Source organism: Plectropomus leopardus, chromosome 9 (genome assembly GCF_008729295.1).
Source record: "Plectropomus leopardus isolate mb chromosome 9, YSFRI_Pleo_2.0, whole genome shotgun sequence".
Classification (NCBI taxonomy): Eukaryota; Metazoa; Chordata; class Actinopteri; order Perciformes; family Serranidae; genus Plectropomus; species Plectropomus leopardus.
Genome location: NC_056471.1, coordinates 23,679,498 through 24,256,213, shown reverse-complemented (window position 1 = coordinate 24,256,213; position 576,716 = coordinate 23,679,498). Strand labels below are relative to the sequence as shown.

Here is a 576,716-nt window from a genome sequence, read left to right as displayed (position 1 = left end):
AGTTAATAGTTTTTTCACACTGCTGTGTACAAAAAAATGTACAAATTAAACCCTGCATGTGGATTCGAAGCATGTGACACAGCTGCATGTGATACTTATTGCTTTCAGTGCAACAATTTTAAGTGAAACTGGTGTGCAAATGTACTCTAGAATGGCATTTTCTCAACCAAGTTTTTACATGCACATCTTTTTGTAAGGGACAAGTAATATTTCCAACAGCTTGTTGGTTGTGAAACATTTAAAAACGAAAACACACATTGCTTTCCTCTTCCCTCTACTGTTTACTAGCCTCCAGATATTTCTTTGCTGTTGCAGATTCTTCCACACCAGCTGGGACTACCATCAGAATTTAATTAAAAGCTATCACAGAAAGATTGTGTCCTCGCAGCCCATCAACTGAGCTTTTGAAGTTTGGACCAGCTGAATTGTGTTTTACTTATTTCTAGAGTTGTTTCCTGTGAGGAATGCTGTTTTTCTGCTCTTTAACAGGTGTTTCTCTGAGAGGGCCTCAAAAGAAAACAAGTCATTTCATTACGAGACGTTTTAAGCACATATTGGCTTGATATAAAAAAAAAATGTATTTATTGCCTTGACTAATCCTTTTCGCTGTGGATGCCCTTTTTCACTTAACATTTAAATTTAAGTTTGTGATTCATCATCTTGACACACTTCCAATTAGTTCAACAGCAGCTTAAGTCCTTGGTCAACAGCTTGAAGGTCCAGTCACACCAGAAAGTGGCACAGCAAACTTCATCTATCAGAAGCTTGGTGACGTAGTGCTGCAAGGGCTCGTTGGTAAAGTACTGTGCCTGGCGACACTAACCACTAAAATGCCAGCCATCTTGGAACATGCCAGCACTTGTCAGTCTCAGTGGCTGTCTGAAAGTTTTATTTCACTCTGCAGGGCCGTATTTTGGCTTTTTTTCTTAGAATTGTACAAAACATAGGAAGGTCAACTTAGGTGTGCAATCAACCAAAGAGAGTCTTAGACTGAAAGTTTGACCGAAATTCTACCTACTCTTAAACCAAATAATTGGTTGATCGGGGAAGAACAAATCTGCATGTTATCTGTAGATTTACTAAATTGGCCACAGTGCGCTAAGTGAACTATACCTGGTAACACTGTGTCCACAAAGTGTTTTTTTTTCCTGAATCAAGCATATTTTTAAAATTCTTTGCAATGGAAGTGCCATGGTGACAAGACACCGAGCTTCTCCTCTGCGCTGAGCACTGGATGTTTAGCATTTTTTCTGGTTGGCTCAAAAATGTTCAATTTGGTGTAAAATGCTGATCTCCTCCCTTTCACTTTGCAGTCCAGTCACAGGGGAGGAGGGCTGGAACAAATATCACAAAGACCTAGTCTTGCTGAATACCAACAATGGAAGAGAAATGAATACTGATGAGAACATAGACTGGCAGGTCCGTCCACTCTTCTGCTTCAGCCCTCCCTTCATTCAGAGCAAGTAGGTTACTCAACTTTGTGTTGACATTTTTACTTTCACAGATATTCCCAATCGTGGCTGCCAGATGCAACCAAAGTCTCTCGGCTGAAAAACATGCTGCACCGCAAAAGAAATCACCCGGGCGCACACAACCAATGAGAATTAGGTCCGACAAAAGCATATCTACCAACCTATCGACCAGAGGATGTCAGCCCTAGTCAGAAGTTGTTGTACAATCAGCTCCTGTCTCACAACTGTCTGCAAGCATCCCGCTTTTGTGGAGCAGTTTATACTCTTTATAGTTTGCACTAGTGGACGGTGCCGCACAGCTAATAAGTTGCAATAGCGAGTTCTGAGTTCTGTGTTTCTTTAAAGGTCAGCACTGTGAAATCAGTTTGCTATTGGTCAATGCTTAATCTTTGTGCATCAAAACCCCCAAAAGTTGAACTTTACACCAAATATTTGTGTGGGTTTACTTGTCCCTGCAAGTGAATCCACTGATTGCAGTGATTACTGTAGTGAATTAATAGCAATGAAAATGTTTAAATGTAGCTGTGACCAAGCATTAAGAGAGGCAACTTAACAGTTAAACAAGTGGTTATTACGAGAGCCAAAGTTATTTTTAGTACTACAGAAATATCAAGTACAACTACAGTGTTCACTTCATATGAGCATTTGAGGAAAAATGTTCTATATCCCACTTAACCTGCAGCCTTAAAATGAGAAGTTGGTGTTCAGGAAAAAAGTTAACTGTGTTCAAGGAGAGTTATCCTCAGGGATGTCATTTGGTACAAAATGTTATCATCCATTCCTCTTCACATTGACCAGTCCCAAACCACCTCCTTCTCCATGAACTTCAAACTTTCTGACTTGCAGTTTTGAAACTGTTTCTAAACTATAGTTATGTTAGAAGATGCTGCTGATAAAATGCCTGACAACAGCTGATATGGGGTATGCATGGACCCTGGGTAAGGCTCATCACTCTAGTTTTTACAAACTTTCACAGAAAAGACACATTAAAAGTTGTTTTGCTTCCTGCTATAAGAGGACACTGTTCAGAAAAGAATGAAGCTGAAAATAATGAGCTCTCAGCCTTAAACACAGATTTGGGGACATTGCTGCAAACTGGAAAGGCTTTGTTCTTTGATTCTGAAATTTGACATTTAAGGATGATCATTTATATACATTTTTCTGTTATTAAACACGATTGCAGTAACACTAGAAGTATCTCAGTGGCATATACATCATCTTAATTGGGCATCTATGAGGACACAAGAAAACAAAATGGACACTGAAACACAAATCCCCCAAAGTTTTTTTTAACAGTGTTCAAACTTTTAGGTTGGATTTTTTCCCAGTGACAGCACATTAAAACAAAACCACATATTTAAAACTGAATGGGAAACAGAGCATGACTCAGCAATAAAGTCTTCTTTTCTCTAAAATAACTTTCATTGTTAAAGCCCCAACTGGATAAGAGCATTTTTCACTTATGCTCTTCTCCACAGATGTCAGTCATATAATTTGTTTATTTTGATAATTCTGCCACTGACCCACTTTCTGAAGATTTGATGACTTTAAGTAAATCCATTATCTGCTTGAAATAATTAGTTACAGTTAAGAGGGGAAGCCTTACCCCAAATCTTTCTGCCACACACACAAACACATGCACACACACTATCAAGTGGTCACTCAATAACCAGGCTTCTGAGGACCGAGCTCCATCAAATGATGAGACAACTTCTCTGATATTTCCAGTTCTGACTCACGATCTCTCACTGACTGGAGGCAAGGACAGCAGGGATCCTTGGTGCGATTCACTGCCCTTCACTTCAATGCAATTCACTACGCTTCACTCTCAATTTGCCAATGAACAGACACACATATGATAACTAGAGGGTGTGGATACATTTGCACAATTTCTGTGTCCGTTGTTGTGATCTTCACATACTGGTGAAGTCAGCATGTGTGATCGTTTTGAGCTAAATACAGTATCTCATAATAGAGTCAACAAAAAGTCTCTCGGCTCATTGTTCTTCGGGCAGCAGTGCACCAGAAACAAAATCAAAGTTGCACAAATCCAAACTGCTGTTAAGGACTCCGCTGTGAACAAATACAAGAAGCATGACTTGAGTTCAGCTTGTTAATGACAATGGAGGAGCCTGCAAATAAGAGTTAACTATACCATACGTTGAATTTTGTTATAGTCCCCAACTCGGTGCTCACAGTTTCAACTGGAGCCACAATACCACCTCACCATGTGTGTTAAAGCCCAAGCCTATGCATATAAGACTGGCCCAATGTAACAACACTGTTTGAATAATTAACCAGGCATACTCGGAAAGTGTCCGTGTATCTGCTTCATCATTCAGATCCCCTTCAAAATATATTGGGTTCTTCCTTGACCCATACAGCACCCTTCCACCAAATTGAATTAAAATCAGCCAAATAGTTTGTCATTAATCCTGCTGAAGAGTATGCCTTATATTATATTATTATATTTATATTATTATATTTCTCCCTTGAAAAGCTCCTTAATGAAACCTGGTGATAGAACCAATATGCAACTAAACTTAGTGGCAGCAGAAAATGTTCAGGAAACGAGATTCTGGTTTTCCTTCAAGCTAGCGTTTAACCCTCAAATTGTGCAAATTGAAATTCGAAACGTAAAATAGGCTTAACTGAAATATGTCAAAATAATTAAAAAAAAAAACTTTTTAGTTTTTACAATCACATGAGGGGGTATTTCAGGAGATTCAAAAAAGCCATATTTCACAAAACTGCAATGGAAACACTTTTTTTGGCTTTTATAGTAAACATGATGTTATGGCTATGCATTTGTCGTAAGGAACTGGTCCACTCGTTCATGATGCAGCTGGCATTAGAAGAGGTGTTATTGCATCGCATAACTCCTCAAAAGAAGCAGATCATCCGGAAGTCTTGAATCCACCGTTCCTCTGTGAAATTGTGGACTATCACCTCCCAGAAATCCCTCATACGTGGCCACTCCCATGTATAAGGGGCTTAGCTTTCCATTATCGCTCGCATAACATTTCTACGACGCCTTCCACTGGAAATAATGACGGTTAGTGCGGTAGCTGCAATAGAAATAAACCTGCTAATGTTTTGAACATCCATCATCATGCTTCTTGGAATGTTATTGCGAGAGGAGAAGTCACATAACATCAATCAATGGAAACGCAGTCATCTCGCAATTGTGTTTTATTGATATTTCCAAGATATCACTTCAGTTTTGCAAAAATCTGTGATGAAACTCCCCCTCTGTCTTTCTCACACACACACACACAGACAGATCTCCTAACCCTGAGCCACGACCCTCTCAGATTATGATATGAACTTTATTACGCCCATTACTCCTGTTTCTCATTTCTTTTAGTCGACTACCATCCAGTTCCAAACCGATCATACAGCACTAATCCAGTTCATGCACTATTTTACATGACAATCTTTCTTTCAAATCTCTTACACTTCCTGTCTCTCACATCCACCACCCCCCTCTCTTCATCTCATCTCCTCTCTCCTATCTGAACCATTTCTCTCCATCTCCCGGCCCCGTCCTCCACTTTACTAATCTCCCTGCCGCCTCCAGCTAAATGAATCACCCGCTCAATTTCTTGTTCGCATTTCTCTCCATCCCAGTTTGCTCCAGTCCCATTTTCTCCCCCCTGCCTCTCCACACCTTCATCAGATTCTGCCTGCCTTTTACACCTCCTCTTCCTCCTCGCTCACTTCCTTCCCTCCCTACGTGGTGAGCAGAGAGGCTGGTAGGAGAGCATATAATTTCTGAGAGGAGGTGCTGTCAGTTGACTGCTCTCCAGGCTAAGAGCTGCTCTCCTCGCCCCTGGGTTCACAGAGTCACGGCTCTGTTCCGCTCCAGGATTATGCAGATCTTAATTCCCTTTCGCTCACACCTGAGGTTGGCAGGGCATGAAATAAGGAAAGTGTTCGCGGCAAATAAAAGTTTTTGCCACCAAGAAGGATAGAGAGGACGAAGGAAGGAAGGATGGAAGGAGAAGAGAGAAGGGAGCTTATATGAAGGAGGCATGAGGTGTGTGTTTGGATAATCTAAGAGAATAAATAAGAGAAAGAGGAGAGAGGATGCTGATTCTGTTTGTCCCCAGACACACTGAACACATACCGACTGTAGCTTGCCTGCAATAATTACACTTCTTGTGCTGTTTCTGAAAAACAAGGATGCACACTCTCTGTATGCATGCCCAACAATGAAGGGATGTTTCCTAATGAGCTCTCAGTCCACATGCTGTTGGTAAATTCTTAACCACTCTATGAATATTATATCAAACACTGGAGTCTTTACGTAACCCTTTAACCTCTACCAAAGCCACCAATCAATCATGCGAGACAAGTGGGAATTCCACAGGTAGTTTGCGATCTGGGCATGTTTTCTGTGCGCTTTATGACAACAAGATTTCATATCTGATGCCGTGTTTTTATGGTAAATTCTTGACATGGAGGGTTATTAGTACATGTGCTGCCTGTTTACAAACTGCGACCATGATATTAAATTTTGAGTTGGTGGCGAGAGATCCGAGTTTGCTCTGTGCGTAAAATGATTATTTTGGGGGAAATCGTGCGCCCGCTTGGATTTAGCGCATTGTAACGAGCCTTTTTCCTCGTTAGAGCATTTGTTATCATGACAACAACACATGATAAATAAACAGTTAGTTGGAGGTAACTTAAACCCGCTTCTTAGCCCCAATAATTACTAAAACAAGCGATGGACAATTATGAAAAAAACGATGTGGTCCCAAAGTCAATGAAATGACAGATATGATGCGAACAACGACTCTGATGGCCGAAAAGTTAATGTCAAGCAGTTGGAGAGAGAGAAAATAACTCGCACAAACACAGAGAGGATTAAAAAAACAACCTTAGTGCGCCTCACCTGATAAAGCCTCCTTGGAAAAAGCAGAAAGACAAGACATACAGAATCCGAATGACCTGTGGGAGCATCCTCTGCTTTCAAATCTCCCCTCAGTCCCGTTGAATAACTTGCAGAAAATTAATTTCGGAAATCAGCAAATCCACTGAGCGGCTGGTGAGACTGGGCTGAAGGAGGAAGGCATCGTCTTTCTCTTTTCTCTCTCAGTGATCCAATCTTGTCTTTGGGGAAACTTCTCCCCCTCCCACCAAGTCCAGAGGGCTGCACACATCCACACAGCAGGCTCTGCGCTTCAGGCGGCTGGACAGCGCTGGTCACTCACTCAGCCTGTGTTGGTGCTTGTGTTGAAGGGGAGTGTCGGATTGCGTGCCAGTCTGTGAGGGTTTTTTTTGTGACAGTGTGGTTGCGCCTGTTTTTTTTTCTTCTTCACTCCAAAAAAATTAAAAATGGGGTGTGATGATTTAAAGGAACGGTAGCTTTTGTTTCGCCTCGTGCGTAATTAAGCTTAATTAGGATGGAGGCAGTAATGGCGGCGATGATGAACTAAATTGCAGTGTTGAATGCGCTCTGGTGATGACCAATCTGGAGTGAAACATTTCAGTTAGGGGGAGATGTTGGAGGAGGAGGAGGTCTTCGGGAAGATAAAGCGCCTTTGTGTGTGTAGGAGTGCAGTCTCCGGTAGAGTTTTTGTAATGAGCTGAAAATGGTGTTGGGAAGTTTTAGGGGTTTTGCTGTTGTTGATTAAGTGTGCACCTCTAACTTTTCAGTTTTTGTTTGTTGATTTGTTTTTCCTTTTATAAGCTCTGTGTGCCTCTAAGGCTATTGGAGAACAGTGTGTGTTGAAATACTTTGCAATGGACTTTAAAGCTGCATTTATCAATATTTCAGATAAGACATGGATCAAATAGTGAGATGTTATGTGAAAACACAGAATTACCAACCAGCCCAGCTGGCACCGGACATCCGAAAGACATTGGACTCTTAGGTGGGACAGACGTAAGGCTTTGGTTGGAAAGAAAAACAGGTTGAAGATATTTTAAATGTCTAACTACGTTAGAATTTCAAGCTATGTGTATGTTAACATTATGATATTTTGTGGATTTTGTGCTTTATTCTCCATACTGAACAACTTAGTGTCATTTTTCTACTTGTAGATGACGTTAGCGTGAGATGTTTGGAAGATGTTGGTTTTAAGCTTTGATGTTTAGTAACCATGTCAAGTCATCTTTATTTATAAGCCCATTATCACAATCACAATTTGTCTCAGAAGGCTTTACAGCAAAGACATGCCCCTGTCCTTGGACCCTCAAAGGAGTTAAGGAAAAACTCCCCCAAAATAATCTTTAGCAGGGGGCAAACCAAAATGTAAGAAAATAACAACATCATCTGTCATCAGTACTCTGTGTTAAATTCATGTTGGCATTAGACGTTGTCTCGACATTGAATTTTGGTCGCTTGACGTCACAACCTCAATTCAACCAAATATCATATAAAGGCCAAGACACGCTAAACCGACATTGCAGAACTAGCAACAATGAAAGCCCCCTGCTGTGTCGCCTCATGTCGTTGTATCTCAGCTAAAAAGTTGCACATGAACACACCAAACCATCAGCCAAACAGCATGTTTGTTCTGCACCTGCATGAGAGGAGGTACCCCTCAATATAAGCAAACGATGAACATCTGTTCGTCATTCAAAAAGGGAAACCGATTCCTGTTCTTGACACTAGTTGACCAGTAAGCACATTAACAACACAATCTAATGTTGAAAGAGCAAAGCATATTTACTGCGTGATGGTGAACGACACAAACCACAAAAGTTTCTGCTAAAGAGCTCAATAGCGAAAGAAAAAGTCAGTCAAAGTTGGGCCGTTGATGATCATGTTGAATAAGCGGCAGCAGCGGTGGAGCCCGTCAGTGAATGAAATCACTCTAAGGGGTGGTTCAGCTTTGCATACTAGAAGAGAAACGGTAATGAGGAACGTCAACAAATGGCTTAAGTCAAGAGGGAGTGAGGTCATAGTCTTAAAAAGTTAATTGTAGATCTGAGACCCAACTCAAATTCTGGTCACATGCCTATCCACAGTAGTTTTTGCGGTCAATTCTATCATATTTTGCATCAGAGAAAAAGCTGTTGGTACACAGTCATGCTAATTTTAACAGAAACTAAAAATAGCTCTTGGTCCTTGATGAATAAACACAAATTTAGCTTTTGTTTGTTACTAACATATCAGTTACTTCAAAAAGACTAAGGCTGCATTAGCTTTCTCAAAGCAATGGGGGTGTCTCAAAGGCAGTATTCCTATAGTTACTTTCCTTGTGGTCATGGATTGTGTCTTTACCATCAGAAAATAAATCTCCGTGGTGTCTTTCTCACGTGCAATGTCTCAGGTTATAGATCAGTGTATCTGCACTTTCAGGATCCATTAAAGTCTCTGTATGTTAGAGATCACAGGGCAGATGCACAATGTGAAACATCGCTCACCGGGTCTGAACATCAAATTGCTTCTGTTGCACTCATTCATCTTCCTGAATAGATTCCACCCAACAGATCCAGTGTTTCCTACGCAGGCAGAGGGGTTACTCTTTTTTCATGTTCTCTTTATGTGGGAAAACACAGCAGATTAACCTTTACCTTTCACAATTACTCAATCTCCTTGTTCCTCCTGCACTGACGCATGGCTATGAAAGCTGCATTGGATTTCTCTCTTCTTATGAAGGACTGGAAAATCATAAGCCTCTTTGGCTTTTCACTCTGATAATTAATTTACACTCTTTTTTATTAATACTGTATCAATCAAATGCTGCTTTTGTGTTTGGCTCGGCTGCATGAGCTGGCAGACAGACTGTCTCCACTGTAGCAGAAGTCACTGCTGACAGTGCCAGGCCAAGAAATCCAGCACACAATCCCCTGTAGAACCACAAAGTGTCGTTTCTACACTTTTAAGTCACCTGGTTCAAACATTATCACTCTGTTAAATTGGCATTTGTAGTAGTTATCGGTGTTACAGTTTGAAAGCCCCTCATACACCGTTAAGTATGTTTAGATGCCATAATCAGCCGTTAAGCAGCTGCATGTATCGTTGCTGTGTTTCCAACTGTGTTGGTTCATTGTTGGGAGACATTATTCTATCTGCAAATAAAGGAATTTCCCATTTAACACTAGTGGAAAAAAATCTTGGTTTGGGTTAAAATGAACACATTTCTGCCTGAATAAGTTTTGTAACAGAAAGCCATCCAGGTAAACTTCTCTCGTGACTGTTTTTTAGTGATGAGATTTCCAGCAGCATTTGTGCCCTTAAGCATTGATATTTTTTAGCGACATGCCACATATTTCAAGCAGCATTTTTCCCCCAAATGTGTGTGTTTTTTAGCGACCTGGCATTTCCAGCTGCGTTTAAGACCCCAAATGTGGGTGTGTTTTTAGTGTTCTGTCATGTTATTTCAAGCGGTGTTTGTGCCCTCAAATGTGAGTGTTTTTAGCAACCTATTGTGTTGTTTTCAGCTCCATTTGTGCCCCTAAACATGGGTGTTTTGGAGTGATCCCATGCAGCATATCCAGTGGCTTTTGTGCCACCAAACATTGGTCTTTTAAACCAAAACACAATCTTTTCGTAACCATATTTAACATAACAACACATAAAGCACAGCATTGTTGAAATTTTAAGAAACGTTAAGTTTGCCGTTTTTTTGTGATATTGAGATAGGAGTCGGTGTAGCAGGTGCCTTGTTATCCATATCTATTATGCTCATTTGCTCTATTAACAACTTTGATAGAGTGATAACATTTGAAATGGATGTTTAAGCTTAAGAGTGGTATCAATGTTCTCATGTAAATTCCCTTAAGACCAAGAATTTCCCAAACAATTCCTTTAAAAAGTGACCCAAATATAAGTTTTTCCTTTCTAAAGAGTGTTCCCATTTCCTAAAGAAGCTGGTCACCGTGGTTTTTACTAAAAGTTATTCAAACAGGAGTAAATGGTGCATTTTTGGGGGGCACTATTTTCAGCAGTGGATTAATACACATTGAGTCTGACAGTGAGTATTTTGACAAGAAAAATCCAACTAAAGTAAGATTCTTACACCTCTAGTTTATTTAGTGCTTCAAAATGAAAATAAACAACTCTGAAAAATAGAAAATAAGCTGCTGATAAGTGATATCTGTAGTGAATGTTGAAAATGTCAACCCTTTTATCTTGCCTGTCACTCTGTAACCTCTCACCCTGCCCTGATCTCACCTCTGCAGATTAATGGCTGTCTTGCCAACGAAAGGTCAGGCTGATCACTTCGGCCTTTTTCCCCTTTCACCCATATAGCCAAATGGAAAGTGTTATTTGACTAACCTACCTCAATATAACCATGAGCCAGGCTTCTGTTTTATTCATGGTCACATACCAAACTTGACCTTTTGAACACAGTAACCTGAAGAGATGTTTAATATTGGCCCTAATACTTCCCCAACATTACATCATAGGCTTGTTACCTCACTTGGTCAGGGTATGGAAAAAAAGAAAGAAAGATCCTGAGACCATGATTTCATGATTTAAATTGCAAATATACCCATAGAGAAAACATTTTAGGTAATCCTCCAACCAACAGCGATCCATTATGTTGTCATCATGTCCAGCATTCTTGCAATTGCTGTGAAAGTGGTTTTAGCTGCCTAAGTTGTACCTCAGAGGGTTTTCAACACTTAGTCCCCAAGAAAAGGTTGCTCACTCTAGCACAAAATCCCAATCTCGAGCCCCCCACCCCCTGAGGGATTGACCTGTGGCTGAAGTAGCCTGTTTGAGGCCTAACCTCTTCCTTATCCTCAGCAGCAGAGTAAATAACATCCTGCATGGCGGTTGGTCTGGGTGAATACAAAAAGCTTTGTGCAGTGGTCCATGCTGCTCATGGCCTAAAGACGTGATTATCTTCAAAATGTTTAGAGAAATTGAACATGGAGACAAGGTCAAGGAGGCGTCTTCTCTGGCTGTATCTCAGCTGTTTGGATTTGATAGGACTTTTGTAACAGCTGTCTTCTTCCATCAGTATATCAAACCGTTGTCTATTTGTCCTAATGATTTCAAGGTGACAGATGTGCTTGTTATTCATATTCACTAGAAATGATCAGTTAACATGTTTAGAAATACTAACCATAATCATAATAAGGCGTTTTTGGACCAAATACTTCTGGACATAGGCGTCTTATGAGACTATGGACCTCTGGGCACAAATATGCTCAAGGCCCCACCACCTTTCCTACATAGGATATAGACAAACAGACTTTTTGCTGACTTTTTAAAAATGTCGGTTGCAGGTGCTGCATTGGCTTATGTGTTTATCCAGTCAGCTTACACTAATGTCACTCAGGGTTCCTCTGTGCTTGGAGAGTACCTCCTTGAAACTGGAGGAAAAAGAAAAAAGGAAAAAAAAAGTTCTTCCAAATGGCTTTCTAAGAGCTATGATAGCTTTTAGTTCTTGCGGTGTGGACGGAATAAGTCCCTGATTAGACATAGCACTCTTTGCAGCTTGCTGCGTCCTTTTATATTGTTACCGGGCAACCACCAAATCTCTTGTCCATTGCTTCACTGGTATTTTGCTGTGAAGTAAACTCACAGATGTTCTTTAAAATCTGCATAAAAATGGCCAAGCGGAGGGCCCTTTCTCTGGCTGTGATTGAGGGTGAGAGGCTGTTCCCAAATAGTACACGGGAAACGGTGATCCGTGTGGGTACATGAGACCCTCATAAAGAGGAAAGACCACATGGAGCCACCAGCTGGTCCAAGAGATGGTTCAAAGCCTTTTTTAGGATGAGCCTGTGACAGTTTGACAATCCGCCGTAATCGTTGTGCCTAATTATAGTTGGTATAATGTTAAAAAGTAGTTGAGGTTAAAATTTGTTCAGATATGTGTTACAGCTGTCCTTGTGATGATGAAAGTGAGCATTAGCTTACACATATTATGCACGATACCTAATGTTGTCATTGCCACCACAGAAGTCCCGCGTCTCACTTACTTTGATTGGACATGGATAAAGCACCTTTTTTTTCGTTTTGAGGTGTTCAGGGCACAGAGAGCGGCATTGACAGGACAAGGGAAGGCGCTCAGCAACAAGCAAGGGAGTTCCTCCGGTCTGAAAATGTCTATAGCCCTCACGGTGAGAGGACATTAGCAATATTTTAAATCCTTTCTCCATTGTGTATGAATTCTTGTCTTCTTAGTGGCTTTTCACAAAGTTTGTTTATAAATCTAGACTTAAGACTAATCTTTTTAGCCATGCATTTTATTAATTTAGTTTTTTGCTTGTTTGGTTTTTAAGTGTTTTGCATTATGTGAATCAGAATCAGAATTGCCTTTATTGTCATTGTACGTGCATACAATTAGTGATGCTACTCTACGGTGCAAATTTAAACAAAAAAACTCAGGACATTTAAAAACAAGATGCTTTAAATCAAGTTTATTATTATTTTGTCATAATTATATTGATAATGTGGTCGACAGTGTAAGTAAAATAAATTAAGTTTCAGTAAGTAGAAATCTCAATTACAAGTGCTGTAAAAAGTGTAATAAAATAAAACGCAATAGAAACAAACTATTATTTTAAAATGTATTTTTGGTTTCTTGTTCAGTTTTCTTTCCTTTTTCTTCTTTGTAGCTTTTGATCAATTGATTAAGACTTAACTTTTAGTCTGATTCAATCTCTGCAGTCTCACTTCCCATTAGAACTTAAAATGAGTACTTTAGCTCTGTGTGGATTCATGAATATACATCAAACAAAGCAGTGTTAGATAAGTGCTGTGAATCACCAATTAACAAAATTTGTATGAAAGGAGCTTTCCTAAAAGTTAGGAGGATAAACCTTTTCAAGAACTACCCACCATTCAATGAAGAACGTGCTTGGTCATATCTAACCTCCTCATACATAAATATGTGACTCAACCCATTTCAGCCTAATCCTCATGGCCTTTGCTGTTTGCTCAATCATGTTTTCAGCTCCAAAACTTGACTTCAGGCAAACTTTATTTAAGAGAAAAATGCTTGTAAATATTTGATTTTAAATCACTTGATTAAATGTATGAAGCTCACAGGGATGAATGCTTCCCGTGTATACATAAATGTGTGGCGATAACAGGTTTTCACAGATGTATAAAGTAAAGAAATAATCCAGACAGACATGACTGTCAGTCTCTGCGCAGAAAACATCCATTCAATTTGTACAGCCAGCCAAAGTAGACAGCCCGTCCAACAGAGAGCCGATAGGCTTTGACAGACGGACATGGTCGCCACGGAGGAAATGACAAGGCAATACAGAGTCAGTCAGAGTCAGTCAGCCAAATTATTGGAAGATTACAATGTCAAAGTAAGTTTAACACAATATAGGCTCTACATGTTATTCATATTCGGGGTAGTCAAAGACTCTTTTGTGATTCATGAGCACGTAGTTCACTGCAGCACCGCCGCCCTCCATTCAGAGGCAATCTCCCTCAAAGAACTTATGAGAGGAGAAAAACTGTATTAAAGGAGCTTCCACCTGTATTATTGGAGGTTCAAGGTTTGGTTCTGCTGTTGGTGATTCAATTTTTATGAATAGTTTGTGAACAGGATTAGATTTTTGCATATACAATATTTGTGAAAAATGCAGCCACATTGTCACATTGATTAAGTTTGATCTTTAACAATATCTCCCACGGTCAAGACATATTTCTCTGTGTTCTCTTGTCTCTTTTCTTGGCCCCTGAGAGCAACCCAATCATATGCATGTCTCATCAATTGTGATAACATTAATATTAGAAATACAGGAAGTCCCCATTGAACCTATTTTTTTATTTAAGGATTTTGAGGTGAAAATAAGGCCAATGTCATTCTTCATTACCCATATTGTCTGCTGGAATTCATTGCTGTGCACGGCTGCCTGCTGGTTTAACTTTGGGCTAACCTACTTACCCAAGTTTGACTGTCTAATCCTTCACATGGGAATGCCGTGTGCACTCTGTTGTAGAGCTGTGTTTGGCAGTATCACCATGTCTGTGTCTTATTACCATAAAATTGGGGATAGAATAATTGCCAAATATATGACAATAAGCCTTAATGCACAAGAAAAACAAGTAATTATTGCAGTGTTCTTCACCTCTGTGGCTCAGACTAAAACTTCCATTGAGGCAGACAGCCTTTATCACTTGACTGACAAATAATAAGAAACTCACAAAGCGCCGCTGTCTCTAGACTCTACCAAAGATGCGTTAACCCAGATACAAAAGAAATAAATATATTATGTTCTATAGTTTTCTTGCTATCTGACCTGATATACAGTATATGTCAGTCTATGACCCCTGTCAGGAGAGCACGGCATCTGCTGATATCGCCAAACAACTGCACAGAGCTGCACAGAGGGTGGTCAAAGCTCGACCGAGGGCCTGTTATGTTTAACCGTAGCATAAATAACTCGCCAGGCTAAAATTGAAATAAAAGGTCAGACTTAGATGACAGACGTGAATATGGAGGCACAGGTTAGGCAGCCCACTGAGGGAAAGGTCACAAGTGAATGTCTTGGAGGCCTGATCAAAGATAGTTTGTATCTCCTTTCAGTGTTTTGCATTCCTGTGTTGTCCGTCGCTCATGCTAAAGAAGGAATTGAACAAGCAATGATGTTTGCTGTATGTGCCTTTAACACAACCTGCTGTTTGGTGGAACAGTTTCCTCCAACAATATAGCATACAGTGTGCTTCAGAGGTACATTCCTCCAAGGGAAGGGGACAGGCGCTGGTGCTTTGGTCTTGCATACAATAGTGAAGTGAACACTTTGCTCAATTCCAGATAAGAGCTAAACAGCAACTCGGTTCCGTCTCTCAAACAAGAAAAGGCCACCCGTGCACCTTTTTCTACTCTCACAACCTGATTTCCAGCTGCAGGAGGAGACTGTCTCTGCCTCTGATAACAGTACTTTTTCTCCCACCCACATGTCGGGCAATAATAAATGATAAACTGGACACTGTGTAACCCCTTGTACTTGCATTTACAATCCCTACAATTTGCAGCACCAAACTAATCCCTCTTTTTCGTGTTGAAGACAGGAACAACAGGCAGTGTGGCAGTGTAGTTTGTTTTGTGCATCCTTTCCGTTTTTAGCCATACCTCCTAACTGCTGTATTAAACAGGATGGCCCACAGGTTAATACAAATGCATGTGCAATTTAAAGGCACAATTTGTGCTCTAAATGAAAATATATACAGTAAATGTATTTGTGTAGCACGTTATTCACAAGAATTGCAGCATAAAATGCTTATGAAAAAACTGTTTGTTGCTCCAGAGGGCAATAGATTGTCTTTAGTACGTATTGGCTTAAAGGTTTGTTTCTATCAGTTTCCAACATTCCTGTATAGCAGGGATTCCCAACTTGCTTTGCCCGGGGTGACAGGAGGCCAGGGGCCAGTCGCAGCAGCCCCATGCAGGTCACATGTACTTAGGGGCATAGACCAAGCCTCTGTTAGGGGGTCTGGGGGTCCTCTCCCAGCCACTTTTTTGATAACAAAGCTCTATTTTTATGCTTTTTATGCACTCCAGCACTGTATTTAGATTAAAAGTACAAAAAAAAAACCAATCCTAGAGTGAACCAATTTATTTTCATTTTGAGTTAGAAAATGGTTGGGGGTGCATCCAGCACACTAACAGGGGCCAGATTTGGCCCGCAGACAGTAAGCTGATTATCACTGCTTCATTGTAAATCTTTAACATTTATGTAAAAGCAGATATTTTGAATTATGATTTTTGGAGAGACAAAGTGTTGATTTTCCATTCAAAACTCACATTTTTCAACTCACACAGGTCTGAATGTACCCCCAATTCATATGATCAAAAAAAAAAAAAAAAAAAATCCCACTGATTTTGACTTTACATCGAGCACAGATGCACGTTCGTGTAAGTAACATTCAGGAGTGTTTGCAGTAACCCAGAAAACACAGCATGCTGGTGTCCTTGTTTACTCGATACCAACACACCATCCTCCATAGATCAATTATAATGATTTGTACATGGAGCAGATTGGAAGTAATACGCTTTGAGTCATGTTCCAGCTATGATGCCGTGCGTTTTAATTGCAGCGTCTTTTACGACACACAAGAAGCTGTATCAAAGTAATGAAATACAGTTCGAGCTGCGTTGACTTGAATGTGCAGCTGTGTAAAAGCAACCTGCAGCAGCCATAAATAAGGTGCTCTATACTGTCTTTGTTTTCCTTTTACGTTACTGAGGCAAAATGTACTTAATTGGCTGTGGTGCAACTTCTTGTGGGAAGTATACAAGATCTTTTTTTATTTGATATAAGACAGCTCATAAAAGAAGTTTTTTGAAGATTGCAGTTTTTTGAACGGCGTGTGTGTGACTCATTTCTGTTGGAGTGGATTTTGAAGAAGCATTCAATGACTGTCCTATTTTTCTACGTTATCACTGTGACACTCGCAGGGCTCGGAAACAGTGAGAGGCAACAATACTGTGCCCTGTGGCTTCTTTTATGTTGCTGTTGTGAGTATGTGATGGAAATGAATAAAATGCAAAGCAATGTGGTAATGCATTAAATTTTAATTAGCTAACAGAAGCAGTGAAGAGTTGAGAGAAATGTGCCTCTTGGTTGTAGTTTTCCTTCACACTAGTCTTATGGGAACTACAGTAGCATAATTTTTTGTATATTCTTTATTTCTTTACAAACCTCTGTTCTTTCTTTTTAAATTAATCATGGATTTACAATCAGTTGTACATGCTCAACAAGTTCACATAGTCTCTTTAGTATGATTTATAGCTTCTTAAAACAGACAATATATCCAATATATAACCTATCTTTAAGAAATCACCTGTACTGTACACTTTACAATTTGAAATATCAATAATACCCTTTGGTACTCAAATAATTCATGAGGTGCCTTGGTAGCAAATGGTTAGGATGCATACATAACCACAACATCCATGGTTTGATCCCCGACCAGATATTTTAGTTGCATGTATGCCAACCCCCCCACTTCATGTTTCTCCATGTTTCCTGTCTCTCAATGTTGACTGTCAAATTAAGGCAAAATACCTACCAAAAATAACAAAATGTACTGCAGATCTGCCAGAAGATTCTCATGATTCCAAATTGAGTTGTGAATAAATGACTGTGACCTGCTTTTCACACTTGAGCCTTACTGCTTCTTCACTGACAATAATAATAGCACAAAAATGTTTTCGTTTCAACCAGTTTGATTCCATGATCTGTAAGTGCTGTCATAACAATACATAAAAACACATTTAAATCCACTGTGATTAAGGTTAGGGCAACATCGCGGTCATGGCTAGAAGAACCCTACACTAGTGGGGTTTCCATCCAAATGCAGTGTGGATTTTACCAGTTTTTGGGAAAATCTAAAATGCAAATAGGTGCTTTTCCATCCAATGTTGTCATGCAAATATTTGTAGTTGGTTCATAAAGATAAGCAGTGTGTGGCACTAAATCTCCAGTCAGATGTCGATGCAGAAGAGATGACATATGAGTTGTAATTATTATTATTACAGCTATGTGTTCTTGGAGGAGTTGTGTGCATATGTGTGTTAAAAGCCATCTGGCAATGATTTACAGAAATTGCAGCTGCTCATGTAATGACGATCATGACTATACATCATTTATTCGCTGAATCTGTGACTATCTGTAAATAGTTGCATTAAACTACAACAACACACCAACTTTTCCATCTTAGCCTTTAACTGCATTATTTAAAGATTTTTTTTCTTAAAATTTTGGCACAAATCTTCAGTTCAGAAAAGAAGTGGATAGAAACTCGCCTATTGATTCTCGGTAGGAAATGGGAAATGAACAGTTGTCTCCCATGTTAGGGCCCTGACACGCCTAGCTGACAGTCAGCCATTGGTCAGTTTAGGGCCACCAGTGTGCACTTGTCCTCCTAGTTTGGGCAGTGTCCCATACCATTAGTATTCATCGGCCCATGTCCACTTTTTTTGGCCGATTCAGCTTGTAGAATAAGTGTTAAAAATGACAGAGCCCGTCAGTGAGAGAAATGAGTCTGATTGGCAGTTCAGCTCAGCACAAGAAGAGAAATAGAAGTGCGGAGAGCAAACAAATGGCTTAAATCGAGAGGGCGTGAGATCAAAACAAATTTCTTATATTAGGTTATTTGTTAAGCCATTTACCTTTTTAGTAGAAACAGCTCATATTTGTTTAGAGATAGATACTTTATTGTCCACCTCAGTGAAAATTTGTCTTTGGCTTGGCTCAAACACAGCAAAGATACATACAAACACATCACATAATACACCAATAAAAATGCACAAATGCACAATATATAATATACCATAGTGCTAACAGGCAAGTAGGAGCAGTAAGATATATAAATAATAAAAGAGAGCACAGCTTTTAAAATAGTAGTGTTCCCTAATACAGTCATTCTGTGTTCATTGACTGAATGGCATAGCGAGTAAAGGACTTCCTATAAATGTTACGACTGGTTCTTGGTACCCTAAATCGACGGCCAGACAGGAGCAGCTAAAGGATGTGAGGCATCTGCATTTATATATTTGGCCCTCCTGCACACAGCTCTGTCAAATATATTGCTGAGTTGTTTCTCTGACCTGCCAATCACAATCCCTGCAATGTTGACAGCCTTGGAGAGCTTGTTTTTGTTCTTTGCACTCAAGGTGCCGTACCATGCTGTTGTGTTCAATGATTAAAATGCTTTCAGCCAGGCCTCCGAATGCCATTTCAAGTGTGTATTGGCTAACACCAAAGCTCCTCAGCTTCCTGATTACAAACAGACACTGATGAGCTCATTTTAAAATGCTCTCTGAATTATGTTTATTAAGTTTGTGTTATTGTTCACTAGCACATATTATCTGTTTTTTCAACATTGGGTTGTGTTGTTAATGTGCTAACTGGCTTACAAGTCTCTCGAAACCTACCTGTCGGTCTTCTGGTTTCCTTTTGTAAATGATGAATATATACTACTGCCACCTACTGCTGTGGAGAGTCATTTCCTCTCACACAGGTGTAGAGCATACATGCTGGTTGGCTGTTGGCTGTTGTTTTGCAGTGTGTTCAGATGCAACTTTTTGGCCAGGATAAAGGCGACTAGGTGACATAACAGTCAGCCTTCGTAACAACTTGTTCTTGGATGATGGTTTAGTGTGTCTGGGCATTTAAGGCCCGACATGTTGCTGACCCATTGAACCTCTACAACCTCATCCCTCTATAATCTTAGCTGTGGTAGAACATTACTCTATTCCTCCTTTTCCTCTCGATTGACGAGTCGTAATGCCTATGTCCGCGAGGGGGCTTTGTCACATATGCTGTTTTTGAGCTTTTTATTCAGGCTCAGTCTCAAAATATCCTTTGATGCACAGGGTTTTTTATGTGGTTATATATCAACAGAATAATCCGGCACAGTCTGATTGAGCAGCTGTCTCGACTGGGAAGTGGGCTGTGATGTTTGAACATGAATAACGGCCCTACTTGGCCACATAAACCTGCACAGATACAGTAAGCACCATCTGACGTTTGAACAAATGCACCTGAAATTGGTTTAGTTCCATTTAGTGGCTGTCTAAAGTACAAAGATGTATGGGTGCTACTCAGGGGGGGATATCTTTCTTTCACAGTGACCAGAGCAGAACAACAGACCAACAGTGGCATCTGAAATGAACATGTCAGTTTAAATGTAAATTATTAATTGGAATTCACAATGGATAGACTCCCCTTATTTATATTCCTCCTCAGCTTAAAGTGCATTTGGGTGCATGGATTCTGGAAACGTTTTCATAATTGATCAGTGACTCGAAGCTGCAATACAAATTAGGTGCAAAATTAGTCAGGGTGAAAATAGAGCTAATTAATATACAGTTGATTGACCCCTTTGTGGTCGGGAGCCTTGCATCTTAACAGGTTCATTTGTCTGCTCTCAATTGTTATTGATGCGATGGGATCTGGAGATGTTTCTCTGAGTTAATGGGTCTAAGAGGGATCTGAGTTATGTTACATAAAATAAACAAGGCAGGAGCTGCTCTCAGCTGCCAGAGGTGTCCGCACAAACCTGCAGAGTTCAACAAGAAATAACTCTGACATCAGGTATGATGAAACCAGGAGCAACTGCATCTTATCTTTTTTTAATGGAAAGGGTTGACATTGTGGTCTTCCACTTAAGCAGGTAACAGACCTGAGAGGTTACCTTTCCCAGAAATCATTGACTTTGCACATTATATACCAGCTGCTCAAGGGTAAAGCAGAAAAAATGGGGGGGGATAACCAACTATGTGCTTGCAACAAGAGAACAAGAAACCAAGTGCAGTAAATGGGGAAAGGATGATTCATGGTGCAGTATCAGGAATGTGCTTACGTGAGGTGGCACGGGATGTACCAGGCCAAACCTGAAGGTTGTAGATATATTGAAAAGGTGTTTTAAAGCATTCAGATGATTCATCGTGTTTTATTTAGTCACCTGTAGGGTCACTTCCAAGAGACAATTCAAAAGTTTTTATACTTTCCCCACCAAACTTTCAGATTCTGGTTCTCAAACAACCCACCGACCCCGGCTGCAGTTGTTTATAGTGTATATATTACATTTATTATAATGATCATCACTTACTTAACCAGTTGTTTATTTATCATATATTGTTTTTCTTGGGAAGTTTGTGTGTCTCGAGATGGCTTAAAAGATGAGAAGCTTAAAGAAAAAATAGTTTATCCTATTCTGTAGAGTATCTTGGATTAGGATAAGGATCTCTAGAAAGTAATAACAAATACTTCATTTTGATATAGTACCCCATTACTTTGCAGGAAATGCAACCACTAAGGCATACAATGGCTACATTCACAATATGATTCAGAATTAGCAGTTAGTTTTTCCATTAGGCATTCATTACTTTGCAAAAATATGTTTAGATTGATATAAACTTTAAGCATTATTCTTTGCAGTATATAATTTTTAGTGGAGAATGTAATGTCTTCCTCATGCATCAGGCTGAGGCATGTACACCGATCATCCACAACATTAAAACTATGACGGGTGAAGTGAATAACATTGATCATCTTGCTACAATGCGATGTTCTGCTGGGATACCTTGGATCCTGGAAGTCCTTTGGATGCCCCTTGATATGCACCACCAGCCCAAACACTGTGACAGATCAAGTGCACCTCCTCATGGTAATGGCACTCTCCGATGGAAGTGACTGCCCCAGCAGGACAGTTCACCTTGCCTCACCATAAAAACTGCTCAGCTATGGCTCGAGGAGCGTAACAAAAAGTTCAAGGTGTCAACCTGGCCTCAAAATTTCCCAGGTTCCAGTCCGATCAAGCATCTGTGGGACATGCCTGGTACCCCACTGTGCAACCCACAGGACTCAAAGGAACCACCACCAACACCCTGGTGCCAGAAACATGCTTCAACAGGTCAGAGACCCCCCCGTGGTTCAGACTTGGCTCTGACCTGTCAAGGCATGGACACATGACCTATGTGGTGTCTGGCACCAGAGCATCGTTGGCAGATCCTTTGAGTTGCACACTGGGGGGATATACCAGAGTCCCACTTGGTCTCCTATGGTGTTTGGTGGATGGTGCATGTCAAGTGACACCCACTTGAGTGCAAGGACCGAAGGTGTCCCCGCCCTGACCTTCATCTGTCTGAGGTGCGTAACAGCTTTCTCACCCTGGCATCAAAATAAGCCCACAGCTGGATAACAGCAGGAGATTCAACAACACTGTAAACAACACAAGTTTGAGGGCTTTTGTAGTCATGACCTCTGGTATTTCAACAAATGGAAAGAAAACCTGGAGAAGAGCTGGCTGTCTAACAGATCAGCCGGGCTCTCGTCTGCAGCACACTCCAGAACAAAGATTCAGGAGGAGTGTGTGTTTGTACCAGGAAGTATACTTTCACACATGTACCACAGTGGACACATAATGGGTCTCCTGGGACCAGAGGCATACCTTGTTTTGCACCATGTAGATATTAAGTAGTTTCTGATACTAAATATTCATATTTGTACAATTTCAGCCCAGCTGATGAAGTACTCTTCCAGTATGCAGTGATATGCAACTATTGCAGATAACTTTTTTTTAGCACTGCATCATGTTTTTGCAATCTGTTGCAAAAGATTTACAAGGGTTTTTGTCAAGTTCATGATTTTTTTTCCGATAACTGCTGGTGTCTTTTCTCTATCCGGTCCAGTTTTAACATTTCCTCACCCACCAAAATCAATAGATGAAGTCAGTTAAGATGGTTCATAGAGATCTGTTCAATTCCCAGCTACGGAGCCTTTGGTTTGGCTGGGCCCACCATCAAACACATTTTTGGGGAGCCATAGTAACTCGTACTGACTGGTCAGGGTGTCAGTGTAGAGGAGCTACAGATCTGTAGGGAATGATGATCATGCCGACCTGGTGAAACTGGTAAAAATGAGTGAAAAAAAATCAATAAAATGGTAGCACACTTTTAATATTTCCATCTCTTTGTTTAAAAATACATTTTGGTCCAAAAGGTGACTTGAAAAGAAAGGGTAGTGTAGTGTACCACCCTAGCAACAAGGTGCAGTACTGGTGTATTTTTTAAAAAAATTTTTTTTTAGAGTGTGTGTGATTCTTTGCTCTCCTCATCAGTTTCAACCCTCTCACTGGTTATGAATATTTAAGAGAGCTTCAGACCAACAGCCGGGGGCAACATGAGAGAGAGAGGGAGGGAGGGAGGTGGGACATAGAGAGAATCGTAAAGTTACAGTTTGGAACAATGGGAGAGGAATTAAAAGTAAGGCGAGTGAGTTTGGAGAAAGTGAGCAGCCCAGTCACCAAAATAAATGTTGGTATTGTACGTTACTGCAAACCATGGATACGTTACATTTGTGATTTAATATTGTCGTGAATGCGTGGTTATTGTTAAGAAACAATCATACTTAAGCTTATGATACTCGGTTTGGCGTAACATTTGTGGCTGGAAATGCAGCGATTTCTGGATTTAAAAAAAAACACCTTTTCATGGCACAATCCCACAGTTGGTGGCTAAAAAGCTGCTGGAAACACAGCGATAACTTAAGTGTGGTTTGTAAGATGTGTGCGCCAGTGCGTCATTTTCAACCTTACAAAGAGCACCAGCAGACAGATATGAAATAGTCTCGAAAGTAAACTAGTGCAACCAGATATCCTGATGTGTCTTTGTATACACCTGATCAGCTGCTTCCATCAGTGCTGTTGCTTTGATTGTTTTTAACAAAAGGGATTTATCATAATTGTTGTAAATCTAACACTGAAGGCAATTTAACACAAGAGAATTACTAAAGAGCAAGGTGGATTTTCATTGATTAGAGATACCTCGGCATGTTGTTGCAGCCAGGACTACTCAGACAGTGTTAATTAAAAGCAGGAATGGCACTGATTGCATTTAAGTTTTACTTAGACAAGAAATATCTTCCATCCTTCTTCACAGTTTTGTTTTTTCACGTCACAAATTAAAATTAAGACTAGTACCCTAGTCATATTCCTATGATGTAACAACACATAAGGAAAAGAAAGATCTTTTGTTTTGCAAGAGAAAGTAAAGAACTGAAGCTGAAGACATGTTTTGTCCTCCTGTAATCATGTAAGTTATGCATTTTTTAGAAAGTTAAAGGAGCAGTGTGTAGGATTTAGTCGCACCTTGTGTTGAGGATTGCACACTGCCACCAGCTCAAACCTCTCCCATGTGTCAAGTGTGAACTCCCAACAAGAATTTTCTCAGTCTTCATTGTTCAGGAGGGTTTTACCATGAGCTGAAGTACCTGCACGGGTCTCTTCCTCTTTAAAACAAACAAACTAGGTGATGCAACAATCTCTATAGATGAGGACCCGCTCCCAGCTTGTTCTAAGGCAACAAAAGGAAACAATTCCAATTTTCAAGTGATTATTACTTATATATCATAGTCTATTTCTGCCAATATATCCCCCTAAATCCTACACACTGGACCTTTAATATTAGAGAGATGCCTGGAAACCAGGATGAAGACAGATAGAAATAGAAATGCATCAGTCCCTGACCGGACTCAAGTAAGGGACAATGCGATTCATGTTAAGCTCCATAAACCTCTGGGCTACGAGTGAGACGAGGGGGAGGGGGCCATCCAGAGTCAGTCAGTTGACTGCGATATCAACTCGACTTGGTTGAGTGCAGTCACCAAAAACCACTGGCCCTGCTTTGAAAGGCTGACAAATTTCAATCAGTGAAAACAACATGGCACAGCACACTTTGATACAGTAAGTTATGTGTATATAGGTAATAGAAAAATGTAAGAAATAATGGGATGAGGAGACAGTTGTTGATTTGCTTCATCTTCCACTCAATGAGACCAAAGAAGTTGAAATGAGTACACTGAGTAAACTGGCATTGGTGCACTTACAGGGACAAAACACAAACAATATTCTCCTGAAACAAAATCTGAATCATTCGTCATGAAAACAGAGAACAACATCCCGTAAGTGCTCTATTTTCTAACAATAGAGAAGATTTGCCATCGACAAACTACTGGGACAACTGGAAATCACTTTCCACTCCACTATGATTTGATAAATTCCATCACCTTCATCTTTTGCTCCGCAGCAGAATTGACTGCAGCGACTCTGGAATAATGTAAGCAGCCGCTTCTATTTCTTCTTCTCACATGAGGCTCAAGAGCTGGAGGGGGTATGGGTGGTAATTGGTTTGACTGGAGCTTTAGTCGGCTGAGGGGAGAGGTTTTCCAGTAGTGCCGTAACCGCATCGCTCTCTATCGCAACTCCGTCTTCATACATCACTGAGTCAAATTTGAATAATTCATCAGCATGTTGTGGGTTTATTTTGTCAAAGCATCCCAGACGTGATGGAAGGCAGGGTCCGGGTGTGGGAGGAAATGAAAGCAGCAGACTCTCAGGGAATGATCAACACAGTTATTAGTTCTTGTCAGAAACTTGTCTAACATCCATCATGGGTAATTAGGTTTATGACATGCAAAGGCACAACATCTTATTTTGAAAATTAATGGGGAGGCAACTTCGGGAAATAAGAACTAGTTGCCCAGACCTCAAAATTATCTCAGCTACACATTTCAGATTCTCTTTTTGAACTACTTTGGTAGCTGTCTCTAGGATGTATAATTCACCCCGTTGTGTAATATGCATTACAGTGAACTAAAAAAACTTTTTTCATTGGTATCTGCAGACAAAATAAGATGCTTACTCTTATGAATGAATCCCTCTAATCACCAGGACTGTACATGAACATTTAGGTCACCCTTCTTTGGTTAAGATGTCTTGGGTGCCCTGCAGCTAGTGTCTCTATTGTACGATACACCACCCACTCAGGAGGGACCACAAAAAACTGGAGAATCTTCCTTCACTTTTCTTTTCTCTTGTTGTGTTTACGGTCTATTAAAATTCAGACGTGCACTCATGTACTTTTGCCTCCTGACATAAATGTCTTTGTTAATGAAAATCACACTCTGCTGCTTTCCTGTATGTCTATATTTTGTTTGCATCTTCACCGTAATTATCATCTTCCTCCTTTCAAATCCCCTAACAGTGATTTTCACGCCTCAAAAAGAACCTTTTGTGTTTTTTTAAATCTCATAAATGACAGCCACCCTCTGGGACTTGTCTCACTGTAGCCTTTTTTAAAATTGCAAAACACTTTCCAAGTTCCAAGAAGTTGCGTCTTTAAGTCGATGTCTGCTTGCGACGAGGATGGTGACGATGATTTGGTATAAAAATACCTTACTATTTTAGATTTCTTTTTCACTCACGAACTTTTATGTCAGCTTCAATTTCATGGCTCACACAGACCAGACCGCAGAATTGCGCAGTGTCCTACCTAGATACGACTCTCAGGCAGGGTTTTTGCCGGTTTGTGCTCAGCTGTCTTGGAGGCCGTCTTTAAACAGTGTCCTGCTGAGATACCTGCGGGATCTTCTTTTCAGAGAAGCTGACATTCAGACTCGTCTCTCAGGCTCATGGCCAGCTCTCCGGGGAGGCTGAAGGAACAAAAGCCCAACGTGGCATGGATCCTGACAAAAACCAGCCGCTGTAGATTGGCTCTGGCCTCCCTGCTGAGATACACTGATAAGGCCGCAGAGCTAACTGACAGTATCCTCTTTCCGACAAGCAAAGTGTGGTACTCCCTCTTCACTTCTCAAAGTTAAAAGTCTCAAAATTGTAGATAAGTATATATCTGTATTTAAACGCAGAGGGGGGTAAATTACAAATATCGGTATTGCTTTGACACACATTAGTGAGGTATACTGATGTTGCTGCAGCTTTTCACATTTTACAGATTTCAATAAGTTTCAGGTGAACTATAGATCATATAAATGGTGAAGGTTCTGTCTTGCTTTCACAGATATTTACTCTAAATCTTTTATTTCTCTATAAGCTTTAAAGTGGGAAAACCTTATTGTCAGATGGTATCATACTTAAATATATTCTGTGTCGGCTTGTTTCTACTTTTTATTGAAGCTACATTGAAATATTCAGATGTTTTGCACACCATTTCATAAATTCAGCCAGGTAAATTTTCTTTGGAAACTATGATTAAAAATTAACTTGGGTGGGCTTGAACATTGTTTGCCCCCTCTGCTTTTTTTTTACAAGATGAGTCTGTTTCTGTCTTGTTAAGTGAAGCGTTATCTGCATAGACAGGGATTTAAAATCACAGAAATATACATTATACTATAAATATACACTATACACTGTATATGTATGTTAACTTATTAACTGGTCATTAATTCATTAATCAGCTCCCAGTCTGTCTGCATGTCAAGTGACTCTCATCAAAAGTATCAGAACTCTCAGTTAGAAATTAGGCTCAAGTGTTTTCTGATCTGACCCCTTCTGTGGTTCCCTCCAAAGCTGACAAATCACAGTAGATAAAATGAAACTGATCTCTGAGGTGACCCCACCAGGTATTGTCTGGTTAAGTTTAGACATAAATGTAACTTTGTTAGGGTGAAGGAAAGATCACAGTTTGAGTTAAAATAATTTTGATAAAGGTAGGGGACATTTGTCAGCATGTCTAAATAATGACTACATTTCTTGGTTATGATGCGTATGATATGATAAGATACGATACGATACATTATATTTTATTGTCTCTGTAGGGAAATTTGTCTTGTCTGATGCTGTGCCTACAAATCCCTTCACAGTTACAAATAAACAAACAAAACAGCACAAGCTCTAACAATTCACAGCAGTAAATTGCACATCATACAAATTGTACATTCAAAATATTGCACGTACATTCCACATAACACATATTGCACCCAGTGATAAACATCATGAAACTATTGTACAATCCTGGCAACTTTAACCAGCATTATTTAAACTTTAAAATGTTGACCCACTCAACTACCTTGTCCTCCTCCTTATGTGGATTTTGTAGCTTTAGACAACACACATTTTCCTCCTTTGCTGATTTTGTTGTTGCAGTCATTTAGCGTAAACATAAATCGCTTTTGGGCATTTGCTGAAACAATCTAACATGCTTGCACATGTTAGCACAGAAACACAGCAACCCTCAAAGGGGAGTATCTGAAGGCACAGTTCAGTGCAGAGTATTCAGAATATAACATGATGATTGACAAGCTACGTAACGCTCTCTGACCCTGCAGCCAGTGCATATTACAAAAATAAAAGATGAGGAATGTTTTTTACATGATGTATGACCCGGCTTTGGATGTCTGCCGTGCCGCCTTTGATGGAGGAAGAGCCAAGAATATTTAGATGGTAATGCACGCAAGTACTTTCCGATCAATGCTCAGCCGGAGATACTTAACTCTGCGTGGCGTTGTTTTGGATGCCCACTGACTGACTCTGCTGCCCCCGTAATGAATACAAACTGCGGCGGAAAATTGAATAAAACAGAAACAACACAAACGAAAATTCAATAAGAAGAAATAAATGGGGCTTTTCTACAAGACCAGGGAAGTGTGTCTAATCCCTTAATTAGACAGAATGTCCACATAGTGTTTTTTTCTTTTTTTGTGATGGCCATATAGATGTAGGGAAGAGAGAGCAAATGGGAATAATTAGAATAAAAGAGAATAAGGTAGGACTCAGACAGTTGCTCTAGATTTTAGTCAAGGTCCTTAAGAGCAACCGCAAAACTGAATTCACAGACGTTCTTTTGTTGTTTTCCGTCACTGATTAATAAAAGCAGGAATTTAGTGTTTTGTTGATATCGTCTGGTTTGTTTGGACGGTGTTCTTGCTGCCAAAAAGAAAAGCCCAGCTTTACATTTCTGTCTCTTTGAGAGAAAGAGACCTTTTTTTGTGTGTATCACCCTGAGCCAGATCTTACTTCACAAATTAAACCCTCACTGCAGCACAGAATATTTCATCTTAAATCACACTTTTCTCAAGAGTTTGAATGGAGCTGGGGGAGGGTCACATAATGGGTTTCATGTTTGTGTGCTGCTATTAAGTTGCAATGAAACTAGTGGACACTAATGGAACAATAGCAAATGACACCAGGGAATGCAGTATAGCTCATCCTGTCTTAAGAGAGAGGAATTACACCGATAAATATTGTTAATGGGAGTCGGAGCGTATGTAGGGGTTACATGTCAACAGAAGCTATGTGTAAAACTATAAAATAAATATCTGTAAAAAGAAATTAGGATAACGCAGGAGATGCATGGAGGTCATCTCTGACTCAAAGGATGTTGGAGAAGGAAGATAAAGAAGGAGGGAAGGGAACATATTGGAACAATAACTACACAAACAACCGTGATGTCTCCCTTAGCGCTTGTTCCACCCCTGATTCTCTATGCTCATCTCCATGGCAACCGTTGGCTTTTGAAGCCCACCTTAAGACAGACACAAGCACCCAATACACACACTCACATGCACTTACACACACACATACAAGCATGCTGTACATGGACACAACACTGTGTTGATTTCTGCACTGACAGGTAATTTGTGCTGTGGGGAAAAGGGGAAAAGGGGTTTGTATTTCTTTAAGCAAAAAATATTTCAACAGGATTTTCCTTTTCTTTTTTAAATCTAATAACATTTAGGTGATCAATAATGATGAACTGCATGAACGCTGATTCACACAAAATAAAAGCCCCCAGATGTTAACAGGAGTTTACTGGAAGGCTTTGGACAAGGCTGGATTTTCAGAATAAAAGCCCCTAGATGGTAACATTAGTCAAACATTAGTGGAAAGGCCAAGCCCCAAGATCGCAATTTGATCCAATCTAAAGCTTTTTCAGAATTTTAATAATCACAGTGAACTGGAAAATAAACAAACAAACAGGCTTTAAATAGGTCAGAAAAGGCTTAAATAGGTTAAAATAAGTTTAAATCATACTTCTCCAGTGCATTTTTCAATCGACTGCTTATGCTGCATACTTTTCAGTTCTAGAAACCATTCAAATGTCAAGCCTTTATGCTCTTTAAGGACATTTTGCTTGTATTCAACCTTCTCCACATTTTTTGCTTTTTAAAGTCAATGTCAACTTCAACCTTTGATGCTATTACAGTTTAACTTTCATCCTTTCTTGCAGTGTATTTTAGCCTTTAGCTTGTTATGATAATAACAATGCAGTTCAGCTTCCAACCCTGCCAATTAATAAGAATCGGTTTGCAGTTTTTTCAGCAGTGTAGTATATTGCATTTGCACCACAAGATTAATGTATCTTCAGCAATGCTTTGCAATTTCAGCTGTCAGCATTCACATGCATTTTCTGTAGGAAATGCCTTTTTTTTAGTTATGCCCTTAATCTCTGTGGAATATATTTTCTGTTGTGGTGAATGATGACCAGAGTGATCTAGCACTCTGAATTTATTCCCATAACTATTGATCACTTTTACTGCCTTTGATACAAAATAATGCATCTTATATGATAAAAATATTGCATTATGAGTAACCATCTTGCCATTCAATCACTTTTGTATCACATTTCTAATTTTACACAAGCTCGTTTTAGCTTGCACAAGGCTACATTGTTGTCTTGGATTGTGTATGTTGTAAAATCTCAAATGGCAGCCCGTGTGTGGATTTATATGCGAGGGAACGCGAGCGGCATGTAGGACACCAGCTCAGAATATCATCAAGAGCCTCATGGGGGGAGTGAAAAGAACAGGAGCAAGATGTAATCGTGTAATAATTCTGCTTTGTTCATACACGTGCCACTCCGGCAGTCATGGAAACACCCCAAAGAGGGATGCCCAATAAAGCTCTCGCCCTCAACAGTCATAAAAACATGACCTGCAGAGACCCAAGAGTAGATAGTAAATAAGGTAATGTGATATGTTCACCCTAGAGGTGAGGGAGATCCTGGAGGACATGTGTTGAGGTTCCTAGTTCTCATCTTCTTGCACAGTAAATTATGATCCAAGTTTTGGCATTAAAGCAGCAAACATTAGCTTCCAGTTAAACTTGGAAGCCAAATTGATATTAATGTTTTGTTTGAAGAGTGCATTTAAAAATGGGGGAAAATCTGGACAAAGATGAAGTTGTAAAGAATTAAGTAGAAAGCTGCTTTTTTCTGTTCTTATGCATTTTATAATCCCTTTGGGCTCAGGTATTATAATAATCATCCTGCTGACAGCTTCATTGCATTATCATTTTGCTATAAATGCCTTCATTATAAATCTGTTCAATCCGTTAATAATTTAAAGACGCTGAAGTCTAGATGCAGCCAAGTGGTAAAGATCCGCTTCAAAGCAAAGCACACAGTGTTGTTGTTTATTCAGCCTTGACTACTGTATGTTTAAGGTCAAATTTATCCATAGCAGCTGTCAGTTTTGCACCATAAACTCTTGGTGCTTTTTTATTCACTCTAAAATACCTTAATAGCTGCTATACAACCATTTCAGTGCTCTGTAAAGCCCAATAGAAGGCTTAAACTGCCAAGCTTTAGTGGGACATTGAAGCTACACGCCTCTTTTGGTCCATGAGCTGGATGTGATGCACTGCATACATTCACCATTTCTCATAAATCATGGACAGGTCCACATAAAATAAAATGTATTCTGTATGTGTTGAAGGAGGGGGAAAAAACAGGTTTACTGGAGGCTTTGTGAATGGCGTCAAAGCAGAAGCTCAAGGTTGTTTGAAGGAGAAGCTCAAGGTTGTTTGTGTGAGGATCTGAAGGCTTCTTTTTAGATACAGTCCTCATGTGTAAGTGTGTGTGGTTGTGTTTACTGTATATGTTTGTGAATTTGAGATACATCAATACTCCCAATGTTTTCAGGCTCACTGGCGCTGCTTCTGTCGATGCCTGAAATATTACGTTTCCTCGGAGGAATCATGAAAAACAACCATGAGAGCCACACGCAGAGAGAGATTACACTTGCAGTTTATACTTACAGATAGCCTGCAGAGCAAACAAGAATTGCCACAATGCTGCTGAACGTTGTAGGTTACCAGTAAGTGAATAAGCAACAAAGACAAAATGAGAAATGACATCAGTGACAACACAGCACAATCCCACACCACACACACACACACACACCACAAAAGCAAGCAATACTTTCCCCTTTTTTTCTTCTTTTTTTTGTTACAGCCCACCAGCATGTCCCCAAACCAAGATTCAACACCAAACACTATTGAAAGTGACACTGGTGACTAAACAGATTAAAAACGAAACCAGTCAGATGTGTGTAGCGTCCACATTAACATGGACCTACAGCAAATGTGCCAAGGCTGGTGCATACAATTAAAACACAACACTGTGACAAAATAAAGTTTTCCATTTTCTGCTGCCCATTAAGGCAGTACTTAGTTGCATAGATGAGCGAGCAGCGAGCTATTCACTTTATGTCACCTTAATTATCACCTGGAACAACACACAGACTCACATATTCCAGGCAAAGTCTGCACCGCTGCCGTCTACGCCTGTGACAACTGAACAGTGATACAGACCCTGCAAAACACTGATGTTAAGTAAAAATGCATCAGGAATTTAAGAATTTAGACACCTATTTGATTATGTTATTGTAACAATGAATTTCATGGCAAACTAAAAGCTGCCAAATAATTAGTTATCGCCACTGCCACTGAGGAGCAACTCACACCACCCTGAGTCCCAAATATTCAACACATTTTCATTCCAAACTTGTAAAAGTTTTGGATACTCAGGGACGACATGTCAATTTACTTCTGTTAAGACTTCTGGGTCTCTGACAAGTTCTTATATCTTCCCGAAGTCACGGCATACCTTTGTTTTTCTATGTTTGTTAAAAATAATAATACGATTACAAAGAAATAGCACAAAAGAATTTATGCACTGTCTTTTCCAAGCAAAACTTGCTTGACAGTAAATGAATACAGACTCTTTCAGAATAAACTTTAAATGCAGGTTTACTTTCTTAGGTTTAGGTTACAAAAGTACTTGGTTAGGTTCAGGAAAAAAAAATCATGGTTTGGCTTAAAATAAGTAAGTTTGCAAACTAAGGTAGCGAAACCTTACGGTAACATATGGCACAAGCATAGTATGCTAGATATACTAGCACACTACACTAAGTTGTTGTTAAAATAACTCAGCTGACTCTTGGTTTGGTTTGGATACAAACATTGTTCTAATGGGTGAAATAAACTTGAATAAATTAAAGTAGGCTTTGAGAAATGTGACATTTGTTGCATTTGCAGTAAATACTAATATGAATTACTATTTAAAGCTGCCACAAAACTACAAATATAAATATTTTAAACACATGGGATTAGAAACTGAACGGTAATATAAAATGTATTATAAATCAATTTTTATCACTGAAGAACAAACACTTCAGGGACACAAAGATGTTTCTGATTCGTCTGTGGTGCAGCTGCTGATTTTGATCCCCTCATACTTTTCTTTGCTCATAATCATGTTGCTCTTGGAGTAGCTCACTCCAGTGTTGACTGTAGGACTGCACTGTATACTGTCAGTCTGGATGAGTGCTCAGCTGAATGCCAAATTTGGAGGTGGGCTGTTAACTTTGCATGACTTTGCATAACTGTGCAGACTCATTCCAAGATTCTTAAAGGAACTGTCTGCAACATTCAGAGCATTCATATAGCAGCAACCAGCTATTTGCTATGTAAAGATTTAGTGGAGTCGTGGCATTCTGACCAGAGAATGAAGTCATGCTGCCTGTGTGTGTGTGTGTGTGTGTGTGTGTGTGTGTGTGTGTGTGTGTGTGTGTGTGTGTGTGTGTGTGTGTGTGTGTGTGTGTGTAATCCTAGCTTTCCTGTTCTATGTGGTAGCAAGTGTGTGTTAGTGCATGTGAGTCAGGGCCCGATGAAGTGCGCAAGGCTCTGAGGCCCATTTTGGTAGCCAAACAGTAGGATTAGGTCTGTCATGTGATGACCTGCAGCCCAAAATGACTTTTTCCTATAGACTTGCATTGTAAAAGAGACGCCTGTAAATCAATTGATACATTTTTTTTGAGCATCACAAAATGACTTGTTTCACATTTGGATTCCGGAAAGTTGAGAAGAGCTGCATGACTGATTGATTTCCCGCAAACTGGGGAAAACAATGAGATTCGGGAGCTCTTACCCCTCCGGGCAGAGGACGAGATCAGCCACCATATAACAGAGACGCTAAATGATTCTGACTGACATGTTGTGTCACTGTTATTGTTAAGAAAGTATTGCTGATGCATTCATTATATGTCACACTAAATGCCATGGCTGTTATCTTAAAAATCACACCACGCCTCTTTTGATTGCTTGGTGCTGCGATGCAGTGTATAATCACACACTGGAGTGGAATGATGCAGATGTCATTTGGCTCTGTGTAAAAATTTAAGGGTGGCATTAAAAAAGGAATTTATTGCAGCCCTATAGCGCAATCTCTCTGTAAAAGCAGCTATTTTATCCCTGTCCAAGCTAGCAGAGTGCTGAACCGGTTGAGAACCGTGTGCAGACAATCTTAATCAATGTCCAAAAACAAAAAAACATAATGGAAATTTATGATTCAGTCAACGTGTATTTTAGTCAAGAGATTTCAATCAATTTTTCATTTATCAAATTAAATTACAGAACTTACAAATACAGTGGAGCTATTTTTGTACCTTTTAGTAAAATCATCGGCCACTAATCACCATCATAACAAATCATCTGGTCCCCTCTATGTTGAAACACATGCATGATTTGACCTTGTCATTCGCTTCTCGCACAGAGATGTTTCCAGCACGTCTGACTCATTCTCCGGCATTAAACGAGTTAATTGCCTCCCTGGGCACTGTGCAGCTGTGAATAAATATCCACTAATTGAGTCATTTTCTTAATTCCAACTCATTTGGAATCACATGGGTTCTAACGGGCTCCTGCTGACGTCCAGCAGTGTTGATGACAAAATTATATTTGACCGGAGGAGTCGCACCCACAGAGTAAGAATGACACAGGCCTCCAATTAAACTGGATCATAATCTCGTACGCCTCCGCCCTCACAAGGATACATACATTATCGAGATTGTAGTGCCTTAATTCTCTCGAACGTTCACAAAGCGAATAGGAATTTGCCTTATCACCAAGTGAGCTGTAACCTTGAACGGTTGATAAGTGATTTTATTTTGCCCTGGTGGAAATACCTCAGATTGCCCCTCTACCTTAATGCACTAACAGTGTTCTAGTTTTAATTGCACTTTGGTCACTAGAGGGGTGGGGAAACTTGAGCTTTAAAAATATAATGAGGAGTGTTATATAATTTTATGACCCGGCGTCTAGACTAGTATCAACAAAAAAACAGAAACAGGCAGCTTTTTTTTTAGATGAAATGGCAAAGGTTGTGCATCTTCAAAAGAATAGAAGGATTTAAAATCGCTCTGAATTATAATGAATGCATAATTGTTTCACTTCGGTACACCCTCAGGCATCAGGTGCTCAAACCTAAGGCAACAGCACTCATGTTTTCACTCATTTAAAGAGTTTTTGATGTATACCTAAAGTCTGCAGTTTCCAAATACAAAAACACTTCTTTTGTATTTCCCAGAAATCCTCTAAATGGCTGCTCTTTCAGAGAAGTCTTTAGCATAATTCTACTATATGTAAGTGCGGCCTGGAGGGCCTGCAATTCAGCGGTGGAATGGCAGGCAAAGAGAGGTTGGCTCGGGGCAGACAGTGATGGATGGGGAGTGTCTGGAGCCATCGGCTTAGTGTTAAGCATACGCTGCATCTCTCTCTCTCGTCCCGCTGCCCTTTAAGGAGCATCAGCAGGCACTCCATAACTCAGTGGCATATTGGAGGGGAGAAAGGTGGGACACACAGCGCCGGTCAGCCCTGATAACGGTCTGTGTCCTTGAGGGGTGAATAAAGAGTAAACAGCATGAGGTGATCCTCACCTTTGTCATGTGGACACGGGAGCATTTTAGCTTGCTGGTGCGCATCTGCGCGTGTGTTTGTGTTGTGTGACAGAAAGAGAAAGTGTCAGCTGAGGCTAATCAGGCTGCCACTCAACGTAGTTCAGGTAGATCTGATCAAGGCGGGCTGAACAAAGTTGGACTTGATCGACACAATGTGACACAGTAGGATGGCAACTTTTAATAGACTTCTTTCAGGAGATTTTCTGTGTATGCAAACAAAATTTGTCACTTGGTTCTATGTTATATATATATATATATATATATATATATATATATATATATATATATATATATATATATATATATATTTAAGTCTCTTTGAAGTTTAAAGATCCAGTGTGTAAGATTTAAGGGAAACTAGTGACATCTAACAGTGAGCATTGTATATTGCAACCAGCTGAAACTTATTCTGGTTAGAATTCCTTTAGTCTTTATCGTTTAGGAGATTTTTACTGGGAGCCAGATCATCCTCAGAGGTCTCTTTCTCTCCAAAACAAACAGATCAGGTCATTAAAATCACTAATCAGTTATTTTCAGGTGATTATACAGTAAAGGAAACATACTTTTTACTGTATATTGTATTCCATTTATGCCAATATATCCCCCGTAAGTCCTACACACCGGACCACTGAAGATCTTTTTTTATAGTTTCGTAAAATCGCAGAGGCATGAACTAACTTGTCAGTAAAGAAAACTTGTCAGAATTGTCAGAATGGCCATTAAGGACCAGCTGAACCTGGGGGGGTAATCGTCCAAGAAATGTTTCATCAACTTGTTCCCTACCTTCCTCAGCAGATTTGCATCCCCTCCTGTTCGCCTCATCTTTCCAACTCTCTCTCTCACTCCATCATTTGATGAATGACCCTGAACAGCTGTCAGTGTAGCGACATTTAATGGCTTCTGCAATCACTGTGACATGTCTGAAGTAAACAGAGGACCCCTTCATGCCCCTCGTAGAAAACACAAACATTATCAGTGCATCGCTCAGTCACTGAACGGCCTGAATGTACAATCAAGTGGGTGAGATATTTAAATGAAAACAAATGCATGTCAGCCAGTGATGTGAGCCGTATGAAATAGGAAGAATTTTCTTTAAAATGGAGAATTATGTTTTGTGGAAAAATGTTAGGGGAGTTTCCCTCTATAGCACATGTGATATACAAGTTAATTAAAAGTTTCCGCACAAGCCGCTGAGACAACAACCAACTACAAGAAAAACAGACTAAACAATATAAAACATAACAGAATAAAATGGATTGTTTGGAGCCAAAAATAGCCTAACCTTTACTTCAAAGCAATAACACAACATTGGTTTTTAGATTTGATTTAAAAGTAATAAGTTAAAGTAATAGCTTTTTGCCTTAATTTCAGTTTATAGTGCTGCTTCAGTCCAGTTCCACAGTAATAATGTTGTTTCACTGGGGATTTTACCCTCCCCCTCAAAAACTGACTCAGGGACATAATGAAGAAAAAAAAACATGAATTTTTGCACTCATACTGATGATGATGAAAGCCAAGGGCTGAAAAATGTTTGTCTCTTTGGCTGCTGCTCTGCATTAAATAAGCATAAATTTGAGAGGGCACACATTCGTCTTTGATTCTGTTTTCATCCTAAACTTGAGACAACAAGAGCGTTGCTGCTTAACCTGATGTGAAATGCCAGAAGTGGTATCAAGCTGTAATTGAGCCTTGATTTCTGAGTGTTTCTCTTCTTAGTATTCACCTGATACATATCCCTAATACTGAGCATGTCTGTTACATAAAATGGTAAAAAGAATTAAGAAACGTGTGCTTCTTTAAACTGCATGCATTTTTTGCTTTTACAAGAAAAAAAACACAGCTGTAGTGTCATGTTTTCATGCCAGTGAGGGAAAAAAATCAATGCACACCTGACAGAATATGATGAAATAATGACAGCACATATAGATCTTTTTCGCTGCCTCAAGGCTTTCTTCAAAGCTTATAAAATTCCTTTTCATTTCAGCACCGTTTTATTACCACATGCTGTATTTCTCTTCAGGGGCGTCTTAGTAAGCTTTGACGCTGAATAATAGCACAAAATATTACAGAGCACTAGTCATGATATTAATAACAATTGCTTTTGTGTGCTGGTATTTCAGAATGTCACGAACAAATATGCTGTAGTTTATGACTATGTGACTAGTCTCTAATCATGTGTTTAACTTGTATCTTACCCACTTTTATTCAGAATCCAGTGGCACAAAACCTGGACTCAGTTGTGTTAAGACACACAGAGACAAACTGTCAATAGTACAATAGTCTCAGATTCATGAAGTTTTCTTAAATCTCAGATTTGTTCGCACCTGTGTTCTTAAAATGATGAATCCTATTGTCCTTGCAAGTTGAATGGGCCGAGCAGAATGTCAAGAATGTCTAAAGAGCCAAGCAAGCTGTCATGTAGCTGTGACATTATTGGACATAAAACACAAAAAGATGGGATGGGATGCTAAAAACATGTTAATCAACCACACAACATGCAAACTACAAACATCATGCATTATAGTAGTTTTATTGTCAGGACTGAGGACAGAGGTGAGCGCTGCGGTGCTCTCTAAAACCCCTTTTCCACCAACTTAAAATTGGTTACGTTCTGGTTATGTTCTGGTTCCTGTGCCTAATTTTGAACCACTTAGAGTATTTCGACCACAAAATAAATTGGTTCAGAGTCCATAAATTTGGCTCTCAGCTCGAGCCGAAAAAGTTTTTTCTTAACCTGATTTGCGAACCATGATGACATCAGTGGGCATGTCATATTTTACAGGGCGGAAAGAGAGGAAGTAAAAGGCAACAATAGAGATGTTCAGTGAGCAATCATTAGAAAACATGATGTGCTATGGTCTCATTAATAGTTGATCTATTCTTTTTTGGGGTAAAAACAAATATCTGTGATAGCAGAGTAAAAGCTTGAGGCTTATCAAAGTACTCAGTGATTTCGTTATGATGGTTTGCTTCCGTTGTGCATTTGATTACAATGGTTCAGTGCAGAAATGGTGGGAATGCAGATTCATTTATTAGATAGCACCGTGGATCCAAGAATCCTGAAGAGAAATGGTTCAACCAGAGCTGACTTGGTGGAAAATGAGATGTGTATCTTTTTGTGTGTGTGTGTGTGTGTGTGTGTGTGTGTGTGTGTGTGTGTGTGTGTGTGTGTGTGTGTGGTGTGTGTGTGTGTTTGAGAGAGAGAGAGAGAGAGGAGAGAGAGAGAAAGGCGGGCTGGGATAGAAGGTGGAAGGTGAACTATTTCACGCAATGTTACTGTTAATAATAACTTGCTCTGGCTGCTGCTTTGTCACTTTTTGTTCCACCCACCTGAACTGCCAGTAGTATTTTCTAGCATAATTGCCTAATAATTAGATGGCATGGTTTCCATTACCATAACTGATTTAAATTGAAGTGTTAGTGAAGTGTCAAACAGTTGGTGCATGAGGCCTAAAATGTATTTTTTTTCAACGAGGACATTTTTATTCAAAATAAGATTAGTTGCATTGCTGCAGAGTTTTACGCCGACTACAATGGCTGCATGTAATTTGCATTGTCTCTCTTTGGTTCAAAGGGTTCATTTTTCTACTGTTTGTTGAAAAAAGCCATTGATATCTTTGTGATGTTTACCACTGATTCCAAATAATTATCAGCAGTATTACCTCCACCAGGAGGTTATGTTTTTTCAGTTTGGATTTTAGAGAAACTACAGGCTAAATTTTTATGAAACTTGGTGGACGGGAGTAGCAGGCGAAGAGAGAACACATTAAATTTTTAGAGAGGGCATTGGGCCTTTTCAGAGGTTTGTATTCTCCAAGTGCCCTTGTAGTTAGACATGTATTTATGGAATAATTGGTCCATATTTGAATTTATTGACCTTAGTCATTGAATTTCGTCATTCTAGTTGACAGTCAAGTCTACTTAGATCCAAGCTGTAGTATAATTAGTGTAAAAGCTTCATTTTTAGACTTTAAATGTCTGAAGTTGAGCTAATTTTAAGGTTGCAGTCAGGTTAGGGGTACATCACCTGCAGAGATGAAGCAGAAAAAGCAAATGACACGTCTTTGGGAATGCACTTTTTTGCTTGACTGAAAGATCACCAGATAAATAAACATTTGTCCATAAGCGATGCTGGAGAACAGCTTCAGTTTATGATGTCCTGGAGTTAAGATGCATGGTATACAGATATAGATACCTGTGTCAGCTGGTCAATGAGCCACAGGTACACCGGTGTGCATCTGCTCAGCGTGATGAATTGAGCAGTGACATCTGCCTGGTAATGCTGCCGTGCCGCTTTGTCCCACAGCGACCGGCTCATTGCTCAGTGGAGATGAGGAGTCTGGATGGGCAGCAGGAATGGCACCATCTGAGGCTAACAGGCCTCAGGGGCAGAGGGGGGATGTGGGACTCTGTTTAGAGTACATCTGGGCAGCCGGCTGTCCCCTATCTGGTAAGAGCCAGACTCAGCTGAAAGTCCAGCTGTCACTTCTGCTGCAACGAATGCTGGTCTCTCTTTCTCAAGTGCCAACTTCTGAGCAAACTGAGTTGTTTGAACTATTTTCATGACGTCATTGCTCTCTGGAATGACACATATAGAGGCTCTCTGATCAGACGCCCTACTGGCAGGATGTCAGTTCTTTCAAAACTGTAGAAAACACTGTTTCACTGAAAACACCTTTTTTTAAAATTATATTCTGCAGTGGTTAAAATAATTCTTCACCCAGAAAATGATTCATGAAATCAATTTCTCACCCAGTGTTACCTTGAATTCTTTGTTTTTCTTGCATCCCTCAGTGGAATGAAGAATCCAAAGAACAGCAAATAATTTTGATGAATTAAAGTAAAGGGGGACTGCGTTTAAGAAGCGCGTTATGTAACTCTAAAAAAAAAGATAGTTGGGCGGTTGTGTTTCATTCCTAGGTTGTCAAATACCAACACAGTCTCACGGGTGGTTCGGTCCCAGTACCAAACCAAGGTTATCTGTATTTCACAATCCGGGAATGAGACTAAACAATGAATCTTTCTCCAGCGTTACATACAGTACATTGCTTTTAACCACAGCCAAACTATATTTAAACATCAATTTACAAACTCTAACACAACTCGAGCAGTACAATTCAAGAACGACACATAAGCGGTCGGTGCGATGTGTCCGTCAGATCTTTTTTCTGGATGTTGAATCAGTAGCAGAGCCCGTCGGTGAATGAAATCATTCTGATTGACAGTTCAGCTCAGCGGAGGAGAAGAGAAACAAAAGAGAGGAAAGTAGAAAAAGCCATAAAGTCAAGAGGAGTGAGATTGGAGAGACACAGGCAACATGTGCGGACGCATCAGTCGGCTTCATCACCGCTAGTTTAGTGTTGTCGGTGTGGTGTGTCTGAGCCTTAAGGTCTGGTTAAGTTGAAGCTCAAGAGTGTAAGGTCATTGGTTAAGGCAGTGGAATGACTGCAGTCATAATTAAAGCCACGACATAGCTTTGTCTCTTGAACACAAATATGCGTTGTTGTAGGGCATTTGCTTGAACATTTGATGATGGGAGAGCGATACTCAGTGATAAAATCCTTTTGTGAAACAATTGTTTTCTTGCATGATTGCCCCATATCTGAAATAATAGTCTCATCACAGATCCAAATAAAACAAAATTGCTTATATCCTATTTCTCGTCACAGAAACAATTTCACCTCTCCAGTCACTTTCTGTTATTTTTATGTATTAGAATATCTTCTCACCTCTGCTTCCAATTTTCTGTGACAAATAAAATGGTTAGAATAAATAGGTCGACGTTTATAAAATGTAATTGTGCCTGAATGTTTAGAAATGGCAGCATTAGAGATTCTGCTACTGTTTCCTCTCGAGGACTGCGCAGAGTCTACTGTATGTGTTTCAAAACAAAACGTATCTGAAGGCCATGCAGGTTCTCTGAAATATCATCCCACACTACAGGGCAACCATCCATCTTATGGATTAAAAATTCAGCAACCAATGCATAGATCATCATTTTAAAGATGTTTCAGAAAAACCTTCAAATAAATTACAAAAAAAGCTTTTTTGCAGTTTGATGAGTGAGAAAGTCATTATCCAGCTTCTCTCCATGGGACTTACACTCAATTAAAACAGGCCTTTTTCTGCCTTACTCCCTCCGTTTGTTATAATCCGTCGTCTCAAAGAACTACGCTGTAACATAAATCCCTCACATATATTCCATCTTCATCCTATGCATTGCTTTATGTTACATAATCCTCCTTTTTAGTATTTACAGTAGATAAAAGGAGTGCTTTTGCCACCAAAGACAGGCTTACAGCGGATTGCAGCCAAGGTCCTGGTGCGAAGAACAACTGACTTTCACACTGAAAGTTTGCCATTAACTTTTCCTCTCAAAGCCGTCACGTCCTCGCAGCACCTCAGGTCCAGACTTTTAATTAATGAATCCATACTTTCTGCTGTCTCCTTCATTAGGGAGCGTTGAGAGGGAAGGTGTGCATCCCGTGTACAGAGATGGGAACTTTTGACCCCTCTGATCAGTACATGTGACAGAATAATGCTATCTTAGCTCCAGGGACGGACATATGTAAATGATGACAGTCAACGTCGTTCTCCTCCCACAATCCCCCCTCCTCCTCGCTCTATGTGCCGTCATCATGAGAGTGAAGAGGGAGCAGATCACCTTGTTAAACAGGATCTGTTGAGGGGTAATAACACGTTTGTGTCAAAACATTAAAAGTTCAATGTTTCAGTTTAAAAATGGATACATTTTACACAATTATGCTTTTGTTGGACATAACCCCAAATATGTATAAACTATCTATGCATTTTTTGGTGTAGTTTAACTGAAATACATTCAGGGGCTTTTCCATCAATCAGTGACTATACAAGCTAAAGGTTGTACATACTTATTAACATATAAACAGATTTTTTGACAAGCTCCTCACCAAAGGTCATATATTTATCTGAATTCATCTGCCTTTTGTTTACTTGGCTGTAAAATGGTTGTACAGTAGTTCTGGTGTATAAAATTTCTTGGCAGGACAGAACTTCAAAACTCAGTCCCTTCTGCTCTTTTAGTAAAAATATGGCTGCTTTCTCCAAAGAGTAAATTCTAATGGAGCAGGCATGTTCAAAAAAGTCAGTTCTTTGGTAACATTGATGTTAATCTCTAGTCTGGTGGCAGTCCTACACATCCAGACCTAACCGCTGAAATAAATCTTTGAATTGTATGTTTCTGCAAACGACAGATAAGTAAAATTTGTATTTTGACTTCATGTTTCAACAATGATGTAGGCGCTCATGGCTGGGAAAAGATTGTGTTTTGGCTAAAAAATAACCAATTTTGATGATATAGCAGCACTGGAAATAGCAGCAGTGTCTTGCTAAGAAACATCCAGTTTTGGTGTTTGTTTGTCTCGAGCAGTGGTCAGCAGCTTGGCAGCTGTCTCCCATACGTCTCATACCATCCACCGTCCTCTATGTAGCTACATCTATTAAATAATGACGGTATTGGCAACAAGTGTGGAAAGGACATTCAGGTTGCGTTGAAAAATAAACTCCTAAATTAGAAGGTTATTGGGTCAATGGGTTGTATAGGAGTACATTTCACAACCATAAACAAATGCAGAAATTAGTGCAAACAAATTCAACAGGATAGATGAAGTTATTGGTTTGATGCTTAAAATTTGTGAAGGTAGGTGACTTCCAATCCTCCCATTAAACAAAACCTATTGTATATATTTGGTTGTAGAAGCATACAGACTATTGCTAAATTTAACAAAATTTATGTCAAACACTCATCTTTTAGTTTGACTGAGAGTAAAGGCAGAAAGTGCAGAAGTCCTCTGGAAATCCCTGCAGCTGTTGTAGCAAACTGCATTGAACTGCAGCTCCATTATTCTTGCTTGAGTCTGTGTTTCACACATCTGTAGGTGCAAAGTTAGATGTCATCATGATCAAGAGATGTAACGGACACAAATGTGAGAATAACACCCAAATGCCACATTTTCCCTTTAATACTAAAAAGATGAAGAGTGAAACACTGACATCAGATTTGAAGTGATATTTCCTTTCATCTTCAGTCATTCATGACATCTTATTGAATGTGCACATACTGTATTGTGATCAAAGGGTCAGTGGTCAAATACAAAGGGTAACTTCAATCAATCCTGTTAACCCTTTAAAACCTGGACTGACATGAGTTTTCTTGTGCTTTGTTTAGATGCCTCTCACAAGCTATTAAAGCTTTTCAGACTGAGCAGATTTGGTTTGATTTCTTTAGAGAAATCATGGATAAAAAAGGCAATGACCGACTTAACAAAACATGTCCCACAAATTGCAAAAAATAAGTAAATGATGAAATGAAAATGATGTGAAAATTAGTTTTAAAAATGGGGGGGGGGTTATTAGAAAATTATCATAAATAAGAAGAAAATTCCCCCCAAAATATATTATTAATCATATAATTATATTACTTAAAATTATGTTAGAGAAAAAAATATTTTAAAAATTTCTGCAGTTATTTAAGGTCATTGTCTTGTTTGTTTTTTACTCTTCTTCTTTTGCTTATTTTCAGGTCACTTTCTTGTAACTTTTTACTAATGTCTCTCTATTTTTAGGGGCTATACCTTGTTAAGTTGCTCGTTGCCTTCTCCTCCAGAACTCAAACCAATTTGCTCAGGTTTTAAAGGGTTAAAGCAAACAGCTGATTGAGTAGGCGGCGTAGGAACAACATCAAAGAGGCACGCTGTCAAAATGTTGCATTACACTGATCTCATAATTATCAGCCCCTGCTGTCACTGAGCTGCACAAATATAACGTTGTTTGGGGCAGGATTCTCGTATTAACCGCAGCGTGATCCAATGCAAAGTAACCCCGGTGAGTATGTAAATGACATGATTAATTAGAAAGACTGCATTGGGCTCGGTTTCTTCTTCATGGTCATAGAGTTAGGTGACAGGGAGATGGGGGAAGCGCTTGGGGAAGAGAGGAAATCAATATCTCAACATTTCAGGTCTCCCTGGGCTTTTTTTAGTAACTCGATGCACAGGTGTTAATCACTGAGTCAATTGTTTCATTAATCAAGTGAGGAGTCCCTGAAGGTGGAGACAGGTATTACAGCTCTCTCTCTCTCTTTCTCTCCGTCCTGTCCTCCTCCTGACAAGTAGATAACTATCCCTAAAACAGAGAGGAGATAGAGGTGACTGTGCTTCAGCGGAGCCAAATCTCACTGGGAGGCTGTCAGGCTGAGTTCCAACACCGAAAAGTCTCCTGTCCTGATCATCTCGTTTCCTCAGCTGGCTGTTTGGGGCTGACAGGACCGGTTGTGTTTTGACAGTTTCTGTCACTTCCTCAGTCTGCTGAAATCTTACGTAACTGGAGCACATGAGCAGACAAAGGTTGCACATGATGTTGCATTAGGTTCTGATTTTTTGGTAGGGTTGGTTTTTTTTTGGGTTGTTTGTGGCTCAGGATATTCACAGTCTCAAAAGTCTAAGCGGCACTCATCTATCTGCTGTATGAATCAGTTACGGGAGATTGATAAACACAAATGTTTTCCTCATTGTGCAAAGAAACATATTCAGCAGGTTCACTAACCTGCAATCAGATTGCTTAAATTGAAGCTGCTCGTTCAACAGGGTCATTTAATTGTAATTTAAAAACAAATCGTGAGTAGATGAAGTGTAGAACTTTCTCTCCTTTAGAATATCTATTGACATGATTTAAGATATGACATTTCCCGTCATTACTAAAGGCCTTAAAGAGACAATTCACCCGAGAATCAAAAATACATATCTTTGTCTTGCCTGTACTGTGATTTATCAGTCTAGATAATTTTGGTATGAGTTGCTTAGTGTTAGAGATATCAGTTGTATGAACCAATTACTCAAGATAATCCACAGACCTTGTTGTGAGTAGTTTTCACTTTTTTTTTCTAACGAACTTCACCCACCAACTGTGTCACAGCACAGAAGTAACCGTGGACCTACAGCGAGCTCACCTAGCAGCGCTGAGCCAGCTAACGTTACAGCTCAGCTGAGGAAGACGCCATCAACGTTTATATCTCACGCTGTCACGAGCGTGAGCCTCTCAGCTGTATGCTTTAACTTTCCACATCACACTTCTGTAAGAGGCATATTGGACCATGATCGGCTTCCAACTTCTGTCACAAAAACGTCTCATACAAACACATATTGAACTCAGATTTAGAGAGTTTAACCCTTCGGCAGATGAACGTGTAAACAGCCTTCTGGTGACACACTCTGCACAATGAAGGTTAAACATAATCAAACATAAACATAATTTCAAAGCGATTGATTTTTATTTTGTCTTTAATGCCGTTTTTAGGACAAAAATCTGATTAGCAGAGCAGCAATGGAACAACATAACTGAATCCATATGGAACCTCTAAAAGCAGGTTTATAAAATGTCTCAGGGGAACGGTCTGAATTTGTAAGCAGTCGCCAACTTCTACCTGTGAAAAATACTGCCAAGTGCACTTACACTGTATTGATGCTTCAATGATGTACTACACTGTTACATTAAAAGTGCATTTACTTTTATTCCACCACGCTGTGTGTCGCAGTGTACAGTAAGCAAAATGCATTTCATCTCTTTGACGACTTATTTATACATGAAGCCGAGCTGCAACAGCAGATGTGGAAGGATCATATTTTACACTTCAAAGCTCATTGTTTCTCAAGAAGCCTTGGTAAGAAAAATATAATGAGAAAAGGTCCATGCTTTCATAATAGATGCTGGCGTGCACAGTGGCAACACCAGACTGCCAGAAAAAGCACGAGAGGCCACCGCATAGAACGCACGTACAGTGGTACAATGTGTTCAAAAGACAGTATTTTTAATAATGCTGGCCATCATCTGTGCTTCTGTTTGTTTATGTTTCTATATTGTACTTGACAGAACACTTCTTCACATAAACAGAAACTTGCTGTCCGTGAGGATTAATACATTTTTAATCCCTGTCTATCCCTGGATCTCCTAAACTCAGGACATACGGAGGGTGTGACATGAGCAGTCCAGTCACCAGAGTAAAATGTTGACATCTGACATTTCTGCAAACCGCAGATATGTTTCATTTGCATGTTTCATACATATGACGTATTTCAGATTTGAAGTATATAAACCGGGTTTCTCATCAAGAGGAGAATGCGAGGGTTCCCCTCCGTGAGTCAATATTTCTGATTCAGATTCTGGACACTGAAAGGAGATATCTCCTCTGCAGACCCTCCATTTGTCCTTGAAGTCTCCTTGAAAAGATGGAATTCCTACCTGCTCAAAAAGCACTGACGCTTCTCTCCGCCCCCTCTCTCCTTTAGATATAGTATGTATGTACAGAAAAAAAACAGTTATTACAAAGTTGTGAGATGATTACAGACCACTGTCATCCAATCAGAGTACAGAAACGAGCAGTGCGATACTGTATCTTGTCCCCTCTGGCACATACTGTACCGATAGAAAGCCTGAGAAAGGGTGATTTTGATCAGACATAAGGAAGGGCTCTACACAGACTCAGATGGCAGAGAAAAAAAATCCTGCAGCAAAGGCGTATACTTATTAACATCCTCACTGGGCCCCAGATGAAAGATGAGAAAGCCATAGTGCATATGAGAGACAAATAAAGGTGAGATGGGAGATTTCTCCTTGCTGAGATAATCATGCGAACAGATGATCCCAGTTTGGATCCATCTCCGAGGCTCACCAGCAAAACAGAGCTGACAAACACGGCGACTGGAAGATGAGGGGGGCGATTATGAGTATGGCGGCGAGAAAGGCCTCAGTGTGGTGAAATCTCTTAATGTTCTTGGATGGAGGGGCCGAGTCACGGTTGGGAACTGTGCGTGTGTGTGTGTGTGTGTGTGTGTGTGCAACTAAAAAGCCCAGCAGAGTGTTGTTGGAGTGTCACCTCCGCCTTATCGGCCTGCCACTCATTCTTGAATCATGTGTGTGTAGTGTGTGCATGCATACATGTTTAAGCATTTATATGCACATGTGTATGTGAGTGAGCATACTTACTCATGTATGACTCCACTCTCAAACACCCACTTCGCCTTTTCCACATAGTAGGTGATTAAAAAAGATGAGGCACGAGTTGCCCTTTGAATTAAACAGGGCTGCATAGCTCTTGTTAGCGCTATAGTTGTTTACCTTCCAATTTAATTTAGGAGAAGACACCGTGTGCTGGTAAGATCACTGCACTGTAGGCTTGACAGGCTGAACTCCTTAGAGTCCGATGCTTAGAAGAAGAGGGCGAGGCTGACAGGAAAAGACTTTGACAGGCCTCTTTAGGTGTGAACAGAACAAAGGTGGGCCTGGTTTCGTTTTCATTCCCGATGATGACTTTGTGCTGAATAATACGAGTTTCGCTCCAATGACTTCTGAGCCTCAAATCCCGCCGAGATTGTCAGCTCGAATTCCAGCAGTCCCAGCACGGAAGTTTGTTCTGGGAAAAAAATGAGGAGACATAAAGGACAAAAGAGGAAAAAGACACTAAAGCTGGCATTATACCTGCCACATATGTGGAAAAAAGAAAATTTCTGTACCAAGGCTTTCCTCTCATCCTTAAAGCCGGATCACATTTTCTTTTCATTTGCCATGGTTCATAGGTCATTTAATAACCCTAAATTACAATTCTAATTTGAATCAAAGTGACAGTGAATGGAGTGTGTCCAAAAACAGATTACCTGTGTAGCATATCAATGAGGACGGCCTGTTTGAAGGAAAGTGGCATTTATGGCTACAAGCCCTTATTTCCCTCACTTGATTGAACAGCTTTGTTTACGGTGTAAAACACAGCCATTTACATGTATTGATTGATTGTATACAGCACAAACTGACCCAGAAAGGACCAATAAAAATATAAAAGGAGCAGAGGACTTTTACTTTGTCAAAATTAAAGACATTTGCACCATAAATTGATGCAGAAAAGACACAAATTCATTTATAAAGTTCAGAAATCAACACATTAAAGGTTCAGTGTGTAGCATTTAGGATGACAAATTAAACATATTGTAATTGTATGATTTCTCTAGTGTATAATCAGCTGAAGAATCTTGTTTTTGTTACCTTAAAATTAGCTTTTTATGTCTACATATGGAGCAGGTACTTATCCAATTTGTACTACAGTAACCCAGAATGAAACTACTCAGTGGTAGATTCAACTAAATCCCCCTACATCTTATACAGTGCTCCTTTAACCCTTTGAAACAAATTGGTTTGATTGCTTTAAAAAACAATGAGCAACTTAACAAAAAATGGCCTAAAAATAAGCAAGAAATTAGTGAAAAGTTACAAGAAAATTACCTGAAAATAAGCAAAAAAGAAGAAGAGTTGAAAAAAAGAGAAAAAGGAAAAAAGAGAAGATTTAATAATGAAATAGTTTCCTGGACATTTTTCCTGAGCTTTTCGATAATATCTAACAAACCTGAATAATTGTCTTGCCACCTTTTACTAATTGCTGGAAAATTTGTAGGACCTTTCTTGCTGATTTACTCAATGATTTTTGCTATGTTTTTATGTTTTCAATCAAACTAATTTCCTCAGGTTTTCAGAGGTTTAAATACTTATGAAAGGCAAATTGATGCAGCACAAGAAAACTGATGCCGATCCAGATGTTAAAAGGTTAAGTGTTTAATGCCCAAAATTTTATGTGAGTTGTAAATGAAATCGACACCCTGCCAGAAACATCTAGAAATTCAACTTCGATTACAGTACAAAATGAGATGAAAGCAGAAGAAGTTCAGCTCCAGTAGATATGATTCTCTTTCAGGGATTTTATCAGGTTTTTTTGCCCACACTTTTGAACATCACTTTTTAAATTCTCTCAAATCTCTTTGTGGCTCTCAGCCCTCCTCTCTAGTTTGAGATGGATTAATAAAATGAAATGTAGTGCTGTTGCTGCGTTCTGCCATCTTTTTGCAGAATTGGCAAAATGTAGAAGCCCTCCTTTCATTAAGTGTGCAAATGGTTTCTTTGACAGCCAGTGTCAAAAACATGCACAAGGTCTATTAATAAGCTACCAGAGAAGCACAGTGGAGGAGGGAGGGTGACCTCAGCTGGGCTTTAACCTTAATGGTCATCTCTTTCATGAATTTTTTAATTCCTCATTAAGGTTTTAGCCATTAAAAGTGCATTTGTTTCAGCTAAGCACTGTCAAATAAATGACAAATATGAAAAGGTAATGAAACGGGTGCATATCCAAAGACCACATTTGCATAAAAAGCTAGAGGCAGATGAGTAATTTGATAAACGCAGCCTAAGGCAAAACTAGGAAGCATTTGTTGTTGCCTGAAGCCATAGAAATGGGTACAAAAAATAACTTCATACTCAGTGAGTGTTAGAAAACCAGTGGGGAAACTGAATGAAATGCTCATTTTTTTATCATGTTCTGGAAAGGAGCAAAGGATTAAAGCACAACACAACAAATGGTGTCAATATGTGGAGCTCAACATTGTGCTTGGCAACGTTTCTTACCACCAGAGGAAACGAAATCCATTTCCCAAGGGTGGAAATTAAGTGACCTTATTTTTTCCCCTTCACTTTTTGCGCCCCAGCCTAAATGTTGTCTCTCCTGTTCTGCCGGTATTGTGATGTAAATGAGATGCATATTTGGCTCATTCTGCTCTGCTCAAGTGGAAAGGTAAATATTTGCATTAAGCTTGCAGGCTGGAGTGCGTGCCACATTGCATTATTCCATTAACCCATGTCTTTGTGCACAACAACATCATATCTGCGTTAATTGGTAGGTCTATGCATACCAAAGCTTGGACTACTTACAAGACTGCTCATGCGATTACAATCTGACGCATAAGAATTAGACTTTAAGTTGATGCATCTGAATTTATATTTCATTTCACCTGTATGATTTCTGTATATGTTTGACTAATTTTCCTCACTGCTAGTACTCCATGAAAAAAATGAAAATCCTTTAAATATCTGAAAATCCTAATGTCCCAAAATCCTAGAACCCTCCCTAAAATCCTAGAAATGCCCTAAAATCAGGCAAATGTCCAAAAACCATACTAACATCCTGCAATCCCAGAAATGTCCTAAAATCCTAGAAATGTCCTAGTCCTAGAAACACATATTGAGCTGCTTTGACTGGCACTTGCTTCCTGTCATTTTTGCAAAAGCGACCCCCAAGCAAAGTTTTGTGTCCCGTTTTTTTTTTTAGGTCAATCAGATTTAATGAATTTGCTCTTTGTCCCCTGTGTGAGCTCCTATTGATTTGATTTCATTGAACAGCGAGGTGTAATTTCACTCCATTTCTTGTGCCCCACAATATCATCGACATCACATTGTTTTGTGTCCAGGAAGAATAATTAACCCGTTCCACGATCCATGTTTCACTCAAATGGTTTCAGGTCACAAACAATTTGCTTATTGACTCAACCTTTTTATAGCATCTTCACTGAATGATAGGAGGAGCGCTCAGCTGTATAGAACATCCCATGTGTTAAATCACGCGAGCGTCTCCAATAAGAGTGGAAGTCCTGACGCTGAGATGAACACATCAAGATATTAGATCTAATGATGGTGTGTTTGACGATAAAAGGCTGTCCGATTCAATATGAGACGAGTTGTGTTGGGCCAGTTTGCATACAGTTACACCACAGCTCTGTTTGTGATTTTGCCTTTGGGTATTGTTTAAAATGAGCATCAGACCTCAGTTTTCCAGCCACATGCTGATTCATATGAGCCAGGTCAAGTTTGTTTTTATTCTTGTAGTAGTACATCACCTCCCTCTGACTTTTAAGAAACAACATTAAAGCTTGTCATCAGGCTGAGAGGCACTGCTGAGATTCACACTCAGTTAAGTGTGAATTACTTTTTTCATGCTTGGGGACAGTTTATATATTGTTTGCATGTGTCACCGTGCAAATGCATAATTATCTGAAGTTAAACGTCTAACACGTCAAAAATAGCATGTTTCGATACTGATTATATCTACAGTCAATCCTCAGTTGTTCTCTGTGATTGATAATTACACTTAAATCTGCTTCCTGCAATTGTTTTGCATTTTAAACAGATATAGACAATAGTGCATTTTTAATTCTGCAAATTGTTGGCACAAGAATCTTATCCTAATTTTAAGGTGAAGATGGATACATGTGGAAAGAATATGTGCTGTCTATTAAGCAATTGTCACATGGGATGTTAAAAAATGGCACTGAGGCATGGTTCTTTTTAATCTGTTTTCATTCTCACATTTCAGATACTGAAGCTTTGACACACCCCTCCTAGCGACACATAAAGGGCACCCTTTGTAGCTCAGTTCCTAATGTATTTTCTTTCAAAATTCTTGGAAAGTTGATTAACTTTATATTTTTGGAATTGTTAGAACATAAGAAATAAAAAACTAAACTTTATTTTTTTCCAATTTCAAAAATGGTGAATGTTCAAAACATTTATTTTTCAAAATTTCCATTTGCAATATGTAGATGTTTATTTCTGGTTGCTAAACAAACTTTTTTTTTTTTTTTACACGAAGGAGACAGCCTTGCGCTTGCAGTGGACTGGGCATGTTTGTAGTGCTCTAGCATATAAATTTTATTAGTGGCTTTTGAGCAACACTTGCTATGCCAGTGAGCATTAATGCACCTCAGAGTCTCTGTTGTGAGGTCTTAAATGGTTAATGAGCTGCTTTATGTAGAGTCTCAGTGTGGTGCAGAGCTGTTACCCCGCTCTGATGTTGTGAAACAGTCATGTTTATGTTTAGGTAAAATAATAAAGCTACTTGGTTAGGTTTAGAAAAAAGAGAATTTTTTGGGCTAAAATGAGCATGTTTGTTATGTAACATAATGTGAAAAGCATGACCACACATAAATTACCCAACATTGAGGGTAATTTAAAAGGAGAAAAACACTGATTTTTGGTTTCACACGATACACAAACGTAGGTGAAAGTCCTGTTCTGTTTGACCCACCTCCACTCTCTCATGCCCCACATAGACTTTCTCGCTTTCTATACAACGCTGGTTGCGCTCACCGTTAAATACGAATGAATGGGTTTACACTGGAGTTAGCTGAGTGCCCATCATGTCTCATAAAGACACTAAATAGTGTGTTTGGTTTCGATCACACATGTCGAGGGGCATGACAAATCATTAGTATTTGACGACTTGGAAATAAGAACATAATAATGTGGCCTAGTTTTGTACACAAAACTAAAAGCAATCTTCCATATAACCATTAAATTATTTACATTAAAAAGATGCCAACACTAAAATGTATTATTTTATTATTATTTGTATAGCATATATATGTGCATATGCATATTTATATGGATTTAAGTTATTTTGCACGTTTTTCCTCTGTCTATAATAGCTTAATTTGTCCGTTTTTACATGTAATGATGTTATGTTTTGCTATTTTAATATGAATATTGCAAAAGTCCCACATTAGTACATGATTATAACTACATTGTTCCCCAATCTTTGACAAGAAATGTTCAGAAAAGTCAAGTTTTTTTCCCCTTTGTAGCTGCTACAATCTGACAACCATTTTAGAAGGTCAGAGATTCACATGACAGCTTGTCTGTGATCTGAGAGGCAATAATCTGCAGACCGTGTTGAGGGACTCAGTGGCAATAGATGCAGCGTCATGGCGACTGCTGCACATCAAGGACAAATATTTGATGTTTCAAACATCATCATGTTCCCGTGGTTCCTTGAAGTGACTCCCTGTGTGGAATACAGAGATGTGGAAAAAAAATCTAGTGTAACAAAAAAAAAAATCAAGTTGCTTAGTTGGCACATGATGAAGCCAAACCAACAAGATAAATCACAACTTAATTTCACACACTGCTACCTAAAACACTTAGGTACCCGGTCTTGATAAATAAATATTCCACAGAATGGCACTACTTTGGTGAATAACATTTCACACTGTCTGGAACCAGGGGGCATCATACGGAGAGAAACTGCAGGGAAAATTGAATTGGACTTGGCAAAAACATGGCTGCTGAAATGGCTGGTTTGTCTTTCCTTACCGTAGCAGTGTGAGACTGCTCTCTGGCACTGCCGTCTTCTGAATTCAAGCCAAGGCCTCCTGCCTGCTACCGAGGTACAACAAGGTTGCAGCTGCGCAGCACTTTAAAGAGAATATTTAAATGCCTGCTGATAAATTGGGCCCTGTGGTGTGCTGCGTCTGTTTGTTCACTTCATGTGTTTTGGTGTCCTTGTCAAATGATCTTGCGGTTTGCACAGTCAGCGAGTTGGTCGCGTGTACTCTGATCCCTCTGCACTGAGACTCCTACTTGTCGTCTGATTCTTGTCCAACTTTTCCTGTCGATTATATAATTGTTTAATTTATGCCTCATATATTCCGTCTCCAAATTGGATTGACCTGAAGGTGCAGTCAAACCACGGAGAGAGGGAAGTAGATAATGGTCATATCGATATCGCGTAATTATTAGCCCAGTTTGATAGGCCAATTAATGTCTTTACCCAGGGATTGTGGAGTCAAAGCTTTGTAATTCATCCCCACCGCATACAGCGCTGAACACAGATTACAGTATCACCTGAAACCAGAGACGAGCGAGACAAGCCAAGCTGGAGGAAAGCTCCCACTTTTCATACTGTGCACAAATGAGGTGGTGGTGGCATCTCGGATGAATAACATGGTAATCCACCTAAAATCCCTTAGGATCAATTGCTGTTGAAGGAAGCTGCACCCACCTCTGCTTTTCCAACTCGGTGAGCCCAGGGTACTTTGTAGAAGAGATATTATTCAAATCGGCTTGGGGAAAGTACACCACATCCCTGCCAGTATTGCATGTTTGTGTGTTGTTGGCACAGGTGAAGCGGTGAATAATGTACTCGACAGAATCCGACTTGAGATTCTTTACTCATGCAAGCAGGGGCGGAGCAAGATGTTGTAAACATGCGGGGCTCAGCCCAAACCTAGGGGGGTCCAGGGGTATGCTCACCTGTGGAGACTTTCTCCTAAATTTCAGCAGCTATATGCTGTATTTCAAGTCTTAACCTTCAAGTCTTAAGAAAGTCCCATCCTGTAGTGAGAATAATGCAAGTCAAACCAACTCTAATGATCTGGTCAAATTATGGCTTCCCAGCTATTGTTTGACACAGGTCGTTCTCACTCTTAAGTCGTCACATGGTGACGTTCGGTCAGTGATCTTCTGCGTAGGAGTGTGATGCCAAAAGCCACCTTCTGCTTCCACATGCGACGTGCACGGACACGTCAGATGATAATGTGACTGGAAAAAGCTGGTGTATGCACTAGAAATCACCCAATCATGTAAATGAAGCTTAACTTTTCAATATCTAGAAAAATGGAAATATTTAATAAGAAAATAATAAGTCAAGTATTTTCAAGTCATCTGTCTCAGATCTATGAATTTCAAGTCATAGTCAAGTTGAGTATTTTATCATTGTTGTCAAACAAGTCTCAAATTTGTGACTTGACTCTGATTCAACAGTCCCCCACCTCTGCTATTCCTCTGTACATTATATGTGAAAAGCACGATAGTTGCTAAGGAAAGAAAATCATCCCACATCCTATTTTGTATCTAATTGTCTCCATAAACCTGAAACCATAACACAAGAAATGTTGAGAATGACAAATTTTCGCTCCTGCCACCTAAAAAGAGGCAAAAACAGTGACTATTTTAAAGTTTTCATTACCTAGGTAGGGTAGCGCTCTGATTCCCTGTCGAGCCCGACTGGCAGGGTTCGGGCCAGGTTGTAGTTTCTCAATATTCCCCCAAGCCTGAATAGGATTCATGTCAATTTACTTTTTAATGAACCTAGCTAGCTCTCATTCATAAATGGCAGGAGTTGCATTGAACTACAGCAAGAGAGTGGGGGCCATGATAGAGAGAGAAAGACTGACAGAAGAACAGAGTTATATCGTGGCAAACCAGGGAAGAGAGAGAGAGAGAGGACGCATGACAGAGGGATAGAAATATATATATATATATATTCAAGCACAGTTTTATGTGAGGTTGGGCCTGATTTTTTGGGCTCTAACGTTGAAGTTAGGGTAGGAGTTTTGCGTCATTAGCATTTCTAATGTGGAAACATATTTTGTTATCCAGTGTTGGAGGTCTGCTACATTTAAATCCATGCCATAATAATCTGGGCTGCTCTAATTGCAAATCAAGGACCCCCCAACAATGCAAAATAAATGTGGTCTTCAATACTCTGAATTAAATATTAGGGCCAGCAGAGGAACAATTACTCAGTTTATATTAGATGTCTTTGGGGAATAGCATAGATTTGGGGCTTTTTATAAAACATTTACAGCTGGAGCCCCAGAGACCACTCCCCACTCCACCCCTGCATGCAATTTGTGGAAGATTTTTTTTGCCACCTTTTCTATCCACTCATGTGATCAGCTACGTTATACACTTTTACAGGCTTTTTGAAAGAGCATATACTGTACATGTTAGATTTTAGATTTACAGTAAGAAACTCCACCATCACCATTAACATAATTCCAGAACTGTGCCTCAATACAACTCACAGCTGTCAATGACACTAAATAATTAATGCTGAACATATTACTTGGACTGTAGCCTGGCCTCATTACATCTCTTTGTAGGCTCCTTTCAGTTATGCGGTGGACTAATTCGTGAGGGAGCAGTTAAAGCATTTCTTCATCCCCTCCAGCACAGTATCCCATAGCAAAGGCTTCTCTCTCTGCTGTAATCAAAGGAAAATGTGCAGCATGAGCACATTCACTTAGGGCTTGCTAATCTTCAGCTCAGACTGTTTCTGAGCAGAGAGAGGCCAGAGGGAGGAGGCGCATGTGACGGTGCTCTTTCTTGAACAGGGAGGTGAAGCGCACGGCGAAATGACAGGAATGATGCAGTGAATATTCTTGGTAGATGTTTGAGCTTTCTGCAGGCTCTTTTCTCCGCCACTCAACTCCAAGATAACACCATTAAATATAAACTGGTGAAGAAGCTGAGCGGGAATGCCCTTTGAGTCTTAATTGGAACGATGCCATGTGCAAGAGGTAAAGTTTAAAGAAACTGTGAGGTGATGAATTCTCTCAGCTGTTAGGGTGGAGCGCTCACATTTGTTTTTACGTTCTAAGGGAAAAAACCTATTAAAAAAGATCCTTCGGGATTCCCTTAAGCCCTCGAACAGGGAGATAAAACTGCAAAATTTACTGTAGTGCAGAAAATTCAAAATCATGCAAACAGTTTATTGATGATTTATCTGAAAGTTTTCACTTTCACTTGTGTTTCTACTAAGTTTAATTGTTGTAGAGGAAGAAACTAAACCAAAGTTCTGCCTCTATACAGACAGATATCACAGTTATCACAGAGCCAGAGGATTAAAACAGAAACCGTGTCTTCTGTCCAATCAGCACAATCTGAGAGCCTTGATGAGAAGTCCCCACAGCACACAGATTTGGGCTGCATGATACACTGCTGATCATCACATCATGATAGCCATCACGTAGAGGCAGCGCTTTTCTCTCTTACAGTCAGCGTGTGAGACTGAGTCGTGACCAAATGTTGCATTAAAGTTAGTCCGTAATGGGTCAGTGAAGTATTCTGGAGAGCTGACTGACGGTTTTGAACACTACATTTTCATTTTTTTTCATATAAAGATTTAGATTGTTTTAATCGTAGTTTTAATAATGGTATGGGTAAATTTAGTCTTTTGTAATCGTCTGTACATGTGCAACTAAAATCAGATTTTAGTCATTCAGCTTTACATTTCCACAGAATATCTGAAAATTTTGGTCACTTGGGAGCAGTACAAACAAATTGTTAACACATTACTGACCTGTTACCCCTCGTTAAAGGGATAGTTCAACCAAAAATGAAAATTCAGTCATTAGCTACTCACCCTCATCCTGATGGAAAGTTTTATAGACCAGACAACACTGCCGGAGGTTCAGGGGGAAAAGCATTGCATTTTGTTGATCATCTATTGATTCAGATGTCAGTGAGGTCTGAAATCTCGCCTCTTGCATTTCTGGCGTCCTCTAAATATGAGGATATCTGCTGTCAAACTTACAGGTTCCATAAACACACCAATTCAGCATTTTCCCCTTTTCTGAAAGCTTGACAGGCCTCCTGTGCCTAGTTATGGTTGCTAATGTAGGATTGTACAGTGGATTTCTAGGGATGGGCTTAACGAAGGGTCACTTAGAAACTTAACTGAAGTCGCAGCCTCCTTGTCTTGACTTTGCAGTTTAACTACAATTCTGACGGCTTTGTTGTTTTAATTATTCTGTGTTTAGGAAAAGTATTTGTCTCAATTTGTGTTGAGAGCACCAAAACAATTACGTTCATTTTATAAAGTCAAAGCCATGTTAATAAAAAGTGAGTTAATAAATGAGATTTAATAAGAATGGTACTAAAAAATAAACAGTGCAGTTGATGAAATTACGTTCAGCTCTTTATGGTCTCTCTTTTATAATTTTTCCTTATATTCCTGCAAAATGATAACAGGGAACAACTTACTGTATATGCCACAGCCAATGTCCTTTTTCCCCAGACCTGATGAGAGATTATGAATTTCTTGAGCTAATTGGTGAAGTTAAACTGATAAAATAAACAAGGTGACGTCTCCAAGTGACCTAACATATGTCATCTTTCATCACCATCCACTCTTCTTTTCCCTCTTAACTATAAACTTTGTATAAAAGGCTGACAAATCTTTAACTCAAAATAAATAAACAAATCACAGAGGAACCTTTTTCTGTTTTATTCTTGTAAACATCTTTAGGTGTGCACTCTGTAAAACCTGAATGCTTTATTCTGTCCCTCTCTGTGAGCATATAGCAAGGCTTGCACTTTCTTTGCAAAGCTGATAAATATAAAATATCGCCCTCCGACCTGAAAGCGCCGGCGTTGCTTTGCATGGCTGCACTTTGTATCTCCGCTCAAGACTGAAAGGATGTCTTGCATCGAGTAAGACCAAGAGCAACCCTGCTTATCTACATGGGAGAAAAGCAGGAAGCAGATTCAAGGTTTATGTTCTGGCCGGCCGTAATGCTGTTTGAGAAGTGGAAATGTTGCAGCGAGGCTGCTGATGCTGTACAGTTGTGCCAAATGCTGTCAGACAAAGTCTCTACATAGATTTGCCAACATGTGCCAAGACCCAGAGCTTTGCCAGGACATACTGTCACCCAGAACTAATCTAGCACAGACAGGCATGGACAGGGCACAGTTTCTACTAATTTACTCACATCCAGTGTGAGCCTTACTGCTGCTGTTTGCTACTGACTCACTGTGAATTTAACTAGCATTTCAATGTTAAAAAACACACCCAGTCAGAGCTGTTTCCCACAGATTGTATGTACATAAGTGGAAGGGTAGGATTTCATTTTATGTAGAAACTGTGTTTAATATCTACATTTCCAGCTTATGATTAGAATTCTGTATAGTATCAAAACATGATCCAAATTAAAGGTCCAGTGTTCAGAATTCAGGGGGATATGTTGGCAGAAATGGAGTATAATTTAAATGAATATATTTTCTTTAGTGTGTGATTTACCTGAAATTAGAATTGTTGTGTATTCGTTACCTCAGAATGAGTCATTTATATCTACAGAGTGGACCTTCATTCATGGGGATCAGCATGTTGCAACGCCACGTTTCTACTGTGGCCCAGAATGGACAAATGCATATGGCCATTCAGGTGTGTGTGTTAACATGTTGACCACCATAGTGGAGAGCCCTTCTACAATGAGCAGCACTGCACTGATTAAAACAGTTTCACATTATAAATCACTGCATCTCCAATGCTGTTTGGCATCTCCGAGACCAGAGGCTTACCCACTGCATTGTGTGCTCACCCCTTTTCTCTGATAAGTCACTGTGTGCTCGTCTTTTTCTGAACCAGATGTTTAGGAGGTTTCTACCGTGCGCCAAATGTTCTGCAGAAGTTTCTTCCACTCCAAAACAAACAGGCCCTGTATTTCCAATGCTGTACATGTTTTGCATGTCACCATGGGCGGCTCATCCAAAACATGTTAATGTGAGGTCACCTTTTTTATTTATTAACTCAAGATCCTGACATTCTGATTTTCACTGGAAGCCAAATTATCCGCAGAGGTCTCTTCCTCTCCAAAACCTGGTGATTTAAACTGCTTTAAACACTGAATAATGCAAATTCACATTGCAAATCTTTAGTTTTAATCACTTGATCTTCTGTTAAAAAAAAAAACTTCCAGAATAATCAACATTGAAGGAATTCTAGTTGAGAAAAGTTTCGGATGGTTTCAATGTACAATTCACCACTAGACGCCACCGAATCTACTAAATCTAACAAACTACTTAACCTTTCAGAGGCGTGGAAGGGGATGATGTCTTTTTAATGTAAAGGCTGTGTTTCATTTCCATATTTCCAGCTCATGACTAGAATTCTGTATAATATCAAAACATTAATTGAAACCAATGATATACTGTTCATGTGCTACTGCTGGTGTATCTTTACAAATCTCCACGGTGTAACAAAGCGCTTCTACTGTAAACATCAGGCTTTAACACAGACCTGAATCCCCCTCCAAGAGCCTCAGTCTGTCATTCGCTGTCTAAAACCAATGTGTACCATGTCCATAACCCTGGCCAAACGGCTCAGCTGGGCTTTGTGCTGGGAAATGGACTGCTGGCCCTTGCCAAAAAGCCCTCAAAGTCATTTCTCCCAACTGTAGTCTTGGGGATTCTTGTTAATCCACCATACCCATCATCTATAAATAAGTGGCACACTTGTGGAGAGGGCAGTTTAGAAAGAGCGGTTTGAGGCCGGACACTTACAAAGCCTATTCTTCATTCACACTCCGCTGAGCAAAGCAAATTGGAGGCGGCCAGCAGGAGCAGGTAGGGAGACGGAAAGTCTGTATGTCAGGTGTTGTTAAAAAGACTTTCCTCTCAATTTTCAAAACCCATCACTCTTTATGGCAAATAAAAAATGGTTGCAAATCACAGTACTAAAATAAATCAGCTGCAATGTGAGTATGCATTTTGGGATGGAGTTTCTCGGGGAGAGTTTACACCATCTGCCCCGTCTTTACTTTTCATAACTTTAATTTATTTGGCTGCTGCATTTACTCCAATTACAAACACTGCAAAACCTCATTTAGAGTAGCTTTTTTCTCTTAACTTTAAGATGCCAGGGGCTGTTTGACTCCCCAGTCAAAGTCTGCACCAAACAGTAAATACACCACAGCTATGATAGGGAATGAGCTGTTTGTTTCACGTCACTGCGTTGCCAGATATTTGTTTTATAAATTGCCAAGGGGTAAGGCGATTATACAACCTAATTCTCATTGTGGCATTAATTGCCAAGTAGTTAATTAAAATGCACAGTGATTGGAGAGTGTGCGCTGTCCCGCAGGATGTAATAAAGCTGATATTATAAACACTTGATTGTAAGACTGATACCATAATATGCACCATCTCATCTATCAGCATTAATAAGGTCTTGACATTATACTTTGTGTCACATTTTGTCACTCGTAGTCATTTCTGAAAACCATATCTGCCACTTTCATTTCCTGTCACTAATAACTCATTAAAGGACTAACCTCCTTAAAGCAAGAAGGATGGACCATGTTTAGCAATGTAAAACTAGTTATTGGCTCTCATTGCTGAGGGCAGTAGGGTTAAATAGGCAGGATTAGCAGACTGATTAAAAATATTACACTGCTAAATTGAACCAAGGGGTAAAGCTGAAGCTTTGGACTATATTGTCTGTTTTGTGATGTTTTTGTTAAATTTACTTTTTTTTATTATTTGTCATCATCACATTACATATTCTGAACAGATCAGGCATTAATTCTCTTTTTGTACATCAGAGGGAGTGTTATTGCCTTATATTAAATAATGCATTAATTTCTGACAAAGCACCATGATGTGTCTGCAGCTGTAACAGAGTTTTAAGACGTTTTTGACAACATATTTAGGGGCCCAAGGTCCACTGATGTTTCTGTCAAGGGAGGGTAATGTAGGTCATCGTAAACACAAAAAGAAGCTTTTCTTTGATGTTTTTGTTAGATATCTGAAGTTATATTCTTAACAGTTGCAGTTCCAAATGCATATATCAATGATTCATTTTAATTGACATTTTTTTTGTCAGAACTGAATTTAAGATATCTGGAATTTCATTATTGATATCTGTAATTAAAGAATAGTTGTAAATATCTAGTTGTAATTAAGTTACAGATATCTATGATTAACATTTCAATCAGGAAGAAATCAATTATGTATCAAGAATTATCATTTGACTAGTGAGAAATGAATTGTAGTTATAATTAATTAGAATTGCTCCTCATCAGTATCACATTATAGATAAACTGACTTGAAATTCTAATTCTTAACTTGTCAAAAAGCAATTGTTGATATCTAAAATTGCCTAGAGTACAACTGATTAAACGTTTAAAGGGCTTGCTATAGTAGGTTATAGAAATTTATTTTAGAAAAGTATTTATCACCTTCTCTTTTGGGATATGCACTTTGCCAACCATTTGCAGTGGATATCTTGTAGATATAGAAAGAAGACGATTTGTGATGAAATACAGATATCCTCTTTTATTCATATTTTTATCCTGAATGGTCGTTGAGGGCAATCTCCATCTCCAAAAATCCGACGCTAATTTCTTCATACTGCTAGATTTATTTTAATTAAATGCCATATGTTTTGCATTCACCATTACAGCTTAAATACATTTTTTATGGCCTTGAAGCAGCGCTGACCAGCTGGCTGCACTTTGGCCCTTTTGAGCATCGCAGCACTATTCAGTCCGCTGACAACTGTTTCATGTCTGTCACATTAGCAAGACTCTGCAGATAATATCCAATAGCTGTAAAACAGATGTGCTCCGAATGTTAACTCATCACATAGGGGTGAGTTTATTATCCAAGTGTGCAGAATGGAGGATTAGGTCAGCTCAGAAAAGGATGTTGTGACTATAAATCCTGATGGAGAAAAGAATATTCAGTAACTATCTGTGTAAGTTGTTGAGATCGTCAGTTTTGTAACTGATCTGCATGTCAGATATTTCTGCTGTATGTTTACCGCTCAGCACCAAACAGCGGACAGTTCAGCCAGTAGCAGGTCAACATAGTGGAGCATTTGCCAGCTAAAGAGTTAGATACGTTCCAAAGCTATAAAGAAAGTTAATATTGGACCTACATTCATCAGATGGCCAGAACAAGTGCTCAAAACAAATTACAATGTTGCTCTGAATCAACTGTTTACCAGCATGTGCACCATATCAGCTTTCTAATGTCTCGTTTGGATATGCTGAATTAAAACTTATTCTGAATGTAGCATTTCCAGACATGCGGGATATGTCAGAATTATTTGGGTTTTCGCAGCATTCTTTGGATTTGTGTACACAACATGTTTTCACAACATGTTTTTATGCTGATTCACTGCAAAAGCAGCAGTATGTGACAACTTTAAGAACAGGCTGGAATACAGCACATGTGAATGTGATCTCAACTGGTGTTTTACAGCAGGTTGTGACACAAAGCTTCGTACGTGTTCACGCTCAGCTCCGTCTGGTGTCTGGGATGCGTTTTACATTTACCAAAATGGCACAAGCAGCTCAAACAGTGATAAACTACATGTTAGGTCACATTGATAAGAGTATGCCCACCTGCACGTAAACAGAAATATTAGTAAAATATTAATTTTCTTTAGCCATGTAAACAGCTTCATAGAAGTATTATCTTTTTCAAAATAAGGGCACAAATTTGAATGATTTGGTTGTGTAAACGTGGTCACTATGTCAGTGTTTTGTGTTTACAACTGATATGGCAGCCCTCAAGCAGTGAAATCAAATTTAATTGAAGAAAAAAAAAGAAAAATGTTTGCTTGAGTTATCTTGACAAATATTTTATTCTGGTAGTTAAAGTCAGAACGCCCTCCACTTTTTCACATTACAAAAATTAAATATATTTCTCGTACCAAAACATTTTAAAATGATTGCACCATTAGTGTTGCTGCCAATCTCTCAATCACGAGAGAGCAGACGGGCTTTTAACCACTTTTTTGGCGTCAAGCCTTGGAGTCTCCTAATTAATGTTGTGCCCATAGTTGCATGAAGCATTGTAATAGGAGAGCCTGTCAAGGTGAGATATCTAGATGAAGTGGTCTGTCTGTGGCCCCTAGTGCTGAATTCCATCCATTGAGAGATGAGTACAAACATTTCATAAAAATAAAGAAAATTTTGAAAGAAATGTTCACCCCCCCCCCAAAGATACTGTGATACAAATACTATAATCGAATAGCACATCCTCCATATTTTATGAGGGTACCCTTCTCCAGTCCTTTCATATAACTGGGATACAACTGGAGCGATACTCTCATCGTTCTAAGTAAAAGTGCCTGTGGTCTCTTTTTTTTTCTCACTGGGGAATGCCACGGGTGTCAAAGCAATCAGGACAGCTTAAAGGCATAAAGTCCAATGCTACCCTCCTGCTGTCAGCCTGCTAGCCCACCACTCCAAAGCCCTGATCCAACCTGACACATTGGACTGCACAGTATGTCCTCCAATACCTTTAGGGTGCTTCTTTCCTTCATAGGCCTAATTATCTCTCTTTCTCTGGAAAATAACTCAAAGACCATAGTTTTGATTTTCTTGCCACTGGCTCTGTGTGGTTTTCACAGAATCCAGCATTTTTTATACGACCTTGTGAAGTCATGAACTCAGTAACAAGCTGGATTATGATGCCACACAAATTACCAACAAACTATCACAATTATTAATTAAAAGAACCATTTAAAATTTTGGGAGATTTAGAGAGAGATTTAGTTTCTTTCTGTTATACATAAAGCTAAAGCAAGCACTCATATACCTTAGCTTAGCATAAAGGCTAATGGCTCTGTCTGGTTTAAAAAAACAACAACAACCTCCTACCAGCATCAACAAGAGTTAAAATGATATTAAACAAAAAAGATATAATGTAATTTAGTGAGCTTCATGCACATATAAATATACAATTACACAAAAATACACAATCTCTCTCTGGACTGCATGTGCAAAAATCTCTAATATTACATTTTGAATGATGTCGCACATCCAGTTCCCTCTTTGTTGAGGCAAATCACGTGTTTGCACCGTCATTTCTCTGATGTTGGGCGCAAACTTTTCAGGAATTAGAAAAAATGCTGTTTTTTAAAAGAGCCAATGGAGATAGGAGGTTTAGTCACAAGTTTTTAAAATACATTTTATAGGCTGAGTTATGGTAAAAACCCACTGATAGATGTAGAGCGGGACCAGTAGAACTAATTTATGAAAAAAAAGAGTTTTAGAAATGTTGTTGGTAAATTTTGCTACTTGTACAGAGCCAGGCGAGCTGTTCCTCTATTTTTAGCCGTCATGCTAAACTAACCAGCTGCTGGCAGTGACTTCTAATTTACCTTACAGTCATGAAAGTGCTGTGGAAAAAACTCCCAGCAAGAGAGGAAAATAAACATACTCCCCAAGATGTTGAACTATTGATTTGAATGCTAGTTTGTCTCAAGAGTAGATGAAGCAGTAGGAGTTATGTTACCATATTATTTAATATTAAGGCTTATTCACTACAATAAAAAAGGGTTTGCTGTCACATGAAAGTACAGGACATCTTCTGCAGAAAGGATATGTGTAATGTAGATCTCTTTGCATGTTCATGGAGCTCCCCTCCAGCTCACTAGAGTCAAATTGACGTCGAGGCTCAGTGTGTGCTCATGGTTTAAGCATGTCAGCAGTGACTACATGATCACTTGTGCTTGCTGCTTTAATGGCACACCCCATGTTGCACTAATAGCCCATGTTCTTTGCCCTCCCCCATCCTTATCCTCTGGGACTTAACAAATGGACTATCCACTGTATTGGATAGGGATTTCCCCTTCCGACCCCATTGCGTCTAATTCTGCAGATCCATTTTTTTCCCCCTGAGTTTGACTACCTTCTGCTTTCTACATCATCAGTTGATCCATGGTGGTCAATCTTACAGCAAATGTTTTCATGCTCCGAGCCCACAAACAATATGATAGCACAAAATGCATTAAGCGAGGTTTAAAATTACACCTCCACATTGTTGTCACGGCAGCTCTCATTTGAATACACATTGTCTGAGTGAACGCTGTTGTCAATTTCTCATCTTGCTCAACGTGACAAATAGTGTTTTCTCATGGTTTCCATATAATTTTCTGTCTAGAAGATCAATAGAGTCTCACAAGTGGAGTGAAATAGCCCGTGAAGTGCTGTAGACACACAGCTCTGGCTTTACAGCAGTAGGAAATAGATTACACATACATACATGCTGGAAATATTCATGTACAATAATAAATGGCTATAGCTGTTGCAGTAGCAGACAGCAGTCGGGGGTCTATAATGGCTCCTCTATTGTGTATCTGAAATGACTCATTCATTTTATTTATGGATTTCTGATGATACTGTAAATAAGTTTGCGCATAACACAGTCCTGTGAATTACCACAGATGAGATTGCATAAAATGCAATTTTGCTCCATTATTGTTTGGCATGAATTTTCTCCTACATTGATGGTGCTGTTTGCTATATGTATGTAAACTGCTACATACATACTTAAGTTGTTGTTTTGTTTTGTGACAGTATAGTGAGATTAGTGCAGAAAGACTGGGTCATAATGATGACCACTTGTGTGTGCCTCGTTTCACAATGAGAAATGACTGTGTTCTGTTTTTTCCTTCCTCTCATTATGATACTCCGCTCCATTCAATCGACGGCAGCCCATTCTATTTCCAAGTGTCATGTTTAATGAACACACAGTTCATTCATTTACAGCCAGAGAGGGGAGGGAAGCAGGGAGGAGACTGGGCAGTGTAAGACTGACAGAGAGGAAATCAAAAGAAATGAGAGAGAATAAATGATGGCACAGAAGGAGAATCAAAGAGAAATGAAGTCAAAGAAGGGGGAGGAAAAAAAAGTGTTGGTGGTTGCAGTGGACTATTAGCGCAGTTAAATTGTAGCCCCTTTTATATTGCCTTTTCAAGTTTGGAATTTCACGCCATTATGCTGTGTTGCCATTCTGTATTAAGTTGCTTTTACAAAGAGATCTCACCAAGAGTCATCACAAAGTCTGTATGCTGCTTTTGCATTTTTACATAGAACCAAACAATGGCGGCATAATTTAGCTTCAGTGTGTGATTATACACGATCACAAGAGGCATTATAGGCATGACATGTAACACAACAGTGTCGGCCTCTAGTATGACATATATATGTGTCAGCAGCACTTTGTAAACAATAGAAATAGCATAATGTGTCAATTATTTACAATCTCTGTGTTTTGGCAGATGATCTCTTCCACTGCTTAGAGGGTAAGGAACTTGGGAATATTATTGTTTTCCCAGTTTGCGGACATTTACGGCTGTTCCCCTTCTTTGAATTAGCCACTAATTACTAAAAGTTGCTTTTTGAATCTCCTGCGGTGTGGTTGCCAAAATAATACGTAATCAAAACGTCACACGTCCCCACCCACAGTCATGTCTTTCCAGGTTACCATTTTACACAGACCTCATTTCGAAGCTGTTACAGCATCCGTTCCCGGCTAAGAGGCGAGGTCACTCGATCCCCCCTTTGTACAGTCACATGTTGTCTTTAGAAAGGTGTCATAATGGCGTGATACTCCAGCCTTGAACAGGCAGTGTAAATGCGGTTCTAAAGGTACATACACAGAATTGGGCCCTTTTAAAATGCCACAGAGGTAGTTACAGCACCGAAACAGTGTCTGTATAAATGGAACAGCACCCAGGACAGGATCATGGCAGTCATGGGTTTGACATTTTTGACCACATGGGACCGACTGCAAGAGATTTAAAAAGCAGCTGCTAGCACTTAGTGGCTAACTCTAAGAAGGACAGTTGTCTTTAATGCACACAAATTGGTAAAAGAATGAGGTCCAGGAGCTCCTTACGTTTTGAGCAGGTGATGAAATCAGTTGCCATATAACTGACTGTAAATGATCATTATTGCCATGTCATGCCATTGTTGTGCTACATGACACACGTTATTTGATTCCACTATGCCGGCATGCTGACTTAAATCAGTGTAAATATGTGAAGGCAGCATGAAGGGACTTACGAGCGGCTCTATAGCGTGATCTTTTTGTAAAAAAGGGCTTTTGTGTCTCCTCACAAGGGTCCTCAGGCTGGAGACATTCAAACTCACAAATTAAGAATCAGGGCTTTTCCCACTATTCCTCGCACAGACACCCCAGGGTGGGACTTGTCATATTGTGTTTGGAGGAGTTTTGACAAATGTATTTTCCTTTTGTCTAAACCCCCACAACACCCACTGTGCCTAAAGTGAGCTATGTTGGGATGACAACACCGACATGGACATAAGAACATGAGAAATGCATTTGCTGTCATGTACTGCCCGTGCAATGATGGGCCTGCATGCGGTCAGACATGCACATTAAAGATAAAACCGCCAACATACACACAAAGACATGGACTCGACAGCAAACCACAAGACACTCTGTTTGTGTAAGCTGATGCAAATGTGACACTTTAATTGTGAAATTATTCACTGATTGTTGTGTTGAGTTCTCAAAAGAATTCATGCCCGCAGGGGTTGTTATGTTTCGGCCCTTTGATTCGTCCATACTAGCCACAATTTTCTGAGGACAACAGCAATAGTTTCAAGGTAAGGATGTGTATCCCTGAGCTGAAAACAGTCAAGTCAACAATCCCCTTGGAATGCATTAGAGACTCATCAATGTTACCCCGCCTCAAAAACATCAGCTCAGCTCTTTCTTTTGGCCATCCCTTGTGGCAAACCCATTCTCATTAAATAACTTCCGTAACAGAGGTGCAACTGAAGAACAGATGATAGAGAATATTCACTTGCCTCAAGAGATTTGAAAAGCTACAAATAGAAGCCTGCAGCTATTGATCTGGTCCAAGTTGGAGAAGAATGATTAAATTCATTAGATAATTTTTGGTTATGTCCAAATTTTTTAACGCTTAATATACAACCTTGTCTGCTAGAAATTAGGTTTGTATGTTAATAAATTGCTGTCTTAATTATCTTCTTGCAATGAAATTGCTGCCTAGATTATGTTCAGAGACATGATTTTCATGTAACAAAACACTACCACTACCGCGCAGGTTTCACAAAGAGGTGGTTTGGGATATACAGTGTACAAAGTGCAGGCATTGACACCAGATCCCCAGGTTTGCAGCCAAGACACACCAAACTGACATCAAAGTACTAGCAATGAAAGCCAATTGTTGACAGTTGTCTCGGCCAAAAAGTTGCACATGAACACAGCGTAAAGACTACAACCAACTAACCCATAGGTTCTGCGTCTGTGTGAGAGATAATATATATCTCCATAACAGCAGGTAGCGGTAATCTCTCTTTGCAAAGTCTATTTGACAAATGTAGCAAGTTTGTTTTGATCTTGTCTCACACCCTCTTGATTTTAGTTAGTTGTTTGCCCAACTCATTTCCGTTTCTCTATTCGTGCACTGAGATAAACTGCCAGTCAGAGTGATTTCATTCACCAATGGGCTCAACCATATCTGACAGCGATTGGATATGCTGAATTGGATTTTAAAAAAAGCAGAGAATGGTCATCTAGTGTCAGGGGCCCCCTTGGCCTCTGCCAGTAAAATGTTGCTCAAATTAACACTTGCTGACCAGGAAGACTCAAAAAGACCACAAAAAGATGCAAAGGACCTGAAAAGAGACCCAAAATAACTACAAAGATGCACTAAATGTTCCAAAAAGAGACAAAACAACCACTGAGAGACAAAGAATTACTACAAACAGACACGAAACAACCCCAGAGAGACACCATAGGACCCCAAAGATACATGAAACAACTGCAAAGACACACAAAACAACAACTTAGAAACAAAAAACAACCACAAAGCAGCACAAAAAGACTACAAAAACAGCCAAAACATCCCTAAAGAGACATGAAATGACTACAAAACAACAGAAAATTGGTAAAATCAACACAAAGTCTGTGTGTCTTGCTCCTATGTGGAAGAGCTGGTGGGGCCTTTTGCATGTCTGCACCCAGGGCCTTATTATCTAATGATCTGCTCATGTGTAATTGGTGTTTCAAATTAGTTGTACATGGATGTCAATTTTAGAAGACAGGGCTGAAAGATGAGGAGAAAACATTGACTCATTGATTCAAAATTGAAACTATTATTCAGGACTGTAACCTTCCCAGTACCAAAGGATTTGAAAGTGAGGCATTGGTAATCTTGAAACAGCACTGTACCATTTCACATCTACTTTTCAGTCCCATGAAATTGTCCATCACCTTCAGCCTGGGGGCATGAGAGGGCAAAAAAAGTGAGATTATTTAAACTCACTGAAGGTCGTTGGTTTTGTGGATGAGGTCATTCACTGAATAGACCCTGTGGTGTTTTATTCCCCCTCTCTCTATCTCCTCTCTTTCTTGTCTCCTCTATCTTTGTACTCTTATCTTCTTTTTCTTTTCCTCTTTTCAGCCTTCATCAATTTCTACATCCTCTCCCTGCTTTTCCTCGCACATATTTTACCTTTTAGCTTTGGATATTTTTCTATTTCTCATGCCAAACAACGATATCGCAAACTCCATGTGCGCATCGTCAGGGAATCCAGCAGGACATGGTCAGAGAGGTTTTTAGAGATAAGATAGCAGTGTGGAGAGAAAAAAAATCAAAAAGATGGCCACCGCATGCACACATACAGTATATGAACACACACACACACACACACACACAAACACACAGTTGGCATCTTTCTCTATTACACAACATGAAATCCTTGGAGCAGAAGACAGGGAGCTGGAGAAAACAAGTCACCTGCACTTCTCAAATCCACTGGAGCTGTTCCATTAGTGCAGAGCATCTCTTCTTCATTATTTGCTTTGTCTCCACAAATTTTACCTACGGGCTCAGTGATGTTTTTTCTGAGAGCAAAGCAAGATACAGGAGTATGTGAGTTTCCTCCAAATTTTTATTCTGACATGACATTTCTTCAATCAAGCATTTCTACCTGAGAATCCCATGAGACTCGTATTTCGGCTTATTTCACTCACATGTTTCTGTGTTTCCTTTTCACGTTGCTCCTGGCAACTGCAAATGCTGACACCCTCTGACAGGAGCTTAACTAAATATAGGATTCACCTTGGAGTTCAAAACGTAAGGTTATTTTGTTAAAGATATATTGTGGAGTTTTTGACCAGTAGGGGCGCTGCAGAGCAATGTTTTGATGAGTGGGTCTCTGCATTGTTTGTGTCACATGTTCTGCAAGCACAAGTGCTGCAAGGATGACGTCTTTGTAGGCTGACACAGAAGTTAACATTGCTTTCTTCTGTTAAAAACAGTGTTAATTTTGGCAGCGATTTTAGATTTAGGCTTAGTCTTAGTCTTGAGACAAAAATGCTAATTAGTTTTAATCACATTTTAGTCATTTTTATCCTTCACAGTTTTAGTCAAGTTTTAGTCGATGAAAATTCATGACATTTTAGTCAACTTCTGGTCATTCCTTTAAGTCAAGGTAGTTGTTTTTTTTTTTATCAAAGCTGACAGCTGACGCTGTTCTAGTGTGAGTGTTTGCAGGATAGCGAAACATCCTGGTGCCGACTATTAACTGGAGAGTACAGCAAGCCGGCCAGCACTGCCATACTGTTGTTCATACAGCGGTAGAACACATTTTGTTCAGTAAGAACATCTCCAGCACCTTATATGGTTTTTGAAGCATACATGCAAACTAAAAAGCTAACGTTAGGCTATCAACGAACCACACTGTGGTCGCTTGTCTTCGACATTGCCACCACAATGCCCTCTTTTAGCTCTGTTTTTGGTCTCTACCAACTCTGGAGAGAATTGTCTGGGTCTTTAGCTTCTAAACCCATTTTTATATTCATCAGCTAGTTGCTTACTTTGTATGTGCATAGTTTGGTGCTTGGCAGGTTGTCTACGGTTAAATTTTTAGAGCTGCATCCAAAAATGACACCATGAAAGCGGAAAGAGTGAACCAGCAATGAAAACTGTGGACTAGCAGGCTAAACAATGAGCTGAAACTCAACATAGAACACTAAAAGTGAAACATTTTTTTATTATAAAGACAGTGACATTATGTGATAAATGATTGCAGAGTTTGAGAGACATGTTAGTGTGGCTTTAAGCTACACACAACATGTTTTTGTAAAGAATGCTGAAAACTCTACAGCGCACACCTCTACGACGTGGTGGAGGATTGTGCGAAGGCTTACTGTGTCTTGGAAGCTGGTGGGTGTCATTGTGAGATGCCTGGTGTGAAGCTTTGGATGGCCGAGTGAGGAAATTAAATTGTGCAGAGTAAGCTGCCTTCCAGCAATTTATCAGGAATGCTATGGGAAGGATTAGCCAGCATAGCTCCAATGCAGCTAATAGTGGTGTAACTAGCTGCTGACTTGTTCACACTGTAATGAATACAGTGCCTGGTCTCATGTTGTTCCAAGTCTGAATTTCTAGGTCATTTATCACACAGTTTAGATGGTTCTTTAGAAGAGGAAATGTTTTTGATTTTATCTCTGTGGTGTTTTCTCCCCAAAGCATTTTATTATGCAACTGTTTATGAAAATGGGGCAATGGGAAGTAAAAGAAAAGCCAATCTTGTTTAACTCACTAGTTATGAACCCCTGCATTAGGGAGAAATATCTGGGCAGTCTGAGCCTTCCCTTTCTCCAAAAAAACTCCTGTTGCTCAAATGGAGTCAGTTAGTGTACACCAGCTTATTAATAGTATACTAAAAACAGCATACATTTCCGATGGTTGTGCTTCTTATAGAACTGCTGTATGAATGCAAGTTGTAACAAAAGTTCATGGAAGGTCTGAATGATATATTTTACACATAGTTGACCATTTTGTTTGTCAAGTAGTAACACTGACATTAACCACGTAATGTAAGGAGCGAGAGTGCTTATACGGCGGATAGGGAGGTGGATGGGTTCCTCAAAAAACTGACTTTCATGTGGGAGTTGGGAGTTCGCTTTCCATTTGTGTGTGTGCGTGTATGTGTGTGTGTGGTTTTTCTACACCTCACCATGTGCCTCTTTTGCCTAAACCTAACCAGCTGTAGCTTTGTGGCCTAATCCCAACCACTGTGACAGTCCACACTCTTGTGTAAACATAAGGAACATGCTGCTTCATCTCACTATGTGCATTTGTTGACATCACGTAATGGGCTGGGTCATCCCACCATGACGTCGTCCCACCATGTGCATTTGTTGACATCAAACGGCATTCTTCTTCAGGTACTATGGCTGTCATATTTCACAGAGACTGACCTTCAGTGTTTGGACCGCCCCCCGACTTGCGGATCAGCAAACTTTCGGGGGGATAAATTCAAGGAGCTGCAGGCTACGTCCATGGGTGGGCTAGTTAGCGTCTTTTCTGCCAGATCAACAAACCTTTTGGCTTTTAAGTCTTGAAGCAGCGGGGAGTGAAACTGAGAGACCGCAGGGTACATCCATGGATGCGCTAGCTATCACACAACAGCTTCTTTTAATGGTGCTGGACAGCAATATTCTGGTAGTAAATCATTGGGCCTTTGTATCTGGCAGCCTGCTGTCATTATACAGAAGCGAATATAATTTCATCTACAGAAGTTTGGAAAAACATTAGACGCTGGTCTAGGACATATTCATCGTATTATGCAGATGTAGTATATTCTGCACAGATCTATGTGTATAAATATAAAATGAATCTACAGTATATATATGAAATATGAAATATTTTGTACACTGTACAAAAAAGGGTTAGCATATTTTGATAAATTACTTTGATTTGTTGTTTATGTAAAATTAATGACTATCTCACAGTACAGTGAGGTTTTTAACTCTTTCCTCATTAATTCAACCTGTTTTTTTTTTTTTGTGGCCTTACTGAAATCACTAATCACCAGCTCAGAGTAGATTTTTTTTACAAGGTTATCAACAATAAAGATGCTACAACTCTGTGGAAATGTGCCATGAAGATAAGGGAAAGCGACATGTCAAAGAGTGCCTCTCCATCCAGAAGCAAGGCGCATGGGACGTTTTTCAGCGAATAAGTAGGGCAGCCCTAATTCTAATTTGACAGCTTCCTCTAACGCTTTTTCTCAGACCCTCAGAAAGACAGAGAGGAGAAGCCTGTAAAGCAAGAGAGAGAGAAACAGGCGTAGAGTAGAAGACTGTACGACTGGCATGTACATGCATACGCAAACACATGATCCATTCAAGCAGCCCGGAGCAGTCCAACTGAACGTCTAGGTCATAATTCACAGCATTTCCTCTCACTCATTGCACAGCATGGGCAAAGTCAGCGACAGTGTGTCAGTCTCGCAGCTCCAGAGGGCTACCATGTGAGTTTATGTATGTTTCTAGTTGTGTGTATCATAGTGGGATTGTATATATGTACAATCATGCTCGAGTACTTTACTAAATCTCTTTTAGTGGGTGTGTGTCTGACTGAACGGCGTAGAATGGGTCCGAGTCCCTTATTCAGCCTCTCCACAGGTGTTTTGTGGGCCATCACCATTTCATTCCTCTGCAGGCTGATTGAGGAAGCAGGAGGGCAATAAAAAGGCTTTTCATCTGCCGTTTGTTGCCATGATTTCACAGGCGGAGGGAGCTCACGTTCAGCCCTGAATACATTAAAAGCACTGATGGGAGCCACACAGCTTAGTGTGTGACACTCAGCGCTGTCGTCCTACATCCAAAGACCCTTTTTAACAATTTAGCTGGAAAAACACAAGTAGAATTTCTGCCAACGATGCCGCATTTGTACTCATTAGAGGCACTTATCACAACAGGTTCAAACAGTGTCAAGTGCTATGCATATATCCATATTCATATTAAACAGCTGATTAATCTGTTTCTACAAAAACAGCAGAAGTTCCTGCCTGTGCAACTGATGCTTAGACTTTTTTTCTTTCCTCTAAAAAACGCTGTTGGACATTTTCTCTTGCAACAAGCATTTTATAGCATGATCGTCAGTACAGCAGTCTGTATCAGGCTGAAACATCATGAATAAATCATCCACAACATAAAGCGTACAGGGTCAATTAGAAATTTGTGCTATAAAAGCTCAACAGCCATAGATCGCTGTTTAATGTTTTTTTTCTCTCTTTATTCCTTTTCTCTTTACTCTGTTTATTTCCCAGTCTGTAATTCACTTTAATGTTGCCAAAGGTGTCACTGATAAAAGAGAGAGGGGTCCTGTATATTTTTCCTTCAACAGCAATCTAATTATCGGCTGTAGCTGCTGTATTATTCTCCCCAGCTATTGTTCTGTTGTGTGTGTGTGTGTGTGTGTGCGTATGTGTGTTTCCTGTCTCCAGGGATTTCTTGGTGATGTTGTAAGGGAGGGTGCTACAGTTAGTGTGTGCCTGTGCTTCAGCGTGTGTAGCAATACAATAAACAGCCCTTAAAACTAATCAGCTTCCTCTGCTATCACCTTAAACTCTTCTCCCCAAGATATAATTAAAAACACAGTTTCTTTGACCGTGTGCCTTTTGTTTTAGGTTGTGCCTGCTTTTAGACCAGTAAAGCTTAGTGTAAGCTTTTGCAAGCTTGTTCTGCCCCCATGTGGCGAGCAAGAAAAAGACACTTTCACCATAATCACTGTGCAATGATTATCACTATTTCAGTATATTGCTAATCTCTCAGTGCTGCTCATTATTGAATTAAGGATAATTAAAGGATAATTCTTATGCTGCAAAAATTCCTATTAATATGAAAAGGTTTTATATTGTAAAAATTAGATGTTCTACTTTAAGCAGCCTCTTTTTGTGTGTGTGTGTGTGTGTGTGTGTGTGTGTGTGTGTGTGTGTGTAAATATTACTGAGCTGGCAGAGAATAATAGTTTGCATCTTTCACCTTCCACAATTAAAATGTGCAATAACATTTAAAGGTAGAGTTTACTACAGAAGCATACAACATTCACTTGAGAAAAAAAAATCTGTTCTGTCTTTCTGAGTTACGGAAATTATAATTTTAGAATTAAGGGGAAAAAAATACCAGGAAAAACATGTATGTTGTTTTTCTGAATAGCCAAAGTTATTATTTCAAGATTTTAAGAAAAGTTTGTCATTCGAAAAAATATTTACCCTGTTTTTCTGAATTAATGTCCTTATTATTTTAAAATTATTAGCAAAATTTTCATGGTAAAACTCTGCTCTTCTTTTTCTAAATAAATTAAATTTTAATTCCCAAAATGAGAATTTACAGGATTACCATCTTATTATTTGAGAAAAACAAGGCTTTTTTTCTCAAGTGAATGCAGTTTACAGAAAAAATACATTGAAATGTATGACATCACATCATGAATAATTTAAATATTTATAAAATAAAATAAAGTAAGATAACAGTAAAACAATATCTTGCATACATGCTGTTAACAAAGTGGCCATTTACGGCATTTGTAATGCGGGTCTGTCTCTCTAACTTTGCTGATAAATCATTTGGTTATGTTCCTCTAACAGCCTTCATGAAAAATTTGCCATTTTAGTCAGGTTCTAGTTTTCAGTAAGCCCTAAAAGTATTTTTCTCCTCCTACGCTTCCTCCACAGGCTACCTGTAGCTGATCGTATTCAGTATCTTTGCTGCTGTACAAGGCTGCTGTGGGAGCTTCACACCTACACTTTCAGGTAAACCGAGCTTGTACTACCTCGCAGAACTTAGCAACCTTCGTGGTCATCGCTCTGCTCTGTTTAGCCTCTTCTAAATGACCTTGCAGCCACAGATTGACAGTGATTCTGCTGAAAGTCATTTGCATTGAAAACTCTGTCTTCTTCTTTCAGTGTTTTCTCTCCTTGTTTAAACAACCTGCTACAAAGCTTGAACACTGTTCACTATCTGCTTTTCTGAATACTACATCACACTTACACTGAGTGGGACACTCAATCTATAGACTTTTATTATGCTCTTTATTTGGCAAAATTATAATCCTTTACAGCAGTTAAAGTGTTAATCTTTGTAAGAGCTACCATTCATCCATCCCTTGCACCAACTGCACTCTGCAACATCTCAAAGAGCAAAAATACAAATAATAATACATATAACAATAATATTAATAAGGATACATGCATATATACATATTATTAGTCTGATAAGTAATGAAAAATGATTAAAAAATAGATAGACTAAAATAATTGAAATGATTAAAAAAGTAAATTAGGAAGAAAAAAACCCATGATTTCATGGCATGCTTTCACTGCATTTAAGACTTTCACAAAATAGAAATGCATATTTTTGTGTTTTCTTTAACATGTTTGATATACTGTGACTTTGGTGTTTAAAAGGGTTATTTCAGATTCACCAAAGTCACACAATAACATAAACATACTAACTGACTGAGGCAGTGGTAGACCAGTAACGTCTGTGTTCAGTGAGGTAAAATTATTAGTTTTGTCAGTGGAGCTTAGCTTTGAAGAGAGCATAGAGAGCTTTCATCTTCTGTTTAGTTCCCCGTCAGAAAGTCTGCTGGAGATGTACTGAGTGCAGGTGTAGAGTTCGGGGGTGATGCAAAGGACACATCAATATCAATATTTAAAACTTGTGCCCAGATACTCAGATCATCCCCGTGTGCTCTCAGAGTCATGTAGAATATCTTTCCCAATCCGTCGTCTATGGAGCAGCTCCTGACTTTATACTTGACATAAAAAATTTGAGTTTTAGCACTGTAGTTTTTGGATTTTGGAGAGTTGTTCATGTTTACTAATATTTTCTGACTGTCTTTGACCGTAGGAATAACATGTATAAATTTTAAAAATGGGTGCAGTTTCCCTTTAAGTGTTTGACGCTCAAAAATATTCTAGTGGCCGACCCAAGACCTCCTGTTTCATATGTTTGCCCCCCATTGTTGAAACAAAACCGACGCCTGTAGTACTGAGCATATGACTGGATAAATGAGACATGGACTTTGCAGCACCAGTTGTGTGAGAGTTTGTAAGTGGATGTTTTTATATAGTAACACTGTTAAAAGTGGACCCCTGTGACTTTAATTCATTAAGAATTGCTCCTAAACTTTGGATTCTCTATTCACTGTGTAGCCATTTAAGAAACAATGAGAAAAGAGAATGTTTCCTTCAAAAATTCAATGTAACACGGGGTGAATAATTAATAAACAAATAGTCATTTTGGGGTGAGGTACACCATAGGTGTTGGCTTCACTTTAGTGTGTGACTTTACAGTGACTAAGCAGACAGTAGAGGGGCTAGATGTGTTTTGATTGGTGCTCTCTCTTGTGAGTCACACAGTTGAGTGGGTCATGGGTCAGTGCAGGGGGTTAATTAGTCATATTTGTCACACTGTCAACCCCCCAAGGACTGTGTACCAACTGCCACTGTTTATATTCTGATGATTTTCCAACTCATTAATCACGAGGCTCAATTTTTTTTGAGAAGAACAGGACTTTTAAAATGTTGCATTAACCTTCTCCTTGCTTTCTTGTAATTGCATTACTGTCATAACAAAAAGGTTTACAGACCAAGGGCAAAATACAAGTTTTGAAACATTGAAAGGTTTCCGTCATGCTCTATTAACTCCAGAAAGAATAGCAGGTGATTCACAGTAACTGTACCAAAAGTCAGTGATAAATCCTCCACTCTATGCACTGGGTTTTATCAAGAGATGCTGAAAAGTTGAGTCAGATACCTTGTGTGTATAAATGTTTTAGGCAATTTGAAGTTAATCTGAGTTTAAAACTGTGGTGAAGTAGTTCTTTCTTCACTGGAAATAATATCAGAATTTGCACTTACCTATTTAACAATGAGGCTGCAGTTATGTATGTTTAAAAACATGAATTTAATCTTAGCTCTACATTAAAAAGACTTCTAATTCATGGCCAGCTATTTATAAGGCAATGTCTATCCATTTACCTGCTTATTCTATGTTTATCAAACATCATGTAAGAATAAGTTAATGTGAGCTTGTAATATTGATAAACTTATCATTCAATATAAAGGGCTACTCCAGTGATTCAGCATTGCACATTTATACAGATATGAAATTCACAGGAGACAGATTAAAACAAGTATATTCTAAATTAAAGCAGCACGTCCTGACTTTAACACCCGGGACACACTGCCTGCTGAGCAGTGTATATGCATCCTGGAACCTGTTGTATTTTTTTCACCTTCCATATTGACAGCTCGGAGCAGGCACACTGCTGGCGAGTACAGCGCCACTCAGACATGGCGACAGACTTTAGAAGTTCGGAATCTCACCAATGTTTCCGCAAGATGCACACAGTTTTCAGTAAAAACGGTCTTTTTTGTCGCAGTTCTGCATTACTGGTCACCTGCTCTTTTTTGCATGCCCAGTCACTCAGTTCTGAGTCAATAATTTAACCTTTGCCTGTTATTCCTGCTCCTCAACACAAGCCACGGCCACCTTATCAAGGCAGTTTATCTCACCTATTCTGCCTCACTTTGCTCGCTTATATACCTCAGCCTCATAGTCACTTTTGTCCGTTAAACTTTTAATAATCATTATACCACCGGTCACTGAAGTGATATCTGTTGTTTGTATCTGTCACAGACAGTCATGAAGAAAAAACAAATCTCTCTTTTATGCAGCCTGTTGAGATTTCAAAGTAAAGGCCCTCTGACATTGTTTATCTGGATGAATCCGTTCAGCTGTTACCACAAGGCCTTTTATCGTGAAATATTTGCATGATCGTGTTGTTGACAATACAGTGGTTTGCATGACTCCGTAAATTATTGGAGTATTGGCTTTTAATTTTGGAAATACAGGCGTTATAGCAGCAGGCAGTTCTGCAGCAGCTGCCTTTGTTAACACCACATGTGTGCAAGCCGCGGCCGTTCAGTGATATAGTGACTAGGTTAGGGGTTTTGTTCGAAGCTCTGAAGACACTAGCTTTGATTATACTACTTTACTACTATTACTTTAACTGTAATGCAACTTGTATGGTAAATGCCCATGTTTTTCAAACAGCACCCCACAGTTTGTCAAGCAGGCTCTCTGTTATACATTAGGAAATAGTATGATGGTATCTTCAGGGTTATTTTCTCCCACTTTTTAAATTTCCTGAAGAGTCAAAGACGACATTTTCAGTGAACTCCTCATGATGAGTAATCTGACCGGTCATGTGTATAATCAGTTTCTCATTTCTGGTTGGTGACCGTCTTGAAGGCACAGACCTTTCCGACAGCTCCACTAAGTTTGTGGTAAATTCATGCAAATTTATGCTTTTATGTCTATTTTACAAATATTGCTTGTGCTTTTTTTGATTGCTGTTGGGAAGTGACAACAGCATATGGCTTCGGGTCACTCATCAGGATGGGGAAATAAACTCACCACTCTCCTACTGATGACTCTGCAACCTGGCTGGTTGAGGTTGTCAAATGTGAACGTCAGAGTTATCCAAGGCACCATGGGAAACATTGATGAATTATACACTGGCTGCAATCTCTGCCTCATGGATCTTCACTGCCAATCATCCTGCTAGCTATTGTGCAGGCGTTGGATAAAAAACTGGACAAACTCTGTGCTTGCATTAGTTTCCAACAGGATATCGGGGACTATAAACAACAGTTTGTATGATATCCTAAGAATCAGCGGCCCAAAATTGACATAGAATTAGGGGGGTTAGGTTTAAGCCAGTAAGGTTACTGCAGTTAAGTTTAAGAAAAGAAAGGTGGTGACAATACACATTAAAATTATTTAAATGTCATTCAAAGTTCAAATGGTTCCGAATACCAGTCTCCTGGTGGAAAGTCGTTTTTTTGACCGACTCACCCATCGCCCCATCCTGCCTCCTAACTGGAGCACATGGAACCTCTTCCCTGCACATGGATTGTGCACAAATTAAAGGTTCATTATATGTACAAACTTTTGTAGCCTGGTTAGACCATCCTGATAATGTGAGCTCAACATTCTTCTTCACTTTTTTTATCAGTCTGGACTTTCTGCTGCCACAAACACTTTTAGTGAGCAAAAGTACTCGCCAAACTCTTTTTGCCAGTCAGCATGATGTGGCTATTGCTTTTTTAAATGTTAGCACTACCTCGACGACACAAATACCTGGATATGTTAGACAGTGACAGTAGATCTAAAAGACAAAATGTATTCATATCCACCATTTCTGTGTGACATGTACCTCTTTGACACAAATCCCCATGAGGTCTTTGCGATACAGTGGTGTTGCCAGCATATTTCACCATTTCTCCTTTAGCAACCAGCTGCCTCAGGACTGCTGAATACCAGCTTGCAGCATCCTTATTGTCTGTCCGAAGCATTTTGTTCTTTTGTTCTCTACCCAAAACTACAGTTACATCATTCTAACTACAAACCAAGGCTTACCAGAACCATCTGGGATGCCATGAACACACACTGCAGCCTAAAACTTAGAGCTTAAGTCTGGAAACATGGACAATTATGAAGCAGCAACCTACAATGTAAGAGGAGCAATACAGGAGGCAAAAGAACTAAATTGCAATGCACAAACTGAAGGGGCTTTTCACTTGCTGGAGTTATACCTTGATTTCATGTCAACTGACTGACTGACTGAGTGAGTGCCCCATTAAAAGTTCAGATTTTTTAAAGTGGGGCTTTATAGGGAACTTATTCATAGATAGTATAATATTTACAGTAAATCACAGTCTGCACGCCAGTTTGGAGAAACAGGCTGTAGTCTGAGTAATTTCCTGCTGAGGAGGGGTCGGCAACAAAACGTTTTTTAGCCACCTAAATAATTCAGCATCTGTTTAAGTGTACGCCATATTGAGAATATTTTCACCACTTAACCTGAATGCCAGATATTGATTTACAACTGGAAATTGAAGTTGTTTTATCGCTTTCTTTAAAGCCAGACTCCATTGAGAAAAATTGTGATTTAATATTGCTGAACAAAGGAGCTTCTACTGCTTCAAACTGTTATTTTGTTTGTGTTATTGTGTGAATTTGTTTTTAAAAGGTTCTAAAAGAGTTAGTTTGGATTAACGAAAGTCACACAGTAACACAAACTAACCGACTGACTGAAGCAGCTGTAGACCAGCAAGCTAAAATAATTGTTTTTGTCAGTGGAGTGTGGTGGTTTGGATGAGAGCATAGACGGGCAACTGAAGCTGTTAACGGCTTCTCTGTCAAAACGGGCTGCCTGACGTAAAGCTAAAGCGGTGAAACCCCTATCAATATAGCATACACTTTAAGTGATATAGACTTTATTAAGATTGGACTCATGCAACCCCATTTTTTTTAAAAAAACAACAAACTATCCCTTTAAGGTGGTTTTAGCCTCCCAAAAAGTATCCATTCCACAAAGCCTTTCTTGCAGTTTGATTTAGAAATATTTAACATTTGTGTTGGACTGTACGCATGTCCTCAGACTGTACAATGGCAAGAACGTAGGTCTGGATTGTTGAGAGCAAGAGATGAGCCATAGCACAGATTTACCACAGGATGGCATTGTGATTCAAGAAATAAGCATCACCTCCCTCTCCTCCTTCTGAGTGCTTATTCCCTGACCTTCAATGACTCACTCCGCCTAAAGAATGTTGTTTTAAGGGTCCATTTGTGCCTAGCCAGTTAAATAAAGCTGTTAGTTTGAAAGAAAATCATCTAGCAAGAACAAGTGAATGCCAAACATCAGGTGTACTTCTTTAAGCCTAACAGCAATTTGAAAAACTTCACTCTTAACAACTTTGCGTGGCTCAAAACAAATGCGTCCTTATGTTGCAATCATTCCAAAGGATCAAAAGTTAACAGCTCTACACATAACTCAGCCAGAGTTTTCAAGGGTACGCAGCATTTAATGGCACAAAACTAAAGTTTCTTCATTCAAGAGACAAAGCTGATTATGTGACTTCCTGTCTTGCTGACAATTTTAACATACTTCACCAAGGATTTTCTGCTTGTGGTCTATACGTAAGTGGTGGGATAACATTTCTAACGGATGACTCTTGCATACACTATTGTTTAATACAAATGCATGACACTCCTGGTTTTCTTTGCGTGTTTTGTACATGTATAGAAAAGGTTAGTTTTTGTGTGGTAGAGAATAACCATCATCATTTTAGCCTCTGCTATACATGTTTAAAACACAAAATCAAAACCTCTTGTATCACACAATACAGTGTTTTTGAGAGTCATCCAGTTGCGTATAGGCCCACAGGCACAAAATCCTTGGTAAGTATGTCAAAATTGGCAGTAAGGTACAAAATCACATCAGCAGCTCTCTTGCCAGAATGAAGTCGTCTTAGTTTTCTGCCATTAAATGCTGTGTACCCTTGAAAACTCTGTAGAGTAGAAGTGGGGAATACAACCAGTGATCATCGCGTTTGTATTTTCTCATTCATACCACAGACCTTTATGCTGTTGACTGTATGTAAAGTGACTTATCATCCTTTGACAATATGAAATTAATTAAAAAAAAAGACTAGTTTGATTATTCATTATTCATATTGACAGATTTTTTCGCTACTGCTCCATTTCATACATATCTAGCAGTTACCCATCATCACCAGTTGCCTTCTGTCAGCACATTATCGACCCAACTTGTCAAATATCGCTGCTTTGTCAGTGTCGTCATGTCTATATACAGTATTATATGCTCGGTATCATACAGCATCTGTTGTTGACATGCCAAGAGCATATGTCAATATATGCCTGTTAAATGCATTGTGTCTTTTCAAAACACACATTTCAGCACATTACATTATACAGTCTTTTTCAAAATAAGCTTACAATGACGTAAAACACCGCATATTATGTCTCTTTCCTTGTGCAACACAAGCTTATGGTTGGATTAGAAAAAAACATACACGTTGTGTACACTTGTGGGTTTTTCAGACTTGTAATCAAGCTCCTTTACAGTATTCAAGAGGTTCAGTAACATTTTTATGGCCCTTGAAAGTGCATATAAGCTATTCTACATATTTTTATACTTGATTTATCCTATGTGCCAAAATGTGGTTTAAAGGAAAAGTCTGACATTTTGGGGAAATACGCTTATTCACTTTTGCCAAGAGTTAGATGAGAAGATAACACTCTCAGGTCAGCCCAGCTGCCAGAAGAAAATGTAGCATCATTTGTTTCTGCAGGGTGTGAGTACATTACATTTGCATGTTTCATATGTATCATGTCAATGGTTCTAAAGTGACGTAGTATATGAGCTGATTTCATTGTCAGGAGATGGAGGGAAGATAGATGGCGTACCAGCTAGGCAAGACAAGCTGCAGACCACAACAACAAAACCAATTTAGCAAGTCATTGCTGTTCTTCCAGCAGCTTTTTAGGCACCAAACATGGATGTTTTTTAGGAACCTCTTGTTTCTTCACTGGGGAGAGTGCCACAAAAAACTGCTTTTTTACCAACATAATGCTGCATTTCCTGAGGGGATTGTGACACCTAAACAGAGTACTTTAAGCAAAAACGTGATCTTGTCATAACCATAATATGTATTTCTTTCTGCCTAAACCTTACCATACATAAGTCATAGCATTATTAAAATGTAAACTTTCAACGTATCAGTTATGTAATAACATACAAATGTGACATATCTGTGGTTTGCAGAAACGTACAATGCCGATCTTTTTTCTAGTTGACTGGGTTGCTAAGGTCTGTGTGTTCAAAATGAAACTACCGGAAGCAGCTGGTTAGCAGCCAAGAGTCACTGCTCATGCCCCCCACAAAAAAATAGCTCGGCACATTCTGTAACCCCCTGTGAAACCAAAACTTGATATCTCAAAACTTTAGTTTTTGCACAGACTGAAAAAAAAAACAGAAAATTGTTAAGTGCTGTATTGGTGAGCTTTAGAGGTCACAGGAGGATCAAACAGACATGAGAGTTGGAGCAAACCTCTCATCTCACTCCCAGCAAGAGAGTGTATAAAAATTTCCCAAAATGTTGATGTACTCCCACAGACAACAGTTGCACCAAACAGTTCTTCATCAGGCAGAACCGAGCAAAGTAACTCATATATTTCAGGGACACATTCAAAAGATGTGAGTATTAGAACATTTAATTAATTGCCGGGGTTATTGTGTTCCAGAAAATTTAATCTTTTTCAGTAAATGGGTTGGTGGGTGAAATCATCAGGAGTGAACTGAAGAGCTGACAGGTGGGTTATAATGGATTCTGTCCCTTAAAGTGGATGTGTGTCTCTTCCGCAACGTCCTCGTTCATCCCTCTCCATAAGCTGTGTGAGTTTGTGTGTGTGTGTGTGTGCGCGCGTGCTTCTGCCCCGTTCCTCCAGTTTCTTATGCGAATTGAACGAGGCAGAATAAATCATAGTGTGATCAAGATGTCATCTTCATGATAATGAAAACATGATGCCTCATAATAAGTTTCCTGATCAAAGGGAGCTGTTGGGGCTTAATAACTCAGTGCCAAGTGGTCGAAAAGTGTGGGGTGTGGGGACGGATTCAGCCGACAATGGAGCCAGTAATAATCTATCATCTTCAAGGAGTTTACATTGTACGCTCAGAAAATCTTGTGTTTTGTATCTCAGAGTGCTGATTAGTGATTGTCTGAGCTCAAAGCATTCATATTCAAGCTCATGTGTGACTTAAGGTTGTATTTCTGGATGCATTGGTTATATGTGCTGTTCTTTTATACCTTATTAGTTGTATTCATGCCTTGAGATTCTGAATAATAAACTGCAGGAAAGCATGATTACAAAAAGCACAATGCTGCTCTTCTTCAAAGAATAATCTATGTTTGAGATGTCTTTTAAGGTGCAGCAAAAGAAGGCAAAATCAGAGCAGATGCAGTTTATTTTGTTTGCAATTGTAATCTAAAAGGTCAAAAACAGCAAACCCTGTTCTATAGGCTCATCTCTAAAGTTAGTGAGAAAAGCAACAGCAGAACAATGGTACGTTTTGCAACAATTCGGCAACAACAGGACAGGAGAGGACCAGACAAGAGGAGGAAAACACCCAACAACATGCAGCCAAGCAAGCAGATAAGTTCAGACCCTATTTCTGACATTCCAGGAAAGTTTCACAGTATGTTGTTACTTCTGTAAATCTGTGTTTATAGCTTCGCCCCCTTTATCAATTATTCAACAAAGAGGTGGTGTGCAGATTTCAAATGCTCCCTTGTATTTATAAGATTCCTCCGAGTTTAAAAAAAAAAAAAAAAAATGAGGGTGTGCCTGCTAGGTAACATCACTGTTGAGCTATACAGTTTTCCACCCTGCAATTTATGCTGTCTGTTTCATTTGATGCGAGATGACATTCATCATTTCAGGACGCTGCCTCCATCACTTTGATTCTGGATTTTAATGATTCATGAGATGGCAAGACAAACCTGGGAGGGGAAAGAAATGGTTCAGTATTTTGGGAAGTCAGAGCTGTGCTTTTTCTGTAGCCTTCGTGGAGAATAACAATAGCTAGAATATGACACAGTGTATATCAGCTACAATGCAATGCAGTTTGGAGACAGAAGATGAGTCAGGGTAGTTTTAAATGACTAATTACACTTTGATGTAGGGTGAAGTTGGGTAATGTGGGACATCGGGTGAAATGGGACAAATAAGATTTTACATCTCAGGCTCTTTAAATATCAGCAGCCAATCACCAAACATGTTTTATTGTTGCTACAAATGTGGTTACATGAAATAATCATTTTGATTGGTCTGAGACAACTAGGATGAACAGAGCAAACATTTTTAAAAAATCACGAGTCCCAGAACTTGCAAAGCAGCCAAGTGGTATGTTGGAATATTTTTGGTAAATAAGAGTGCTACGGCTAAAACCATAAGGGTAGATACAGTCTGTCTCAGTATGTGTAGCATGCTGCACATGTGATATATGTTATATGATGTATATAATGTGATATGACAGTATCTTAGGTACAGAGGTACTTATTTTCAGCCAAACCATGATGTTTTTTTCTTAACCTCTTAACACAGACTTAAACCCAATAAAATAAAAATGGTGTTGTCCCTACGTTGTAAGTTTATTTTGAAAAAGACTATACATTTATCAAGCATAAACTGTACATTTCCTGTGACAATAGTGTATTTTGAAAAAAAACTACATGCATGTAACAAGCGTAAATTGGCATCTACAAGAAAATTTCCTGCATTATCTGACTTCACCCTGCTGTGAGTGATATTAAGAGCTATTGTTAAATATACATGTGTCCTGAACATTACGTTTCTTGCAGAGGACCAGAGGCCTCAGGCAAATATACTGTTTTACAATCTTAACTACAGCACTGAGAGGAAGAACAAGACACAGTAAATGTTCAATGTCCCAGTGGTAGAAAGTTAAAATGGGACTAGTTCTATCTTTTGAATTTAATCACGCTCCTCAACCAGATATGCGTGTCATAGGAACCGGATAATAAACCACAGATTCTTTTTTTTTTTTTAAATCTTAATTTTTTCTCTCTTCTGCCTCAGGCTGCCTAATATACTGTATGTTTTGGCAGTGTAATGAGCTTTCAATTGGCCCATTTGTTATCACCATTGCTTTACCTGATCTAAAAAGCTCCCAGGACATGTTGGGTTGTAGTGATGTCCCTCAATTTAAGCTTTAATGAAAGCTTTGTCCCACCGCTGTGAAGCTGTGCCTTGACAACACTTCACATCCCCCGTTCCAAGAAAAGTGCCAAACAAGATGCGCTGGTCTCCTCCGCTCCAGAACGAGCTCCCCTTCTGTGATGAAAAATGCAGCCTGTCTCTTTGCTTATTGCTGTGGCATTTAGGTGGCTCAGTGTGGTGATTTGAGGAGCCTGTAGTGTCAAAGCTATTTCTCCTGCTTGTGGCTTAACGCTCTGACTCAACAAACCTGACCATTGTCATTTCCCCACATCGGGTTCATGGTGGCCGTGAAGACGAGCCAAGAAGTGTGGGTAATAACCTTCAAGGAAAGGGGCTGTGATTGCACATCCATTTCACACTGAGGACCTCTTCGTTGCTTCCCCAAAGCAGTAAAATGCTATATGGGGTGTGGAGTGAGAATGGCAGTCAGGTGGGCACAGTGTTTTGTTTAGTGGTGGGAGATAAAAAAGGAAGGGACGGTGAGAGGGGGAGGCCTGTTTGGAGGCTGGTGTGGGTCTTTAAAAAGCAAGGTCTTGCACTGCTGGGCCTAATACTTCACTTTCTCTGGGATGCATTTTGGCTCAGGTATGATACTTCTGACAGGGGACACACACAGTCTCATCCTGATGGGCTGCTGGGGGCTCCATGTGCTCCTTAAACAGTACCACTCTGCCTGCTGGGACCCCTGACGAGAAGCATAATTCACCAATCTCGCTCCCCCAGACTAAACCTGCACCAAAAAGATGATAACAAATGTTGAGTACCATCCTTGACCTGGCTATGGGGCGAGGTAGATGAGTGAGTCTTATTTATGAAATAAGAAGTTTTAGACTTTTAGAAGAAGCTGCAAAGTTGGGTTGGAATCCATTTGATAACCCTTAAGGACTAAAGAATCTGAAAAAAATAAACTCTAAGCCTGTGCCCTTGTGCCGGCTGTTCACTTCTTTCTTGGAACATGTCAGACATGTAAAAAAAAACCTTTATTTTCTTTGCCTGTCAGTATTTTTTGATAGCTTATTTTGAACTCAAGGGCATAAATTAATCAAATCAAATGTGATTTGGAGGAACAAGCCAATTCTGTGCGTGTATGAGAGCATGTACTTCATAGCTGGCAAAGCAGTATCATTAGTGATGGATGTATTACTGAACAGGTCTACCTGGCACAGGCCCCCTGACCTTCGTCTGTAATATATCACTCAAATTAACACATACTGACCAGGAAGAGACTCAGCGTATTCCAAAGAGATGCAGAGGAACTACAGAGACACAAAATAACTACATAAAAAGCTAAAACCACCATAAAGAGACACAAGACGGCCACAAAGAGACACAAAACACAAGACAGTAAGACATAAAAGGACCTCAAAGAGACACAAAACGACTATAAGCAAACACAAAGTGACCACAAAGAAGCAAAAAGGAAACCAGATTATCAGAGAGAGACACCAAGTGAAACACTAACACATAAAGACATAACACAAAAAAATACAGACACAAAATGACTACAAAGAACCAAAAAGACACCTAATTACCTTAAACACAAAACAGCTATAAGGAATGACAACGTGGTCACAACAAAACACAAAATCACAAGGAGCCACAAAATGACTTCAAATGACCTTTAAGAGACTCAAAAAGACTACAAGGAGACAAAAAGAGGCTACAAAAAGATACACAATGACTTCAATATGACGCAAAATGACCACAAAGATTCACAAAATGTGCTCAGAGAGACACAAAACAGCCAAAAATGGTACCAGATTGCCCCAGAGACTCACGAAATGGCCTTAATAAGGCAAAAATAAATGAGACAAAACAACCAAAAAGAGACCAATTGCCAATTACCTCAAAAAGACACAAAAATGACCTCAAATAAACATTAACAACCACAAGGTAACACAAAATTACTACCATGAGACACAAAGAAACCAAAAAAGCATAATGACCTCAAAGAGACAAAAGTACAACTATTACTTCTACCTGTTGTGTTTAAAAAAAGTCTTTTAAACTTTTTTTCTTGTTTCTTTTCCTTTGTTGTTTTTTGGAAGCTTTGTGTAACATTTCGGCCAAGGGACTACGGATGAAAAATAGCCTAATGGCTAATTTTGGCATTTTTATACCTTTTGTATTTATTAATTTGCACTGTCCCTTTTTAAACAAACTAAACCTAAAACTACAATCTGCCCACTGATCATCGTTCTTGTTTACATTTCCAAAGAATTTATGCATTTCTCTTTCATTTACTATATTATATATATATATATATATATATATATATATATATATATATATATATATATATATATATACATATATATATATTACTCTGAGGGAATGTTTCTACCTGCATGGTGATATCAACAATTATTGACTATTTTACTCAGTATGAATCAAAACAAGTTATATTTCATATTTGTGCACTTTCCTTCACTGCCTTTGTGTGACTGCACAGCATAAAAAATGTGCTTTCCAAAGCTCCCCCACACAGCGCTGTTGACCTTGCAGAGCGATGTAATTTGATGGTAAATGGTTGTCATTTGGTCTGCCATGCCTCATGAAGCCATCTATGTTGTTATTTCTTGCCTCCGAGCTCCCACTGATCACCATATTACAGTGGTGCATGACTAATTGGATGGCCACAGCCAGAAGCAAAATTAATCCAAGTGGATTGTCTGTGTTGCAGAGTTGCAGTTTGTGGTTTTCTAAAAGGGGTTTATATACCTGTTTCTGCCTTTTAAGTGCCATTTAGCTTTTTATTATAAATACTGTATGTAGTGCAGTTCTGAAATGATTTGGTCCAATTGCACAAGGCTTTGTTTTGAGATTATTAGATGTGCAGTCTTATATCCAGCCTCTAGATGTCTCTGTTGATTAACTGCTGGGCTGTTGCCGCCCAGACAGGGAGTTGGTATGGATCACACAACTTCTGTAACAGCAGATGGTGCTGATCATCATGACTCAAATCATATTTATTTTTTCTTTGTTGCTCCTTGTAAAATACCGCCCTCCAGATAAATAAACATTACAATTGACGGTGCATGTTGGCTCAATGCAATTATTCCTAATTAAACAAAATAAGATATGGGTACTTGGCTGACAGTCTGAACCTGCAATTAAGTTGAAACAATTCAGGTGTGTGGTCTCATGTCTCGCCCTTGAGGGAGGCTAATATAAACCTCAAACAGACAGGAGAGTCCATTTTCCTCAGACGCAGTTCTTAAGATGCCTCTTCATGCAGCAACATGGATTGTTTTGTCTTCATCTCGTACCAAGACAATTAGTCAGTAACTCAGGAAAGCACTTCATCTTGATGAGGTATCCCATGGAAATGAGAAAATCATGCTTGATGTTGTCCACACTCAGTTGGAGATTGTTATCCATGATCCATCCCACTGCGTTCCTTTTTTCCTGCCTGATTAAAGAATCTCACGAATGAGAGACAGTGATCACTGATAATTGCAAGTACTGTATCCCAGCCCTCTGCGGATGTGAAATATCCCCCTCTCAATTTCTCAGTCTCTCTCTCTCACTCTTATTCTCCCTTGATTTTCCAAGTTTAAACTAAAATGCAACCAAACACTCACTGACTGAAAAGTTCAGCATATATGAGATAGAGCATCATCTTTTGTGTTATCACTATTAAAAAGTGATACATATCGCCTTTTTTTTAGATTCATACACCACTTTTACACAGCTTGTTGAAGGCCAGATTATCAGGCCATCTATAAAAGTTAAGATTGTGGACAGAGGCATTTAGCCAGGGGCAGTAAATGATTGGTAATGCCATGTTAATTCCATTGTTATTGTTTGGAAAGCATACATTATGTGTCCCACTAGAGGCTGACACTGTTGTATTCGACGTAATGCCCATCTCATCTCTGTTGTTTCTGCAATGCCAGCATGCTATCTAAAATCACACACTGCAATGGGAGACAGTATGACAACAAAGCAACACAAATTGACCTCGGAGACCTAAAATGACCTCAAAAAGACACAAAGGATTACAAGGAGACAAAAAGGCATAAAATGACTACAAAGAAACCAAATGACTTCAAATTGACATAAAATGACCTCAGTCCAAATTGCCTCGATAAGACACAAACAGACTACAAGGAAACAAAAAAGCTACATTAAGACACGCAATGACCAAAAGAAAAAAGACACCAAATGACCTCAAAGAAACACAAAATGACTACACAGAGGAGAAAAACAGGCTACAAAGAGACACAAAATGACTACACGAAGGGAAAAAAATGGCTACAGAGACACAAAACAACCAAAAAAGACACTGAAGTTCACCCAAGAGACACAAAATGACCTCATAGAGGTAAAATCCAAGTTAAAGAGACACTAATGCCAACAAGGAGACGAAATAGCTACATAAAGACACTAAATGGCCAAAAGAAGACCTCAGAGAGACTCAAATTGACTACAAGGAGACAAAAAGGCTGCAAAGTGGCACAAAACAACCAAAAAGACACTAAATAACCTTAAAGAGACATAAAATGACCTCAGAGAGACACAAAACAACTACAAGGAGACAAAAAAATAGCCTGATGATGCCAGATGAGTTACTGTTCTATGTAAAAATGCAAAAGTGGCATAAAGAAGTGACTTCATAGCGGCCCTTTAGCACAGTCTCTGTGTAAAAAGGGCTTTAGATTTTCCCTGGTCAGATTTAGTCCTATGAGAAAGTCAGGGTCAGAGTATTCTGTCACGGTGCTTTGTTTGCCCAGACTAACCCCCTGGGACCACAGTATGCTAGCACAGCCAATCAGCACTGTATAATTGAAATGGAGCAACAGTAAATGACTGCAGATAGAAGCTGAGCTCCACTCCCACTGTAAGATCAGATAGCTAAGGCAGTGATGTCTATTGAAAGCTAACTGTTGTACTGCAGATGTGTAGTCCCACTGGACCTCGCAGACAGGACTGCACTGTATGTACGCAGGAAGTATGGTGAATGTAGGGAGGAAACTGGCAGTGACGATATGAAGAGGGAGTGTTGGAGAGTTGATGAGGACGTTATAGAGTTTTTGACTGTGGTTGGGTCTGGTTATTGCTTGTTTTGGTCAAAGATGCTCCAACTGAATGATGAATTACATTTCTACATGATTTGGGGTAGAAACCTCCTCAACATTTCCTGAGAGAAGACTACCAATATGGGACACTGTCTATTAGAGAGTGGAAGTTTGAATGATTCATTTAATGATTTAACCAGTGTATTTTGTAACATTGCAGAAAGTTTTGGTTCATTGGCAGTTTTTTGATGTGGATAAAGGTGCAAAAGCACTGTATGGATGGTTTTTCAGAGGTTCTTATCCTGGGCTCAAAAAATAAAAACAATATAGTGCGATATGGCACCTCTAATGGTTCTATAAAGCACAATTTGACAAAGATACTGTATGGCACTTTTAAAAGATGGGGGATATATAGCACCAAAATGGGTTCCCTCATGAAAAGGAGCCACTTTTTGGTACTGTTTAGCATCAATTTTATGTAAAGCGCACACATGCTTGGAAAAAAAAAAAACCTGATGTTCTTAGGCACAGTGTAAATTTTCTTTTTTTTTTAATATTTTAAAACTTAAATCATATCTGGTTATTCCTGTCTGTACTTGAACTTTTGTCCCTGCTTTGATAATACACTTATCTATGGTTTCCTTGCCGTCATGTTTAATGTTTTATTTTATTTCTTTCTACAGCACTGTGTAGGAAATGTGCTATATAAATATATTGCCTTGCCTTATAGTATGTATACATACAGGAACTGGATAGGGATAACATCAGACTGCAAAGCATTTATTCAAGTTACTCACTGAAAAATGTTATTCAGTAAGGCAGTGTAATGGCAACATTTTGACAATGTGAGCTGATTAAAATATAGAATTATTTCTTTTAAATATACAAACCCTACACATTCATTAATATTCTTAAAGTTAAACATTTCAAACACGATTATGCAGGCTACATATTAGTTGGTAATTTCTGATCATTATTCTGCACAAACCAAGTTAATAAATTAATTGAAATAAATAGGATCACTTCACTAATTCAGTAATTAGGTTGGTAGCAGTGGTGCATTTAGAAACTGAAGTATACATATGACAGGTAGTAAGTGTAGTAAGTTCTGCATAGTTTACTCTTCAGTAGTGGAAATTTTACCCCATTTCATGTTGTGTTTTGCTGCTTAGTGCTGATTTGTAGCAATCTTTTTTTTCATAGGAAATTGACTTTGGATTGTATTCTTTAGGAAACTACAGTGCAAAGTCAGTTTCTTAAGGGAAAGAAAAACCTATTTAATAAATAAAATGAATAATATAATATGAATCGCTGGTGACCTCATATTCCAGGTCAGTTAAATTCAGGGGGGTAAATGATTGTGAATGTTAGGTGTAAATACTGAGATTATTACTGTAGGCAAGGGGGTCTCCAACAGGGAGTTCAGCTATGTGTTTGCAGCCTCCATTGTGTTTTTCCTCTGTAAATCTATGACCGACTAATAGGGCTTCCCACTAGGGAAATCTGCTTGTGTTTCCTGTCCCAGAGCTGCCCTCTTCCTCTCTCACTGAAAACCCACAGCCTGCTGCTTCTCACAACAGAGAAGCAGAGGTGGGGTTCGCTGCAACTCTGTTTGAAGATCCAAAAATAGATCACAGTATCGTACCTAATCTGTTAGATTTGACACAACATGGGCAGAAGGGGCCATTCTGCAATTACTTAACCTACACACAGACACATACCTCAAAAAAAAGCAAGTCCTGCTGGCATGGGAACAAAATAACCAGTTCCAGTGGAGCTGTTTCTGGACTTTGTATTAAAAGTTGTTACAAACATAATTAAAAGTTATTTTGTAGGAGGAGGCCATGCAGGACCCTCTGCCACAGTGTTGGTCAGAGTGTGTGTATATGGTCTATGTGTCTCTGTGTGTTTCAGTAAACATGCTTCAGGCATACACTGATACATGTCTGGGCCACTAGAGGCATAAATAGCAAAACAGACATGCCTAAAGAAAAACTAAGTGCTTTTAGGAGATTTTGTGTCTTTGTGGACTGTCTTTGTTAGGTTGTCCAGTTCTTCTGTTCTTCAGTCTTTTGTTGACCACCACCACCACTGATAACTCTGAATCCTCCACCTACAATAAAAACCCTTGCATTATCAAATAATCTACTCCTCTGTGTTCTAACAGTGCTGCCTAACATTTGTGATTCCAAATTGTTTTTATTGCAAATGGCCAAGTTGCTGGTAAAAGTCATCAACTGCAATCTAAAAGATCTAAAATTGCAACATTCATAATTGGAAAAAAGTCAATCATATATACAACCATATACCTTGGTAGAGATATGGTAATTTATGTCAAACATCTCAGTTTGCAAAAAAATGATGACCCTTGTATTAGGGGGCAGGGTCTATCATGTGCATTTATATAGGTCCTGAGAAACATTTACCCCTTTCCCACCCAAATCAGCGTGTGTATGTGGGTTTCTTAAACACAGGTGAACATGCTAAAAATAGGTTATAGACCCCTTTTCCATTGCCAGTAGATCAGAGCAGTGTACACAGCTTTGCATCAGACGAGTATGCCTTTCTGTGTGTGGGTGTTTTTCCTTAAGTGTGTCATGTCAACATCATGGAAAGGCTGAAAAACAGGGTTGGTAAACAGCAGGAAGCAGCGTGGAGGCCTCTGACAACTTAATGGTGGTTACTTCTTTTCATATATCTCTTACATATTCAGTCAGTCTTTCAACACAGCACAGGCTAATTTGAAATGATAATTGAGTGCTGCTTGGGTGGAGACAGACCATATTTTGTGTTGGCATGACGTTGCATCTTGCTGGTAAAGGAGCTGAAATTAGCGCATTCACCAGGGTGTTGTGTTTTCATCCATGCAAATCAGAGCTGGAGTTGATAAATAGCTGTAACTACTGCAGAGTCATTTGACATGGATGTGAATATCAATTGTAACCTTTCCAATTACATTAAAAAGCCAGATGTTTGCAGGTGTTAGTCGTTCTTTGTGTGCAGTGGAAAAGGGACTATTAAGTACTCCATACTTGCTCTGACTGTCTGGAACTAACAGCTATGTGTGTTTCTGTCTTTTTAAAAAAAATGTCAATCCCTCTGGGTGACTGTTCGTGGTTTCCTCTGATTCCTGGTTCCTCCCTCTGGTTCCTGGTAGTACCCCCTTGGGCAGGTATTGTACATTTTGGAAAAAACCCTGAATAAGATATATATATAAAATAAACAAAAACATCATCACACTGCCTAAGAATACAGCTTCCGTACATCCTCACAGCTCAATATTTAGGAGATCCTGACATGTAGACTGGTCTCTAAGTTCCCTTCCAGCCTTCACTGAAATGCCTGAAACATGAGTGAACAAACTGATTTTTTTGGCCCTGGCTGAACATTTCTCTGCCTCTTCCAAAAAAAAGTGTTGCTCTCAGATCCAATGCTAGCTGTCCCTGCCCTCAAGTATTGGATTACAAATAACACCCTCCTCTTGAAGGAGGGGGTTGGTAATTTGGTCTCTCAACTTTTAGGTGCTCTCCAGATAAGTCATTCCTTTGCTTTTATGTTTGGAGAACTTATTAGGTTGATGTCAACCATGGCATCGACACCATCTCTCCTAGTTGTTCCGACTTAGATGTTTGTTCAAGCTTCCCAGGCAGGCTCAGCAGGCCCTAGAGAGCTATGTTCAGGTGGATCAGGCTGGGAATCAGTTTACTGGTCAACAATCAGCACATTTACATATACAGTATAGTCAAGCTACAGTAATAGTTTGATTAGGCCATTTGGTTGGACTACTGTCCTTGTCCCAGTATACATGCACCGATACATGATGGAACTGCTCGACTAACATGTTTACATGTATTTTAAAAGTCCAGTTTTAGTCGGACTAACACAATAATTCAACATTTTCTAACATCATGTAAACGTAGGCTACTGATTGACGGTCTGACTAGGTCCCTTAAAAGACCCCGTGGCATGTGGTCCTGTCCACTCCCACTTACCTGCTTACCACAGAGGGACATTAAGAAGACATTCCTGGATAGATTTGTAGGAGTTTTATTTGTGGATTAGGTCAGGATTTACCCTTTGGCCAAAATATTCTTTCCAAACAAATATCTTTCCGTTTTGTGTTAAAAATCAACAAGTTGACAGCTTTCAATTCTGCTAGTGAGACTGAGGAACCATGAGAGCCACCCTGCCCTGTCAGGGGACTCAAGACATTTGTGGAGTTGACATCTACTTTCTTTCTGAGTGACTGACAGCCTCTGAATTTGCCTGAGGGATGGGGGTCATGAGAGTGGCACATCCTTGTAGATTTGGTTTTAGATACTTCCTTCCCATACTTTTACATAGGCACTTAAAATGACATTGCATTAGATGGTTTGTATTGGGACATCACAATGCAGCGTTACCTGTTGTTGTTACTTTCACTTCATAGCGTAGAGAGTATAACTCATGATTTTGTTGGTCATATAGTGCAAAAGCACAACCTTGAGGTACTTATTAATGCATTACTGAACTACTGGGCACAGTCTCAGGGGCCCTAAGTGTCAGGGGGCCTCCCTTGGCCTTAACCTGCAAAATGTCAATCAAATTAACACAAACTGACCATGCACAGAGAGATTCACAATTACAGAAAGAGACACAAAAAGACCACAAAGAGATACAGAAGAACTGCCAGGAGACACAAAATTTCAACAAAATGGGCAAAAACAACATCAATGAGACACAAAATGATCTCAGTAAGACAGAAAATGATCACAAAGAAACACAAAACAACCACAAGGAGATATATAATGACTACAGAGAGACACAAAACAACAATAAAGACACAAAATGGAATCAAAGAGGCACAAATGACCTCAAAGAGAAATAAAATAACCTCAAAGACATACAAAATGACATCAAAGAAACATAAGATAACCCGAAAGACACACAAAATGACCTTAACGAAACATAAAATAACCTTAAAGACGAGAAACACGAAATAACCATCAGAAGACAAAATGGCTACAAAAAGACACAAAACGACCAATAGATACCAAATTACCTGACTTCAAAAAGACACAAATGACCAAAAAAGACACAAAATTACCACAAAGTAGCACAAAACAACCAACAAGGAGACACAAAATAACTACAGAGAGATAGAAAATGACCAGAAAGTCACAAAATATGCTCAAATAGACAAAATGACAGCAAAGAGACACAAAATGACCACAAGAAGACACAAAATGACTGCACACAAAATTATCACAAAGAGAAAAAAAAGAACAAACAAAATCATTACAAAGTCTGTGCCTCTTGCTTCTACTGAGAGGTGGTGGGGCTTTCTGCATATCTGTGCCCAGGGGCCCTTTGTTTTTTAATACAACCCATGCAAGTTTGAACTGAGGGGCTTGAACCTACATCTCTGCTGGTCAGATATGCTGCATTATAAAGAAAGAAATAACCACTGGCAAAACAATCCCTCCTCCTCTCTTGTCATTTGTTATATACCTTTATTTTTGAACAGGTATGCTGCACACATTTTTACTTTCAACGTAGGATAACATTATCAAATTGTTATACAAATATCAATTCTGGTTATGTTTCCAATTCTTTGTTACTTCAATAAATATTAAGAGTCTAAGATAGATCCAACGGTGATAAAAAAGAGAGATAAATCTTGGAAACAACCCTTGAAAAATGTTGTATATGGTGCCACTCATGATAATTAAATGCAGTTTTATCAAACAACTGATACCTTCCTCCATGCCATCTGTCCACTTCATCCTGTCCATTTGGTATAACTGATTCTCCCCCACCTACAGTACAGTACATGCTCTTCAATAAAGCAGTGCTAAGAGTCGGTTTCAACATCAACTCGGGAAGTACATCTGAATATGTATTTCATGTTCCAAAAAAATCAACCTTACCCTCACAGTCTGGAACAGTGTGGCTTCATATATAATTTATGACCGTAAGAGGAGTATTCTTAGTATTAATCACTGGTAGACTTGGGTCATGCTGGTCCTGGATGCAAGAACGCACCAGATGCAACCTCTACAAACCCTCCTGCTGACAGAAGGGAAGTAGAACTGCATTATGGGCTCAGGTTCAACCTCACTTCCTGAATTCCTTGGATCTGTATTTGAGTTATCTGTCATGCTACTTTATGCGCTGCACATTGGGTCACTGCTTTTACAGTGTATTCTCTGCAGCTTCTGGTTTCAGATCAGCGCACTAATATTCTGACTCATGTCTCTATTATCCTCATTGTAGTTATTGTAGTATGCTGTATAATCTTTTAAAGGGCATCTTGACATTGATACAGAGAGTCTCAAAGCACTCAATACACGTAAAAAGAAATATAACTCTTTCACCTAGACATTTGCTCCTATTGCAGAATATATTTCCATGTGCCATCGTATATTATGAGTGATATCTTTTGTGTTTGTGTGAATTTATATGTGGATATGTATGAATATACGCCCTGAGTGAAATTGCATTTTTTAACCTATCAACAGAAAAGGTTAGGGTCTCTAATTAAGAGTGATTCAGTCTGTTTCAGTTTACCAGAAATTACAAACTTTCTCACCAAGTCCTGGATGGACATTCTCTCAGTTTTAAATATTCAGACATCGGCTCTGACTGTACAACCGTGGTTCTGTAGTTTTGGCCAGGGGAGCATTTGAAGGCTAAATGCCTCGGTCAGGGGCACATAGCCACAGGCTTTCTGAATGAGGGAAGAGTTGTGCAGAGCAGCAGTGTGCATACCAAGTGCAGACATGCAAATTATAGGGAATAGTAAGAAAAGCATTGATCCTAATCGCCTGAAGTTGATACTAATGTGCACTCTGTAGGATATGAATATAAGTGGGAAATATTTTTGACATCTTTAAGTCTCAGTGCTTGTACAAAACATGAGCCAGTTTGTGCATGAAAAATATAATATCTGTTATATTTTGAACTTCATAGAGTCTGATTTGCTTCTTGGAATCCCAAGTATTTTTTGAATTAGGTGGCACCTATATTTGCTGTCATCTCGGGGATTCCAGGTTTCTCTGCAACAATTACATTCTGCCTGAATTAGCATTTTAATTACAAGGTGATTTTGGCAATAATGCCGAGCATTGAATGATTTCTAATTAACGAGACTTCAGAAAATTATTCCCTGAAATTAATGACTGGAGCTATTTTCAGGAGCATAACTTCTCCCTAACAATGAATTTAAATTGAGGGCTTGGTCAGTCCTGTGTAGAATGTCAACCTAAATCACGGTCTTAAAAGACGTAGGTGCCCCCTGCAGGGACAATAAAAATCAACACAGATGCCCCAAAGAAAGTGGAGAACAGTTAGCAAATCCGCCTGTTGTTATCTTGATTAAGGTCTCAGTCACCTGTAGGGACTGTCAAGTTAGAAATGAGTAATTACCAGTCTTTTTAAGTTCTTACAAAGAAGCAGTAAGTAGAACTATTGCCAGGTACTGCGCCTTTGTGTTGCTCCCTTGTAAGCAATTACAGTGTTATACCTGTCTGCACCCTTTCAAAGGAAACTGTAGAGTATGTCCTGTACTATATTCATTTGCAGCCTGGCCTGAACAATGGGTCTTTCTCGCGGTGAGGCCGATTACGGATGGTGAGTCAAGTTGTTTACTACATGGTTTGTGCACATTAATTGCCATCCACTTAAGCCTGTTTAAACTGAACATCCTGACCCCTAAGGGAAAAACTCAGGATGCTCCTGTTTATTCATCTTTTAAAAGTGACAGTTGTTTGTTCAGTTGTGTGTCATTTAAATTTTTCACTTAATAACAGAATGTACTGTGCTGTCAAATTCAACATTAAATCAAGTCTACATCACTTACAGTAGATTAACTTCAACATTAACAGTCGCAAGTCATTCTTGGCATAATATGTGCTGAATCAGGGTATCTGTGTCCAGCACTGGGTAAAAATGGCTTTCAAATACACCAAAGAAACAAACAAACATATATTTACAGATAAAACACATTTTTGTGTAGATGATACGAATATTATTGCATCAAGCAATCACTTCAAAACACTAATAGGGTGTGTAAATGAGGAAAGGTCTGCTGTTTTTACAAACTCGTCCCACTCCCAACTCATCAAATATCATTACTTGGTCAGTGGCCCTCAGTGTCAGTCACTGATGTAGAAAAGGCGCCCTTAGTGGCCGTATGAGATGCACCAGCCAGCTGCTTCTTTTGATGAACCAGGCAACTATCGTAGTTTTAAGAGTAAGTAAATTTGCCTATGGCAGATAGGTGGGTGGTTCAAACAAGTCCAGACGTTCCCCTTGGAGCCTGGTGTTTGTGTCCCGTGTAAAATCAGTTGAGGTTTTTTCAAAACAACATTGTGTGTTAGTGCGTGCTAGGATGTGTAGTATACACAGCATGCATAGAGTAATGCTGTTGGCATAGCATGTACAACATTACACTCGTAACAACCTTACTTATTTTAACCGCAAAGTGTGACTTTTTTTTCTACACGTAACTACATGATTTTTTTGCCTAAACTTAAGCAAGTAAACCTACCAACAAAGTGATTCACCTTCGTTGTAGTTAATTTTGGAAAGACTTTCTGTATGCATTTAGCAAGCAGAACCGGTACATTTCCTGTGAAAAAGAAGTGTATTTTTGAAAAGACAAAACACTTGTAATGATTGACGTCGTCCCGATCATCTAAAACTGCAGGAAGGTACGTAGTGCATCATATTAGGACATATAGCGCCACTGACAAAGCGTCAGTATTTGACAAGTTGGTATGGGTTGATGGAAATTCTTTAAGTACCACATAAAGAATTTGTAGGAATTATTTTAGATGTAAGATTAAATTGGAAAATCCATACTGAACACGCATGCAAGAAATACATAAATGTACTTATACTGAAAAAAGTTTGAACTTTGATCCATATTTCTTCTCATATTATGTGTTAGTCTAATTTTTTCCATATATCAGCTATTGCAATATTATTTGTGTTGCTAAATATCCGTCTTATCTTAACAAGCTCCTTCATACGTCTGTCTAAGAAATATTCATTGCTGTTTACAAGTAAAATGTAAAATGAAAAATGTTTTTCAAACACGTTTATCTTTAAATACATGCAGGCGAGGTCAGTGATATTTAATACATTTCTTATTTCATCTTCAAACTTTCACTGATATTGAAAAACATCATTCCAATTTACCTTATTGTCATACATCAATACACCTTCTTTTTTGGTTTAAAAATGGAAATCCACAGTTATGGAATTCATTGTCAGTGAAATTGTTATCTTTCTTGCTGCCAGCTTCAAAGTCACAAAAAAAATTATTACATCTTGGACCTTTTGGCAAATTTCTTCTATTGATTATACAGATCTACTTATTTTGGTTTTGTTTTTTTCTGGTGCTGTGTTGTTTCCTTCTTTTATTGCTATTTGTTTTCCTGCATGTATATGGATCATTTTTGTGCTGTGTGTTCCTTGTTCGTTTGTTGCTGATATTGTTTCACTTTGATGAGTACTGTCAGTTTTTTTTTTTTTTTTAGCAATTTTAATAAACGAGTAAGCAGTTCTGCAGCTCTGAATAAGCAGTTCAGGCTTCTTTCCTCTCCTGCCCTGAAATAACTTCTGTTATTTATTTATTTTTTTATGATACAAATAAATAAACTACACTAAACTAATTTGGAAGCTCTTTGTACTCTCTCACCATGTTGTATTCAGGTACTCTGATTACCTTTCTTGTTATATGTTCTTATCTTTATGTTGAACATTGACTATTAGAAGCTTTACTAAATATTTACCTTATTTACACTGTAGGCAAGGAGGTTTAACCAGTCTTTTTCTTGTCCTTTTGCCCCGTTTGGCTTCGGAGGGTCACGTGAGGTTGCTTGGAGGAAATTCCAGAGATGACAAAGGTATACTTTGAAAAACTACTGAAACAGGCCGTAGGTGTCCCTACTGCTGTGCTGTTGGTGTTTGTCAGGAGTAAAATAAACAAATCAACACCTTGCACATCCATGAGCCTCGGGACATGCATAAAATGCTTAATATCAGGATGTTGCCATATGTTAAACATCTGGGAAATGTATATTCCTGAAGTAAGTCATAAAACATCTTTCAGTAAATGTAAGTGTGTAAAACTAAGCTGATGGCAAAGACTTGTTTTCGAGCTAAGCTTTGGAACTGCTGACTGGGACTTGCTGAAGGGCTCTGTTTGCATTCAGGCTCAGTAAAACTGTCTGATATTGATTAGTGACTCAGCCATCCGCTCATGACTTATCAGTGAAAGCATAAAAGATTCTTTCACAATTTTTACTGGCAGGTAACTGTCATTTACCAGAGTAACAGTCCATTTTTGTGTCATATTCACGAGAAACATGTGCAAGTAGGGTGTTGAGTCATAACATGTAGGAAGAGGTGAGGTGTGGGTGTGCACAAACTGTGAATGGCACAGCATAGTGTGTCCGTTTGTCAAGGCAGCTATTATGTAGAATCAGCATCTCGCATTCATAGTCAGTCTTTTGTTGCTTTCTTACATCACCAACCTCCCATGCACCTGTATCCCTCTTCACAGAGGCTATGTCAGTTTAGACAAAGAAGATAGTGTTCATTTCTGCGTAAATGAAATGTGTACTTGTATAAAAAAAAGACACAATAATACATTATGATTTCATGTTCAGAGCTGAAAAACTTCAGAAAACATCTGTTTAAGCTTGCATAATCGATTGCGGATGGCAACGTGACCTTAGAAAATCTATTTCACTTTTGCAGTCTATCATCAGCTCCTACAATGCGGTCCTTGCGAATGCCAGAGTAATAATGTTACTTTTCTGACTTTATGTTTCCTAGATTTCCATAATAGTGTTTGTTACCAATAAAAAAGCAAGTAAATCCTATAATCCATCTGTTCCATAATCCCAGGTCTATATCTCCCTGATTTGTTATCATCGTAATGCACTGTCAGCTGGTGCATGTGCAAACTTGCTGGAGTAAAGCAGAGTATAGGTAGCGGTCAAGCAGAGGTCTCTCTGCTGCCACTTCATCTCGTGTGCTGCAAACCGTGTAAAGATGTACGCTTAGAGTTTCTGCTCTATTTGCATAACATTTACTGTTGACACGCTCCTCTCAGGCACATCTTTGTGTTTGTCAACGTGTTGTCACATGAGCAGTGTTTTTAAGTGCCCTTTCAATTGCACACTCATGTCGCTGGCTTCCATGGTAACACATAAACCAACCTTCAAAAGTAGAATTGGTATACAAAATATCTTTCTGCAGGTTTTCACTGAAAAGGCATTTTAATGTGGTTCATTAGTGGAGGCTCAATGAAATGTTGTTGTCCTTGTATACTGTCTTTGTAATGTGTTTCTAAGGTTATCTGAAAGTTATTGAAAAGAGACCAGAAAACAAGTGTAGCTGTTGCAAAAGGGCTAAACCCAGCAAAATGTCAAAAATATTTCTACATCGTGTCTACCTTCATATGAAAAAATGACACAGAAACTGTATGATAAGAACTCCTTCATTTTATAATTAGTGAACCAATATGACTTAAAGGGACAATTCACCCCCTAATCAAAATAGCATGTTTTTTCCTCTTACTTGTAGTGCTATTTATCAGTCTAGATAGATTTGGTGTGAGTTGAGGAGCATTCTGACTTCTCTCCAATGTAATGGAACTAGATCGCTCTGCTTGTGGTGCTCAAAGTGCCAAAAAATACATTCGAAAAATTCAATTGCAATGTCTCTTTCCAGGAATCATGAGCTGACTACTCAAGAAAATCCACAAACCTTGTTGTGGGCAGTTTCATATAAGAACTATTTTCTTCCTACCAAACTACACCAGCCAGCCATATCACTGCAGAGGGAAGCGTGCAAGGACGAGCCTCTCGACCATGTGACAGTGCGAGATGTAAACGTAAACGCCGTCCTCCCTAGCTGAGATGTAACATTAGATAACTCAGTGGTGCTAGGTGTGCTAGCAGTAGATGCACACTTCTTTCTGCACGGTGATATGGTTGGCGGGTAGTTTGATGGAAAAGAAAATAGTTCTTACATGAAACCTAGCACCACGTAGCTAGCCAACATTACAGCTCAGCCGAGGAGGACGGCGTTTTTGTTTCCATCTCGTGCTGTCACAAGCACGAGCCCCTCGTCCTTCTGTGTAGTGATATGATTGTCAGGTGTAGTTAGGTAGAGAGAAAGACATTCTTACATGAAACTGCTCACAACAAGATCTATGGATTATCTGGAGTAACTGGGTCGTCATTTCTGTAGAGAGAAATTGCTGTTGAGTTTTTTCAGATATATTCATTTATTTTATTTTAATTTTTTTGGTGTTTTGAGCACCACAAGCCCAGTACCATCTAGCTCTATTGGAGAGAAGGAGGACATCCCTACGGACAATATCTCCAACACTCTGCAACTCACACCAGAAAAAGTCTAGATTGATAAATTACAGGTGCGACAAAAAAAGATTTTGATTTGGAGGTGTACTGTCCCTTCACCCATAAACATATACTTAGCACACAAAATAGAAAAAAGCAAAACGAACCAGTAATGTTCCTAAAAGTGGATATTCTATATCAGCAATATGTCTAACTCAGGTTAACAGTGGTAAAAGAAACTATGTAGAGTTTGCCCTCAGTTGGCAGTGAGCTCTGCCTGACTAGAGAAGAGTGTGGTGCTGCCTTGTAGTACAGTGGGGGGTCAATGAATAATTTACAAGTCATTTCTCTTTCATCTCTCAGGTCTTAACACAGTGCTCTTTGACGTCGCTGCCTACTACAGCCTCATAACTTTCTATGTCTTGCTGTACTTTAATAGGAGAGAAATGGCTCTGCATAACAAGTGCAAAGCATGCTGGGAAGTTCAGTGGGGACCTTTTGGCTCATGTGCTGAACAGGATGCGAATTGTAAATATGGAAAACTTTTGGCAGAGTTAAAGGAGTAAAGAATTGTTGGACTCAGACAAGCCCAGTTATACAGATCATTTCCAGTAATGACAGGGTGCACATTTTATCACAACAGGGGTGTTTTTTGGATCCAACCATCTTTAATCAACAACAAATATAAAGATAGTTTCAGATTCAACGTGTCTCTGCAAAGTCAAACTAGTTCAGTGGTGAGACACTACTGAGACCACTGAAAAAGCATTTAAAAATATTCTCTGAAAAGGAATGAAGATTCAGACCTTATTTTTTATCTTGCAATATTTACTTTTTCAGGGCCATGGTCAGTAATGTCGGAATGGCCAAATGACTCTTGGGAAAAAGATGTCCCACATCCAGAGCAGCTGCATGTATTTAATTATAGAGCTTGCGAGTGGATGTTGACTGCAGCGTATGGCAACTACCCGAAAAATAGACACAGAATCACCAGGGTCATTACTAGAACATCAGTGGCATTTTGGATTAACATTGGATTAACAACAGCAACAAACAGTGCAAGATGTTATTTATGAGCTGCAGGATCAGTTGTAGATTCATTATTACATGTGATACTGTTTATTTATTTATTCTTTTTGATGTTTGTTTTTGTGTTGACCTGTTTAAGAGAGAAATTTGGAGTAATATAAACCACATGGAATAATATTTATTACAGATAAACATTAATATTGTGGAGGTTGTGTTCATCATACTCTCATACAAACTTTTTTTTTAAAAAAAAACCCTGAAATATTAACTTATTCTGAAATGTATTTGTGCAGTAGTCTCACGGTCTAATACCCAAACTGCAGCAATTCTTTACTGCATTTTCTGCAGATCCAGTAGACCCAACCCAACAGTGAATGACATCAATCCAACACGGACAGATGGAAAGCTGAATGACCTAATTAAATGTTTGGAGCTGCTTTCAAGCAGCTGGACCCAAACATAATATCATGCAGAGGAAGCTGAAAAACAGAGAGTGAAATGCTTAGCGTGTTTTTAGAGGGGTATTTACTGGAAATGGATTTTCACCTTAAATTGGCCAGGCAGAATCAGCACAACAACAACAACACCACCAACAACAATGACTGTGATTATATAATTAAAAGTCCATTTTACTCTCAAATTTCCTACTCAGCCTGAATAGATTATTTCTATGACTGAGTCCAAAGGATGAATATTTTCCCCTCATCTCAAAATGTAGATGCTTAATTCACAGAACTTGCTGGATGTGCTTATACCTAGTGCCATCGGTTTTGTCATAAACAAATAAGCATGCAGAGGTAAGCTGCCAAAAAAGTAGTTTAGTAACTTCCTGTTGTGGACTTTTATTGTATTGTAGAAATGCATTATGAGAACCAGTAAAGTGATCAAGATTCAGTTCAATTCTTAGACATAGAAGAAGAAATAGATTATGATATTAAGTAACTCATTTTCAGTTAAATATTTTATGGAATTTATTTTTTGAAGGAGCTGATTGAGAGGGTGTTTGTACACGACTTTCAACTTGGAGGTGGCTGAGCGAGCAGCTAGCAGCTTATGTTGCTAACAAAAAAGTGTTAGATGGACAACAGGTCTTTACTTATTGCTTATATACTTATACTTATTACTTATAAGTGCATAAATAAAACCAAAATACAACATTGGGTTCCCTCACATACACCCATCCAACCTAATCACGAGCTTCGCCACTGATCGAGAGCACAGTGATCGACAAACACAGCTGTCAATGACGTATCACAAAAATGCACACTTGAACAAACAGCAGCATGATAGAACTACTTACAATTACAGTGAACACCTCTGGGACAAAAGTATTTACCATGCTCTCAGATTTTCTAATTTGGCCCAAGTCCAATCTGCGAACATGGAGGCAGCAGGTTTTTTGACTTACGCTGCAGCCAGCCACCAAGGGAGAGTCAAGATGTTTTGCTCCACTTTTGGGGAGCTGTCATAATGTTCATATATACATACAATCAACAGCACAAACAGTGCTAACAACAGCACAGTGCAGCGAGGGGGAACTGGAGAGTTGGCACTACGCTTCTGCTACAATATTGTCCTGAGATCAACAGTAAATGCCATTTGAGCGCAGTGTAGAGCAGAGGGACTAATGCGCTCACACGGCCGGACAGTATACCAGAACAAAGAACAGAGAGGCTCGGGTTACAAAACACACAGAAATAGCATGATTTCATTCTCTGCTCACAACACCATTACTCCACTGTATTATTTCATAGCAAATATTTTGTCAATTCTCTGAATATCGTGGACGTTTTCTAAAGATCTTATTCACTTCAAATTTTTGCCATATGATTTTGGGTGTATATGCACAAATATGCATTAAGTATGTGTATATTATACCAGACTTTGACTAATAAGGAAAGCAAAAATGAAAAATATTCACTGACTGCTTGAATAAACACAATACAAATATTTTTGTTATATCTATTTCTGTTTTGCATTCAACTGATTCTATTGAAGAGAAGAGACATTGAGAAAACACTATTTTCATATGAAGATTTATCCTGTGAACATCTTAACTGAATGTGTGCAATGGTTTATATTATCATGAACAGCCAAAATGACAGATAAAAGTCGTCTCCCGTTTTGTATGGCCTCAGCTGTATAAGTGAGCTGTTAGGTTATTTGTACATGTTCATTTACATGAGTTGCAATATGATAACATGTGCCTTGCAAATGAACTTTTTGCATTGAGGCACATACACTTGTGATGTGGTGTGCTGCCATTTTCCTTTGTTGTTTGTACTTGTTTTTCATGTGAAGCTGTGTCTCCTTCACCTTGCATCTCTCACCAACTTGGCTGGAGCTGCTGTGTGTGGACGCTGCTGTCATGGTGCTTGGCTGGGTTGATTTTCCTTCACACCACAAAGGCCCTGGGCTGACATGTCTAAGATGGTACACAATAACACCACAAGCCAACAGGGTGTCATTTGTTTACACATATGTGACAGCAGGGGTCCTCTTTATCTGAATTTGTATCTTTTATTATGTTTTTATATTTTATTGCTCTGTAAAGCACTTTGAATCGCCCTGTTGTATGAAATGTGCTATACAAATAAAGCTGCCTTGCCTTGCCTATCATCTGTTTTTCGGCAGCTATTGGTGTGGCTCTATGGATGACTGTGCATTAGGTCCAAGCTGAAATATCTCACAAACAATCAGATGGTTTCCATGAAACTGAAACTTGAAAAGTAATTTGTGGTCCCTCAAAAATATAACTGTGGTACTTTTCATCTGGCATCATCATCATGTCAAAATTTAAATTTGTCAAAATGTTTAAATCTTGTATGTTTATAAACTAGTTGAGTTTTCTTTATAATGAGCATTCACAGCCCCACAGAGGCTGTAGACTTTCATTCTTGCCTTATAATTAGCTGACTCCTACTGATCTTTTTCAGTATTTTCCATTTATTAATGACTTCCTCTTCCACTATGTCTTGAGGCTCCACATTCTTATGCTCATCAGGGAAATTATTAAAAAACCAGAGATCAAGTGCCTTATTTACAGTTTTGCACATGGTAGTCACATGCCACAAAATGACATATGAGCAAGAGAGAGAAGCCTTGTTCAAAGACCAAAAACTCCCTGCACTGATGAGTGATTGGTCATGTGGATGGATCAGCAATGTGTTTGTTCTCATCACTAGCATATGTAATATTGTGGTTATAATGTGTGTTTTTCTTGATTAGAGAAGTGAAATTTGTGAGCGAGAAGGAAATGTTGCAAGTGTGACCAACTGGATATGAGATCGTGATATGCTTTCAGTTTGCAGCAGTTGGTCCATGTGAGGAAGGCAAAAAGAAGAATCTAGGAAATGTAATATAATCATCATTATGCGTTTAGATATCGAGACACCTCTTGGTAACCAAATAGAAAAAAAACACATTTGTTAAAATGTAAAGTTGAGAACTGGTCAACATTGATCTGAACACAACAGGAAGGTTAAACAATGTGCAACATGTTGGTTAAAGTGTCTGTTGGGCAATCAGAGAACTGGCCACATACTCTATTGGCAGCTGACAAATCATTCTGTCCCTATCTTCCCAATGAAAGGGCCAAATTGTATTTTTTGATTGTTTATCACCTGGTTGACACAATCTCTTCAATGTCTTCATTAGAGCTTCTGTGAGCCATCGGACAAAGTAATAGACTGTCATTCAGCCCAAATAATGTCCCCAGATCTGGTCCTGGTGAAGACTTGCGTGCTAAAAATAACTAACATAAGTCAACACTATTAAAAAATAGTAAACTGAGGCTGTAGTACTGACTCTTCTATTGAAAGTCTTTTGTGATTATCAGTGTCAATCTAAGTTCATTACTGATACATCAGCAAGATTTTACCACAATGTTGTTGTCTCCCTGCAAAAAACGCCATCCTCCTGGTAAACATGAGGACTTTCAGTCTAGACATAAAAAGGTTACAATTTGTGCATACAAGCTTTCTATTCTGTTTGACTGTCTGAGTCCATATTAACAAATTACACGTCCCATTAAGAACTTTTTTAACCTGAATCATGTAACTTTAATTCCAGCGACGAGGAGCCCTGATCCAAACTTGAAAATAAATGACCTCAAGACAGACTCATTTATCAAAAGACCAACTTGAAAAGACTGCACCTGCATACTGTGGCCATAAACTTTAGTTTGTGCTCCAGTAACTTTATCCTCAATGTGGAATATGGGATCTTTTTCACTTTTGCTCAGTGTAAAAGTGATATCTTGAAATTGCTTCTTTTGATCAGCAAGTGTTTTAAAGCCAATAAATATTCAATTTTTCATTTAAAAAAGTAGACAAAAGATCTAGGAAGCTGGAGCCACCAAATATTCTGCATTTAGATCTACTGATAAATGGTGATATGGAATAGTTTGAAATTTTGGGAAATGTGCTTACTCACTTTTGTTAGATGAAAAGATTGATACCACTCTCTTGTCTGTTTGGTAAACAATAAGAAACTGCAAGCAGCTGCTTAGCTTAACAAAAAGACTGGAAATGGGGGGAAATGCCTCAGTCCTCCTTTTCCCAGCAGCCAACTGTGGTCTCCAGATGCGCTTGTACCAACAAATTCAAGCTACGGCTTAAACATAAATATTCAAAAGGCTTTCTCCAGAGCTAGGGTTTGGTTAGTTTGTTCTGAGCTACTGTAGAAACATGGCGGTGCAAAATGGCAAGAGGACCCACTCTCTATCTAGATCAAGCCCCCCAGGAACAGCATCAGGCTTCAGTTTTCATAGTGGCAAAACCGTGGCTTTACAATCTCAAGGTCTGTCATGTGATGCCATTGGGCCCCAAAACACTGACATCTGTAAATCAGTAAATACCTTTTTTTGAGCGTCACAGCCCTCATGATATGACTCAGTCACTCTCACAATTAATATTTCATAAATCGTTTCATCCCCATTTAAGTTATTGGAGGGCTAAACTGGAGGTTAGTTACTCAGCCAGCAAAAGTCCTCAGTGTGCCTGCTCTAAGGTCCCAATGATGCAGAAGATGAGGGTAGAACTTTTTTTGGCTTCATGTGCCACTCATGGATGCAGGCTATACGGAGTACTGGATACAGCACTCGAGGCAGGGCCCCGGCATTCCTGTTAAAGTTGCTCAGTGGAGCATGAAGCCAAAAATGCTTGACTTCCACGGTCTGAAATTATCTGGATCGTCTGCACTGAGAGGCCCATAGAGCAAGAGCACTAGAAACTTGAGGTGGCCAAGCACAGCTGAGTGCAGCCAAGCAGCTAACTTCTGCTGCCTGCACGGCTAATTTACAGTTTTGCGCTCTGCCAACTTATATGGGAATAAAATGATTTAATCGTGTGACTCTTTTGGACTTTTTAAAAGTTATTGGACGGATCAAATCCTGATAGTAAAAAGAGTCATTTTATATGGAGTGTGACACTCAAAGAAGTGTTTCCACTGATTTACAGATGTCTCTTTTACAGTGTAGCCTAAGTCAATGGGTAAAAGTCTTTTTGGGCCATATGGCATCAGTTGATGGATCCTGATGATGTTATCCCACTTTTAGCCACTATGTAAAATTGGCTTTAAAACCCAGCGCTGTCCCTGGGAGCTTGGCGCCACTGAGCAACTTTCATAAGAATGAACTGTGCCTCCAACATTGTATCCAGTTCTCTTGATACATCCATTATATTGATATGAAGGGCTCATTCAAATCTAATGAAAACTCCACAATTCCTAGTTTCAGGTGATTATACAGTAATGAAAACAGAATCATAATTTTTTTAAATCTTTTTTGTCTTTAATTCATGTTTTAATTTAGCTTTTATTCAATTTATTTTATCTTTTTTAATTGATGTTTTCTCTATTTTATTTCCTTTTATTTGTGGTTTGATTGATTTTACTGTTTCTGTTCTTATTGTTTTTGGTTTATTTCTTTGTATTATTTCAGATTGACATTATGCATCCTGCATCTTATATATTGTGGCCTCTGGTTTAAGTTTTATAATAACTCTACCCTAGTTTCTTCTCACTTGTGTTCAGTGGGGCAGTTTGGCTGTCTTTTGTTGTATTGCTGTCTATGTATCCTATTTCTGCTTTGCTTTATATGCTATGTCAAAGCATTTTGTAAACACTGTTTACAAAGGTTCTATATAAATAAAGAATAATATTATTATCGTTATTATTGTTATTTCTATAAAAAGATACATATGAATCCTACACACTGCTCCTTTAAGATATTTTGTTTGACAAAATACTGTTTCTAAAGTCAAGAATGAACATTTAAAGTTCATAACTATCAATAATCCACCTGCCACTTCAAAAAAACAAACAAAACTATATTGAAACAACATTTTCTTCTTGCTCATGCAGAAATTGACTTTATAGCCTATTTTTGTCCTTTATGCAAACACACACCCAGCAGGCTGATATGATGGACTCTATTATGCAACTGGGTAACTATACAACAGTAACACCAGCTGGTATTATCACACACATGGACACAAACAGGGTGTGTGTCTATCTGACCATACCACACACACAGGCGCAAACACACACCCAGAGTGTGTCAGTTGCCGCGGATTCCCGCCCTGTTTCCCATCCGCGCTCATCCTTTCATAATTCACTCACAGATCTATTCTTACAACTGACTGAATCCTATCCGCTCTCTGTGAGATCAGACTGACCCCTCCGTCACAACAGTCTCCTCCCCGCCGACGCCGCGCCGACCTTATGACTGGCAGTAAAACGGACCAATAGCGACAGGAATCCCCACTCCTGACGTATCTCACCAACCAATCAGAATGCGTGTGGGCGGAATCATCGTGGGCCTGGCATTCAGGTTTGGTTGCAAAGGTAAGCTCTGGCTGGGATTTTGTGAGTTTTTTGGCATGTTATTTGTTTTTCACGCGGTATTTTATAATATAATGTCGTGTGTGTTTGTGAATTAATGTGTGTGTTGATTTAAGTAATGTTCGGCAGTAACGGTCGTCCATTTATGCTAGCTTGGCTAAGTGTCCAGCACTGCAAAGTATTCAAAGCAGAGAGAACAACGGTGATTTTCCACTATTACAGCAATTGTTCATTAATTCTGATTAATGGCTGTGCTGTCAGCTATAAAACAGCCCTGTCGGTGCTCGTTAAACACTGTCAGAGCATCCTGGCTCACACGAAACCGTTTTTGGTCGGTTACTACAATGTTATGGCTAAGTTACACGGTTGTAAGTTTGCCTTTTCTAACAATTAGTCCTGCTTCCAAACACAGGGCTTTGTCTGTAAGTGTAAAAGCACATTTTTTTTTCTTTTACCAAGCTCCTTATAGCTACATCTTACATGTTTGTTTACATTTGTTCACATTATACTGTCTTAAGGGAATGTGTCTAACAAGGCTGCACAGACAAACACGTGTAAAGCCAAACATTGATGCAGCTCAACATCTACTTTTTTATCATTGACTAATTCTTTATTATTTACATAATATTTTGGTGTTTTCAGAAAGCCTTTACCCGCGTTGGGCAGTGACTTGCTTCCTAACTGAGGTGCCATCAGGACGGATACCATATCCTACCACACCTCTTCTTCTCCGAGCAGCCTCCTCGACTGTTGGACACTATTCAGGAACTATTTGCAAGCGGCCAACTTTAATTTATTCTTTACTTTTCAAACGGAATGGATTTTGAAAAGACCTAACCTGGATGGTTTGCTGCACAAGTGTTGTTAAAAGCCTGCTGGTGGAGTTTGCCAACTTTTAAGGAGGTCGCATTAAGTCTTTCTGGAGGGGAAGTAACTTTCAAAGCCGCAATGGATCAAGCCAGCGGTGGGGAAGACCCGAATAAACCCTCTAAAAAGAAGTCCAGCGAGGACGAGGGTAAAAACAAAAAGCTGGTATGTATTCACACTGGCTCACTGCCGTTGCATGGAGGTTGTGTGCAGTGAACTGTCACGTCCTGTATCCCCACAAGCAAGGGTTAATTTCACTCGCATCGTAAGTCAGACTGAGAAAGTTGCACCACTTATAGGTGCAGAGAGCGTGCATTTTGACTTCACGTAAAAGTTGCTTTGTTTGGCATATTGCACCGAAAATGCAAACTTTCTAATAGATATTAGTCAGTCAGTATAATGATTAGGTTGAACCAAATAAAGTGGACAGAAGACTCCTGCACAGTTAGGGACTGTTTGTTATTTATTAGAAGGGACGGATTGGTGCATGATAAATGAGGAGCTTCAAACAGTTTTTTAAGCTTTGGGGAGGGAGTTATTTTTTAAAGTTTGGCTTAGAGAAGAGACTTTTAACTTTAATGGTGGGTTTGAAAGACAGATTTTAGATATTTAAAAATATCTAAAATCACAACCTAGAGAACCCCAGGAATGAGTCCTAAAACCCAGAAATCAGTTAGCATGTCAGCATCTCCGGTTCCCTTGTCTCAAGTCAGTGTTTTTTGTTTTAGTTGTTTTTTTTAAGATGCTTTAAATAGGGTCTGTAGTTAACACAACCCTAAGAGACTGTCACATTTTGTTCTACAACATAAAAATGACATTAACTTGAAGCTTTTATGTGTCTGGAAAAAAAGGAGGTTGCTAGCAAGTGGCTAAATGAAACTACATAATGTCATGAAACCAAACCATGCCGAATACAGCTTTACAGCCTCTTAGTGTTAGCAACACAACTATAGTGTAGTTCCTTTATAGCCTAACGTTAGCTTTTTACTTCTGCTGATTGCATTAAGGCTACAAAAATCCCTAAAAGTGGTGTTAATTTACTGGAAAAAAGTCTAAATATCATAGGTGGTTGTTTGCCACAGAGATTTATTTTCTGCAGTTATCCAAAATCATAGGCTTTTTGACGAGGGAACCAGGTCGAAGCTAAATGTGTCGGCTTACAGAAAAGCACCATCCCCGGGGAACGCTTTTTATCATAAGCAGAAATTGTGGAATATAGTTATATATTGTGAAGGGAGGATTATGCATTTGTCCCCAGTCACTCAGGAAGGCTCAGTAAAAAATATTTGTAGCTCAGGGAAGTGTCATGATATAAAACAAAACAAAGAAATCCCCCAGCCATCTCGCACTCTGATAAATAAAGTACAGTCCCTAAGTAAACAGTGTGTTGTCAATACAGCGCATCCCTGTTTTAGTGCAGGACAAGGCTTAAATAGTTATTGATGTGTTGTTATTACTTTTTAATGTAGCCAATACAGAGCGGCTAATAGCTGTTAGAGTTGAGCAAAAGAGATACTGTTACACTGAGTGCTTTACTTTTCAAAGCACTCAGTGCATCATGTGATTATCCCCGTCAATACGTCTCCCGAAAGTTCTCTGAAGAGCACTCTTTTTGTGACAGTTGGGCTTCAGTGTGTTTTTCAGTATGTACACAAAGTTTAATTGCAGGATGACTCATTGCATAGCATGTGCGGTTTGGGGTGGTTTTATGAACTGTGTGAGTGATTGATAAAAGTTATCCTTAGTCAGCCTGAATAGCATTATCAGCTCTATAAATGACAATCACAGGAGGACGTTGTCTATTAGATAACAACTATGTCAACATTAATTTCATTTATAGCCTATTGGCTTGAGCTAGTGGAATAGTTAATGTAGTGTGTGCCTATTTAGAAAGTGTGTAACCCTGAGTGTGCATCATCAGAGCTGTAGTGTCATTAAGCTATTCCTGTAGACCATTTATTGCCTGGAAGTGACATCACAAGACTTGGGAGATGTGGTGGTAGTGATGAAGATAGTGGTGGAGGCATTGTCCAAGATTCTGTATGCAGTTTGAATAATTAACAGACAACTCATGCTGTGCAGAAACCACAACTTTTGCTGTAATTGTGCAAAGAGTCTCTCTTACTTCCAAGAGCATCCTACAATTAAGTGCATTATTTGGTAAACCATGACCACAGTCTTGCATTCTCTGTCTTGAGTGGAAGGCAAAACTGTAAATCTGAAAAATATGACTGTGAGTGTTAAGTACATGTCACTGCTTACACTCTGTCGGCAGCTGTAGAAACCAGTGGTTGAAAGTTATTTTCCGTGACCGAAGACAAAAAAAGTTTGGCTGCTGTTGATCATAGTTTTTTGCTTTTCCACGTTTGTCAGCGTGGAAAGTTTGGCTGCTGTTGAACTTTTTTGTTGATGTCACCTCTCTGCAGCCAATTATCGACTTGTAATCGTAGTGTTGCTTTTATGTTGGGCCTGTTACCGAACTGTGAGTCTTTGCCTATTGGTGGGATTGGTCAAATGTGAAGTTGCAGCCCCCATTACCAACCATGGAAGGGGGGCAGGCACAATTTTGGTTGATTTGTGTTTCTGTTTTTGTAGCCTAGTTGGACTGATGGCACACATTGAGGCTCACCACTAATTATTTTATGTACATCTGTTTATGTAGCTGCTGTTGGTCTGGTATGACAGTGACATAAGCAGTACTACTGCTGTGTTTGAGACTGTGTGGAATCAGTCTCAAACTTGAAGAAGTTTTTCACTGCTGGCAAGATAGATTTTTAATAAAACCAGGGTGTCTAGTAAATACACTCAATTTTGAATTTGGCACTACATGACCAGAAAAAACAGAAAAAGTATGCCTCTTCTCAAGGTGGAGAAAACACATTGAAGTGCCGCACCAGACCAATAAATGCTCCTGCTGGTGGATGACATACTGCGAACTTGTACTTGTGACACTATGGCGACCGATAAGACACATTCTTGTATTACAGTTAAATGATTAGTTAAAACGTGTTTCTGAAAACATTTGAGGTGATAAATATGATATGAATGAGCAGAATATTGGTTTATATTTGATCAGCACTGCTTAGTTTTACCATTTAATCTCAGTTTTTTATGGGTTTTTCTTCTTATTTTTTTTCTGACTCATTTTCACTGTGCAGAAAGCAGTATGTCACCCACTTCCTGATCTCAAAAGCTTTCTATTACAGCTAAACACGGCACTAAAATAAGTTTCTACAAACATTTTAGGAGAGAAATAGGTAGTGCAGTAACATAATCTTGATTTATGTTTGATCAGCAGTGCCTAGTTTTACCATTTGATTGTGTTTTGCTCCCTGTTTGAGAGAGAGAGGGGGGCATCTGTCTCTTGGACCACTTCTATACTCTTTATATCCGTGGTGGCAATATGAAAACGCAGAAGTACAGCTTGTAGTTCAAGCAACAGGCCTGAGAGCTAGCGAAATGCTGCTTTACGATGCAAATTAATGCAAAACACGTCATCTGGCTGAGTTTTTCTGGGGAGGACGGGGGATATTTAGGCACTGGTTAGATGGAGGAGCTTTCCACAGTAGATCTATACATACTCCCCACATCGTTTTGATACAAAGCTGGTTAAAAATTGGCGAAGAACCCTTTAAAATCAATAGCTGTGCTCCAGCATAATTAAGGTGAGGGAAAGTGTGACTGTAACAACTGGCAGACAGGAAATCCCACAGTGGACCAAAAGGACATGCACTCCCAAAGCTACCAAAGGGTGTTGTCTTGAGAAATCCTAACAAGAGCCTGCAACTCTTGAATATCCTGCCTGTTTGCGAGGGAGTCTGGATGACATAAGCACTGAGTAAATCACTTGTGAAAAGTCGCTGTGAGATCATTCGTTTTTGTTTCTCAAAGTGGTCCAAGGGCCGACTTGTTCCCTGTTGCTCAATCCTCCAGGCAGAGCAGTCAGAGGCAGAGGAAGCCTGAACTGTGGCTGCTGCAAAAATCTCAAAGCTGAGTTTGGGGGAGGAAGTAATCATTCATCCCTGGGTGGAGCCATGATCTTTTGTTTATCCCCACTTTTTAGCTACCCCAATGTATATGCTGTAGCTGAAAGTTTGTTCGCAGACTTGTGAATAATATATGTCATCCCATACGACAAAGGTTTTGATGTTTCGGATGGTTGTACTCTTACAGATTTACTTGTACTTTAGTACAGTCTTCACCATATATGGGGCTGCATTCCTGGCATGCACTGTAGTTTGTGTGGAGGGAGTCCAGACAGATGGGTTAATATCTGTTGTGAGCTGGTGTAAAGTAGAGGTTGTCACCACCTTTTCACACTCAGAGCTGCTGAAATGTACAGAACCATTTGCATGGCTAATAAGCAAAGTGGCAGACACTGGCACAGTTTGGTCCCAGCAAAGTCAAATCAGTCTTTGGAGGAGAAACACTGAGAGCTGTATGTTTGTTTAACAAGTCACTGGGCATGATTACATCACAGCGGTACCATTTGGGCTTCAGGCCCAGAATGTAGATACTAAATACAGTCAAGGACATTAGAATAACACCACAGTGTTCAGCGATAGAGATCATTCAGAACTTCTCTGTTGTTTGGAGCTATACTTTGTGGTAATGTCCGTTTCTTGATGTTGCAAAAGCATGACAGCCAATAAAACAGACAGATGGAATGAAGTCTTTATGGAGGAATTCAGGGGAGCCGGTTTGACAGAAAGAGATAAATATCGCCCCTCTTGCATACCAGAGTAAAAGATGACCTCACACAGAACAGCATGAGGGAAAAGTCATCCTAATGCACTCATACAACAACTGTGTGGCTTCACTTCACACACTGTGTTGATATAACCGTATTTGACAATCTGAATACAACAGACATTTCTTATGTGCCTCTGTACATGTAGATTTCATCGCTGATGAGGTGATTGTTTTCATAAAGTGAGGTGTTTAGGATTTTAAGGTTTGGTGAAAGTATCTATTTGTTTTACAATAGTTTCCTCTTCACAAGTAATCTTGTGTAAGCCTAAAGGCCAAGATACACCATACTGACATCAAAGAACTAGCTGCAAAAAAGCTGACTGTTGTGTTGCCTCAGGTTACCCTTTGTCTCAGCCAAAAAGTTGCACATGAACACACTGTAAGGACTACAAGAGAGGGCCAACTAGCATGTGTATTCTGCACCTGTGTGAGAGGAAATAACTCTTCATACCAGCAGATGACGGTAGTCTGTAAACCCTTTTTTTCCCCAGAGATCTGCTATGGGGCTGCTACTAAGTCCCTTATCTTTGCCTCCTTTGCAGTTTTACACAGAATCAAAAGCCAGCGACATCATTCCCCTCCAGTGTTTGATTTTAAATTGTTTTCATCATCGCAGAACCAAAAGAGTCATGATGTAATATATGAGTCGGCAGAACTTTTTATACAATAACAATGGTATAAAATGGCAATAATAATTACATACTGTCTTTGTTATATGGCAGTTGATCTCGTTCTCTGCTCTGGAGGATAAGGAGCTCCCGAATGTCATTGTTTTCCCAATTTGAAGACATTTACGTCCACTTTTGTTCTTCTTTGAGTTGGCTGCTAACTGCTACTTTTAAAATCTCCTGTGGTCACATCTTTTTTGTTTTACGTTTTACACAGACCTCGTTTTGGGGCTGTTAATACCTCCTCAATCGTATGTTATGTACAAAACGGCTAGGTGGCAATAATGGTGCGATATTCGCGCCTCAACAGGCAGTGTAAAAGTGGCGTGTGAACGGAATACAAAAAGTGAAAAACCTGAAGATCACCTTGACGCTAGTTAGCCAGTTTGCACAATTAGCAACACAGTCCAGTGCTGGAAGAACAGAGCATATTTACTGTGCGCTACTGAACAACAACTCAAATCATCAGGAAACATTTAGCTCTGTGGCTAAAGAAAAACAATCTCACCTTAAAAAACAAGTTTGTTTCAAGTTTTCTCTCTTGACTGTAGTTCTTTGTGTACTTTCCTTACTTCTGTTTCTCTTCTCATGCGCTGAGCTGAACTGACAGACTGATTTTATTCATTAAAAGGCTCCGCTGTTCCCAATGTTGATTTTACGTGCTGACATGACTGACTAGTGACAATGATGCAGATGACACAGCAGCGATTAGAGCAACAGACACTCACTGACAACACAACATTCACTGTTGGCTGACCGCTTGGTGTGTCAGAGGCCTCAACAGCAAACATGTTTTGCTTGTTGCACTAATTAATTTACTATGAAATGTGAGGCAATAGATCTCCATGACATGGTACAGCATTTTGTGAATTTTCCCTATGTATGGTTTAGTATCCTATGACACGCAGTCTTGTGATATGCAGTGCTGTAACTTCAGAGACTCAGCCATAGTAAAGTAGCAGTAATTTATAAAAACAAACTATTCACTGAGTAGAGGTTTGTTATACATCAGTTTTTTTTCAAGTGAATGTTCTGTGGAAGAGACTTTCATGAAGAAGAAGCAGACATTATGTTTACTGAAGGCTTTAGCTGCACTTCAGCAAGTTTGTCAAATGCTGATTGCTATTCACAAATCAATAAGGCTCTGAAGCAATAAATGTTTGATGATTAAACTTGTAATTTGTAACTACAAAGCAGAAGTACTAATCTTCATCATCTGCAGTGTGTTTGGTAGGTTACTTTATCTTGTAATGCAATCATTCAGTCAAGAGACTGATTCATGCTTGCTTGGTTATTACAGACTGTACTTGTCAGCTTTTGCTTTCTATTATCTACAAGAAAAGGAATAAGGGTGATCAGTATCTCAAAGGCCATTTTCTGGTGTATGAGTGGGAGGGAGAGTGAAAGTGATCAGTGATTTACAATGTAACTGAGTTGACTATTCACTCTTCAGCCCAATGCTTTTTTTCCCGCGTTACACACAATTGCTGCAAATCTTCAGCACTTTGGTGAATTCGATCTGAACAAACTCCCTTATCAAAATTAACAACTTGTTCAAGAAATAAGATCTTAAAAACATCAGAGCCAAAGACCTAGTGTTATCGAAAAATAAATGTTTGAAAACCATTCGCTCTAAATTAAAAGGTTTTTACTTCAGTTTACAAGTGTGTTTAATTATTGGCAGTTTGTAGGCCAAGGAAAAAATTCAATCAGAAACCTTGAATGAATAAGTAAAGTTTTCTAAAATAAAAGTGACATATCTGGGGAGTTGAAGTCCATTATTACTTTTTGTAATTATAGATAACATAAACATCCTGTTCATATGGGAATTTGTTTTTTTTTTTTTGCAGACAATGGGGATTTGTAAAAAAAGAAGTCATTTTATAAATTAAAGGGATGATTCTGTTTTTAGAAGTGGGGTTATATGAGGTACTTCAGTGTACTATATACAGTATATTTCAGTTAGTACGCCCCCAGTTTGAAGAAGCAGACAGCAGTTGCACATGGAAGCTAAGCAATCCACTTCTGTGGAGGTGTAAGTGACAAAACATACTTTAGCCAACTAAAAAAAAAGTACCACCTAAAAAAAATCAATATCAGTTTAAGTGTATGCTACATTTGAGTATTTTCACTGCTTCACATAAATGTCAGACAGTGATTCCAAACCAGAAAATTATGTCATTCTTTAAAGCCAGACTGCATGGAGAAAAACTGATTTGACATAGCTGAACACAGGATCTGCTGCTGTAACAATGCCTTCAACAGTTATGTTTGTGTTATTGTGTGACCTTGGCAAAAAAAGGATTAATTCAGATACACTAAAAATCAGGCAGCTTACTTGTTCAGTATACTAGGATTACTGTTTTTGTCAATGGAGTCTGGTGACTTTGACATGAGGGTAACTAAAACTGTTAAAGGCTTCCCTGTCACAAACAGGCTGTCTGGTGGAAAGAAAAAGCAGTAAAAATACTCTCAATATTGCATACACTTAAACTGATATAGATTTTTTTAGGTGAGACTTATTTTTTGGTGGCTAAAATACATTTTGTTGCTGATCCCCATCCACAGCAGTGAATTGCTTAGCTTCTGTGTCAGACTCAAACCAGTCCTCTGAGGAAATGCTGACAGAGGTCTACTGTATGTGATACACTGACCATAGGTAAGCATCCAGTATAACTCCACTTAAAAAAAAATCTGAAATATCCCTTTAATGTAGTTTGTGGACATATGACATTTTGGTGGCTTTACAATGTACTGAGTCAAATAAAGTGTGAGCTTTTTATGCTCTGGCTAGACTAATTTATAATACCAAATCATGGCGGTACACTTAAGAATAATAAGGCAAGGCACAGAGGTCACATTCATGTGGGTCTCTGCTCATATAGGCATTCTTGATAATGTGATGGAAACAACCAGCTGGATAGTGTAATTTTATATGTAGCATGTGCTGGAAGAAAGACCAATATTAGCAGGGGGATCATAAAAACAAATTTTAATATTTCTTAGTGTGAGAAGTAGGAGAATGCGTGCTTAGAGGACAGTTTTGAAACAAACATTGTAGGTAGCACCTGAGAGGTCAGTGGTAGGCGGAGTCTGCACACCTCCGCCCCGACCGGAGGGGAAAACATCTCATCTTTCTCCATGGATTTTGTACTGAGTGAAGGTGCCTCCTTATCTTTTCCGTCTGCAAGCAAACAACAGAAACATGCCCAAAAGCTGCTGCGTGGTGGGATGCACTGCTAACATGGTAAATAACCCAGAATTAAGATTTTGTACGCTGCCGACCCGAAAAACTGAGCTTTTAGTGGACAAAAGTAGAGACAGACATAGGCATCAGCAGAGAGAATAGAGGAAAACAGTGGGGTCCTGACATTTCAAGTAGTCTGTACCATGTGCAGAAATGTTATTTGACCAAACAAACTATAGAGGTTGAAGTTGACTGATCTATGCAAAGACTGGTATTGCTCTTTGTTAGCTTAAATGACGATTTTACGTGATTATATATATATAAAATATTGACTTCTGGCTGTGCATTGGGATAATTACTGCAAGGTAACCAAGTTAAGGTGAAAGAACACTGAGCTAGGTTGACAATATTGAGTCTGTCAAAAATACTTTTCCTCTCTGGTAGACATACGGTGCTAAAAAATCATTTGACTCGCAGAGGTGTAATGTTTCTTGCTAGCTACGGGCGTTTTATGTGTCGTTTTTCACTGAGAGAACTGTTTGTCAGTCCGGCTTTTAGAAAATCACATTGTGAACATTACTATCCAACCAAAAAATCTACCACGACTATTGCGCAATAGGCCGACATTGTTATTTGTTTTGTCAGCTGGTTGAATGATTACGCTCCCCTTTTCACGGGGTGCGCACCATTTGTATACCGGCGTACGCCTGCGGTGCACCGAGTAAGCGGAATGCACACAGATTTACACAAAACTGATGAATGCAATTCAGGCTTACGTAAAATTATGTTATCAACATTAGAATGGAAAACATACCATTGTTTTTGATACGTAGATTGAAATTGTTATTTGTTTTGTTAGTTTTACACACTCCCTTTTAACAGTTTCCCCGCCCACCGTTTCCTTTAAGCGGCGCACCGGGGAGCTGAAATGGAGCATACCCACAAACTGTACAGGAAACGTAAATGCTTGGCGCGCGCAGAACGGTGCCAGCCAGCTGCCATTTCATCTGTCGTTATTTCATGGCGTGGTTTGGGAGTGTCAAATTTGTGTTTGTGCTAATTTCAGTCTGCCAAAAACGGCTTAGAAAGCGCAGTCTACCGTGCCGCTCGTTAGCTTCAGGTACAGCTACAAGTAACGTACACGCCAGGTGCAGCTAATTATCGTAAACGGTCTCCCAGCGACGGGTTTAGGTTGCTAACGTTACGGTTTTGCAACAGTAAAACTGTTTGGAAATGGTTCGTCTTGGAGGCAAGTGACCCTAAATCTAAAAGACACCAACCAGAAGATGTTTCACAGCGTCAGTATCAACAAAGTGTGGTTTACAACTTTGTTTAACCACCTTAAATGACCTGCAGAGAAGTTTGAGAGGTTAGTAACTGTAACTCGTACCGTTTTGTTGAACGGTTAAGTCGACGGTTGTCTTGTGTTAGGCTAACGGCCATTTTTAATGAGATAAGCAAACTGGAAGCTAACAAAATGTTTGCTAACATTGCTGCACCATGTCCATTCCGGGCCTTGGTATATTAAAAAACTGTTGTTTGTTGTTGTTTGCTGTTGTTTATGAACGCGAAGTTAAGGAAACAATGACCCTCACATCTCTGCTTGCTAGCATTGATACTTAAGATTGGTAATTTCCATTGACTAGTTAGCTCTAACTGGGTACATTAACCCCTGGAAACCTATGCAAATGAGATCGACTTCTTGCAAAAAATAAGGATAGAAGGCAATGAGCAACTTCACATGACATGCCCAAAACGTACTGAAATGTGATTTTTATTTTCCTGTAACATAACTTCAAATATATAAATACATTTTCCCCTTAAAAAACAACAGATTCTCAGGTCTTTTCTTGTCAACTTTTACTGATTTCTTGCAATGTGTGGGACATTTCCAGCCAAGTTGCTCACTGCCTTTCTCCCATGTCCCATGTTCCCATGTTTTTTTGAAAGAAATCAAATCAGTTTGCTTTGGACTCAAAGGGTTTAACAGCTTCTAAAAAGTGTCTGAATTTAGCACTGATCTTGATCTAGGTTTCAAAGGGTTAAGGTGATATGGCAGGGCTTTTGCGGGTCCTTAAAAAGTTTTAAAATGTCTCAAATTCAATTTTGTTAATACTGGGACTTAAAAGTCATTAGTCTTAAGTCTGAATTTTTGGGGTTTTCAATGCCACAGATATTACATTCAATTTCATTTTTTACATTTCTTTTCACCAAAATGAGTCAGGCTCTTTTGTGTGAAAGTCCAAATTTCTAATGTTACATATCTTTAATCCAACCACTGAACCTAATACTGTAGTTTTATTTTATTTTTTACATGTAGAGGTGCATATATAAAATATAAAATTAGATACATCTAACTCAATCTAGTAGCCACATTTCTACCTAAAACCTACCTACCACATTTATACTACTACTTATACTTACCTGCAATGCTTAAATAAGAAGAGACAGGTGATTTGTGCAAAAAGCAGTCTTAAATTTGGTTAAAAATGATTTTGAAAAGGTCTTTAGAGCATTCAGTTTAAGTGTGTGATACCTGTGGACACCCTGTAAGGTCTTTAATGCTTTTGTGCTATCTGTGAAATTGTGTTGCCAAGGGCCTTTAGAAACTGCCCCAAAATTAGGCAGAGGGGAAAGCTGGCATACCCTCAACACTGGCACATGTCCATCATTTTTTTGTCAGGTTTTATTTGAGAGAGTTTGCAATTTGTAATTAACACTTATTAATGTAATTGGCGTAATGATTGTAATCATGCTCATCTCTCAGTTTGTCATTAAAGTAATTAAGGCTTCAGTAATGAATGGACAGTTCAGCAGTGGCATCTGTAATGAGAGACCCTGGACATGGGAGAGCTTGGAAAGGTGTACACAACTTTTTATTCTGGAGGCTATCGAGAAATTGTTTAGACATACAGTTGCTTCAAAGTTTGTAGTTAATATAAAGTTATTTATCATGGATCATTTAGCATATTTTTCCATCATTTAGCATGGATTTTTGAAATTATTGTAAGGCCCCATATAACTTTTGTAACCTTGAATAGCACTACTTTGCAGTTTTTCTGTGATTTCCTAAATACTTGAATAATAGCTGTAAATGACAGCCCCAGTTTTGCTTTATCATCATCATCATCAACTTAACAAATTAATTTATTGTTGTAAAATCAGTTTTGCCACACCTGAAGAGATACTGTGATCCACTGTCACTTTTAGATTTTTTGTCTACACTTATTCGCTCTGCTACACATTAGGCCACAGCCCAATTTTGAAAATAGTGCGTTTTTTTTTATTGGAATCAAGTATTCTGCTAAGCAACAGTGTTGTTAAGCTTCATGCTTTTGACAGTTTTGAGAGTATCACATTGTGAATCATACTTAATGGCTCACTGTGGCTGCTGTTGGAAGCCGTGGCATTTGAAGCCTTTGAGGCTTTGATACATGAGCTTTGGGGGAAGCCTTAGAGATCATTTTAGGTCATGTTAGCAGGTTGTTAGTACAGGTTGTCAGCTTGACACATGCTTGAGGCTGCTCTGAATTGCTTATGTGGTCAACCTCAAAAACAAAATTTTTGTCACGTAGTCTTACCTTTTATTTTTCTTGCATACGCTTTGTATTTTGTTCACATTTTTACATGATATATTATTGAGTAAATGTAACCGTGGCTGAGTTTGGGAGACGTGTGAGAAACGACAGGAAATGAACCACATGTGAGCGTTTTTAATGGCATTCAGGAAGTTGGAGGGAGGAAGTGGTGAAGAATGCTGTAGTCACACAGTGGAAGAAACTGACAGACTCACAGCTCCATGCTTTGAGATGAACCCTTTAATGTACATCAGAAGATTAGATCTAAGAGTTAAGAATGGGGAATGTATTTGGCTGCCTTTGTTTCACATTAAAAAAGCATGTTGAGCATCAAGTCCAACAATACATTATTCAGCTTTGCATTTTGTCAGAGTTGCATACAGTAGTTTTATGATTCATGAGGGGTAGACTAGACTGTGTTTTGACTGAGAAACCGCGAAACTACTTTCTGTGATTATATAGTGCAACACACAGTGTCACAGAATCATGTGCTTAGATGCAAGTCATCCTACTAGTATATGGAGAGAAGGCAAGCTTATAGTGTATTTGAACTGAATGATTTAATCATTAAATTAAACAAATTGATTTGTTGAATAGACCTTTTCATGCAATGTGGGACACTGTGAAAAGAGGTCAGTGCACAAGCACGACTAGCTGGCTGCTAGAATAGACGTGATGCACTGCCTGGCACATCTTATGAAAAAGGCTTGACATAGGGATATCATGAGTCATCTTTAAAATCTTAAAATACTCACAAATTTGTAGTGGTAGAATGCTACACAGTTAGGTGCCAGGTATACTCATTACAGAAGAGAATACTATTACATTTATTAAGGCACTGAAATGTGACTTTTATCTGGATAGCACTTTATTATATATCATTAGCAAACAGCTTACAGATAACATGGAGGTTAGGAGTTTATTTGTTTTTTCACGTCAGCAATCAGAGAGAAATACTGGTTAAATTGATGTGAACAATGCACATTCAGTTTTAAATTGTAGCTAAAATCAGGCAGAATAACAATTGTAACATTCTACACTAACATTTTTAACTTTCTTACTAACCTTAAATTTTTGTAATAGCTGCATATCATGTGAACCCTCAAGGATACAGTACTAGAAATTTGCTTTCAACAGAGACAGCAATAACCTGAGGGCAGTGCTGTGCTAGTCTACAGTCACATGGTCAGCCCATCCAGTGCCATCCATTCAAATCTTAGCTCTGCTGGCTTTTGTGTGCTTCCCCTTTTCAATAGTTGCTGTTTTAGGAAACTGTAAACAGTACCAGCACTCTCCTGAAATAATAACACTAACACAGTCTCATGCCCTTTTAAAGGCACTTCAGCTCTTGCAGAAATCAAGCACATTTTTTTTTCATTTTCAAATTAGTTACATGCTCTGAAATGTTTTTGGATGAACTTGAATGAAAAAAGTGAATACTGTGGAACTTAGTCAACACTGCAACTGTGAAGATGTAATTTATTTATTTTTAGGAGAATAACATGGCATTCAGTTCCTGATTAAATTGTTCCTAATCTTGTTTGCAAAGAGGACAAGTGTGCCATTATGTTTTTGTGATCGTTTTTTCTGTGGGATAACATGTTGTGTGTCTGTTGTTCACTGTGAGCTTGCCACATGTGTATGCTTGTGGCACTGCCTACAGTTATAACACTATGTACCGTGTGCTGTGTTTTTGAATGACTGTTTGGTCAGAAAAAAAACACATTGAATCTGACTTTACAGATTTACTTTTGTGATACTGTTGTGATTCGTGGCATTGAAACCTCTCTAGTGATTGAGGAAAGACTGTTTGCATTGTGGCTATATAATTACTTTCAATGTTTCTATCATGTGACTAGAAAACAAGTAATATAGATACACTTTCTGTAAAAGAGTGAGCTAATAAATGGTTGTTTTGAATCATTTCTTGACAATGTACACCTCTTGTATGCAGTTTTTACTGAATTGTTATGATTCGCTGAGTAAAACACAGAGCCATTTCAGCTCTAAAGAAAATGACTGATGTAAAAAAATACAACCAAAACCTGTTGCGGATTTAACTCTGCAAAGTTATTCAGACGACTCAGTTTAGCACCTTCTTGAAACAGGCCCTGGAGCTGAAGAGATGAGCGCATCTACTAAAAGTTTGAATAATCATGAGATTCAGGGCTGTAGTGCAAACGAAACAGATGTTTACTGTCATTTAATGTTTTGGAAGAGTTATTTGCGTAGTGTGAGTGAAAACACAGGGAGAGGGTATTTGCTTTTCTATCTGGCTACTGAAGTCACTTTTATTGGTAAATATATCCCAAATGGATAAATGCTCCCCAAATATAGTTGGATATATGTGACATGAAATGTCAGGTGTAAATAGGGTCTTAGTGTGTCTTTAAGCCTCTTTTCCCCCTTCTGTGCTCTGCTTGAGAAGGGCAAACTCAGAGTGCAAACATGAAGATTAATTTGATAGATTTTATCAAGTAGGATAAATGTTACTTTCAGGCTTTCATAAATCTTTTGTAGCAGGGTTGTCTGTGCTGTGCTGTGCACTACCTCTCCGAGTTCACAAAGAAAGCTATTGAGAAGACTTTGTAACAAGATTAATTTAGCTAAATTGATTTATTTAGACTATGTCTAATTCAGTTACTCGGTTGGTATTTGGTGCTGTCTGATGCCACTCCCCTAAAATTGAGCATGATATTGGCAATGCTGTACATCCTATCTGATTACACAAAGACAAATTATGTAATTTCGATGTTTATGGCAGTGACTAGCAACCATTAGTCTCTAATGTAACTACAAGAAAGTAGTTCCATGGCCGTACGGCCTGTCAGCTACAAGTTTGTCTTGCACTGTATGGTTCAACTTAATTGTTTTTTGCTATAATACCAGCTTTTTGGTTTCCTTCTTCACATAATGCATACAGACTAGATGATGGTTTAATAATGTCTGTGTTGTCAAATGTGTAATCTGATATGCATTAGCAGGGCTTTGGACAGGGTGTTGTACCTTTTTGTAGTAAGAGCTGTGCTGCACTCTATTGAAATGTTTTGGAGCAACAGTCCAAATGTAATCTTTTAAGGTGACATTCAACACAAGGCAGTGTTTTTTTTTTCTTTTTTCAAATTTTCTGTTGTAAGGCACAGACATGTATCAGCTACCATTCCCACAAATGATGCACTTGCAATGTCTTTGCTGTGCATCAGATTACTTGCAGTTTTTTCCCACTTGAATGTATTCAGGCCATGCTGTCAGTTTTTTGGAATAACAATTCTTCTTTTGCATTATGTTAAGCTGTTTCTAAATTTCTCATCAGTGTTTTCTGCTGACTGGTAGATGTCTGGCTTGAAAAGAGCTGTAGGGGTTTAAGGTGTGTAGTGATCAGTGCATGTGTCTCTAGATCTTTTATGCTTTATACTGTTACTGTGCTGTAGGGTGTTGTCATGTTTACAAGCTGTGGCAAATTGGCAAACCAAGTTTTCCATGGTACGGTTTGAACAATAGCAGTCTCCTGTGCTCCTGTATGGTGTGCTTTATTTGTAGTGTACGTCTGTGCCACTTTTTAGTTTTGTTGTCACAATAGGCAAATTTAGTTTAATTGCACATAAACAATATGAGCTACTGAAGTAAGTAATACATTAGAAGTGAACAAAAGTCCTCACTGCAGCACAGTATTTTCAGATTTACAATCCAAATCACCCATACCACTGTACAACGCTGTAGGGGTTTTGTTATGTTTTTTTAAATTATTTTTTAAATTTTAGTTTGTCATTCCTGACTCAGGGTACAAAGTTCCTGTATATCATTTTCATGTTAACATGGCACATTAAGTATCAACATTGTTATTTAGGCTGAACAATATAATGATATTTTATTGATATCCTGATATAAGACAAGATGTCATCTCAGATTTTGGATAATGTAATACCGTAAGTATTTTCTTGTCCTGGTTTTAAAGGCGTCATTATAGGAAAGTTGATGTAATTTCTGAACTCACTAGACTGTTCAAACTGCTAATATTTGCCTTTACCTACTTAGCCATTATATCCACATTATTGATGACTATTTATCAAAAGTCCTGTTGTGGCAGTATTTTGTGAAAGCACCAAAAATAAACCTTGCAACATTGTAGTATATGAAAATATAGTGATATTTAAATTTCTCAACAATACCCAGCCGGACAAGTTGTTATACGGACAAGTAGCATGCCTGTTTATTCTTGGCTATACGAGTGAGTTGATGTTGTACTTTCTTTTGTTGGCCATTCATTTTGCTAGCAGTGTTTTATCCCGTTTGTTGTTATTGTGGGGTGTAAAGTGTAAAATTTTTATTCTCTTCTGTGTTTCACAGCTCTCTGATGTCAATCACTATTGCTTCTAGAGAGTTAATAATAGTTTATTGCTTCATGGTTCTGAACACTGTATGTAACATGTCTTCAGTGCAAGGGCCCTGAATTGTTGTTTATGTTGACTGCAAAGCAATGTGCTTTACTCCACTGAATACAACAGATGCGGGGTGAGGAAAGGTTCTGAATTGGTTTTAGGTTGTGTCGTAAACAGTTAAAATTACTTTGGTGTTTATTACATGAATGAACACAGTATGTGGTGTGGGAAGTGTACACGTGTACAAGGCTAATAAGATTTGCAGAAATTCGTACATTTTTTGCAGCTCTTCTCTCAACTTGGGGAAGTCTCTTTTTTTTTTCTTCCAGTAAATGTGAATTTCTTGCCACACTGACAAAGCAGTGTGAGTGCTGCAAAGATTTTCTAGCCTGTAGCTGAGCTAAGCAGTTGATTAAACAGGAACAGAAGATAGTTTCATGAAGTTTCCAAGAACTGTCAATGGCACATAGTGTTATAGTCCTCACTACCAGCTCCAAGTAATCCTTTGTTATTATTAGAACTAATTAAAGTAAAACCTAATTTCCTTCTAAACTCGTTTTAAAGAGGCATCGTGGCTACTGATTTTATAGTGATAGTTCCAGTGAGTGAGTTAAAATGACATCATACAGATGGTCTAGTTAAATTGGTTGGGAATAACAGGCATTGTTGCTATGCAAGCTGTGTAATGGTAGCCTATTCGAAACAAAGTTTGTCCTTTGTCCGTCTTGGATGTAACACCAGTTGTAATTCTTTTGATGAAACTAAGATCAATTAAATGCTTTTGTGTCAAAGAGTTAATGTAATATTAGCATTAATTGTAGTTTGTGATAATAATTTAAGATGTTATTGCAAAAAATGTGCATACTGGCATGGTTTTGTGTCCCCAAATTGACTCTCAAGTTGTGGGATATTGCACTGTGTTTTCATTTTTAAAGATCTGCATGGAGTCATAATCATATTTGATTAAGGAGGGACCCAGAGCTAATTTGATTAGGTTATTTAGAGGAATATGTGTTTGGTAATAAACATTTATTATGATGAAAAAGTTTACTTTAATAAGCGGGAGAAGCCCAGAGGACATGCAAGCTTAATTGTTAGATGTTAAATTGCGTTGTTGCGATGTTGCCAAGATAATGGGCAAGGAAAGGCCCTCAAGTCAAGGCAATTAACCAAACAGTGGTTTGATTGTTGTTAAATTGATTAGAAAATGTTTAAGTACTCCATTTGAAAATTAGCTATTGTTTCACGCAGTTTTAGACTGCAAGAGAATGCTGGGCTTAATGATACATACGCTCTGAGTTGGAAGTGGGAAAAGTTGTTGCCCAGGTCAAATTCTTAGCTTTTTAATGTTGTTAGAAGTTGTGCATCAATGTTTAAGGCCAGGAATAATGGTGAAACAAATAGCTTAACATCCCAGGCAGAACCCTCTCTATGCATAATGCTGCATGAATGAGACATATTTGTTATCTTGACTCAAAATAATAGCTTTGCACAAAGAGACTGAAGCTTTGTTTTCTGTGGCTCATAGCTTTATCTCCCAACTGTTGATCAGTTGTTGCAGACAAAACTAGTGATAGATATGGCAGTTTGAGTGCCTGCTCAGTGTTGCCCACAGCGACAGCTGATGAAGATGCACAGAGAGAGGTGCAGGTTAGAGCCAATCTGTTTGCTCACCCCGGCACCAGTAGTTTCCTGATTGGAATAGGGGAGAAATCTGCGGCTGGAGGCAGGCTTTATGGCCATCACCACCCCACATCTCCCTACTCATTAGTGCTTCACAGCCTAGCGCCACAGCATATGGCAGTGCTGCTACTGCTTCCCATTTGAGGTGTGTTTCAAATGGCTGTCCCTTGCCGAGCCACAAGCCTTTGGCAGTAGCCTGTCTTATTGTGTCTGAGATGAAGATAAACATCTGTAGTAAAGAGAAGCTGTGGTTTTAATTTGTTATATGAGCTATTTGTAACATTTTGTGAGGAAGCGAATATTTGATTTGTATGTAAACGGAGATAATTGAAAAGTTGAGAATTTCTTTGACTGCAGTTTACAATAACCATAAACGAGAATGATTCAATTGGGCCACTGTCACCACAAGAGATGCTCTTTAGAATACACAGAAATAAAATAACCCTTTGGTGGTTAAATGTGCCAGGCTGTTTTGCATATTGCTTTGCTCATATTCTTTGCCTTGCTCAAACTCATAAAGTGTATTATTTTGGGGATATACAAAACTTTAACAAAGCTGTACTAACCTACATGTTTAAATGGGTGTTATGGACAAATATGCATATTGTGTCTGTGGCTATGGGAGTACAGGTGTTTTATGATATGCATCATTTTATACATTTGTTTTGTATGTGCCCAAAGTGTGTGTGCTTGGGATGTTCACCCTTGAACACACACTTATGTTTACATACATAAAATACACTATTATTTGGGATCATCCAGTATTGTTGCATCCTACACATGTACAATATCCTGGATATGCTCATATCCTCATTTAAAAACAGACAATGGTTCCTAGCTATTTAGTGGCAAATCCTGTGTGTATTTTCTGGTGTAAAAATATGCATTTCTTAATTGGTAACTTAATTTAGATTCTGAGAGGATAATGAGACGGTATCCGGAGGACACTGTACATGTGAGCACACTTCCAATTGGAAACATACAGTGCACTTTGCGGTGTTGTCATTTTCTGTTGGATCCTGTTTTTCACACTGTGCCCTCCCTCCAACAGAACATACACATAAAAACATTGGCTGATGATATGGTAAGGTGCTCGGTTTAATTTTGGTGTGACTAGTTTTGTTTAACATCATCTCATGTTTTGTTATGGCTGCATGGGACTTGATGACTGAAATATGTGGATGGATCGAATGTGCTACAAGCAGATTCATTAAATTCATATATTAATCAAACATCAAACAATCAAACACAGGTAACACAACAGTTTGTGTTACCTTACAATAGCAAAAAAAAGGTAAGCTTAAAGCTATCTCACTTATTGTTGTGGCAGCCTCCATAATGCAGTGTAAATGAAAAATGATTTTTCATGGTGCTATTATTTAACACCACAGACATCCTAAATTTTTCATAATGAACAAAATTCAGCCCATAGCATCAAGACTTTTATAAGCAGCTCATAGATCATTCAGTGTGCAATTATCAGTAGCACTTCCGATTAGATGTTTGAGCCTGGGGCTTTTTTAATACCCTTAGTTAACAAATAGCTTAACTTTGACACTTACAGGCTCATGCTGTGTTTGTATTAGCACACAGTATGTTTGATCCAACCAGTAATATTTCAGCCAACTGATAGTAGTGACATCATGTAAGTCATCATGTCATGTTTGTCTTTCCATTTCATTTATATATGTTTATTCATTCAGCATGCCCTCTTCACTCCATTTTACAAAATAGGACTAACATTGTCTGTTTGCATGCACTTTTTCTGCTTTCACACTAAACTTTCTACATTCACCAGAATATTCTCAACTGATGAGTTTCACAAAGTAATTCAACTGAACCACAGTGACGTTATCACAATGAGATTAAGTTGATATTGTATGCTAAAACTATTCTAATACCAAAAACACAAACCAGGTAATCCTGTGGGTATGATGGTAAGTAACGTCCTGATAAATGTCATATGTTATACTGTAACAAATACTTTTTTTTTTGCGTATCTAGTATGTTGCAAACTTTAGCTGTAGTTGTTTTAAATATTGAACAAGTACAAAATGGATTTTAAAAAATACCCAAAAAAACCTTTGAAATTAAAATTAGACTACAAATATACAGTTAACTGTGTGAGCATTTGTAGTTTTGTTTTTTATTGTTTCCTGAGATGGTGTTGGTGTTTGTTTATTTGTCTATGTATCACAGGCTGTATAATAAGGTGGATGATGAAATAGCTACCCAAAAGTGAAGCTAAAACATGTTGATCCGACCCTGGTCGCTGTCTGCTGCATGGATCAAAAACTATACTGTACCCCCTTTGATGTTAGTGGACATGCCGTGGGCCAAAGTAAAAAAAAAAAAATCAAAGTACATGTCAAATAAAATTTTCCGAAAAATGGTTTCAAACTGTTAAGGTAGTCCTAATCACACTGATTTGTTCTCAAGCGTTAATTTTTCTGATGAGTTTGGTTTGAAGTAGTCATTTGATGCTATAAAACAGGGGTGGAATGCCTCTTGTGCCACCCTTAGGACAAACTTTTTTTACCTCACTAGTAGCAACAATATAACAGCAGCAAAACCTGTCATTCTAACAGTTTTGTTTTCTGGTTTGGAATGAGCATTACAGCCTCCTGGTCCCAATTGTGTTATTATAGACTTGTTGTCAATACCCCATGTCTCAACAAAATAACTACAGCCAGTCTTGATAACATGCTTGCACTGAAATTTTAGTGGTTGGCCCTTGCTTTGTGTCCTCCCTGTGCTGTGCAGCACCTCACAATCCAATATTGTATAAAGCACCAGTGTTGGCTGTAAATGTTGGGTGTGGTGAGATGGGCAATAGAGTTACATATCTGAACCAACAGAGGTCAAAGCAGCAATGCTTTTTACCATACAAAATGAAGTCTGGAAGAACTCTTAAATGAACTTGCAAGGATTCTAGCTGATCTGAAGCAAAATCAGTAGCTCTTTTGCATTTTGTGCCCTATTTTTCCCACTTTTATTAGCAAACATACATTTGGAGCTGTCCTCGCCTTCAGAGGATCCTGTTTACTGTAAATCGTGGTGAACAGTGTCCTCTGAAAGCAGGAAACGGAACAACTCTTTGATGTGTGGGTACATGAAATTTGGGTTACAGGCTGTTTAATCCAATCAACTTTTACTTCTTTTTCAGGGAAAAATAGGAATAACATAAAAAATGAGAGCCTTATACTTGGCTTAGTCTAAACAGGATTGTTAACAGTGCCCTATTTTAACATTTCAAACACTGTGTTTTGTTTCAGCGTGATCGAATCACCAGTTTCAGGAAAACAGGAATGAAGAAAGAGAAGCTCCTTATACAGCATCCAACAGATCCCCTCTCCACCCAGACGGAGCTACCCATTCCTCAGCCACTCTTTGACGACCGCTCCATGAACCTCTCAGAAAAGGAGATTATTGACCTCTTTGAGAAGATGATGGTGAGCTTTGTATTTTCTCTTGCAGTGTTTCCTCTGCATAAGGTCATCTGAAGCACTCCACTGCAGTTTTATTACAGCTGCCACAGAATAATAAATAATCAGTATTCTATTATGAAATCTTAAATTGGTTCATAAATCTATCCAAAGAGGTGCACATGTAGAGAAACAGAGCTGCTAACATGTATGTCTGTGAAGAGGAGTTTGACAAGGCAGAAAGTTCCTGTCAATATATTACTTCGCAAATCTACTGATGATGAGATTTTTGTTTTGTGGAGAAAAGCTTTGCCAGGCATGCAAACAAGGATGATAATTAAATCAACACTGTTCAAAGCTTTCCTAGTTTTATGCACCATCTTAAAATAGTTTGTCACTTGACTATTTAATTTGCCTAGATACAATGCTCCAATAAAGATATGAATGATGTAAATGAACAAATTCAGTTTTACCAAAATGTATTGCAGCATCATATCTGAAACCATGATATTTTGCATTTGCATACTCAATATAAATAATCCAAGACCCAATGGTGCATATAAGCATGTGCATCCACAAACAAACTTCTCGTACTTTTGAGTTTAGTCACACAAACACATAGAGCTGTGAGCAGAGACAGGGCTGAACTTCATCTGTAGATGTATAGATATGTGATTTTTTTTTTCTCTCAAACTGTGACATAGGTTAGAAAGGCATCAGTACTTAGTATTCATATGTATGATTCAGAATCACTGATGTAACAACAGTGGTTTGCGAATCATGTAAATATTGTGCAGGTTTAAGCCCCCACAAATCAATACTTGGGTGAAAGCACACACAATGAGATGTTAAATCATGGCAGCATATCTCAAAAGCAGTGTGCAAAACTCCCATGGTGACATGAAACAGTGCCCTCTCATGGGGTTACACAGGACCTCGTCTTTGATGACAAACCCTGACTTGAGGCACAACATGTAAAATAAATTCACAAATATGTCACATGAAGATTCATTTTCAGATGATTTACAATGCTACAACACTTTAACTTAAATATAGTATCTAGTGTTTATTAATCCAAAATAAACCTGAGATACGCACAGTATATATACAATATTTATAGTAAAGATTAATGCATTTTTGCCCTCAGATATTAAGCTTTTGTGAAGCTGGGTTCCTTATACGCATTCCCTAGGCCACTGTGAGAAGAACACGAAACTTTGAAATTCACTTCGCACTCATCTGTGGGGTCAAAGCTCTGTCACACTTGTGATTTTCTCCATTGAAATGCATTTTTGGCCTTATGTACTGCAGGATTGAAATCTAACAAAAAGCTTTCAGCCCATCTCTTTGAAGTGGGGAGCTGAATTACTCTGGCTTCATTGCATAGGTTGTGTGTACTATTGTAGATAATGTCTCTGAGAGTGTGTGTGTGCTAGGTACGGTGCCTGCCTTTCCTTTTTTCTCATACAATGGTCTTTATTGCTAGGGCCAGAGAAATGCGACCAGTGCTCCTGGTTTTCATCAGGCTACTGCTCAGTGTTTTCTTGCCTGGGTGCTCATCCCTGTCACTCAGTTCACCTCTCAATTACTATGTTTGTGCTCACAGCAGCGTGACATTAAACCCAGGCTTCAATTTGCTCAGTGACAGACGACACAGAAGGCATGTTTGCTGGTCTGACATTTGACGGGCCTTGACACTTGGGGATGGAAAGTATAATTACAGTAATGAAATCAAAAAGAAAAGGGTTATTTACTTATGTACTTTTGAGGCCACTGCTATTTGCTCTCATAGTCCATAAACTTTTCTGCTTTGATGCAGCAAACATAGAAATGACAGTAGTGGGTAGTTTCTTTGGATGGCAGTAGCTTCTCTTCAGCATCTATCTTTGTCATCTCTCTATCTCTTTTTGTGCCATACACACACACAGTTTCATTGCACTCGTTGTCTTTACACCCATTCTGTTATTGATTGTTTTTATGGTGCTACATGCCACAGTCTTAGATGTCTAGCCTGCTTCAAATGAAGGGATGACCCCTGCCATATTAGTGAGACCACCCACTGTGCATTAATGACTAGGAGAAAGTAAAAATATTTTTCTCTGGAAAGTGGTTTACACATTGCGCTTTGTATCTCAAAGCCTAAAAAGCACACAGCCTATTACTGAAAGGTCATCAAAGGGATCTGGGAAGATATAGGAAGAAACACCCTGGTGGGAGTTGTGAGGAAAACCAAATGAACTCTTTCTAGAATTTTTGAAGCTAACCATTGAGAGGGGAAGTATATTCATAAAACTACAGCGATAAAAATGTATGAAAAAAGCATTTACCGTCAGCAGTGCCTTTAGATGTAGTGTATGTCTTTACTCTGTGTCCTGCCGTTGGACTTCTCAAGATGTGCACAGATGGAATTCAGAGCCCCTCATCAAAATGCACAGCAGTAAAGCCGCTGATGAAATGTCCGGTATTTGCATCTCACTAAGGAGGCAGCTGTGTTGCAGTAGCAGACTCCAATCCAAGAGGTTCAACCTAGGAACACAAAATAAACATGTGAACTAACTTAATCAGCATTCAGTAGGCTGTAAAGCCCTTACACTAAACTTTCATTTAACCCTTTCCTCATCAATGTGACTCTTTATTGTCTGGACCATTGAAGAAAATACGATGCACCGATTGTGAAATTCTGGGCTGATACCAATGTCTGAAATAACCATTTGACTAATATCTGGTATCTGATGTGTTTTTGTTTTTGTTTATCTTGTTTTGTTATTTATTCCTACTGAATGTGTCAGGAAAAACCAAGAAATCTTATTCTTCTCATTTAAAAAAAAATAACCGTTTTAAAGTCCTTCAGTACAGTGTCTTTGACTGAGAACAAATTCAATCTTTATTTTTACAACAACCTTTATTTTAACAGCTTCAGAATCTTTTAAGATATATATTACAATTCCCCCTCTAATATATTTTTTATATTGCTTTCAAAACAGCAACAACTTTCTCTGTCAAACAACTGTATTTATTTGATTTTCTTACGAGATTCCATTGAATACATCTTTTGTTAAGTTATAATTTACTTTGCCCAATACTCAATTTTACAAAATAATGCTGGGTTGCATCATTGAAACGCAATGCAACCTTTGTTAGCTGTTAGTTCCGGCCACTGGCTGCTAACAGTTAGCGGTAACTAGCTCTGCTCCTGCTGATTTCAGCAGTGACTTATTGTTCATAATTAAGCATTATCTGTAAAAATGTGGCATGTTCCCTAACATGTCTATTGTGAGTTTACTGCATCCTTTCATCCTAAAAAGTGTCCTGGGAAAGATCTCTGTTCGTCCCAAACATGTTTTTGTCCCCCTGTTGCAGTTTAATCCTGAGCCCTGCTTTTTAGCCTTTGCAAAATTAAGGTGACTCTACAGAAAACCATTGGCCATTGTTATCACTGAATGTCATCTCATTTGCTCCAACCAGATAAAAATCTCCCTGATGGCATTACTTTTTGCTGCATCTGGGCGCTTTAAGATGTGTGCTTTCATTAGCAGTTGGAGCATTATTACCCAAATTATGCTTTTACCTGTCTGTCAGCATGGAAACCCCCTAGACCCTGACCTACATCCTCAGTATTGATTGAATTGATTTGATTCCGGTGCAGGTTTGTCACTGTTGTTGGTGTTGCGGTGCTCGCACATAAGAAGGACCAGTGAAAGAAGGATGTCACATTGCAGTGCTGCTGTGGCCAGTTTGAGGTTTTATGTGCCTCTCTATGCGCCATTGTCAGGATGAACACTCCTAGTAATAAGCCCCTATGTGATCCCTCAGCAGTTACACTCTGCACCAGGACATTAAAACCAGCCCACAGGAGAGTTACTGTGTGTGCCCTTGCACACCCATGGATCAGACTTGAGGGTAGTGGACGAAATAATCCATTTGTCACAGTTGAAGCAAAACATTTTTATACGTCTTCCACTTTTCTTAGATCCACTTTTCCCCATTGCACGGACTCTTCATATCCATTTCAGGCTCAGTCATATTTGATGCTAGTCATTAATTGCTCTTTTCTATGATCTGAAGCCTGTAGCTCTCTGGATTAGGCTGTGTTTGCAGCTGCATCGCACCACAGGATTTTGGAATTTCTGCCCATCATGTAGTTATATACAGGATATTTCCTCGATAGAAAGACAGTGAGATACTGTTTATTTTGTTGTTTGGCTCTTCACCCCAGGACATTTTAGTCAAAATGAAACTATGGCTATGAAATTAAAGTGCTTGCTTATACATTTGATAAACCATATTGAAATTGCAGCACTTTTATACATTTTGTCACAGATTTGGGGGTAACATAATTTACAGGCCAAATCATTAGCTTAAGTTAAGTCAACATTTAATACTTGGTTGCAAATCCCTAGCATTTAATGACTTCCTGCAATCTATGATCCATTGAATTCAGCATATGCTGGGTTTCTTCCTGGTGATGCTCTGCCAGGTCTGTCATGCAGCCATCTTTACGTATTGCTTGTCTTGCAGGCTGGTCTCTATTAAGTGAAACACTTGTTTAGTTGGATTGAGGTGGCTGACTTGGCCAGTCACAAGCATGGTTGCTTTGGCTGTATTTAGTAGGTTTAAGTGTGTTGTTGAATTGTTATAAAACTCAGTGGGATATATATTTACAAGGGGCTACAAATTCAGTTGAGAGTCTGTGTAATCAAAGGGGACGAAATTAAGCTAAAAGTCAGCTCATTAACCTCAGCCATTGTTTCAATTCAAATCCAGTATGGCAGAGTTACAGAGCCAAAAGGACTGAAAACAGTGTATCATTGTCCTACTTGTTATGCACTAGGGATGCAACAATTTATCGTCCAAACATTGGTATTGGCCTATATTCACCTTGTTAGCTGCCCTCTACCCATTGGCAGATAAAATGCCATTCGCTAATGGCAGGGGCAGATTTCTTTTTCAGTATTGTCACATAAATTTTGTGCTGACTAAAAACACGTTTTCAAACTAATGGTGTCCTATCGTTAGAATAACAATATAACAATAGAAAACTGTTTACTACAAAAACTGGATGCCTTCAGGATGAGAAGATTACCGACGTGCCAGCAGGTACACTCTATTTTCCCATGATAATGCTACATTGTAAACAAGTAACCCATGTTGATCGACGAGTGGAGAGCAAGTTAACGATAGCTGTTAGTTCTGGCCACCAGACTCAAACAGCTAACAGAGGTTGTGTCGAGTTACATTATTATGTGTTCAAGCCCTCTTCTGTCAAAATAATGGGCAAATGTAAATTATAAGGTTGTCACAATGCATTCAGATGTAATCCTTTTTTTTTTTTGAGAGAGAAACTTGATACAGTTGTTTGAAGGACAAATTTGTTGTTTTTCACAGCAATAAAAAAATAGACATTAGAGAGGACATAATGAAATATACAGTGAAAAGTTTTTGATTTTAAACAGAACAGATTTTTTTGTTGTTTTTTTTTATAATGAGGATTTCTTTGTTTCCCTGGTATATAAAGGGGAATAAATAACACCCAAAACAAAATAAATAACAACAAAAAAGCATTGGCTAATTGACCATATTGTTATTTTGTTCTGGGCGAATACTGCACTGTGTGTTCTACGCATATACAGGATGGCAGTCTGCTTAAATAGACCGTGTTCCTTTAACTCGTGTCCATGATGCTTGATTTGTTGAAGAAAGAGATTTTTTTTGGCAAAAGCAAGTTAAGTGAAGTCTAATAAGCATTAGAAGAGCTTGCCAAACCAACATGAAATGACAACATCTAGATTCTAGAACATATTTGTCAGTATCGCCACTGTCATTGATAGAAGCTCATCCTATAATTTCAGTTACACCAGCACCATAGCCAAAGATATCCTGGGACTCATTTTATGAAGTCTATGAGGGTATAATTAATAAAAGAGCATTAATCATTTTGGAGACTAAATGTGGAGGGCTCATTCCTCCAGTTTGCCCCCTGACAAGCGTCCCGCAGGCCCACTACTCGTACCCCTCCTACAACATACTCACCCCACCACATTATGCCTCGTTTATTGAATGCCAATTAAGTAGATAAATTAGCAGAGTTCAAAGATTAATTAAAAAACCTGCTGGTTTCCTTTGGTGAAAAAACTTGCCAATTGTAAAACTTTCAGTCACATTTTTCCCCTCCCTGTTCCACAAAAAGGATGTTAATGGTTTTTCTGCTCTGAGGATATTTACTAGAGGAAATGTAGTTGGAGGAATTTAGGTCACGGTGCCCCTGGATGGGATTCCTGTCTATGCCTCACTGACAAATGAAGCGAAAACAGTTTGAATCAGATTACTTGGGGCAGGTTATTTAAAACATTGTATTACAGTGTTCTTATTTAGAAGTGACACACTTAATTTTCCCAGGTGAATTTCACAGTCACCCATTAAGAGTGGATGCAACATATGCGTGTATGTATCGGATGGAGGGGAATCACTGCCACATCAGATCAAGCAACAGAAAGAACACATGATTTTTCTGCACTCCCCAGCAGAGGGCAGCATGGCTCCACAACTTTAGGCTCACTATCCTAAAACCCTGAGGAGAATGTTTTTTCTCTGTTCATTCTAGCCGTCTCTTTGTGAGAGAGTGCTTCTGATAAACATCCCCCTCCATTCTAATCATCATGTCATTCCCTAGCTTTTAGTGCTCTGTCCGGCCTTCGTTCCATCCCCTGATGTCTCTCACATGAAAGACCTCTTTTGTGATGCAGAATTAAAGTAGCACGAAGATAATACTCCCAATAACACGCAGATACTGCCTATCCAGCCTATCCAGCCTATCTGATGTGATTGCATGGCCTCAATAGAAGCAGTGTTGTTTGATTTTGCTGTCTTGTTCGGAGTTGGGTCTACAGTTTATATGCTGTAGTCTTGATACTTTGGTTTAAAGGACTAATTATTGCTGACAGTATTTCCTGTTGATGTACCTTGTGACTTTGACAAAGAAACATGGACGGAAAAGAAATGTATTCTACTGTAGAAGAACAGGATCTAATGTAAAATGGTTATTGAAAGGAAAACTGTGTAATTGGTAAGTCTGAAATACTTCTTGCTAGTGAAAATGTACTGTAAATAATATGGTTGACAGTTTTGAAATGCAGTTATTTGGCTATGATATATGTAGTTGAAGTATAGCATTTCCATAGATTTGCTTTCAGACTCAGCCCACTGTTGTGCAAAAAAAAAAAAAAAATCACGAATGCTTCAACTAAAAGAAATATCTTATTTTACCAGTTCACTTTATTTTGTACAATTTATTAACATTCTTCCTTGTTGTAATAAGTTTGAGTACCAGTTTCCAGTACCCAGTTTCTACCATTACAAAACATTTGTCTTCACTGTCTGTGTGTATCTAGGAGGACATGAACCTGAATGAGGAACGCAAAGCCCCTCTGCGTGGAAAGGACTTGAGCACTAAACGCGAGATGGTGGTCCAGTACATCTCAGCCACTGCTAAATCTGTAAGTGAGAGAATTAACCTAACAAAGATATTGTAGTGGTTGAGCTGAAGTATCATGACACTCGACATGACTTTCCAGAATAAGTTTAACCTGATCCTCTGCTTTATGGCTTGCTTTGTCATCTGTTCTTGCGCACTCACTTGTGTTGTCATCTCTCGCCACTCTTCATACTTGAGTCCCACATCTTTGATTGCAATTTTGATTTATTATTTTTCCCATTGTGCTGCAATCTGCCTTTGTAGGCTATCCGATATAAACTGTATTCACTCACTCACTCAATGCTAGGTGGATGGTCAGTGCTTGTCCAGTCATGTGCCTGCATGCATATTGTTGGTTGTCAAGTTGTGTACTTGCATGGAAGCTTTTTTGTTTTTGTTTGGCCCTGCAGTGGTGGTGCCTTGGCACATTATTAGCTTATTGAGTATGAAATTAAAGTTAAGTCTGTCTCTTGGTTCAACTGTAGTATTATTGTAAAAACATAACCACCAAATAGTAGTGTAAGAAAAAGCAAGGACCCTGGGCTGTGTTCAGCATGAACCTATGGTAACTTTATATACTGTATATGCAACATCATAGCAAGCTGCACCATACACTTTGGGCCTTGATCTGATGATCTGTAGCGCATGGTCTGAAGTGCATGGAGCAAGTGCATTTAGGGCATGTGCAATTCCACTTTGTTAGTTAAACAGCGCAAAGTAAGGCGCACAGGCCAAAGGGGCTGTATTTAGTCTCGTAATATATCATAGTATCACAGTTTTCTGCGGAGATCAACGCAGTAAGAGCGGTAATGTCATGGCAGTAATATCTTGGTACATTTAAGCAGGAAAATAGCGAAGGAAATGAAACAAAACTTTTAGCTTTGGAAGTAATCAATAAAGTTACACTGCTTCTCATGCAAAAATACACACAGCATCTCTCTTAATGTGGAGGCCGAATGCAGCTCTGCTCTGCTCTCTGCTATGTTCACATTATAGAGAATGTAATTAATATTTCTCTAATAATTTCACCCACCCTCAACCCATTCACATTTCTCTGTGTGTGAGTAACAAGCAGGCTGTATAGGCACTGAGAACCCTCCTAAATAGGTGCGTCTTAGGCCCGTTTCACACAGCCTCGTGTCAGCAGTGCATGGCAGCAGCCTCGGCAAGCTGCAGTGTGTTTCATGCTTGTGGTGTTCACACATACAGTGTTGTTACAACAATAGGCTGCAACTATTAGTACTGTATTTCCACATTTATAAGCATAAATAACACTAAATAATGATGTTGTGCAAGCTCCTGCATTGCTGACAACACGGTCCTGTAAATGTTTCATAATAAAATCCCTTGTACCAGCAACTTAAGGGATTCTGTCCACAGGACAGCAATCTGCTAACAATTCATTTGACCACACCTTTAGTAGTACATTTGCTACTTACACAACATGGGTGCTGGCCGTGAAAATGAAAACAGTTTCGCACTGTGGTGTAAGATAGGGCCATTCGTCTTTGTTCTGACTGCTTGCACTGGTCGTTATGAAATATGTTGAAGATTAAGTTTGCCATTCTTGGTGAGTAATCTAAAACTTGATCGTGTCTCTTATCCAAAAACAGCAGTGAAAAGTAAAGCATTCTGATGGTAGTTCATGAATGTGTGATGAATTCTCCTATCCTCTTTTGAAATTATGGCCAACCTTGTGAGGTGAAATTCACATCAGCACCGAAGAAAAAAAAGTGATTTCTGCCCCCATTGCTTCCCGAACCTGGTAGTTCTCTCTTGACATCATCATTTATTACCCTCCTCATTGTTATGGTAATTAACTGGCATTATTGATAATGATGATTATCCGAGATGATTGAATTCCTCACAGGGCCCATTATGCTTTGTGAGCACTGATATTTTATTCAAATGAATAACGTAATCTGTTTAGTCAAAGTCCAGAGGACAAAATGTAAAGTCTGTCAGCATCCCTGCTATCACATTTAATAGGACTGAAGGGAGGGGATGGGTGAGTGTCAGGGATGATGTATCTGTACATGCACGGATTCATACAAGTGAATACAGTTACACTAGAACACCTTCAAATGCATGAACTGTCAAATACTGATAATATATGAGTAACCATGAGGACTCTAGTTTGAACTTAAAGGGATAGTTTAGATTTTTTTAAGTAAAGGACTGTATGAGGTACTTGTAATACTTGTCAGTGTATTACAGACCATAGATGACAGTTTACACGCCCCCAGTTTTGAGAGGCAAACAGAGTATAGCGACAAATGCTAGGTAATGAGATGCTGTGGATCGGTTGGGAACAGAAAAACATATTTAAGCCACTAAAAAAAAGTCCTAACTTTAAAAAAAAAAAAAGAAGAACGGTTTGAGTATACACTATATTATATAAGTTTTTTCACAGCTTTACCATTCCTGAGGTTGTCTGTTCCGACTGGGAAGCTGCTGACAACTCCAGTTCCTCATCTGTGCACTCATTGAGGCCGACAGACTCCATTGACAAAAACAGTAATTTTAGCTCACTAATCGTGGGAGCTACTGGTCTTCTGTTGTCTCAATCAGTTATTTTTTTGTGTTATTGTTTGACTTCAGTGAGTCCAAACTAACCCTTTTAAATGTCAAAAATTCTAGTGGCTACAGTTTGTTTTGTTGCTGAGCCCTCTTCTTATTCAGGGCCCATTCTGTTTAATTAATAGTTTAGTTAGTTTTGCTCACAAGCGATGCCCCAATGTGCAGAGGTTGTGTCCTTGCTGCAATGGCTGGGGGTTCGATCTCGACCTCGGCTCTTTGCTGTATGTCAAGTGCTATTCAAGTGCTTACAATATGTTTACTTTTCTAAGAATGCCTAATTTATTCTATTTTGAAAACTGGCTTCTGTTTTTAATTATTAAATCGATGTTCTTTAGTCCTTTCAGCTCCTGATAGATGGAAAGAGATTTTTTTTTTTGTATATTTATAGAAATCTGAGCTCCAGTAAAGCTCGAGCATCCAAGCCTGCAGCTTGTAAGAAGGTTCTATAAACTGCCTTATAGTGATCCTGTACTCTGTAGTTTTCTTATTCTGTCATTGGATTCCTGTAACGTCCGAACTTGAGCAGACTCCTTATAAGAAGCCCACATACCAGTATGTAGTACAGTTTGTCAGCAAATACATAAAAAATATAACGTGTTAAAAATGTAGATACCCAATTCTTTGTAAGGCAGGTGTTGTGATTGCTTTTCCCTTTTAAGTAACTGCTTTGCTTTCTTTAAAAAAATACAATCCACTCTTTCCCCAATATTAAACGTGTGTATACAGGAGCATATATATTATAAAGAATCACATGTGGCTAAAATGTGCTTCTCTGTCAGGGTTAGGCATGATCTGGGGCTAGTGTTGCTTGTGGTTGCTGATGAGCATGCTGTGTGGACTAAATAAGGCAATGTTGCATTAAACATGTAAATGGTGCTGAATGTAGCAGTGGTGCATTTTGGACTTATTGGGGTGTCTTGTTTGGTTTCGTGTGTTTGCTTTTAATGTGTTTCCTTTTCTGCCATATCTGGACGCTGCATTTTGAGGGCAGTTTTGGGGTTTTGGTCGGGATTCTCGCACCTTCATCTTAATTTCTTTTTTTTAATTTCTAAATTTTCTTTTTTTCTAGATTATTATAAGGTCTCAGTGGAACATTTTGCAAAATAGTGTTTTTTTTTTTAATTTAGGAGCATCCTGTAAACTGCATTTCATTGCAGCCACAGAAATACAATCAGGACATTTGTGAATGAACATAATTTGGCTTCTTGAATAGTTTTAGGTTCTTGAAGTTTCCCTCACAGTGTTCATATTTCTTTATATGTAGTCATCATTCATACATGTCAATATACCACAAAGGGGTATTTCTATAAAGCTATCTGGCTTCAGATGATGGGTAATATGGCTGATTGTTACTTTGTTTATTTTCGTCAAATGTCTTTTGAAGAAAAGTCAAACCCTTATAACCTCCCTATTTTTTATGGGAGAATTGTACATTGACCCCGTTCATTTGAAAATGAACTGTGTTTCAATGGAATCCAGCTCTGCTTTTGTAGGAGTGTGTCTGTGGACGTCCTTGACCATCAGCTTTGCATGAACAGCCTTTCTCTCCCAAGCTCATTTCTTGCTCTTTCTTCTTGCTCTAAATGTGTACCAACATCATTAAAACTACCACAATCCTTTTTACACTAATTGCTTATTACCCAGAAATTGACTTTTAATGAAAATTTTCTTGTTTCATGTCAAACTAGCTGTGTCTCCGATGAAGGAAGGGTGTGATGGCAGGGTCTTGAAAGGGGCATTGTTCTGTATTAGCATTGCAATTTCTCAAAAACTGATGTGACCACCAATGTGCCAAAAAAAAAAAAAAAAAAAAATTGAATGCAGCCTCACATTTGCTCAGATCATTCAGGCCCTTTCATATCACATTGATGAATGTTATAAGTGCAATTAGTTTATTTTTTACATTCATCATGAAAAAGGGTGGTAATGGCTGCATTTGTATTGAGAAGTAAATTCATACAGTTGTGATCAGTGACTTGGCCTTAATTTATTCATACTGTAATGATGCTTAAAAATCAGATACTCAAATTATAAATCGGGGTCCTAACTTATAGCAGTTTTTCCTTTGTTTTAGTGACAAAAAGGTGTGAAATTGTATTATAAATACAAACCTCTTGTGAATGAAACTGCTTGTCCCCCTCAAGCTCCTCCCTGACTGTTGTCTGTGCACACTCAAGATATTGTCTGTTTTTTGGTCAAGCTGCTTTTAAACAAGTTTCAGACGTTTATATCCAAAGTTGTAGGCATCAATGTCTTTGGGGTTATGTCAATGTGACTTATTTTAAGGTGTGTAAGCTGTAATATACAGGTATAACATTCCCCAGTGTTAGACAGTGACATTCTGCCTTCACTGAAGAGCAAAGGAAAGTGGATACACAGTGTGATTAGAAAGTAGTATGTGCGTGATCAGGTGGTGGCATGTGTAAAATGGACTTTATGGCTGTCATAAACTCTTGGTACAGGGATGGAGAAGGGAAATCAAGCGTCAAATGGCCAAAGACTTGGAGAGTTTGAGAGTGACAATAAAAGAAATTGAAAGGGAGATTAGAAGAGATGGAGGGAGGGGGGAGTGAATGGGACGGGAGTGAAAACAGGAGAGAAAAAATGGTAAAAAAAGCAAGGAGCTCAGTTTGTCCTGTAACTTCCTGCAATCAAAGTACAAGTCCTCAGCAACATGCAGCAGAAAATGAGGAGCTAAGCCACAGTATTGAATACATTTACTCAGCTGAGAGACACCCTCCTACTGTGAAACAAACCCCACAGTTGCAGTAATAAAAACACTCCTGCTACCTGCCACTATTGACAGATAACAAGGTTAAACTCCAAGAACGGTGCTGACTGCATGGGCTCAAGGTAGCTTCGGAAGACAAAGTTGACACCTGAGCTCAACATTAATGGCAGCTGATTGATATCAGCCTAGGGAGACCCTCTAAAGCCCCTTTGGCCACACCAGTCAGTAGGGATGTAACGCTGCATTGCAAGGCAGTTAAAAATTGATCAAAAATATGTGAGATTCAAATTGGTGAGATGAAAAATGAACCACGATACTGTTTTTGAATCGCAGAGGGCGTAATCTACTTTTGACTTCGCTTGCTCGATGTGTCACGTCTCTACGTGTTCAACGTCCCACGCCATGTCCGAGACTAGAGACAGCTCGCCAACGTAAATAAGACGAAGCAAAGGCTCAGTGACAGGCGATATTGAAATAGAAGATGCACTCGGCAGTTTCAAATTGAAAGTGTGGCAGTATCTGAGCTTCCTTAAGTCAGAAAGTAATAAAGGCGAGAAGATAACATAAAAGATGAAAACAGTTTACAAATATTGCAAGAAGGTGTTGAACTGCACAAATAGTACAATTAAGATGATGCAGCATGAGAGCCGGCAGTGAAGAGCTCAGGTCAGCCCCCCCTATGCACGTACCTCCTTAATGACAACTAAACGGCCAAACCACACAGACAAGCTCATTTGCAATCCCGCTCACCCAGACGAGTACAAGAGTATCTTATTGAAGTGTGAGTTGAGTGAATTGTTACATCCCTACCAGTCAGTGGTCCTTTTTTGGGAATGAAGGGGATTAATCACTTAATGAATCCTGTGTGTAAAAAACAGCATGTCTAAAAATGTAATTTATCACCTCCACATCTGTTGTTGTCATGTATTGATAATACCTTTGTCATGTAATTGCTTTACAAATTCTTGTTTGCGTTTATCCACATTGTCACATCTGTCTCATTCATAATTTGGAAACTGCAGCTGCCAAACAGACATTATCTTCAGTATGTGCTCATAATTGTAAAGATTCTCTTGTTGGCTTGAAAAAATTGTTGTTGTATAGTGTGTTTGTGATGTCACGCAAGTTGCGCTAATGCCTCAACGTGTAATGGAGAGGATTCTCTGGCCTACTAATGATTGTGCTGTTTGTGTCTTTTTGCACATTAACCTTCTCCGCTGATCGCTGCATGCAGATAACTGGGAGCAAAGTTCCGGTAAGTAGCCCATTATTTATTTGGCTTCTGAATCTTGTTCCTTCTGTGTATCTGTCTTCATTCACCCCTCTAACCATACACACACTCACACACACAAGTTTATCTTCTTTTGGAATGATGTCGAGGAGCATGTTCCAAATTGTGCAAGTGAGGTCATTTTTATGGCTTGGATTTTTATTTTCAGCCCGATATTGCTAATGGGCTGTAATTTGGAAAGGCTATAAATTGCCAACACAATTCCTGCATGTAAATGGTCCCACTTTCAAATGAGGGATTCTGAAATTATACAGCTTGGAAATTAAGTGGGAGGTCTTTTGTTGGTTTTTGCTGTTTCTCCTTTGAAATAGATTGGTGTGTAACACCTATTAGCATTTGAATATTGTGATACCAACAAAGAGCAATAGCTTTTACACAAATACTCATAATCTGCCATCTAATCTGTTTATCAGAGCATGTTGCATCTAAATGGTTTTAACTGTGTTCATTCTGTCTGTGAGACCCAACTCATACAGAGGATAAACAGTGTATCACTTAAGGCTTTGAGCACACACTTATGTGCACGTTCACACACACTGCATATACACACACTGAACCTAGTGAACCGCGGAAAAGATATCAAGTGCATCTTTTCTGCCTTGAATGAAATATTGGACTATGTTAATTTAGTGGAAGTATTCATGGTTATATATTTGAATTTGCTGTCAACAACTCTGTCTCTGTTTGCAAGAAATTAAGGCACAAGACTGATATCTTACAAATGCATGTTCTTGTTCTTGTTGATGTTGTGTTCAAAAGGCTAACATAATCTTAACAAATTTAATTTATGCTATCACTTTATTAGTTATACTTTTTAATTTCTCCTCACGGTTATATTCCAATTACCTGTTGTCTCTCCCAGTATCCCATAAAGTGGCACCCTGTTGCCTTCTCTAAAGAATGGATTTAAGGTGCTTTTTGGGAAAAAAAAGAAGAAACTCTGTTAATGGTTTAGCAAGTGTTGAATTGTCACCTTAAATGGTATTTCATTGCCTTTTGAGAGCTTCGTAAGGATTAAGAGGACTGTAAAGCTTAACAGGACCACAGGCAAGGCAAAGCAGCACACTGTGACCTGGCCTCTGCTCTGCCCATGCTCTCAGACAAACCTCGCTCTTTGAGGCATTTTGCAGAGACATTTTGTATCGACTGCGTTTTCTGCTTCTTTGTCAAACTGTTCTTTTGTGCTTGGTTATTTCTGTGGGAAGAGTAGGTCTTTCGGCTTGGCCGGTATGGACGTGGATGGAGTAGCTCTCGATCAGTAGCAATAGCCACATTGTGTTCAGTAAATGGAATATGACAGCATTCCCCCACCTTCTACCGTAACTGCTCATCCGAGGTGTGGAGGCGGCCTACTTTCACAAGTTCTGCAAACAGTGTCAAAAGATGCCAGAGACCCTCGTTATCAAGAAGTTTCTTCAAACTCAAGAGCATGCTGAAGCATTTGACCTGACCTTTGTTACCTCTGTGTCAATCCTGCAGCAGAAGCCCACAGATATGGCTAACATACTGAATGCAATGAGCTGTCATTCTTAAAAAAAAAAAACTGAAAGTGGAAAAAAAGGTGCGTTTAGCCTGGTTAGCCGATTTTGGGCTACAGTTAGCTCCCTGCTTTGCTGGCAGATTCCCATTTTCACGCTGTCAGCGTGCGTCGGTGGGATAGAGTGCTCTCAGATGTGCTGGAAGGAGAGTGTTGGTTAGGATTGTCTATTGGGAACACGTAACTGTAACTCCTCTGTCTCAGGCATGAAATCTCTCTGGCACTTTCCCCTCTCCCAGTAGAGAATGAGGTGGGAATAGAGGACTGTGTGAATTGGCTCTAATCCAGTCTGACCAGCGTGTAAGTGTGCAACACTGCTAAGTCTCATATGCTCTCTCCACCTCCTTAAGCAAGATGGAGGGAAATGTGAGCAGCACACATACCTGGGTAACAGTGTGCCTGCAGGTAGACTCCAACAGTCCAGATGGACCAGACACCTATTCTTCTGCAGTGTGCTGCAGGCGCTTATTGACCGCTACGACGGCTTTATAGCATCAGTCTCTGTAAAGATTGGCCTGATTTACGTCACAAGTCAAGGACCACGTTGTAACAATCCATCAATGACTCCTGCAGTGTTACTGTGAAAGTAGACTTCCGTCTCTCTGCTCTGCCATTGACAGGCTGTGCAGCTCAGATGGAATGCTGCTGAGACTATGAAAATGAGGGTGCACATGAGCGAGAAAAGGGTGTGTGCTCCGTGTGTTGAAAAGCAGCAGTCTCCAGACCACAGGGGGGGTGATCGATATCTGTATGACTGGACAGATGACTGCTTATTTCCATGGTAACATGCTGGTCAGCTCTGAGATGTCAGGCGGTGATGGTTAGTGCTGTTGTGTAAACATGTACATCTCTGTATTGTCAGTTTGACCAAAGAACCAAGTACACCTCAATCTGAGAGAAAGGTGAGGCTGTATCGCAGATCTCTCTACTCTAAATTAACTTCTTACAAGGGGGGTTATAGTTTTCTGCAGAATTACATAGTGCCCACCTTTTTTAAGTGGCCGAGGACATGTTTTAAACATAAACCTTTTTTTCCTGGGTATATGGTTGTATGAATGATAATGTTTTCTAATTTAAAAGGAATTTCAGACAGAGTTTAGATGTGAAATGTGGCGGTAATCATGAGGAAATAGTCATTTATGAAATAACATCTGAAAACTAGCTTTTGTTTGTAGTTTAATCACTACAAGGCTACATTCATTTTCTTCAATGTAATCTGAGTGAAAGTGCCCTTTGGCTGTATATTTGACAGCATTTCAAATTAAAAGATGTTTTTTGTGTGCTTTACAAGCAAAGCATAGGACGAGCCTTGAACCTTGAAATGTTTTCCTCATTATCGAGTTGAGATAAAGAATTTGATTTACCTGCAATGAATGTGAGGTATTTGTATCCCTCTTACTTATTTGCTTTCTCTTTTTACTCTAGTATATGTATTGGCATGTATATGTATTGTGTTTGGCATGTACGGGTGATTTTTTTACTACTAAATGTCTTGCTTTTGAACCAATTGCTTATACAAAAATCCCCGCAAAATCCCATCTAAAGCATTTGGAATCTATAAGTAAAGTCTGTGCAGTGCTTATTTTGTGCTTATTTTGTCTGGTCAAAAACACAAAGTTATTCAATTTCCAATAATATGACAAAGAGAAAAGCAAGAAAAACCCTCAGATCTGAGAAACTATGATGTAGATTTTCATAAATACTCCAGATGAAATGAATGACATTGTGTTTCTCTTGTTACCTGTGCTCTCGCTCTCCCTATGTGTATCTACTGATGATTTACAGAATGTAGGATAACCAGACGACAAGTAGTTATAGTTAAGGCCAGAGGATTGCAAAGCATCCAGATGGGAAACGAGGGAGACAGAAAGAGAGAGTAGCATGGATATGAGGACACACAGACATCTGGCTCCTCTTTAACTCCAATCAAGTGCTCGTTCACTATGCCAGGAGTGCTTACGAAGGCCCTTTAAAAAAAGAAAAGAAAAAGAAATATGGTGAGCCTGAAAGGAAATCAAGGCACCCTCTCTCCTTCATTCCCCTCTTTACCTTTTAATACCACATGCCTCAAAAGACTGTTTTGTTTCAAGCAAGCTATTAAACTGGGTGCTGAGGGTTGAGCAGATTTGATGTGGCACATGTCCTTGGTGCTTTAAAAGAACGGCAATGAAAAATTAATCAATAGCGTGTGCCTCCCATGCCCTGAGCCAGTGTTCACCATAGATTCTATCTTAAATTAAGATCAAGGAAACATGCTCCCGAGGGGACTGTTTGAATAAGATGTTTCTTTGATTGGCTGAAAGCATATTTTAGAGTTCATCTGATGGACAGAAAAAGTTGTCAGGGAGTGAGATGAGGAAGGATTTGTTTATTTGATTTATTTGAATAGTCTATCTATTAATCTGTACTGTGGTGTTTTTTAATAGATATCAAATGTTTGCCGCTTCAGCCACTCAAATGCTTTTTTTCTTCAGCGACAATCGTAGGGAAACTCTGTTTCCAGGTTCCCTCCCTTTACAGGGAGGTTTGAGAGCATGGCCATGTGTAGAATAGCACCTTTGTGCTCTTGCTGGTAGAATACTTAACGCCAAAAATATGGGCACCTGCACATCGAAACATTGCTCTGCAGGGACACTCGTGGTCCAAAACTCTACAGTGTACCATGACATTTTATTCACTACTTCTGCTATAGAGATTTGAAAACACAAGCTTTTGGTCGGACTCAAAAACTAGTGTATGAGGGGGATTTAGGCTAACTTTGAGTTTTTGTGAAAGCTTTTGGATCATTTGGAGGTTTGCTGGTCTTACAAGGCTGGTCTTTGCCCCAATCAGTGTAGTTCTCAGATTGCGCATTTTCCAAATCTTCACAACAGAGGTGCATAAGGAAGTTTTAAGTGAACTTGTTTTCACACCAACTGTTGCAGTCAGATCTTAGGTTTCACAATTTAAAGTAACAATAGCTATGTAACAAATCTCCACAAAAACCATATGATCTGTAGTAAAATTGCAAGTACATATATAAAGAAAGTAAAATTACTTATTACAGTGGAAAAGAATCATAGTGATCAACTGCTCATAGTAATCAAAAAGCTTGGGGCAGAATCATTCCTATACAAATGCTGTTGAAATAATAATACAAGTAGTCTTGTATTATATAGTCATTGTAAGTAGTCATTTTCTTTTAATGTACAATGTTGTTTCACTGAAGCTCATGGCTGTTGGTAATGAAGACAGAAAACAAATGTGTACGAGTAAAGCACCTGTGGTTGAAGCTGCTCTCATTAGTTTGATTGATAATGTCACATAATGCTGATGCAATGAAATAGCTGTACTGTATTTTATTTCAATAAAATTCAGCTAATAGTTAAGCTGTCAGTTTCATCACTTTATATTAATGTAATAAATATTCAGATGTCAGTTAGACATCTACATTAGAGAAAAAAATAGTTCTAATAATCCTCCACTTAGAATGATCAGTTCTACCTGGACCAATGTGACCACTATAACCTGTTTTCACTGTAGCCTGTGCCACTGAAACAGTCTAAAAATTTATGACAGTTTATGACACATCAAACCTTTTGAGACTGCTCCCTTGTCATTCTATGTTATTATGTTAATATGCAGACAAACAGCAGTCACAAACAAAAAAATCTAAAAACTATCCGAAAAGAGATGACAGACAAATACACTAGTACTTACAGGGGTTATAAATACTTGTTATTTACACAAACCCTAAAATCACCCAAAGTTATAGCAATATTTGCAAAGGTAATTAATTTATTTTAATCTTTGTACAGTATATTCCCCCATTTTATTATCTCTGCTGCAGCCTTATGTGCACCACAGCCAGTTGTTGGAATGCACCGCCAAGCTGGAGTAGCTGCTCTAGTGGATGCAAAGTTTACCCTCAGGTCACCTGTGCCACACCTGTAATTAAGTTACTTTGAAGTCAAGTCACTTTTTCATAAAGTGTTTTTTTTTTTTTTAACCCCTTGTACATTGTCAGTTCTTATTGTGAGGGCCATCCGTCATACTGCAGTTGCCTAGAGCTCAGCCAGGATGATGGCAAACAAAAATCTTGCTGTTCATTTTCACCAGTCTTTTGAAATTTGATTTGTCGACAGTTTTACAGGATTATTACACGTTACTCTAAATATTCTGTGAAGTCATATTGTATTTTGGAAAGCAACAGCATTTGAATAATGGTGCTTTTCAATAAGCTACATTGTGCAATGCCACCTTTTTCCGTGTCTTGCCCACACTGGAGTATCTTTAATACAGACATTGAATGAAATGTGTGACCAATTTCGCTTGTAGATAAACTAGGACACATTATGGGTTTGGTTGCATTTGTCATGTAAAGTTGAACTTTGTGGACTACGTACAATTTATCAATTAATGTTGCTAGTTTGAGCTGAATGGCTTATCTTCGGGTGGTCATGGTTGAATTGACCTTTGTGAGCTGTTGAAGAAGCAAAGGTTTAACTGTGACAGAGGGTGGCCTGTGTGGGAAGGATTAAGTCAGCACTTGCAACACTAGGGGATGTGAAAAAGACGTTAGTTTTCCATCAGCAGTTGTCATCTTTTTCTTTTCAGTTTTTATCTTTTTCTCTCTTTGCCTTGCCTCTTGCTATCCATCCTTCCTTCTTCTCTCACACCTCTCATCATCTCACATCTGTTTCTGTATCCTGGCCGTCATTTTTTGGTCTAGAAAAGTGCTTTACAAATAACATGTATTATTATTATCTCCTCTCTATACAACATATGTCTTTTCAAAGGCAGAAACAATCATTCCCCTTCAATCAGAAGGAGAGAGCTGGATCTCGTTATTTTGAAGGGAACATGAAAGGCTGAAATGGTCACAGTATGCTGATATTGGATTGAACACTGGCTATGGCAGTGCTTTATCGTCTCTCTGTGTTTGTGTTGGTGTGTGCACACGCTTGTATGTCCATGCGTGTGGTAAGTCGTACTTTTTTCTCCATGCAGTTCCAATAGACTTGGATATTACAGCTTGGATTTAGATATTGCGCAGGAGAGATAGCGCATGATAGAGTACTTTAAAGAGGGAGAAAGGCAAAAATAGGATTCTTAGTTCTGTTGATTGCATATCTGTGAATTTTATGTACTGTATGCACATCCCCACACCAGTGATGAAGCTTGTGAATACTGGCTATGCTCTCAGTTGTACATCTCTCCCCCACAGCTCTGTCACACACTCAACGGCACTGTCGGCATGCTCAGCTCGGCAGGAGGCTCCTGCAGGGCCGCATTAGGCTCCATAAACTTTATAGCATATTTTTACAACCCGCCTCTCTGTATGCATCCACCATCACATCCCATCGCATCTGCTTTAACTGTTCACACAGCTGTGAAATTCTGTGTATCCCCATGTTTTATGGTTGCCTGCTCCTCCCGTCACTCCCGATTTCTTTATTTGCTCCTTTAGCTTTTTGATATCCTTCTCTACATCTGTGTATATTTAGTAAGTTATTTGCTTTGGTTGATGGAGTTGTCTGCTTTTCCGAGATGTTATCGTGGCGAATGCTTGCAGTGGGTGATGTGATAATGCACCTCTGTTCATAACCTTGCCAGGCTCTCTCCTCTCGTGCATTTCTAATAGTTTCAGATGCAGACTTCACACCGACAATATGTGGAGTTGCATTCCAATGTGGGCAGTGTCCACAGCAGCATATGCACAGACCCTTGCTGATTTTTATATTGTTTTGTTTCACAAGTGACGAAATACAAAGTTTGAGGACAAGAAGGGCGCAGAACAGCTGCTGACAGGGACCTATGGTCAATATGAGTGGAAACTAGAGTTGTTGTACCTGTCGGGTTATGAAGGAGTCACATTGATGGCCTGTTTATAATCCCCCCTGCTCTTGCAGTAAGCCCACCAGGCCCTGTGGGAGCGCCTTACTGCTCAGCCAACTAGTCCACTCAGCACAACACTGACTAACAAGGTATAGTCTCTGCCTATCAGCTACAGTGTTTTCATAGCGCTGTCATACTTGGACGCACAAGAGTAAAGCCACATAATCGCCTCATCAACAGCCAGGTTCCCCTCGATTCCCCAGACAGCTCTCTGTTGTAATGATTGGTGACATGATCAAGGCCAGATCACTCGCTGTGTTATTGTCTGGCTTGCAGTTTCTTTTCTAAGGGTGCTCAGGAGAGATGGGCCACGGTTTTAAAATGTCAGCCTTCAAGCTGTATCACTTTTTAGCTGTTTACCGGTAGTAAGTGAGCGGCTGGCTGATTGGCCCCTCCCCTCTAGTGAATGAATGCAGGTGAGTCAATGCATGAGTATAAATAAACGATAGCATGATGTGCCAGATATAAAGGCTCAGGCTGCTATGACTCATGTTAAGTTTGGTTGGTAAAGCATTGGTTAGCTGCGCCATAGAATGAGGGTCAATTCAGACTGAACTGGCACTTCCTCTTCTCATTCATGCTGGATAGCATGGTCTTAAACTGCCAAACTGTTTGCAGCTTTTTGCAAATTAGATGGTCTCGCCTTTGTTTGCTTTCCATTGTGCCCTGCCAAACTTTGTAGCTGTGTATTAAGGGCAGAGAAGAGTATTGAGTAGGTCTTTAGGGATGTTTCACAACAGCACTGATGGCATTGGATCTTAGATTTGTTTGGCTTGCTCAGAGTGTATAATTCTCAATGCCACAGACACAGTAGCTGGTCATGCATGGTCATGGTCTGCCTCTGCTCAAACATATGCAGGAACAGCTGCAGTTCCCCAGCCAGTAGTGTAGTACTGAAGGCCAGCACTTGGTGGCAGTGGGTGCCCATTGAATTGGCCAGTTGGTGCAGTACACAGGGGTAGAAAAGCTACATTGTTGCTATGGAATTGACCTAATGGGTTTCACTCAGCCCACGTAGCACACTACTGTGTGTGCCACTAATGCCATTTGTTAGACATCTGATCTTTAAAGGGGAGAATAAGTGTGAAATGGCTCAACAGCATTCAAATTGGTCTCTCCTCAGATCAATACTTTCACCCTCCTACTGTAGACAGAGTGGGGAAAAAAGAAGGATGAAGAACAGATTTATCTTTGTTACCTCAAAGGGATGTCGTGATTTTGATTCTTAAGTAAAAATGGATCGAAATGAGCTTTTGATTTCAATCATCAAAATCAAAAGCAGAATCTGCAGTTTTCCCAATGATTTTTTTCTCTCCACTTGGCTTGCCACAGTAGTTGATGTTACCTTTGTTTCACAGTGTTTGGGCATACACCCATTATATTACTTGCCGACTGTTATTTTGCTTTGTTATAGAATTAAAACACATTTAGTTCACTTAAGTATATTTTATGTTTGCCCCTGTTCAAATAAAAAACTTAAATGTGTAAAATCTTAGTTGAGATATCAATGCTTAGTCTGACGATAGATGCTACAATTACAAACTGAAGTGTCTGCTTCTTACAGCTGAAGCAGCTGAAGCAGCAGCAGGGCTAACTGCAGTCACACTATCTACACTTTAGAGAGAAGTATAGATGGCGTTACTGGGTGGTTCCAGTGAGCCCAGTCGACTACACTGATGACTGCCAGAAGCAGGCCAGAGACCTCATGCGCAAGGCAACATTTATGGACCTGTGCTACCAAAGTTTACTACAACCTGAAAGTTGAAGTGACCGAGAAGATAAGGTGGCTATCATCAGTCAAACAGCACAACTCGTGAGAGAAGATGGAGATGAAGAGGAGGGAGGTGCTGCCGAGCCCAAGATGCGCAGCACAAAAAGGAAAAAACACTTATGCTATTTTAAGAAAAGCTGCCACAGCCACACCAACTGTTACTATGTCATTTCAGTTCAAAGTAAAGGGAAGAAGGAGAGATCTAATGTTAAAGATCAAAGTAACTGCTCTAAAGATATTGAGCGCCATCAACGACAAGCTTTTCAAGTAAAATGTCTAGTGTCAACCTTAACGTGGGTGTTGTTACATATTTATCAAACGGTGCAGAGATTTAATCATCGTGGCATCTCCACTTTACATCCAGCCAACTTGTGCGTGTCCGAAGATTAAAAGACAAAAACACTTTAAAGACGACACAGCGTAGCTGACTGGTAGCCTGTGGCAGCACCTTTTCAGACACCATGGATGAGTCAGAGATGTCTAATAAACAACAGCACTGGAAAACCCTCCTACTTTGCTGAAGTCACCTGTGTGGCATTTTACCTTCTCTGTGATGGAACAATGAAGCCATCGTTGACAGAAAACACGGTTAGGCTATGCCAGTGAAGTTTAAGTGAAGCAAGGATTTGGTGGATTTTTACAGGTTAGGAAACTCAAGCTGTTGTTGTAAAGTACCCCACTGCCATCTAGTGGTGTTGTGTTACAACAGTTTGTTCCCAATTAATTGGGGAACTAAGTTATTCTTACATTTTCAATAAATTATTTAAATTTCACAATATGACCTTAGTATGATACATTCCAAAAATGGCCATTGGTTTGTAGACTCACATTTTGAAGCCATGAGTCGGGCGGTCTAGTGACTATATTTGGGAGCAAGCTGAAGCTGGGTAGAAGCAAGGGGTGGATCTCGGCAGTCAGCTTGTCACTCAAAGTGTCTCACCCTCAATTATGTGTACCTTTAAACCTAAATAAAATGGAATTGGATGACTTATATTAAAATTCACGCCCTGCAGAGTTGACAAGAAGGGGACAATTAACTATAGAGATAAAAAAGATGTTCTTTGTACCAGGCTGTAAACATACTTATTTCTGCTGTAAAGTCGGGTATTGTAGCATGGGGGTCTATTGGAATTGGCTGGCTTTTGGAGCCAGCCTCAAGTGGCCATTAGAAGAATTGCAGTTTTTGGCACATCTTTGTTGGCTTCACTGTTAGATCCGGAAGTTTGCCTCTTGGTTATATCACACTTGGTACCAAGTATCAAGTAAAGAAGAATTTGAAAGTTCAATTAAAGTTTTTGGGGCATAAAACCTAACATCTGTCATGAATTAAAACATTATTGTCTAACCATGGCATAGCTGTCAATGCTGAAAAATATGTCTATATGGAAAACTGAGTAGTGACCATAAAAAATGGAATCATGAATTTGAAGCTGTGAACAGATGTAGAACAGAGACTGCCTCTGAAATGGTGAAAGATAGCCAACCTGTTCTGGGTCCACTCCTTCTTTTTTCCTTTTAATGCTACACTTGCTCGATCAGGTCAAGCTCAAGGTCAAACTTATTTATATAGAACATTTAAAAACAACCAAGTTTGACCAAAGTACTGGACAAAATAGCCAATTGAATAAAATAATCAATAAATACAGTATAAAATGCACATGTAAAAACAAACATACCAAAACAATTAATCAAATACAAATATGAGGGATGAACGGCTCAATATAAGTCAAAGGCCAACGAGAACAAGTGAGTCTTGAGCAATGACTTAAAATTCTCCAGAGTCTGGGCTGATTTAATATGAAGTGTTAAATTATTCCACAGTTTTGGAGCTGCCGCCGCAAAAGCTGGGTCACCTTTCGTTTTCAGACGAGATTTTGGAACAATGAGAAGCAGCTCATTTGATGACCTTGGTGATCTAGCTGGTGTGTCAACAATGATGAGCTCAACAAGATACTGAGGGGTCAGACCATCAGGGCCTTTAAGAAAGCACATCTTACCTACTATCAACAAGATCTGTTGTATTGACCGCTCTTTTGTGCAGACATACCTGAATTATTTATTAGAATGGCCCCACACTGATGAACATATGCAGTCCCACACTAACAACACATCAGTTATGCTTACGGAACAACACCATTGATGTTACGGTCTATCCTTCCTGTTCTCTCTGTGTATCCCTCTTACTTATTATACCGAGAGACTGACACCACATCACTGTCTCACTCTTTGTGTATTCTGCTGCAGTTATGTTCCCTTAGAGATATGAACATCAAATCTAGATCTCTTTCCTGACCTCACCTCTCAACGTGAGCCGTATTTGCTTATTGACACCCTGAGCTCTTGACATCACACAGGTTCTCGGCCACATGTGTTCCTCCAAAACATGGTCTCGGTTGGGTATGGCTTTCTTTATGGCCCAGTTTGTTTTCCAGCACATCAGTGACAGGGAGTGGCACGTCTTTGCTCCCCCACACATGCTGTGCTCACTATGTCGACTTCTTCCACCTTGTCATTCGGCTCAGGTGCCCTCACTAACATACCACATACATTTTTAATGCTCAACCATATGGTGGTCTTGTTTTTCTTCAGGTACAGTGCCAAAAATATGAGTAAAATGAAGCAATAAAATAGTCAATCTTTGCTGATATTTTTCACACTTGTAAAGGCTGTTGGCTCTATCCATTGGTGGACAAAATGTATCAAACATTTCTTTAGAATGGGGCCAATTACTAGATATTGGCCTGAGGTTGATTTGATGGCAGATGTATAGTGTTTCAAATGGTGATGTCCTTAATGTCGGCTATAGACGCAGTGTGAGAGGTGACATCCAATCATGTTGAGATAGCTGACCTGTCTCTTTATGTCCTGAGTGGTCTTGAGAGATGATCTTTTTAATGCCGATTGGCTGAATGTCTTCTTCACACCTGAGATGCCGGCCTTGAATCAAACATAGTCTGCCGCCGGATTTGATAAAAACAGAGGACCTTACAATGCAGACCCCTGATGTGTATAATTACACAGTCATTTAATAAGACAAGCAGCAAATTCAGTGTCATGTGTGAGGTGTTTTTCTTCTTTCCTGTCAAGATTTCCCATGTTAGCTTTCAGTTGGCTGTCTCTGCCGCCGACGGGTGTTGTTTGCTAGATTGTTTGTGTGTCACCTCACATGTCTCAGTGTGAGGAGGAGGAATTTGCAACCACAAAAGAATGAAATTGAGAGGGAAAAAAGTTCCTTCCAAGCCCTGCAAGTAGAACAAAAGAACAGAAAAAAAATCTTGATGTTATTATGCCGGCAACATCTTCAGAGCTTCTGATATAAATGAACTAAGGGTTCTAAAATTGTCATTTGAATTATGCCTTTCATCTCCCCATGGTTTTTAGTGAAGCAGTTCAGCCCAAGTCTCTAGTGAATGTTTTTTCTTCCCCTGTTTGCATTTCTGAACAAGCGCCATAACTGTAATGAATTCTATTATTTTAAAACCAATTACTGTTAGTTGGGAGCTTTTCAGCGCCGTTGTCGTTCTCTCGGAGGAATAGCACTGTAGCAGTGTTGACTGCACTCAAACCTGATGGTATTTCTTCCTATTTCCCTTACCACCCATGCTAATGTAGTTTTCTGGTGTTACTATACAGTAAATTGTCCATACAGAGTATTCATGTGAAGCAGAATTAAAGGAACCTGGAGCAATGATATATATATATATATATATATATATATATATATATATATATATATATATATATATATATATATATATATATATATATATATATATTTTAGTTGAATAACATATTGTGTAATGATGATTTTAGTTGAATAACATATTTAGAAGCTAGTGCAGTCCTTGACGAGAAGGAGTTTTGAATAAGGCACAAGTAAAATAATACACTTTGTGTTTCCTTGGCCATGATTTTAAGGGCAAACTGGGGTCAAAGTAATGATTTACTTTTATGTTGTCTTTGTTTTTTTTATGCTTTCTTATTATTTTTTTATATGTTTGAATTGGGGTTTGTAATATATTTTTCTTCATAAAAGGGAAGGTCTTTTGATTTTTTTAAATTAACTTGAATGGTGTTGCAAAAGTGTGAGATTTTCATAATTTAATAACTGCTTCAGAAAATATAATGGTTTTATGGTACAAGGTATTACACTATTATTATATTATTTTTTTTAGTATAGGCTACTATGACCTGTAAAGGAATAAAAAAAGTGTTTTTTTTGTTTGACTAAACATTTATTATAATCAAACATTTTCTCAAATAGAGCTGTGTAAAAAGTCTCTCTTTAAAAAAATAAAGGTGAGATTCTCCATCCAGTTCTTTTTTTCTTTAACAAACAAAATAAAAAAAAACTTTAGATAAGCAAATAAATGCGGTATGATCAATTTTCGCAGTATACTTTGACACCACCACAACCCTACTTGGGAGTATGGGGATGGAGAAAAGGGATGTGCAAAATGATGATACTCAATATACTGTTATGTTTGTATGTTCCTGCACTGGTGATTCATTTTTCTATCAAAAGCATTAAGAGTTAACAAGGCTTAAATGTATTTATGTAGCGCATTTTATACAAAAAGGCAACCTAAAGTGCTTTACAAATTAGGCAGGTCAAGTCAAAGTTCATTATAGCCCAATCACAAAAAACCCTGAAAGTGCTGTACCAATAATTATTTCAGATTGAATTTCAGCTTTATCTTTAAAGCCCAATATCACAAATCACAATTTGCCTCAGACGGCATATGAGGGCTTATGTAAAGCTGAGACCACAGATAAAACTCAAAGGACAATAAAATGTAATGCCAATAGTTATCACATCAAATAGTTTTGTAGACATCTCAGAATCTGGTGTTCTGCTTGACTTTTACTTCTCTGTAGGGTTATTTAAATACCATCCTAAAACAAAACAGGGGAAGCAAACAAAAGTGTCCACACTGCTGCAAAGAGAAAAACACTGTGTTGTGTATGGAGGTGGACCCAAGCATAGTATACAGACCCTGTGCTGATTGCAATTCTGAAAGGTTTTTCATTCTTTCCCTCTTTCCTTATTATGTGTAATTAATGCTTCATGGTATAACAATAGAGTGTTGTTTAAAATCACGTTAGACTATGCAATGGTCTTTGTTTATAGTAATTATACTTATTCGTGATCACCAAAGACTTGTACAGACACTTTTACAGGCACAATTACAAAGTTTCTCTTTGACACTGCCATTATTTCTTTTTTCCAAGCATGGGACTAATTGGATCCTGCTTCCATGCTTAGCCAGTGTCTGAAGGTGGACCTTTTTGTTCACTTTTCTTTTTTCAAAATGTTGTCCTCTTAATAGAGCCACTTACAGTCACTTGAATCGCCAGTGTGCAACTTCAGGTTTTAGTAACTCTACAGGACTGCACAGTAATTTTTATATTCAATTGCATCAACTTTAATAAGCATATAGTATGTTCCCATATGTGCTCACGCACACACACACACACACACGGAAAGAGGAAAAGAGAGCGATTAGACACGTACACTCATTAAAAGCCAGCCACTCATTCTGCCCTAAAGATTGATTTATAGCTTATTTAATAAGCTGAAAGGTTACCTCAAAACAGATTTTCTCCATAATTGACCAATTTAGTGCTGCTCGATAAGCATTCATGTCAAGCTGAGATGTTGTGGTATTTCTGTCTCCCTCCCTCCCCCCTTTCCCTCTCATGCGTTACCACTGATATTACAGTGCCGTGATTAGTTATCACAGGAGTTATGAAATATTCAACATGTTGTATTTTGGATGTTAACAGGGTGGGGTCCAAAACCTGGGCACAATGGCTGCAGCATTAGTTAGCATCACTGAATGTTCTCCTAATTAGCTCACTTTGCCCAGCAGCTGTCTGCTATTAGGGTCCTTTGTTCCAGATGTTATCTCATTAGAATGGCATTGATCATCCTAATGACTCTGGGAGAGATTATTGGTCCACATTAGTGTGACCCGCTTGCTGCCTCTTTCCCTGAGGTCAAACCACAAGCTTCACCCATCCATATGTTCAGTTGATGTTTTAGGTATGGCAGCCATTTCCTCTAGTTACTTGTATGTGGGAAGCCAGCAAACTGGAAGCGAGAATAACTCAGTATAGTGTGCATGTAGTTGTAAACAGGGTAATTTGTGGACATTAAGCCCAGTCTTAGTGTTTGTCAGTGGGCTAATGTTTAGTGTACACAGCTCTCTATCTGTGAATTGGCCCTAGTGTCATTGTATAAAAGGCTTTTCTTAATAAAGGGGCAGACTGCGCTTAAACTGCATGTTTTTGTTTGCTTCACATTAAGTTCCAGTTTGCGAGATTGAAGGCTGAGTTTGTCTACCGGTTACCTTCTCTGTGAAAGCAAGGTCTTCTGAAGCAAGGATATTTGCTTTTTGTGGGCTTTTATATTCAAAGCATCTAATAGAAATACAATTTAGTATTCAGATTCACCGGTGATATTGGGTGGTCTCATTCATATTATTCTACACCCAAGGCTTTCATTTTGTACACGTTTGTGTGTGTGTGCCTGCTGTTAGGGGTTGTGTTTGTGTACATGCATGCATGAGTGGGCTTACTGGTTTGTCTTTTGTGTGAATGCGGCACGGTGATAGGAAGGGAGGGGGCATTTGAGCCCTGATGTCACACTTTGGTCTTGGTCTGAGTAGCTTTGTGGACAGACAAGGCTTTGCCAGGGCATCACTGACAGCTAAGAAGCAAGCACTTCCCTCCCCTGCCACAACAAGCACGGAGCACACAAGTACACAGAAATCCATGCATCTCATCCCTTTGTGTCCCCTTTCTGCCGGGCTAGAAAGCTGGCCATCTCAGAATTCTGTGAAGCCATCGAGGCTTTTCACATTCAGACTGAGAGAGAAAGAGAGAGTGAGAGTAAAGATGGTGTAAAGAGGAAGACAGTTGGAGAGATATACATGGAAAGAAAGGTGGAAGGTTGGGTAGAGGATGGGAGTCGAGACGAGAGGGGAGACAGAGAGAAAGGAGTATTCGGGGCAAACTGATGGGAAGAGAGCTCAAGACAGGGAGAAGCAAAATGTCTTATTACACCAGCCTGTCCCTCCCTCTCACAAGTCAGCAGTGTAGCTAATCCTGTCTTGACCAATTCTCCTCAGACTACAGTGTAAACCTGCCTCCTGCACCACAGTGTGCCTCTGTGGTCAGCCAGTTTCCAGCATGACTTGTAGATCTCTTTTTTTCCCACTTCATGAATACCTATTGTATTAACTTGGCGCCTCTGTTTTATACTTTCGACTCAAATGTGTAGTAAAACAATCGTGCTTAATTGCATCCACCTCAGTGGTTCAGTCTTCAGGTTTTCAGGCTCCACGGCCTAATGAAAATGGAGAGGCATCAGTTTAATTATAATGTACTCGCTTCTTATCGAGGAGAGATTGTTTTTATTTGGAGCCCTAATGAATTTCTCATCAGTTTGTTATTAACATTGTGCTATCTGGAGCTCAAGTGGGGAAGCAGCCAATTACATGGCTTTGTTCTCCCTGATGGACAAGTATTTGTGCCTCTGTTGAGGGAGAAATAATTTGCGAAAATGCTATGGGAAAAAACATAGCTACATCTTCCCTGCCATCTACTGCCAGACAATTTTCTGCTTCAGGTAAAGTGGAATGTGTATTTTCCATATCTTGTAAGAGCTTTCTACTTACGCCAGCTAGGTGTGATTTTCTTCGAACAACTGGCTCATCAATTGCACAGACTTTTCTTTAGAAAGAAGATAGTTGGCAGCTGCAATAATGGCTTTATCTATTGAAAGAGCATTAAAGCAACACTGCCGATGTTATGGATGGACTCTTCCCAGTCATGTGTATGTAACATGGTGAATTTAAACATTCTGCTGCCCATTTCACATTGAGCTATTAAAACATTGGGCGCATTGATTCCATTTAGCCTCTGGTGGGTATGAATTGAATAAGACGGGGGTGCTGGGTAATCGTACAGTGAAATGACAACGTGATGATAATTTGACACTTTTACCCATGACCCTGGCTGTACATGGCGTGGCTTTTCTAACCCAAAACCCATTTGGACCAAATCTAATGGGATATGAAGGGAACATAATGATGTGTGGGGCCTTGTTATTTGCCTTTGTTCACAAAACACTTCCCTAGTTTATTGCATTTTACGGTTGAGGGGCTTGATCACTAGTATTATGGCTTTGTAAATGGGAGTCAATAAATTACCCTCTGATTAAAGACGATGCCCTCACTTTAGGTGTGAGAGCCATTTGCTATGCATGGTTAGCACAAGTCTTTTTGTGTGTACTAGTTTAATCACTTAAATTCCTCTTTCATTTTTAGCTCACTTCACCTCCGTAACTCTCTGACTTGTCCCTGACAGTTGAGCATGATACAAACAGTTTTTTCATGCAGAGTTTTGGAAGGCTTTTGGGTGGGGAGAAGAGCTTTCACATGCATTTAAATGAGTCTGTTAGCTCACATCGTGACTATACTTACTTCCAGGCTGTCCCAAGTATGTGTCTCCTTTTGAGTTGGACATGTTGTTTTATGTGAAAGCTTGCTTTTGCCCTCTTCCTTTTTTCTTCCATTTACTGTATGTAAATGGAAGCGTGTAGCTTTCAACACAAACCACTTGCACCGCCACAAAATTATCTAGAAGGAAATAAAAACACAATTAAAAGAATCTTAGGACAAAGATCTCTCAACTCATAAATGTACATGAATATTTCCACTTGAATTAGAGAATTAAAAGAGGAAAAAAAAAAACTAGAATGGCTTGTTGTGCGATAGCTTCACAAAGTTTTCTCTTGCATAGTCATTTTAACTGTCCCTCTTAATTACTGGTGGTGTCTTTATCGTATTCATAAATGCAGCTCTTCACTGAAAACATGAAGTGAAGTTTTGGGTTGTGGAAAAACAAGGATGTGGTAAATAACAAGACAGATGGTCCAGGTCTGTTGACAGAAGCTTCATGCATGGCAACAAGGGAAGAGAATTGTACTGAATTTCTGCTGACCCCTTTGCTCTGGGAAAAACTGCTGCCCCCCCACACCCCCCCTTACAGCTCCGCATCCCACCAGTTTGTTTCATGCATCTGCAAGCCTCAGTCACACTGATTGATACACTGTGGAATAGCCTCAAGCTTCATTTTCACTTGAAAAACCATACAAGTCCCCAAAAGCCCAGAAGACTCACAGGCCATTATGGGACTGAAGAACCACAAGCTCCCCCAAATTATAATCTTATGGCCACCCCTGCCACATTCTCTGTGTTCCATTAATGAATGAAAAAATAAAATATCAAAGCAAAAATAAATTACATTTCATATGGCAGGCATCATTTATTGATTATATCTGGCTCTGGTTTGTGATATGTTATAATTCAGTAATGGCTGCGTAAACAGTCTGCTGGTGCTTATTGAAATACACAAGAACACTTTATGCTTGAGTAGGAGTATTAGTAGGGATGGGTACTTAAACCCGATATTAAACGGGCACCGATAGCGAATTATTAAAGACCAGAGTACCGATAAGCTCAGACATTAATGGTTCTTTTTTCGGTATTGGAGAAATGGAATTCTTTTTTTGTTTAGTTTATTTAGGTTGAAATAACGTTACCTTTTACAGTTTTTATCTCACCAGCTCAGTTTCGAATTTGCAATAAGATGAAGACTTTTGTCTATGATGCATTCTTGCTATTCAATCCAGAGGACAGCCGTCTGTGTGTCGGAGTCTGGCAGCCTGCTGCATGTGCGAGGGGCTGGGCAAGGTCAGCTAAGCCACTGTGCCTCAAACACACGAGACATACTCCAAAGTCTGGCTATACTTCACAAGAAATGATGCAGACACTCCTCATCGCCATAAGTGCAACAACAAGGGCGAAAGCACTAGCAATCTTTCAAAACATCAGGTGAAAGTGCATCACATACAGGCAGAGAAAAGCACCGTTTTTGACCCCCAGCGCATAGATCATCCCGTTACCCCACTTACTTCACGTATGTTAAATTTTACAATAGTGATGCTGTTACAGAATGTTATTTTTATTTATATACTGTTTTATTTATATACTGTACTTAAATACATAGAAAATAAAGCAAATGTGTTGTTCAAAATTAAGAGCACAGTTTAAAATACTGGGTCGATAAGCATTGGTAAGAGTGGTAGTGCCGTTAAAATCTTTAGAAACCCATCCCTAAATGCGTGCCTGCGTTTGGTAATATAAATTTGAGTCCAAGATTTGTGTTTGTGTGGGATATTTAATCAACAGAGATAATTCACACTCTAAGGGTTATCTAGCCACTGCAATTTTACAATTAGGTGGGGTTTTTGGGTTGTTTTTTTTTTTTTTGGACAATACACAGATTGATTGTTTTCTGAGTTTGTTTTCTCAGTGGCTGCAACACCACAGTGTGCTTGTTTTCAGTACAGATGCCTAACCTTAGTCAAGACTCCTCCACGAGGTTTAGGTCGTACCCCCTCAGTCTGGATTATTCCCACTGCTGGAGGAGGATGAGTGGAGGGAGTCAGGAGGATAATGAGGGCATGGGGTGGGCCCAGGGGCAGCCAGCAGGGCCCAGCTAGGTGGATCTGCCTGTGGTGCTAAGCCTCTTAACTCACTCCATCCTCACTAGCATCCTCTAACTGGTGTAACACCACACATTGCCTTCGTGCCAATTCTGTGTAAAGCAACATAGGTCCAACAACAGACGTACCTGTAATTCCAGTAGCCACATGATAATCGACTTTAGAGTCTGACTGGATTAAAGCTGGAGGGGACCAGTGTTTCAACTGTGTTTCATTAAGTTTCATTATGGGGCATTTGCATGATACCCAAAACACTTGTGGTAGTCCTGAGTCAACAGAATCATGAGAATGTGCTCATTTGAATTTTATATAAGCCAAAGATACCTTTAAAATTTAAGCATATCTTGTCTTCAGTAGCAGACTTTTTTAGCACCATGGAAAGCGATATAAACTCTACTGTGTGAGCACTGACAGCTTCCTGTGCCTCTTTTCCCTCATATTCCTCTTTACCCCTGCCAAATCCTACCTTGTTTTTCTCCAATAGATATGGCTCAGTGTTGTTGTGTGGGCCACACTGTACACAAAAATCTACCTTGTGGTTTTTGACTTCATGTCTACCTGCCTTGATTTTGTTTTTTTTAATGACAGCAATTGAAAGACAACAGTGCCTCACAATGAATGATGATTCTTAAATAGTTAAACTGCTCATTTAACAAACATGTTTGTGGCTTGGGGAAATCTTTGGCCTGTGGTTCAAATCTGAATGCCAAGATTCAAAATGAAGATGCATTATAGGCCTAATAAAGATTGCAGGCCAAGAGAAACTACATGAATATGGCGCCTATGTGTGCATATAATGTGTGAATATGTGAGGTGACTATGGCAGAAGCAGCCTTGCAGAAATTGTGGCTATAACATCAAAACTAATGTGTTGAAAGTCATTAAATGACACTCGACTCAATCATTGTTTTACATTATATGATTAGGACCAAAGGCTGCTTGGCTTTTGGCCACAATTTGACTGGTGCTAAATTAGGTTGCAAGACTTCTTTATTAATGCATCTGCAGCTAAAAAATAGAACCTCTGACTCATTTCAAACGGGTGTCAGATAACTCAGAAGGCTGAGTATGCGATCTCAGTCTTCTAATTAATAAGTGGCTTAAGTTGTGCAAGCGCCATTATTTAACTTTCAAGTGGGGAGAGTCACCAGGGAATTCATTAAGCAGGAGGCAAAGGTACAAGCGGTAGAGTTGTCTCCACATCGCAGTTCACCAGCCTGTGATGATGTGACAGATGTCATAGGACAGATTGATGCTGCATATAAACACTTTTATAAGTTGCGGCACAGGGATGTTTGTTGTCACCCGTTGCTATGCTTCCACTCTAAGCTCAGAAAAAGTGCATCCCGGTGTTGTTTATTTGCTGTCAACAGCTTCCACCTTGCACTAGAGTTTTGTTAACAGATATAGATTGAGTCTTGCTCGTCAAATTATATGCGAGGCTATGCTTTCCCCAACAGACATAACCGCCCCCCCCTTATCTCTCTCTTTCTTGTTGCCTCTTGCACCCTCTCTGCTACAAGGAAAAGTGCCTGGCTGGGGAGGAATTTGGACTATATATGTTTAAAGGTATATGGCAGAGAAGCAGAAATGGAAAAATAACCAAGAATGATTTTAAGAAAAAAGGAATAGAGAAATTAGTTGCAAAAGTGTAGCAATATGCATATGTTTGGGTGTGTTTGTTTGTGTTGCTGTGAGCGCAGTGGTGCTCCAGGTAAAGAGAAGATGTCTGTCATTCTTCTGCTCTAGTCCCGCCTCTATAAATAGAAGTCTCTGTGCACTGCTATTCCTAAGGGGTTTACTACTTTTCCCTTTTTTTCCTCTTCATCCTCCTCTTCTGCTTCTCTCCTCCACTCCTCCTATGACTCAGTCGGGCTATCTTTACATTTATCAAACAGGAGTATTAGGATGCAGCATCATTACTGAAGAACAATTTACCTTGACATAGATCACCCACATTTAGGGTACACAAAATGGTTATTACTGTATGGCATCTCATTCGTCATCTTGACTTCTCTATTGAATTGTATCTCAAATTGTTTTGTATACAGTTGCTTTTTTAATTTTTTGGTTTTAAACCATTTGAAGATATCATTAAGACAATAAATTATATTAATAATTCTGTTAATCAAGTTTTTTTTTTATTCAATCATCAGGTAGTGTTGACAGTTGTCTGAAATAGTGAATGATTACTTTTGATAATAATTTGCCTAGGTTCAGGTGTTGTTTCCTTTTTTCCCCCAACATTGATGCTAATACAATACAATACTTAACAGATACTTGAAAAAATGCAAAGCACTAAATGACGATTACAACATTAAACAACACTCTTTTTTCATTTCAAAGGCAAAGTTTAACATGAAACTGAACAATATATTACCTCTTAACAATTTAAAGTATAATTAAATATATAAATATGAAAAAGTGAAAAACACAACAAATTCTGAAAACTCAGGAGAGACAAAGCCGCCAGACATTTTTCTTGTGATCTGTTTGTCACTATAGTGAAAATAGCTCCTCCACATTGATAGTCCACCTTAATTGAGCATGTTCAGGGTCCAGTGTGAGGCTAACCACTTGCTAATTTCAAGGCTTGGGTCTTGAGGAGTTGTAGCAAATTATTCACTAACAAAAAAGCCTAAACAATACTCGCATTGCACTGCTGCATGAAACTCTGAAAGCTCTTAACTAAAAATCATTTTGCATTGTTAACTTTATTGATTATTTATCTGTGATCAGGCTTATCATTGTCATATAAGATCAAATACCGAACACGAATGATTCAAGAAACGAGGAGGTTTTGGTTCTTCTGATCTTTATACATCACTGTTTGTTTGTAGGTTGTTCAGGCATGAGTGAGAAGCAGAAAATGGCACCTTTTAGTGTCAGTCACAGTCAGACAGCATCAGGTATGAAGCTTCCCCATCATGTCACTGCAGAGAGTGACAGTTTGAGGGTAGATGATGGTTGTTACACTTTGAATCATGTAGAAACGAACCAAATCAGATGGAGAATCTGGTCTCTGCTGCATGAGGTGTCTGCCACTCTTGACTTGCTTAGACAGCTTGACATTCCATATGGTGTGCGATTACACAGGCTAAAAACATCAAGAGTGTGGCCCTAATTTCTCAACACTATCACACGTTTTGTTAATGAAGTCATACATTCACTTGAATTGCTGTTGATTTTTCTTTTCTGATTGTTTAACCATATGCTTCAGTTTTACAAAAACTAATGAGTCAGGTAGCCTTTGGCCATTTTAACTATACTGACAGAAAACTTAAGGAATGTGAATTTACACAAATGACCTCTGAATCACTGACTTTGATGACAGCTTCATTAGAGACAATACAGCTGTGATTTAACTTATGGGAGAAGCAGTCGGAAAAACTACAGAGCGGCTGTCTTTTGGGTGCACAGAGACAGAGAGAGAGAGAGAGGAGTGCAACTTTGCCAGGTAGCAATGTTTGTCGTTTCCACATATTTTGTTGAATGTTTGGCAATTGGAGGGATTGTGAGGAAGCACTTAGCATCTATTCAGTGCTGAGTACCATATGTTTGGTATTTTCTTCTGGTCGCAAAGACTTGAAAACTGTTCAACTTTACCCTCCAATACATCACTAAGAAGGTGTCGGCCAGGAAGAGGACTGGTTTTATACCATGGCCCTTCTTTTCTGTAGTTTTTACAATGACAATATGACAATGAAAACAACTTATGTGACAGAAACAAACAAGATTAAAGCATATTAAAAGATACACGTAATGTTCATTTTTGTATTCTTAACTTGAGTGCCTCAAAATAAGAACATAAGCAAAAGACCTGCAGCGCAATGGAATATAATTTTTCTTACCGAATATTCATATTTAGGTTAGCTCCCACTTGACTTTCTAGTTATTGCGGCATTTTACAGTTTACAGCAGTTTGATCTGTATAAAGTGTTAATCGGGTAGTTTGGGGGGAAAAATTTGACTATTTTTTAATTTTTTATGTAAGTTGTTATTTTTTCTGATAGTTTTGTTTTTAATATTTTACTACTATTTCCGTACATGTCGTCTTCCTTGTTTTTTTCGAAAAGATAATGTGATTTCAGTTATGAAATATGTTCACTTGTTTGTGCAAGAAGCATCTTAAACAGCCCAGCATCAGGTCCTTATTAGCGACAGTGCACTCAAATTAACTTAGCTATTGCTATGCTTATTTACAACACCAGTATTAAATACCTCGCTAAATCGAAAACATGCGGTGACGCAGAATTTTGTGGCCATGGTGGTAATTTGCGGTAGGCTCAGTAAATCAACCCCCAAATCTAAATAATGACATTTGCCAAGTGCTTGCCTTCCAAATAATTACCATCAAGTGGGACGTGACGGCAGGAGGCTCCAAGGGCTGATGGGAGCTCATCAGGGAGGCCAGCCATTTACTCCAATCGACACAAAGACAGTCTGCTCTCCCTCTGGTCCTCCTACCCACACCCTGAGATGCATACTGTGGGGTATTGCTAATTAACTCAATGAAGATGAGGTTTCTGCCACAGTTGTCTTAAACAGTGCTCAGGTGGGCCTGCACTCTTATCTGGCTTAATGCCAGTTTAATGCCACTTCTCTTCTCCCCCATTTTTTCCCATCTTTGAAATTGTCTTTGGAATGCTGTTTGATGTGTTACGCGTTTTCTTTGCTTGCTGCATTTCTTTTAAAATACTTTTTTATTACATCTTCCTTGTTCACTGAGTTACAAATGGCTGTTCACTGATACATGTACCATTAGAAAACTCAGTCGCTTACAGACTCAGAGGGTTGAGTAATGCTCTTTGTATTTAGCCGCAGCTGCCTTAATACCACTCATAACTTTGTCTCAGGCATTTCTATGATAATATAGTGCTTTCTTTATTGCAACTTATTATTCACTCTAGGGGAACTCATAGTGAGTTTTTTTTTCCGTTGAGCTAATTGCCGTTGTAAGGACTTAAAGTAGCTCTGACTTGACCATGAGGAAGAGAGGCAGAGAAGGTAATTACTGAGAGGAGTGCTTTTTTTCAATGAGGAGAAGACAATGGAGACACCATCAATAAGGACAAACTTTCCCCAACCCTCTCGCCGCACACTCTGTAATGAAGACCTTTGCTATTGGCTTAGATGGATGAGGGCAGCTCTGTGAGAGCGAGCGAGCAAGAGGCAGGTAGATGTTTGTTTAGGGCCAGCTCATGGTGGATATATTGGAATGGGTGTGGGCCTGTCGGATAGAAAGGCACATTAAGACCAGGGTGATTAAGGAACAGAGTTGATGGAAAACGAAGTACTATTGACAAGGCTTTGTCTTCCCCTGGTCTCCCTTGTGCCCACATTGATGCCCCTGTCTAGTCTCCTCCAGGCTAAGCTACCCGACTGGATTCACAAAACTTAAGAGGGATTGATTGTTCTGCAGCAATTTTCTATGCAAGCCCAGGCCAACAGATCGATTTTGCAGGTTTCAGGAGTGGTGGTCTTATGTTTATATTACTGTTAATCATTACTCTCTTGGCATTTTATCTCAGGCACTGATGAGAAGGACCGCAGTGTGCAATTAATACCCCGGGTGCAAACTAGCAAATGGCGGATATCTTTTCATTTTTTGAATTCCACTGTGCCATTTCTGCCTGCATACACTCCACAGCGCCAGTTTAATATTCCTCCACACATGCACTCTGTGCAACTCCACGTGCAACTCCGTTTCTTTTTTTTTTTATTCCTGTTTATCATACACAAGCATAACAACTGTTACACATTCATGCATCTACTCATCATGTACTTTATCACACACACATACCCAGACACACACAAATGCACATACAAGCACAATCCTTAAAATTCACCCAGAGAGGCTCCTGTGCGGAATACAGAGCCAATGCTCCTGACTTGAAAGCCTCTCCACTGCCTCAGATGTGACATCAGCTCGTTCTGTCTCTTGCTCTCTCCCTCCTCCCTTCCTCTTTCCTTTCCTCTTTCATCAGCTGAGCCCATCTTTTGACACTTCAGAAGGTGTTCCTCACATGCCTGTCACCTCTCCCCTCCTCCACCAACGCTTTCTTCCCAGCTCTCTATCGAGAGCATGCGTCTCTGTCTGAAACTTATGTACTTTGTAGAGTTAACGCTTGGGCGTTTGCATCACCTTGAAGTTGGTAAGTGGTACTGAGCGCAGAGACCGATCTTTAGTGTTTAAAGAGAGAAGAGCTCTGAAACATTTTGTGTTAGTGTGGCATGGCGAGCTGGCAGACATCACACTTAAGAAGGGGGGAGGGAAGTAACTGTTTCACCTTTATACCTGCACATCCTTACAACTTTGAACAACAGACTGTGAAAAAGGTGGAAGGTTAGGGACTTCTGTTTCTCCTTTGTGTAAAAAAACCCCTCTCTACTGTGCTCTGCAAGTCTTTCTGCCTCAGTGTATTCCTTTTACAGCCACTTTCATCCATTTATGTATGAAGCCACAACCAAATACATTTTTTCCAGATGTTAAATGATCATTTGAAATGGTCCTTTTACAGATTGTGAGCAAATGATTGCAAGAATAAAGAAATCTCATCTATTCCAAGCGTGTTGCGTTAGCTATACTTAAATACACTCATTAATAATGTATATTTCTGTGCTTGAACCATAATGTAATCCCCGCTGAGACAGAGTGTACCACTATGTAAACACATTGCCGTGTGGGCTGAGCTGTGTCGACTCCCACATGCCTCCTTAGGAGCAGGGAGGCTCAGACTCAGAGGGAGCATGTTACCTTCGTATGGCTGGAGGTGGTCTTTGGCTCAGAAAAATGTATTCAGTTTGTTGGTATATTGCTGCTACTTGGTGCATCAGATGTGATTGCATATATGTGGGTTTTTCTTACTTGATATATGTCAGTATATCTGACGTGGTCATATGAAGAAAGACTGTTTTGATATGTGATGATGTGCATGTATATATGTATTGTGGATATTTGAAGGGCTTGGTGAAGCTGGAGTAGGTTCTGAGAACTTAATCCTCGGGTAAAGATTTTGATAGATTTGTGTTTCTGCTGATTTTTAAAAAATGTATTGGTTGGTAGTACACATTAGTTGGATGGCATTTGCAAACATACACTTTCACACATGTATGATTTGTCAGACCTGTAGGATATATAAAATTAGCCTCTCCTGTAGTCCATGGTAGGGAAAGCCCAAAGCATGTTCAAATATACTTCGCAGGATTTTCCTAAAATGCAAATATACTGAATGAGAGTAAATCTGGGGTTGTTTTTCATATTCACTGGCTAAACTGAAGGGTTGCTCAAGTAATCACAATGATATCCATGTATTGCAATATTGCCACATGAAATATCGAAATCACTGGAGCTGCACGTTTTTGATAAAGGTAAAATATTTCTCAACAAACCATTGTAAATTAGGCACTGTGGTGCTGAGATGCTTCAACCTACAAATCATGTACCATTTAGGTGGGCATGTTTGTGGTGTACAGACCCAAGCAAAAATGAAAATAAAATGCAAAAATTACAATTCCAACTAAATCTGCTTTTCATGTTGCAACATTTCGCAACACAATTTGATATTTTTGCATATCAGGCAGCACTACCTATCTGTTTACAAACAATAACCTAAAATTCCTGCATATTATACCTTTAAGAAGCCTTGGGGAGGTCATGTTATGCTGCATTATCAGCTCATTGTAATAACAGATCATGGCAGGAACAGGTTAAGCTAACAAAAGCCCCTCAAAACCATTTTCCTCTGGGTTTTAGTGTCTAGTCCTCACCTAAAGAGACATCAGTGGCTCTCATGGCCTTTCAGTGCTGTTTCCTTCCTAGTCAGTCTCGATGTAGCAGAAGCAGGGTTCCATTTCCATGGTATTATCCTCTCCCCATGTAAAACCATGGCTCCTATCGAGGCCTAATCCCCAGCATGGGGAGAGAAGGGCAGGCATTTTAGATTTATTAGTTTTTTCTCACAAAGCTAAAGAAAGCCCTAGGAATGCAGTTCATGCCATGCTGAGATCAGTATGTGCGCAATGCACACAGACAAAATAGGATTTCGGCTGGTCGAGTAAGAGCGCAAGGATAGAGAGGGGGAAGGGGAGGAAAAAAGTAATGCTGGGACTTGAAAACATTCCATTCTAGAAAGCTTTACTTCATTATCAAGTGAATGTATTATTCCCTGAAGTAATGCTAACATTAAATGAGGCTTTTTTAATATGCTGGTCAGACAGGCTGCTGCTAGCCATTTGAGCTTTGGAGGAAATAGACACAGAGGAGTAAGCAAAGCGGCTCAGAATTTGGCTTGGGATTTTCTGCCCTTCTGAATTTAGTTATTCCGCAGAAGACGAAGGAGTGGTGTTTTTCTGTTTTATGATTATTGTCTGTTGCTTTTTGTTTTCCTCTGTGAACAATGGCCCAATGCCATCTTTCTCTGGGTTCAATAAACACTTCCTTGAATGACATTATTCTCAGGCATCAAGCCAGACCAGGGCTGGGGAATCATGCTTTTATTAGAAAACATGAATCTTGTCACTGGGATGCCTAAGGAATATTGATGGTAGCTGCCGTTTGGATGGCATTTGCAGATAAAGTGAGGCTTAATATTCAAAATTATCATAGTGGTATCTATGACATTCTTCAAGTAGCGCCCAGCCCTTATCGATCGGGTGCTGGTTTCAGAAAACGAAAGAATTAATTAAAGCTACAGATCGATTTTTAAGATAGCACATTTTGTGCTGCCTCTCTGATGCCACATCTACTTGGATATGATGGATGTTAAGAGGATAGTTGTAAGAATATTCGGGGCCTCATGGATGGGTAAGTTAGGACAAAAGTTTTGTTCACTGAAGTTGGCTGGAGCGATTTTTGTTTTCTTTTCTCAGCTTGTCACTTGGCTGAACTCTATTGTATCATGGAAATGAATTCAATGGGTCCTTTCACAAATTAGATTCACAGTACTTTGAATAATGGTTCTTCCTAAAATGAAGTCATATTGCATGCCATCATTTTGTAAATCAGACAGGAGAGAGAGTGCTTTTGTCGCTCATTGTCATTTCCTTGATTCTCACCCCTGCAGTTGAACTTGTTATTAAACTATACTCTTCTTGAAACATTTCTTTTTCCTTCTTAATCTGTCATTGATGGGTTTTGGTTTTGTCCTTTCTTGTGCTTCAGCTGACAAACCAAGCTTTTGAACACCCTTAATCTCCCTTTGATGAATTAGTTTGTCTTTTCGCTGTGCCGTAATAGACACATCAAGTTCTTGAACAAAAAGCAGTTTTCCCTGCTCCACAATTGAGTCCGTTAAATAGACATCATTTCCCTCTGACAAGTTAATGCTTTGTTTTCCTGTTTATGGGGCGTCATGTGGGCCCAATGAGTAAATTATTGTCACTGCTGTCAGAGGTATTAAATTTCCAAAAGTTCCCTGTTAGTAGCATTTGCCTAATTTTGTGAGTAGCTTGGCCTGTCTGTAGGGTCTGATATTGCCAGCGCTTGTTTATGGCACTGCTTTCCTGAATTAGAGCAAATTAAGATCCTCATTATTTTATTTGCCGGATGCAGGGTTTTTAATGGTCTTTCAACAAATTAAATAACCTCAGGGCATGGGCAGGATTAATTAGATAATAAGAATCACATCTCTTTTCATCTTTTTTAAAATAGATTATGTCTTGATGGTTCCAGGGATGAAATGGGCCTTTGTTTTAACTGCGGATCAGAGAGGGAATCAGTGCAGCAGAAAATCTACTAATTATTTACAGAGAACCAGGAGAGTTAGTCTTTTTTTAGTGAAACTAATGGGTAGTGGCCACCTGGTCATATCCCTAAATTTACTACTGAAAGTCAAAGAGATGTAGCTCATAAAGGTCTTTTCATCCAGTGGAGGTAATTCAAATTTAACACTTTTGTGGGCTTTTCTATATTTAACATTGTATATTCATATTTATATTTTATGGTTAAAAAGGAACAATGAAGACATGAAAACTGTAAACATGATGTAGAAAACAATAACAAATGTGACAATTGACAATGGCTCTACAGTTTTTCGCTATCTTTTGTGATAGCTTCTTGCAGCCACCGTAGCTTGACTTCTTTGGGGCATAGAACCAATGAACTTCTCAGTGTGTTGTGTTGAGATGTTATCCACATCCTGCAGAATGGCCTGATAAGGTTATTGGCATTGGCAGTCTGAAGGTCACATCTCCTGGTAGCCAATAAATACTACTTGTTTTTTAAAGCACGATTACAAAATCAGCTTGATAAAAGCACGGAGTAAAACCAAGAACAGCTCGTCAGTAGGGATGTTCCCAAAGATTCATTTTCCTGATGTTTAAACAGAGTTTTTAAACTTAGACTAGTCGACTTGTCTAAAAGTAAGATAACACTCAGTAAACAGCCAAAATTGAGCACAATTTAATCTATATGGTAAACATTGTCTGAACAAATATTGTTTGAAATCATAATAACCAAATCCAAAAAGTAAGTAGGAAACTTATGTAAAATGATCTTATAAACTAATATGCAAAGGCTGACCCCCTTACCATGCTGTTTAGGGTAAAATGATGAGTCCTGAAGCTAGACTGAGCAACACACCTTTAGGACTGAGTGATAGAGGGGGGAAAATGTTCCTGTAGACAAACCTGTAAATAGTATCATCATAATTGACTCAGAGTTGGAAAAATGCTAGTAACTATACGCTGTCTTGATGCCATGGAAAAATTTGAATTTATCCTTGCAGAAAACCCAGTGTAAATTTTAAAAAAGCCATATCTGCAGTCGGGGGCAGGAGTATGTTACTGTGTCATGTAGATGGTACTTGCAGAATTTAAACTAAAAATAATGTTGAGCTGATGTTAACCCTTATATTAGACATCTGTAAATTGATTGTCTTGCTTTTGTCTTATCACAGTGACTTTTATTTAAATTACTTCAATAAGATTATGACAGAATATGAGAATATCTACATACAACCTGTGTTTATGCAGCTGGTTAGCAATGAGATTTCGCCCCTTACTTTTACCATATATTTTCCACCAATGCAAGCGCATGTAGAGTTTTAGCTCATAGCGATATAAAGAATAGCAATGTTGCAATTTGAAAAGTATGTTCTTAGATAATATTGGTTCATTCTGAATCTGAACTGTTGACACCTATATCAATTAATTTTTAATCAAAGTTTAAATTTAGTTACTGTGGTTTTCTTTTACATGTCCACTTCTGCTAGTCATGTCATCGTAGAGAGCCTCGCTACAAAGGATTTTTCAATTAGATTGAAAGGCTCGACAAACAGAAAGAGTTTGGGGAGAAGGAGGGGTCATACAAGGGTGCAGGAAAAGCAGAGGAATTGAAGTGCAGCAATACAATTAACAACAGACAGGGCCAATCCTATTAGACAAGTGTCAGAGAATTAGTTGGGGGTAAGGTTGAGGAATATGAAAAATGCCTGGCTTGTATTTAGAAGATCATTTCACAGAGACCTAAGCAGACTTAAAAAGCCACATATCAATCACAGCAGTCGTTGGAGATAAACCAATTACCCGTAAGTTATTAAGGCTTGGTAGAAAATTACAGAGCTCTCTCTGTAGTGCTCAACTGTACTGAGTTGCTCCATGAGAGGTACTGAACACTCCATTGAGGAAAGCTGATTAACAGATACAGTGCTGTTGCGTCTGGTTCAATTACACAATTATGCTGGTTGCTGCTGCTGAAGTGTATCTCTGTGGGTCCCTTTATTCCTGTCATTTTCTTGTTCTGTTCAACAATTCTCTTTCTGTATATTTTCCCCTGCCCTCTCACTCCAACTTAATCTGTTTCATCTCAATTTTCTCATCTCATATCTCTTTTCTTTTTGCTTCCTTTATCTATCTCATCCCTCTCCTGGTCTTGTGTCACTCCCCTCATTTCCTGCCCATTGCTTTAGTCTTTCTTGCTTCAAGCAAACCACTGTGTACCAACAAAGGCCTTGTTCATCAACATTTATCTGATTTATCTGATTGTGGGTTTTGCAGCAGGGGCTTCACTGGTGGCTTGTGCGGGCAGACCATCAGTATATCATGCAGAGAAACAGTTTCTCTTGAAAGGACAGGAGCTTTGTGCTGCCCTACATGTTGTTTGTCAAGTGTGGTGGCTCATTAAATACTCGTGACTAGGGCGGGGAGATTTTAGGAAAATTAAATTTCACAGTATTTTTGACCTACTACTGAACTATCGATATTGCAACAATATTGAAGGGCTTTCACAAAATATTTACACGATGAGATATGTAGTAATTAGTCATCAGTAATATAGATATAATGGCTGAGTGGGTAAAAGCAAATAATCCAACTGCTGGAACAGTCTTAAGTTCTGAAAATGATGGCACTTAACTGTAATGCAGCCTTTAAATTCAGGAAAAGATAACACAGGACAGTATGATATCCAGAATCTTAAGAGGATAGCTAGTCTGATATTACTCTGTCAATATAAAGTCAATATATTGCCCATCCCTACTTGAGATGTGTCTGTAACATGTCTTGTGTAGACTGTATAAGAGATATCCCGAGCTGATCTCCATTATTGTTTTACGCCAGCCATCCGCCATGTGTTTTACTTGCTAAGCTTTTATGCACAGCAATGTAAAGATTGCAGCTGTTTTTAACTTGCCAACTCTCCATCTCTCCTCCGCAGAGGTTCTGTGTGTGTAAGAGCATGGCTATGGGTCATGGTTTTTTCACTGCCCTGCTCGGGGGAGAGATAGACAATGACACTCAACACGCCACTGCAAGTCCAAATAAGCCCCTTGAGCAAAACTCTAATAAGATTAAATTATTAATGTAGCCTTATCTGTGCGAAAGATGTACAAATGACTAATGTAAGCATTCAACTGGATGCAGTTCATTCAGGTAACTCAGGCAAGGCTGCGCCTAAGCAGCAAACACTGAAGAACTTTTCTTTAAGGGACAAAGAAATTTCTCCAAGACAGCAATGCTGCAATGATATTTTATACATCATTTTGTAATGTTTTTTAAAAAATTAAGCTAATGATTAAATTAAGAATAAAACAGTAGGGAGCTGATTGGATGCAGGACTTTTCCCCAGTTGCATTGCACAGCTATTTATTTGTCAAGCTTAGCCTATGTTGGATTGATATTAATAACTTAAAGATATTTAGTATTAAATGAATCTGATTGCATGCTATAATATCCCATCACAAGGACATAGGGTGGTCCATACAGTGATCTAATGTGGCAATAGGGGCTTAATCACTGTCCCTGGGGTTTGTCCCAAAAAATTACAAATTAGTGGTCTTTACAACAAACTTTTGACATGTTTTTTCTCGTCCCTGACACTGAAATATCCTGACATGACCCTCACTGAGGCTGCTAACTCCTCTTTAGTTCATATCATCCACTCGAACACAGATACAGATGAGAGAATAGTCTGATCTGAATCAGGGGCCTGAGTAATCTGAAGCGTCAGCACTCAGACATGTAATGTGCCATTCGCTGTCTGGAGGAGAGGCACAGACAGGAGGACAGTGCCAGTTTTACAGACTCTTTTGCCAACAGTATTACACCAATCCACACCTCCATTCATGTGACTGTCTCACAATCACCCTGTGACCTCATTCGAACTGAAAAGCTTCCTGAGTAAGTGGCAAAACATTCTTCAGTGTGAACTCTAGTCAATTTCATCTTAATGCTTTTTAGAAATCTTTCTACCTGAGAGAGTGAAATGACACTATGCGTACATACTGCTAAGCACCATGTCTAGAAGCACTGTTAAAGGCTCCCTTTGATTTGAGGATATTGTATGGATGAAATTAAGTCGACTTTATTTCTTCTTTATATGCAAGTATATTCCCTTTGACTGCCTAATGGAGTAAAGGCATATCAAAAGCCTCATCAAAGCCATACACTGAGTGGTGCATTTATGGGGTGTTAAAGCGCTTCAAGAGCTGTGGATTGGCATGATCTAATGACTGCAATGATGCTCACTCAAAGTCATTGTAGCCTTTCAAGTCAGAGAATACACTTCTCATTAGTTGCTGGAATAAAAATGGTTGATTCATGCGGAAGACTGCTCTAACAGAGGGAGTGCATGTGCGATGCATGTATGCATGTGTGGATGTGATTGTATTTGTTACGGTAATCATGAGGATAAAAGTTTAATAGTTGTGCAGGAGTTGTGAATAAAACTCTTAGAGTTGCTGCAGAGGTGCCCGTAACTCTGACAGGAAAAGGGAAGCAGCCTTGCAACTCTTGTTAATGGCCTCTTCACTGTGAGGACTTGGTTATTAATCGCATCACAGTAAAATTCCCCTCTTTTCAACTCACTACTCTTTTATGTGGTTACGGGTGCAAGGAATACAACTCTGTCAAGTTGTGTGATCGTATTAATAGAGATGAGGTTTTAGATTTCCTCTGCCTGTAAACGAGCATATAATGTGTGTAGAAGAGGTCGGTCTGGTGCTTTATCAGTCTAACTTTGTGCAGTATAGTCAATGGATGCTTTTGCAATCATATCCCTTACTTTCCCAGTCTTAGACTGAAGTCCCACGAGGATGTGAAACCACATTTGCACTTGATATATTTGCTTCCTTTCTTTCTGTTATTGGTCACTTGTTTAATTAATATGCTCTCAAAATTTGTATCTGTTTTACATTTAAATGTTTCACCTGGGAAAATGAAATGATTGCAAGAATTGCATTGTTACATTTGTTGCCATCTCCTCTGAGGAGCTTTTAAATACACAATAAGCTTTTATTTAATGGCACTGGTTGCTGTTGAATGAGCTAGCACCGGTGGCTACGCATTGACATGCAATGCATTTGTGCTTGGAGGAATGCTGCAGGCAAGAGTTAATTTCTTAAAATTAAACTAAGCATATTGGTACAGAGGTTTATGGTAATCTGGCCAGCATGTCTCTGAGGCATTACAGAAAATTTTCAGCGCTTGTGGGGGAATATTAAATAGCTGGTTGTTTGTTAATAACTGGATTACTTTGCTGTATGATGGTCGATGTGGAGGGGTTGGGGGGGGGCTTCTGCTAAAGTTGCTTTAAGTTTTTACCATCAACCACACAGAGAGGGTAATGACTATATCAAAGAGCTTTGAGCTGAGCTCTGCACCAACATGTCATAATCTTGACAAATCACAGAGGATACATTTTTTTTTTTTTTTATTTTATTTGTGCTTCTTCTGCTTCATTAGATACAATAAAAAATGACAAATGTAGGAGGGAAAAAGAGGGTGACATTTGATAAAGGTTGTGAACTCCTTTCACTTACAGTGGTGCATGTGTAATTCACAACCTAATTCACTAAACCTTTTGGATGCAGCAGATTTTTGCAGATCAATTTTTGCTGTAATATATTATCAATAGACATTGAAGTGGGGACTTAAGACGATGTGCTCTTTAGAAGCCAACAGTGCTTCAAAGGTTCAGTGTTCTCCTGATGTGCTCACAGCACATAAAGTTGCCATATGAAGTTTGAAAAATGTGAAATTGCCTTTTTCTTACTGGAAAGTCCAGTTGTAATGACGCACTTGATTAAAGCTAGACAGTCTTTGCTTGATGTGAGAACCTTGGATAGTGACACATGGCACGTAGCCTGATGACATGGCCCAAGTCTTTGTGCAGAGGGAAGCTGAAGATGAGAATTAATGGCAGGGCTCAAATGACGACCTTTATTCCTCTATTATAATTTCTCCCCTGGCAGCACTGAATGAAACGTGGCTTAGCACAAGGTGAGATACCTTTTTAAAGGTGAGACACTTTTTATGAGCACAGTCTGGTTCATACATGCTCTCTTTCCCTTTTCTTCATTTCTTCAATAAATGCATTGCTTTGTTTTTACATTTAAGGGTGGATTCAGTTTTTGTCATAAAACACAGAGGTTCATGGTTGCCCACAGCTGGGCACCACCGCAGCAATGTTGCAGCATAAAATGAAATAAAAAAGGTTTCTATAATGGCAACATCTGTAAATAGAAAGGCTCTTGAAAACCATCCATATCCCTTCCTTTACTGACCATGCAGAATAGTCTACTGAGCATTGAAATATTCATCGTCTTTTCTTCTTAGATCCTTTGCTTTTTAATGTTAAAAGGCCTGAAAATAGCACGTCCACCTCCTCTCATTCCATCTTCCCTGTGAAGTGAAGCGAGGCAGATGCACAGAAAGATTATTTGTTGGTAAGAGTGGAACATTTTGTTGACACAAACATGTTTACATGCATGTATGCCAAGCCTCGGCCTGTTTCATTTGTCTATTAGCATGGATGTTTGATTTCGCAGGACAAATTGTGAGATTCAAAGTGCTCTATTTTTGTTAAGGCCATCACCAGGATTCTTCACTTGTACAAGTTATGGCTTAACTCGTCCCGCCCCACACAGATCGAGGGATAGGCTTGGAAAAAAATAAATAATAGATAAAGAAACAAAGTTGTTTTTCCCCTTCTACCCTTGTGCTGGAAAGTCATGACTTGTACAAATACATTGTCTTGTCAGCCTTGTATCTGAGAGCGAGCGAGGGAGAGAGATGTTTTGGCAACTTTCATGTGTAAGTGATGCACTGTTTTATCAGCAAGCAAGTGTGCAGAGATGCACCTTGTTATCAGGCTGGGTTTGTAGAAGCTATGTTGACACTTTTGACTCCCTGTTCCCCCTCTTACCTCAGGCTACGTAGAAATTATGCCTTTAATTGATTTAATGGTTGTTCACTCCCACATGTGTGAATAGATGCAACATCAAGCAGTACTAAAAGGGGGGGGGGGGGGGGGGGGGTCCAGTAAGAAGTCATTGCAGGGGGACCACCAATTTAGAATGATCCCAAGTGATACCCTGGTTACTAAGGGATAGAAACCGTGTGGGTGTGTACATGAGAGTGGGGGTGATTTGATCTTGTATGCCATGAAAGGTTGCTGTGGAAAAGCAGTGTGGGCCATGTAGCCAGGTCGAGATTTATTCCCATTCAGAGAACCATTATTGTTGACCTTGCCTTGCCTGGGAAAGCCAGAGTAAACAGAGGCCTAATAAATCAACTTTAACAAGCCCAGTATTCCTGGCTGGTGGAGCAGCCATGCAGCTCTGACACGCAGGGGTGGATTAATCCACACTACCTCCTCTCCACAGAGGATACCTGTAGAGTCTGATTTGGCTGATAGTTTGTATGCAGACGCACAGGGACGTTTAATTGCTCCACTGAATGCATCTCCCCAGCCAATGTGTTTGTATTCACACTCAGGGCTGTGTTTGTGCGAGAGATACAGAGCAGTCAAAAGAGAGGATGCATAATCACACTCTTATGCAGGATTTTTAGACTACACCAGAAATTTCATTACATGCTTACCTGGTGTTCCAGTGCCGGCAATATTTGTTGAGCAGATTGACTTGGCTGCCTATTTGATTCCTCGTCAATTCCATATCCCCTCCACGTCAAGGGAGATCATCAATGATTCATACTTTATACCGCAGCTCCCTGCCAAGTAAATGCATTCATAAAAATCCTAATATCCTCATGTTATGGCAAAGTAATAAAACTGTTTACCAGTCACTGTTGTGTTTTTGTCTGGAACCTCGGATGATTGTTTTATTGCAGCATTTTCTTTTTTTCTTTAGCAAATGACAGATAAAAATTACAGTAATTAAATCGCAACATGGTGCTTCAGTACAACCTCCCAAACATGCACACTCTAACACACACACACACACACACACACACACACACACACACACACACACACGGATATATATACACATGCCGCCCCATTCTCCTACCTCACCCTCCCTCACCCCAAGTCTCCTGTTCTTTGCCTCAGGGGTGTAAATGTGAGTGGGTGCTGAATAGTAATTTTTGAGTGTAGCTTGTGGGACGGGTTAAGAGTGAATATATACAGAATTGGCACTGTCAGTCAGTCAATAATTCAGTCTGTCATTGCAGCTGACAGGTGGTCGAGGGAGGATCCCTGATATCATGTACACAGACTTCTCTTCAAGAGCTGAGTACAAAAAATAAAACCAAATACTGTTTAATCTGATGGGGACGTAAATGAGTTGTATGTCCATGTGACCGGCACCTTATGGATGACAGACTTTATCAGTGGTTTCGTGTGGATAGTTGCTTGCTGTTTTCATACATTGAGTTAAATTGGCATGTATGCATACACATGTGCATGTATGTGTCAGTGTCAGTGCGTGCACGTGGGTGTGTGTGTAGGCAAGTAAATGCAGGAGAGTTATTCTTCCAGTGTCATATTTTTGGCATGGTTGTGTTGTGTCCCAGGCTGCTGCACAGTTGGTGAATATCAATGCAGTGTGGCGTAGTGACGGGGACTGGAGCTGACATGTTGTCACACTGTGATGAAAAGCACTCTGAGATGATGTGGCGGGAGTGTTCCTCCTGTCCGCAGAGAGATGGCAAGCTGGCTATGGCATTCGTGTATTCGTTTGTGTTTCCATGCCTGTGTGAGAGTATGTGTGTGCATACTTGTTGGTTTATCTCTGGGTGCACTTTTGATTGTGTACGCCTTTTTTTTTGGTGTTCAAACCCATATCGCTTTACACGCAAAGCGTGTGGTTTTGCTTCTGTTCTGTTTCAGATGTAACAGTTGCAAAGCTGGATCTGAGCATGTGTACCACACAAAACATCTAAGTTGGTGTGTGTTTAGCTGGACATTTTACCAACAACAGTGCTGACCAACTTGGTTAATGAGTCAAAGTCACCAAACACTGTTGTTGACCATTTAAGATTAACTTGCCATATTCTTTTTGTTGCAGATGTTTTTAAGTGCTGTTGAGGCTACATGAAAGGTGATGTTTTACGCTATCTGCAACTACCTTTTATGGGTTTGGTCTCTGCTCTCCTTGTCGAGCTGTTCGGCAGGATCCTAGTGGAAACTTGACTCATATATTACAATTCCAGACTTCCATTTTATTCACATTTGAATTCTTACAGTAGAGATGAATTCTTTGATATATGCTACAGATACACGGCACATGTTTGCATGTTTATGTGCCCTCTCACAGAAGTGCCACTGTGCATCTGATGAAGCTTTTTCTCCCACTTCGTCCCTCGCCAGTTTTCCTGAATTTCACAAGCACTCCATCACATCTCCGTGAACTTGGTGTACTCTCTAGCCTCAACACCCTTGGAGAGCTGACATGTGAAGGGAAGAGAGTCACTTCTCCCTGGCTGTAGCTGCAGTCCTGCCAGGTCTGTGCAAACTCTAGAGGGGCCTGTTCAGACCTCATGTTTCCTGTTTTGGGCAAAGGTTCATCTCTCACTCTGGCTCAGGGATGTTAAAAGCTTTGCTTAATGCATATGTCTTTTTCTCAGTGGACTTTCATAGATAGATAAGAGACAGGCCCCACCTGGTCACTGCCCGAACTCTGTCACTTTAATTATTGAACAGAAGAATACGAGTGCACAAGAGCCAGCGCAGCACAAAGCTGTCTCTGTCAGTGACTTTTTTGTCTTTACCTCAAAACATACGCACAGAAACATTTCACATGCATTGTTACATATCCTAGGTGCTTGCTGGTGTAATGTATATGCAAATAAAATTGAAAGGGCAGAAGCAGTCAAGATAAATGTTAAAAAAAAACAAAGCACAGGAATCTAATCCTATCATACAACCATACATATGTTATTGAAGAAGTCAAGTACTGAGAGAAGTGCTAGTCTTGATACTTGTGTTGCGAGATTTATATTACATGTAACCTTGAGGATTGCTGGGTATGAGACAAGAGATGCTCGCTGGAATCGACCTTATTTAATCTCCTGGTGTATTTCTCTTGGCTATTGTATTGAGTGCTTGTGGTTTAGTGTTTGAAAGAAATTGGTTCAGTAAAGTTGTGGAAGTGAATGAGATTGAGTTCCTGTCGTACTTTTCTTTGTTGATGTTTTGTGCGCTTACATGAGAGTGTATGTGCAGTGTGTTTGAGTGTATACACTTGTATTTTTATGTGTTTATGTAGAGGCAAGCGTGGCCCTCCATGGCAGCCTGTCCTCCTGTGTTAGCAGTGTGTTACTGAATATGCAACACCATCAATCAGAGAGTTGTCTGCTGTCTCCTCTGTCCTAATTGCACCCCTAACCCCTTCTCTCTTCTCTCCCTGTCTTTGGTTGCAGCGTAGCATTTCATTTCCACAGAGGAGTCCTTTTTGATACAATAGTCTCATTGAAGTACTCCTCTCCAGATGTTCTCTCCATAGATAAATCTGCTATTCAGATCTCTATAATTGATTGTAATATGCAGAATTAATGCCTAGGGTTATAAAGAGAATTCTTGGGAACGTTTTTCACTTTCCTTTTGAAATTCAAAACAAGAAAGCACCACAATGCACTTTTTTCTTCTGCCCAGGCTCAGCATACAAGTGCAGTGCAGCGGTGCCTATTTGCATATTCTCTAGCTGATTCTGTGCAAAACAACTTGGGTATTGTTACAGACGTAATTAGGAAGATGATCAAACAGGCTTTTTTGTGACGTTCACTCCCTCAACCTCTCATGCCGCCCAGAGTAACACTGATATCACTGCCGAAATTCCATTTAGAGTTGAAATTTTTATTGCAAAGAGTGGCTGCTAATGATGATTCCCATGCACTGCAGTAATGAATGTATGTGGTAAATTTAGGCGAGTGTTGCTGTTGTCAAGTTCAGAAAGAGATAGAGTCACAGAGACAGATGAGACAGACGGAGAGAAAGAGTGAGAGAGACAGACTGATAGAGTGACACAGAGCAAGGATGAGTAGTGCGCTCATTTGGAATTCCAGCGTGTTGGTAATAATAAGGGAACCTCGGCAGCCCTTGTTGAATTATAGATCACACCAGCATGATTGGATGAGGTTAGGCCATTGTAACACCAACTTAATAATTTACAGATTGTTTTATTACAGTAATAATTGCATGGGGAGGTAAGCATTTTTCCCAGTCCTCCCACATATATGACAGAAAAAGAGATGTGTGTACTATTGTATGTTGAAACATCTTACAAGAAATCTATTTTGACTTCTTAAAAGCTGCAGATCTGTACATTTTTTTATGGGATTTTTATATGAAGTCCACAATATTTCAGGGCAGCTGTGGTACTGATATTTTTTTCTCAACTGCTCTGTTGTATGGAGATTTTCTGTAAGAAGTGGAGTGACACAGTAAGTAGGATTGCACACTGCCACCAAATTTCTTACCAACCTATGTCCTCGTTTCGACCTTGTAATGAGAATGGACGTTGGGTCACTCCTTGTCAGGGTCACGCTCAATGATTCAACTTACTTGGCTTCATCAGTGTCAGCTCACACACATACGCACATACATCATTCACTCATATCTGCTTCTTGTTCATATTATTGCCCCATTTGTCTTCATCTCTTTCCGTATTTTTACTTCCCTTTGAGCCTGATAGGATACATGACACATTGCCTGTGTATGTGTGCCATGTCACTGTGACTTCACACGGCCATGCTTCAGTCCATTCTGTCTTCAATGCCTGTGTTTATGAACAAAAGATGTCCCAGCTTTCAGTCCGCCAGATATGTCAAGGCATTGTCTTTCCAGACAAAACGGTGGCAAGAAGCAGACTTCATGATGATGGTGGAGGAAATGAGAATATATAGAGTGCTAGAGGACACCGGGGTTGGTAGTGATAGGACCATGGAACAACCTCATTAACTTCACCCCCTGTTGTTGGCAGTTGGTGAAAATCAAGTAAGGCAGGCCCACATATATATCTGAGTCGGCCCCTTTTTTTCCCTTGACAGCCTGCTTTTTCTTTTGCCCTAATGTAAGTTGACAGACAGTTCACTATCCCCACTGCACATCTGTGTTTGTCCGCACACATCTGCATCCATATGCTGCCGTGGTTTGCCTGTAGATTGCGGGGGCAGGACTTCCTCGGGAGATGGTGAAGTTGCAGATAAAACAGGCTGATTGTCTCTGTGTTGCATCAGTTGGAAGGCGATGGATTAATAGCATGCATTTACCATCTCTGTGTTGACATTCAGTTAACAAAGTCGCAGAAGAAAGGTCTCTGTGCTCTCTAGTAATTTGCTTACATCAAGTGTACCTTGTAATACCTTAAAATGGTGTGACTTTTCCTGATAAAAGCAAAGCCATCTGATTATAGAGATGTCATATTTTACAACCTTAAATAACTACCTCAAATCGGAGTTTTCTCATGGACTGTGAGGATTTTTCATTTGTTCCTTTTCTTGAGTGACTGCAGACTTAGGAGATAATATCAATGTGATATTGATAGTGTGATATGAGTTTCTCCTTTTCCTGGACCCAGAGTTTTGCCTATTGTAATGTGGTGAAATAGCACAAATGTGGGAGTGCAACAACTGCAAATCAAAACATGACAAGTTGGAAGTGGTCCAGAAGGGTATTGAATCATTTTAGGAAGATGACATGTTTTCATGCATTTGTACCTAAATTATTTGACTTCTGTTGGCTAGTCATCATAAAAAATGACCGATTTTTTTAAAAGAATGGCACATTTTTTATGACAGACATTTCCTCCATAAAACAGATATTTGTAACATTGTAAAGTGTGGAATTTATGTTTCTCTAAATTTGACCTTTTGTCAGCAGAATCTTGTGCAGTTCTTTGTTTTGTGAACTCTGCAGTTAAAACAGTAAAGCGCTAGAGTTTTAAATGTCCCCATTTATGTTCATCAATGAAAACAAAATGAAAACAATAGGCTTTTTAAAGCAACTTCTTTCCTAGGCCCAGTGGTTATACAGCCTATTTGTGACTGTCTGTTTCATTAGGTTTTAAGGACGGAAAGCCAGTAACAAAATAATGAGTGCTCTTTTTGCAGATGACTACAAATAAGAAAAAAAATCTCCAAATAATGTAATTGCTATGAAAGAAAGCTGTAATTGGCCAGTCAGGTTTAGAAGAACTAATGGAGGGCAACTGAGGCAAAACAAAATAGATGCTGTTGTAGAGATTGTTCTTTTTGTCACTTCCTTTGTGGAAAAGACAGAATAATCAGTGAGTGCAGCTTGTGACAATGAACACACACAAGAATGTACGATTTCGATCTCAGTTAAAGTAAAATACACTTTTGCTTTCAAGTATGCTCATTGTGACATTCTTACCACCACCATCAATAACCTTTATTATGTGGAGGTATGAAGCGATTATTCACGCTCTGTGTTGCTATGCTCTATTGTTATAGTGAACCATTTTTGTAAAACCTACAACATGTGTTGTGTTGGATTAAAAAATTTTGCAATGATTGAAAAATAAACAAGTGCTTGGAATGACATACATTAGTCGATATGCTACGCATTCATATTGACAGCAGAAAGTTATGTTTTGGCAAAGCTTTGACATAAATAGGCATTGAGGTTTTATCTTTACTGTGGAAATTATCATTTAAATCTGAGCAATCTGCTACCTTGTCGTCCCTCTCAGATGGGGTTCTGTGAACCACTTTCTTCCAGACTAGCAGAGGAACCTCTTCTGCCCTGCAACTCTTTTAATTGGGACGCTACGGTTGAAATTGGAGTGGCTGGCACCCAGAGGGACTCTCTATTTCTATCTTACCCGTACACTTTCAACTTGCGAGTTAACGACCATGCCAGGCCGTTATGTTTAGGCACACGGTATGACTCAAGCACCACATATCTCTCATTTAACACCTTCACCTCTATTTCCCTTAAAATAACACGCACATCCTTTCTAGCAGCGTTTTTAAATTAGGATATATATTGAAATGCCATGTACGGCAGGTTGAGTTTTGGTGCTCATATTAAATGGTACTTTTGCTGGTATGGTGTGTCGTGGTGCTATTGCATATTTTTTAAACCCTGAATAATATCCTGCTGCAGCTCTCGGTCCCTGAAATAGGGCTACGCTTTAAGAAAGGTATATTAAGTTTGCTGGAAGGATCAAAATTTAAAATTAGAGGACACCTGGAGGTGGCATATTCAGTATTCTGTTGGGATAAAAATGTACAACCAATACTTTTATTTTGATTTTTATGGCTCTGCACTGGTGATAGCCTTGGCAAGATTCATTATATTTTTGAGCTGGCCATTCGTCAGTCCATCCATCCATCTCATTCTCGTGAATGCGATATCTCAAGATATCCTAGGTGGAATTTCGTCAAATTAGGCACAAATGTCCGCTTGGTCTCAAAGATGAACTGATTCGATTTTGGTGGTCAAAGGTCAAGTTCAGTGTGGCATCCACTGTCTCATTTTTGTAAACATGATAACTCCAGAACACCTTGAAATATATATTTTTTTAATTTGTCACAAACGTTCACTTAACCTCAATGATTATTTGATTAGATTTTGGTGGTCAGAGGTCAAGGTCAGTGTGACCTTGCATCAGTCTCTTGAACACAGTATCTGAAGATGGACTTTAGGGAGTTTAGGGAGTCCTCTAATTCGGAACAAACACCTGGACTCAAGAATGACCTGATTAGAATTTGGTGGTCAATGGTCAAATGCCAGGGTCACTGTGAGCTCACAAAACATGCAACTCAAGAATTCATACACTAATGATGACATTTTAAACAAATGTTTAATAGGTTATATAATGATGAAGTGATATATTTCACACCTGAAAGATCAAAGTTAATTTTGTTTTTATCTACTTTATGATTGGAAGACAGAATTCTTCTCTCTAATAACAATTAAAACAAGGCCTGAGTCATCAGGCGGTGCACCCCTTTCTCACTTTTATGTCCACTCAATTTTGTTCTGTCCTGCTTTGGTAGCAATAATTCTGTCTTTTGAACCCTCTCTGCTACTTAAACACACACACACACACACACACACGCACAAAGAGAGAAAATGACAATTACACATTGAACATTCGCCAATTTCTTCCCCCTTTACTCATTTTCTCTTTCACTCCACCTTTTTAATCATCACACTGTTGAGGATCTCAGAGTTATAACTCTCTTTCTCTGCAGGACAGAATATCATTTCCTCTTACATGTGTGTGGGGGTGGTGGTTCTGTGCTACTGGTCTCAGCATCTCAGCAGCACCTTTAAAGCTTTGCGAGTCCCTGAGAGTGCTCAGAAAAGAGAAGATGTTGGCAAGCTCAGGCATCCTGCCAGCTTGTCCATCTTTTTCTACATGGGCTGCTGCTGCTTGGGGTCACCATTCAGGTCAGGTTTAGAATCTGTCAGCAGGACTAGTTTTTCTTTCACTGTCGGGTGCACACACACACACACACGTACACAGACTGTGGAAAATATAACAAATACCCAACAGTATAAGAATATCTATAGCTATTGAGACATAGGGGCACATTATGTCTTTGGAGGAGTTTTTCTTGTCGCGCTGTCATTCAATTCCTGGACTGTTTGTAGAAAGAAATCAGGACAACTTTGAAATAAATAGGCTTTCTTTCTATGTTTTTCAGTGAGGATTGAAATTCACTTAATAATCTGCAAACCAGGACCTTCTTTTATGGATTTTGGTCATTATGTAGTCCACATTGAGTATTTCATGTTGGTATTCATGAGTTTACCCTTGAATTTTGGGGGGCAGTATCATCTTGGAAAATGCAAGTACGATGAGAGATTTCATCTGAAGTTGCCTCACAATTCAGATACAAACAATCAGAAGCCATTCTTTTCCCTTTTCCCTTGATGGCTGCTTACAGCATCAGCAAAACACTTAACTGAAGAATCTAGTAGTTGATCATAGCATTAATTGACAGTTATTTTGATAATTTAGTTTTTATAATTTAGGCTATTTATCAAGCTGGTTGTACCATCTTTTATATAGCTGAAAGTTATGTATCTTTGGGTTTTGGAATGCTGGTCAACTGCTTTTGAAACTTTTGTTGTTTTTGACAAAAATAATGTGCAGATTCATTAACCAAAATAAAAGTAATAATAGATCATTTGGCTTGAAAGCAGCCTTTAGCAACATCAACCTGTCCACAAGTTGGACAATATTTAAAGCTTATATTCAAGATTATAGTCATTGTATGTGCACATGCAGCTCAGCTTCAGTGATACCGTACACAGTTTACTTTCAAAACACTTTATATCGGACATCACCTTAATTTTTCTTTTGCCCAATCAGACAATTCTGTGTGGCATTCCACTTGCCTGTTACTGTCGAGCCCTGCATAGCTTGGCACAAGCACATTTTGTTCTGTTAAACATCAGGCAACTCAGGAAATCCTAGTAAATATTATTTTTAGGATACCAGTACTAATTACATGGGTTATAGTACCATTTTTAACAGCGGGGTATTGTAATACCTTTCTGGTATCGTTATGAGGCGCAACTCTAATATACAGTTTATTGTCAAGGACTTTCAAGACATATTGTCTTGCCACATTTCAGGCTTTATTTTGCATGTGTTTGTGTGTGTGTGTCTGTGATGTGTGTATGTGAGCCTGGTTCAGGTAATGATTTTTTGCTGCATGTTGCTTCAGAAATTCGCATATTAAGGTTGTGATTATCAAACCCCTTTTGAAGCTGTAAAAACATAATAATTGACTAATTTATGTAACATGATTCGCCTGTGTAGTTGTGCTCTAGTCTTCTAATTGTTAATGTCAATTTTAATACTTTTTTGTCCATCCAATTTTAAAACTAACTATAAATAGATGTGTTCGTACACCCACTCAAATGATCATTTTTATCTATTCTGCCCTGGCTAAACTCTCCCTCCCCGTTAGAATTGTCATGCTCAGGGAGGCTCCTTGTTCTTCCTCCTCCCTCGTCACTATCTCTCTTTCTCTCCCCACTCAGTCTGTGCTGTCTCTCCCCCACTCTCCCATACCTTAGAGGCAAGTTTCTGACATGAGATGGAGCAGTGGCTTCCCTCCGTTCTCCCTTTGATAGAGGTGTGGGGTCTAATGAATGTGAAGCGATGGGGACTGGGAAGACGCTGAGGGACTGTGTAAACCGTAGGGGTCTGGATCTGGAATTGGATAGTTAGAAGGTTGCCACAGTGCATTAGTGCAGGGGACACGGAGTGGGAATGTTGGGAATGGCTTTTTTCACCAGTGATTGCGTCCCCTGTCACCAAGCCTGCTGGTTTAAATGATGCCTGATTAATTGAATGAGCCACACACTCCGCATTGACTACACTGATAAGGACTCCATACAACACACCAAGTCCCCTGTATTACTTTCACCACAATTGCAGCATGAATCTGTTCAAGACAGTTCAGATTGTCCAATGAAACAATATTACCCACAGTGCAATAGTTTGGCAGCGTATCATGGGTTCTCAATTCTGAGTTCAGTAATTGGCTTCACAGTAAAAAGAATCGTAGACAAACTCCCACATCTGGTTGTGTTTTTCAGAGATTGTCGGTCGTGTTCCTCTGCAGGTCAATCAAGACCTCTTACCTCGCTTTTTATGCTCGACATATCTGTATGATGAAACAGGATGTCAACACAGTAGGAATGCCTCCAGCACTACAGTAGACTACAGTGCATCTTAGAGATTAACCAGGTATTCAGATGTATTAGAAACTATTTCAAAGGATTAAAATGTTTCATCTTCACCTAAAGTGTGACATCAAATACAGTTTCCTCACTTATGGAGGGTAAGCGGATTTAGGCTCTCTCCTTTCATTATTTCTCGAATGCTGTTGAAACGGCCCAGGACGGACTGGCGTCAAGATGTGCAGAAAGGATCGATTCCTCCTCCTTAGAAGCCGACAAATGCAGGGCCCCACGCCTTTATGCCGATGCATTAGAAGATTAAAAGTAATGTCTGGACGTGGCAGTCGCTTCCTAATTGATCCTAAGCCTCCTCCTCCCACACACAATCTCCACTCCCTACTCTGCCATCAGATGAGGTGCTGCACTGTATTGATCCCTGACGCCAATTTCTTGATTGCAAATTCTGATGTGAAGAATCCGGCCTAATGCCATAATCATACACTTGTGATTATGGGGGAGTCTCTTCTAATCAAAGATCCAGGCTGCCGTGCCAGAAGGCAGCACGGGGAAGCAATCAGTGAGAGATCGTTTAAGGAGACTCACTGAAAATATCCAGCAACCTTCTGACTCTTTTCTGTCTTTCATTGTTTTGGTTCTAGCAAAAGGATGATCCTCAACTGTGATTACAGCAAACTGGGTGGATGAAAAGCCAGCGCTGTTTAATGTCAATTGAAATGAATCTACAGTAATTGCTATTTGCATGTCGAATTTACTGTTCATCAGTATTAAGGTGGGATCCTGAAGCTCATTTATGTGAAGCTCTCTCCAGAGTGGTGGCAGAGTTCATCCCAACACACACAACTTTATACACAGTTATAACTACATTAGAAAAACAGTTCACCTTATTTTGGAGACCCATTAGCTAATTGATGACACTGGCTTGTAGTTATTTATAAAGATGAGATGATTTCGCCGGGCAGCATTGACATTTCTGGGCATCTACTTTAATAGGGTATCAAAAGTTCAGCTGAGGTCACTGGTAGAAGCTGACAAGGTGACATATGTTGTTTCCCCCATTGACACCAACTACTGGCCCAAGTATCTAATTAGCTTAGTAAAGTGGTTATGTGCAGTGGGAGGTAGAGCATGGATGCTTCCTCCAGAGCTCACTTTTTAATAAGCTGATTCTTCTTTTTAACAGAACAGAGAGACCCCTAGCATCCAGCTGACCTCCGTACTTAACATGTGTTAAGAGCCAGGGCAGTGGACTAGAAATTGAGGCTGTGAAAAGGGAGGGAGAGCGAGAGAGAGTGTGTTTGAGAGAGAGAAGAAATTAAAAGATGCCCTCACACAACATACACCCTCTTAAAGTATCGTGTTTTGCACCCCTTCCCCAAAAAACTGTCTTCTTTGCACAATTTTGCACGGGCTGAGAAAATCAGGATGCTGCTCAACACCGTGCCAGTCAATATATTTCACCTTTTAAATGCAATCTTCAAGTACTTATTGTTTCTTGCCCCAATCGTCTCTGCAGTATGTCAGCAAAGTAAATAATGCAAATAATTTCAAGATGTTCACCTTGACAGGAAACTGGCTGTTTTCTTTTTAACAGCTCGTTCAAAGACTCATGTGGTGCATTGTTTTCTGATGTGCAGCAATGAGATACTTCAACTGCTATTGTTTAACCTATGGGGAATAGAGCTTGATGTACCTCCCATCTTCACAGAGATGGAAATGCAATCGGTGTGGATGTGTGCATGCCTTTCAATGGTATTGATAGGTTAGCTCTCTTGTTTGTTGATAGTTTCAGTGACGCTTGTGCTTTTTCATGTAGATCTGTAGGAAATTGAGCTATTCCTTCAATAGTGTGAGCTGAAAGACATACAATGAGTTCAGAAATGGTCATATTGAGCAATCAGGTATCAAAACAGCCCTGATTCAAGCTGCAAATGAATGACGACGGAATTTTGTTATGTCACTTTGTTTATTTGGTCCTTGAAATTTTGATTATGTTATTACCAGAACCATCATAACAACCATTGAACCTATGTCAGTTTCATTCAGTAGTTCAGAAATGATTATAATGAAGGATATCATCATCTTTCAGAGATTTATATTATGTTTGGAAGGCGCTAACATTTACATCAGAATGTGCTGAATGTGAAAAATGCCCTAAATGAGCAGTACTTGAGACACAGATTGCCACAGGAAAACAATTTTCCCTTTAACAACATAAATGTGTACAACCCAGCTACAATGAAAACATATTTCCCCTTTGATAATGTGCTTGTCTGCTATGATGGCTCATTTTAAATAATGGTTCTCAGTAAGTAGTCAAAAAGCAGCACGAAGATCATCAATTGGGTAAATGGCTCTAAAAATGTGTCCTTTGGAAAATAAAACAAGCTGCCATCCGGTGTCGCAGTAAGTGTCGCTGATAAATGACTGCTAATCAAAAATAAACTGAAAACAATCATATGCCAAGTGTTTTTTTTATTATTTGGAATATGATTTTACATCAAAATTTTAAGCCCTACTGTACTCTTCTTGTTTCATATAATTTTTCCTCGACTGTCTCCCTGTGCCTGCTGCTCTCCTGGCCTGATGTTCACTCAGCCTGCCTGCAGAGGGTAGTCACTGACTGCATTAGGAACCAGACTCCAGTACCCTCATTTCATGTAATCGCCAAGCACAAGCTTACATATTCACACATGTATGCAGGTGCACAGGCAAGCTTGCTCACACCGTAACAGAGAAACAAACCTGCCTCTATCATTACACCATATCTTGGACTGAATCTAAGCACCACATCTGTATCTGATTAGGTGTTAGGAGAGTGTGAGAGGAATGGAAACGTGATCGCCAGATGTGAACAATTCTTAATTTAAAACCAGATAAACCCCAGTCCCAAACAGGTGGAGCTGGGCAGCCCTGCACCAGGTTGCAACAAACCATACACTTACCAGGGTTGCCTTGATGAAACGAATGGGATTTTATGTAAACTACTTGTCAGCGGAGATACACACTGATCCTTTTTTCCACGGGTGTGTAGGGGTTTGGAGTTGCTACAGTATGATGTGTTGTTTGTGCGTGTTTGTGTGTACTGTGTCAGTATATTAATGTCTGTTTATTTGTTCTCCGGAGCCAGATTTGAAGCAAGGCATAAATGCAAACCTGTACATGTGCTTGTCATAGGAGCGTGCTCACACTTGAATATGATGTGGAAGCTTTAATAATGGATGTGAGCAGCAGCTGGAAAGGTGGAAAGGCATTGATTTATACCCACAGGTTTCCTGGGATTTTTATAGGATTGGCTAAATGTCATTACACTGCAGGTGGGGAGGTGATGAACTGTAATAAACTTTGATGTGGATGGGTGTGTGTCTCCTGTCATTGGCTCATAAACCGGAACACTGTGACAAGTCTCAAAAGATCTACTACCCTCCCACCACCTGTCATCTTTTCAAATGCACACAGCACACATAGCCACACTTGAACAGAACAGAAATTTGAATGTGTGCAAGTACAAATACATACAGATGCCTTCACGCATGTGCACACACACGTACAGTACGCAGATGTGTAAACAAGAAGTGCAGGAGGAAATTCAGCCACCAGACTTGCTGCTGTATGTTGGCAGAGCTGTTTTTCCCTTAATGATGCAATGTGTGAACAGTATGGTGATATAGTAAATAGCGAGTCAAATCTGAAATCTTCTACATCCTCTCACATGCAGAGAACTATTGATTTACAGTGTCCATGAATTTGTTCAAACATACAGTATAGCTGAGCACAGGCAATGCAACAGATTGATCCCCCTTAATGTGCAGACGTTTGAAGGTTTCATTTTGACTCTACACTGGCATAAAAATCAATGGCTTAGAAAAATGAGTTTTCAAGTTATGTCAGGTTTAATCAAGATGCATGAAAACATTCATTTTACATATTTTAGCCCCGATGCCACAATGCATCAATGAAACTGATATTCTTCTCATGTCTGGCACCAGCAATGAGCTATTTCTACCTTCTAAAAAAACAAAATTTAATGCAGCAGCAGAGGTTGAATTAATGTCATGATGCAGTGGTTTTTTTTTTTTTTTTTACATTTTAATTTTGTAAATCAGAACTAGAGATTGGTTTAAAAAAATTAGAAGCTGTTAATTAATGACTTGCATCTTCAAATTGCAATGTTGTTTGTAATTTCATTCCAATAGTAAGGTAATATTCAATTTATTCTTGACTGAAGTATGATTTGGGAGTGCTAAGATATTCTGCAAGCAAGTAAAATCAAATCAATCATGGACTCCTCATTTGACCTGAGTTTTATATACTGTGCCTGTTTTATATTTGACTTAATTTAAAAGGAATATATATGTTATATAATCTATGTCGTCTATATTCTCTTACACTATGATTAATTTTTGATTGATGGATTTTAAGACCATAATAGTTATGTGATTTAGAATAATAGAGGGATAGTGAGATAGATGACTTATATCTAATAATTCACAGAGGGAGATTAAATTGGTGTAGTAGTCATATACCTTAAAATACACCAATGATAATGAAACAAACATAGATTTAAATATAGTTACACATGTAATGATAAATGTTGGCCTGTGGATCAGTGCCATAATTGGCCAGTGTAGTGAGTGCATTTGATGTATGATTGTTTAATCAAAGTATCTGTAATATGGGATGAAAGTGGCAGCTGTTTGGATTTAAAATTTGATTTGAAAGGATAGTGCCCTTTCTACACTTCCTCGATGATGCCTGTATGAATGCCTGGATTTTTCAAGCACCTTGTAGGGTTTAATTTTTTTGTGTGTGTATTAGTCTGATGTGTTTTGTAAATGCTATGACTTGAGAAAAACGTCACTATAGCCTCACTTGATGGGGGTATAAAGTGTGGCTTTATTGGCTTTCCTGCTTAAAAAAAATTAGTCTGGTCCCCTTGTTGCAGTCATAGGGCTTATTCTGCTGTTTTTTTTTGCCCTGCATTAAACAAATGCATCCTAATGTCATCCAATATTAAACAGCCATTAATTCTACCCCCCCACCCCTCTAATCTCAAATGAGCAAATCTGTCCTTGTTTCCTTTCAACAAACAACTGCAGTGGATGCACCTTGAAGGTCAAGTCCCGTTCTCTAATTAATTGGCTTGGATGTTTCTGATAGTGTTGCCAGGGCAGAGATCTTGCTAAGTGCAACATTAATATTCACACACACTTGTTTATCTGCCATTGTATTGTTTTTTTTCCTCTGGTTGCTATTGTCATCACATTCAAATAGAGCCCAAGCTGAAAAGCTTTGTAGGATGGTTGTCAATTACTCCATTGTTTCAGTGTGGGTGTCTCCATTAAGGAGTCCAGGTGCATTCTCAAAGTGCCACTTGGGAAGCAGCATTCACTTCACTCATGCCGGCACTGAGCCTTCACCAGGGGAAATAGAGTAAAGCTCTCTCAGATCCTGGGATTTCAAGGAAGTCTTCATTAAAAATACCAAATGTTGTCGATATGGAGCACAAAGAATAGAGAGACGATGGCAAGGCTCTTGACTTTTGATTGTGGTATGCACATGATGATAAATTACATAAGCTTTCTAAATGTTCTTACATGTTGGATAATTATAGTTTGTTACTGAAAGCGCACGTCAACATCACCGCTCCTACAGTTCTTAGAGACGCTTAAAGGGGTTCACACCCCAGTGCCCATGTGCATTTGTCGTATTTTACCAAACAGGGCCGATTGTGTGCATTTACAACGCGATAAACCTCATTATGTAAGCCCACTAACCAGTTGCGCATTATCTGAAATGGTTTATGGGGCTTATACAGGCCAATTTACCACAGCACTTGGTTCCATTGTTGGTCCATGAATGTGATGCTTGTCTTAGCCTGACTGAGCTAATGTTACTCCTGCTCAGAATGAGGATGCACTCTTCCTTTAGAGCCTTTGTGTTGAGGTGATTAAACCCCAGGGATTTCGCGTCCGCGGCGGGACATTATTGTCGTCACTGGTGCATAGCAAGTTGAATGCGCCTTTATGCATGTTAATCATCCAAGTCTTGCACTTGTGTTACGAGGAGGTAATACTTCGGTGAGGAACTTGAAAATCAAGAGCAGAGCGACAGTATTTTTAGAGAGAGACGAGGATAAAAAAAAAAGTTAACTAATCCATATTTCTGTGTATTGTGTTATGAAGTGATCAATATTAAGTTTTGCAAAATTAAAATCAAATATGGATAAGGAAGTGAAAATAGACACAGCTCAGAGGTTAGAGCTGCTCTGAGCCCTTGCTTCAGCATGTGCATGCTGAATGGTGACAGATTGATTCTGCTATTGGTTTTATGGCGGATGCGTTTATGGAGTGGGGTCAGACAGAAATGTGATCTGTGAGGTTTCGCCAACAAAGAAACCTGTAATATTAAGACTTCATAATCACCTGCTGATCATGATATCAAGAACAAACTGAAATACTTATGTTTCTGTACTGATGTAGATTTAGATTTGATAATCTAGTGTCCTGATTCACATCTGCACTGACAGCTGAGCCTATATTCTTGTTTATCTTTGTACTCTGTTCCCACTGCCACCACCATCCTTCCAAACAAAAATTCCATTATTGTGACAACTCTCTGAGGTGTTTGTAGGTGCAGTGACAGGCAAGTCATACTCACTCACTGCATTTCTCTTGAAACCTAATCTCCAGCATGGCCTTGCTCACCCACTGATAGGCAGATAGTGGTGGGAAAGGCTGCTGATACACTTGCTGTCACCAGCTCCACTTGGAATATGTCTGCTCTCATTAGTATTGACTCTGTGCTTTGGTTTTATAGTATCTCGCTTGTGACCCGTGAAAGATGAAGTTAAGACAGGGCCATGATGCTCAGTAGCACTTGATTGCGTCAGGAACACGTCTATCATCACTACAGCGGCTAATGCTAGCTCTAAGTGGTGTTGCCCCACATAAAGCCATGTGTATAGGCAGAAGGACTCAGGGGCTATTTAATATTTGTGGTTATTGATCCCAGCCCCGTAATGTAATTTCACCATCCTTTTTCCTCTTAGCAAATATTGGGGTTAAAAGGAGACCGTCACCCATCGTAAATCCTCTTCCTTTTCCCATCTGTTTCCTCTTCATGGCCCACTCTCTCTCTGTCTCTTTCTCTCTCTCTTTCTGTCTCCTGTTGCCCATTGGGTGAGGGCCCGGAGCAGTAAAGTCCTCTGGCTGATGGAATTTTATGGTTGGCATCTTGGCAGACTCCTTCATTTCACTTTTATCCTTGTCAGTCTACAGGCAACCCAGAAAACTGTCTGTATGGAAAAATCATAAAATCCTGTCCCTGTCACCAGACAAATTTAGATAACTAATTTTCAGATCAAATTATAAATCTTTTAACTTGGCTGGCTGGGTGGCTGGCTGTCTGGCAGACAGTAGCCTACTGAGCAGAAGTTTGAGCAATCTCTGCCTACTCATCAGTCTCTTGGAGGAGGCATATCAGTCTGTGGTGGCTGGCAGGGGTAGTGGAACCAGACAGAGTTACGGTCAGCTAAACCAAATGAAATGAGATGAAACGCTGAGTGATTCTGGGTCAAGTAATATGTTCATGTTCTATTACACACTGGCATGATTCAAAGTCTGATACCAGCAGCTTGTGCTGCTCATCTTGAATGTTTTGTTGAAGAGATGCAGTATGTGTGTTGCAAGGGACATCACTGGAAAAAGACATGTCTGTTTCTCTCTCAAAATATGCAACTACGCTGAGACTCTTCAAACACAATAAATTAACTCCAGTATTTTAGCAGATCATTGTTGTGCGTGGTTAAATACAGATCTTGGTTTATATGTATTTGTGCATTTGTTACAGATGTTCCTAGCAACTAATCTCATGACGTTAAAAGTTGTTGACTAGTCTCAAAGTTAGAAAACACTCATAAAACAGTCCAAAATGAGCACAATTTATTTTGTAAGATCAAACATTGTCCAAAAAAATGAATGTGCTTTAGTGGTTTCTTTTGACACATACAACTTCATATCCTTGCAAGTGCCAAACTGCACTGGTTTCATGAGATCTTTGTCTCACTACTTGAGGGACGGGGGGAGCAGACCAATGTTTTTGGTTTTCCCCTTGATTTAAATATATATATATATATATATATATATATTTTTTTTTTTTTGGTGAATTTTTTTTTTTCTTTCGTCGGTCATATCATTTGTAGCCAATGGACGTTTTTTAAAGAATAACTGACTTAATAATTTGACAAGGAAGGCATGCCATTTCAGTGGAAATTAATTAAATAATTAATTAAATAAACAGAATTTTAATAATAGATTTATTTTAACTTGTATTTCTGGTGCCCACTAGCAAGGGCAGCAATATTTAATGGACTTAACGCACATCTCTAGCGTGTTTAGTTATGCATGTGTGCATGTGTCTTTGTTGGTGAGTCTGTGCCAAGTTGAAAAGCACTCACCTGGTGAAATCCTCCTGCATCTGTTGTGTCTTTATTACATTAGAGAAAAGCTGTCATGTGTTATGATAGCGCTCCCCCTGATGCTGTTGTCTGGAGACAGAATCTGAATTGGAGAAATTACCACAATCACTTAAACTGGAGATACTGTGCAATTATTCACGCTAGAGATGCCTCACCTTAGTCTTCTCCCCAACCTTGTCCTCTTGGTCCCCTCTCTCATGCTCTGTTGTCTAGTTTGCTTGTCTGACATACATTTTGTAATATAAGAAATCATCCAAGCATGTTTTGTTTTTTCTTCACAAAGCTGTGGGGTGGTATCACCATGGGTAGCTCTTCAAATGATCTTCTTCTGGAGCGGCGGTGGGTTTATCCATGGGAAAACGTACATCACACACGCACATGTGCACACAATCACATGAGCGCACAATGTACAGAAGGAATTTCTTCCAGCCTCCGCTTTGAAGCAGCCATGCCAGAGCTGCCTGTGTGTTACTAAATCCCATTCTCAAAGAGCATTTTACCCCCCACGTCTGAGAGGCCCCTTGGCATTGGCAGAGAACACACATACACACACACACACACACACACACACACACACACACGCACACACACGCACACACAGGCACATACACAAACACAATCTACATGCCTGATGCAATGTTCAGTCACTTGAGCAAACAGACACATTAGGTACATGAAACAGCATTCCAGTGTGTCTGCTCTTATTAGTGAAACAGTACTTTTACACTTCTGTGGTTCCTCCTCGTGGCTTGTTTATTATATACAACAATGGGAAGAAATGTTTTACTTTTGGGTTGTTGCACTGCTGAACTATTGTTTTGGTATTGCCTCATTTTGATTATTTTTTTTTGCCTTTCCTATTGCTCTTCCAAGAACTATGTATGACAGCAGGAGCTCTTACATTGTAGGCCCATCTAAAGCTAAGGTTTTGAGAGAGAAAAGACGAGGATCAGAGAGACAGGGGTATGGGTGGATAGATGGAGGGATGAAGGAGGCAGTGGCCCCATGAGGCACCTGGAGCTGTGGTGTTACTGAGAAATATGATGTGTGTGTATCTGAAATCCTGCCGGCTAGCCTTTGGCACAGTCTGCTGTGTTTGTTATGTACAGACCCTGTGTGAAAAATCACCTTCACCCGCAGAAAGAAGCCCAATCTTTTGGGCCAATGCTTGTCAACATAGCTTTTTGAACCCGCTACTTCCATCTCATAAGACGAGTGCAAATTGAAGCTGTAGATTGCCATTGCAATTGGAAGTTTGGAGTGTTTGGAGGGATGATATGCATACCGTGTGAGTTTTGGCATGCGTATTATCTTTCTTGATCTCAATGTGTGAGCTGTGTTTCCGAGCTGTCAACATTCTTTGCTCCACAAGTTCACTCTCATTACCATGTCTTCCAGGCAATGCAGAAATCCCACGACACAGAACCTTTAGGCGTTGATATTTTCAATAGCCGCCCCCCTCCCAGTATCACGCTAACCCCTTGTTGGTAGAGTGGAATTTGAATAAACTAAGAGAAAGCAGTCTTTTCCTGTGTCCCGTTATATTTTGGCATGAACACACATCATCCACCGTCGTATTCCTCTGCGACCTGCCAGGATCAACACTAAGGAATGCAGAGATGGAGCAAAGACGTAGAGGAAGAGATGTCATTACCAAGCTGCACCCCAGGGTTTAGCAGTTCACTGCAGAGGTTAACTGGTCTTGCTGCTCTGCGCCAGTTGGCATGGCTACCAATTTTCCAGGGTATTTTTTTGCCCCCCTCCTGGTATTCTCAGTAGTCTTCCTGCGATTGTCATTCAAAAGGTGGCCAATGGAGGCACCCCACTGTGCTGAATCAAGTGGTGAAGAAGCTCCGCACACATCCATCTGTTGATGTCTACTCTCATGAGACTATGATATCCTTATTTCCTTATAAACATGAGAGATCACTTGAAGCATGGGAATGGATTTTTTATATCAAAAGCAAAGGACTCTTTTTTGGGGGAAAAAAAGGTCTAGCAATAATATTACATTCTTACAGCAATAATAATAAAACTCCCCATCTTTCTTTTATGACTCTCCAATAAGTGAGTTGTTTCTGCATCTCAGTACTGAATAGAGAATAAGGAGGGGAGGCAGCACACAAAACAGGCAGGCAGGGCGCTGGTCTTTGATGAATGTCTCTATCTCCAGGCATTAGGTGTTCTATTTTTCATAGCAGGCCCTTCGGCCATGCTGGAGAGCGCTTGGGCCTCACATGCGCATTCGTGCAAGGCGTCACAATCCTCAGAGATGGTGACTAATCCAGGCCTACTGTCTGGGGGCGAGACTGGCCGCTACCAGCACAGCCGAAAGGTCACACCTGTCAGAGGTGGGGAAAAAAAGAGGCTAGGAAAGAAAGCCAGCACTGTAGTGGCCTCTGCTTGAAAAGGTACAGCTTCATAGTGTCTCAGATAGTTTAGCTCACTGACACATACAGACATGCATTAATACACAAGAATGTGCCGTGTTTGTGTGTGTGTGAGGGGACAAGTAGCTGTTGAAATTGAAATAATTACTTTTCTTCTTCCATTTCATCATTGCTGACCAACTGTCTGACTACCGAGCGGCGTCTCACTATTTGCATCTTCATCTCAAATTTTGTAAAAACTGTGGCATTAATTAATTCACCTAAGGTCAAATATTGTCTTCATTGTGTTCTGAATTTTTAGTGTGTTCGATGGTACAAAAGATTTATTGTTACTTTTGATATTGATAAAGTCTGGGGACATTTGCAATATCTGCTTAATTAATCTTTTTGCTAATGGACTGCATTATACTAAATAATAATATTCTTTTATTCAGTGCAATCTGAATTGCCCCCTGCGCCATAGCACCTGAACAGAGCAGTAATTGTTGTTGTTCTTATTAATCTTAATATTTGTGTTAATTGTGTTTGCGTACCATTTCCGATATCACTGATGTGTTAATATCCATGTCTCTTGCTGCATATCCAGGGTTCCTTCAGATCCTTAAAAAGCTTTGAATTAATTAATCTAAAAATTAAGCCTTAATTGATATTAATATGTCTTTAGCCGGTCTTTCAAAAGTCTTGAGTGCTTAATTTTGTGAATCCCCCTTTTCTGATGTTGCTTTGCAAAATCTCAAAATAATTGATAACTTCTTATAAAAAAAATCATTACCAAATGCCTCTTGCATTAATGTCATGCAGATCGGGATAGCACTTAAATTTTGTTTTTGGCTGGGATGCTCCAAGGAGAGAATTCGCTGTCTACTAGCTAGTTGTCACTGCACACTAGACAACTTAAGGAAGTTCATATTTAGCAAAAGTTGTCTATATAACCAAGATTTCACGGTATGTCTGAAACCGTTACTAGGCAATGCACACAACATTTGGTGTACTTTGGTGTACTGTACTTAAGTGACGATGGGAATTAAGACCGTGGAATGCCACAGAGGTAGAAACACAAAATTAGTCATGTGTTATGCTACAATAAATACTAAATGCAAAATTTTCTCTGACTCTACATAATTTTGGTTTTATGTGAAATTGGTCATACATTTAATTCCATGAATTTAAAAAAGTCTTGAAGTTTTAAATATAACATGCTATGGGCACTAGGAACCCTGATATCTGTGCAGCCATCCATCTCATTGACTGTCCATTTATCTTTTGCATAAATGCATGTCAGATCTGCGGTGGGAACTTAGTATCTATGTTCTCTTCTTCTCAGTAAAGCTGTGCAAGCCAGTTTCTGCTTTTCCCTGTAATGCTGCACTGTTGACATTATACCAATGTTCCCGGTGCATGGGAGGCACCACTGCACCTCAACATCAGCTAGGCAGCTTGCCATGGCTGGGGCATCGGCCTCAATTCAACAGGCAAATTAATCTTGCTTTGTTGGAGTAGTCAAGCCCAACCTGGGAGAGAGTTCATTTAGCTATTGCTCTGCTGATGCAAGTTCTTTTTCTCAAGTTTGGAGCCTTCATTTATAGGCAGTTAAAGATCTCTCCATCTGTTATTAGGCAGTGTCTGGACACAGACGTCTTGATGAATAGGTATTCCTACTGCTGTTGAATGGGCTGCAGCCTCTCGATGGAAACAAAGTAATAGTGTGGATATTAGAAGAAACGTTTTTTGTTTCCTAAATGCGTCAAATAACGCTTAATTAGAAGGAGAGCCTCTTTAAGTTTGAGACAAACACATAAAAGGGTGAAATCACATCAGAACTGCTTTTCCTTTGCTTTCTCTCTAAATCTATATTTCTATTTACATGCACACAATCACATATAAAATGCGACAAATACACACATGTACACACGTCCATCTCTTTCACACTTACACAACGTGTTTCCCTTTCAGTACAGATCACCTCTCTCACCCTTATCTGTTAGCCGTGCTGTCTGTGTGATGAGAAGATAATCTTTCAGTATGGGTTTTCATGGGAAGATATTTCATAGATCATGTTTTTCTTCTGATGGGGTAGCACCAGACAATTTGAAATCCTATTTATCTAGCTAACAGGGAAGAGGAGAGGAAATGTATCTGTGGTTATTAGAGATGAGACGACCCCAATACAGACATGAGAAGGAGATCAAAGCTGACCGCCCTGGAAATAATAACTAAATCCAATGTACCCAACCCACTGCTTTGAGGTTCAGAAAATGCAGAGCTTTTTCTTGTGATATTGTTTGTATGTGTGGGTATTTGCGTGTACAGCCATGTGTGTTTACCTGGTCAGAGCTCAGTCTACTCCCATTCAAAATCCTGTCCAAGTTGAGAGTCAGTGCTGCAAACACAAACATGAACACAGATACAAACACCCTCACATACCAGCCATTCTGCTTCTGGCAAGGCCCATCACCATTCTCCCTGGACCGCCATTGTCGTAAATCATGCTTGTCCCCTCCATCAGAATCTGCCCACAGAACCTGTGTAGGGATTGGACATCATTAATGTCCTTGCCAAATCATGTTTACCTGAGCCCAGTTTTTGTCCTGCCTATTTTTTCCTCTTTGTTATTTATTGCACATTCTTGGCAGTGTGTTCTCAGGTTAGAGAGGATGACTAGTGAATGATGGGTTGTGGGTTTTGTGTGCTGTACTGATAAGAGTTTACACTATTTCAGGAGCAGAGGTTAAGTAAGGAAGGTTACAAATTGCACCATTTGTTCTGTGAGCACAGGCTTCACTTTGTCTGGCTATTGAAACCTGCATGTGTTAAGTGAATCAGGATGGACCCCTGGTACAAGCTGTATTATTGGACAGTATGCACTTATTCTGCATCCGCACAGTTAGTGAGTAAAAAGCAACAGAGGAGGTTAGAGGGCTCTTCCTGCACTTATAGAATTTCAGGTTATAGTGCATAACCTTTGTTATATTCCACACAGGCATCCTCCTATAACAAGCTGTACAGGTGGAGCTTGATCCCTCCTGTGTAATCAATACAACAACAAGGCTGTGACCTTAGGTCATGCAATGCTTTGGTTCACCACCCCAGCACCCTTCCATAGTAGGGTCCGAGGGCCAAACTAAGCCAGCAGGGCCTGATTAACCTCACAAAGGACCACAAGCAGCCCAACAAAAGGCCTCAATAACTCATAAAACTGATCTCACTAACAAGAGAAAAACAAAACTGGAAACAACCTGCTATGTTGCATACCTCAATTAAATGAGCAACTTTCCTAAATGACAACATACTTAGGACATAGCGATTTGTCTCAATAATATAGTGCGTAATAAGCAAACAATGACCTCTAGGGCTGAAAAATGAAGCTCCCAAGTGCCCAAAAGCTGCAGTTCTTTAAACGGCCACTTTAGACTCCCCAGCAGCGAGTCAATCCACATAGTTCAAACGCCCAACTTTACAGCAGAAATACATGTTGACACCCAGGTACAAAAATGGTTTTGGTCTCTAAAGCTAATGTCAGCAGTCATGAAAAATGAATAGAGGGTGATTTTTTTTTAAAAGTATAACTCACCCGTATACAACTAACATAAGGTGACAGGCAATTCGAGAATTCGAGGCTTCAAAACGGGAGACCACAAACCAGTGGTTTCACAGTAGCTTCGTTCAATATGTAACACAGCCTATTGTAATGTGTAAGCTGTTTAACACATACGTTCATACATGCACTCCTATGAAGGGCTGATTTGGTGGAGTGCCTTAAATCATCACAGAGTGAAGTGACTGTTGTTCCTGAGCAGGTGCAGCAGGGCAGTCGATTCCTACCAGTTGTCAGATGAAGGCCAGACAGAGCTGTAAACTTTGGTGAAAATGGCAGAAGCAGAAGCTTGGCTTTGTCATATCCAGTGCTGGCAGCAGCACGCTCTATATAGATGCTGAAGGCAGAGACTGACCTGCCACCACGGTGAGATGGGTGCAGCATTACATCAAAGAAGGGACGACAAAGCCAATCTTTAACCACAACTACTTGCCTTGTTTCTCTTTTAGTTGCTGAAATAAAGACAGCTGCTGATACAACCATTTGTAAGGGGTTCTTTGTTCTGATTTGACAAACCAGTACATGGGAATTTTACTGTGGTGTTCCACAGAGGTAAACAGAGCGGGCTGCATCTGGGAGAAATAACACTACACCACCCTACATTAAAAACAAAACCACTAACTGGACCACAGAGTGACCCTGAAAATAGCTGGCTGTGCATGTCTGGGTGTATGAACTGTGCGTGTGCATTTTTGACTGTGACTCCTGTGTATAAACAATTCAGAAATATCTAAAGCATGTGAGGTTACAAACCTTTTTGTAATATCTCTTGTTCTTAGGACTCACAATGCCTTTATAGTACTCTATTAGCTTTCAGGCTTAGTCGTACATCCTCGAAATGGCTAGACAAACTTTAACTCACTTTTCTCACTGGTTGAGGGTTCTACTCATGATCTGTCGCCTCACGTTGTGTCTACACACATAAACTCTTGCAACTTTTTAAGTCAACAAAAGGTAATTGAAGTGTTGTTTATTCTAGGTAGTGGGATTGTTATTCAGCTGAATCATTGTGGAAAGCAAAGCAGAGAAGACTATCAGATTGACCTGGACCTTTTGCCCCTGTAGCGTGTTTGCCCTATGTATGATTTATCAAGGTTAGTCCCTTTTGGAGAGGGCCGGCGAAGAAAAAGCATGAAGGAGCATAAAACAGGACTCGTATTAGAAATCAAAGTCAGTTCTCTTGCTCTTTTATTCATTGATCCAGAGCTGTTTCCCTATTTTCAGTCCTTTTTTGTAGTCCTCCCCCAAACTTTTAACAGCAGTTGCAGCTCTTGGCTTCACACCCAAGCTCCCAGCGCTGGAAACAAGAGCACAGAGTTCATTAGGCCTTCAGACTGCAATCAATGCAACAGAGACCACAGTGAAAACCTAAATGAGATCCTGTGTGACTTTACCTGCTTAACAGCTCACTTGTTAACCCCCTTCGCCACATCACTGGGAGTACATGAGGGGGAAACGAGTGCCAAGATGCCTTGACATGCCTCTGAAGTTTTTTTTGTCATTATGTGTCACTTTTTGACTACTTTTTCACCTCATCTACATACAAAATACCTCATGTCTTTGTGCCTTTGTGGAACTTTTGGGACAACATCGAGCCACCTACTGACCTTGAATTGATTGGTGAGTGGTTGGAGTGTAGAGCATTATCATGAAAGCAGTGTGGTGAATAAGTGCAAGAGCTTTTTTTTTTTAGCTAGAGGTATGGGGGGGGGGGGAATCCATGTCTCTAATAATGATCTTATTCTCAGAGCTCCAACTCACAAATTCCTGTCCATCAAAAGACTTTCAGTTGTTTGCATTAACTTATTTTTTTATGTTAAAATACTTAATGTTTTTCATGTTATATCTCTACAGTAAACCCTAGTTGTTTCCTGTGTTACACTTCTGCACATAGACAAATAACTTAAGACTTCTTTCTGCTGCTAGTGTGCACTTAGTTTTACCCACTCTACTTTTCTCACTCTCTTCCACCTGACTTACAGCGAGCTGGCTGACATCTGCTCCTATCTTTATAGAGGTGTCATTGAAATTCAGTACAGCCATGAGTCCTGCAAAGCACAGGGAGAACTGCTCAGAGGGATATCCTGCACTACACACAACCATAACCCAAAAATCGTACATGTATAAACACAAGCACAGGCCGACAAATGTGCGAGCAAAACCATATTAATATATGTGCATGTACACACTCATAAACACACAAAATACTGATATTTTGTGATTCAAGCATCACAGCAGTCCCTCTTGTCAGGCATTAATTAGCTGTGGCATTAATGGCCTTTAGTTAAATATATACTCAAAAATGCACCACAGTATTTAAATAAGTGTAGTATAGTTAATTGAATAAGATTCTGGTACATTTTTTTAACACTGTGTGACACTCACAGTGTGTATGTGTGTGTGCTTCAGGGTTTGTGTTCAAATGTTGCTTGCATTTGGATGCGAAAATGTGTTTCGTGCTCTGTGCAAGTTGTAACAGCTCGGTGAGAATCAATAAGTCAAGGCCGAAGTTCTGACCCAAGTGGATACAGACATTAAGGTTCCAGGGCTTAAATCCTTCCCTCTTTAAGCAGCAGAGCATGTAGCAGCTCGAAAACCGTACTCATTAGTTACTGAAACCACGAGCAGGGTTGTCTTCGGTCAGTAATTGTTAATAGCTGTTCCCCAATTTTCAACATATTATGTGTTAGTCCCAAGCTATGCTATCCCATTTCAGCCGTCAAAACAATTTGAGACCATTTAATATAATGCACTGATGCACATAACTCTAATTTCAGTATGTATGCCGTCAATGCAAAGAATGCAAAAGGGAAGTTCACTTCAAAATAGGTTTTAAACCCCTCAGATTGACTGACTGTGGGAATGTGACCAGCGCGAGCTTCATTGAAAGTCCATCAAAACTAACACACAACTCACAACTCTTCTCCAGTGCACCATAATTTATTCAGTGAATGAAGCATCAAAACCGAAGTGTAGTTTCTGGCTATATGAAACTGAAACTCAAAAACAACCTTTTACAAAGACAGCCAAGCAACTAAACCAGTTCGGGTGCCCTGTAGCTCTCCTGGTGTAGTGGGTGCCCCATGTACAGAGACTGTGGTCTTGCCGCCCCCCCCCGCCGTTTCCTATACATAATATGGGCAAAAGCCATAAAAACAATTTAAAAAAAAAAAACACCAAACCACTTTAATATCTATATAGAGTATTGGAAGATGGATTTTCAATGCTTGTGTCGAAAGAAAATGCTATTAATGAAACGCTCAAGGCAAAAATCCATAACCATCCAGAACATGCTTTATTCAGTGAATGAAACAAAAACAAGGGCTACTGGAGAAGAGTTGTGGGACTTTTTAAATTTTGATTGATAGTTCCCTTAACTTCCATAAAAAAATGACTAGCTAAATTGACTTAACTTGAATTGAGGTAATGTCATTTTATAATACCAGGGGTGGTGCCCAACAATAACATTATAATAGAAATGAATTAAGCGACATTTTAAATGTTGTAATTAGGCTTTGGGCTGTATGTAACATTTAATACCATACTGAAATTTCACCAAGGTATACAGTATATGACAGTAAAAGTTTTTCAGACTAATGAATACACAATAGAAACTGACAAATGGTAAGAAAAGTAATATCCTTACACCTGTTTTCCTTATTAGATAGAGAGATACAACTGTACACCTTTTGAATTCAACTTTGTCATTGAAGACTGATTAATTGCCTCGTTAAATCATCAAAAAATACACCTCATTCAGGCTCAACAAAAACAAGATAAAAATTAACCAAAACATTTTGGTTGCTCTTGCTAGTAATCTAGTTAGTCAGTCCACTGTTCCAACAATCACCAGCTCCGGTTTGGTTGAAATAAATCCTTAATTCACCAAGTTAGATGTAAAAAAACATGCCATCATTCCCCACAGTCTCTCTCTGCTGCTGTAGGCCGCCGTCTGTTTATAGTCCTTTAACTTATCTGTCCACCACCTCCAGTGGAGACCAGAGACTGAGCTCTGGTGATGCATGCTGTACACCACATGCAGAGAGATTGTTAGAATGAGTAACACCTGTATTGATGACGGTAATGAAAAACATAATTCAGGATTTCTAAATACCCTGGTATACCGTAATACTGTGACACCGCAAAAGCCTAGTCATAATATTATTTATTAAATAAATATATAACTATTTGCATAGTTACTCCTTTAATATTGGAATTAAAACATACAGATTGGTTTCTACAGTAATAATTTATCTCTATCAAGAGGCTTCTCTGTTCCATTCAACTCAAGTATATATTCTTCTTAATGGAACTCTTTGATCTTCTCATATTTATTTAGATATTTATTTCCTCTGCTTATTGTGGCTCCCCGCCATCCCTTTCTCCCTGTCCCTGTGTTTTTATTTGATTATCAGTAAACAGTCTCCAGCTGTTTTGTAAAAGGTTGACTTTTATTCTGTTTCCCTGAAAATTCAAGGATGTTCAAGATCATATTTCATATGTAATATTTTATTTTCTGACACACAAGCATTAAAAATCCATCTTACAGTCTCCTAAGTTTAAAAGGGTCACAATGGTTCACTTAGTTGGCTTTGGTTGCGTAGACTTGCAAGTGATATTTAGCGTTTCTGCTTCACTTTGCCAGGAAGTGGACTTTGGTTTTGATCTTAACCTTGCTTTACTGATGGGGGCTGCTTTACCCTTCGGGTCATGCAATGATAAAGAATCCAGCTCTCCTTTGCTGAATTTTCTATCATTGTGGCTTTCTTTAGCTGCTTTTTGAAACACCAATGATGATATGTTGCAGGTCAACTTTCAGTGGGATTAGAGCCAGCAGAGTTTGCTGACTGTGCCTGTTGGCCCTGCCCTCGCCTTGTCCACATCTGGAGCACAGCCACTAGAACAGACTTTGTGTGTGTGTGTGTGTGTGTGTGTGTGTGTGTGTGTGTGTGTGTGTGTGTGTGTGTGTTCTAAAGCCTGAACTGTCTGCTGTGGGTCAGGCTAAAGTTAAGCGAGAGAGGGGGATATGAGTCACTTCAGAGGGGAAAACACAATCGCCCTTGTTATTTTGTTGTCAATCTGGTGAGGGTCAAGGTGGAAGTATCACAAATAGGTTAACCTTGAACTGACTTCTGCTTTGACTTTGGCAGGATGTCAGTGGTGGAAGGTTGCAACAAAAGTGCAAAGTATTTTTCATTGTTATTGTTGCCAAAAACACTTGCCAAGCAGTTGCCATACATAAAGCATTTAAGAATGTCTTTTTTTTGTTATCACATTTAATGTTTTTGTCTCAGGCTTGGTGATAAAATGTTAACAATAATTATCTCTATAATTTTCTTATAGAGATAAAAAAAATATTTGATAAAATCCTTCATGTAATTAAACCACCCATAGGCCTGTAGAGGGGGGTGGTAATGCACCTTTAACACCAGTTGCCACCCACCCACCATAAACCAGAAGAAGATGAAGACAAGATCATCAATATTACAAGATTCTACAGGCTCATAAAATTATTTTCAGCATGATTGTTTTGGCCATGGATAATAGCGCAGCGCTACCCCACGATTGAATCTATCATATAACGTTAGTGACAGCTGTATTGTTGACTCATGTAATGCTAATATTAGCAAGTTAACAGGACTGACTAATTAGCTATTTCAGCTCAATGATACAACATTATGTGACTAAATGTAACATGAATTAATGTTAGTACATGTCCTTGTGTGTAAACCTGATTTTTGGCCTGAGCCGTTAACCCAGGGTACTTCACGCCATCATGGGCCCTGGCTGTGACTCAGAGGTAGAGAAGTTTAGGTTTGGTGGTTGGATCACCGGCAGCTCCAGTCAACATGTCAAAAGTATTGTTGGGCAAGATACTGACATACTGACTCCCAAACTGAGTAGCAGGTGGCACCTTGCACTGTAGCCTTGGCTACCTGTGTATGAATGTCTGTTAATGGATGAATGTGACTCTTGATGAGAAAGGGCTTTTAGTGTTCAAAAATAACAAGAAAAGTGCTATAAAAGTACTGGTCCATTTACAGTCAAAGAGGGTAAATGGCTGCAGAAATTACACGTCTAAAAAATATTGACCACAGTTGAGATTGTTCTGTCCATTTATTGTTTACATTGTTAGTTAAAACCTTAACAAAGTGTTTTAAACTGTCTGCACAAAACGTTTAACATGCTGCTGACTAGAACTAAGATTTCTTTTTGTATTTATTGTTTTATTTATTGACATTACTTTGATTCTAATTGTTTAAAATCTACCTCAGATTCATGAAGTGTTCTGCTGTTTAGCAAATAATTGGTAAATAATGATTTGACTTTTTTTAACTGTTAAAATGATCAATTTTCGACTGATGGGGATTTTTTTATTGTGATTACATTTTTGCCATATCGCTCAGCCCTAGTTTTGTCATTTGAAGATTGTCTCTTGCATCAAGAAAAACATGCAGTCTATAAGGACACACTGATTTTTGTTGTTTTGGACGTAACCTCAGACAAAAATAAAATGTCTTTTATCCAGATGTAGTTATTACTGATAGGGCTGAAGGGATGCATTTTAGTCCTTTACTCATGGTCACTGAATGTGTTGATGTCTGAAGTCATGTAAGGCTTATTCTGTATCCAGAGAAGCATCCCTTATTCATAACTGCATGACAAGTAAATTGTAGGAAAAAAATGGGGGCTTTTGGTTTTGTTTAAAACTTTAAAACCCATTTATAAGAACATGGTCTTTCTTAAATAAAAACATATCCCTGTCTAAAATCGAGTTCTGAATAAATAAATCTCGTATATATTCAGCCCCATGGTTGAGCTGCCCCATATTTTTTTTTATATCTGACCTTTCAGTGTATTTATGTATACACACACACACACACACACACACACACACACACACACACACACTCACCACACATAAATGAAGAAGTAGCATACCCCTGCTGTAATTGAATTGCCATTACAAACTTTTGTGAGCGTATTTATGTTGAATAGAAAAGGGAATTGTTAATTTCCTCAGATTCTGTAGTTGCTATTTTCAGTGGTTGTTCTGGGTGTGCACACACACCATGGTGCCTTGGCCACTGCCCAGTGTTTCTTACAAAGTGAACCCTGCAGTGTTATTTTCATGCTGTTTCCAGCCTAATACCTCATTGTTTCTTTTTGTGCTTTTTCCTCAGCCTGCCTCTCTGTTGTGGTGCGCTTGTCTTGTCTTGTCTGGACACAAGATGTAATGCCACCAGCCTGATTATTGAGAGAATGTTGTGGGCCTAATTGTGTCTGTGTTATCAGCAAGTTGTAGTTGTGCAGACATGAGAGAATAAAGCAGTCTATAGATTTTGTTGTTTTTGGCCACAACAGAAAGAAGATAGAGGAAGAAAAAAAATTAAAAAAAAAAAAAAAAAAAAAGAAGAAGAAAAGCTCACAGTGCTTAGAGATATACACATATTTTTTTTGTTGCTGTCACCCGGGGTACAAAAACACCTCAGTATGGACAGAGTGAAAGACAGACAGATAGGAAAAAGAATGAAAAAAAGAAGAGTAAAGAGACTGAATTGGAGAGACAGGGGTGAAATGCTTGGCCACATGGTCTGGTGGGAAATCCCCCACTGAGCTGGGAGCCCTGCGCCCTGGTGGCTAGATGAAATGTCTTATCTGCCGGCAGCAGGACTCTGTCCTTTAAGTAGAGCTAGGGAAAACTCATTGTCCAGCCAACCAGCATCTCAACTGATCCGTACTCCCTTTGACCTTTACCATTGCTGCCACCGACACATGCCAAACTTTAGATTGCGTAAAATGTAAGATTGCTCATTTATATAACATCTCTCACGTCTGTGTGTTTCCTCGCACAGTTGTGTTGACAGCATTGTTCATAGGTCATATTTGTTTCATAAGGGAAAGGGTGAGACACGTGACATTTACCTGACTGCAGACTGTCTTTTACCAATCCTTGTGGTATCTTTCCTCTCAACTAATCTACCAACTTCTAATGAGCAGGAAATTAAGTTGTAACGTGGCTATCATACAGCATGATATGCACTAATTGCTCAGATTGTATCTGTATTATTTTTTACAAAGAGCAGCAGGGTGCTCCAGTAATTTTCATTAATTACACACAAAGAATGAGTAATTAGATTTTTCATTATTTATTTTACAACTTTTTGTCTATGACTTTTTTGTAAGTGTAGGGTAAAGACTGGGGGTGTGTGTCTTAATATGTTTGGATTCATTACCTCCCAAGATCAGTGTTGCAGGCATTATGTGAAAATGTTGAATTTTCCTTGGTTTTTCTTTGAAAAAAATCTGCCGGGCAAAGCCCTCTGTTCTGTCAACAGTATCAGCTTAACACCACCAGAACGTGTTCTTGCAAGTCACTCTTCTCCCACATGCAGTTATTTTTGTTGGTCCAAACCTGCAAGGTGTTGCTGTAAACTGTCATATGTTCTTTGTCAGCTTGAGTTATCAGGGAAGGATGAAGGGCTTAGAGCAAGCTCGTGGCTTCTGTGCCAAATCATTTTATTTAGAACGGCAAAACAAGCACTGTTTGGACATCCTCATGCTTCGGAAAATTGTATGTCAGATTCAAATAATCAAATCAGTAGTTAAAAGTTGAAGGGATTTGTTTCTGTGTACAGTTCTGCTACAGTGTTGGTTGTCATTTTTTTGTCTCTTCTTAAAGTGAGGTTTCAGAATAAGCTGATCATCTGTTCTCTTCTTCAGCATTTAGTTTGGCAATGAGTCATATCATTCTAGGCCTGGGGAATATATTGATACTATATTGATAGAGTGATTTGAGACAAGATTTGATTATGTTGTCTTTTCCTGGTCTTAAAGTTCCAGTGTGTAGAGTTAGGGGCATCTATTGGAATATAATATTCATAACTATGTTTTTAAAATCCCCTGAAAATAAGAATTGTTGTGGATTTTTTTAGCTAATCAGCACCTTGCAGATTCAACGAGGAGGAATAACATAACAATGATGGCGAGCGCTATAATAAAGATAGATATGCCGTTGAAGCTGTTCTGAATTAGTATGTTGCTGAACATAGTATCTAGTTTTTTACTTCGCTCCACTCTATTATTAAAACAATGGCAAAACAGGTATGTTGGCATGGCTACTTATTGCTGTCTACTTGGAATAATGTTAAATTTAGGCAGGTATGTTGGGCTCTAATGATAACTACATGAAAATCAAATCCCCCTCTCCCACGAAAAACTGTCAGTGGTTTCAGTGTCAGACTGAGGATGGAAAAGGAGTGTAAGGAGATGCTAATTCTGTCTGATATGAGGCAATATTGAGGTATGAAGTCAAATAATAAAAATTAAAAAAATTTAATTTTCTCCATCTTGCCCAGCCACACGCCTGTCAAATGAATACAGTGTGGTCATGATTTTGCTACAAGGGAAATGTGTATTTTGACACAAAGCTTTGGAGGATTTTCATATTGGACATCTGAAGAAACCATTGTAACATGTTCATCTCACGCTGTGATAAATTACAAAGACGCAAGTGCAGTGTCGTTCCTCTGTTCTCGCATCACTTGCTAATTGCTGCTCTTGATCACACAACACTGCAAGAGATAAGAGATTTGAGAAAATATTGTTTCCACGATTTCGTATGTACGGTATGCGTATGACGGAGAGAGAAAGAGAGGGGTAGCACGGCAGACTGGATGGAAGAAGTGGTGGCAATCAGCTATCTCCCAGCTCTAGCTTCTCTGCCAGACACATTGCCGCCATGTGGTTTTCCAGTAAGCTGACAAAGAAGCTGAATAATGTATCTATCAGTCTGCCTGAGTGTGCCGAGCACTGGGCACTGAGGAGGCTGCCAGCTTGTTATAGGCTCATTACAGGTGAAGATGACATGTGGAGGTGCAGCCGCCTTGGCATTGTCTCCCTGCCCTGCCCTCGATAGAAGGCATAGCACTCTGTCACTCCCCATGGCAAAGAGAAAGGGAGACAGAGGTGAGAGAGGAGGAGGGAATGAGCCTCAATGCTCCCCTAACCCCCCAAAATGAAATTGACAGGCTCGCTGAAGTAATTGCTCCCAGCACTATTTTCTTTGGCAGGAAATACTGTTATCGACAAATAGGGGATTCAATAAGCGGCAGGAGATGAGGCTCTAGGCTGTGGTCAAAAGGCTGTGTCTGTCCTCTACTGTTGAGGTTGTCTCCTGATGCTCTATCTCTCTGGCTTGCCCTTTCTCCCCCATACTCATTCTTTCTCTGTTTGTATCTCACCCCTGCTTTCTCCTCACGTCTCCCTCACTCTCCAGCTTCTGCTTTTTTCACTTTGTACGTCCTGCTACTTCATCACACACGGCCCACACAACATCTCCCTCCCTCATCCCTGCGTATTTCCTTGCTCCGTTTCTCCAGGGCCTCTTTTTGACCATTTTGTTCTGTTGACCATTTTTGTGAGCCTGAAGGGGAAAACTCTATTACCCAATAGCCAGCAGGTAATGCCACCTCCCTCTAATCCTCAGATTGTTTCTCTGCTGCCAGTGCAGTGGTGTAATGTTGATATTATCCCATAGGATTCCATTGATTTGCGCTAGGGTCATGAAAAAGCAGTTTATGGTCAGTGTCTTTGGTTTCCAGAGGTCAGTGCATGCGGTGAAACCAGAGCTCGAGCTTTTCTGGACATAGTGGTATGCCTGCTGGGAACTACAGAGAAGTAAGAAGATAGATACAAAGTGCGTGATGTGTTTCCCTCTCACTGCCCTGTGCGTTATCGAGGAGGTAATGTTCTGAAAATGCAGCCGCATAATCGGCCACATCCAAAACTGGAAAAGCAGTAATTCAAGAGGCGTGTTAATATTTGAAATGGAGAGTGCTTTTTCACATCATATTGTCACTTAACTTTTATATAATTTACTATTTCACAAATTGTTTACACCTCTGTGTGTATATATATATATATAATATATATATATATATATATATATATATATATATAATTTGTATTACTGTCCACATGAACTTTTATTACTATGTTTTATTTATGTTTAAGCTATGTTTTACTGTTGTATGCCTTAGATTCAGATTTTGCTTTTATTTGCATGATTTTCTTTTATATATATATATATATATATATATATATATATATATATATATATATATATATATATATATAATATATTTAATGAGCATTGTTGAAAAGTGCCTGAGGCATAAGATTTTCATTGCCTAAAACTGCATCTTGATGTGATGCACATATGATAAAAATAAAGAACTTGATCTTTAACTCATACTGTACATTCTCTTGCTATGGGAGTAAACATTATGTTCTGATGGCCCTTGCGGTATGTAGCCACAACATATGTGGTTTTTCTTTACTGATTGTACTTTTGCCATAGTACTAGCACCTTGACTCAAGCTGTGCACGGGCATTTTTCTATTTTTTCTATTTTTGTTATGATGGCCCTGTTTGTTTGCCAAAAAGTGGATATACTTACAGCTGAATATCAAAGTTTTATCAGTAGTGTCTAAGTTTCAGTTCAATTTGAACCAGAGTTCATGATCATGCTGACAAGCTGTCCTTGACAATGCCACTGAGAACATTTCATTAAGCTCTAACACCTCCTAAGTCAAGCCTCGGCCAAATGGCAGGTGATTGGTCTTCAGACATGCATGAAACCCACTGCAGGGGCTTTAATACATCTCACCTGCCATTATCTTTCAGGCTTTATTCAGCACAGCGGTGACATATCGCCTCTCCACCGTCGACCCAACTGTGTTGTTTTAGCATTTGTTATTCATCGAAAACGATCCACTGCACACATCAATGTGTTTTGAAAACCCCAGCCTTCTCTACAGTAAAAACAGTTGGTGATTTGACTGCTGTGATGAGTGCAACAATGCTCAGCCTGAGTATATAAATGCCAATCGTTGTTAATCTTTTCCCTCCTACCCTTTTGGAGGACTTTCATGTGCTGTATGTTGTTCCTGCATTCCTGGCATGATTGGATCAGGGCACATGTGATGCACTGCTCCAATCAGTTGTTTAAATGATTCTGGTCCCAGGCCTTTGGTAGGTCCCTGTCAAGGGAGTATCTGCTCTATTCGATAATGAAGACTGTAGTTCAGCCTTCTTCTTAATAGGGAAGAAAGCCCCTGGAGGATCTATAGGCCCATTCTGCTAAAAGTGTCTTAAATTAATGAGCACTTTTGTTCAGTTTGCCAGTAAGGGACTGTGTGGAGCTGCCTAATGGTCCGGATACAGTTCAGGTACAAGTTCAGTTAGAGTCTAGACCAGGGGTCCCCAAAATCTTTTGCATTCATACCGTTTTTATTGACAGTGGGTATCACAGCTGAAATAAAAGTTAGGCTCTAAAGGTCCAGGCACACCAAACTGATATCAAAGACCGAGCGATGACAAGGGCTGACTGTTATGTCTTTATGTCACCTCTGTCTCAGCAAAAAAGTTTCAGTTTAACACACCTCAAAGTCAACAGCCAACTAAGGGCTCATTTAGGCTCAGTATTACAAATGGAGATCGACAGAGCCCTCTGTCTGTACTACAAGATCATTTTGTTGGTATTTCTGCACTTTTTCGGAGAGCATACTGATATAGTCGGAACAGGACAGTACCACCTGAGATCATGGAGGCAGTGTAGCGTAGTTCGAGCTAGATATGACTGTAGGAGACAGCGAAGGAATTTAAATAACCGTGAAACAGAACAAATCTGTAATACAGGACAGCTTATAGTAATATATAGTAAAATTACTCTTTTGTGAAATGTTTGATTCTGCCCTGTAGTGGCATTTATTTTCATATTGAAAATGATGTTTGCATGTTTAAAACAGAGGATTTTGTTTTTGTATGTAAAAGTAGTCTAAATGATTACTAAAATAATCACATCTAATATAACAAGTTTGTTTCACTGTCATGCCCTCTTGATTTAAATCATTTTTTCTCTCACTTTGATTTCTTTTCTTGTGCCTTTAGCTTAACTGCCTATCTGAGGGATTTCATTCACCAGTGTGTTCTGGCATCTCCAACACTGATTTAACATGCTGAATTGGTCAAAAAAACTGCCAAAGGCCAACTAGTGTTGTGTAGACACCCCAAAAGCCAGGCTGACAACTGCTTACCAGTAGCCATACATTGACTGACAGCTGAGCATTTACTTGTTGTGTTAGGGCCTGTATGTCCAATCTGTTGGTAAGGAGCACTGTTCTAGACACAGTATGTCCAGGATGTGCCTAAACGTCAGATTTTCATCTTTTGCCTTTGGCAAAATGTTAAAAAGGCAACATAGAACTAGTTAACTGCTGAACCTGAACAATAATTTCATCATGCCTGGATTGGCTGATTATCATATCATGGCATTAGTTCAGAATGATTTTTATACTTCTTTTTTTAGAGGCCTTCATAAGTAACCCTCGGAGGCATACCTTGGATACGCATAACCTGAACAAAATTATTGGGCTGTGATTGAAAATGCTAATTTCCTTGAACTCTGTACATGATAATGTAGATTGAGGCTTCACAATCCAAAGTCTAAAGAAAGAAATCGTGTGTTCTGGCAGATGCAGACACACACACACACACACACACACACACACACACACACACACACACACACACACACACACACACACACAGTCATAGTTCATTGACTATTAAGGGTAAAGTTCCATACAACATTGTCCAAAAGTGAGTCAAACATGAATTAAATGAACTTTTCTTTGTGCTCTGATTTCAATAGTCTGTTAAACCACTCCCACTCAGGGATTTTTTGATTGATTTTTTTGAAGTACTTAAACAAGCAGGGAAAAAAAGTAAATGTCATGGTTGTGCCTGCAATAAAGACAGTTTCACATTGCTGTCTTAAAAACTTGAATAAAGTCCCAGCATTTCACCTTGGGGATTTGTTAAGTGTCTGGAGTATCTGTTTTTCTCTTCTGCTCCATCTAATTGAACTTTCACATAGTGTATATCTGTTCTTATCATTTTCATTATTTTTATAGTCAGTTTCAAGAAAGGCATGTAGAAACTGTGTTAGGCCAAAATGTGCAACAAAGAGTCCTGTGGTAGGTAATAGTTGAAAAATCTAGATAGTAATGAAGGATTCTTGCCTCTCCTTATAGCCTAATAACTATCGTCAGTCAGACAAAAGCTAAGCGAGTCACTCCTCCACATTCACCCAACAGTGCTTAAGACGAAGATGAATGGGGTAAGTGTTCATATGGATCAAGCTGTGAAAGACTGAGAAAAGACAGAAGCACAAAAAAAGATTTATAGCTAAATCAAAGTATAGTTTGGAATATGAGACTATTATGTGAAAGTACACTCTTGGGTTTAACTTGCTCTTTTTTCTAACAAGTGCTGGTATCAAAATAGCAGAAGAGATGAAAATGTTTAATGAGAATGGTAGAGAATTACAGTAGAAGAAAATAATGGTTTACTGAAGCATAACAAAATGAATGATAAGATTAAATCTTATTTGTGGAGCGTCATTGGTAGATGCTTCTTTTCATGTTTTTTTTTGTGTGTGTTGCTTGCAAAATGTCCTCATGAAAAGGGTTCCTACAGATCCTTGAAAACCTGAAAGAGTGCATTGAATTAATCTAAAATACCATAATTGGTTTTAAAATGTATATGTTAAAATGTTCTTTCAAATGACAAGACAAGAATATACAGAATGTCTCTAACATTAATGTCACGAAGATAAGGATAGTAGAACAAAAAACACTTATTTTGTTTGTGGCCAGGATTCTCAGATTAGAGGATCCACTTCCTGCTAGTAATTTGTCACTGTAGCCAGGACAATATCGAGAACTGCAAATGCAACAAAAAAACAGGGGTGGTATTTAACCGAGATTTCACGGCTTGGCTAAAACTGGTACAAGGTAATGCATACGAGCAACAGTGTATTTTATGCAAAAACTCGGCATGATGGGAATCAAGGTAGTAATCCTGCATGCAAAGTAAGAAACACAACAAAAAACTCACCAACAAAGCCAAATATTTTCCAAAAAAGCAATATTCTAGTTACAATGCACTTTTTGCAAACTCTTCCCAAGAGTACATAAGTAGAGCAGATTCATTTTTTTTATTTATTTTTTTTATTTTTTATTGTAAAATTGATCTTCAGTTTCAATCTGAGTTGCATTAAAAAAAGTCTTAATCTAACATAAAGGTGTAGGAGTTCTGATATAGACATTAAGGTACTTGACTGCTTGTGCTTACATTTCCACTTTGAATATTAAATATAGTTTCGATGCTGGTTGTGATTGGAACTGCTCCTGTTCAGCTTTGGCAGGAGTCAGTCCTGCAGTGATGAATGTGATTTCACATCAACTTTTATCAGATAGACACTGCTAGCCATTATTAAGCCAACATGAGCTCAGTTTATATCTAAGGCATTGTTATTGGTAGCTTGCTGTTGTTAGACTGCCTCTTCTTTTTCCAAAAAAAAAAAACTCCAAACAACTTTGTTCTTTCATGTTGACTGTGCATTGCAGGAGAGCAGCAGGCCTCTCTTTTCTCCAGATAAATGAGCTAGCTTATTACTTCCCAAACTGCCTATTAGCTCAGCTCACTTTGTGGGGCACCAGCAGTCTCAGGATGAACACAGTGAAGATGATTGTGTCTAGTCTGGTTCAGCATATGTGATGCTGTTCTCATTTTGTATTGTGTGGTACCTTGACTCAACCCCCACCTGAAATGTAGCTCATTTTGACAACAGGACCTGAAAATGACTAATTTAACACATATTTGTTATTGCAGCCTGTTCTGGGAGTAGAGCTAATGTGGTAAAATTAATCAATTTGCAAGCAAAGCTTTTTCATTTGTATTCCTCAAATTGATGTTGATTGCTGGACTGCATGGAAACAATGCCAGACCATAGAGCCAATCAATCTGTTACTTAGGAATCAAGCTGTAGCTCAATCTAGTGTACAATGTTGACTACACTGTATGCTGGGAGAATGATTGTGTAAATGTGTGTTTCCCTGCTGTGGTGTAAGTGTGTGTATTGCTGCCAATAGGTAGTCTCATTGTGTAAGCATCAGTGTAGCAACATGTCCCTAGAGCCCTCTGTGAAGATTATACACGAGAATCCATTTACTTCAAGCAGGAGCTGCGGCAGATAGCACGCAGAGCCTGTGTTTGGCTCTCCCCGAGTACAGTCCATCATTAGAATATTGGCTGATTGAGGGAAAAAAAAGAGAAATTGGCCAACAACTCTCTAGGCACTCGGTCATCCTTTTTCTTTAACACAGAAGTTTTTGCCAGCTTTCATCACTAGCATCTATGGCTAAGTCTGTTCCTAATGGTCTAGTTTAATATGACTAAAAATGTCAGGTCGGTGCCAACAGTGTCCGTTATCGTTCAGTAATCTTTCTTTGTATTTAGGAAGATGTTGATGTAAATCATACATGGATGTCCTTCAGCTCTGTCCTCAAATTTCTTCTGTTGTTGATCACCATTGTTGTTTTTGGCCCTATTACCAATGTGTTACAGTGTATGACAGTAATCTAATAACAGTCCTGTTTATATTTTGTTTTCAGGGTGGACTAAGGAACAGCAAGCATGAGTGCACACTTTCATCTCAAGAATATGTCCACGAGCTGCGTTCTGGCATCACAGAAGAAAAGCTGCTCAATTGCCTGGAGTCCCTCAGAGTGTCTCTCACCAGTAACCCTGTCAGGTTAGTAACATTACAAGCTTTTTCCTCACACTGCAAACTGTGCCTTTTGTTCTGGGTGATATTCGCAAAAATCATCGCTCAAAGCGCTTTCTGATTGTCTCTTATTATCTGCATGATGATAGAAGGTTCATTAAAATCAAAAGAAGACTCTTAGAGGACTTTTTGCTAGCAACAATAAAGACAGATACTATGTAGTGTCAAGATACAGCACTCGCTGTGAAGGATCATCTGTATCTTTAGATGTAGATTTTACAGTCCCACAATGGTTAAGAAAAAAGTTAGGTGGTTCAGTTTTTCTCTGAAGGATGCTATGTTAAGTACCCAATTGAACAAACACACAATAGACATGCACTGCTGGAAATACTGCACTGTAATGTCGACACATTAGTACCCTTTTCCCACCATAATTATTCTGTGTATGCAGGCTTTTAAATGCAACACTTCTCTGCTGTAGACAAGTATACCTATCTTTTTTTCCCACTGGTGTTTCAAATTGACATCATGGATGGGCATGGAAGCAGGTTAGTAAAGCAGAAAGAAGCAGGAAAGCCAGTGAAAATTTTACGATGATCGCTTACTTATTCAGTCTCTCCGTCAAAGTCCATGCCAACTAAATTTGGAACGATGTTTGAGCTCTCATTGTATGATAATGGGATAATTGGTTTCATATTGCCATCACTACTGATTAAAACCAATCTGAACTGGAGCCAATGAATATCAGAATCGTCAAAGAGCTTATTTTTGGTGATTATCGAAAATTCCATTCAAAAATCCCATAAGGTTTTTGACGAGGGAACCAGTGGGATGCTAACTTCATGATTGGCCTACAAAAATGTCATTCCTTCACCACTCTATTAGGGTAATGTTATATGAAGTGATTTAATGTCTGTGAAAAAATTAATCATTTTTTTCTGTGGTCTTGGCCACGTTTTTATGTGACATGATCCCAACTAGACAGCTGTAACTATTTTATACTATATGTATGAATGGACCAGCAACACTTAAAGGGTGCAGTGGCAGACCGTGTACTGCGAACCCACCCTGACTGCACTGAAGAATCACTTAGCTGTGTTTGTGGTAGAGCACAGCACAGTGGATTTGACGAAAGCCCAGACTAAGTGATAAAGTGCAAGGACAGGCGCAAGCTGCACATAAGAGCTCTCACTCATGCTATCAAGCTTTTTTCTGTTGAGAAGAATTTACATTTCAGATACATTTTATTGCAAGGTACTGACTGTTGTCCACCTCAGTGGGATCTAAACACAATTTGGGTTGTCATGATGGGAAGAACATTTTAGTGTAAAAGGCTTCGTATATACCATTAGTTGCCAGTACACCTAAACAAACGCAGTCTAATACAACATCTTTGCAGTATTTTATTCATAAAAGTTAGAATGCTTTCTTAACAGTTTAGAGAGGTGGTAATTCATCTTTATAATCTGTATGGAGGCTGCAGTTTGTGGTGCAGTTGAATTGCATAGCATTACAATGACACTGTCATATATCGTTTTATCCACCCCATATATATCAGTGAGGATAGGCTTACATACATACAATAACATAAACACCTCTCCATATAATGCAGCGTAGTTTACCAGCACCTAGAACTACATCCTTTAAAATAATCCTACAGTTAAATAAGCACCTCCTAAAGAACAAAAATGAATTATTGCAACGTTCATGATGGTAGGTTATATTCCAGGACTGTGTAGGTGTACCTAATAAAGTGGCGTTTATGAACCTGGAATGTCTTAAAGATGCAAAAAAATTGTACTTCTACTTTTGAGAATTCACAAAGTATACTCTATCCATTTGTCTATTTATTTTCATTTTAAGAGCAGAAGTATGCTTTGAACATGGCTTTCTACAGCTGTATCCCTCTAAATGTTAATTACTCCTCTCCAATTACTGCGGTCCCCCAACGTTAATCACAGCAAGTGAATGTCTGCTGGAAACCATTTACTTCTAATTGAATGTATGTAAAGGAACTTCATTGGACTTGTTCCATGTGGATTGATCAGTTATGTTAGACAAGATGGACGCCCAGCTTTTAAACAAACACATTGAATAGTGTAGCTGGCCAAACGAACACAAGCTTATAGTCACCAGAACTGTCATTCCAGACCACTCTGTCCATTAAGCTCTAACAGATAGGAAGCGTGGTTTTCCCCATCAGAAAGCCAGCCGTTCTGAGACCTTAATAAGCTTGTGGCTCTGTGTCATGTGTACAACCTGCCTCTGATCTACTGGACCAAAATAAAACTGGCCACAGTGTGCACTGTTTCTCTTTATCTGTGAGAAACCTTTAGAAAACTGCAGTCAACATGATTTTAGATGTGTTTTTTTGGTACTCAGCTCTGTCCTGTTGAGCCCTGATTGTCTCTCGAGCCATTCATTACGAAGCCTCACTGAGTTTGTAAGCCTTGTCTCTACTTTTTACCCAAATTCTCTGCCTTCTCTCTTTAAATGGGATCTTCAATTTTAATTCGGTCCCGATAGTGCAACAGAACCCTTAGTGACAGCAGATCCTTTAAATTATTTACCAGCCCACTGTTGAGGAGATGTTTCTTAATGTGAATCAATGAATAGTGCATATTAAATGGTCATTGGATAAGTGGAATACTTTTTTATGGTAACCCTGGATACAGAGAAAGGACCTGCCAGCATGGCCCCAGAGGAGCTTTTATTTAATCTGTGTGCTACCACCAGCATTACCACTGCATCTCTGCATTGAGCAATTTCAGAAAAAAAAGCACAAGGAATTGTGTGCTCTCGCTAAAACCCTGCACTGCTCGAGGCAACCATTCATATGTGCATAGAGTGGACATTTTTATTTTAGAGCAACTCTCTTCTTCTGTTTAAAACTGTGAGCCAACCAACCAGATGAACATGACATGTTGGTTTGATTCATGTATACAAATATATTCAGTTGGTACAATTAGCTACTGATGCATACACAAAGGAACCGTAGATGGATTTATAATGCTGATCATGAATTCAAATTTAAAGTATGTCATATAGTTTAATGAATAGCTAAGTAATTATTCCTTGAGTGATTGCAGAGCTGTGAAGCCAGTCTCCAAAGTCTCCAGCAAGCTGTGGGGAGTCAAGTCAGCTCATCCACTCAGAAAGGCCAACTTGTGCCGAGGGGATGTAAGTCAGGCCAGGCTTGCCCTCTGGGTGTTTTCAAATGGCTGAACCTTTGACCAGCACGTAAGGGACCACTGCTTTATAGAGGAGTCGCCTCCTACGAATGGCCACCTCCACGCAGGAGAGGAAGCCACCTTTTGAGTGGTGTGTGCTGGACTGGACCATGCCAGCCTCGACAAACACCGGTCCTCAGCTCATCTTTACGCCTCTCATTATTTCTCTCCTGGGTAAACTGTCCTGATTGTTTTCTTGAAGCATGGATAAGGTTACTCCTAATGAATATGAATGCACTTAATTGTCATGGATCACGGCACACAGGAAATCCACATTTGGTACGTTACTCTTCTGACTTCACTATGTTAATGTAACCTTTGTATGCTATGTTATCTTATACTGAAAATATCCATGAAGTAGATGGCTGAGCAGTGCAGTCATGCTTGTTTTAATTTACACCTTAGAATAACGATCTGACGGTCTTCTTTTGAGTATTGATATTTTGGGGACTTTATAAATTTTAGCTAAAAAAATGAGCAAATTCTTTGGTGAAAGCTGACTAGTAATACGCCTGTGTAAATATAGAGACATACTGGTAATTTGTGCATAATATACTCCAATGTACTTCACCTTGCTGGTTACAGTATACCACTAAACAGTTTTTTCTCATTACAGAGACAAACTCTCATTCGAACAGAAATGCCAGTGTAATGCCAAGAGCTGAGCACTTCAAATTTTTTCTCAAAGCTGAAAAGGCCACACAAACTCTAAGGTTGTCTTGCCTGTGTTCATTATTAGAAGAATTAGGGGGCTCAAACTAGCCCAAAATACTCAGATGAACGCATATATGGGACTTAATACTTTTGACTAAAATAAAAAATAAATACCATCAGTTTATCAAGATCCATGAGCAAGAAATTGAATCCAATCTCTGTCAGAATTCAGTAAAAAATGACTGTAGATGAGCTGAAAAAGTTGATCCTTGTCTAAAAATTGGACTAAATTCTTTATCAAGAAATGTTTATGTCAATGGATAAATAATGGCTTAATTTTTGCCCTGATCCTTAATACATGAAAGGCAGATTTATATTCCTTTATATTATTGACATAAAGAACAAATGCTGTGATCTAATGTTGAAATACTTGAGATAGTTTTGATATTTATGTGATGATTAAATCAAAACCAGCACTTTGTTTCATTAAACTTTGAGCCTCATTATATACACTGAAATGAAAGTCTCACCATCAAAGTGTTGCTGCTCTTTCTCAGTTATTGCTTACCATTGCTTTTTGTTTTTCCTGTGATGTTTGGGCAGCCTGCTAATTTGCTCCCAGAGGCCTGTGTTTGTCTAATAGTTTAATTGGCTGGGCTGTGCACCTGTTTGGCAGCACAGGTGGCCACAGGGCCATTGTGCTGAGGGCCTTATCTCCCAGGCACTTCCACACAGGTGTGTGGCATGCAGCCTTTGCAGATCCACCCACAGATGGCATTGCCTGGAGCACCCGCCGCTTACTCTGTTTCCACTCTCTTCTCCTCAGCTGCCATGTTTTCCACTTCTCTTTCCGTCAGAATTTCCCCAGCCAATTATTTATTCTCTACTTCATTCTCCCCATTTTAATTTTGTCATTTGGATACTCTCTTCTTAATTTAGAAGTGTCAGATTGACTAGCCACTTTTCATTAATTTCTTAATCCACTGATGTGAATTGAGATGCCAACTTACAGAAAATTACAAATCTCTTATTTTCTCATTTAGTGAGAGAGAAATACAGCAGTGTTTCAGTCCGGCCTTCTTTTTTGCACTCATTTCACAGTTTTCACTCTCTGTCTCACACAGAAACACTGTAATAAGATTCTTGTTAAAATATGTGAAGAAATGTGATATTTTAACAGCCTTTTTTTTCACTAAGAACTAAAGCAAAACTAATTTATATTGTAGTTGGATTTTATCTGTGCCTGATGGGGCGTACCCTACTTTTACACTTGATGTGATAATGTCAGTCTGAAGCTATGGGGTTAAAGCTCACTCCCTCTGATCTAACTCAGCTGCAGATCCATCAATACACTTCCCGTTATAAAAATAGTAGAGTGGTTTTAGCGTTTTTTAGCAGCAGAGCACACATCCATGGCCTCAGCGTTTGAGCTCCCTATGTTTAGCCCTCAGCATTACACTATGACTCTGTCAAATCCCGACAGTGACTTCCATATTAGATCTGCTAGCTCTCAGATCCCTGAGACATATTTAAGCAAAATTGAACTGGGCTCCTTACTTTTCATTATGTGAAATCTTCACGGTACGAGTCAGACATTTTCTCGGGGGCATTTTCTTGTGGGGTCTTTTTATGGAGGCGGGAGACATTTGCTGACACCGGAGTTTCTCTCTGTGTCTGGGTACTCAAGGTGTGGGTTGTTGTGATGATCTTGCTGCTCTGCCACACAGGGTTTCTCTGAGTCTGAATCAGTCTCACCAGCTTTTCTCAGTCGAATTCGTGTAGCTTAGCACCGAGGGTTGCATGGAACACTAGTAATGGGCTTTTTACGAGCTCTGAAGTTACTACGCCTGCTAACATAAAGCTGCTTGTCCTATTGACCGTCTGTTCTAATGCACAGCTTGATAAAGCATTGAATAACATACTGAAAAACACAAACATTTCTGCCAAGTACAGTGATGGTGCTCCCCATATAATGATTAAGCAAAGACCCTAAATGAACAAAGAAATTCCCTTATCTCATAATCTATATGTATTATTTTATAACAACACTCAGATCACCTCTTATAACCAGAAACATTATTTCTAGACAATCAAACTACAGTGCAGTCATTCAGATATTACTGAAGGGGAGAGTGTGGTCAGTTGGAGGAGTGCCCCTTTTTTTATCTGATCAGAAAGCAGCTATACTTGTGCTCTTCACCATGCTCATACTCATCCACACCCTGTTCACTTTCAATTTTTTTCCCATTTTGAATTCTCAAGTTTGGCGTTTTGGTCATCGCCACCAGAAGTGACTTTTGGATGAGATGGTGGAGCTGTGAATTGAGTGAGGAGCTTTCGGACTTGTAGGCTGCAGCGATGCTTCGCATAGCGCCTGTCACTCAAGCAGCCGCCCTTAAATTTATGTAGCTTTTAGTTTTAATAAATTGTCAACGGGTGAGTTCAATAAAAACTTTATCCCCTTTACATTTGTCATCAATTTTGCAATGAATGTAAGATGCCAAAACTGTTTTGTTTATTTCTGCCATAAATAGGACATTTTAACATCGATGTTTATGGAGATTGAATTGCCAGCCTCAAGTGGACATTCAAGAAACTGCAGTTTTTGGCACTTCCTAATTGGCTTGCCTTTTCATCTCCAGGGGTTGCCACTTCTGAAAAACTTAAAAAGTTGTTAGCAGACACTTGTATTTAATCAGGAGTCAAATTTGTTTTAGTACTGATCAGGTAGTCTGTGAGGAATGGAAGTTTATTTCCTGTTGATAGAAAAGTGTCTTTACCGACCCCTCGCTCCCTTACATCATTGTCATTACATTTTATGTGTAGGGCACTTACTCATACAATTAAAACCAAGACAATTAAAAGGTGTTAAAAAAGAGCCACTCCCTTAGCGCAAATGTTTTTTTTAATTAGTAGCACTAACTGGTACTCATCCAGACTCTGCCTCCCTCGGCCTGTTCAGTCCACTGTGTGCACAACAGCCAATCAACACCAGCACAAAGGAGCATCTGTCCGCTTGCTGTTGTGACTGTTCGGACAAATATGAGCATCTCAGCGTCTCAGCGGCTGTATACATGACCCCTTAAGAGCTTCAGTCAGAAATCTTGTCTAGCACAGACACAAAGTGTGAATAGAGGCTCTCAGTGCAACTGCGGTGAGTTAACACTGCACTGATGAATGACACTTGTTTGAGGACTTAGGTACAGTAGACATCAATGGGCTAGCGCTGTCTGACATAAATTCTTCACAGAGATGAATAACTGTTTCAACTCTGTCATTTTTGATGTGGAAATAGCTCCCTATCTCAGTGAATCATCCATAATTGATCCTCTGTATTCACTTTGTTATCCTGGATAGTGCTTTTGTAAGCTCAATCAGACTCCATGTCAATTTGAAAATTTTAAATATAGCATTAAAAAAAATCTGATGTCCTTAGTAGAGTTCAGCGGACAGACTACCCTAGGACACATGACAGTCTGATGCCTTTGAAATTTCTGGATCAAGCACCATTTCTTTCCATCGCTTTGTAGAGTAATGGAAAAATAGCTATTTGATTTTCTACCGTGACGATCAAGATTTAACATCCTCCAGGAAGAAGGGAGGAGAAACAGAAGATATCCAAAAAACCTAACCTGTCAGTGCCATAAAATATGTTGTGGCTGTTACCGCTGCAAAGAAGTAAAGTGGGGGTGCAAGCTTTCCGTTGGGATAATTTTCTTTGCACCATGCTGTGGGACTCTACTCTCACAACTCCCAGTGTTATTACGAACCACTCTCCCCCTCCAGGCCTCAAACAAGTTTGCTCTGTCACTTGTCAAGGAGACACAAGACAGAAAAGATGTGGAAATTACATAATGATTTATCAGAGGTCTGTAGGCAAAGGTTTCTCTGGTGCTCAGTGTTTTTGAAAATAACAGATATAATTCACTCATTTGTGAATCCACTTATTTTTGTCTTTTACATCTCAGGATGGTGCAGTCATTCTCGTTTTATGGCATTCAGAGAGATTTATTTGACTGTTAAATTTGGCACAAATGTTATGACACTGTCTTCAACAGACGTGACGAGCAGCCAGAAATGAGCAAGTTAACTAGTTTTTACCCTTGCGGCTGACTCCAGAGTTGACGTTCGCCCTTCTTCCTCAGAGGCAGTGAAAACGATTTTGGAGACATAAATGTCCTCAGTGCCTGGGTATATTTTAAGAGTGATGCCTATTTCATTTTATGACACCATCTGTTAACCTCCAAGATACCCATATCTGTAACGGCCCCAACGTGATACATACATAATTCAGAAAGATCTGTTTCTAAATTTGGCCTTGGTTCATATTTTGGAGGGTATGATGCCTTTGGACTCAAAACAATGAATTAAAAAACATGCATGGTTTACATGTTATATCATTAAAATATATGCAGAATTTTATTGATTTCTCTTTTTTTAAATTCAAATTTTTATTGATTTTGAATGGGTTGGTAAATGACAGCTTAACATATGAGACATTCCATTGGCAACAAGAAAAATAAAATGGCTACAGAATAAAGGAGATCCGTACAGGAGAAGGCATAACAAATGTATAAATTAAATTCCCCCAAAGTGATTAAATAATATGAAATAAAAATAGATAAACGAAATTTAAAAAAATAGGCAGAGGAAGACATTACAATAGTTTCATTTCAAGGTTTTAATACAGTGTGATATAATTCCAAAAATATCCCCAGATTGCTCCCTTGGCATGGTTTCTGTCAGTTATCCTGGCCAGCATGTATTCATATGAGGTGGATTTTGTCATATAATTGACACATTCTTTCATTTCTGGGGGTTTAGTGGATTTTCAGTACCTGTGAATTTTTCTAGCATCTGTAGTGACTCTGACCATCCTCTCTTGACATGTTATGTACTTGTGATCTGTCTCCTAGTCACGTGCTCTTCACGACACTGGCAGCGCCTTACCCAGCCAGTTACTCATGTGTCTAAGAGTTTTACTCCAAAAGGGTTGAATAAGCAAATAATCTCGAATACAAAGTGCTTTTTTCTTTTGGCATTTCCGCCATGAATTATTAGTTTGTAAATCCATCAGATGTAGTCCAGTTGGTGTTCAATAGTACTTGTGTATTATTTTATACTGAGTGAATTTGCTTTTGGATTTCCTGACAGGATGTCTAATAATTTTACTATGATTAGTTTTTATTTTTCTGTTGGTTGTATTTAACAAACAAACTTAAGATTTAAAAAACATTTGAGAAGGATATTTATCCAAATCTGGTCCAAATTCTAAGAGTGACATATTTCTGTTCCTACATCTATCAAGCTTTCTAACTTATGGAAGTCATCTTTTCTGCTCCACGTTTTAGAAGTGCTACAGAGCTGTCCTAATGTTTTAGTGGTTCCCAGCAGATATCATTTGATAGCACAAACATGCACGCACATTCTGGGAGGCGTACACTGACACTTTGCACAGGGTTTTATACATTTGCTGTATAAGGTGACAGCAAGAAAAGCTCGAACAAAATAGCAACTTTATGGCTTTGAAAATAGAATACATTCTTTCAAAGAAGTGCTTGCCACTGCATTTCCCCCTTCTCCTTGAAAGATGAAACTCATCTCCTCAGAAGCCTGAGGGAGGTGTGGATACATCACATCAAACCGAAGATCCTTTTTCTGATCTTCCACAACACATACAGATTCACTGTATACAGAACAATTAGAATAATTGGTCTAATCAATCTGCAATCTGCTGGCAGTACTCCTGGCTTCTGTCTGCTGTCACCTAGAAGTAAGGACTGTTGTGTAGCAATCCTTGATGTTGTTGGGGGGATAATTAGATATTTCAAGAGTGTTTTGCACTCCTCGGGGGGTCATTTCAAAGTGACTAGGGAGCATGGTGTTCTGTCAGCTGTCTGCACTTAATAGTTGATTTAATTCTGATCGAGACTTACACTCCCCAATCTCACACTCGCACACATACAGGCACACACTATTGTTGCCTTCATTTGAGTTTTGCACATCCGTTTACACGCACGCACGCACGCACACACACACACACACGTACACACACACACATTTTTTTTTTTTTTTTTTTACACACACACACACACACACACGTGTGAGGCCTTAGCTTCAGTCTTTGTTAGAACCACATTTTTGGAATCAAGCTGTGACTCAAATACCATTTCGGAGCAAAAAGGGCTCCTTTTGAGTACTGCACTGCTCTGGTTCCAATGCTTGCTTCGCAATCCCAACAATCACATTCTTGGGGTGCTGCGAGCGGTGATATTTTGCTCAGACTGTGTGTCTGTCTTTACAGTGGCTCACTGATGTTTTTTTGTGATGAAACGTGTTGAAGTGAAACCATTTACAGCAAAAATGTATCTATTGAGTAAAAGACAAATTAGGTGAGCTAAGTAACAAGTGTTTTTGCACTGTGTAGCCATCACATGTTCTCTTCTGTGATATACTTAAGGACTGTGCCAGCCAGCAGGATATAGAGACCTGAGTTATCATCAGGACAGCTCAGTGGAGTGACATAGCACCTGTCACTTGGATGGAGAGAGTGCATGTTTCCTGGAGTTACATGTGAAGGATATCAGCTGCTGTTCTCTTTCAAGGACAGCACAGGTCAATGATTTTGGCTCTGTGTACGTGTAACCTTGGTTCTAGCACATCCATCGATGATCTCTTAAATATTTAACTCACTTTTGTGTGAGGTGAAGGATTGTATGAATAAGGGTCAACAAAACAACAGACTGTGTGTTGGATTTAAATAATTCTGTGAAGGATTTTGAAAGAAAGATGTGTTTTTGTTTTGCTTGTTGGTGCTTACAGGTTATAACCTACTTGTTTTTGTCTTTTTTGGCTTCATGCAGTTTCATATCTAGGATGTGGGATGAATTCATCAATAGTTGTATGATATGAGATTATAACCACCTAGATAGCTTGTTCCAATAAAGGGTAATCCTTCACACTTAAAAAAACAAAACAAAATAGCATTGTAAGGCAAGCTAGTAGTGTGTCTCTGGGGATAGCAATGTCTGTCTGTCCATCCATCTGATGATCTAGTCAGTTCACTAATGGTTTATGTTACCTTATGCACGCATGTATAGCAACTTAGCCTAAAGACCCGCACTGCACAAAAACCCACTAACATGATCTGTTTTTTTAATTCATTCGGAAGGTTACAATCAACATTCACTCCCAGGTCAAATGACAATGCAGGCATTTATCGGCTCCAGCTCCAATTGCCTTCTATCGGCATGAATAGAAATACAACAACTGTGTGAATGTGCTAATTTTAGCCTCTTACTGGCGTGATGCAATGACTGGCCACCAGAAAATACTGTCTGACTCTGCCCAAGAACCACTAAAACATTGTTTCAAGTTAGTCTGCAGTGAGTTTGAAAGAGAGACTGAGCAAGAAAGAGAAAAAAAAGAATTGCCATAACAACTTTGCTGGCATCCATACTGCTTTCTACTGTTTATGTTCCTATTTTCCATTCCTGTTTTTCAAACAAATTAGTCTTCCTTTTTCTTGTTTTATTTCACACCACACGTGATAGAATTTAGGCTAACAAAATAAATAAGTGATGTATTTTGTACCAGTTTTGCTGTAAATTGTGTTAGGTCTTATTTTAATGTTGTTCACACTGTAAATACATGCAGTTATTATCTTGTCTGCGCCTAGCACTGAATACTCAGTTATGTTGTTGTGAACCTTTGAAATAGCACTCAGTTGTCACTATTTAGTGTCAAGCAACCACTTAAGAGAGAAAGCATATATTAACAAATATTTTATGACTTGAGACGGATAAAACAGTCCTTTAAGAACCTTCAAAACAATAATTATTTTATGAACTTTGTAAGTGAGAGTTAGAAATGTAAAATCACAAAAATGTTCACAGCTGCACCATTGCCCAAGAAAATGTGTTATTATATGAGCTCAGTGTGACCATGTGTGACTGAACATGTTTTCGGTTTCATTTAGTGCTTCTATGTTATTTCTTTTCAGTGGACAGCAGTTAAAAAGGCCGTAAACTTTAATATTGAAAATGTAGGGCGACAGATTTAGATTTTAATCAAACAAAGCTCTAAAGGACACATAAGACACATTATAAAAAATTAAAAACAAAACTTAGAGCTATATTTTTTTTTTCTTCAAATGTTTTCTTTTTTGGGATGCGTTGAACAGAAAAGTACTGTAAATATTTTATATCTAATATCTGCCATCTGATATGCCCTGTGCATTATAGTTATTTCAGCCAGCTATTAAATTGATCAAAGTATAATGTAGCTCCATGTTTGGCATGGTAAATCACTAAGCAGACACTGGTGGTGCTTGGTTTCAAGCTATAGTTTTCAGAGCTCTTTGTTTCACGGAGCTTTGGGCTTCACTTGGAATACTGTAGCACTGAATAGGTCAGTAGTCCCACAGAGGGACAGTTGTATGGCTCTGCCTGTAATACAATATGAAAGATATTGCACTTGCACAGAAGCTTTCAATAACAAAGCTCCCCACCTAGCCGTGATAAAATAATAACGCTGGTCTATAGACTGAAATCAATGCGTGTACAAGCCATCTAAACACGAGACCAGCGATCAGTCAAACAGAAAGGGTGAGCGAGTGTCTGCCTCTCACTGTTTCTGTCGCTGTTGAGTCACTCACTGTGGCTGGTGATGCGCAGCAATCTTTTCATCATGTACTAACAATTCCCTTGCCAAGTATTTGTAGAACTCGACACACACTCTACACTGTTCTCCACACTCCTTGCTGTGATATTGCGCCCTACCTTTTAACATTAGACAGTATAATATACGCTGTAACTATTTGTATTCCCTTGAGCAGGACACTGAACATAGCCTGGAGTGGCACCAGGAGTACCACTCTGTCCACTCAAATGTATTCACACCGTATGTGTGTGGCAGAGGAAATAAAGAGAAGCAGGTACGGAGACTACATGTATAGTAACTGAAGAGCTTTTGCAGATTATTTTGTTCATGCCCTTTCTCAACGTTTCAGTGAAGAACCTTGAAGTTCAGTTTGAAGTGAGCGATGTCAAGACTGTCTGAATGATGTAGTGAGGAGGTGATTGATGGAATGTCAGTTTTTTATTTTTTTTATTTAAAGCAGTGCAAAGGCTCACTGCTGCTTCACTTAAAAAGAAATACCATTATATATATATAAATATATATATATACATACATACCTTTATAAACAGAGATAGATGTAGTGCAGACATGGCAGTATACATGTGCATATTTTCTTGAGGTGGCTTCGTGCTTAGCACTGTTGTCTCACAGCAAGATGGCCATCTGTGGTGTTTCTGTGTTGAGTTTACATATACTGCGATTTTCTCCCTCTGTCTGATTGTAAATGTTTGCCCTGTTATAGACCAGTGACCTGTCCAGGGTGTACTCTGCCTTTTATGAAATGCATGATGTTAAAGTCCCCCGTGACCCTGAATACGATAAGCAGTATAGAAATTGGATGCACGGATGAATATTTGCTCATGCATAACTACATTTGTTATGGCAGCACATGTCAGAAAGTCAGTAATGTCGTTTGGTCTTTTGGGGAATAAATGTCATTTGACAGGAAGACAGATGGTCTTGTCACTGCAAGACATTTTGACTTTGTTGTATTAAGTTAACAGCAAGTCCACAGCATAATGTGCTTTGGATGTGGCTGAAATGTTCTTAAAGTCTGGGTGAAGTACAATCAGAGATTTCTTTCGCAACACATTATACATGGAAGAAAAAACTTGTTGAAAACATGTGGAAAGACTATAAGGTACACAGCACGACATTGTGGAGTTTTTTAGTCCACGAGCTCTTTTAGCTCTTTCACTCTAACAAAAACATGAATAAACATCTTTGTTAAATGCAACAACCATAGAAACAACGAGTAAAATAGCCGTCAGTAATGAAACTTTCAGTCTTTCAGCCTAAATTTACTACCCGATGCGGCAGTTACTGCTCTCTGCTTTGTGCTTTGTGCTAACGTTTAGCTGCTGTTTGCTGCTGAAAGTGTCTGTCCATGTGCGGGATGTGTACTGTGCTACCATAGACTGTTTGGGCCACTGGTTTAGCTGCTAACCAGAGTCTATCGCTACACAGTGACTATGTCATTCTTATTCTGACGCTGTGTGCTTTGTGCTACAGAGTTAGCTGCTGACGAAAGTCTGTTGCTTTGCAGCGGCTTGTTCTTTAACTCAGGGCCCTGAGCAGACATACCATAATGGTCTTAGAGCAGAGAGTACTCCTCGTTTTTTCACTATTATGAAACCTAATTATATGTACTTGCACTTTTTAATCATTCAAATTTGGCTGGGTGGTGAATAACACATTTTTCTGTGATATGACAAACTCATAAGGTATTTTTGCTTTACATGAACTTAGCTGAACATGCATCTTACTAGTAAACATCTTGTTTACATCTAGACACTTATTTTAATGCTAAACTGTTAGATTTTAAATGCATACATTTTATAGCAGTTCCCATAACATCAACATATATGTGTACAACCATAGAGGTTGAACAAGATATAAAATAAGAAACTGCATCCTTAAGACCGACCATACATTTTTCATTAAGCCTGTAGAAAATACATGATTGCAGAAAGTAACACAATTTGGTGGCACTTAACTCGTGAATTATAGCCATCAATATTAGATGAACAAGTAGTCCCATAAGTTAATGGAATCCTTGAAAGTATGCCCACATTAGAAGAGCAGACTGATAAAGAACGGTTCTGACCTCTTGTTCCTTTAATGTTGAACTGCTACATTGATATTTTAATGGCATGGTAAACAAATACATTATGTTCGATCAAATGGTGCTTCAGCTGCCTCTACAATACAAATGTTCTTGCTTTACTGCAGAAGCAACAATGAGAATACTTATTGGTCACACTGTAAGCTTGTGAACTTTATTGATGGTAATCATATTTTAAAATAAATGTGTTTTTTGTTAGGGATAGGTTACAACAAGCAGGAGTTGTAGTAGTAGTGCTGTCAATATTAGTATTGTTATTGGTGTTATTTGTAATAGTATGTCATCTACTGAGGCAGTTTCTCAGATGAACAGAGAAAGGGCATTGCATAGCCTCGGGACAAGCACTGTAGAAGTACCATCTCTCATTTTCTTTGTGGTAACTTTGGGGACATTTAGAAGGCAAGCTGCAGAGGACCTAAGGGTATACGTGAGGGGACAGAAAATGATAGACAGTCTGGGATGTAGGGAGGAGTCAAAAACATTTAGTGCCTTAAAAACCTTGAGGAGGACTGCATTGTGTTGCAACCTGCAGCAAGGCATACATTTTTGATGAAAAACTTTCTGCATGCACAACCCTTTTCTTTTGTGTCTATTCTGTTTCAGACCTGAAAGAATAGAGAGAAGGTAAACATGGAGCAGACTGCAGAAGTTTTCCACAAACATCTGTTGCAAAATTTCCAATTTATATCCTGATTTAATTAGTGCAACTCAACTCTGTTGAAGATATTTATTAGTAAAGCTATCTGACTCCAGGAAAACATCACAAGTACCAATGTTTTTATACAAGTTGTTTGGAGTATTTGTGTTTGTTAAAGATTAATCGTCATCCAAGTGTCCAGTTGAATGTCAAAATATACCAGTCCTACCCTTTGGGTATGTGAAAGCACAGAGAGTGTAAGGAAATAGTGTTAACTAGTGTGACATGAAATCAAAAAATTGATCATTACATCAACTGGCCTTGTGAAATGTGTAGAAGGGAAGTTGTTTGGTTTTTTTTCTAAAAGTTTGAGCATTGCTGTTAAACAAATTTTGAGCTTTTACTGTTGACACATTGTAAAGTAAAATTTTGGCTTGTTTCCACCGCTGGGATGTAGGACTGTAGTAGACCAAATAAAATCTTGGTCGGCTGAAACTCTACCAAGTTTTCAACCAAGTGATTGGTAGATGAAGGAAAAAAAAGTCTTTGCTGCACTTCTCACTGTCACTTTTTACCCAGCCATCAAATCACAGTGGAGGACAGGTGGGACAAGTACCACTAAGACCAACTGTCACAACGTACATGTACAAGTGCTAAACAACAAAAGCAAGTATTCTACCTTGTGCCGACATTTTTACTTCCACGGATATTCTGTGTCCTGACAACCAGAATCAACCAAAGCATCTCAGTTAAAAAAGTTCTGTGCCTTCTTGGCTCTCCTAGCTTGAAGAGAGCCCTTTGTTTAAAGATGGGAAAAATGCTTTGGTGGACGCAAGGCCTTATAATAGCAACACCAGCAATTGCGCGACCAATGAGAATTCGGTAGTATAAGAGCAAATTGACCAGCTGACCAGAAGGTGTCATCTCTACTGGGATGTTTTTCCAGTCCTCCAGTTTATTTGTGACTGTCAGTCAGTGGATGGATTCCCCACTGGCTATTTTGTGTGTGTGTGTGTGTGTGTGTAGAAGCTCATTTTCAAACATACCAGATGTCCAGTTTTTCTTATTTTCCTCCAGAGCCTCCCTTCTGCTCTGTTCTGGTCACCATGAGAATCATCATAAGGACATTTCTATCTCTGCATTTCTTATTCTTAAGTTTTATTGACTTAAGCGTCTTCATGTAGATCAAGATGGTGTATTTATTAATTTAAGAGGCAGTTGATAATTATAACATTATTTATATTGCGCCTCTTAAAACAAAGTTACAAAGTGTTTTACTGCTAACAAAGATAAAAACTGTTACAAGATTTAAAACAGGATGGAAGAGTTTAAATAGTTGGAATAATTTCTATCAGTTAAGAAAAGGAAAATGGACATGGATAAACGGACATTTAAAAGACTTGACTGAGTTTGTCTGTCTGAGATCCACAGGCAGGGAGTCCCACAGCTGAGGGTCCCAGACAGCACAGGCCCTGTCACCTTCAGTGATAAGTTGAGATTTTGGAACATTAGTACGGCCCTGCTGGATAGGGCTCACAGGGAGTTAGCAGATCACTGACACAGGCAGAAGCCTGACCTTCCAAGGCTTTAAAAACAAGCAGTAAAATCTCAAAATCAATTCTAAAACTCACAGGTAACCAGTGGAGAGCAGCAAGGGTTTTAGTGATGTGGTCACGTCTTAGTGTAAGTTTAGTGTTTTACATCAAAAGTAAAGATAGAAAGACAGACAAGTATACAGATTAAAACACTCTTTGAATGAATTAATGTGTACAAATAATTAATAACATATTAAATCAATAAGTTATTTCTCTAATCTGCAAATTTTGAGCTGCATTGTTGTATCCTGAAAATGCATCCACACAGAACAGGATTCTCTTGACATAAAAGATCCTTTGTAAAGAGAACAAGCATTCTGCCATGATGGTGACATTAATGGATCAGGAGATATGCTTTAAAAAATGATCGATATTTTACAGGAGTCCTGCGCAGTGTGAAAAAGTATGAAATTTGATTTCAGTAATTCACAGGTCAAAATAGAGTAGCTACAGAAAAAATAACCCTGTTCTTTTTTTTTTTTTTAAATAAATATAAAGTTAAAAAAAAAAAAAATCAAACATAGTGCATTTGGAGCAGGGAGCAAGTGCAGCCAGAATTTTTACAGCATGATGTGACAGAGTGTGGGCCAAAGGGAGCTTGATATCTTTGAAGTCTTGAAGTCTTCCGTCAGATGAACATGACCGTTCTTGTGCTTGTTGCTGCAACATTACTGATTTCATCAAAGCACTGCCATACCAGCATTTTTCCTGAAATATTATGAGGTTTTGAGTTTGGAAATTGTCAGTACTGATTTCCCCTGAATATTGATCCCTGCTCCTATTCACACATGATCCCATGCAGAAAATGTTCCTGAACATTTCAGGGTTTAAGGGGCTTCAATTATGTAGGACTTCTACCTGTCCTTGCTGCTGAGGACAAAGCATTTCTTTTTCTACACTTTTTAAGGTCACACAGCATTCCCAGAATCTCATTTTATCGTTGCACTGTGTAAAAAACACAATTTCTCTTTAGAAATATTGGTTCCATTTCCTCTTCTCTCAAGACCGACATTACCATCATTATGAAGGCATAAACAAAGACTGGGTTTACTGAATTGTGCTCCCTCAGCCATGTGGTGTCCTTTTCCTCTTTGATGTCTCACTGTCTCATTTACTCCTACCACCTCTGTATCACAAATTTATTTTTTATAACTGCTTTGTTATGTTACAGTAAACTGAGCATTTTGCTCTTTCTTCTTTCATGGCCCTAAATATGTGCAAAGCATTAGCTAGAAGGAAACATGCAGACTGGAAGGCTCCTTGTAAACCCGTATTTGTGAATTTACAACACTGTGATTTGTTTTTATTAAAAAAACAGATCATGATTATCCACAACACTAAATATCAATAATTTATAAATTGGTTCTGCTTGTCCTCTAATGAAATTTGAGTGATAGTAGGTGGAAGGTTGTAGCATGTGCTAATTTTGTCACAGATCAAAGAAATATTTCACCTCATCTTTGCCAGCTGCCTCAGGCTAATGCATCTCATCCCTAATTGAGGGTCTCTTCCGACTCACAGAGTCAATACAAATGACTTTAATACTCAAACCATTATTTTTTCAAATTATTGTCAAAAAGGCGGGATGAATCATTGACTTATGCCCCATTAATGTCAGAAAATTGCTTCATGCATTTTGCATTATTGACAGTTAGGAGCCTGAAAACAAGTAATGGTAAAGACATAATCTGGCTGTGACCACACTCCTCCTGCCTCTCTCCTCTCCTGGCTTAGACAAACGGGCTCATCTGTACTGGATCATTTGCCGTCTCTTGATACGCTGTGGTTTATAGCCAATTATCTCCTGCGATCCATTATCGATTACAGTGTTATCTTTCCTGCATTGCTTAATCTTTTGGCACAGGAACATAGCAGCTCACAGGGGGGCCTGGATACAAACTGCTTTGCGATGGGAACACTAGTTAAGATGGATGGGTGTTCATTTGCTTGTAGATGGGTACAGTTTAAATTCAAACTCATTCAAACTGTAGTCAGTATTAGGGAGGGCAGGGAGTTTTTTTCTTCTTATTTGCAGCCCTTCCTGTAAGGAATTAAAAACTACAGTCAATTTATTCAAGTGAGTGTAAAACCTTTGATATTATTCTGAATGACTGATTTCCTCTGAGGTTAGTACAATATTGTTTGTGTTTGCTTCTGTAAATCAACATGGCACACAATAAACCAGCAGGGCAATAACAACTGACTGAATATTAGGGCTGGGCATTGTTAAAAAATTATGATACCAGTACTACTACCAGTATCTTTAAAGTGGTACTAGTACATTTAGAGTATTAAATTTGATACCTTTTCACTATAAATGCTTTTTTAGTGCCAGGGCGATAGAGGCACATTGATTTGAATTGTCAGTTCATCTGTCAGTACGTCTGTCTGTCTGTCTGTCTGTCTGTCTGTCTGTCTGTCTGTCTGTCCTGTACGACCATCCCATTCTTTTGTATGTGACATCTCTAAAGCACCTTTAAGGAATTTCTTAATTTGGGTGGGGGGTGGCATGTGCTCAGATACTGAATTGGCGACACTAATCTTGAAACCGGGGTTATTTTGTGTCCGTGGGGTCTTAAAAAGTATTAAAAGTTGATAAATCAATTTTGGGGAAATTAAGGCCCTTGAAAAATATTTAAAAGTCTTAATCACGGTTTTATGAGGTATTGAATTTTGTTGGTATTTTTGTGAATAAACTTTGTCCAAAGAGTTTGACTGCAAAAAAAGTATGCATGAATTTATTTATTTTCCTCTCCACAACTATATAAAAAAAAAAAAAAACAACTGCCAGATAGGCTCAGGGTCCTGCGCTTAGAGTTGACGTTAAGTTATCTCACGACAGCGACCTTTTGCGATCTGGTACCTACACCGGAAACAACATGGTTACGTTAATGCATAACGCTGACGATAGGTGATGTGACGCCTCCTCCAAACAGTCTCCAAAAAAAAATTAACTTCAGGATTCCTGCATATATATCCCAGTGTGTGGATCTTCGGTGCTGCTGGATTTAAGATGTTTGTGAACATGTAGCTTCTTTACAGCAGCATCCATATCTGAAGCATTGTCAACTGCAAATCTACACAGTCATTTGTTTCCAGATGTGATTAAAAAAAGGCTCAAATACAGGTGTTTGACTGGACTGTTATTATTCAGGGTTCTCATGGATTCTTAAAAAGTCTAAAAAAGGCATTGAATTCATTAATCTAAAAATAAGGCCTCAATTAGTATTAAAATGTCTGAAATCAATCTTTCAGAGGTCTTTAAAAATGGTTGGGACATGGGAGCAAGACTATTAAATGAAACTTCTTTTTATTAAACATTTTGCAATATTTAAAGTAGCTCATTTAATTTCTCACTTGAACAAAAAATCATGTTTTATGCTACATCAAACCTTAGAGCAAAAAGGTCCCTAACCCTGAAGTCATTGATGCCGGTTATCTTTTTTTCCCTTTAATTTTGATTATTGTAAAATTGATCATAAATATAATTCCAACTGAGATTAAATCAATCTTAAAAAGTCTAAATGTCACTTGTCTTAAGCTGCAGGAACCCTGGTATTGAGTACTGGCTTATTTTAGTGAAACATTTTAAGTCATTAAGTTCCAATCCTTGTAACTGATTTTTTTGTGTCTCTCTGTGTCTTTTTTTCTAGTTGGGTTAATAACTTCGGGCATGAGGGTCTTGGTCTTCTTCTGGATGCTTTGGAGAAGCTGCTCGACAAGAAACAGTGAGTGATCTTCGATGACGTCCCAGCTTTTATTGTACCAGGTTTTGTTCATATAATCACAGTGATTAATCTTTTTCAGGCAAGAGAGTATTGATAAACGGAACCAGCATAAACTCATCCAGTGCTTGAAGGCTTTCATGAACAATAAGGTTTGTATGAGTCAACAAAGAAAAGACAATCCACACCATTTTACATTAGATAATGAATTACACTTCAGTATGCCCGCATGATGAAATCATATTGTTTAGATGCAGTCCCAAACAACCAGAAATTTAAATTACATTTGAATTCATAAGCAGATGTGTGAATGTCTAGAATTTGTACAAATAACTAGATATCACATAGACGTACAAAGGCCACTCTCTGTGCGCATATATTGAACATGGTAAAAATTTCTAATAGTGGCTCAGGTGGCCAGGTCTCAAAACCTGATTTGAATCTGATCTCCGACAAGCCGGGGATAGTGGTACAGCAAAGTGAAGCTAATTTTACCATTTCAAGCCCGCAGTCTCAGATCTTTTAATTATCCTTTTTTGGGGAAAGTCTGGCTCATTTCTCAAAAGTGGCACACATTTCAAGGGTAGATGAACTATTGATATTACTTTTCTTAGAGTTAATCCCCACACGTGGTCATCTCTGCCCATTCCTTCAGTTGTGGGGAGACTAAAAGTTACAAGAGACTATAAGTATTTGTCCCTTAAGTCCTGTCCTGAATTGAATTAATTCATCATTCTCACCATTTTCTCCCATGGCCTCGTTGTCCCTCCTTAAAAAGAAAATGAATGCTAACTATAACTTACGTATATTAGAGCCTCTTTGTATTACTCATTTTTTACTTGAAGTGAAATGCAAATGCTCTCATTAATTTATACCCAGTGGACCTTTTCTGTCTCCTTCCTACTCCCTTCTACATCTCACAGTATGGACTGCAAAGGATCCTGGGAGATGAGCGGAGCCTGTTGCTGTTGGCACGAGCGATTGACCCCAAACAGACCAACATGATGACCGAGATTGTCAAAATTCTCTCTGCTTTCTGTATTATTGGAGAGGAAAACATGTAAGTTGAACTCAAATTACCTGATCATTTGGCACATTCGTTCCCACGCTTCTTGCTCTTGCAGACTTTCTTGTCTTGCATATCATTAAGGAGACGTCTCGAGATAGCCTATCAAATGCCCACCCACTCAACATGTAAATTATACCCAAAGAATGTTGACTAAGATACAGATTTTGTCACAGTTCAGATTACAGAATGAAAGCTTCGGCTGTGTTTGCAGAGGTTTCAAAAGAATAATTAATTTATTTAAGAAGGGACATCACGCATAAACGAACATGAGCACTTGGTTCCATCATTTAAATGCACCAGATTCAGCCAGACAGGCTAATTTGTTATCTGCAGTCCCTGGTGGGTTGATGGTATATAAAAACATTAGAAGCAAACATATATAAGCACATAAACAGAGAGAAATTTTTGAAAAATTACATAACCGTGTGACATGAAAAAACATAAAAGAGAAACATGTAAATTGTATAGGCAGAGATGATTAGTGAAACAATGACATAACCATTTCTGCCCCAAGAAAATAGGTGTAAATAGAAATCCTTCTCTGTAAAAAATCATGACAAAAATAAAAAAAAAGCTACAGAGACTACTGGTTACTTTGGATAATCCAAGAACATTGCTGTGGACATTTTCAATGGGATCTATTTTCATTTGGAGATGCAGTCTAGAGGTTTCAGTGACAGACATCTTAAAAAGTTTTTCCATGTTTTGGCGTCTAAATTACAAATAGGAATGTCAATTTCTGAAATTGTTCCAGTATTGGGGTAGACCGCAGCAGTCAGAAGCATTAAAACAGACTGCTATGTCATCACTTGGGGCTTTTGCGTGCTATCAATTTATGTCCACTAAAAATCTGTTGGTTTTTTTTCAACTGATATGTTCAGGTTAATTTTTTAAGTGTCATACACCGATAAACCTCTTTGTTAAGACCTATTTTGTTTAACTAGAAACAGCTCAGAGGCACCACCACCAAAAGCAACCAGAGTCTATTTACAAAAACAGCAATTTTATCATCGTAAACGCACTTCATTGAAGTCAACAGAAACAAATTAAAACTCACAATAATAATTCACAAAATAACTCTCACTTAACTCACCCAGTTAAATGTGAAACTACGCTGGCTCTATACATGCTAAAATTACCTTTTTTTCTCCTTTTTTTTAATGGAGTCTGTTGAGTTTGGTTATGGCAATTTCAGTGCTGTTTCTGGTTAAACAATAATGATTTTACTCTTTAACAAAAAAAGTCTGTCTTTGTAGGGATCCTTTGTGTAATGGATTCAGCCGCTTAAAATAATAATCTGAGCTTGTCAGTAGCAAAAAAAAGCACTTTTAGTGGATATAAATTAATGGTGCAGAAATGCCCCAAGTAGTTATATTGCAGCCTGCAGGCCGAAGGGTCTTGCTCAATACTGGACCAATTTTAAAAATTGTTGTAGTCACCTGGGACACAAAAACATTTGAAAATAGGGTCAAGGTTGAAAAATACTGAAGTTACCCTTTTAATGGTATACTCTTTTGGAATATGGAGGAAATGACCTTTCAGTACTTTTGCCTAACCTCCTGAATTTAAAGTTTAAAGTAAGTGTTTCAATGTTCAAAGTTGAGCGAGGGACACGTTTCCCAATCTTTCTCTATAAATCACAGTTCATACAGAGACAGCACAACACCAATTCAAAATCGTGACTGATGACAAAAAAAAAGCGATCAAAGAGGTATGGTCCATCTCTGCTATGTTTACACGCTCTATAATGTTGCCAGAGGAAAGGAGATGGCTGTTTCTTGTAAACACTGGAATATCACTATTGCTTCAATCTTCTCCCACTGGGCAAACAGAGATCGCACCACATGCATATAAGTTTACCTACTGTGAGCGTATACCGCAGTTACAGATGACCTCAGACAGAATAGACATTAGTTGGTTCACATGGTCAGATGATGCAGTTCAGTCCGTTTAATGTGTTGAACTACTCAGTGTAGTTTGCCACGGACACACAACCTAGCTGACAGCTCATAAATTGGATTTAGGGGAGTGTTTTTTATTGTTTCCCACAGGGCCAGACTAGAATAACAATGGCACTTCAAAGTCAGTCTGTATGCAGTGGTGGAAATAAACAAACCCACAAATTCTGTTGGAGAAGCTGAGTTCAGCAGTGTGTCTCACATCTCTGACCATCCAAAAAGGCCTTTGTGCTTCTGTGCATGGTTTCTGAAGAAGTTACATAACATGAAGGAGAGGGATTTTTAAAGTCTACAGTAATGTTAATTTAATCAAATTAATTCTAATTTCAGATGATTCTCTTAAATACTTTTTTGTAAAAAAGTTGTTTTTTTTTCCAAATCTCAGTTACACTGAGCAACTGCTCAATATTTTCTTAAAACAAAAGAAACCTTTTCAATTATATATTTATTTTAACATTGTCTGTTATAGGCATCAGTTTAACACTCAGACACAGACTTGCTGCTTGCTTGCATACAAACACACACAACTATATTTAAGCAGAGTTTATAGATAGTACAAATCTCTCTCCCTCTCTCTCTCTGTTCTCAAAGTATTCAAGAATAGTTTGAACTAAACATGGAAATCTTCGCCATGATCATAGCCCTGCATTAAAATGTACGTATCCTGTAGAAGTGACAGCCAAAGGAGCTGAGGCGTCACTTTCTTGCTCAGAAACTTCTCTGCCAACCAATGTTGTGACGCTGGCTCATGTTCAACACCCACTTCAGCTGACAGCATCAAAAGGGAACACGACAAGTTAAGCAGATCTATCTCGCCTGTTTCGAAGCGTCGTCTGAACTGGCTTTAAATTTACTCAGTATGCAGCTCCCCACTCTCGTCTGTGACTTTGTAACCCCTATCACAGAGGCATGGCCGCTCCATTTATCTCTGTGTCAGGCTTTCTTCACACATGCAGTCCTTTTGGTCAGACTCATGATCTCTCTCTCTCTCACAAAGTAACTGCCAGTATTTTGTCATCCTGAAAGCGGGGTTTTTTTGGGCGTTGATAGAAGGTGATAAAAGTGGTACCAGGAAGCCTGTGTGGCATATGTGAGTTGAGCTGGATCTGAATATTTGTTTATTTGACTATTTGCTCACATTGTGTAAGTAATTGACTTCTTGACAGTGTTGGGATTTGAATTTTTAGAATAAATATCAAACTCAGTGTTTCCCATTTTTTGATTTTTATCACGTCATAGCATCAGCATTGTCCACCACATATTGATTTTCTTTTTTTTCTTTTTAATTAGCTCATAAAATGTGTAAAATCTAGAGTTGTGCTGAGCCAGTCCTTGCCTCGCTCTTTCTCTCTGTTTTCTCTGAGAGCTCAGCTTCGCACCAGTGACAGATGGTTAAAGTCCGCCCGCGCACACAGACAGAATTACAGAATGACAGAATTATTACCATCATACAGCTAACTTTACCTAACTGTTTTTAACAGGTTTAACAACAAAGTTGAGCAGTTTTGGTGTCAATGTGGCTTTTAAGGACTGTGTAACGGCTCATGTTGAATGTTACTGCTGCTGCTGTTGTAGTTAAGGCTAAGCTGGGAGGCGTTGAACTTACCGTTCGCCTGGCTGAGAGTGGCTTTCCATTGGCTTAGCGTAAATTGTGTAAAAGAAACACTGAATCTGAATCTTCTAAACATAATATCTTAAAATTTAAGGAGCTAGTATGACATTCGGCAATGTCTTTTTCCCAGTTTTGTCAGGCGCTGTCTTGGATTTGGAGTCTATTATGATATTATGAGGTTTTATGTGGGTCTATAATTTATTCAGGGTAAGAAAAATTATACCTAGCTGTTATTATGTCATAAAAAGTTCATGAATAGGACCTAGACTTCAACAAACCTTTGGATAGCAAACATCAATATACCAGACACAGAACCTTTTAAAAAAATTGAGTTTTGATAACAGTATTTATGTCTTAATTTACTGATTGGAACAGCCAAGAGAACTTGTATATCAGACCGAGAGCTCATTTGTACCTGTGAGAGTAGAGAGGTTGATGACAGGTGATTAAGCTGTTCAGTTTCCCATTGATGAACTCAAATGTGGCCTTGGAGTGACAGCGAGACCACCTGTTGCCAATCATCATGTACGCCTTTTGTAAATCACTGTTTACACAAGTGCTCATAAGACATCAGTTTACTTTTATTATGTCTGTGTTTGTGTGTGTTTGTATGTGCAGCACAGAATTTCTCTTTCATTCACAATTTAGATGCTGAAATTGTCCAAGGCTCTGTTTAGCAGAGCTGCCTTGAGCCCATTGCGAGTACTCCAATTTGCCTACTTTCTCAATAGGTGTATTTACACATTAGTCTGGCAGTCCTTGCAATAATTTGCACCCTTTCTCACCCAGACAAATAAACTCCACCACAATTACTTTGACAAGTGAACACATTTGCAGTAAAACCCTGCTTTTGTCTAGCATTACCTTAGTAACAAGCATGATGAGGTCAAAATTGGATACTGCAGCACTAATGGAGCGGATTGCATTCAAAGGGATGGAAAGCAGTAGCATTTGTCAGGGTGACCAAAGACTGGCCGAGCAAATGTCCACACCAACCCACAAGGGAAGATAAGATACATGGTGTTTGAGCTGAAAATAGTGAGTAAATGTCCTGTCAGTGAGGTGATAAAAGTGTTTGTTGACTTTTGTGTTGTGCCTGCTCCCCGTTCCCTGTTTTCTTCCAGCCTGGATAAGATTCTAGCTGCCATGACAATTGCTGCAGAGAGGAACAATAAAGAGAGATTTGCTCCGATTGTGGAAGGACTGGAGAACCACGAAGCCCAGCAGCTTCAGGTTAGGAATAACACACAAAAACATTACTGTCTGAAAATCATCATGCAATCGCTGTTTTTTTTTTTTGTTTTTTTGTTATTTACTTATATTAGTTTTTCTTTTAAACAACACAGAAAACAAAATGGTACAAAACATGCTTGAAATAATTAAAAAAAACTATCAAAAATGCTAGGTAAGATTCTGCATAAATGAAAGCAATCTACACAAATATGCATTCATATATACTTACCTATACGTTCATGCACCCATATACATGTGTATATACCGTATCTCTATCTATCTGTCTATCTATACAGTATGTATATATCTATACACACACACACTCGCATATGAAAACTAAAAAACTAAATGAAATAATTTGTAAAGTGTAGATTATTGTTCAAGATATGATCTTCATTGTGGCTTATTGTATACAGTCTGTGAGTCATACACACCCTGGTACATAATACCCAAACCTAAAAAGAACCAGGGGACTTATTAACAAAAGCCATTTACAGTGGGCAGAAACCTGGCACAGTCCAGTGTCACACAAATTCTGTTTAGATGCCAAGCAAGACTGAAAGTGACAGTTGTGTCACTGTGGGGCTCGTTGTACCCCAGCCTGAATTGTCTCCATACATGTGTTTTTCTCTGCTTCTCCTACTGTCTTTGGGTCCACTTGTCAACCCCAATGCACCTCTTGCACATGATGGGATGTGATCACTGGGCTATTAAAATGCACCCGGAGCTCCGTTGCCACCACTTTAATCAAAAACACCTGCTTCATTGAGCACCTCCAGTGAACTACCCCCTTCTTTTTGCAAACACCAGAAAAAATATATTAAAAACAAGAGAGATGTTGAGTTCTTGAGCAGTCTTTTGTCTTCCTTCTCTCACATTTTCTCCTCCTCTCACTATCGTGCTCATTTTTTTCTCACATCTTACAAATACCTCCTCTTGCTTTTTTCCCATGCTGCTGTCAAGTTAGGTCTCAGAGGACTCTGTGTGAAAGGGCAACTAAAGCACCATACCACACTTCATTTTCACTAGTTTTCTTCAGCAGCAGGAAAAAACTATACAACAGCAATAAAAACAACGCTTAAAACATGTTTTTGTGAAACCAAAAGCAGGGAATTACTTAAGGAATTACTTTTTTAACTGCGGGGATTGTGAAGTCATGAAGGAAACTGATGAGGCGGGTGGTGGAAGTGAAAGTAGATATTCTTTTATTAGGAGGCTGTTGTTTTTCCTTTAAATTTTGCCGTTAATGAAATGAAGCTCTGCTAATTGTGAAGTAAATTAAAATGCTTTGCTGATGCAGGGGGTTCAAGGAAATTAATAGACTTTTTATCCAAAACCTGTGATGGGCTGTAGAAGTAGACTTTGCTAATGTGATTAAAATGTGTTTTGCCGTAGTTGAGACGATGCTTGTCTGCTGAGCGAAAACTCTGCATTTCAACTTTAAAACCGTCCCAGCAGTGCCACTTTTAATTACAATGTTTGGAACCCCCCTATGGCACTAGCGCAGCTCTCTAAACCCAACACAGATAATGCGCCACCCCCAACACAACCACTTCTCACTCCACAGTACATGGCAGAGGTATGTTTGAGGTGCTTGATGTAAATCTCTGCGCAGAGAAGAGAAAGAATTTTTCATGAGCTCCATGGCTTTCTTCACTCGCATAAATTCTGTGAAGATTTGGTGGAGCTTCTTTTATGTATGTGGCCTCTGGTGGATACAGTAAAATGTCAGGTTTCAATGCACAGATCTTGCTTAGAGGTTCTCAAGCTTTTGTGGAACATGGAGAAGTCTGCCATGTTTCTGGCACAACAAAGCCATTGGTGGAGCCTTTTTTACTGCAACAAGCCTGTGATTTCACAAAGGAATATGCAGACTCTTGCAGTATATCTGTATTGTGTAACAACACACATTTTTCCCACATCACATGACCAACAAGCGTGTTTGTTACTCCTGCTATAGCGTGAGGGAAACAGAAAAAAAATAATACTGTTCATTTCAGGTAGCTTTTTTTCATCAATCTAAAACTCAGATAAATCTGATATATTTGGTTGCAACACTAATAAGATGTAATTTAGTTTTTGAACACAAGTGTGGAAAAGTGTTTAGGGGAAAAGCAAGACCCTTTTTACACAGATGCCATAAGGTCGCAACGAAGTCCCTTCTTTAAGCCGCCTTTGCATTTTTACACAGAACCAAACAGCAGCAGGATTATACCACTCCGGTGTTTGATGTTTTGCAAGAAAGGTGTGATAGGCATGACAGGCATGGTTTTGTAACACAACAGTGTCTGCCTCTAGTGTGACATAATAACATACGTGTCTACAGTGCTTTCTAAACAATAATAATGGCATAACATGGTAATAATTATTTATTGTCTGTCTTATTGTTGTTGGCTGATCTCTGCCTTTGCTCAAAGGGGGTTAAGGACCTTCTAGACTTCAGTGTTTTCACAATTTGAAGATATTTTGGACTCTTCTTTTTCTTTGAGTTAGCTGCTAGCTTCTGCAAGCTGCTTTTTAAATCTCCCCATTACATCGTCAAAACGTCACACCTGTCCTAACCATGGTCCCATCCTGCCGACTGTCCTTTTTACATAGAAGATGATTGAGTGCTGTTACTACCCTCTGTGGCTGCCCCCCCCCCCCTTTTATACAGAACGATGAGGCCAGCATAATGTCGCAATAATCTTGCCTTAAACAGGCAGTGTGAAAGCAGGTAATGGGTGAAAAAGAAGTATTTCATAGCATATATGTAGATCACATTTCATGGAAGGAGCTGCAGTTCTAGGTTTGAGCATTAGGATAACAATGTTATTCCAGAAAAAGGATTAAATTAGATTCAGGAAGCCACACACAAACAGCATTGTTGTGGCTCTTATTAACAACACAAACCAGGCAGCAGCACAGGGTCAAGGTTTCTGAAGACGTTTCACATCATCCATGGGAATCCTTCAGCCTGCTATTGATTGTCTGTCCAAGGAAAACTGTCTTATCCATGGCTTGCTCCCCTGAAACACCTTACTGCTCATTATAATTCATCAGCGATTTCCTCTTAGCCCCCTCCTCCACCCAACACACACACACACACACACACACACAGAAACACACACAGAAACACACACGCACATTGAGGCTTTTTCCTTCCCAATAAATCCATTAATAATGCACATCTGGTCAATAGAAACACCAGACCTGGACTTTTTTCCCATCTCTCCTCTGATCTGTCTCTCTCTCTCCACACCTTCCCCTGTCATCATCTCTTTTCTGTAGTTTTGCTTTTGCAAATAGAATATTAGGTGAAAAAAAAACACTCCAAAACACATTCATATTGCATAGACCAAACACCAAATTTATTATTAATTACATAATATTGTATTAATATGTTTTGCAAGAAATATCTGTTTTGTGTATTATCTCTCATTTGTTTTTCTTTCTTTTTTTGTCTGTCTGTTATTTTGTCTGTCTGCTCCACAGGTTGCTTGTATGCAGCTGATAAACGCCTTGGTCACCTCCCCTGATGACCTGGACTTCCGGATACATTTACGCAATGAGTTCCTGAGATGTGGTCTCAAGAAGATCCTACCAGTGAGTTCTCAAACAGGTTGCAGAACATGGTTGGATTAAAAATACACATGAAAAACATGTTCTGCTCCCGACTATGAAAGAGGTTTCAGCCCAAATGTTCAATTGATCATTGAATTCATTACTTGGTAATTTTGTCAGAACCATGTTATTTGTCTTACTTTTACTTGAAGTGATTCTTTTAGGCTCTATTGATACATTCTGACTCCACCTGGCAAAGTTGTAGCTTTACAGTATAATACGGAAAAGCTTGAATGTAAGCCAGTGAAGTTACCAACCCTCAATTTATATCAAAATAACAGAATTTCTTTAACTATAGTTATAAAGGGACAGTTCAACCCATAATCATGGCATGAGAGATGTGTCCCTTTTCTCATATATATATATATATATCAACAGACAAGGAGCTATTTTCTTTCTTTCACATTACATCCCTCAACTGTGTAACAGCAAAGACAGAAGTGTGCATCTATTGCTAGCTCACCTAGCACCGCTGAGCTAGCCAACATTACAGTTCAGGAGAGGAGGGCACCATAAACGCTTTGAACACCACAAGATGACTGCCATCTAATTCCATTATATTGGAAAGAAGGCAGACATCTCTACAGCCAATATCCTCAACACTCGACAACTGACACCATAAAAATCTAGATGGATAAATAGAACTACAAGTAAGAGGTAAAATATGAACTTTTGATTTAAGGGTGAACTGTCTCTTAAACGCTGGGTAAACCGCTTTTTCAGTAATGCAACAACTTGAAAATGTTGATATTGGTGTAATTGCATTAAGATTAAACAATCAGGGATTCACACCAAAAAATCCAGGTGCGACATGACACAAATACATGAAAACGAATCGGTTTTATTGTTATTAATTAGTAGTAGTAGCTTGTGTCAAGTGTGATGCAGTGCCAGGATCTCATCACGCAGGTCGTCCTGGCATCATTACCAGCAGGCCTACACATCTATCGAAGGCAAAAGAGCTCCAACTCATCACTCAGGCTCTCATTTGTAGCGAGTGGGGTGAGCATGTCACAGAGCCAGTTGTTAATAAGTCATCCCAGCTGCTCCTGTTGATTATTACTGTCATTACTTTAATTATCTTCAATTCTGCCCCCTGATATGAAAGAGTCTCAGTGTACAGTCATTTATGAATGCCACGTTCACCGCTTTTAATGCCGACATTCAAACTGACACTCGTTCATCTAATTATGAGTTATGCTCAGGAGCCGCTGTAGCTGTTGGCAAAGAAAAAAAGTGAACTCCGCTGGAAAAAAAGGAGCACAATTTGTTTTGTTCTTATAGTCCTTGACACATGTATTTGGCCCTCCTCTTCTCCTTCCCCACTTCTCTGTGGCATTGGGCACCTCCCTCCAAACTAGTGTTGCTCAAGACAGATGGTGCACCCAAAAAAACAGTGCAGGGTGATTGATACCTGCAGAAATTGGGTTACATTTGGCCCTGTCTCAGTCTGTAAACTCCACTGCTGGTGATTCATAGAGAAGTGGGAAAGAGCACTGCTGTAGCCCCTCGTGGCTGGAACAGGTGTGCAGGAATAGGCACTGTCTGGAATACCTAGTGAGAGTGCTCAGGGGCGTCTCAGTTCACAGCTCCTCTGCAGCCAGAACCGGGAAAATAATATTGTAATATTACATTTTTTTTTACAATAGCCCTTATTAACAGTGACACATAAAGTTTCAACGAGATTCAACAATAGCGATACTATTAAGTGATAAATTATTAAAAGCTGTATCAAAGTTATTGCTTGCAGGTGCTACCACTGTTATCACGATAGCAAGATGACCTTTGTATAACTTCACATATTCAGCTTTCTATTGTCTATCTGACTCATTCTAGGAGCTAAAAGAGACAGAGGAGCTCGACATCCAGCTTAAGGTGTTCAATGAGAACAAGGAGGAGGACTCTATCGAACTCTCCCATCGCCTGGATGACATCCGTGCTGAGATGGAATATCCTTTTATTTCCTCCCTCTGTGTGAATATACAGATGAATAGGCCTGCAGAACTAGCAGAGGTAGATGAGTCTATATTCTGGGTTTGGTCGAGCTTTATAGTCTAAGCCTTTCACGGCTTGGTTCATTAGAGAAGGATTTGAGGAGCCAGAGCACCATATCCAGCTCCATCTCTGTCCAGGTATACTAGGTAAATAACCCTGTCATCCGAACCTTCAACCTCTTCACTCTGCTTTTTATTTACTCTTCTCTTCCTCTTAACTTTTTGTCCTTTGTTCGTTAGTACTGAGTTAAGGAGGACTGTTGTAAGACTCAAGAGGAAGGTATCAAACAGACAGATGCTGTCCTGTTCATACCATGTACTTTTCACAGTAGACAATTAATCATTTCTATGTGGAGTCATATTACATTACATGCACACGATCTCTCATGTTCAGGCGTACTCACTCTCGTCTTATCGTTCCATTTTAAAAATTTAAATTATCTCACATTGCTTTACCAATATGTATTTAAAGGGTTAATTCTGTTTTTTTCAACCTGCACTCTAATTTCCCAGAATCTAGTGTCTAATTGACTAATGGGAACAACAGTTTTTGAAATTGGCCCAGTATAGAGCTACAGACAGCAGCAGCGAAACAGGCTGCAATGTAACCATTCATTTACATCCACTAAAAGTGTTTTTTTTTTTTGCCGCTGACAGGCTCGGATTATTATTTTAAGTCTCTGACAACATTATTAAAAGGATCACTACAGAGACAGACGTTTTTGTTAGAGTAAAATCCTTTTTGTTTAACCAGAAACAGCCTTGAAATCCCTATTACAGAACCCACCAACAAAATAAAACACACAAAACCCAGTGTGGTTTGTCTTCCTACTGTCCAAACAATTAAAAACAACACAAAACAAAGAATGAAAGAAAACTGCAGTCAGATCAGTGCATGTGAGCAGATATTAATCAGTGACTGTGGCAAATCTTAACAATTGTAGCAACAAACATGGTTCCCAAAAAAAGTTACTCTTTCACCCATCTTGAATCCTACAGTTCATCTGGTAGATAATTCAGAATTGTTACTTTTTAGGCATGCAATTAATGCCATTTGCACCACAGCAAACCTGCCTCATGGTGTTGGTGAGGAATGATGGATGCTGTTCGACTCTGTGGTTGATGACTGACTGGCATCGATATCTAGACATCCCAAATCTATCTAGCGATAGATTTGGGATGACTTTTAGTGGATGTAAAATGATGACGCAGAGATGCCCTGAATAGTTTCGTTGCAGCGTGTTTTGTAGCTGCTGGCTACAGGGTGTCACTCAATACTGGACTACTTTCAGAATTTGTTGTTCTCATTAGCTGCTTAGACACAGAAACATTGGAAAATAGGGGCCATGTTGAAAATGACCAAAGTTACCCTTAAACTCCAAACATGCAGAGCAGGAGTTGATGAGGTGAGCAGCAATTTAGTCCAGAGTTGGAAACTTCTTCAAGCATCCCAGAGAGGACCCCTTTAATAATTCACAAATCTTCTCTGAGGCTATATATGAATGGCTGACACAGTGAGCAGACAAACTCAGACGCTGACATTGTTATGCAGATGTTCATTCCCACAACCTTTTTCTTCCACCAAATCCCAGAGTTCTAGTCCTGGCACAAAGTGCTGCTGTGAGTGACAGATTCTGTTGACACAAGTAGGTGAGGGGAGGAGGTCGCGTGTGTGTGCGTGGAGAGAAGATGGAGAGAAAAAACGTGCACCTGGATTAATGATGTGCTTGAGCAGGTTCACAAATGAGAAGGCCCAATGTTTGTTTCCAAGGACAATGTGGTATTGATCTGCGAGCTCTGAGCATGATTCGAATGCCTAGGCTACCTTTTTCCTTTTGCCTGCATAGCACACACATACGTGCATGCACGCACACACACATATAGGCATGTTATCACACTGATAGTACTTCTAGTGTCTGAGCATTGCATATGTGTCTTGTTTCTCCAGCAGTTTCATGAATATTAACCTGGAGAGGCTCCTCTGTGTCCGGCCCAGGTCCAGGTGCCGAGGAGGTGACTCCAGGCCACTAATAAATATTAATGAGCTGTGGAATAGTGATTGATTGACCCCACCACTGACTGGCCTACGTCACACTTGACTGCCACTCATGTTTATTCATTATTTGGAGAGGGAGTGTAAAGAGAGAGACAGAGAGCGCGAAAGAGAGTGTAGAGGGGGTGTCATCGAATGGATTGGCATTCTACATTAGGTTTATGTCTGCAGCTTAGTGATAGATGAAGCTAGTTGGACACTTTCCCAGTCTGAGCTCCTTCTCATGTCCTCTCAAATGCTGCTGTGGTGAAGCTATAATTGAATCTCACAGGATTGGTAATTCTCCCAGGCTTCATACTCAGCTAATACAAAGGAGGGAAATGATACTGCAGAGGAGCCCGTATTCCCATCCCTCTCTCTCTCAAAAAATTTGATATGGGATAGGAGTTTAATTACAGACATTGTTGAAATTAATAGGAAAAGTGTCAAACAGTATTTAAAAGAATTGATCTTCTCCAATTGCAGCGGGTGCAGATTGTTTTGTGTGGATGATAGCATGGGGAATGGAGAATGTAGTTAAATGCTGTTTTTTGGGTTTTTTTTTTGAGGAAATAGTTTGAAATATTGATGCTGTGGTACAAAGTCATCAGTCATTAGCTGCCAATGAAAACTGACAAATAACATTAGCAAACAAATAAAGCATTGACAAAGTCTTCAGATTAACCTTTGAAAACATGTTAGTTGGACCCCTCTAGTCTGCCAAGTGTTTTAATGCCTCTGAGCAGGTGATAGCCATGGCCATTGTGATTATGATTTGTCCGTACAATTCTCATGAACGCGATATCATAAAAATGCCTTAAACATCCACTAATTAGATTGCGGTGGTCAAAATTACTGTGACCTTGTGTCTTTCTCATTCTTGCGAACGCAGTATCTCAAAAACAGGGAATTTCTTAAAATTTGGCACAAACATCCACCTGGACTAATTGATGAACTGGTTAAAATTTGGAGGACAAAGGTGAAGGTCCGTTTTACCTTGTGTCTGTCTCATTATCATGGTTGCTGTATCTCAAAAAGGCCTTGGGGGAATCTCCTCAAATTTGGCTAAAACTTCCATTTGGACTCATTGATGAACTTTTTTTGGCCATAACTTTAGTATTCATATGCTAATTATGACAAACTATCACACAAATGCCTAATATGATGAGGTGATGAAATTTAATTTCCCCAAAGTCAACTTCACTGTGACATCCTAATGTTCTGCAAAAACACTTTTCTGTCTGTTGCTCAACATCATAACTCAGGAACAGAGGGGCAGACATTTGGCCAGACACTGATTGGTGACACTTGGATCAATCTTGGGTGCCCAACTTGAAACTGTGCTGATTGTATAGATCTTCTGTAAGTCCATACAGACATGGATGTAAACTATAACTGCAACTTGACTGTTTCATGGAGATAAATAACTGCAACCCCCTTAATTCTAGTTGTTCCATAACATGACTATATCCATCAACTATTATAGCACATTAATGGTAGTTCTAGAAATAATACTATTGCTCTTGAGGTCTGTTTAGTCGTAATTTGGCCTTAATTTAGTCTGAATCTTCAAGCTCAGTCACCTCATAAAAAGTCATTTTTGCATGTGCATTTTACTGTTTCAGTACCAAAAGCAGAAGGAAAGGGGATCACAACATATGCTGCCACCATGTTGAAAGTGTCACTTCATTGCTTTGCAGTCACTGTGTAAATATTTTAGCACGCATTGTCAAGATCCGTTCTCCATGTTATGATGGCAATCAGGTTTTCATCACTGTGAGCTTAACAGGGTACTGTCTCCTTAGTCTTCCTTTTTTTCTGCATGTGTGCACATATCTGAGAGGCTTATTCCACTTTTTCAAACAAGATGAGTCTCCACGGGGAAATCCTCCTTTCTCAAGCAAACAAATTAAATAGGCTCCAAATCATTCATTTTCTTGGGTTCTTGCTTCTTGGAGCTACACTTTTACAGCACTAATAGAAGTTTTAGAAACGCAAATATAATTATTTCTAAATTAACCTTGTACTACAAATCAACCATTAACATTGAGATACATTTTTTGGACGTTTCAGTGTACATGCATATCTTCTCCTACACTGTATGTCATATAGTCCTTGCATTAATTTTGATCTGATTATTTCAATATCAGACGTTCTGTGTTTCTTGAATACAAGGCATCACCTGTATATAATTTATAAAACAAATACTGAGCAAATAATCAATACATATATATATAGTATATGATATTTGAAGATGTAGGAATAAAGAGATTTTAACATCTATTTTAGATGAGCCATCACTACTTCCTCCTGGGAAAAGCAAACATAAGACACATAATCAATACCCTCTGCAAATTTAATAACATGAATTTTGGCTCCTGAGTACATGTCAGTTTCAATCTAAGAACTGAAAGTCAGACATATTTTTGTTCTGAGAATGATCTTCTCCCCATCATCCTTGCCTCAAACCTTCAAACCACTGAGCTTTTTTTTTTTTTTTTTTTTTTAATGTATTTAATTTGCTCCTTAGAGTGACAGGTAAACCAGAGGGAGCATTCTTTATTACCAGTCCCCCTCCTCAAGTTAGCTGCTTACACTGTTTTAGCTCCCCCAAGAGAGACAATGGATAAGAGGAATCACATCTCTGTTTGCTTTTGTACCTTGATGCCTGTCAGAAAGGCTGAGGAACTGAGGGAAAATAAATAAGTAGTTATAAAAAAAACAAGGACTAATAAATATGTAAATGTTTACAATGTGTTGAATTCACCCGAATGATGAACTCAAATTGTGTGTTTTCTCAAGAAGTTAACCTTAAGTGTTAACTGAATACAACTAGAAAGAAATACTGTCATGAAGTTGTTGTCCTTAACTTTGCTCCTGTACTGATATGAATGAAGTATATCATCTCCTGTCCAATATGGTAAAAGACACGGGCTCAGAGGCGTACTTCCTGTCAGTCCTGCAGCACCTTTTGCTAATTAGGAACGACTACTATATCAGGTAAGTTCTGTTTGATTTTTACATACATTGGGTGGTGTCTGTTAAAATGAACTCAGGTCCTTTTGCGCGATTAGTACAGTTTGATTAGACTGGTTAAACCCAGGTGCGGACCAAACAACCAGACCAAGACCGCTTGAAAAGGTGTGTCTTGGTCCGCTTCTGAATGAACTCTGATTTAGTTCATTTGTGGTGTGAAAGAAACAAACCGACCCAAGGATTTTATGATGGCACACATAGGACTTTTGCATGATTGAAATAATTGTCACTTGATGTAACTTCATATCTAGCCCTTTTGGTTGATTTGTAAAAAGTCAGTGTGAAAAGATAATGGACCAGAAGTAAAAATGCAACTGTGTATCATTTCTCCCTCGGGTCTGGACCAAAGGAACCAAACTACAGTTGTGAAAGCACTCACCCATGCCCAAGTATTGACTTAAGACCACTTGATGATCCTGTGCGTCAGTGTGCTTGGATAGTCTTAGCTTTGTTTTGTTTGTATGTTTACAGTAGATATAAAAGCACTTCATCCAGCACTCTGAACACATTTGTTCATTACTCACAGGAAGTAGTTATTTCCTTTGTGGGTCTGTTTGTTTGTCTTTGATAACATAAAAGTAAAAGCCAGGTTGAAATTTGTTGTGTACATGAACCCTCCCAAAAGTAAGAGACCTATTGATTTTTAAAAACTAAACTTTAGCTTCCTTTTTTTTCCTGTAACTTCTGTAATTTTCTCTGAACTGTTAAAGGATCTATTAGCTTGGCAAAAAAAAAAAAAAAAGAAAAAGTAATCAAAACCAACATTCAGAACCTCTAAGCACTGTAATCTTGTCCATGTTGGTTATTTTGTGTTGTTTTTTAAAAATTCTGTCAATCCTTTCCCCACTGGGGTTGCCAACTGGCATGCACCTGGTATGAGTCTCATACTTTAGGCTCTGTCTTATGCGCTCACAGCACAGAGGAAAAAAGTGATGAACAATCACGTAATGTAGTGAACGACTTTGACTCTAGAGTACAGCTGAGAATTTGACAACCGAGTCGTGTGTGCTTGCATGGCATTTCATAATTCGGATCAAACAGCTGGCAGTCTGACTGTGAGAGAGACAAACAGAGCGGAGCTTCTCCTCACAGCACCAAAGAGTCCGAATGAACAAAGAGACAAATATTCAGTGGTGGAAAGTGACTTCTTTAGACTTCTACTGACTACTTCCTTTAAGTTCCAGTTTAGTCAGACTTTCAATGGAAATATTTACAAACAGCAGAACGTATTGTTCCGTGTCTCATCCAGCCGCTCTTTGCTGTGCCCTATTACCAGGGCCAGATGTAGTGATTTGGGGCCCCGTGGCCCCAGGCACATTGCCTTATTATTAACCTCTCTCTCACTGGAAATGCTAGCAGGCTGTTAGCAGCTTTAGGAGAAGTAGGCCAACTAAAAAAAATTTTTCCCAAGTAAAACAATTAATAGCACACAGCAGAAGTTCAAGTCAGAGTCCTGCAGTCAGGAGAGTTTGGTCTATTATTAGCACAATGTGCTTAAATTTAGCCAAAATTTGTTTTAGATGGAGCTTTGAATTCTTATATAATGCTGGATAATTTAATTAAAAAAAAATTCGTCATATGTTTATTACACTCCAGCACACCGTGGCGACCATTTTAACTTTTCTTTTTCTTAGAAAAACACTCAAACTGTTTGATCGATTATCAGATTATCTGACAATACATTTGATAGTTGACAGTCATCGCAGCTCTAGAGGTAAGTGATTAGAGAGATGATATTCTATATTTTTTGAAATTATGTTTAAACTGTTGGGGTAGGTTTCTCACTTTGCCTTTGAATAGCAAATATGTCATTCACTGGGCAGGAAGTCCGCCATTCCTCTGAACAGAGTGACACTGATGAATTCACTGCTGTGTCAGACCTTTTTGCAGGAATAAGACTTTAAAAAAGAAAGTTGGAAGACTAAGGGAGGATGCGAGGAAGAAGATGAATTTACCATAGACAAGTTGCTGTTCCCTTGGTGTTATGAATAATTTATTACTCGTCTATTCGTAGGAAGTGAGAAATAGATTTCACATTAACCAGCTAGCTCAGCCACGTCCACCTCAGTGTCCACGTACCTCTCTGTGAGGCAGCAATATGGAGGGATCAGTACCAGTGCTCATGAAGAAAAAAAACTGATGGTCTTTTTAAAGATATGATTTTAAAATATTTTTTCCCTCCCACCAGTCACAAATGAAAGGACAAACCCACACATGTGCACACACAGACATCAACACCAGGAATTCATTCTGACTGAGGCATTGTATTCCCAATACATCACTGGTGTGTGAGTTGGGATGATGGAAGATGCAGTAACACAGTACATGCAGCTATTTTCAATAGATACTATCTATCTTTTTTCAGCCCTCACCTTTTAAGTTACCATCTTTTCATGTCGTAGTCAGAATTGGGTGAATGTGAAATAGTAGTCGAACTATTTCACAATAGCAGCAGTAGTAGTAGTAGCAGCAGTAGTAATTTAATATATGTATAATATTTTGTAGCAGTAAGAATCACCACAGGCCCCACGATTCAATATTATGTGATTTATTTCGACCATGGAAATTAAAAAAAAAAATAAAGATATTAAGAAAACTAAATCAGATAACAGACAGTGAATGGTAATTTACATCTGTAAAAGAATTGGAGGAAGTGAATACTTTCAATTAATATTTTTGATTTATGTAATTAAAAAAAAATTAGATGCCTTGTGGTCGTTTATGGACACAACGTAGCGATGGAAAGTATCGCGACACTGTGCTGCATTTTTTCCCCACCCCTAACATTTCATCAGCTTGAAGCAAAAACATTCAGGTCAGAGAATGTGTGGTAAATACATGGCTCGAGTTGAAACTGTATAATGGCGGCCGACTGAGGTTAGTTATATGGTATTAATAAGTGATACACTTCGGCTTTGTGTTAAAGGAATGCATGTGTGCTCATGATGTTATGTCTAGAAGTAAAGGATTGTTGATTTTATCATTATATTAATTAGAATTGATAGCACACTTGCTACCTTGATTAATGTGTCAAATAATAATCTACATTAAATGATAATTAATTGAATAATAAGTATTGTAATAATAATAAGGTCTACAGTGGGCAAACTGTTAAAGTGCTCCGTCTACTGTCATTCCTCCTAACACAACATTAGTTGTTGCGCTCCCCTCCGGGGCTCGGTTTATTTTTGATAATTAATCTCTCACTGGAAGCCTAATGAATGGGAGCACATCAAACCCACCCAATAAATATAGAGCAGATCTGCTCTTTTGGAGCCTGGTGATATGGGGATTACACTGGTTATGTGGAGCAGAGCTGGATCAAGTGGCTGGGGCTGTTCTGCACTGCAAGCTATCATTGGAAGAAATGAAGGTGCCAAAGTAAAAGAAGAGGTGGGGAATGATGCAGGGGACATATGCTAGCTTCTGGAGCCCAGCCCTGCCCACTGTGGAGGGGCCTGACAGTTCTGGGTCACTCTCTCCATCTCCAGTTATCTCCACCCAGCCTCTATCTGCTCGGTGGTGGTGGCGGCGGAGGATGGAGGACGAAGGGAAAATAGGGCGGCTTATTGAGATAATAATGTGGTGTACATTGGTGACAGTTGTAAGCCGAGTGCCACAGTGCTTAAGCCATGCAGGGCGATGTGTGAGCTTTCACTAGCTTGTTCCAATCATGAGTGGGCGAATCCGCCAGCTCAAGCTTAATGTATGGCATTTCATGCTTTCAAAACAGTGCACCTAAATGCTGATTTATTCTTATTTGCTTTGGCTCAGAATTTTGTGTTCTTTCATATTTCTGTTCATAACATGATATGGCCTGTCCACCCACAAGGTACCAACAGAACATAGCCTTTGAATATATGGCTAACAGTTTAAAATAAAAGCTGCAGAAATAAACTTCATTAAATGATAATAATTACAACTTACTGATTATCACGATTCTTTTTCCTGTGACACATACTTGGATATATGTGCTTTTTTTAATGTTACACAGAACTAACATGCCTGACACCCACCAGACACTTTGCTAACAGCTCTGCCTGTTTCCATCAATTATTACATTTAGTAACATTAGTGCTCCTTCCCTTAATGCTTTCATGCAGAGCTATCAGACGGGCAGGCTTTGATCAGACTTTGAGTTCCTTATCTGCATCAAAGTTGTCATGAAATCTCTGAATTTCAGTTATTATTACAGGAATCTGTTGGACTATCTCAAGAAGCTAAAAGGGGATTACACTGCAGCATATTTGTCATAGAGGGATTTGTCAAACTTCTAGTGTTAACTTTGTCTTCTTACTGATTTAAAATTATATGCCAAAACAAGAATTTACAATGATACTGTTGATCATTTCTAAAGTAAGAACAGAATATCAGTATATTAAAGAAACATCAGGTTCCAGTGGAGGGATGTTTGTTTTGTACTTAATTTTTGTGTGTTGTGACTCGCGCCAAAGGGCCTCTGCGAAGTCCCCTCTTTATGCCTTGTATGCATTTTTACACAGAACCAAAAAAACAGGCAGGCATGACATTTAACACATAGCATCAACCTCTAGAGTGACAAATGTGTCAGCAGTGCTTCAAAAACAATAACAGTGGATTAACATGACAAGAACAACCCGAGGTTTCTTTTAATGACCTGGATGACTGAGAACCTAAACAGACGACAAGAACAGTCATATACCTTTTCAGTTATATGGTGGCTGATTTCGCCCTCTGCTTGGAGGGTAAGGAGCTCCTGAATCTCATTGTTTTCCAAATTTGTGGACATTTTTGGCAGCTGCTCTTCTTTGAGTTAGCTACTAACTGCTATTTGCCGATTTTTAAATCTCCAGCATTGGATTGCGTGCATAGCACTCCTTCAAAACCTTACACCTGTCCTGCTGTCTGTCCTGTTTATAGACACACTATTTTAGCGCTGTTACTTCCTTCTATGGCTGCTCAAAAGTGAGACGACTCTGTCCCCCCATTCCACGATTGTTCCTTTTATACAGAATTTCAAGGCGGGATAACGGCGCATTATTCTCAACTTGAACAGTTTGTGTAAAAGCGGCTATTGAAGAACATATCCTCTACTCTGTGACCGCTAAAAAAATGTCTTATTTAAAAGGAAGATGAAAGGTGTTTATGTGATTATTGAATGAGAAGGCTGCCGCTGCTCCAGCTGCTGATACTGTTTTCGTCCTCCTACTAGTAATGAATTCATTCCACTCCACACCTATTCCAGATATCATAACGCCGTACCAGAATTGCAACTGCCTAGTCGTTTGCATGCAAACTGCAACAATTGGTCGGTCACGCCCCCATGCACTGTGACAATATTTGAGGGCATCATTAAGGGTCACTTCAGGTCTAACATTTTAGTTCAATTCTCAACACCCAGTTTATAATAAGTAGAACTTGAGTCTTAAGAGGAATAAATGAAAAAACACAAGTTGTTTCTGTTGCGAATTTAAACATCATCTTCTGGTCAATGTCATGCTTAGAAAATAATTATTTCTCAGTTTGCAGCTCAGCTTAGGCTGGCATTGTATTTGTTAAATGTCACTTGCAATTAAAGTTGATAATGTTACTGAGAAAAGGTCACATACCAACCTATGTGTCAGAATGGGTCTCTCAGGCTGATTCAGACACCTCGCTCCAGAACACCAAGCACTCAGTCACACTCCTAACTGGCTGACATGTTTTCCCGGTCATTGTGCTTTCAATTACACACATTACGCTGATTAGATTTACATTTCAGTTTTTATGGTTGCTCTAATTGGCAAAGATGATTGCAAATTAGGCAAGAGGGCAAGCGTAGCCTTGGCTACCGTCTGTCACCTTGAAATGGACGGACTAGCACAGACCTGGGTTCTGTGTGCCCATTAATCTGCTAATTTCATGATCGGGGCGAAGCAAGTGATCAAATTTAATAGGGTGCCTATTTTCTTCAGCAGCACCCTTTTTGACATGGCATTTTGTGACCTCTAGCTTGGAAAAGGGAATAATTTGTGGTTAATTAGCCTTGTAGAGTCTGTGTCACTCATATTTTTTCTGTGGCTTGTCTAATTGTTCTGCTTTATGTTTTGTGACCCCTCAGGCCTCAGTATTACAAGGTGATAGAAGAATGCGTGTCTCAGGTGGTCCTGCATCGCAATGGGATGGACCCAGACTTCGGCTACAGCAGAAGATTGGATGTGGACTTTACCCATCTAATTGGTATTTAATAATTTGCTCCGTATTTCCTCACTCATTAATTTTAACATGTGTTGGCGGAAGTCTGAAATGTGTAGTTAGTATCATCATATGAAATCATCCACAAGATCTGTTTTTGTCTTTTCAAACTGTTTGCTGCAGGAGGCATATCACTGATGTTGCTAAAAATGTTTTGATACCTCGCAGTCATTCTCATTATCCTCCCAGATCCCGCTGAGATTCCTCTAACAAACACCTGCAGTGGCTTGACATATAAGTAGGGGTCATCTAATTATTGATGAATAATACATTATATCTGGTGAAATGAATTCAGCCGGTTCAGAAACATTTTAAATGTTGCTTTTCTCGGTTATTGGGTTTTCAGCCGTGTTCCTGGAATCACAGAGAAAGTATCTATTTGCACTGCATTACTAATAGAGATTTTTTTTCAAACAGAGAAAATAAATAAAAAATACTTTGTGTCTCTCTGTTATATCACTAACAGTTCTGTGACTTGCCAACAAAGGGTCATTAAAAGTTTTAAACCTTTCCACAGAGGACTGATGCAGCATTCAATAAGTTTTATCACCCACTTTGCTGAGATTTAATCAGTTGATAAAAAAAACTGTCAAGGATGTGTTTGTTAAAATTCACACTAACAACACAGATGCCACATCCGCATGACTTATTGAAAGGTGCCTTTCCACCCTTTTCTTTTTTTTCCACATTAACATGGGGGGGGGGGCTGTTTCTTAATAACAGTTATTATTCAGAGGGATCATGCGTTGAGTGATGTGTGATCTCACAGTAATTTACACCTAAAACTTGCACATACACTGTCCCTCACATCATTTATCTGCTGGGTTATTGGAAAATATGGGATTTGTAAACATGCCCAAATAAAACAAAGAAACTGAAACACAAAATGTTCGGAAAACAGTGTTTTAAAAAAAATGAAGTAAAGTTGGCAAGAACAGGCTGATTTAGTTTTATATTTTAGACTCTGATTTTTATCTTGTTAAAGATGCATGCCATTAAGCAACAGATAACAGCTCACACATTTTAGGTCATGATTTCTGTTATTTAAGGGGAAACTTCAATATTTTTTAACCTGGATCCTATTTTCCCATGCTTTTGTGTTTAAGAGACTAACAGAGACACAAATTTTTGAAATTGGTCCACAAAATGAGAGCGACTGCTGCAGCCGCAGTAGCAAAATAGGCTGCAATGTAATCCCTATGGGCAATTGTACAATGTAAATCTAAGTACAGTATCTATGTATATCTAGAAGTGCTTGTTTTTGCAACTGACAGGCTCAGATTGTTACTATAAGTGTCTAATAATGTTACGGAGAGGACCCCACAGAGAAATTCAATATTTTTCTTAACTTTCACTGATCCAGTCTGTTTGCTAGCATGTATAACACTAAGTCTTGATAACAGAGAAGTCTCGATCTGAAATCTTACAGACTTTTCCACATTGTCAAAAACAGCTCAATATTCATTCATGACAACGAACAATCTTTGAGAAACACTAACCTTGCTCTTCCCAGCACACCTCTCTTCAACTCTCATTAATGTTTTCACAAATGTTTTCCTGCAGCAAGTCGCCTCAAGAGAATTCAGAACGAGACTTTGCCCTCTAGTGGCAGAAAGCTTTTTTTACTGGACCTTAGTTGATAATGCACAATTGTCTATAGGGATTACATTTCAGCAGTGTCTTCACTGTCGCTCCAGCGGTTGCTCTCAATACTCAACTTATTCAAAATGTAGTTTTTCCATTCGTTCTTTATATGGGAAAACTGGGTCCAAGTTGTAAAATACAGAAGTTTCCCCTTTTAAGGAAACCTTTGTCAGTGAAAGTAAAATAAAGAGAAGAGGAGGGGAATGTATCAGCACATTTGCATGAACCAAGAGTCGCTCAGTGTGGCTGATTTCACTGTATGTGAGGCAGTTACTGAACATGTCATGAAAACACTTTCTCCATTCTTGTCCCTTCTTCACAAGTTCAACTCAGTGGTTGCATCAGTCGACTGAACTTTACCATCTTATGCATGTTTTTGTTTTCAAAGCAGACATTTTTATTGATTTTTTTTCAATTATTCTATTTTTCATTGAGTCATGCTTTTCATCACAAGCCTCTATTTTATACAGCCTATAATAGGAGACATATCTGTGTGTCCTCTTGAGAAATAAAGCATTGAATCTGAAAATGTATAGATGGATATGTTAAATAATATGCAGTCATACTGTAGACTGATAGACCTTGAAATGCTAAGTTAAATGACTCTTGACACTTGGCATTTTTAGATGTAATGAAATGCACACTACGACCTATCACAATTTTGGATATCATCTTAAGCTTTAAACATCTCATGGACCTAACAGAGTTTTTTAGAGAAAAATCCAATCATATAAACTCTAATATACTTAAGAAACAAGAGCCAGGTCTAATTGAAATTTTCACATGAAGAGCTAACGATGCACATCCCATCTTTGAAGTATCTTGTGACTGTGCTGGTCTTGTCTTGCAGATCAGTGTGTGGATAAAGCCAAAGTTGAGGAGAGTGAGCAGAAGGCTGCGGAGTTCTCCAAAAAGGTGAGACATTAATCACTCCAACAGCCCCCTTTGGTTGGCCGGCTCCCATCAGCAAAGTTTTTTCCTTCCTCTGAGCTCTCAGACAAGCTATTGATTTTCCATGCCCTGATCAATACCTGGGTGTGACGCTACATGATCCGTATCAGCATTACAAGAATCGATGGCGATGATCTGATGTATACTTATTTGTGCACAGAGGGAAGAGGGAAGTTATGTGCCTGCTTCTTTAATACAGTTCTGTGTTTTAAGCTGGCCCTCTAAGGGTTACTGTCTCTATCTTACATTTCCTTTCTCAATTCATTAAATGCTTGATTAATTCATTATATATTTTTCATTTGTTTCAAAGAAATAAAATAATGGGTAATTTAAAAAACTTACCTCCGGGATATTTTTTATGATATTTAAATGTGGCTTAAGGAGCCTCACTGCCTCTGTCTGACAACACCAAGGGGGTCCTGGATGTTGTTTTCTTAAGAGTCCTGTCCCACCAGTCCACCACGCACCCTGCTGGGCCTGTGAAATCATTGTAGCGACATGGCTTGGTTTCTGCAAAGGTTAGATCCGTCAACATGCGCGAAAGCCAGGCCTGAAACAAAGACAAAGGACAACAGGGCTCTAGGGCCACGAGAGCTATGAATAGAAATCAGCCAGAGAGTGTAAGACAGCGCGTTTTGGTGTTTGTTGATGTGCCCCATGGCTATTCTCCTGAGACAATGTGCCGCTCACCCACCTGTGTGTGTTTGTGTGTGTGTTTACATACGTGTACATGTGTTTGGTGCGTGCACACAGACATACTTGTGTCTCTTTTCTTGCAGTTTGATGAGGAGTTCAGTGCGCGGCAGGAGGCCCAGGCCGAGGCTCAAAAGAAGGAAGAGAGAATCAAAGAGTTGGAGGGGAAGATCCAGGCCCTGGAGTCCCAGGTAAATCCATACAGAGGAAACCCAGCACTCTGCAAAACTGTTACATTCCCCCTGAGATCTTTATACTACACGTTTTCCCAAAAAAAAAAAAAACATGAAAAAAGAGTGAAAATCTTAATGTCTGGAAACTCTTTTAATCATTTTTTAAGTTAAAAACATCTTATGCGATCTCATACAAAATGGAAGTGTTTGCCTTGAGATCGTAGCAGCGAGAAGTGATGGCGCCACTAGAAACAGGGCTGATTTGGTCAGAAGGATGCCTTTTCACCTCACTTACAGATATGCTGCTGCTATAAGTGGGAGTTATCATCCATGCAAGAACATTTGATTTAATAAAGGGTCAATCTCCTGCTTAAGTTGTAGCTCTTTATAATGGCGAATTGCTCTATTGAAGCTTTTCCTATGTAATTCTATCATCACAGAGATGGATTGCATTTCTTTTCTTGGCCTCTACATCATTTCTTCCCAGGCAAAACCCTCCATTTTGAGCACAGAAAATGACTACTATTTCCCCCTTAACCCAATTTCAAATGCTTTAGCACTGCCTTGGGACAAAAGGGCAGTTTGCTTCCCTGCTTAGGGAATTTAATATAAACCAGCATTGAAAGATGGTATAGCTACATTTATATCAGAGATTGCTTTTTCTTTCAAACATTCATCTCAGGTTACTTAGGTTGGCGCTCACCGTCTGATAAACTGCACCTGCATATGTGGTCCAAGCATTACTGGGAGTTTTCTCAGCTGTAACGTGCTGTTACTTCAGTCCTCTAGCAATCATTCTTAAGTCCAAAACAAATGCTGTGATGTAGTACAAGCTTTGGCCACTGTCCTGGCAAAAGTCACAGTGTTTTTCTCCCTTAGAACCTAAATTGTGTTTCACTCTCACTCCTGCACTTCATATGCCTGAGTGCTGTGTCACCACTTGTTACCTGCATTTGTAGCCAAACGGGTTCATCGCTCACTCTGCTCCTGATTAATGCCTGCCTATTTAAACAATACCATCAGGATCTAAAGCTCCTCTCCACCTGCTCCGCCTGCTCGCCCCTTTTTCTGCCTCACCCTCTCCTTCTTCCACCTTCTGTCAAAAACGAATGTATCAGGCTGCTGTGTTACCTTTGCTTGCCCTCTCTTCCTTGTTGGGGCTTTTTATGTTGTGTTTCTTCCCCTATAACACACCTTCCCCTCACCCTCCCCTGGCAGGCCTCTGTCTTTTGAAGACTGACTGACTGTGGTGCATTAACAGGTAGTGTAGAGCAGAGCAGCCCTGGAGAGCAGAGCCCTCTCTTCCTCTGTTTGTCCGAATGCTCCTTCAAAGAGCCGTTAGTGCTGGAGAGCCGCACATCAACAGGCATTAACCTCAGCAGGGAAACATATAAAATGTTTGGCACAAACCTGCATGAATGTGGCCATGAGGACCAAAGACCATCCCCTATACATCTTGACAATACAGAAATAAAATTATACTTACAATAGGGCTGCACTTTTGAGCATAAATAAACTTTACTTGAATGTGAATCCATTAAATTTGTTTGGGTTTACGAAGAGTGCAGTTAATTTTCACTGGCCTCACATATTAATTTAATTAGAGTTGAGTTTTAGGCTGTAAGGGCTTAAATGTTTTCTCCTAATGTATGCAGGCTCTGTAATAACAATTCCGAGTTATCTCCTGTTTTTTTATTTTAGGCAGGTGTTCACATAGACCATTCAATTGCTACCTCAAGCAATGTACAAAACAACAGTGCCATCCTCTCAGACGACTGTGATTCTGCCTCTTCGGGAGGACTTGCTTGAAAGAGTGTGTTTTGCAACCTAATTCAAGCTTGACACAGTGTTGTAGAAGGCCATTAACTGTGAGAGCGCAGAACCTTTAAATCGGCGTGAGGACATGCATTGAGTTTGTCCATCAAAGCTGCTGTGCTGTCACTGTCGTTTTGCTGAATATGAATGAAGTGGGAGCTAACCCTAACCTTTCATCTCCTAGACAGAATTCCTGTCAGATAATAAAACACATGCATGCCTGAGTCGCTTCACTTCACCTTGTTTGTGAACCAACACATTTAATGAGAGTCTTTGTCTGGGAACTTTGGCATTGTAACAAGCAGCTTGTTTGATGTGTCTGTTTGATTATCCCCCAATTGAGTTGAGTTGAGGTTCTGCCTGTAAACATCAACAAAGGACACAGGAATCACAACAAGTGGAAATCATCCACCCTTCCCCAAACCTTTGCTTGCAGCCATTCAAGACAAAAAAAAAAGGAAGCTATTCATTGAATTGGCTCTGGATGTGATGAATAATGTAGCACTGCAGTGGTGCATTGGAGCACTCTGCGCCATCCCATTAATAGGTTTTAACAACCTGGCGGTCTTGTAGCTGACCCATCTTGGCCCCGAGAGAAGCTGGAGGTGTAGTGGACCACTTTCTCTCTCTTTTTCTGCCAGGCTGCCTTCCGCTCTGGCTGATTACAGAATTTGACTCAACTGATAATGACAGCAAATCTCACAATGTAGTCCCCATTATAATGTGTGCTTTGCTGTTATGAGAAAGAGCCAATTCAGTTGTTGAGCCAAAAAAATGTCTGGTCAAATCTACTGACATTCGGATGTGTTAACATGCATCCTCACATTACTGAAAATGGTGGTGAAAAGAGCTGGACCTCTCAGAGAGCAGGACACACAGTATTTTACCTGCTGAAAACCTCTTGGCTTGCTTTGTCTTTAAAACGGAGATATCTCTGAACTCTAACTTTTAATCCCTGAGGATAAAAAGATAAAGAAAAACCTCTTTGCTTTAAATATTGCACTTAGCTACCATTTTCTAAAATTCTTGCAAAATGAAAGGTTTTTTTTAAAGTCATCCTCCAAAAGTTTCCATCTCTTTTTCCATTACACATATTAAATATTTAGTTTTCCACAGTCCATAGTAAGAGGTGTTCTGTAGGAATGACTCTATAAAAAATATTACATTTCAGATGCCGCGGAATACGTTCCCATCCTCTTTCTTTTGGCAAGGTCGCACAGAGTGAAAATATCAAAGCAAAATGGGTACATTTCTAAAACGAAGACTGCAGAGTGAAATCAATGCCCATCACACATCTGAGAGTGTTAAGTTGAAATGTATTTTGTGATGCCAAAAAAGAAGAAAAGGGAAATGGAAGAAGGGTTTTGAAGGTACACCAACTGTCAGCGATGCTGTGCCTTGTTCCCATCATGCTGTAGTCAGTGCTCTACACTGATGTTCTTTTGAAGGTAGATTACATCTTGTTTTAGGTGTAAAAGTACAGCACACTCTGCCTTTTGCACATCAAATAGCTCATTCAGACGAAATGGGAATATAACACTGTATTTGTCACTAACTGTGTAAGGGACATCCTCTTTCCTCCGCTCGCCTCTTTCTCTGGCTCTTCTTTGTGTTTGGTGTGGGTACTGGACCTGTTCTGGTGTACTAGTGTTCTCCTTTTTCTCTGTCTATCTAACCCACCCCCATTTGTGCCTCTCTGTTGCCCTCTGTGTGACATGTGTGTTTCCATGGTGTATGTGTGTGTGTATGTGTGTGTGCGTGTTGTATCTGCACAGTTAACTATTGAAAAAGAAAACCTCAAAGAGGCTCAGAGACTCATCAGGGAATCTGAAGCCAAGGTGGGTGTCCCCTTTGCATGTTCAGCGCTCGACATAATCACTCAGTTAATCACCTGCAAATCCAAGCTATACATGAAATGAAGTGGGTTTGCAATGTTTTAAATCTTTTGTTGGAGAAAACTGATTTTTGAACTGATCTTTTGTCCAATTTGCCGTCCTCTCTGCATGTGTGCCCCGCTCCATATTATGCCTTTATATTCAATTTACATTTTAGAATATGAACTGACATGCAAGGCCTCTAATCTTTATTTGCAAGACAAACAAATCTCAAACTGAAATACACTTTAAAAAAAAACGTCTATTGAATTGATACTTGCTGAAATGCTTTGTCTTGTGAAATTACTAATCCACAAAAAGTGATAACACCTTTGTCAAGATAAATAATGAAACAGTTGGAAGCTATGTCGACCCTGTGGTGGATTTTAACTACACACATTTCCTTCTTGTTTAATGTGATTTTCATAAGTAAACACTTTCTGATTGAATTCCTCTATCAGAGATGAGATTGGGGCATAGATTTAATCACATAGCATTCAGAGTTAATTACCTGCCATGCTGACCTCCCAATTGAGTCCAGAAGACTATGAATCCAAATTGGATGGGTTAGATTTCATATTAGCCTGGTTTTCCACCATACACAGAGCTCCAGATGGGCTCTGCAAACTTAATATTGGCCAAAAAGCATCAAACAGACCTTCACAAGCCGGCAAGAAAGGCAATATTCAAACATGCAGGATAATAGATGTACTATATATCAATACACAACACACAGAAATTATGCTTCTGTTGTCTTCATGATGCTAGTGTATTTTGTCTCACATTAACACAGCTACTTACATATTCTATTCATATAATAGTTAAAGCAGCCAAGTCACCCAGCAGAAAATGTTGGCATTTTATGTTTCTCCAAACCAGAAATATGTCACATTTGCACATTTCATTTGTGTTTTTTCAGAGGAATCTATGCCCCAAATGTCAAATGTGGTCGTTTTGTAGTAATGGTCTGTGTTTTTCCAGACAGCTTTTATAGGCTCCATATGTGAGTGTTTTTTAGGCTTTAAACATAGGTATTAAGTAGCAACCTGTCAGCAGGGATAGTTACATTAAAAACAGTTGTTTTTTAGTAAAACAAAACTGCTCTTCCTGCTGGAATTGTGCCCCACAAACTGAGCAAGCCAAAACATGGAATTTGTTGAACCATTACCAATTGTTTTTTGTGCACATACCTAACCACACATTAACCATAGTGTTGAAACAAATCTGCAACGTAATAGAGTGCAAATGTAATGAATCTATGGTTTGCAGAAACGTACAGTGCCAACTTTTTTTCCGTCAGTTTAAGCAAACTATATACTTGTATTTGCCAGTTCAGACTCAGACACTTGGGTCATGCTATATGTGTTGCATGCAAAACATGTATGGGCTCATTAATTACATGCAGAACGTAAAGTGGGATGTTGTCCCATATCAATTGAGTTTAAAATGGCCATTATTATTTAAGTCACAGTACACAGCTATTTTGCATTTTACAACTTATGGGCCTCTTGTTATTAAATGTTTGTTTTGGTATTTGAGGAAGGAGAAGCCAGTGGCGGTGGTGCTGGATCCCGAGGGTTCTGTGAAACACTGGGCTTATTATTGGGTAGATCAGAGTCGGAGAGGTAGAGAGAGAGACAAAGACTCGAAGGGCCCCTCAGTATGGAAACAACTGTGGTCTAATTTAGCAGCTAATTTGCTTCCATTCTCTCATATTAATCTTAAAAGAGGAAACGGGCCACAGAGGGCTTGAGATTGACAGACATGTAATCATTGGATGTGGATTTTCACTGAAGGGCTCTGGGCGATCTGGGTAAGAAGCTCCTTGCAGAGCACCTTTTTAGTTTTGGCCCTAATAAACAATCTACCAACGTCATTATGTAATGAAACACAGTGTAATGTCTTTAAATATGAAGCCAATCACATTGTACGCACCCAATCAAGTGACTGGGGGTAAAGCACATTGCAGGGAATTGGTTTTGGAAATGAGAAGTGGAAATGCTCTTTTTTTTGGTAAGAGGCAGCATCTAATCAGCTTCAAAGATCAAACCCTGTCTCAGCTCGGGTGTCTGTAATTGTTGTATTTGCATAACTTTTTTTCTCTAAAACCTTTTTCTATTGGCATTATCACAGTGCTATTACCAGCTTACCTGTGTATGTGGTATGTGTGATAGTGCAGACATGTCAAAGGACTGAGAGACTTTGTCTTATCAGTCAGGGGTCTAATTACATCCCTGTCTGCTGTTTAATAGCCTGCCATTGTGAGGAGTCGTGATGACAACTTGATGGGAAAGCAACATTCTTATCTTTTGTAAATTAGAACTGAGGTTGATCATAGGTTTTTCTCCAACATTTGCTTCATATTTACAGACATATCGACAAAGATTAATGACAACAATAGGGGTTCTTTTGCCTTTTTACAATTATCCATAAAAAGCATACATTTTGTTCAAATAACTTTCTAGTATACCTGTTTTAGCTGGTTGTGTTAAAGGATATGCTATGCATGCAGAGGGCGGGGAATGCTGTTATTTTCAACATTCTCTGCCTTCTGCCTGTATTTTTATTTTTTCTTCCACTTTCTGTGCTTATGTCACGTTTATGGCTGAGTTCCCCCTCAGAGCTTAAGGCTCGAGGCCTTAAGAAATCATAGTGACCATTTGCCAGACTGTAAGCAGCAGGCATCCAAGACACATAGTGCTGAAAAAACACAAATATAGCGAGGCAAAACACTAAACAAAAGTGAATCTGTGGCTGGCTTGTAGTTTCATTTTTGCTAGAAAGTATGTTTACAAACAGCAACTGATAATCCTGCAAAGTACACCTCTTAAGATCTGTGGTGTAAATAGGAATTGTCACTTCAATGGGCAGTACAAAACTGTGGCAAATCTTGCATTTCATAACCATATGATTGATAATTATAATTTATCTGCTAATTTTGATGATTTCAGAACAGTTTTTGCAATGTGTTTGACAAAATTGTACATTTGTGACACCAGCTGGGAAATATTGTAGCAGAATGAAAAAAAAAAACAGTTCCAAAATATAATTGAGTAACTTCATTAATTTGATTTTAAGGCTGACATGATGTAAGCATTACATGATAACTGTGTCATAAGCTGCGTAAGTCATGGACAAGAATATTCTTTACACAACTATTATTTAATTACGACAACTACAACATATCCTCACACTCACACTGCATTTAGAGTTGCTTTAGGGCGTCATTGTTTTTTTCTTTTTTTTCTACAGTCCCTAAGAGTTTTCTGTTTTGTATATATTTGTAGTGTATTTTATTTTTGACCCTAAAGTTTAATTGGTCTAAAATACACATAATTGCCTTCCACAGGCTGAACCCAAGTATCAGGAGAAGAAGAGTCTTATAAAAAATTTGATGCCAATTTTATCTCTAGAGATCTGTATATATTGAAAAGAAAAAAAAATTGCTCCCTACTTTTCCTGCTAAAAGGACTCATAGCAAAGTCAACTTGGCAGCGCTTGGCAAACATCCACACTGGTTAGTAATGCGATCATCATCTCTTTGGTTGGTGATGTCGTGAAAACAGCAGAGGCCATGACCTCCTTTTGTGGTCTGAACTTCGAAGCAGCACTTGCACAGAACTTAGTAATCATTGACACTAAGACAACATGACACCACTGCAGTGAGCGGGTTCACTCTAATTGACACACACACACACACACACACACACACACACACACACAGCTCACTGCACACAGTAGAAACTCCTTGAAAGTTACTAGATAGTAAGGATAGATACTAAAGTTGTGCATTATTTTTCACAGCACAAAACCGCCTCTTTACCAGCACAAAACAAAAAAATGCCTTTTTGCTTTTTCCTATTAGTGACATCAGATTGAGGTTTAGATTAAACCAAAGGGAGCCTCGCAGGATCTCAAGGCTATCTTTAACATTTCCACCTTGTATTTGCAGATTGCGGCGGGTCCAGCTGCGCCCGGAGCACCACCTCCACCACCATTACCAGGAGGCGCAGCAGTTCCACCTCCTCCTCCACCACCTCCTCCACCACCTCCACCTGGTGGTGGTCCTCCCCCTCCACCACCTCCTCCTCCTCTTCCCGGCCACGCTGGCATTCCTCCACCACCCCCACCACCTCCTCCCCCAGGTGGAGGACCTCCACCTCCCCCGCCACCCCCTGGTTGTGGGCCTCCGCCTCCTCCGCCTTTCTTTGGTGGCCCTGGTGGTCCTCCTCCACCTCCTGCGTTGCCTGTCATCAAGCTGCCTTATGGACTGGAACCCAAGAAGACGTACAAGCCTGAAACCGTGATGAAGAGGGTGAACTGGACCAAGGTATGTCCACCTGAGCTCTGATTCACTGCAACATATTTACTCATGTTCACTGATGAAATTGTTGATTTGTGACTGAACGGGAAATAATATTCCACTGTTGACAGGAAATATGCAGTCTTTTCACCACCACACTGCAAACATTTCGCACTAGCTTTAGAGGATACTTGAAATAACCCTACACAATAAGATAATGCAAAGTTGAAGATCTAAACTAAAAGGAGTTATCTATTCAAATGCACTCAAGCAATGCAATCTAGTCAAACAACCATTCAGCCAAAGGCCACACTATTCTACACTCAGCACCCATTTCAAAGGATTCAACAGTAAACAATTTTCATTGCTCAAATGTCCTTGGATTTGCACAGTCTTAGCATAATTGAATGAGGACTGGGCTGTGTAACGTTCCATCACATTTGAATACAATTTCAATAGGACATTCTCTCGCGTGTGGGCTCTTTTTGCCATAGATAATTTATCCATTGCCTCAGGAGTTCTTAGCATTAATTTAATGGTTTTTTGCTGATGCTTGTGTGACCTTGCGTCTTTGTCTTCAATTACTGACAACCACCAAAACATCAGACTAGTTCTTTTGACATCATGTTAGTGCTGCACATTATATTTAATGGTTTTAGTGGAATCAGGCTCTTTATTAGAAAGACATTTTGAATGTGATTTGTCAATGTGTTGAAGGCCATTGTAGTTATTGCTTCATGTTTGTAATGTTTTTTCCCCCTAAAAAACAAGTGAACAAATAGCGAATATTGTGATTTCCATGATACATTATTTATTTCAAAAGCAGGCCACCAAATGACTGACATAAATGAGAGAAAGAAATGTGGAAATGCAAGTCAACGCTGACTTTTGCACTGCAAGCAGCATGTTACAGGTTGAATTGCTGTCACCTCATGGACTCTTTAAATACCATGTATGCAAATGCTTCTCTCTGTGTGGGAGTTTGTGTTTGAGAAGATAAAATTATTAATAGTGTCATGCGGCTGTAAGAAATAGCAAACCTTTTGTGTGAACAATAACAAAATAACAATCCTGTTTTTTTCCTAATACCAGGTGGGGCTGTTGGTGCCTTAATATTCTGAATATTATTGGTGATTTTCTTGTGCAGTATTTCTGTGGTTTTGCACGTATGATTTGTGTGCATGCAGTGATGTGCCAATGCCCATTGTCTGGGAAGTGCACAGAGGTTAATGTGCAAGTGCACTGACCTTGCCTCCGCAGGAATTGTAGTCTGGGGATGCAAATGAAATTCATAACCACCTGAGGAAAAACAATCTGTGTCTCTTGTGTCGATTAAGTGGGACAAGAGTCGTGTGTCTTCTCTATGTGCAGCAGATGGAAGTATGGGAGTGCCAGGAGCAACTATGATTTGGTTATATAAAGAAGGAAGGGAAAAATAGATATTTTTATGCCTCTGTGGTAGTGACAGCCGTGGCCAGAGGCGTTACACTTAAGGTTGTATGTCGTCCGGCCTTCTGTCCATCCATCCGTCCCGTTGTTGTGAATGTGATATCTTAAGAAAACTTTGAGAGAGTTTCATCAAATTTAGGACAGATGTCAACTTGAACTCAAGGATGAACTGATCATGAACTGTTTGTGGTGGTCAAAAGTCAAAGTTACTGTGACCGCACATCCATCCCATTCTCATAAATGCGATACCTCTGGATGGCCTGGAGGGAATTCATTGCATCTGACACTAACCTTCAATTGATTAGGATTTTGAGGTCAATGGTCAAGATCACTGTGACTTGCATCAGTCTCATTCTTGTGATCACCGTATCTCAAGAACACCTTGAGGGAATTTCCTCAAATCTGGCACAAACGTCCACTTGGACTCAACTGACTGGAATTTGGTGGTCAAAGGTCAAAAGTCAAGGTCACTGCAAGCTTACAAAACATGTTAGTGCCATCTTAAATGGCACTATGTTAAAAATGCATGTGAACCATCTGGATTTTAAAAATTATAACTGCATTTCAGCAACACATATATTTAAAGTTTATTGCCATGGTTACATATGAGCCCAGACTAGACTGTATAAATAATGAACGTAGCTACTGTAACGTCACCTGCTTGTTTCTGGACTACCATCACCATCTTGTTTTTTTGGAGCCAGAAGAAGTTAATCAGACAAAAGGTTGGAGGTGTGAAAGAGTGAGTGGTGGATCTGTGTGGATCTGACTGGAAGCTGAGGACACTACTGGCAGACAGCCTGTCACTTAAGCCACCCTGCCCTAAATGAGCATGACTTTGGGCCTTGATAAAATGCAAACGGGTGAGTTACAAAACAATTCACCCCCTGTACCATTGTCATAAATGTTAAAAGCAGCTGTAAAGGTGTTTATTTCTGCTGTAAATGTTGGTATTTTAACATGGCGGTCTATGGAGATTTACTTGAGCCAGCCTCGAGTGGCCATTCAGTGAATTGCAATTTTTGGCACTTTTACGCTGGCTTCATTTTTCAGTCTTGAAGTTTGCTGCTTGGTCTGGACAGACATGGCTTTAAAGTGGAATCTTAACTTAGCTGGCAGAGTTATGCAGTTATGCAGAGTTAACGACAAGGCAGTAATTCTGGTTCTCAAATATATCTTCTCTCTCCACTACCTCTTACATGTTAGTGAAGAGTATGAATCACACAACTCTGTTAGGAGAAAAAGAGGACTTTTATATTATTGTGGAAAAAAGGCTGTAATTACTGGGAAATGGAGTTTCAGAGGAAGCTATGTGAGCATCTGGCAGTTCATGACTTGTTGCATCATCTGTGCACAGTTGATGACTGCTTACATACTTATAAACATACCATCTAGCAAACATACATGCTTACATACCGGAGCTAAAGTCACATTCACATTCAGTGGGGATGGCTTTTAAATAAGAAAATGTAGACATATTTTGACATTTTCAATTACAGTACAAGTCCTCCAGTCAAGCAAAGGATGTGGTGGCAGTGAATTTTTAGTCAGAAGCAGTAGTACGAGGCACTCGCATGGGAAAAGACCAGCTCAGGCACACATTGGGAAATGTCAGCTTTGTTTAAGTGCTGAATGCATTTTAAATCAGCTTGGGTTATTTTTTTTCCCTGTGTGTACCTCCATATCAGTGTGATTCCCACAGAAAGTTATTAGTGTAGATTAAGAACAGGACTGTCTAAATGCCAAAATAAACAGCATATTCACAATTTAGTTCTAAATGCCTTTCCAGCCATTTAATTTTGAATTTCACAAACAAAAATAATGATAATTTTAAAAGCATTCCCCATGAGAACATAAAGTGTATATGATCTTACAGTGCTAATTAGGGATATCTGTAAACATATGGGAATGGCAGAACAAAAGTCAGTCTTCTGTGACCGAGAGAAAGTTGAATTAAAAAAAATGAACAGTTGTATTTCTCTGTTAAATAAGGAAAATAGATGTGAGAATATTACTTTTCTTATCATTTTATGGCTTTCTAGTATGTATTTATTTGATTGAAAAGCGCTGCATACCTATGCTGTCATATGCTGAATAACCCGATAAAATTTCAGGAAGCCATAAGGGTATGAGATATTACATACTGCCCAAGCTCACATGACCTCAGCTGATATCACAACGTACTGTCTGATCAAGCTGTTAACTTCAGAATAGCAGCTGTCAACAGATGTGCAGATATTCAGTACAGCAGCACTCCCTCTAGTGTGATATTGCTTTATCAGATTATGAATACAAAAAATAATAACTTTCTCCGACAACATAAAACCTAAAATTCCTCCAGGGCCACTTAGTCAAGAAAAACACTTCTCAGCAACTTTTAGATTTAGCTTATTGCAGTTATTTGTATTTGGCAGTATGGCTCTGTTTTGGGGACCCCCCTGCCCTTCCACGTGCTTAGGTGGAAAACATAAAACAGGAACAGCACACATTCCTGAGGCAGGGAGAGCAGCAGCGCAGCACCAAATAAAAGAAAAGAATAAAACCCCCACAGAGCAGGCATCAATGACACAACGTCATAGATCAAGTCAGAACGGCACAAGGAGGAGGTAGGTAGGAGCAGGTCGCAAAAGCGGCATGCAGAGGAAACAGGGAAGAGCAGGCGGGCTAGAGCAACTTAAATAAGGCGGCGCAAGTGAGTTAGCGAATCAGATGGCCATCAGCTGCTGAGGCTTGCATGATATCAGCTGATATCAACAGTAGCAACGCTTGACACCGTGGCCTGGCTGAACTAACACTATGCTCAATTTATGCATGTGAATACATCTAGATTTTTTGTGGTCATAAATGCATTTGAAATTGTATGACAAATCTTTCAGTTTATAGTTTCTCAGTGACTTTAGTGCCTTATCCATCTTAAATGAAGGACCTCACTTAAGAGGAAGATGGTCTGTGACTACCAGGCGTGTTAAGTTGTTTTGTGCCATTTTCTCAACTAAATTCACAAAGTAGGAGTGCTCAGAAAAGTTGTAATTTCTAAAAGCATTAAAATGACTACGGTTGTTTCAGGTTATTTTGTTGTATTTATGTGCACTTTTTCAGTCACTACACTTTTTTGGTTCAATATTTGTTTTATTTTGTCTTAGTGCTACTTATTTTGTCAAAGGGAAAAACATCAGTTCTGTTTCTTCAGGTACTGAGGATGTATCTATCTAACACATTTTTAAGAGTGAAATATTGATTTTTTTTTTCCCTTTATTGTGTTTGGATTGCATAGAAAAAGACATGCTCCCACATTTGAAACATTCAAGGGGCTGATAATCTCTTTTTTTTTTCTTTTAATAATTTAAAGTTTGAGTTTAATAGTGTGGCAAAATATCATGCAAAGTCATTCATTCCAGGGTCTCTATGGTGTGATAGAACGGTAAAGAATGAAACAGATTAAGACTTGCATCATGCAATGCCCATACACATGCAATATGGTTAATCTTTTCCCTTATAAAGCTAAAATTTGGAATGTATTTTTTAGAATGTATTTCGGTTCACAGTAATACAGCAATATACATTAGACACTTTCAAGCAGCAAAAAACGATTATCAAAGTGAGCGTTAATGGATGATGATGATGATGATGATGATGAAGCTAGTGGTGTAGATCAGAAATAGTTGATGTAGTGAAAAAGATATTGATGATGTACTATTTTCAAATAATTCTTAAACCAGCATGCTCTGTGGCTACTGTTGCTAAAGAGAAATCCCATTAATGATCCGATATAGCAGTATCATGAAAGCAGTAACTCTGACATCAGTATCTTGGAAGATTACAAGATCAGAGGCAGGACCACGCTGAGGGGTGGTCTCAGTAACGTGTTGAATCAAGTCAAAAGAGGATGAGACACATTGGGTCCCACGGGGTGTCTGAAATGGCCGAGTTCATGGATGAAATCTTTTTCGCCTGTGAAGCCTCAATGTCGATAAAACTTGTCAACGAAGAGTCTTTTTCTTCTGTTGTTCATCAGAGAGTCTGCAGATATCCTCCTCGAGGCTACTAATGTCTCTGTTTGCCCTCGGGAGCAACAGGGAGTTTTTTGCACTTCATTTTTTTGTTGGCTTGTGCAATGATCCTGCGTCCTTCTTAGAAGGCGATCAATCAGTCACTCAAGTGGGAGAACACAACTGATATGAGCATGATGGTAACAGGATTTGTCGGTAATTCAGGCAAGGAGATCCTGGATTAACCTGCAGTAATGGTTCACTAAGTAGCCTCATTGCTAACAACAACTGTCTTGCCACCAGCTTGTTTAGAGTTTTACAAGGTTTATGTCATATGTTGAATGTGAAAAACACCTCTGTAAATTGTGGGGCTGTCAGTAAGGATTATTTTAATTGTCAATTTATCTGTCAATTATCTTCTCAATAAGTCCATCAGTTGTTTGATCTGCCGAATGCCAAGAAATTGTGAAAAATGTTCAACGGCGTTTCCCAAAACCCAAAATGACATCCTTGAATGTTATGTCTCATTCACAATTCAAATATTTTCACTTTGCTGTCTAAGAGGAGTAAAGAAACTATTGAGAAGCTGGAATCAGAGAAAAAATCTTTAAAAACTATCCAGACCGATTAATCAGTCTTTACATTAGTCAATTAGTCAGTGATTATTTTAATAGCAGACAACTAAACGATTAGCAGCTCTTATACATTGTATTATATATGTATGTCTATATATGTGTGTGTGTGTGTGTGTGTGTGTGTGTGTGTGTGTGTGAGTGAGTGTGTGTGTATAACATTATTGAATTTTTTACTACACCACAATTTGCTGTTTGGCCACTTCCTCTGAATTAGGCCATCAGACACGACACAGAACACTTTCTAGGACTTTGAGTGGGATGTATGAGAGCAAATATCTGCACAGAGGCACTTTGTTATCTACCTCGACACTCGACACCAACACCAGCTCATGTTCAAAACTTCATAAGCCTCCCATTAAATCACCTTTTGTTGCCTTTGTGGATCTCGGCACTTACACTTACCACCGTTTCTATATGGCCTTGGGAATGATTGCCCAGCATCAGCTGGAACTCTCAGTCAGCGTTGCATGAGTGTTGTGCTCTTACACCTCACTCTGTGTGTAATTACTGCAGGTTTTGAGGAGGTTAACGGCAGCAGGGCAACAGGCCAACTGAACGTCCAGGCTCTAGATAAGAGCTCTCACCATAGCACTTAACACAATGTACAGCAGATGTAGTGCAGTGTCACACACATTATTAGCTGGTAATAACAGCAACATGTCAGATGGGTTTGTTTATGCCTGTATCTCAGTGTACACTCCTACTCCCCTGTCTACCGAGCAGTGTGGAGAGAATTAAAGATGAGGGGTGTGAAAGCATCCCTGTGGCCTGCTATCACCTCCGTGTGTGTAGGTGCTTGGTTGCTTCTTAGAAGCTTTGCAGTTTCAGGGGAGTCTAAGTTGAAGAAGTGTACAAACAGGGTTTGTGAAGTTTTTTTAACTGCACACTGAAAATCACATATTTCGTTCACCTTACGAAAGGTCAACAAGAGCTCTGATGTGAACTGTTAAGTCAGGCTCTATCCTCACATCATCATTTAGACGTGGTCCATATTCACGCAGTTTGTCATCACATGAAAGACCGTCTTTAACCCGACAGCCTCATCTTTTGCTGTCTCTGTTTGTTATGTTTGCTGCTCAGATGCTAAGGATGAACACAGAAGGACGTGTGTGCGTCCACATAGAAAAAAAAAAGCACACACAAACCCCATCTCCAGTGAGAAGAACTTTTTGAGTGGCAGGTTGGCGGAATGGCGGTCTCTGATTGTGGTGATAATGGAATCCTTGTGTCATTGCAGATAGTGCCTCAGGAAATGGCAGAGAATTGCTTCTGGATCAAAGTCAAAGAAGAGAAGTTTGAGAGTCCTGACCTATTTGCTCAGCTCTCCCTCTGCTTCTCCTCGCAGAGCAAAGGTAAGGAGGCGTCATCACTCTTCAACCCTTCCTTAATTAATCTACACACACATGCTTCATTTAGCCTCTCAGGCAATAGACGCCAAGCCACTTTCATCTTGTGACACTTCAGGACGCCGTTTTTTCTCACTGAAATGTTAATTACCTTAAAACCAAGCACTTTTCTCTCTGCATTTGAACACCATCTATATATGCTCTCAAGTCAAATGTCTGTGCCAATTAGGGATACCACGCTTTTGCTGCAGTGTTTTTATGTGTTTGTGTCTTTGAGAAATGCAATGTGGCTGCACATTGCTCCTTGTACCCTTTAAGTAGTTTCAGATCAGTGTTTTTCTGTGTGCTCGTGGGTGTGCACAAGCTTGAACTTGCACGTATATGTGTGAACCGAGAGCAGTTATGCTTGTTTTGCTTCTTGCCTTTTTCCAGTCCAGTAGGCCAATCCTCCATCAGGGCAGACGGGAGGCTTTTGTGAAGGAGGCTCTGGGAGTTTTCTTGTCCCGGCCAGTTTGTTTCTCAGATACACAACCAGGCTACCTAACTCGCTGATGAATAACACAAGCAGTACAGAGCAAGTTTGTTTTCTGTATGGAAAAGAGTGTGTGAAGGCACTTGATGTATTCCTCCCATGACAATTTGAGTGTTTTCCACTTCTTTGACAGTGTGTGTGTATGTGTGGAGTACACCCCTCTAATTCTAGCAGCAGTGGGAGGGGAGAAGTCAGAGCCCTGTCAAGCGCAGAACAGTCAAATCTGAGCTCTGTCAGGGTGTGTGGACATAACTATACAGAATCCTCCAACTTTTCCCATATTCCCACCGTCTGTTTGGACACCAGTCAGCCCGCCAGCAGCTTCTTGCTCCGTCTTTCTCAAAACCTCCAGGCCTACAAACTAGACTCGACTCTTTTTCTGTTCTGTGAAATAAATAGCAATTTTGCCTCAGCTGCTGCAAGGTGATTTGCCGGCATAATACAGATGGAAGGAGAGTGTGGGTAGAAAAGAACAGTTGTTGCAAGGCTTAATGAAGTGGCAGGGATAGGCCTCTCGTCTTTCACCAGACGATATCTGCCAGACATTGTGTATTCCAACAAATGCTCAGTGACGTTTCTGAAGTAATCAGACCTTTTTGACACCTTTGCAACACCTATTTAATTATTTTAATCTTCAACTGTGTTCTTTTATTAGATTTTTACATTTTTATTGAGGGGGATAAATTTAATATTTAGTGAAAGTAAATCAGCAATATGTTTGCCGAGCACAGCTGCCATAAAATACATTTTCAGATAGGTTCTTAAAGTGAAATATAATTCACCATTTGGAGTTTCGCAGACACACAGCTTTAATTTAGCTTTAAATGTCCTTTTAAATTCTTTATTAAATTCACTTTCTCACCCACTGGGGGTTTAAAAAAAACGCACTATAGATAGTCCATGTTCCCGCTGGCAGGGTAGGAATTCATGATCCAGCATTTCCCCTGGGAGTTACCTTTGCTGGATCCCTATCAATTACCCCTGCAGCGACTTCACTGAATCAGCTCTTTTCCCTCTATTGTTGAAAGAGAACATGATTTGCTCATGAATGAAAAATGCTGTTTAATGTTTGATATCTACCAAACCACCACCCCCCTTTCGTCAGGGAAGTTGAAAGTCAATGAGAGGAGCTTTGATGTAGATGGTATTGCAAAAAAGGTGCTAGATGGGATCTTCCTAAAATGAGATAGTAGTTCATTTGTTTTTCTCTTTCCTCTATTTCATGATTCATGCAGTATAGTCTTTCAGACGCATGCCATCTGAGGATATATAACAATAAGTGTGCTTGAACATTACACATTTTGTCAAAAAAGATCCCCGCCTTATTTCCGCTTTGAATCTGACCTATTTGGGTAGTGAGTTTTCCTTAATCTTAAGTTCAAGTTGGTTAACTGGTGTTGGTTGTACTTTAAAGCAGTGTCCAAGGATCAGGTGGAGAGATGGAGGCTTGCAAGATTAATTCCCAAGGTCTTGTACTCTTATTGTAACCTCTCATTGTAAACACTGGCTATAAATCCTTTGTGCTGATTTGACAAACAAGTCACTGGCGAAAACCAACTTCATTTGTCCGAGATATTGCCCCCTATTTTTGTTAGTACTGCATCCACATACACACTTTTTACACACATACACATTTTTTTTTCTATGCTTCTTTGTGGTACTTCCATCTTTGCCACATCTTAGACATGGATATTTATAAGTAACGCACACTTCGGGGGACTAGTGTATCGTGAAAGATGAGGCAAGCAGGTGTAAATGCCTTCCCTGCAGAGCTGCCCTCAGAAAATGGTGCAAAAAGGCGTCTGTTAACTCCGCGTTTCTTGGGATTCTTGCTTGTTACTTGTATTGTTGAAGAACAACACTTTGGCAGTAAAAGAAAAAAAAAAGAATCACTTTAACAACCCCCAATTTTCAGATGCTTATTGTGCTCAGAGGCCTCTAAAACAACTGAGAATGCAAGACTGTCATCTCCCCTGCTGCTTTTATGAGTCTCACTGTTTAATGAGTTTTTCCAAGAAAAGGAGATGATAATCAAGAGGGATTTCAAGCTCAGCTTCAGTCTTGTAAAAGTGGCTTTTTTATTTGATTTTTTTTTCTTTGTCATTTATTATGTGGTGGTTCTTTGGCTTGATTGAAATTCAAAACATATGTCACTTATTAGGTCTGAAAGCTATTGACATGTCAGTGATTAAGTCACACACACAATATTAACTTGTATCTCTTTTTGGGATGGCTCGGGCAGCCACAATTTTTTTAACAGAGTAACCAATTTAACCCTGCCATTAGTGTTGTTGTGATACTGGAATTACTAACTTTGATACAGTGCCTTGAAAAATATTGTAATTTGATACCATTTCTAATACCACAGAGCAAAATTGACATTAAGTACAAACAGAGCAAAACTTTTATAAAAAGATAAATATAACAACAATGTAAAATGAACACAGCATTTCTTTGTATGGTTTGCAGAGAGCAGAGAACAGGAGTTAACAATGGTTAAAACTTTTGTACATTTCTGAAAACAATAGTCTTGCAGCAGTGCACATGTTAAAGAGCCTTTTGAGGTAGTCACACATTCAAAATGTCGTGCATATAATAAATATATCAAAATTGTGCTGCAACAGCCTTGATGTGAATGAGATGAAGTGATGAGAAGACAATAGGCTTTGGTGGTATTCGTAGTGCGAAACTTGACAGAAACAAATAAAACTCACCAAAACTGTCTTGGTTTGTCTTGTTAGTCATTTAGTTGGTCAGTCCTTCCGACTATCTGTGTAAAAAATGTTTCTCCGCCTATATTTTTGAAAGTGTTGAAAATTATATACCGTCAGTATTTGTAAATACTGATGTACCGAAATACCACCCGAGCCTAGTAGACAATGCTGTTAGCAAATGACATGAGGCAGAACTATGAGGGGTGCCACAGCAGTGTGTGTGTGTGTGTGTGTGTGTGTGTGTGTGTGTGTGCGTGCGTGCGTGCGTGCGTGCGTGCGTGCGTGCGTGCGTGCGTGCTCTTTACCTCGCTGTTGGAAAGGAGAGAGCATGAGAAAGTCGTATCGATAGTATGGAAAAAAAGCATTGCAGCCATTTGAAGTATTCAGAATCAATATGTTTCAAAACATCAACATTAGCAACTGGACGTTCTATTTAAATAGCAAAATAAAAGACTTTGAACATGTCCATTACAACCCAAAATGTCTGTTGCATTAAACACTGCCCAAGTACATGTACAAAATACATTTTTTATTTACAAGTTATTTATTTACAAATATAAAGTAATCATGTTGCTTGTTTACCTATAAAGTCACAGTGATTAAAGCGTCCAGTTTTAGCTCATGAAACCCCCACTGCAGTAAAAGAGACAATGAAGCCTTTTTTAAATTCAGAGAGCAACTCTGTGATAGATCTTGTTTTTGAGCTGCTAACATGGCTCTGTAGTTTATATACATGAACATTAATCCTGTTTAAAATTTTGAATATTTTCTATAACACATATAATACATAACACACGCATTCTGTATTCATTTGAAAAAAAGTCTCAGCCTTCTCCTGAGAGTTGAAATGTATTACACTTAAAGTTACATGTCAGTCACTGATGTCGAGGCAGGTATTTCACCTTTGGCACAAACAAGTGCTTTGTAATTGGAAAATTGTGACCACCCAGCATCGAGCAGAACAATTTGTTATCGAAGACACACATCTTTATTTACGTTTGCTCACCACCCCTCCTTTTCACGTCTATTGAACTTGTGTATGAAACATTAAATAGACCCTGTAGATCAACCTGGCCACATCATACAATTATTTAATTTCCCATTAAAGCAGGTCCTTCCCCTTTTGCTTTCTTTCTCTTGTCCTTTTCCCCCTTTTCTGCCTTTGCTTGGCTGTATCGGCTTTTCTTTCTTTCCCTTCACCCTCTTTTCCATTGACTTGGCTCTCTCTCTTTTTTTTATTTTACCCTCATCTCTCCTCAGTTCGCTTTATCAATCAGTGGGTTGTGCCTTTTGTATGGCTCTTGGGATCAAATCAGATTCACTTCGGGATTGAATGTGTGTAGCCATGGCCTGCTGCATTTGAAAGGCAATTCATTCAGCTGGAACTTTGCAGTTCAATTTGAAACAAGATTGATGTTGGCAAACTTCACACCCCCTTTCTTCCAAAATGTTTCCTCCATTGCACGCACCAATTGCTGACGGACAAAGGGCATATGCCACTTTGTAATGGTGATGTCTGGGCTTTTCAGCAGAAACAACACAATAAAAGAAGGGAGGCTACTCAACAACAACTGAGTATACTGTAATATTGCAGCATACAATATGGCAATATTTTGTAAATAATAAACAGTAGTGATAATTATGTTACAGTAAGGTAGATAATTTTATTTAGGCGTTGCAGTCACGCTGTAAACATGAACATGTGTACATGTTAGTGTTGTATAACCCAGTAAATTTAAACACTTTATGGCTTTACAGTCTGTGACACTCATACTTCTGCAGAGAGAGACAGAGGCCTAATGAAGATGTATGTATGTGCATCCTCAAGGAGGAATCAGAGGTCTTAGTCCACCCTACTAAGCAGGGTTGTTGGGACTTTTTTCCCAGCATGCCTCTGTGTTAATGATGGCATGATGGCAGCTCATGAACATGCTTAGCCAAGTGCTTGTGGGGAATAAAGCCAGAGGGGACTTGGAAAAGTGTTAGACCAAATAGCACCTTTGGAAATGAGTGTGAAACTTAATTGAGGGAACTGGAGAAGTGTCTCTATTTTTCTGCACTATGCTGATCTCTGTACATACTGTAGACATACTGTGTACACACAGAATTTTATGTTTTTAATTAGGGTCGACGGATTATCGGCCTGACCGATCATCAGGGGCAATATTTGGCATTTTTAAGGTCATCTGTACTGGCATTTTATTTTAATGATCGCCAATGAAAACGTGTGTGTATTACACTCAAACAGCACCAGGGAGGGAAATCTACAATAAAGGAACTTTTAGCTAGGGAGCTATTTTTCTTCATTCATTTTTATTTAAATTTTCACTAAACTTTATAAAAAATTTTAAAAAAGTTGCAGGAAATGTGCTGTATATGAAGCTGAAAGTTTTGATTAAACCTTTGCTGAAGGCACTTTAATAGTAAACAGGTTTTGTGTTGGAGTTTGTTATATTCCAAATTCTAAATTTCTACAAAAAGATTTTCATTTTTATTGTAAATGCATATCACTTCCAAATCGCAGTTATCAGTCTCATTTAGTGCTAATAATTAGTATTGGTATCAACCCCGAAAAACCAATATCAATATCAATATTTATAACTGCAATGTCTGCATTTTAAACTTTTATCTTTACTTATAGGTATACATATTTTTTTACGAGCAAATTCTACATTTTCCTGCTAGTATTGTCAAGGTAACAAACCCATTTTTCCTTATTTTATTAAAATTCTGCGTGTTACAAAGCTCTGTATACATGTTTCTTTATTCCAGTCAATCTTTACTTGGTGTACATACTAGCTTTTATTTTTATTCCACAATGTTAACATATGTTTCCAATGCCAGTAAAGCTTTTGTGCTATTGAAATTAAAAATGGAAAAAGATTCATCAAGAAATTATGTAAATAGTGAATATCAAGCAGGGCTGCATGATATGGAGAAAAAAAAATCATATTGTGAATGTTTTTTCAATCGTTTTTGCGATTGCAATATGAATATGATCATTTTTTAATTTTAATTTCACAGAGAAAATATAAAAGGTTTTGCTGTGATCTGTACCAAACGAACATGTTCCTTTAAGTTTGGAATGTAATTTGTAGGCCGGGGCATCTCTGATGCACCACATTTTACAGCTTCTGAGATTTGGATATTGCACTTGGCCATATTTTGAATTTGATCATATTTCGATTAATTGTGCAGCACTAATATCAAGAGAGTTCTCCGCCATGAACATGTTAATCAGATTTTTGCATATCACGTTTCAGTGATGTATCAAAATTAATTACGGTATGGCACTTTTTAAATGTATCTGTTAACATGTTTTGTTATTTTTTAACAGGTTTTATTTTATTTTGGTACCACACCTGTTCATAAAAAAAAAAATAAAAAAAAAAAAAATTCAAAAATCCTCAAACTTGTATTGTGCCTGTAAAGGTCAGCCCTGGAAAGGTAACTTCAGTATAAAGTCTATGGCTGCAGTCACCCACCCCCTCATCACTTGGGATTTGATCAAATCCCTCTGGAGTTCTCCTCACTCCGACACCCATTTTCCTTTACCTCTGTCCCTACAACTCTAGCCCCCACGCACACACTTCCTCTCCCCACTGAGCCAATGTGGTGCACACACCAGTAGATTCTCAATCCTTGCTACAAAGCCCCAGCAGCAGGGCGGTAATGACCCTGCCACGACGGCAGTAATGATGGAATCAGTGGGGGGTTTAGCTGGCTCTCTGACTCTCCCTAATAAGTCCCCTAATAACTCTGTTAACATCAGGGCTGACCTGGCCACCAGATCAAACACACTCACGCATGGTCGGCCACCTCACATGACACTCGGCAACCTCTCAGTCAGGAAAGAAAACGGTTGCTGACCAGCACACTGTGTGCTCGGGCCCTAAAGAGTTTGTTCAGTACAAGTCTATGATACAACTTTTGGCTCACAGAGCGCAGTTACAACAATAAGTGCCACTCAGAATATTTTAATCCTGTTAAGCTGCATTTATTCTCTAACAATATGTCTTGTTGATGGAAACCTCTGAAAAGCTCGTTAAAAAAAAAATATCCCAAGACTACTGTTGGAGCTCTGCCTTCTCAATGTAATAAAAGCTTTTGTCTAATGAGTTTAAGCTCAACTCAAGACACTGCAGCCCACTGTGGAATAGTCTGCCTTGTATTAATAGCCTGTGTACGACGATAAGCTTTTGATATGTTCTATGTGTTGAAGTGAGGCTCGATGGTTTGCCGTGTTTCCCTGGAGAACAGCACTGTTTATTACTGATTCTATTAGTTGAGAGGAGGGAGCATCCGCCGAACCAGCTTCCTCTGCATTTTTTCCCGGGCTTTTCTTCTCCTGACATGGCTCCTTTTCTCTCCTCTTATCTCGTTTTTCCTCTGCCTGCTCCTAAAATCATCTCTTTGGACATGACGGTGTCCATCTGGAGTCAGGGCCAGCCTCGTAAAAAAAAAAAACAAAAAAAAAAACACACCCACACTCTCTCTCCTTCTCTCGCCCAGGCTCATTGTTTAACAGCTGCAGTCTCCCACAAACCCAATCACAATTGGCAGTCATTTTGTAAACTGTCATCAGCGTCTGGGAGTGGAGAGATGCTTCCTTGGTGAATTGTTTTGATGACCCAAGACCTTTTCTCACACCAGTAAATCATGCGCTTTGGATTAAATGTCCATTATTACTTGAAGCAAACCAAAGAGGATATTATCCCATTTTGGAAAAGAAAGGCCTCAAATGGCACTGTTTTCCTCATTTTAGAAGATAGGGCATTAATTGCTGGCACAGGCAGGAGACATTTGTCTCAATAAAACACAAAACACCCTGATGTTCATTTCTCTCTGTTCGGGGCAGCCAGCCCACTGTGAATATCTCAGGGTCAGCCCTTTTCCTTGCTCATCCCTGCACGTTTTTAATATATCACATATGAATGGAAATTAGGCCCTTAAATATTAATGACAAGTAATTGGTTTATTGTAGGAGACTATATTATGTGCGTGTGCATCTGTGTCTGTGAGGGGGGGGGCGAGCGAGTGAGAGAGATTTCCTCTCATTCCTACTTCATATTGCCTTGCTGTGATGTCCCACTGATTTTAATCTTCTCTACTCAGATGAGAGCCATTCTGGCTATCACAGTGCACTTTAACTTTAGCCCTCTGAATATTAGCTTTCTTTGATACCTGCCGCTTACAGCCTCCCAAGTCTACACCCTGCTAACTTTTATGTGCCTTCAGGTACACTGCAATGTTCATCAAAATCTGTCTCTTCAAAAATAAATATCCCCTGTGCATCTAAATATTTTATTTCTTTTCCTCCTCGCTACATAACCTCAGCTTACACGTTTGGGATATGTCAATCTTTCTGTGTTGTCTTTTTAATCCAATTCTCCACTGGCCTTCAAAGAATATATTTGTTTCTCAGTTTGTCTTATCAACAATGTATTTGAGGAATCCCATTTCTTTAACCTTTAGTATTTTAGTTGTGCTGCTTTTGCACAAGCATTTGCTGCATCTTCATCTTTCTGGAACTGTTCTGTCAACAATACTTAGACAACCCATATACCTCGGTCCACATGTGCTTACATACTGAATACTGATAAGTCTGGGACAAGGACACGAAGACACAAAAGTCTGGGACGAGACTCAAACAGAAGCACTGTGAGTACTCGAGAGAAGTTCCATGTTTCTGAACTTCATCCTGAATTTATTAGTCAAAAAAACATAATTCATTTTGATAGGTAAATGTTAAACCCACATTTATTTTGGGGTCCTGCGTATTGTGTTTGTGCTTTCACATCGAGACTTATGGTATCTTGACCATGTTCTCTCACCATTTCCATTACATGGCATTTATCAGGATTACCATATTTGTTGTATAATGCATAATAACAACCATCCTCCCCCCTCTACCCCAGGAAATGTTAACCTGTTACGAAGTCTAGGTAGCGTTTTAAAAAAATTACAATACCAGCACCCTTAAAGCGATACTGATATCAATAAATTAATTAATTTGATACCTTTTTTGCACTTAATCTGATGTATAATTTAAACGATTTACATAATAAATAAAGCATTTGATTGCTAAAACGCCACCAGATGCCACAGGTGTGTAGTACAGCTTTACTTTTGACTGTTTTGTTGGCATCTTGACACCAAACTCCATCAAATACACTGTGCTCCACTTTATCACAGCACAGACTGAGTAGGTTGTGAGTCAATCACACGTTGCATTTAAAGACAATTGGGATAAATTGGCTGCGAGAAAAAACATATAAATAGTCATTTGTTAAGATCTGTTTCCAAAAAAGATTGAATGCAGCTATGGTTTGACTTGAGAAGGTTAGATACTACTCTGTGCTGAGTTATTTCAGAGAATACCTTACCGATACCCAACCTCACTTGTAACATTGTAATGTCAGTCTAATACAGGGTTCCCCCAGATCCTTAAAACGTCTAAAAATGCATTGAATTCATTTATCTAAAAATGTGGCCTTTATTAGTCTAAAAGTGTCTTTAATCAGAATTGCAAATACTAAGACATGTGAAGTAGGATTATATTAGTCCTTTTTTTTTATGTTGCATCTTAAAATCTCAAAATAATTGGTAACATCTATTCTTTAAAATAATTTACCGAATGCCTCTCGCATTAGTGTCATGCAGGTTAGGATAATACAGTTACCACACCCAATCAAGTGACAAAAATGGTAAATCAACTTGATAGTGTATTATAATTTCATTCATTCTTTTCCTTGTGTTATACTCTGGAAAGTGTTTTTTTTTCCCCCACAATGTTTGAAGTACATCTCCTAACTTTTTAACCTGACCAAAAATGTCATGTTCGATGTTAAAATAAACATTTGGGCAAAATTGTCCTAATTGTAAGTAATTTTTTCGACTTAAATGTCAGTTATTGTAAAATTGGTCTAAAATCTAATTCAGGACGGCTTTAAAAAGTCTCAAATCTAACTTGCCTAATGCTGTAGGAACCCTGTAATATATTCAAGTGATATTTGGTTTTGAAACAGAAGGATGTGTTCAGTTTGTGCGTGCTTTATGAGCTGTGTATATTTGAGAGAGTCTCCTCCTGTAGTGAGTATTTAGCATACGATGCGTGCCTGCCTAATTGAGTGATATGATGCTTATTAACAATGGGACTTGAGTTTAAAAAGAGGACAATGTCAGTGCTGTCACTGGAGCTTTTCACATGGAAAAGCCCCAGTGGAGCTTCATTAACTCACCCCCATGATCCCAGACAGCAGAGTATGGAGTGCATATCTAATCCAGCTCAGAAGTATGAGTACAAGAGCAGTGGTTTTATGGGGAATACTTGATGTGTGATGGTTCACTGTTCACTGTGTGGATGTACTGCTGTACACAATTGGCCATTTTTTGAGTTATGCATGCGAGGAATGGGAAGTCTATGAAAGTTTGTAGTGCCGTGTTGCTTTTATTTCTGTTTCAAAGGACTCCTTTTCCAAAGGCACAGATTTGTCAATAATCATCAAAAGAAATGAACATATTTTTCTACTGCTCTGATTTCTTAATACATTTCAAGTGGCAGAGAGTTTCACTGACACTTAACATTCAACTTTTACAGCTTTGTTTTCACTCTTCTTACCAGGTATTAATTTCAGGGGCGGATAGCTTTCTTCTACTTAAGCAATGGTTGGTATTTTTTTTTCTCGGATAGGACTGTAGACACACTTTGTTTTTCAAGCTGTTACAACTCAACCACCCGCTGTATTTCATAATCTCCTCTCAAATGAGATCGAACACAAACTCTGTCGGCCACGCAGTTAACAGAATTCATCAGTTGTAATTGCAAATGTTCTACAAGTATCTCAATTTTACACTTGTTGTCTAACTCCGACCTCTCCAAATGTGCTTTCTTTGGATCCGGCTCCATGTTGACTCAAGATTTCCATACAGATAAAAAAAAGTGCACAGAAGCCACATCTTTTCACTGGCAAACACAATGCCTGACAGTGCCCAGTATCCCGCAGAGTTTGTTACATGGCATTAAGTTTAATTTGTCTTTGGTGGAATTGGTTTGTGACTACAAGTGGGCCAGGGGGTGACACTCCACAGCCAATCTGGCTGCAAAGGGACAGACAGGAGACGGAGGAATGCTGGGGGGGGGGCAACCGTGATGTCACATGCAGGATGGGTAAACAATCAGAGTCCTGCGTGTTCAAGATGGTGCCTCCTTGAATATAAACAATCATGACTTCTCATGCCAGAGCAAAGTAAATTACTGCACAGACAGAAAAGGTTGAGATGAGGGAAGGGAGAGTAAGGTCGACAGAGCAGCCTGATAACAGACTGAGCCACCATCACGAGAAACGGGGAAAATAAAAACACACAAAAAACAAAAACCCTATGGCATTTGAGGGAAATTGTTAAAGCTTTGTTCACTTGTATATAAAACATTGTGACTTATGTAAGTCTGTAAACCTGCTTTTTTAGATTTTGATTTATTGCTTTTTTGCATAATATGCACAGAGATGAAACATGGCAGTCAAAAGCATAGTATACTAAAAGACTACAGTGATTATGGGACGGCTAACATAGTAATGTGTTTATCTGGCCTCTTTTATTATTTGGTTGTCCTAAATATTTCATTAATTGAGAAACTCCAGTTTTCACCACAAGTATAAAGACCATTTTGGCCTATTTTGGGTCTTTGTTCATTAATACTATTAAATTTATACCTGCAAAATTATGCTGTCCATTAAATATTGCAGTAATCAACATGGTCAGTCAATCTTTTTAAATTGTAAGTGAAACAGCAGCAGTTTACAGATTGGAGGGAATAGAAAGTAGACAAGTCTGATGACCAATAAATAAAGAGAATATTTTTAAAAACAAAAGTGCTGTACATATAGAAACTTAAATCAAAGAATTAAGTCCAAGAATGTAAAATAAAATTAATGTCCACAAAAGATGTGTGAAAATCCAGAAAAGAAATATTTCAACTTGTCTCTTCCCTGAGCACCACTTCTGCATGGAAGGCACATAAACTGTCCATTGCACTTTTCTCCATTTCCCCTCAGGATGCACATAGTGGTACAGCTAGCCTTTGCTTTTTGCCTTTTACTTATTTTTCCTTTCTTGTGCTGACTTCCTCATCCTCCCACCCTTTCCTTTTCAATGCACTTCACCATCTTTTCCTCCCTGTCATCTTCCTTGAACTTAAAGTCAGTATCTTGCCCTCTGTTTTTCCTCTTTTGTCTTGCCACAGTATCCACAGCATACATATATTACATCTGTCTGTATTTTTGTTTTATTTATTCATTTTTCGAAAAGTAAAGAAATTAAGTTTTTCTTCACTTATAGCTACACCATCCTGAATTCTTCCTTTCTTAAATAAGAAGGGAAAGCAAAAAATAACTTTTCAAATGAATCCACTCATCTAACGAGCGTGTATGGTTATTTTTTTAACTCGCTTTATTTAAATTTTCCATATGTGATACTACCTTTTGTCTGTCCTCTTGAAGCCTCCTGTGAAGAAGATGAATGGTAAAATAATCATTTAAAATTTGACGTGTTAAATCGAGGGAGAACAAAGCATACAGGTACCATTTCGTGCAGGAGAAATTTTAGATAAATCACATGGCTGTGTGTTATTTATTGTTGCAGTGCAGGAGCCTTGAAGGGGAAGCCTTTCTCTGAATTGCAGCATTTGCAGATTGTTTCCCTCTTTGTCCTATGTTTTATTAAACACACAGTATACTATTGAAACACTGCAGAAAAAAAAAAATCCAAAGCTGCGCTGTGATAAATGTGCAGAGGATGGAACAAGTCTGGTGTAAGCGTGAGCCATTATTTTAATGTTGTTTTTGGCTTGTTGTTTGCCTTTGGTCCGATCTTTTACCATATAAACAAACAGAAAAAATTCCTAAACTCTGAGGATGCCAGGGCCTGCTGTGAAGCCACCCTCCTTAGCCATGTTAAGCTTTAGGTCTTTCGGCAGTGTTGCACTGTTATTGCACTTTTTGCTCCACCCACACAACCAAGAAAATGGGAACTACATCAGTAAGACTTCAGGGTAGAGGCAGGGTCATGGGAATTTTACATGTGCTTTCACTGTATGCATAAGCACACCAAAGCCAGCTGTAATGCTCCACCGAATCAAGCACATTTCCCTGAAACATTCACTCAGCTGACATTAAAATAATCCACAGTCGGCAGGCAGACCGCTGAATGCTGTATTCCGGCAGGTGTTTCATCATCACCACATTCTGGCCAGACCTTTGACCCCCGTTGCTCATCGGTAGATGAGGGCCGACAGATGTCATGTCCGTGGATAAATGTTTCGCTGCATAGAAAGTACAGGTCCAGCCGTGGTTGGAGACTGTTAAGTAGGGAAGCCGGTGGTTTTAAAGACCAGACAGATTACTTTGACTGTGTGGATTTGCATTAAGGTGTTTCTGCTCTCCTGGCCTTTCTTTTCACCTTTCCAACTCCCTCCTATTCCATCTCTGGCTGAGGTAAAGCAGCTTATTAACCTTTCTTAGGCCACAGGCATCCCCAGGATGGAAAGACACCACAGACATACTTTGTAAGACAAATTAACCTTAGAGGATTGATACGCCTTGATTTTAATTTTAATCACACTAAGCAGCGAAACACATTGGATATTTAATGTCTGATGTGAATGTGAAGAACACATTACACTTTTTTTATTAAAGTTCAGCCGTACTGAAATGGAGATTTCAGCTGAAAGTATGTGACTGTTTCCCACCTTGTGGATATGATGTAAATCCACATTTTTTGGATGGATCACATCTTGTAACTAGGATTTTTATTTTTATGTTAAATGTACTGTTATAAATGAGTGTTTGTTGTAGCTGTTGTCAGTATTTTTTTTAACACTTTAGATTGCTCTTACATCATTATGATACGTCTCTCCTGTGCCCCCTAAAATCAGTGACCCCTCTTACTAGCCATTTCACAGATGGATTTAAAGAATATTACAGTGTTGCATAGCATCAGCCATTTCATTATGTTTTAGCAATCAGAACAGAACTGACTTTGCAGTGATACATGCATTCACCGTCATCTTCACTGTGGCATATTGCCAGGTACTTTGGAGGTACTCGCCTCTCTCACCAGTTACCTGTCCTAATTGATCTGAGGCAATTTCTCCAAACCAAATGTTATAGCGTGCATCTCTTACAAATCTGCTACAGCAGTGCCTGTAATGTACTGTCTATAATTGGTTGTGTCAAACTCCCACCCTGCGATGCAATTAGAGGTCCCGCAGTGAGGGTGAAAGCGAGGAAAAGATCAGTGCATTAGGGTCACCTTGTAGCCCATTACTCTGCCCCTGACACTGGCGGTCCGCCCTCCAGGAGGGTGCTTTCACGGCAAAAAACAAGCTCACAATACTCTCCTTTTGTACTCCCCAAAGAAGTTCACCCCTTTAGAATGTAGTCGCTCTATTAAAAAGGTGTTAGTAGTGTTTTTTTTGTTATGGATAAATAGGTGAAAAGGCTCCTTCTACACCAACCAGCATATTTACATTGTTGTTATCAGCTATTAAAATAGCTGTGTTATGTGGTGACGTACTTTATATGAGCTGACTTTGTCATCAGGAGGTCGAGGGAATTGTGGATGGTGTGAGATCAGTGTTTAATGGCTGCCGAGCTGACGACCACTATTCGTGACCAAACAACATTGGTTGTTTATAGATATCTAGGAGTTTACAGTGGCATATCTGTGGCTTTTTTTTTTTTTAACCAATTGTCACTTCATTTCTGCCCTCAAACATGGGGTTTTTTTAGACTCCAAACTGCATTTTCTGTTATGTTTCTGCCCTCAAACATGAGTATTTGTAGCCACCTGTCGCTGCGGCATTTTCAGCGGCGTTTCTGCCCCAAAGAGGGGGCTTTAGCACCCCATTGTAGGGTTTACAGTACTGTTTCTGCCTCTAAACATGGTTGTTTTTTTAGCAACACATTGCTGCACTTTCATTGGCTTTTGTGGCAACAAACATTGATGTTTTACATCAAAGCATAATCTTATCCTAACCATAATCAAGTGTTTTTTGCGCCTAAACATGACCACACATTTACCACAGTATTGCTGAAACATCAGGTTTTATCAGCAGCCATTAAACAAGGTGATTACGGCCTTCTTAACATACTAGTTGGTGTAGCAGAAGACTTTTGACATTGGTTGTGTGAAAAATTTGAAATGAGTTAGACAGAAAAATAGCAGCATTAGTCGTTTATTTTTTTGTTATGTTTCCTTTGCTTGCCCCAGTTTTAATGGATGCAGTAGGCAGCCGACTGTAATGAGCGCTGATAACAGGCGGACAAGAGGGCCAGTGAAAATACTCTGGGGTTAATTGTTTGTGTGTCACGCTTGCAGTTTGCTGTACTCGACTGGCATTAGCCAAAGCTAGCACAGTGGAGGAAGCAAACGTCTGTGCCAGGACGTGATGAGCTAGCGGTGTAGTGGATGACTAAGCAGGGCGCGGTGGCTGTGAACCCCTCTCTACATCTGAGGCTGGATTTGTTCATTAAAGGTGTGGGAGACGGTTTGACCTTAGGCAGGTCTCAAATGACCCCACTCTCTGTAAATGCTTCATTAGCTTTGCTTTTTCCATACTGGACTGCCTCACTTAATCTGCACGTCTGCTCGCTCCACCTAAGATGTGTACATAATGTGTTTGTGTTTGTATGTGTGCTGGTGTGTGCATGTATTTGTATGTGTGTTAATGAGGGCTCCTGGTGGTGTGTAATTAACACAACAGCAAATGTCCCCAAAGGGTAAGATTAACGTTGAACACATTAGACACAATGGAGCCCGGGAGAGACTTTTTTTTTGGCAATTAAATGTTTTGTGTGTGTGTCTGTGTAAGTCAGACCATAACTCATGTTTGCATAACTGTATTGCTGCCACTTCTGTTTCTCAGACACACACACTCACACACACCATCACACACACGCACAAGAACACACGCCTAGACAAAGCCAGCAGTCCCTCTGGATTTGCGGGCTCCTCACATGCAGGCTGGCAGGATTCTGTCTGCCTTCCTCTCCCGACCGCCTCCTCCACACAACCTGGTCCAACAAAGATAAACACATGCTGGGTAGATTATTAGAGAAGTACCAAGGGCCCCACAGCAGAGCAGCCAGTGCACCATTGTGCTCCAAACGTGGTGGTACCTTGTAGAATCCGATGCAGTCACCCCCAGGGTGTTCTGATACATACTTAGACACAGGTGGGCGCTGATACCAGCATGAGAGCTACAACAGACTCCAATGACATTTCATTGTCAAAAGAAACTCCCGGCACATTGTTTTCGCTGATGGCGTTGCTGGTGGTTTAGATGCTCTTGTGTGGTAGGAATGGGAAATTGACAGTTGTTTACAGATATGTCACACAGATAAGGTGACCAGTGTATATGTTATTTTTTCTTAACCTCATGCTGGCAAAACAGCTTGAGGGTTTCTCAGGCATTGAGCGAACTGGTTTTATATTTTAGACATCCACTGCTCTGTGTACTAAGTGACAGAGGTAATTGTGAATTTGTGAATAGTCTTTACTGACTGAGCATCAACAGAGGCAATCTTCCTCTGCCTTAACATACTTAACCTTCCCTAGTGACCCTGTTGGACCAAAAAGGTTCTACAGCAAATCTCAATAGGCCATGACAAATTGGCAGTAAGAAAAACAACATATTTTGACGAGAAGACTACCTCATATTTAACAGTGCTTGTAGGGCTGTCCAGTAAGCTTTCAAACTTCCACCATCACCATATTAATCAATGTCCAAATCAGAAGCTGAATGCTTCATTTTATTTTTGTATTGTTAGTTTTTTTTTTAAATAATATTCATTTCCTCCAAAAACTCAAATACCCAATGAAATAAGAAATAATAATTCAACATTATTCAACAGTGGCATAAGCCACAGTCTATTTATTCAGTGTTTCCCAGAGAGCGAGAGTGTATGTGACGCAATAGCTGATTCTTTTAAATGTCCCCTCTCTAAATCTGGAGGTTTTTGTGTGTCCCTAAACGCAGTGCATGTGGAGCTCTCCTTGAGTTCTTTTTTTCCCTCAGTAGCAGTTTCTGACTCACAGGATAATTGATCTATGGATCCATTTAGAGCTGATCAGATCGATTGATGAGAGGAGCAGCTGCTGCGAGTGATTGATCCACCAGAATGACTAGTGAAGTTTTATTTCAATGCGCCTGACAATCTGCTGCTCAATCTGTGAAGAAGGCAATGCATAACCGAACAGTATATATACTTAATAATTACTTTGTAATTTCTGACTCAAAACTAGAAAATCTGTTGTGGCACTTTTTTACCATGGTGGACCGCCATAAATATATGACTGCGTGGGAAACCCTGCTATTAATTTAATCAAAAAGTAAATATTAATTTATTTATTTGCCAGAATATTGCACATTTTATAGCCGTTTTGGCTTTAGCAAAAAGGAAGATTCTTGAACTTTGATTTTTGTCTTCATTTCTCAGTAGACTCATCATTTACAACAGTAACAAAGTATTTAATAATGACCACTATTTAGAGGAATGTATGATAGCTTCTGGTGATGCTCAGTGTAACTGAGCCCCAAAAGTGGCATTCGGGACAAGCATTCCCGGATGTCCATTCATGTTTGCTTGCTGTGAACATGCATGGTTGCTTGTGTTGCTTTATGTCTGGTAGTGTAGGTGCTGCAAGTTGGCTTTCGTGTCCGGGAAACAGTTGAGGTGATGATAAGAGATGATCTCGTTGAGTTTACACGGTGCTGTGAGTCATTGTGTTACTGTTTTTCCTGAGTGACACATTAGTCCTAAGAGAGAGGCAGGATTTAGGTGAAAGGATATATAATTGTTGTGATGAAGCAAGACAAGCTCTCTTGTAGGGATTTCTTTCTTTACTTCTTTTGATATGACTTTCTACACAGAAATGATGTACTTTTGCTGAACGTGTATCACTGTATTTGTGTTATTAGTAACTAGTTACTACCTTTTTAATGTAATTTTTCAAAAAAAATATTTCCTTTATTCATGTATATACTTTGGCAAAATGTTTGTTTTTTTTAAAATCCAAACATCATGCAACTAAAGCTCTATTGAGTAGAGAGAGAGAATATATGAGAGCAAGGGAGGATGTGTGAAAGAGTGGGCACAGGAGAAAAAATGATACGGGGGTGAGAAGAGAGACATAGAGGGTGCACACACGAAAGAGATGTTTTAAGAAGTAGTATTATTTGAGATGAAGGGAGTGATAGAGAGAGAAGGATGTGATAAGTACACCGGTGGAGGCTGTTATTGCTGCTAAGGAAAATGATAACGTTTCTCAGTAGAGGATTTGTGCATACAGCACCACACTCCTGTCAACTTTATTGGATCAGGAGTAAGCTGTGAGATTTCTAAATTATCTTTCTTTACTGGCAACAAGACATTACTCTCTTATTACACCGGTACGCTGTTGATTTCTCTTAGATGTGTCTGGGAAAATGGTTTGATTTTTAAATTAGCCAAAGGTTAATAGGCAGTGGGTTCAGAACTAAGTATATAGACACACATGTTGTTTAATTGTGAGACGTGCGGCCAGAAATACACACTTGGACATGCGCACACTTGCCTTGACAGGCTTCCTGCACTAGTATTATTGTTCTGTCTGTTGTAATTAAGAAAAACACGCCGTCAAACCAACAATCAACATTGGTTCAGTGGTGTCTGCATTTTTCTCCACTGAATGTGGCTTGATGTCAGTGTCCTCCAGCACAGAGTAAATAAGCCCCAATTAATGTGATGCTTTCTCACCAGCAAATATGAATAGTTCTTTGCTAGCAGTTCCACATTTCAGAGTCTCTAAAGCAGTTAATTGTTGATCAGAGCTGGCAGGTCAAGGGCACATTGCTACTTTCCAACAATCATCACTGAACAAGCTGCCAAACCTGGTGGAAAGATATTTCTGCTTGCTGGTGCTGCATCAAGTCAGCACAAAATTCTGTCACCTGCAACATGTGAACTTGTTATTTGACAGCTCTTTGGGAAAAGAGCACCATAAACATGCAAGGAGAGGTGTTAATGTTTATTTTGCCAAGCAGGAAAAGTGTTAAGATGTTAGCAATTGATGATACAAATAATGGCAAATGCCTATTGCAAGTATCAAGAGACCAAGTGATTTTCTTTTCTCGCATTTTATGGAAAAGAGCCAAACAAACAAAAATAATTTATGATGATATTAAAAATACCAGTAAATGTTGTGTATTTTTTATTTAATGACTTACTAATGTTCTTTTCCATAATTGGAATTGATTAATTTGAAAGTATAAAATTTATTAAATAACAAATATTTCCAATACAAATTAAATGGACACATTGAGTTAATGATATAATTACAATAATGTGGTATTTCTGTATCTGAAATGACTTCAAAGAAAGAATCGAAGAGTTTTGTTCAGTGAACATTCATATATTGTCATAGTTGAAATGAAGGGCCGAAACTAACGATTATTTTCATTTTTGACTTATCTGGCAATTTTTTTTCAATGAGTAATCGATGAATCATTTTGTCTATAGGTCATAATCATAATGTTCATCATCATCATGTACATCTTCCATTTGCTTCTTTTGTCCAACCAACAGTCGGAAATCCAAAAACTCTTCATTTACTATCATAAATGACAAATAAAAGCAGCAAATTCTCACATATAAGAAGCTACAAAAGAGCAAATATTTGAAATCGTTGCTTGAAAAATAACTGACACAATTTATTGATTATTAAAAAACTTAGCAATTCGTTTTTTGTGTGAATAATCAACTAATTGTTACAGGTCTATTGAGATGTAATTTAGACTCACAGCCACAAACTTATAGCCAGTGCAATTTTTCACTTTGACTAATGTTGCACTATTGAAACGGCTAGAAAATCCCTACTCATCATGTAAATAAACTCAACAGTCTTAATTTCTTCTGTAACAAAACTTCTGTTATCAAGAAGTTTCTTTAGTCTGCATTTTTATTGACTAGTTCTGAGTGTGTTTATCTCTGTTTTTTCAACTGTTTTTCTTGAAAACACTTCATCTAGAAATATCGATTGAAACTGTTCAACACTGGTTTACTGAAAGAACAAAAGAAAATGTTGACCACAAAGAAGAAGAAGAAATAAGGTTGTATTATTATCTTTGGCTCTGGTGATGATATATCTCATTACATGTTTCCTTCCCTGGTCACTTTAAGTGAAGCATGTTAGTCATTTGCATGCCACAGTCTTGTTTTGTTTTTAAGAATCCTTAATTCACATGTTACCTGTCATCAGTCTACATGAGGTGCCGTTATCAGAGAGTTGTTCTGCCAGTAGGGGGCACTGTGATACAGGCCAACAGCTGAAGCCTCTCTGAGGTTTGAATGTGTGGGTAGTGGAGGGAAGTGCACATCCTCTCACAGCCTCATTGGGGTTTTTGAAATCATAGACATACCTAATACAAGCCAACACAACACATCCACCATCAAAATTTCATCAGATCACACAGCAAGGGGCTCCTATATTCTGTGACAGCGACCGATCTAGATGTTTGAACTGTGCCGACCCAGAATCGATGTGAACTCTGAAGGAGTGCCAAAATATTAACTTTCACATGTTTCATCTCCCAGAGGAATAAGTGTATTTCAATGCCGCGGTCAATCTGGTTTTTATCAGGTAATGGTTTGTGTCAAGACCAGTTGAACCTTTTCTCTCAGGAGCTCGGGTCCTCGGGATCATGAGTTTAGTACAGGATGTCATTGAGAAGATTAAATGTGTTTGGTGTTCAGCGCTTTGCTTTATGTGTGGAGACAGTTCAGAAAAACAGTTAGCTGAAGTAAAGGCCAAACTGTTCCTTAAAAATGTATTGTTTGTATCTTGAAATGTGGAAAGGTTATCTGATACATAGAGCTTGGCTTAGGAAAACTATGTTATCAGTAACACAGGAACACCCTTTTAAGACCTCATAAAATTTATGATTTTTAAAAAGGGCATTTTTTACACAATACTTCATTTTTAACAGGTGTGTTGTAATATGTAGTACACATGATTGATTGCCTTAAGAGTGTTTTTTTTCTTTTTTTAATCTTATTTATTTTATTTTATTTTTAGATATTTATGTCTTACAGGTGCCTAATGTTGGAATATATGTAGCTATCATACACACTGTGGACACTGAATTGCATTGATTGCCTCTCTTGAAATGGTTTGTGCAGCTGAGCAGTAACCCCATGGAAACAAAGTCCTTAAATATTTCATAACAAGCCAAGTGAAAATATATTCATAGGACCAGGTGCATTAACAATTGATACCTTCCAAAACAGTTCAACAGGATTGTGCCTTGTTAATATCAATGCGTCATTTCATATATGGTAACGTCACTTTGCATAGGTGAATGAATATATATATATATATATATATATATATATATATATATTAGGCTATTGGAATTTTATATTGCAGAGTAGAAAAATATATTTCTCTATATTTTTCTATTACTGATCCTTTTCCCTTCTGATAATAATCAAAAGCCAGTATAAGCCTGCAACATCCATACTAATTCTCCACTTTCTTCAATTTGCTCTGACACACTCTCACCTCACCTGATGGCTGGTTCTCATTTACCCTGTCCTTAGACACGGTCCCAGTGGTCAGGCAGGCACGTAACACGTCTTCACACATACACGCGCAACTGACCTCATTTATCGAAGGTGCATACGCTCTTTTAGTAATTGCATGATTGTTTTATTGTGTTTTTTAAGCCTTGAGTCGTTGTTTCTATTAAAGAATTGTGTCCCCTTGAGATACTGAATGTGTCGTTTTACAGTTGACAAATCAGTTTCTAAGACTCCTCTTGTGCACAGTCTATGAAATGTAGAGACTGTTTCTTAATTATGTGATTGCTTTGTTTCAGTTTCTGGTTAACCTTTGACAGACATATACACTAATCGCAATACTCATACTGGTATAATGTAAGCTAATATTGGTCAATTTAAAGGTCTAAATCGATTGAGATCAACACAAGAACTGTAAAGGGTAGCTGCAAAAATGTTATTTTGGTTTCATTGGGCAAGAATTCTATTATTAATTTTGATCATATTGGAACTAAGTGGACTGAGAGAAAAATAGATTTCTGCACCTACTCTTGACTCTTTTTTTTTGTCTTCAATCAAGGCTGTATTGTGCGACTTGGCCTGCTGCAGGTCATATCAGAGTGGGCATTCCTATTGACTGTTCTACAAATTCTGATTTGCCTGGACGTCCCTTCAGACGGTGAAAGTCTGATTCAAGGGTGAAGAATTCCGCAAAAAAGTTGCTTTTTCAGCATTGGCAACCACTGCCCACACTGCAGAGCAACCCATATCAGAAAGAGTGTCTAAAAGAGAGTCAATAAATGCAATAAAACACGTGTTTAGGCCTCTCCTATTCAGGGCTAATGACTCACCGATGCAGCTTCCACAGCTGTGTCACCCGGCGCTGGGGAGTTTGCATTGGAAGAATGCGGTGTTACTGCTGCCAACTAAAGGTCCGTCTCCGGGCTGCTGTCCACTCTCCAATGTGTTGGGGAGCAAGGCGACCATTAGGTTCATAGCTGGCTAATTCTTGTCTTATTTTTGGTTTCTGTTCTGCCTGAATAAAGGCAAAAGGCAAAAAAACTTTGATAAAACAAAAAAAAAAGCTATGGACACTCAGAACGTTTTTTGTACCAGGCTGTAAACATGTTTATTACTGCTGTTTTTAACAGCTTGCAGTATTTGGCACTTCCACATCAGTGTATTTTTTAGCCTTGGAGGTTGCTGCTTGATAAGGACATTAGATGAAATAAATCACTGTGTAGGAAACTTGGGGTTACTGTTTCGAAGTGCTTGCATATGCTGATAGTCATCTGGTGGGGGGGTCTAAGGACAGAGAGAAGACAAGGGTTTTTCAAATTCTGCTGGTTTTTTTTGTTTGTTTTTTCTGCCTAGCCCAGCTTTAAGTTGTTACTGCACTGCTCATTGATAGTAGGGATTTGGCTGCTGTTAACTTGGGTTATCAGTGCAATCCTCATCTGCCACCTACTCTGGTCTGAGAGATTTGTTAAATCAGTCTCATTGTGTGTGTGTGTGTGTGTGTGTGTGTGTGTGTGTGTGTGTGTGTGTGCGCATACATTTATTTATCTATTTATTCATTTATTTTTCGTGGATGGATAGGAATAGCAGTTTTAGTTTGCGTTTTACAATCCTTTTGTCATCATTGACATTACAGAGCATACAGATGAACTGCTGTGTGCTGACCCATCTATAGGATACCTTGCCTTTTATCAGTGTGTGCTAAGATTAGGGATGGATATTTTTTAAATGGTTTTATACTAGTGCTGATAAAATGGCTCAAAAACTTTCAGTAACAATACCAAAATATTTACTAGCCTTTGCTACTCATTGCTAAAGACTACAAACATTTGATACCCAGCCCTAGCTACAGTGGGTTCCTTCCCTGCAACACTGAACAGAAAATGTTAAGACAGTATGTGGATGGATCAATGAGTAGCAGTGTTCAAATACAGATAGAGCATGAATAGATGTAAATGTGATCTGGAGGTGTAAATGAGGGGAAAAAAACATTGTATCTGTGATACCTTGTTAGTCTTTCAGTCTCTACTTATTAACCAATAAGTCCTAAAAGAACCAAGCTTTACATTCAGCTACTTGAAGTCATTTTCATTTCACATAGTCAGAACATGTAATTACAATCCCTAAAATTTTAGCCCTATTACTAGGGGATTTTTATATCATTTTCCATCCACCTTGTCTCTCCTAACCTGTTATCGTGGGCAAAGTACCCTGGGACAGACAAACTCCAAAGGTGTGGATCATTTTACAATATGGTTACCAAGGCTTCTGGTGGGATTTCCAATTAAGATGCAATCTGTTATCTGTTCAGACGACTAATAAGCACAACAAAGCCATGGAGGGGACCCCCTGGAATTCATATCAGACCACTTGAAATAACCATCAAGCCCTCCTATCTGATGCACTGCCAATACCTGCTCACTTTCCCAATTAAAACCCCAGGCAGGTTGTTCTCCTGTTAATAAGGAATGTATTAGGGCTACTGTCATTGTGACATATAATGGGTACACACCAGCTAACTGCGTGGGCTGAGAGCATTTCATGTTGTTTGTGGGCTTCTTTTTATCTGAAATCAATGTGGGTGTGTGTGTCCTCATATGTGTGTGCACAAACACAACTGCATGCTATGAGAGGGTATTGTGGGTCAGCGCCGTTGTGTTCTTCTGTGATAATTAGGACTGTGCTGTGCCCAATCAGACGCAGAGACCGCCAGTGACAGCACAGCATTGATGACCTTCATTTCACGATAAAGCCAATTACAACATGAAAAGGAGGAAAAAAAGAGTAAAACGATGATGAAAATTAGCTGCAAAGGGAAAAGGACAAGGACTTGCTTTCTGCTCGTTTTTAACTTAATATTTTCTTTTTAGCATTTTTTCAGGGCTTGTTACTGAATGTGACCAAAACCTTCAAACACATATTAGAACCAAGCATTAATTTTTGCTGTTGCTTTGATTTGGTGTGTGTGTGTGTGTGTGTGTGTTTGTGTGTGTGTGTGTGTGTGTGTGTGTGTGTGTGTGTGTGTGTGTGTGTGTGTTTGTTTGTGTGAGCTTGTGTGCGTGCGTGCGTGCGTGCGTGCATGCGCATGTGTGTGCATGTGGGTGGGTGGAAGCAGTTCAGTTGCCTAGAAATACATTTTATTTTTTTGAAACTTGCAACCTTTAATTTTTGTTGTAGATGTGTCAGGGGGGGTGTTGATCAGCTCTGTTATAATTTTTGAGGCTGAAAATTGTAGTTGTAACATTTGATTGAGTCATATTCAACATACACCTAATGCTTGCTCCTTATTAGGCATATTAAGATACCAGACATTTAGTAGCTGATACCAATGACTAGAGGTTGACTGATATCGAATCAATACTGGCTTAGTTCCAAACAATAGTTTAAAAACAGAAAAAGACAGATTAATCCGCTTATTGGCCAACCTGGAGCTACACCCACTGATGGAGCTCCTTTTTTCCTCGTTTTAACACAACACTCCCCTCCTCAGCTCTGGTTGGCGATGTATGTCTTCATGTGACTGATGGAGGCTGCGTAGGCCCTGTCCCACTGTCTGTTGATAACAATAGTTTCTAGAATGTTTTTTGGGCCACGATTTATCAGGGAAACCCATAGACTTGTACATAAAGATAAATGACGTTACAGCTCCCCCAAAGTGAGGTTATTCAATTTTGATTGCCTCCTGGTGTCTGACTGCAGTACCAGTCCTAAGGCCCGCCCCTTCATGTTGGTGTATGGTCATAGGCCAAACTAAAAACTTGAAGTACACGCCAATTACAGTTTTCCTAAAGACGGTTTCTGTCACTGAAGGGAGTTCTCATTGCCCTGATGTTTGTTCAAGTGGCTGTTTTCACGATAAGCTGTGACAGCTAGTCTGCACGCTCGCATAAAATGGAGCTGCTCACGATTGTTCAGACGGGTGTTTGGGCGGGAAATATCCAGGATACCTACGAGTATCCTGGATATTTCCCTCACTTCAGCATAGCGGGGGTAAGTGGGGGTGTGTTGTCCATCTTTATATGCAGTCTATGGTAAAACCCATAAATTAAATGACCTCCACCAATAGCAATTAAATTTCATGATTCTTGATACCAAATGCAATACCAAAGTCAAAACAAAACAATAAATCACCTGGAGAAAACGCTAAATCTGCAGTGCTCTGTGCAGAATAGATGCTCAGTGACACATCAAACTGCTGGTGATTTGTAGCATAGAGTAGTATACAACGCTACCATTGCAAAGAATTAACAAACTATGTTGGCCTCAGGAAAACATGCGTGGCAGGTGTGTGGATTTCTCCTTCACCAGGGGAACTTGCTGGCTCGGCAGGGGAAGATATGAGAATTTTGGGCTCCATTAAAGGTTGGTCGGCCCACATACACACATCCCCGCAGAGACTAAGCACCATGGGCAAGCCTTTCCTCAGGGCGAATGGCACGGGGTGGAAAATGTCTCTTCCATACTGTGTCTTTTGTCTAAAGGCACAGCCACTCATTAGGGTACACACACATATGACTGTGCAAACACAAGCACTCAGACAAGAGAGGTTGGATCCACATTTTCTCTTTCAAGGCAGAGGTAGAGGCTAAAGTAGATGCTGTAGTTTAATTAGGCTCTGCCAGCATCCACTGAGAATTGCTCCTGAATTTGACACTGTTTTTCAGATGTCACAGGAAAGTGCTTTACTTAGAATGAAATGCAAGTCATTATTCAGATTGTGTCACGTTCATGCTGTTTTATTTTTTTCTTCTTTGGTTTCCTTGGAATAGCGCTGTAATTAATGATGATTTAATAACCATGTGCCACATGATGGATATGGTATTATGTTATTTTGGAAACTCTTCAGAATGACCTGTCAGCTGAAGAGTCTGCAAATACACAGTCAGCAAATGTGAGCAAATAAAGACAAAACGACCACTGATGGACAACCTCAACGAAATTTGTCATTACTTTTGTACATGTGTATCACACAACTGCCAACCCATGTGAGTTTTTTAATAGCAGCTTTGCACTCTGACAACTTAATATTCTGATACAAGTGCCAAAGAACCAGGTTGTTGTCAGACTCAATCAAGATAAATTGAAACATGTTTTATTTTTCAGCTTCACATCAGTGACTGTGTGTTTCACTGAATATTTTCTCCACAACGCATTTCAACAAATATATGAACACAAGTCCCATTGGCCATTAGCCTTAGCTAGATTAAACATTGAAAAAGATCCCCTTCTTAACCAAGCTCAAATGATACCTAACTGGGGTATTGTGGTCATTATATATTATTTTAACAAATAATCAAGATGGTAGTCCGACTAAGCAAAAACTAAGCAGTAAGCCACAAGAGGCCGTGGGCTGAGGTTGGGGCTCCATGTCGTCCCTGACAACAATAAATGCACTCTACACCACAGCCTTAAATGCTTTTAGAAAATGGTTACTACATAAAACTGGCAATGTGCCATAAAATACACACACAGTAACAAAAAAGGCTATTTGTTGTTAACAAAGTAGTCAGTTCTCAGCCAAATGAGTTGTTATTTACAGGCATATCGGATATTGGCAAAAAAAATTAAACTATCGTGCATCACCAGTTGTTGGTTTTTTTTTTTGTTTTTTTGTTTTTTCTTTGCATTTCTTGAACGACAGTATTCAAGAATTTCTGACTTTTTTTATCCTGGCAGATGATTAATAATTCAAGCTTCAGTTGGCAGTTGCCCTCTTTAGCTCTGTATCCCATGTGACAATAGGCAACTGATTGGCGCACCAATTCTGAAATTGTAATGTGGTCACAGCTGTGTGTTTACAGAGTATTTTACAACAGCTTCAAATGGGGTTCAGCCAATCATAATCAACAACTGGAACTATCTGTTCTATAATCAGATTTCCTGGTTCTTGATTATGGTAAATATACACACCGCAGGAGCCATTCATTTTAGGGACCAACACGAAGGGGCGTACAGTTGTAGTCTCTGCTTTGTCCCTCTTCTTTGAGCGGGAAGCAAAAGCTAAGCAAAGCAAAAGGGGTTGCAGGAGTCGTTAGGGAAGAGAGGGAGCAATACTGGAAGCTGGGACTTTTATATCCTATGGAGCACTGAGCCCAGGTGCTCCAGATTTGCCTGCTCACTGCAATCAGGCTCCTCTGGCACATTACCAACAACATAGGTTAACACAGTAACCAAGAACACACACACACACACACACACACACACACACACAAGCAGACGAAGCAGGAGTCGTCACAACATACAGGACAACATATTCCAGCCAAGCCTGTTACTTTCTCTGTGTGTGTGCTTTTTTGTTTTCATGCTCTTCCTACGTCTCCAATTCACTCACTGTTTGAATTCCCCAATGCCCTGTGATTTTGGATGCTCGTATCAGTTGGGCAGTCCTCTGTCTGTGCCTTCAACCCTCATCTCTGAACGCAGGAGTCTCCACTGTGATCAGTAGAGTCCACCGAGGATAATTTATCAACTTTTATGGGGCTCTCTACTAGATATTATCCTCCAGCAGTGCTGGAAATGATTTGGTTTTACTAGGGGCATCCTCCCACTGTGTGATCCAACGTTACATCCTGTGTGTAAAACTCCTATACAGTAGTGATATCATGTCAACCTCTGATATAGACTCTTACAAGTCTGACACTTTTGGAAGTATCTTAGAAGCAGTCTTTTCACAGAATCATTATATAGGATATTTATTTACATTGTATTTACAATGTATTCAATTCAAACCTTTAAACCTTATTCTAAAACAAAAAGACCCCTTTTTCTAAAACTTCAGGTCATATTTCTGAATTATCTATTTCTTAGACGTGTTTTTTTCCTCTTTTCCACAAAGTTAGTTTAATCCACCTGCTTTATTTAGAATTAAAAGTGCACTGCTGTTTGGCTACTTTTTGCAGTAGCTCAGTTTATAAGCATTATCCGTCAAGTTTTGTTGATTTTGGTGATATTGCTTTTTATTCAGGGTTCTTACAAGTGGCTTGAGGTACTCTGAGTACTTGATTTTGGCACTCAGAAATTTAAGTACTGTTATACCTTCTTGAAAATCAGGCATTTTTTACTCGGTCCTTGAAAAGGTTGTTGAATAAAACTGAGAGGGGAACAGAATGGTAAATTGCTTTTATAAAGATGTACTGGGAAGATGTTTTAAACTAGGCATGTGACGGTAGCCATGCTGGCCAGTATTTTCTAATGCTGTTTGACCAATATGAGTCGCAGGGCCAACAGGTTGGTAGACGCCAGCGAATAATTGGTGCCAGGAAGTTTCATTGGCCTTAAAAACACTTGCACCAGAGCAGTGTCAGCATTTAGTTCAAGTTATAAGTTGTAATTTTGCAGTAAATAAGCAGCCGTGTGTGTCTGACTGTGGTTGATGGAGTAGTTTAATGGACTTGAGGAGTTTGTCAGCTGCTGCAGTGGCTTTTAGCAGCTAGCCCTGCTTGTTAGCTGCTGGTCCCCACATTATTTGATCCCTACAGGATCCCACTCAGATTCAGATAGTCATGAGAAGGTTTATGGTGTCAATTTACCTTCAACCCTGCTGTTCGACAGGCATGTAGCAGGCTCAGTTATCTGTGAGTGTAGCTATGTCAGAAGTAAAAGGTCTGAACTCAGCGGACTATTCTCTGACAGAGCTGAAACTTCAGTTTTAAACCTCTGGATTAACATGTTGCAGATTTAGAGAGAATTGGGAGATCAACAAGTCAGAGTTTACAGTGAACCTCGGTACAAATATTTGTCTAGTTGTCTCAAAGTAGTTATTTATGGCTTCAAAGTTTGGAATATGAGCTTTTCAAGTGAGAGTCAGTAAATGTGTGCTCGTAAATCATCCTTTAAACATGTCAAAATGTGTAAATGTGTAGAAATAGTTTTTAGCTGTAGAAAAAAATTCAAAAAGAAATTCTGTGCACAAATTATATCAATGCGGAGGATTCACAGACACAGTGCTTTTGAGAACATGTGAGTTATGAATAAATGAATTGATATTTTTTTTCGGTTACATGCATCATGAGAAACAAAGATTATTTTACACAAAGGTTCTCAGTCAATCACTGAAAAAGTAATAGACTAAACTCCAAGGCTTATTTTTGCCTATGCAATATCAATCAAAGACTAAACCAGAATAACAGCAATACGAAAGAAACACAATAAATGAATTAATAAAAATAAATAAAACATTGAAAAAAACACAGCAACAACAAAAACCCATTATACTCTAAACGTTAATCCTCAGTTGAGTTTATTGTTGGGCTGAAACAAAATGTTATGTAAACAGTGCTCTATATTTCCATGCTCTTCTGTTTTTTGCCAATCACAGATGACAATGAACAATTTCATCCTTAAAAATAAAAAGTGCTTGATTAGTACTTGAAAGTCCTTGATTTTTACTTGCCTCTGTCTGTACAAACCATGTGTATTGTTCTTTCAGGCTCTTATCAGTTACAAAATATTTTCATACCTTTTTTATTTGTTTGTTTTGGCAGTCGGCTGCAGTGTTCATGAAATAATAATCCAAAGTTGCTTTTCAGTAAAGCAGAACTTTTTTGCTAGAGGGTTATTTTCCCCACCCAACAGCTTCACTGTGGAAAATAATAAACTCTACTTGTGGAATATTAATTTACATAAATGGAAAAAGACCAATATTATGAGGAATGGCAATGTTTAACTCTTAGTTATTCAATTGTCTATTTTATTTTGTTGTTATTTGAAATGGGAAATGGCAAAGGTTTGCCAGTGTTGGCTTTTATCCGCTGTTGAGGCATGCAGTTTTCTGTCCTTGTGACTCAGATGCTGCTCTGGCAGCTTTGCAACACTGCCGTGACCTATACTCAGCCAGAGGTTTGTGTGTGCTGGTGTTATTGTGGGTGGGCAAGGAATTTTTTTGGCATTAGAGTAGTTGGTAGGATTGTGGGGTAGCTTGTGTCACTAGCACAAACAAATTCAGACAGACAGTAAGTCATACCTGTTTGTACATGTGTTATGATCTTTTGTGGAAACCAGATGGTGTTTTTTAGAATTTAATAGCGAGGGCATTTGTAGAAGTTAATGTCTTTCGTAGCATTTAGAGTTTTGCTTTTCAGGAATATTGCAAGGTTGTGAATCTTGTGTAGGATTAGGTAGAATTGAGGATAAGGAGACAACCAAATGAGGTTATAGAGAATTAATGTCAATGAAGTGCCCTCACAAGGATGGAGGTACAGTGAGATCTGTGTGTGTGTGTGTGTGTGTGTGTGTGTGTGTGTGTGTGTGTGTGTGAGAGAGAGAGAGAGAGAGAGAGAGAGTTTGTGTGTGTACAGATATATTTGTGTGTCTTCTGTATGTGCTGGTCAACAGTCTACCAAGGCTTTGTAGTGCACTGTAGCAGCGGCCACCATGGAAGGTATAGCACAGCCCTATGGGCATTCCACATCCATTTGAATTGTTTTCATTGCACCTTCATGGCAGAGCACAGGACTTTGTTGCAATTTTAATGGATCTTTGACCTAGATTTGGTGTGTGCATGTGCGCACATGTGTATGTGTGTGTGTGTGTGTGACTGTGCCTCTGATGTATGTCAGTCTTACCACTGTCAGATGAAGAAACATATTTGCCATTGATGGGGGGAAGGGTAGTTGAGCAGAAATGTCGTGCTAGCAAGAATTTTCTGTGGCACTATCTTGTCTGCATTAGGCTCTATTCACTCCTAAAGGAAGAAATGAAGTCAAAAAAAGAAACCATGCTGATGTGTGTGTGTGTGTGTGTGTGTGTGTGTGTGTGTGTGTGTGTGTGGCTGCACTTTCAGAATTCAGCACAGTGCTGTGTATAATAATTTGCCCCTCATTTATACATTTATGAAAGAGTCACCCGTGGGGTTCTGGGTCTACTGCAAAAGCTGCTTTGTCTGAGGAAGCATGGGGCTGAAAAGTCAGACAGACAGAAGCAGAAAAATTGAAGACTCATCACTGACAATCATGTCATAGCTTAGTGTATGCACTGACAGGGTAAAAACTGAATTATAGCTTTCTTCATTTCAATTTGTCAGCTTGGTGTTCTGCCCCAGCCACTTTGTTTTGTTGCTCGTAGAGCAAAGACACCTCTTAAGCAAAGTGAAGCCTCTTCCGGGAATGAAAGAATGAATGGCCCACTCTGGTGTAATCATCTTCCAGTGACATAAAATGTTACATCTCCCATCATGCCTTTTCTCAGCATGATTTGGAAACTTAAGATTGAGGCCATTTAAGCATCAGTTGAAGTGTCTTGATAACACACTTCAGCTTTTACCTGAATATGGCAGATTTTGACCATACTATAAGTGTGTGTGCATATGTGTGTGTGTGTATGCATATATGTATATATATGTATGTATATATGTTCATATATATATATATATCATCAGTGGAAATACTTCATGCACGTCAACTCATTCATGCTGACATCACCCCAGTGTGTCGATTGGTGGAGCTAAACAAAAACAAGAGCAACACATGCTTATGTTATCCCCACAGCTTTAAGGCGCCGCTAACTGATTCAGACAGGGCTAAAGAAAAAACTGCAACAATGGGTAATGTAAATTTCTAGCGCCAGATATGAGACCCGACTCTGGCAAGGAAAACACAAGTTTATGAACATATGTAATGAAATTTGGCCTCATTACAATATTCCCTCACGAGCCAAGTTTAGGTAGATTGTAAGTCCAACATTTAAAAAAAAAAAAAGACCAAATTATGAATAATAATAATAGATATTTTTGTGTTTTTCATGAATATGTGCGCAGGACAGTCTCTGATTGATTGTTGCTAAGTGAGTCTCAGTCACATCTCATCCACTTTATTCTCCTGTGACCGGACATTAGCCAGAAGGAGGCTTGGTAGAGGATCAGCTCTCAGTCCAAGTCGGGTCAGCCTCACCCTGATGACGGCTCTCCTCCCTCTCTTCTTCCAGCACTATTGGCCTTGTTTCTCCCCTCTGATCTGATTGGCAGTTCGGCGTATGCCGTTGATGGGGATCCTCTTGCGGTCTGCTGCATTCAGTCCAAACTCCACACAACTTTTCCTGATGTTGATAAGTGCTTCTCTATCGTAGAAAAGTCATATAGCAAAAAAGTAGCAAGGATTATTATTATAGAAAGGATTCAACTGAGTCCTTGTCCTTTTTTGAACGGTGTCCCTGCCTCTTATAATTATCTTTTGAGTCCAAGTGAAAGCCACTTTTTTGCATTGTCACATAACATGTCAAAGGTCAGAATACTTCTATAACAAATAAACCCACCACTTAATTAGTGGAGTTGCCTGCCAGATACACCGTTGCATGGTGGATGTGGACCCTTGACTGGAACTGGGAGTAGAATTAAGCAAGGAATGGGAGGAAGAAGAGGATTCCTCATTGGGTGATTAAAAGTAACCTTTAGAGCTACGGAGAAGCTGTTAGCCATGCCCTTTCTTTCCCTGCAAATGCCATCTTAGAACTCTGGTGTAATGATGCTACAATAGTTTCAAGGCAATTACACTGCCTCTAAATTGATCCCAAAGCATTGGACTTGTGAGTGGGAGAAATAAAGACGAAGAGAGAGAGCGCAAAGGTAGACGCCAGTCCAACCATCAGGTAGACAAGCAAGGAAGCAAGGGGCCTGAATAATTTAGAGTTGTTAGCTATCCAGATTGTTACTCAGATGTTCATATTGAGGCCATAAAAACCTAGAAGTGGATATGCTCTTTTACTTTTTTAAAGGTATGTCTGCAAAAGCATTATTTTCTCATGGTTGCAACGAGAGGATGGATCAGTCCTGCTAGCAGGCAAGCTAAAAGCATCCTTCCTCTGCCCTCCCTTTCAGTGTGGACAGGGCAGCTTCCATGGGAGCAAGACGAGCTCCTGCACCCAGCGTGAGCCTTGTTTTGCCATAACCCTGGTTCTTAAAACCAAGGGAATTCTGTGAGGCCCTGTCAGTCATTTCATAGGACCCTGTGTGGGAGGAAAACTTGTATACTTACAGGCTTTAACTGTGAAGGAAAAAAAACCCATGTGAATAGCATAGAGTAGATGTTTCAGAATGACTGATATTGGAGGCGTACATTAAAAATAGGCTTTTTAAAATTGCATCTATCTTTTTATTCTGTATCTACCTCAGTTATGCTCATAATTCAGTTAATCACATCACCCTCTCACATGCAATCAAGATGTAGGAGAAGTAGTAAACTAATCCCACCTACAGTTTTGCAGACTTAGAAAATGCTTAACCATGTTCCCCTTGGATTTCTTGGGAAATGTTGAGAATATAGCATGAGGAGGCCATTGCTGCAAGCCATTTGGTCCCCATATCAAGTTTGGCACCCCATTGTTAGGGTACATTAATTGCTGTGAATTCACGCATGAAACAGCATGATTTCATGCATGTAATACCACTTGAATTATCAGGATTGTACAAGAATTAACCGTATCTCATGCATACCTAAATACAAGTACAATACATAAATTATTTCAAGAAGTGAAGTATTTCCATCAACCTGGTTCCTGAGTTATTAAGCATGTTCATGTTTTCTCTGTGGCTGTCTGCAATTAAACAGAAGAACTAATAACTGTCCCTTCACGGCACAGAGCACATGCATGCAGTTGAACTGCAAATATTGCAATCATCATTAACTTAGAATTAGCTTTTCATGACTTCATCAAGTTAGTGGCCTTCAACTAAAGTGGTAGATTGTTCCGTCTTTAAAACCGATGTATAATGTGTTATTAATGATGAGTTAATTAAGAAAACTCATTAATTAAACATTGGTGCTGTGGCTGGCAAAACAGTACTGCCAGCACAAGTTCATTAAAAAAAGTACATTTTGAATACAGACATTGCACAGCTGTCACTACAAGTCTCGAATCCTTACAACTTATCACAAAAATAACATCGTGAGGCAGTGAAGTGAACTACTGTGATTGGGAATGATCACATGAATGAATAATACCTGAACAAAATATTTTAGGTGTGAGAAGTCGAATATGCCCAGAATACTACAAAGTGGTGCTGAACACAGTAAATGGCGTTCATTCATAATTGGACATTTTCAGGGATGCTCACACTAATTAAGATGAATATGCCTTCTAAAAATACATTTTTGCAGTTCAGTTACCTGTTTTCCTTCCTCCCACTAATTGAGAGAATATTTAATTCAGAAAAATGTAAAAGTTGTGAAGCTGTTAACGAGTTTCTAAAATATGATACTACATATTGCAGCTAACTGTCAGTGTCTACACCTTTTGTCATCTATACTAACTGTAGTCACATATGGTATCCAGCCGCTGGCTTATGCAGTGATTACAAGACATACATTATTTTCCTAAGGCTCAATCAGGAGACGTGAGTGCAGTCTTTATCTGTGCTGTTTTATCCGTTAAATGTTCCAATGTTGAGTTTTGTAAACATAATTTCAGTCAACATTCAGTGTTATTCACTCATTATAAATGCCTTGTATGTTGTCTTGAGATCTAACAAATGTGATGAATGTGCACACCAGGTGACTTTTCTGTTTGCATATGACTTTAATTCCTGGTTTAAAACCTGCATATTTTTCATTCATTTTTTTTTGCTAGCAGCCGTCTTCCCTACCATTGCTGGCACATTGCTGTTTAATTGGGGCATCACTACCATTGGTTTAGAGGTTTTGTCACAATGCTGGGATTTTTAACTTTAGTTCAATGCCTTAAAATATATTATTATATGATTAATATTGTCTTGCTAAAATTGTCCCTAACCCATAGATATGTATGTCAGTTTATGGTTTTAGGTCTTAAATTTCATTGTAAGGGGCATTAAATGGGCTTAAAAAGTCTTACATCTAACTTGCCCTCAGCTGAAGGAAACCTGTTATAATGACAAGAAAAATATCTATAAAGACTGTTTCTTTCAGTATTTGGTAAAGAAAGTTGAGTCCTAGTGTTACATAAGATAATTTCTTTGCAGCCTGGTCAAGGACTCAAACCTAACTATTACATATGTATTACAACATGTGTGGACACAGCGATTTATTCCTCTCTCTGCCGACTGCCATCTTTTATTAATTGTGTTAAAGCAGGTTCTGTGCAAATTCGAGACTTTAATGCGAGTGAAGTTGATGACAATGCAGTGTGTTTAGCGCTCATGAAGTAGGGCGCTACAGCAGACAGACAGAAATAAAAGGACAAACGGGCCAAAAGTATGTGTGAAATTCACTCTCGGAGACAGCAGGCTTCAGAGTGAACTGCCTGTGTTCCCTCCTCTCACCTTAGGGAATCTTAAGGCTCATAATCACAGTCCAGCATGAGTAGGCAGATGGCCTCCAGTTATGCTGTGACCTCACCAAATCTGCCATGCATCAACTGTCTCTGTGTTCAGTGAAATAGCCTGAAAAAGTTTTCGGGATGTGGTGGTCTTGGATCAGCTTTCACTTCAAATCTGAAGTTGGGGCTTAAGCATTAAGGAAAGTAATTTCCCTTTTTCACATTTTCCTCAAATCTCTCAGTCTGTCTTACAAGTGAAGTTTGAAAGTGGGGAAGATGGAGAACAGGCGCGCGGTGATTGGGATCAGTGTAGTAGAAAGCTGTGGGATTCAAGGGACCTGGCCTGACAGTAACAGTATGCTCCTCTCTTCTCGACTCCCTGCCAGGCCCCAGCTGAGGCCATCTGTTGGGGTGACGCCGCATGCCCAGATATACAGCATGTTTGATAGATTATATGACTGTTGGCAGGGAAACTACCTTTCCTGACAAAATAAACGTAGCAATGATTCACATGACAGAATATATATATACCTTTATAGTTTTCAAGTGAATCCAGAGTAAAAATTCTATTCCTTTCCTTTTTTTTACAACTGGATTGATTACTTGATTATACTGGACTGGTTGTTTTAAAGCGAAGAGATATGTTGTGATTTCAGTTTTTCATCTATGTTTTAATTAATTTGACCCCTCAGGTGGTAAAGCAACTGACACAACCAAAACAACCTCCACACAGTCATTTTTTTTTAGATAAACTACATGTTGCCAAAATTACTTTCTCCTCAGTGTTCAAGTAATAATTGTGTTAAGAAAGATATGCTAACATAACTTGGGAAGACAAAATTCACTGTTTTAAATAAATAACAATTAAGTGGCATTTCCTGATCGTTTATTACCACAGCTGTCACATCATTAATGAAAACTGTGGGTTGCTGTTTGTATTGATTTTGTGCACTCCAGGTTTCCCACGCTCACAACACTGTGGGTCCTGTGTTTTGTTTGGGTGTTTTTTTGACAGCTACCACATGCAAAGCAAACAAAGACATATCAAATGCAGATTGAGCTTTACATAACCAATATTAGAAATCAAATTTGCCTGGTATTGTCAAGATCCCTGATGACTAATTACAGTTGTGTACAACTGTATGCATAATGTTGTAAGCCAGGCACTGATTTTTCCATTTGCATTTGCCTACGATCCCCACAGTGTGCCCATGATGTCCATCTGAACTTGAAAGTTTTGCACATGTCGTTCACTGCCCCCTATTGCCTGTTACTTTTTCAACAATGTCATGTAATTGGTTGTGGGTTGCATATTTTGGTGTATTTCTACAGTATGTTTACTTCTTGTTTTGAGGAACTTGAAAGTCATGTCTGCTCCCACTGTCACTTGCAAGCTCCATCTGGTGTGGATGCCATTAAATGAACAGACCTAGTGTGGCAGTGAGTATATTGGTGTTTGCTCACAGAGCTGCAGTCAACAGCAGTCTGACAACACGCCAAACTTGATTTTGTTTGGAAAGAACTTTTTTCTTTTTTGCTCACAATTTAAAGTCATTTCAAGCTATTTTGCATTAATGCATTCTATTGAATTGTGTCTTTACTTAGATAGATAGGTAGATAAAATGAGTCATTAGCGACAAAAAAAATATACAAACAATCAAATACGATTTATATTTGATAAGAGGATCTTTCTTCAGCATCTATTAAAAGCTGTGCAGTGAATGTCCAAAACGTGTCTGTTTATAACGGGGCTCCAGTGGTGCTGCTTGCAGCTTTTTCTAGCATTGCTCATCTAAACAACTTCACACTTGACAGTTTGCTTCCTTGGGTCCTGCAATATATCTACCATAACATGGTTCCATACTGCAGCAGAAGCTTAGAGGAACATTTTATGGCCTCAGTGAAGTCAAAACCATGCTATTTTCAGGAACAAAAGCATTCATTATGAAAATCACATCGCTGATGGTTGAATGTTGAGAGGAAAAAGTGAATTGCTTGAATACCTTGAAAATATGTCATTTAATAAGAAAGTGCTAAAAAAGTCCTTGAAATTCAAATTAACCACATAATGCTGTTCTATTATTACCAAAGGCTTTTTCATTAAGTCATTATAATTACATTGTTTAGAATCAAAAATTGCTAAGCTTTTTTAGTTTAAAAGAAAAATATGATGCACTCATAATTTATTTCCTTGCCTTGATGATATCCTGCCTGACATTGACGTTTATTTTTGCGTCTCTCCACTCTTCAAACCAACATGGTATGGTTAGACTTGACTTGACTTAACTTGAAGAACTGGCTGTCATTTGTTTTGGTGCACCAATCTAAGTGAAACTTTAGTTCCAGCTGGCATCGTTTACTTGTTTCCTTGCTGCTTTCAGATTATGTCGAGAATTTAAACAGTTATGCCTAAGAAGAGTAAAACAAGTAAGGCTTTACTGAAAAGAGAGACATTGATCACATAATGTATTTGCTGAGAAATTATTTATTTTTGAAAATGAATTATTTGCTTTGAGTGAAAAGTAGTGCTTGAAAAAGTACTTGAAAGTCTTTGAAGTGCATTTTTTAATGCCTCTGTGAGGCCTGGTTTGCTACAATGTAACATCTTCTTCTCTTTCATCTGTTGTTGAATGTACTGTAGCCAGCTATATAGAGCGAGCTGTAACCAGCATACATACTTCATACACTACTAATAAATATGTCCCGTAGATTTCAAGAGCTTGCACTTAACACTTATACATGTTTGGGTCCTCAGTAAAACACCCCCCGATTGTGAAGTCAATCAATTTCACGGTTGTAGGGAAAATTAAAGGACAGACGTACAGAGGCTAATTTCTTCCTTTAAACAACTTGACATATTTCTTGCTCACTTAAAAGAGGAAAGGACTTGTTTTTATTGATAATGGTCAGATTTAGTTTTTCACATTATGTACTACCACATATTTGATGTATAGTCATGATTACTAAGACATGCAGCTTAGCGTTGTTTCCATGTATTGAAGCAACATATTTAAAAATCAACAAAGGCTAGGGGGTCTGGATATGAAGCCTTTATCAGGAAGGATGGGAGAGTGTTATCCTTTGAGAAACTCTAATAAGCTGTTAAATTATATAATGCGTCAAAAATAGCACTACATATTTAGCTCCATAAGCACAGATGTGCTGTGTTTACAGTGCTTCTGTAAACATGCGTTTATATAGGGAGTATTTTGATTTGTAAGTCTAGTTTAAAATAAGAATGCTGGAAACTCATTTGTTTGCAATTCACACATAAAAGAAAATGACCAATTTGCAAGATTGCCAGAGCTGATGTGAAACTCAATTACTGCACACCCACTTCATGGTTGCTTGATCAATAGAAGGCAACTTCCCCAGATGTACTGTAGCTTGTACGGACCTGCAGGCACACCAACACTCATGTACATACAGTACATATGCAGACACACATACAAATAGAGCACCGTAACTCATCCCCGCAATTTTCATTTGACATCAAAAGGAAGTTGTTGATCAAACCCTATATTTGAAAAACACATTTGCATATACTGTGTGTGCTTTGATGAGTAGTGTTGCTCTGTAACAGACAGAACATAGTTCTTAGCTGCTTTCCCTCTTGGAATGATTCTGTGGCATTATCTCTCCCCCTTTGGTGTGTATAGCTGTATATTTGGCAGGGGATGTTGTCTTAGCCAAGCCTTGTGACACAGTGGGAGCTTCTGGCGGCCTCTGAACTCAAGGGAGACATTCCTTGCCTTCATCTGCTGGTCGGGGGTGGGAGGGTGAGGCTCGGCCGTTTCAAAGCCTCCCAGCACATTAAATGCCCCAGATAGCAGCATTCTTATCCCCACTCCCTACCTAACCTCCTGCACACATACTTTCACACACACAGCCTCACAGCCACCTTTTCCCACTCTTTTTTTTTAACGTGTCCTCCCAGTCTAATGATCTGGGATATATTTATTCATTGTCTGTTGTCATTACTTCCCTCCGATGTGTTGAAAAAAGTCGGCTTTTTATCTGCACTATCACTTTGAGTGCCTTCAAGGTGAACTATATGGTCTGCAGGGGAGATTCCTGCTTGGGGTGTAGTTGATAAACCAAAAATGCACACAGTGCTGTTCCTAAGTACCAGGATAGCAAAATGTTTTTTCAGTGTTTTGGCTCTACTCCAGTGTACTGGATTTCAATTGAAACCAATACTCTGAGGTTTAAGTGTTGACCTTCAGCTTGAGGGTGTTTGGGGTTGTTCAGATCTGCAGTGGGAGAACAGTTTTAGGCCTCGTACTCTTGTTCAACCCTCCCTTATGTGCTACAATAGCTTTACAGTTCATCAGGAGTTAATGTACAGTAAGCGACCTTAAATTAAAGGTGAAAGTTAGTACATTAACCTCATAGTCTGTTACATTTCAATTCCCGTATACTGGGCTATCCACCAACTCATAACTGTCGCACTACAGTTCTTACAGTTTGCAAAAATGATTTGTCACTTATGTAAAACCTTTAAGACTTTAGAAGTCCATGACACTGCAAAATGAACAAGCTCATACTATGTTTTTTTTCATCTGTCTCTTTACTTAACTAGGCAAGAAAATTTTAGTAATTTATATTCAAAGACAGTGAAGTACATTCCATCTAAAACTATGTCTCTCAACATTTCATTAACTTATAGTATTATTGCCCTGTGGATATCAGGGCTGTAATTGACCAAAGAAGATCTTGGTTGGCTGAAATTCTATTTACTCTTCAACCAATCCCTTGGTTGATGGGGAAAAAGTTCCTCAGGTCATGTCTAGATTAACTAAATTGGCCACGGTGCACTAGGTGCACTTTACCTGGTAGCATCATGTTTCCATCTAAGTGTTTTTTTTTTTACATAGATATTTTATTGGGGTCAAATAAACTTTGTGTTGCAGCAGGTATACTGCCTCATTCTGTTGTCTGATCAGGCAAGTGAAAATTAAATGTGATGTCTAAAAAGCCGCATTTATACTGCCTGTTCAAGGCGGGAATATCATGCCGTTAAAGTAACAGCCCAGAAACCAGGTCCGTGTAAAACAAGAACAAAAATCAAAGAAGAAGAATGGTGGCTGTAAATATCCGCGAACTGAAAAAGAAATGAGGTCCGGGAGCTCCTTCTGAGCAGAGGACAGCAGAAGGTTAAATGCTGCGCTTGTCACTTCCACTTTTTACCTAGCTGTCCAATCACAGTGGAGAGGGGGCGCTATAAATACCACAAAGACACTGCATAATAGTGCTGAACAACAACAACAACTGGCATATTCTGCTGAGAACAAAAAAACTTTGGTGGACACGACGATGAAAATAACACAAGAGCATATTGACCAACTAATCAACCAGTCGACTAGAAGATATCCTGATTCAGTAAAACCATTTTTTCCGGTCAAAATCTTAGTTTTGAATATGAACCCGTTACTGTTGATAAGAAACCTTTCAGGATACAAGGCCATTTTGGTGGAGTCAAAGACTTTACCTCAAGGAAAACATTGTCAGTTGTCTTACAATTGAAATTAATTTGGTTATTTAAGTCTCTGCAAATGGTGTAATTTTGATTTATTTGTGTTAAGCTCTTGCAGCATGGGCCATGTTGATTTCTGTGCCCCTGCCTGTTTAGCCTGACTGCTAAAACACAACAATGAAGGAGGAAGCCTGATTACCTATAATGACTTAAGAGCCAGTAATGCCACTTTTACTGATTGTGAATTCATAATTATATTCAAAACAAAACTGCTTTGCTAAATTTTAAAGATAATTCATTCATTGCTGTAATAAATCAAAGGTAATTTGTTGCCCTATCTTTGAATTTATGTTCAATTTGTGTTCATGTATTCATCAAATACAGTTAACTTTATCTGACTCTGCTGTCAAAATAATGTATTTTATTTTTTATTTTTTTCAGTTAATTGCACTCACCTTGCAGCCCAGGTGTAAATCAGTCCTTGGGTTTACAGCTTGAGCAAACACCATCACATTTTTTTAACTCTGAATGAATGTTTTTTTTTTTCCCTCTTAAGCACAGTTCTGACAACTGGGACAAAAGTTGTGGAATTCAAGCACTGCCTTATGCTGTTTTTAATCCCATGAATAAGTATGCCTAGAGCAGCACTGTCACATTCACAGAGCAGCATTTTAAAGAGATCTACCCCAGTGTGGTCTGTGATCAGCACTGCATTGTGCATATCCGACATGTCCTTAAAGTGCTTCGGGTATTGCGATCTGACTTATTTCCTTGAGTGACTTCTCCCACATCAAAATCGTCTTACTCTAGTAACATGCTTAGCGTTGCTTGCCCACAGAAATAGCAACCGAAAAACAAGGTCGCTGCCAAACACTTAAGTCTTTTTAGAAGCTTGAAATGACATTCTCATTTTCAGTCAATCCACAGTTATCAAGCACGTGTCACAAAAAAGCAGAATGCCAGCACCATAAACAAAATGTATAGATTAAAAGACACATTGGCTAAGCTCTTGATGGTAGTGCTCAAAAGCAATTTTGATATTCATCTTTAGAGGCATGCATCAAGCTGTTTATGTCAGTGTTAGGATGGATGGAGATGCCTCACATTAGTTCTGCTGGAGGTCATACACAAGTACGCGCAGGATAACCATCTCTCTTTCAGTAAGCACAGATACTTAACACAAAACCTGATCAATTTTTGATTTTTTTTTAAGAAATTGGGCATTATGTATTTGAAATATAGTCACTGCTTTGTGTTAGACTGTCTTGTAAGCTGGGAACTTCCCAAAGTGACCTTTCAGCCACTTGTTTTTAAATTCCCTTACTTAGATAATCCATTGTTTCGAAATCAGGACAGAAGGTCAAAGCGATGTGTGTGCTATCAGTTTCAAACCTCTTTGATCTTGATCTACCTTTATTGTATCTCTGATGTTTCTATGACGCACTCATGTTCATCACTTCAAAGTCCGGATAGCCCCAATTTATAATGCTCACCGGAACATGTCAAACTTCATTCAGTTTTGCCGCACAATGAAAACTCATCATTGACCAATCAATAAATCTGCACAGCTGTAGTCAGATGTAGAGATGATGAAATATGAATTATGAGTTTGCTGAGGCCTTCTTTTTTTGAGCACATCCATCATTGTCAACAAAATGAGTCCAGCAAATATTCAATTAAGACCTCAGGGCTCCATTCCTCATTCATTATTCCAGGGTTAATTTGCAACTGTAGATTTGTCTTTTGTCACTTTGGGGCTAAGAAAGGGTGGCTAAGAAATTACTCTCACTCTCCCTGAAGTCAACAGCAGGGGCCTTTCATTGTGTTTTTATCAAGTTCTTGTGAAATTGCTAATATGTAAACAGCTCCTCTTAAGATGACATCTTTGTGTACTGATTGGCACCTCTGGGTTCTCACCTACAGCTTGCTTTGTGTGGAGATAGCATGCTACTTTCCCTCTAGGTCCTACATCTTTCACACAACACATACTGTCCTCATAAGCATAATACTGAGTGTTAGTTACTTTGTGTCGTGTTCGCATAATGTCGCTTAAATTAGCAAGAATCACAATTAAGATTCTGTGGCTTTTTGTGTTACTGAAACGAGGGGGCGTAGATGTCATGTTGTCAGATGTCTGATGATAGTATACTATATTCGATGACACTGGGTGTGCTTTGGGTAAATATGGCTTGTAACATTTGAACAGCAGCCAGTCAGAAAGCATATAAAACACTGTACAATTTAATTCTGCTTTTGCTAGTTTAATATCAGCATAGTTGTCATTGATGTTTCCCATCTAGGGATGACTGATAAAAAACCAAATTGATCGTGGTGAATTTCTATTATCAGGATAATTGTAAATACCATGACATAAATTAAAAACTCGCTAATGTAGCTTTTATTGATTTTTTTGTTTTAGTTTAGATTGCCACAAGGGGGAGCTCGCATCTTTCTAGTCATCTTAAAATCCTAAAAGCCCTTTTAGACACAATGCGACAATGGCACTTGTGTGCTCTGAAACCTGTTTTTTCCAATGGCCTGCTGCTGAACTATGGGAACAATGCAGGCCTGTAGCCACTTGCAGCTCAAATTGTGTTGTTTTGGAAAGGGCCCATTGTATCACCTACAAAATTAGATATCATACATTTGTAAGTATCATAAATTTAAGTTAATTTCCCACTGAAAAAGGAAGTTTACTAAAAAAGATTTGTATCCTATCTATGATGCAAAGGAAATTTGTTTTTATTCTTTTCAAGTTTATTTTAGTGCCATTTTAAAATTTGATGCATGTATTGCTTATTATCAGGAAAATATTTTGAAGTGCAGTCATTTTAGCCAGAATAATCATGACATGAAAGTTGTTATTGTTCAGTGGATATTCTCAGCCTTTAAAATACAATGTTTGAGCAGGTGCCTGTGCATGGGTTTTTCCCATGAACAAAGATGGTTGATTTTTTCTTTGTTGATTCCAGCAAGCAAGTACTCAGATGATGTAGTGGAAGAAGTAGTAGAAATATATATATATTTTTTTTGACCAAGTCGGCAATTTCTTACCCACAGTGTGCCATCTCACATAGAAAACTCTTGACTGCAGAATTTTTAGTCTCGCCTCAGGCTACCATGCAGGCCGGTCCAGCTCATTGATTGCCTTTTCATCAAGGGGGCGGGGGTGTGCAGTGAGGAAGAGGTGAATGTCGCGCTGAGTGGCAAGTGGTTTGGGAGCAGTGGGAGAGCCATTGGCTGGCAGGATGAAAGTTAAACACTGGCCTACGGTCTTGTCTCACAGCTGGAGTCAGCTTGTTGCCTTGGGGCAGGGGCCCATTTTATTGACCAAGCTGGTGCCCCTCACCTGCCCAATCCCTCCCTGCTTCACATGGATTTTCCTTGGGCTCAGCCAGTCTGAAGACATGTCCATGTGTTATTGATTTAAATGTTGACCTTTGTATCCAGCGTGCCAACTGTATTCTGCTTTTCAAGTTCACCATGGAGTGCTCAGCTGTGACTTTTAGGTTTCTTAAAGCTGGAGCTGCCAATTTCTAGTATATCTTTTTATTTTCCAAAGCCAGAGAGACTTTCACACCCAGTGATCCTTATTCTGTGATTAGTCCTACTAGGATTCACATAAGTCCTATGTCCAGCCACGACGAAAGGTCACCCACAATTGAGCTTCCAACTGCAGATATGTCAGCAGCTCTCAAATGCCATCTGGGGGGGTTAAAATAGACTGCTTGTATGTCATACACATCGTGTGAAATCATCATCTTCTTAAATTTCCAACACATTCACTGCAGATTTGTGAATATGTTCTCCATTAATGGCAGGATTTACTTTCTACCCTGGATGCACCAAAGGTTCATTAACCATTAGCTAGACCCAAGTGAATTAGTCTGCTCTTGGCCAAAGTGTTTTCTTACACAGTATGAATAATAAACACAACTGCTGTGTCATTACCCATTATGGACTGGCATTTCTGCCATTGCCATCATGGTTTTTTTTTTGTTTGTTTGTTGTTTTTTTTTTTGAGCCAGAAGTGGCCATATTTGGATTACACCTGGGCGGTAACACAGTAGTTCGGTATTCCAGGGTATATAGAAATCCCTAAGGCATTTTTTTCAGTACCATCATAAATCTGGGCACTCCTTTCTCGATTAAACTCATTGTATGTAGTGCACAGCATGCACCACCAGAGCTCAGTCTCTAGTCTCCACTGGTGAAACAGGCAGCTGAGCTGAAACACATCGGGGTGCCTAGTGGTGGAGGGATAAGTTACATGACTGTAAATAGCCAGCAGCCAGCAACGATAGAGACTGTGGGGAATAACAACATGTTTTTCACATCTAACTTGCTGAATCAGCTGGTGAGCTGGTGAATGTAGGAAAAGTGGACTTATTATAATATAATTTAATATAATAACTTATTTTAACTAGATTACTAACGAGAGCAACCATGATGGTTTGGGTGAGTTTTGTTTTGTTTCTGTCGAGTCTGAATTTGTGTTTTATGATGAGTTGATGAGGCAAGTAAGCCTCGTCAGTCTGCGTGACTGAGAGAAAGTTGAATTCAAAAGGAGTACAGTTGTATTTTTCTGTTTAATGAGAAACATAGGTGTGAGAATATTACTTTTGTGGGTTTCTGTTACGTATTAAAAGTCTGAAAGCTGAAAATAAGAAGCGCACTCGCCGTCGGGGCCCAAGCCTAGTTTTGATGAGAGGTTGAAGCTGTCGGGGAGCAAGGGGTGGAACTGACTCATAGACTGTCGCGTCGCCTCGCAGACAGCCCGTCAATCAAGCGGCCTGCCCTTATATATGCATAACTTTGGGCCTGAATGAAATGTAAACGGGTGAGTTATAAAAAAAATTCCTCCCTCCCATACAGTTGTCATGATTGTTGAAATGAGCTGTAGAGACCAAAACAGTTTTTGTACTTGGCTGCAGACATGTTTATTTCTGCTGTTAAGTTGAGCATTTTGACATGGGAGTCATTGGGGACTTACTTAGATTTTTTTAGCCAATCTCAAGTGGTCATTTGATGAACTCCAGTTTTTGGCACTTCATTTTTTTTGCCTCAGGGGTTGTAGCTTGATTTCATATGGAGTCCAGTTGGAAATATGCATGCTATTAAATCACAAGAGGAAGAGCAGCATATTTAGGGTGCTATCCTAGTGCCTATCCATTCATTTATCCATCCATGTGAGAAGCGGTAGACCCTATACAGGTATTCAGTCTACCAGTGCTCCAGTGAAAAAAGACGTACGTTCACATTCACGCATACAGAGATTTTTAGTTTGCAGTTCATAACATTGAGATAAAATCCACAAAGAAGCTTTTGGGTTTTTGAATCACATCCATTTCCAGTTGAAAACCCTACCACATATGTGAGTACATGTACACGTCTTTCAAAACCCTCACTATGTTTAAGGGATTAAAAGATGAATGGCAGGCTGCTGATTCTGCAGCACATATGCATGAAGTGGCTACACTGGCAACCATTAGCAATAATGTTTTTTGTCAAGATCTGTACATCTGCCAACATCATTTCTCAGTAGACCCAATAACAGAGAAGTACAAATATTGATTTTTTTTTTCTGCATGCTGTGCAAATTCTTGGAATGTCGTTTTTTTTCTTTTTTTTTTTAGAGTTTGATGTGCCAACATTAATATCCCGTACTGTATATTTGTACACTGTTTGATATATTAATTTTGATTATGTGGACAGTATTGACACAACTAAATATGCATTTATTCAACTTTTTTAAAAGACTACACATTTCTTTGGCTCTACTGGGAATTTTGCCAGTGTTTTTTTTGTTTTGCAGCTATTAAATATGGGCCTTTTGTGACTTTTTGGTTGAATCCACTGGCAAGTTTTGCTCTGGTGGAATGTTCTCTAAAGCTGTTTCTGTTCATCTGATGATATATAATATTGTATACATGTCCACAGAAGATTTTCATGAAAGTCTAGAGAGTTCCCAGCTTTTCTGCTGGTGTGGGGCTTACTTATTACCTCTGGACAGGCAATGATGGAACAATAGTCTGGCCCTCTTGATGAATCTGCATTGTCATCTTATTAATACCCCCACACGGCCAGGGCGGCTGCCATGGATTTTCCATCTAAATGGATTAAGCTTTCATTTCTTATGCCTAACCACCAAAAAAGAGAGGTTAGGAACCAAGAAAACATGAGATAAAGGGCTTTGCCTACACACAATCACTCAGTTACTTCTCAGACCCCTTCAGATTGACCCCCACCCTTTTGGGGGCTCCCAACATAAACAGATCAGCTTGTTTTGAGCAAGGCCTATGCATATATATGAGGGCTTAGTGTCTTCTTTGTATCTCTCAAACTTAATTTATATTTCTTTTTAAGGGTTACTGATACAAGCCAGTACTGGAAATATTTTATATTGGTTTTAAAAGCCTTGGAATGAGGCTTGAGCTCAGGGATATAGTTTATTTTTTGACAAAGGGAATACTGATGTGCTACTTTGTGAAACCAGAAACTGTTATCAATATATACACTCTTTCTTGGATTTCTTTCAGGATTTTTATGTTGGGATTTTGTGACCTGACTATAACCCTTGCATTAAGTTCCTTATTGTATGTTTAGACCATCTACTGGGCCACAGACTAAACAAAAAGTACTCTTCTACATACATCACAGTTAAAGTGTGACTGAGACTGGAGTGTGGCCGGCCATGTGTCTGGCACACTGCAGGTGGGGAGATAGCATACACGCCAACACACGCATGCACACTCTACTTCACACAATAGGTTTCAGCTTGACCTCTACAATGTCACATGTTGCCAAGATGCATCTTGGCAATTGTCCTGCACTGAAGGGATTTGCAGGGAGAAGAAGAGGGATGGGAATGGGGGACACAGATAGGTTGGCGGAGTCAGCCCTGGATTTATGTGTCTGTATCGGAGCCGTTTATGAGTAGACAGTTGCCCCTTTTCTTCAGGGGGAGTTGCTTGTTTGCCACAGAAGCTGCTGTGCAAATATTAGCTGTCCCGCTGCACCTGCTGCCATTGTGGTATTCTCCCCCTCCCTCCTGGTTTCCCACCCTGTATCGCACTTCATTTGTCAAACACACAAAGGAAGACAGACACACAATAGAGGAACATTTTAGCATTGCCTTGGCCCTGCATTGGTATCCTGACACGGGGTAAACAGTGATTCGACCTCCCATCCCCCACGGCTGGTGCTGCTCTCCTTTAATCTGGAGCAGAGAGCATCGTACTGAACTGTTGGTCATTCACAGGCCACAATGTTCTGACCACCGCTGGCCAACCCTGTCAGCCTCATCTACATATGTATTTATAGCTAGTGAAAGACACTCAGGTGTCAGAGTCTGGGGGCAGTAGGTGGCAGTATGTATTTATGTTGATGGAACGACTAATCTCATTGTCCCCTCTTCCAGAGAGTTCTGTGTTCACCCTCAATCAACTTTAAATCCTGTTAATTCCCTCCTTTCTCATCAATATGTATATTCCCCTGTTGCATAAATGATGCTGACCCCGTGTTCTCCAGTACTCCTACCAACTACTACTACTTTCCAACTTTGTTTTTTTTCTAGCCTAATTTAGTTTTTACACAAAATAAATCCCCTGTAAGCAAATTAATATGGAAACAAATTATGATTTTATATTTTTAAATGCTTCAACCAACAGCATAAATTGAGGCATGCACCTTTTATTTAGTCTTATTCATTATTTAAATTTTGTCTTTAGTGTATTTACTTTTACAGAATGGTTCATTTTCTTCCCTTTGTGAATTCTATTTGTTAATTAAAAATGAAAATTAAGTTGAAGACCTTGTTGTAGTCTAAAATATAAAACAGGGATATTATTAAGTTAAGTAATTTGTTTTAACATTTTGCTCGGCCATTTTTCATGGTAACTGTCTAAGTGGCTTTAAACCCATTGTTTTGCTAAGTTTTTGAGCATCACAATCCATGCTAATAAATACGTAGAGTTATTGTCTGAATATTATACTGTGTAGTTGTAGTAACAGTAGTCTCTGTCATATCATACAGATGGAAATATTTTTAAGAGTTTACCTTTGGCTTCTCACCATTTTAAAAAAATGTGTTTTTCAAAAGTGGAAGCAGCTGTTGTAACTTTGTGTTAATATAAAGTATTTTATGCAATCAACAGGCAACACAAAATGTTTATAGCCCCCTTTGTTCCCTTCAGTCTCACTCTGTGTGGCTGCCCCCAGTGTGCCCTCTCTTCTTTTAACTTATTGCTTTCTGTGTGTGTGTTTGTGTGTATTTGTGTGTATGTGTCGGCCTGCCTGCCTGCACACACGAACACTCATATCCTCACAACCACACACAGAGGGGGGTCCCTGGAGTTGGCCACAATTACTGTGTGTATCGTTGCTTACTCATTATGTCTGACAGGCCACACCACTTCTGCTCTCCTGCTGCCTCCTGTGCATCGCCTCCTACATCATCCCTCATCCCAGTACACACACAAACACAATGCGTATGGGTGGGCAGTGTCCACTCATGCAGGGCTTCAGAGAACCTTCACAGGGTGTCAGTTTGCCTTTTGCTCCTACTTACTATGCAAAAGCCTTTTCAGAATCTCAGAGTGTTTAATGCACAACGTGTAGGTTTTGTTTTCAGCATATACAAAGTATTCATTTAAGTATGTCTGCCCTCAACAGTAAACATTTGGTTGGGCGGGCTGCATTTTTTTTTTAATGTAGTAAAAAAGATTCAAATACATTTTAACTTAAATAACACCACAGGTTTTGTTTTTGTGATTTCCAAGTTGTAGGAAGTTGGAAACAACTCTGTTTTATCACTGTTTTGTTGAAACAACATTAGTATGACATTAGGATATAGATTCAGTTATTACCCAAACTGTCTGTTTTAAATGTTCATCAGAATTTGCAGAGCTAGTGTATATCTGCGTTGACCTACCTGTCTCACCAATAGACATTTTGGTCCTTTCTCTTAGGTGCATCAACAGTTTATTTTCATAGCAGGTCAGAAAATATTGTTTCAATCAAAGGTAGCCCTTTTCTGCTAGTAAGTAAACTGACGACCCCTGACTAAGTGACACACTGTATTGATATTTCATATTATATTCAATTCATGACCACAACAGCACAGATCAGCTAATAAACTGTACAGTTAATCCAAAAAGTGAACTCAATAATTGCAGAAAGTTTGTATAAAACAAGCAATATGGATTCATTTTGAGCAATGTTAAGTGAACATTAGATCAGAGAGGCGTTTTCCTAATGTTTTTATAAACATTAGATATGATTCTCTGTCTGTACAATTATTAAGTGATTTATTTATGTATGCACAATCTTACAGATGTTATATGCTTTGTTTTTGACAAATTCAGTGTTTTCCTCTCCCTGACGCTTGGTCATTAATCTAATAGCTGTGTGGTTATTTTATAAGGCGGTTTAGCAGACGGGGAAACCTCTTTGAATATGGCTTATGTTCAGGTGTTCAAGGTCCCTTTGCCTTGTGAGATTTTGTATGTCTTGAGTTTATATCTTGAATCATATCCTTCATTATCTACACATTAAAAATAAGAATTTCATTTGGTTTTCTCCACAAAGCAAATTAAATGTGATATAGGCCTAGGTATATATATTTTTAAAGTTTTCTAACACCCCTTAAAATCAAGAAGGCCTCCTGACCCTGTAGTGCGGGTTGAGACCACCAGCTTGGGAACCAGTAGTTTGGATAACCGTGTTAGCGAGGTTTACTAACAACATGTGATCACCTTACACTTACACTGCTTGTGTAACTTGTCCTGATGGATTTTGTTTCTCGTATTAACCAACATAAAAACTAGTGAAAATATTATCATAAGGTTGATGTTCATGAAATGATGGTTGTGAAAAAAAGTTTGCTTTCACAAATAGCTCTTCATATGTTACCAAAATACGAAATACACACGTTTCTCCAAGCCTAAGTGTTAAAGTGGCCAGTGTGGATGTAATGGGGGCTTTAATTTAATCCTGTTTTATTTTAAATGAATGATTGTTTTCTTGAGAATGTAATGTAATCAGGGTTTATCACCTGTTTTGGCTTTGTACCTTGATGGACACAGCAAAGAGGGATGCCTTTTGATTTTTCTTTTTTCATTTATAAGGACAACAGACATTTGCACATATTTTACCATATTCAGACTAAAGGCACCTTTAAATTGCTACTGCAGTCACCCCTCTGTTAATTCTGGATTACAAGTGCAGTATTGCTGCCGCTTGCAACATATTGCCTGAAGCTAACCCCAACACACTTTTGTCAAACAAGAGGAAAATGCAAACGGGGCGGCAAGACTCCAATTAATTGGCCATAGATATGCAGCTACATGAAACCATTAATGGAGAGCAAATAGCTTTAACTTTGTTTCTAATGTAATATAAACTTTAATTAATAAAGTGTGTGATGAAGTGGAGACTTATCAAACAAGCCCTGTGTCCATTAAAGGCCCTAAACCCTCAGAAGGCAGGTTTATTAAACCCAGTTTCAAAACGTGTTTATGAGCCCCATGGAGAGAAAACAGGGAGAAATGCCGAGACATGAAGAAAAAGAAATGAGTTTGTGTAATTAGTGGAAATTAAGAGCTTTTAATCCAGGAGGAGGGGTGGTAGGAAGGGAAGTGGGGAGGGAGAGAGAGTTAAGAAGGAAGTATTGGCACACTGAGATGGGTGGGAGGGACTGTGGAACTAGTGCTTAGCTTACTTTTGTTTGCCCCTGAAGAAATGAGGGAGGACCCAAAAGCACACACCTAATAAAGATACTCATAATAAAAATATGGTTATTTTTGTAAGGGGCTTTGAAACCACAGCCTCCTTCACCTACAGGACCTCTTTGTTAAAAAAAAAAAATGAGGGGGGGTCTTGTCACATTTTTGCACCCATTTGCGTGGGTAGATGCAGATTCATTTTCATTAAGTAACTATATTTGGACAGGAAGTGATTTAATCTGGTCAGCGATTCAACAATAATTTCCCTTTTTATTAAAGTTAAAACTTTGATTTTATGCAGCTTAAAATAATCATATTTATAGAGCTCAGTGAGGTTCTTATTTTCTTTATTATATAGTTTATTTGATAGAGACAATGCAAATTAACATAGCACACCTTCAGCCTGTTACAAACAAGCTGTAGTAACTGATTGTTACACATACAGAGATTATAGCTATTGTTTGTTTCCAGCTCCTGTCCCTATTTAGGCTTTTAGTAAAGACAGAGAAAAAAGGAAGATATCAAGGTTACACAAAATAACGTGCATACCGTGACGGTTATGGTAAAAAAAGATGACAAAAGGGTAAATATTTAAACTAAGGTTACATAGAATTACAACATACAGTTACAGTAAAAGACAAAAAACCACAAAAGTAAGATGTCAGGGTTGCATACAGTTACAGCATTCATCTAAAGAACATAATAAAAAAAGTTAAAAATGCTCAGATTTCTTATTTTTCTTCAGCCAACCTCTAATACTTTTGATAAAAACATTAATATCTTGCATTAATTATATTTTGGTTGGTAGTGTGTTCCACATTTGAGAGCCTTTTAAGGAAAATGCTGATAGCCCCTAGGAGGTCTTACGACGTGTGATTTTACAATTGCCGCTTGCTGTGCCCCTGGTGTTGCTACTACTGTTTTGCCTGCTGATACATTTGCATAAAATATCTAGTGTTAAGTTTTGCAGGCATTTAAAACTAGTTTGGGGGATGAGAATTTTAGAAAATAATCAAAACTGGGCACATTGCACTACTTCAGTATGTGACAGTGATTCCATCTCATGGGGTTTTATCCATTATTTTCAAGGCTTGGCTATACATATATTTATTTAATGCAGCTGAGTTTCTGTTCGTTTACACCTTTATCTCAGCAGAAGGTTTCTCTGACTCTGTTGTCAACAGAAATGTTATTTCCTGGTCCAACCGAGGGTGGCATTTCTTTGCTCCATTTCATGACACACATCAAGACAACTTCCACTGACGGTTTCTGCTTGACTAGCCCTGACCTTCTAAAATGAATCCAGATGTTTTAAGTGATGGACAGAAGAAGTGAAGACGGAGGGAGCGGTCATGTTTTGGAGACAGGGTGATCGTATTGCATTAGATGGAGGCGTACAATCATCCCCCCTGCAGGATTTGGCCTGCCGCAGAGTGGAAAAATAACCCCACTGCATTTTTTCAGTGCGTTTGGCATTACATACATGACTCGAATGTGCTTTTCATCTTCATACCGCCAGCCAATGAGGCCTGAGGAATACAGACCATTCGAGGTTTAAGTGTAGCAAAGCAGTTTTCACACCCAAGTGGGGGATGTTAAGTAATTTCTGAACATTGTCTCAGGTAAAGACCCCCCATTGTTTACAACGGAGCCATGAGCCATTTTGGTGTGCTTTTCTCTGAGCCAGGAGCCATGCGAGTGATTGTTCTTGCCTATGAGCTCACTTAACCTCTCCCTCCTGTAGAGTCTTTCTGGCAGAAAACTGCTCTTAATGGATGTTATAAGTTCTTCTGCGGCCCATTCCGTTGTCTTTGCAGAGGAATTACAACTCTCATTAAAAAGCTGTTTTTTCATTATCAGCTGAATATGTAATAACTTCACTTTGATGAAATACTTGAAACTCTCACATGGACTAGATGCTTCTGTGTGGCATCACATGGTTGTTAATCTTCACTACATACATGGACCAGAGATCTCCTTTTCTTAATTTTTGCTTTGAGGGTTACTGAACAAAAACAAAACATGCACACTCCCTCCTTTTATGTCTGTTTCAGTCCAGCATACAGCAACAGATGGGTGGTAAAAATGGAGTTGACTGCAGACAATTATTTCATCCAGCATCTGAGAAGCAACAACCAGCACACACTCCTGCTGAATTCCTGCCCAGACTGCTAAGTGCAGAGCGTTTTGATTGTCGTGTTATGATTGTCCCGCCCTTTAAGCAACTGAAAGCACACAGCGGGATCAGGATGTTTGTTTTGAATGAAGGTTCTCGAGAGAGAGATTAATCAACGTTAAACACAATTTTGTGTGTGTGTGCGTGCCTGCGTGCGTGCGTCTGGCGTGAGTGTGTGCAAGTAAGCAATTTTTTTATTCCAATATTTGATGGACTGCTGATGAAAATCCAGTAGCATGTGTTTTTTTTAGAGATCAGTAGTTCCATTGGACTGATTTGGTGATGGGCCGGCAAGATGTACAAAACAACATTTTTGTCTGTTTTGTTAGAAAATCTGAGTCTCTGTGTTAAAAATGCATTATTTATGGTTTTTGTTGAGGAAAATACATTTTTAGACAATCAAACTAACATTCTGGTCCAGAAGTCAGTTTAAAGGAATATTTTGCCGATTTTTAACCAGCTTTGTATCCTAACAATGTGGGTAGTACGTGTAAATGAGTTATGGTCAACTTTCTTTCATCTTAGCAGTGCTCAGATCTCTCTCTCTCTCATAAGGGCTGCTGCTGCCCTTCAGATTGTACTTTCTCATTGTCATATGCCCGCCAACCTGGGCGGGCATATGACATATGACCTTTCTAATAACCATATTCCTAAATAAAACCTACCTACCACATATATACTACTACCTATAAATGACCTGCAATACTTGTGAGAAAATTACTTTGGCAAAAACTGGTCTTAAACTTGGTTAAAATTATCTTGATGTGGTCTTCAAAAGCATTAAATGTAAGTATCAGATGCCTGTAGACACTGGTAAAAATGGACACACTCACACTACGTCACCCACTAGTGGGAGCGTTTGGTCTGCTGCAGTGTGGTGCATTCTGGTAGTTGTAGGTCTCCTACCTCTTGAGCAAATGGCAAAGTCCTTTTCCTATATTTTCTCTGGTCATGTAGCCTCAGTGCTTAAAGTAGCTGCCTCTTTGTGCATTGACAGACCTGTTTTTTGAAAAGACCATGTTTCCAGCACTGAAATATCTTTTCAGTATGATATACTTTGATTGGTTGAATTATGTTTTTTTTGGGGTTTTTTTTGCTCTCAATCTGGCCTTCCTTCTGAGGCACCAGCATTTATATTTGTAAACTGCTTCTTTGCACTGTACATAAAATAATGTGTAATGATACACCAAAATAGCGCTGTCATCGTTAAAGACCAAAAATGAACAATGAAACGACAAATTTCAAAGCTGGTGCCGTGGAGAGCTGGGGGCTGTACATGCAACAGGGTCTGTCATGACTCCGGGCTGACTTTGTTAGTGACAGGGATGGGGGGTACCTGTAATGAATCCACTACCTTCCACTATGCACTTTGTTCTCCCGGGAAATGAAGTCAGTGTGGGCTTCCTCCGCTGCTTTGAAATCTGTGGAGTCCCATAAGGCAGAAGCCCATGAACAGCCAGTGGGAATACTCTGTGAGCCTCCTGCTCTGATAAGAAGACAGCTACCTACAACAGAAGTAGAGGATGGACAGAGAAGATGAGGTTAGAAGACAGTGTGGACCGGAGAAAAGAGCACCGGAATTTCGGGGATTGTTCAAGCACAGAAAGGGACTAGGAATAACTGCATGCTTTGTTTTGAATAGCTGAGTAGCTTATTAAAATAAGGATACAGGTATCATGATAATAGTGTGAACATAGATCATACTGTCTTTTTTTAATATGTTCTGAGAGTTCAGTCGTGCATACGCAGGCAAACACTTAAAACCTGAGGGGATATGGAGACCACTCATCCCCCATCTGATGGAATTGGTAGGCAGAAAAGGTGCTCTGTCCCTCAGTGGTGGCCTACTTTGAAAGTGAAATAGCAACTATTGGGAAAAATAGAATGCCAATACAGTACTTAATATGCGTGCATATCAGGCTAGTGCAATGCTGCGGAGGCACACCTGAGAGGAATATGAAACTCCGGGCCAGGTGCTTGGTTCCCCGAGAGAGTGGGGACCGGAGGGTTTGGAGAACAGAGGGAGTGTTTGAAGTCCTGGAGGACGGTGCTGATTGTGGGTGGTATGGGAAGTCATAAGCCTCAAAAACACATGCTGCCACCTGGTTGTCTGAAATAGGCTGCCATGCAATTATCTTTGTCCTGAAGTGCATGTGCAACTTGGAGGTATTGCAGATTAATTTTCGGAGTGTATGTTTCTTGTGAAGGAAGAAGGACTTAGAAATTTCGTAGATTGAACATGAAGAGGCATTGGTGCTTTTTACTGCCTCCATCTTGGAACGGAGTCTCTCATGTATTTGTGGTTTATATCTTTCTTTTTTCAGTTACGAATTAGTGAAAATAATTTCAGTTTAGGACGCTCTCCATCCTGCATTTAGAGGATAAGATAAGATACCACTTTATTAATCTAATAAAGGGGACATTCTCACTTTATAGCAGTGTAAGTGTCAGAAACAATGAAAAATGCAAAAAAGAGTGATTTGAATGTCAAAAAAGGATAAAATATTACAAAAATACAGATTAAAAGTAAGAAAATAAAATCCATATACACTACACCTTTTACTTATACAGATTATGTATGTTCATGATTGATAGCTGCACAGGAGAACTGAAAATGCGTACATGGTGTTTAATATTTTTACTGTAAAAATATAGAAATATAGCCTGTAAATATTGTTGAAATATTGCTAATCTGTCATAATTCTATTTCTAGACATCAAAGGAACATTCAAAGCTAGTGAGAAGTCAAAGACAAGGACGATGTTGGAAAGAGATATATCATTATCCACCCTCATAGATTCGGAACCCTTTTTAATGTTTGAGATTTGACGCACTGTAATAGGTTGTCAGACTCGGAGGTAAAAATGGTGGAGGATTCAGGCCTTCCTTCTTAAATTTTTAATTCATTCTTTTTTAATTCAATTTGGGCAGATTTTCCCTGGTGAATGTCAAGATTATTTTTGTCCCCCTTTTTTGGTTGCTTTTGCTTTTGACAAACACAGCGGAGGGGTGGGCCCTACTGTTTCTTTGTGCATCTCGCAGGCGACCCGACCCCGCCAGACTCAACTGCTGTCACAGATAACAGCTCCTGGGTTGAAAAAGACGAGGCAACAGGGAAGCTGTCTATCAGAATGAGGAAAATGCCTCCCGTATCCAGTACACATATCTAGTTTTGTGTGCAGAGTAATGTGCTTGTGAACACACCTCATCATTTACATACGCACATAAACACAGGCTCACACACACAGACAATTCTGCATTACATTAGTTACAAATGGCCAGCAGGAGATCACTGTATATCCCTTTCAAGATTATCCTTTCCCCTGTCCTCCACCTCCTCCAATGGAAGGCTTATCCTGTGCTGTAGGGTCTGTGAACCTCCCCTCCTCTCCAGTCCCAGCACTGCTGCAAGGATCAGTGTGAATCAGGTGAAGATATGGTTGGAAGGAGAAAAGGGAGGCAGGAGCAAAAATGTAATCGTGCTACACTTTCTTTTCACATGAACGTGGATCAGTGGCATTTTCAAGTTCTAAAAGCGTTTATCTTTTTGTCTGTTTGACTTCAGAAACATCTTAATTCTGTCATGTTTTCCCGCATTGGCTTTGAATTGAATGTGGCTGAGAGCACACTATAATGTAAACCATTCATACAGACACTGCGTTGTGAAATACTTTCTACAGTTGATTCACATGGACACATTTTAGTTCAGAGGCTGGTGCTTAAGAGAATGGCAGCAATAACCATTCAGAGCACCAAATTGCTTAAGTGATGTACTTACATGTCAAAGTACCACAAACCCTTCTTTGCAGACATAATGACAGTATTTTAGCTTTTGAAGTTTCGCAACAGTGGTGTCTTAAAAGCCCATCAAATGTAGGTAGAAATAAAATTTGTTTAGAGGCTGCAGGGTAGTGTACAGTGCAGTATGTGGAACTGCCTGGCAGTCTTCTTCTTGTTAGACAGTGATGTGCTTGTGTGGGAAAGTTTGATACTGTGCTCTCACATGCTACCAAAAAATCTGTTTTTGCAGTGTACTGAATGCTGCATCTGCATCTGCTCTGCTCTGTACAGTATATCAAGCATTTAAAAGATTCACCACAGAATAAACAGATTGTGCATATCAGATTATATCGTCTATATGCGTGTTTTCCCCACATTTTCTTGCATTTTAACCCAATTCTGTCTCCTCGGCAGCTGGAGAAATGCCATTATGAATTTGTCTTTTCTCTTCTGTGATATGTCTTGGCAGGACTCAGCAATTTTTTTCCTTTAACATGTGTGCACTTACACTTTGTACGTCTGAGGCGAATTGGAACATCCATAAAATCCACCTGACAACTGACACTTGGCTGGAGATAAACATCTGGTGCTAGCACAACCTGTATTTATCTGTTGTTCATGGCTATTAGGAATGAAATGGCAAGTGGGAGTGGAACACTTTGAGGATTGGCATTGATCTTTTGTTTTTCTTTTGTGTACTCCAGATGTTGCTTTTTATGTGCATGTAGTGTATGTGTGCATATTTTTTGTGTACATTTTTTTGGTTTGTTTGTAGAGGTTGGTCAGGGAGTCAGAAATTCAAAAGGCTTGTATCAAGATGAAGGCCAATGAGTGAGTTTGTGTGTGAGGGAGTGAGGGATTACAGTAGAGTAGGCTGACCGGGCAAAATAAACAAGAGAGAAACACATTCCAGAGATCATCTTATGCCATTGGACATGTATTTGCCCTTGTGCAGCTTCCCTTCATCTCGCAGTACCTACTGAAAAGCTTAGAGAGACAGAGGCCTGTGTACTTCTTTTTGATGAGCACACCATAGCAACACCTTTATATCAGTTTTTACTATTTCTTGCGACTGTATATTTCTACTCCACTTTTTGATGCCAATATTGTACTATTTACCCCAAAACATTTATTCTACAACATCAGTTACATTGCAGATTCAGATTCTGAATATGAATGCAATCAGCAAGTAAAATATGGAGTATTATATGGATATAGATGAAACTTTATTGATCTCTTGGTGGAATTTACAAACTACACAGTAATATATAGTAGTTAAAAGATTCTTTACCAGCTACAAAATTACAGTGAAGTTCATATTAATGTATCAAAAATTATGATTCAGTAATACAAAATATTATCTGAAATGGGCCATTCTGCATAACAAAAACGTTTGCTTTTTGTTCAGAGTATATTTTGATGCTAATATTTTAATACAATTACTTAAGCAAAATTTTCTATGCTTGACCTTCACTTGTAACATAGTATTTCTACATAGTTTTATTGCTACTTTTACTAAAGTAAAAAATCTAAATACTTCTTTGTTCATAATTTCAAGCCACATCTGCTCTTTGGTTGCTTCCTCTGCTCTCTTGTCACCACACAATAAATGTTCTCTTTCCCTGCTGCAGGAGAAACATCATCTGACAATGTCAAGTTGACATTTTGTAACACAGGCTGTTTAAAGGCATAGCCAGGTTCTGAAATTAACACTTTACAAGTGCCAAACGAGGGTATATTTTCCATTTGGAAAGTAATCTTGGAAGGTTATCTGCCACACTGGTGCCTACATGCTTGTACCAAAATAGTTATGCAATTGGTGACCATGCAGTGAATCTCTACTGTGTTTTAGTGCCATTGCTGCTTCTCTCCATCAGTGTTGGAGTTTGACATACAAAAACACACTGACACACACAAACACACTAGAGATGTGTTTTTACATGCATCTAAATGGTGCTGCAAATTAATGCCTTCTAATCTCAATGAAATTTACACAAACAAATGTAACAAAAAAAGCAAGTTATTATTGTGGCCGGTAAAAAAATGTGCTCAGGCGATGGATTTTTAATGAAAATCTGTCCTCTTGGCCGGTTGGTCAAAAGTTGATTTCAGGCACAGTATTATACATTTTACAAAACAGGAAGCTCATTTCAGTGTAAATTTTGTGTCATGGATATATTCTGAGCCAGCTAACCTGAAACTTGTCTTTGGACTTTTCCTTAGTTTCATGAGCTTTGCGCTTATATTGTGTTATATTAAGTGCTATATTTGTGGAAATCAATGAAATTATGCACAATACCTGCGATCCCACACTGAGTTTAAGGCCCTGCTGTATGTACTGGCTCTCTAATATGGGCGAGACTGGGTTCAGGTCTTGTCTTACATCTCACTAGCAATATGATGATAATTTCTGACATCACTCTAATATGAAATGAACTACTCAATAACAGAGATTTTTATGGAAACATTTACTGTCATTTCATACTTCCCTTGTGCATTTACCTCGACTTGAGTAAATATTCCAGACAGTCTCTCTATATTTGATAGACAAGCTCTTTCACTGGAGATGATAGAGGATGGATGCATGACTTACTGTGCATTCCTAGTGCGCTCTCGTGTTTAATTCTAACATCTATATTGATCACATATTTGCTATAAAAAGAGACTTGGTGTCCTCGTGTTACAGCCCCTTCTAGTTTCCCCACTGCATCACAATGGTGGCTGTGTAACATCGGGACTAAAAAAGTTTCTGTCAATAAAACCATTGCTTTCAATCTTAACCCTTACAGCTTGCTAATATACGTCACCGTCTGTCTTAATTGTTTGCAGTTAAACAGCAAATGGGGAACAAAAGGATTCTAGGCAACTCGCAAAAAAAGCCATTTTGTTTTCTGTGTAATTGAGGTGGCCAGCTGTAATGCCATTATTCCAGTCGATAGTGTATCGTACGTTGAGGGTAGTAACAACTAAAAGTCTGGGTCAGCAAGTATGGTCTTTTATTGGAGCCCTCCACTCGCTCACAGGCTTCACTTTACAAGGGAAACTTCACTAAGCGACTGACTCGGTGCCTCAGCTCCCCTTTTACAGGTTAATACAGAATCCCATCCAAGTCACTCAGACAGCTGGGTAGCAGCACGACTCATAAACACATCATAATCAGCCCACTAAGAGGTGGGTTGAATTTTAGTGGCTTGTGCCCCCAAGCACTGTGGATACCCCTAATTCCACAGTAGCACAAGTCAAAAATCCTTTGTGCTTTAAAGACGGGGCTCTGACCTCCTACCTTTTCCCCCAGCACAGAGGCAAGTCTATCATTATCACTCATTAAGCCTGACTAACCTGTTTTTATTCTCACTGACTAAACAAAGGATAATTATAATAAAGATGTGGACTCTGTGCTGTACCATACAGCATGTGTCACTGGCTGCACTCCAGTAAGTCGGATCTGAAATAAATACTGGTTAGCTGCTTTTCATGTCAGAAAATTCTAACAGCAGATTTTGTTCATTGGACATGAGAGGTGTCAGATCTAGTTTCCATAGTGTTTATCCCAACTATAATGTAATTTACCTCTCTTGTTAAGTATCTACAAGTGGCTGATGAAGTATAATGGTTTCTTTAGAAGTAGGTATTTCATAAGGAGCCAAAGTCCTTATGTAGCACCAGTTTCAAAAGTAGCCTTTTAGGACACAGTAATCACCAATGGATGATTACTGTGTCCTAAAAGGCTACATAGTCTATCTATGCAATAGAACGATGCAAATACTTTTGAAACTGGTGCTACATAAGGACTTTGGCATTTGCTTTTGCTCAGAGGTAGAAAACCTACATCCTACATTAAGCACTGCACCACAACGAACCAATAAAGGCTCTCGCTGGTGGATGATGTGATGCAAACTTGTACATGTGAAATAATAGTGGCTGGCTGATAACAAACAATCTCATGTCACATTTAAACTGTAAGCTAAAATATATATAGTTATATATATTAATATTTGATTGGAGTTTGGTCTGAGTTTAAAGGGGAGATATGGGGCTGGTTCTGTCTCTTGATGGACTTCTTGACTCTTTGCATCCATGGTGGTGGCAGGGGTAACTGGAAATACAAAAGTATTAAGTATTAAGTAAGTCTGTTGTTTAAGCAACAGCTGGGGGGCCACCAAAACAGAGATTGAATGTGTGTATGGGAGTATTGGAATGGCCTATTCCATAAAGTTGCATAATTTCCAAATGGATTGACACACTTGAACACGATTTTGTGAAAAGATTAGTCATGAGCAAAAAGACAGCTAATTAAGGGCTAATGCTAAATGACAAAAAGGGGGTGTGTCAGTGGGGGTGGTCTAAAAAAAGTGCATAACTTTTGAATGGATTTATGTAACACACTAAACTTCAAAGAAAGACACACAGAAAGGTGGACATGCACATACAGCCGTGCACACACACACACACATCATTTGGCCACATCCTCTTTCATTACTTGTAGGCAGGCATCATTGTACTAGTGAGAGGAGGTTGTGAGGTTGTTTGGTGAATACATAATTTCGTGGATGCATTCGAGAACCAGGTTGCAGCTATTGCAAGTTCACACTTAAATTTTTCTCAATGTCTTGTTTTTCACATGGACTCAATATAATAGAGACTGGGTGTTATTTCTCGCTATACAATAGATTTAGTATATAGTTTGGCCCTTTGTCAGTGAAAGTGCCGTGATACAAAATGTTAACATACTAATACTGGCTGGCTGTAGCTGAAGGGCAGTGCGTCATGATGGTCACAATCCAGCATTTGCAATGAAGAGGCTGCTGGGTATTGTCAGAATGGTTGAAAGCTGCTATTCTGCATATATATATATATATATAATAGAAGAGCGCAGAGAAAGTGAGGGAGAGAGAGAGATACAGTCCTTGTAAACATCGAGGCAGGTGAGCAGCTCAACAACTACTGGGGTTTTGGGATTTAAATGCAGTTCACGACTGAGTGCCTCTCTGTACGCTCATATTCTCCTTGCCTCGCTTTTAACTCCATCCCCAGGTGCCGCACGGTGCATCTTTAATCAGGGCATGTCTGTCTTGACACCTTCATGTCACCAGAACATGCCTTTCTGCAGCTGTGTGAAGAATAGTCATCAGGCGGTGACATGATGGAAGCTGTTACAGCCTCAATCACATTGCGGGACCAATCCCTGCTTTTTATATTATGCGTGCGTTTGTATGTATCTGCAGGTGGGGGGGTGCATGTATTTTAGTGGAAGACACAGCAGCAGCTGTTTTTGATTTGATTGGGGACTTCCAACTTTACTGTATGTGTCTGTCCCCATGTTGATTGCCAAGGATAAACCTATTGCTGCTAACAAGCGTGGAGTCAAGCTGCCAGAATGAGAAAAAGTCATTTCCCCTCCTCTTGTCCTCATCTCTCAGCAAACCTTGACATTTTCCAGCACAGAATTGTGAAGTATTTCTTAAGTCCTTTCACGCCTCAGTTGACAAATTGGATCAACCTATCGGTTAACCTTCACAAGAAGAAGAGATAATACTTGAGCACATTTCTTAAAAATAAAACATAAGCATGGTCGTCTTTTACTTGTTTGACAACCTTTCATGCGTCACTCTTCTGAGCCGCTTGCTTACTTAGACACACCTGCATGTTTGATTTTTCCAAAAAGCAATGGTGGCAAGTATTAACATCAAATTTACTCTCTTTGCTCGCTGGTTTGGTCTACAACAGAATGTCGCCCCATCAGTCATTATTTTTTTAGTCATGCAGTTAGGCTTTGCAGGAAATAGGTTTTGATCTAAGAGTAAAAATGTACTTAATATATATACATATTGTCAAGGCCTCAACTAACTCATTGGCAAATACAAAAAAATAAAAAATAAAATAAAAAATGTTCCTTGTACAAAATGTAACCCTGTTGAATACACTGCAAAAATAGGACAGTCACTGCACAAAACCCAAGTAGTTTTTCTATAGCAGAGAGTAGAAATGACATCCAGAAAATGCTTTGTCCTGTTTTAGACAAGGAAAAACACTTGAAGTTGAATATAACACAATTGTTCATTGTCGTCAAACTTTATTTTTTCTTACTAGAGATCGTATGGTATTAATTTAATCTCTTCAGTTGAGAGATTTGTCCATGATCTGTTAGCACAAAGCCTGTGTGAAGGAAACAGCTAGCCTCAAAAGAGACAAAAAAAATGCTCAATTGTGATGTGACGGCTGGATAAATGGCTTGTTAAATCATTTCTCATTTTTATAGTTATACATATCAAGTACAGCAAGTGGAATGTATGAATTAAATTCTGCAAAGGTCTTTCTGACAGAGCCTGTCCGCTGTTTCCTTTTGCTTCCAGTCTTGTCGAAACATGTCCTTGACCGATCCTTGACCTTCATCAGTTTTCTTGTGCTACAGTCAGACGCCTTTCACAAGCATTCACAAATTTCAAACATGAGCAACTTGGTTTGATTTGTTTCAGAAACATGGCTGCCTCATACTGGAACAGATATATATATATATATAGGGTTTTTTTTTTAATTTTAGCATTGTTTTAGCTCTTTTTCTTTTCATTTTTTTGGTGCTAATTTCAAGTAATTTTTTGTAGCTTCTTACTAATTCTTGCAAATTTTTGGGTCATTCATTCATTCATTCATTGTTCGTAACCTATAACATTCGTAACATATAGACAGACAACTGTTCACGCTCACAGTCACACCTACAGGCAATTTAGATTCGCCAGCTAACCGAACCTGCATGTCTGTAGAATGTGGGAGAAAGCCGGAGAACCCGGAGAACCCGGAAACCCACGCTGACATGGCGAGAACATGCAATCTCCGCACTGAAGGGCCCCCCTGCCCAAGGTCTGAACCTCGCCCCAACCCGTTTTCAAACAGGGGACCCTCTTGCTGTGAGGCAACAGCACTAACACACCATGGTGTAGTGGTTAAGTTGCTCATTGCATTTTTTCTATGTATTGGGAAAAATAAAGCCAATTTGTTCAAGTTTCAAAAGGTTATAGCACAGCGGTGAAACTGATATAGATTTCCCTGTGTATCTTCAGGTAAGACTGACTGCAAACATAAATAGATAATAAAGATGGCCAGCAGTACAGGTGCACATCTTAAAATCTCCACCTGTTTCAGCCTCTTTGAGTACACTCTGGAGTCCCTTTCTGGGCTTGGTCCTGTGTAGCGTGGTGCTGGGCGAGGTAATGGAGACCGTGGGGGCATCAGTAATCCCACCAGCTGTCCAAGGAACAGCCTCAAATCTCTGTTCTTCATCCCCCTCATAGTGACATGAGCCCAGCTTGGGCGTTTGTCTACTGAATGCTTAAGGTTGGACGGCACGGCACGGTCTTAACAGACGCCAGGGGCAGCCGTTTGGACCATCAGCTAGTGCCTTCCTACCAGCGCCCAAGCGCATTGGGTCACAACGAGCTGCCTTGGCACCACCAGAGAATGGTTTCCTAGAACTGATTGGCTGTCAGGCTCAATCCATTCGCTGCCCCCAGGAGCATGTCTCCATGACCAATTTAAGAGGCAGAGTCAGAGCCTTCCCACACTCCCTGCCTCAGAGAGACAGAGAACAACAGTAGTGTAGATGTAGGCAGATTAAATATATACTTGTTAAAAGGCTGCATCAAGCCCCAGGTCATCTACAGTGCTCAGAGTTATTGATTTGAGTTTTTTTTTTTTTTTTTGCTCAGCATTGGTGTGTTTTCTCTTTTAAGTTTAGCCTGTTGTGGACAAATTTGTTATGTGTTAAATGCTAATTTCCAACCAGAAAGATACTGCAGCATAATAGCACCTCCCTTTATAAATATAAATCTGTATGGTATTAGATAATCTATCAGCTTTGCTAAAGTCTGTGGATACTTTCATTTTGATTTTGACAGTAAGCAAATCTCAGCACTACTTTTCTCAGGATTTATATTTATTTTTAATCTTAAAACGGCCAAACAAGAGATTCCTAATCACAGCCATAAGCTAAAAAGTTAAGCAAGTCATGTTTAATCATGATATTCCCAGACATTACTGCTCTGACTCTCTGCTTTTGATATAAACTGACCGTTTCAATAGGAAACATTAATCGTTTGCAGGAGGCCCTCTCCTCTTGGAATAGAAACAGGGAAGGGGGTCACTGAGGGAGATCTGTGCTGTCTCAATTAGAAGAGGAGGCGTTTTTCTCACTGGGCCCTGCTCCAAGCCCAGCTGTGTACCTTCCACCGTGGGCTGAGCCTCTCCCTGCATACTGAAAACATTACTGGCCACAGGTCAGAGTGTCACTCTGTGGGACTTCTCCTGCTCCCTATACACACACCTTTTATTTAGAGATCTAGGCTAACCAGAACCAGGTGGTTTGAGTAGGAGGACAGAAAACTAGTTAGCTTTAAAACAGACACAGTTATGCCGGGTTGAGCGAGTGCACATGTATTTTTTGGGGAAGGGTGTTTTGTCACACATGAGTGTGCATGCACGCACACTTAACACACTATCCACAGTTTTCATCATCATTATCATTATCAGCCACTTCCCCCACTCCCTGTTATCATTAGGCATGATGATGATTGCATGTTTGAGAGCTCCACACCCCCAAACTGCAGCTCCTCTGTAATGGTTCACCTTGAGCTAAGGAGTATTTCTGGAAAAAAAAAAAAATGTCAAGGTTAAAACCTGGCAAAAAGAAAAAAAATGCTCGCACAGATAACTTACAGAGATACTTATTAATTTCAAATGCAATCATTTACCAATTATAACAAAAATGTTGAACATGTATGTCCACTCAAATGCAGGCACTCATCTTGTTGTCAAAGCCTACATTATGTCTCTTTCATACTGGATTTATGGATTTTTGTATCTTCTTTTTTAGTTTACACAATCAATGCAGGTTTTCCAAGCTGAAAGAACTAATTTCTGAGTCAATGGGAGAAGGATTGCCTTTTTGAGAGTGGGAGCATGATTTTAAGATCCAAGATAGCAGGAGGAGTGGATAGCAAGGTGTGTATCCACACAGCAAATTGGCTTCGGGGTTGAGAAAGAGACCTCTGTTTAGCCTTCGTCAGTGGGAGAAATTGGTCACAGCTGGATTTCACTGGTCAATTGGTACGTTCAGATCTTGAGCGTGCTCTCTATTTTTGAAGGTCTCACTCATTATTCCAGCTATAACTGGGCCAAGCACATTATCTTGACGGTAGAAGTTCAGAGACGCCTTTGTTCTCTTTGTTTTACCCCCTAATACCTTAATACTTTTCATTTATTCACTCATTGCTTCCCCCATCATATCTGTTTTGTTTTTGTTTAGTTATGGGTTTATGTGTGAAATGGTAGAGATACTGAACTTCAAAGGATTCAGAGAGGATTCACCGGTCAATTGGTACGTGTGTGTATATATATCTATTTAACACTTCTGTGGAATTGGTATTTCTGTGGATCAGACATGGCTGAGGCCAATGACTTTTACTTCGAATCCATCTCCTTTAGACGGACTGGCAGCTCTCCAGCAGCTCAATCCTCGGTGTGAGTCCCTGAGATGGAGGACAGGGCACATGTTTGCAGGCAGATTGCACATTTGAGGGAATAAATTGCCTCGTAGAGGACCAGACTCCACATTGTCTGTTCCACTCTGTGTTCCTTTGCCTTTAAATATGTTTGTTGAAGACCTGTCATCTGCAGTTTCTTTTATTTCTTTTCAAGGCCCGCTCATTTTATGGTGTCTGGTGGCGGGGCTCAGCCGGATGGTCTGTGTCCGGAAGTGAACATGTGGTAGTGTTTAGCTTTGTAATGCCCTGGGTTTTATGGACGTCTTGAGGGAGATATCGCATGGAAAGCAACCAGGATAGTGATTCTGGGCCAACAAACAGACTGGATGTCCAAGTGTTGGAGAACTCTTGTTATCACAGAGCTTCCCAAGGGTATACCTCAGTCCAAGGCCCACAGAGAAGGCTTAACTTGGATGCCAAGTCATCTTTAATAAGCCAAATCTGTTTTTGCTCAAACATTCATGTATTTTTTCAGTGAAACCTCTATCAATCTGGTGACTCCTTTTGGCATGGAGCAGACCTTAACTCCCCCTCAGTTAATGGAATGTGTAACAGTTTCACTCACCAGAGACTCATCTTCATGTGGTTTTGTTGGCTGCAGTGAATCTTTCATGTGTTTTGTTCAATGTGATTTTGAAACACTTCCTCCTTGACATTCTTCTCAAGGCCCCTCGCCCTTGTAAGTTAATACATTACAACAAATCAGTGTGAAATACAAACTATTTATAATTCATTGGTACATCTCTCCTCCCAAACTTGCATGGCTGATATCAAGTCAGAAACGTTTGACCCTGTTTTTCCCTCAGAGGACCATCTGGCCCAAGAATCAGCTATGCTGCAAGTTGAGCTCTGCATGGTACAGTCAGCGCAAATCTTAGAAAGCGCTGTTCATATTTCAACAGATTTCTCCAGACTCTGTATATCCAGATAAAAACACATTCCTGACCTGACTCTTCACCTTATTCCACCTCAATTAATAATTGATTGTGCAGCTGGTATTATCTCGTAATAAAGATTTTATTATTACTATATTGTTCTGCCAGCCTAACACAGAAATAATACATCTCTTTGTCATATAAATTAATGTCACCATTGTACACAATGGCTTCAAGGAAACCAGCGGGCTGCCAACAAATCTTGCGACTTTGTGCCCATCACAAATGGCTCTTTGTTGAGTGATTGTTTGGGAGATTCCATTTACAAATATAAATCTGTCCAGGAAGGATGGCTTTGTTGTCAGAGTATTATATGTTAGCCACTGGGCAACTCATAAAACACGTTTAAATGTTGGCAAGGACTTTGATCAGCTGTTATGGCCCTGCACTGTTGGACAGGTTAATCTTTCTTGGCAAAAAACAATTAGATGGATGTACATTCCCAAAGTCAAACTATAATGAAAAAAACAAAGTTTTCCCAAATTTAAAGGTTCAATTTGATATTCTAAAGAATATAGTTGATTTTTGAGACTCCAGTTCATCAAATACAGATGACCTTGGATGGTGGTCAGACTGAACAGCATGTTCTCACTTGCAACTCATCAAATACATTGCTTTGTCAGAGATGTTGGTTTCAGATCCCACCCTAAGAGGCACATTTTGTGGAGATATGATTTGCACCGGGCACGTCAGTTGTAGAGGCAGTTGGCAACAACCCAACTCATCAAATACTGCTGCTTTGTCAGTGGACGTCACCAATGCACAGAGGAACCTTTTGTGGCGCAAAACACACTAGGCGGCAGTAGTTTGTAATGCCACTGGCAGCTACTGTAATATAAAGAGAAGGTTTTTATAGGGAGGGCGGGAAGGGAGATGGATGGGTGACAAACTCTGGATTTGACTCAAGTGCCTGCTGTTCATTTCCCATGTGAATTTTAAAACATAATGTTTTTCTTGACCTAACCATGGACATTGTATTCTGCCTAAACCTTAAAAAAACTAAAAACAAATTGTTTTAACTTCATTGTAAGTTTAATTTGGAAAAAAAAGAGACTGCATGCATGTAACAGCAGAAACTGTACATTTCACTTGGCAATGTCCAAAAAATGACTCAGGAGGGCAACTAGTGTGTCATATTTAAATGTACAGGTCCACTGACAAAGTGGTGGTATTTGATGAGTTGGGATGAGAATTTGTTGGACCAAATCACCAATCTGCTTTGGTATTTGATAATCTGGGAAGGTGAGACTCAACAATAAACTATTTTTCTCCAGAGTTACATACTGCACCTTTAACTCGACCTAATTATGATGCCGAGTGCAAGGTGTGATTTTTAGTTACAACTTTAGTGTTTTGGACACATTCATAAAACTCCTTTTATTGTTGCAACCAACCATCTGGTTGAAATATGCCACCTATAGTCATCCTCTATACACACCTGGGACTTCACTAGTGTGGCAGCTCGAATGTGTGCAAGCCCTCCAGGGCCCATCAGTCCACATGCAGTGCTCAGAGGAAACATGTGACATGTGGCATAATTGAGTCAGCCAGCAAATACAGTTGCAGAAATCAGCCAACTGATGCCACTACTCATTGCCCAGCGGGAGAGCTCTGAGCTGTATAGGATGGCATCAGAAAGGAATGTGCCTGTTTCAGATTATTAAAGGCTCTGTTTTTCTGTTTAATTTGAGATAGCATGGGGCCCTGGGGGTAAGGGCGAAGACAGCTGAGGCACTGACGAATGGGCTGAGAGCACCCTGCTGAGAGTGTAAGGCACCTAGGTGAGAGATTCAAGTGGCAGCAGGGAAAAGAGAATGGAGGTTTAAGAGAACAATTTACTACCAAAAGCAGCCAAATTCCCCTTCTCAGTTTAATTTGCCCTCCGTCTGAGGGCCATTCTCTGAGGGAGATCATTGTTTCCTCATGTTTTATTTTTGCTGGCTCTCCAGTTTCTTTGTCCAAGGCTCTTGCTACAAAAGAAATCCAGCATGATTCCTCTGGCCTCACTGGTAACTGACTCAGTGTATGTGAGTCGGGATTTTGTGGCTGTAATCTTGTTGTCATTGGATTTATTTATGAAGTTATTAATATTTATTTTGTATCTGTCTTATTTGGTGGGTTTGGGGGAGTTCTGATAGAAAATTACAGACACTGAAACATGAAAATGCTGATATCTGCCAGTCCTGTGAAATCAAAGGCATCAAAAAAGCCTAATCCTGGAAATTGGATTTTTTTTTTTCATTTGAATGGAGACAAGCACATTGACATAAAAACAATCAGCAATTAAGGACCTGTTTTGACGTAAATCTTTCTGTATTTTCAGCCATAGACTTTATAAAAACAATGGACGTAGCCACAGAGATGTCACCCATTGGTTTGTGGACGTGTGTGAAGTCTTCTGGCATTTCAGCCATCGACATCTTGGTTTTTGGAGCCAGAAGTGAACATATAACATGGGTAATAACAGGACTGACTCACTTTTGGAGCCAGCCTCTCGTGGCCACTAGTGGAACTGCAGTTTTTGGCACCTCCCTTTTGGCTTTATTTTTCTGCCCCAGAGGTTGCCTCTTGGTTTCACCTGCCTTTACCAAGTGCTACTGTTGTTGAAAATTAACTTGGTCTTTGTCAAGTCTCAGTCATGCACTGCATATTTAGAACTTTATTAATAAAAGCCTTAAAGACAATGTTGTACCCTTTTCAGTGCATTGATCAAAAATTTATTTTTAAATGAGTTGACAGTGCTTGCAAGCACAGCACAGCAGGTCCGTAAAAGTAGTAAAAGTAACCTAATCGTGGGCTTTTCCTCGTCATGCGAACATGAGAGGGTTGTGTCTTCCTAAAAAAAAATCTAGCAAATCCATTTAAAAGCATCTATGAATTCTTGAGTCCCCCCCTCTCACCACGCTGCATCTGTTAAATAAAAGAAAGGTCAAGCTATTGGCTGATGTGCATCTCGGAGCTCCACTGAGTATGAAGGGGATACTGCATGCTGTGTATGGCAGTCCAAGGTGACTTAAAGTTAGAGTGCAGAGTCATGTCAGCCTTTCAGGAACATCCTTAGATGTAGACAGAAAATCAAAACATAATACTCTACCATTGGTACAAACTCGCACCCCTTTTAGTCCTATTTAAAACAGTAAACAACAGCATCCCTGATGTCATGTGTTGACAGAAAGCACTGGAGTTAGGCAGGTGCCTTCAGCATTGCTTCTTCTGGCCGCCCAGGAGATACTGCCTCTTTGATTGTTTCTTCAAATATGCAAGCCAGCGCTGGGGGAGCAGATTGTTTGTTCTAGATTTCCTAGGAGACTCCCACCTTGGGCTTAAACAGAGCGGTTGTGATGATTAGCAACAAAGTGTGCTGCTTCTCCCATAATCCATTGGGAGGAAAGGGTAGGGTCTAAGGAAGCTTCTGTCTCATGTTGCTGCTTCCTCTCATCCCATTGCCCCCTTCTCAGTACTGTCATTCCAGTTTAAAAACTTGACCTTCTGTCCTGTACATGGACACCTATGTTTTCAGATGTGGATGTTGTTGAAGTGTAAGTGAAGAGTAATACAATCTGACGTGTGGTGTTTGCCCGGCGTGCTGCCTCAATAATGTCTCTATTATGAAAACAAAGGTCTCGTCATTCTTGGACCAATTTGTCTTCTTGTGTTCAGTCATGTAACAGAGACTTAATGCCATTTTCTCAGATTGTGGGGGGTAACACAATTATCTCCTTGGCTCGGACGAGTTGACAGACAGGGCCTAAGGGAAGTAGACGTGCTTATCAACCATCTACCCACTGTCACAATGACAGGAATGTTAGCGCACGCAAACAAATGAAGAGGGGGAAGTTATCACAGGACTGTGATGCCACAGCTGATGATATTGCACATTATGTAGTTTCATTTTGATGCTGAAGAGGGTTGTCATCAGTCACATCCGCCTTTCAACTAACCTGTGTTATACCACGTGTAGTGGCCTTACGGGTGCAAGGCTGGACTCAAAGAACATAGTGCACTTTAATGCTGCTGTGTAGCTTATTTTAGCAATGAAGAATGTGAGAGCACTTGTAGTAGCTGACCCTTTTTAACTGATCATTAATCGTCAATTTTGGGGTGGATGTTTATCTCGTTTATCTTATTGTAGACTTGCGCATAGTATATTCCTTTGTACACCTCTTTGTGCCCCGCTCTCTCTCTCTTTCTGTTTATCATGACACTACTGCTGCAGGAGTGTGAGCTCCATGCCAGGGCCATAGTGTGTCCAACTGCCCCACTTACACACTTAGTGACAGGTCTAACTGTTGGCATCACTTGGTTAACGTTACCTAATGGGTTTAATGACTGAGTCGAGCTGTTTCAGTGTCAGTGTGAGTTTGTTGGGACCATTAAACAACAGCGTGCTGTTTGTTAACCACTCCTGCTGTGTTAGTGATAACAGTGCAGATGTTGAAATGACTGTTCTGTGTAATCGCAGCAACAGAAAATGTAATGATCCTTTTCACTAGTAAAGGGGATGAGGGGTATTATCTCATAAGTGTCCACCTCTACCTTTTGGGTCATTAGTGGGTGTTGCAGACGTCTTTTAGGGGCAACATCAAGGCATTGCCCTGGTGGCATCTCGGGACTCAGTTGTGGGCAACAGCAGACTGTTGTCTCATCATTTCCCAACCAAACGGCTGATATACATTTTTCGCTGTTTGATAATATTAATCGGTCAAAATTTTTGTTGTCATTTAAGGGTTAAACTATTAATTGTTTACATCGCTTCATGGAATGACTGTGGTTTTTACATATTCATTATATTTAATGACTTATTCAAATGCAGGGTGCATCATGAAGTTGGTTTGTTATATAGCCTGCAACACATTTCACACTAGTAGCTCTAAGAGTAGCTGGTTTGTTTTGCTTTTTATTAAGAGAGTGGTGAAATGGGACCAAAATGCTGAAGTTTTCTGGTATGGAAACTATGATCTTTAATTGGTTTATACCATCTGTTGTTGTTTTACCCATCTTTGCCTGTCAGCGCACGCTTTATCATGCTTATATGTATTTGCATTCTCATAAGTATAAATTATTTATTTAACTTTGTTGTGTGAAGTAGAATTTTTTTAAACACCATCGAATTCTTGCTTTTCTGCGATACCGAAAGCAGTCATTGTTACATTTTGATTACATCGCAGGCTGCACAGTTTTGTTACATTGCATATGATTTCCAAATGTTGATGTAGTAATTCAGACTTTTTATTCACCTGCAGTGAGAAAAGACGTAAAAGACGAGACTGATGACAGAATGCCACAATTCAAGAAAAAGGCGAAGGAGCTTCGCATCCTGGATGCCAAAACTGCACAGAATCTTTGTAAGTATATACAGTTTTGTTTTTGTAAGTATTTTACAGCTACTGACCACAGGTTTAACACCATTAGTTCATGAGGTACTATATTCTTTTTAACCATGACCTTTTATGACAGAAATGTCAGCGTTATTTTCCATGACACCCCAGGCATTTTCATACCCCCATGAACAGCTCAAGAAAGTTGTTTGTGGCAAACAAACAGTAGAATGCCCTTAACAGCGATAGTGTTTCACCGAGCTGTTGTGGGAAATGTTTTCTTGCCAGTTTTTTAGCAGTCACCACAAGTGCATATAGATTGTGTCCACGCTCTCAGTCTGTAATCATGTTTAAAGCACATTTCTGTGAGAACAGAGCACTATAGCTACATGTAAGAATCCCTAGGAGCCCGAGTGTATTTAGTGTTTAGCTGTTATCGGTGTACATTTTTTACGTCTCCCTCCAAGCGTCCCTTTATATTGTTGCGGTAGACGGAAAGGTTTTCTTGGTTGGGGATCATTTTAGGTTTGATGCAAATGGTTTAAAGAAACGTTCTGCCTTCAGCTCAACCCCTGCACCTCCTCTCCTCCATGTGATCCCAAATCCTTGATATGTGTATGAATTTATTACACAAAAAATGAGTGACTGCTTGCAGCATTGTTTTGATTGGGCGGTAGAGCACTTCATTGTTTCCCCAACTCTGTGGGGTTTCATCTGTAGCCTTGATATCACTTACCTCAGAGATACAGTGTAAAAGATAACTCCTTGTGCAATATGCATGTCAAATGCTAAAATTACAGGTCACCCTTCTTGCAACCTTTATGTCACCCTCTTTATTTATGCAAGTTTTTCTTACCTTCTTATTTAAGGGATGAGCAGAGAGGTGTGCGATGGCGTACTGTAGACTGGGATGAGTATTTATTTTAGCTGGATATATACTGTGGATGAGGACTGGAGGCAAACTAGGATGTCAAAATGAGATGAGGGATTCACGTACACCACAGAAACATGACCAATTATATGTGCCGCCCAACCAATTCCCTCCCTGCGTGCTGGTAATATCTTGCAATGGCTTCATATTCTTGCGTTTTCCATGAAGAGAGGCCAGATGAATGAGTTCATCAAGTATTGAGATCTGATGTCAGGACGGGGCATGTGGCATGAACATAAGGATGACACACATTAGTGTCTGTGTGTGAGTTTGTATGTGAGCATGTGCGTGCATGTCACTGCACTTGTGTGTGGGGGTTGTGACAATGTTGATAGGTGTCTCTGCCATCTTTGATTACAGCCCCAGCAGATGGGCTTTGAGTTTGGCAGGAAGCAAAAATAAGTGTAGAAAATCTCACCTCCATAATGGCAGTGGGTGGAAGGCATGTGGTCCTACACAGATACACAGCTCCCCCGGGTCGTCTTGACACATAATGAAGCATCGTAGATCATATTCACTGCCTGCTGCAGAAACCTCTGAGATCCCTTTTTTTGATGTGTGTTGGTATTGAAGGTTCAGTGACTGGGATGGGTAGCGGGACAAAATGAATGATTGTGATGCCAGTGTCACTTCATGTATTCTGGTATAATGATTATGCATACCACTGTCTGATGAATTGTGTCTGCCAATCTGTCTCTCTGTCTGTCTGTGTGGAAACATACTAGCAGCTTTTAAAGTGAGCTGCAGGTGAGCATTTGACTTGTGGCTAAGCACTCTGTCTCCCAACCCATTGGCTATCAGTCTGATGACAATATACCTCTTGGGCCAATGGAAAATACTTAGAGGGTTCTGGTGTAGCCAATGCATATGCAGGTCAAAACTTCCGATTCTATGCACTGTTCATTGTTTAGTAACTTGAAACAAATCCTGACAGTAGTTTGGGTAATATTTATATACACATAGATTACCAAGAAATAAGCAAATATAAAGCGAAATAGCCAGTGGGTTCTGAGATTGCATTTGCATGCTCACAGCATAAAAAGATAAAACCCTATAGTTTTTGCAGTAAATAAAATAAATTAGTGATGGTGATAATGCATTACCCTATTCACTTGACTAGTAAAACAAATGTTGAAGACAAACATTAGACCAAAATTGTGGGCAATCTTCTTTGTGTAAGTGGATAAATCATCAAATGGTGAGGGAAGGAACCTGAAGAGAAAGACTGTGTTATATGAAAAGATTTAGACTAAGTAGGTAAAATTATATATAAAATAATATTCTAACACCTTAGAGCCCAGCTCTCAATGACAGCCCACTTTTCAACAATACAGTTTAATCAAAGCAGCTTATTGTATTAAATGCAGACCAATTCAAGTACAATTATAACTGAAAAAAACACACCTTTAAATCACCAGCAATCAGTAAGTTTAGCCTGGAGAAGTTTTGGAGCTGAAGCAAGATTTTGCATTCTTAAATGGTATAGGGTACATACATTTATTTGTCTGCAGTATTTAATAAAAAACAATAAGCATACTGTAGGCTTGAAATGTTTAAAAATCACTGAGTAGTGATGGAGACTTCATAGGAACTTGGGCCAGAAGTATACCCTGCGGAAGCAAACTTTACCAGAAGTTGTTAGATGTTGAAACTTGAATAGTTTGAGCCATTATAAAAGTGTTGTCTCTTGTAAGTTTGACATGAATTTACTTAGAATATGTTAACTTGAGTTTAAACACATCTCCACCTGCACCATTTTGCTGATCTTGGCAGGCTAAAGTTAGTATGCAGCCAGGAAACAACCAAAAAGGTTCAGGGTTACCACACCCATCAGAGCATCCAAAGAGTAAAAATTCAACTGCTAGATGACTGCAAAAGTTGGATTTTCAGCCTGTCAATCATTATCATCTACCCCCATCTGTATCTACTTCAGTTTGTAATTTAGAATATATCCCAGGATCATTTTTGACAACACTTACCCAAGAGAACCTAGCATCCAGCTGTTGGTTTCATATGAGGAGGATGTAAAACATATTGAAGAGACACTAATAAATGCATATTGTGTAGACAACAAATGAGGATGACATGATCCAGTTGATGAAATGCAGCACAATCAGGAAATGTCTTGCTAATGAGGGGAGACTTGCATAACTCTAGATTACCAACAGAAGAAAAGCAAGTCTGAATGGAGGGACTTTTTCTGCAGTTCTTCGGCTCTGAGTCACCAGAAACCCGACACAAAGAAACCACAAAGGTCATTGTTGAGTAAATAAAGCTGTATTATACCTCACATCAAAAGCAATAGTCCTGTTATGCCTTAAATATGTACTGTATGTCAGTAAATGCAGTAAACAGTCTGTGTAAAAAATAGTAATAGACTGTGACAAAAAAAAAAGATGCATTACCTCTCCGTTTGTTGCGCGTCAAATACAGACATCAGGTCCCACTGCAGCAGCAGTACAGCAGCTGTTGAGTGAGTCTCCTCCAACTCATTACCAAACCTCCACCTGTGACTTCCACCTGTATACACCATCAGCTCCAATTTCCACTGTAGGCACCCCACCTGGAGTGAGACACCCACTTGGCTGTCCCCCGAGACAGATTCAGTGTACTTCTTTGTATCCACCCAAACAAAACCATGTAGCCCTCCCAGATGACAACATTACAGGTACTGCCAGTAAATCACCATCTTTAACTACAATTATTATTATTATAGTTCACTTTAGATGACTTTGTTGTATGACTTTGGCAGCTCGCTCTGTTACTGCTGAATCTTGATGTTTTCCTTGCCAATTTTTGTCAGGGTGACACAAACTATCCTGTTGAGGGCCAGAAAGTGTATTAGTTTTTCCAAGTGACACGTCAGGTCTGTGGTCATTTTGTCTGAGGAGCGATGAGTGCTGAAACGTCTCTTTGAACCCCGCGGTCTAATAAAAAAAAAAGGGGGGGAGGAAATGACTCTCTTCTCTTTCCATCACAACAGCAATTTTCTTGGGCTCGTTCCGCCTGCCTTATGAAGAGATCCGGGACATTGTGCTGCAGGTAGACGAGGAAAGACTGAGCGAATCACTCATCCAGGTAAGACTGATGTTCAGTGTGGTGTGTTAGTTTTTTCACTCACATACACACACTTATTTCCCTCCCTGCAAAGCGTGTGTGTGTGTGTTTGTGTGTTTGTGTGTGTGTGTGTGTGTGTGTGTGTGTGTGTGTGTGTGTGTGTGTGTGTGTGTGTGTGTCAGAGAGAGACACTTTCTCTACATGTTCACATGAAAAGACAATTTTTGAATTTCAGCGTCTGGCGGATAGCTTGGCGACCCCATTTTACACCTGATGTGGTCTGCTTTTTGGCACCAGACTGTCTCCTCATTCGCATGTGGACCACAGAGACCCCCCATTCATCCTCCTATAATGGATGATGAAGGACAGGGCTTGGTAAAGTCTGCCCAATTCCACCCTCCTTTCCTCTTGCCTTTGTCTTAAACCATAATTGATGAGCTTCCTAAAGGCTACTTGTTTTTGCTCCCAATTTTATTTCTGTTTTTTCTTGTCTTGGAAAGCATTAATTGAAAGTGGGGCGGGTGCGTGTGAAGTGAAGATGCATCACTGGACAGTGTGAGCCTCAATTGCACTAATATTTCCTGCACTGCCCCTGTGATGAGCAGTAAACTAGAGCTGTTGTTTTAGAAGTAGAAGGCATAAACTTCCGAAATGAACATCGGACAGAAGATTTGACTTCAATATAATCTTGGCAGTGATACGCTGTGTTCAAGATTTTTTTTATATTCTTCCAACCAGCAGTGTGCATCGTTCAATTGTAGCTGTTATGCTTAAGTCCAGAAGTCTTTCCTAACCTTTAAAAATAAATAGATAAATACATTACCTTTGTGCTGAAATATATGTCCTTTCCCTCATGGCTTATCAACCAATACTTGCACAGGAGCTAGTCTGCTTCCTCCCCTCCTAAGATCCCAGATGCTAGTAAAAGGTGGTGAGGCAAAATGTATTAAGATTGGGCCTATCTGAAGAGCTGCCCTGCAGGACTATTATTTTGAGCACTGATAACCTTTAATTGGCTTGCAATCTGGCAGAAAGTACAGAGCGTATGGTATGAAATAGCAGACCCCCCTCTGCTTTGTGAAGGCGGAAGTTAAGGTGTTGACCTTTTCCCACCTCCAACCTTTTTTTCTGTAGCAAAGTAAAAAATAGCGTATATCTGCCAACAACAAGGCAGCTGTGTCCCCGACACATCCGCACCAGGCCCTCGTTGCACACAGCACCAGACAAATGGTTGGATCGGTTTACAGTAGTCTGGTTTGCTTACAGGGAAAATAACAAACAACTACCCTTATTTTGACCTTGACCAGGCTTTTAGCACCAAATTGGTGTCTGTAGTCAACAGCTGAATAGCTGAAACTATTTTACCAATTTCTCAAGGCTGTTCGATAGTCTCTGAGCCAGTGTACTAATAAATACTGTGATCAACAGATAAAAACCAGACATAACAAAAAGCTACATATCCATGCTCAGATGATGCTGTTACTATGATATGTGCATCCGCTGTAACCTTCAACGTCAGGGTCTAACAAAACCCATTTGAATCAGTGGTGATAAAGAAATGACAGGTGTTCAGGGATGAGTGACAGAAAAGTATGCTTTTTCAGTTTGTCCACATGCACCCACCTTTTTGTGTGGAGTTTCCGTTGTCCTCATTACCACTTCCATTTCGCTCTTTAATAAATGTGAAGGAGGACAATGAGGCTCATGAGAGCAAATGTGTGAGTCATCATAAGCATCTGGGAGCAGAGCTAATGTCACAGAGTCCAGGGGGAGGCAGGAGGACCAGCAGAGTTAACTTATCGGTGTAGAAGGAGCCCGCATCTGGCAAGTGTTTCAATGTTGGTTAGATAACAATGCTTAAGACAGAGCGGAGTTTGAAATGGACCATTAGGACAACACTCTAAAGACATGTTTTATTTACCTATTTTCTTAGTTTCTTACTTTCTTACTTTCACTTTTATTCTGCTTATGGAAACAAACAGTTTAACCTGGGTGTGTCTACTTTTAGTTAGTGTTTTATCTACAACAATAATTCTCATAAGTTTTACCTAATGAAGCTCTCATCACAATTATGTGATTTAATTAACTGATGTTTATATTATACACTTACAGTATTACCTTTACTAATATTTTACTATGTTTGAGTTTTTAAAATAAGTGGATTACTTGAGATTAAAACATAAAAATATATATATGAAGACTTCTCAGACACTTTTGAGTGGCAGTGCAGGCCTTCTCCATTAGATTTTGCTAGGAACTTAGTAATACCTTATTAAATATGCCTCTTATAACCTAAACATTGTGGTGAATGAGTCACTTATAAGAATGTGCGAAATGTGTGAAATATTATCACTATACTGTTCAATACTATACTTTTTAAAGCTTAGTTTATTTATCATATTGTTGGTTTATATGTTAACATTTGTTTTTAAGTACTTATAATTTGAGTAGGAGACATGAGCACACGATTTTTTGTGATAATGACTACATTTGCCTTGATTTTTTTTTAAAATTGTAATTATTTTAATATACACTATGCAGGATTTAAAAAAAAGACAAACAAACAAACAAAACAATATATTTACTCATATTAAGATAATTATCCCTTTCAGTTATCACTTATGAACCGCAAGAAGTGTGCAGCAGTATATTTTCATATATCTTATTTTCTGAGTTTGGGGCATTTATGAGCATGTATGCCCGCAGTGCTCCAGTGAGGCTTAGACTTTATAAAATGGTGTGAGACTGTTAGTAGCAGGCACCCAGGAGACACAGTGCTGAAAAAATGCAAATTAACAAGCTACAACGCCAAATGAGAGTGATTTTGGGGTTTTCTTATACTTTTGCTGGTGTCTGTGTTTGCAAACTGTATGTTACAATCCTGCATAGTTTTTAACTTTTTTAGCTTTTTGGCTATTTTTGCCTTTATTAGGCAGGATAGCTGAAGATAGACGGGAAAGGGGGAAGAGAAATGTTTTCATTCAGTGTTAGGAGCAGTAGAACTTGACAAATTGACAATCTGTCCACTAGTTCATATTACTGAATTTTCTCTAATTTTATTATGGAGTTTATGCCTCTTTTGTGAAGCACATTTACATTTTTCTCAACAATATCAGTCAGAGCTTGTCTCTGTTTTCCTTATTCTGTTTTCTATGAGATGTTGTCTTTTGAAGGAATTGATCTTTAATCAGAGTTTTTTTTATGCCACACAGTTGCAAGGGTGGCTTTTACTTCTCTTGGGAAAAAAAAAAACAAAAATGAAAAACTTAACTTCTTGTGTTTGATAGACAGCACAATTAGCTTCTAGGTTTTTATAACAGCATAACCACTTTTTTGTGAATATACATAACATTGTAAGTTACCATTTGTCATGAAAAGTCTAAATAATCATTTGTATGAAAATGTCACTGATTTTTTACCTAGACAACCTCCCTGGTGAAATAAGAATGAGATGATCATAAAACAAAATCTCGCAAATTAAACAAGGAAGCAAGCGGCACACGCCTGAGAAATACAGTTAGAGCTATACAGAGGCACTGAAGGGGAGCAAAGAGACTTCCTGCTGGGTGACACAGTCCTGAGTGTGGGCTCCATCTGCACAGTGCTCATCTACACTCATTATGCTGATTAATCACTCTACACCACCCACTTTCAGCCACACGCCAATCACCATTTATCCACATGGACAACTGCACACACATACAGAGTAGGAGGATGAGTCTGCATGGCTCGGCCAATATTGAAAGGAGATGCATTTATTTTACCGTTTACCAATTACCATACGTTAATTTTATGTGAGAGGTAGTTGGTGATTGTGTGCACCTAAAATAAGAGTGAACACATGAGGGAGCTGAAATGGTGAAAGAGAAAATTATCTGAATACACTGTATATGCAAGACGAATGCTGCATTGCCTTTGCTCAGCCATTATAGCCATTAGTGTGCTCTTGTAGTTGCTAGTGAATTTCGAGTTTTGATAGCTTGGTGCAACCTGTTGCTTTCGCACTTAACAAGTAAAACATAAACTAGACTACCAAACATAAATGGCTTATTACTGAAACATGACAAATTTGTCAAATATTAAGAGGCTGAGTAGTTTCTGATTAGCCTACTACTGCAACCTTTTTTTTTGCACAGGTACCATTATCAGTAGGTTAATATGATTAATCATATTTTACAACAAAGGTGGTAAACATATTTTTGGTTTGATATCCATGCTTTTATCTTATTGACTAAACATTTTTGTCACTTTGCACCAACGGTTTGGCATTAATGTACACTCCAACCTTGAACAGGTGACACTGCACTGTACCTGACGGTTCCACAAAGCTCTTCTGTATTCATGTACTCCGATAAAGAGCTCTGATAAACACCAGCTTTGTTTTAACTAGTCTTGTAGCCTTCCATACAAGAGGAAAATAAAACACTACAAAAAACTCAGCCCAGTTCAAAATTCTCCCTTTGCATTATTTTGCACAGACGAGTGACAAGCGGGCAGGCAATTGATAAATGGGGGGAATAGTGAAAATGGAAGGAATCAAGGAAGCAAGAGGTGTTCATAATGCATCTAAAACTCTGTAACTCAATCTTATTATCTCCCTCCTCCGTCGACATGTCTAATGTAATGATTTGTCAGCAGAATGTGGCAGTGCGCTGGCCTTGAAGTACCCCTACAATGTGTCACCCTGGCAGAGTGGATAGATAGGAGTTGATTGGCTCTCCTTATTCTGCATTAGGGCCCATCAACGCCTCGGAGATGATGTACACTTCCCTGAATGCTGGCAGACAGTCCTTGCTCTCACCATTCATCCAGACTCCATATGAATCCTTGCAATCCCGCACTTGTAATCATCCCCATGCGAATAGTGTACAAACATACGCACAGCACATGCAAATAGATAAATGGTGTCAGTTATCCCCTCTGTCTTCCAGTCTCTGTACAGTTTGTCATTTATCATCCACCCAGTACATGTGTGTGAAGTCCATGCACATGTGCAAACACACACATTTGTATGCAACCCCCCTCCCCCCCATCTCATTTGGCTACAATATTCATAGTGCTGGTGGACAGAGGTCACTTTTGTATATCAGGTCAGCTTCATCAAATTCAAAAAGACATCAGAGCCACCCCGCTACCATACGCTGTATAACAATGAGATGAAGAGGACAATGAAAGACAATAATGAGCGTTGGCTCAATAAAAACAGATTGAGCCTCAGAAAGCTTGGCAATGGTCTGCTTTTAAAGGGCTGACAGCCTGACAAAGCTATTCATTGCTATTGTCGGCTGGCAACAGAAGCGACAAGGGAAGGTTCTGTAGACCTTGTTTGTGTGGGAAAGAGTCAGGCACGTGCGCTCTGGGCTCCGGGGTCCTGGTTGTATTGTGTTAGTTTGGCACTGCAGGACGTCTAACGCCCCTAGTTCTTTTCAGTAGCACCTTGGCTAAGTGTTTAATTCTGCTTCATTCGCATTGTTTAAATCATGGTGTGGCTGTGCCCGTGACCTCAGTGTCATTGACATAAGTTGGCTCTCCTTTGGTGTTTTAATTTCTCCAAAAGTCCCAAAAGCCTCTTTGCCCCAGGGAGAAGGCTTAACTGGCATAATGATGGTATTTGGTCCCATGCCCTTATGGTTCCTGCCAAAGGAGCACAAGTAGGCCAAACAATGGCCAGATTATTAATAAGCACTTGTATACTTGAATAGTTTATGGTGTAATCAACTGGTATACATGCAGGGGATTGCTTATAATAGTTCACTGGTGAGGTTACTGTGATGTACAGTAATAGGCTGAGAGCATAATTGTAGTGTCTTATTACATTTATTCATTACCATATTGCTTGTATAATTTTGTTATTGCAGTGCCATTTGTATTTGTCAGTGTTTTACAATTGGTTCAGCAGCAGCATTAGTGCAGCTGCACATTATTATAAAAGCACATTTCACCATAAAATTGAAAAAAAAAGATAAAGATGAGTGGAAGCAGAATGAATGATATGTCATCCATTTTCATTATGTTTCAATATAGAGATCAAAAGAACATTTTGGGTTTTTTTTGTTTTCTTAAATGGACAGTTTACCCAAAAATCACAAATTCAAATTTTTCCTCTTACCTGTAGTGTTATTCATTGGTTTAGATTGTGTTGTTGTGAGTCCCAGAGTGTTGGAGATATGTAGAGATGTCTGCCTTCTCTTCAATATAACAGAACTAGATTGCACTAGTGGTGCTCAAAGCGCTTACAAAAAAACCCAAAACAAAACATCTGAAAAACTCAACAGCAAATAATCCATAGACTTTTTTTGTGAGCAGTCCCATGTAGGAACCTTCTTGTTTGCACTCAACTACACCGGCCAATCATATCCTTGCACAGACGGAAGCATGCATCGTGACAGCACGAGATGTAAACATTAACGGCGTCCTCCTCAGCTGAGCTGTAACCTTAGATAGCTCAGTGGTGCTAGGTGAGCTAGCAGTAGATACATGCGTACTTCTGAGCGGTAAAAAGCATGATGGGTGTATTTTGGTAGAAAGAATTTTTTTTTTTTGTTTGTTTTTTTTTTTACATAAAACTGCTTAACAAGGTCTGTGGATTGTTTTGAGCATGGAGTTCATGATTTCTGAAAAGAGACATATTTTTTTGGTGCTTTGAGCGCCACAAGCTAAGTGTCATCTAGTTCCATTACATCAGAGAGCAGGCAGACATCTCTACAGCCGATTTCTCCAGCACTCTGTAACTCACACCAAAATTATCAAGAATGATAGATAGTACTACAGGTGAGAAGAATACATATTTTGGGTCCCTTTAAATATGCTAGTTTTTACTCAAAGTAAATATTTATGTGAATCATTTCTGCAATTTTCACAGTTTAATTGGGGAATGTGACTTGTAAATGACTGTGTATTCCGAAACTGTACTGAAAGTTTAGACCATAATACTTCCATTGGTTAAATTACATAATATTCAAGGTGGCTGAAAACTTGTATAAACCGTCCACATTACAGCTGAAGCACTGCAGGAAAACCCTTTTCTGTTGTGGCAGTGGTCCCTTGGAAATTGATAAATAAGTTCAAGTGGCTGACAATGTTGTTATTGTTGTATTACAAATGGTTTGCAGTCTCTGGGAGGAACTGTGTCCAAAGGCATCGTTAGGAAGATTTCTTACTTACAGTAGGAAGGATTAAGTGATATTGGTTTCCAGGAATTTAGATTAATGCTTAGCAAGTCTACTCTCCGAGCTCTCAGAGCTCCTTCTTTTGTCTTGCCATTTTTTTTTCTCATTCTTCTTGTACAATTATTCTGCTGGACTACCTTGTGCTCCCTAGATGCTTAATTGGCACATCCTGGGAGATTGTTACAAAGTTTACAGATTTTTAAATTCCCTTCACTACATGCATACCCTCTCATAATGCCCCCCAAGGCAAATATAAGCTTTTTACATCCTAATCAGCTTTTCTACCTCCAACAAGCAAAAGCAGGCCATGGTTCCTCATGAACTATATATAGTAAAGCAGTTACAGAGTCCCTGTGATGTCCAATTATGGCCCAATTCTAATTTAACCGTGTCACATCAAAGCTCATCGCCACATTGACCTCAGTGGATCACAGCTAACGCCAGATCACAAAGTATTTATTGTTGGCAACCTAAGTTGGCCACTGAAGTTCAAAAGTTATATTAAAATATATGCTGTGAATATATTCAAATTCAGACTTCTGCACAGGTACAGGTCTTGATTTAAAATTATCCACATGCAGTCCATGCCTTCAGGCTTGTCAGGATTTTCTTGTGTTGAGCTTTTTAGGGAACAAGGTTTATCCAGTGCACCTGACCTACTATATCTATTTAAAACAAGCACTTGACTTTAACCCCAAAGAAACTGTGTGATTCTCACAACCCTTCTGTAAGTAGGTGCAGGAATATTTAAACCAGGAGTCTCCAGTGTTTTTCACGCCGAGGATCCCTTAGCTCAAAGAGAGATGGAGCAGGGACCCACTACTGGCTACATTGTATAAATGGAGTTGCACTTGAGATCAATCTGTGAATCTTTTCTTGTTTTCCCACATCTTTAGATTATAAGTCTGTATAAAGAAAGAATAATTGTGTATGGCTCTTGATTCGTGTTTCTTTTTTCTGAAGTTGCCGTAAGTATTTGTTGTCTAGTAACTGTAACTGACAGATCATCTATTTCTTTTGTTTATTTATTCTAAGAAAGAGCCAGGCAAAATAAGATTTTTTTTCTTTTTCTCCTTGGTTCTTTTCAGTAAGGGAATGTACAGTATATTAGAGTTGTTTCAATTGTAAAATTCATCGTTGTGCATTGACATTAACAGAACAAAAAAAAAAAAAGAAAGAATTGAAGATAGCAGCAGTTGTAGCATGGCTAGATGCATTAGCGTCACCGTTTGTGCTTTGACCTTCGGTTTCTGAGGTGGACTGTATGTCAGTTTCTTGCTGGAAAAGTTAGACAATGATTAATTGTGGCTCACGAGAATGTCAGTACATTTGGAATAATAATACAACTAATTGGCTAATATGTTAGTGTGTAGATAATTAGTTCACCTTGTTGGTATGGATAAATGTGCATATTGATTTGATGTTAGCTAGCTCACATGTTCACTATTTTGATTTTTGAAGAAAAAAAAATCAAACAATAATTTGGCATCTCCCCCTGCAGTAACTCTGAGTACTGCCTTGGGCCCAGCATTTAAACTATTCACATATCTTCTTTTTCAACTCTTGAACCAATTATTGTAACAAAAACGTATTCTCTATTGCTTTAAATATGTTCCATGGATATCGAGTGAAGTGTTTTAAATGTACAATCAGCAATATATGTGTTTCAAAAGCACCAAAGTGTTACACAAACAAGGCGGTATTGGCACAAATTGAAATGGTGTCCATCATTTCTTTGTTAGTTAACTAGCTATCATGAAAGATGCACTGAGATTCAGGTTATGCACAGATTCAAGCCCATGTTTTAAAGGTGGCCTGAACCATCTTCATGTAGCTGAAGAGAGAGAGAGGATAGTAGTGAATTGACAGAGATAGACACAGATACACACACAGATTTAGGTTGGGTTTTTTTTTTCAAATTATTTCAAGCACACTTTTGCTGCAGAGCTGCTCTTTTTTCTCACCCCCACCAGAACATGCCATGTGATCCAGCTGCTTGAAATGAGAGTCATCACTAAATGTTTAAGCACGCCCAGTTTTTGGTGTGTGTGGTAAGCTAACTCTCGTCAGCGGATGATACGGCCCTGGGGGCTTGTTTTGCGGAATATCAGAGTGGCTTCTTAATGTTTAATGTCTGCCAGTGTATTTTATATTAGCCCATCTCCTTTTCAAAAGGAAAGGCTAATGACTAACACTGCACCGCCGCTATTCATTTGTAATTAGTAGTGCCCTATGTTGTGTGCAAATGCACCAGAAAGAATATCAAAGAAGTGCAGAGAAGTGTCCAGCATCTCTTGTGTTTAAAGTCTCCATGTCTTAATGAGTAAATGTGTGCTCATCATTTTGAGTACTCATTGGTTGACATACCAGGGCTTTTAAGTAAACAGTGGGAAACATTTGTATTCATTTTATGATTCAAGAAGACAGTTGCTCATATTAAACCATTTTTTTGCACATCCTGATTCAGTATGAAAACCTATGTCAAAAATGATGCAATGCTGCAAAAATAAAACAGCTGAACAGGAATCAGTGTCACAGCATGTTGAACATTTGTAGTCATAATATACCACATGTAAGGATATACTTAACACCTGTTACAACATATTTTTCATCTTCCATGACCTTTGAATTTTTTATTTCAATATAAGTGAAGTAATAAACATGGAGAGAGAAATAACCTGTTATTTTACAACATCTCTTAGCTCCCTCTCAGCTCTACACGCACTTATGTTATGTAAAAACTATTCACTTTAAATGAAGGGACAGTGATTGAGATTATAATATGACTATTTCTTTTAAATCGTGATTAATCAATTAATTTTAATAGTTAATCATAATTAATCAAATTTTTTCATTGCCTGTTTACAATTACATTATTTTGCATCTCAGAACAGTTTTGAAGTCCATATTGACAAGGTAAAACATTTCTTACCAGATTGTCTTGCAGACTTTTTGTGTTGTACAGTATGTCTGCCTTCCCTACCTGGGAAATTAAATGAGCTGTTTTGGTATGCACACTCATATAAATTGCATTTCTTTCATTTGGATTCAACAGTACGAATCCTCAGACGATCATGCAGCTGTGTTTTATTAAATATCATACTCATACTGTGTTTTATCAACATACTGCTGTGGCTGTCACCCCCACCCCCACCCCAAAAAAAGGAAGGATTCTTAAGACACTCACATCATACCTTTCACAAAAAGTTATTTTTATATACTACTATATACGTCAACAGAATCTGCCAAACTGGGTGTCAAAAAAGCTCCACAGAGTTTGGCCTTTCAGGATTTGCATTCATGGAATTTTTAAAAAAATGATTCTTCTTTACTATAAAATTGTAGCAAATTACATAGTATGCCACATGCAATCATAACAGTAACACACACTAGGTTGTCTCATAGTAAACACCAGCATTGTCAGCTTTCGGGGTTTGCAGTACTTCTCGTCACCTCGCCATGGCAACAACCTTTCCACCAGGTCTCTTAGGAGTCTTTCGCACTAGCCATGCTTGTTATTATTGTTTATCTCTCTTGTCAATCACCCAGATCACCGTGATGTTCATCCATATGCATGACCCCATCATTACACATGGTAGCTCATTGGCTGCAGGGCCTGGCAGTGCCCATGCCAGCCTTTGTTCTCCGCTGTAACAACAGGTGATTGTGGCGGCCTGGCACATTGTCGGGCATCATTTGCATGGTGTAAAAGTGCACATGTGGGGCAAGGTGATAAGTATGGCGGTGCATAGGGCCTGTTGGATTAAAGCTTAAGCAGGAGAAACAGGGTCCCCCTTGGGCTTAATTGTGGTTTATTTTGGCACACGGCGCGTAACTCTCTTCTGCATCAAATGCTAATTTAACAATGAAATGTGAAATACATTATGCTGATTTGGGAGGCCTGTAAAAATAAGACAGAAAAGGAGGAGAAGTATTGAATAAACAAAGTAAACGCAGGGGAAAGAGAGGCTCGGCTTGGCTTGGCTCGGTGCTATATCAAATGTGCCTCAGAAATTGATGGCCAGGACCCAAGGTACTACATGTACTTTCCACTGATCATCACCACGCTGCTGATCTGTAGCTACAGGGTCCAGGCCAGGTACTCTGTTCTCAGGTTGAATATTGATTAAAAGCTCACACATTCAAAAACACACACACACACAAACACAGAGGCGAATTCATGCACAATACAGCACAACAGTTAAATTTTGATTAGGTGGAGTCCATGCAGCTTCTCCTCAGGCACACTGGGTGCTGTATTTTCTTAACCGAGTAAAATTTGTTTTCTGTTTTCACTCTCCAATTCAGTGTCTTTGTTTCTGTGACAGATGGCACATCACTCACAGAGACGCTCTCAGACAGCAGACTCCGCAAACAAATTAATTTCTATTACTGTTTTTCTCGCAAGCTCTCTTCTTTTTTGATTGACAGTCTCATCATATACCAGCTCTGTATTAGGGCAACTGTGTGCGACATTGTCAAAGCAGAATAATCCCAAATGAGAGAGGATTTCAATGCAGTGCAGTGAAGTTCATCCCCTTTTTTCCACCTTGACAAGTTTGTTTTTTAAGCAAGTGTTCTGCACGTTGCTCGTCCTCATTTATTAGGTAAAACTGTTTTATCAAAGTTGATGTCATTAAATCAACAAATGCACATTTTGAAGCATATTCCCTTGCAGTTAATATATAAAAGTTAGATTCATCTGTAAGTCCTGGGGGCTCGCATTAGATTCAGGTTAAAGTGAAATAAGCTTTCAGAAACACTTTGTTTATCTCTTTGTTTTTTGCTTATTTTCTGTCTTCGTTACTCTTCTCTTCTCTCTCTCTTTACCAATCTGTCTTTTTATCTCCTTTCTGTCTTTATGTGAACTCCCTGTTTGCTGGGTTAATTTCCCTTTTAATCCTGCTTCACACCTTTCATGGTAAAGTGCTCAGGTGTGCACATTTAAAAATTCCTCCGTATTTCCTTCTTAAAGACACATTTAATGTCACAGTAAGTCTGTCAGGTTTTCCAGCCCCAACCCTCGAATTAATCCCCCCCCATCTCTCGCAACCTTTTTTCCTCCCTCTCACTGTGTGTGTCTTTCTCTCAGACTGCATTTCTCATTTAGTTTAATGCGATTTTAGAATCTGTCACACTCAGTTTGTTGCCTGTCAGCCTGTCACTGTAGCTTTGCTCATAGTGAGATTTGAGGTGTTTGTGCTGTTTGGCAGGGTGTAGATTCTGTAAGACTACAACAGCCCCTGTAACTGATGTTCATTGTTTAACATGTTTACCTGGTAGACAAGATTTGCCATTTGCTGTTGTTTGTTCCATGTTTTTTCTCGTAAGTTCTTCTCTTGACGGTTGAAAAACACTTGGTGACATCATGACCACTTTTTAAGATAAACCTGTATTATAATTGCAAATGCTTTTTTATTTCAAATTTCACAGATGTGGTTTTTTAATTTTGCAAATGAGAAATATAAAATTTGGAAGGTGCTGCTCTCCATTTTTACCGAGCATTATCTGTCAAAACTGTCCCCATTCTCGTAAACAAAAACACAACTTGATAGCCTTTGTTCCACATATTCAGTTTTCAGTTGTGTGGTAGTAACCTTTTGTTTGAGATGGATGCTGTCTACACCCACAAACTATTGTGCAAAGTTACTTTTTTTTCTTCTCTCTTTTGACTCTTAAGCTTAGTTTGGAAAAAAAAAAAAACTTTTTGAAATTCCACATAATGTCTTTTTTGGAACTGTCAAGCATTGGTTTTAGAAGTTGAGGCTTGGATGTTGAGAAGTTTTCTTGTCTGTCTATTATTTTGTTACTGATTCATACTGAAGTCTTCACTGATTTGCCATGAGCCAGGTAGGGAGCCTGCTGCGATGTCACGGCAGGGAGATGGCACTCCCATGTTGCTCCTCATCACAAAGCATGGGCAGAATACCACATGTTTCTCTATCTCCCAAAATTGAGGAGAAAATCAATTAAAAGGAGAAAATCACATCTGTCAAGCACATGGCAGGCATGGCTCCTCTCCTGTCTTTGTTGTAGACCTCCCATAGGCCTAATAGAGAGGAACGCAGTTTACTCGGATCATCTTTTAGACATCAGGTGATTCTCCGTCTTTTCTCCTTTATTTAACCCAGCTTAATAAAGACTTTATTGCTCTGAGAAAAGCTTTATCGATTGGCATGTCCCACGCTATAACTTAAGCTTTCTTGGTTTTCCTTATCATCTTGACATTACTGCTGGGAATATGCTTCTCTGTGCTCTAATTATATTTCACAAAATAGTGGTCATAAATAAGGTTTGGTACGTCTTACACCTCCTGTTCCACACAACAAGTGTACACTCCAGCTTGGCTTAAAGCAATACTTCACCCCCAAAATGACCATTTATAAATCAGTTACTCACCCTGTGTTTCATTGAATTTGTGGAGAAAACTTTGTTTTTCTCGCATGCCTCGACTATAATTTAAGAATTAAAAAATGGAGAAACTTCTTGATGAATTGAAGTCATAGGGATCCACATTTAACGACAGCAATTGGTTAATCTGATCTAACCCTTAAAACACCAACAAGTCACATGATAACATTCACCAAGAGTTCATGGCCACGGTAGACCAGAAGCTCCCATGTTAAGCAAGGTAAAAAATAAAAATAAAAAGTTTTTGTCAATGGAGTCTGGCTTTGAAGAAAGCATAGATAAGTCTGATATTTTGTTAAATTTCCCTGTTGGAAAGGACTGTCTGTTTGGGAAGTACTGATCATACGACCGAAAGAACGAGATTTGTATTATACAGATAAGTTGTGTGAGGTTAATAGATGTTTTGACATAGTTTGCTATTATTGAACGTGGACCCCTTTTACTTAAAATCATCAAGAATTTTCTCAGTTTGTTTGGATTCTTCCAAGGCATGTTTTAATGCAACATAACTTGGGGTGAGTAATTAATAAACAAAAGGTCATTTGGGGGATGAAATATACCTTTAACTATAGTTTTTGGCATAATAGATATATACACAGTATTCTATTATTTTTTCCTGAAGTTCTCCTTGATCCAAATATAGAATAGAGCATACTTTTACTGACATTAATTGTATTTTGAATATCAAAGGATTTTTACTTTGCACTACATCAGCACCTGCTGTTTTTAGCAGCATGCGGTGCTGTAAACTGTATGGTTAAGTGTATGCCTAATACATGCCTAATACCCCCCTTTTAAACTGTATTAACTTGGCATGGGTTCATGGATGCTGTGAAACTGAACTTGATTCACTGGAAGCTAGTTGACAGCAGCAGAGATCAAAGTATGGAAGTGAAAGCCCTACAGATACTGTCATCCTCTACAAATGTTTGGTGAACCGTAACCTGTATCTCATTACTTTTACACTCTCCTTTACCCTCACAACTGCTTCTCTTGCTCAAGTACACCTTTCACTGTCTGTGCAGCAATGGGGGGATTCTTTTAACAATATTTATGTATTTATTTTCTGTATATGTACCAAAAATGTTCCGAGGAAATATTAGCGGAAAACAGTTGTAGCAGTGTTGTGAGGATCTCTTGGAGTCCTTGAGTTGACCTGCTGACAGTAAATCTATAATAAATTGATTGAGTATTGTGTGCAATGATAGCCTAATCTGTTTTAGAATAGGGCAACAACCAAAGACAATTCTCTTCAGATTAATGTAATGTTATTCTTTAAATTGAAATTTAACACATTTTGACAGGCAAGCACCAATCGTATATTCTCACATTTGCACACTGATGGAAATGAATTGTGCTAGTGTGTGTCTTATTGGACTACCGCTCTCCCTGACAAAGATTAATTGATTCTGATCAGTCTACTGAGCATGCAGTTGATTGACAGTTGAATACACATTTTAATGATCATACCCAGAATTTACAAAAGGAAGTTTTTTGGGAGCCAGATTAAGATATGCATGAATTTATACGGTACTGAAAGTGGAAGCTTATTGTAACAGTCAGCAGAGAAAGAATAGGTATGGAGGCCATAACTGTTTTTTGAATGTAGGAGCAGCTGACATGCACAGACCCTTAGAGTATTTCTGAGGAAACAGGAAACTAAATCAGTTGTTGAAAAGAAGACAATACTGAAAGGAAACCATGATGATAGGTTGTACATTTTGTACTCAGCATATGGTTTCTACTGACGCGTTAAGCCCCAGTATTTCTAGGCACATTTTCCATTTGTTAACATAGCTATTCGTACCTTTTTTTGGCTGCTGAATGTACACTGAATGTACATGTACCAGTTATTAAATATATTAACTTTTTCACACATTCAGCCTTCAGTCTGTTTTTATTTTTCACAGGGGAGTAGGATTTATGAGGTTCTAACCCGAACAACCAAATTTTGCTGTCGCAGTCTGCTTTGTTGGTGGATTGCTGCATCTTGGCTCGTGTGCTGATACGTAGCGCCTTCATCTTCGCCCAAGGCGGTAAATGAATGTGTAGTGTTGCTAGCGTACTTCCAGTAATCTCTCCTAGACTGCTGTGTGTGTCTGGTGGCCTGTGGTGAGGAGTCTGGCCCAGCATCATCACCCAGTCTCCCACATTGCCACACATATGGTGCTGCCTTTGTGTCAATTGTACTCCGTGGGGTCTCTAATAATTAACAAGATGACAGACAAATGAAATGACAAGCACAAGGTGGATTCGATTTTCCATTACCTAGTCTTCTGTGCCTTTCAGATGTATTTAGCTGCAGCTTTTTGAAATGTAATTTCACCTCTCAAAACGTTCAGTCCCTTTTTAATGTAATCAGGCCACTTTAAAAAAGACAGTTCTTAGTATTATTAGTTCTGTGTGCATGCACGTTTTTATATGTCTCCATGGATTTTTGCACGCTAAAAAGTATTGGAAGTACATACAATATTAAAAATTGGCTGAAATACATACACCAGACACTTTCAAGGACACATTTCCGCAATTTCTATACTATGACAAACCAGACTCTACTCAAATGGAAAGGCGCTGTAAAAGACTTACTGTACAGGGGTGAAAACAACATTGTTCATCTTTGCTCAGGGAGAAATGCCTGAGAAGAATAGCCTAATTAATCGGATTTGCAACAGTATTAGCAATAACTTGCAATGGATGAATGGTTTGCTGCTATGTTGATGACCTTCCATTCAGAACCACTGACACATTTTCAAGGAGAACTATGTCAATAATTCAGCTACTAATGTCTTTCAGAGTTCAAGATTTTATATTCAGTGTATTGCACTTTCTCTTGTAGACTGGCAGATCTTTTTTTTTTGTTCACTTGGAGTTTTATTGTATACATATATACACTTCACTCTGAATAAGATTAGTCTTTATATTTAAAAATATTTTGAGTTAATGCTGCAAATTTTAAGATTTCACACAGATACAAATGCATTTCAGTCAGCAATTTAATGGTTTAAACTAGGTTTACCGCCACACAGTTGAATGCCTCCGTGCAACAGTTAAGTTGCAACCTATGACTTATGTCTAGTTGTTATAGTTTTTATCCCTGTCTGTAAAAACATGAAAGCTTCACACGCATCTTCACCCTGGCAGCAAAGATCTGTACAATAAGCACAGTTTTAAGGCGGACACCCAAAGTTCTTAAGTTACAACAAGTGTTTTATGAGGTCACCGGGACATTAGCCTTTGACTTTCGACCTGCAGATTCTAATCAGTTCATTCTTGAGTTCAAGTGGATGTTAGCACAAAATTTGAGAAACTCCCGCAATGCCATTTTCAGATATTGTGTTCACGAAAATAAGACAGATGCAACGTCATAGTGACCTTGACCTTTGAACACCAAATTCTAATCAGCTTATTGTTGAGTCCAAGTAAATGTTTGTGTCAAAATTGAAGAAGTTCCGTCAAGGTGTTCACAAGAATAGGTCACCATGACCTTTAACCCCTGAACGCCAAATTCTGATCAGGTCATGGTTGAGTCCAACAATTCTTTTTTTTTTTTTTTAATTTGGAGAAATTCCCTCAAGTTGCTCTTGAGATATTGTGCTCAAGAGAATGAAACAGATGCAAGGTCACAGTGACCTTGACCTTTGAACATCAAAATCTAATCAGCACATCTTTTAGTACACTTGAACGTATGTGCCAAATTTAAAGGAATCCCCTCAAGGCGCTCTAGAGATACTGCTTTCACAAGGATTTGACTGACGAGGTCGCAGGAACTCTGTCCTATGCTCACCAAACTCTATGCAGCTCTTCCTTGAGTCCAAGCGAATGTTTGTGTCAAATCTGAAGAAATTCTATGAGGCGTTCTTGAGATATCACATTCACAAGTACGGATCGACGTACAACCAGAAAACATGATGCCTTCAGCCTCAGCTGTCACTGGCGAAGTGGCATAAAAAATCCAGAGCAGAATTTAATGAGGAAAAATCCCCCTCCTCCTGCAGCTTTCCGCTCTCTGTCGTAAGCCCCTCCACCAAACGGCCGCAGACATATGTTTGTACTCCTTACAGTGTTTGGAAATCTATTGTTTCCCATGTATTTATTTATTTAATCACATTTCATTGTAGAAGTTGAGTGCAGCACATTTACTCAGCCCCTCCTTGCCTCAACCTCTCTCTCTGTTACCAGAGACAGAAACAAAAATTGCCACCCCACAGTCCCTCACACTCAGTCCCTGTGGTTGTGGGCTGCTTTGTCACAAAAAGAGTGGGCTGCAGTTTGAGAGACAGACCCTGGGTCTTCAGCTGTAGCAGCTCAAATTCGACCAGTGCAAACCTGCCACTGTTGACTGTCACAGTGGACTCATGGCCAGACAGCACCAGGTCTAACCTCTGTTACAGCAGCAACAGAAAGTTTGCTTATCTGGGGCAGAATGAGGGCTGTCTGGTCCCCAAAGTTTGAGATTATTTTGGCAGGATATGGGTTGCTGTGGCTGCTTACTGGGGGTCCAAATCTGGAGCTGCTGCCCAAACTCCTCGGGCGAGGTGGTCTGTAGCAGTAGGGAATCAGATGAAGGACATGCTGTGATTTGAAGCTGCAGCGTTGAGCCTTTGGCTCCAGTTAGCAGAAGGCTAAATTATAAGCATTATTTTCTCTCCATCTCTTAAACACTTAACAGATATTGACACATTTTGTTTCTTTGTCAGACTCTCTTTTAGACTCTATTCTATTAAGTTCATCTTTATTGTTTGCAGTTTATTTGCAGTGTAAGCAGTTGCTGCCAATGCTGAAAAAGTAACTTTCTCTGTAGGGTTTTCAGCCATTGAAATAGGCTTTCACCACATTAAAGAAGGTGCACATTCATCTGTATCTGTAGAAGTCAATAGGAACGCCCTCTCTCTGAAATGACCTGTGATTGGCCAAAGTCTCCCGTCAAGAGCTAGATTTTCGAAAGCCTAAAAACAGAGCCAAGATAAGGTGGAGAAGTATAGTTTTCTATCAGACCACTGCGATTAAAATATTCTCAAAATGAATTATGGGATCTAAATGACACCAAAATAAAACTGCCTACCCAGCTTTAACTGTAACTTATTCTAAACAAAAATAATAACAACCCTCCCAGTTTCAGAATTCAATTATTTTTCTTTTCCCTTTTCATGAAAAAGTCATCAGATATGCAAAACAGCTTTAGAAAGAGTTCCTTTACCAAAGGTCACGAGTGAATAATTAGTAACATTAGCTTTGTGCTTCTAACAGTAAATTTATTGCCCTCAACCAATAAGGGACAAAAAACAAACAAGACAAACCATGTGCCCAGTCATCATTTAACTCCAACATAAATCCATCCTTATAAATCCAATTACACAAAGATGTTTTTTGTTTTTATATCATCAACAATCCTCTTCTTCTGCTGATATGATCAAAAGCCTTCATTATCATGGAACCATTGCTTGCCGCAGACCCTAATTGGAGCTTCAGCAAAAGCAAGCAACATTTGATATAATGGCTCCCTCCCAAACAGGAATGCCAGCCCTGCATTATGGCTTACTTTTTATATTGCTGCATTCCCCGAGGGAAGGACAGAGATGTCATCATTAGTGGGCAGCAGACACTGGCCGTGGCGCTGAGGTCTATGGAGTGGTCAGCCAGGCCCGTGGCCCAGTAGCAGCGTCTCCTCTCTGTTTTTCCTGTCTCGACTCCCATCTGGCCACGTGACCCTGCGCCAGTCTTCTACCGCTGAATAAATTTGGGGAACTAATGAGGAAGGAAGCCTTGTGAAGACCTGGAAAAGGGCACCTCTTCCTCTTCTTTTCCTCTGAGAAAAAGAGGGAAAAGTCGCTGTGGTCAATTTTATTAACTTGGCTGACCTTCACACAAACAATTAACATTTACAGAAAACACAGCCCCTCCCATTATCTGCCTCATCTCCATCTTAATCTTCAACCTCACCACCAGCACCATTTTTTTCCTGCTTCTGCTCGGGGAATTTAACATAAAAGTAGCAAATTAATGGCAAAACTGTTGCATGTACTTTTACAGCAGTTGCAAGGTGATGTGGATTATGCAGTAGAAGGTCAGTTATCTGAAGGTCTCTGACATGTTCGGTAATTGGCTGAGGGCCACCACTGTCACAGTAAAAAGCCAACAGTGAGCAGTGATTATGTGACCTTATCTACTTATCCCACTACAAAACCACCAGCAAACTTCTATGGATTCTAACTAAAATTTGGTCCAATAAAGATAGAAGTACGGGGAGGAAAATGCTTTCTTTGAACTTAAAAGAAAGTTTTTCATATGTACAAATGTATGACAAGCATCATGTGAGTATGTGTTCTTACATTGTTATGGAAAAGTTCATCCAAGGGCAAACACTTGTACTTTCTGATAAGGAAACTGCATTTAAAAATGTATTTTCAAACTGTTAGGTAGCCAACCAGTTAAGTTGAGTAGAAACACACTCAGCTGTTTTGCTTGTACAGACTCCTCTCTCCTCCTACTGTGTGTCATCCTCGTCTGCGAGGTGATTTTTATCCTGACATGGACAGAAAATGAGATTTGCATTAACAGTAGCTCTCTCTGTTTGTGTGTGTGTGTGTGTGTGTGTGTGTGTGTGGGATTGTGTGTGCTCTCCCATTTGTAGAACCTGATAAAGAACCTGCCAGAGCAGAAAGAGCTGAATGCGCTGGCGGAACTAAAGGGTGAATATGAAGAGCTAGTGGAGTCGGAGCAGTTTGGCATTGTGGTAAGTATAATTTCCTGGTGACTACTGGATTGCCCCAAGAGAACACACAGTATACACAATCATACTCCCAGTCTATGACAGTCAAACAATTGCAAGCATACACACTTGAGAAATTCAATTTTTTTCTTCGTTGCTCACTCGCTGTCTCACAAGACTCACAAACATACACTACACTTTAGCGCTTTTGTCTGTCCTCCTCCAGCATTCATTATTTTTCATACACAGAAATTAAGAAATGTATAATTTAGATGGATACATCCCTGAGAGTCCCAGTAATATTTAATTACAACATCTAACATTATAAAGAGCATATTGAATAAAGAAAAGTTAACATTTTGTAACCGAGCTTCCAAACGATGGAGGCTCTGATTTCCAAAAAGCACCTTTGACTCTTGCTGAGAACATTTCAATCGTTTTTTATTAGGATTCAGCAACAAGAGTTCAGCAAATGGCATATTTTTGACATCAACTGTCAATGTTGTCTCATGATAAAATCATACCCTAAGGCTATGAATCCTGCTCTGTAATAAAGTTCTTTGAAAAGCATGCCACTGCAGTCAACCAGCTCGGTGATGTATCCCAATCCTCTAATCGATTAACAATGACGAGTCAAAGTTTTATCTTTTGCAGCAACAAGATAAATAATGCTGTAAAACTGGAGTAAAAGCTTCACAAAATAATATATGTATTCAGTCATCAAAAGACCAGACAAATATTAATTATTAGCAAATAATTACAGCTGCAGTCATTTGCTACTTTCTTTTTCACATTAACGTTCTCTCTCAAACAGAGAATGGGGTTGGGGTTAACAGTTGGACGTAATGCATTACAGTGAAAACCAGATTACAGCTACTGTAGCTTAAAAACAGTGATATGGCACTTAAGTTGATGAAATTGCTGGTTATTACAGTAAACAGTACCGCAGATAGGATAGACATGTTGCCAAGGTCCTCCGATTGAAATGGAATTATGGGTACTGCGCAGGGAAGGACTGCGATTCTTTTTGTGTTTTTGTTTCTCTTACTGGACTTTTCTCCTGTTGCTGCATGGAGATGTTCAGCACATCTTGTGTGCTTCCCAGCGTCCTGACCTGTTAGAGCCAGTGCTGGTGGACAGCAGAACCTTCAAAATATCCTGGAGCTGCGTTTCAAATGTTGGACCTTGGCAACATGTCTATCCATCTGGCAGTGAGCTCCAGCTGTAAGATGGAAAAAAGAGAGCCAGTGGAGGAAACTAAATAAGTAAAATAAAAACCCTCAGTTAACTAGTGCAATAAGTTCGGCTTGCTAACTAATGTCACAACAAAGTTTTAAGTTTTAACTAGAAAGTCAAACTGACAGATTGAAAGACCAATCAATTGACAGGTAAACAGGCACGCCAACAGAGATAAAACTAAGGCTATAATGCTACAATAAAAATAAGTAAAATACAAGTTGACTAGCTTGCTCACTATGGTGCTTGAAGGATGATGTATGACTTGCAGACACTACAATATATACGAGTCAACAATCAAATGCCATTCCCCTGTTTTAGCAACAATCCTGTTTTTAACTTTGAGCACAAAATCAAGTTATTAAAAAAAAAAATAGCAAACAATGTGGCTAATCAACATTTTGGGAATACAGCTAAGTAAAACACAAAACATAAAAATGCCAAAATTACACTTAAGGGCCGCTTTGAAGCACACTCTACAGTTTGACCTATTCTATGGACATAATTGAGATTTTGGAGTTGGAGTTGAAAAATGACAACAAAAAAAACGTGTTCTTGTTTTGAATCGACATGTTTCCATCCATTAACCTGTGCTTCACACATGCTCAACTCCACTCTACCTGCTACCCTTTCACACCTGACCTGCACTCTTCCCGGCAATCCCACCGAGTACGGAGCGTGACTGAAGAGGCAGAGTTGTACTGTAAATCAGTTGTAGAAGAAGGGAAGTACATCATCAAGCTGTACTGACCTTTCCACTTAGTTACAGCTGTAATTACTTTTTAATTAACTGCTCTTGCCATCCATTACCAAGTGAATACCCAGCACTTTAAGCAAATGCAAAAGGAAGTGTTATCTTTAAACTTAACTTTACAACAAGATCATAGAGGTACATTACACAGTTTTACAAAAGAAATGTTCAATTAGACCCAGGGGTCATAGATGTGCTCCATCTCCCTAGCTATTCTCTTAACTCACTGAAGGCTTTTTTTTTTGCCTATGTCTTTTAGGAGATGTAATGAAGCAGGGGGTGGCAGTTTCCTTCGTGATCTCACCAATTTTGTGATCATATGCCTCCCTACTGATGAAGTAGCTCCTCAATGCAGAGCTATTTAGTTCCCCTGGGAAATAAGCCACGTTCAAGCTTTTCTCTGCCAGAGCTGTCACCACTGTGCTGGCTTTTATTGTGATTTCTCCTTATTGTATACAAATCAATTCAAGTGAGGGAGAGGGGAGGACTGTGTGTGTGTGTGTGTGTGTTTGTGTTTGTGTACATACTCGCATGCATGCATACAAGGAAGTGAGGTGGGTGGGAATGTTGGTGTGGAGGAGGGGGTTGTTTGACAGACAACTTGCCCATGCACATGAATAAATTTGAGCAGTAATGAAACATTATGGGTTGGATCTGAAGGTTGCCTTAAAGCACCGGATTATGCGGCAATCTGTAGAATTTGTCTGTGGTTGCTGCTTTGCCACATATCTTACAGCCAAAACCCTATTTGTTTTAATTCCCTCCCATTTTCATAACTATTTTTTCTCTCAGTTTTTATTTTAGCTTCAGTGATTCCACTTCCTAAGCCCACAAGTATTGATTAAGGCTGTTCTATTATTTATGACAAATCTGTTTAATGGGAGATTCCTTTATCCCTATGAAAGTCAGGAGGGAAGCTGGAAAGAGGTTAATCTCATTTGCTAATGAGGATAGTTGATGTTCAGTTCATTTAAACCAGTTGCGGCATTAATTACGCCTGAGATTCAACATGACGGTGATGACAAGGTGGTGTAACTTTATAGGATTTCTTCTCTGTCTTTGTCCTGTCACACTATGAAAAGTTATTGCAGCAACTCGCATTCTAAATTATTTTTCAAATAACTCTAAGATTGCGAGGAGCAGGATTCATGCTTGAGAACTAATAGTCACATTCACAAAGGTTTTCATGCCTTTATACAGATGTATTTTGTTCATAGATAGATGTGCACTATTTGTCAAACAAGTGCAGTTTGCAGCTGCAACTTGCACTGTTATGAAGTGTTGCTCTTTACTAAATAGATCGATTTTAAGGATGGAACACACAAATAATGAGCTGATAAATAGTGATGTAAGCATGGTGGTATTGCATTGGAAAAAAAAAATGTTTTTATTGGTGGTTATTGTAAAAGAAAAAAAAAACCTGCATGCTTTTCTCTGCCCTTCACAGAACAAAGGTGTTTATTTTGAAAATATTTCATTCCAGTTGTGTTGGGTTTTGTTCGATGGGGTATAGTCACACAAAAATCATTGTTGTCAGGTTACACGTTTGTGGTGATTCGGGCCAATTAGCCACCTGTGAAAGCCACTGGCAGCTACTGGTATGGTGTAGGTGTGTTTGGCAACCATACACTGCATAAAATAATGGATGTAGCCATGGTGAAGTCACTCACTGGTTTGTGGTTTCCCATTTTTAAAGCTTAATTTGGCATTGTGGCTGACACCATCTTTGAATTTTGGAGCCAGAAGTGACCATATTTGGTGGAGAGGGTGGAGCTACCCCTAATATTAGCTGTTAGCTTGCCAAGTCCTTAAAAAATTAGCTATAGACACTGAAACAGTGTTTTGTACTAGGCTGTAATAGTGTTTTTTTTCTGCTGTGAAGTTGGACATTTTAAAATGGGGGTCTGTAAGGATTGAAGCCATCCTCAAGTGGCCATTAGAGGAACTGTAGTTTTCATAAAAAGGCACAAAAAGGCGACTGTTTGCTCAATACAACAGCGATTGCTTCAGCATGGATGCTGTAATGGCATCAGTTATATCAGAACTGGAAAATCTTTCTTTATTGAAAGAACAAGAACTGCACTGAAGCATATGTGATGATGACAGTGATAGATAGATGGTTCATCCAGTCACCTGCTAAGTATCTCTTTAAGTGTGCCTACACTTTGCCAAACAGTTTCCAATTTTGGCTTCTCATTTAGTTCTCTGCGACGAACCATCTGGCGCATCAAGTTAAAAAGTAAGTGCACCAAGAAAAGGCATAATTATTATATTTTAAAATGTCACACAAACACAGAATCCACTCAGGTAGAAGGGACAATGGGTGATTTTAATTATACGAACATGTGCTCTTATAACATTTAACCTGAACATACATATACTGTGTAACTGACTAACTGTCGCAATGCCTTGTTTTTTGTATATTTCCAATACAGACCATTACATTGTATGTTTTTATTTTTTCGTTCATCTCCTCAGATGAGTTCAGTCAAACTCCTTCGACCACGTCTTAACGGCATTCTGTTCAAGCTGACGTTTGAGGAGCAGGTGAATAACATCCGGCCGGACATCATGAATGTGACGTTTGCCTGCGAGGAGGTGAAGAAGAGTGAAGGCTTAAGCAAACTCCTGGAGTTGGTGTTGATGGTTGGAAATTACATGAATGCTGGCTCAAGGAATGCCCAGACGTTTGGTTTCAACATCAGCTTCCTATGCAAGGTAACACACTACACACATTAACATCATGTTGAGAAAATGCTATATGGCCAATTTTAATGTAACTGCTTCAGAATACTATTACGACTGGCTTGAAAGACGGAGCATAAGGAAGGACACAGCATCGGGTTAGATGAAAAGGAATAACATATATTTTTTTTAAAAAAGGATCAAATAAGAGAACATACAAAAAGCTTGGTCTTGTGTCAAGGAGCCAGAGTGTGTGGACAGAGTAAGGAGCAGCTTATATACAGTACGTAGACCTTTACCCAGGTGCCCTCAATCAGTCTTAAGTGAGCTGCTCCTAGAACACAAAGACATAAAGCAGACACTCACACAAGCAAAGCAGTAACAGGACACAGAATGACAATATTAGTGTGTATTGTATGAATCCTGGCTGTAAACCGATTTCCCTGTAAGGGTCAGTAAAAATGTGGCTGACTGGACGTGTAACAAATACTTTTGATTTTCATTTATTCATATTTGTCTAATGAACAAATGAGGTCCAATCCAAGCCACAAGAAATCACTTAGGAAGTTTAGAGAATGTGTTACCTGACATGAGTCCCTGAGGGTTGCAGGTGCATGAAGTAAGACATAAGTGCACAGCAAATGACTTGATAAAGAAAGAGATATAGAGAGACAAGGTCAGAGAAAGAGAGAAAAACATATCAGATGAGCAAGTGTTCTTGGTGGAGGGAGGTTGTCAAGTGATTTTAAGACTAAGTGGAATTCTGCTGAGGGATTCTGCTTTTCCACCATCGCAAAACCACAGAAACAATTTTAGATTGAGATTTGGTGCCTCACGGTGATGGCAGGATGCGTACATCATCATAAACTGATGATCTTTTAACTCAACCTTAATATGCAAAAAGTAGTTATACATGTTTAAAAGCAGCATTTCAATGTCCTCTGCTCTTTATGTATCACACATTTGTTTGACAGTAATTGAGATAAGGCTGCACCAAATACAATACAATAGAGACATGCTCGCAAGATTTTTCTGCTGAATGTGGAAAGAGATAAAAACAGATGTGGCATTTATTCAGGCCTTTTGTAAGCACGACCCAAGTACTTTTCAGAGACTAGAGCTATACTGTGCCTTTCTAATGAAGACTGTTTCAATACAACAAATAACGACCGTGATGAGGCGTGGAGTGCATCAAACTCGAGCCAAAAAAAGACAGCGTCTGTGTCCGCTGGCAGGTAAAATCACAGCGTGCAGAGGTGTTAAAGAGAGGACTGGCAGCGTGCACACACAGCTATACCAAGCACCACCAAGCTCTTGTAGCAGACCTGTCCAGTTACACACACACATACACAAAATGACATCAGGCGGGCAGTGAGGCAAGAGGCTTTCTTACACTGTTCTGAGAGGAGAGTCCTTAAGCAGACAGAGCAACGGTTCATCATGTCACAATTAAAAGTGGGTTTTAAGTTCGGATTTTAAAAGGGTAAAAAAAAATCACAACAGCATGATGACCTATAAACTTGGACCGTTTAATAGGAAAATGTTTATTTATTAACACAAATAATGGTATTGTAACACATTTTTTAGTTCTTGTCAGACTTTAAGCTGCTTTTCTATAAATTCTGTTGGTTTTTAAACATTTTAAGCCCACAAAAGGACTTCACATTTATGGAGTCTTGAAACTGATGTACAATATTTTTACTGATGTGGTACCAGGAATTGCCATATCGATCAGACAATGATTTTTTGCAATACTGCATATGGCATACACATATTTGGACACATTTTCTTAGCAGCTCTATTTCTAAGATGATGTGTTCATCTCTAATTTCAAATTTAGTTATTTTTTTAAACACAAGAAAATTACATTTTTGAAATTCACAGAATTCTGTTTGAAAAATTAGGTTCAAGTTATAGAAATTAAATGAACATTTAAAAACTCCCTTGAATAGTTTTTTTTTTGTTTGTTTAATTTATGTTTGAAGATTCCTTGAAGATCTTTTTTTTCACATATCTTATTTGGAGAGAAAGAAAATATAGAAAAATCTTCAGTAAAAACCTATCCCAAACATTCCCACATGCATAACACTTCTAAAAAGATTTTAAAAAATCTAGTTTTCCTAAACATCTAACTGTCTTCTATGCCAACTGCTTATAGGATAAAGATCCAGAAAAGCAGGTATGTCTACAAAATCAGCAACGTGTCAACAAATTAAGATTTTATTGAGAGCCAAAAATTCACTTTGCTGTCTTGTCCCTTTAAAGTTGCTTTGGGACTGTGGTGCTGTGTAGCACAGGCAGCGGCATTCAGTGTCTTATTTAATTGATGATAAAAGCGATGAGAATATTTATTGGGCGGCCTATAGAGTGCTTGGAGAACTCGTGGGGGTGCTGAAGAGGGGGCAAGTATGCTCCCAGCACTGCCTAAGATTGGCAATGAAGCTGTGGGGATAAACAACCAAAATGAGTTGCAAAATCCATCTTTTAGGCAGCCTGTGAGAGATTGTTTAACACTTTTCTTTCTGCCATTTTTCTCAAACTCTGCTGTTCTGCAGCAGCGCTACAACTGTTATGAGTGGGGGAAAAAAGGATATATCCTAAAGCATCATGTCCAATGGATCAGCCGTGTCATGTGGAAACACTCAACATGGGATTTTTCCATATGGGAGAGCTAAGTGTGAATGCCAAAAGCCACCGCCTTACACGCACATTTGAAAGCCAGCAATCTTGCAGGTGTAAAAAGGGCTTTAGTACGGTGGATCCAGTGTGCCTTTCGTGTTCCTGCAAGCTGACTGAATCAGTGTGGAGTGTCAGTGTAGAGCCTGGTAATGCCTCAGGGGGCTGATTGGGCCATTATAGATGGACAAGAAAAAAAGTCTGCTTTCTCACTTTAGTCAATCAAGTAAATGGCCCCCTGGGTGGCAGGTCTAGGGTACCTAATGGGCTCATCAGGGAGGAGGTGGTTGATGATGGGAATGAGCAGCAAGAGGAAGGGCAAATGCTGACCCACCTTCAGCCCTCCACTACAGCCCCACGTCCTGCCAAGGACACCCAAATCTCTTGGGAGCCAGCCTGGTCACATGTATTCTGCAAGCTGAACATTCGTTCTGGTTTTAAAAGGACAGTGGTGAAATGTGGATCTCATGTAAATGTAGTTTGGTGTGAAAAATATATGAAAAATACATTATAGGCAAGACCCAGTTAAATGAAAATACATTTTTACCTGTTTTAATCCATTGTCCCTATGTTTATTGATAATTTATGAATTGTTATATGTCAAGCAAATGTAAAAACAATCAATATCAGAGTATTTTCACATAAAACATTGGTATTTTCTTTTCCTGTAGCACCAGGTAAAATGGTTTAGGGGTCTTTACCAAGTTTATCCAATCAGATGAGACATTAGAAAGCCATACCTGTCATATAAAACCACATTTCACAGCCTGTGGGTCAGGCCCCCAGGACAGCAGCTCAGCCTTATGGACAGTTTTTCCCAGTGGTCTCTTGCACTATTGCAGTGAAAAAATCACCTGTGGCCCAAAAGGCATTTTTCCCTCTAGCGATTTAAAAATCTGTGATATCATCACTATATGAGCAGAGTGGGAACTAGAGGGTGGAGCCAGTGGGCTAAACACTAATGCACAAATTCAGTGAGCCACACACTGCAGAAATGAACCCGTAAGCTAAACATTTTGTTTGGTGTCTGGACCAGTCATGATCTCCATATAAAGACATGGTCATATAGCAAACAGAGCCCTATCGAAAGAGACTGGAAGAGATATGCCTACCCTCTTTTGTCCGCCCAATCAAATGCTGAGGATTTGATATAAATCACTTTTGTAACTGTACACCATGTAAATAATCCATTCCAGTACATCACAGAACAGAAACTGTGATGTTGTAACTTAAGTTTCACTTTTGCTGAAATAACTTTTCTGAAGAATATCTGTTTTGTGAGAAAATGGCATAAAAATACACTTGATGATTAAGAATATAGCAGAGCCTGTTTCCATAATGAAACATATTGGGTAAATGAATAAAACCATCTGCTGCATGACTCAAAAACAAAGAAATATTGTTTCTCTTGGGGTTTATCCCTGCCTCGCAGAGGGAAAAACACTTTCACAGGCTCTGCTTAATAATTGATGACCACATGGCAGTGATTTGTGTTCATTTTAAGTTGAACAGAACTATCAGGCTACCTATTAGGCACTTAACTTGGTTATTAGGGAGTCATCTAATGGGCGTCAATGTGACGTTGTTTCCTGCTTTCAGAATATAGTATTTTGATCGCTGACATCACTATTGCAATTATCCGTGTTATTACACAAGTCATCTTCACAGCAAATAGAAAAATGTAAGTCACTATGTTCTCTGTGTTCACAGAACTTGTGCTCAACTGTGGCCTTGTGTGCTTTTCTGTTAACCACATATACTATCTTTACTTTTCTTCTTCTAATTTGGCATAATATGTAGCTATATGAGCAACTGTAGAACATTTTGTCCTTGTGGTGCAGCTCCATCTGCAGAAGTTAAATTGAGCAATCAAGGGCAGAATATCCTTCTGTTAGCGTAAGGCTTCTATATTCCCATTCCCCCTTCTTCTGTTATTAGTTAATTATTGTTTTATTTATTTATTTTCAATCTGGATATGTAAATGGATGTGTGTTTGCTTGTAATATACCTTGCCACTCTAAACGATGAATATATTGGAACACATTGCACTAACTAGTGAGGGATTTGAAATAATACTACCTCAAGGCAATTTATGTTATGAAAGATTGAATGATATCACTTTCAGCAACTCGGTAATGAAGCAGCATTTTTCCATCTCTTTCAAATGAACAGATTTGTTTGAAGAAGAAACATTTATAAACACTCTATCCAGCTCCACCATTAAAACATAATGGGATAAGACACATTGTAAGCAGCAGGTGTAAAAAATGGCAGCCATTAAAAGGCATTTTATATAGGTGGTGTTAAAGAGGAGATTTAGGTAGAACTCCAGGTAGCCTAAGCTCTTAAAGTAGAGTATTCCAGAGCTTAGGATCTCTGACAGTAAAAGCCGTTTTCACGTTTGGATTTTAGCACAAACTCAAAATGGCCAGGACAGGGGATGGACTAGGATTAAAAAATGGCCCTGGACTTTGACACAGACCAGCTCACCACAACCTGTGCACAGATGCTCCACAGCCCCTGGCACAGTTCTCACGATTCCTTAAAGCTGCATTGACTGGAATTCCTGATGTAAAATCGTGTGAAAATAACATCAGCACCTTGGGTTTTATGTAGGATTCCCCCTGCCCTTACAGAGGCCCTTAGCAGAATGTGTTACTACTACCAACAACAGCTCTTTTTATCTCTACATGCCATGTTAAAAAATACAGTACATTTGCTTCTGCCAGATAAACTAGTCTCCTTGTAAATGATCTAAAGCAGTGATTCTCAACCTGGGGTCCTTGAGGGTGTTCCAGGGGGTCCCCAGAAAAAGAGAATAGTTTATTTCTACAATTTAATTTACTATAGAAGTGAGACCAATGTGAATAAATCCCCTCTCAAATTGGACAAAAAACACCCACTAACATCCAGCTTTTGTATTTAATGGGAAAGGTTACAATCAGCATTCATGCTCAGGACAAATGACTGCAGGTTACGGGTATTTAGCTGTTCCAGCTGCAGTCGGCTCCAATTGTAAGTGATTAAATTTATGGCAGCAGGTGGACATGCAAATTTTAGCCCCTTTTCTAGTGCAATACAATGATGAGCTGCCACAAAATACCACCCCTCTCTGTTCAAGCAGCACTCAAACAAAAAAGTAACCGCCGTCACCTTTTCGCTGGCCTCCAAGCTGCTCTCAGCTGTTTACTAACCTGCTTTCTGGCCTGTTGGTGATGTGTAATGTGACACGGTAGGGGAAAAAAAAATAGAAAAGTATACTCATGTATGGTCACTAGCAATGGGAAGCAGCCCATAGCCTCCTTTTAACATGTTTTTCTGTGTCAGAAAACCTGCGAACATGCAGTTACTTTGGAAGAAAGGTATGAGTCAAAGGGGTGACCTTTCTGATACTGGGTTTTCACCTCCATGGCTGTCTCCTCATGTGGTTGATAATTGAAGAATTCTGGGCCCTATCATATCCAGCAACCAACATTTTTTCACATGGAGGTCCCTGAAGCTAAATCTTATCAAATGGGGATCCGTAACCTGATGCATATCAGTTTAGGGGTCCTTGACACAAAAAGGTTTAGAACCACTGATCTAAAGTGTTACCTAATTGTGTAGGGGCCACCTCAATTACATAAATGTATGTAACATTTACCATATGACATTATAATGTTAGAGCTTCATGTGTTTGCTAAACCCTCTAGTGCTTCCAGACTGTGGCCCTCAGAATTTTGCCATATCTGTATCTGCTCTACACATTTTATTTTTTATCAGTATTACAGTATTGAATAGGACAATATCAGACTTTTAAGACTCACAGGCTGAGGCGATAGCACAGATGTGTTGATTGTGTATAAAACCAACCTTGGGGCCCCTTGTTTAGCCGATGAAACCCATTTGTTATTGAACTTCATTATATTAAAGGTTATTTTTTTTTGGGGGGGGGGTGGGGTTCATGCCCTTTAGACAGTAAAATATCCTGATTTATTACAAGGAGCAGATCAGTTCAAAATAGTTTTGACAGAGGTTTTTCTTCCCCACACATTCAAAAGATGTGCCTTTGCTGTAAGATGACAGTGTTCATTGCAGTTTGCAGTAAACTACTGAAGTTCTTTCTGTTTTGAGGAATACAGAGTGCGGCATAAAAAGGAGAGAAAATGCAATATGTTGCTGATCAGGCACCTGAGTCCGCCAAAATACAACAAAGGATTAAACTACACAGTGTTTATGCTTCACATTTTGTTTTTAAAGCTTCATCTTTTTTGTTTCTTTTTTTTTTTTTTTTAATCGTCCCAGACTTTCTTTAAAATTAAAATTGAAAGCACTAATTATACAATACAAATTATTTCATTAGAGTTGTACATATTAAAAGTACAGACTTGGGTAGAGTGTATTTATGAATTAGTGAATATGTATGCTGTGTGGACTTGGTCCAGTCTTATTATGTCAATGGTATTCACCTCACAATGCTAATATGCCTCCAGTTTCATCAGATAATTTTAATGACTGCCTTATTACCTGAAACAACATGGTTTCTCTGCTCAGACCCGCCGCACTCAGTAAAACCCCACAGAGTGCCCATTGTCCTCTCCTGTGTGTGCACTTTATTAATCCAGGTTAAAGATACCAGCCATTAACATTTTTTATCAGAGACCAAAGTATGAAATAATCCAGAGATATTTAGTATATTGTACCACAGTACCACATTATTTAGAATTGTTACCTCAATAAATAAACTGTTTCCTAACATCCACCGACTCGTTAAATGTTTTTTTTTTTCCTTTTACCTCTCCCAGGTTACCCTGTCTTTATTACATATTACTAATATTAGTTAGCAGATGAAATCAGCGTACCAGAGATGCACCTTTTTGCGTAGTAATGACAGCTTTGGGTATAACAATAAACAAATTAAAATTTAAAATCCATGAAATTAAATTGTGATTACCCAACGTGAGCAAATGATTGATCCTCATCTAATGAAAGTATGTGTGTTATTGTGCCGGTGTGCCTCTGGCTGCCTGTAATTGTTTCAATTCACCATTGCCTAAATGTGAGCACTTGCTTGTGCGTGCGTTGGCGTGTGCACACGTGTGTTTGCATGTGCACACATGTGGGTATGTCCAACTGCAGGCTGTTTACAGCATGGATATTATCAGTAGGAGTACACAGAGGTGGGTTGTGCTAATTAGTTTTCCCAGCATGCCGTTCGAACAGCATGGCAATCACGGTGGGAAATGAATATGGAACAAGTTTCCTATGCACTGATGTGGAGACGCCGGCTTCTGTGTACGAGTGCGCACACACTTGGCAAACACAGTGCAGTGCTTTCATTCAAACTTTCCAGGCACATTACTTAATTCTCATGGGTGCACTATCATTTTACCTGTGTATGTAATGTATCTTCTGTACAGTTTATGCATGTATGTATTGTTTTTCAGACATCTGTAATTTGACATAAACGTATGTTAGGTCTCAAAATGCATTTTTATTGTGTGTCCTCTTCATGTATTGTGCTTTTAACCAGTCCCTCGTTTCATACTGGAGATGGATAGAGCAGTTCACTAGAACCTTTTACATGCAGTTTCTATGTGATTTGCCCCTATAAAGGCATAAACCGAGTTTGCACTCGTCACCATAATTATTGCCACCATGTATGCACTTTAATCATCAAGCTGTGACAAGTGAAAGAGTGTGAAAATCTGGGTTAATTATGATTTTCTTTTTATAATTATTTTCTTGTTTCTTCTCCTTTTTTCTTAGCTCCGAGACACTAAATCCATCAGTCAGAATACAACACTTCTTCATTTCCTGGCTGAGAAGTGTGAAGAGACTTACCAGGAGATTTTGAGGTTTCCAGATGAACTGGAGCATGTGGAGAGTGCCAGCAGAGGTAAGTCTCTATGTCTTTGTGTACTGAGACCATCACACATGTGCACACATGTCCACAGGGCTGGGCAATATGGAGAAAATCAAATATCACAATAGTTATTACCAGATCAATATTGCAGCGATATTGAAGGGTTGGCTTGTGGTACTTTCACAAAACAATTACACAGTAAGATTTTTGATAAATAATCATCAGTTATCATGACTGTAAAGGCAAGTAATACAGCAGCCAGAACAGTCTGGTAAATTCAGTAACAATATTTTTACTGTAATGCAGCCTTTAAAAACAGGAAAACATTTGGTGAACTATATTTATGTTATCGAAAAGCTTATCATTTCTCTTCATCATAAGAAAAAATGTGTTCAATGAGTTCTGGACCAAGTGGGTGAAGCACATAAGACCCTTTATTTTGAGGAAGTATCGGATAATGGCCTTATTCTGTTGTTTTAATCGAGCAAACTACATGGACTTCTATTCTACTTTTTCTCAAGTAACCATTTTTCATAGCTTTTATATATACACTTAATTTCCTCCAATTTGTACAAAATCTGAACAGCAGTTGAAATTAAACTGGTTGTTCTGATGTATGTTTTGTAAAATGAACTGCCGTCCCCCAACATTAAAATAAATAGATTACCTAATTAATTAAAAAAAACAGGAAAGGACAACACATACGATATATCGATATTCAAAATCAATGATGTCTAAGCTCATATTGTGGCATTGATAAAATATTGGTATACTGCTGAATCCTTCATTTACATTATAAAAGCTGGTAAAAAAAAGATATTTGTGGCTGATGCAACAAAAAGATATCCATCAATTCATTGTGGTATATTCATCAATTTATTCTAGTTTCTTTTCAGCAAACTTTCACCCTTTACTTGTCCCTTGACGACAGCTAGCACTCACTCTTTGTGACAGGAATAGAGTTGTTTGTCTGACCACACTGTCATTCAGCCTGTCAATAAACTAATTCCACTCTAATTCTATTCTCAAGCATTTGGTTGAATCCCTGCAGGCTTATTTACTTTGTTAGTCTCGTAATTGGTTATTTAATCTAATTCAACTAATTATGCACTTGACTGAGGCTGCCAGCCAATGTGTAAGTGGACTGAATAGTCTTCATGTGCTCTATATATTTAGATGCCTAAAATGTGCAAATTTTGTATTATATCAACTTTGTCGTTTCATAGAAATGAATTATTCAAGAAGACGCCAGTTAATTGACAGAGGACTCAGGAACTATTTAAAGAGAAGGGATGCAAAAAGAAAAAAAAACAGTTTGCTGTGGGCACACCACGGCTCTTTTGTTTCATTGATCATCACATTCAGTCAAACAGGGTTCTTGACATACTGTGACGTTGAGGTGGACCTCATGTTTACATTTTGAGCCATTAAAAGAATAACGCCTGTCAGTCAATTAGAGGAGGGGTTACCACTTTTGTATGTATTGATCTTATTTTTTAAAAATTCAAGTGTTCTTTCTCTTATTCGTTAGCATTTCCACACTGTATTTTAGTTGTTTTAGTTTATATATTTGACATTGTGCTTAGCATGTTGAAGCAAGGTAAATGATAAAGAGCCTTAAATAATCCCCTTCATTAGATTTATTTTGAGGCACAAAGGAAGACTGTGATTTGAGGCCGTGTGCTGAATTGCACCATGTCTTTGAAAAGCTTTTACTGTCTGTTGAAACAGAAGAGCGTTTCTGAATTATTTACCACCATCTTCAGATCCTTTACAAGCTTTTGGTCTCGTACAAGGTAAACTGGCTGAAGTAAATTAAACAAAGCTACCTTTTCAGCTTAGTACACAGTGCACTTTAACATGGAGTTTAAAACTGCTTATAAATGAAAGCCTTCTCAGACAAGTGTTTTTTGAACTTCTACTTTACATTTGTCTCTTTTCTCAACCATCCTTTACTTTGTTTTCAGTCTCTGATGGAAAAACTTTCCTCCAACTTACTGTCGTGACTTGAATGAATAGAGTGATTTCTCTGCAATCAAACCACAATTCTGCCTTGAAGATTGTAGTAAATGCTACCTTTTATTATTTATTCAGACAGCCACAGTTTGAAAAATGTTAACTGATTATTTGTAAACCTATTGGCCATTTACTAAGGCAATGAACACTTTTCCCTTCATATTGTAAGAAATATACACTATAATTAATATTTACCCTTGGGATTCCATAGTAAGTAAATAATGTACAACACAAAAAAATACACCCACACCCAAAATATATAGAAGACATAAAGTGAGACTTTTAACAGTGAAAACTTAATCTTCTTATTGGTTAACAGGGTTAGCATACACCCTTAAAGAGCCTTAAACTGCATTGAATTCAATCATCTAAAAATAAGGCTTTCATCAGTATGAAAATGGCGTAAATTAATCTTTCAAAAGACTTAAAAAAAAGATCGACTCATAAAATCCTTCTTCTCATGCAGTGGTATTTTTGATGGTGTATCATAAAATCTCAGAATGATTGATAAGTTTTCATTTGTATCTTAATACGTTACCTAATGCCTCTTAATAAGAGTCAGATAGATCAGGATAGTGGAACCAGCAACACTCGTTTTGTTTCTGGCTGGGATGCTCAGAGCAGAAGATCCATTGTCGGCTAGCTGGCTGTCTCTGTAGCCTGGTCGACATTGGGATGTGCAAATTCAATAAAAACTTTTTGTTTAACCAAGATTTTCCGGCATGGCTGAAACTGGTGGTGTTTTTTAAAATCGGCACATTGGGAATTAAGATGCCTTAAGCTGTGGAAACCCTCGGTAAATGGGAAAAAAGAAATTCAGCATATCTACAGACCAGCCTGCGGGCCTCATGTGATTTCTGATTGTTGATTGTCAGAGGCTAATGGGCGGCTGACATTAAGGGACGCTGACAGTGATGTTGGGGATTCAAATGTAATCAAATAGCCATCTACAGTGGTGGAAGTTGTACAATTAATGTACTTCATTGATAAGTGCAATCAGGCCTGGATAATTTACCTGGGAAATCATAATTTTTCCTGCCCTGATTGGCTGCTTCAGACTTTCACTCATCTAGTGCACAGTTTCTTTGACAAACTAGATTGCTACCTTTCCGTCGTCTGGACACAATTTATATATTTTTAATGCATGTTTTCCCCACAATAGTTCCAAATGTATTTAGTTTTACAGCAGGCCTATACATATTTAGGTTGAGGTTGATTGCTAATTACCGTTAATTGCATCATTGATTCTTCAATCTTTTGTCTCGTGGCCAACCGCAGCATTTAGTGTTAATGGTCACAGGTAGCAATAAAGTCTGTTTTAGTACTTTCAGTGCAGATGTCTTTTACCAACAGACTATCTGCTGGTATTAAATTTATCACTGGAACGTTTAAATGCAGTGGAGTAACAATTGTTTTAGTCAATATGCTTGACTAGAATGGTGCAACTAATTTAGTATTTGCTTACTGTTATGACCATGATGTCTTGCACATCTTAAATGTACAGCATGTAGTACTACAGGTCGCTGCAATCAAGAGAATTTCTGTAATTTCTATGTTATTTTATTTACTCTAATCTTGCCACCCCTCACTCCATGCTCACAGTGGATGCAGAAAAATGTCAGTTGTTGCGCAGTCGCCTAGTTGTTCACACCAGAAGCACATTTCTCAGTGCAGATCAGCAAATGATCTTCCCTACTCCTCTCTCATCATCTCTCTTGCTCTTTGTGTGGAGACAACTTACAAATATGTGGAAAAAGTAAGCATGGGATGCATATTTCATCATACTTTTGCTAGTTTTCTGAAACTACCACATTAGATTATGAGCCTGCTGTTGGGCTCCACACCGCACCACATCCAGTGTGAAAAGCCCAATTGGTTAACATCTCTCTTAAAGGATGCAGATAAAGCTCCAGAGGAAACCAATGTGCTTTTCTGCTGCTTCCGCTTCCAGTGAGAACATTGCATTACTCTCTTTCCTTGCTGACAGCTATATGGGTTTTTCTTTCAAAGGCTAAAAGTTACCCAAAAACATCTGATTGTATTTCTTATTACATCAGAAATCAGTTTCCTCATAGACCAGCCCCAGAGCAGAGGAGAGTGAGTGTCCTGATGGAAGCTAGAGGATAACATTAACTAAGTCCAGCACATAGAGATGCTCCCACAGGAGACTCTTCCTCTATTCTAGGATTCAGACATTATCAAAGCTTACCTGTATCAAGGTCACTTTTGATTAAAATTCACATGATTATATAAGAGGGCAGGGGCATCGAGTTGCAGATGATCCAGAGAGAACCTGGAGAAAGAAAAGGGCCGTGCTTTAAAATGCGCTGTGGAAGCATGGCCTCACTGAGCAGAAAATAATTGTGTTTATCATGTAAGTGGAATAAGCACGTTTTCATTAAATTTTTATCTGTTCAAACTGTTTTTAAATCCAAATGAAATTTAGGCCTAATTAAAAACACATGCAAGGTGTCTAAAATTTAGTATTTTCTATTTCAGTTTTAGCAATTAAACTGGTTATTCAATGTGCAGATTTGAGCCTATGCCTATTTATTTCTCAAACTGTTCCACCACATAAAGACTGCAACATTTTATGAACACCACCATGAATTAATTTTCGTTGCTAATTAAATTAATGTCTGATCAGTGTTATTTCTTCCTGTATAATTACGGACACAAAATGCTTCACAATTACAGTTTTTGTAACACAGGAGTCTTTCAGCATATTCTCCCATTTTCATACCAAAGTGAGCCAGTAAAATGCTTGATAGCCACTTTGAAAACCATCCTGCCTGCATCAGTACAGTCATGAAATCACAACATGAGAATAACTACTTGTTTACTAGATGTGAACTTAACTTCACTCAGATAATTTGCATTCAGTCAACCAGTTTTTTTTTTATTGCAGTGTTGGTGGAGGTGTTTTAGATTTTCTGCTAAATAAATCATAGCAAAAAAAAAGTAGGGACGTTTTTCTAATTATTCTGGATCTATTGTACTGTAATACCCCAGTATTATAACTTTCTTTGGACAAAGTGCCTTTCAAACGAATTATATGTAATGAGGTTTTGCTCAGTATAATGTAAAGCAGCACTTTGCCTTTGCTTTCTTGTATCTGGTTTTTCTGGTGACAACGCCTCCCCATCTTAATTACCTTCATCAAGGAGGTTGTTAGCAGCATTTCTGAAAAAAAAGGAAATGAATACTTAAAAGATCGTAATTAAAATTTCTTGAAAAGTTTGGCAAGGGGCAAAGAGACAAGTTCTTGTTTTTCAATACATATAACACCACCACTGTTGCCTTCGACAAAGCTCTTTATAATCTGTACTGCACATTCATTGATCATCATACAAATTAATCTCTCTGCAGTAGTATGTAGTATATTTTGCTGCAAATCCAGACCTATAAGCAATTTTAAAACCTCAAATTGTATGTCCATTTTTAAATCAACCTATAGTGCATTTTGATAATTGTGCTGCCTTTGCAAAGGTGTGTGGTCAGCACTCTCTTATTTAATGACAGTGTTTATATCCTTCAATTCAACACAAATTTTAAACAAAAAAGAGATGCAGCAGTAAAATGCATTCCTTTTAAAACCATGTATAACTGTCTCTATGATGTGTATTTACCATACAAATAAATCATGAGTCTTGAGGCATAAGTAAGTTTTTGCGTTTGAAATGTTAAAACCTTGAACACTTTTTGGTTTGTTGAGACTTAATAAAGATTTTTTTACTTTTTATTTTACTCACCAGAAAGAAAAGTAAGCACATAATTGGTCGGTCTGTCTTGCCCTTCGGTCAGTAAACGCAAGAAAAATGCTGCTCTACTTTTTCTTCTAAAAGCATTGATTGAAGAATGGAGGTAAAATCATTACAACCTGAAGAAGAGACAAGGACAGTTCTTGACAGTATTTTTCACCAGCAACTACAGTATCACTTTTCTTCAGTGAAGAGCTGCTAAAGAGACACCTAGATCACATTTCACTTTTTGATAACAGCAGGCACTTAAAGAAAAGCATAACAACAGTCAAGTTGTAACGGTGTTATACAGTGCTGAATGAATTTGGTGATTTGTTAGTTGTGAGCAGTTTCCATGTAAGAAACAACACTTGGTCTTTTGCATAGGAGTAAGTGCTTGACTTTGGCTTGATAGTCTATGTACATGCAAACATGTATTTCTGCTCTGGATAATTTTATCAGGTATGCTTACATTTTTCCCTTTTTTAATAGACGTCAATTTGTTGCCTGGAAGTTTGTCTGTCAAATCCAGCCTGTTGCTCTCCCTTATGAGTCCAATTCAGCTTTTATTATTGGCTTTGCATCCAAACTACAACCACATTTCGCTGTGAGCTCCATCTCTTTTTGAGCAGAGGATTGGTAGCCTCTCCTGCCACCATACCATCTTTGATCTCTACTGATAAATCACTCTGAGAGATGAAGGATTTGAAGGAGGTCTTGGTTGCTGAAAGGGGCTCAGGCCTCCTCCTTGAAAATGAATTGATTTTTTTTTCATCTCCTTCCCCCAAAATGACTTGTCACACCAAGCAAACACGTGCGCCACTGCCAACTGGAGTTTGTAAATATATACAGTACATTCTTGATTTGCCTTCAGTGACTATTGTGGTGACACAGGAAAGCATCAGTTGCATTACAGTATGTGGCAGTCTATTTAACCTTTATTTAACCGTGAGAGTCCGAGATTTTGTTTCAAGGAATGCCTGGTCAAGACAGGCAGGAGCAAAAATTAAAACACAATACAGAGAGAAAACACAAAAAAAGACAAAACAGTAAAAATCAAGAGAAAGGAAAACACAATTCAAAAGAGAATTTAAAAAGAAGGGATTAAAAGAGGTAGTTTTCGTAACCATTTAATTTAGAACATTGGCATCTTGAGAAATCTGTTTCCACTTATTTCATTTTAGATTTAAAAGCATGTAAGAACATTAATTCTTTATGCTTGAGGTCATACTGCAACATTTTCCATCCTGGGGTGCAGTATCCACAAAGTATACATTTCTAATTTTTGGAATAAAAGCATAAAGAAGTCTGTAGTCCTTTATCTTTCCAATCCTGGTATATTGTATATACGTTGTTATTTTATCAGTGAGCCATGCGACCATATTATTCTTATTATTAATATTGTTATTATTATTATTATCGTTATTATTGTTATTATCGTTAATTTACTATTTTGATATATCCCTAAATAGGTTCAGGTAAACACTGAGGCTGGCACTCGACAGGTTTGAGATATCAGATTTGCAAGTAATTTCTCTGTATAACTGATACAGTTTACTTTGGGGACCATACGCTAATTACTTCTTTTTCTCTTTACTTTGCCTCTTCCGTCAACATTCATTTTGTTGTGCAGCAGGTTTTAAAAAAATGTACCTATATCACTGAGCATACACTTTAAAAAAATTCAATCGTTGCCTCGGTTTCAAGCTCAAACTCTTATAAAGAGTAAAAGTCTCTCATAATTTCTGCATTATTTTCCATTCCTCTACCTTTTTGTATTTTCAATGGTTAGTTCCTTAACTTGGAAATGACCCTGATATCTTCTTTCCATTTTAAGTGTAAAAAAAAGTAAAAACACTGAATTTGTTAGCATTCACTTATTAAAGCTCACATGAGTCTTGGCTATGGGTCCTCTATCAGTAGCTCATGGACTTGTTGTCTAACGATAGTGTGATGGTTGTATAGCTGAAAGCTAGTTATCAAATCAAAACAGTGCAAAAACATTTTCCGTCAACCCCCCTCTGCCTTATCCTTCTTGGATGAAGCACCACTAAAAGAGTCCAATCGATACTGAACATTTACCATGTGTGCTGTATCTATAGTATTTATTTTCAAAAAACAGATATCATCATTTGAATCTATTTTCCCTTTCTTTTTTTTGCACTCCAAGGGAATATTGCTGAAAGTGGTGACTGGTTATTAATTTGAAGAATCTGCTCCTGCAAATGAACTCTTCATATAGTGTATGAATGTACTATTGAATATTGAGACTATAACCATTTGAAATGTAGTCATAGAATCCACTATTTTCATACCCCTGACCTCATCTTAATAGCACCGCCAAAGCCTTGAGAGAAGTGTCATTGGCCAATTTGCCTTGTTAAATCCCCCCCAGAGATGAATATGTGGGGCCTGACAATGGGAACTAAGTCTGTGTGGTGATTCCACTCAATCAGTGGCGCACTGACAATCTGTCTTGACAATCCGGGAAAAGAGGAAATATGACACAAATGTTCTCATAAATCTATTTAGTATAAGGCATAGCCAAGGGCAAAGTACTTTGGAGCCTGTGAGAGAGAAAATGGAGAATGAGGGGAAGAAAAAAAAAGATGAACTCTGAGGATATTAATACCGCTGTGAATATATCTATTATCCACATTCATTTCAAGGCACTGCAGCATAATAAAGCAGTGCCCATTTCCCATTTAAACTCATAGCAGGACTTGGCTCTGTATTACGTAGACAAAATGCCTTTCTGGATGGGGTGGAACACAGAGGGAATCATTTGTCTTTTGGTTTTCAATAGAGTTTCAGGGAATCATGGGGTTGAGAAGCTATTCCCTCATGCCAGTCTGGGGAGGGTATCTTATTGAAGTCAGCTGCAGAAGCTTGAGGAAGAATGACCGTAATTCAAGCCAAACACTTAAGCACTTCTGCAACATGCACAAATGGTTTTTGCTAAAGAGATGTTTGTCTCAAGATTTATATGTGAAGTTGATGTAATTTCTCCATCATTTATTTCACAGCTGACGTGTGTTGAATCATAATATAAAAACTTAAGACAGAGGAGATAATGAGATTTAAGAAAAAATAAAATAAAAAAATAAAAACAGTTATTGAAGTTTTGGGAACATTTGAAAAGTGCATTGCTAGCAGCTGGGATGTGCAAGGAAAAAGCCAGCGGCTGGCTGGAAAGCACTATTTATAGACATTTTAATATTACATGCGATTTGTGTTCGGTGTCTGTTAAAAACTTTTCATTTAGAAGAGACCTGCCCTATTTTCTTTTCATATTTACCCTCTTTAAAAGCATCATCTGTTATTGAAATGCGTTTATTCCACTTTTTGCCATTTAATTTTTAAAATTATATTATCAGGGCCTCAAAATGTTAAGCACATCACATACACACTGTGCACACAGGTGTTTCTCTTTTTATTTAAATACTGCAGAGGAACAAAGAATTTTTTCTGTGTTTTAAAATAATGTTAGTAACAAACTATTATTTATTTTCATAATAGTAATGATAATATAATCAATGTTTGAACTACCCTAGAACTCAAATACCAATCCCAAAATTCTTAGGATAGAGATATGCACATTAACATTGAAGAAACTGTGGAAAATGCTTTAAGTTAAATGCACTGGTGACTGTTTGACCTAAAATATCATTCAGAATGTCATCTATTTCCTTGGCAACCTTCCTGATTTTATTCTATTTCCTACTTACCCTTATTGTGCCATTTTTCCAATTTTTGCCCAAATCACAACCTAAAATACAGCATATTTTACTCAGTGCTACTTTTCAAAAGGTTTGTAATCACCAAAGTTTACTCATCCAGAATGTAGTCCCTTTGGCAACATGGAGCCATTAAGACCTATAAACTAAATGTTTTACTGTTTACAGCAAGATGCAATGAAGATGATGAAATGAAATTATCTCCATAATTTGATTCTGTAAAGTTTTTATAGTAAATTAATATTTATACAAACAGAAACATAAATCCTTGTAGCATTAGAGAGATCAGTTTGATTCAATGTGATATAATGAAATGCTTTTAGAGCCTTAATGTATGTGGACAGACTAGTATGCCGCTTCTTCTAATTTGATTTTTTTGTGTTTTGTAAATAGGTGTTTTAATAGCTTTTTTGTTGTTTTCTTTTTGGCATCTAAATAACTGACTGATGCTTATCTATAAATATCTTGGAGACGGAATTAATGATTGTGAAAGAGGAAAACCTGGTAAAAAAACTGTCACTGGGAGTCACATTGCACACTTTTAATTTGTTTCAGTTGCCCTGAAAGTAGAGAATGTGTAATTTGCAGGTATGCACCATTCCTTTATTTTCTCATGTCCAGGGACCACCTATAATGATAGAATTGACATTTGGAGTAAATGTACTCTACAGTTCTCTTGTGTCATAGTATGTTTTTAATGGTCGTTTTTATCATAGCTCATGGAATTTTTTTTTAATTTTGTCCGTGAAAGGGTGTGGGAACCCTGTGAACATCCAGGCATAAACATCAGTTACTCTGTATGTACTATCTATGAGAAGATCAACATATAGTGTACTCCTATGTACAGCGGGGAATAGCTTATCTACCAGGTTCTGTGTCTTAACAATGCTAGGTATTTCTCCCTTGTGGGTTACAACACCTGACAAGGCACTCTCCAATTAGAGGAGGCAGAGTCCTCTGTGGAAGTAAGCTGCGAAATCACCCGTGTCCCCTGACCTCCACCAGTGTTACCTTTAGTTTGCCAGTACACAGTAACAAGATTCCTGTCATCGATTTTGATATCTGGCCACTTCTTTTTAATTTCAGTAATGGTTTGGCTCTCTGGTTTGGCTCTCTGAATTAAGCGGCTCTCATCACCACTTTGATATGCAGCCACTTGAAAAATTGGGAGTGTCACAACGATGACTACCAATAACACCAACAACAGGCCACCTCAACCTTTGGAGAAAGAAATATAATAATCTATTTCACACTCAGTGAAGTTTCCCTTCTTAGATTTGTAGTCAAACTTTTCCATTCTCCCTTAGAAGTAATTGAATGACAATCTGATTTAGGTGCATATTAATATTCTCAGTGGGAATTCCATTTGCCATTTAATCGTGAGAGTTAATAGGGTGTGGTATGAAGCTCACGAATGTGCAGCATTTCAAGTTTATTGCAATTTATAAAGTGGGAAATTGCATGTACGTAGGTAAACGTAAAGACAGTTTTCTAAATTGTGATATTTTTAAAGGCGTGCAGTCTTCATCTTTCCTTTTCATTGTGATGCTTACAGCAGCAGAGAAGTGGGTCGTGACTATGGGAAACATGAGCAAGACAAAAACCTGCTCTAGCGTGCACAAAACTTCAGAACGTGGGAGATTCACCGAACAGCGGTACAATGACCCACAGTGCACATCCAAGACAATAGTGGAGTGGCTTTGTCTCTTTATGTACTCGAGAGGCCCAGTCAAAGCCTGGATTTAAACCCCTTTGAAAATCTTTGGAGAGACCTGAAGATTGCAGTTCACTGATGCTTCCCATCCAATCTGACTGAGATTAAGAGAGTCTGCAAGGAAGAAGGAGAAAAATCCCAAATCTAGGATGACTTGAAACTACAGCCACTAGCTGGGAATCTCCCACACCAATGAAAAAAAGCATTAGAAGCAACACAAATCAACCCAATCAGTCAAGTGGTTGCACTGAAGTAGAGAAGTATTTCAATGCTGTAGTATATGAAGGTGGCCTGTTAAAAAATTAGGATGTCTATGCAGTAGAGGGACGCAAATACTTTTGAAATGGATTTTACATGACCAGAGAATTCAGAGAGAAAGGATTCAAGATTACATTTCAACCAATGCATTTCACCTCTTTTTGCACTCCAAAAGGACTGTTTACCTGTGGCTCAAACATAATGAAAATATATGCGTAGATATCTGTTTATAGTAAATAATGTTCTTACTCTACTGTTTATTCTCAACATTTTCAACGCTCTATTTTCTTTGGACAGTAAGGAAATCTTTATCACCACCAAGAGATTTACACAGATAATACACTTGGGTCTATTTTTTTTTATAACAAAAGAAAAATAAAATCAATTTCCAGTGGATGAGATATGATTTATTTAAGGTAACATCTGAATACAGTTTATCAATGATTTGGCATGTCTGCTGTCGAACATACTGAATGGCGTGTAGATGCATTTCTGTTGTGTCACACCTTTGGTCAGGTCATATAAGTGTGACGTGCTGTTAATGATTGTAGGCTTGTTTACATTCGAGTGTCCTGCTAGTACGAGGGCCGCACCTTTTCATCTATCATTCGATGTGTTTCAGCGCCTAAGCGCCATGCATACTCCTCGGAAGCTTTTCGCGTTTGAGAACTCATCATTTATACATCAAAGGAATTTGGCAAAGGGTACTTTTATTATTGAAGGCACAGTCCTCAGTAATACACAACCAATGACAGTCCTGAGACACAGATTTTCAGTTTATTTGACTGGACATTTTATGCACTGCTGCACATACAGATTTACATGATTAGAGTGTTTTTAAAACATAGCAACCAAAGCTGGAATGATTTCATTATTTGGAAGTTTTAACAATCACCCTCACACCAACAAATCAATTTGTGCAAGGCAAAAAAAGCAGGTAAAACTGCACACACTGGCAGAATTTAAAGTTCCACAGCCTGCTGCATCATACATGCTGAATTCACATCTATATATTAAAAAATACTTCTGCCCGCCTAGTATAACATTAAGTACACAGGACCATTAGTCAACTTAAAGTTGTCAAGGTGGCTTGAAATGGAAACAGTTTCCTCACCGGTTGTTTAAGGTATACTCATCCCTGGACCCTGAAAGTGATAGAGCAGGATCAGCGAGGCCACCGGTTTAAATGGACAGTCTGTCATGAAGAATATTAGGAACAGGAAACAGACCTGTCTAGCTCCACCAGTTCAGGATGAGTGATGAGCTCTAGAGAGTTTTCGTTTTTCTTTTTCTTACTCACTTCATGGTGGATGAGTAGTTCATTGTGAGACCAAAACAACCATTCTCTCCCCCTTTCTTATTTTTTTTTCTTACTGTCCATCTCTCTTTCCCTCTACCTCTGATTTCTTACATCACCACTTTGGCCAGCCAGTATGAATGTAGACAGAGATAGACACATGCAGGGAGGCCAGCAGCCCTGCTTAGCATCAGGCTCCACTCTGTGACAGCAGATTTCAATGAGAGCTGACAATGGGACCAGGAATGAGAATAATACTGTTTGCCAGCCCAGAAATTCAGCCTGTCACAGTAGACCATTTCCCATGCTGGGAGTATTCCATGAGCTGAGGTGAACAAGGAAGCTCAATTTCAAATGCAACTCTGCTTTCTGCACTAACTCATAACTAGAACCAATCCACCCTTGTAGAATAAAATAATTGTAGTATTTTCAGAATTTATAAGTAGCTGATAGACAGACTGACCTATATAACAGCTCTTATGGGTAAACTGAATTTCAATTTTATATGTACTCAGATCCTTCAAACAGTGGCAACTATAAAGTCCTATTTAATGACATACAGTGATTGAACTCAGGATCCAGAAGAAGCAAATCCCAAGGGTAGTTCGCCAGTGTGTGTTTTCAGTGGAGGGAATGTCACCTGGTGCACGAGGGGCACGTGGGGAGCAGACCTGTTTACTTTAAAAGTCATTACCAATGACTGGTCCTATTTCCTTGCCTGAGTTGAGACTTTGGAATCTGCCCACTGTGCCAAGTTGACTTATTTGTCTGGCATGGTGACATGAAACAGCAGTTTCTGGTCTTAAGTAAAGATGATCTAATGAGCGCAGCAGGGAGATTAATGTTTAGCCAATCAGTGGCGGGGGCAGGTCTAACATCGTTGTCAAACCGTGCGCTGGAATGAGGAGTAATAACAACAATGGCTAATAGACAGATAGACGCCGCTGTCAGAGGCTGTTCTTAGGAGTGTGTTTCACTATGCTCCGCTCCCCTCTTAAAACCTCAGCAAAAGAAGTATGTTGGCATGGTTACACATCAGAGTGGACTTAATATGATGTTAGATTCAGGCGGATACGCTGGTCTCTAGTGATTGGTTAGAGAAAATCAAATCCCCCTGCCATGGGAATCTGTTAGAGTGGACACAATGTCAGACTGAAGATGGAAACAAAAGTGTAAGGATTTGACAAATCTGTCCAAAATCACATAGCTGTTTTCTTTAAAATACACATTACCCTGTGATCATTAAGATATCCCGGTTTGGTTGTTTCCTCACTTGAAGGATGGCTCAGAGACCACATGCTTCTCAGGGGAACACCTGGGTTTGGGCTGAGCAGTGTAAAAAGCAAAATAATGTTTTTCCCTGTTGTGAGAAAATCCAACAATTCTCTACTACCAGGCAGATCTTGTCTATGAATTGTTCTTACCTCCTTCCTCGGCTGTCAAATATGCCCTTTTTTTTTCTTTTTTTTTCAAGTTGTAACCTGTGTTATCTCCCAATTTGTTCTTTTCAATCATATTTTTGATAACACTTTTTAAAAATAAGTTCTTGATATTTATACCTCCATGCCGTCAATAGCTGTGGCCGGATGCACTATGTTTTCAGTTTTCCATACATTAGTCCCATTCTCGTGATTGGGATATGTCAAGAATGCAGTGAGGAAATTTCTTCAAACTCAGCAGAAATGTGCACTTGGACTCAGCAATGAACTTATTTGATTGTAGTGGTCAAAGATCGCTGTCTTGTGACTCTCTCATCCTCGTAAACGGGTGTGTTACGAATTTTGTTGTCAAAGCTCAAGGTCACTGTGACCTCACAAAATATGTTATTGGCCATAAATCAAGAATTCACACACTAATAATGACAACATTTCACACAAATGTCTGATAAGACACAGTGATTTCTTTCAACATCCAAAAGGTCAAAGGTCAACTTCACTGTTGCATCATAATATTCTGCTTAAAAACATTTCTGGCCATTATTCAACAGCCTAATTCAGGAACAGAAAGGCGGACATTTGCTCAGATATTGAATTAGTGACACTAATCTTGTGTTACCACCTTGAAACTGTGCTGATTGTATAGATCTTCTGTGCTGCCGGGGGGGAGATGTGTGTGAGGCATCCATGTTTTTACAGACATGGGTGTAAACTGTAACTGCCACTTGACTGCTTCATGGAGGCATAAAACAGCGATGTGGTACTTCTAGTTTTTAGATTTTACAGACTACTCCACTGAAAATCTTTTTGAGTATGAAATACTCACCCCCTCTGAAAACTTTATAGCTCGCTCATTTGTGGAGGATGGCAGTTAGTCAACCTCACTTCACAACAGTTACAATAGATTCCAACTGCAACCCAGACTCACTGCAACATATCAAGACGCTCAAATGAACTTCTCAAAGCACTCATGCAGCATAATCCGCTTATCAGCCTTTGATCCATTTTAGTTGGATTGTTGCTAAATCATCACAAAGACAGTGAGTGTAGCGACAGTATACATTTGGAGGAGGCAGGTCATCTCAATTACAGTCATTTCCCTCGGAAAAGTTAATGATGTGTTGACAGAGAAGACATTTGTATTAGGCTGATTTTGTAGCTCTATACTTATTCTTTTATTTTTGAAGTAAGCCATGTTGTCATTCAGTATATTTTTGTAGTAAAGTACCACTTTTTAATGTCAATGTGATTCACCTTCTGTAACAAAGTATGAGGTGCTGATGTACTCAGTGGTTTAGATCTACAATAATTGGTTGAGCACATCATCACAGTGCTTAACATCTGCATTCACCTAGGACATTATCGCAAGGATAGATTTAGAGCATTCACAAAGCTTGTAACATGATGTTTGGCAGATACAATGCTTTTGACCTGTCATTACAACTGAGCAACATAAATGTCTGTATTCTTGAACTGTAGCAGTCACTGACGGACGTTACACCAAACATTAGGGAACTTTTAAGTTGTCTCCATGGAGAAACTCATGATAGCATGTCTGTCAGGTGATTTGGATAAGTAAGATAATGATGGGGATTGTTGTACAAATGAGCAGGAAATTGAGTTTTCTCTGAGGTGATCCCTGCACCCTCAAGATAAGGCCCTGTTGAGGCGTTACAATAACAAGTGCAGGGATTTGTAATATTGACTGACTGAAAGAGCATAATCTACAATACAGTATGTCCATCCTGTTTAGGATTTATGTGTGTGCTTGTGTGATGGCTCAGTAGAGAGATCTATGTTAAAAAGGCTTGACTCAACTTGCCAAATAAGTATTATACCAAATATGTATCATACTATTTTAAAAAAAAATGTAATTTTAGCATTAACACGGAGTGCCCTTCCAAATTACACTTGACAGACCACATTTATTATTTCCTTTTTTCAAGAAGTGGAATATGAAATGTTATTTTATGATCCAGAGATGAAGGATTTGGTTAAATTTAATTAAAATTCATAGAAAGAACAAAATACTTTTTTAAAAAATTGAGAAACTCTTGAAGTGACCAACATTATTCTTTTTTTCAAATTTGCATATCAGTCTTGATCAAAATATTATCTGTTAAAATGACTTTTTATTTCACTTCAGTTAAGATCCAATCTGGTGACAACCTAATGTTAATAGCTTTATTTTTGTAGTACAGCATGACACAAATTATCTTGCAAAACAGTGTAATGTCGAACAAGACTGCACAGTGTTAACACAATAATATAAAATCAATAAGAACTCTAATATTTTTAAATTAAAATAAAGCAAATGTAAAATGACAGAGGAAAAGATACTAAGAAGTTTTTTTTTAAATGCTGGCTTTGATCTTAAACACATCTGGGGGGAAATAAACCTCCAAAATGGAGGAGTTTGTGTGATCCTTTTCACTGCCTTGAAAGTGAAGACGTCATGCTCTTGTCTCGGCATCATGTAGGCAGGAATGTGCTTTAAGTGTCTCTCAAAGATTAGGCATGGTGTGTCTATGTGTTGGTGTTGCTGCACATTTGGGTGTTATCCTCTTATGGTATTATTCTCATCAGAGCAAGGCCTCCTGCACATCTAATGGCTAACACCAGAAGAAGACATCTTTGCTATGTTAAAACAAATGGCAAAATTTGATTTCAGTCTTTCAAATATTGATATAAATATACATTTCATTTATTGTATTCATAAGGACAAAACACATTAATCAACATTTCTGTAAATGTGCCAGTGTTAGCCATCTGGCTAATTTTCAACTGTAGTCCTTTGGCAATATGTTTTAAAACCTGTAAAATTACAAAATTCACCTAACAGCCACAAGACGTTTAAATTTTTAATTTTTTAATTTTCTGTTGAATATGAATAGACAAATTGCTTTCGGTGCTCAATGTACTTGAATTCAAAACAGAGAAATTTCAGTACTGGAATATCTTGAAAATCTGATTTTTTTTTTTTTTTTAGATTGGTCCTTTAAAAAGTACTTGAATAAAAGAGGAGAACAGAATGATTAATTACTGTATAAAAATTAATAAGGAAAATAAAACTATGAACCCAATAACGGCCATGCTTGCCATTATTTTGTAATTCTTTATGAGCATTATGACCTTGGAGCGCCACCAGGTTGGTAAGCACCAGTAAATATAGGGGTCATGATGTTTATGGAGTTTTGCAGTTGGAGCGGTTGTTGTTAGCCGCTATCTCTACTAGTTAGCTGCTGAACTGCTGTCTTACTGTTTCAAATTAGTCATTTATGGTTTGAAATTTTGAGATTTTAAGCTTTTAAACTGAGGATTAGTAATTGCGTGCTTGGAAATCATCCTTGAAACCTTTCAAAAAGTCTGCCAGAGAATTGCAGGTTTGTAAATGTGTAGAAATCATTTGTAGTTGTAACAAAAATGTTTCCAAATAAAAGTTTGTGCACAAATTACATCGACAAGGAGGATTCACAAACACCTGAGGCCTTTTGAGAAGATGTGAGTTAAGGCTGAAACAAATCGAGTAATTGATGCGCCATGCTTTGTGCGTGGCATGTTTTGAAGCTTTTTTTTTTTTGTCCTTTGCCAATTGCATGCCTGAATAATAATAACCTGTTAATTAATAATAAGTTAATTTCAGGCCCCGGTAGCATGTGTTTGCTCCATTTATGAATTTGTACAGTTGTCTTGCAACAGATGGTTGTTGAGAAAACAATTTCATTTTGAGAAAAAAACCGAAAGCTTAAAAAAGTACTTGAAAGTCCTTGGGCTCCATCTTACACCTGGTAGTCAGGTACATTGCTGTTTTTAGGCAGCACAAAGCTATTGAGCCACTGACCAACAACAACCTGGTCTACAGTCAATGGCTCAGTATTATATTATAAGACAGTAAGGTGTGCCTACAAAGGCAGGTTCACAATGTGCGTACACGCCACATGTTTCAAACACAAGGACACAGAAAAACTTAAAAAGAGCATAAAAATGCTCATTCCTCAAATTTGCAGAATCCAGCTTTGTAAGTAGTGATGCAGGAACGGGAGATGAAACTGGTTAAATTCATGTTACACCCAAAAGACACCCTGATAATGCACAATTTATCCAGCAAAAGTGGAAGGGCACAGCATAAATGCACTTGCACCTATGCACTTTAGACCATACGCTTTAGATAGTTTATATAGGGCTAATTGAATTTAACCTTCCCCTGGCTGTGTATTAATGTATGGCACACCTTTAAGGGTTTTCGTCATAGTTGTATGTTACAAAAAATAAATTAGGCTTGTGACATTTTTCGAATCAGCAGGACAGTTTAGAGCTGTTATCTATTGTGCCAACCATAGTTCTCTTCATCCTCTCTGCTGTATGTACACATGTCATGGTGAAAAAAGATCAGACATGCTATTTACCCAGAAAGGCAACAGATCATTTACCGACTAGGTGGTCATTGCAGCAAAGTGCCTCTGTTTTTCTCTCCGTGCCTTCCCACACTCTCTGCCTCTATTGACCAGTGTTTGAGAAAAACGTGTCTGTGGCTCAAATGCTGTCATAAGAATCCGGGCAGCTTTTGCCAACCCCTGCGCGTCAGTGGGGTGGGAATTGATTTTGGATACTAAATTGGGTCATTTTTATCATGGTCTGTCATCAATATATAATTTAAAAGCATGGCCTGAAGCGAGCGTTGCAGGGCTGCTCATTGGAGTTTTACTAGGCCCAGGGGAGCCTACTCCCCTGTGCCCCTTTCAGTTAATGCATGCCACTATGTGTGAAGATTCCAGCATCACTAGTGATTTATAGCCCCCAGTAGAGCAAAGACATAGTGGTACATAGGCATTCACAGCCTGTACTGCAACATTTATATGGCGCGCTCTGTTTTTTATCCCTTTTTTTTTCTTTTCAGGGTCTGCCAAGATCATGCTTATCTCTCTATCATGAAATGTCTTCCAGGAGTGTTTTCTCAACATGCCTCACTTGTGGTTGTGAGCATTCCAGGGGATTAGTCACCGGTGAATTTCAAAGTAATCGCGGCTATATTGTTGTGATTTAATGTATAAAGCGTTGCACCTACAGTCCTGTCATCTGTTTCAAGTGTTTACAGTGATGTGTTGTTCTGGGGGAGGTTAGTGAGACTGAGGCAAAAGCTGTGTTTCCATCAAAAGCTTTCAGTATTGTACCCTTTGAAGCAAAAGTAACACCTACAAATAGATACCTATACCCTAGATCTGTGTAGCGTTTCCACCGCAGACAGTACTCTGACAAGAGGGCGGAGTTGTTGCCGCTCACTGTGCTGTCCAGCAGCACTCGCTGTATTTCCTTGTTCATCTGTGATACAGAGTGAAGTCCGCAACCCGTTTATCGTCCACAGAACAGGACTTCAGGCTGGAGTGAGAGTCTCTCTCAATGGGATATATATAAATATTGGGTTTTTGCATTGACTCCTTGTCAGGCAAGAGCAGGGTCTTTTTGCTGCCGTAGCACACTAAACGAAGCCCCGACATGTTTTTTTTTTCTCTCCAAGTGAAAATTAGAATATATGCAGTTCACATAATCCAGTCACAATTAATATACATTTTTTTCAACTCTTGAAGATTTACTCATTACTAAAAGTGTGTGTCATCCAAGAGAAACTATTAAATCAGATGGAGTCATCAAAGTTGGTTTTAATTTAATAGTTACAGTTTACTAATCCATGATAAACTTGTGACGGTATGAACAGTGGAACAAACCAGCCACAGCTCAGACCTGAGTACAGAGTGTTGATTCTCTACTTACAATCACAGACTGGAGGGCTTCTAGCTCCACCTCTTAGTACTGGATCTGTGCAGTTTTGGGTACCCCCAAGCAGAAGGGTGACCAAATATGGGGACAGTGCCAAAGGCACTTAAGGTTCCATCCACAACTTTTCACACTGGAAATGCAAAAAGGTGCGTACCGAACTGAACTGAACTGAACCGAACCAAACCGAGCTGCTGGTGGAAACACCCCAAAAGATTCACTGTAGCCAAAGCTTTTGGTGCCTCACCAGTTTTCTCATCTCGGCCTGTTTTGGATTCTACGATGAAAGCAAGTACCTTTGATTCGTATACACTCGACAAACCCAGCATCATATCAAAAACTGCTTCCTTTGTGCACTACAGACCATATTGTGTTTGTTTGCTTTTATGATGTAAATCATGCAGATCTCCTCTAATTTTGTCCTCGGGCTGTATGGAATGAGTTTAATTTAGCAGCCAGCCCTTTATTTCCAAAATAAATCTAACAGGTCCTGACTATGACCTTTCTCTTACATGTTGATGATTTGCATTTTCAACCTTCTTTTTTCCCCTGCTCTGTGATATGGAGTCACACTGTGTGATCCATATTCAAATATTATTTAAATCAGTTGCACCGCATTTGCATGTGAAATTGAGGATTTGAAGCCAGGTCGCCTGCATACTGATCAGAGGGACAACCTTCATTTGAGTGAGGGTTGATATTGCAAATAAATGGGACAGGGTATTCATAATTGTCATGAAAGGAGTATTCTATATTACACACCGCCATAAAAGAGTGTTTTTCCTCCCATGTAATGAATCTGATATCATGCTCAACCCTTTTGCTTTCAGCTCAGGAAATGATTATACTCTCTTCAAATAGAGAGACCCAGCCATGGTGTCACTTTTTAGGACAAAATTACCCACAAGATGGCGGCTTGCTCACACACCAAAAAACCTTTTATGTTTGCAACCAGCGGGGGGAAAAAGGGGGGAAAAACCCATAAATAATGCCATTTCACAGAGGGTTGTGTCACCTGCCCATTGTCCTCTGCAAGCCGAGTGATGGCAGCATTATTGTGAATTCATACACAGAACAATATTAGTTCTAGTAAGGCTTTAGTCTTTTCTGGGAACTTTTAGTGAAATTGAAGTAAAACATTTTAAACATTGCATTGTCAATAAATAAATGATTAGCTGATTGCTGAGTATCCTTTGCCCCTTGTAATGTAAATGGCTCGTTTGACATTTCCCATCTGGCAACACTGGTGTCTTTTTTCATCTTGAGAAGCTGCATGATTTGATGCATGATTTTGTTTTAAAATGAAGCGACAGAAAAAGCGACAATCTCCAACTGAAATGAGTTAGTGAAAGCTGGATAGCGTTAGCTGAGAACCGTGGAATACAATATTGGTCCCAGAGTTAAGCAAGTTTTGTATTTTATTATAAGGTGAGGTGAAGCCTCTTTTGATTATTTTTTCTTATTAATGAATTACGGTGATTAACCAAGCTGCTACTGCTGTGCTGGCGTCTCTCATGCGTTTGAATGCAAGCTGTCCCAAGTATACAATTTTCTACTTTTACTTTCTTTGCAATGTTAGTTTTGATAATAATATCTAGGATTAAGAACCTGTACAGTTCTCAGCTGTTTCAACAGTAGTGGCAAACTTAAACTTTGGGAAACAGCTGAAGCTGGAACAAGTAATGTCTGCAAATTTAGTCAACAAATGTTACTGGGCTAAGACCACGGGGCTGAGACACTGTTCAGGGGCCAAGGTGGTCCCACAGAATAAATTAACTCAGTCATTACCTGTTGCATTATTGTGGAACATAACGCTAGATGCTCCAACAAGGGCGAGCTAATGACAAAGAAGCAAGCTTCATTTTGTAAGCGTAGCAAACACATACATGTACGATGTTGTCCAATGTTTAGGTTTAACTGATGACTGTGTTAACTGGTGACATCTGTGTTAATTGTTTATGCCAACCATTTATAGAGGTTACTCAAGCAACCACAGACATAAAGCTTAACTTGGCTTAAAATCCCCAGTTAACACAGTCATTCATTAAACCAAAACATGTTTATGTCGTTATGTTTAGTAGCAGCAGGATTTTTTAAATTTATTTTACCATGGACATTTTGGCAAACAGTCAATAACGTCTACATTTTATGACAGTGTTTGACGTCAGTTAGCGTTAGAGTTAATTGAGAAAACAACCTTTGCTGCCGTCACCATCAGCAGGCAGCAGCAGACACTGACAGTTGCCAGAATTGGTGGAGGACACCAACATTGGCAGATGGGAAGAACTATGCTACCAGAGCCTTAAATCATAATATTTTGTGGTAGAAAAAAAAATTAAATATAATTTTACAAAACCTTTACTTAAACATCTCCTTTTTGACATACCTACAATTCTGCCCAGATCTTTCTTTCTCTTTTTGTTAACGAGTCCATAAGTGAATCAGTAAGACATTTTTTTTAATAATAGCCCACTATTAAAAAAAACCCCATAAAACTTCAAGACAGCACAACTGGAAGCCTGTTCATAGTCTGCATGAAAACAATTTAGACCAGAAAACAAGCTGATAAGTGATGCGTTCAAAACAACTCAACTTGAACAGCGCAAATCTTGCTGAGAAGCATTAACACAGATGTGCAATCCATATTTTGCTATACAGAATCATCTTCATTACTAATTATTGCAGGTCTTACCAGGCCTAAAGACAGTAGCAGGATTCATCTGTAGGGGAACAGACTATTCTTATGTTAAAATTACTTGTTGCACTTTTGCTAGTAGAGTGTCTTTAAGTTTTGTATGTTTGTCCTAATTTCATAGCCTAATGTCAACATGCAGCAGAGTCACAAGCTAAATTTAAAATTAATTTGAACATCTTAACGCTATCTCATCACCCTACTGTCCACATGTCCATTTCTTCGTATTTTTATTTTTTTATTTAGTTATACATTTCCAAGTGAATAATAGTTATGTTCTTCTTTGACCATGACTACAATGTTGTGCCAAGAAAAGTATGCATGCCAGTTTGACGGGCAACCACAACTCAGGTGTGTTAGTGTCCCTAGTTTTCCTGTCATTTGCCTTGACATGGAATCCCAGCTGAGACCTGCTCCTTACAGAAAGGTCTGTTTTTATTCCTCCAACTGAAGCAGAGGTAAGGAGGGACGGAATCGATTGTTGCGGGCCAAATTGAACCTGTGTCGAGCTGCAGGCAGCCACGAGATAAAGCCTCTGACGCTGTCTGCTGTGCTTATCATCAGGTGGCCTTTTCTGTGTGTGCTATGCTGCGATTTTGATGTGTTAAGTCATAATAGGGGAGCCACCATTCTTTGGAGGGGCTGCCAATAAAATCGCAGACAGAGGGGATTATGTTTCATGTCAGCCCATTATTGTTTCCAGCTTCCCCTGTACACTTCTTTTTCACCTGGAGAGGCCTCTGCCTTGATTTTGCTGCTTTCTATCATGCTTTGCCTCTGTCCTTTTTTGATCGTATTCAAGAGGTAAAGTTTTCAATGTGATGCTCTTTAAATTTGTTTATTTGGTTGTGGGCCTACTTGCCTACTTATAATTCTTTCGATCACGACTCGCTTGCAGTTGTAAGGGTCAAGAGAAGAGATATGCTTTTCCTTTATTTGGGAAAGATGCAGCCACAGCAGGGCTCGGTTTAATTATTTGCAAACAGAATGATCTGTTCTGTCGTTGGACTTTGCACACCCAGTAGTACAATAAAACTCCTGTTTCAGAGTTTACTGCCACCATACAGCTAATCAGCTCAGACCTGCCGCTCATTCCACCAGCCAGTAGCTAGCTGGATTTAACCTACTGAATCATTCGTACCCAAATGATAATGTGTTTATGATGTCTATGCGAGCGGAGCTAAGAGCTGTCCACTTTTTGACCATTTCGCTCTGATAAAAAGACATTTTCTGCACATATATTGACTATCAGAAAGACACCGCTTTATAAAAGAAAGAGGTTGTTATGTTGGCTATAATCAAACATAGGTCAAAAACTGCTTTTGTAAATTGGGAAACAACAGGTAAACAGTAAGAATGTCCAGACCCTCCAAATGTAAGAAACATGAAAGGGGAGGAGGAATTACATTAAAAAGCCTTTATTTTAGTGACTAAATCATTTAAAAAAAAAAAAAGCCAAAATGTTTAGACACAACTTTATGACAAATTAACACCAGCCAAGTGCTAAATGCTGGCAGATTTCTGTTTGGTGAATAAATCTCAGAGGGTATCTGCCACACTGGTGGATAAATGTTTGTATCACAGTAGTCGTGTGACGGTCTCTATGGTGAGAATCACTGCCATGTTTTGGTGCTCTGGCCTCTTCTCTAAGTTTAAAGTCAGCAAGATATATTATTATCTCAATTAAATCTACTGAAAAAAAAACGGTATATGTGAAACAAAAAAGGCAATTTATCATGGCCAAAAAAAAATATTCTTGGGAAGTAGATTTTTTTCATCTACCAGCAACCTTGGCCGGTGAGACAAAAATTAAATTTTGGACACTGCATGCAGTAGATGTGCCTTAGTCATCTGGTAGTATTGACGACACAGCAGCAACATAGTTTTATTGCTACTGACTGTCCTCTGCCAAGCCTCCCTCCACCAACAGAGATAATTTGCCACTGTGAGTGTAAAACCTTGGCAGAGGATGCTCATACAGTGCGTTTGGTCTACCTTGGACTTGAATATGCCCCGACAGCACAGACTCTCCCGGCTCGTGTGACCCTTTTCATGTGGTTTAGTCTTGATGATGTCTGTTCCAAGATTGCCTGTCCTGCTAAGAACTCGAGTTGTGCGCCACTACACACTCAGTGGAGTTTGCTATCTTTGTTACACCAGCCGTTATTTGGGATGACCAGCTAAATACTGCCCACCTGTTCCCTGAGAAGGTGGGCAATAGCCTTGTAGCTAATCAGGCAGGCCATTAGCAGGAAATGACAATGACTCCAGTAATTTTATGGGCACATTTAAAGCTTTCTTCTTTGAGGACGACGATGATAATCTCCTCTTTCTGCCCTTGGGCTATGTTTCCAATTTGACTTAATCAAGTGCGGAAAAGAATCATACCAGTGCTTCTCAAGCATGCAGCATAGATCTCCAGAATGTGTTTAGATGTTAGCTATTTCTTTGCCCATTGTACTGACATACAGGCTCACCCCTTCTCTTTAAGGGAAAAAGGCTACCCAAAGCTGGCCCTCGCTCTGTTCTTTCAGTAATGCTTAGAGGAGACTATCTACAACAAGTCTAGGGAGGGTCTGAATTTGACTGTGTGGGTTTTGAAGCTGGATGGACATGAACTATATGTCCTCAGTCAGGCCACTAGTTGTCTTTAGGTTTTATGGCTTCCTCTTGCCCCGCTTTGCCTTCATTTGTTGACCATGTGTATGCAATAATAGTGGAAAGAAAGCCACATTCAGATATTCGTGACCACAACTGAGAGAGCCCTTAAGGTGTAATAACAGTAATTCACTTTTTTGTCAATATTTTCCTATATGGAAAGTCTAAACCTTTCAATGATAATATTCCTCACAAAGGAGCGTCTACTCCACTTCTGCTTTGCCTGTCTCATCATCCTCCTGACATGGATTTATAAAGATACAGCCATTTAGTCAGTCGTTAAAAAACGCCTATCCATTATGTCCTTGGGGCAGTTGCTCTCTTTTGCTTTAGTAAGAGGATGCAGGCTTTTGTACTTATGGTAAATACTTATTTCAAAATTGTCATGGCAACAGTCTGGATTCTTTGGTGTTGTATTTTTGTTTTATACTCACTGTCCTTAATCATCAGCCTTCAAAGGCCACACAGGAAGTTTTCAAGATAAGCTTGTACAGTGTCGCAATAAGGGAGCCTAGTCTAGCACACTCCTGGTGTTAAGTGAGGAAGAGCTGAGCTGCACATAGACCTACGTTAATTGACTTGTAGCCCTTTATCATGTACCTGTTGGGTGTACTTGACTCAGGTTGACTCGATGTGCCAGCCCAGCATGGCAGGGATTTGTATCAACATATAACAGTGCTACCCCCTTGAAGGTTTGTGTTTGGCCAATGAAACACTTGTCTTGAATTGATGAAGTTTAAAAGCAGTGCTCTCTTTAGCACTGGTAACTATTTCACTGTGCAGTGGCTGTTGCGTATTTAGTTACTCATCATCATATTTTGAGACCATAGACTGACGGCATTCGGCAGTTGCCATCTTGGTTTTCGGAGCATATTTGGCAAGAGGTTGGAGTTGTAGAGAAGGAAAGTGTGGATCTGACTCACAGACTGAAGCGATACCTTGCAGACAGCCTGTCACTCAAGTGGCCCCGCCCTTAGATATTCATATCTTTGCACCTTCATAATATGTAAATGCATGAGTTATACCCTGTACTGTTATCTGTTCCAGTAAACGTGTAATTCTACTACAGAGTTGGCTATTTTAACATGGGGGTCTTTGGGGATTTATTCTGTTTTGGAGCCAAGTGGCGATATGATGAAGTGCAGTTTTTGGCACTTCCGCATCAGCTTCATTTCTTGATTGACGCTTGATTTAGACAGAATGACAAAATGGATCTAAGAGAGGAAGAATTGTCCCTGAATGTTGACAAAGCCCATCTGATGTGACTGTAACCTGCTAGGAGTCAGTCGGGTGCAATTGTAACTGACTCCATAGATGGTCCATCTGTGAGACGACTCCGCACAACCCTTGATGCATTTAAACTGGTGATGGAAACACAAATCAATTCTGCCTGGTTTGACTTGGTGTAGCCAAAAGTACCAACTGAAAAGCCCAAGTGGTGATCCAGTGGCTTTCAGACAATATGACGGAAGCTGATTTTTTCACACATCTTTAACAGAGCTCTTTTTGCTACTTATCTAATCCTAAACAAGACCCACAAATTTCATTCAGAGTCTGACCATAGCTACTGTCCACAATTTGAGTCAGAAGATATTAAGGACATTGTCTGAATGCGATTTAAAACCATAAGAGTCCACTTTCAATTAGCCTTAAGAAAAACGCCCTCTCTAGTGACCAAAATCATTTTGTAATAATGATTCCCCCCCAGGAATATGTTTTGCAAACATAGTCCTGACACAATGATGGTTTCAAGGGGAGGCTTTTATATTCTTGGTGACCTATATTCATCGAGTAGTACTGTACATTCAGGGCAATGACAGCTTTCAGCAAAGCCTAAAGCTGTTGGTTATTACAATAGGCTGATTGGCTGCAAGCTACAAACCCCCCTAAGTAATGGCTAAATGGGAGCACACATTGAAGCTGCCTTGGGCTACAAGATAACAGCACAAACACCCCGGCACTGTATGTCTTTTGCAGTTTTAGTTCCCTAATGTTTTTGTCAGCCCTGTGGCAGTTAGCACCTGAAACAGTCGACTCTTAACTGCCAACAGCTTTCTCTCTGTCCACAGTGAGCTGAGACATTTTCCATTTTTTTCATGTTTTAAATGACAAAACAATGGTTGTGATTATAACAATTTCTAGGATTGCAAAAAAAAAAAAAAAAACATTTTAAAGGATTTCTCATGGTAGTGTTGTGGAGTGTGAGGCAGACTGAGGTAAAATTAGGGCCCGGTACCTTTTGTGTGATTTGTGTGAACACACAGGGCACCATCCACTTAGAGACACTTTCACTGCTAAGATTATTTTGTCATTAAAGCTTTGAGTAGCCTGATGTCCTTGGATGAGAGCTTTCATTGATAGTTTGGGACATTTTGGGGGATTTGGCTTTGTTTAGTTCAGTGGCTGTGGTGTTTGAGATCGAATATGACATGGTTATATGGGTTCAAGTCGAACATCCTGGTTTCAAGCAAAGCAAAAAGCATAATGGTTTGAATATATTGAGAGTTTTTAATTGTATTTCAGTACAAGTACATGGTCACTGTGTCGTTTTAATGTTGTTATGGGTGAGATACAAACCACTGGAACTAGTAGTTCCATGTATGTTAGGGGTGTGTGCAGTTATTGGACCAGTCAATTGAATGTTGCTCCCCTAATTTGTCAGCATCAAAAAAGCAAGTCAGATAAACTTGTTATTTATAGTATTTTTTTTTTTTTTTTTGATGGGATTGCGTTCACCAATGAACGTCTCACTGTAATAATCAGGCATGCATGTAACTTTTATTTAGTGAGTTGACATCATGTTTTGTAAGGTGATGTTCATGTTCAGACAATTTTCAATATTATAGATTGAATTGTGCTCATTTTTGTGTGTTGAGTGCTTTCTTAGTTTTTGAATGTAATTGACTAGTCCAGGTTCACAAAGGTATGCAAGAGCATTCATTGTAATTGTAAATTATTTTGCATTATCATTACAATCTATTGAAGATTGTGGCCTTTCAAAGTCAGATTTCATGTGGCCACCGTATACATCAGCACTTGTTATTGCTATCCTCTTCTGTTGTCCTGGGGAAGATGTAGACTGCCATGCATCTTCTCCAGTTGTTTTAACTCGTCAGTGCTAAATGAACTGCACTATTCTACCTTAACGATTAATGAACTACTTAACAATTAGCTTAATGAACTACCAAACAATTTGCCTCTCATTCACACAACAATTGCACACCATTGGTGGTGGATTAGTTGATGTGGAGTTCAGTGGTGCCAAATTCCCCATCCAAGTACTGACCAGGTCCAACCCTGCCCAACCTCCGAAATCGGACAAAATCTGGTGTTCTCAGAGTGGTATGGTCCTACAATTTTGACGGTGTAATCATCCCACCCCTCCCTGCAAAGTCGTAGGTCAGTAGTTTGATCCCTCACTGGCTTCCCAGGCTAAGGCAGTCTGAAAGCACTACATACGATATATATTTTTTATCAGTGAAATTCATTTTAAATATGCTTATTTTTATTTGTATTTGAGTGCCTATATATATATGTGTGTGTGTGTGTGTGTGTGTGTGTGTGTGTGTGTTCTCGCAGGCTTATACATCAAAGCTTTCCCTGCCAGAGTGCCTTTCAGCAAGCTTTTTTTATTATACATTGATTAATGTGAGAGTCTGATTGTCTCCTACTCTTCAAGCAAAAGACGATCAATTCCTCAGTTCTCAGCCATCTATGCGTCTATGCGTCTTGGTCATGCTACATACATCACAGTCCTGGATTGCTCCCAATGCTATATTCAGCTACTCTGTATGAGGGGGGCGAGGGGGTAAAAACAAGAAGATCAGCCAGTTAATTCATCTCCCAGCTCGAAAGTCTCATTACACTGCTGATGAGTTTAAGGATTGCCTGAGGTGGAAAGGGGCTGTGTTTATGGCTCGGCAATCGTGCGTACCGAGTCTCCTTGTCTCATGTGGATGGAAAACAAAAGACATGCCGACACTCCAGCCAAATTAATACTGAACACATCCCAGCTTGAATACTTCGTGATTGTACACTTATTTAAACATATGTTTCTAAAGAGACATTATGTCCTATGAAGGCTCTATGTGGTGGCTGCTAAATGAAGACAGATCTGGTTGGTGGGAGAATTGATCTGACCTTTCTCGCCGCATAAGGGATATGAATCTCTGTGCATCTACTTTATCAGTGTGATATAGGGACACAGGAAAACCTAATTTAGGCAGGTACATGTAGGTCACAGCACACCTACAAGCAGAAGTGGAACAAGTGTATGTAACCTATATGCCCTGCATTTTTAGAAACTGTCTTGGCATCTATTTTAGCCAGTTGTTGAGACGTACACTTTTTTGAAGATGTGAAGTAAATCTAAAGGAAAAGGAACTTCAAGACATTTGTGCAGCTGGTAACATAACAGTACTATTTGAAGAGTTGTGTTAAAGATGAGTTGATATTAAAATTGTGCTCCTTTTAGCACTATGTATGCCCATTGATTGACACCACACAAAGAGCAATGCCTGTAAATAATAAAGAGGACCATCACAGGGTCACAGGCGGGCTGGTGTTGACTGGAGTGGACTGGCTGTGGGATCATGTCTGTATGGTAGCTGTAAATATTGTACTGGATTCTTTTGCAGCAAGTTACCTCAAAGACTTATAAGAAATATTTATGTGTGATGTTTGCCACTAAAAATATCACAAGTAAAGGTGCTGAACAGAAACTGTCATAATAGTAGGCTTTGAATCCGAGACAACAACTGAGAAATCTGTGAAATGCAAGCTAGAAATGGCGAATGATTATTTCTATGATGTTTAATATTTGAGATTTCTTTCTTTCGGTATTTCTGTTAACGCTGGGAAGACAAAGTGTTGCTCTCTTAACAGCATATGGTCGGTTCACAGTCTGCATGGTTAGCTTGTGCTAACACAGTACCAGCGGCAAACATCTTAAACGATCCCAGCAAACTCATACCGACTCCAAAACAGCTCAGTTGTTCAACCCATTTATAACTGTTAAGTAACATTAGCTGAGCTCTCATAATAAACAGAGAGAAAGAAAGGGCTGAGCACCATGACAGCCCTACAATGCAATAGGATATTATCTGTTTTAATTAGCATTGTTGATATTGTGGCAGGCTGCCAGAAAATAAATGAATATATGCAAAATACTGAGATTTATATGTATTTCTAATTGAATTGTCATTTCGCAAAAAATACCCTAAACAAACAAACAAACAAACAAAAACAAAACAAGAAAATCTTAATCCCAAACTTGAAAACCAGACCCCTACCTGAAGAATAAATATCAGAATAGTTGACACACACCCAGTGGAAAATAACTAATGAATGAGTAAAGTTGGTGGTATTTGAAAGAGAAAATATTCATTGTGCATTTATTATTTCTTTCAATAGCATTATAAAAGTTATGGTTATTGTGGGTTCGGTGAGTTTTTCATCTAATAGTCTTTGCTATCTTGAATGCACATGTTTGAGTTGCAAAGGTTTGGAAGATGGCTCTAACATCCCTAGCTGCATTTATATTGAGGACTGTGCCTTTAACTAAATAATTCAAAATGTATTCCTGCTGTCACTGCCAAATACCTTGTACCCAGTTCCACATCTTCCAGTCAGTGAGCCTATTTAATGCATTCAGTTGCCTTCCCATCCCTTGCTTCGCTCCTGTTGTTAGGGAACCACCATAACCAGTCGTCTGCACTGGAAGATAAAACCAATATACTGAGGGGATGTGACCTACCATCTGACAGATGCCTCTTCAGTATGACTGCTCAGCTTAAAGCCAATCAAGAGGAGCCTGGCTGTCTTTTCTCCTCCAGTGAATGCATAATTTCCATCTAAATCTCATCAATAATCAGGGATGGCGACGGCAGCAATTGGCATGATTGCCAGAGTTCACAGAGCAATACTTGGGAAACGTAAAGGATTGCTGTCTGCATGGATGGATGGTGTAAATCAAAAACAGAGTGATTACGGAGCGACATTCCTCATTGTTGAACCACTGGACTGCTGGGTAGTTTGGCCGCTGGGGACCCATGACGTGAGGTGTACTGTCAGCAGAACAGACAAGAATTTTAGCTTTCCTTTAGAAGTAAGCGAGAGTTGTGGTGGTGTTTAAAATATTGACACTGCAGTGGTTTTTCCTTTAGTTTTAGAGCCCCATTGTCTGTGACTGTAGACATACATTTAAAGGAGTAGTCTGACATTTTGGGAAACATGCCTGTTCACACAGTTAGAGAGGATCAATACAACTCTCATATTTGTCAGTTCAGTAGAAAGCTGGAGCCAGGAGACAGTTATCTTAAAGACTGGGGGAGGGGAAACAGCTGGCCCGATCTGTCTAAATGTTTTTGTTTAATCTGTACAAAAATTATATTTTAGTGGAAGTTATGTGCAGAAACAGCCAGGCACATGACCCCAAATAAAACTGCAACAATATTATGGATTTAACAAAGCCAGGAAGGCTTTTTCAAAGTTTTCAGTTTTTATGCTAAGCTGTAGTCGATCCTCACATCTAAGTCTCAAAGTGAGAAAACATTTCCCAAAGTTTCAAATCAACATTGTAAAAAACCTGATGAAGACCCCTACAGTTATAAAAGTCATATTATCAAACTTGATTCCCAGAAAAGAAAAGAAAAGAAAAGAAAAGGGCAAAAAAGTAAATCTTCAACCAGATGTCTCCGTGACAAATGCTGAGTAATAATCTATGTGATGCTTTTTTTTTCTGGACAAAAGAAGGAGAGTTATATCCAAGTTAGAGTTATATCTGATGATTAGGGGAACAAATATGTCTATGGTGCTTCATCAACAAAAGGAAGAGAAGGAGACAAACACCGTCCCTGAGTCATCACCCACCCTCACACTCTCATGAGTCATGCACCACTACACATGTGCATACGGTTAAAGCATTAAAAATCTAATTTCTCAAAATTATGCTCAGCCGTCCAGGTGATAATGTGAGCAGACACATATTTTAGCAAAGGAAATAGCTGAAGACAAATTATAAATTCAGAAATATGTCTGTGGGAGATCAATGAGATTTACCTCCTGAAGTATAAGGTAGAACTAATCCTCATATATGCAGCTGTTTTCCTTGAAGATCCCAGTGTTTAATTAAGAGCATGGTCATAACTTATATTTTATACTTACAGCTTATTTAAAGCTTATTTCCATCATCGCAAAGAAAATACGTTCAAATAAACCGTCCCATTGTTCAATTAGCTGAAACACTATTTGTAAGTTCTATCTGTCAAGTTCTGAATAAGCAATCTTATTTGATGGGAACTGTATAGAAAAAGTCAAACTCATCTCTCTCAACTAGAAAAGAAAAATGTTCAAATGAATTAATTTTAGAAAGATTTGTGTAAATATACCCATACAAAGACTTTCCTCTTTCTGGCAGCAATATCTGTCTGGCAACCGAATCTCTCACAGAGGGAGCTCTTGAGCTACAAATGGGAACATAACAGAAGCTGAAATGACAGGATGGGAAAGAGAGAGTCTGAGGGAAGGAAGAGAACAAAGAGCGACTAAGATAGAGGATGAGCAAGAGACAGGGAAATCTAAACAAGATGTTTTGGATGTGAATGTGTAATAGAGCAGAAAGGGGTAAAAAAAAAAAAAAAGGGGAAAAAAAAGAAAAGATGACGGCTTATAATCAAGGCACCTAGAATACCTCACTTACTCCCAGCCACTTGACCTTGATGCTTCTGCTAATGAAAACCCACCATCAGAGTCCCATCACTTTAAAAATGTTTTTTTTTTAAGCTCAGAATGACAGAATATGACAAATTATGTTAACTTAAATAAGGTTACGAAAGGCTAAAATAGCAGCAATCAGGGTTATATTATTAAATAAAGTACATCTGTAAGCCAAGCCAAGTACTCTAAACCAACAAGCAAAACCAAGTTGGGTGTCCACTTCTCAAAACGACCCCATCTGAGTTCAAGCAACTCCTGATCTTTAATATTCTCAAAAGAAATGTACCTGAAAGGAATCAGCACCACCATAAATTACGATATCTTTATTATTTTTAGAGGTCTATGTACTGCTTGTGGTGGAACAGAATAATATTTTACTTGATGAAATGTACTTTTCAATTTTTAAACCATCTCTGAGACTCTGGTCCTGCTCATGTGCAAGAAAACATATTTTATGTCTCCTCCACAGCCAAGTCATGTACAGTAATGATTCATAAATAAACCTGCAGATGATTGAATAATAATAAATGAATGAATGAATACAGTTTCTGCCTTTCTAGAGGCTGAATAAGTGAATGAATAATATTGAAGTGCGACTCAGAAACATATGCTGAGCTGTAGCTTTAGTTTCTAGTTTCCGTTGTATAAACACTGTGGTCAACGCCTGGTCAGTCATGATGGATTAAGGGGGACAAGTTTTTGTGAAAAAAAAAGGTATCAGAAATAGGTTACTGAATCCACGGAGAATTATCACTCAACACTGCAGTTCTGCTCGTAGAACTTTTTTTAAGTCAATTTTTAAAAAATATTTTTCTTAAAAGTTTGTCAAGACCAAAATAGAGCTAAAAGAGAACTTCCATACATCATGCTGGTCAGGAGTACAACTTCAGATGAATGCGAATATTGATCTATGTCTGCCAGAGGCATTAATTGGTAGTTACCTTCTACTGAACTAGCCTCAGCAACTGCACTAGGTGATAAATAATATCAGATATCAGAAGTACATCTTACAATCAAGCAGTGTGGCATTTTTGTTATTCATGAGTCATAATCACGTTAACATAGAAGTGACACCTATTTTTTTTATTGACTGTACAAAACAAACCTAGAATAGAATAGAATAGAATAGAATATTCCTTTATTGATCCCCCATTGGGGGAAATTCCAAATGTTACAGCAGCATGAAAAAAGAAAAGTGAAATGTAACAAAGAAAATAACAATAACAAATAACAATAAATAAGTAATAAAAGTTAGCACTGCAATTAACTCAAGCTATATGTAGCTGTTGTTTACAATAATTACAAATCTTTGTTTTTGTACAAAGCTTTTTGCATTGCTGTTGCTGTTAATGAAGACAATTTTGTCTTCAAAAGACGTATCAGACAGGGTGTTTAACCTTCTTGTATTTGGGTATGACACAGACTTTAGAAATGTTTGACACAAAAAGATAATAGCAAAGTGTTTATCGATACCTTTCATTTCAGAGCAATCATTCCAATATACATATTTAAAATGGGATTCCAAAGTGTGTCAGATTAAATTGGTCATGTTGTTCACTGTTTATCTGAGGCACAATTGCACGGAGTGAGTGCTCAGGTATCTGTGCATGTGTGTGTCTGTGTGTGTTTGTGTGTCTGTGCCCTCAGGCTCACACCCTGGTAATGGCTGCTTACAGCTACTGCATTTTAATTGATGTTGTTAAACTTAATTTTGAATATTTAATAGCTCCGGTTTCATTTTTGCTTCATCTAGTAATTTCTTTGCCCTACATTTTTCAGATCTCAGGCCAGTCAATAAAGTCAAGTAAGGTTTTGGGTCTCTTGGTCCTAGAAATGTCAAGTGAAGTGTGTCCCTCGGAGGTGTCAGGTGAAATAGCCTCAGCTGCGCGATAAGGTGCAACTTTGAAGTTGTGAATGAGGTTAGAAGCATGAGTCAACCTCTGCGGGCTGTTATGAGCACCACACCCCCATCTCCGAGCATCTCTCCTGTCTACTGCGCTCACACAAGTCATGTCCTTTCTCTGCCTCCACATTCTCCTCCTTCTGTGAATGCCGTCTGGCTTGTATTTGACATAACAAGTCTGTTATTTGCTGGTGTCATAACATTGGAATTGTATCTGTTTGTATTTATTTGTTCAGTCTGCAGTTTTATCAGTCATTTAACCACTGAGCAGTTATTAACAAACTGTAATTAATTAGTTCTTGCACTAGCATGTGTGGATTTCACAAAGATATCACAGACTATGCATCTGTTAATTTACCTTGAAGAGGACAGAGCTGTTTTTACTCAAAAATATCCTCCAGCTTACTTCACGTGACAGCTCACTCATTTCAACAACCCAGCCGGCACTGACAATGGAACACGCAAAAAATGCATGAAAACAGCACTTGACACCTCAGGCTATGGTCACTCATCTCCCATCTGTAGCTTTCATGCCTAGCCTTTAAAAAAAACAGGCTCTGCAGCCACCCAGCTGCACCCTCCTAACTCATACCTTTCTGTTGTTTGTGTGACCCCAGCAACGTATCATAACAATATCGCAGAAAAATATGTCTTGAAAAGAGAAATGACCATCTTCAAGTAAGTGCATGACAAGCATTTAGATGGTGGATTGTCGGGAGAGAGGCGGTAAACCATTGTGCCCCTGCAAGTTCCTTACTCTTTTTATTGCAGAGGGCAGAGACTCATATAGTGCTAGCACATCGCCTCTGACTGATTTCCTCAGCACTTCCTGGGGAATTGTCATCACCCCAGGTCAATGTCTAAACTTTCCCATGCATCAAAATATATTGTAATTGACTCCATTTGTAATTCCTCCAGAGATCTGGCACTGGGCTGCAGCTCTGATGGCTGCCGAAAGCAATAAAGTCTCACAGACATGACCCCCATTGTAAACAAGGCCTCCTTCCTGAGTGCGAGGTACAGTAAAGTGTGGTTTTTTCGGTGTCTGCACTTGGCTGTACTTTTTGCTCTTTGGCTCCAGACCATACTTCCATTCAAATGTTGTAATTTCACAATTATGTAGTTCTCATGTCAGGTTTTTTATTCCCCTTGGCTCTTCTGCTGCACTCCTTTCCATCATTGATCTTGTAGTTTTAATATATTGGACGACCTGACAGTGCAAAGTAGAAGTTTTCTTTTCGACAGCTTTTATAGATACTTGTGTAGGCCAGGAAAGAAATACAGTTAATACTGCATTACACTATATACTGCATTATAGATTTGTTAGAATGCAGTGTGCTGTAGCTGTAATAATTAATGTTACAGCAATTAATATAATAGCACCGTTAATGTGCTGCAAGTAATGTATGAATTCTGTTGTGGCAGAAAATAAAGCGACTTCATCAGTTGTTGCTCCAGTTTTCAATCAGTACAACACTGAATTATAGATATTTATTTTTTGACTCAATGTATCATATTAGAAAATGATTTTCTCCCTAGTATTAATTGCATATTGATTTATTAAAATGACTCTAGTCTGTGATCATTGCTGCAGTAGGCATTTGCAGATTAACCATTACATATTTTAACCTTATGGTGTAGCTCTTGGGGGGGCCATCAGTCCTAATCAGAAAACAAATCCTTCATTATGATAACAGTTCTGTAACATGGAGGGTTTAAGGAAAATGCAAATTAAAAGAGGAAATAGAGCAAACGTAAAAAGGATTTACCCTTTTATGTGCACGCAATTAGTGCAACATTGATGGGAAACTGCAGTTGTGCTTGTCTGTGCACAGTGTGGGTTTGTGTCCTGAGTGAGATTAATTGCATTGTCTGCCAACAACATTGTTTATTTTCTGGTGTGATGTAACAATATAATTACTCTATATGTGTGTGTGTTATTTGTAAGGCAACATTAGTAGTGCATTTAATTTTTTACAAATAGATAAGTCACTTGAGTTTTTCGGGGGTTTGTTTTCTCGCAGCACTGAAAATCAAAACAAGCTGGTTGCTTGCTGCCTGATAACTAAAAACCGTACAGCAATGTTTACCATTAATACCATGCAACAAGGTTTCCTGCTTCTTCTTTTGTTTATGCTGTCCATTCAATTTCCTCATTTGCCACTTTCCCCTGCCTGCTGTTTTTAACATCACATGATCCGAGGTAATCAGAAAGAACAATGTGACTGCTTTGTCACAGCAACAATATCACTTTCACTCCTGCAACTGGAGCTGCTTTGATTCCTGCTGAAAGGGGAACACATAGAGTTGTGTTTATCCTTTTGTCTCGTTCCTCTGATGTACTCTAGTCTGCCTCCCACTTCATCTCCTATTCACTCTCAGGTGCCACCAACAGCTAAATGACAAAAGACAAAACACAATTTTTATTGGGAAAAAATATAATTCTGCGTCATTATGAATGGGGTGGGACTGTTTGAAATGACTCTAATTTGTTCAAAACATTTCAAATTGACACACAATTCATCACTGTCCTGGTATCATGCTGCTGATCAATAGTCAGTTTTGCCCTGATGTGATGAATCTGCCCTTTGGCAGACATTATGTGTATCTGGTCATGTGTAAAGTCCCCTCAAGGTCGTCCTCTCTTTACACCCATGTTGTATATGCAAAGAGGCTGTGAGAGGAGCTTTGATGAGAAGATAACAAGCTAGGGCAAGATTACCTCTTCAAGGCTCTAAAAGGTTTTAACATCTTTAATCTCTGAAACTTGAAAGACCTTTTACATGTGATTGAAGTGCTAATATTGTCATGGCCACACCCCGCCAGCTAAACAGACCAAATTTATTTTGGATAAATATTGTTTAGAGAAAAAGGCACAGAGACTTATTCAACAAATGATAGCATGTCTATTTACTGTTTGGATTTTTAGCCACCTGAGGATGGAGTGTTATAACTGTGGTGATCCCTTAACATTTCATCTAGTTGGATCATCAGATCAAAATGTACTTTTGTCAGTGCTTTGGTTTCTGACCAATAGCAATGACATTCCCATCACACTCAGCTATAGTTTGTTTTTAGTTCCTATCGGCAAACGTTAGCCAACATGTTAAACTAATATAGTTAGTCACTGGTTCAGTGTCCCCTCCCTGGTTTACAGCAGGTACATAATGTACAGTGTGCTTGTTTCAAACACATGAACTTGGCAATTGGTTGCGGGTGGGTGAAATAACAGATCTTTAATGAGGGAAATATTAACCACATTCACTAAAACTATGTGAACATAGCAGAGAGCAGAGCAGAGCAGAGCTGCTGTCCGTTCCTGCTTTGCAGAGGACTCTCCATGAAGAGAGAGACAGTGCAAACTCCTGTACTAAGAGCAACACAATTTCTTTAATTAGCAGAGGTTGATTTGCACATGCCTTAAATGCAGTTGTGCCATGCAATTTAAGCTGTGTGCTGTAGATCTTTAAATAGGGCCCTGTTTTTCCTTACTTTTGGTTCTTTCTTGAATTTCTTGAACGGCCTTGGCTTTGAGTCATTAATTCGTGTTTTGATTATGCAAGCTGAAATATCCCCACTTATTATGGTGTCAGTTTCTGCTGATAAATCTACAGAACTTTCTAATAACTCAAGCAGTCAATCTTGTTATAGACGCTTCGCCACCAATATCAATGGCCCAATTTAACATTTAACAGACATTTTAGATGTACCACCTGTTAGGTAGACCACCTAAAAAGCTACCATTCTGAAACGTGATTAAACATTAAACATAGATATACACTGTGAGCATAGTTTTACCGTCAATATTTATGCATCTTTTCTGTGAGTCTATTTGTCTTGTTGTCTACGATGTTGTGCCCATCGTCTTTTCTGCACACCCACAAACATACACTTATTTGGCTAAGGTGAGGAATGCATTTACGAATGACCTTCTCCTTTGGTTTTATGTTGAGTTTGTCTTTGTTTTCACAAGTGTGTAGATTATTTAAAACGTGATCTTTTATTCTACGTTGGCAGCAACGTTCAAAATAAATCTCAATTTCCTTTGTAACCTTTGGCGGCATTGCAAGAGCAGTGGATGAAAGATTGGTATTATTTGTCTATAAATCAAGATGAAAATTGCCCCCTTCTACAAATGACTGAATATAAAGTTGACATCTTCACATTATGGCGGTTGATTTGGTATTGTGAGCTACACAGTATTTTTCCCTGGCAGTTTATTTGAAGGAAACGGGGCAAAGCTTAATGAAATACTCTTTGTCTGTCTTTTGTTCGTGGGTATGAGTAATGTGTCAAGGCCCAGTATAACAGAGTCCATATCAATAACTAAAGAATGTTGACCACAGAGGAATTTTTTATGTTCTGTTTTTCACACAAGTTAACTTCTTGTCTTTCAGACGGCTTTCGTCTTTCCTGTCCTCTTTGCCGTCCCCCATACATCACTTAGCCTCTGCAGTTATTTATTTTGCTTGACAAGAATGGCAACTAAAGCGTACAGCAGACAATTTAAAGAAATGACATGTTTTTTCTTGCGTAAGAAGTTACCTGAGAAGAAATTGTGTGCATGTGCTGGCTGAGAAAGCTGGAGACAGAGTTTTTTTTTTCTTTGTCATTGAAAGACACTGGCGGGCCTTGCTGACAGCAGTCATTAGAATAATTTTACATGTTTCAGAAATCCTCTCTGTCTGGAAAGACGAAGTATACAACCCCCTCTATCTCCTCTGTTTTTACTCTGATCCACTTGAAATGTGTATTCAGAAGATACCACTGTTGCCATGTGTTGCACCCTGAAAATAGCAGCATTATTTTTGTGGTAATTGAACTAATGATATCCCAAAAGAATCCGAGCTCGATTCCGTAGACACTTGATTATGAGCGCAAAGAGGGGTAATGATATGAATGCATATGTATCTCTAAAAAGCATAAACTTACCCATACCATAAAAATATATATAATTATACCACAAGCAGATCCAACCAGACAATCAGATTGGTCATCTACATATTTAGATGTGATTAAATCACTATGACAGCACGCCTTCCTCATTACTAAAAATATTACTCCGACCTCCTACAACATTGTAACTTCCAGAGCTGAATAAAAAAAAACTAAGGCTACAGTATTTATACAATTTCAAAAAAATATTCTTTAATAATTAAAACTCATGATGCTGTTAGGTTGATGTGTGCATGTGTTGTTTTGTGACAACAGTAAAACTATTTAAATATTTTTCAAAGACTAAACACTAACAAATATTGATTGAAGCAGAATATTTTATTTGATATTAACCATGCTGTGCATTTTGGAAATTATATTTTTTCAGTAAGTGCTGCCTTATGGACTTAACATTGTTAAGTTAACTGTTATTGTAAATGTTTGGATCATCCGTGCCGAGTCAATGCCACAGCAATAACGTTATCTTAAAAGTAGCCTACATGTGAAGTTTGTGGAGCTAACTAAATTTGTGCACAGAAAATTTGTTTTTTAAGTAGATGTATTTGCTCCCATAACAACTTACTAGCAAGGCAGTTTGTTTTTATGTGTGTTGTATTTATTTGGTATGGGAAATCCCACAATCTCTACACATGCATACACATTAAGTTGGCTGGCTGACTGAAAAAGGACTAACAATCCTTTCTGTTGCCAAGTTGTTACTGAGGGCCAGTGTACTTGCTGTAGTAATGTACTTGGTTTCATTACTCGTAGGCAAAGCCTACTGACATGACTGATTATTTTCACATTATTAGTCAGACCCCATGTGTTTTCATGGAAACAGAGATAACACTAGCAAAACATGTTTTATCTTTTGTCCCACTGTGTTTTGGTTTCAATTTTCAGTGCCATAAAAAGCCTTTTATATTCTTATAGAAAGAAATTAAATTGATGGATTGATGAACATTCTTATAAAATATACCATAAAACTGGTGCAATGATACCGAACAAAGAGAGAGAAAGAAAAAAATCAACACAAAAATGCTCATTATTTAATAAATGGCAATCTATATAAAATGGAGTATATTAATTGCAATGAATAAAAAAATGTGACAGGTATTTACAGTAAGACTTATACAAGCTAGGAAACTGCATCCACTGAAAATAGTCATTCGCTTGATTTTCTGATAAGTTTAAGTCTGATGGAAAGCTTGATAACATCCGTTTTATCCATCGAGTAGCGCTTGATTTTTGAATGTTTTTCCATTCAAAAACTTGCATTACATTTTTTGCTGTAAAACAAGCTGAGACTATGCTTGTTTTATTTTGACATGTTTATGATATTTCTGACTTTGTTGGTAACTTGTGTAATCGCAGTATTACACTGGAGGATGAGCTTTACAAACGCGAGGTCCTGCCTCATCAGTGTCGTGCCAATAATGGCGGTAAAGCTTACCATCTTGTTTAATATTGCTTAAATAACTTTCTTGTACAAAGACCAAAACATTGCTGCATATAGACTCATTCAGCACATTTATGTGTGCCAGTTTGTCTCAACAAAGTAATTCCCATGTAAACAATAGTCTGTACTGCAGTCCCATGGCTTCGCTCTGATCCTGTAAATGGCTCCCTTGAAACACATTCACAGTTAACTTGAGCCACCGTTTCTTGGCTACTATGGTTACTACGATCCGTGTTACAGCCAAATTATCACGCAGTGCTATCACTCTTGCCACAACTATCAAAACCCACAATGAGTGATAAAGCCCTTTCCATGGCCCGATACATTCATGTGAATGTAAATGTTCAGTCCCTTGCATTCATCTGTCCACCTATGATGCTGTTAATTTTCCTTTTTCCACCATTACTGAGGCTGCGATCATAGTGACAAGAGCATGTGGATCTCAGAGGCCCAATCAGCAGAGAAACAGACTATGTGATAGTGTGGTTTTCTCACTGCCATCCCCAGGAGTCAGTTCTGTGAGAATATGAGGAGGAGGGATTGTGAAACTCGCAGGCACTGGATCTGTCCAGCCGGTCGGCTTGCAGCAAAGTCTAGTAAGGACAGTGACCACACCTCGTATGCTTATTGTATTGCATCTAGACTGATCACAGCAGGAAGTGTGTGTGTGCATCTGGCAACATGCCTGTTTGTGTGAGCTTTCCAGTGGCAATGCACTTCAGATACCTTTTGTATTTGTGCTGAAGGTTGTTTTAGTGTGCTGCGAGTGCATTATCCACGATCTTGCCATCCAATCTTATTTTCAGAAAGTGAGAAAAAAGAGCAAATCCAAGCCACGAATTGATGTAAAGCAAGACGAGGCTGACCCTCATGGCACTGAGGCCACAACTCTTGACAGCTTGTCCATTACCCTGCTTCCCACTCCCTTGCCACTTCAATTAGAGTTTAGTGGATGGGCTAACCTTGCAGATGACGGAGCAGTGTAGGTTAAAAAATGTACGTTGTTGACCAGGGCTGTCCTTATTGATGCCCATTTATTTGTACAAATCAAAACAAGATGACTTAGAACTATTACCAGTCAATGGACTACATTATCTATGTGGCAGGGCTGTTGCAAACAATGTTTATGTTAATTTCTATAAGTATGTTTGCCTCTATCCATATATTTCCTTGTTTGTTTTTTCTTTACCAACATGTTGAGGTTCAAGGCTGACTGGGATAGAATTTGTTGTACAAATTAAAACTCTTAAAACGAAGAATCTAATTGGATTCAGGACCCTGTGACCTGCTTGTTGAATGGGCCCAACCTTAAAGTTTTAAATGACCGTAGCTCCGTATTCATTTTGAGAGAGGAAAATAAACCTACTCATTAAACTCACCCAACTTTCCATCTATCTTTGTCAGGCTGACAATCATACTGGGTACCAAATGTTGCCCATATAGATGTATTTGAATGGAGTAAGTGTGTGTTTTTCATCTTTCACCTTGCATCACCATTAATAGAAACTAATTAACTTATATACTTTGGTTGCTCCTAAATAATTACTTATCAGTACAGTAAGATATTGGCTCTGAATAAGAGGGTTATTAAATGAGTTTTATGTTTTTGTCATGTTTCCATATTTTGTTGAAATGTTTGGTCCTGTGCCACAGAGGCCAAGGGCTTTGGTTGTTAAAGGATATCAAAAGCAATTTAAAATAGAGAATAAATTGCATGTCATACCAAAACAAAGACAGGCATTCAATCAAGTACTCTGTTTATTACGTGCATTCAATATTGTAATGAATTGGCATGTTGCCTACGTTGCTGAATAAAATTTATTTAAATTCAAATATCCATAAGATGAAGGTTAATCTCAAAGATCACGATCAAGAGACATGTTTTAGTGACTGACTTTCTGCATACAACTTTTAATGTTATGTTTTTCTTTTTCTGTTCTAAAAGTAGTTGTTTTGAAAGACCTATATATGTTGGTGTATGTGTGTGCGTGCATGCATGCGTGTGTGCGTGTGTACGTGCATGCGTGTGTTCAAGTGACTGTTTGTGTCAATAAGCCTAAACCCTTAACAGCAACCTAAACATGGTACTGCATCCCCGCTCCTGTCCCGTCTGATCCCCTAAGACACTGCTTGCTGTTTGAAGTCTCCACATGAAAGGCCTGATCTGAATACTTTGGATTCCACAGCAACTCTGCAAACAGTGATTACAGACTGATTAATGAGCCACACGCACACTGTACACACACGTTTACATACGCTCGCTTTCTAGGCCACACACAAATGGATTACGCAGGAGTCAGTATGTCATAACATATAGTCTAACTCAGTCTGAGGTTGCTTTTTCTTTAACTTTAATAAAGTTTGCAGCAATGTGTGTTGCTTTCATCATGTCCCAGTACTGGAAACTAGTGCTGGACAATATGCAGAAAATAAAAATTCCACGATGCTTTGACTTAATGCTCCAATATTGATATTGAGATGATATTGTTTATGTGATTATTTATGCTCTCTCAAAGTATTTTGATAATCACCAGTAATGTGGATATAATGACTGAAGCCTTACAGCAGGGAACTAGTATTACTTGGGGACCTCATGGGAATTAGAAATTAATTGCCAATGCAGCCTCTGTTATTTTCAATCGGGGAAGAGGCAGAAACGAGGTGTGGAGAAAACAAATATCCTAAAAACAACCCCAAGTCACCAAAATGCTGATTCGCACATGACTAATAATATCGCACAACCTCGTGTTTGGTGAAATATGGAAGGTAATTTGTGGTAGAATATTTACTTGACAAATTATGGACATGACAGATGCACACGGGATAAGATCACAGATGACCCTTGTATTTCCTACAAATATGTCAGATAACTTAAGCATTTATTACAGTTTACCTTAGATCTCAAGGTGATACTAGTCCTGTGCATTAGGGCTTAAGTGGGTGAAGGCAAAAAATAGAAAAGCTAGGACAGTTTGGTAAGTTTAAAAATTACATCACTTAACTGTAATGCATTCTTTAAACCAGGAAAAGACAATTCTTACGATATCCCCAATCTAAGACAATATCTAGTCTCATATCACAATATCGATATATTGCCCAGCCCTACCAGCAACCCATCAATGATCCCAGTATGAGTATTAATTGTGGTTGCTAAACAATATATTGTGTTTCTTTTTGTGTCTTTTTTTCCATAGTGTCTGCTGAGATCTTAAAAAGCAGTCTGACCACCATGGAGCGTCAGATTCAGAGGCTCGAGAATGACATCGAGAACTTCCCCAAAACGGACGACGAACAAGATAAGTTTGTAGAAAAGATGTCGATATCCTTTTTATGGGGTTCATTTTCACAGCATGCTTAGTTTTTGTCCCGAAATTTGCTCCTCAGAAACATTATGTATTGCGGCGTATTAGGACATTATATGTGTCATTTTGTCGACGGCAGTGGCAAAGGAGCACGCTGTTTGTGTTCTGCCTGGCAGTTGTAAGCAGTTTAAGTCACTTGGTGTGATAGGTGGCACCCAAGGGAACGAGGGGAATGGATCTTAGCTGCCTTGCTATGAGATGCTGATCGGATCTCCCTCTTCAGTCCTCCCGGGTCCCAAGAGTGAAATCATGCCTGTGGCTATTTTTACTGCACTCAGCCACCGCTGCCTGTCCCCTGGGGGACTCTAATAGGGGCTCTAGCCCCTCACACCAACTTATCGCCTATCCCTGATTTCATCTCCTGACCGGCGACGAGCCTCTCCACACAACCATCCGTGCACTATCTCCTCTCATGGCACCTCTCCTGTTTCGATAACAGAGTGTTTCACTTAAAGCCAAGCCTCTCTGCTCCCAAATTGAATTAGCCATGTCTCTGCACTTTTTGAACGCCCTTTTGGAGAGGAAAGGTCCTCACTGTATACGTTTGATCAATGGTGGAAATCAAGTCTGTTGTCAATACCCGGAGGCTAGGGTGCCTTTCATGGGGAGTAAAAAACAGTAAAACAGTCAGCAGTGCTTCTTTGCTTGTCTAGAGCAGTATTAAGAAAAAGGAAGAATTACTCAAGTAATTTAACAAGTGAGTAGGTGTTTCCATATGCTCTCACATAAGCATTTAACCTAATTTTTGCTTCCTTTTGTCTGGGATTTATTAAGGCTGACTTTGCGCATTGGGTGGTATAAGAGTAAAACACATTAACAATCTTCTCCCAGTCAAAGAAGGGCACTTAAATTTGTGTAATTAAAAAAACTGAAGGAGAGTCCTCCCTGGCGGCAGCTCGGAGACAGAGCAGGCAGGCAAGAAAGCTGCTCTGCCCCCCGATGTCAGTATTGATTCCCAGGCTCCTTCGAGAACTGGAGGCTTGAGTGAGAGGAAATGGAGAAGTGTAGATATACTGCAGCATGGCTCTCCCTCACTGTCTGGAGTTCCTCCCTAGAGACAGGCAGGGAGAAGCTGGCTGGCCATGACCTGAAACACCCCACTTCCTCCCCCTTTTCTCCCCATCCCAGCTGATCGAGTTTTGGTGCCAGGAAGGAGGCTTAGTAGGATTTAATAAGATCTATTTTGGTTCTTGCTGTAGCCATCAGTAGGAAAGTACTGAAAAGTATATATATTTAATTCTCCATCTGTGTTGTGTTCAATTTTGGATAATATTGCCTAATGGTATAGTATTTTCTCTTCTCTTATTTATTAAATGGCAGGATTGCTTTAAGGCCCAGACACACCAAGCCTAAGGTTGTCCATCGGTCAATTTTGGGCCACCAGTAGGCTTCTTTTGCCCTAGTTTGTGCGCTGTGTCCCACATTGTGCACTTGTCTGCTCTTGTTAGCCTTTTCAGCAGATTAAACATGTTGAATCTGCGTCCGAGATGCTGGGTGGGTGAGTGAAATCACTCGGATTGGCAGTTGAGCTCAGTGCACAAGAAGAGAAACAGAAGTGATGAAATCAAACACATGACTCAAGTTACGAGGATGTTAGCTATTGAGCTCTTTATCAGAATTGGTTCGTAATTGTTTGTTCTTTTGTCTGCTAGTGCGTGGTTGTTTCAGCATCACGTTGTCTTGTGAATGTTCCAACTGGCTAACTAGCGTCTTGACGGTCTTTCAGTTTCCCTTTTTGAACAACGAATACAGAGTATAACCTCCTGCTGCCATGGATAGTTACTCAATCTCACCCAGGCGCAGAAGTTCAGGTGCTAGTTGGCTGTCGGCTGTAGCCTTTTTGGAATAGACAAAGGCGAAGCGAGGCAACTCAACAGTCAGCCATCATTGCCACTTATTCTTTGATGTTGGTGTGGTATGTCTGGGCTCTTGATTGTACATATTTTTTTTTAATAAGATTTTTCTCCTGCACTCATTTTTGGGATGCAGAACCATGGAGGCACAGGAAGGAATCAAATGATTAGAAGTACATGCTCGTTTGTTCTCAGTTAGCTCCCCGGAGTGTTTGATCTGCATTTCATCTCCTGTTTATAATAAAGTGATATAATTGATAATATTGCAATCATAATAAGAAGATGTTGGGGGCATTTTTCTGAATATTTGGTGTAGATTCTTGCGTCGCATGTTGTAGAAAGCACAGTTTTACTCTCCTTCAACACTGTTTTTTTCTTGATGTCCGTACTATATAATAGTAGGACACTAGAAGTATGCAATCATATTTTCCTCAGTGCCTTTGGAGCAGCTCTGCGTCTGTTTGTTACACTAGGACATTTGTGTTTGTGTCTGTCTCACGTTAACCCACTTCTCTGAAGTCTGTCACCCAGGACAATATTTTCTACCACTTTCAACCTCCCAAGATATTAGAGTTTGGGCTGTTTCTGTGCAAGAGATGGAAAGCGCAGGCTGTGCTTGATTTGCTGAGCTTTTTAGTACCACTGTTTGCAATGAGCTTAGGTAGCACTCTAATCTGTGTTGCACAGCAAAGTGTTGGAACAATGACAGTGTGAAATACAGTGCTGTATATTTTGGGTTGACATTTCCTTTGGTACACATAAGATAGCACAGTCAAGGCAAACATACCTTTTTAAACTTTCCCTGGGATTAAAAAAAAAGAAAAAAAAAGAGGATGTTGGTTCCTTGAAGCATGACAGATGGAAGAACAACAACAGCTAAAAGTCATGCATTTGATGCTTGAGCAACCCTGAAAAAGTTAAGTGAAGCTCTGTTGTCTTGACTGTTGGGCACTGTGATGAATGAGTCAGTCTGCAATGTGTGTGTTTGCGTGTATCGGCATGCGCGTGTTTGCGTGTATGTGTGCGAGTGTGTTTGTGTGTGTGTGTGTGTGTTACAGAGAGAGAGTAATTTACAGTGCATGTGTAGGTGAGTACATGTGCCTGTGTTTTGCAGTGACTCTTGTCAGCTTTTTTCTTGAGATTAATTTCAGGAGGCCATGGTCACTGCGAGGTATTTTAAATGTAATGTGTGCCCCAAAGCAGCATAGTTTTAATTAAACCTTCAACAATAAATTATGTTTTGTTTTTTTTGTTTTTTTCCCACCGTGCATGATTAGTGTTCCTAATTTGTTTGGGCTTCTAAAATTCCAGGTCTTGCCCATTAAAAAGTCTGATAAATTTCTGGCGCAAACACTTTGAGAGAATCTGTCATTTTTATCTGTCATCTGATGTGTTTACCTTTCAGAGGAAATCACTCCGCGGAAATAATAAGACAAGAAATTTTCAACGACAGATCAGTAGCAGTTATGAAATACTGAAAGAAAGAAATATGCAATGAAAGAAATGCGGAAAGAAGGGAAGAAAGGAAAGAAAGAGGAAGAAGAGCTTAGTGGAAGCACTTCATTTGGCTTTATTGATACATTTTTCTCTTTCCATTACTGTAATGTATGCAAATGACTGAATGGGGTGTTTGTTCAGCAGTTTAGTGATCTCTATCTGTCAGAAGTAATGGGAGCCCACAAAGGCTGTAGAGTTGAGGCACAAGCCCCCAGAGAGCCCTATTTCACCAGAGAGGCTACGGCTATCACACACACGTACGCGCACACACACACACACACACACACACACACACACACACACACACACACACACACACACACACACACACACACGCGCGCACATACACACACACACACACACACACACACATCTCCAGTTCCTGCTGGATATGATAGAGTAGAGCTGGGGGCTTAGAGTAGGACTCTGCATACTGGAATATTAATGGTAGTGTGTTGGCTCGATGGGGATGATGAGAGACTGGACTGAACCTTGATGGGTGCCTGGACATGTCCAATACATCTCCCCCCGCTGCACTCAATGCCTTAACCCAACCCACTGATATTTAGCTTAACCTTTTATTTCCCAGAAGGCCAGAGTCAGAGCACATCATTCTCCTCTATCCTCACACATTGAGTGACAAGGAGCTGTCTCCTGGGGACGCTTTCATTAAGATATATTAGACCAGGCTAACGCATTCAGCCCATCGTAATTTTATCTCTCAGAATTACCTAATAGGAGCAAGGTGGTTTCACAAAAATCAAAACTTAACCTAAAGGTTAAGTTTAAGTTATAGCTAGGTTCCCCAAGCCAACACCAAAGCTTAGAGTTGTGTTTCCATAGTAACAATGAGCGACACTGGTTTAAAATTTGCCCCATCTGACTGTGGATGCTGGCAGCGGTGTTGTGTATTTAAAATTTCCTTCTGTAGGTTTTCTAGTTGAAAGTTGTTTTTTTTTAATAATTTCTTTACACCCCTTGTCATATTCTTTCTTTCTTTTTAAAGTATTTGATTTTTCTGTTTACTGCCGTTTTTCATTTCCAAATAATTAGTTTTTGCTTTTATGAGTGTGTGTGTGTGTGTGTGTGTGTGTGTGTGTGTGTGTGTGTAGGGGAGATGGTGTTGTTACACAGTCACTGAATGGCTACAATAAAATGTCCTTGTAGCTGCTGAATTCATCCACAAGGCTGAGTGAATGAAGCAGAAGTGGCTTGAAGCTGTTGATCATGGCCATGATTTTACTCTGAAAATAGCTCTGAAAACGTGCTCAACTGTCTAAATGACCATCTGATGTCAATCACTCACCCCATGTTACACTGACTTTGTGAAGAAAGCATTTCACCGTCATGCCTCCATGATAAACAAATTCTTCATTAATTGAGGTCACACGGGTCAGCATTTTACAACAAAACTGTTTCAAAACATCTGTTTTCACAAACTCTCACAAAACTTGTGCATTATAATCCAAGTCTCATTTATCCTGCCGCATATTCAGTACTTCACAAACAGACAGCCCTTTCTGAAGGGTAACTAAACTAAAAAACACCTATATTTGTGCCCTCTTCAAAGCAAAACTCATTTTACCATTCATTTTACCTCACTGAACATAGAAGCTGCTGGTCTGCTACTGCCCCGTCAGTTAGCTTGTTTGTATTATTGTGTGACTTATGTGTAAATTCTTATTTCAGATCACCAAAGTCACATACTAAAACCAACAAACTAAGTGATCCAGGCAGTGGTAGGCCAGCAGCTCCTGTGTTCAGCGAGGTAAAATTACCATTTTTGTCAGTGGAGTCTGGCTTTGAGTTTCACTTCGAGTTCCCAGATAAATGAGACGTGAATTAAACTGCACGATTTGTGTGAGAGTTTGCCAACTGATGTTTTGATACAGTTTTACTGTTGTTGAACATGGACCCCAATGACTTCAATTCTCTAAGAATTTGCTTCACTTTTGGGTTCTTTGTTCATCAGAGGCATGACGGTAAAACAGTTACTTTTGTCATTAATTCAAGGTAACATGAGGTGATTAATAGATAGAAATGGTTATTTGGGGACAAAGAATTCCTTTAAGATAGCCAAGGACTAGGCAGGGTTGTCTAACTGGCGATTGAAGATATCTTTCTTAAGTTAATGTGTTGGATCTAAGCCACAGTCTTTAGAATTAGAAATACTTTATTGATCCCCCGGGGGAGCAGAAGGGCAAAAGATTGCTTTATCTTGATTTTCAGTAAGAATACAGACCATGATAGTGGGGCTGCACGATCCTTCTGACTTTTTGGGTTTTAAGCAGGAGGTGTCAGAAAAGTTACCACAGGGATAACTGGCCTGTGGCGGGCAAGTATTCATAGCATTGTCGCTTTTTAGTCCTTCGATGTCGACTCGCTGTCCCTATCTAGCGAAAAGGTGGTTTGTGACAGTCACTCTGGTGCAAAGCGTAGAGAATTGTAGAGAGTAGAAATAAGAATAAGAACAAGCACAGATAATGTAACGATTAGCACTAGTATGTGAATATTACAAAAATATGAATATGTATTATGTGCTGAGTGTGTAAGGTGTGTAAACATCTAAAATAGGAATGCAGTCATAATAAACAATAAGCAATAGTATATGAATATTTAAAATTCTAAATATTGATAATATGCTGAGTGTTAAGTGTATAAAAACATAAAACTGTGTGCCTTATGCTACAACACAATGTATAAAACTAATCAGTGAAATTAGTAATAGAACATATGTGCATGAGCTTAAGTACATCTTTGCGAAACAGTTGTCCCACCCTTGTTGGGGGGGGGGGGTACTTTCTCGTAGTATCATGCTTATTTACCCTATTTTACCATAATTTCAATGTCTAGTATGTCTATCACATTGATGCCTCATTTGACGATTTTCTGCCAGCATGAGGAAGCATCTGTTTTTGAGCAGCAATACAGATTCACAGTGCTTATTGATACATGTTGGTGAATAGGAAGCCTCGGGTCATTAGATCCTACAAAGCCCACACACCTACCAGTGCCAGTTTCTCACACCAGCTTCCTCCGCCCACACAGGGTCAGCCCAGACACACTTTTTACCAGCCCCGGGGCTAGCCTGTAATACCACCTTTGTGGCTTTAAAATCGACAGATGCATTTATACAGGCACCACCTTTCTGGTGTTTTCAGATACTTCAGCCTGATTTAGTTCACACTTCAAAGGAAGAAGTTCACTACAATGTGTTTATGGATGGCCTTTGTCAAACAGCAATAGTTGGAGACTGTGCTGGCTTCAGGCGAGGTTTGTGTACAGGTGTACACAGCATTCTCTTGTTTCGGCACCAGGCACTTAAGGTTAAATAAATGGTTGTTAGCGAAACAATTGTTCTATTTAGCAGGCTGCTGAGTTTAAACCGCAGACACATCCCCTGTTACAGGCTTGTTTTTTCTTCTGGAGGAACACAGTGTTTTTTGGAGAAGTTACTTTATTCCACCTTTATGTGTTTGAATGCGACGCAAGTCAGATTATTTACAGAATTGCCATGTTTATTTCTGAGTGTTTGTATATTAGAGAACTGGGTTAAAAGATGCTGGTGGCACTTTCAGTCGCACAGTATAATTTTTTAAGAAGGAATACACAAACACCCACCCCCCTTGCCACACACAAGCTCTCTCTCTTAATCACCACCTTCCTTTGAGCCCCCTCCCCCTCCAACCCCAACCCGAATGTTTTCCTCCACTAATGAAATTTACTGTAAACTGTGTGGCCAATTAACTGAAGCACAGATAAACCATGGAGTCTTTTAATTATCCAAAATTCAGTGGAAACTAGTTTAAATAAGTAGAGGTGCTTAAAATGGTCTTTTTTTCCTGCCTGGGTTCCTTCCGTATCTCCCACCTCAACATGAAGGACTTGGATATAGTGACAGAAAATTGCAATTCCTAGAACAAATACTCATCTTTAATGTTGCATTCTACATGTCAGAGGAGAAATTAAGATTTTAATTAACAGTTTTTAATAGGTATGTGCCTGAAAAAAACATTTGCTAAAATTAAAATTGTAATTCTAATTCTGATTATTGCAAAAGAAAACGTGCAAAATGTATGTGGAAAAAAAGAAAAATGATTTGGTGAATTTGTTGCTGTCTTACCAGTGATGTTCTTTTTGTCTATTTATTTAGTGCTGTTATATCACCTTTGATGACAAATATAAAGCGCACCACATTCATACAGAGTTTTTAATTACCTTAAGTAAGGCATAAACTGGCATTGTTGGAGGCTGAGTCCATTAAATTGACTTTCAAAAGTACGAACGCCATCACTAACATTTGTATTTTATAGCTTTAGAACCCTTTGCTTAACCCACTGTACTTACAGTCTGTCCTGTCATACTGCGCTGCCAAGATCCGTACAGCGCAACAGCCTCCTGCTCTGTTGCAGTATCCAGTCCAAATCACTTCTTTTTTTAAAATTACTTCTATAATCATCTCAGTTTATGTATTCATTTGCAATAATTTTCACTTTTGATTGAACTGTTGATTATTGTTTTTAAGTGATTAATTGTGTGCTCTATAAAACATCAGAAGTTAGATCAAAAATCCAAACTACAATTTCTGAGAAGTTAAGACATGTTTGAATTGCTTTGACCAACAGTCAAAAAATATTTAGGACACTGTAATATAAATCTATTTATATCCCACTGGTTAACTGAATTCAGTAATTCGATAACATCATAGTATTTCAGGGTATTTTTGCAAAAACAATATTCTTGATTATATGACAAAAATAAATTAGTATTGGGGGGCCTAGTGACTCAGTTGGTGGAGTGGGTGCCCCACGTGCAGAGGCTAAAAAAAAAAAAAAAAAAGCCCTTAAAAAATATCTAAAAAAACAAACAAATTAGTATCATTTTCAAGCAATTACAATTAGAACAACATAAGTGTTATAGTTTTACAAGTTAGCATTAACACAACAGTTCGTCTTCAAATACTCATTAAAAACTGAACAAAAATTATCTCTTTTCTTAAAAAAAAAAAAAAAAAATAGTAAACTGCAGCAAATTTGCTCTGAGCTGTAATTGTATGAAGTAAGTTTGTCAACAAGTTGGAATCTCACGATATTAACTTTTCTTATTAAAAATGATGCTGATATTGATGGGAACAATTTGATATGGCATACCCGTATTAATTAATTATTAAGTAAACTCGACTCTATATGTTCCTGTTTTCAGTGCAGTTGTTCACTGCCATAAACTGTCAACTGACACAACAAATGCAATCACATTCACGTTTGTTCAGTGCGGCCTGGAACAGAAACAGGTTTTTGGGGTTTTTTTGATGGCTAAAGGCACGGTTGCCCACTTCTCCCTCTGATTGGCTCGTAGTTGTCTTTTTTTGGTTGGATCGGTTGTGTTAAGTCAAGAGGAGTGAAATCGGTTGTGGTAAGAATCTGGGTAAGTCAGTCAGAGGCAGAGTATGGTCATGCCTTCACAGTACAAGGTGAAAGAAAAACTGTTTTTATATTGAATGACAGACAAAAATACACACTGGTAAAGTTTGCCTTTCTGGCATAACTCTATTCATTTTAACCCAAACCATGATCTTTTCCCAAACCTAACCCAAAAAAAGGCTCTTTGGCAGAAATCCCTGAAGGTAAACTTCTCCCAACAGTGACAATACTCAAGAAAATGGATTTGTGGTTGAAAAGTAGCAGCAATAAAACCCAGTGAAAGAAAGGAAAGAAAAAGTGAACAGATTAAGTAGAGTATTGGGAAGAACATATTTTAATCTTCCTAATTTTATTGTTCCATTTAATATAGCTTTTTTTTTTTTTTTAACCAAAAATGTTTTGCACTGGTCAGGAAGAAAAAAATCAAAGGGGTACATTGATATAAAATCAATCTGGTTGGATGCCAAACTGCATTTCATTGCCCTGGTACTGTCTGTGTGCAATAACAATAATGTTGGATCTAATCTAATATCTGCCATTTTTGTTTGGTGACTTACACAATTAATTCATTCTCAAATTAGTGGCCAGTTGACAAACTGACTCATCATTTTAGATACAAGTCATTATGTGAAGCATGATCATACAAATACCAATCAAGTTAGAAGTAATAAACTGATTTTCGGATGTATGTGTTTGAACGTATGGCTTTTGTACACTATGACACTAGAGGACAAAGATATGAAAAATATATTGCATTGCACTTTGATGTCTCTACAAATGACATTCAGGCTGCAGTTGTACGCACACACCATTGAATTTGGCTCGGACAGCTCTGGCTCTCAGTGTTTGACACACACACTAGCCATATTTTAAACTCTGATGAAGCCAACAAAAAAAATCAAGTGATAGATTTCACAGAACACATGTACTGTACAAAAAAGAACCCTCAGAAAAAAATCATGTCGCCATTGCCTTGTCTGTTACCCGTCTTGTTCCCCGCCAGACAGAAGCCCATATTGGTGCCCTCTGGTCATATGAGCGAATTCCCAAGAAGTTGGCCAATCAGTATCTTGTTAGGCTGTGACACTCGGCCTGATGTGGCAGCTCCATTAACCAGTAGAGTAAGCGTGCTGACAGGCTGCCTGGACTCCAGCTCCCAGGGGCAGGAAGGGGGTGTGTTGTTGGAGCACAGGAGGTACACCCATGATGTACTCTGGATCTACCCCTTTGCTCCTGAGTGAACAACTGTCATATCCCACTGATAAAGCCTCCATGCCCTGCCAGTCTTGGAGGGCGTCCTTTGGGATCTTCTGTGCCCTGTTGGGATTCAGAACTTCTCCCTTGCAATCAAAAATGTTTCCTCACACACCTTCTGTATACATTTTTCCTGCGTAGGGGTTGATATACAGTATAGAGGGTTAATAGGCAGAAGGAGAAGAGGCGGTGTGTTTAACAAGCTGTGGTATTCTGAATAGAAAATCATTTTAGTTAATCTGTTTTATCTTAATGTCTCCATGTGTTGCCCGGCTGCTGTATAGCTTTGTCCCTGTTGGCCCAGGTCTCCACTGATTATTTCTGCTCCACAGAAAGTCGGGCTAAGGACCCAGTGGCAGCAGCACCAATCTGCACCTCATTACTTCCCCAAAAGGCCTGAGCTTAGTGCAGGGTAATAGACAGAGGCCCAGCCGCCCTCATTTGTCATGGGCTCCTGGGTTTGATGCAAAGCCCCCCTTGAGCACTTGTTGCTGAGCTCTAATCCTGCAGTAGACACCAGCCACGCTTCTCTGCTTAGCCATCCCCACTCTCCACCGTCATGGCTCATGATTTCACTTTCATTTGATGTTTTAATGAAATCCCTGAGACTCAGTTGAATGGCAGGCCCATTGTTGGCAAATTATTCTATCAAATGCAAGTGGAAGGGAAACGTGACCGGAGTTATTTGTCTAGTTAATATGAGCCACCGAGCATTTAGGGTGTTTTTCTGCATGTGAATCCACAACAGAAGATGGTTGGAGTTTAACGACGCAGGTTGACTCAGGGAAAATGCATGCAGCCTTAATGGCACATAGAATGGTTTCATGTGCCTGATAGCCGCCTGCATTATCCATTCATACTATAATATCTGATAATACTACAGCTGCTATAGCAGAAGTTAATTGTAAAATGAGTTGGGTGAAATGTACTTAATGCTAGTAGATAGTGTACAGAGCAGACATTTATACAATGGCTGACATTTATTCCTATACGGACCAGTATATTACCTGGTAGCACCATTTGTTGTGCCTTATTGCACATAAGTGCTATTGGGCAGCGCCCGAAAGGCGGGGGAAAGCTCCTTGATGAAAAGGCCTGAGTATCATTAGCTGAAGTTGCTGTGTGTGCCAGTTGAAAGCCTCTCTAAAATGTAAATCAAACTAATGCCCAAACACTTCCTCTCCTCTCCCCACAGTAATGTTATTCCTTTCTTGCTGATGCTGTCGAGGGAATACGCTGTTGTTCTGCTGTTTGCTACTGCGCTCTCTGTTGATTTCCAACTTTGCTCCGCAGTGGCTATCCTTCCCCCTCCCTGACAGGAGCAGAGGATCACTGTGTCTGCATGACTGCGGGGCATCTCTCCCACAGCCCGCTCATACATACACGGCCCCCACAAGCGATTAGCTGAACTTATTGAATGCACGTGCACACTTTGGAGCAATTAGGCGCTTCATTATGCAAATAAAGTGCACTAATTACCTCACGTTTGCTAATTGATTATAAGATACGGTATATGGTCCACATTAAGGGTCGACTCTCTCAAAAAGACTCGGCCTTCAACAGTTTGAGCCGCGCGCTTTGTGAATAAATTAATGACGGCAAATAACACAGCGGGCCATTTCCCCAGCATGTCACCGTGCACTCGGCTCTGCAAATTTGAGGCACAATAGAAAAGTCGGAGGAGAAAGAGATCTCTAATTAAAATGAATCTGTGACAGTCAGAAACACTAACAGTTACAAACGGCAATCTGATGGTAGTCAACAGGGGATTCTCCATTAATTGGCAAAATGAGGCTCATCAATCACACAGAGGGGGAATGCTGCACAGACAGTATCCTGTCAGAGTCACCCACTGTGGGGGGAGCAGCATGACGTGTGTCTCAGGGACAGAATCATGTAGAGATCTCTCTCTCTCTCTCTCTCTCTCTTTCTCTCTCTCTTTCTCTTTCTCTTTCTCTCTCTCCTTCTCTCTCTCCCCCGACTCTGTTTCCCACCACATGTGGCTCTCAGTAGACATCTCTCCAACTCATTCTGACAGGCTTTGTTTTTCCTTGTCGCATTTCAAATGGGGATTGGCTGGCATTCTCTGCCAGTCAAGGCCGAGACAGAATTGTCAAAACACCCTGTTGAATTTCAGCTTTTAGAGGATATTCTTTGCTTATGACATGTGCTGAGAGGCTTGTAACTCCACACTCCCTCTCTTCATTTAAGCAGTCAAGAAAATACTGGTACTGCTGATTATCTATTCAGGAGACCTTGATCATTTTGTTGAATTAAAAATAACTTTTTTTTCTCCAATACTGACAACTATCTCTGAAGTCTTAATTGGTAGGGACTTAGAACCTAGAATTTGGTAGCATGGGATGGAAGCAATGGATGAACTTTGTTTGAACCTCGCAAGAGGCGTAATATCCTGGGGAGCAATATACTGCGATGATTGAGCAAGCCAAACAAATGCAGAGGCACGTAACACACCACCTCTGCCTACAGGTCAATAAATATACCCAGGCAATAATTGACTGTTTTATCAATCGGGCCAATCAATGGGCTGCCCCTAGTCTCTGTAACTCGCTTGGTGTAAAGCAAAAACAGCCTAAGCAAGACTCGAAATAGTTATTGGCTTTTATTGCTTCCCTGCTTCATTTGTGTGCCTAATTTCTGTTGCTACACGTACCCATGTGGTACAGATTACCATAACTGACTTGGCACAGATGCTATAATGTTACCTGATTGGTATACACACACCTACATTAGCATGTGTTGTATGTTGATATCCTCATTAACTCTTTCCAATGCATCATATGTCAGCCATGTCATGGCAAATGGAGTATTCACAGCTATCTTTATAGCTCTCACCGGCAGCACAAGTTAAAACAACAGTCATGCCTGTGTGGGTTTTTATCGACAATTAACCTCCAATTAGCAGCATGGATAGATAGGGTGACCTCCAGAAGTGCTTGTGGTTGTGTTGATGATGGCTCCTCCATAGACATGATTACATGAAATGAAGCAGTTTGCTGTGAAGAGGGACCTCTGACTGGTGCGCTGACACCTGCAGAGACACAGAAAGAGAGATGCTTTTAGCATGTTGCTGTTTGCTGCGGTGACATAAAAAAATACAAAATGGATTAGTAGTATAAATGTTTCTTATCTATTTCCCCCTTCTCTTTTCCCTCTCTCTTTTTCTTCCAGTCACACACACACATACAGACTGTATGCTGCTGCTGGGTCTAAGCCCTGCCATTTAACAGCAACAGGGATGTGTGAGACACATCTGTTACCTGAACCAGCAGCTGACCTTGAATTGACTTTCTGTGATGAAGACTTATGGTTGATCCCTGGGCTTTTTGCCTTGATGCCTCACAGCTTTCCATCCTAACTTAAGAACATAGGTTGGAACCGTCGAGACCATACATCTCTTTCTGTGTTGCTCTCCTTTCTTTTTTATTTTTCTGTGCCACGACTTTCAAAGGTGCCCGTGCAGGTGGTAAGAACTTACAGTAGTTGCAAAAAATTGCATGAACTCCCCTTGGGTTTTTGCACATTTTCCTGTCCAAATTACTTGATAATACACATAAAGGAGGTTTTCTTTTTTATCCCAAATCTTTGCAGACTAGAGTACTCTTAAATATCAAAGTGACTTTCATGCTTTCATGCCGGCTGTCTGTATGTGAAAGCATAAATTTTGAAAAACAGAAATTTAGCGAAAAATATTGACTCTCCTCTACACACTTGGGCTGTTTTGTCATTGGCTTGTGATTCCATCTGGCAAGAAAAAAAATATGACTCTTCTCTCTATAAATTTAAGTGCACTTTTCAGTACTTCTGTTTATTTTACTTTCACCTAAAGTGAAATTAGAGAGGTGTGCACTGTCATGGGTATAACCAGCATTCTGTAGTAGAACACACTCTTTTATTTATGCTTAAATATCAATATACATAGGGAAGCTATTAAGAAAAACTAATTCTTTTTTTTTTTTTGAAACAGTATCATTCATTTTCTCTTGAGAAACCTACCTGGAGTGAATAATGTGGAAAGAAATGCATTTTAGTGAATATGTTTCTCTTTTCTTGTACATTTACATAGCTTAAATTGCAAAACATAATAGAAATAAAGAGCAAAAACATACCCAAAATTTACAGTGAAATGCTTTTGGTTTCAATGTATCATAAAAGTCATGGAAAATTTAATTTTGTATAGAAATAATTAATTTGGTGCAGGTTTAAAAAGTCAAACGCCCATTCAGTTTTAGCTTACACATTGTTAGGTGGATGTGGAAGCAGGTAATTGTTTTGCAAATCACAAATAAGTCTGGAGTCCTTAGATTCAAGTCATAACTGGCAAGTCACAAGTCAATTCACAAATCAAGTTTTGAGTGCTAAACATAATGCCTCAGAATGCATTATAATGTGCTCTTCACTATACCTGATGCCAATTTAGCAACAGAGTACTTAAACATCACATTTACAAAGTGTTTGTATTTTTGTTGAAGTATGAAAATATGAAATAACCAGCGCAACTAAACTTAGTCATAAAACAGTAGTGCTGACATTTCACTTTCATATAGCACTATTACCAGAATGAACTTTGTATGTTTCTGTGCTATCTGTTGTTTAAAGTAATCAAATTTGTGACTTGAGTCGAAGTCCTGTGATCGGATGTCATTTGTGCTGTCAGCGGTGTGCTGCAGTTACAGAAATCTGGTAATCAATCCACTTTCTGTTTAAATACATTCACTCACATAGCTATAAGGCCAATTCAGCAACTATGGTGTGTTTCGTCAGCAGCAACGGCAAGAACATTATCATCTCTGATAATGACTGATTTACACGTCTGGATGGAATCTTCTCCATGGCAACAGCTGCTTAGGCTTATGGGTGCTTTCAGGCTTAGCTCATCAGATTTAAACTTGAGTTTTCAGAAGTAAAGTTGGAATATTTATGAGGGATGGCCATAACATCAGCCTATAGCATTGTCTAGGAGACTTCTATTCTGTAGCTGCCCTCTGTATTGAGGAACACTGAAGTTTTTGTGAAAATAAATCTTTGAAATGCTAATTTACAGTGGGGGGAAAATGCTTTTGGAACCAGCGGCTCCACCCATTTCGCACAACTGCTGTGTGTTAATGAGATGTTTGTCAAAATATGCGTTTCTCTGTTTTTGTTTTCCAAAATACATACACACCTCCTTCCTATAAGCCCACAGTGCAAAGATCTTTCAACACATAACAACAGTGGTGCCAACTGTAATACATTAAAACACGCATTTCTGTCTAGCTGTGTCCTGATGTTACACGTCACAGAGCAGGCGCAGGTGTGATAACACACATCCAGAGGTGTAGGTAGCCACAGGCGTTAACTGGAGGGGCACATGGGTTTGGTGCTGCCACAGCTCACTGGTGTAGCACAGCAACACTGTATTTTTGCCATCATCAAAGCACCAGCCTAATGGTAATTTGCATGTTTTGTTTTTTTTGTTTTTTTTTAAATAAAAGTGCAGTCAGAAGATCTCCAGCACAGTGGAGCAGATCATGGCTCCGATCACTATGATTGAAAACAGGTTGGAAAGGTTTCTGCATTGTTTCTCAAGGCAAGCTGAAACATGATATAGCAAATAAAGAATAACTTGAGCAATGGAAATGACTGCAGTTTTCATGCGCTCTGTGGGCTGACTGTGCTCTTGGGGCATGTTTGTGATGAATACTACAGCAGGGGTTATGATGCCTCAGGCTTGTTTGATCCAGTGGTCATGCTCCTAAACCTCTATGAGCAAGGTCATGATGCTGCATCTGAAATATAATTCTATTTGCATGTGCTCCATTGCCCTACTCCTACAGTTTGCATGTAAGAATCTGATTTTTAAAAGACTGGTCAAAACAAAATTTCCGGTATGAAGCGACCCTGTTCATTGTTACACTATTTGTCTATTTAATGCCAATAGTCCCGTTTTTTCAAGTTTTTAAAGTTTTTTTTTTGTGAAAGCAGATTTTTTTTCTGTGCCACCTGTTTCACATCTTTTTTTTTTTTTGGTCACATATAATGTCTAGTTGGATTAATAAAGTTAACCCTTTACTGTGAACAAGACAGTAGCAGTGTACTGTAGTTTTGCTGCAGTTCACTGAATGCTCATTGATGCATTTATTCAGGAAGGCTGGCTGCAGTTCTACAATGTCTTTTCTGCCATAAAAATAACAGTTTAGCTTAGTTTATTTATTTGCACATATAGATATAGAGAAGAAAAAAACAGGAAAGGGATTTAAGAAAATAGTTTACAGATGCAGGTAATGTAGTAACCCACAATGCACCTTTCTAGGGAACTCACCTAAAGAAAATAATAAAATATACAAAGAGTTAAAAATACAACACTATGCAAAGTAAAATCAATATAAATATCAATAAAAATTCATATTTTACACCCAAAGATCGCTACTGAAAAGAAATAAACACATCAAATATATCAGTACTATGCAGAAACAGAGCAGCCACCCAACACAGCTGTGTTCTATACAGTACCAAATCTTTTTGACACCAAACCACAACAAGTTCAAGTTCATCTTCCATATAATAGCTCATTTATCACCCAATTGAACCTCTGATCAGCCTTCACCTTATTTTCTAGCCTCTAGTAAAAGTATGTTTTGTCCTTTCTTTCCCAGTATTATATGCATGTACTAAATATTCACCATATATAATGGTTAGGGCAGTTGTCTACCAATTGGAGGGTCAGTGGTCGATCCCTGGCCCGTGCAGTATACATTTCCAAGTGTTTCCAAGACCCTGAATGCAAAATTGCTCCCGATGGCTGTTCCATTTGTGTGTGAATGTTTATCTGCTGGGCGGGTGACACCTTGTACGGTAGCTTCAGCCATCAGTACATGATTGTTTGCTTGAATGTGTGAATGGTGCTTGTGCTGTAAAGCGCTAAGTGGTCGCTAAGACTAGAAAAGCTCTCTGTAAATGCAGTTTTTAAGCAGCAGGGCTCCTCTCAATTAACATTTTGAAAATTTGCATAAAACATGCATTAAGTAATATCTCCATATTGGCATAACTCAAATAAGTAAATGTAATGTGAATGGGCAGCATTCACTAGAGAGTTAATTCAGTGCAGCTTTTAGCCCCTTTTAGCTCAGTCATTTTTTGTTACCTGCACAAAAACTGGATGGTTGAGTCTCTGTGCTTAATGCTATCGACACATTTTTTAGCCTTTAAATTGTCAGCTCAAAATGAGTTGCTTAAATGAGTCTAAAGTAGTACAATTCAGTTAAATGTTAAATAATATATACTGCATAGAAACACACCCACTGAAAGGCCTTTAATACAGCATCTGTCTGTTATTTATTTATTTATTTATTTATTTTTACAACTAATCATAGATAGAACAGTATTTAGATGCACAGGGGAAAACTAGCTATTCAGCTAACTCTGGTTCATTTACATTGTTGACTAATGTACATTGTCCCTTTTCAAATTCGTCTCTGGTAGCCTCATCGCCTCATTCACTTTTACTATTAATGGTCCAAACATTTTTATTCCTATAAAGCTGATATTAATCTCATTTGTGACAGTGATGCAAGTAACAAATAACCCTCAAAGTTCCAAGTCATTTTCATTTTATAATTTATGCTTTATAATTTAAGCAATAAGGATTTAGGTTTACCAATATGAATCCATCAGATCCCCCCCGCACTGCTCCACAGTTCCATCCATATGTCTAATTGTGGTTACTTGTGGTAACAAGATGGTAATGGCCAATATGCCAACCTCGAGGCTTCGAAACTGTAGTCCAGAAACCAGTGGGCAACATCATAGTGGCTGCTTTCACTTCTTTTGTACAGTCTATGATTTTACCATCCTCTTCTTTTCTGTGCATGCCATGAAAACCTTTGAAAAGTAATTTCAAATGTAATTCTAATTTCAGCATTAACGTTTCTTGGATTGCCATGGCTACGAATGAAGCTCCTGCGCTTTAAAACAATCAGGTCAACCCCAGTTTAAGCCTCACAGCTAAATTAACATCATTAATATTAATAACATGACTGAGAGTTGCTCCCTGTACAAGTGCAATCTGAAATACAGAATGTTACAGAGAGTTGTCATTACCTTCACATTTAGGGTGAGTACTCTTCATTATGGTTTAAAGAATCTGACAGCATTGAAGAGTCAGATGTAGTTGTTTGAGTATAAACTAAGGTAGCTTAAATATTACAGTCATTCCAATGTGGAATAATGCATATTAAAATTAACCTGTTAACTGCTTTTCAGGATGTTGCTCTGTAAACTTGCTGGCCTTAAACCTCTTGATTCAAAGTCAAACGGAAGGTCTTGCAATTAGCCACTAAATTACCTCACTTTATACTTTGCAGGTGTGTATACAGTATGTGTAAATGTATTTATATGCTCGTAATTATTGCAAATTAATAAATGTCATCAGAAATTTAGATATTAGGCAGGAAAAAATATAGAAGTGGTTACACAGGGCTCGAGTATCACAGGAGAGTGACAGTCATTGTGTTTGTGAGGGGCTGTTTTAGGGAGTGTAGGAATGTGTATACATGAGATAGCTGCAAGGCAGTACAGAATGATAGCCGTGAATGAGGCATTTTCCATTGAAGTGATTAAAATGATTGAGGACAGTGGCGAACTCATTCATCTCTGAGCAAGGTGATGAGGGACGTTCTTTATGTGTGCGAGTCTGCGAGAAAAGCCCGCCGCTGAATTTGTGTGAATGCGGGAGTGTGTACGTGTGTGTGTGTGTGTGTGTGTATGTGTGTCACAGATGTAGAACAAGTTGTGAAATGGGACTGGCATGGAGGCGGCCAGAGAGATGCGGAGCGATGCCCACAGGAGGGCCATGTCTTTTCACTGAACATCTGAACAGACAGCCGAATATTTATCATCACCCCACCACAGTCTACTTTCTACATTTTAATTTGACCTTCATCAAAACAAAGTAAACAATTCCCCATTGCCAACCTCAGTGATGGTTGTTTTTCTGTTATTGTAGTTTGATGGGGTTTTTTTTCCTTATTTGGTAACACTTCATATTAGGATAGACATATTTACCATTAATCAATCGCATATTAGCATGCATTTAAGTAGCATATTAGCTCTTAATTAGTAGTTATAAAGCCTTATACAGCTACTACTCCAGTAACTCAAAGTTTTCCCTCTCTAACCTCCTAATTACTGCTTAGTAAAGGAAGGGAGACATTGTGGTACATGAATGACAGTCTTTATCTGTTTTGTTCAGTGTGGGCATTATAAGGTGGCAGTACCACAAGAATAGTCTTTTTTTTTTTCATTAATAACATTCCATTATAACACTTAATAAATCGCAAGACACCCCAGGTAAAAACAAAGTTTTTTATGCACTGTTCGATTTTGAGATTTTGGGCATTTTTGCATCCAAAACATGTTTTCTTTCAGACTAATGGAAAGAAAATGTAAAAAAAAATCAAAAAACTTTTGGGTGTTCTTAGTTAAGTTTTCTATGCTGGAAATGTTTGCTATAATTGCATTTTTAATAAGACAATTCCTTATTTGCATATTTAAACATAAAACTTTAGATGAACTGTAATAAGAAAAACAATTTTCTAAATGCAAGAAATCAACTGGGTAAGTTTCATGGTGATATCTCTTGGTTAGAATTTTTACCCTAGTTTGTCATCTTTTGTCTAAAAATGTAAGGAATTTTACAATATAGAAAATGTTATTCCTAAAAACATGGCAAAAATTGATTTTTTTAAGTTAATGTCTGACAGTGTTAACTGTTTAATGTATACATATAAAGAAAAATCCCAAATTCCCTGGTTAACTTTTGAATTTTGAAAGGGATTTTATCTGATGTTCAGATAAGTGGAAATTCATGCAAATTAGTGCATATTTATTTAGGCTTCATTTGCACATTAAACTGCAATTAATGTGTATAAATAAGCAAATATTATGGTGTTATTGATGGAAAACTGTAGTTGTGGAATATCATCATGCAGAAAAAGGCATTAATAGGTGCTTCGTAAGGACTAACAAATTGCCAATAGGCATTCCAAAAACCAACTAGTTAATGGTAGATATTAGTACATCTGTATAGTTTTGTTTTTTTAAATAAAATAGCAACCTAAAAAACAGACGTAGTAAAAGTCGAATGGAAGTTCCTTGAGGTTTCAGTGGATGTGATTAAGCTGGACTGTAATCAGTTTGTCTCCTCTGTTCAGCAGATTCTATTTAATTACCTCAGTGAGGAGAGAGAGTGGGTGGTGCAGGTTGTCTTGTGTGTGTGTGTGTGTGTGTGTGTGTGTGTGTGTGTGTCGCGCATGTGTGTTTTTTTATCTTCCAGTAGGTCATAGGTAGTAGGTAGAGTGCTTATTTTGATACTAGTAACATTTCTATCCCATCTCTACTTGACATGAAGGTTACACCACGCCCTGTACTTTAAATGTAAGTAAAGCCCTCCTCAGTGGCCTTGTTGGCTACACATAACCATTCTCGAGCACGTTAAGTGTATGTCTAAAACCACTTAGCATCGGCAGCCTTGTGAACGTGTTAATTTGAGGTCTATGGGTTCATGTTTCCCTCCTCTTTCTCCCCTCTCCCGTTCACTCTGCCTCTCACATCAACCGCTCTAATCTCCTGAATGCCATCCACACTCACCGTTCATCCCCTGCCTTCAGGATTGGTTTCACACAGTGATCCCCTCTCTGACCAGACAGACGACTCAACAATTAACCTCTAAGGCTGACCTGAAATATCTCAAACCTTCTCCCCTCAGCATCCTTATTGGCCTCTAATAGATTTCTAACAGGTAGGGGAAAAAAAAGTGGATTGAATTTCACCAGTCCAACCCTTAGGCTCTGTGCAGGAGCACTGTTCAGTTTGTTGTCTTTTTCCCCCCCCTCTCCTTGCTAAATACCACAGTCGTGACTGTGGTACAGGATGCTGTCTGAGCTGAATGTGTAATGATAGGGCCAAGCCGGTGATACATAGTGCCAGTGTGTTAATAATGGCATTAGACTTTGTGGCATTCTTCACAGAATCATTCTACCGATTGCCTCTCCATTTCCATCCTGTTAAAGCCCTCCATTTTGGTTATTGTGCTAATAGCTAAAAAGCACTCTGCTGGAGCCAGTTTGACTGAAACTGTATTCCCCACGAAGAAGATTAGTCCCAGTGTTATTTAATGTCACTTTAGCCATTATTGCAGGATTTACAGCTGATGCAGCGTCTGTTCCCTACCTTTCTGGTTATCATCCCACACAGGGCTGTGGATGTGCCCCGCTGTGCTGCGCACGCATTTGCAATTCACTGATTCCCATCTTTGTATTCTTTTCACTGAAGCTGAATGACACCCTCAGTGACCTTTCAGTGCACCAGTTTGGCACTGTAAGTTGAGTTTCCATTGTTAAGTTGTGTCTTAAAAATGCATATTTGTGCTTTTAAGCACGGGGGTTTAAATCAAGTGTGTGTATGTGTGCTTTGCTTGCATGTGCGTGCATGTGGTCATTGTGTTGGTAGTTGAGGGTAGAGCATGTGCAGATCAGATTGTAACCAGTAAGGTAATGATTCATGAGACAGCCAGTAGGACTTATCCACTAATAGATCTCCTGGGAGATAACCTAATCCCCCAACAATATCTCCTTATCATATTACAAGTGAACTATGTACAGAATGGGCTTCTCTATCCACAAATGAATACTAAGCCCTATACTTACCTTTAAGCTTATTAGATTTGATCTGAAACAGAGCAGTATCAAGTATTTTCCCTGATGCAAGGCTGATCAGAGATAATAATCCTTTCTGAGATTAGTTTTAATTTCACAGTCTACCGATTGCCAGGACTTTAAATAAAGTAATGTATGTTTTTCCCAAGCTGTAGTATTTAAGTACATTCATGAAATAACTCGAGAAGAGTTTGTTAAAATCAAGGATTCTGTAGTGGAGATTTATTCCATACTGTAGGACAGTAAATACACTATGTAATCTGTTCATTGAGTGCTTTTGTCATCCGCAGAGATCACACGGGGGGAGCTTGTCGGTGGCAAATGAAAGTTAGACTTCTTTTCAAGGTGCGGATCGGAGATTAGTTGTAATGCTCATCTCTATCTCTCTGTCCGCTTTCACAGAGATGATACGATTTGCAAAAAGATGAGACCCCCTTTTTCTCTCTCTCTCTGTCTCCCTCTTCCATCTATTACTGCCTTGTCCCCACGCTCTCATGTTACCCATTTCCTTTCTTCTCTTTATCCCTTTCTCTCAGATTGACTAAGCTCAAAAGTGGGCTGCTAACTCTTTTCAGGATTCCAAGAGGAAGAGATTGTATGAGTGAGTAGATATTCTGAACAGAGCCCCAAATGGCTTTGTGTTGCCACACAGACTCCCAGGGCAGCTACTAGATTTTTTTTTATACACGTGAGAGCTTCCTCGTGTCAATTGTGTGTGATAAGCAGTGCTACTGTTTGTGCCACATGTAGACAATATTGGAAAAAAGGCACTTGAGACCAAAATGCAAGATTTTTTGTATTTTGCTTCTTTTTGTGCCGTGTTATGTGAATGCAAAATGTTGCTGCCACTGGATAAGAAAATAATTCATTGCCAAACTGAAGGCCAGTGTATGAATCTCTGTTATGGCTTAAATTCCTTTTGTTCTCTTTGGTGTGGCTGCCGTCTCATCTAAACAATGCTTTCTCTAATTGGCTCTGTGCAGAGGGAGGGACCAAACCTTCCTTTGCTGTTGCACGGCCATCTGGAGTTTGTTTATTCAGCTATAGGTGTGTTGCTTGATAGTAATCCACATGTTCAGGATCACTGGCCGATAGGGAAAGGGAATCGTCACGGTCAATTAGGTGCTTAATGAGAAATCACAGATGATTTAAGGTATTTTCCCTAAGAGTGACTTTTTTTGTCCAGCGTGGCATTTTCGAGAGGAGGCACTGGATTTTAGGAATGCAGCACTTTTTTCAGACCAAGATCAAGTACTTACATTTGGGTACTTGCAGATAAAAAGTACTGATGTGGATTATATGACTGCAGTTCTAACAATACCATATATCATAATATTTTGTTTTCACCCGGTTCAATTTCAACCAATAGTGATCCTGCTGCAAGGCTATGCACATATCTGTTGTACTGTTTGCCTTTACCAGTTTAGCTATTATATCCACATTATCGATGATTATTTGTCAAAAATCATACTATGTAAATATTTTGTGAAAGCACCAATAACCAACTAATGATGAGGTATTTGGTTAAAAAAAAAGTGTATTTGATTTTCTCTCTGTCACCCAGCTCTGTGCATATCACAATATTGATATAATATCAATATATTGCCCAGCCCTAAATGAGGTGCCTGTTTCATTATTTAGGGGTCACAAAAGCCAAAAGTGGTTTGGGTGTACTGGCTTGAAGGGGAAGCCTTGAATTACATAAGTATCGATTTCGGAAACCTCGTGTGTTATTATCTCCATACCTTACTTGACATCGTCATCAGGGGGGCCCTACATGGTGCTCCCCGCAGAGTCTTTCCAGCTGCACGGGATTACAACACATAAACAGGTGCTGTGCTTTCAGTCATGTTTACTTACAGAGCACAGTAGCATTTGCTATCTGTCTCACTTGCAATAGTCTTTAATTTGGGGCATGGAATCTAGGTTTCCTTTGAAATGCCGCTTTGGAATCATGCCAGCGTCATCTCGTGCTGCTTAAGTCTCTGTTTCACGTCCTCAGATAATGACAGGATTTTGTATTGACTGTCGAAACTGCTCTTATTTCAGCTCTTGTTTCATTACATGGCATCGGCGTGCGTTCAATAGGTCGCTACACAAGTTTGATTCATGATTGTTCCCCCACTGCTTGTTATTAGTGCAGCATCAAAGCTAGACTTGGTAAACACATTTGCATTTTAATGACTGATATAGATTGTTCTCCTGCTCAATACCACCATCAACCCACAACCCACCCCTGCATGCATAGATAAAAAGTGGGCTGCACCTTGTCTAGTTAAAAAACACCTACCAAAAGCACAGCACTCTAAGTGACAATTAGAACGCAGCTGCAGTATACACAAGCATAGGAGGCTGCTTTATTTTGAAGAGGTAGCATTGTGGCTTATCAACTCTCAAAGGTTTCAGGTGACAGCAGGCCAAGAATAAAAAAAAAGTCTGGGTATGGTAATTAAGAAAATAACTGGGTTAATGTGTCCACATTGTGGAATGGTGCAGTTAATGTTAATGAAGAGAGATTGAGCAGTTGAAAATTATATCTCCCAGCACAAATGGATGTCATCAGAGCAGCAATCAGCCAATGACAAGTGAGCATTTGAGGAGGCAGATCGTTTTTTTGTGTGTTCCCAACTCACGTTTTCTTCCCCTGCCACCTGCAGAGGATGATGCTACCCATTAAGGAGAGTTTGTCTCTGTGGGCATGTAATCTGATGCAAATTAGAGCAACAGACTGCCAAATGGAGCAGTTGTAGCAGATAACACAGCCAAGCTACATACCTGAAGAGTTTTGCTGTGTTTGTGTGTTACTCAGATTCCCGTCTTGATAAACGTCCTGTGAAACTGATGAGTCCCAGCATTGATCTCAGTGTCTTTGCATGCCACTTGCCAAGAAACACTGTGCACTGCAGCAATCAAAGGATGTTTCGTTTGCAAAAGGAGGTGTTGGGGTCTTGATGTCTGGCTTTTTCCACCAACACCATTATCACTGTCAAATGTTTGCAAGTGCCCAAAGCCAGTCCTTCTCTAAATATGTGCTCAGAGAAGAGTCTATGAAAGCTCCTTCCACGAGGTGCACAACAAAAAAGACATGACAATAAGTCTATTGTCTATTTACTCGTCTAGCAGAGCATGCTTTTGGTCCCCTTTCTACGCGGCTTCCTCACACTCCTTTTTGTTCATGGTGTAATAATACATATTTCTTGCCGTATTTTCCAGAGAGAACAATTTATGTAACGCAGCAGAGATAATGTGAGCAAATGTTGTCTTCGGCGGTCCACTCACTTTTCAGATCCTGTTCTCGGATGTGTAGAAAGCCTCCAAAACCTTTTTTTTTGTATGTCACCCATCGACAAACCAATTAAGCCAATAACAATGATTTTCACAGATAGCACTATGTTTTTGTAGAGAAAAGAAAATATAATTGGCTGAAGAACGTGAAGTTTAAATGCAGGGGTTCTTGTTTCAATAAAAGACTCGTCCTTTTTTTTATATATTACTGACAGAAGTGTAGTCACTTCACAATGGTAGACAGGCTGGAGGATGAGAGGAGGGCAGCTAGGGAGGCTCTAATTTATCTGTTTGTCTGTGTTTTCCTCCCCACACTAGAAGGGGAAGGATGCTGTAACAGGGCCCAGCTCTGCAGGGGAGAGTGGTGTTTAGTGGTGGCATTGATTTTATAAAAGGTTGCGCAGTGGGGAGGCTAGGTAGGCCTGTCAACCTGAGCTCTCACCAAAGCGTGTCACACTGTCAAGCTAATTGCGCCCTCTCCAAAATCCTAAAGCCCTAAAAAGGACACAGTATGCAAACATACAGAATGTAGGGGGGGGAAGTGATGAATTACATTTACTCTTATTACTGTAAAGAAATGTATTTATTTGTGTACTTATTTTTACTTTTACTTGAGTACTTTTTATCACAGGTATTTTAGTCGGCTACCTTTCAAGTCAGGTGTGTTTCATAGTGAGAACAAAAGAACATAGATGAGTTGGCTGCTTACTGTTGATCCCATATGAAGGCTGTTTGATGAATGTGGCTTAATAATGCTTGTTGCATTGGTCGTGGTGTCTATAGACTTTTGTTTGTTGTCGGCCATGTTTGTCTGTTGTAATTGTCTAAGTTTTGTCCTTTTTTGTCTGGTTAACTCTAACAAAGCTACACTGATGAAGGCAGTTATGAACAGGCTTCAAAGTGCCGTCCATAGACATGAAACTAATTGTTGGTGTGTACATTAAGATGTGATCTGTTGACATTTAACACAGTTCATTTTGTAGCCTTAAAGCAGGGATTTGCCAAACTGCAGCCTGCGGACTAAATATGGCCGCTGCCCAATTTAAAAAATGCTAGTTGGAATTTTAAAAACTAAACTTGCACATATCTTCACTGCAAACATACATTTGTTTTAATGTTTAAGTGGACTAAATTCGACACATTGAGCAGAGTCTTTGCAAAATTATCTCAATTTTTTTTTTGTTATGCGCATATTTCTACTTAGGTGAACTACATGGGCATTGCACAGCCTAGTTTGATTATGATGTTGCTGTCAAGTCCTGTCATTGCACTTCTTTATTGGAACAATACATGTCCCGACTGATTAATTACTAGTTAATAAAAACATTTATCTCAGTAAACATGGTGATGGACCTGGAAACACGGAAGATAAAGAATATATTAGCACACCAATAGACCATAGTAATGCCAAACTAAAGTTTGGTAGTGTTGCTGCTTTTGCTATTATTTGGCCAGTGACTCACTGTATAACAATCAAGAAAGTTTGGCCACCGCTGCCTTAAAGGAATACACCACCTGCAAAATGACCAGCTGTGTGTCAAATTCTCACTGCATGTTACCATGAATTTATGAATAATACTATGTGTTTCTCGTATACCTCTAAAGTGAACAAAGAATCCAAAAAAAACGAACATTCTAAAAAGTAATTCAGGGGACCTGTCACCGCTGTCTAATTAAATGCATGGTTGCAGGATAGAAATTCTTATTTATGGATCTAGATAAACCTTTTAAGTTGCGAACATAATTTTGATGAATTGTGTTGACAAAATAATGTTGATAATCACATCAGCGTAACATTGTTAGCAGTTTAAACTCACATTTATGTGTTAATTGATTTAAAACAAAGTTAAATTGATTGATGCAACAGTTGCATTCATTTATTTATTTTTTGAGCCACATTATATTTTTGAGCCATAAAACTATATCAAAATATTAATTTTCCATCCCTCACGCTTTTTTGCTAAAACATTACAATTTAAAACACGGCAGTACAAACTTTTGAGTTGAATAGCAGTAGTAGTTGCTCAAGCTGAGGTCATGCGCATGTGCACATACTTCTGGTGTGTGTTTTATCCTGTAACATTTTAGCGATGATGCACGTGTTTGGGAAGTACCTAACATACCAGTAGATACAGTAAATGAGACCTGGATTATACTGCATATATATTTGTTAAGAGATGTTTTGATATTTATTTGCTGTTGTTAAACCTGGTCCCTAATTACTTCACTTCATTTAGAATCTTGGATTCTTTGTTTACTGTGGAGACTTGAGAAAAATAAATGTTTTTTTGACAAGTTCAAGGAGACAAAAATGAGTTCATATACAAATGGTCATTGCACAGGTTTGGTTTTCTTTTAAAGTGATGTTTAATTCAACAGTAGCATTATAAAGGAATATACTTTAAGATATTTTCTTCTAGTATTTTTTACCTTTTTTTTTCCATGGAGGTAAGCGTCAAAAAATAAAAAAAAATACAAGTGGCAGAGAGAAAGATGGATTGACAGATTTGCATACTTAGTTTGACAATCAATTCTATGCCGATCACTTTCAGGTGAACTGAGGAAATAATGTGACAGAAGAGAGCAGGAGTAAAATAACAGAGGGTCAGAGAGATGGAGACAAGAAGTGAGAGGAGATACTTGGTAAGAAGGAGATGAACTGGCAATGGAAGTAATTTTATTTTTACAGGTTGGAGGACACTCACACATATAGCCAGAGGCAGTTCATCAACTGCTTGTCACTGCTTCCTCCCCCCTCTTCTTCTCTCCTTAGAGGGAATCTTGTCAGGGTCAGGGGTGGAGATTACCTATCTTGGACACAAAACATCCTCTACCTCTCCATTGTACTCACAACCCAAACTTCTAAACTTTAACTCACCACTTTCCATTTTAGCTCAGTCAGCCTGTCAGAGATTCATAGCTTGATACGGATTTATAAAGATTGAGGAAGAAGTGTTATTAATGCAATTTCAGGTGGCTTTTGCGTAGTAATGCCTTAAGAATTTGTGCGTCTTCTGCGGCTGCTTATGTTTACACGTGGGTGTGTGTGTGTGCGTGTGTGTGTGTGTGTGTGTGTGTGTGTGTGTGTGTGTGTGTGTGTGTGTGTGTGTGTGTGTGTGTGTGTGTGTGTGCGCGCATAAAATTGTGCGATAAACACATGGAAGACAGCGGCTACACACGTCTATTATTCCACAAACAAATAAATTATAAGTGCCAGTTTTCTGTCACTCATTAGAGACTATTCATTGGCAAATCCCTTTCGCCTTCAAGCAAGTACATATTACTGTATTTCCCATCTTTTTTAAATATTTTCTTCCCTGTTTCTGTGCCATGACACCCAACAGTTTTTTTGACTGGCGAGTCACACAAAGCTCCTCCGTCCTTCTGCTGAGCCACATGACAAAAAAACTCTTGGGGAGATCATTTTATCTTACTCTTGATTGCCAGATAATTATCAGTTAATTATTTAGAGCCTTAAATTAATTTGCTAAAAATAGCCCCTGTGCCTCTGCGTTGCCAGTGGAGACGGCTCCATTATTCCTTTCTCCCCGGTCTGCGTCTCTCCCTCTCCAGCTCCCCGTCTTTGACAGCTACTTCTGCCACTCAAGTCTTAGTGTAATCTAATAAAGGATGAGGTTGTCCTTTTGTATTTTAAACAACCCAGTTTAAGCTTAATTCTTCTGCACTGATTGTTTGAATTCCTCTGTGTCGTGTTTGTCATGCCTCCCTCTGCCAGATGTGAAAATTGGGTTTAATTTACAGCATGTCAATCAAACAGCACTATGGCACTGTTTATAGGATACTGAAGTGATCATAACAGCACAATATAAAAGTTATTTTTAGGCCCCTAGTTAAGATTAATAAAGCAAACTTTATTCCGTAACATCCACTATCTTCACTTTGCTGGTGGTTTTGTCCACCAATAACTTAACCTGCACTTCACAACACTCTTCAGTGGATAGCATCTTCTCTTTACTTCTAACTCCACTCTTTGGACACTTCATTAGGCTGAAAGTCTTCTGAACAAAGAAATGTGCTGTAAGTGGTCTTATAATGGGATTCATCGGCTCAAAGAATCGAAATTTACCCCCCTCTTTTTTTCCTTTGCATGCACTCGCGCACACACATACACGCACAAACACACATGCACGCACACACACCAAACCAGGGGCCAAATAGGCTGACCTGCTGAATGGGTTTGTGCTGTGGTAATGATAAGGCTATTGAATGGAGCTGTACTCTGTCACGCTAGCTGCTGGGCCAGTGGTCCTACTGAAGGAATCTGATCAATATACTCTCTCTCTCTCTCTCTCTCTCTCTCTCTCTCTCTCTCTCTCTCTCTCGTATCCATCTTTTAACAAACTTGCCACTTTTCTTTCTTGTCCTGCAAACAAATTAAAACTTGAACAACTGTTGCCTAGTTGCACTCAACCTTTTTGCACTGAAGCATGCTTACTTCACCCATTCAGAACCAATTATTTTCCAAACACGCATAATAATACTGTAATGGTAGATTTCCACTCTAAATAGGCTCATTAATCATTAGCATTTGTTTTTATTAAAATACTTTATTATGTTTTTTTTTTACATATTCCAATGAAGGAGAATCTGAAATCCACTAACCTAATAATAAAAATAACAACAAATTTTTATTATTTTTTTTAATGAATGGTTAATTCATATAAATGAATTAAGTAATGCTTCCAAATACATTTTATGTGTATTTTGTATTGTATTTAACACCTCTGCTCAAAGTATCCTAAATTTCAGAAGTATTTATAGAAACCAATATGTTCAAAAACTCCTGAAATGAATATGTTATATAATCAGTTGGATACATTATAAGCTGACTTTGTCAAGGTAAATCAAATCAAAACAGTATTTCCCTATTTTTTCTGTACCTCCTCTATGCATTTGACAATCACATCCACTGTCAATTCCATCTAGCATAAGCTATAAATCTATCGTGATATTTTGACATGTATAAGTAATATTCCATCACAATTATATTAAACACAGTTTATACAAAATGTATGTAACATTCATCAGTTCAGTGTATGTTTAACAATATGATTATTTGATTAAAATGTGCCTTGCACTTCCTCCTTGCCTCATAGTTGGCATTGCTGATGAAAAAGGTGAGGTGGCTGTAATTGCAGCTGACTTTGATGATTTAAAACACTTTATTTGGCTAGACTCCAATCAGATCATTTTGGGAATTTGGGTGGAGTCAGACCACAGACCGTGTGACACAGTAGCGATCTCCCCGGTGGTCTAGTTCTTGCCCTTACATCCATCTGACCAATTACTGAGCAGCGCCATTGATTGCAAGCACACCGATAGGCACACATTGCTGTCAATCATGATAGCATTAAATAACTTATTAAAACCAAGATTTTCAGAAAAAACTAGCACTTGAAGCAGCAGTGTGACAGAAACCATCTTACGTAAAATGTATTTGGTGTGTACTTTGAGTTTTTAGGTTGGCCCGTGTCCCATCTCCTCACATAGTGGAAGTAGGGTGTATGACTTATACTGTAGCCAGCAGCCACTTTCAGGGAGCTGTCATGTTGTCTGTAGTTATTTACAGTCCATGATCTAGACTTCATTGGAATGGACGTAATTTTTATGAGTTGGTTGATAACGAATGGGTTAAATCATCTCCATTGCAACAGTTTAGGCTTTTGAAAGCCATAAGTGTCAGCAAATATGAGCTGTTGGCCCAAATGGCCTTACCTTTGTTAAAAAGGTTGATTATCATATTTTGAATAAATAAGTGAAACAATTTAGACATTGATTTTCATTTCGTTTGAGCAATTTAATGATTTGTGCAAAAACCACACTAGTTGACCTTGCTGGGTGTTAGATTTCTCACTCTCTCACACACACGCTCACACATATCTAATTGATTTAAATAAATCTGCCTTTGTTGTGGGTGTGGAATTAATATTCTCCAGATCCAGTTGCTAACCCTTGCTCTCATTCCCGTATTAGAACAGGGCAACGATTGATGTTATTGTTGAGTTATTTACAGCTTATCAATGTAATTTACATAATATAAGAGAATTCAGCTATAGTCCATGTTGTGTTCATTGTGCAGCACAGAGGGTTGAAGCAGTCCAGCATGAAGGCAGGAGATTTCATTGACATTTAAAACACTCCTCAGCAGTCTAGAGGCACACATCAAAGGCAACCCAACATGATGTCCATTTGCAAGCTGCGCTGCCTGGCTTGATTACTGGTCTGATCAGGAAGCATGCATTAAGTGGCCACCTAAGAGGTCCCATTTCCAGCTTTATGCACTGTGATCACACAAAGAAGATGTAATCTGGACACGCTGTGAGCAAACCTTGGTCAAACAGCACTTTTCAAATACTTGCCTGCATTTGTTATAAGTGGCTGAGAGTAGCAGATTGTATATTAAGAGTTTACAACATCGGGATGATTCAGGCAATCTTCAGTCACAGTATAAGTGATAATTTGCTATTCTTTTAAGTGTTAATTTGCATCATTTTGCTTTTCTTGTTGCAAGTATTTTTTCAAGATTGTATGTGTCTTACATTTGTTTTACTACATTTTAATGACTAGTGAATATAAGCAAGAGTAGCTGCATATTAGTGAGTGGAGACAGAAGCTCCACAGATTTCTGCCTTTAAAAACACAGCAGCAGTTTGGCACTATGTTTTTGTGGTTTTATATTTTTAAGGGCCTCCCATGCTCATCATACCCTGCGCACCATAAAGCTCAGCTTAATATATGCAGTCTGACGCTAACAATTTATAAAAACTCAAGTAGTTAAACCGCCAGTCTCCACATTAACACGTCAATTGAAAGAAATCTATAAAATAAATTAATTTGAATGTGCCACTTATATAACACACATCAGTGCAGCTTCGATACACCTACAGTAGTTATGATTTGGTGGAAACTGGCTGGACAATGAGTGTGCGTGTCTGTGTGAGAGTAAGTTTGCAAAACGCTTGTTACATGCAGATAAAGACTGTTAAAACAAAGAGGCAGAGAGACAGAGCATAAAACAAAAAAGTGCAGACCAGCAATTGTGATTCATCACTGTCAACGTCGCATAGAACTACATAGACATGATGTGTGCAAGGAAACAAGCCTATACTGTGCGTCCCACACATTCTCTGTACTCCCTCAGCAGCAAAGCCAGACAAGTCTTTTAAATTGATCATACTGTGAGGAAAAGGCTGGATTTCCTCCCCAGTAGGAGGTTAGAAGCATAGTGTGTTAGTATTCTAATAATTTGTCTAGAAATAAGGCGAGCCAGATCAGCGGCGATTGTGTTTGACTTTATAGCTGTGGAAAAAGCAATATTGTATGTTTCAATATTTTAAGGTGTTCAGTAAATGCATCTGAATATTTAAACTGAAATCACATGTGATTATGAGAGGAACAGATTGTTTTCTTTTTTTTTTTGAGCTCTATTTTTGCTGAGGGAAAGAAGGTTAGAGTTACTGAAATCTATCAATGTGTGACACTGGTTGTTGGGGTGCAATTCACTAGTTTCATCACAATACAATATCATATCAGTTCCTTGGACTTGAGACCTGTGCAGAACTCTTTTCCTAATCCCTCTCCCACCTACTCTCACTCAGTTTGTCTATTCCCACCCAGTCCTGCAGGGTGTGTGTCAGCTCCTGTCCACACCCGCAAACATTCTGACCATAAGTGCCGGCACAGTCAATAAACTGAGTTGTCTCCCATCCTGCATGGCAATCGCTTTATTGTACTGTGGTGTTAGAAAAGATGTGTCTACCTGACGGTAATAATTAGCCAAATTATAATCTTGTGCTAAGTAATTACAGTTACCACGGTAGTGTTATTATTGTCTGCAATATTCTTGAGAATTTGCTCCGAATGTCGAACTTGCCTTGCTTTTATTTTGTATTATAATGTCCTGCAATTGTGTTGTTTAATCTCCAGGATCCCAATCCCAAAGCAGTCCTTTGTTTTTGACATCTATGCAATATTTATCACAAAGTTTGCTACGATGCCATTTTTGATTTGATTCAAATTAAGGACCTTGATGATATCACCTGACCATTTAACACAATCTGATACAGAAAGAGGCTGCCACCACCTTTTTTTTTTTTTTTGCTTTTGCCCACCAAATAAAGCAAAATATAAATAACTGTAAATAATTGTAACCAGTTAAGTGCCGTTAGGTTTACTCAAAATCAGCTCAATTACAACAGTCAAGGTTTATAGGAAAATATGCTGTTTTTCTGTTGTTTTTTTACTCGTCACCATTGTTAGTTTAAGCCTGTTCACATCGCATAAATTAGCCAAGTTGCTAACACAGTTTTTATCTCATTAAATTGGATCTGTGATTGTTAAATCAATACATATACCCAGATCAGTGGATTGTTACACCCCTACTTGGTATAACTGACATCTCAGAGTTTTCTCATGGCTGTTTTTTTCCCAAATGATAAATATCAAAGCATGTAGTTGTCCAAAGAGTTTTTTTGTGACTGTTTAATACTGTTTACAAGCTTGCATGTGTCTATTAAATGGCACGTGTGCTGTCTGTGTCCTTGCACATACTTGTCTCTTCAAGGGGCATCTTGCGAGCCATTGTAATGTAGACATAGGGATTGATGTTTGCCGATTAGATCAGCGTCAGGGGAAGCGAGAGACTTGACCTTTCACAGTTTGACAAGTATGAACATTGTAAACACAGTGAATTTGCATTGTCATGTTTCCACTCTGTGAAAATTACACTGAGAAGCACGGGCCCTGGGCATTGATGTGACATGAGATTGCTTTGGATGAGGATGAAAGGATGACAATGCCATAAAAGGTCATCAAAGATGAAAGCATGTGGGTGCATGCGCGTGGGTGTGTTTTTCAATAATCTTTATGGGACTGTTTTGTGTTCACATACACTCACTCAGCTGCACCATTATAGTGGACTTCAAATTATTTTTTGAATTTTTCCATGCTATCTCTCCCCTTTTTTAATAGCTTATCCATGATTCAACAGGTCATTCCCATGGACCTAATCCCCTCATATCTAATTTATATAGTCTCTTTTCCTTTATCAGATGTAGTCATTACACCCACCAGTCTGCCCCTCATTGAGTTGTTCCAACACCAGCTGGGTGCTGTAGTGAAGAGCTTTGAATGCTTAAGCAGAAACAACCTTCCTCTCTACAGGTATAAATATTTCAGGGGCAGACGGGCAGAATAAATTGACAGTAAAATTGACATCAAATCTGGCTTTTAATTTCAAGAGAAAAGGGATGCAGGAGCTGCAGGGAAGATGATGGAGAGGAGTACAGAGAGAGGGGAGGTTATGACCCCTGTGTCAATGCGGTGATATAATTCACTCAGCCTGTGATGTGTGAAAAACACACCCCTCACGGCTATTAAATATAGATGTGTGCGCTATCTATGTTTTTTATATACACTACTGTACACTATATACTTATGAATGTCTGTTAGGCCCGTCATGATGATTACGTTATCTACTTATTGTGATATATTTGGACATGACCTCGATCATTTTGCAGTCCAGAATATCGCACATTGTGTTTACATGCATGTTTGTTTTTATACAGATGTCACCAACATTTTAGCCAACATGATGCGGAAACAAACAGCAGCTGTTTCACTGACCATTATAAGACTCGGGCACAGCAGATCTGTTTTTTTTACTCTCCACCCCCACCTTTCACGAGTCTGAACAACACTTTAAAGAAGACACAGCATAGCTTAGCAGTAGCCTGCAGCTGCACTTTTGAGGTTGAATATGCAATCCTGATATTCGTTAGCTTGCCAACCTCCTGGCAACAAGCCAAAAGTCCATTGGTTTTTTAAAGTTGTTGTTTTTCTTCAACATCTTCATCCTCCACTTTGTAAGTCCAATAGCAAAATGCCCAGTTCTGAGACCATTCATTCCCGGGAGCCAACTGCAGCTCACCAGCCAGATTCGGTGTTCCCAGAGCTTTGCTAAACTTGTCTATCAGTCACAAGAGGCATGACTTGGTTTTGTTTTTGTTGGCCAAATTTTTTTCTAATTTGTAATTTTGGGCTATTCCTATAAATGTCCCTTAACTTTATATATACTTTATTGTTTATATAAACAGGGGTTAGTTTCTTTTAAAAATGTGCAGTATGGATGTATATATTTTTATGTTTCATTATGCTGTTATATTATCATTGTATCACTGGCATCAAATGGTCTCAAAATTACAAATATGTCATTTATCATTTCACAATTTATCGCAATTATTTCAGGGACAACATATCCATCAAAAGAAGTTATCCTGACAGGGTGAATGTGTAAAAATAAATTAAGTTGCAGGCTGTTATTTTTTCAAATATTTTGACTGCGAAGTGAATAAAGGAAGCATTTGAGACATGGAGAACATTGAGGGTTAAGAGGTTAAAGTCGAGTCTGATCAGTGCAGCGGCACACTTAAGTATTACATTAATTACATTTTGTGAAGGGGAGGGAGATGGCATCGAGTAATCACCACCCTGTTGGCACCTTCTATAATCCAACCGAAAGCCAGAGAGAGAGGGTGGTATCTAAATGCCGTGTGTGTGTGTGTCTGTGTGTGTGCGTGTGCGTGCGCGCAGCGACAAAGACGGATCAACAGGATAGAGTTTCTCAATGGCACACTGTTGATTTTCATCCAAGGTTTTGTTTTGATTAGTTTGGACAAAGTCCAGCAATTTTCTGAGAGTATTGTTTCACCAAGGTATTCAGTTTGCTACAGATTTAATTATTTTCCACATGTGAAAGGAACCTGACTTGAATTCTTTATCCTTGGCTTCTCAGATTTATATTTCACATGAGCTGAGGTTGTAGAGGCCTGAAACACCATTTCTCTTGTTCTTTAAGAATGTTCTTTATCTGAAGTGCAGCATAATCAGTGAGCAAAGGCAGGTTGGCTGCCTTGTATAAAGACAGTAGACAGCTGTTGCTGTGCAGTTCTTTAGCTCTGATTGTGTTGGTCCTTCAGTTGGTTCGTCTGTAAATCAGTCTGTCTGTCCACCACTTTGAGGGGACAAATATCTTAACCAGTATCGGGTCAATGGCAGTGGAATTTGGTGCAGACGTTCACTTTCCCAGAGATAGTATTGTAATAATTACAAGTTGTGAACCCTGACTTTTCACGTAGTGCCACCAGCAGTTAACAGTTTTCATTTATCCTTTAAAATATCTTAACGGCTAATGAATGGATTGGCATGAATGTGGCCATTGGTGGGGACAATTCTGTCCTTTTAAAATATTAGTAAGGACACATTCGTACCACCCAAATGCAAATCTATGCTTGTGCAAATCATAGTGTGTTACTTTATGTAGGTTTAAGGACAAACAGTGAATGAAAACAGTGTGAATTTTAACATACTAATTAAGATAGTGAGCATTTTTAATTAGCATCAACTTGGTGACATTTTTAATATGGGCACATCACCTTGCTAACATAAACATTTTCATTCAAAACACCACTTAAACTAAAGGAACTCACTGCCCGTTTGTTCAACCTGCTAGCGTGGTTGTTTAGCTATATTTACAGACACTTACAATTACATTTTTCTGAAAAGTAAATCAGGACACATCCGGATATCTGACTGCACCTTTAAACACACACAATATACTGTCTCCTTTAAATGTTGGCAGCTCCTCCCACCTCCAGCCCTCCCTCTCTCCACTACAGCCTCCTTCCTCTCACACACTCCCCTCCTCCCTCCATCCACCTCAGCATCAGGTCACATCCCAATTTTCCGGAACTGGCTGCACTGCTAATGCCCTCCGAGAGCCTCGGTGTCTGCTGTGCCGTGGCCCATCTCAGGACACTGTCAGCCTCTTTCCTGCTCGCCCCACGGACCTCCCTCTGCTTGTATCACCACACACAACAGAACGGTGCTGTCCCCCTCACTTAGGAACCTGGCTTACACTGTGAAGAGGAATACTAAAATGTCATTTCTTGGCTAACAGGGGTTAAAAAAAAAACCTTGTAAACCTAACAACACAGGAGAAATTCCTTTCTCTTACCTATTCTGCCTTCCCTTTCTTGCTTTTTAACTTTTTTAAAAAGCAAGAAATTAAAAAAAACACAAAGTAAACACAACTTATTTTAGATTTATTATACAAAATTTAAGAACTGTTGCATTGCATGCAACTATTGCCTGACTAGAATTACTTTTTTTTTTTTTTTTACATCTGAAAGTCTATATGCTGTCTCTCTCTCCCTTTTCCTACCTCTGCACTCCATTCCTCCATCCCTCTCTCATCCCACGCTCGCTCTCAACATGATGGGTTGTGTCCAGTCAGTGGGCAGCTTTGGTGTAATTTGGCCCACAGGGGCTGTTGGCAGGAGGTGTGGGGATAAAGGGAGCAGGGATGGTGGGGTTTGGAGAAAAGCAGGCTTAGTGTGGGGCCTTGGATGGAGGGGCCAGCCAGCACATAGGAAAAGCATTAAATAAACATTAATGCAACTAGGTTACAGGAGATTTATTAAGGAGGCTTTTTGGGCCCCCGCTGTAGGGTTTTATGCAGCACTTTAATAACTCTCTCATGCACTCAGGTAAACAAACCAGGTAATTTATTGCCATCCTCATAGGTGGCCATTGTGAAAACTGTTTTAACTTTGTTTTGGCTCATAAATGGATTTTTTTTCACCTCTTTCTCGGGGTTTTATCACGAAATTGAATGGAGTCTGGCTCAGAAAAGCTTTTTTTTTCAGTACATCTAGGATAAGTCTGACTTGGATATGATTTTGATGTCACTTTGTGGTGTTAAAAATGAGTGCCCTTAATCGTAGCTTACTGATGTTAAATGTACCCTTTCTGGCACGTCAAACGTACAGATAAAAAGTGACTGATTAAACACAGTAATGAGGACACTGTGGCAGGACAAAGAACTCATTCTAGATTTTGACAAGGACAGGGTGGGTTTTGGCAACAACAGGATATTTGGGAGTGAAAGAGAGAGAATTATAAAACCATGAACTAGCAGAGCATTGCCATCAACATCGCATTTTACATCTGACGTTGTATTTGTAAATCAACACTGTCAGATAAGACGCCGTCAGAAAGTGGAGCTGTGTGAACCAAGCCTTAGTGTGTTATGTTTAGTGACTTGCTGCTTTTCCACGAGCCCTTTTTGAACTATAATTGTTTATCCTCCAGTTGTGTCAGCTCCAGTTACTGAAATAGTCTTAAAAACAGCATTCCTGAGCTAGGCAGAAATTCAAGAAAGACAAGACACAGAGCTATAAAAAGCCAGTGTTTGCAAGGTTAATTAACTAATCTGACCATTAGCATATAAGGACAAAATATAAGGAGTAACAGATATGTTTAAGGGCATCCACTTGCATCCACATGCATGCTTGCAACATTAAGCCTCCAGCCCTGGAGCAAATGTTTTGTTTGCTTTGTTGAGGTGCAGTGCACGGGAAGTGCAGGCGGTAGCACTTCTCTGAGGACTGCAAGAAGAGGAGAGCAGAGACTGACGAACAGGGTCGGGGCAACCAAAGGCTGCATGACGCTTTACCTTGAGACCCATCGCCTCTGCTCCCTGCTCTGCTTCAAGCCCAAAGTGAGGTGAATGCCAGACACAGCTCAGACTGCATACTTGTGAAAGTTCACTCTGTGTAGGAGAGAAAGAAGGGAGTTTTCGTTTGAGCGAGAAATTTAATGGAGAGAATATCAAGGGGAAATGTAGAAAGAATTATAAAGGGGATGCATTTGAAAGAGACAGTGTCGGACAGGAAGAAAGGAGAAAGAAATAATAAAAAGATTTATCTTTGCAGAGGGAGAGACAATAAAGGCTACAATGACTGCGAGAAACTGAGGGAAAGAAGAAGAGTAACAGACAACCTGACAGAGAGACATTCAAAGAATGAGTGTACGACTGTGTGTGTGTGTGTGTGTGTGTGTGTGTGTGTGTGTGTTTGCCTGTTCATTCTGGCTGTGTGTGTGTTTGATGAAGGCTCCAGCATACCGGTTGTGTTGCTGCAGGATAGTGTGCGTCAGGCTCCATCAATATGACATGTCTTTGATGTGGAAATACAAGGAGCAAAAGCCCAGTCAGCCTCAGTCCAGTTCCCAGCGGGACACATCTACCACTGTGCATGTGCATACATGTGTGTTTGAGAAAGTGTGTGTGTGTGTGAGCGAGAGAGAGAGAGACTAAGAGAGAAAAAGAAACACAGAGAGCCACAAGCCACAACAAGCAGCAAAAGTAACCACTGACTCAATGTTTTTTTAACTGCTATTCTACAAGGGAGGCAACAGTTGTGACCTGAACATTTTCCGAGCTAAAAGCACTGTGGACTCTGCTGTAGAGAGGAATCAATATTGTATCTAAATGCCGTTAATAAGGCTTCCCATGCCAGAATAATATCAACATGTCTTTTGCTGCTAAATTGATACATTAATATTTGGTTTGCTTTTTGGCATGAACCTGTTGCTGATTTTCTGTTATAAATATTTATGCTTTTCTCATTTCATCCTGTGGAGTCAATGTTCTATTCTGACCAATTAGACATTGGCTGCGGTTACATGCACACCAGAATTCCCTTAATATTCAGTATATGACAATATTTCTAGTTTGATGCAGGTCATATAAACTGCATATTCCTTTTAAATAGTCCAAATTAGCTTGTTTTTCCAAATTTAGCATTTTCACATTAAGAAATGGGATATCCCGGGGTTATTTGGTACCATTATAAGGGGATATACACAGCCAATTTGTAATATGTTTGTCAATATGTGGATTTTTTACTGCAGTTTGAGACCCACTGCTTCTTATCAGTTTACCGTTGGCTCTGTGGGTTGTCACTGATATGTTGAACGCAAATGACCTCGCAAAGAGTTCGCAAGACTGTAGGTTAGAGATGAATTCCCAAAGAAAATCCCACATTTGTGGTCAGAAAGAAAAACACATATGCTTTGAAACTTTATGAAAGACTTTTTGATATGTGCAAATATCGCAGCACAGACCTTTTCAAGAAGGTGAAGGAAAGAAAGGAGTCCAAACAAGTCAACCACCGCTAGGACACTGAAAAAAGTCCTACATTGATGCAAACATGCAACATAACAAGCGGTTCTAGTTGCTCTATTTTTCCATATTTTGATGTGATAAATAACATGTTAAGGCAAGTTAATGCAAGTGCAGCTGCATGTAAACAATAGTGTTAGTGGAATAATTATTTTAATTAATAAAAGTAAGCAGCTTAGTAAGAATATTGTCTTTTGGAATAAAGGCAAAAACTGGACTATTTTGTGCTTGTAAACACACTAAATGTTTAGTGTGAGCATTTTAAGTAAAGCTCAGTGTAGCACTTGAAATTGACTGCAGTTGTATTTTAGGATGAAGCACTGAGGTTCAGTTTTAATAAATGACACTGAACCATATGGTGCTGTTTGTGGTTGGTCCCCAGAAAGGGATTTCTTCTCTGCAAGGATCATTGTAGGACGTTACCAAAGAGATACAACTGCGATACAGTACGACTGTCAGGAGTTTGGATGTTGAAAAGATATCTTTCTTTGGCAAACTTTTGCTTTTACATCTATCTGTCGGGCCCCTGAGTTTTCACACACAAGTGCAGTGAGGGGGAGGTGGTCAAAAGAAGAGATAAAGGCAGTCTGACAGAAGCAAGGGGGATAAATCAGGTCCAGGCAGACAAGGAGATAAAGACAGGGAAGAGGCAAGACAGAAGAATGAGTCCATCCGTCGGGCCTGTGTGTGGGCTTGCTGCTAACCTGGACTGTGCCATCGCCGCTGCTGTTTTGGTAAACACTAGCTTGCAGGGAGGTAATCCGACCAGCCTTCCCTGTCAGTGCTTTTATTCCCTGTCAGCTACACAAAGGCCTTCTTCCACACATACAACATGTGAGCATATGTACAGTAAGAGCACAAATACATCACACGCATACAGACACATGCGCATGTGTTATTCATATCCACATGGAAACAAAAAAATGTGAGTTAATAACTTGCCTAGGGACAACAGAACAATCCCTGGACCTGAACGTGGATGCCTACCAAGACGACAGAACAAACAAACAGACCATGAATAAATGGCATTGTAGAAAAACACTGGCTTTCACATGATAATTGAAGATTTTTCAAAGAACAATATCTTGGTTACTGTTTAGCCCTGACAATCACAGGCCGCATGCTGTATCACCAGCCTGTGTATGTTGCCAAGGCGACTGCATATGAGCACTAATAATGTCTATCATCACCCATGACGCTGTGGACAAGAGGCTGCTGCCTTAGAATGTAAGCATAGCATAAAGAGGCATAATATAAGTAATGCTTCTCTTTTTTTTTGACAATAATCATGTCAGTGTATCTATCATATACCTCCCTTGGTTATTGCATGTCAATACAGCGTTTTCGAGGGTATCAGCATGACAAATCCCAAAGGAATTTCTAAAATATCAGAAAGAAGTAGACAGAAAGAATAAAAATATGCATTTTGAGAGCTACTTTCACCATTTAATTTGTCAGTGGAGTGCTGTAAATTAAGAAAAAACATGACGAAGCTCACTGATCCCAATACAAGCATCAGGCACCCCACCTCTTTACCGTTCAAGTGAAGGACAGACATACGCCTGAACTTCTTGCCCGGTAAACCAATCTATTGTTTCATTGTAAGCTAATACGCAGTTATGACTTCCTGTATTTTTCATTATCTATTATACATCTTAAGCCCATTACTAGCACAACTAAATCACCCTGCTTTCTCAGTTGTTGGAGGAGCAAACACTCAAATTGTATTTAGTTGCTTAACTTAAAGTTAAAACATAAGTAATGTATCATTAATATTCAACCATCTGTGTTTGCTTATGTGCTAAGATGGCTAACAATGGTTAGCGTATTACCATGGAACAAACAAATTAGTTTTTGTTGATCTTGAATGGATTTATTTCTAAGTGAAGTCTTCATTTAAATTCATATTGGACATCTCTTCTGTGCGGAAAAGCAAAAAAAAATGACTGCTCTGCTCACTTCTATTTTATTTAAAGTGGTAGCTAATCTGGTAAAACCACTGGCTGGTGTTTTAACCTTTCCGATCACCAGACTGCTGATGCATGTTTCTCCGTTGGACACATTTTCAAAAGCCTTGCCACATCAAAAAATCTCAGCAATTATTTGCAAGTACAAAGTTATTGTAACCAAAGGACCAAACTGATGGCCAGAGCTATAAAAATAAAACTAAATTTCCACCAATTTAAATCCACATTACAGTGATAAGCTTTGAGCTATTACAGATATTATAGCTATAATAACTATAGCCGCTTAAGAAGGAAGATGAAAATGATTTAAGACGCAGCAGGTGTTGGACACCACTGCTGATGCATTGATGCTGCTGCTGGTGGAGTTTCTATTGCGGATAGTTTTCTTTCTTTTTTTCTTTGTCTTTGTTTGCAAGCCTGTACATGGAGGTGTACACACGTTGTTTGTATGTGTGTGTGTGTTGTCTGAAGTTGTGTCGTAGTCATCCCACACAGGGCGCGTGAGTCTTGGAGTGTCCAAGTGCAGTCTCTATGAGGTCAGTGGCTGCTGTGATAATGCTTAACTGATGCCAGCTGTCAATAGCCATTCACCAGGAGAATAGTGCTCCGCCTGTTCAGTAAATTACACAGTGCGACGTGAGCTGTGAGGTTCAAAACAACCTGACCCCACTGTTGTTGGGAGAAACAATAGAACAATGACTGCAATCAGCTTTTCCAGCAACCATCTGTGTCATGCTGCTGACTACAAAACACCTTTCCATTACTCCAGGGCTGCAGCTATTAGCTCACCATGCCATTGACTCCAAAGTGAGTTGGAGAGGTTATTGTAATAGCACATTAGATTGTCTCTGACCCTTCTTTATCCAGTGTTTTGTTTTGTTGACCTTGACATAGGTGGGCTTTTTGAATGCTGTAAAGCCCCTGGAGTGATCATTTCTCACAATGGCTTGTTTTGTCACGGATGAGCACATTTGTGAGGTGTCATTATATTTCTGATTACAGTAGCTTTTAATGTGTTTTTTTATTTTATTAATTTTATGCTGTTTGTGTTTGAGACATGTTTTTCTCCTTTTTTCCTTAACTCTGTCCCTCTCACGGCTTCTCCAAGCATGCGCGTGAGCAGTATGAAAAACTGTCCACAATGCACAAGAACATGCAGAAGCTCTACGAGAATATTGGCAGCTATTTTGCCTTCGACCCCCACTCAGTCAGTGTGGAGGATTTCTTTGGAGAACTGGCCAACTTCCGCATGCTGTTCATGGTGAGTATATAGTTTATGGTTTGTGTACATGCACATGAGAAGTCTCACGCAGACAAACAGAAGCCACCGCCCACACATGCACATTCTTTATCACACACTTTCATTTGCTTACACACATAAGCTGTCACTGAAATGTGAACTTGCTCACATTTTCAACAGACTTTCAGTAGGTCTAAACTGATGGAGAAAACATGTGTGGACATTACAGTGTTATACTTTTATGGATGACACTCATTTGCACAGGAGCAAATCTTCAGCAGGGGGTGGACCGCCCTGAATATACATGCATGTGTATTAAAGAAGACCCATTATGCTCTTTTTCCAGTTGATACCTCTTATAGTAGAAACCCAAAATATATGTTTATGTGCTTTAATGATCGCAACAACACTGTTTTCCCCATATTTTCTTTGCTGGAACGCCTCTGTTCACCTTCAGCCTCAGCTTCAGCACCTGTCTCTTTAAGCGCCTCTTCCTGAAAAGCTCAGACTGCTCTCATTGGTTACTGTTTCTGTGTCCTCTGCATCTTGTTATTTCGTTGCCTCTTCATTTCTGATGTAGCTAAAAGTAGCAGCTAGGGTACATCATTAACATTACTCACTTGCTGTAGCATGTGTGGAACAGGTATAAAGACATATGTCACTATCTTACATCAACTTGCGGTCAAAATAGAAAAAACATTAGAAAAAGACTACTGAAAATGGTCTGTAGCCTGAGGTTTTGCTCACAGTGATTACTTTTCACTCATTAACCTCATCATTTGAGACTGGCCATGTTTAATATGAACATCCAACGTTGCAGCATTATTTAAATGACAGAAAATGAGGAAAAACGTAATAGCTTTCCTTATTGTTAATAATAATAATAATGATGATAATAATAATAAAAGCTTTATTTAAATAGCAGCTTTAAAAACAGTTTCCTCGTGCTTTGACAAACAAGGCAAAGCAAAAGCAGAAGGGTTTCTTGCAGAGGACAAACAATAATGCCGAACTAAGACCCGACAAAATATAAAGTTGAAGAAAACAAAAGAGAAACAATTACAGAACAAAAATAACAATAAAACTCAAACCAATAAGAGTAAATACAACTCAACAAATATTAGCAGTAAACACAGAAATAATAGTACTAATAATAGAATTAACCACGATCAGGACAGAATCAAAGAACTAATTAAAAAAATACATCTAAAGACAAAATAAAATAGATCACATAACAGCAAGTCTATTAAAATGGGTTTTAAGAAGTAATTTAAAAGAAGTCACTGATTCTGGGAGCCATATCTCCTCGGGCAGATTTTTCCAAAGCTGAGGGGTCCTGACAGCAAAAGCACGGTCACCTTTAGTTTTAAGCCTTGACTTTGGAACGGCCAGAAGGGCCCCACCTGAGGATCTAAGGCTGCAAACTGGCTCATAAGGGGTCAACATTTCTCTTATGACGCTTGGGGCCAGACCCAAAATAGCTCTAAAAGTGACCAGTGAAATCATACAATTAATTCTAAAATGAACAGGGAGCCAGAATTTGGGTGATGTGATGTCATCTGTTAAAACCTGTGAGAAGCTTAGAATAAACTGTAAAATTAGATACATTTGCTATAATTGCTAAATAGTTTAATATATAAACATGTCTACTTGTATCCACCAGGCAGTGTAAAAAAACACTGTAAATTCTAAATAATTGTGCCTTTGGAAGCAGAGATAACATGCAGCCTCACTTTCCCTACCGGACACTGTGTCTTTGAATATCTTATGTGAAAAATATGCTATTTTATGTGCCATTATTTTGCTATATCCAGTTATTTTTAGTAGCTCCCCTAAACTTTTAGCTGAGGTGAAGGCATGCATGCATGTCAGATATAAACTTGAATCACAGCAGAATAATGGATCCACAGGCTCTTGAACAGAAACTGATAAGATTTTTTTTTTTTTTTTTCAGAGATTATTTAAAAAAAAGGAAAAGTGGTGTTTTCTCAGTGTTCCACTCTGGCCAGCCCTTACAGGCCTGTGTTATGACAGATCTGCTCCAGAGCCACAGATGACATTATACAACTGTAATCTGAAAGTGAGCAACAAGGGCAGAAACATTTCCTTCACAGCCATCTGATAGTCCATCGAGAGCTGTGCCTTTTGAGCCAATCAGCTGCTACTTTCAGTTCTGGGAATGATTTCACTCTCCTCATCTAAAACTGCCAGAAAGTTTTTGGTTTAGGAGAGTGCACCACATTTTCTGGCCACCTATTTTGGTCTTTTTATTCCCCCGGTTGGCCCTGACATGCTTTTCACTCTTTCTTTTAAGTTCTTGCACTGTTCCCTGCAAAAATGTTACCGCGCTCACCTGCTGTGTGATTTCCTTCCATATGTCATCTTTTAGTAGGTCATAATGCCACTGTGTCTGCCAACGATTTTTTTTCAGGATCACAGACGTAACCTTTTTTTTTTTTTTTTGTCACTGGATTTTTTTTCTTTTTTCATGTTTTTCAATGCCATTGCAGCCTGGAAGGTTAGAAATATAGGTCTCAGGAACACTTTACTTCAAATTTATAAACTCCATTTATAATCAGTATATAAATTAGCTGTTTATAACATTTGATACTGTAGTTATTACTAAGCAGATAAGTGCTTCTTAATCTATTTGTCAAAAAAACTTGATCTTTTGGCATTAATGACCCGAGGCTGCTGTATAAACAGATAATGGATTACAATAAAGTAAAGTTAAATTGTAACAATATATGTCTTCAAACACAATAAAAACCAAGCACCAGCACAATACTAGTTCATTTTACCCAGTACCTAAGACACTGGGTTGCAGTCTTAGTGTTTATTTTTTCTATTACTGAGTTATTTACCCAAAATAAAATATAGTTTGGTTGCAAACCGTTCTAATCTACTCCACCTCTAGTAATGACATGTCAGTATGTGTTACAAATTTTGAAGTAATATGTAAATGTGTATCCTGTGCATGCACATCATTTTGTACAAATAAGACAGATGACAGATTTAAGGTAGAATAACCAAAATTTAGTTAATAACCATTTGTGAGGACTGGTCCATTTTTAACCTGGTAAACTTTGGTGTGTATAATTTCTGATATAAACTACACATGAATAATCACCTCAGATGTCCTTATAGCTGTTCACATCTGCACTGAAGTGCTGCCAACTACTTATTAAATGCGTATATACCACGTTTAAATGCTAAAACATGGTGTTTAATAGGATGTTTATGCAATATCTTAATTCAAGATAATTTGGGACAGTCAGCATGCAAAATATATCTACTGAACTGTACATCCAAATAGGAAAAAAAATTGCCTTATTGCATGTACTTGAGCATTCTGAGTTTCAGATATCTTAACCTGCAGAACATAACTTGTCTTCAGAGTAGATACCTGTGAACTTTTCCTTCCCACCAGCACTGATTAAGAAACGTCTAGTACTGACTTGGGAGCTGTAAGGAAAAAAGGCAAAGTTATAAAACAGATTAAAATATATTATTTGAAAGAAGCTCAGAACAGGAGAACGTATAATTTCAGTGTCTTACTGATAACAGAGCTTGATAAATGCTTGGGAAAGCCTCTTAACCTGTTAAACATAGTTTCATTAGCTCGCAGCTGCTTGTGTGTATGTGCGTGCACGTGCCGTCACCCCGGGCATTGCAGATCTTGCTGGATTTTATTAGGGAGTAATGAGTCTAGAGAGGAGGTAAAGATTTTTCAGTCCCAAAGTAGAAGAAATTGAGTTTTATTTTCCACCTGAGAGTTTCAAATTATTTTGTGTATCACTGGGAAAAAAGTTTTTGTAAAATGTGTAATATTTTCTTCTACCTAAACTAGAATTATTGGTTCTGTTCATAAAAAAGAAGCATTCTTAGAATTTATTCCATAAACACCCCGCCTTATACAATATAATACAATTTACTGTGTTGGTTAAACACATTTAAAGCTTTACTCTGCGGTATTTTCTTAAAAAAAACAAAAAAAAAAACAATACACAGTCTTATACCAAAGTAATCCCTCTCAATCATCACCTTTAACCCAAAAGAAGTGTGTTGTTTATTTATCTGCAGAGACTCTGCCCTCTGCCTGTTTCTTCTGATTTTGTGATGTTTGCTATGTTGGCAACCAGTTGCCAGACAGTAAGCAACATGCATCAAAGAGGAAGCAATGAAATTATAGAAACTGCGCTGAAAAATGCAACTATAGCAAGGCGAAACATCAATCCATTATGGGGGTTTTTTTACCCTCCCTGGCAATAATGGTTACGAACAATAACCAAAAATCAAGTATAATTTTCTCTCTCTCTCTTAAACTTGGACCAAAATCTGACCAAATGGTAGGACTAGGCAGTGCTGATCTAACACAAATCAAAATTATATTTCTGCACTGCCTATTTCTGACCTAAAATGTTTTTACAAATGTTTTTAATGCCCTGTTTAGCTGTAATAGCGAGAGTTTGTGAACAGGAACTGGGCGTCATACAGCTTCCTGCATAGTGATAATGGAGGTCCAAAAAATTGACATCAAACAGTAAAACTAAGCAGCGCTGATCAAATATAAACCAAATTCAGTGGCTGCACTGCATATTTCCCGTCTCAGGTGTTTTCGGAAGCATGTTTTAGCTTACCGTTAAACTCTAATACAAGATCAATTGTTACAAGCGGGCCTCCATTGTGTCTCATGAACAAGACAGCCTAGTTTTATGTGAGGACCCTCTTTATAATGGTGATACTTCTTTGAGATAGAACATTAAAAAAATGAAAGCGAATTCAAACAGTAAACCAGAAGTAACCTTAAATCCCTTAAAAATAATATATATTTTGATATTAGTACAACCAAATCCCAAATAATATTGAATGTTATATCACAATATAAGATGAATCTGGGGCTGGCTTTCAAACAGTAACAATATTCCTGCAAAATATACCTTTAAATTCCTACAATAAAGGTAGAAAGAATACAAAAGTGAAGAGTTTATCACTGAGGCAAACGTGAAATATACATTTTCTCTGGATCAGAGTATAAAACTAAAAATGATTTCTGGCTCTTGCCAGTGTTATAGGAAAGGTGGTTATTGATGTGAATAAAGCACAAAGGGAAAAGCAGATGATATGTTATAGAGGTAATAGTAATGACAGGGTAAACACTAGGTCATCAAGAGCTCCTTTTTTCCTGAATAGACAAGTCTGTCAAACATTTATTCAAGCGTCTTTGCTTTTCCACCTTCTACAGTCTATCCATCCCGCCTGGCACCGCCCCAAAAATTCCCAGTGTCAGGATGATGACATGGTGTCCAGGAGGCACGCTCTTAGTCTTCACAATCCATTAACATGAATGGCAAGGTCCCCTTGTCTGAATCTTTCTCCTCTCTGTACTCTGATCCCCATCTGAAACCAACTTTTCATTCCCACTGATCAAAGTGCAGCAACACACAACACAACGCTCCCTCAAGGATTCCAGAGTTGCATATCTGTAAAAGAGGCATCCACCCAAGAAAATAAATTATTCTCTCAAGCAAATAGCTGCATATGAATATTTTATTACTGATTTAAACTTTCCTGCTATGGATAAGGGGAGGGAACTGAGTGGGATAAAGTGTTGTGGTGCGGTTGGAGTGAGGGGGCTGGTTATAAGTTAATGTATTCATATAAAAACAATCCTTTAATCACCATATTCTTCAGATATTATTTATAGTTTTTGGCTCCTCAGCTCTGCTGACAGAAAGGCTAATCCCATCTGTTAGCAGAGCACAAGGAATCAATGGTTGTTTCTACTTGAATGTTGTTTTTATTTATTTTTTTTACCCTGTGAAAATAACTGAGCTAGCTCCTTTGCAGCGTCCTCATCAGCTTTTGTTGTCAGTGAAGGAATTTTTCGTCTGCTTAGTTATTTATCTTTGACAAAGTCGACCCACATCAACCATTACTGATTTGTTCCAAATGGCAAATCTAATGAACACTATGACTTCTTGGCAGCTAATAATTTAGAAAAGAGCCCTGAATTTAACCTCTTGATATGCCTGGTGTGCCTCCGACTTTTATTTTCATATTGAGACATTGAGTTGTTTGACTCAGACAGAACATCTTCGCTAACTTCTGTCTTTGTTGCACTGCCCTGTGTAATGCATTCACAGCACAAAGCATCGGCAGTATTAAAGAATTCCATTGCAATACAGTCACCCTAAATTGCTTTTACTAAAAAGCCAGGGCTTAATGCACCCGACCGACATGAGGCATTTGAGTAAACGCATTGACAGACAGTCCTCACAGAACTGAATGTAACCGATAAGAGAATCCATTAACTCTATTTTCCTTCTGTTTCATTCTCTTTCTCTCCCTCACTCCCATCCCATTCTCTTTTTTTTCTGCGTCCAATGAAATATTATTTGATTTCAGCACATGGAGTCAGTATTCGAAGAGTCCAACAATTTGTTAATTTAATGCTGCTGCCATATTCTGAAATAGAGTATGAGTGAAATGCAATCGCAGGGTCTGTATGTGTAATCCTGACCAGGAGCATGGGGGATGAGGATTTTTTCCATTAATGAGTTATCAAAGCGCAGCAGATGGGCTGGGATGAGCTAACAGTCTTCCTTGTTAATTGAGTGACTTTCTAATAAGACCAAAAGACCCAGACCGGGTTCGCAAAGTAGCAAGATAGAGCATCTATGAGATTAGAATGATGATTCGTGTGTGTGTGCTGCGTGTGCGGGTGTATCGGTCCACTTTGGAGCCCATTTGATATTTCTAAAGCTTGCTAATTCCTTCACAATATGACAAATTATCATAATCATGCTGATAATGCTGAAGATGATGCTCTGGCAGTGCTGCTCACCCCCACCTTCTTGCTGAATCACTGTCATGTTTCTTCAGTTTTTTTCACTTACACGAGCGTGACACAGTCATAAAAATCATTGCACCAGATTTCAGAGGTCACCTATCAATATGGGAATGTATCTATTCCGCAGAGCAGAAGTCTCACAATCTGTAACCTATAACTTCTTGAAGCCACCCCCCAGCACATCCTGGCACACAGCGTAACAGATGGCTAATAAACACATTTGCTGCTTAAAGCCCGGGCGCTGTAGTGTTTGTAAAATTCAAATGAGATATAGCAGTGACACTCTCTGTGTGAGATCACTGGTGCAACTGAGCAGTTGGAAATACTCATTGCTCCCTCATTGGACTGGCAAACTTGTATGCATGGGAGGGGAGCCATGCTGTGGGAGATGTATTGTGTTGTGCAGGGTCAAGGAAGAACAGCAAACACATTTCATGAATTATTGAAAGAACAGACCTGGAAAGGGAAAATGCCGCCTGGCCCTTGTTGCTAGATTGGACCTGTGGGTTGCACAGCATTCGGTTTTCCAGCCAGTTATAGATAGAGGAGTACTTATAATCTCCATCTTAGACACACCGGAGGCCACAGGAAGATGTGAGTGTGTGTCACAGCTGTGGCCTCTGGTGTGTCTAAGACGGACAGACTTTCAGGTTCATAAAGCCAGAATGTGCTGCGGCAATAGTGTTGTTGACAACCCCACCTGGCAACAAGGTGCTATTATGCAAAACCGCACATTTTGTTTTGTCTTTTCAAGAAGATTCTTACTCCATATTTGCATACCCCCCTGAGCAATATGTATACGGTACCAGCACCGCATTTTCCTACTTTGCACCGGAGGGGTTCAGGGCACACAGCCAGTTATTAACATGGCGTCTGGACTGCAGGGTCTCAGTGTTTTATTTAAGGGTAGAATCAAGGCCACAGAGGACACAGTCTATCATGGGAGATAACCACAGGGCAAGAATATTTTGGTTAAGTTTAAAGTGCTGCCCTTCTCAGCACATTTTTTCATACTTTTTCATTCCCTATACTGCACTTTATCTCTCTCCATTTTCTAAACATATGTGACTGTTTGACTTTCTGCAATTAACCACATAGGTGATTTTTAAAATGTTTTATAACATTCCATTATTTAGTTTGCAAACAAAATCCTCTTACAGCTTACATTAAATTATAGGTGTGAAAATCATAAGTCGCATAATTTTTTATTTGCCATAAAAAATGATAATGTACACAGCATATTTTGGTTTGTCTTGTGGTACTCATGCTGTCATGTTGCAGGACTACAGCAGTTGATAAACCCTACTCTTGGACCCAGGTGTCTTTGTCAGAGGGATTTATTACGTATAATACATTTATACATTTTTTAGCTCATTTAGAAGATCAAAGATTTTGTGGATTGTTTTTATTTGAATAAATAATTAAGCTCTCTTTTGGTGTCACTCTAACTGTACTGAAGATCTTAAACGAGGGACACGAGTCAGTGTGAAGGCCAAAAATAACTAGTTTCCATGGTCACCTGAAATCATATTGTGGATAAGAGCACTCAAGAAACAAAATAGCGAAATGCATGGATTTTTTTCAACATTCATACAGAATATTTGAGCAGTTGAGGTACCAGATCTTTTGTCTTATGTTCCGATGAGGCTTAAATCTGGTTCTCTGCACTGAAGATTATTTTTGTAAACACATCTCACGAGGATTGTTTATCTCTTGTATGTCCTCCTACAATATACAGAGTTGGCAAGAAAATGAGACCTGATACAATCAGTTGTTGCCAACGGCAAAATAGGGGCTGTCAAAGAGAATGGTAAAGGGAAAAAATAAGAGATCAGTGAAAACATATTTGTTGCTATGGCAATTAGCAGTGCTGTGTGATTAGAGCTACATAATTACGTTGCATAATCGTGTTTACAGTCAGAATTAGTTGTTTGTTTAAAATAAGTTTTGCCGGCAGGACTTTATTTGTAATCTGCATAATTTATCTCCTAACTTATGCTGTAGATGTTGAGCAATGCAGTAATATTACTTCAGAAATGAATTGAGTGCTGTCAGTGGATGAGGACGGGAATCAATTTGATCCGTGCTGACAGTTCTTAAACAAAACGTTAACTGTTTCATTACTGAGCATGCAGCACAGTGCTCATCCACTCTAATTCAACACAGCAGCAGGGTGCACGCAGTCAATAGCCCTTACAGAGTGTAGCTGTATCATTTACACAACCTTGATGTGGCGATAAAATGCAGGTTGATTTTCAAGTGTTCAACGACTTGAAGCAGCTGACAAGGCAAAAAACCTCTTCCTTCATAATGCATATAATACAAAAACCCACTCCTCTTACTCCTCTCTCTCTCTCTCTCTCTCTCTCTCTCTCTCTCTCTCTCTCTCTCTCTCTCTCTCTCTCTCTTTCTCTCTCTCTCTCTCCCATTCCCCTCGTCACCCGACAAGGAGACAGGGACCACGAGTGCTCGTGTACTTGGACATGGAGCAAAGCTCTACTATTGACTGACATCATGAGCTGCTCTTTCCTTGTTCCTTCCCCACAATCCCTGTAATCCCTCTGTTTTAGCTGCCAACACGACACACACATCAAGACCACAGGGGCATTAGATGGGGGGGCCTACTGTCGCCACTTATTATATCAGTGCACAGACAGGGCCGTGCCTTCACTTACTGACACACACACATATGCATACATAAGGGAGAAAACACCACAGATGAGCAGAAGATGCTCACGGACAGCATCGGCACGCAGGCTTATATCCACATACATTATGACCTCTATCACAGACACACATGCACTAACACCTATGACGGGGCCTGTCAGGGGCTCGGCCACGGGCATGGGATGAGAGCATTTTGTTGTCTCCAAAGGTCACACGGTTGCATCTTACTCTCCATTGGCGCAAGAACAAACTGACACATTTGTAAAGGCTGAATCGGTACTGTTGATTATCTCTCTTTCTCTGACTCCTTCCTGACATTTCAGCCGGTCACGAAGGAGGAGGAGGATGATATCTCTGTCTCCATCCTCAGAGACTGACACTCTGCTGCTGCACTTTTCTAATGCAATGCCCCCCACCCCCCCATATTGTCACGGGAAATGTCCTGGCGTCGAACATATGCATGATGATCATCTCACCTTTTTTTGTGTCGTATCAATGTATTATTGACAACAAATCAGCTCTGTGCGTTATTGTAAATATGTAAAGCAGTGCAGACGTGTTGCAGACAAATATGCCTGTATTAAAAAGCCCATACACAAAGCATGATATATTGTTTATTCCAGGAGCTTATCTCCAACTATCAAACCTGTCTCTGAATAAGAATTTGCTGATGGCATGCTGCCGCTTCTGAACACTATACAGTAGTGCTAAAAGAGTGGTGGTGGCAGAAGCCAGATTCTGATTATATCTGTCTGTGTGTCTGAGTTTGTGTGTGTGTTTGCCTCATCAGGAAGCAGTGAAGGAGAACCACAAGAAGAGGGAGATGGAGGAGAAGATCAAGAGAGCCAAGCTGGCGAAGGAGAAAGCAGAGCGGGAGAAGCAGGAGCGCCAGAATAAGAAGAAGCAGCTGATTGACATGAACAAAGGTATGCCACTTCTCCCCGCGCCACCACAGAGACAGAGACGGGGAGGCAGATGGGGAGTTAGGACGAGGAGAACAGGAGGGTAGAAAAAGGGGGTTTCATGGAATTGTGCTTCACACGGATTTGAACTCTGAGGGAAGAGGATAATGTGTGGGAGTGGGGGGAGTCATCTTTTTCAGCTGTGAAGGAATCTTGCTCCCATAGCCAATACAATGCTTCCAAACAACAGACAGATTATGCTACTTTTAGCTTGTTTTTTCCCATGGTACATTTGCTCACATAGAAAGAAACAACCTCTCTTCGCAGTAATATTCACACGCATCTGAAAACATTTAACACAGGAAGTAGCAGTGGTGTAAGTCAGAAATTCAGTTTTTGGACTGTCATTATTACAAAGACTTTATTCGAGCCCTCATAGAAGTGGCAGTGGCACGCAATATGTAGGTCACGTGTACAGGCAGGAAGCTGTGGTTGACTTATAAAAGAGGCTGAAAACGTCTCTAGATGCACTTCACAACACGATCACGCCATTATTATCCATTTATCACAGCTCATGTGCAAGCAACACGCCAGAAAAAATGATCATTCCTCCAGTCTGAGATTGTTTGCGGGCAGCGGGCTATATTTATTGTTTTGATTCATTGGAATTACTCTGTTGTCCTGCAGCGATGCCAGTAAACTGCGTATTGATCAGTGTAAGTTGCAGTTGTTCAGACATGAAAAATTAGAGCGACAGAGCTGGATGCCTGTGTCTAGTTATGCCAATGACATTGAGAAGGAATTTAAAGCCTGAAGGGGCTTTGCAAGCAGTCACTGTGGTCTTTTGTCCATTTTTTTTTTTTTTTGACAAACAGACTGGGATTTCCACAATTCACCAGCTTCTAAATGTCAGCGCCAGCCAAGGACCTCTCTGTAGCTCAGCCACATTGGGAAATGTGACAAGACAGTCTTCAGTATGCCACAAACTCTCCAAGATAATTGATGCATGCTACAGTTTTTTTTCTCTCCCTGAGCAGTGACCTCTTTGAAAGCTTCAGTTTTAATAATCCAACATGGCTGAGCTGAAGGAGTCTGTCTCCCCCTCTCTCTCATTCTGGCTAACCAGATGGAGAAAGGGTAGAGAAGTAGGTATGATATTAAATATTTCTGCCAGAGCAGATTTTGATCGCAGTTTCTGAATGCCATAATATGACTCGCATGAATAAAACATGAGGATGACATGGGCAGCGTTGCCTGCAGCCTTGGAGATAGCCGGGATTGTCCTCCACATCAACACCTAGCTTGTGGGACTGTCGCGATCACTGTGACCTTGGCAGTTATGAAATACACACTTTTTGAATTCAGGAAGAGCTAAACTCAGAGTGCGTTTTACCCTGCCACGGTTCTTACCTGCATTACCTACACATTTTATTTTCACTTTGGATAATTCCTTCCTGTGTACGAACTTGTCTCTTTGTGAAATGCAGTGAGATAAAGGACAATCAAAATGAGAAGCTCTTTAAATGGATCCTGTGAATGGAAATCTGAACTTGAGCCAGAAGCAGGTTGGAGGTCACAGCAGCTTGGTGTTCTCTCTCAGTTTCTCTTAAAATTGTTTGGTTGGAACACACACAGCATTATATTCAGTGTTTTCTTGTTGCACATCTTTCTTTTCTCTGCCTCCACTCCTCTCCAGTTGACAGCCTTGGCTTGAGAGCCTTGGCTCTTCTCTCCCATTCTGTTTCTTAAATTCTATGTGTGCGCTTTCAGATATTTGGAGGAGTTAGTTATTCAAGGAGCCTTTTCACATCAATATTTCACGCCGAGTATCAGCCGTGTTTTCTGTGAAGGTTGATGAAAATAAGGTGGAGTTAAGCACAAAGAGGCTTTTTTAATTCCACTTAGCATTAATAAATAATGTTCAAACATTTCCCACATTAATTTAGCATTTTAAAGGTGGAAAGGCTAATTGATGAGGTGAAATGGATCTCCAGTTTTATACAAATTTTCTTGTTTTCATTATTTTGATATTAAGTGTGGTCTCAGATCGATGGATAGACGGATTTGTTGGCCTGAATATAGTACATTTTTATGTTTACAAATCCATTAGCATGAGCAGATGGAGCAAACATATGGCCATTGTATTATGAAAATTACGTACATTTCAATATCTCTTGAATGGATTTACTGATATACTCATTTTATTGCTTAAAGGACTGTTTGATGGATCATACTATTGTGTTTAATGCAATTTCAAGAGGCTATTTTTGAGGAGGGATAGATTTTATGTCATTTCACAAATTGCGACCTAATCCTCTTCGCTTGCAAATGATTAACAATGAAATGCATATTTAATGAGAGTTTAATTCATTTAGCTTTTGCCAGGATGGCACCAGGGTGGGGGAGGGGAGACAGACAAATGCTTTTAGGAAACACATAAAAAAAAATAATTTTTCTCCCATTTCCCAGTTGATAAAACTTGAGATTATCCCCTCTGTAAGTGCATTGACGAGCACTTCTTCAATAAGCATGACTGATAGATGAGACAAGTGCAGAGCTAAACGTGTTTTCCTTGTGAAGTATTAGAAATCCTAATGTAGGAAATTGCTTATGAAATCATTACCCGGTCACCCCATTTGTTTTAATTTGCTCTAAGTGGATTTCCATATTCTCTTGAACTGACCAGATGTTCAACATTTACCAAATCGCTTTACTTCACTGGAAATAACTATTAAACACTGCAGAATAAACCCAAACTAATGCTTCTGTCTGAAATAGGGGAAGATGGTTCATCATCACAGGATTGGGGTTTTTTTTTTGTTTTTTTTTTTTTTATTGCGCCATATGAGACAATGTCGTAAGCAGCATGCCGAGTGTGTCAAGAGCCAGAGCATGGTGGAGCATCTGGACTTTGTTTCTCTAAGGCATTTGTGAGGACTAGCAGGCCCCTCTGGCCACCTACTCGGCTGGCATCACCGGGGTCAGTGCCCCCGTCTGGGGCAAGTGTCTGCACCCACATGTCAACTGTGTACCCCAGTCAAATCCACTGAGCTTTGAATAGAGCCGGAAAGCACACATGCCGCTTTGAGCACAATGCAGCTTGGCATATGGCACATAGGAATAAACAAAAAAGCAGGACCAAAAAAAAAAAAGTTATTTGAACATTTTATTTAGTCCAGGCATTTCTCCCAGGTACCGCAGAGAAATAGTGAGGAACTTTCTGTTTAACAGGGTTTTTGTCAACTTTTCTCAGACCTACTTTATAGGAGTATGGTTTTCAGTATGTGGATAGTTGTAGTAGCTTGTGTAACAGTCCCCCTCACAGTATGAACCTCTGAAAAACATTTTTAGTGCCAACCTGAGGAATATCAAGTTTAGGAGCCTATTGGTTGTAGCCTGTGAGTTTTACAACACCTTTTTATGGGTGCACCAACTGCTATCTTACTTGAATGCTCACATTGAATATAATCCAGCTGGACTTATTTATGAGATTTAATCATCTTCTTAACTAATCTTTGCTGTCAAAATAGAATTGTCTGATTGGAAAACAAACTTTTGTAACAAACTATGTGAAAACAATTATTTAACTGGTCCTAGACAGTATTGTCAAAGCCCTCAGAGCACATTAAGAGGCTTCACAGATGCTGTTTTTATGATTAAGTTTTACCTGCAAAGTGATCATTTTTTACAGTATGAATTAGAGCCCACTCAGCCGCTTCAATCCATTCTTGGAACAGCTTGCAGACACCAGCAGAATGCTGAGCCATACATGGGCTCGCTCTGTGGGAATATTAACGTAGAAAAATAGGTTTTGTCAAGGTGTTTGTGTTAATATAGCTATTGAAACACACATTATTATCATCTTAAATATGGCTGCCTTTGTTCACACAACAGCTGGAAATTTTGTATACCTCATACTTTATCACAGTGTTTAAAAAAATGACTGAGCCCATGAGGAGAAATCATTGGTCTTATTATGTAAAACTTCTCAAAGGGACACAGCGAGAGATATTTAACAAGATGTGCAATGATTGAAGTCCCTGCATGCAGTGTATGGTTTATTATTCATCATAATTTAATCCTTACATTGTGTTTCTTTTTAATTTTAATATATTTTACATTTATTTTGCATCTGCCTTTTCTCTGCAAAAGCTTTTTTATTGAGTGCTGGTGATAGTCGTCAAGGCATTTTTCCCCGTTCAGCACGGCCTGCTAGAATGAGGTCTCCGTGTCTCTATGATTCTCTGCAGAGAGCAGTTGGCATGTTGACAATGATGGGCCTGCAGCTTCTATTTATGCATCCTCCTTGTCAACCTTTCACACTCTGAGGATGAACTAGTGTATGTTTACATAAATAAAAGTGGGCTCCACTCACAAAAGCATTCCATTTTTTTGATACCAGAAAAAAATAAGTTAGAGTAGGCTTTGGCTTCTTTTTAGACCTCAGTGTTTTTTAATTTATTTTGTACATATCAGTGTTACCAGAGTTGTAAATATGGATTTCAGAATATTTCCATGTAACACTGGACAGATTGTACACATTTTAAGATCCATATCCTTTACAAATTAAAGGCATACCATGCAAGAATTTCCTAAAAAAAAATAATGTAAAGAAAGGTTGTTTTCCAGGCCTTAAAATGGTTTGGCATGAAAGAAATGTTTTGAAAGATTTTATAATAGACATTGTTGGTTTTTTGAATGCAAAACTTTAAAGGTCAATATCTCAAAACCCCTTCAGAGATTAAATAGAGCCTTATAATTTTAAGGTGGCAAAGTCATTATATCCATTGCATAAATATTATACACTAAGTCAATTTATTTGAGGCTGTGGCTCAGAAGTAGAGCGGGTGATCAGGGAAGGTTGGTGGTTTAATCCCTTCAGCCAACATGTCAAATTATCCTTGGGCAAAATACTGAACCCCAAATTGCTCCTGATGTCTGCTCCATTAGTGTGTGTGTGTTTCCTTTTGAATGTATAAAAACTGAGTAGCACCTTGCGTGATAGTTTTGGCCACCAGTGTAAGAACGTGTGTGTGAATGGGTGAATGTGACTCGTTGTGTGAAAGCGCCTTGAGTGGTCAAAATGACTAGAAAAGCGCTACATGAGTGCGGGTCCATTTTCCTTTTTTTTCAGCCATCTCCTGATTAAGAATTTATAACAGGCAACCAATATTTATCCTTCTTTCTCAATTTCAGTTCCTGCAGTCTAATCAGGTACATCATTTTCAAAATTAAAAGTGATTTTGGTTGAAAAAAATAGTTCCCAAGATGCCATAAATTCCAGTCCAGAAAGGAGTCCATCATGAAAATGATGTTCCCACAAGATCGCCAACAGTCAGATTCAGCAGTTCGAAGAGTTTATGAGATCACTTAAATTGATTACATTAAGCCAACATGTCCTCATCGGAGTGTTTTCTCGTGTTGGTGCATTTTTCCTGAAAGACAAAGTTGTGGACTTTTATTTTTTTTCATTTATTATTTACTAAAGCACTTTTTTTTTTCAAATTCAGGTGTCTAATAGTGTGGCATGCTAAACTAAACTGACATATTTCCGTGCAGCTGTCTGACTGGTTGTGGCTGGCGGAGTCCTGTCAGCAGTGACAGTGGCAGAGATGTGGATTGATGACTTTGTGTGACACTGACAGCTGCCGGTAGGCCAGTGCATACCTGCATCGCAGCTATGCCAGCTAGGAAATCATAGACGAGCGCTGACAAGCATCGGTGGGGAGGACAGGTTAGCTCTCTGAGTTTGCATAGTGTCTCTAACAGCACAGCCGACATGGCAAACAATATCACCAGGGAAGATAGCCTCATGGAGACGTGCAGGTCAGAAACCTAAGTAGATAAAAAGAAATGTTTCTTCGAGAGATTCCTCCATTCCTCAGCGTAGCTTGGAAATGAAGCCAGTATTAGGAGGCTAAAGCTGACCTTCATGTTTTGCTACAGAATATAACAAACAAGGACAGACCTTTCCAGGATATAATGATGATTTATGGCACACTGCCTCTGAATTTGCTGCCTTTTTATCCCCTTAAGTGTCATTTCTTTGTCATGCCACTGATGGCTCCCATGTCTGGTTATATATTTGTAGTTTCTGATGAGTTATAAAAATGAATAATCTTTCCTTGCATCTGCATACAGACGTTGCAGCAGTTGAATGCCAAACTCTGAGCAAATTGCTTTTTTCTTCATCCCTGCATTTGAGCTGTCGATCCGGGGTGCAGGATGTGCAAGGCATGCTCTGAAACTCCGGAGTACAGATTGGTGAATTCCATCATTACCTTGAAAGACAGGAACAAGGGCACCGGGATTATCTGCTGTCATACACCCATTCTAATAAATAACAGCATATTAGATTGTGCTATATCTGCCGTCGAAATCAGAATCTGCCTCAAGGCGACGATGGCGCATAGACTCTGGCTGACTGCATCTCAACTAAGGCCCACAAGAGCAGGCAGCATGAATAGAAACCTGCAGAAAAACGAGAATTATTCATAAGCAAATGACATGCAAGGATTAAATGCATCTGATCGACTGAAAAAATGACGTTCTGTAAGTGAAGGTAATACAATAAAACACTCATCCTCCCAGATTATAACATTTCCAAAGCATTTCCATAAATAAATGTCAGCATGAGGAAAGCAAGCCGGGCTTCACAGGAAGCCTTTTAATATTCTATGATAAATACCATAGTTCATTAGCAATTAACAGCAACACCAGGGAATACTCTCTCCCACATTTTCGTCTGTCTGCCTCATGCAGTAAATTGTCAAGCTGAATATGTATTGTATTGTTTATCATTTAATTTTGTGACACCCTCTTTTGTAACAAGAGAAAGACAAAGAACACTAATTGGATTGCACCTTGCAGCTTTTAATCACTTTTATCTTTAACTTAATTTAGTTAAGGTCACAATCAAGGAAGTGAGACATGCATCAGATAATGTCTTTTCTGCTTTCTCTTTCTTATTCCCTCTGAGTCTGCAAGTCTCTCTTTCTGTGTGTGTGTGTGTGCCCCCCCCCCCCCCCGCGCGCACACACACACACTATACCCATCCCGCCATGTTCTTTTCTGTCATCCCATTGCTTTCGTAAATGTTCTCCCTCTCCTTGGTGAAATCAGCTCAGGCACAGTTGAATCTCATTAATTTGTGGGTGGTTCAAGTGTCTGATCATTTCCCCTCCCAGATCTGGACCTCACCAGTCACTTTACAGTCAATCAAACCTAATTACCCTCACTACAAAGACCATCAAATCCCATTGTCAAATCCATTTAGCTTCCCCAGACAGCCCCGCCTTTCAGTGGTGCAAACAGCCCATGTGTGGTTTGGTTCAGATGTAATCTTGATCTGGATTCCAAAACTCTGTGTCCGCTATCCAAATGTGCCACTCGTGTAAAATCTACACTGACCTGGATGGATGAAACCCAAAACGTTTATAGCATCTAAACATACTTCTCCATGCCAAATCCTTTTTAGCATCTCTTTTATTTTGATAACCTGATTCGTTTAAGTGACCCTGATATGAACACTCACATATGCTGAATGTGTATGGTTACGATTCCCTGCATTATACATATGTGCGATGCCTGTGATGTTCTATGACACCAATAGGTTAGGGCTGCGCTTGTTCATACAGCAGCACAGTAAAAGGTATTAAAAGATTTGAGATTAACCCAAACTCCAATAGAAACGGCTATTACCTGCACCTCCTTGTCTGAACAGCTCAACATGTATATGTCCTCTTTGGCAATACCTCCCAGGCATTATTTAAAACTAATCTGTTTACGAAAAAGCATTGAAATTGTCCCAGAAGAGTCACAAGAAGTCCATTGCTTACCTTGATGATTAAAGGCAGATTTGTAGTTGTTGTTAGGCTCCACACAGTGTGTGCCGTATTCTACTCAGTTTTGAGTGTTCATACTTGGTGTTTCTGCAGCTCTGCAATTACATCGCCAAAATGCTAGTTGGCGGTGTGGTTTCAGTGTGTTGGGTTTCTGTGAAGTCAACTGATTGGTTCAATGAGTGCACCTTATAAACACATAGTAATCAAAAGTGTAAAATTCGACTTAACATTCAGATGCAAAACAATTCTCTATTACTAGACATGTTTACCCACAAATACAACATGCTAACATTATGAGCATAAAGCTATGACTTTATAAATGGTAAAAAATAAGCCTAGCAACTAGGAGAATTTTCTTACACACATATGTATAATGCAGGGAACAGCAACAGCATGTTAACAATTCTGCTCCAGTATAGGAAACAAGGTTTCAAGACAAAACACTTTTACTAGACACTTTTTCCCTGCAAATACAACATGCTAACAGTATTAGCATAAGCCTTTGATAATTTACATTGCATAATTTAGCCTGCAGCTGTTGGAGTTTTCCTCTGAAGCCAGGAACAACAGCAACATTTAATAAAGGTAATATGACAAAATTTTGCTCCATTATAATGCAGGTGGGTCACTGACAGAATAACCGTTTTATACTAAACATTCTAACGTTATTAAGCTGTAACCTTACGTTTCCTTATGAAATAATAAATCTAGCAGCCAGCTGACCTTTTCTTTGTCTATATGAAGGCAGGATAAATCACACACAAGAGCCCAAATGCTTTTTTGTGGGGGCTTTATTGTCTTTACAGTGTATTTTAACCTATTGGTGAAATTAAAGTAAATAATTTTCATTGAGGAAAGTGATTTTCAGTTTACAAAGAATAACAGCATCCGCAACACTGTGACTGTAATGTGATGCAATTACATTTTTGGGAAAGTGCATCTCAGGTTATATTGTAGGCTGGGCGTGAAACACAGACGTCTGAGACCGCTTGATCTCTTGGAAAATCTTGAAAAAAATCACTTGCTATTGTCACTAAAAATGCCAATTGAAAGCACACTGTGTTTGTATTCATTATTAAATAGCAAAAATATTTATTCGCAAACAAGAATACGCAAAAATATTGCCTGTAGGAAAGCCTCCCTCCGTGGGTGGCGCTGTTTCAAAAGGTCCACGAACTATGACCTAACGTGACCCCGCTACAGCCAGGAAGCAGTGCTCTTTCTTCCGCCTCAACGCTGCTCCACGATAACACATCTGTGGGTTACACATCTGTGGGTTACACTGGGTTAAAAATTGTGGACTCAGTTAGGCCTAGCTACGCTACGAGTCACGGAAATACGTCAAAGAGAAAGCAAAGTTCATTGCTTGATAACTTTGAAATCACTACTAAAAAGTTGAATCGAAATAAAAACGAAAGGGGAGCAGAGACGCCGCTCCTCCACCTCCTGCCCAGCCACACCCCAGACCCCAGACCCCGGTCAGGTGGAGGATGAGGGCTCCGCTCAGGAAGCCGGAGACCGACACTGACCTGCGGCGGCAGCTCCGAGCACAAGCGAGTTAGCATCTGCTGTGCATGAGGTGAAGATTTGTACAGATACACACTCCTTTGCGTATGTCGGGTCCGTGTGTGTGTGTGTGTTCGCGTGTGCGTGCGTGCGCGCGCGCAAGGATTTGTTGCAGCAGCAGAGCATAGTTATGCTGGATTGTGTAGTTGTTGTTGTTGTTGTGTAGATACCGGCCTGGGTGATGTGTGTTCAAAGCGTGTGTATGCAGTGGTCATAGTCTTGTATATTGCGTATTGAATTTGTGTAAGACTTAAGCATTATCACTGAAGCATTACATAGGGGGGCCCCCGATTGCCCCGTGATATTTAGTACATTGATTGTAGCCCGTGGCTAGGGTATGCGTCCAGAGCCTACGCTGTAGGTACAGCATTGAATGCAGAGGTATGGATCCCTCCGTAGGCTGCACTTCCTGTTCGTAACAGATGACTATTAGTGCTTAGCATGTACAAATACTTCAATACGAATTAGAGGTAGAAAGTGTTCAGATTGCATTTAAACCCCAATGTCGCATCTGAAAAGTCTTCCCAGTGGTAGTATTTTAAGAGACACTCCGCTTCTAAGAATCCAACCTGAGGAAACTAGAATACAAGTAAAATCCTAAACACAGACTACACCAATTTTCACTGGGATTGTCTGATTTTTCTTCAAACAAAAACAGATTGTATGCCGAGAGAAGGGTTTGAAAGATACTATAAACACCAAAAAAGAAACTGCACTTTAAGGGCTTTTTATTGTCACATCACAACGGCTCTGATAGCATGGCAAAGAGCAGATCAGAAAACACTGACACTGGAATATGTTAGATTTAAAAAAAAAAGAAGAAAAAAAAACATGACTTAAACTAAACTCCAAACTAAAGTGACATACTTTGCACAGGTGCTACAGAACTACAGAAAGTTAAGCATACCCTGTAAAATCTTACAAGTTAATCTTATTTCAAATAATCTTAAAAAACGATTGCCTTGCAAAAGGAAAGGAAATGTAACTATTAGTCTTAATTTATGTTTACTTTATATCTAATTGTTAAGTTTACTCAAAATGTAGCTGTACTTACTAAATTTTGGGAACTTAAAAATGAAGAATGATTATCTTGTTCTTTTTATGTGTCAGCATCTTCAGTAAACTAAGTTAGTCTGACTTAAAATGATGATCAAAAAGAGGATTTTGCCAGTGATGAATTTAGGAGATCTGTGAGTTCTGTTTTGTTGACCTGTCAAGAAAATGCAATTCTGGTTGAGTAGTTTGCAGTACAGATATACAGCACAGTAATCCTGGTATACTGACGTTTTTAAACTTCGAAAGAGTGATTCAGTTCCGTTTGTCATTTTTAGGTTACAACAACTTAACAAAATAAGGTAATAATAACTTAACTTTAAGCAAACTTAATAATTAAATATAAAGTAAACAGAAATTAAGAAAATATGTTATATTTACTTACATTTTTTTTAGGCAATTGGTTTCTCAGATTTTTAAAGTAAAATCAGTTTGTCAGATTTGACAGTGTAGTGACATTTTGATCAGTTTACAGTGAGACCAGACACCATCAGCGTTTACCCCCTGCAATGACGTCAGTGTTGTAATGCATATGGTTCTTGGTCGACCATATTGCTGCTAAATTTAGCAGAACCTAGCTTCAGGAAAAGCCGCATACGTGGTCTACTCTGCTGTGTAGAACGGCTCTTGCGGCCAAGCTGGCACCCTGACTTGTTGACCCCATGTGGCTTAAAGAAAGTGTGTCAACTTAACATCTGTCAGTGCTGGGTTGGAGCTCTCCCTTGTGTGTTGGTGGTGTTACTGGGCAAACTAGCCAGAAGCACTGGATAGATGGTGATAGCAATATGGTAACTGGGGGGGGCCCGCAGGCAGTAGAAGTAAATTATAGCAGAGGAAGCGCAGTGTGGTGACTGCTATGTTGCGAGCATCTCTCTCTCTCACCCCCCTCTTCCCATCTCCCAACCTCCCCTCCCTACTGTTTCTCACTTGGGGCCTGGCAGCATCCATCCAGATGGAGGGTTTATTTTTGTTTTTGTTTGTTTACTTATTCATGCATCCAGCTATTCGGGGCATCGCAGGGGCTTTCGTTCCACCACAGAATGCAAATCGCCACGGCGGCTAATCCACTTTCATCTCTCCCTTGTCGTTATCCAGCTTCTCTCCACGTTTCCCCCAGTCTCTCACAGTCAGGACATCTCTGTTTCGCTCAGGGTGCGGGATCAGGCCTGCGGTGACCGGGCCGGCCTAGCTCCAGCACTTGTCTCTACTTCATGCATGTCAAACACAAAACACCTCTCGCCTCACACCCGCCTCTTCTGTCTTCCAGATATTCTACCCTCTCTCTACATTTTTCCTTTCCTCTCCTCCCCCCTTGACCCTGGCGCCACACAGGGGCTCATCACAAGAGGAAAGTAGAGGCTAGGCTGCCATTCCCCCTGGAATGGAGGGTTGTGGGAGCATCCCTTATTGAGTTAGGGAGGACATGAGTGGGTTTGCTCATCAAGTTGTTACAGTAAAACAATCCAGATGAATCAGCCGGCAAATCTGTCTTTTTTATTAGCGATCTTACCCTTCTGTTCCCCTTTTTCCTCCTCTCCTTTTCACTGGAATAGACTAGTAAACATGCACACACACACACCTACAAATTAAAGACCACGACCTGTCTGAAAAGTTTCTCGGGTCATTGTGTCAAAGCTTTTGTCAGAGTTGGGTGGTTGGACTGCAGGGAGATGGAAAGAAAGGGGAGAAAGTGAAAAACAAATGAAAGACATCTAACAGGTGCATGACTGCTGTCCTTCGGGCCCTTGCGTTCTCTGTGCTCTCTGTGGCAGTAATGGTCTCTGTCTGCCCGGGTCTTAGGAGCTGCTGGGACTGCAGGTAGGAAGGGCGGGGGGGGCGGCGACTCCACACAAAGCCAGACACTAAGAGAGTAGACAGCAGAGCGGTAGGAGGAGGGGGGTATTGAGTAATGCAGGTGGTTGTGTGTCTTGGTGGCTGAGCCTGAATTCAGATGTGAACACAAAACCAGGTGCATACAAGTGTGAGCAGAGAGAGGGAGGCGAGATTAAAAGAAAGTGTGGTTGTTGCCTCTCCACCTGGCCATAAAGCAGCGCCCCCCTCCCTCCACTGAGGCCTTTGTTTCACGGCTAATGGTCCAGGTTAATTGCACAGGTGACTCTCTGTGGGGGAACAGATGGGCTCAAATGTGTTCAAAAGCAATCCGCAGCGAGCACAAAAAAACTAGGAACGACTTGTTCCTCTCCTCTTGATTCTTCCTTCTCTTTCTCATCTTGTCTAACGGAGTGGTGGAGGGCGACTGGGGCGAGGTTAAACTCTCACTGTGCTCCTCTCTCACCGTGGTTTCAATGCATCAAGCACAAGGCCTGTAAGCACTCATTAGATCTCATTACAGTGCAAATTAGACTCAGGGATTGGCTAGTGGATAGTAGTGGATAATAGACATCTCTCCTTTGCCCGATGTTCCTCATGTCAAACACTTTAATTTGGTCAGGGAGAGGAGTACTGTGCTTATAATAATACAGCTGATATAAAGCACTGAGTGAGTAAAATACGACAAATGCCGTTATTTTGTATGCTTACATCGTTATTAATATTTTCAATTAATATTCCACTGTTGCTACCAGTGTCACTCATGGTATATAGGATGCCATGATTTGCCCTTATATCAAAACCAGCACATACCAGACAGAAGCTTTTTCGAATTCTGCAAATTATTTGTCTCTTTTCCCGCATGAATCATGAAGGCTGTATGTGAGCCATCAGAAATTGAGTTCTCAATCGATCCTCTGTGTTTTTTTTTCCTTCCCAGCACAACATGCAGGAGATGACAGATAGCAAATTGAATTTATGAACAGGCTTTGTTGACACTGCTGCATAATTATAGGAATGTCATGCCTTTGGTGGTTTTTATTTTTTGTTTTTGTTTTTTTTTTTTTTAAGCCCAGCATTTCATTCAAATACATACAACGTTTTCTGCTGGGATGATTGAGTGAAAGGCTTTGTCACGTTTTCCTGGCGACAGCTGTTCTTTTACTTACGTGCATATTTCGATTGTTGTAGATGACTGGTTTTAATTGGGAGAAATAAACAAATGAGATGTCAGGTTTTGCATAATTTAAGCTTATTTGTTTGATTCCTAATTGGTCCTTGACTGAGGTTTAACAGATTGCATGGAGGCTTCAATGATGCATTGTTTTTTCTGAGAGACTTGGCGAGACTCCTGTGTCTCCTCTAAGTGATCTTGCCACGAGCAGCCATGAGTATAGGTCACCCTGCTGACATTAGTTGGAGTACACTCTCTGCCTGCCTCCCTCTGACTGTCTATTCACCCCTCACTGTCTTTGTTCGTCAACTTACACTCATTTGTAGGCTCACAAATTTACACCATGAATTTAGATAAGTTAAGTGCAGCCACTAGTGTTGGGCTTGATCTCAATACACCTCTTGCCCCTAAGACTTAACCTTTACCAATTTGCTTTGTCCTAAATTTAGACATATTTTCATGTTGCATAACCCACCTTTGATGTCATGACGCCCAAACTTTAACTTAAAACCAGCAGCAAAGTTGTTGCACTTTATACCACTCATCTAAAATCAGTGCAGGCCACGTCCCCAGGAATGCCGCTCAGCTTTGCTTTCAATTTTGCCGCTGTTGGTATTGCACTAAAATATCCTGTGCTCCAAAATGCATTTTCCCAAAGGCGACCATTGTAAAAGAAACGGCTGTAAAAATGGTGACAGCTTGAACTGCATCCAATTATGACTCTTTCTGTTATACATATTCTATTTAAGTTTAAATTGTTAAAAGTTTCTTTGAGGCAAAAAATGATTTACAAATCTGTGACTTCAAGACAGCCTGAAGTATATGAGCTCAAGCACTCGGCAGGGCCAGCAGGAGAAACACTACCGCACACTGAAAAACTAGAAACTTAACTTTTCCTGTGTATATGCCAAGCAAGCAACTCAATTGGAATAATTAGGATTCTTGTTTATCTTTTATATTTTGTTATTTTTTTTCTGTAACACATTTTTAAAATGTAAAATTATAATTATAAATTTCATTTTCTGGCCTTTTTTCCCTATTTTTGGGGATACTTTCTTTTAAAAAAAAAAAAAATTAAAATTATTTTGTAATTAGTTTGTCACCTTTATTTTTTTTTTTTTAAATCTGTGGGACATTCTTGTCAAGTTGGTCATTGCCTTGTCCCTCCATGTTTTCCAGTTTGCTCAGGTTTCAAATATTCAAATAGTTTGTGAGGGCTTCTGAAAGCAGCACAAGAAAACTGATGTCCGTTTAGGTTTCAAAGGGTTAAAGGGTTAAAGGGTTAAAGGTTAAAGGGTCGTCCCATTCCATGAGGGAAGATTTCAACAATTGCGCTTATTACTCTGTTCCTCGGCTCAAAGCAGCACTTGAAAAAAAGGGGTAGGGTTAAAAATTTGAAAAATGGGATTAGGCCTTACAAATGTACAACATGCATTTTTATGACCATAGATGTGTAGGCAGGTTTTTTAAGTGAAGGTGAGGGTCTGTGTGCCTCGGTCTGCTTGCATACCGCAGTGTATGTTTTAGAAATAATTAAATGTCACAGGGCTCAGGCCGTCAAGTAGCCAGGAAGGTGTTTTACGACCTTGTGTGTTGCCTCGCTCCACTACTCCCTCTCAATAACCCACTCCACCACACGCACCAGCGAGCGCACGCACCAAAACCCTCTTCACTTTTCTCCCTAGCTGCCTCCTCTGCTCTGTCTCTCTCCCTGTACTCTGCCTCCTCCCTCATTCTTCCCTTTACATCTTCCTTCAACCAATAGTGACACTTACAATATCTGTGCTTATTCTTTTCCTCGCCCTCCCTTTCCTCCCCTCGCAACTGTTGACACTCGACTTTGTGTTCAGCTCCTGGGATTGGTGACTAGCACATTGCAGCTGCTTTCTTCCACTTTTACTGTAGGTACTTCTTTTTTTCTTGGGGAAAAACTAATCCGGTGTGTGAAGTTTTTATGCCAATCCTGCTGAGAGCACATTGCTCTTGTTATCCCTCCTAATTAGAAAATGTGATAGCGCCACTTGTAAATATATTGCAGAGTGAGCCAATTCCCTGGGCTCACTGTTACATTTGGCACAGCCTCTGGGTCTGGATACCACCTGATATTCAGGTAAAGGAGGGGGGGGGGAGGGGGGACTGGAGGAAGGCAGGGATCAAAAGGAAAGATATGGAACAGGTACACCATCTCTCTCTGGGAGGTAGAGTTTCACAGGGCTTTATATCTGCTCTTAAAGGTTTAACTGTTTAAGAAAGTACCAAAAAGTGCAAAAGCCGCAACCATGTTCCACACTTCCCCAAGCTTTAATAAGATCATTAAAGGACCCCGGGGCTGTCTGTTGAGGTACCCACGAAGGTGTTTCATCACTGGGAGGGTTTGTCAATGTCTTGGGTCTTAGCCCATCTTAACCCATTTAGAAAGCAATTTCCTGTGAGCAGAGGGGATCTTTCCTCTAGAGAAAGATCTTTGGGCATAAAAGGTTAGCTTTTCTGTAATTCCCCAGCAAGCAATCTACCACTGCTGCTAATGAGAAGCGGATGAATATTTGCCCTAGGTTTAACAGCTCAAAATAAGACAAGAGTGAATTGCGAGAACAAGGTAGAAATGTCTGCTAAAGTGGGCAATGTTGCAATAAGTGATGAAGAAAGTTTGCTCTGAGGATTAGTGGAATAAGTGTAGTCAAATAGTATTCCATTTTATTTCTTTTTCTACTCAGACCTCACCTTGTCTTCGTTAAATATATGCACACATATGCATATGTATGTTAATGGGTTCATAGTTTGAAGGCTCATTTGTGCCAATTTCTTACTAAGGCCTGCTCGAGTTTAAGCTTCAGTCCAATAGGACACAGCTAATTGAGCACTGCGGGGTGACGGGGGAGTATGTTTCCCATTTTAGTCATTTTGGTTCTTTGTGTCTGCAGTCGTCCCGCTGAACCCCAGTCTACCAGGGCTCCCAAGTCCTCGCCATTACAAATGATGAATTGTGCTACAGTTAAGCTAGAAGTAGGACAAATTGATCAAAGTGTCAGGTGCCCCCTGTGATGTCTGGGTCTCCACGAAGAAGGCAGTGAAGAAGGAGCTGTCAAAAAGTTTCTTGTGCCAAGGTGGTTGTAGATAAATGTTTACCTGCCACTTAACACTTTCTACCTTCTGTCAGACTCACAACGTGTCCTTGCTAGCCTACATAAGAAGAGGAGTAGCTGAAGATTCAGGGAGTTGATACACTTAAAGTGGCTGCAAGTTGTTCACCATATTGTTCTTTAGGTCCACGGCAGACAAAACCCATGCTCCCCCCTTTCAAACCAGTGAGCTCACTATCTGAGGTGTGGTGCTGCAATTTGAGATAAGCACTACTTGGCTCGGCTTTGGTTTTGTTCTGATAAAGCTGGTCTAATTAAGCTTGATTTAATCGGAATTGCTTTTAAGCACAGCACACAGCCGGAACAGATACTTTGATTTCAAAGTAGCCCTTGGGAAGGACTTGAGGAAGAAAGAGGAGGAATGAGATAGAGAGCAAAATTAGTGTGAGTACGAGTGAAGAGTTGCTTTTTTTATAATTTGCATAAGACATGTTTCTATTCTTAGTTGTACTGTCTTCTTTCACTCGCGTGAATGATTGCAGGTTGGATGGTTTGTTGCTGGAAGAGAAGGGGAAAACATGCGCAGCCCTGACTTTTTTTTCTTTGGGAAATGGCAAAAATATGTGCCATTTCCCTTAAATTAATCGTGTAGCATTCAGTGTCAACGTGTTTTGTTCATAAATTCAATTTGCCTGAATGTCGTGTCTCTTTGAGCACGCGCCGGTAACAAAAGATTGATCACCCCAGTGTATGCAAAAATGCTGTGTGCTGAAAGTAGTGGTTGTCTCCACTTATTCTTGAATGTTCCCCTTCAGCTATAGCTGTAGGGAAACAAGACGCCCGGGTCCTGATGGTAAACATTGGGGAAGAGCTAGTTCACTCATGTATGCAAAAGAATTGATGGCCAAGTCTCCAGCTCCACAATAAGTCACCCTAATGATCCTAGTTTAAAATAATGTCTGTTCTGGACCAGAATGATAAAAAGGGTGCCCCTCTGACTCATTAGTATCGGGGCGTAAAGATAGATGACCCAGATATAGAACCTAAGCTTATTTTTTAACCCTGTTTCCATTGAGCGCTGTGCTGCATGTGCGCAGTGTGGGCACAAGTTGTCACATTGTTGGCCTCGTAGCACTGAAAGTATCTCCTACCTGTCTCCTCAGCCATGCTGACCGCCTCCAGTTCTCTAGTTTCATGAATTCGCACGACAGCTGGAACGGTGGGCTGGGGGAATGTTTTTCGAAGGCCGGTCCCGGTGTCATTGACTGAACAATGATAGAGCGCCCGGGTATTGAGCGGCTCCACACTAAATCTTTGTAAAGAGCACTTAGCTCCCCTGCGTTAGGCACAGAAAGAATATCTGTCAATGACCATCAGTGGATGCTTTCATCCTGAGACTCCTCTGCCTGTATTAGTTGCTAAGCTCTAAGTGTATTTTTCCTCCTCCCCAACTGTTTACCGAAAAAAAAACAAAAAAACGACAGGTCTGTGTGAATGACAGGCCTCTGTCTCACTCGTGCACTCTATAAAACGCTTGTTTATATCTCACTCGTCTTGTAAGGTCATTGTTCACGCACCTTTGGTTAGAGTGTTCATTGCCTGACATCAGAATGCTGTGAATCTGACCTTGAAGTGGTCATGGTCATGTACAAGTACGTGTGCAGGTGTCAGTGCATACATGTGCAGATCCATAGGCACGTATTATTATGTTCTTCAGCCTGTTGTGATAATGAAAGTTTCGTCCAGTAAACAGTTTTCCTTTTACGTGTTCTCTTTCAGAGGGAGATGAAACTGGTGTGATGGATAGCCTAATGGAAGCTCTACAGTCCGGAGCAGCCTTCCGTGATCGGCGAAAACGAACACCTCGCAACGGTAAGGCAGAAAAATGCATCATCTTTATGTCCCAATTATTTCTGTCGGTCTCACCTGTATGACTACGATGATAATTTTCATCTTTGATTCATTTGTGGATTATTTTCTCAGTTAATTGATTAGTTGTTCAGTCTATAAAATGGCAGAAAAGGATGAAAAGTGTGTCTCCCAAATTTCAAGATTATGTCCACATATGTCTTGTATTGTCCACAACCAAAAGATGATGGCCCTCATTTATCAATCTAAGATACTAACAAGCGTAGATCTGAGTGCAGGAATTATTTTACGACAGGGTTCACGTGTGTTTAATGAAACATTTTTATCTCGCCAATTATAGTGAAGGAATGAACGAGCTTGACAAATGTTGCAGCTAAAAACAGTTTAAATATCCCGCCCCAATATATTCTTGGTTTTGAGGCCTTGCCCCGAGAGTTTACGACATGGAGGTGAGTAATGTGGCCCAGAGGAGAAACTTCTCTGAGCTAGAAATGAAAATGCTGACATCTCAGGTTCATTTTTTTTAGATTTGATTGTGGCCTCTGCACATGTCCACATTGATGAATGCCAAGCTTTGCGTGGAGATAACCGTACACCCAATATACTGTTACTGTACTATACTGTACATTCATCCATTAAGTTTACTGTCATAGGGGAGTAAAGAAACCAGAAAAACGTACATTTAAGAAGCTGGAGTCAGAGAAGATTTACTTTTTTTGTCTATAAAAATGTCTTAAACCAAATAATCAGTTGTCAAATGAGTTGATGATTAATTTAATACACTGTTTATACAAGGTGCCTATAGTGCTTGAACTACTTGAATTTGGCACTCAGGAATTTAAGTACTGAAACACCTTGAAAATCAAACATCTTTTTAACTCGGTCCTTGAAAAAAGTACTCGAATAAAATTGAGAGGATAACAAAATGATCATTTACTTTATAAAATGTAAAAGAAATTATTTTAAATTAGGAAGTCAAGAACAGCCATGCTTACAATTATTTTCTAATGCTGTATGAGCTAACGGGTTTGCCAGCCACAGGATGTTTCGCTTGCCTGCAAAACTCTTAAACTGGAGCATCATCAGCATCAGTTATTCTGCTGCTACTCAACAGTGAGAGCGGTTGTTGTGGACAAAACAGTCTCATCCTTGAAACTATAAAGTGTTGTGTGCTTGAAGTAAAACTCAAACCCTGTTGTTACTTGACAAGTAATCAATTAATTGCTGCAACTCTGCTCACCTGTTTGCAGAAAAAAAAACGCCTTCCCTGTAGTTAAGAGTTTACATGCAACACACTTGTGTCCTTTCTATCGTATGACAGAAGATTTGCCCTCCAATTCATATATAAGAGTGTGCATAAATGTGCTTGTGTCCTTTTCACTGGTTTCAAGGATCTGTGAGTCATACAGTACACGCATGATACACGAACATGTACAGGAACATATGCACCACCAGAGCGATGTCATAGAAACCAGCAAGTGTGGCCCAGTGCAGGTCATTAGCGATATATTGTCCCTATGCCATTCATAAAACACTTATTATAATGTAGCCAAGCTGGCTGCAGCTGGACCGAGGCTGATTTAGTGTAATCCTGGTGTTACCACATTCCATTCTGCCATGATGAATGGCCCGTACCCAGGGGAGCACCACCACGCCGGGGTGCCAGGGTCAATTCGTATTCAAGTCAGAGTTCTGCAGAAGAGCCACAGGTGCTGCGATCTCCACGCTGGCAATCATGGTCTGAAAAAAAGAGAGGGAAACAAATTCAGCCCAATGGCTGAATTTAATGGTTCTGCAATAGACAGACTACACACTGTGAAGCAAGCAGTTAAAATGAGCATCAGTTTTGGTTGTGAGGTTATAATAATACTTAGGGTTAAATTTAGCAAATAGACTGTTATTTACTCTTTGCCTATTTAATGCAGATTGATTTGCTTTTATGAAGTGTTTTAGTTATTTACGTGTTTCAAGTCATTTTAGGTTCATTAGCTATTGCTATTAGTTTTCATTCATTGAAATTAAGACAAAGAAAGTGGAGACAGATTAGTCATGTCCTATGTGGCTGCTGCCATTTTTCAGTGTAAAACTACCTGCTTGATGACATAGACATATTCCTCAAACACCTTCCTCCTACGCTCAACTTATTTTTTGCTCCTAATTGAGTTTAGTAGGTTTTTAATAACGTATTTTGCAGTGATCATATATTGACACAATTTCCACATGTTAGTATGCACTGTGACAATGCAATCCTGTGACTCTCTCATCTGGGTGTATTACCAGTTATCTAAGGTGATGATATTGGTGTGTGTCAGTGCAAAGTAGTAGAATAAATCACTTCCTAAAATGAAAAAATGTTACACTTAAAAAAACTCCTTTTGCCACGACTACTAGTAATATAGTGCAAGTTATTATCCAAGATTATATTTTAATGCTCCTAGTTGATTTAAGATGCTTAATTTCAAAATATATAATACATGAAAGATTGTGTAATTAAGAAAAATATCATTATATTTTATATATATATATATATAGGGTTTTGACTGACAAATAATACACAAGTGTTTGACAACAAACATGCACACATATTCTTCTCTTGTTTCATCAGCTTAAATGCACTCATCAGCTCACCTAAACAGCTCCATTCTCCACTTGCACCTTTTTCATTCCATATTTCTGTGTTCTGGGTTTAATGGGAGTCTGTGTCTGTGTCCAAATGTGTGTGCAGGTGTCTTAGCAAACCTCTGGGAGTGGTTCATTCCTGCCAAATACCTGAAATGTGTCACCTCTGATGCCTTTTTCTCTTTTCCTTTTTCTCCACCCTCCCATTCCTCTCTTTTCATTTATTTTTCTTTTTCTTTTTATGTTTTTTTTTTTTTATCACCAACATTATTACAGGTGATCAAAGCCCTTCCAGTCCATCCTCTCGGTGGCCGGGTGCTAACTATGGTAACAGAACTCTAGGTGTGTGCCTTTAACTACCTTTTTAACCCAGACCAAGCACCACCCTGTCTCCTTACGCACTTCTCCTGGCTGCATAACTCACACGTCCTTTCTGTCAGAACACTCAAGCTGAGCTGGTCTACAAACATGCAGAGTCCTGTGCTGAGTTGCTGAATTGGACTTAGCAAAGCGTGAAAAGGTATAATATGTAAGATTTACTCAACGTAAAAAAGAACAACCTTGAAAACAACAGATGGAGGACAAACGCCGTGACAAAACTTGTTGCTTATTATCAGACACAGCGCCTCACTAAGAAAAGCAAGTTTCAAAATTAATCAACACTAACTTCAAGAAAATTTTAATTGGACTTGCACCAGTCATTAATAGTGAAATTACAGTGATTTCATTAGAAACATGTTTCCAGATGCAACATTGATGAAATCGAAACACACTCGTAACCAGTTACATCAAAAGAATTGGCTCATTACTGATGTCCATTAGCGAGGCTTTAGCAACGATCTGGTTAGAATAGGCTCTAGTTCAGCTTGTAGTTGATAGTTTTCTCTTGCTTTTATTCGTTTGATAACATCTCTCCTTGCACATGTTTTTAGAGCAAACAGTACAAAGAAAAACAACGTGCCATTTTAAGTCCTTGCACTGTAGAGGTGTAGCATAAGGTAATATTACCCCATTTTCTTTGGAAACATAATAAAGCAACTGTGCTTTTGGTTAAGTGCCAAAACGCAGAAATCCACAGACTAAATTATACCCTTTGTTTATTAAAGTAAGAGCAAAAAGGCAGGAATTCACACACTAAATTATACTTTTTGTTTATCAGGACAAGAGCTGTTTACAAAGAATTGCTGAAAGCCAAATAGATCAACATCAGTGGAGGTCAAACATAAAGTTGATATCAATTGTGAGTCAGTGCAAGATTACATAAAAACATGCAGCAATAGAGAAGAAAACTCTGGACCATAGTGGACATTAATGCTTGTACTGCTGAGTGACATGATGTAAATCTTAAACTGAATACCTTTAAATGCAGTACAGTAGCGTACACTAGTATTGGCATTGCCCTGGTGTTGGCAGCAGGATCCTAAATGTTTAATCTTGTAACACTAATACAATTTAATAGCTATTGTGCTATTTGAAGGAAATACTTTCAGATTTACTCAGCATCATTTCTCTCTTGTAGAGCAGCTCCAGTTATCATGTAATTGTCTTGCTTTGTGTGTTAACCTTTGCTGTTGCAGCATGAAATCACTTCCTGCCCTGTAGCAGTGGGGGGGGCTCCACGCTTTTGCCAGTCATGTGTTTTGTGTAATACCTTTATTTTCCCTTATATGTTTGGTACATGTCAAACTGATGTGCAACAGCTTCTCAGATATGACCCTCGCTACAGAATTCTTGCCTTGAATCTTGTGTGTTATATGCTGTGCAGGTTTATTTTGAGGCTGCTTTGGCTGAAAATGAATCGCTGCAACTCTTGACAGATTTGTTTGCTATTTGCTTCAAAATGTCTCTCTTGCCAAAATATGTTTAATCTGTTTTGGGTGCATGTCCAAGCACCAGACTTTATGCTGGTGTATTCATGGAAGAGAGTGCATGTCGTGAGTATGTATGGTGTGATGCGAAAACAATGAATTATTTATTTATTTTTCAAAAAGTAACTTCAGAAGAAGAAACTTCACTTCTGAAAATGTGTTAATATTTAATTAACAGAAAGCTTTTAAAGTAATTTTTAGGCAAGGAGAAGGACTTGGCAAGCTGACACCTGGCTATGAAAATTGACTGTAAAGACGTGGAATATTACCTCTTTGGTGGAAAAAAAAGCTTATATAGTTGAGTTCATCTCTATGCACAGTGAGATCTCTAGGGCCCAAACTCCTAGACAGGAGTGGACATGCAAAGTGACAGTGGCTGGGTGTGTGTGGGGATACGGGTGAAGTCCACAGATTAGCACTGCTATGTACGATATTTCTAATGAACACAAGGGTCAAAAAGGCTCTGACTGTCTTTGCCTGTGTAGCAAGCAGCAGTTTTGAGTGTCAGGGCCTCTACCAGCCTCTTTTGTCTCAAGTGAAGGACTCCAAGTGGTTTTTGTAAGATGGAAAGAAGAGATTAGAGGGAAAGATTGAGCATAAGACGGACAGGCAATGTTGTGGAAAAAAATATTCAATATAAAAGTATTGGAAAGTCATCATGTGTAATAGTAACTGTATGAATGTATGATTCATCCATGATCATGGTTAGATGCTTTCAGAGGCCTTTACTGTCTGCACGTCAGCATGTGATGAGGCTCCAGGTTGTCTAAAGTTTATGATACGGTACATTCACATACTTTCATAAATTATTTTTCCAGGACAGGCAGATTGTTGTAGCTTCAGCAGTGTTGCAAGTGTTGCACTGTACTGTCTTGGTAAGGATGGAGCTGGATATGAATGTAAAGCTCCCACTTCATCAATCGAAGTTCTAACCTTCACCCGTGGTCATGAACTCTGGATAGCAACATAAAAAAGTTATAATGTTTAGAAATGGCTCGTGTCCTTTGCTGAATGTCTGAATTCCAACTGAGGAAAGTAGAAGTGCAGCTCTTTGGTCTTGAAGAAGTCAGTTGAGCTGGTCTGGGCATCTGATCAGAATACTTCGAGATTACCTTCCTGATCTGCTGATGTATCCTTGGGCTTGTTGGAGGTACAAGAATGTATTTGAAAATGAAGGTTTTTCTTTTCATCCACATTCAAACTGCACTTTTAGTCCCTGAAAACAGATCTTTTGTAAAATTCTGTCCAGGGTAAAAAAAAATACTCCATTTTCAGTGGTAACATGCAGACAGTGAAAACAGTTTTTGGCTTGTAACACCGTGTGCACCCTTGTCTCCTTTATGAGGTGTCACAAATGAGGCAATATTCCCTTAAATGGCAGGTGTGTGCTGGTTCTTGCTTAAATTACTTTTTACATGTTTACACATAAATATACAGTTGCTTTTCAATTATTTGAGTTCATCAAAATGTGCAGTGGGGCTTTTTAGCTTTTTCAGGCTTCCGATTGGCCACCATCTTCTTCCTCCTCTTTGTATCTCTTTGGGGTTAGGGGTCGTATTGCTGTTGGTTTGGCATTCTCTTAATAATCATTCAGTTGTGTTTTGACTTTCATTTGGACAGAGATATTTTTGTAACAGTGCTTGTCAGGAAGGAAATGTTTTGAGAAAAAAAGGAGGGGAATGCCCTGCTTTCCAAAATCCCCGTGTCCTTGGACTAGGCCTCAGTGTGCTCAACTGGGAGAAGACCCAGACCAGAGTTCTGCATTGGGTACCTGGCAGATGTGGTATTTTGTCTGAATTTTATCTGCGGGTTCAGTTCTGGGTGAAAAAAAGAACGTGATAGATTGTTGGTATTTGATGATAAATATATGGAAATAAAATGAGACCCAGACTATAAACATGCCAGTGGGATACACCCTGGCTGAGTGGATGCTACCTTGACCCACTTAAGTACAGGTTAAAATGATTGGCCATCCTGTGCACTATATTATGTGTCATGGGATCATTGTAAAACTGAATACTGTTTGTCTTTGTTTATGAGAATGTCTGATCTTTAATAGAATATTCAGTATGTCTGTGACCTATTTTCCTAGTCTTGTAAAACAACCAAGATATCTGCAGTCTTTATGATGGCTCTCTCATCTGCATGGCATCACAGCCTTCCCAGTGCACTTTCTTTCCTAGTGTTCACCATTATGCTACCAAAATGTATTATGCGCTGACGGCTCCCTGTTTATTGATGAGAAACCCAAACTGTGGTTTGATAAACAGCTGCATGGATTCTCTACTCTGAGGTGATGAGAGAGGAAAATCCTTTTGACATGCTGGCTCCATGGATTTTTTTCTAAATGGAATCTGGAAATGAGTCCAGTTACTATAGACCATGAGGGGAATTTGTGCGTAAATATTTCTGTTTGTCCTCTTTCATGAGATGAGACAAATTCCCCCTATGCACTGTAGCAACTGAGCTCATTTCTAGATAACATTTCTTTAAAAATGGAAGGGGGCAAACCGAAATCTTTACGCACAGTTTCAGTTTTTTTAAGGACTCTCTGTAAAAAAGAAAGAATTAAGTCCCCCAGTGACGGACAATTTGGTAACAAAAAGCATCTCAGTCTCTGAAAGCTGTATTTGGGTTGTTACTTCTTTGTGCATGGTGGGAACTGTCAACATTTTAGTCAGTATTTAAAGAATGATGGTATAATTTTTGGGTCAGTACAGCATCATTAATGTTTATGCACTTCTGTTGTGTACATATTTGCTGTCTCTCTGACTCGGGGACTGACAGTTTCTGAATATACTGCTGGGGAAGGTTCTGTGAGCAGTTGTATCAGAGAGTGTGCCAAATCTATTCACTCCTGCTTGTCATGTCTGTTGTAATCTCATGCTTTAAAGCTTGATTAACCTCCTGTCATCCTCAAACGAGCAGCGTGTACCAGAGAGAGTCTCTCTGAGTCGCACAAGAACCTCCGCTTACGTCAAAGGAGTTCATTTAAACCCAGCATGTCGTTTTTGTCGTCCTTCAGGCTAAACTATACTCCAACAGACTACCTCAAGTGTCAGGCTGAACACAATTCTAGGCGCCGCCAGTCACAATTACACCCAATTCCAGAAGCATTTCCTATTTCCTTGTCTCCACTCTGTGTAAGATGGAAAACCTAACCCGAGAGGCCATACTTGTGTGTTATGCAATTACACCAGCCAGTCCTAATTCAACACGCAGATGCTGGATGGATTGATGGAGACCAGAAAGCCACATTTCTGTTGTGGGTTCAGTTTCATTTCAGGAAGATAATAAATCAAATATTTTGTGATGTTGAAGCCGGTTGGTTTAATGCTATATATTACACTGTTTTTTTTTGGTACAGTGTTCTCTAAAATTAAGTTTTAGAGCAGGACAAAAAAAGCCTACTTCTTTTTCTTATTCCCTTTCTGGTGAGATAGTTACCTGGGTATCTTACAGGGAATTGGTGGGTAGAGAGCAGGAGCCTCTCATACATCCTGGCTCATCGATTTTCGGTCAGGGATGAAAGCCACAGACTCAGTAGGTCTTTCATACTGGGGGGCATCCCAAAAGACACATCAATCAGATTTCAAAGAGAACCAAGCCAATCTTATTTATTTACTGCCTTTTCAACGTCATTACAATCCCAAACCAGGGCCGCTCTCCTTTCCTCCCTCTGCCCCGCTCTCCTGCTTCACCTTCACAGGTCAGTCCATCAAAAGTTCCCTCCTGTGTTCTATATAGTAAGCCTCTTAAGGACTTATTTGACATTGAACAGGAAGGGATCATCTCATGCCCATTAAAAAATAGAGATGCCGTGATATAATGCTTGTCAGGGTTACGGAATTTCAGCCCAACTGTCTAATCCCCCGAAGCCTCGCAGTTAATTCAGCTGGTCAGGCCAGAGAGTGGGCCCCCTGTAAGTTTAATGAAGATTAAATTACCTATTTTCTCTCATGAAATTTTAAAGGAAGAAAGGGGATGAATTTGCAAAGAGGCAAATGAAAAGACCAAAGAGAAGTGTCTGTAAGGAGGAGATGCTGGCAAAGATAGAGGATTTCCTCTTGTTCTTTTACACCCTCCAACCTCATTTGTGACATAAACGATCTTTTAATACTTATAACTTCTGTGTTTGTTATCCATATCACCCTGATGTAGACAGCCATAATATGTTCAGCCTGGCAGCTATTTTCTCATTTTCCCCCTGATCTGCGAGAAAATCACCCGTTTGTTTCTTAAATTACATCACAGGAAGTGATAGTGATCGTAATTCCCTTAGCAATTAATTTCCTCACACATATGTTGCACCAATCGCTTTATCTCTCGCTTGTTGTCTCTCAGCCTCTCTAGCAGTTGTTCTCTGGCTCTGTTTCACACATACACATGTGCAAGCTTGTGTCACATATCAGATAGGGACTGTTGCTGTAGGTGTCTGGGTTGAGGGCTAAAGCCCCTTGCCTTCACAAGCTCTTGGCTTTCACTTCAGGGTGTTGATAGATGTTATTCATTGGGGCGGCCCCAGAGGCGATCCTACAGGAAGTGGAGCTAACATGATTTGGGGCGAAGAGACCCAGAGGGCGTCGGTGCCTCTTGCTATAGCTCGGATCGCTTAGTAGATGTGAGATATCAATAGAGCAGATGACAGCAGAGCTCTGTAGAGACGTGCTGCTTCAAATCTATCACCTGCTTCTCATAGATAAGGTTATTTATCAACAGCCAAAGGGAAAGGCAGATGGGGAGGAACTGAGGCATGGACAGCCACTCTATTTAACATTAGACGTCCTAGGGCATAGACAAAGCCATTGTCCCTCCCATTGACCCATAGGGCCTTTCACTGGACCTGATCATTTTTCATCCGCAGCAGAAAACCCATCACGGAAATATAGATGAAGATTTTATGTACCATTTGAGTACCCTTGGCGCATAACTGATTCGTTGCTCGACTCTGCCAAGAGAGGACGTAAAGTAAGTGAAGTGTGACATGGAGCCATTTTGAGAGGATAAATCAAATCTTAATAAAGGGCGGTCTCACTGAGTGGAAAGCAGGGGTCTCTCGCCCCTGCCCCTGCTGTTAAGTACCCCCTAAACCCTTTGCTGTTTAAATTATACTGAAGGTATCTACTTGAGTACAGGGTATCAACAGGGGGCTGTCTGCATGCCCTTTTGATGCCATTATGGCCTTTTACAGCTCCCTGTCTGAGAAGACTTATCATGTGGAGCGCTGCTCCCCACGGTAATGCTTACTTTTTTTTTTTTTTCCTTTTTTTTTGAAATAAAGTCAATGACCTAGTGCTGTAATGGACTCAGAGCTCTCAACACCTATGTCCAATATTGTCTTACTTTATTGGCACAGGGCCTCATTGATGTAAAAAGTACTCAGCCCTCCCGCCTAGTGGACCTTCAACGAACAACTGCAGAGCAAAAAATGTCTAGTAGCTTATCATATTCAATAATATCCCAGAGCGTTTGCAGTGGGTTGTGTGTTTTTTCCTTGCTCACTCTCCAAACAATATTGGCTTTCAAGTATGTGGGCAGTTATGAAAGGTCAACCTAAGTGTAAATTGTCAATGCTGGATCAATTTTGGAGGGCAAATATGCTTTGGAGGCCCCATAATGGAAGGTTTCATCTTATTTTTACCCAGGGCACACTCACACAATAAGATTGATATCGTTCATTGTTTGATGAATTCCTAATAGACCTATAAACTTGCAGAGCTTAAAGCCAAAGGAATGCCTGTGAAAGCTGAATAAAGGGGAGGCAGTCGGACCGTCCCACTAGCTGAAAAATTGCCCTCATATAATTTCAATGGAATCTCGCCCAAGCCATCATGCTTAGTGTTGAAGGATGGGCGACTTGTGTCGATTGAATTAAACCTTATTTATCGCTCATTAGGCATACAGCAGGGCCAACTGATGATCAGCGAGAGAACAAATAATGTGCGGTGGAAAAGGATGCCATCCTGTATGGTTATGTGTTCCGCTGACAATAAGAGGCAGCGCCACAATCAAATGCTTCTTCCTCTGCTGTCACGCTTGTGTGCTTTTTTTTAACCTCCTTAATATGGTGCGGCTGTTATCGAAGTGTAAGATATAATGTCCAGGCTGATGTTTGCATTTGAGGTGTCAGTCACTATCTACGATCTGTCAGCTTCAATGAGGTGGAATTAATATTTTACTTTCCTATTAGGGAGGCTTGATGTCTGTAATAGGGAGGTATGGGAAAGTAAAGGCGGTCCAGAATGAGTGATAATAGTAATTCCCAACTGAAAGACAAAGAGAGAAGGTGTCAAAGGATGTTTAATGTTTTAATAGGACATGCTACTTAAGGTGATGCTGGAAACAAGAATATTAAAGGAATAACAACGTATGTGATGCTCTCATCTTGAAGCTGCCAGATCTTGCAACATTGCTGTGTGCAAGAAAGATGCGCTTCAATTGTTATAATATTTTCAGTATGCTTACTTTGAGACACAAACACAAAACCAACAAATACATGCATTCTGAAATACATATTAGGAAAAAACAAACATTTTTGTTACTTTTGGAGTTTTATGAACAATAATGGTATTTTATAAACGATAGGAAATATATACAAATTAGTTTAATCTTTACCTGCCACATTTGGAAATGTTTCGTAACAAATTAAAGTTGATAGTCAATTATTTATGAGGTGTTTTTTAATTGGATTAGTGTGCATGTCATTCAGTTAACACTGAGAAAAGGAAGAGTTGGCAGTTTTGAAAACAGCATTAAGTTTCCATCACCTCCAATAGGATGTGTTTGTTTTCTCTACCAAGGTGTTTTGTGTACTTTATGTGAGTGTATGTTAAAATATTTGTGTGTTTGTCAGAGCAACTAAAAGCAGAAGTCTTTTACAGGAGGCAAATATTGGTTACAGGCACTGACATAGAGTGTGACTTTCAGGCCCAAAAAAAGCTGACCTTTTCTTCCCGAGTGGCGGCCATAAATATATCTTTCAAAACATCAAGTCAATCTCTGATTATCAGGAGAGCAATGTCGCTTATCATAACTCACCCTCAAGGATGAATGTCATCAGCTTATCAGACTAATTACAGAGAAAATGAGTTATAATGCAAGAATGAACATGTCTAATGCTTCTAAAAACTGCACATTGTTCATTTTCATCCAGAGTGATTCTTAATATTTTTATTTTAATTGCCTTTTATTCTTTGTTTGTTTCTTTTCATTTTTGCAATACCTGTTGTAGCTGTTCATTCCATTTTTCTCTAAATATATTTATGTTTGCGAGCAAATTTCTCTGAAGTGTAAACATTCAGGGGTCAGTCCAAACCAAGAGGGGTCCAATTTACAGCAGCTATTTGCACTGTTTTTTTTAAACCACTAACGATAAAATAATGCCTAAAAATGTACCGTAATTGGGAAAAAACTTGATAGAACTAATTAGATAGATAATGTAGAGCCTATGTCAGATTTTGTATCTAATTGTTTCACAACAAATTTTGAGGATATCTTTAAAAAAAAAAAGAATAGCTTTTGTTTTTTAACATTTTAATTTTCATTTCATGTCTGCCTAAAATGATTCTTACATTCCTCAACTATAAAAAGTGAAGCCTATGCACACGATTAAAAATAAAAGATTTACATTGCGTCAACTAAAATGTGCATCATAAGTCCACAGCTTGCTGCTTTTTTACCTACATTTTGCCAAAATGTCAGTAGCAGTTACTACAGTAGTCTTGAGTCTCCTATGGCCTAGCCATGGAGTCGAATGAAAAGAAAGAATTGAGTAGCACATGGATGGATTTGTTTGCTTTTACCACCAACACTGCAAAGTTAAATTACCAAGTAATTATAAATAGCCCACATTAGAGTAGCCACCTTGTAGTTAAAACAAAGTAATGAATGTTTATTTGGAGCCATTATGTAGAAAGGCTAATTTAGGCTTAAAAGTCTGTGTTACTGTCATTAAAAAGGCTCCAGTATGTTCTTTGGCTGTTTTTTTTTCTTCCCAAAAATATCTCTTTTCCAGTAAAGGTTGCAGACCCTTGCTGTCAGGAATAGAATACCAGGATAAACAACCATATATGATTATCTGAGTGACACCAAGTTGAAGGTGTTTTAAAAACCTAAACAATTACAGGCTTTTGAGTGAACAACATTTGGGGCAGGAGCTCCAGAAGCCACCCCACCGCTCCACTCCTGGTGAAAACCTACTTGGAAATAACCATAATCTGATTCTGGAGTCAAAATATTTGTGAGACACAAAGAGAGGGAGCGAGATTATAAAGCAATTTATAATGTAAAAGAACGAGGCTGGCTGATATGTTATACCCCGTTGACATAATCAAGGGAATGAAAGTTGTGATTTCATGTACGATATGGTGGAAAAAGGTACGTACATGGCGGGGAGAAGGTGGAAGAAAGAGCCATTGAATACGCTGTCATGGAGTGAATGGGTGTATTGTGCTGTGATGGACAGATGTATTGATGGTGATAGCTATAAAGAGTTAAAGAGGGCAGGAGAGACTGAGCGGGTTAAATGAAGGTAAAAAGCGGAATATGTGAGAGTGCTCCCCTCTGCTCTTACATACACACATACACACATACTGTGTGTGCAATCAGCAAGAATGCTCCGCACACTGAGGCACTCCCCCTCCAGTCGAGCATGATTGTGCTTGACATGGTTCCATCACTAACGCTTACTGATATCCATTTGCAAGGCTCTTCACATTTATTTATTTATCTGTTTATTTGCGTCAAGTTTATTTATTGATGGCCCTCAAGGATATGATGGCAGACCTCCATTTGCTCATATAGGGAAGTAAGGAACGGAAGGCTATGAGGGTGCATGGATGTTACACGCCAGTGATCAAAAGACGGCGGGGGGACAGAGTTCACCTTTTTTTATTCAGATTCCATCAGTTGAAATAGCTATTCCTCTCTGGTAATGGAAAAGTGATATGGCCCATTTAGTTACTTTGCACTAATCCCAACGGTTTAGCCTCTTCTCTATTTTTTCTCCGCTTTTATCTCTTTGTCTTTCTTCATTCGTTCTTTTGACTTCTATTTGGTTAGCGTCTGATGGAAGGATTTGAGTGGGGTCAAATTACTCCCTTGCCGTTGCCTGTATGAGTTTTCCCAAGCTTCAGCAGCACTCTCAGCCACATTAAGTGCATGCAGCACGTTGCTGTTGTAGTTGACCACCAAATACCCAAGAGGGTTTTAAATGCATGCTCTATTTAATGCCAAGTGTTCAAATAACCTCCTAGTTTTGCGTAAATCGATTTTTTAAAGTTTTTGGGGCCACGGTGTTTTGTTTTGTTATGACTTCACATACTTTTTGTTGCAGCTTTTAATAAGATGTCCCTTTGCTTGTTATTATTACATAAGATGATGCAATTAGAGCGTAATGAGTGTAAGTGTAATTGTTGTTTATTCTCACAATGACAGATTTGCTGTTGTAAGCTACTGAGGGAACAGCGATGCTTAATTACCCACAAGTGTACAATTTGAGATCATTAGCTTTGGAAGCCAATATCTCCGGCCAGAGGTCTGCCGGAGGTCCTGTGGTCCATTCTTGTAGCACAAAGAACGCCAAGTTGAAAACTGCTGAGGGATTATTGTTCTAGCTTGTTTCCTGTCAGCATGATCCTCATCATTAAATTCCTTGGAATCAGACTTAGTTTATGGTTTCGATTAACTTTTTCAAGGGCAAATCTCAGATCAGCTGCAGCAAAAATGTAAATGCTTATTTTGCAGCTAATTTAAAAGTGATAATGTCTAATAAAGGTGGGTTACGGGGGAACTAAACAGAGCTGGGATCTTCTTTAACAATTGACATTTTTTGCAATAAAATTGCTGTAGTACAAAACTCTGCAAAAATCCATTTTCAGTTGTTTGCCCTTATTCCCTTCATGTGTAATGATGATTATATCCCCTAGGGAACAATGTTGTACAAAGATATTGATGCCTGAAAGCTGAGAAAAAAAAAACAGAAGTTGATTGCCGGAAAGTAGCTCTTCTTCTCTCGACTTCAAATGATGCTGAAAGTTGAATTTAGAGAACATTTATCCTATTTCATGTTCTTCACCCCCAAATTATTATTTTTCTGAATGGCACAAATGTTATGATACAATGTATCCTTATTTACTGGGGGAAAAGTGTGTGACCGTTGAGTTGAGTTGCCTAAAACGGAAGCTGATGCTATCTTTACCTCAGCATAGATGCCACATTAGATGAAAATGCAACATTAATTGGCAATTTTCTTGTAGACTGAATTTCATGTGTTTTATCTTACATTTGGCATTTATACAGAGCTATTCTCTCTTTACTTAAAGGGTGTGGATTGGTTTTATTTAGCACAGTAAACTTGATTTACACTGATTTTTTTTTTAGCCACACATTTTATACAGATTTTGTCACTAGAGTTATTAATATTGTATATTGTATGTTTCATTTGTTTATTTATTTTATTAGGCTATTTTTTAAATATTTCTGTTACATTATATCAACTATTGAAATTTAAATTATATTATAATTATATTAAGAAAATACCCTTAATACATTGATGAGATTTTTTTATTACATACTCCATAGTCTGTAATGATTTTACATGAAAATAAATGCAGCTTTGGATTGCACAGATTTTAAAAATCGATGCCTAATACTTGTTATTTCACGCTAGAATTACCCTAACTGGGCATGGCAACAGGCTCATTGAGATGTGTATCCTCTGCCTGAATGAGTCATCTTAAAAACAAAAATAAATTAAAGTTGCTCAATGTGGAGTTATGAACACGGTTTTACCCAAAAAATATCTATATATATATAAAATATATATACTTCTTTTTTTTTTTTTTTTTTTTTACAAATGTATTACTTAGTGTGCCTGCAAAAGATTAAAGAGGATATCAGTTTTCTAATTCGAGACTCAGTTATGGTAGGATTAATAGGCGAGGATAATAGAGACAGAGACCAAAATATCGTGTTTTTGTCTGTGCACCTGTGTATCTGAGTGTAATCGCATCCCTCCATGGGCTGAATAGGAGAGACATCAGTTATGACTCTTTACACATTTTTACCACACGCCCCAAAAATGATATGAAGAGCTAGCAAGCTCCCTCTTAAGCAGGAGCTGATTGGCATCTGCGCTCTTACGGAGGCACGCATCCTACCCAAACTGCATCTGTGAGTTTATTTGAATTCATCCAAAACAGTTAATGTGCTGAGGAGGAGAGGGGGGAAATAAACAAGAAGGAAACACAACAGCTTGGTATTCATGAATTCCATAAATTACTATGTTACTCCCCTAAGAGATGACTAATATGTCAAGTTTAAAAATAGACAGTTTGCCACAGTTCAGACCCTCTGCCTCCAGTGGATGAGGATTAAGCAGATACATGGTAAAGGGTAGAGACTTGTGGTTTGGTGTGCGTGTTTGACTCAACTGTATGCTTGTATATATGCACAGATATATTTGTGTGTCGTACGTGTGTGTATTCCTACTTGTATGTCTGCTGTTGTACTGTATGTAAACCGATCCGGGCATGCAAAGTTCATAACCTGAAGTTATGGCGGCAGGATGAGGGCCTTAGAAGTAGCCGAACACTATGGGGGTCATGCATTAGTGGAAAGCCAGTGGAGGTTGCTGAGTTTGTAACATCTCCACCCTGAAGGCATTGCCAGCTAAGTAAAGGATGAGGCCGCACACTGCATTACCTCAACTATTATTTTTTTCCTTCCACTCCAGATGAGTTTCTTCCAGTGGCTCAGGTCACTGTTGCCCCGGGGCGGATTATGGCAGATGGGAGCTGTGATGTTCCTTAAGATTTCTGACAAGTGGGGAGAGGGAGTGTGTGTGCGCGTGTGTGTGTGTGTGTGTGTCCATACGTTTGATCTTTTTTGTGTGTGTGTGTGTGTGTGTGCGCACGTTGTTTTTGTGTGATTGTGCGTGCTGCTTATTTGTGGGAATGTTTACTGAAGCTTAGCGTTCCTTGGCAGGCCAGCGGTTGACCTGATTTCTGTGTCACAGCGTGACTCACACAGGTTCGCTTTTTAAGGAGACAGTGAGGTCAGCGTGAAAAGTAAAGCCGCAGATATGTCGCCCAAATCTTATTCCACACAGACCCCAGCTGTCGCAGAGCTGAATACGCTTAAATATTCCCATATTGGCTAAATATAGCACTCCATCATTGTAAATATTCAGCCAGCGTACATTATGATTAGTGAGAGAGCATGTGAAATCGTTTATGGTCTGCATTATTAAAGTCTCCGACATGGTAGGGCTCTTTCTTCACTGCTGATACTGCCATTAATATGTTTACGGTGGTGGCAACAGTCTGTCTGAGAAATTGATTTTTCTTTTGCCAATTGTAAAAGTTTTATGACAGTCAATATGGCTGAAGAAGCAGCCCTTTCATTATTTTACTGGATCTGCTGCTCGTTGAATAGATGGTTCCTGCTTATAAACCTTGAATAATTGAACAGGGGAATCAGTCAGTGTGAGGGGGAGAGGCACAAGGTCTTGATGACTTGATGGCCGAGATGACAGCTTGTGAAAGAAAAAGACAGCAGACTGATTAGCCAATGTGTCATATTGCTTCATGGCTGTCTGTAAACTATGCTCTCTCATCTCATTTTGGCCCTCTCTCCCTTTCACTCATCCGCTTCCTTAGTCTTATTACTCTCTTTACTTACTCTTTCACTCCCACCTCTCCCTCTTTACTCTTGTATTACTCCAATTTCTTCCTTATCAACCTCACTTTGCCACATTCCTCACTGCTCTCTCCTCTTCAACCTGATGCCCTGTTTTCTTTAAATGTTTTATTTATCCTCACATCCTGCCTCCATCCATCCTGATGACCCTGTGTCACTCCGGGCAGAATTATTACTCTTGGATGGAACATCGGCTCAGTGGCGCCGTACTCTGCTCTCTCCGCATTATCCATTTATGGAGTATCCCCTTTTGTGGTGAGCCATCTTCCTATAGCCCTGTAATGATAGGAGTCTTGGCGACCCTGTGCATTTGCACTGTAATATAAGACATTCTCATTAGTCCATGGATTGTGCTCTCTCTCATGTCCATTACATTAATTGCTACACATCACTGCCTGCCGTGCCCCTCAGTATTCTGTTACACTGCTGGCATCCTCTGTCCTGCATCACCCAACTGTGGCCCACAATCTCTTTGCCCAGAAAGGTGAGAAAGGTAATTGAAAACCGTTATGTAGAGAATTGGATAAGATGTTTTTAGTGGGGGGAAAAAAATCTCAAGGAGATAATCTGACCAGTTTGTTTGTATTTTGTTACATGAGTGGATGCCAATGAATGAAAAAATGTTTTCAGATCAAATAAATTGAAGCCAAGTGCCCTTCCACCCCCGCACCATCGCTCTGTTGTCAGTCATTTCTGCTCATAATAGGGAAGCAGGCCGCTACCATAATTGCTTTGATGGTCCAGCCTGAACAAATCACTTCTGGGCATAAAGAGAGGCCTTGGAGATGGCAGCCAGAGAGAAAAGGTGCGAATGAATTAAAGCACTTTGCGTTCCTCTGGGGCATGTGGCCCAGATTTTTCTTCAAAAAAAAAATCTAAGGAGAGGAAGGAGTGTGGGGGTGGGGTGTGCCTCTTTCCTCCAAGAATAAATGGCAGTAAAAGCAATAATACACATCCAGCCTCCATTATGCCAAAATGGAGAGCTTTTTCAGTGAAAACACAATGGCGCTGACATAGTTAACTGGCAGGTGGAGAAAGGAGGATTTCACTGGAAATAATCTGATTTTGAACGGGGTTCCCATCTATGGGAGAACCTCTGGTCATGCCTTTTGTGACGGAACAAAAGTTTGGCCCTTTGGAGGCAAAGCTTTGAATGTTTCAGTGGAGCTGGGTGAATGGGCCATGTGGATGTCCCAAGGCCCTCAGTGCTGAGGACTGCAAGAGGCGGGGACGTCAGCCAGGGCCTTGTGCAGCACTCCTCAGCTTCCTTTGGACCGGACGATGTCAGAGTCAGCACCTCTTTTTCCTCCCGCTCGTCTTTATCATCTCCAACCTTAAACCTAACTATTTATTTTTTGCTCTTATTAGACACTTTTGGAATTGTGTTCACACTGCGTCTGGCAATCAGTCATCTGCAGAAACCTACTGAATGAAGCAGCACGAACTTTGGCTATTATGACTATTCAGCTATAGTAATCTCTCTTTATGAAGAGTGTTGTATCGAGACTCGTGGTTTTATCGGTAGAACAGCAGAGGTGATGGAGGGTAAGAGATACGGCTGATATGGCTGGAAAGACAGATATTGAGTATGCTTAGTCTAACATGGTTCATATCTTTAAAAGCTGTGCAACATTCTTTTGATATTGCATTTCACTGCCAAAGAAGTGTGGTAGATGTGAGGCAAAAGTTTAAGTTTGCTGTGCATGATTCAGATGTTTTCATTATTCTATTTTGAAGCAGAAGGGGTTAGATGAATAGATGGTGCCTTTAGCTGGTGGGTGACTGAGGAGATTCCGCTGTTTTCAGTAAAAGTTCAATTATGACTACAAGCTGCACAGGGTGAGTTGTCAAGACTATGACACAAAAGCGGAGGGGCTGTTTGACTAATCCTCCTACATCTCCCTAAAACCTACAGGGGTCATAAGCCCCCAAACAAGACTCCATGGGTGTCTGGAACATCAGTCTTTCCCAATGGCCTTGTCCTTTTTCCCATGCAGGCGGAGGCACGCCCCTTGTTAGTTCCACCCTGATCCTTTTGCTTTTCTTCAAGTCACCCCACCAGCTCGGCCTGCATCCCCCAGTCCTCCGCTATCGAACCAAATCTTTGACCCCTTTTTCGGAGGGTATTGCTTTTGTTTGTGGTTGACAGCCCGTTCAATCCATCAGAGCTGCAGGTGCGGCTCACTTGCAAGGGAATCATCCATCCACATAAATGCAGAAGTTAGAATGCATCAAACAGAAAACACTTATAACTCTGGATCTAAGAAAACGAGAAATATTAAACCTGTCAAATATTTGTGTGTCATCTGCCAAAAAGTACATCTAAAAAAAAAATAGATAATGAAAGTGGTATATTTTCCCAAAAAGGAAAGTTTTGACATGAGTCAACTTCAATGCCTCATTCTCTCCTTTAATGGATTTCTTTTATGTCTGTCTCAACTATCACTTTTCACATCAGTCTATAAGGATGAGCGGTGGTTATAATTGCTTTTCATATAATCATTTTGCTGCTTTATTGTCGACGAGAGCACAGTTTTCCTTGTCAACTCAATTCAAGCACATTCATCTTATGCACTCATTTGAAGAGCGCTCTTTAACAGAATTGAGGTTGAATACATCCGCACGCAACAAAGACCAACCATTATCGGTGCCGACTAGCTAATTAAGGAGTCTCTCTGACTTGTTACTTGCCAAGAAGTGTGCAGTGGGTCCGCAGCCATGTATCCAACCATGTGTTTCATGGAAATGTCTAAGGCATTACTCCTGCCCTCCCTCCATCCATAATTAACCTCCCTCCATTCATAATTCAGATGTGTTCTTCACACATCTTCAGGTGATATGACATTATTTTGCAGTGGCTAAACAGACATTGTGATGCTCCTGGTGCATGTGGGCATGTGTGTTTCTGCCTGACACACTTTTGACTGTCAAGGCTCCGCCCAAGCCACAAGTGCACAGTGGAGCACAAAGCTGCCACCACTCTCTCTCTTTGTTACCGCACAACTGGGATGCATACATCGTCTTTTCCATAGAAGTAATGTTTATATTGTTGTCCTTGTTTTCAGATGGTACATGACATGAAAGACACCTGTGCCTCCTGCTAAAGCTTCAATAATTACTGCACATGCCATCAGCTGAACAGTGCTCAATGATTATAAGCATGTTTAAAGCTACTAAACCAGTCAAAGGTACATCAGAAATACTTCACCCACAAAGTAGCCGTTTGTATATTAATCACTCAACCCTTGTAACATTGAATTGGTAAAAAAATACCAGAACAACAACTTTTTTCTCACATTCTCACGTGCCTCCGGTGTATGAAGAATCAAAATATGGAGAAAATTCTTTATGAATTGTACAGTAAAAGGGCAGCGGCATTTAATAAAAGCAAAACTAGATCAAACATCCATGTACAAACTACAGTCAACTTGTGCAGTATAATATAACTCTTATTTATTTCCCAAATGCATGCATTTTTGCTAAAACCTGACTGTTCAAAGCACTGGGGCTGTACCTGACTCAGAATTGGGTGAGTACCATCAAATTTGGCAGTACAAAATCAATTTTTGACTTTTTGTTCCCCTTGTTTTCGCTGTGTTCAGTGTGAAAGTGAAATTAATATAGTAAACAAGCTATCTAGTCAGCTGTTAGGTGTCTTCTGATGATAGTAACTCAGGGACAGCCCTATTTAACACTTAACAGTCTCACACACAGGCAGGTAGCATGCCCGGGCTAGTGCGTTGTGTTTCAGATAGAGTGGATAAATGACACACTGGATTATACATATGAGTTTGTTAAAAAAAAAAAAAAAGCTGTTTTTTTTGACATGGCCTACTTTTATTTAAATTCATTTTTTGGGTTCTTCATTCACTATGGAGGCATGCCAGAAAATAAGTTTTAAAACGTTTTTTTGATGAACTTAACTTAAAATTTAATATAAAATTATTCTGTGGGTGATGTATTCTTTTACTGGGTAAGCCTGCACAAGATCAACTTGTATTTTTTATATATAGAGAGAGAACTTTGCATAGCATATTATGAAAAATACATTTGCCTTTTTCAAGGGCACAAGTGTAGGAGAGCAAGCAACAGAGTGAATAGAGGAAAAGAAAGTGATTGAGAAAAGAAAGAACGGGATGGCATCAGGTGATGCAGAAAGGTCATGAGAGAGAAGAGCACAGACTTAGAGAGAGAGAGAGAGAGGGAGGGAGGGAGGGAAACGGAGAAGAGTGAGCATCCCATTGCCAAAGCAGCACTCAATATTGTGTCCAGTCCTGAAGGATGTGACATATTTCTCCAGTCTTTGTTGGCTGTTTTAATCAGCTTACATATGTCCTGGATGGAAATTGAATTTGTCTGGAAGAGAGGAAGATACTATTGGCTCTACCACTGCCTCTTGTTTGTGCGTATGTGTCTGCACACTTGCTTGCGAGTGTCTGTGTGTATCTGCGTGTGTGTGCAAGCATTGTCCGCACCAGAGCCAACCAATTCATAACAGCAATGGATTGTGTTTCTCCCATACATCATTGTCAATGCTGCTCACCTCTGCAGCACCAGCTTATTTAATGGCCAAGACCTAAACTCAGAGTGTGCAAAAGACCCCCACTCCCCTTTTCTACCCATTTGCCCTCTGGCATTTGGAAGTGTTTGTGTTGCTTAGACGTGTGAAACAGACAATGTGCTTGTGTGTGTGTGTGTGTGTGTGTGTTCATGTTTTGTTGTGTAAATGCGCGGTTCATAGAAAAGGTTTTACTGTATTATAGACTGCTAAGTCAAGTGTATGTCAGTTTTCACACTGAAACACCCCACCTGTGATTCAGCACATATCTCACCCTGGGCCGCCTCGCTGTGCCGTGGAGACAGACGACGATAGCACCCAACCTCGTCTCGTGTTTAAGAGGACTACTGTATAAAGGCACACACTCCATTAATCTGTCCGTCTACTGGGGGTTTTGAACAGTCTGGCTGGCATAGCTAGACTTTCCTCTGAGGAGTTCATCCCTCAACAGATCGCCACTTTATGGATAGCATCTTTTTTATTATTTCGAGCCAGTGCAATCTTTTTCCGCAGTTATGATTGATCACAAATATCACACAGTATGCTCTCGACTCGCAGCAGAGATTTTAAATAGGGAAGTTCTGCGCCTTTGAACCACAGAGCGCAATAGAGTGAGTCAAGCATTCTCTGAAAAGGAAGGCCAAGATTATTCACCGTTTTTCGATGATGCACTCTTGGCCTGTCTTTTGTTCATGGAAGTAGGGCATGTCAGGGATAAAAGGGCACCGAAAGATCCTGCTCAGATACAGACATCTTGTGAAAAACTTTGTGCTTCGGGAGTAAAGTAATATAAAAAATATTTTATTGTCCAGAGGCACAATACATACAAGTATCCTGATAGTGTCTATACATACTGTTGCCGGTACTGTAGGTTCCATTCTGCTGTCAAATTAACAACCTGCAGAGTAGGTCACAGTTTCATACAAATAACTAAATACAGTACCTGCTCTTTTTAGGTCACTTCATTTGCATGGGGGTGGTGCTTCAGGGGGAAGGTTATAAGGCATTCTTGATTCAGATGCAAATGGGACAGTTATCAGCAGCCAGGACCTGATGAATAATGGGATGTACAAAACGCACGGCCCTGCATAAGGAAATGAAAGAGCGCCTCTTTTCTGCTCCACTGATTTCATTATAGACACTATTATTGGCTTAGAATGGCAACATCTATTATCTAGAGTCAGAATGTGACCATTTTTTTTCCTTTTTTTGATGCGGACAGTCTTATACTACTGTCAGACCTCATCAAATATTGCTGCCCCAGATAGGGCAACAGGCACAATGTGGCGAGTGGGAGCCTTCAGGCAGTGGTCAGATATAGGAACTGTTAAAGTCTCTTTAGCCTTAAGATGGAGCTCTGCCCCGATGACTGGAACTTGTCTGCAACTTTCCTTTTGCAGTATGTGGTTATCATGCAACAGCTATGGGGAGGACATTTTTGTTTGTCTCTTTGGCCACTGAAAGGAGATTGTATACCTTAAAGGGGGAAACATCTTAAATTAAGAATTAATTTCCATGGTCTAGGAAAGTTTGATCAATATTTGTAATCATGAGCTACTTTCTCACAAAGCCAGGAACCAGACAAGTTTGTCTGAAACTTGTTATGCCATCAGGTATGAAGCAGTGATTGGCTTTATATACACCACATTACTTGAATTAAATTATTATTGAGTAACATAATAGGGTCAAAAATAAGTCCCTAAGCAAAGATGCTGGCAGGGGATGGGTTGCACCCTCCTCTCTGCACTGCACAGACTGTAGAGATAAGCCTTTTTTCCCCCCTTTTTTTTGTGGAAATACTTTCAAACATCACTCTTTTGCCTGTTCACCACTCTGTCTGTATCGTCAGATCAGGTGATGTCTGACTGAAAACGCTGAATGTTTTCTCTGGCTGTGCAGATCCATCATTTTTGCTTTATGGATCTGTGCAGATATTCATAGATGGCAGTCACGTCACTGTGCCCAGTCAAAAAATGTAAACTTTAGATATAAACCAAGGTAAATTTATGTTAAATATATATGTATATAAATGCATGGTGTTTCCAAATTGTTAAATATATATGTATGTAATATATATTTATTGTATATACTTTAAATGGTTTCTTTTATAAAGCAATATTAAAAAATAATAATAATAATTTAAAAAAAAGATGACTCTACATGTCGAACAGATACCCATGCGCGTCTGTGGTATAAATCTGGAGCTGCTTTATAGACTATGAATGCAGGCTGATTTTGTTGACCCACAGTATGTTTGATTTTCTTTTTCATATCCAAGTAACCTTTATAATGTTGTATTGTTCTAAGCTCAGAAACAGAAAATATACTCATAACTTTATTCTGGTTGCTCTCAGTGTCATCAAGAACATCTTTCACCGTTCATCGTCTATAGAGCCACTCCAGACATTTCACCTACACCACAAATTTGGATTCTACGTTCGAAGTGAAGGATTTGGGAGAGAGTTGTTAATTTTTACCAATATTGTAGGATTGTCTTAGACCATAGGAAAAACCGGTATTATTTTTGAAAATGTGCATAGTTCCCCTTTAAATTTCTGAATTATTAAATTAATATGTCACAGTATGTTTGGTAAGAATGTGGTAAGATACTAAAACTGTTTACACTAATGTGTACGAGGCTGTGGGGTCAGACTGTTTCTGGTAGACAATATCTATAGAGTGCCATGCAATTTTTTAAAGCTGTCTTGTTGCTTAAAGACATTTCATTCTTTTTGACAGCTGAACAACAATGACAAGACACAACATGACATTACATTCATTCTTCAATACATAGTATGTCCTCTTTGAAGTGCAGTGTTGAACCTGACAAACTGAATTGCTTCTGAATTGCCTGTAATATAAAGACCAAAAAAAAAAAAAAGTGAAAAGTAGATCATTTGGAGTGGAGGATCTAAGAATAGAAGAGAGCCTGTGGCAGGGGGCAGAGGGAACAAGAAGGCAGAAGGATTGGCTGTGAATAAGACTCACTGACAATGTGATAACACTGTAACTAACCTCTTGGGATTTGTAATGTGTTTCTTTACTTTAGCTAATACTACCCTCTGACTTTCCCACTGAATTCTCATATATTTTCATAATGGCCTCATTTTGGAGCATTTTCCAGTGAATAACCACAAACTTACTGAATGTTAAAGTGTGTATTACAATGTGTCAGTTACAGTTTAAGATGTGCGTCACGTTGCAGAGGTTATTAATAACCATTGAGACCTCACATTTAAGTGCATTTTGTGTGATCAGATTGCCATCAGATAGTGCTTGACCACATAAGAGTAGCGTACAGGTGTAACTTCAGGTGTCACTTGAGGCCGAACTTGCGTGGGGCACGGTGGTCTTTTTCTGATCTTATGCTTAAACTACTGCGATATCTGCCTTACGCGTAATGTATTCTTCCTGTCGACCACTGTCTTTACAATCAGGTGGGCCTATTTCCTCCCTTTAGTCTTAAAACGTCATCAATTTTATAAGTATAATGTCTCAACAGTCATTAAATAATTTGTTTTTGTCAAAATGAGGCAAGCTCTTTTGCACGAATGTCCACATTTCTAATATAATATATTTTTTAAACCTACCACTGAACATTATACTGCCTTTTTAATTTGTTCTTGCACTCTGTCCAGTAACCATTTTCCTACAGAAAACCTACCTCTGCACGGGACCTACTTTTTATACTTACCTACAGGCCTTGAAAATGATTTGTCCAATCAGTCGTAAATTTGAGGTCTTTATAAGGATTAAACTTAAGCGTCTGATACCTGTAGACATCCTGTAGAGAATATATTACTATTATATACAAAATTATGGCAGTGAAGCACTTTCTTCCTGGTCTAGGAATATTACCCTCATACATGTAAAGCAGAGCCTAAAAAGCAAGCTCCCAAAACTCCCATTCTGCCACATACTCTGCTTGTAAAATGCTCCCATTCTGCATTTTCACACGAGTTTTGCCAGATCAGATTAAGCACAGGTACACTTGTATGTGGGTACAATGACAAACCAAACTCTTAATTCGGGTGTTGGTCTGAGGATTTCTAAGAGCCCTTGTTTCAGATAACAGACAAAAGGTAGATCTTGGACAGCCTTGCCTTCTTATATACAAAATGACTGCCGTGCTACTCCAGGAGCATGCGATTACAATACACCTCCAGTCTAATCCCTAAATTACCCCCACGACGATCGCTATCTGTCTTGCGAAAATTGAGTAAGCTGGCAAGGTGGCAGAGGAACAAAGTGGATAACAATATCTTTGCCAGCCGCGGCATAGGACAGACACTTTTATCGAAGGGCCCCTGCATGTTGGGAAGTTAAGCAAATTTGTTCTGCTTTCAGTGAAGCTCTGTGTAGTTTAGGTACCTTATAAAAGGGTTTACGACGCCCCTTGCCAACCGGGTAGAAGCATTCTTTTCTTCACAGAAATATCTGGCTTTGGTTAGATTATGTCTGTTTCTATTCCTGGGCTTGGTGTGTTGGGGCTCAATTCGCCAGGCCCTTCACCTCGCAGAGCTTAGCCTTAATCTGCATTTAACGGAGGCCCGGAAAAGACAGAAGTGATTATCACAACGTTTTATGCTCAGAAGCCTTTATTTAATAATTTGCTTTAATGTCTTTGACTCTGTTCAGTGTGTCATCTGGATGACAGAGTCAGAGTTTAGGTAATTTTATTTTTCTTAAGAGGATAAACAATAATCTACTGGGAGACAGCAGCTAAATTTAGTATCTGAGTATTCCCCGTTTAATTGTATGGGGTTCTTTTTACAACCAAGTTGCAGGCAGAATTGTTTGGGTTTTTAGGACAAGAGTTTGATGTAAATTGGATATAATTCAGCGGAAAAAAAGCTGTTAACAGGATCACCATAGGGGAGCCACAAAGAGGTTCAATTAACTGATCAGTTTTTATAATTCAAAACAAACACATAATGCAGCGGTAAATGTTTCATAATGGAATTTCTTGTTCCCTGTGACAGTTATGCCTCTTTCGCATTTGTTCAAAAATGTTTAGTTTTTAGGAGATTAATTACACTCCTTGTTGTAGCCTTGTTCTCCTCACTTCCTGTTTCGTTTACTGTCATATTCAAGAAACCTTCAGGCACCTTCTCCTCCAACACACACACACACACGCGCGCGCGCGCACGCGTACACGCGCACACACACCATCCCCTCTCCTCTGGTCTTGTATGTAGTCCAAGTGATTGGATGAATAAGTTGTGCCATCCCATATGGTGGGCTGTCCTGCTGGATCTGATCACAGTAGTGAATGAAGGAGCCCATGAGTCACCACCGGTTTGTTCTGCCGCACTTGTCACGCTCCGCTGTCGCATACTTCCCTCGCTCCCTCCGTCCATCCTGCCAGCCAACAGACGCCATGCCTTTTAAACTCTCTCGCCCTGTCGTTCACTGTCTCCCTCTCTCATGCACATCATAACTGAAATCTCTCGCATGCCCCCTCGCGCTCCTCCTCCTTCTCCTTCCTCTCTCCTTCTCTCCTTCCCGTTCTTTTCTCTCCCTCCATCTCCCTCGGTGAGGTAAAGTCTGCGCTCTGTTCTCTGACAGCCTAAACGTCAGCGTGATCCCCAAGCTCTGCACTTCCTTCACAGTCAGCGCCAACATCATTGTCATTTATAAACATTTTATGCCAGCTCTGTAGGGTAATGGCTAATTTCTCCCACCACACAGCTCTTCATTAAAAGTTGATTTTCTGTCAAAATGTATCCCGATCAAATTAGCTGCTGCTACTTGGACAACTTTGGTTTACCCCGGCATGTGTCTAAGTTGCTCACTCTGATGCATCCATGGTTATATTTTAATCAGTTAAGATGTTCATGGATTTGCTTGAAAAGAGCTGGTTTGATTTAAGTAAACATTATGTGGTTAAATAAGCGATAAAGCATGGAGAGATGTCTTGATACAACATAGATGAAACTGAAGCAATGTCTTTCACAGTGCATAAAGGAGTTTCCTCCACAAAGTCCATTATTTTTCAGAATCAGGACTCCTCAGAGGTCATTTTTGTGACGTATCACTGCTACTTATCACAGAACATAAAAGAGAAGGTTGTGTTTAATTAACTGAGGACAAATAAAAGATTCAAAAAGACATATTTATTAAAGAACCAGCCTGTCTGAGTTGAATACAGCTTGGATTCAGCTTGAGTGCTGCCTTAATTGAATTGACCATTAAGGAGGGAAACACCAAACTTCTTAAGTTTAGAAAGTTTGCTGTAATGAGCAGTTAGCTAGATTACAGCAGAAAGCATTATCCTGATATTTGACACTATTGCTCACTGAATTTGGAAACACCATGCATTATTTGAACTTTTTAAAAACTTGTTTTTTTTTTAACAGTGGATATTCTTGAACTTTAAATATAACTGGATTGAAAAACTGGCTCAAGGTGAAGTAAACAAACCATAGCCGGGCTGTCTGTGAGTGCATCACTGTAATGGAAAGGGGTGCACTTGTTTTACAGCACAAGACCAGGGCTCAAACTTCACTTTTCTTACCACCATCCCAAAATACAATATAAACAGTACTGATGTAAATGATGTCCATCCCAGTTACAAAATGACTGTTTATCTACAGTAAAACAATTGTCATAATTAAAAGTGATTTGTGGCACAAGTAGTACATTATTCAAATTATTAAATCACAAATTAGCCCACATTTTTAAAACATTGTTCCATGTACATATTGATTTATTTATTTTGTTTTGGGACAACCCAGTAGGTTTGATCCCGACATTGGGCCCTCTGCTGCAGCTCCCCTCTTTCTTCTCCTCGATTTCCTGTCACTGTGAATCTGTACCATCAATAGGGGCAAGAGGCCAAAAAAGTCAGCTTAAAAAGTAGGGGTTTTTTTAATTCCTTTAAACGTTGTGTTACCATTTTTTCTCTCTTTTTTTTAATACTTGTAAACACTAGGTGTGTGTGCACAGGAAAGGCCCCACCTTTTGTTATGCTTCAGTGACAGAGAGTTTTTTCCCCAGTCTTGGTCTTTGTCTCTTCCGTCTTCTCTGTCTTTGTCTCCTCTTTGTCTTTGTCTCTACTGCAGCCAAAATTGCGGGCAGGCTCACTGCTTTCAGATGTCGCTGCAGCAGTTCATCTTCCTGCTGTTTGGTCGCGTGTCAGTGAATGTGACAGAGTGCTTGTGAGCTCTTGAATTGTGTACTCTCTTCAAATTGTACATTGACATCTTTGTTAGAGATTAATGTTATGGTTTCATTTCAGTTGTTTTTTTTTTTTTTTTTTTAGGCAAGGTTTACGCTACATCCCCAGACCAGACCATCCCAAAATGTACTTTTTATCATCCGTGATCTTTTTTTCTGTCCCTCTGACAGCGAGAGGCCCTTAAATTAGAGCCCTGCACAAAACAAAATGAGAGTATTATTGCAAAACAGAACAAGGAACAATAGTCATTTAATCTCTATGATCTTGTTTTCATAATTGTGGAAAGCCAGAAATGTTACTAAAAATATAATCTGATTAAAAACCCAGCCCTACAGTTTAGGCACTGGAACGTGACTTGTACTTTTTTGCCCCTTTGCCTTCTCTTTGCTAATAACGGTACATTCGTGTGTCTTCATCTTGTACTAGTGGACCACACTGTCTCTTATTTGCTCAAGTGCAACTTTATACACAAAATTGCACAAATGCACACAAACAACTCTACCCGGGCGGAAATGATTGATGGAAAATGGATAAGCACAGGGAAGCCTTGGTGAGATTCATCAATTTGGGTGCCGGGTGTGTGTGATGGTCAGCTGCAGGAGGCCGGCACCCGTGCTACTTTGATGCTACTTGTGGTGTTCAATATTAGGAAAATCGATGCATATCCAACAGGTTCATCGCTCCACACATGCTCACTCATATGAGCGCTGGATGTAAAAATAGAGTTGAGACTTCTGTTCACTCCTGTTTCCCAATAACATTAAAAAGCCTTTTCATGTTTGGCAATTTCTTCTCTTCCTTGATGCCTTCCACCCTCCCTCCTCTTCTCCATAACATTCTCTAGTTTTCTTGTTTTTATTTATGTTCCTTTCTTCTTCAGTATTATTTTTCTGAAAAGGAAAATCAATACACTCCCTTTCTCAGCCGTGAGAAACAGCTGAGAAAGTAAACACTTACAATAAGTCTGGAGTGGTGTTTTCTGTTCAGATTCCAAGCTGTTGTTTTTTTTCTCATCAGAGGGTGTGTGTGTGTGTGTGTGTGTGTGTGCGTGTGCGTGCATGCGTGTGCGTTTGTCTGCTCTTTGTCTAATTATCTACTTTTGTCATGATGCCACAAAGAAACCACTGGGTACTGGAGTGGCTGATATCAGGAGCGTATCATCACCATGGAATGACTGCACTGGCGATAGAGTTAGCAGTGCCTAAATTACTGCTCTCTGAGGAACTGGCTGCTTCACCATCATTAGCACGGCCATTACATAGATTGGTGAAGGAAGGGTGCTGAGGCCCTGGCAGGAGACCAGCTGAGTGTTCCTCAGGCTGGCAGGGTCACTCAGGAAGTGTAGTCTGCTTCCGCCGCACAAACACCCTCCTCCCTCTATGTCTCCATTGAGACCTGGCTGCAGCCTGCAGAAAAGCTGGAGATTAGGTGTGTGTGTCTGTGGCTGTGCACCTGCGCACGCTTACTATCATTGTGAGGACCAAACACCCTCATGATGATAGCGAGAGAGGGAAACACTGTTTGTTTATATAAATCTGTAAATAACACAATACAATACAGAAGTACTGCATACCCCTGCGTTTACATTGTGAATGCTTATTACACTGATTATTGTTTGCTCTTTTGTCTGGGCTAAGACTAGACCTCTACTAAATTTTCACTTTTCAACCTTTGAAAACCAAAATCTAAATGTTTAAAGACATATAAATCGAAAGGTCTAAAGACAAATAGACATATAATAGACATTTATTTAATGTCTGTCCAATGTTAAATTGCTAGGCAGGTAAGTTCAGGGCTATAATTTTAGTTTGTTGGATTGTAAACAGAAGATTTGACTCCAAAATATGATTTTGGTCCTCACAGACATAGAGAAAATATATGTGTGAGTGTGTGAGAGAGAGCGAGGAGGAGGGGAGTGAAGGGAGGTCGGAGTTATTAGTCCAAAATCTCGCCTAGGGCGCCAAATGCCAGGCCTGGAGGCAGTGAGCAATCATTCTAGTATGACTGCTGCCACTTCTATCAAGTAACTCAGCCTTTCATGAGAGAACAGTGACCCACTCTTCGTGTTGTCTTCTGTTACACAACCATACACTCAGCGGTAATGTGACCTCTGCCTATTGCATTACTTAGTTAAGGAAGGTAAAAGAATTGTTAATTGACGCCATGTTCTTTCCAACTGCAGCTGAGATGACATTTCACTGAAGCTCAGCAGAGTTATGAGTGATGACTTTAAGTACGTGTGTTTGTGCATGTAAGTGACAGAGTGAGGGAAGATAAAAATAAGACACGTCTCTGTATTTAGTCGATTACAGGGTGGATATGGGAGTGAGCCAGCACAAATCCGTGCAAAGCTACATCGAGAACAGGGGTTGGAGTGGAGAGGGTTCACCTTGCCAATAACATGACATTTTCCACCAGCAATAATGCAGGCTTAATTCGGCTCTGAAGAGCATCTGGTGCAAATTGGACATAGTTGCTCTTTAGCATCACTCCATGAATGATAGGGCCTCTATTTATACCTCTCTCCAGTGTGGTAATGGTGTCGAGTCTGCTGACGTGATGAACCGTTATTTACGTGAGATTAATGTTAATGTGGATTTACATTAGACGCATGTAACAAGAATAGCCTGGACAGGAAAGTGAGCATGCATTTGTGCATGTTTGCATATGCACAAGCACCTGACTTTGTTTGTGTCCATATGTATGTGTGTGTGTCTGCATGTAACAGTGCATGTGTGCGCTTGTGGTACCTGGGTGTGTGTCATCGGGGGCCACTGAGGAGGAGCATGTTAACCAGAGGAGCAGCCGGTCCACCAGATGTTCCTATTCCCACTAGGCTTGTCACAAGTGGACCTTTACTTCTCTCCCTGCAGTACATACAAACACACACACACACACACACACACACACACACACACACACACACACACAGACAGAATATCTTGAGCAGACTATACATAGCACATGCACAGTAACGCAGAGAGGAAAGCTACTTTATGTTGTTGCCACTGTAGATTTGCATACAATGAGGATCTTGTTCAAAGGCTGCTAAAGTGAAGAACATATAAACCCACCTGGCCTCAATGATAAGGCTTTCTTTTTCCCACCGGCAGTATTTAAGATGATGTCCTTAGAAAATCTTCACAGCACTCAAGTGTGTATTGTGAATTTGCTTGACTGATTATTTTCAAAGTCAAAAGCATTCCTTACATACTTGCGGTATGTGAAGAACGCGCGGCTCTTTCAGTGAGACACTGTCACTGCACGTTGAACAGCCCTTCTGATAATCAATGCCAGAACCTGGTGCCATTTCCCAATGCCACTCGGTTTATTTGCTCCCCTGCTCTTGGTGTAGTGGGCTCATTCTCATCTTCATATAGCATGGTTGGGTGACTTTCATGGTGCCATGATCCTAGGTAGAGGATGTGGCCATTTGGAAATGTCATGAGAAAGGTCGAGAGCATCATGCGGCCCAGTTCAATCCGCTGATTTATGAGGTTCTAGTAAATGAAATATAGTCAGGGGCTAGGGGAACAAGCAGGCCCCTATAGGCACCCCAAAGGTCACCTAACTTAATTTCAATTAGGCCTAGGGGAGGCCAGGAAAATATGTCACTGTTGGAAAGAGTGCAGAGGAAATGGATTTACTTGTAATGACATTGTGTTTATGGGGATTAAGATAAGGCTAATCAGTTGAAGAAGGTGGCTGTGTTGTTCAGTCCTGATTGACGAGTTCAGGAAAGAGATGCCAAATGAAATAATCATCCTGCTAAATTCCACACAGTGGCACAAGTGGTGTGTATTATTTATTATTTACAGAGGGAGGAAAAAATGCAAGGCTCAGTGCTTCCTCCACTCCCTATCAATCACGCCGAAATGTGCCCGCACTGAATCCCATCAATTACTGCCTTTCTGTTTGACACAAGCAACACCAATTGTGATTAGCCAACAATTCTCTGGCAATAGCGGCATTGTAAAGAACAAACGGCTTGACATTTTAAATATTTTAGAGTCAAAGTTTACCACCAAAACCCAACTCCTTTCAACCTACATCCCCATTACTACACATGTGTCAAACACACTCACACAAAAACACTTCGAAATGAGTCACAAATTGTCGGCAAATGTTTTCCTGCTCAGGGAGAATAACAGGGTCCCACTCTGCCTTTGATTCAGGCTCTTTTTTCATCCCCTCTTTGTTTACCCGTGCTGTCTAGCAGCCACTCTTCTGGAATCCCTATTGATAGCTGTCTGACAGGGGGCTGGGTGGTTAAATAGCCCAGAGAGGGTAGTGTGGTGTGCCGTTTGTGGTCACACACTGTTTGAACGCTTTAGAATATTTGGCATTTTATGCATATCTGAATAATTATTTGTCGTCTTGTGTGTGCCACAACGTTTCGCCTGAATCGGTGCTGTGTCTCCGTGTATGCCAGTGAGTTACCAGGTGTGTGTGCATAGATCTGTCCGTCTTAGTTTGGTGCACGCCTGTTTGTGCGTAGGCGTGTGTGTCTTGCGAGGGTGATGTGGCATGGAGGTCACTTCTGTCAGATCCAACGTCGAGGCCCATGCTGTGATGTGAAGGGCACTGTCAAGAGACAACCACGAGGCAGCACAGGTACAGCTGGCCTCAGTGCTCTTTTTCCTCTGCGACACACACACATTCACATATTGGCGGGGACAAATAGACAAACACATCCATGCTTCGCGTAGACTGACACACGGTGGTGGGAAAGCCCCCCCAGGGAGAAAACCCCAGGGTTGTATAGTCTTTTCAAAACAAATGCTACCGCCTACTTGTTGACTGTATGTTTGCTGCGTGATGCTTCTCGGAGGATAGGAGCTTAAACAGAACGTGTTCAGAGCCACATACCAGACTTTTGAAGAGCAAAGGTCAAAAAACAACAGTAACCTGTGGGTGGATGAGTCAGAAATTTAAAGATAGATTCTAAAAATATAAATGGATGCCCTCTTTAGAATCTAGTTGTGTTTGTAGGACTTGAAAATCTGCCAAAAAAGATGTTGATAATGTAAATCAAATGTTACAGAAAATAAAAGTTCTGTCAGTCTGTGAGTGGAATAACAAATCGTAAGGTCAAGGTCACATAGATTAAAGGGCTTTGGATGTTGAGAACAAAACTGGTGACAGTTGTACGTCTTTTCTGACAGGTCGATGACACTAGAATCAAAACACGCTGCATAAAAAAAAAATGACTGATGCACACAATAAAGACAACATTTTCTCACATCAGTGCTCAGAGTTCATTTAAGGAACCTGGTTTGACTTAATTTCCTTCAGGAAAAAAAAAAAAAACTACTTCTCTATCATATTTCAGAATCTCAGTAAAACTCTTCTGCATTTCTTCAGGAGTAAATTATACAGTCAAAGTTCAATCAGCTTGTTTAAGTGTGTGAGAAGACAGCATTAGCAAAGTCATGGAGAGATCAATTCAGTGGAACGGAGGAGGAAGAGTGATCAGTAAAAGCAGCCGGCGTATAATGCAGGTACAGCCACAGCAGAATATCTAACGCACGCTCGTGTCCTTGTGGACGTGCCGCTGCTGGTCTTCAAAGAATGTGAGATACAGTTTGTGTGGATGAGTCTTTTTGAACTTTTTGTAGGTTTGCAGTGAAAACATTTCTGTGATTTGTTTGTTCATCATTACACGAAAACACCCAGGAGACTTGAACTGGACCCGAACCTGCAGTGCGTGCAGGGTTAACAGCAGAGGAATGACTGTGTGTGTCTGTCTTTCAGACTGCTGTGGCGTGTGTCTACAAATCTATCTCTCTCTTCACGTTTCTGTCAGTCTCTTTCTGTGGCTGTTCTCAGGCTGTACCCCTCCAGTGTACACTATGTCCACACTGCGGGAGAGCAGCTCTGAAACTTTAATGCTAATTGATCCCAGAGAAGAAGTGTGGACACAGGTGTGTTGCCGCAGGCCCTGGCTCTGACATGGATGCCAAGGGATTCTGGGTAACTGAGGGGCTTATAGGGCCAGAGCAAAAAGTGCCACTAGCCGGGGCACAAGTGACCTAGTTCTTTTCTAATCAGCACAGGTTTGATGTGCAGTGTGTGTGTCTGTGTGTGTGCACACATCAGGCAGAGAGAGAAAAAGTATAATGGGCCTTTTCAGCCAACTAGTACCAGAAAGTAAAGGGCCCCCGGAAACATATCTGAAATTAAATTTAATTCAGTGCGTCGCCTTCCACAATTAAATTTAACCTTAAAAACGATGACGATTAGGGGGTATTAGACCAGCAGAATCAAAGGCAACCATTTGGTTTGACAGGTAATTTTGCAAATGTCGACACAACAGGAACCACAACTGTAAGGCAAGTTAGATTAGAGACTTTTTGAGACATCTTTAATGCCACTTGGAATGGAATTTGATGTATTTTAACATATTTTATTTAAATTTAGGGGAAAATTTGCATTAAATGTTTGTTGTAACAAAAAAAAACAAGCCATTTGTCTGCAAATACCCGCTTTTTCTTGGCAAGTTTTCTTTGCAGTTTTGTGTTTCTCACTCTGCATGTTAGTTTCAAATGCCTTAATTCCCTTCGTTCCAATCTGGAAACCTTTTTGCATAAAGAACACCAAGTCTCGCATGCACTGCCTTATGCCAGTTTCAGCCATGCCATGAAATATTGGTGAAATAGCCAATTTTTATTGGATTTGCACTTTCCCATGTTGTCCAGAATACAGTGACAGCTAGCAAACAGACAGTGGATCCTGTGCTCTGAGCATCCCGGCATTAAACTAAGATACAAGTGTTGTTGGTGCCACTATCCTGATCTGTACGACATCAATGGCATGGTGGTAAACAAGTTACGTCGACAGCTACAAAATTTAATTTCCGTATACATAATGTATTGTTGCGTTACAAAAAGGCTATCAGTGTAGGATTTCTGAAACAATTGAATTATACTCAACAAAATTACAAGACCTTATCAAAACTGTCAGTGATTTTTATTAATGCCATGACTTTTCCAGGCCTGTAAAATTTGATTGTAGATTTTTCCAGGTTTTCCCTGACCTTGGGAACCCTGTTAATACCAACTAAGTGCTTATTTTTAGAGAAATGAATTCAGTAGACCTTTTAAGGATCTGCAGGAACCCTGTATGTGGTTCCTCCAGCCAAAATGCAGGTAAAAGACATGATAAACAATAATGCTCCTGTGTGTGCGTGCACAAGTTTGAGTCGTGTACTATATGTGTGTTAGTTTTTGAATGAGTATGATAATTGTGAGCCTTTGAGCCCCGGGAAAACCCACATATAAATCAGACTCAAGCTGCTGTGTAACTCCCAGATTTTCGCTCTAAGTTTGCAGATTGAGTGGGTGGTTGCATGTCTGTGCACGTGTGCGTGTGTGTTGGTCTGGATCGAAAAGAGACTTAGCACAGCCAAGACGCAGGTGTGCGGATTAGGTGTGATCCCTTCTCATATTCTCAGTAGTATATCTTATTTGATGGCTTTTCTGCCATGTAAATCTTATCAAAAACTAGCTAACAATAGCACCACGTTGACAGACGCCCAAGCATCTGGCGAGCCACCACTCTGAATGTTCAAACTGCTGTGAACAACCTGTCTCCAGAAAGAGAGAAAATAACTGGGAAGGAAACTCAGGGAGTTTGTGTGTGCTTGCGTGTGAGTGTTTGTGTTTTTGGTGTGTGCGTGAAAGAGATGAGAGAGAAAGAACGAGGGATCAGGGGGAGGAAGGCGCATGTTGATAGCCTCATAAATCATGAAACAGATAGTGCTGTATCTTAACCAGTGTTGAGCCAGGTGATGGCATGAAGATGATCTGAATGCGACTCTGCTCCTCCTGTTTCAGCCTCCTCCATTGACTTTGTTCCCTCACTCAGCTCAAAGATAGAGAAAGATAGAAGGAAGGAGAGAGGGAGAGAAATAACTTTGGCCGGTACAGGGCCCCATTAAAGTGTGATGAGTGGCCTCAGTGAGGGGCTCTGTGTACAGCACTTTATTCAGGAACGATCACTTATTTATAGGTGTTGGAATTGTGTTGTTTGCTTGTTTTATTGAAAACCTTGTGGGTAAAGTGGCGGCAGGCCGCCTGGCATGTGAGCGCTGCATCTCTGGAGGGCATCCCTGCAGAAAAATCTTCCTCCTTGATGAATAAGTGAAGAGGACAGATACATTTTTCATTCACACAGAATCCATTGTCGCCTGAGATGTCTGGTCTGTGGGTATGTGTAGTCAACCTGCGGGCGGTTAAAAAAAAACCCCACAACCCCCCTTAGACAACAGCACACCATCGCGTATAAGCATCTAATGTATATTCACGAAGTCACACATGTAGAAACACACATGCTTCATTCAAGCTGTGGACACTGCTGAGCTCTGATAGACGGGGACTGTCAGATGTTGTTAAGGAAGATGGATTAATTAGTGTTTACTCTGCCACATGACTGCAAGTGAGGTTATCAGTCAAGGCACTCGACAGCCTTGTTTAGAAAGTTGAATAAATTGATATCTTTCTTTTAAAGCTTTTTTCACCTTTTGCAGTCAGAAATTTCAATTCTTGAGAGGACCGTAATGAAAAATAACAAGAAATTGACAGGATAATGATGTTTTTATGCCTCTTTGTGTGCAATAGTCATGGCCAGAGGCATTGTCTTTTCGTGTTGTCCATATGCTCATACATACGTTTGTGTCCATCTGTCCATCAGTCCCATGCTTATGAAAGCATATCTCAAGAGGGGCTGGAGAGAATGTCTTCAAATTTGGCACAAACGTCTATGTGGATTCAACGATGATTAGATTGATTTGATTTTGGTGATCAAAGAACAAGGTTATCGTTAACTCTACTGTCTAATTGTTGTGCACGTGACATCTCAAGAATGCCTTGGGGGATTTTTTTTCATTTTGGCAAAAATGTCCACTTGGACTCAAGATTAACCTGATCAGCTTTTGGCACTCAAAGGTCAGAGTCACCATGACATTGTGTCATTGTCATTTTTGTGAATATCTAAAAAGCGCCTTGAAGGAATTTCTTCATCTTTGGCACAAAGTTGGAGTCAACGAAAAACTCGCTACAATTTGGAGGTATCTTTTTCAAGAGTGACCTGGCCAATATCTCAACAAGGCTTTGAGAGATTGTCCTCAAATTTGGCACAAACGTCAATTTGGACTCAAACACTAACTGACTAGAATTCTGTGGTCAAAGGTCAAGGTCACTGAGACCTCACAAAACTTGGTTTTGGCCATAAATCTGAAATTCTTACACTAATTATGACCGAATTTCACAAGAAATGTCTAATAGAATAAAATGATGAAGTGATGCCATTTTATACCCAAAAGGTTAAAGGTCAACTTCACTCTGACATCAAAATAGTTTCTCGCCGTTAGTCAATGTCATAACACAGGAACAGAAATGGGGAAATACAGCTCAGATACTAAATTGCTGACACTAATCTCGGGTATCCACTTTGAGACTGTGTTGACTTAATAGATCTTCTGAGGGGAAGATTTACGTGAAGCATCCATGTTTTTACAGACATGGATGTAAATTGCAACTTTTGGAAGAAGCATACAACCATGAGGTGGTATTTCCAGTTGCAGTTAATTATGATGAATTTCATAAATAGCGTCATATAATTTCATTTAAAAGCTACATGAAGTGAAAGTCTGCCTATATGCTCTGCGGCTACCGCCTCTACTTCAAGTCTTGTACACTAGAACTCACGTTGACATCCACACAGGCGATGCACAAGCAAAAACATGAAGGTAGCAAAGTGTAGCCCATCACAGGAAGGGCTGCGGTGTTTTGTGTACATGAGGGAGCATCTCTCAGTATGAATCATTTATATTAAAAGAGAAAGTGAAAAGTCTTTCTGGCGCACCCCCTCCTCCTGCACCCCCTCCCCACCCCATGTGAACAGAAGGGAGCATCTTCACATGGCCAAATGGGTCTGATGGTGATGGCATGGAGGAGAGAGCGCGGCTGCTCGCTTGCAAAGCCTTCTATGATCTCTACCACCACTCTCGCCGCGCGCTGGGACACATCAAAAAGGGAATTAATAAATAAATAACACACAACACCATGTTTTATTAACTTGGTTAAGGCATCAGTGGTGAGGGGTCCTAGAGAATCCTGAGATTGGATGGCGGCTGGGATTGTTGCTGGAAAACTTGTAGCAGCTTTCTAACCATTTGCAGATTCTTTGAGGAGGTCTTATTGAGCTGGACCGTCGATGCTAAAAAGTAATTTGGTAGCAAAAAGCCAAACTTCTACAGCTTAATCTCATTGAGTCACTGTAGATATAGTAAATAATGATCAATGTGCATATTACATCACTGCATGTTAGTGTGATGTAGATGCAGAAATAGTTATTTATTTATGTGAAATGTTCAACAGTAACTCCCTGCTGAACTGCTGTACCTGTATTTTTTTTCACTTAATGCATTTGCATATTCACTTACTAAGTTATTAAAAGGGTTAAGTCAACAACACCAACAGTTAATGTTTAAATTGCCAAATTATTATTTTATGATGCAATACTGAAGGGCCGCAACTAACATAATTATATTATTGATTAACCTGCCACTTCTTTTTGAATAACTGATAAATTGGTGAGTCTAAGAAATGTCAGAAAATATAATTTTTAAATCTTATAACTGTCCTCTACTTATGCAATTTTTAATTTCAATATATGCTATAGGGCTGGCAGGATATTCTTTTTCAGTAAACAATTATGGCAAAATAATTCACAATAAAAATTTAAATGCACAATCTATAGAAAATTTAAAAAATAATATTAATTCTAAACGTCAAATTCATCTTTTACTTTGTTTATTGTGTGTTTCTGTCTTTTGGCAAACTAATTCCACTCAAAATATAAGTGTGCGGAGGTGAAAAGAGAGTCTGTTACCATAACTGTACAGACGCATACAAAAAGAGCAATAACAGTAAATGGACAGTGATTTCAACAGTCTAATACAGCGCAACATTAACAGGAAGAGGAATTGTTTAAGAGTGATGGACAGTGCTGCCCTTCATCCTGCACTTGGACAGACACATGTACTGCAGACTCTTTTTCAGACAACCACCTCTGGTGGTTACTCATCTTCTTCACCTACTGTTTAGTTTTGACAGAAATCCAACACTATTCCTAGAGATGGGACTTTAGCTATTTTTTTGTTTACAGTGAGGGAGTTGTTCTGCTTTCTTAACATGGCACAAGCAGATGTTTGTTTCCATAACCCCCTTCTTGGAGTGAATGCAGGGTGTTTTTATAGCCTGGCTTGTTTTATAGGTATTAATACTGTCAGGATGATGCTGAGATTCCGCTTGTCAGGTATTATCTTCACATCGCAGATGGATTAGTGTGCGAGTGTGCACACAGATGTGTTTATGTATGTTTGTGTGTAATTGTGCACGTGCTGCCAAACTTATCCGCGTTCCTGGGAATGCGTGTCTGAGCATTATGCACCTGTGAGCGTGTGTGTGTGTGTGTGTGCGTGTGTGTGTTTTTGTGTCATCTCGAGCGCACTGTGAAGGTGTCATTGTGCAGCCTAGGCCCTGTAAGCTGTCAGACAGTGAGAGATGCTGCACCTCTAAAGGGCATGCTTTCTGGGCCTTTCCTGTCTATTATAAGCCCTGCAACACTCATCAAGGCTGTTGAAGTGCACCCCCATGTCCCTCAAGCAGCCACAGAGAAAAGCCACCTTTCTAACTAGGAGAGCCCTTGCCTCTAAACTTCACATACCCTTGTCTTCCATTTTGACATGATAAACGCAAGCAGCAGTAATGAGGCGTCGGGTTGTCAGGGCATCCATTTTGTTTTTCTGAAATCTGAGTAGAAGCAGAGAATCCTAGCCTCTTCTCCATTTCCCTCCAAGCTGCAGCTCCTCGCCAACAGTGCCGGACCCAAGTCTTTCAGCACCCTAGGCAAGCCCCCGCCCCCACAAAAATGTAATTAGTATCATCTTAACAACCCCAGATTCAAATAACTTTGGATGCCGTGTAAAAAAACAATCGAATGCAAATGATTTGAAAATATTTTTTGACCTTTCTTCAATTGAAAACACTACAAATATCCAATACTGATATCTAACCTGTTACCAAATGACCCGTTTACCTGTAAAATGGTCCACACTGGTGTTTTTTGAGCATACCACAGCTTTCCCATTCTTTTGCTGCCTGTCGCAATTTTTTTAGGCATGTTGCAGGCTTCAAATTCAGAATTTATTTATATTTACAAAAAACAACCACAAAGTTTATCAGTTTAAATACTAAATATCGTGTCTCTGGACTGTATTCAATTGAATATAGGTCAAAAGAGATTTGCAAGTCATCACATTCTGTTTTTATTTACAGTTTACAGTGTCCTAACTTTTATGGAATTAGGATATTTATTGTATTTATTACTGACAGGAACAAGAGCTGATGAGAAATCACACAAACAACAATAATGATAAATAAAACAATAGGAGAATACGGTATGTGGAAACTGTTTAAGTCTTGTTTTTGTACTGCGCCTCAGATAGGTTTTACCTCCTTACTTTCTCTTCCTAATTTCTCTCTATATTTAATGTCTTTGAATGTAAAAAAAAGGAAACTGTGGGAGGTCGGGGGAGAGAGTTTGGCGCCCTAGGCAGCTGCTTATATCCCTTATGGGAAGATCCACCACTGCTTGCCAATACCACCTCATGGCATCCTTCCTTCACCTTGTGATTCCCACTCACTAATTTAGATCCCCACTCAATCTGAAATCCTGTTTAGGGATTATTGGAAATGATACATTGCCCCCGAGGCCTTTTTGATAACGCTGAGAAGTGATGACACCAAAGGTGGTGCTAGCACTACAGCTAAGATAGACAGCACTGAGCCAGCTAGCCAAAGATTGAGATGTGTCGCTATCTCGCCATCTGTAACAGTCACGCCTGGCGTCGTCAGAAGCAGATCGCCTTGATACCAGCCACATCAAATCTCCAGTTTGCCAAGCAAATAGAATAAAACAATCTATCGATCTCGCCCCACCTCCCTGTGTATCAACACAATCCATCTGTGTTCATCAGACTATCTGGCTTTCTATCTTTTGTTGTCTGCAGGCAGGCATTCTTTTCTTTCCTTCTCTTTTATTTTCTTCCTTCCTCCTCCCACATTTGTTTTGTGATCCATCAGCCTATTTACCTTATCATGCTGCCAAACCATCCATTTACGCTCCCATCTGTCTGTCAAACTATATCTTAGCTTCCATTTGTCTAACTATCTCTCTGTTTACCCGTTCACCTGTCAATCATGTGGCTTGCCTTGGCTGCCGCAGGTTGCAGCCGCTCGTCTGGCTGATGCTGTCTCTGACCTCGTCGGCTCAGAAGACCGTTGGATAAAGTAATTAGATTCCTATCACTTCATCTGAAGTTTTACACAGTATTAACTACAGCACAATGTAATTATAGTAATAGAATTATGTCAGTTTCAGGGTTGGCACGAGGCTAAATATATGGACATATCATGAATTTATTATGGTAGAAGGTTAACCTATATTGGCATATGAAGGGGTGTTTAGTTCAGATGTAAGATGTGTGGTTCTTTGTGCAGAATTTACGTGGTCAAATAAATCTGAATCTGGTAGTAATACATTAGTTTAGGCTGTATTTTCACACATTTTTGCAGAACATTATATGTGATCTAGATAGCTCCCTCCACAGAGTCCAAACAGAAGCAGGTCACTGCTTTGGCTCGGTCCAGTTCAGATCAAGCCTCAGTGGAGCAAGCCAGGCACTGATGTCCGTGTAGTCAGGGGGTCTGGCCTCCCACAGAGACCCAATCAGTCTTATAGGGTCAGTGACTGCCCCCCTAGGCACCAGAGTGCCCTGGCCTGATGGATTACTCTCTCTCCTGGCGCAGGCCTGTGAGACGCAGGCCTCAGCTACAGGCCCCATCTGTGCTTTCCATGGCTCCTGCACGCCTTGTGGTCTCCGGCTGTTGGTGAAGCCCCAAAATCAAAAGCTTCAGTCTAGTGTACATATTCTGACACTGCTAGTGACTCTCCATGCGTAAAGTAGACTCCAGTAAAATAAGACTGCAGAATGAGTGCAAAGGCAGTGATTACCCGATTAACTGATTTGCCACTGTTTTCAGAGGTAATTATGGTTTGTCATTTTTCAGGCATGGTCCCTGGTAATATATTACAATATTAAAAAATAAATATTTAGCAGATGTTGGCTTTTCATTGCACAAACTGGACATATGTTGATGCCATTGTGGACTCTGGGATGTAATCCAATAATATCTGATTTAAAAAACTGAGAGAAAACTTGATTTTGAAAATAACTTAGTTTTAGCCCTAGAGTTAATGTACAAATCTGGTGGAAATGCTAGTGCTCCCTGTACAGCACAAAATGTACTGCACATCCCAATACCAGTACCACTCGACTTCTGAGCTACACTGTATACTTAAGTGTTGTGCCAAAGTAAGGAGATAATGTCAAAGTGAAAAGTAAACTCAAACAGCAGGCAAACAGGTGGGTAGTGCTTAGCACTTTCAGGAATTTACTTTCGAGGATATTTGTTTTCTTTCATGGTTATACTTAGGTTGAAGCCTGCCTCCTGAAACTTGACTGCTGAGAGGACAATCATGAATGGGAGTTTTGCCTCAGGCACTGATCGATAGCAAAAGTGTTTTCATATAACTGTTCATTTGGGCTGTGTGTGCCTCCGCCGCATCCCAGAATGCAAAGAGGCATTGTTCCGTGACTGAGGAATCAAGTCCAGCAGAGATATTTTAAGGAGCTCTGAACCTGAGGGGCCCGAGGAGGAATCTGTGCAACCAGTAGTCTGTCAGGCTTGTTGTTTTCAATCACGAATCTAACAAATGTTAGCCAAGCTCCGAAGAGAACAATGGATTTTTTTGAGATTACCACTCACATAGATTCACGCAGAGCTTAAAGTGCATATGATTACACACAGGTTTTACCTGCAAAAACACATGCAAAACCTCTTTTCTTGTCTCCTGCTGTTTTGTCCCTGGTAGAGACCTGTCAGAGCTTACCTACTGAGAAGATAAACTAGTACTTTTCTTCCCTCGCATTTGTACATAAACATGTGCCGTGATTTCCTACCCTCCTGAAACATTTTTTGTGTCGAGCAGTCGGGAGACATCACTCTCAGACCAAGCTCTTTTCAGTGCGGTTGTTAAGGTAGTAAGTGAATGTGTGCACATTAAATGCTGCGTGCATGTGGAAACACGGCAAAGAAATAGGCTGCATTTATGCACAGTATGTTTGACAATAAAAGCACTACGAGGACAGATGGGACTAGTTGCAATAAGGGAGGAGGAAAAAAAAGTGGTAAGCATGGCGATGGCAAGAAAATCAGCCCTGATGCCATTGGTGGAGTGACGGTGCACAGCCCAGTTTTTGTCAAAGGGAGTGTGAAACTTAAATGGAAACCAGGGATTGAGAGTCGTGAGAGGCTGCTGGGGAGGGAAGAATGGCTGTATTCACTATCTGGGTCAGTCACCAGTATTGCCAGGCATGCACATCACCGTACCCACTGAGATAGAGTGGTGATAGAAACGTGGAAAGATTAACCACATCCCTGCTCTGTCAAAACCGATTGCATGTGTTATGACCACACTGCTCTCTGCAAACCTCTCCTCATTACAGTTTATCTCAACAGACTGTCAGTTAAACTCACTTTGCCTCCAAGTGCTGTATACAAACTGTCAAGCAGGAACATGAACTTGTATACATGCATGCCTAATCTGAGCACTATGAGATTTAGTGTCCGTTTCAAGTTAAAATTCGCTGTCAGTGGTTAGATTGCTTTCTGTTGCTTCCTGGGTGTTTAGAAATCACAAGTGGTCGGCTTTTTGTAGTAAACATCGGAGGTAATGTCAGTAATAAGGGGGATTAAAAAGAAAAGTAGGGGAGAGCAGGAGAATGAAATTGAAAAGAGAAAATGCAAGACAGACAGTGTGGTGCATAAGGAAGTGAGAAACAGAGAGAGTGGGGGGAATTTCAGTATCTTGCCTCAGCATGTTTATCCAGGCCTGTCTTAGGCATTTCCCTCTGTCATGCCATTCTGATCGCCCCTGCCTGCTATGGCATGCTGAGAAAACACACCAAAACACATCAAGCACCGGATTGCAGCCCCCTCACTCTCAGATCCCCTGACATTTGTACACTCCCCTCTTTCAGGTGATGCTTCTTAAAAAAAAATAAAACTAACAGCAGCTATAGGTTATATACAGATAAACTTTGGAGAGAAGTCAGAGAGAACAGTTTCTCCATAAACCTCCACAGATCGTAGTACAATGCTGCCATAAGGCATGTTGTGTTTCGACAGGGAGGACCACAGATGCATCCTTGTTTTCGCAGACAGGTTGGTTGGCTAAGTATATCTATAAGCCACTTACAGCCGCCTTTGAAAGAAACGTGTTTATTACCCAGGGAATTTGTGAAAGTCATCCGAGGACGTATAGGGAATCAATAAGTGAAAATGTTGGTGAGGCAGGATGAGAGAAACCGGATATATCGATACAGTAAATTAGATAAAACCTGAGATTAGAAGTCAACTAATGTCCCCAAACTTTAACACAACAGCTGAAACATTGAAAAGTTGTGTGTGTGTCCTTTTTGTGAGACAGAGTAAAGAATGTAGTAAGTGTGCATGTACTCATGCAAGGATGTCTAAATTTTGTCGCACACTTGCACTTCTTTTTCCTTGTCAGTGGAATAGCAAGGCAATCATAAACCAGAGTGTTGGCTTTAAGGATACTTAACAAACAGCATGTTGACCTTTATAAAGGCTTTGCTTGCTTGCCTCTACAGACAATGGAGAATTTCAAAAAAAGACAAACATTTTTTACAAGTTGTAAAAAAGTCACTGTGGATCCTGTTTAACAACAGCAAGACTATATCAAAACATTAGTTTACAGACTTTCACATCACTGGTACAATATAGTCCAAGTCCCATTTACCCAGTCCTAAACTCATACATGCGTTTAACTAAAAACATTACGATAAAAAACACTTCCGCCTACGAGAAGCGATCTCTGAGCGTGCCTGAGCACATGCATGTGTATGAGTGCTGCTTAAAGCGGAGTTCAAACGCAGCCACTTGCCCAGCAAGCTACCCAGCCATGCATGAGACAGTCTGTACTGATGTATTTTAGATTGTAATATTTCAGCATACAGCTGGATAAATGAGCCTTGGATTATACCGCACCAGTTATGTTTGAGTTTGTAAATGGCTGTTTTGATATATATTGCTGTTGCTAAGCGCTGCTCCCCTTCACTTCAACTCACGTTTTTGAGTCCTCCGTTCATTGTTGGGGGGTGAGAGAAAAACAACATTTTCTTCATAAATTGAATGTAACATGTGCACTTATTCTGCAGTTGAAGTACATCTTTCATGTGGGACGTTAACATATAGAATATGCATTTTTGGATGTGTATTTTAAAGACATGAAAATTTGATTTAAGTAGAAATTTAAGTAAATTCAATAAAGATACTATTTGCACTGCAACCATAATGTAGTTCACTTTGTTCAAATGTTTATCGTTATTTATTTATTTCTTACTTGGAGAAACTCTACCACAAAATCTTGTTTTTTTTTCTCTTCAATTTTTGTTACCAGGAGCCAGGTGACCTTTGTTTATCGTAAGTTGCGGTGTTTTCTTACAGCTGGAAAAAAATCAACAACTTTTGGACACTTGGAGAGAGAAAATGGTTCAAATCAATCTTTTCTTTTTTGAGAACCTAGATATTTTTTTCCGTAAAAAACAAACAAACAAACCAACAACAAAAAAAAACAACCCAGAAAACAATAAGTATTACCTATATAGTGCCATGGCTGAGAGACAGCATTTGGGGCTTTTATTCCTTTAATCTTGCACCATGCGTTGGTTTGTATACATTTTAGCTGCTTGTTATTAATCAGAGTACCATCAGAGAGAAAGGGGTCACTGACACTTTTTTCTTCTGTGACCCACCCCGATCCTCATCGTCCTCCCCCCTGCTTTTCCCCCAGCTCTCCAAACTGAACTCACCTTTTCTTCAGTTGCACCACCCCCCCTCCCCTGCTCCCTGGTTGGGGTGATTACTCTTACCAGTGAACGAGGGGCTGTGTTTGCCACGACTGTAGTTTTGCGATACCCGGCCCATAACTTTCAGTGGGAAGAAATAGCTTCTCTCCCTCTGCATCCCATTTATACACCGTATCTTGTTTCTGTGTAGGGAGTTCCATTACTCTGTAGCTCGGAGGCTGGCAGAGGGGAAGTGGGGAGGGAGGTGCAGGAGATGAAAAGAGGTGATAGAAGGTTGCGGCTGTTGCTGCTGCGAGTGCTGCAGACGCTCTACCCTTTGACAGAGGAGCAAACACAACATGTTGATGTGCAGAGAGCAGATATCTAATTACCTTTATTATTCTTTATCTCATCAAAATATGAAGTGCGGAGCGACACGTAGAGAATTAGACAAAGGCGGTGACATGTCAGAGCAGTCATGTTGTCGCTCACTTGTTTAGCACAAACAACAGTGAGTGCATGATTTGCACAGATACTCTAAAATAGATGCAGCTCCAGTCATGCCTTATGATGCATCCTGGTTGCCTTCTGCAGCTATTTACACACATGATGGGTGATTATGTGAGCCTGACCTTGTTATTGTGGCCTTGATGAATGCGAGTACCATGTTTAGATGTTGGCTCAGGGTCTGATGCAGATGATATTTAACTAACATAGCATAATCCCTCTAAAAGTCTTCCTGTTTATACTGGCCACTGAGAGGCAATTCCTCAAAGTATCCCACGCTGAAAGGGTTTGATAGATGACTGGCAGCTTTTCCGTCTTTTGCGGATCATAGAGCCTTATCATGATGTAATTCCACGTAATTAGCCAAAGATGACAGTAACACAAAAGTCATTATGATATTTAATCTCTTTTGGGGGAATCCACTGGGGGAAACTGCGGTTCTATCATAACATGAAATGACATCTCACTGGAGGCCCTCCAAACAGTCGGGAGAAGGTTGGAGTTGACTGCGCCGGCTTAAGGCCTCTGCTTTCACTGTTTAGTAATCTTTGGGTCCTCTCCTCCTCCTTTTACCCCCGTCTTATTCAGAGGCTCTCCCTTGTGGCAGGGATCATCATGATATACATGTGAGGATATGAGGAGACTGTGTGTGTGTGTGTGTGTGTGTGTGTGTGTGTGTGTGTGTGTGTGTGACTTCCTCAAAGCATTGAGCTGTTTTTCTCTGCACCCCTTGAACACTTAAGTAACAATGCATTTCCTTCTGTGTGTGTGAGACAGAGAGAGATTGTGTGCGTGTCAGTGACTTCCCCCTCCATCTGCCCACCTTCATTGAAATCCTCAGTGCATTTAGTAACATTTTGAGCAACGGTGCCAGCATTTAATTAAGTTCTGGTATGCCAACATCTCCCTGCTGTAACTTGGAATACCTGCTCTTCTTTTGTCAATTTCTCCTCCTGTTCTTGTGCTTCTCTGTGTCGCGCCTACTGTAACTCGGAAAGATGTTGCCGCTGGGAGAAGCAGGTAAAGAAGCCATCAAAACCAATGCGAGTAGAAAGAGTTGCAATCAGTGCTCCAAATAACCGTAGAGTTTGTCTTTTGTGTGGATCTCTCCTCCTATCCCCCAGTCTCACTTTGTTTCCCTCTCTGCCTGTATGTGTGTGTGTGTGTATGTGTGCTTTAAGCGTTCAATTCAGTAGAGGCTAGTAGTAATGTTTCTCTCCCAGTAGAAATGGCTGCTGTTTGTTCAATTGTTGTGATAGATTGATGTGGGGTGGGAAAAGATGGGCTTTTATGCACCTGAAGATAGGAACAGAAAAGTCTTTATGAGAAGCCAATAGCTCTCCGTTCAAGGATCCTCTGATGGGAAATGCATTTTGCTGGAAGTTTTTCGCTCTTGTTTTGTGAAGTCTTTGACGAAAGCTTTCCCATGTATTTAAGTAACCCCCAAAAGGGCACTTTTCATTTGTTATTCCACAAAAAAGCGGCCCACTATACATGTTTCTGTGGGGTTTTAACAAGTGGTCACACTAAATGGTCGGCATTGTTTTCAGTTTAAACAGCACACAAATAGCTGCCTCTTGAAATAACAAAGCAAACAGCAACCGTGTGCTCTTGTGAAACGCACAGTTCTCATATGAGTATCAATACACCTGCGCTTCGAACCATCACCACTATAAGTATGTGTGAAGAGAGCTGATGGCAGCATGAAGGCTGGTTATATTTTATTGTAATCAAATCTCTTGATACAAACCATACAGACTGTTGTATTTCAATAATACTGATAAACTCTTTTGAAAGGTGGGTATTCTGAATATAATGTGCATTTATGTTGTTGTTCGTGCAGCCTGTATTCAAACCCCCTATTTTTTTTATAGATCTGTTTGTGGATTGCTCCAGTTTTTCTTTTATGATTCCTCTTGTCTCCCAATTCATTTATAGTCTCTTTTTTTCATATAGTCGTCTCTTTGATCCTTTGTGCTGTCTATTTTCCCATCCTATTTACAGTAATAGATGTAGCCCGAGATGACCCCGCATTAGAGACAGAGGGTCTGTATTCTCCCGGCTCTGTTTTTTACGCTCCTCTGATAGACTAAGGGTTAAAGGGGACTGCTTGCCCAGAAATGAGGTTACAGCAATTGGACTTGCAGATGCCTGGCAGGGATGGATAGTGTATGATCTATTTTCCTTTTTTTTTCAATTCTGTCCCTGTTCTTTCTTTTTTTGTGTGCGATGAATGTTTGTTTTGAAAGGAGGAGGGTTGTATAAGTCCTGTTTACAGACTGAAGCACAACCTGTGGATGTAAAAATGAGTGCATGGATAAGTAGTGATGATGTTTTCGGACACGCTGCCGGAACATGTTAGCTGTAATGATCACCTACTGTACGTTACCTTAACTGAAAAGAAGCAGAGAATACAGAACCTTTCATCCGTGTTTTTTTTTTTTTTCTAAACACCTCGATCTGTCTTCCTTTCACTCTTTCTGTTCCTTCCCTCCCTCGCTCTCCCTCTCTCCTCCTGTGCACCATCTGCATGATGCTTTGTATCCAATCTGAGGGAGTGCTTTCTGTTCTCCACTGTGATGATAGGAGTCTGCGTGTGTGTGTGCACAAGTTTGTGTATGTGTTCCTAGCCATCACAGTCACTCTCAGCTCATTACCTGACATGATGGATGGAGCGAGTGCCATTAAACAACGCCCAGCCCGGGACGCCTGGCACCCTACAGCTGGCACTGAGTAATGTGCATGGTGGTGGCGGCACGCTTGGAAACACCAGGGAGTCCTGTGTGGGTGTGCCTGCAGTCATCTCCGTGGCTATGCTTCCTGGTTCTGTCCGGCCCCACCTGCCACCTGGCTGCCCGGCAGAAGCCATGGGCATTTCTGGGCAGACACGGTTGGATAGCACGGGAGGCAGTGTTTGTATGACTCTGTCATAGAACTGGCAACAGAGAAACCCAAAGTGCTTTCTGACCACAAAGTCTGTAGTAAAACATTCACTGCCACTAATCACCAGGCGTGAAGAAGCCAATTTCAAATTTTACTTTTCCCTCCTTTGAATTTTCTCTGCTTGTTGGTTCCGACTAGAATTTTTTGAATCGAAGGTTGGTATCGTCGCATGTTTAATCTCACGCAGAATCACTATGAATGACTGCGTGACACAAACATGTCTTGCAGTCCTTGTTCATTACATGTCTGTGTTTTTTATGAACTGTATATGTGAATTGAAGATAAAGTCAGTACCTGTTTATGCTTTTAAGACCTCATTGCCACTTTGAGTTCTAACCAGTTTCATCAGCATTACACTTAAAGGAGTATTTTACTGATCTTCAACCAGTTTTGTATCAAAACTGTGTGGATAGTATGTGTAGATGAACTGTGGTGGACTTCCCTCCATCTAACCAATGATTCGAATCCATTTCATTTTGTCGTTTCTAAAGCACGCTCAGATTTCCCTCTAAAATGCATTTCTAAACCTGATTTGAAATTATTTGAGAGGAAAATATTTCTTTTTTTAGTTAAATTCGAGCTATTATTTCCCTATGACCCACCACTGAAAGTCACAAAAAATTCATAAAATAGTACGTCAGAAAAATATTTCATAAAAGAGAAAGTCATTATCTAAAAAAGGCCATAGTATATAATACAGATATTTTAAAGAAAAGGCCATAGTAGAGTATGTCATAAAAATGTATAGCAAATTCCTAGTAAAAAAATCAGAAAGAATTTAAGGTGAAGTTAATGTACAGTATGATCCAAAAAAAAAGTCATAGCATAGCATGTCTTAAAAAAGTGTTTTAAGACAGTGTTTCACACGATGTCGAATCTAGCAGGAACCCCACTATGCCCTTACACAATAAACAAATTGATGCAAACTTCAGCACACATCGGACAAATAAACATATTGACAACAAGCAACAAAATGTGGAACCTAAATTTGTGTTTAGGACTTTTTCATATTTATTAATTATTGCTTTATGATTCATCAGTTCTTAATATTTAAGATCCCACAGACACGCTGGTGTAGTCTCATTGCCCTGCTGACCCACCTTGTTTAGCTGTTTGTGTGTGTGCGTGCCTGCATGTGTGCTTTTACTTTGTTTTCGGTGCATATGCTGCTTCTGACAGGAGTCGAGGGGCTCTTGAGTGCAAGCCTGGATCAGGAGCTGAATGGAGTTACTATGACACCAGACACAAGCACCTCAACTCCAGCAGCTTCTTCTGTTTCTCGGTCCTCCCCTGCTGCTCCGTTTTCAATCAGCCTGGATTTGCCTCATGTTGTTTCTTCTCTCCTCCTCCGTCTCTTTTCTCTGCCTCCCTTAGTTTCTCTATACAATCTTTCATTCGGTTGAGCTCCCGCGTGCCAGTATGGATCAATGTAACAACACTTTCTTGTGCTTTCTCAGTCTCACTCTGTTTCTTTTTTTTTTTTCTCTGAATAGACAACCGCCGCGCAGTCCTGGAAAGGTCTCGTTCACGCCACAACGCAAATCACCAAGCTCGATGATCGCCCGCGCCTACCACAAGACGCTAGATAAGTGCCAAAGAGGCCTGCGAGGTGGAGACCTGGAAGACATCTGAAGAAGGGACAGACCACCCCCGTAACTGTAGCGCACACACATACACACACACACACATACACACACACATACACACAGCACCAAGTATGGAACAAAAATGCCTAAAGAAGCCACACAGAACTGAAGCACCTACAGTAAATCACAGAGACATTTCATTTTCATGCGGTGCATCTGACGCCTTACATATTTATTCAACACTCTCATCACTCCAAATGTTCATGTCCTCTCTAGATGGTTTTGATTTATAAAAAGAACGCATTTTTAAGGCTGCTGCTGTTTTTGAAGAGAGCTTTTCTTTGCTTGGAAATCCATTTTGATTCTTGCAAGTTTGAGGCTTCTACTAATCCTTTTTTTAAAATCAAAATACTGAAGTTCACATACAGTTTTGACTATGAAACATGCAGTGTTTCTCAAATAGACATTCTGCCGAGAAGGACTGCACCATAGCGTACGCTTACCGCTCTGAAAAATATACCACACATACCGCATTCAGCAAAGGGAAGCGGGCCAGCTGTCCTTTAAATGCAAGACGGGGATTCAGCACTCATGTCGGCAAGCCCAAAACCTGACGACATTTTCTTCAACAAGCACTGAACCCTCACGGCAGAGGGAGTGGTTGCAACTTTTTTTTTTCTGCCAATCCTTCCCTCTACCAACATCAAGACATTTTTTTACAAGTAAATGTACAAAGAGTCCACATGAATCATTTAATTTCATTACATATCCCACAAAGCCTCCCGAGCTGGCCCCTGACTGCGCTGATATTTCAGAGCATGTGACTCATGGATCCTGAAACTGTAGTCTCCTTTTTGACAGGATGCATTTTATTTTTAGTTTGTAATAACTAACCAATGCCTTCGGGTGCCGATCTCTGTCCCAAGGTCGCTTTGGCTGTTAACGTGAGAGACTGACACATTTCTAAATGCATATAACTGCCGAAAGGAGCTAACACGACCCTTTGACCTTTCCTGCGGTCACACAGGTTTCCAGTGGGGGTAGCTTGATTGTACAGTGGTATTACAACGTTTTTAATCTATTTCAGTCCCTGTTTTTTTTTTTTTTTTAATATATATGATGGCTCTAAAAAAAATGGAGACAAATGGTGAGTAGTTCACTCTCCTTAGATTTCCCTCAGCAAATTTTAAGGTTTTTTTCCCGCTTTCAGAACATTAACTAATATTTACAGGGCTAAGCAGCAGACAACATGCCAGCTCAAATTTCAGTTGGTAAATTAATATTGTAGAATGTATTTTTCACACTTACGAAGCTTTCAGCAGTGAAACAAACACCTGGGGCCAGATGTATGAACGAATCATACACACAAAAACCATGCTTTTGCCACACATAAAGTAGTATTTTTTGAGTAAAAATGTGCAGGGGCGATGCACGCACCTCAGGCATACTTCACACCAGGCACACTCATGGTTTTAGCTGAGATAGCTGCAGATGAACACTGAGAGTAAAATGCCTTTTTAGCTTGTTTGCAAATTGCACTTACTGTGTTGTTCTATCAGGCTGAACAGCATTCTGTAAAATGTCAACTCAAATGTGATGAACTTAATTTTAAATTATTTATAAGTGATGAATTTAATCACTTTTTATTGACATTTAAACTATCATCTCCGTTAATGATTTCTTAATTTTATCCTGGATCGTGAAGCACTTTGTAAAGTCAGTTTCAACATGAGCGCCATGAATGAATCATTGATCATCTTTCTGAAGTTTAATAATAATGATGATTCAGATTTTGCCATGATAATGGTTTGCAGGAACATGTGATGAATTAGTGGTACCGACGCTACAAATATCCACAGCCATGCTCTGGCACCATTGGAAAATCTAACCAATATAAGGCAGCTGGCAAAATTGCACTTTCTTTGCCGTATTTCTCACTGACAGGTATAATAAGTGGTGGAGAGACACAAGTGTGATGTGGGATATTTAAAGGCGTTTCTACATCCATGTACTGCTACCTGCTGAAGTGCAAATTAGGCTCGTGCATGTGCCACAAGAATTGAGAATTAGAAAACAGAAACATTCTTTAAAAAGCCGACCAAAACAATGCACATGCACATTTTGTCTTTGTGCCTCCACACAGTTTAAGTTATGAATCTGCGCAGAGTTTCATGCATCTGGCCCCAGATGCTTTGTGTTCATGTACAAAATACTTAAAACTTCGCTGTGAGCTTTGTTCCTCTGTAAGGAGCTACTGTCACACAGTTTCTTCTTGTGAACTCTTTATTCATATATTCATGCCTAGGGCGGCCCTGTCCCCTCAACTGCCCTAAAACTTAAGCAGATGCTACTAAAAACAACCATTGAATCCACATGGAGAGTGGGCACCACCACAATAATCGACTAAGGGCCACAGAAGACATAATGCTTGTCTTAGCAAGGGAGTCTCCAAACACCCTCCAATTCCCCAGCACTAATAGCATAAGTGACCCTTTTTACCACAACACGAGTTACTTTAGTAATACCATAACGCTGCTTTAGGCTTTGTGTGTGTATGCTTGTGTGTGTGTGTGTGTGTGTGCGCGCGCGCGTGCGTGTGTGCTTGAGTGCATGCGCCATGCCAGCTCAGTAATCAGAACAGGAACCCAGGCAAAATAGGATTCAGTGTGCTTGACTCTTGGGCTGAATAGATGGAGATTTTTCATTTAAACAATCTGCCAGTGCTGCTTGTGATGTGTCTGTTTCATGATGCCTCCTCTCCTGGTCTGCATGCTTCTAAAAATGCAATTTTACACATCATCTCGGCTCAAGGTGCATCCACAATGCTCTGAGAAGTCTGCATATTTAAGAAGACAATAATTCTCCTGCGAATATAAGGTTCGAGCAGTCGCACGGAGAGAGCATAGAGAATGAGGTTTCCGCATAAGGGATTCTGCGTGGATAGGAGTTTTAAGGGTGTGTTGTATACAGCAGAGACAGAGATGTGCCATCAGAGGCAGTAATTTCCTTTTTCAAATCGCAATCTGCCCTCTGTCCTCAACACCACATCGCCTGTACAGCTTAAAATATTGTTTCAGTTCAACACCAGTGTCTGCTGAAAACTAATTGGATACTGTACATGCCAAAACAACCAGTGGTTTGGGGTTGACGATTTGAAAGAAACATTTTTGATTAATTAATCAATTTGAATTTTTGTTAACGTGCCAATTTTTTTGTGGGAACGAGGGGGGAGACAGTTCTAACTGTACAATGAGAAAAAAATCCCTTTTTTTTTGCTTTGTTTTTGATTCTGTTTTGTATATCAAAGGGAGTACAGGTATCTTTTTTTTTGTCAAAGTATGAGGATGATTGTACAGACATAAAAAGTACATTTTTTAAATTATTATTTGAACCATTGTTAAATAGCCATTGATCCAATTTAGAACTGTCATTCAACATAGGGTATTTTGATGTGATAACAAAATGATCATGAGTCGTGTTTTTTTGGGGGCTTTTTTGAATAATGTTGTCATGATGCCATTGTAAAACGTAACGAGCTTAACGCCCAGACCCACCAAACCGACGGCAAAGAACTAGCCGCGACAAATTCAACTGATGCGTTGAAAATAACAAAGCATATTTAATGTGCACAAGTCAACAATAACACAAACTACCAGAAAACATTTAAGCTTAAAAGCTCAATGGCTAAAGAAAAAAGGTCTTACATAACATAACAACACCTTACATTACATTCGTCTTACATTTCTGTTTCTGATCTGAACTGCCAATCAGACTGATTTGATACAGCGACATGCTCCACTGTCGATTTAACATGCTAAATCAGCAAAGTGGGAGCCAACAGAACAGGACACACTGCAGAGACTAGAGCACTAAACGCTCACTGACGGCCGAACATTGACCGACGGCAGGCCATTGGCTTGGTGTGTCAGGGCCTTAAGATCTACGTTGTTAGCAGTGTCAGATTGTGCATCTCTCCTACAACAATGATCTCTTTGAATTATTATAACAATGCAAAACTGAAAAAAACTGAAACTCATCCCTCTAAGTGATTGTTATACCCCCCCCCTCCAAATTTCATCTTTTAGGATAATCAGAAGTATGTGTTTATATAGAAAATAGCAGAGAGTCTCGGGTCAAAGAACCTGAATTGTTCCATCGTTTGTGTGAAAACAGGCCTCTGTGTTTGGGCCGATCATCCCATTGTCTTTTAGCTCGTGACTAACAACCTGATCCGGTGATATGACTTGTGTTCATGGTAATTGTAAGAATGAGGAGGCAGGGGTATGAAAGATTTATCAAAAAAAAAAAAAAAAAAAGTAAAAAGGTGCCATTTTGGTGGTGAAAGTTGGCAAACGCTTTAATTAAAAAGAAAAGTTTGCAATCTAACTCACACTCACTGTGCACTTTACCTCACAAGATATTCTGCTCAGGCTGAGTTGTTTCAGATGTTTGAACACGACATTGCCACTAACAGAGTGAACTATTTGCAAAGTATTTCTTTTGGTAAATAGTTCCAGCTGCCACATATCCAGTTCTTTCCTACTTTGTGAGTGCTTACTATTGATTTGTGGAAGACCAATTGCGGCTGTATCAACAAACAACGCTCATAACTGTTGACAAACCCTGTCCGACCATGATGTGTAAGCTGCCATATCCCTGCCTACCCTCCTTGTTGTCATTGGGTATGTTTTATTGTCTTAAGAAACATTTATATTTGTAACATTTTAAGTTTATTTGTATCCTTAAGAACATGAAAAAACAAAATGGTTATGCACACTGTCCTTCCATAAAATATGTAATGGAATATGATACTAAATAATAACCACTTTGTTATATAAACTGACTTCTGAAAGATACTCTTTGTCTTTCTGCATTTCATTTATGTATTTACATATTTACAAGTTAGATGTACGAGAATGTGTCCCTATCACTTATTGTTTTTTTAAAGTCTTCTTTTGTTTTTCCAGATACTCTCGTCTAAAATTACATCCTCGGTTTACTTTGTGGCAGGCAAGAAGATACCTGGCACACGCTGACTTATGGACAGGGATTACACAGAGCTCTAGGTGTAAGCACATGATGAATGGGACAGCTCCTACCTATAAAAGTAACATATTTGGACCTTGGTGCCCTACCTGCTTTATCTTGCACAGTGTCAAAGGCAAAGTGATAATGCTGTCATGTCCAACGGCAGCTTAGGGAAATTACTGCAGAGTCAAAAAATACATATCTAGAAAAATTGCCCTTTTTAATCATTTTTTCAGACCTTGAAATCCCCCGTGACTACAAATTTTCTCGGCCCCAACTCAAAGGACAGGAAACGTAAGTGTAAAATTCAATTTTTTTTTTTTTTATTATTTGATTCTAAAGGATTTAATATGACCAGGGAGACATTTTCTGTGTATTTCAACTCTTGTAGAAACAAGTATTGTGCCTGATTCTGTTAGAGGCAATCTGAGTTTATAATTAATAATCAAAAAGTGAGACCATATTTTATATTAGAGTAGCAAATGTGGAAAAATTAACCTGTGTATGTCTGCGTGCTTCAGTATGTGAGATATATTGACTCTCCTGTTTCTGTTTCCTCTCTGTCTGGCTGCCTAGGTCCCAGGAGTGAGTGTCAAATGGCAGAGCGGAGCTGTTCCTGTCCTACCCCGTTAGCGTTATACCCCTACCCCGCAAACAAACTCAATCCAATGGCGTGTTCTCTCTGCATGTGCCATGTCTCACTTCCCTGCTGCAGCATGACATCATAAAATAAAGGCTGACATGGAGAGGTAACCCCATGGCCACAAGGGCCTCACTCACTCTCTTCCTGCTCACACACGCAGAAACACACAAAGCTTCACTTTGCGAATCTTGGGACTGATTTTCTCCGAGTCTCTCCTCCTCCCAGTGTGCAGCCAGACAGATGGAGATTCATCTCTCAACAAGCTGTGATCTGTGTTTAGAGATGTGTGCTGCAGAACACAACTCTAATTAGGTTTATTGTTGATCTTGGGAGGTTAATTTGTACTTGGCTGCAAGTAAACATGCTGAAGGAGGCCAACCTAGTTCCTTACAAGGAACCAGCGTTGCAGCAATAGAGAAGGGCGGCGTTTTTATCTTCTTGACTTTCCAGGTGATTCAGAAAGATTATACACCCCATGCTATATTTATCTGGTCTGGTGTAATTGCGCTTTGTACCGAGGGTGAGAGATCTGTCTTGGTTGGAACGGTGGAACAAGGAATGAGATTCAGAAAGTGTGTTGGGCTAATGAGCTTAGGGGTACAGTTTCTGTGTACGTGGCAGGTATTACTTATTTATTTATCTTATCCTGTTTTTTCTTTTTTTACTTTTATAACCTCCAGGTAAGTAGCCTTGTCAGAGTCTGAGAGATGAGCTAGGCCCACACAAGTTCTCTTTTTTCTCCCCACCCTCTTTCTTCAAGCTATACACAGACGAGTTTCTAATGCGCCTGTGACAGATCAGTTGTCAGTGTGAGTACAACATAATTATGTTTCCTTTTTGAATTTCTTTCTACTTAAGAATACGCAAACATTATGGAGATGAGACAAAGCAGACAGTAACGATGCCCTCCTTACCTAAGCTAATTCTAAGTGCAAGGTGCTGCTTGAATAAGATTTCTATCTTTTTTAAAGAAGCACTTTACACTCGGACATGACAGCTTGAAAAATGCACATATGCGTGTCTTCAGGGCAAAAGGATGCCTTGAATTTGTCTGCAAAATAATTTTCTTATATATAGTACTGTAGGTTTGTGTGCCATGAAAAGCTCAGTGTTGTCTCTCAAAGTATGTCAGATAAGCTGACCAAATACTACAATGCGTACAATATAGAGAAGTACCAGTGCTGGATACAGTATCACAACATTAGCCTTAGCTCCAGTTGTTATATTTTGATTAGCCAAATGTTGTACTAGAGCAAAAGAAAGAGGAAAAAAAAATCCCTGTACACCATGAAAAGTGTGGTAATAAGTTGTTGAAAAATGTCATGTTAAAAGTCAAAAAAT

General features: G+C 39.3%; 2 protein-coding genes across 7 annotated transcripts in view; one reads left to right on the top strand and one right to left on the bottom strand.

The window, feature by feature from the left end:
• glra4a (glycine receptor, alpha 4a) overlaps window positions 1-6,464 on the bottom strand; it is a 59,211-nt gene extending 52,747 nt beyond the window's left edge. The window contains exon 1 of the mRNA XM_042493342.1: window positions 6,370-6,464. Within this exon, the coding sequence (XP_042349276.1) occupies window positions 6,370-6,437 (68 nt within the window). The 5' untranslated portion in view covers window positions 6,438-6,464. The remainder of the gene's footprint in view (window positions 1-6,369) is intronic.
• A 105,825-nt stretch (window positions 6,465-112,289) lies between these two features.
• diaph2 (diaphanous-related formin 2) lies at window positions 112,290-574,560 on the top strand. 6 transcript variants are annotated; one of them, XM_042493104.1, is made up of 30 exons: window positions 112,290-112,377; window positions 113,017-113,406; window positions 132,540-132,572; window positions 134,764-134,940; window positions 142,302-142,406; window positions 148,930-148,950; window positions 227,102-227,241; window positions 247,749-247,823; window positions 247,903-247,972; window positions 248,744-248,880; window positions 253,584-253,692; window positions 257,167-257,277; window positions 259,132-259,244; window positions 264,205-264,321; window positions 270,437-270,555; window positions 273,065-273,129; window positions 273,945-274,049; window positions 281,673-282,050; window positions 289,334-289,448; window positions 363,396-363,497; window positions 367,385-367,479; window positions 387,670-387,771; window positions 392,213-392,452; window positions 400,844-400,973; window positions 445,468-445,592; window positions 488,765-488,929; window positions 499,219-499,354; window positions 517,657-517,749; window positions 520,642-520,692; window positions 569,612-574,560. In XM_042493104.1, exons 2-30 carry the CDS (start codon window positions 113,323-113,325, stop codon window positions 569,674-569,676), a joined length of 3,378 nt encoding a protein of 1,125 aa, XP_042349038.1. In that variant the 5' UTR covers window positions 112,290-112,377; window positions 113,017-113,322; the 3' UTR covers window positions 569,677-574,560. The 6 variants fall into 6 exon arrangements, with proteins under 6 accessions (XP_042349038.1, XP_042349036.1, XP_042349041.1 ...); XM_042493102.1 differs by having other exon boundaries at window positions 520,642-520,707; XM_042493103.1 differs by lacking the exon at window positions 112,290-112,377 and adding an exon at window positions 112,728-112,796 and having other exon boundaries at window positions 520,642-520,707.
• Window positions 574,561-576,716: the final 2,156 nt, after the last annotated feature.

Bases quoted from the DNA above. Each gene is read 5' to 3' on its own strand.
- diaph2 (XM_042493102.1), top strand. From the start codon at position 113,323: ATGGATCAAGCCAGCGGTGGGGAAGACCCGAATAAACCCTCTAAAAAG. The intron at 270,556-273,064 runs GTATTTAATAAT...CTTGTCTTGCAG, and splicing joins GGACTTTACCCATCTAATTG to ATCAGTGTGTGGATAAAGCC. The intron at 517,750-520,641 runs GTAAGGCAGAAA...ACATTATTACAG, and splicing joins AAAACGAACACCTCGCAACG to GTGATCAAAGCCCTTCCAGT.